This window comes from Grus americana, chromosome 2 (genome assembly GCF_028858705.1).
Source record: "Grus americana isolate bGruAme1 chromosome 2, bGruAme1.mat, whole genome shotgun sequence".
Lineage (NCBI taxonomy): Eukaryota > Metazoa > Chordata > Aves > Gruiformes > Gruidae > Grus > Grus americana.
The window spans coordinates 106,116,616-106,693,331 of record NC_072853.1 but is presented as its reverse complement, the minus strand read 5'-3'; the positions used below and the strand labels follow the sequence as shown (position 1 = coordinate 106,693,331).

The following is a 576,716-nucleotide window of genomic DNA, read 5'->3' as shown; positions in this document are numbered from 1 at the left end:
ATATTCACATATGGAAAATAGATTTCTTTGGGGAAAATAAAAGAGCTCTTAAGAAACCAATTTTCTCTCATTAAACCTCTAAATGATGAAGTAGACATTAAAAATGACTCACAGGAAGTAAAAAACTGTGACCCCAGTAAAGATACAGTTTAATTTTACCACAGAATTAGTGGATGGTTTAAAAAAGTGGTAATAGTCTACTTAATGGTCTAGGAAAAAAAAAATCATCAAAAGGAAAGCAGCAACTCATAAAAGGCAGACTGATTCAAGCTAACATCTATATTATTTGTTTATGTGATTTCAAGTTAAATATATTTAAGTTATTAAAAACAGATTTGGAAACAGAGAGAGTTCAAAGGACAGTCATAAAAATGATCCAGAGATGGGAAACATATACTACAATGAGAAGCTGCAGATTTCAACTCACTCAAAACAGAAAGCAGAAGGGAGATTCCATTATTGTGCATACATATTTAAAGGCAAATCATTTTAAAGGGGAGACGCTTTAACTTTGCTGAGCGTGACATAAAAAAAACCCTGCTTGGCAGAGTTAGCATAATGACAGTACAAGAAATTTCAACTTTGAATAAAGAAGTGATTATTGTCAAGGACACTGATGAAAAGTCAGAACAACTACATGGGTAATATGGTGAATCTATCATCTAACAGGGATAATTTCTGGTGAAAATTATTACTTTTCTAAACTATATCATGTGACTATGCTACTAGAAGGATCTCTATTCTGAAAGCACTGTCTATGGTGTTAATCCCAAGTGAACAAATCAATGGATTAAGATCACTTCATTTCTGCATATTAACAACTTGTGCCACATAATAAAAACTGCATGCTTTGTGGTTTTAATGTATCACCTTGGCAATATTCCATCTTCTTGAAGAATACTAGTCCTGCTGGCCACACTATTTCTGATACAAGCCAGGATGCTGTTGGCCTTCTTGGCCACCTGGGCACACCACTGGCTCATATTCAGCTGGCTGTCAACCAGCACATCCAGGTCCTTTTCTGCCAGGCAGCTTTCTAGCCTTTCTCTTCCCCAAGCCTGTAGTGTTGTTTGGGGCTGTTGTGACCCAAGTGCAGGACCCAGCACTGACCCTTGTTGAACCTCATACAGTTGGCCTTGGTCCATAGATCCAGCTTGTTCAGATCCCTCTGTAGAGCCTTCCTACCCTCAAGCAGATCGACACTCCCACCCTACTTGGTGCCATCTCCAAACTTACTGAGAGTGCACTTGATTCCCTCATCCAGATCACTGACAAAGATATTAAACAGAACTGGCCCCAGTACTGAGCCCTCGGGAACACCACTTGTGACTGGCCACCAACTGGATTTAACTCCACCCACTACAACTCTTCGGGCCCAGCCAGCCAACCAGTTTTTAACCCAGCAAAGAGCATGCCCATCCAAGCTGTGAGCAGCCAGTTTCTCCAGGAGAATGCTGTGGGAAATGGTATCAAAGGCTTTACTAAAGTCCAGGTAAATAACATTCACAGCCTTTCCTTCATCCATTAAGTGGGTCCTCATGTCATAGAAGGAGATGAGGTTAGTCAAGCAGGATCTGCCTTTCATAAACCCATGCTGACTGGGCCTGATCACTTGGTTGTCCTGTACCTGTCGTGTGATGGCACTAAAGATAATCTGCTGTATAACCTTCCCCAGCACTGAGGTCAGGCTGACAGGCCTGTAGTTCCCCGGATCCTCCTTCTGGCCCTTCTTGCGGATAGATGTCACATTGGCTAACCTCCAGTCAACTGGGAGCTCCCTGGTTAGCCAGGACTGCTGATAAATGATGGAAGCATTTGGTGAGCATTTCTGCCAGTTCCCTTAGTACTCTTGGGTGGATCCCATCCAGCCCCATAGACTTGTGTGTATCTAAGTGGTGTAGTAGGTCACTAATCATTTCCCCTTGGATTATGGGGACTTCATTCTCCCCCCACTCCTGTCTTCCAGCTCAGAGGGCTGGGTACCCAAAGAACAACTGGTCTTACTGCTAAAGACTGAGGCAAAGGCGGCATTAGGTACCTCAGCCTTTTCCTCATCCTTTGTCACTCTTTCCCCCTGGATCCAATAAAGGATGGACATGCTCCTTAGCCCTTCTTTTGTTGTAGAAATATTTTTTATTGTCTATTATGGCAGTAGCCAGATTAAGTTGTAATTGAATTTTGGCCCTACTCATTTTCTCCCAGCATAATCTCATGACATCCTTGTAGTCCTCCTGAGTTGCCTACTTTTTCTTCCAAAGGTTATAAACTCTCATTTTTTCCTGAGTTCCAGTCAAAGCTCTCTGTTCAGCCAGGCCAGTCTTCTTGCCCACCAGCTCATCTTTTGGCACATGGGGTTGGACTTAAAGATTTACTACTTGAAGAATATCCAGCCTTCCTGTACTCCTTTGCCCTTCAGGACTGCCTCCCAAGGGACTCTGTCAACCAGTCCCCTGAACAGGCCAAAGTCTGCCCTCCAGAAGTCCAAGGTAGCAGTTCCGCTGACCACCCCCCCCTCCCCGCCCCACCTCCCTCTTCTTACTTCTCTCAGTTCTATTCAGTTTTGTCATGACTCAGCAAAGTTGCGACAATGATTGTTGGCACTTATACAGGATCCTTTCTGGAATATCAAGAACTGCCATGACAAAATCTTTGCCCTTACCATGCTGAACGCAGAGGCATGCCTCAATATAGAAAAAAAAGGAAACTTTGCTCATATTACAGCATGAACATTAAAAACCAAAGTTGCCTGTTTTAATTCTTTTTTAAGGATGAATGTCACAAACACTAAATAATAGTTCTTTTCATGGTGTAAACCTAATCAAAAGCGGAAAAAAAAAAACCCAACCAACCCAACCCTGTCATTCTATGTAGGGCTTTTCTTTTTAAAATTAAATTCTTAGTCTCTATTTATTCACTCTCCTTACATCTACTCTATGGAAAAGCCTTTCTGTCTAACTGCTGTGAAGAGGAAATAGCTGAATGGCTTGCACTGAATGTCTGTGTTGATGTAACAAAACATTTTATTTTTTACAACTTTTTATTTGTTGGGTGGGTGTTGTGGTTTAACCCCAGACAGTAACTGAGCACCACACAGCCATTTGCTTACCCCTCCCCCCATAAGGGGATGGGGAGGAAAATGGACAAAAAACCTCGTGGATTGAGATAAAGACAGTTTAATAGGATAACAAAGGAAGAGAATAACAATAATAACAATAAAACCAGTGATGCACAAATGCAATTACTCACCTCATGCAGAAGGGAAAAAAAACCCCAAACAACTCAATGTCTAGTCTGTTTCCAAGCAGTGATCCCACCTCCCAGCCTCCCCAGTTATGCACAGAGCATGATGTTCTATGGCAGGGAATATCCCTTTCGCCAGTCTGGGCCAGCTGTCCTGGCTGCGGTCTCTCAGCTTCTGGTGCACCTGGCAGGGCGTGAGACGCTGAAAAGTCCTTGACTTGGTGTAGACACTACAATTGCCTAGCAACAACTAAAAACATCAGTGTGTTATCAACATTATTCTCATACTAAATCCAAAACACAGAATGTATCAGCTATTAGAAAGAAAATTATCCCGGCCAAAACCAGGACAGTGGGAAATCCTTAATCCACAACAAAATTTAAAGCTGCTTTAATAACTTTTAATAATCTTTCAGAATATACATAAATTACTATAAATAGTGAGCATCTTGAGCAACATAAACGATAGTCAGCCAGCCATAAAATTTAAAAAAGTTAAAAAACAAACCAAAACAAAAAAACTCCCCACAAACACAACTTATTCTTACCTTACTTCTACTTCCTATGTCCCTCTCCCTCAATCTGTTTTCACAGCAGCAGTTCTTTAACCAAAATAAAAAGTCAGAGACTCCTTAGAGAGCAATTATTATTCAAATTCAAGTGAGCTGCCACAGAGCAAAAGGACTCATTTATGTTCAGTTGCCACGTGCTGCTTCTTCGGTCTTCCTGCCTCTCTCATTGTCCTGTGAGTCACATCACAAGCCTGTATGAGACAATATCCTCTGAATGGTCCTCCTCTCATGCCAATAGGAAAGCCAGAAATTATGCACATGTCTCTTGGCTACACTGGTTTGGCTGTCAAATTGAATGTCAGTGAGATAACAGCTACGTACAAGTCCAGTTGCACACACCTACTGTTGGCCATTGCTTGCCAAGAGAATTACTGCAACAGGATTATTACTCACACAGTATTGAAAATAAAAGTACAAATAGCACCACTTATTTAACAAAGATCATGTTGACAGAATGTTTCCCTACTGCTGAAGTGAAGATTATATATAGCTATACGGCTGAACTAAAAATGTTGCAGTTATACAGTCTGGAATTGTGTCACAGTCGATGTATACAAATACTATAAAATTCCATTTATACCTTACATTACTGTTATTGAGCCACTGCATGAGCTAGAAAGAATATAGTTTTACTATTTTCACTCCCCATCTGCATTTTCAAGACTATCTGCTTTTCTGAAATAATATATAAATACAATAGTTTTGATGAAGAAAATTTCCATAAGATTTTTTTTAGCTATTGTTTTAATAGTAACTTTTCATAGCACACATGACTATAACGCATATGTTTATAATGAATAACAACAAAGGTTGTCCCTATATCACATTCACTTTTTTGGATGGACACATCTTCCGACAGTAAAACTAACATTTAAGATAATCTATTCCCACTCATAAATTACATGATAAAGATGATAACTATTCTAAGAAGAAAAATAAATTATAATATTAAAGAAATATTCTGTTCTCAGGTTTGCTATTCCCTTCTGTTAGTTTCAGTCTTGAAAAAAAGTCACCACTTGGTATGAACTAGTTTGTTTCAAGAGTGTGTAATATTAAACTTTAATTGTTAAAACGGTGCCGAATTTCATTTATTAATTTTTAATTCTTTTTCATAATCATCTCAAAATGTGATCTGGGAAATTAAAGTCCAATTTGAGGAATCTATTCATAGCCATAACAACTAAGAATTGTTTGTTTAATCCTTGGCTAGTTGGATAGAAATATTTCCTAAAATAATAAAGCATAAAACTCATGACTGTTACTCATTAGATTGCAATATTCTGAAAATCTAGAGAGCGAACATTATTCTGAGCTGTAACAAATAGAAAAAAGTCAATTTAAACATAGAAGCTGATTCATAGTTCCACATGCCAGCACAATCATTTTGATGCAGATTCATCTCAAGACATTATCACTATAACAACAAAAGTTGTTACCATAACTTTTATAACTTCTGATTGAGTTGGACTACATCTTTCTAGAAACAAATCAAGTTTGGGGGTTTTTACCTAGTAATAAAAAATCCACCACTTCCTCAGTCAAGTTATTTCAACTGCTCATTACTTCACTGAGGAAAGCAGTACACTGTTTCTGATCTCAGTCAATTTTCAACTTCCAATGAAGATATCATTATGTTTTCATTCACTGACAACAGAAGTTTTAATTTAATGTAGATGGTTTTAGTTTGTGACAAGGGCAACTCTTAAAATTTTTTTCCTCAGTCTTACATCATAGCTTATCTTTTTAGACCGTGAGTATTTGTTGTAAATCTTCAATCCTTTTCAACTTGTCATCAGTCTTCCAGATTTTTCATTGGTCAGTTAAAGCAAATACCAGTACAGCAAAACTTAATTAGGGTTATCTGTTTAGTTGAAACTACATCAAATACTAAGTCAGACATTAAATACAAAAATAATGTTTCCAGTTGCACAGATTAGGAAAACTGATTACAGAAATAGTCTTATCTAATCTTTCCATGGGTTGTCAGGATCCTTGCCATAATCCCAAAGTTTATTCCTTCTGCATTGCACCTAGTCCGACAGCTATGATAGCCATTCTTTTAAAGTAATATGCACTAAAACCAGTTGCATAGGTAGCCCTGAAAAAGATTAAGCAAAATTATGCTCAGTCAAGCAGAAGACATTATTCAGAGTAGGCATGCCATACTCAAGTTTATTTTTAGTCCTAATACAATGGTCTCAGAGAAACAATAAAGACAGATGTAGCATCTGTGTGTTTCAGATTTCTCATCATATGATGGATAGACAGCATCAGTAACCCCAAAGAACAGATGCACAAGAAATTTCATGTCAACATAGGGAAATTCCAGTTCAACCTAAGAGAAACAGAGAGGAAAATGTGACAAATAATATGCTAATATGGTAAAACAGTCAAGAATAATTTAATTTTGAAACTATAAATAATTTATTTCATTTTGTGGTTTGACAGGATATGCCTTCATCTTCCTTATTTGCTCAAACATATAGAGGTGCATTCATAAAATAAAGTGGTGAAAGACAAAATTTACTATTATGCTAGAGTTCAAAAAGTAGTATAAACATTCTTCTCCACTGAAACATCGTCCAGCGATGAAGTTAGCACACAAAGTACCTCTGCAGGCATGAAATTCAACAGTGTGATCTGTACTGGGACACCAGGAAATGCCCACCTCCCCAAAATAATTTTGAGTGGCTGACTTTAGTCTGTATGAGTAATAGCAGGTGGCACACTTCAAACTTCATATGTGAGAATCTCAGTGAAACCATTTTTGTCCAGCTCTAGGGTCCCCAACATAAGAAGGACATGGACCTGTCGAGCAAGTCCAGAGGAAGGCCACGAAGATGATCAGAGGGCTGGAGCACCTCTCCTATGAGGACAGGCTTGAGAGAGTTGTGTTTGTTCAGCCTGGAGAAGAGAAGGCTCCGGGGAGACCTTATAGCAACCTAAAGGGGGCCACAGGAAATCTGGAGAGGGACGGTTTACAAGGGCATGGAGTGATAGGATAAGGAGTAATGGCCTTACGCTGAAGGAGAGTAGATTTAGATTAGCTATTAGGAAAAAATTCTTCACTATGAGGGTGGTGAGGCACTGGAACAGGTTGCCCAGAGAAGTTGTGGACGCCCCTTCCCTGGAAGTGTTCAAGGCCAGGTTGGATGGGGCTTTGGGCAATCTGGTTTAGTGGAGGGTGTCCCTGCCCATGGCAGGGGGGTTGGAACTAGAAGATCTTTAAGGTCCCTTCCAACCCAAACTATTCTATGATTGTATTTCAATCTGGACTTCTGGTGTAAAGAAATTTTTTCTTTTTCTAGCTTGTTTTACAGTCTTCAATCTTTTGACACTGTAGTTAATGCCTGTTTGCTATGTACAGAGAAAACTGGCAGCGTGTTAAGTACCAGTCTGCTCTGTAGCTTTTATTTGTGTGGCCTGAAGTATGCCTTTCTGCACAATATTCAGAATCTATTTCAACTTACTTTTAATTTATTTTTTTAAATTCAGATAAATTATTTCAGATTAAAGTACTTAGAAAGTTGATTCAAATAGCAATAAAAGTACTTTTTTCAGTACTGCTTGCTTACTTGGGCTTTGGCATTTGATGATGTTTCTTTTGTAGCAAGCAATTTAGGGCTAATTCGTTATCCATAAAGAAACATCTTAAAGATCCGTTTTTTCTCTGATGGTCATGGCCCACAACATAAATTACAACCTGCAGGTTTCCTGGGTATTGCTGGTTTCCATTTTTATCCTCCAATATTTAGGTAAAGTGCCATATACAACCAAAAAAACTACACTAGCTTTGCTAATTTAATCTTTGTGTGTTTATGGAAGCAATTAAAAATAAAAATGAATTGCATATGGTCTGCCCTTGGATTTTATGTTAAGCTAAACTTCCTGCTGTCATTTTCTGATAGGGCAGAACTAATTTAATGCTGTTCTAAGTTATTATAATGAAAAACAGACCACAAAAAAAGATCAATTTGAGAATTACATGAGTTTTACATGAACATAAAGCTCACTTTACCTTTGTCTATGCAAATAAGGTCTACCTGAAATCCTGCAGATGGTGTGGAAAATTGAGTTTGTACTTTGGGCCATATAACTGAGACTTGAACATCTGAAGCCAAACCTCATCTGCCCACCTACATTCTTTGCAGTGAAAGCCATACCCTACCATCTAAATTCATATATATTAAAATGACTTAGATATTCTTTTGTGCATTGACTTGACATCTTCCAGCTTCTGTGGAAATACAATGCATCATAGGGCTGCAAAGTGCAGAAACCTATCCGTAAGAAGTAAAACAACTAAAGGAGGAAAGAATTGAATGAAGAAAACCTTTTACAGAAAGTATTTTTTACATACAAAACACTTCAGTATTTTAGACAGTCACAGTGAAGCAACAATTTATGCTTTGGCCAGCTTCTGTAAATGAGCAATAAAGATATTAAATCTTTTCTAAAAAAGGGGGGTGGGGGGAGTAAGGGGTGGTTTGTTTTATTTTGATTTGGTTTGGGCTGGGTTTGTTTGGTGGGATTTTTGTTAAGTCGAGGGGTTGTAGAGATTGATGAGTTTTGGAAAAGTTGACTGTAAAGCACTTAGTGGTTTGAAATACTATTGTTGTGCTTAGACTATTTTATTCTGGAGATGGCAATCTGAGGAACATATATGTTCAGACTTTCAGTTTTTCTCCAGTCAAGTAGATCCATTCACTTTGAAGATACATTTGTGTGAATAAAGGTCAGAGAATTAAGCTCTGACTTCTTCAAAATACAAATACGTTTTCATTGCAAAATCAAATCCTAGGAAATCTGGAAAACATGTTACTGGCACTGATGAAGTTCTTTCTGTACCACAAAACCCCTAATTTTTTTCTTAGATCCTGGAACATTCTCTAAGATATTCACCAATGGGAAAGCTGCTCCTATATTAATTTTCACATTATCTGAAGAAGTTCTCAGTGATTTTTCCTAATTCAGAGAATCCAAAACACTGACAGATTATTATTTTTAAAAGAGTTTTGAAGGTCAAGAGTGTGTAAACAAACTACATTAACTTGAAACATTTCTGTTTCTACTGTTCTTACCATCGTTAGTGCATTAGACAGTAAACACATTTTGCCTAAGTCACTACCCTCAAATGCATTAAAAAGCTTTTCTAAAATACTGTATATAGAAAAATGTATGCATGAGATACATGTTAGCTGTACTGTATCTGTATTTGAATTATTATCATACACCCACAATCTTAAAAAAAATGTCATGTAACTTTATTTCCCTTAAATCTTTCACAGAAAGAAATGCTTAGAATATCAAAGCCCAAGCTATTGTCACAGCAATTTGCTTACACTAATTCTCAAGCTCATCTGTGTTTCACATTCAAAAATCAGAGCTGCCAGTCAGTAAAGGTCAGATCTAAGAACTCAGATGTAATGATTCACATCAGCCTGTACAAGTATCTGTTCCATTTTTTTCAGATACATGTTTCGTTCTTCCTTTTACTTCGACTAGAGAGACATTCATATTTCCTGGATTTAAAAGCTGGAACTGTCCCATTTGTATAATCTTTTTTTCTCTCATGTTCTTAGAGGATAATTTCAAGGTATAAAGTGGATACCATGCCTAAAGTTTCAAATCTTTTTTTAATGCACATTGTTGTAGCATTACTTTTGTTTTTCTTAAAATAAATATCCACTAGTGAAATAGATCACATAATTAACCAGGTGAGTTCAAGGGCTGAGATTTCCAAAGCTTTTACTGCACATGTTGTGGGATAGCTGAGACAGTTACATAAAAAAAACCTACCCATGGGCTAACCTACACCTTCATGCTATTTGCATGCAGTGGGTATTACACTCCGTAAGTGATGTCATATTCTATGCAACTTAAGCTATCAGAATCCTGATCTCATCTAAGTTTGTCTTAAAACTGAGTAGCAGGATGGTTTATTCCTATTATCACCTTTTACTTAGCATGACTGTCAGTGCAGAACTTAAGTAATTCAACATGACAAATGTGTCTGTGGAAACCACAGAACATTCAAGTGCAGACCAAAAGAAGTAACCAGTTCCAACAGTTATCTCAAATCTAAAGAAGAAATATGAGCTCAGCTTTTGTAGACATCTTGCAGGTATGACAAAGACTTTTAGATGTTTAGAGGTTTTTATCATTCTCTTTGCACAATTATGAACTACCTGTGTTTTCCTTAAAATTAAAAAGATTTTGCTCAGACTGTCTGACAAGACCTTTCACAGAGAGAAGTCACAGACAAAATAATTGCAAAACTAACACTAGAGATTCCAAAGGCTGATTTATTAGATTACATATAGTACAGAATGTATTTATCTAATTGAAACAATAAGGCAATATATTTGCCTATTTGCAGATCTAAAACTTCCTTATTTTTCCTTTCAAATGCTTACATGATCAGCTGTAGCTGTACTAAAAACTGGGACCATTCGGCAGCAGTAGAAATGCCTATAAATTTATGCTTCATTCCTTCCTCTTTTCTGGCCTTCATTTTCTCTTTTATTTTCTTCCTCTCAATGAGGCTGGCAACAATATAGAGGGAAGATTAACACAAGTGGTCCTGAAAAATCTTTCCCAGCACTACTCCTGCAAGGTGAAATTGGGTAAAGTCATACCTTAAAAAACCTGTAGCAGGCACTAGTTTATAATTTGGGGACATATTTACAAGTTCATCTTATTTTTGGCACACTTAATGGAAAACACTTGTAAATGTCAATGTGTTCAATTTTTTAAAATACCAAAGCTATTTAAATTGCTGAAAATCACTCAAGTTTCATAGTGTCTTTTTGTTATTATTGGTTATTCAAATAACACTAAAAAAGAATTTAATGAAGTAAATTCCTATAAGAATTTAGAATGCATCCCCTAGCTAGCTTAGATCATTCATGTAGGAAACTTTGCCTAATAACCCGGTTTACTAGGAGGGTTGAATGAAGTCATTTCCAAATTTAATCAACTTTTCAAGCTTTGACATTCTTCCAGTACAAAATGACCTGCTTATTATAAACACATTTAAAAGACCCACAATGATGTTACAAGATTTTATATTACCTTTTTGCATTTGCCAGAGTCTGTTCTGATGCTCTCTGCAAACAACAAAAAGCGGATGTGGGATGTTTCTTAATACCTCTCGATCATGGAAAATGGGCCAATGCAAATTCTGCAATTCACCGAGTAGCCTTATTCTGACCTTTTTAATACTAAATAGAGCACAAAAGGAGGTGGATTTCCCAATAGTTTCTTAATGGAGCCAATCAATTCTCTCTAAGAAACAGGAGTACTTGTAAGGTAAATCATGGGTTTCTAGACTCTTAAAACTGAAATACATTTAGATTTTTCACTCGGGTATGTGGAACAAAAAAATTACACACATTCAAAAGCAGACATCCTTAAAAAAATCCTTAAAAATAAAGCAGATGTCTATTAAAAAATAAATAAATAAATCAATTGAACCTTTTCAACACAGATCTGTAAGTTTGGCAAACTGCCAGCAAATCTTAAAGCAGCTTACTCTTAGAAGTCCACTTGAGTGTCTGGAGTCCTTTATGTTTTCTGCATCGCCATCACAGAATATTACTGTGAAGGCACAGCTAGCCAAAGTTTGCTATTCAAGCTATGTGTAAATAAGACACTTTTAGCAATAACCAGGACTTCCAGATTTATTGCCCGTGAGTTGGTAGTCTGAAAAACCACAGAACTTGGCCATCAGCTCATCAGAAAAAAAGCTGCAGTCAAGCTGCTAAAAAGTATCATGGAAGTTCAAAGTCTTGTGAGTATGGAATTTGTCAGTCATAAAAGCACTGGGAATCCTTACTACAAGGCAGTAACATACGTTGACGGTCACGGCATGTTTCAGGCACCTGAAAAAAACACATTACTCAGTAAGGACAGAATTTCCATTCCTGTAGAGCCACATAGTAACTTTGCCAGTGTTTTCAGGACTAGTATTCTGGACAATGTCATCTGAATGGCACTTTTTGTTTTTAGCTACTAGTCTCTGAGAGTCTCAGTTTTACAGATCATGATAGCAGCACCAATCAAAACATTGGCAAAGTGGTGAAAAAACCCAACTTATTAAATGGTATGAAAATTGTAGATCTGAATAGGCTAATATTTCATGTGAAGAACCTCCTAGTGCATTGGTATTTTAAGTTTTTATTTTCTGAGAAAGAAAAGGTGCCATACAAATGGTCAAATTCCTGATTGTGCTAAAGTTCTAAACATCTACTTAGATCATCCTGCCTGTGTATGCATTTCAGTAAGATTATAAAACACTCACAGTACATTATTTATCAAACAGTATCATTCTTTATCAAACAGACAGGGTATCAAAGTTAGCCAGAAGCTTTAATGTAACATTGATTCCACAAATGGTTCCTGATAGTGGCAGTTTATTCAGTATTTACAGAGGCCTGAAAGAAACTTTTGAAGCCAGAATTGTATGTTCAGTCACACAACAGCAAACAGACCCAGGAGGATAAACATAAGAATGCCTGAAGACTGTAAATACTCATGTGCCCAGTTAGTTGTTCTCACATAAACAAGAAAATTTGAGCTTGAAACATCAGAACTGAATGCCTAAAGAAATGCAGAGAATAGAAGGATATTGCAGTGAGCATCCAGGGGAAAAAAAAAGCAGTCTGAAAAAAACTGAAAATGGGTAATGTGCAGCAGTTTGACTTGAAACAGTTATTTTAGTAAGTGTATACACTTTATAGCCAGGAGACAAATACCTTTCCTGTGACTTTTAAAATTAAGAAAGGTGAGATAGCAGGAGTGGTGGCCTTTGCAGATATTCAGCCAGCAATTTTCTAATAAATCATCAGACCTATACACTACCATGTAGAAATAGGTTCAATACCTGCAAATACAAGACTTTGAAAGCACAAAAGTCATGGTAGGACAAAAGCTTGAACCTCCCTAGAAGAGATTTCCATATGTAGAACAAACTTCATCACAAAAAGCTCAGGGAAATATGTTCACTGTTTTCATTACTGTACAGTATTAGTAATGTAAAATGAGTTTTACTGAGACTCCTTGTCATAGTTTTGCCCCAGCCGGTAGCTAAGTCCCACACAGCCGCTCACTCACTCCCCCCACATTGGGATGAGGGACAGAATCAGAAGGGTAAAAGTGAGACAATTCGTGGGTTGAGATAAAGACAGTTTAACAGGTAAAGCAAAAGCTGCGCATGCAAGCAAAGCAAAACAAGGAATTCATTCACCACTTCTCATCAGCAAGCAGATGTTCAGCCATCTCCAGGAAAGCAGGGCTCCATCACACGTAACAGTCACTTGGGAAAACAAACACCATCACTCCGAACATTCCCCCCTTCCCTCTTTTTCCCCCAGCTTTATATGCTGAGCATGACATCATATGGTAAGGAATATCCCTTTGGTCAGTTGGGGTCAGCTGTCCTGGCTGTGTGCCCTCCCAACTCCTTGTGCATGCCCAGCCATCCCACTTCTGGGGTGGTGTGAGAAGCAGAAAAGGCCTTGGCTCTGTGTAAGCACTGCTCAGCAGTAACGAAAACATCCCTGTCTTATCAACACTGTTTCCAGCACAAATCCAAAACATAGCCCCATACTAGCTACTATGAAGAAAATTAACTCTACCCCAGCCAAAACCAGCACACTCCTTTAATAATTGCTACAAATAATTTGTGGCCACATAGCAACTTTTACCTGGCACACTTTGATAGATTAGTTACTTGAGCCCTAAAGCACACCCAGTGCTACCTAAATCTAAACAGTAGGCACATTAACTTCAGGCAAATAGATTTTCAGAAATGACACAGTGGCAGAGACAGGCATAGAACCCCAGAAAGAAAATGAACAGGCAATTAGACATACTGATTATCAACTCGCTGAACCTGTTCCACACTGGTACAGCCCCTTTTACAGTGGTAGAATTAGTCCTAAATCACTGCCATTGTAAAATCAGAATTAGTAATACAAAAAGGAAGTTAAGAAAAAAAATCTAAATCTCACTAATTCTTCAACTATGAGATTAAGAAAGATTGATTTTTCAGAAAACGAATTTCTCATAAAGGCATCTGGTCTGTCTAGCTTTAAGTCCCTTAAAAGCCAAGTATGCTTCTCCCTGATTCCACAATAAGAGTAGACTTGCCAGCATCCTTCAAATCCTTCTTCTACAACTGGCACTGAAATCCTCTTTGATTTGTGAAGTCTTTGGGGACCTAGTAGCTCATCTCTTCTTCAGCAATATTATCTAAAAAAGGCTGTTGCATCTTTATATTCAGCAATGCAAAGAGATAAAGAAGAGTGGGAAGAGAGAAGACTCATCTTTGTCTCAACTCACTGTTATCATAATTCATCACAATACCACCTAATTCATCCAAGTAAGGCTTTCCTCTTAACTCCAAAGACTGAAAGATTTGGAACATGAGGAGAAAGGAGTAGGTCACGATGACCTGCTAAGTCTAACTGAAATTTTTGTCCCTAATTTCTCTTTATCTCACTCTTCCAACATAGGTTATTTGAATGAGTTCAAAGCTATTAAAAGTAAAGCCTTCCTGTTCTGTTCGGAATCCTGGAAAACAGGAAAGCAATCTGTAGCACAACCTCTGATTTGTTATGTCTGCTGTTACCTCTGCTCTTTTTTTCCCAAGGATTTGTGTGACTGATCTTCCAAAAATTACAAGTCATTTTCTTGAAAAGCATTTCAGACGAATTAGTGAGACTATAATAGCTTTCTCTCCTTTGCCTCTAGCCACAAGATGTGAGAGGCATCCATGGGCATATGTAGGAGAGGCAGTTGCAGAAATTGCCTCACTCAGCCATGTAAAGAGGCAGAGAATAATACCCCTACACTTCTGTCACGCCAGTTCACAGACAAGTACCATAGCACAGCCACCTCCTTAAGCAGTTTAAACTAAAGCCACGTTTTCATACATGCTTTAAGACAGTGCTGTGCAAAAAAAAGGTGCCTCCCCTAGCACTCGTCATGTCCTTAATCCCAGTCTGCACAATCTGAAGAGACTGCATGACTGCATGATGAAATGAATCGAAAATAAGACTTACCAGAAGAGCAAGACTGCTTCTTTTGCACTGGTATTCTGAACTGGTTTTGAATGCAGTTTCTCTGATTTCCAGTTAGTCAAATATGACTGCTCTGGGCAGTTTGATAATGTCTTGATTGACTTCTCAAACAATGGTTCCTGATTCCAGAGGTATGATGGGGTTGAACTGCATACACCTATATATAGTGGGCAAAAATACACAGTTAAGTGGTGGGGGAAAATGGAAGAAACTCAAAGTTAGATTTTAAAGTTAGAGTAACAACTATATACTCTGTGGCTTTTCATTATAGTATTTTTCAAAAATAGTACTGCATCATTTTATAACATTTTTTAAAGTCTGTAGATCCTGGTTCTTGAACTTCTTTTCATGTCCACACTGTGACATTAAAACATACCGTGAACATACTGTACACTGATATTGTCCTTAAAGGAGGCAAGATGACTTTCACAAATGGAAACAAATTGTTATCTGATTGCAAAGATGATCTCAACAGTGGATGTGTTTCCTGCTGTTAGCTTACTTGGAATGTTCTTGGCTGAGAGTCAAGGTCATTCTCATCCTGGCAAAGCTAATAAATTTTAAAATGCCCATTGTCTTGCCTGCTTTTATAAAGTGATAATTCAATCTCTTTTGAATGCTGTGAATTATGCTAACTCTAATTAAGTTTAACTGAGTGTAATACTACTTGTGTACATTATAATTAAAGGCAGACTTGCTAGGGCACTTCACTGGGACACATGAGACCTGAGGCTCTGCAAACACTTCCTGAGGGCTGGGTTTGACTCACAATAACGTGGTTTAAGAGTGCTTATGTACAGGACAATATTGATTTCATTGGAGGGCTTTAAATGCTTCTGAAACATAGTAAAGGATAAAAGAAATAATGTTTTCCATCATTTGGTGGCATTTGCATGCTGCTCTGAATGAGTATTAATAAAATTAACTACTCCATGTATGGTAACATACTAGCTCTGACATCACTGTCATTGAAAAGAAAGAGCAAGATAGAAAACACTTATGCTAGTTCATGGACCTTTCTCTTTTTTTTTTTTTTTCCCCCTATTTTTCCTGAACTCTATATAGAAACAAGCCAAAATCCTTAAATATTTTATCAAAAGAGATAACATACTGACCTTGCCTACTCAATCTCACGCAAGTTTGGTAATTATTCTGTCAATCATTCATCATCCCTGTTTTCACTCCTAAACACGTTACTCTCAGCTTGTCCAGGAAGCCTCCTGTTCCCCTCCATTCCCATTCTTTTGAAGATCTACTTTTGCTGGGAAAGTTGCTGACTAGCCACAGTACATTTGAAGGGAAAAGGGAAACAGTTTACAGGCCCTAGCAGGAGGGCTAAAGATGATCTTGAATAGCATATCACCTTCCCTTAGTGTGTCATAATTGTGTCAACCATAGCAGGTCTGGAGAAAATAAGTATTCCTTTATTCTCTGTGGAGAGCCAGCAGCCCATTTTCAGGTACTGAAAAGTATTACTTTGTGAATCTTCAAGCTGCACCACTAAAAGTTTAAAAAAGCCCTTGCTTTGTTATTACACCAGTTCCTGTTCTATTTTGATCACATGGCTGAGGAAATCTTGAAGGAAAATAAAGGTTACCCCTTCCCTATTTCTCTCTGAAAAGCACCATTTAATTTGGTGGACAGGAACTACATTTGTTTAATTTCTTTAGCATTCCTTCCATTGAAAACTAAAATTTAAGGTGTTCAGGTTACTGTTGTTATAACAAACAGATCTATAAGAGGTTTATGTGGTTTCTTTACATTTACATAGAAGTTGTAAATTTAGCCCAGAGCTAGCTCTTTAGTAACTCTTGTTCAGAAATTATGTCCTGCTAGCCAGATTCAGTTTCAGTCCCTCAGGGTTTTTTTTTTCTTCTAAAAGTAAGAAACTACAAGGAGATAAATTAAAAGCTCTATCAGATCAATGATATCAGTTCACAATTCACCAGTGGAGAACACAGGCTGTATAGTTTCAGAACCATCTACCAGTAAAGGACTTCAAGTTAAATAAAAGTTGAAATGCAAGAAAAAAGATGATGCTATTTTGATTACAGAAGATCTATGTAAATGTCTGTTCCGGTGGATTCAACTGAATATCTTGAAATTTACTTTGAAGAATTTAAACAGCAGGTGCCTCAAGTTCATGTTACTTGCTGTTGGGATAAAGACTTTCTTTCTATTTCAGCTTTAAGAACAGCAAAGGGAATTTTCTTTCTTTAATAGACAAAGGCCAGGTTAACTTCTTGACAAATGTCCAGGCCCTGGTGGTTGATTTAAACTGTATTTACATGATCACAGCCTTGAAGAAACATCAGATTGTCAAGTTTTAGGGCCTAGGCTGTGGTGACACCTTTTTTTTCAGTATTGGTATATCAGATCTATTCCAAAATTGGAACCATTGTGATGGCCATACACTGGAGCACTTGACAAGCCAAAGTCTACCTTCAATCCCCTTAAGCTTTATTAGATTAATTTTAACTTCACTGTACCTCAAAAAAAAAAAAAAAAATCATATAAGGGAATATGCTACTATTCTTCTCTCAATCAACTTGGTTTTCTTCAGAAAGGCACAGAAGGAATACAAATAAAAATGTGTTAGCATAGAAGCAAAGAACAAATTTCTAAAGTCCTACTGAATAAAACTTCAGCACAGTGTTTTGCAGTTATTTTTCATTATGCAAATTCAATTATTAGATCTTAATTCTCTTGACAATCAAGAAACAGGATTACTAATCCAACTTTTTTTTTCCCTCCACAAAACACATTCCAAATATTGTGTTGCTGATTTTCCCTCACAGAAATAAAAGATGAAGGCAGCATAGAAGGGAACTAGATTTGCCAAATGGAGAATGTAAACAGAGCACTTCAGGGCCTTTCAATAAAAGCTAGAAAACTAATGCCTCTCTCTACTGGTTCACAATACAATACAATTGCTGATGTTGTAAAGATTTCCAGGATTACTATAGGAATTTTCAAAACATGAAGTTTAAATAATTTTTGAAAAAAAATAGTAGTTAAGTATAATTTTTGCTATCAATGTCAATCTGAAAAAAAAGGGTAATTCAATAAAAAAAGTGGTTGAAAAAGAGGAGAAAAAAAGAGTAAAAATATTCAAGAATGGTCAATATACCTATTTTCTCCATGAAGAGAGCAAGTAAGAAAACTTCCATTTATCACACATATGGAAATTCCATAATTATGGTATGCACATGGGTACAACTGCAAGCTGAAATAGAAGACTGTTCAAATACAACCTTATGAAGCGCCGACTCTTCTCCCCAAAGTACCATATTCCTAAGTCTACAATACCCTCTTTAATGAAGTGTAAACTTCAAAACAACAACAACAAATGCACTAACCATACTAGATCAAACTATTTTTCCATTTTATTCCACCTAATCTGTATCAAAGTACTTCTAATGATTTTCTTTGTAACCAAGTAAGCAGTAAATTAATTCCATAGATCAAGCTATAGAAAAGTTGTATTTTTTTACTCTGAATACCATCCTTTTATACAAGAAGGCATGAAATGCTGCAAAATCCCCTGTTTCACCACTGTTAATGTTTCTGGGAATTGATTTTAGTAATAGATAGCTATTCATAGCATATATTTCATATTAATGTTAATAGCATAATAATATTGATAATTTGATATTGATAATATATATGAAAGAGTTTGATACTGAAATTACTGTATCTATATTAATTTTTTATATAAAAACCTTCCACTTACTCGATTCTTTTTAAGAAATTTTGAATGCAAGAATGCTGGAAACTAACATAAAGGATCTGAGAGGAAGTGTCAAGTGTATGCTGAACTACAGACATTTTTCTTTGAGGCGTGCAGTAGCCAGTGGGTATAAAGTGGTCTACAGGCAGCAGTTTGTGGAAAAAAGAAAAAAAAAAAAAAAGGCTGTGAGATGTGGAAAACAATTGTTCCTATTTCAAGTGATAGCAAGATTATAGTATTGAACTTAGGCAGTTAATGTTACTACTCATCAGAGCAAGAATCAAAATCAAGCACACTGAATCAAAAATACCTTACACATCTCTTTCTGTGATTTCTTTAACCATATCCAGTATTAGATCAGCAACTACTGTTAGTCAGACTTGTATGCAACCAAAGATTCAAACCCACTCCTAGAAGGTACAACCTGGCTTTCAGACCAGAAGCGGGGAGTTTGGTCACCTCGGCATTGTGCTGCTCCTGCCTGAACAGCAATACAGAAAAGAAAGCATCAAGTTCATTTGGAAAGCAGGCTTTGAGTTCTAACACAAATACATATTAATAACAGTGAAACAAAAGCTTTTGCCTCAGGTGCTCTGTAGTAATTATCCTGACCATGCTACTATTTTAGAACACAGGAAAGGTACTTAGAGATTGCTTCCTGGTCAGTGAATGGATTAGTAAAATGAAACATAATACACTACAAAACGTCATAAAAGAGCAAAGAATAGTGTATTTTATGAAGTTGTTTGCTGGCTTGGCAACTTAAAATAGTAGTTCTCACCACCACAATTTAACCCTGGAGCACTGAGCAAAGAAACAACTCAGATGTTGAAAAGAGGAAGCACTGACCTCCTCCTTCAGCCTAACACAATTCGATTTCTTGGCTGCATGTAGCCCAAAGGATGTAGTCCTGTTTTGGGGGTCTTCTCTTTCCTCTTTCTGGCTTTCCTTGTGTATTTTACTTCCTTTACACACTTCCCTTGTGTGTTTTTACTTTTTTTTCTCTGCCTTTTCCTCTCCATATTATTTCTATATCTCCCTTCTGTGGTGGTAAAATTATTAACAATTAAGATTTGAGCAGTCTGGCTAAGAAGTTTATCCTAACCAGAAGAACATTCATTTTGACTAAAAGCTAAGAGCCTGCGATTCTTTCCAACTCCCCACTTCTGAGATAACATTGGGTGTGACACATCTATAGGCTCCACCAAGAGCCATCTCTCCGTACTGTCACACTATTTATTACTGTTTGATTTCTTCTCAGAATTGTGGCAGTTAGCAAGCTATTTAAGGAGTCCATCCCTCCCAGAGATGGATACCTGGCCTTGTTAACATTGAAATGATTATTTTCCTCACCTCTTTTTTGTTTTTTTCTGAAACAGTATATAGGCTGGGTCTCGGCAATCACTTGGAATATAATGGGAGCAGAGGGAGAGATGCTGTCTGAATGTTATCTCACTATGATGGACAATGGGATCAAGTGCACCCTCAGCAAGTTTGCCGATGACACCAAGCTGTGTGGTGTGGTCGACATGCTGGAGGGAACGGATGCCATCCAGAGGGACCTCGACAGGCTGGAGAGGTGGGCCCGTGCAAACCGCATGAAGTTCAACAAGGCCAAGTGCAAGGTCCTGCACGTGGGTCGGCGCAGTCCCAAGCATGACTATAGGCTGGGCGAGGAATGGATTGAAAGCAGCCCCGAGGAGAAGGACTTGGGGGTATTGCTTGATGAGAAGCTCAACATTAGCCGGCAGTGTGCACTTGCAGCCCAGAAAGCCAACTGTGTCCTGGGCTACATCAAAAGAGGTGTGACCAGCAGGTCGAGGGAGGTGATCCTGCCCTTCTGCTCCGCTCTTGTGAGACCCCACCTGGAGTACTGCGTCCAGCTCGGGGGGCCCCAGTACAAGAGAGACATGGAGCTGTTGGAGTGAGTCCAGAGGAGGGCCACGAAGCTGATCAGAGGGATGGAGCACCTCTCCTATGAGGACAGGCTGAGAGAGTTGGGATTGTTCAGCCTGGAGAAGAGAAGGCTCCGGGGAGATCTAATTGCAGCTTACCAGTACCTGAAGGGGGCCTACAGGAAAGATGGGGAGGGACTGTTTATCAGGGAGTGTAGTGACAGGACAAGGGGTAATGGGTTTAAGCTGAAGGAGGGTCGATTTAGATTAGATGTTAGGAAGAAATTCTTTACTGTTAGAGTGGTGAGGCACTGGAACAGGTTGCCCAGAGAGGTTGTGGAGGCCCCATCCCTGGAAGTGTTTAAGACCAGGCTGGATGAGGCTTTGGACAACCTGGTCTAGCGGTGGGTGTCCCCACCCATGGCAGGGGCTTTGGAACTAGATGAGATCCCTTCCAACCCAATCCATTCTATGATTCTATGATCACAGTTATTAAAGTTTCTGTCTTGTTGCTTGAACCTATCTAACTGCTCAGGAACATGACACATAGGTCTGTAGTTAGCATCAAACAGAACTCCCCCCAGAAAGACCCTTTAAAAAATGGAAAATTAATTTTTAATGTAGTAAATGGCAGATATGACTAAAGCAACATAAGTATTGCAGAAATGCTAAAATTGGTGGGCTTGCTGCAAAGGTACTACCAAAAGTTCTGTTTCTCCTTTTTCCAGCTAATAAAGTGCAGATAGCTGGGCTAATTTTCTTACATAGTCCCTTTATAGCTCCTTTGTGTTCCCTGTACACTCAGCAGAGAGAAGTACGTCAAGCATGCAACTCCTTCTCTCGCAAACTAAGACATCTAAAATAGCCCAAATCCCTATTCTCTCCTATTTGCCTCCTTTAGCATTAGAAGAGTCTAATATGGCTAACATAAATGCAAAGGTCTACATCATCTAAATGAATTCAAATGAGATTAATCCCTCCTAAGTAGTATTATTGAAATATACTGGGTTCTAGAGTAAGATAATAGCTTATATCAATTATAGCATCAGCTGTTAAACCATTTCCTTGTTCTTTAGTATTTATGCTATCTGGGATCTAAAAATCAATCCATTTAGCAGTAGTTTTGTATTTGCTCCCACTAAAACACTGCTAATAACATACCAGACAAGAAGACATTATCCATAATGAAAAGACCATGTTCTCACCTATCCTCTGCGCTACCCAAGCATCTAATACAAAAAATAAATGTTATAAATCATAATTAGCACTGTGAGAACAATTCATTTTCCATTTCATTGACCAACAGAAACTTAGTAAAGTGTTCTCTCTCCTGAGACTAGTAGGGAAATAAGCTATTCCTTTGAAAGGGCTTCAGTGAATTGTTTTCTTCATCTCACTGACATCAAAGCACAAGAGATTACAGGAAGAACTACACCTCCTGGCTAGCATACTTTAAAGCTAGTCTTCACACAGCGTAACATGTAAAATACAAACCAATCCTTTGAGTACCAGAAATCTGCCTGTTTCTGGTGGGCAGCTACACAGTATACCTACGACTAGAAAAGACTCTTCTGAGTTAGTAGACATTTCTAAGTTAGATTTGCACCGGTGTGGTATGCCACATTTTTCCAATAAATTAAAGCCAGAGTTCTGAAAGTAGTGCTTAAGTGATACAATATCATACCTAGATATAGGCAAGCAAGAACTTGTTTTGATAAAAACAGCCAGTCACACAACTGAAAATGTACAGAGACATGTACGGCTCTTTCACTGAGATACAAAATGTAATAATAAAAAAAAAATCCATTATGCAAAATAAGCTCCTATTTTGAAATGATGGTTTGGCACATTGTGTTTAACCCATGCAAAGGTGCTTTTTCCTCTTAAAGACGAGTATGGAAAGATTTTGTTCAGCCTTACTTATGTTCATGGCGGCCTTCCTTTAAATAACGTAGCTAATTCATTGCTTTCAAGGTGCCTTGTTCTCTGTTCTGAGACAGCTGAACTCCAAAAAGGTTAAATCACTCTTAGCTGCTCTGTTAATAAAGCGCACAGTTGCTACTGCTGCACTGCCTGTTAGACGACTATTCTCATCTTCCAAGTGGAGACTATTGGCTTGCCTTAGGCTCTCATGCCCCCATATGTTGAACTCTAGAATATCAGTTCCTCACACTTTCTCAGTCTTGTAAAAGCTTGGAGACAGTTTTGCCACTGTTATTATGGTTGCCTTCTCATTTAGGAAAAAAAAGATACATTCAAGTCACAGCATGTTGTTATTTACATGGATAGAACAAATTTCAGCCCAGTTATTCACCCAATTCCAACCACATCCTTCAATGCTAAAAGTAACTTTTTAGTTCCTATTGTATGACTCCTAAAATAGCCAGTGTTGGTAGGAGCAGAAATGAGGTCCAGCTAGAAACCTGATCTATTATTCTTCTTTTTTTTTCCTAAGAGAAAAATATAAATTCCCCCTTCTATGGGTAAGTTGGGGATATAAAGTCTTTGGTACAATTTCCTATTTAATATGGCTTGACTCATAACTAAATCATAAAAATTACTTATGATGTGATGAAATTCTGTATTGGAATTTTTGCAATTTTTGGAACAACTTGTCCTTAGTCTCAATAATTTCTGGAAGTTATTTTTTGCTAATTCCTTGTTTTATTGTTTTATTACCAGCTTCGTTTATTATTAATTAGTACAGGAATTTTTAAGCTGTGGTTGCTTTCTTTTAAAGCTGTAGAGAATTTTCTTACATGCAAAGCATCAAGTCATGTCACATCGCTGTAAGTCCACCAGACTATTAATTTAAATTGCACTGTGTTAATTCTCAAATATTGTTTGATAATCAGGTATCAAAAAAATAAAATTAGAGAACTCCCAAGAATAATTATCAAGTCTATAATTAGTGGTGAGATTCAGCACGAAAATTTACTATGACTTGGACAAACAGCCTTGACAACAACATCCTGTCTGCAGTAATATGAAAAGTATGCAGGAGAAACCAAGTTTGTGATCCCCTCTGCAGTCACACTTGGAACACGTATTGCATGCTTTATCCATCTGGTTGATTCCAAAACCATTATTTTAACTCTCCTTTTCTTCTAGAGAGTGACATTTACTTCTATACAGTGGATCATTACAGGATCTACCGTACAGATCATCACAAAAACGTCCAATGAAAGCAAGAAAGTCACATTCTGTATAGTGCTCTGTTTAACAAGTTCATGTATGTGTTAAAGAATATGGGATTAAAAATGGGTATTAAGCAGTAAGCAGCACTCAAACATACAAGAAGCTAAAATGGAGAAACAAGATCTGTAAAGAAAGGATAGAGTATGATTATGTATAACCACAGGTCAGTTAGAATGGAATTATATATATTTTCTCTCATAATGAGTAAAACTACCTTTCTTCCAATTTTGTAAGTGAAAAAAAAAAAAAAAGAAATCATCCCACTTGTGATTCAGCACAGAAATGAAAGGGTCACAGAGACTCTGTCATGGAAGACAGGCCCAGACAAACTTCCTCTGCCAGCTTCTGCTCATTTAGTCCAATGTCAGTTCCACAGATCAGAAAAGATTTGCAAAACTAAACTGTACACTATACTATATTCTGAAAAAAAAAATGAAACTGAGGGTATCATCTGGCCCCAGTCTTTTAACTGAATATCTTACGTTATGAAGCTGTCTTCATAAATGCAGTACAGTAATATGTGTGTTAATAAAGACAGATGACAACCATTTCTCTACAAGCTTCCAAGAATCCAAGTATAAAACACTCTATCATATTTGCTCAGGAAGAAGTTTTAAAAAAATAAAACTACAAAACTTAAAAAGCTGAAGGTGTTAGAACTGCTCTTATAAGAATACAGGAGATTTCAAGATGGCTGCTAAGAAGTTTGAAATTTCAAAAGCCAGAATAAAATGCCATAGAAGATCAATAACGTGAGAAAGGCTTAGAAAGGAAGACTACACTCTTAGGGCTAGACTTGTGTCAACATTCCTTAACAGTGGACCACACAAAGTGGACAATGGTCCTAGAGCAGGCATCCACATCTGCACTAGCTAGAGGGAGTAATTTATTTAATGTATGCCATTTCAAATGTGCACCACATCAAATATTATAAGCTAACTGGTACTTTGAAGAAAAATGAAAAAGCCAGCACTCTACCTGTTCTTCTTCTCTTGGATGGCCAGCTACTTTTATTGAGAAGCCTTTGAGGCACAGTCCATGTCATGCCCAGAATTAATTCTTAAAGAAAACACGCAAGAGGGAAGGGAGGTCCATATTTTAAAACAGTTATTTAAGAGATGATATGTGTTCTACATCAAATATCTTTTTGGAAATAAGGTCATTGTTGAGTATGTTGGAAAAGTAGTAGGATCAAGACACATAATTTAAGGGGTTAATGCGTGACACTGGGTTGCTTTCTCCAAACACATAATATTGGAAATTGCTTTCCAAATGCCTGGTATGTTTTAACAGAAAAGCTACCTGTGAACCACTAAAACCTCATGTTACCAAAGCCCATGATAATATAAATAATCACTATAAAAACTACTTGGAAAAGCATGGTTGACACAAGTTTTGTTTATAGTTACCAGTTAATCTTATCTAGATTCAAGTAGTAAATAGATTTTTATAGAAAATATGAAATGCAACTTGTAGATGGAAAGTAACATCCATGTTTTCCAAAGCACAGCTCTGAGCTGTGCCTTTAATAGCACCTTGCCAAATGGCAATCTCACATCTGATGGTGAGATAAGGTAGGTGAAGAGAGATTTTGATCATACTGAAATAATTGTGAAATAACTAAAGTCAATGCAGTTATACTGATACATCTGGATGCACAATACATTTGCTTTCAAGGCTTATAAATACTTATTTTGATACAATATAAATTCAGATGTTGCAAACTTTTATTCTTGTACTTCATTGTAAATTCCACATATGTATAACATGTGAAGGCTGAAGAAACAGAATGCACTGCTGTGGGATGCTCCACACTTTATGCTCTACCTTTCATAAAGCTCTAAGTCTATAACCCAAATCAGCTGTTTTGTAAAACCCATCTGCATCCTAGTATATTGGAGTACTAAAAAATTAAGCTGCAGGCTGCTTTTGATGGAACAATTGCAGGCCTTTCAATATGCTTACAGCAGACACATGGTAGCTCACTGATGAATAGACCGTATATGCAGTGGAATCTTTGCGTCACTGTTTCAGACTTTGGGGCTATAGCGTTACCTAACTTCTGCACAGCAACGTAATGCTTTCCTTCCCAGGGGTGTTGCAAACCACATGGTACCATTTAGACACATGCTGATACTCCTGGCTAAGACCATCTGTTTACAAAGTGGGTCAGAAGGTCAAATCTGCTTCTAATATCCTGTTGATGAAATTGTGTTTAAAAATGGAGTTAAATATATTTAGTGCCAACTCTTTATAAGAAAATAATATAGCCACTTAAATAAAATGTATTCTTTCAATGTTAATACCTTTCACTAAATTTTTCTCAAGTCGTTTTCTCTTTAGGAATCAAATATGCTTTTTAAAATAACTCACTACACATTCTGTTACGAAATATTAGAAAGAACACCAAACCACAGCCCTTCAAAAAGTCATACATACATACATACACACAAGAACAGTCAGTGAATGAAAAGACAAATAAAACATAAGAAGTATTGGAATTAATATTACAATGGAGATTCCTTTCTATTCAGAAAGTGAGAAATCAGAATACGGTAAAAGCAACACTACTTATTTTTTAACATCCCTAATATTTAATTCCTAAGCAAAGTAGTGAACTGAGAATTAAGTTTACTACCTCACTATGCATACAGAGCTGCTGTGTTTTGGGATGCCTACTCAACAGATTGTGAGGTTTTAGAAAATTCTAAACATATATTCTAAAAGAGTTCCTGAACACCAGCTCAAATTAAAAATATATCACAGATATATCACAGATATAATCATTAAAATAATCTCTGAATTTTTTATAAGGAGAGGTGTTTGTATTGGATATTCCCCACTAAGTGATTTTTTTATACATATAATCTCTATAATGTCCGTGGCTTTTTTTAACCAATTAGGTTCAAAAATCTTCTTGTGTGCCTTCCTAAAATGTCTAAATTTCAAATGTATCCATTAGCTCTACTAATTTCAGTGGAAACTGCTCTAACATTTATCTTTTTTTGTTGCTGTTGTTAAATTGGACAAGTGTTTTTAAATAACTAAATGTGGATTCAGAGCCCAACATTGCATACTCATGATATAAAAAGCCTCATCCAATAGAAGGGAAATTTTAGTTTCCAGTTTCTTTCTGCAGCAATGAAGCTTGTAGTTATTCCCATATTTCATTAAGGGCCCACCAACTGCAAACATGGCTAGTTTGGGAACATTACCCAGAATCATTCATAGGCCTACATCTTAAATAAGGCAGAAAGAAAAATGAAAGGGGCAAAGGAAGGGGGAGGGGAAACAGGGGAAAAGAGGAAAAAGGGGGCAAAGGAGGGAAGGGAAATAAAAAAGGGGAGGGGGCCTGGGGGGGGGGGGGGGGAGAGAAGAAAGGGAGGGAAAAGAACAAAGGAAAAGCAAAAAGAAACCAAAAAAGGAAGGTGAGGAATGCAGCAGAAATCACACAGCATTCAGGACAGATTGTCCCTGAAATTTACTCACTCTGCCATAAAATGGAGATGGTATAACCTGTGTATTAGACAAGGCCTGCTGAGGTTCAGTGAGTTAAATGTCAAGTATCTCTGAGATGTTCAACAGAAGGTTCTATATGGATGAAAAAAGACAGTAACTCGCTCATTGTGTCCACACCATTCCACTTCCTGCTGTTACCTCAGGAGAGCCACTCGTCTCCCAATCTATACTTGCACCCGGTGTTACTCTGTCCCAGATGCAGAATCTGGCATTTGTTCTTGTTCAATTTCATGCCATTATTGATTACCCAATGCTCCAATCTATCCAGATCGCTCTGCAAGGCCTCTTGTCCCTCAAGACAGTCAAAAGCACCTCCCAGTTTAGTATCATCAGCAAACTTCCTAACCATGCATTCAACTCCTGTATCCAGATCATTGATAAAAATCTTGAACAGATCTGGCCCTAGAATTGAACCCTGAGGAACACTGCTGGTGACCGGTCATCAGCCAGTTGTTCACTACAAGCCTTTGAGCCCTGCTGTTCTACCAGTTCTTCACCCAGTGCAGTGTCTACCTGCTCATCTCGCAGCTGGACAGCTTGTCCAGAAGGATGCTGTGAGGGATAGTATCAAAAACCTTACTAAAATCCAGAAATAGTACATCCACCACCTTCCCTTCATCCACCAGGCAGGTGACCTTATAATAGAAAGATATCTTTGTGAACCCATGTTGACTGGGCCTGATGATTGTTCTTTAAATGTCCTTCAATATCATCCAGTATGATTTTCTCCACAATGTTTCCGGGTACTGAGGTTAGGCTAACAGGTCTGTAGTTTCCTGGGTCTTCTCTCACACCTCTCTTGTAAATTTGAATAACATTGGTTAGCTTCCAGTCAGCAGAGACCTCCAAAGACCTTTGGTAGATGATTGAGAGGGGTCCTGCCATAACATTCACTAGCTCCTTCAGCATTCTGGAATTAATCTCATCAGGCCCTATGGATTCACGAACATTCAAATCATACAACTGGTCCCTTACAGTTTCAGTGTCCACAAATGGAAAGTCACTGTTCCCACACTCATGGTCCTCCAACTCACGGGACTGGGCAGCCCAAAGTCTGTCAGTATTATTAAAGACTGAGGCAAAAAAAGCATTGAATGCCTCCACTTCTACTTTATCCTTATTTGTCAGGTGACCATCTTCAACAAGTATCAGTCCAATGTTTTCCCTAGACCTCCTCTTGCTGTTACCATATTTAAAAATACCTTTCTTGTTGTCTGACACAACACTGGCCAGTTTCAACTCTAATTGAGCTTTGGTCTTTCATGTCTTCTCTCTGCACATGCAAACCACAGCTCTGTAATCCTCCTGCAAAGCCTGACCTCACTTCCAGAGATCATACAATTTCTTTTTCTTCCCGAGTTCCACAAGGAGTTCCCTGTTCAGCCAAGCTGGTCATCTTGCCTGGTCTTGCTAGACTTCTGACACAATGGGATTACCTACTCCTGTGCTTTTAAAAGGTAGAAAGGTATGCTTTTAAAAAATTTCACACTGCATTTTGATTCATTGTATGTTATTACAGAGCCCAGGCCAGCAATGAGGTTCCTGGTTTTCAAGGTGTTCCTGTCATATACGGTATGGATATCAGAAGTATGTTCCATATCCTGTTTAGAAAGGCTGTCCTGCTTTTGAAAAGGTGCTTGGGAATTGTTAAGCCATGCACTAGAAGCATCACTCAAGATATTGCAAAAAATCATGTTTGGACATGTTTTCAAGTTGTCAACTCCCTCAAATCAGGAGGGTTCAGGACTTGCTTATATTCAAAGAAAAAGCCTTAAGAGAAAGAGAGCTGTGTCGTGCCCCTGGAAGAAATGTTCACCCTAGCCCTTTAAAAGAAAATGCAAGGTTGGGCGCCAGACAGCAGTCCAACCAGGACGAGAAAAAGAATAACAAGCCAGGCCACACAGTGCAAAACAGACAGAAAACCAGAGTAAGAGGTCCCTTTCTATCTCTAGAAAAAGGAAATATATTTTTAAAGGGATGTCTTTTGTTCATGGTGCTCCAAAGTATGTATCAAATATAAGCTGGATTTGTTTGAAGTGTCCACAACACAGACCAGCATTGAGAAAACCCTGTTTACTGAGGTGCTTCCCACTTTCCACTATTGTAGAGTCTGTACCTCTGGACTTTTCATAGCTGGGAATGTTGAAGATTACATAGATATGAACAATACTCTACAAGATTGTAAAAGCTGACAGGACTAACTTTAGAGCTGGTGAGGCCGTGGGCCTCAGGGATCACCCGCAGACTCCTGCTTTCAGCCAGATGGATATTGTGCCGGCGGATTGACTGAATAAGTCAGAGCAACAATTGCTACCCCTACTGCACCTTCATTGAGTTGGTTCTCAACTACAGCCATGATATGCTGTCCATGCACTTATCCATGGGGCTGTTCTACAAAGACCCTGTCAGGCAGCAGGAAGTAGTCTTGCTGGATGGTGTAGGTAATGAGGGGTTTAGCAAATGCTCAGCTCTGACAGCCCACAGTAGGAGCACTGAACAATTGGGACCTCTCCACAGTAATATGTTCTTTCAAGACAAGATTTTGTTAGACAACATGAATGTAAAAATTAAGCTGACAAACACCAAAGACAGCTTTTATTAAAGGAGTTCCTCAGCAGCAGGAGCCTGCAAGCTACCTATGCCTTGCTCTTTGTTAAGAATGTGTTGGTGATGCCTGGCATGCATTTGAGGCATACTGAGGCACTACTTGTGGCTAACACTAAATACCCAGTGGACATAATGGGTATGAAAGCACTCAGCATGAGAGCCAGCAGTCATGTCAGCAACCAGGAAATTTTGTTACTCCAGGTGTGAGGGTACTGTATTTCCACCAGCCGCACCTCCCAACTTCCCAAGTAGCTACAAGGACCTCACCAATTATACGATAAAGCTCAGGCTGATGTTTAGTGGACACATTCTGGCTCTGGTATTGCTGGCTACCGTGATTGTTGTGGTTTAGCCCCAGCCAGCAGTTGAGCACCACGCGGCCCCTCACTCATCCCCCTCCTCTGGCGGGATGGGGAGGAGAATGGGAAAAACAAAGGCAAAGCCTCGTGGATTGGGATAAGCACAGTTTACTGGGACGGCAAGGGAGAGGGAAATAACAACAACAGTACTGATAACAGAATATACACAACTGGTGACACACAATGCAGTTTCTCACCCAACGACCATAGCACTTGCATCCACCCCAGAGCCACACGCCCTGGAGCCACCCTACCTGCCCCTCCCCTCCTTTTAATACTGAGCATGATGTCACATGGTATGGAATACCCCCTGTGGCTAGTATGGGTCACCTGTCCTGGCTGTGTCCCACCCCAGCTTCTGGTGAAAATTAACTCTATCCTAGCCGAACCCAGGACAGTGATGTAGAAACCCCCATCTACCTTCTATCTTTTCCCCCCTTCTATCCAATTGCTGCTGTCCAACTCAAAATTTCTGGGCCCAGACATGCCAAATCACTATCAGTTGTTTCTTCCTTTCCTTTTTGCAGTGATGATCTCAATTTTGTAGATTATGTCCCTATGGGGATTAACTTTTTAAAGTTCTTTAGGGTAAAATGTCCCCTCTATTGCTTCGTGATCATAGTCTATTAAGCGGTACACAGGTATCTGTCCCCTTCTCACAATTTCAGCTACTATGAAAAATTTAATCTTTAAACATGTGCTTTCTCAAATCCGTCTTTTGTTCTAGACACCTTGCATGGTCTCCTTTTTTAAGCAGAGGTGCATATTCTTTAATTTTAAACATACTCCCATGTACGGTTTTCCAAACCCTTGCACAATTTGGAGTGTTCACATCCACAACCCGGCTCTGATAGTTCTGCAAAAGCTATGGTTATAGCTTTTTATAAACTATGACAACACATCAGTGTGTGCTGTAAAATATCTCCACATCTTGGTTTTGAGCGTCCTGTTAAAATGCTCCATGACAGAAGTTTTTACTTCGTTATTAGGAACAAAATGGTAAACATTACACTGGTTTAAAAGCTTGTTTAAAGGCTGGTTTAAAAATTCTGTTCCACAGTTGGTCTGTAATTTCTGAGGCTTGTGCCCCTTGCTAAACAGCCCTGGTTTGCCTTTTGCCATGGCTTAGGCATGATTGGATAAGATGTCTATTACTGTTAAGATGTACTTAACAGAATTGATGTGTTTGGAAAACTCTTGCGTATCCACCAAGTCTGCCTGCCATTGTGTATCTACCTCTGCCATGATCGCTTTGTTTCTTTTAAAGTGCTTTCTTCCAGCCTTGGATAAGCTGTAAGCACCCTGACTGGCAAGCCATGCTGCCACTTGTCTTCTTGGCAGGCTTTTCCCTACCCTACATCTTTCCTGTATACTTGTTCCTTGCCAAGAATCATGCCATGTTCATGTGTAAAGGGCAAATTAAATGAAATTATCAAATGCATGCTCAGGCTAAACTACTAATTTTGTGCACCTTGAAATTTTCACGAGAACTTCAGAGGTTTGTGAATATTCTGGAAATTTTGTTCTAAGTTTCCAGATTTGTATTTTGCATGGCTTAGTAAAGCCGCTAGTTACAATTCAGGCCAACTTCCCATCTGACAGCATGTGTGATCGGGCAAGAACTGTCAACTGTGTGGTTCTAATTCTGTTGTTGTTATTGTTGTCAAGAAAACTTTGGAACTTTATTCAGAACACATTTCTAGTGTTTTGGTTATTTATTTTTTTTTAATTTCTGAAGCACAGTTTATTAAATTATAAGATGATTTTTTTCTTAAAACTTCATGTCAGTGTCACTGAAATTTGGGAATAAAAGAAAACTCCTTAACACCAATTTAGCATTAAGCAGCAGGCATTTCCTTTATTGCAGCGCTGGGTGTCAGGAGGATAGTTCCTCAAATCAGGCACCCCTAATGCTGGTTCTCTTGTCATATTTATACACAAATGTTACAAAGATTACAAAGTAGTACACTCCCCATTACAATGATTGGTTCATATTTCTTCACCTAGCATGCAAACTAGAACACATGCTCAGTTCCTTTCTCCACCTCTATCTTTTGAGTAGGTGGTATAATTTGGGTAGGGGGCTTATGGGTCGGTGGTCGTGGGGACCCTGGCCCAAATTACCTCTCCCCTAGTTTCTCAATACTTCAGTGTTGGTAATTGTTCGCTATATGCCTCAGGAAGATAAGGATGCTACTGGAGGCAATTAGCGTCCTCCCTTTCTGAAAAGTACATACATAAGGACCTTGAAGTGTCTTGTAGCTCCTCCTTTTTATCATGATGTGTAGCAGGTGCTCATTCTAAGAATCGTTAGCCTTCTACCTAAAGTAATAATGAATAGTTTCTTAACACATATAAGTAAGCCTTCATTACAGGCCTATCTTTTTTGCTACAAGAGTGTAACATTCAGATATATGACTTCAATGTTGTTGTTGTTGTTGCCTGCTGATTTGCCATCTGACAACCAGAAAATACACAAATTTTCCTGAGGATGAAGGTCTGATGGAGGCATTCCCACAGTCTAGAACAGAAATAACCAGAATGGGAGATAACGTGTAAAATATGATACAATTTAGGGAGGACAAATTGTTTTGAGTTTATGCATCCTCAGCACCTCCTGGTTGCTTTCTCCAGGCACTCCAGCCACACGCTCACATTCCAGCCAGAGGACTCTAGGATAACATGGGGCAAAAGGACCAGAATATATGGCTTTCCCTTAACACAATTCATAAACACCTAGCCTCCAAGTGAGTATATCAAGTTTTTTGTAGGTGTGTTGCATAAATGCAGTATATAAGTACCAGCAGGAGTTGAGTATTGAACACAAGTCACCCCACCTCATTCATTATGCAAACTGTTGAGAGCCTTACTAATAAAAAATAGTAGTAATAATAATAAAAAATCATTACACAGACACACAAGAAAAACAAAACATGACTGAACGTTGTCTTGCTCCAAAAGTAACAATAACAACATAGTTCATATACACCAACATTCTTAAAGGATAGAATCACCCTGTAACATGCACATTATAACTCTGAGACTTTTACAATTGCCAAAGAAGAAACTTTCTACTGGAAAAATCTTCATTAAAACAAGCCATTTTTCCCTTTGTTGCATAAAGAGCAGGAGAAAATGAGAGCTATTAGCCTCAACCTTCCCTCAACAGTTAAAACATCATTTTAATTTCCACAATACTTTATCCTGTCAGTAAAGACTACCTACATCTATTTTCAACTCCTAGACAATGATAACACATAGATAATGACAAAAGAGCGACATCTGATGTCGGTTAGCCAATGTTAAAAAAAAAATAATATAGCTGAGATCCATCACAGAAAACTCTTTATATGAGGTCAAGTGCAGCAAATAACCACATTATCATAGTGTGAATGAAAGGTGAATAAAATTCTAAGTGATTTTGTCCATGGTATTCTAAATCAGTTACCTGACATTGCAATTACAATAGCAAAAACATCTACTTGGCTTAAAGATTTGACAGTTATTGAAGTATTTCAATGAGACAGCAGTGCTTCAGCTGTGTTTCTTCAGCAATAAGCCTTACATACAGATTGTCTGCCTGCCACTTTTTTAGTCCTGCTCATGCACCAAACAGGTCCCTTGCTCTACCATACTCATTATTTGTCAGGCCATATTATGAATTAATGTACAATAAGATTTGGAAACTGATCTCTCTTTAAAAACAAAACCAAACCCCTTCAGTTTATAAATACAGATACAGTCTGAGAAAGTGTTACACTGCTGGAAGGACTTGTGTGTGCAAAAAGAGGTTATTGTTGATGAAGCTCTGCTCCATAACTTATTTGTTTACCTCTATGGACATTGCTCCATAACCTAAGTAAAAACTACCTTAAAAAACAACAAACCAATATTGGGTTGGGAACTTTCCATAGACTTGGTTAAAACTAAAAATCCCATCTTCCAAATATTTGCAAATCTAGTTCTCTTAAGTTTAGCACCCAGATTTCTTTGGCAGTTTAAAGTCTAAGTAATTCATCTCCATCTTTTTCACAGTCGCAAAAAATGAAAGTCCTGGGAAGGGAAGAATCTTTACATACACTCTCCAACTGCAATTATTTTTTTCAAAATCCAACAGAAAAGTGATTATTTTTCACACTGGACATTATTAGGCATAGAAGTACCTTTTAAACTAATTGTTCATTTCTAAATGTAAAAAGTTTTTTGCAAGTTGAAAAAGTATTATATTTTACCCTGCCTTTAGCATGGCCCACTGACAATGGAAGAGAGCCTAGGATTTAAATTCAGGCACTTCATTTAGAGAATTCTAACATCAAGTAGTGTAAATATCTCCATGAAAAAATATTGTTGAGAAAGAATAAGGGTGGGTACTTTGGATATTTCCAGGCTACGCTGCAAGATTTTACTGGTGATCACTTACCCATCTAATCACCTACTGTGAGCAGTGCAATAGATTCCCTTCTCAATATCATGAAGGTGACTGAAATATGCAATCAGTTTAAAAATCACCACCAATGGTATTTTCAGAGTTTTTAAGGTGAAAAAATCTTCACTGGAAAATTTGCTAAAAGGTGTCTAATAATAACTGCAGAACTAACCAATGAGACAATGTAATGTTTCAAGGTGCTAAAGGGTGTATCACTAACACTGCTTATGTTTTTTGTCACAGATTCAGATGGATAGACTAAGATTATCTTCTAAAGCATAAACAACACAAACTATTTTTCTTTACTAATTGTCAATTTACAACAAGATCTAATTTTGTCAGTATCCTAATGACAATCCTCAAAAAAGGAAGACATGCCAGTGAAGGTCAGTGAGGCAACATGATGGAAAAGACAGCATATAGGAAAAGCAGATAAATATTTTCATAATTCAAGCTGTGTGAAGGTATTAGAAAGATAGTGCCCAATGATTTTGGCATCAGTGTGTAACTGGGCAATTTTCACCAAAATTAGGTAATAACAATTTTACAAACATTCAGAAAAAAGCATAGACAATAATTTTGTCTTCAAATGAAAAAATAAAATGCTGAAATCAGCAGCCATTTTGAATTTATCATCTTCTTTAACACAAAATATTTTAATGCATTCATCAGACAAGTTTATTAGATCCTTTGCTGGTATGTAGTATGGTCAAAGCAGTGAGTTTAAGGTGATAAAATTAAATAAGTATACATCTTCAGAATTAACTCTGTTGCCAAAGACAGACAACAGACTAGCATACACATTGTGATAAGGATCACAAGAGAAAATTATTCCAGAACAGATCATCCTCAATATAGAATATTTTTTAAAAATACATTTAATTTATTAAGTATTGCTGATAAGAGGACAGAGAGTAACTAAGTAAAACATAATGCTGTTTGAAGTTTACCCTCCAGCCTACAAAACTGCAAAGAAGGGAACATTGTTACAATGTTTACCGTAACTATGAATTTAGAAAAGAGAATTGCAGATTTGAAGGATGATGGCCTTTCTTAGGCCAGTCTGAAAAAGATTTCGGTATGTGCCTAAAGACAAGACAGGCTTCCTACTACCATAAATATGTATATGTTTTTGCAAGATATATAATTTTTCTTCTGTATGGGAGTAGATTTGCATTGTATGAAAGAGCAAAAAGGAAAGATTATATTTAATAAATAGAAAAACTGTTCTCAAAACCACAATAAATGGCTAGTAGATTTAGGATAAATTATTACTGCTGAAAACTAATTCTGACTTACTTCGGAAAAAATTCTGTATTTTATTTTGACCTCATCATGTAAATTTTCAGCAATAGATACTTAAATAAAACTTCATGTAAGTATTTTCCCCTTAATTTCAGCCAAAGCTGAAAAACTTCTACTAAAATTATTGTGGGGAGAATCTATTTATAAACACAGTATTTTAATTAAACAGATTTCTCTTGTGGTTTGGACAGTTTTCTTTAGGAAGGCTAATTAAATAGATCATAAACAGAAGAAATGAATTGTAGATAATAATTTGCTAAGTAAATCACGATCAAATACCTTCTTCCATAAGTAATGTTTGTGTTTTTCTCTGCAGAACATAAGCCGTACCTAGGCACCCCAAAAATTCAGCATCTAGACCTTCTGCTTTATAAAACTAGCTTTAAGAGAACAGAAGTCACTATTCACATCCATTGAATTCTACCTTCTTGGTCAGATGCAATGAACAAATGCTTCTCTTTTCAGGGTAAGGGAATGGCGCTGGAAATGTTCTCCAGGAAAAAAAAAAATTTAAAAAAATATTACTTCATGGAGTTATTGCCGTTCATGTGTTCCCTCAAAACTAAGACAAATTAGTTTATTCATGGCCATTACACAAGAAAATTTTGAATCAAACGGTATTTCAGATGCAGTAGCTCTGTCAATGAGACATTCATACACTGTTGTGAGAAAGGAGTTTATTGCACCAAAACTTTCCCTTAAATTGTTAGTAATTGGTAGTAATACCAATGGTTTACAACATTTATTGGTACATTGCAGAAAATAAAAGCAACTCAGAAAATGCAGTTGTGACTCCCATCAGTAAATTATTATTTTGTATTATAACAAAAGAGATATGGAGTAAATGTAACTATTTATAGCTCAGGTTTTTCTTACATATTCCAAAGAATTGAGTATCAGCTGATCTCACATTAAAGCCAAAGCATATTGTTACCTGCCAAGATAAGCATGGAACATTTTTAAGTCCACGTCCTATAACAAGCTGCTTAAGATATACTTGCACTACTACAATTCTTCCAACAAGTTGATGGAATCAGGAATTTCTCACGCTAAGTGGGTAAGCTGAATATATCTGATACAACACTTGAAAAAAGGAGAAGATACATCTTTCAATATGTGTTCCCTATTCATATTACAGTGTAGATATAGACACACACACATATATATTGTCACTTTTTTTTCCTATTCTTTCTTAAAGTATGAAGTATTCATTTAATTTTCAGAAACTGATTTCAAGTCAAATCACCCACAGTCTTAGTTTTAGAAACATTCAAAACTCAAAACAGAGAGATTATTTTTCTAACAATTCAATTCCTATTTTAATGTAATAAATAAAATGTTAATTTTTCCTCAAGTGCTTTTCAACAAAAGGCTCCTATTTTTCACATGGACAACTGATATATGATAAATACTTCAAAATGTCTAACCTTTTTTATGCTGGTGGGGTATTAAGTCATTTTTAAAATGCTTTCTACTTCAATTCATTCTCCATAGCTTCTATTGCACTTGAACATCCTTAAAAAATTACAAATATGAAACACATGAGAAGTTGGATCGTGAATTTCAACTAAAGTAAAAATATCTCATCTGAGAAAGCTCAAGGTTAAGTTCTTCTTCATAGCAGGGAGGACATCCCTAAATAATAAATGTTGCCTTGGTTTTTAAATCCTCTCTTTAAAGATGTCTTTGGAAAACACTAACAAAATGTGAAAGGTTTTATGGTGATTAAAAATAAACAAAATTGTGAGCATACACATCTGACCTCTGTGATGCTTGAGGCTCATACAAGACGAAATGTTCTGGAATCTCACCAATTTGGGGTTACAAAATTGGAAAAAAACATCTTCCCAGGTTTAGTTTTTGTGCATAAATAATTTTATAAATACATAGGTATCACTCTTGTATACTCTTGGTTATGACCTAATATGACCATGCTGAGTCCTCTTTGAAGACTGGGCCTGCAGTACAGTTCCAAAATAAGAAATAAATACTAGATGCCTTGCCTATTGCAGCTGGAAAACTTAAGTGTTGGTCTCAGTACTTTCCTCTTCAGGTCAATTTTTAACTGTGTTTAAAATATGGAGAACGCTGACAAGATTTTGTGACTTTGGAAACATGAACCTAGAACTACGGTCCATGCTATATGTTCATTACTGAGAGTAATGTCACAGTTTTAGTGGGTAATTTTAGTGCCTATTTCTGTATGGTAAAGGTGTTGACATTAAAAGGCAAGCTCCGGTGGAAAGCTGCATGTGTCTGTCCTTGGAGAGTTTTTTCCCCTACAATGTACATTGAATATGTGCACAAATTCCTTTATTTATGCTATTTATCCTGCCGGATTTTGGAAGCTAAAATGTTATATAATTAAAATCAACTTTGCACTGACATAAGCAGATTGCTTCAAGGCAGAATTTTAGTAGTCTCCAGAATTCAGAAGATGCAAAGATTTTTCTAAAGTATGTGAAAAATAGAAAAGTATGGCATAAATTTTTCTTACTAATATTTGATTCCAAATATTCCCAGAATTTAGTTAAAATAAATTCTGAAATGCCACAGTCCATGACTCACGCATGTGAGAAACTTAAGCCATGTGAACTTCCCAAACTGATTCTTTACCCTTCACAGTGAGGTTAATCACCTGGACAAATACAGAAATGGTAAGGAAATCCTGAATCTTTACATACACACCCCTAAGACTCAAATTACGTCATATCTTCACATGTAACACTGAACTGAGCCCCATTTTAAATATAGACCAGTTTAAGAGAGGGCTTAGACATTTGTGTGTGTACAGTGAGCATCAAAAACTTGCCTCTGTTGTCTGTATTTGTAGAAATGTTTGAAAAGCTCTGTTCTTAGCAGATAGAAATGTTTCTTCTAACTTTCAAGTTGAAAGAAATTACAGTATTTATAGAAAACCAACATCTTTTGGTATTCTCTTGTGAAGCAGGTTTTCTATTCTCCCCCTCTGCAATAGCTTCAGTGATACGCACTGTATAGTGAAGTCTTTCCATGTTAGATGCTATTTCCAATTAATGATCCCTCAGCTTACCATAAACATTCCACATATACTCTAAATATATGACTTATGTAAATACCTCCCAGCTTTGTGAAAAACTGCATTTCATCAGCATCATCCTATTTTTGTTCAAGATTATTAATGAAAACATGAGCCAGAACTGTTACAAATACCACACACTGAAGAATTCTTTCATCATAGATTTCATTAAGCTTTTTAAAAATCTCATTAAACCACAACAGAGTAAAGATAATGTAGAATATATGACCAACTTTGCAGTCTGGAAAAACAGAGCATGAAGCATTCATTCAACAATGTTTCAGTGTCTTTAGTGAATTTACAAAATTGATGGACCAGCACAAAATATATGTAAATATATTCACTAGTAACTACAGTAGTCACATGTGATGTCTGAAAATGCACTTTTTACAGCTGCAGGATCAATTTTTATTTTAAGTCATGAAAAAAGAAGCATTAAACAAACAATTCTTGAAAAGAAATCCTATCAATTGTGTTATGTTTTAGATCATGTTCTTAAATTTATGCCAGCCAAGGCAGATTCTTTCGAGGAGGTGATAGTAAATTCTTAACTCCTTCCAGGCACAAAGTGTTTGAGAGCTTTCCAAATCAAGTAAGAACAAGTACAAAGAAACAAAAGCTACTTTCGTAATATATTAAAATCAAATAGCCAATATTCAGCCCCTCTTAGCCTTGTAAGACTATCATGCAAGCTTTCATGTGACTATGAATGTCAGTAAGTTTTTTTTGTTTTTTTTTTTTAACAATGTCTGCCCATTATGTAAATGATGGGAAAGGTAAATGAATTTAACTGTCTCAATCCCAAGTGAGCTTTACTCAAATCTTACGGACAAAAAGCAAAAAAATAATTTAATTGGTGCAGCTTAGCACACCAGACTTGAAAGACTAATATTTTTATTAAATAAATGGAAATACTAACTGAACATCATGTACAGTCAAGAAAATCTCATACAAAGACTGTCTCCAGGCACTTAAGAGATCTACAGGAAGCCTCTGTGATATTCCCACAGCACTCCACTCCCATTATAGAATTCTGAGCCTAAAAGAACCTAGACCATCGTAAAGCATTTCTTTAAAAAAGTACTAGCACTTAATTACATTGAGACTGCTGGGAATACTTCATCTCTTGCTGTAATTTCTGACATTCTGCCTCTCTCCTCTTTCACAGACTGAACTTTTTTAAAAGGCATGGTAAGATAAATACATAATCTTAAAAAAAAAAAAGTCTTGTCAAACAGCAAGACATGCTGAATAGTGCAGGGAAAATAAACCCATCTCCTACATCCCTTCCCCAACACAGCAATCAGCTAGCAGCCAAGGATAAGCATGGTTAGCTTATAATACTTTCAAACTCAGCTCAGCCTGGCAAAGAGGCATTGATATCTGATGTCATTGAACGTGGAACCCTTTCCTCACTAATTCACTAAGATAGCGGCCTCAGCTGTCTAAGCTGTAATTGACAGTAGGAACACTTCTAGATGTTTCCAGTGTGAAAAGGCAGACATTGGTTTAAAGCATCCTTAGTGTTAGGACACGCCAAGCTGTTCTGCTCTGTGCTGAGGGCATTAGCCCTCTTGCCTGAACTGGCAGCTAGCATCAGCTTACTGACTCCCCTTTGCCTTGTACAGCCAACGTTAACAGTTTTATGATCATTTTACAAAACAGTTTCAAAGGTAATTTAAGTTCACACTTTGATTTTGCCCTGAACTGGACTGGGAGCATTGTCACAGAGGCAGACTACAAAAACACAGCCATCCTATGGGGCACTCGCACCCAACTCTGCTCCCTGGAGACTCGGCATCATCCCACCGTGCCTGTTGCTGTGGGGCTGAAGTGCTGCACCTTGATGCTCTGCTGCACTCAAGCTCTCCGCTTCAAGTTCAGTGCACGTGATTGTTTAATCTCTTGGCGAGAGGAGGGTTGGGCTCTAGATTGGTCGTGAATTATAGACATATTGACGTTACTAAAAACATAAGCAGTAAGCTTTTAGACTTAACCAGTTATAATAGTTGTAACTAGCATAGCCGGTTGCACGTACAGACAATATTACAAGCAACTGGAAAGAGTGTTTGAGCTTACCAACTCACTATAAAACAACACCACAACAATGAAAATAAAATATCAAAAAATAGAATTCTAAGTAAAACTACTGCTATATCTGAAAAATATTTCACAAGTGTCAGAGAGCTAATGCCTCTGACATAAAGGCCAAATGGTTTAAAATGGCCTACTGCTACTAAGAACAAATAACTACTGCAACAAAATGCTGCAGTATTCCTCTGTAACTCAGTTCTCAAAAGTATTTATCACAGATAAGTCTAGAAATTATGACAAAACATCCATTTAGTAGATGATGTGCATTATAGATAAGCTTACAGGCAATATCCTTTCCAGAGAAACTTGTTAAAAAAAAAAATTAAAAAATTATGTGGTTAATCAAATTCAAAAATAGTTGTCCTTTCTATCTACTACACAGAATGGTGCAATATATAATATGTACTAGTATTGATTAGAAAGATTGCTTAATTAAAAAACAATGTTCAAATGGGTCAAATATACCAGTACCAAAGCATTTTTGATAAATAGTAAAAAAATTCAAATGAGTAATTGAAAGCATTTCCTTAGGTCACAAACAAAAGGGAAATTCTAAATTCTGCCAACTCAGATTAAGTAAAATCAAAGTTCAGCCTTGCTAATCAAAAATCAAGCCCAGACTTGCACACGATAACAGTATTCAATGAATTTGAGTTATACACATACACGCACACACACAGATCCATTTACAGCCTTGTCCCTTCTCCAGATCTTAAAATATTGGATTTTGGGAAGATTCTGAGATTAGAAAATTTCTGCAAAGGAGATTTAAATTTTGGATCTGCTTTGAATTAATGCAAAAAACTGTACTGCCGTCTTCTGTCATAATTTAGTTTAGACATTAGTGTTGCTGTCGAGTGGTACGTCAAAAGCTGTAAAAACTTATGGCAACACATTCTTTTTACTGATTTGTATAAGCCAAAAGAAATATTCAACAACCTTCCAATGAATGACTGGTAGCTAAAACTTAGTGGGTTCATAAATTTGGATAAATCCTGAATTATTTTATTTTTTTTAAATTTTTTAAAAATCTCTACATCTGGAAACATGGCTGACAGCATTTCACAAGAGCTGGTTTTCTCCTAGGATTTCCAGTTCTTTGTGGTTTCCCTAAGCCAAAAATAGACTAAAGAAAAACATTTCTGCAAGTATTTCAGTATTTCCGTTTCCAGGCCCGGTTCAAACCAGGAAGGGCAGAGCCACAAGAAGAAATTAAATACAATAAACAAATAAAATACAAATGAACTTTTTCAACTATAAAAAAGGTTCAATTTCAGGTCTATATGAAGGTACAAGTTCATTCTGAACCTTCAATGCTAATTTTCTTATGTCTCCCCAAAATAACATGCACCATGCACAAGATCCGTGGTTAAGATCTGTGTGTAGGATCTGTGAAGGCATTTGGTGTTGACTGAAGATTAAATTACAAAGTGCTTTTAAAAAAATCCTCTAGGCATCTGTCTGCATTTTTTCACACTCGAAATCAATAAAATAATATTAAAATCAAAACTTAAATTGCTTACAAAATGTACATTGGAGATATTGACTGTGAATATATACTGAACAAAAATAATAAGGGCACTAGATAAAGTGTTCTAATGATCACATGCCTAAAACCTGTGAGAGGAAAAAATATTTAATATGTAAATTAAAAGAAATCAACATCAATAACTTTACTTACATCTTTGACACACTAAAAGTACTGCCCATTTACTTTACCACTGACCCGTTAATTGATGGTATGAAGCAATGAAGGTCTCCTTGTGTTCTGTGCTACAAAGTGAGGCTCCTTTTCTTCCTGAACTCTGAGACTGAGGGAAATATATTTCCTGTTTGGTCTTAGTGGAATGTAACAAAAAGTGCTGGTGAGAACTAAGTTATGCCAGGAATTACATCTGTTTAACAGGGTTTTAAGAAGTTGCAGATGCTAAAGTGTTTAGTTATTGTATAGCTGGATCTTGGCAGGGATGTTAAACTTAAGAGCTAAATAAAAACGTAAATTGCATTAAATCAGCATTTCCTTCAGTATCTGATGTATAAGAAAGCTTTCCATACTTTTCTCTAAAATGTTTTTCCCCAATACTTCAAAATGTGTTGCAAAGTGTTCCTTTTATTCTGATTTATTTCTAAAGGGAAGACCTGAACAAGAAAAGGTCACTGTAGACAAGGTGATATACCAGCAGTCCTTTTTAAAAATGCAGCAATTTTATATATAGAATTATGAAGGCCTGGGCTTTTTTTTTTTCCTCTCTCTAAACAGTCATCTAGATTCATCCCTGTTTTCAGTTACTTTTAGTACTTCATGACATCTGTGCACATGCAGGGGCTTCTTCTCCAGTTGTCTTTTTACAAAAGTAGTGTTTGAACACAAGAAGTCCAATTCGAGCCCTACTTCTGCAAACACCTGGACACATGCTTAACTTCAAACACCTAAGTTTCTAAATAGTCTCATTCAAATCACTTGGACTATTCTCAAGCTTGTGGGGAAGTACTTACATAAGTGCTTGCAGAAGCACGGCTTTATACTCTGAAGTATTCTGCACTCTCTTGTGATGTGCTGTAAATGCAGTCCTAAAAGGAGTTTTGCATATTGGTTACCTATATGCAAGGACATTTTTCAACACATTAGCAAAAGAATATTAGGAAAAAATACAGATTTATAACTTCATACAACACACCATATTAATCATAAATAGGTAGTAATAATATGTGCACAACTAAAATTCTCATATGTATCATAAGCAAGTATTTTGCAGCTAAAATCTGAAATTAGAAACAACACGGGTGGGGCTTTTTTTTTTTTTTAGTGTTCCTTTCAATTCTCTGACCAGAAACAATGTAAGGTAATAAAAATACACAATAGCCTTGATATGAAATCTATTAATCCTGCAGCTGGCACCCAGAGTAGTGGTATGTATTATATATTCTGTATTAAGTTGCATGTATTATAACATTACAATGTTACAGTATTCTGGGAAATACTGGCATAATATGCTAAAACACATTTGCCCATTTAAATTACTGTATACATATAATACTGCAATTCTGTACACACGCACAGAAAATACACAACAGAATAAAAAGGAGTGGGTTCTTAGCCTACACTAAAAACCATCACAGTCTGTTTGAGATTCCTCCTCATCCAAATATGATGTCATCAATATCTATTTAGCAATATAGAGGCAAGTGTCTCCCATTTTCAAAGTTATGTACCTCCTCACTTCTTCTGTTCCAGACTGGAATATTTACAGGATTTGGTTCTGTACAGTTAATTTTAATTTGTCCTTTGAAAGTCTAAAATACCTTTAAAAATCCAGAAATATTAAAGATGTATAAACTTATTACAAAAAAAAAGGACCACCAAGCTGAGGGGGAAGAGAGTGAAAGAAAAAAAATTCCAAGGAAAATATACATCAATTTCAAACCTTTTTTCTTCAGAACTTTCAACTCTAAAAATTGCTAGAAGCTACTTTTATAGACTTATGGGATTGTTTCTTCACCATTTGTGTTTAAGTAAAATTTTCCCCTCTAGAAGCCTTACAAACCAGCCCCAATTCCTACAAAACATTTTCAGCTGACCACACGACAGAATAAAAGAGTATGTCTTAAGACAGTGCAACACAAAAAGCAGGGGGGGGACACCAAACCAAACTAAACCAAACAATTAAAGATAAGATTATATAGCAGAGAGAGACCACTGTCCTCCACTGCAGACATCTTCACATAATGACAAAATAAAACAGTGTGAGGAATCTCTTGGGAAAACTAAAGGTCCCATTCCCAGCTGAAATGAAAGCAGGTAGTTCATTGTAGCTGATGGTCCTTTTAACCAACGGAGTATCTGAACCATATACTTGTTTACTATAGAGCACTTTGATATTGCGGGATCATCCATCAACTACAAACCTGCCAAGAAATACCATTAAGTACACTCTACCTCAACAAAGTGTGAGTTTTTCTAAAGACTGCTGGCTTCAATGCAGAACCTTTCTAAGGCTGTATTTTAACCATATGGAAAATGCCTCATTATAGCAGACAGAACATCTGCAACTCCCAGATGTCACCAAATAAATACCCAGCCCCAATCTGACCTTGTTCTGTAAGACCTGTCAAAGAACCATCCTGATGTGGCTGTGATTACAGTGATATATTAAGGTCCATCATTTGGATATGATGAGATCACAAGCTGAAGTTCAATGTCTTAGCTGGATGTATTCCCATACTTTTAAGAGTCAGAGTTTCTGCCTTCACCTTTCTCTAATCCTCAGCTGAAATAAGATCACACTTTCTACAGGATTTGTGGCTACTTTTGCACATCATTCACACGTCCTCTTCTATTGAGAATTCCAAATTGTAAGGTTCCAGTTTAGTTAATCTCACTTTGGTCCTGGGTAGTTTTCACATGACTGGTCATTCATCCCTAAAATTAGCTTCTGTATTAACTGTAGCAAAAGAAGTAAATAGTCCTTCCAGTGACTGATTTAAGCACATGGTGTTATAAAGATGGGCAGTTTGCATTGTGATCAGTTTCTCAGTAGACTATTTCCAAAGCTAACAAATTGTAGTTTTCAGTAAGCTCTACAATTCAATAATCATTTCTGCAAATGAAGCACTGTATTTTGAAATTTGTTTTGGGAACTGAGTGGTTTGCTTACTGCTTAGTTCTGTTATCTGTCATTATTACTGCAAACTACAACCTCACAGGAAAACATGTATGTACCAGGGAGTTCTATCCTATCCCTTTGTCACAGGAGCACTCCAATTTCAGTCTTATGCTTGTGAGCCCTGAAGCAATTGGTATTCATAAAAGCTTCCTACTTCTCTCAATTAACAAGAGCTTTTCCTAATACTGTCAATGTGAGGCCTATTTCTCTGGAGAACCCTGTAATACCCCAACACAATGGAGTATTTTTTTCCTTTTCAGAATGAACATTTCAGAGCACTCAAACAGAACTAGGTAAGCAAGGGGAATTAGGGGAAACAAAGGTTGGTGTTGCCCTGTTCCAACTGACTCCAAAGCCCACATTTAAGCACTTGGGATCTCTACACATAAGATGTAGGACACCTGATACAGAGTCAATTAACATTCATCAATAGAGAGAGAAATGTGCCTGAAATCATGCCTTTGCAAGCAGTATTAATGTCTGTTTACATTCAGAATTCATAATCCTGAATTAATTCCTTAAGGTAGACACCTAAATCAACTCCTCCATGGAAAACACATATAGAGTTATTCTCCTAACCCAATTATTCTAATCCAGTCTTTACAGGACCCACTCATGATGTGGAAGACAACATTCAATTACCTTATCTGCATGGCATGATTTATTAATGTAAAAAAAAAAAAAAAAAGAAAAGAGAGAGAGAAAGAAATTGGCAGGAGATTGTAATATTTAAAATGTCATATAAAACTAATCCTTAAATCTGAATTCTGAATTTTCACCAGGATTAAGGAACACTTCAATTTTATTTAGATTTTGAAATTAATTTCCTACAGCATGGCTTAGGTGACAGTTAAACACCTAGGTCTTTGTACTCAACACTTAGATTCTTCTCCAAGGGATATATAATTTTGGTTTTGGTTTATATTAGCTGTTCAATGATTTAGATATGGTGTTAATACACTCTTATACAAAATGCAAATACAGATGGATATTTTATGTAATGTGTGATGTTAGTACACCATGATGTACACATGTACACTTTCACACAGTATTTTCCTGTATTTTTTTTATTGTGCATAAAGTCTTCTATTTGCACAAGGCTATTAACATAAATCTTGAAATTTTTCTTCAAAAGCATTTTTAAACTAGGTTACATGTTTATTTTTACACATTTATTTTTTGTTACCAGAATTACAGAAGATTACCAAAGATTACAGTGATATTCTGTTTCACAGTTTCTGATTCTTGAATATGATACTTATGTCTCAAACACTCCACATATTCCAGGACACCAAGATAAATAAAATTTCAATATAATACAGCCAATGCAGCATCTGACCATTAGAGTGTAAAGATTGAAACAGCAGAAACAGAGTAAGACTTTGTCACACTTAGTTTTTTGAACAAGAGTCTTATGAACGCTTTACTAAAACTTAAGTCCAGAGTTGCAAAGGTAGTTAGATATCCCAGTTTCCAAAGATGTAGCAATATTAGCATATATTCAGATACCTGAAGTTATATGCCCTGCACAGCCTAAATGAATACTTTTAGTAAATTTCTCAGCTGATTTATCTCACAGAAAATACTGGTATGGAAAACACTAAAAATTTGTAGTGATCTGAAATAATGAGACAGTATGTACCAAACACCCACCACCTTTAAAAACATGGGTATTAATGTATTGTTTAATCTGCTTAAGTCATATGTCACATTTAGGGTCACAGTCATGGATTTTCAGATGATGAAGAGATGCTTCACTACAGTCTGCTTTATTTTGCTTTTGTATAAAGATGGTTCTAATTTTTCATAGGACATGAAATAGATTAATTTTTTTCACTGAGTCAAGAAATTATGAGTTTGAACATTCCTCAAAAGGAATTCTAGACAGCCTAATTCAATAAGTAGATGGGAAGTACATGCCTAAAGACATTTCCTTAAGATCTGAAACAAGCTTTTTCAAATTCCAGGGGGAGCAAGTGTGGCATTTAAGACCACTAAAAATTACCTCCTGCTTTTCTTTGCACATCAGAGCTAAGTTTTAGTATCTCATACCTAGCTATCCAACTTCTTTTGCCAGTAACTACAGGTAGTGATGGCCTCCTAAAAAAGTTAGAATCTGTGTTGTTGATGAAAACGAAACCAAAACAACAACAAAAAAACAAACAAACAAACAAAAAAAAACCCCCATCAGGACCATACACTTAGAACTTCAATCACTGACTCTGAAATGTGTTTAAGAAATTTACAGCCTAACTGCTAATAACGTCTAGCATGACATCACATGATATGGCTGAATGGCCAGGCCAAAGGACTCATGATCAGTGGCACAAAGTCTACTAGGATGTAAGTCACTAGTGGTGTACCTCAGTATTCAACACTGGGGCCAACAGTGTTTAACATCTTTATTAACGACCTGGATGATGGGATAGAGCACACCCTCAGCAAGTTTGCAGACAACACAAAACTGGGAAGAGTGGCTGATAGACCAGATGGCTGTGCTGCTATCCAAAGGGATCTGGACAGGCTGGAGAATTGGGCTGAGAGGAATCTCATGAAGTTCAACAGAGATATGCAAAGTCCTGTGCCTGGGCAGGAACCACCCCAGACACCAGTATGTGCTGGGCTGAAAGCTGGAAAGCAGCTCTGCAGAGAAAGACCTTGAGTTCCTGGTGAGCTCAAGCTGACCACGAGCCAGCAATGTATCCTCATGGCAAAGACAGCCAACAGCATCCCAGTCTGCATTAGGAAGAGCATTCTCTCCAGGAATGAGAGCTACATTCAGTTAATTAATAAAGATATATCACAGGTACTTTTTTGTGGTAGTACTGGCAAGTATTACAGTAGTGCAATTATCCTCAGTAAAAAGATCGGATATCCAATCTACATAAGGTTATTAAATGCTCCTGAAATCCAACTTTGCAAAGTCATGAGTGATCACTTGGAAAACCTTGCGTTTATGCATAACAGTAAATCAGAATCCAGAAGTACAAAAGCAATATTTTTAAACTAGTGTCCTTTAACAGATTTTGTAATTTCAAAGTATTGGTATTACAGTCTAGAATCTAATGCCAATCCTTACTCACACCAGGAAGATTATTTCCTCTGAATAATGCCAGGAGTCTCTGAAGAACCTTTTAGAAGACAGCTTCTGGAATACGGTGCTATAGTAGCAGCTTATTTCAAGACTGATAAAACTTCTGCAATCTCTCCTAATTTTAATTGAATTATTTTCACAATGCCTTTCTTAGGTGCTGTCAAATACTTTGAAATAGAACACACCTCAGTATAAATACGGTAATTTTTCCCTTGGGAGCCAACAAGCTAATCAACAGAGTAATTCATAAAAAGAGCTGGAAGTCTATATTGGACTTGAATGTTTAAAATAAATTTTGAAACACAGACAAGCTTGATCCAAAAATAATCTTTTAATAATAATCAATATTTTGTTTGCTACAGTCTACTGACTTTTACCAGAGCAGGTCTTGAGATTGTACATTATGGTACTCTTGGATGTTTTACATGGACTTCACCATAGACCTCAAAGAACAAGTTAGTCTGTAGTTATTCTAAGAAGAAATAGCCCCAGAGATTGTTTATTATTCTAAATTAAATTAGTGATACACAACATCATGTTTTCTACTATGCAAGCTAGTTTAGTTGGTTTGGACTCCCATGTGACTTCTAAAATTCTCAAGTGATGGAAAGCTCGAGAGCAAGTGTCACTGAGTTTCTTTCATACGTATACTCCTTGCGTATGCCAACATACATGTCCTACAAACACTCCAGCATAAAGACAGTGCACCAATGCCACTTGTGTTTCACCAATAATAGCAAATTATAGTTGAAGACTACAGCATTCAGAATGTTTTAACTTGAAAAGATATGTGTAAGTACATAGAATTCATTAGTGTTAACTACAAATAAAGATTTAGTACTTGCACAACCTCTGTACACCACAGAATATACATATATTACATATATTACATATACATAGCAGATGCTACCTGTATCAACAGTACATTATGGTGCATTGACAGAAAACATACCAGGTACTGGAAATTCAAGCAGACAGGAACCTAGTTTTTCCAAGCAAATCATGTAATTCTTTCTCGTCTTATGTGGAATTACCACAGGAGAATGAAGGTTCTGTTAATCTATCTGCCTTTCATACTCTCACAGAAAGGTAAGCTCTTTCCTAAAAGTTAACAAATTAGAGAAATGGTCTATACATATATGAAGATATCTCCGTCCATTTTCTCCCTGGGTAGGTTTAGAGTACAACCTAATGCCCTTTTTAGACCAAATAACAACCCTGCAGCTGGACAGCACAATGTCCAATGCCAAAATACATATCAGAAGAAGAGGTAGACAAACTAAGGTCCCAAAACCAAACTATTTTAGTTTCAGAAGACAAAAGGGAAGAAGACCACATCAGTGAAACAGCTTCATTAGGAAGCATGTTTCCTGAAACTGTATCTTGCACTGTATCAACTCATCTATATTTTTCACTTTATTAAAAACCCATCCTTTCTCTTCTTCTCCAGTCCTCAATATGCAAATAACTTAACCTCTCAACATATGTCTGCATATAATAGAATGAGGAAGTCTCTCTCTGATATTATGCAGACATGCAGATAATTAGAGAACATGGTCTCCTGAGTACCACGGACAGGATTATAAGTATCATGCAATGACTGTACAAAATACTATTCGGCACTGAGAAGGTATGCCATGCTTCCTTTGGCTAACTTGACAAAGTTTCTTTAAGCAGCCCAACAAGTTTCTGTGTTTGTGGCTATGGCTCTCACAGGGAACTGTATGAATACCAGGGATGCTTCTTCAGAACAGATATTCAGATTGATATTTACAATGTAAATCACACTTAAAAAAAATCTACTCCAGTCAATATCCATCACCTCTGTTCCACTGAGAAAGTGAACTTCCAGCCTATCAAGCTGCTTATATCACCATATGCTCTGACTACTCAGCCAAGGGATCATACTGATGGTGTGAGAACTGAAACATATCATACATACATAACAAATTTCAGGTAATTGAGGGAATATCCCCATATAAATTGCCTAGCTTACCTTTTCTTTCTCACAACCTCTTCATCTGTCCTTCCAAAACAATTAAGTGTCCAACTCAGCTGTAGAGAATTTATTTGTATTTTTCAAAACTTCTTATTTCCTTAGGGTTTTTTTTAAGAGAAAAGGGAAGTAAGTTTCCTGGAGAACTGCTGTGAACATAATATACTAGGCTCTAGGTGCCAATTACCTGTGTGTACCACATTACGAGTTACTAATAATTATCCTTTTAACAAAAATCTAAACAATATTTTCTCATCAGAAACCAACATTAGTATGGATGAGTAAATAAAGAATAACCATGCTGATAACCATACAGGAACCTGGAAAAACTCAAAAAACTTGTCTAAGAGGAAAACATGATTTAATATCTCCTACCCATTTTAAAACATCAGTTAATCTTCTAGATTCTGAGAAAAGTTGTTCTCATAATATTTCCACTAAGAGCAGATGCACAAAGCCTCATAAATCTTGAGAGTTTATGTTTGTGCCCTTTCCAGCACAAGTTTTGAGACCCAAGATAAGCTTTGGGTAAGCATCTAAAACTTGTGAGAGCTTATCCAGACTGAACTTCTGAAGCTTATCCATTGCTAATTGTCTCATTAAGCCCTTGCTTAAAGGTTCAATAAGAACACAGGATACGGCAACAGCTGCACCCTAAGTACCAGCTGTGTCAGCAGCTTGTTCCTATCATTGTGCAGTTTTGATGCAAAGGCTCTGGATATCAAAGGGCAAATTTCTTGCCTGTATTGAAATTATTCCCTTGCAGTTTTTTAGAGCTTCTGTAGCTGAGATGAACTGCAAAAACCCCACAGACTAATCTCTTACATTATATATAAAAGAAAATACATATAAAAATGAAATTAATCCTGGATGATGGTAATGTGGGGGCAAATGGAATACATATGGAAAACTTATGTTTTTCGACTTTTTTTATATTACCATCTTGTAATTTTCTTCACTAACCATAAAACCATCCAGGTAGATAACAAGAAGGTCTCTTACAAACAAAAGAAACCACACAAGAATAAGGCAGGGCAAGAGTCTACCTTTATCTTGTGCAGGCTAATTATGTTAAGTCTGTAGTCAGTTAAATAACAGAGGCTCCTCCAGAGGGCAAGTGAGAGCCCATGTTGGACTTGAGACAGCTGGAAAGCTCTGTTGTTTTGTCAAGGCAAGCTTCAGCCACCTCTCAGGCTGTTTAAGAAATAGAAAAATATCTCATTCTGTATTTCTTGTGTTCTGCTTTCATAATAATTCAAGAAGTGAAAATAAAAAATGTAAAGAAATGGGTATGTGTATCAGTCAGTCAAACTGAGTTTTAAAGTTGCAGAGTTCAGATCATGTTTGGGGTAAGAGAGCAAGGATGGGAGTTCTTGTGCAATGCAAGCAATCTGCCCATCACTAAGTCTTAGCCCTTAGTTAACTTGTTTTCTATTTTACTTAACTGTTTTCTTTAAAGCAGTTCTAACACAGACTTCCATGGGGAATGGCTGACACCTGTAGATCATTTCAGGTCCATTAGGAATCTTAAAGTACTATCAGGTAGGTGAAATTACACTGTCTGCAATTCCAGAATTTTCCTGCATACTATTTATTAACTGTTTGTTTCATGTTTAGTACTAAGCAATCATATCAGAATCAAATAGAGAAGGGAACTGTTGGAGAATTTTTATGGTACACCTTGAGGTGACTTAAACACACGCTTGTGTTTAAATATAAAAGAAAAATTTAATGAACAATGCATTGGGCAGAGTCCTACCACAATATGCAGTTCTACACAGAGTCTGCAAAGATGCATCACCACCAAATTCCTTATATACACTTGCACCAGCACCAATCCCCAGAGCAGTTGCACGGGGCAAGTCAGCCCGGCCCTTGGTCCATCCTCCAGCCCAGCTCTGCTGCCCAAAGGTGACCCCTGAGCTTGGGCCCCTGAGTGCTGGAATTCCAGGATGGTCTACAAGACAATGCTGAGGCTGTTTCTTATCTCATCACCAAGGGAAACTTCACTCTTGCAAGGAGTCTGTTCTGTCTCTGGCATTCCTGCTTGCAGCCAGTTTAACCCCTTCTTGCAGTTGGGCCTCCTTGCCCTCCATGCCAGATCATTCCTTGGTCACAAATTACCACTGCTGAGCAGTTACAAGTAGATTTCCTCTTGACAAGTAAATGCTAACTGAGATCTTTTCCTGAACTGAATATACTGTGCACTTCTAGGTTGGGTTCATCTCTCTCCCATTCTTTCCCCGTTTCCCCAGTTGCCACCAACCTCCAGTGCCTCTAACCTAACACGGATTTGCATTGATTTGCAATTGTTTTATCTCTCCCCATTTTCTACAAACAAGAGCAGGAAAACAAAGTGAGCAAGCCCTCACTGTAAGCTGCCTGCTCTCCACAAAAAGGGTTAAGATAATGTGCTTCATACGCTTTTTTCCCCAGGAGTGTGCTCAAGTACTGAGAACACACAGCTAAAGATTTCACACATCTATCAGTCAGACTGCAGTGGATCAACTGCTACAATGTTCAATTCATGCCCAGACAGGTGCTGAGTGGTGGCAGGTTTTAAGGCCAGGGAAATGTTTTCCTTGGCTCTTAGCCCTACATTCCTAATTCCATCCAGCATGTTCTCATTTGGGACAGAACAATAACACATTGCACCAAGAAGCCAGCCAGTTAGCCATGAAGGGCTGGCATTTACTAGAAAAGCAAAACAACTTTATCACATAACCCTACTCCTAAATCCAGAACGTGGGAGGAAGGGAGGGAAATCTAGCCACACTTTGTGTTGTCTAGCTTTTTCTGACTACAGAGCTGTTGCCTCATTTGTCCTTGCAAGAGTACCTAGGGGAGAAAAATCAGTGCTATTTCCTTCCATCAGCACATGAACTCTGCAACATCAACTCAAGTAGCAAGATGTCAAAAGCAACTTTCAAAATAGGTTATTAAAAGAGGGGAGAGAATTAACAGATTCACCAAAATTAAACTTATCTTCTGACCAAGTGCATGTGCATTAATCTTATCTGTGCTTAAAGTTGTGCTTTAAAAAAAAAACATATACTCCACAGCTGGAACAGACTGTTTAATCACTGTCAGAGCCACGATTAATCTCAAAATTTCCAGGTCCCTGTCTTGCGTTTGGTGGTACACTTCCTCTCCTGTTTGCATGGAGTTTTCCATTAAAGTTATATTGCCATGCAAATACTATCTCCCTTCTGCACACAATTAGGACTCGAGGAGACAAGGCTCCTGGGTACAGAACTGGAAACAAATAAAATCCTGAAGCCTCATTCTCAGTGTGAAGACTATGCAGCAGATTGACCACTAAAGGCTCCTGAATTTAACCTTCATGGCAAAGGCATTCACCCACTTGAAGGAAAAGACCTCTGCTCTGCTCTGCAAATATCAGACCAACTCCATTATTTGTTTCAGCTGCCAAAAGAGCAATCCTCACCTACCCCCCCCCCAAAAAAAAAAAACCCGACAGCATTCAGGAGACTCAGACAAGACCGACATCATGTCTGAAACAAAAAGACAGAATTTCTATTCAGTGCTGTTGCCACAGCTGACTAGTTGAAATTCATGAAGCCTGACTACTTTTATTGTATGCCAGGGTGCAGAAGAGAAAACAGCATTGAGTTCTAACAACAGCCTTGGACACTTTCTAAAAAGAAAGCTTCAAAATTTGAGAATAAACTCTAGTGACACAAAACCTATTAACTTTTGATGGGATTTCTCAATCATGCACAGCAGCATTTTCATTAACAAAAGAAATTAAAATCAAGTGGCCAAAGAACAAACTGTGGTGTAACCTGCTATTTGCAATCTACAGGAAGAAAAGAGAATAAAAGTGTGGGGAGGAAATGGAAAAAGTCTTTGTGTTCAGCAAAACAGTTAGAGAGGTGCTGAGTAATTAAATTAAGATCTTTTCTGTCTTAAAAATCTATAAAACTGAAGAATATGAACTTAAACTGGTACAATTCTGTCTCTTTGACGTCGAGAAGGAACAATAAGCTCAATGCTGACTCTCACTGGGAAAGCAACATCATTCAGTGAATTACAGCAGTGACCCAAGATCTTGCTCACTTCCTCTGTTGCCTTTCATCCCACCACAGCAGTGATATTTGCTAGAACCTTTCAGAGCCTGCATATTTCATTCTTTTTTCTCAAACTAGTGCCAGTACAGTTCCCATTTGTTACTACGGAGTGCTTCTCCTTGACGTGCCTTTCCTATGGAGTTAATCTGCTGAATTCTTTGCTTCATCTATGCCAAAAATATTCTACAACAGGACAAAACAGTACTTTCTAAATATTGCAAAAACAGTTGTCTGTCAAATGACCATAGCATCGCCTGGGAATTAATGTAATAGGCTGAAAATACTTCTCCACTCACAGGAATCTTTTCCAACCCTAGCATCAATCTAAATGCCAACTTCCCTCTCTTCCATGCTCCAGCTCTCCCAAAAAAAAAAGAATCTGATTAAATTTGGACTAGAAAATATAAATGTCCCATATGTTTACTGAGCCCATAACCAGTTTCTGCAGCTAACTATGAAGCCAACAAAATGTTTCTGAAAATTTGTTAAATGAACAACCTAATCTTGAATCAAGCACCATTTTACTTTTGTCTGATACACAGTTAGCATCCAGCTCAGACCTACTTGCAGCAAATGCTCGTCTTTGTGGTCATGCTAATACAGAATAGAAGTAATAAAAACTTGATGAACAGTCTTGCTGCATTATGTCTGCTTAGTCATGGAATACAATACAACTTGCTTGCTCTTAATTTAAAACACCTTTTAGAAGAGGAACAGCTAGCATACATAAAAGTAGGAACTAACAGTGTCTTTAGGTGGTTATATAGAATCGTAGAATCATTCGGGTTGGAAAAGACCTTTAAGATCAAATCCAACCTAACACTGCCATGTCCCTAAGTGCCACATCTACATGTTTTTTGAATACCCCCAAGGATGGTGACTCAACCACTTCCCTGGGCAGCCTGTTCCAATGCTTGATAACCCATTTGGTGAAGGAATTTTTCCCAATATCCAATCTAAACCTCCCCAGACACAACTTGAGGCTGTTTCCTCTCATCCTGTCACTTGTTACTTGGGAGAAGAGACCGACACCCACCTCACTACAACCTCTTTTCAGGTAGAGAGTGATAAGGTCTCCCCTCAGCCTCCTTTTCTCTAGAAAAAACAACCCCAGTTCCCTCAGCCGCTCCTCATAAGACTTGTGCTCTAGACCCTTCACCAGCTTCGTTGTCCTTCTTTGGACATGCTGCAGCACCTCAGTGTCTTTCTTGTACCCAAAACTGAACACAGTACTCAAGGTGTGGCCTCACCAGTGCTGAGTACAGGGAGACAATCACTTCCTTAGTCCTGCTGGCCACACTATTTCCAATACAAGCCAGGATGCTGTCGGCCGCCTTGGCCACCTGGTCACGCTGCTGGCACATATTCAACTGGCTGTCGACCAACACTGTCAGGTCCTTTTCCACCAGGCAGCTTTCCAGCCACTCTTCCCCAAGCCCGTAGCATTGCTTGGGGTTGTTGTGACCCAAGTGTAGGACCCAGATATTTTCCTATCCATAGCCCACACCTTTCTTCATACGCTATTATAAACTTAGATTTTAGCTGGATCAAGTATGCAACATGCATACTGTAAATATTTAGGTCCACATCATACAATTTACACCCACATTTCAATTTATGTAGTTGGCATCCAGGAATTTGAGACTATCTATAGTCAGAAAACTGTGCCTTAATATGAAGCCACTTTTCAGGTTAACAAAAAAAAAGGGAAAAAAAAAAATTTCCAGAGCAACTCCAGATGATTTTCAACCACTGAGACCCAAAAGAAGCTTTGGGTCAGAAAGTTCTTGCAAGTAGCCCTAAGGGCCAGAGAAAAATTCAAAAAGGGTGAAAGAAATGGGAAGGTTAGCTGACAGAGCTTTTAAGAGATTCAGCAAGACCAAATGTTTGTATTTAAGGCTCAAAATTCAATAAATTATTTTATATTTAAAAGACAAATCTTGGAAGAAAACTCTGTACAGAAGTTTGGGTTATACTATATCTTTTACGGTTCTAACATATAATTCTGAGATTCCACTACAGGCAGGATTCATACTACAGACTATATCACGATTTCCAACAGCATAACTAGCAAGACTTCCATATGACTTCTCTCAAACTTTTCTTCCAGAGACAAAAATGAATCCACTATGCCCTAGACATAGTTTTCATTAAACAGCTTTTTTAAATCCTGGAGGAATGTCAAGACTGTAAGACTAGTTCTTCCAGTCTCCTGCACTTAAGACATTTTATTTCTCCCTCTGATTTTTCTAAATCCATATTAAAAAGGGGAAAAAAAATCATTTCTCTTTCTCTGGAAGCAACACTTCTGCAATGAGCTCTTAATGCCACAGGATGAAGCACTTCCACAATCCAGAAGGGGCAAACAGTGAATGGGCTGGGAAAAATAACAAACAGAAAAGCACAACAGCAGAAGCTGCTGAGCAGGGCTGGCTTTTCTATTTTGCAACAAATTTTGAATTTTGAATTGTGTTCTCCACTGAAGCAGAAAAAAGAAACGTTTGAATGTTTTCACAAAAGACAATTGCATCAAATGGTTATGTTATGACAAAGTAGCGTTCTTTGATGGAAGCACATTTTGTTTCTATTGGCTCAATATGAATTGGTATTGGCAGTAATGTAGCAAAAAAGATAGGCCTGTAACGAAGGCCTACTTATATGTGTTAAGAAACTGTTCATTATTACTTTAGGTAGAAGGCTAACGATTCTTAGAATGAGCACCTGCTACACATCATGATAAAAAGGAGGAGCTACAAGACACTTCAAGGTCCTTATGTATGTACTTTTCAGAAAGGGAGGACACTAATTGCCTCCAGCAGCATCCTTATCTTCCTGAGGCATATAGCGAACAATTACCAACACCGAAGTATTGAGAAACTAGGGGAGAGGTAATTTGGGCCAGGGTCCCCACGACCACCGACCCATAAGCCCCCTACCCAAATTATACCACCTACTCAAAAGATAGAGGTGGAGAAAGGAACTGAGCATGTGTTCTAGTTTGCATGCTAGGTGAAGAAATATGAACCAATCATTGTAATGGGGAGTGTACTACTTTGTAATCTTTGTAACATTTGTGTATAAATATGACAAGAGAACCAGCATTAGGGGTGCCTGATTTGAGGAACTATCCTCCTGACACCCAGCGCTGCAATAAAGGAAATGCCTGCTGCTTAATGCTAAATTGGTGTTAAGGAGTTTTCTTTTATTCCCAAATTTCGGTGACAGTAAGAGAAAAGAAGGACATAAATTATTTCTCTTCAGGAACAAGCAAGAGGCAGGGCAGAAACTATCACTCTCTGAATCATAAAATTCACCCCTCAGGGCTCTTTCTGGGAAATGTAACTAATAGAGGAAGTAAAGAATCAATTTAATTTCACATATGCAAAATTTCAGAGTTATACGTTATCCAAATGAAAACATTATCACCGCATCATTTATGTCCCAAATGTTTGCCTTTGTAAGACATCTCACAGTCACCTACCAATATGACTTTCTCACAAAAGCGAATCATTAAGTGAATTTAGCTTATTGAATAGGTCAAAAACATCAGCTGAATTTGCAGTTACCTAAGTCTTAAAAATCTTTCTTCTGAGGTTGGAACATACTATGATTTAACCCCAACGTGTGAAAATATCCTATTTGTAAAACATACCTTCCCTTAAAAACAAAGAATAAGAACCGTTCAGTTGTAATGATCAGATTACATGTCTACACATCATGTTAAAAGACAAATGTGTTAAGTGATATGATAGTACTTTATAAAAAATTATTTGTCACTTCAATTTTAAATAAACAGAATCAAGCCTGGTACATTATTACATAACTAAGTTCTCTCAGTTTCTAGTGAAAAATTACAGCTACACTGGCAGCCTCCCTAATAATGAGCATTCTTTCTCTTTTTCCATTTACATTTAAGGAAAGACAGAGTGATCATCCCCCAGAAGGAAAAGATGTATGAGAACTATGAAATTATTTAGGAAAATACATTATTTCAGGCCTTAATAACTTTTACATTAGAAGAAGAAAAAATGAACTCAAATGTTCTATTTTTTATGGAGCTACTTTCTATTAATCTAATTGTAAAAATGAAATGAATCCTCCCTGCTGAAAAGTGACACGGCTATAAAATTTACTCACAACAGTTTCCTGACTAAATTTCTTTTTTTCCCCCCCCAAAGCTATCTAACAGCTCAAATAGTAACAGCACATATATCCTTATAAACTAAATTCCTATCCTTCCTATGTGGAAGAAATGTCAAGACATAATTTTATCATTCATAGCCAGATAGTGTGAGGCTTTGTAGGAGACAGTACTTTTCTGGTAGGACATGCTTTATTAGCAACCAGAAAATGCATCAAGAGTGTCTTTTCTGCTGATACTTGAAAATGAACTAAATACAGAAGAGTGATAAGTTTAATTCCCACAGAACTTTGTCAATTCTTCCCAACAGAGCACGATTCATGTATGAGTTCTGCCTCTCAGACTCTTCAATAGCTACTGCTGCATCTCAGTTGTGATGCCTTGACTCTTCCCATGCCCCATTCTGGCTGTAGCTTGTTGCCCATTTGGGTAGCCACTACCAACTACGCCTTGTATATGGAGCAGGGAAAAGGTACAAATGGTTTCCTGTTGCCCTCAAATTCTTTTTCTGGCACATGCAACTTCATACTTTAATCTGTGTGACAGAGAGGACTTTGCTAAGTCTCCACCTACTAGCAAACACACTCTGTTGAATTTACAAGATGCAGTTATTTCCAGTGGTATACACAAGAATGCAGTGATATAACTGAAGGCACAGAGTGGAAAGCTGGAGTTAAAAGGAAACTAAAGCAACGTAGAAACTAATTTGCTATTAATGGGTTTGTGCTTGTAACTTACCTTGGACAAGATATTTAAAGTGATTTAACAACATAAAAATGTGCATGTTTCTATAAGGGGATATTCAAATGTCCTTCAACATATTAGGCATATAATTTCCACTGACATTAAAGTGAATTAGATTCCTAACCTTGTTTGGTACTTCTGAATCCCATATATGACTAGCTGGTACTTACCACTTTTGAAAATATGAGCGTGGAGAATAGTTTGAATTCCCCTTTGGCTCCTTAAATCAACAGCTACTCCATTAATTAATCCTCTAATTAGTCTTTTCTTTGATAAAGTACAACAAATCCTAGTATCTTTGGTATTCTACATTTCCAGCTTGAAATTAGAAGAACGTAGTCATAAAAAGAAAAGCTTACTTAACAAAATTTCTGGCTCCCTTGCAATGATTATAGTACTTTTTTCACATGTCTGTCTTTAGGATGCATGGGGTTTTTTTCCCAGAAGAAAACTGTTCAGAGTCAATTATTTTCTTATGAATGATAGGAAGAGTGTTTTATATTGGCTTTCTCATCAGCAGTTAAGACCAAGCATTTCTTTACTATCTTTCCAGTGCCGTTAAGCTAATTATTATCACAGTACAGCAATAGAAATATTTCTGTATTAAGTGCTCAATTTTTTCTCCTCTTAGCTCAATCAGCAGATATGTTGGAGGAAAGAACCTCAATCACATTTACTTGTCATTTATGTTGGTTTCAGCTCAGTGTAACAACAACACAAGTGAGAGATAAGTTAGAGTTCAGCCATGACATTGATCCGAGGCAGTTTAAGATCAGTACAGACTGAAGGGAAGAAAAAAAAAAAAGAAAGAGAGTGTGAGTATGTGAGTGTGTGTTCCTGGAACTGTGGGAGTGTTGTAGCAATGCCTCAGGTTGTGTTAAATTTATTCAGAATTCTATTGTAATTAGTATCAGATTAATTATTCATAGACTGTTTATTGAACAGTGAGTACATATGAGAGTATTCTATAGGAAGTGGGTTCCCTTCAGGTCATGATCCTAATATTTTGTTTGAAAGTGCTGTCATGGTCCATTTGGATCTTTACAATTTACAGGAAATTAAGTTGGAAATATGTTCAATTAAATCTTTGAACATTGTGTGCGCAGTGTTTTCATTCACAGTATGACAGAAACAGGGCACAGTAAAGCTTTGACTAAACTGGAGCCACAGAAAACCACAACTAGCAGAGCAGTTCTGCTTTGAAAAGTGGTTACCAAACAATAGCACTTTCTTGGCAAGTAAATGGAGCTGATCACTTTATATATGAAAGCATATTTGTTAATTTCTGTAGCAAAAAAGAAATACATCCACACTTGTCAATTCTGCACATAGATAGAGTAAATGTATCTGACCTCTTTGCACACAGAGGGAAAATTAATGGGTGAATCAGGTAATATGCTTGGAATAATAAGTACTTAGGATAACATTGAAAACTGTGGTAAATTCCCTGTTCTGCCTCAGCTGCTCACTGTGACCTCCAAACAAGTCACCTAGATTATTTCTACTTGCGAGATTAAAAGCAGAACAAAGCATGCTATACATTGCATGAAGAGTTCACTTTCTGCCCATTCTGCTTGTTGTGCTTTGAAAAGCTGAGCTGAGGATATCTGTGTTGGCTGCAGCACTGTCAGCTTCCACGTAGCCCTCTATCGAGCCTTTATAGTTGGAAGTAGGCCTGCAAATATGGTCCTTAAATTTGCAAAAGTACTCCTGAATATATTGCATGCCTGTGTGGGAATAATCCAGGGGGCAGGCTAGCCTGTCAAAATCAAAATTCTTGACAACAGGCTCAGACCCATTGGCCTAAATAAATGTGTACAAATACCTTTTGGCTCTTAGCATTTCAGACCCAGCATAAGAGAAATGTTCCCATATAGGGACAAAAAATATTTTTTTTTTTCCTCCTCAGGATGTAAAAGGGTGGTTATTCTGCCTTACCAATGACTGACAGAATTCCTTACTAAGCTTCTGTTGTGGAATCTGCACTATATGTCATGAAGCACTAGCCAGAAAGGCTGCTGCTTAGATCCCAAGGCTTGATGTGCAGGAAAGGTCATTAAAAAAGAGTCTTTCTTTTTACAGAAAAATCACAGAATTCTGCAGTAGCATTCTTTATGGAGTCACCTGTCAGAATTCAGCTGCTGTGGGAGAGCCCCTGAAAAACATAATCTACCATAACACAAATATTGACATGAGATATATGAGGAAGAACTTTAGATGGGAAAATGCCTATGGGCCTGGCTGGAGTGAAAAAATAAACAAAATATTCTGAAGCAGAAGGGGAGTGTTTGAGCACTGATTTGTCCAAATTAAGGGCTGTACTGTGGTTAGTCCTGCATGGATGCACATGGAGGGAGGTGTACTAGAAGGACTAAACTTTCCCTGTTAAGGGCGTTTTGATTAATATTCTTTAATATTGTTTATCAATATTAATTAGCATATTTAATATGTTTAATATTGTTTAGCAATTTAAAATATCACAGAAATCAGGGTGATCTGGCTCCAATACACTAGGAAGATGGCTGCAGCCCCTGCCTGTCCTATTTCTGTATAGGTCAGCATGGCCTACTGGGCAAACTTGAGGCATGCCTCCTGCTACAAAAGGTAGTATTCTAAATCACCCAGAGGCATTCTGGATTAGCAAACTACAGCATACTGTCTGTACAACACATGCAATGTTAGAAACTTCATTTCCTTATTCAGCATGGTAAAGTAGAGAGAATGCTAGCATAATAGCCTAGTTATTTTTTTTTCTTGCTGATTAGTCATTTAAAGAAAAAATGTTGAATTTCTTTAAGGGAAATTAAGAAGAGATTTTTTTGGACTTTAAGTTTATTTAAACCTCAGAAAGCACAGGCTACATCTGCCTTCTTGTTGGCTTCTGAAGCTGGGAAGGAAAAAAAAAAACAAAACAACTTGCAACCTGAATCTACTAAGCACCCCACAAATCTTTGAAAATATCTGTGTGAAAATTTTCTATAAAATTTTGTATAGATCTAATTTCTACAAAATTTTACCAATTATTTGGTTGATTTGTAGTCCAAACACATTCAAAAATACAAAGCTATATTTTCAATCAAAACAGGTAAGTGTGACCTGACAAACCCAAACAGAAAAACCCAAACAACGGGTACGCTTTTTCCATTTGAACTGTTCAAAGTCTAGCCTAATTAGTTTGTAACTATGCTCAAAAACTTCAGTCAGACTAGCTGAATCTATCTGACGAGTCTGTAAATTGAAAGGCTGAAGAAGGCCACATACGTTTCTGATTTCACAGTGAATACTGGATAGGAAAATTCTCAGTGTCTAGAGAAATCACACACAAAACAGACAAAAATATAAAGGGAATAAAGATAAGTGTACAATAAATGAAATTTCCTTGAGGATAGGGAAGTATTAGTATTACTAAGACAGAAATTCAATAGTATTAGCACTGATGTACTCTAAAACCCAGCAATGTGGAAAACTATGTATTGCTGCATTTTCTTTTATTTTTGTTATTTTTTATATATTTTTATTTTTATATGAAGGGAAATGGGAAAAAATACCATGGTTGCTCCCATCACCTCTTGTGGATCATTAAAGAAAATGCTCTGAAATATCAGGCCATGACAACATTTTGATGCCTAAGTAAGGATGGCATGTTTTGGCTTTGATGGATAAAAGAATGCTTTCATGTCCAGAATAGAATAGACAACAGCTCTTATTAGTCATTAAAACTTCCTTAAGCTTGTCTAAGAAGTAAGGTCTTGAATGTGATATTCAGAATATTTCTAACACAAGGAAGGTACAGCATCAGTATTTAGGAGTTCAGCTTTATATTTCCTGGAATTCTTAAAGTCCAGCACAGAACAGTTATGCAATGACTCAGCGTACTAGGAACTAGAACAGAGATAATACAACCCATGTTTATACATCTGGGATTATATTTCACACAGGTGAAAGGCTAAGAAAATGTGCACTTCCAGATACTAACACGCTAAGCAAGCAAAGTAGACAGCATCCACACAGAAAGTAAACTGTGACATGGATAAAGATGACCCTGACAGAATGCTTGGCAAAATCCTGGATAAAATCCCTTCAGAATAATCCTGAGCATTAGAAGTATCTTTCTATCACAGGAAATATCTAAAACAGTGAAGCAAATATGTAAAATAAGTCTCCTCAAAATTTTAACACTGTAAAAAAGAAATCCATATTATTGCGATGCTGATGAGGCATTTTAGCTGAAGTTATTTGCCCATTTAATTTTTAGATGTACAGAATAGATCCCTTATGCTTCTAGGAGTCTTAGGATATTCAAATGATAATATGAACATTCTCATTTTACAATGCAAAACACGAGTACTAAAAACTGTAAGCTAGGGTGTAATAAAGTTACTTTCCTTTCCATACTACCTCAACCAGAGGCTTTGTAAGTATTCACAAATATTAAGCCCAGGGCTTAACTTTAATAAACCATGTAGCTCTTTGCTTTGCTAAATCAGGATTTCAGTGAAGTAAGGCAGATTTGTCAAAAATGCTTACGGACACACAAATCCCATTGATTTTGGCACTTTAAAGTTGCATACTGAAGTCCCTTAGATGCGTTTGAAATCAACACCTTCAAGCCAGCAGACTCTTGTTTCTTCTGTCCTCCCTTCCCTTAGTACATCTATCAAAGCTAAAATTAATTTATCCATCAAAGCTGAAATTAAGTTATTTCTAATGTACTACAGTTGGTGGGAGGCATTCTAATATTAATGTCTGAAAAAGCTTTTACTTTATTCCATCATTTTAATGAGGTTTCTTTAATATATAAGTAGATAAATTTATTCTAAAACATATTCCTTTTCCATCTTTATAGGTATCTGAATCACACCCCCCCCCCAAAAAAAAAAAAAAAAACCCTGCAAGAAACAGTACTATGTGATGATATGTCTACTACCTACAGGAGCTGACATAATTTTCAGGTCACTTGATGCAAGTTTTCAGCAAGTTAAAAATGAAGGATTTTTAAGGGTCATTCCTCTTCAGTAGCAATGTAAATGCAGAATAAATCAACCAGTCTTATTAAAACTTCCCATTCGCTTATTGCTAACAAATGTTATTTCTTCCTTTCTTATCAGTTTAATTTTATTGCAGTTACTCCAAATATACAATAATGTAGTTGAGTGTAGAAGTTGATGACCACAGAACTTGGCCAATTTTCTAACCAAGATATAGCCAACTGGTAATTTACACCACAGTCTTATGTCTATACTCCTCTCAGCCAAGTGAGAGCAGACATTGCACTAGGTTGAATTTGGCTCAGAATCACGTAGTTTTTTTAATTAAGGAGGCAGCAGAGGGGCATAAGATGTAAAGATTAGCCATTGACTTAGACCTCAGGAATCCCAGGCTTCTGTCACAGACTTCATATGAAGTATTGGGAAGTTCACATCTTAAGATCTCTCTTAAATCTTTCTTTGATATCAAATTAAACCGGTCTTAAAATCCATGAATCCTCCACTTTTTGCCATACCACTCAAGAAAACAAGAAAATCAACCAGAGCCTGGGGACAATTGAATTGGAACTATCTTAATGCTTTCCCTTATTCGGTAACAGTAGTATGAAACTTTTTTCTTTATTTTAAATAGTATATTTTAGATTTTCCATTTCAGCCAGAAAGGAATGTCTGAATACCACAAGAAAGGATATTTTTGTATAAGTTTCTAACTCAGTCAAATCTAGGGAATACTGAAAAGCTGTTGACAAATCTTGTTCTCTATAAACTTCCTACCCAATTTCCATATCAAATAAGTTCAAATGAGTTTGCTTTAATTTAGAATTAATAACCCTACATATCTAAAGGAATCTCCAAACCTCCAGGCAATTCAAAGCAAGCCAGAGCTTAAAGGGTAAACTTGTATTCTCATTATCAACTAATTCACAACTTTCCGTACATCCCTCCTGGATGTTGCCCTCACAAATAGATACTTACCTTCTTTTATAGAAAGATTTCAGAAGTTAGCATTCTGTCCTATTCCCTACTACCACTTTTTGGGGGTCTTAAAAGTAATGTGCTTTTTCCTCTTTGTTTAAAAGTTTAACAAGGAATTCCCCAACTGTTCCAGTATCCAGATTTTCTGAACATATTTTGCATTCCTTTAAGTACAGCATACAGGTGGGCAGGGTTAAAAATAAAAAGTTGAAATAGCCAGCTAAATCTGAAGTGGATTAACAGGACCTTAAAAAGCCCTGCAGAAAGAACTGATCAAATTACATTGCCTGGATGGAGCACTGAGGTAAAAATGTGCGTGTATACACATACGCACACTTAGGAATAATACAAATAATTTATTCCAAGTATAGAAGTATCCTATAGCAAATTCAAATTGATTTACTTAATAGGGCTGATAGTGTTGGCAATTTATAGCACATAGCACGTGTCATTCTGGGATCAATACTGCAAGCCATGTTAGCCCCGCTGTATTTCCTTATATTATATATCACTTCTTTGAGCTTTTCAGTCACTAATAAACTTGTCCCCCAATTGGCTAAGGAGGCAATATGACAACAGATTGGAAAAGTAACCAGATATTCTATGCCAGTCAAAAAAAAGGAAAGATCAGAAGCTTTTCAAAAGGTGTGTACTACTAGGCACATCTACTTTGTTCTGCTGACATTCTAGTCTAGGAAAAAAGCTTGTTTAAAAGCTTTATTGATTTTCTTCTCTGCTCAGAATGTAATTACTATAATTCCTATAGCATCTAATTATATGTGCAATGCATTTACTTTCCTTTGCATAAATGCAAATTTAGTGGTCAGATTTTATTTTGTTTAGTGACTTTCCCAATACCTCCAAGCATTTATTCTAAGACATCTGTCTCAACCCTCAGATTGCCATTTATTTTGTTCTTGGAATAAAGAAATACTTTTAAAGATCTAATAAAAGTGTAAGTACAGAATCAGAAGGAAAATCTATCAGAGGCCATGTATAAGTAGGGCAATGCAAACAAGTAGGAAATAGCCATTCACTATAAAGAAATAAATAAAATATGGTCAGCATACTGAGAACTTTTGTGGAAATCATATATGTACATCACCATGGATATTATATCTTTGGGTCCATCTGCTGGCCTTATATCTTATTACAGCTTTAGACTGGAGTGTATCATACAGGATGGCTAATGATTTTTAGTCAACTAGCATGTATGTTAGTGATTATATAACAAAGTGACTTAGTTTGACCATCATTTCTGGACTGACTTTGGCAATTTCCTGATGCAAACTCCAGTTCACAGAGGTAATACATATATAAGATTTCTGGAAACTATTAGCTGCGTGGAATGCACTGAATTAACTTTGCCGGAAATACTCTTGCAGTTATTGCTCAATGTTACTAGGATCTGCCAGTGGTACTGCGGCCCATTATTTCTATCTCACTTTAAAAAAAAAAACCAAAACCAAACAAACAAAACCCCCCAAAACCCCAACAAAAAACAGAATCACAGAATGGCAGGGCTTAGAAGGGACCTCTGGAGATCATCTAGTCCAACCCGCCTCCTAAAGCAGGATCACCTAGAGCAGGTTGCATAGGATCACATTCAGGCAGGTTTTGAATATCTCCAGAGAAGGAGACTCCACAACCTCTCTGGGCAGCCTGTGCCAGTGCTTTGTCACCTTCAGAGTGAAGAAGGTTTTCCTCATATTGAGATGGAACTTCCCATGTTCCAGTTCGTGCCCGTTGCCCCTTGTCCTGTCATTGGGCACCACTGAAAAGAGCCTGGCTGCATCCTCTTGATATCCACCCTTTAGGTATTTATAAGCATTAGTAAGATAAAACCTCACTAGGTTTTGTACCCATCAGTTCAAGTATATCCTAAACACATAGAGCATTATGATTTTCAACACATTCACAATTTATGAATGCTTCATAACTTTGTAATGGAAGTGCAGACCCTTTTATAATGAACATAAGCTGACTGACAAGCAACTTTGTTTCCCTATTGTCTGTCATACAGTCCTCACAAGCACTCAGAAGTTCTACAGGCATCCATCCATCACCATTTGAAAATAAGAACTTCTGTCCTACATGGAGACAAAGCAACACAGGCCAAGGAAACATCTATTACAGCCTACGTACCCTTGACTAAAATGAAAACATTAGCTGAGCCTATATTATCCCTTTTATTGTCTAAACTGCTCAGAACAGTCAGCTTTTTTGAAATGGAAGTGACTGCTTAAATACACATACATACATTTTAAACTAGCTAATATATGTAACAATTATAGTGGTGGTGTTTCACAGTGTATTGAGTTTACATGGCAAGGTTTTGGTAGAGGGTGGGCTGCAGTGGTGACGTTTGTGAGAAGATGCCAGCTGCTCCTGCGTTGGACAGAGCCACCCGTGGGTGACAGTTCCAGCCAGCTCCAAGATGGACCCAATGCTGGCCAAAGCTGAGTCAATCAGTGATGTTGGTAGTGCCTCTGTGATGACATATTTAAGAAAGAGTAAAAAAGCTGTGCAACAGCAGCTGGTGGAGACAGGAGTGAGAATATGCAAGAGAGAACACTCTGCAGACACTAAGGCCAGTGAAGAAGGAGGGGAGGAGGTGCTCCAGGCACCAGAGCAGAAATTCCCCTCCAGTCTGTGGAAGTCCACAGTGGAGCAGATATCCACACTGCAGCCTGTGCAGGACCCCACACCAGAGCAGGTGGATGTGCCCTGAAGGAAGCTGCAGTGCATGGAAAGTCCAGGCTGGAGCAGGCTACTGGCAGGAACTGCAGCCCATGGAGATGAGCCCATGAAGGGGCAGATTTTCTGGAAAAACCTGTGACCTTATGGGAGACCCACTTTGGAGCGATCCGTGCCTGCAGGACTGCACTGCATGGAAAGGACCATGCTGGAGCAGTTGTTGAAGAACTGCAGCCAATGGGAAGGACCCATGTTGGAGAAGTTCATTAAGGACCCCACATTGGAGCAGAGGAAGAACGTGAAGAGGAAGGAGCTGCAGAGACAACGTGTGATGAACTGACCACAACCTCCATTCCCCATCCCTCCCTTCAGGACTGAAGTTGAGCCCGGGAAAAAGGGAGGGGTGGGGGGAAGGCATTTTTAGATTCATTCTTATTTCTCATTATCTTACTCTGATTGGCAATACATTCAATTAATTTCCCCAAGTCAAGTCTGCTTTGCCTGTGATGGTAATTGTTAAGTGATCTCCCTGTCCTTATCTCCACCCCATTGTATTTTCTCACCCTGTCCTGTTGAGGAGGCAGAGTGATAGAGTGCCTTGGTGGGCACCTGGCAGCTAGCCAAGGTCAACCCACCACACACAGCTTCCAGTTTGGCCCAATAAACATTAAAAACCAAACAAGGACCACAATTACATGCTTCTTGCTGAACCTTTTAAAACTGAATCTCTCCGTTACCTAATTAGGTAAATTATGGCCATTAGGTAAATTATGTCTTCCACATCTCAACCACACCTTTGAGTTAGTAGGTGGACAAATAGGAGAAAACCAGCATGTACTGCAAACCTCGTGGCAGTGAAGTAGAAATACAAAACATTAATTGAGAATGTCCACCTGGTACGAAGGGAGGCCAAGAGCTCTTGCAATGGTGAATTTAGCAACAATATCTGTATAAGGATTGCTGAACTTTTGCATTGGATACGTGACATTAAATTGTAATTCCTAATTGATATACAGTACTTAATATATTGTGACACTAGTTTTGAAGTGTAAAATTTACCTCATAGAGAAATGTATCATCACTTTTGAATTCATGGGAGTCAAATAAGCATGAGTATTACTGTACTGATATTATCTTGTGCCAGGAGTAACTTGTGTCATAAAGTGACTGGCAAAAGCTGGATGCTGTCATTTTGAGTGCAGATGTGCAGTTGCAACTCACCCTTCAAGAGGAAATCAGAATACCTTCCCAATTACCAGTCAGCACTTTTAATGAAAAACATTTTAAATGAACTATTTATGCATAATTTGGGACATTCTTAGCAGTCAAAACCATGTTATATAAAACATAATGAAAGTTCTCACTACATATTTCAGGGCAAACAAACTGAAAGCAACATTTTTCTCTACCATTTTGGCCAATTAAAGTATATTATTCTAAGCAGCAAGCCAAGTTTTCTCAACCTTTTATTTTTTAAGCATAAAAACCTGAATATTTTTTTCCATTTTTTTTCTCCTCTAAGTTTTAGTCATCAAAAGAAAAAAAATCCAAATGACTAATAAGAAGACTTTCTCCACAGGAACACAATAAATAAAGAGATATTCTGTTAAAAAGCAATACTTAGTTTAGAAAATACAAGAGTATCATTTAGAAACACTTTTACAGCACCACTTGATGATGCAGGAAACTGCTCAGATATGAGGAAAAAAATCTAGACAACCATTTCAAATCTAAACCAGTGACTTTTGATCTTTTAACAAGTTCTTTCCAGTCTGTTTTCTATACATCTGAGTCTGTACCATGGCAACAACTTAGTAGCTATTCTCTGGTGTTTGAAATTCATATATAACAATGCAGTATAAAATGTCCCAGCACCTCCAGCTCGGAACATCTGCACAGGTCAATGAGGGGAACTCAAGCACCAAAGCTGGTGTACTGTTTTTGGTCGTGTTGGAGTTCATTTTCTTGATAGGAGCTCATATGGTGCTATATGCTGGATTTGTGACCAAAACACTCTTGATAACACACCCATATTTTAGTTATTGCTGAGCAGTGCTTACACAGCATCAAGGATTTCTCTGTTTCTTACATTGACCCCCCCACAGAAAGTAGGCTGGGGGTGCACAAGAGGTTTGCAGGGGACACAGCTAGGACAGCTGACCCTAACTGACTAAAAGGATATCCCATACCATATGACATCATGCTCAGCAATAAAAACTGAGGGAAAAGAAGAAGGAAAGAGGGGATATTTGGAGTTATGGAGTCTGCCTTCTGAAGTAACTGTTACGCGTGATGAAGCCTTGCTTTCCTGGCAATGGCTAAATATCTGTCAATGGGAAGTACTGAATTAACTCCTTACTTTGTTCTGCTTGTGCATGCAGCTTTTGCTTTACCTATTAAAATGTTTTCATCTCAAGCCATGAGTTTTCTCACTTTTATACTTCTGATTCTCTCCCCCATCCCACTGCAGGGGAGTGAATCAGCAGCTGTGTGGGGCTTAACTGCCTACTGGGGTTAACCCATTACAGCTGGACTAGCAATGCGGTGTTCCTAAGCTAATGCATGTTGCGTCTCAGGCATGTACTGTAGTAAGTATATTATATACAGTCCTGAAACAATTTACAGTGTCTCTAGTTTGGATGTTCTAGGACTATACTACCTTGTATAAGTGTAAATGTGCTTAAAGAGATGAAACAATAACACACAGATGCAGATTTGATAAGTCTCACATGCCTAACATTTTGATGCTTAATTTTCATGCTTAACTCTCAAGTGGGAGTTACAAAGCTTTTGTAGATCTGGGCCTAGAGGATCACGAGCTATCAGTAATGGCAAAGCAGGGTCAACTGAAGTATGCTGAAAAAAATTACAAAATTTACACTATTTCTTTTACTATATGGTAGTAGAGACAGATTTTCAGTCTTTAAGGCTATAAATCAGCTTTCATGGTGACTGACCTCCCTAAAAAAACCACACTAGTCTGTACCTGTCAATTGGCCGTATTTATTTGATTCTATTCTTCTCAAATATTCAAAGCAGAGAAGTCCATGTGGAACCAGTATATAAACATTAACAAGTAACTAGCAGAGAGAATAATTGTAAATTAAAAATCATGGATAAACTCTTTCTTCCCTTTCTGTTAGTTATTCTGCAGGAATACAAAGTCCTATTTCCTACCAGATACTGCAAATTCAGATATTCTCACAATAAATGATTCCCTTCCCAAATACACAGTACATGTGGTGAAAGGTCCCTTGGCAGTGATGACATTCTGTGAAATTCCAACATACAACGAGGCTTTCCATGTACGGCCTATGGCATCATTTTTGTGCATTACATTTTTGTGCATTTGGTGCTATACATGGATCCTAATTTAATATATGTTTGCCTATATTAGGTATTGTAGTCTGCAATTTGGACTGTAATAGTGGTTCAGGCTACAGCAGCATTCTTGGGTTTTGATCAAAAATTCCTGCTCTCTTTCTAAGAAATCTCATATAGTCTAAGGTTCTTCAAGTCACATGCCATTAACGTAACTTTACTACTCACCTAACCCTAGTATAAGTGAAATGTCCAAGGGCAGGCAAAGTAGAAATAAAGGCTAGTAAAGATACTGTATAAGTTTTCTTTTATTCTATGTCTATCTTCTATAATTGTTAAAGAAACCTATATACAATAACACATATCTAGTTTTGCATCCTTCCTGCTTGCTGACTGATAGCTACCATGCTTTTACTCTGTGGGTCAGAATAAACGAGTCAGTCAAGATTTATCCATTTACCCTACCAGTCACCCTACAGGCTTTCAAATATGCATAAGTGTATTTGGTGTAGGTGGCAAGATGTTGGCACCAAGAGGGTTGCGGGAGTGGCTTCTGTGGGAAGAGGCTAGGGGCTGTCCTGGGCCAGTCACAGCCAGTTCCAGACAGACACATCAAAGGCCAAAGCTGAGTCCACCAGCAAAGTCTGTGGCACATCTGTAAAAAATGTATGTAAGAAAAGACAGAAAACACCACAGAGAGACAGGAAGAGGGAACCAAAAAAAGAGGGAGTAACAACAGAGAGAACACCAAGGTCAGAGAAGGAGGAGAGGGAGAAGAACGTGCTCCAGGTACCAGAGTAGAGACAGCTCATTGTGGGCCTGCACCAGTGCAGATAGTCACTGCAGTCCATGGACAATCCCATGCTGGAGCAGATGGGTATTCCTGAAGGAATTGCAGTCTGTATAGAGCCCACACCAGAGCAGATTTTGTTGACAGGAACTGCAGTCTGTGGAGAAGACCACTGGAACAAGACAGAAGTGTGAGGAGGAAGGAGCAGCAGAGAGGAGCTGTTAAGGATTGACTGCAGTCCCCTGTTCCCCAACCCCCTGTGACACTTGAGGTGGGAGGGGTAGTGGGAGACTAGAGTGAAGGAGTAAAGTCAAGTCTGGGAAAGGGGGAAGGAAAGGTGTTATTTTAATGTCTGTCTTAATTTCCCACTACTCAAATTAGTGATTACATTTTTATTTTAATTGGCAATCAATTAAACTAATTTTCCCCAGGATCAGTCTGTTTTGCCTGTAACTGTGACTGGTAAGCAATCTCCCTATCTTTATCTCAACCCACAAGCTTTCTCTTTCCTGCTTTTCCTATTTTCTCCCCCCACCCTGGGAAAGCGGGGGGATGAGCAATCAGCTGGGTGGGAGGTTGGCTGTTAGTTGAGGCTAAACCATGACATGAAGTCATAAACATGTTTAGCTTCACTGCAATGTTTACAAACCGGTCTCTTCTGCTACTAGTAGAGGGAGGCATATTGGCCTAATCTGTACACCAAGACTTCCATCTTTAGTCATCATTATAGTCAAACCTCTGAAATATAAATAAATAACTAAATACCACAACAAGAATGGTCTACCCAGCCTGAACATGAGGCTCCCTTGCATGCACTGGCGATGCTATGCAGATACAACAGGTCACAATCTGAAACCTACAAATTGTTAGCTAAAACAATATGAAGATGCTTCCCCCCCCGCTCTGTTCATTAGCTTAAAATCCAGTACAGTACCTTCCCCAGTAAGATGCGCAAAAATTGTAAAATTCTTTTAGCCCAAATATTTTGCACTTCTACTCTATTTTTCCATTTTTTCATAGCATCACAGTCTTTGTCTGCATTAGCAAGTAATACAGCACTATAAGGGCAGGTTTGTGCAGCAGAGTAGTTAGTGCTGAGGAACCCATGTCCACAACACATGCATTTGTGGGGGTTTTACTTTGGAGTAGCTGTAGTCAGGCCACCTAGACTGAGCACCTATCAGTATTAGATGCACTTTCAGAGCATATTTTCTGGTATAGCTTTACTGGGGAGAGGGGGAAGGAGAGAGAGAGAAGTAGTTCATACACTCCAAGACTGTTTCAGGATATGAACCAAAATATTTTCAGTGGTAGAATTGGGAGATAAAGTGCATTCTTGATGTAGCCTTAAACACCAATATGGATGTTAGTTATTCAAAGAAAGTAAAAAGGAATTCTAAGAAGAAAAACACTTGCAGCAAAATAGGAATGCTGTTCTATTTCTATTGCTTTATATGCAATTCCACCACAGTTAACTTTATGAAATATGTAAGATAAGGTACATTAACAAATCCTTTCTCTTCCATTCTGTACCACATACGCTACATCATATTTGATGCTTAAAGTCACAAAGCCCGGTGTATTCTGTAGTTTGGGTCCCTTCTATTTCCTGGGATATCCAAGCTCTCCATTAAAATGGGTAAGCAGTTATTTGAGTGACATGATGTCTGAAAATTACTATTTTTCTACAATATGAAATTAAGGAAATTGTTAAAATATCATGTCTATTATTTAAATAATTATTATATATTCTAATAGATATATGATTTTTTTTATTTGGTTTCTTTCTGGATGGCTCATTCCTCCTATAACCTGGTATTACTGATTTCACCAAATATTTTCCAACCACAGTCATTCAGGCAAAAAAAAAATAAATACCTATATTATGCAGCAAGCTGAAATAATGGACATCCTGTACTCAAAGTAAAGGGGACACTTAGGAGCACATCTGTTCTTCTTTCATAAAAATTTACCACTTCATTGCTTACAGAAGTTTAGTATAGCCATTATACACCGAAATATACTATAGTATCCATAATTTGCATGTGTCAACAGATGTGTTACACAAAAGCCTGCAACGATAATTAGTCTGTTTCCGAAAACATCTTACCTTGGAGTCACTGGCAGGCCTGGGAACCATAGCTTTAAACAAATGTGAACTACATTGGTGGAGTTTAAATAACAAATTGATTTATTTTTGGCTTTTGCAACGTAGCCACTAAGTAAAATTTAGCATCTGTAAATGGCCTCTGTGTCCTACTGAATGGACTGAAGTTAAGGAGGGGAACTTTATGGTTGGCCCCTCTCCAGAGTCTGAGGCTTCAGGCTACATTCCTGGGATTTGCTGTCCATGGACTCTTTTTTGCTATGATTAGGTAGTTCTCTGTTATAACTCATGGCAGCAAATCAATGTCCTTTTCATATTACTTGCTCTGCTTTCTTAACCTCTTAGAGCTCAAGACCCAGAGAGGCCATATTTCATTCCAGCTATATATCATCCTGGTAATTTCCCGTTGATTAACAAATATGCTACTAATGTTTACTAGTGGTCCTACCCTAATCCTTATATGCATTCACCACTTCCTGCGTGGCAAAGATGGCAGTGTGATCTGTCCAGGGAGTAGACCAGACGTGCTCCTGGGTCAGCTAACTTGGCAACTGTAAGACATAAATACAAGAAGATAAAAATAGCATCAAGTTGGGAAAACTCTAAGAAAAATGTTCTAACACACCTTCTTTAGGAATTGGTGGGAGAAGAGAAAGGATGAGGGCAGAGGAACTATCCTTTTCTTTTTTTCCTCCTCTGGTCTTTGAGCAGAATATGAGGTGTCAACTACAAATTCAGTAAGAGGGTAGTGGTTCCACACGCACCTACATTTTGTCCTCTAAAATAACACAAAAGAATGTGTGACTGGACCACCTGAACAACAAGCTTTATTGCTGTTGGCAATGCTGCTTGATACCTGGTTAGGAAACTGCACTTTGAAAGTGTTAGGACCTGATCCTAATGAGTGCATTACAAACCCTCGATGCCCTAGTCGCGCAGGGAGTGAGTTAGACACAATCCCTGCTAAAGAGCCTCCACTCACCCTGCAGAAGCTAATGCTTTTGCTCCAGCAATCCCAGTTCCCAGCAGGTCAACCAGGGTGGCAGCCATGCACACACACACACACACATCTCTCTGAGCACCCATGCACTGTTACTTATCACAGAATATGAAAATCACTGAAGAATTCAGGGGGTTATATTGCCTAAGATGCTTGCGGAATTAGAAATATGAAGCCACAACACAACTTTTAAACCTTTAAAACTGACTAAAAGCATGAATTAATGGCACAGCAAAAAAACCAAAGCAGCATTTAGGCCATGATTCAGGACAGCTTCCTAAAATTATGAGGACATCTTGTCATTCTTTATTAGTTCACATTCTTCTAGTCATTCTAAATTAAGATTATGACTCAGATTACTTATGTGACAAATAATTGCATTTTGAAGCCAATTTGAAACACTAACACACCAGGGTCACTTATAAAAAGTCCAAGTTTATGTACCTGACAACATAAGATTCTCCTGGCTGATAGGGGGAAAAAGGGTCTAACTTCTCACTCACATGAAAATGATAGGGCTGGTTCTTGACAAATTACAGAGTTTTGATAAAATATGTGTATGTGTGAAAATATAAGGGCTAGAATAATCCAAGGAAGTTTAGACTACTTTTGAGTATTACTTTGCACCTAGAATCCAAGTTTAGAAGACCTCACAGTAACTCAGTCTTTACAGTCTCTTGAGGGGACTTGGCAATTAATTTTTCTCTTCCACAGCCAAATTTTCAAGAAGCAAGAAAAAAAATCCATATATGTATTATGGAGAATGTATCATGAACTTTTTCCAGTATTTAATGATGTGATTCAAAAAAAAAAAAAAATCACTGAAGTTTTCAAACGAACAGAATTGGAAGTGAATGAAAACATTAGTATGAATAGAGTGATCGGTTGAAGCGTTTAGTCAGAACCTACAAATTAACATTCAGCCAGAGCCTTCTTCCAGCATGTAAATGCTAAATAAGGAAACAAAATTAATGCAGACCTTTCAGTCTTTGTCTTCTATGAACCATCATGCACTGAAGAAAGCACTCTCCCTAGGTTAATTTAAATGAGATGGAAGAGCAAGACAAAAAGACTGCAAGTAGGAGGTTGCTGCCTCCCACACAGTCTCACTAGGCACCCCTTAATTGCAACTCATTCCTGTGCTTTTCTCCAGAAAATCAAAAAGCTACAGCACAGACTGAAGAGAATATGCAAGTTGCAGATGATGCCATTAGGAAAAAAAAAAATGGCAGAAAAATGAGGCTCATGCACTATATGTGGAACATAAGAGATTTTAGTTAGGATTCCCTAACAGAAAACCTTGCATATCAATATTTGTGCTGCTCTATCTAGCCTAGCACACAAGTATTATAAATAAGTTGATTGTTTTATACATGTTACAGCCTTTCTTCTGTATGAGTTGGCCAAGATAGAGGTTTAAAGGAAGGAACACAGATCTTTTAACATGCCACAGTAGTGTGAGAATGTGACATATACTATTTTTCCCACAAGATACAGCTACCTAGCTTCATAACCTACCAATTAAATTAGGGGTCAACTAGCCTCTAAGAGCTACAACTTCCAGAAGCTTGAATGAGATTACAATGCTCAATAGACAAACTCAGTACAACTAAAATATTGTCAGCTTCTTCTTCAATAAAAGGCTGATAGAAGACCAAGATTTGAAGCATGTAGTACCCAGCTGTGATCTGCCATTCAGAGTAGCACTGTGTCTAAAGACACTTACTTTTCAATGCTTTATAAGGAATTTCAGGTATTTGCTGTTATTCCAGTTATTTTGCCTTCCCCAAATCAATAAGCCATAGATTTGGGTTGCTGTACTGTGGAAATAGACAAAAGGAGAATAGATTGTTATCATAATGGTTTTGTGGGGCCTTTGCAATCAAGTGTCCAATAAAGCTACAAGAAACAGCACCTCTCAATGACAAAAAAATCTAGACAAAGGAAAGACCATTTTCCTTCAATTCACTGATTTTTGTTTTTTCTGTCATGCCCCATGCTCCTAGCTGCTGCAGTGTGGCTTGCCAATATATGCAATACAGTCACTTTTCCTGATTTCCTGGTTATTTCTGAATGGGGGAGGGAGGTGCACTTGGTGCAGCTTGCAGGTCAGAGCAAAATGGCCTCCTTTTTCACTTTCTGCATTAGAAGCACAGACTTGTGGCTCAGCCTGCAGAAGATTGCCACTATTTACTCTCTTTAGCCACATATTGTTACTTCCCCAATGCAGGGATCAGAGTAGGAAATAAGCGGCTCACTTGGGTACTTTTTAATACTATAATTCCCAAAAGGAGGCAGTGGGAAGGAAGGGGGAAAGCAAGAGACTCCATGACTATTACTTGCTCTGCTGACAATCATGTGATTAGCCAGGATAGGGCAAGCAAGGTCTGAAAAGTCCCTGTATAGTGAAAATTAATAAGGGAGTGGGGAACGTTTTAGCTAAACAGCACAAAATCTTGTATCTATTTAGGTAGATAATTACATGGTCCCATCACTGTAATATCTGAGTGTGACCAATACTTATAAGTATAAATAACATGCTTACTTTCTTTCCTTATGTTTTTGGGTTTTTTTAAAATTCTTTCTATTCTATATGTAAGAGAAGCAGCTTAATTTATAGGATTTTAGTTCTCAAAAAAAAATTGTGGGTATATGTATGAGCAACTGCAGGTGAGGATAACCTAAGTCAGAGCTAGCTGTATTTTAATTTTGAGAACAATTAATTCCCCACTTGTTACTTTCCCAATAATGAAGTTCTGGTGTTTTGTTTGTAACCAAAGCTGCATTCCTCTGTAACTTGCTCTACATTGGGTTAGCTGTCCACATCTGATAGTAAAAGTCTACCTCCATCATGAACACACCTATCAGCAGTACTGCCAGCTTTCTCTACAACTTGTCACAGCTTCCTTATTCTAATGTGAGGTACTCAAAGAAAAAAAGTGATTTTTCAGCTAAATGGTGCTAGCCTCTGAAGCAGAACCTCAAATAGATCTGTACATTACAACCAACATAAGAAAATGGAAGAGTAGATCTGCTCGAGATTCTAGGGATGGTTTCTCTTTTTGGTATGACCTGCAGCTTTTCAACATGCATTTTGTTTCCTGGCTCTATGCCACTGAAATTATTATATATTAAAATGCCTCAGCAGGACACAATTTCTCCAAAACATTCCCCTCCACAGCCAGCCAGCATCTCATCCACTTTGGATAATAGTTGCCTATGGACAAATCTAAGAAAAGCACTGAGAGCGCAAGCATGGTTTTGGTCTAGAGGAAACATAAAGCTCATTGCCCTCTACCTCTTCCAATGTTTCTACCAATTTCTGCCCCTCCTGTAGTTTCATGCAGGTGGTAGGGGGATTCTTATATCCATATGATTCTCTAACGATGAAAGCCTAAGCCATTTCAGATTCCAGATGTGTAAAGGAAATTTGCACTACAGTAATGTAAGTACTTTGTTACCATCAAAGGCACCAGTCTATACCAAGTTAGCAAATGCTGACGCATCATTGCAGTGTGCTGTCCATGTGGTTTATTGAAGACCTGTTGTTGATCAAAAGTTACTTGAATCAAGCAGATGTAGCTTAAGAATGTAAATACTCTTTAAGCACAATTAAAACATATCATCCAAATATCACTATTCTTCTAAAAGTATTCTTAGAAATCATAGTTTCCCACATATCATAGACCCTTCTCAGGTCATTATGGTGTTCGTGGTTCATTTACATTGTTACAGTAATTTTTCTTCTTCCTGCACTTACAGTAAAAATGTATAGCTTTTAACTTTTAAATTCAGAAAGGAAAAAAACCCATTGCAAATGCAACTGAGTGCACTTCAGCAAGCATGACTACTTTTTCCATCCTTTAATGTTTCTGCCATAAGCACTGCTGCCAATATGTAGCCAAAGACATACTGCCTGTTTCTTACACTGTCCAACCTTCACCTAATTTCTCCAGCACTACCTAAAAGTGTAAGGTTGGCTGAGATAAAGAATATTTTTTCTATAGGATGGTGAGCAGACAAGGTTTTTGTTTAAAAAACAAAAGAAGTATATACCAAAACATTTTTTAAAACTGTTATCAGGTGACCAAAGAAGCCATGCTCAAACCATGTCAGAATGACCTAATGGCTGTGAATCACCACCACACCAGTTCCAGAGTAAGAACTGTCTCTTCTTGCTACAATGCTTTCCATTGTTTTTGTTCAGACTGAACTAGAGTCAAAATGTGAGCTATGTCTTGTGAAGTTTCCTTAATTTCAAAATTCAGTAATATATGGTCTAGTAATTTGTACCTTCTTTTAAATAGGGGGATATAAGTGACAAGGCAGGTAATTGGTTCTGAAGGCTTTGTCTAAGCTTATCTAAGGAATGGGACTGGACAAATCCTTGTAAGATTCTTTATGAATGAGTGACACCTGCTGGACAAAATAGGCTTTTAAGAAAATATCTCCCTGGAGTTCCATAATCTTATTACTGCAGAAAACTGAACTTAAACCCAGCCACAGCTTCCTTATTAAAACAAACAACACCACCCCCCCCAAAAAAAAAAAAAACAACAAAACACCTCACAAAAAACCCCACACAAACCACCACACCACCACACAAAACGTTGTATCTGCCTCCAAAGTCCTCAGTCAAATTAAGTGAAGTTTGTGCTAAAAACAAATGAGCTATCATAACATTAATGTCCTCATTTTTCTGTCTGGAAGAGTATTCTACAGACAACTGAGCAAAGATAGGAATTACATTTCATGCAGGAGTTCAAAGTTTTGTTTCAATTTTAGACTTACTGTTTTCAAAGTTCTCTTGGAAAGAGAAAGGAGCCTCATCTCCAGTGCATGTTGCCAGGTGGTGTCCTGTGGAAGAGAGGCAGCAGTAGTTTACAGACAGGGTCTGCTTACTTGAATTTGTTTTAAGGGAGTGCACGTATCCAGTTAGGGGAAAAAAAGGAAACAACAACAAAACACAAAGGAAAAAGAGAGGAAGAAAGAAAAAGGTAGCAGTCCAGTTCTGCAGAGAAACTGCCAGAGAGCTAAGTGCCTGAGCCGGTGGGAAGGCAGGAGAGTCTTTCTGAACTGTGCCTGGTTCGATTGGAATGCCCTTCAAAGCAGTCTGAACTACTTTCTGGAGATAACTTACAGAATTAGGATGTTCTCACAGCAATAACACACATCAAAAGAGGGCTTTATTAACATGACATTGATACATATAGCTGAAAGCAGTAAATGTACCCTTTGCACAACTCTCATTAGTAGGCACTAGTAGTGACACTACAACTGGTAAATAACAAAGCTGTTCATTAGAAATTTTAGATAAAGGCTAAAACCAGCAACAACAAATTATCTTTATTTCCCTTTAGTTGCTAAAGTAAGCCAGAAGAAATAGTTAGAGCCAGATGACTAAGGTCAACAAATACAAATTAGAACTATAATATGGAGTCAACTTCAAGGAGCACCTAGATCACCAGCTGTAGAATATACGGATGAAGTCTTTAGCTGGTATATAGTGGTTATTATGTCTGTAAACAGTACTTCTACTCCTGTCTTCCTTCTTTACACATTTTTCCACTAGAACAACTTGAAGAATGCTGTGGTAATATTCAGTCCCCCAGAAATGTTCATACTATGCCTCAAGACGTTTCATGGAAACACAAAGGACATTACCTAGAATCTACCTGCTCAATAATTTTCTAGGCAAGGAATAACTTTTTTTTAAAATCTTTCTCTATATGGACCCTCCAAGACCTGTAGTAGGAGTAACCCCCCAAAAATCTAATGGCCACTTTACACACAGGTTCCTAACTTTTGAGTGCATCAGGACTTTTGTACTGCTCATGCAGTCCTTCCTAGTAATGTCACAAGTAAATCACATTTATTCCCAGCAAAACATAACAACCCTTGCAAGTAGAATTATATTGGACTGGGCATATCAGTAATAAAACAAATCAGTCCAGTCATACAGCATCTGTAGTTGATTGTCTGAAGCTCTTTGAATGTTGCTCAGAAAAAAAAACAGAAAACAATCCATGTATATAGTATACACTATGCTTACTATTCATGAGGCACTGTAAAAACTAGTGCTCTTGTGTACCAAAGCAAATCTAACAACCTATTATGACTGAATTCTGTTACACATATTAAATGTTTCTTTATCAGAATAGCTTTTTATTAGTATTAAGTTGCACTTTTTTGAGCTACTATTTGGCCCTGTATTCTTAAGGAAATGAAGCTCCTGCAATCCCACTGCTTGTGCAGTAGACTACTGACCAGACTCAAGAGATAGCCAAATCATATGGTATTTGGCCTCTTGTTTAAAACTGTCTTGGTATCTAAGGACAGGACAATGGCAAGAAAAGTTCACCAATTACTTGGAAAGGTTATAGTGAATACCAAGCGACATCATGCCTGTAAGTCTGGTAAGCCCTGGAAAAAGCAAAAGAAAGGAATATGATTAACAAACACATGTCAAAATATATGTGTATACACACACAGTGTACTTTTTGAAAAGGTAAGTCTTGCCTCATGAACCTATTGAATCCCTCTGAAGGGGTCAACAGGCTTATGAGTACGATTCATCTGCTTGATATATGGGTGTGGATTGCCAAAAGGCTTTTGGGAAAATTCCTTCCAGTCAGTGGATAAGGATAGTAAGGGAAGTCATTATATTTCCACATACACACACGCGAAAACAAAACAAAACTGCAGTATCATGGCCTCTTCAAAAATCCCTTTGTGTAACTGATCTCTTCCTCTATCACAGGAGCTATTTAGTAAATTAGTAAAGGAGAAGGAGTACTAGCCAGTTTCTTCACAAAGTTTCCATCTCAATATGAGGAAAAGCTTCTTCACTCTGAGGGTGACGGAGCACTGGCACAGGCTGCCCAGAGAGGTTGTGGAGTCTCCTTGTCTGGAGATATTCAAAACCCACCTGGACACAATCCTGTACAACCTGCTCTCGGTGATCCTGCTTTAGCAGGGGGGTTGGACTAGATGATCTCTAGAGATCCCTTCCAGCCCCTGCCATCCTGTGAAATATTCCAATATTCTGATGTTAAAGGCAATCAGAAAGAAGTAAAGTATACAGCAAGTCTTTCACTCATAAGATGGCTGCAAGATAAGAGAAGCTGAAGCCTCCAGTAAGTTGGAGGAAACTCAGGTTAACCCAAAAAAAGCAGCAAACAAAGCATTTCACACTGTCCCGCATGACATCCTTGTCTCTAAATTGGAGAGACATGGATTCGATGGATGGACCACTCGGTGGATAAGGAATTGGCTGGATGGTGGCACTCAAAGAATTGTGGTCAACGGCTCAATGTCCAAGTGGAGAACGGTGACGAGTGGCGTTCCTCAGGGGTCGGTACTGGGACCAGCACTGTTTAACATCTTTGTCAGTGACATGGACAGTGGGATCAAGTGCACCCTCAGCAAGTTTGCCGACAACACCAAGCTGTGTGGTGTGGTCGACATGCTGGAGGGAAGGGATGCCATCCAGAGGGACCTTGACAGGCTGGAGAGGTGGGCCCGTGCAAACCGCATGAAGTTCAACAAGGCCAAGTACATGGTCCTGCATGTGGGTCAGCGGAATCCCAAGCATGACTATAGGCTGGGCAAGGAATGGATTGAGAGCAGCCCTGAGGAGAAGGACTTGGGGGTATTGATTGATGAGAAGCTCAACATCAGCCGGCAGTGTGCACTTGCATCCCAGAAAGCCAACCATGTCCTGGGCTGCATCAAAAGAGTGTGACCAGCAGGTCAAGGGAGGTGATCCTGCCCCTCTACTCCGCTCTCGTGAGACCCCACCTGGAGTACTGCATCCAGCTCTAGGGGGGACCCCAGTACATGGAGCTGTTGGAGCGAGTCCAGAGGAGGGCCACGAAGCTGATCAGAGGGCTGGAGCACATCTCCTATGAGGACAGGCTGAGAGAGTTGGGATTGTTCAGCCTGGAGAAAAGGCAGCTCCAGGGAGATCTAATTGCAGCTTATCAGTACCTGAAGGGGGCCTACAGGAAAGCTGGTGAGGGACTGTGTATCAGGGAGTGTAGTGACAGGACAAGGGGTAATGGGTTTAAGCTGAAGGACGGTCGATTTAGATTAGAGGTTAGGAAGAAATTCTTTACTGTTAGAGTGGTGAGGTACTGGAACAGGTTGCCCAGAGAGGTTGTGGATGCCCCATCCCTGGAAGTGTTCAAGACCAGGTTGGATGAGGCTTTGGGCAACGTGGTCTAGTGGAGGGTGTCCCTGCCCATGGCAGGGGCATTGGAACTAGATGATCTTTAAGGTCCCTTCCATCCCAAACCATTCTATGATTCTGTGATTCTATTATAAATAGGATAAATGGCTCTGCTGTTAGATTTCATACCCATTTGTTGAAACATGTTTTGGGATAATGGCCACTCACAGTTGTAATTTTTTTTTATTTATTTTTGATTTTAATGTTAACTTTTGAGAAGTAAAGCTGCATCCTATTTAAATCATGGATAGTACCATGCTCAGCTCTTGGTAGCAAGTACTATTTCATTCATACTGATTTAGTTCTTCCTGGAAGGGAGAAAAGAAGAAAATGCCATGTCTGCTCACAGTAGACAGCCCTGACTAACTCTGGAGAAAAACAAACACTGCTTTTGAAAGAAAACAGCCAGGCTAGGATCCAGTTAAATACAGCAAAGGATAGGTATCTTTCCTAGCATAGATTAGAGGAGGCGGAAGAGTAATCCTAACTGCCTCTTATGGACTAAGCATGTGCAGAAGTAATAACCAACTGGGTTTTCAGAGAGGTTGTGGTGTTTTGGCTTGTTTCCTTTTAAAAGTAGGCTCCCTGTGAAATGCCAGGGAGTAGCAAGGTGGGCTGAGCACCGAGGTGACCCCTTTGCTGATGGGTACCCAAGGCCTGAGCCAGGCGGGCAGATCTGCAAGCAGGTAACAGGCTCTGTCAACAGCCATGTCATTGCAGGGAATGAAACAGGTCCAGGGGCCAGCCAGGAAAAGTAGGAGATGGGGCCATCTGTAGAGGTGGGCTGGGCAAAGCTGACCTACAGCCCTCCTCAGGGCACCCATCCCTGAGCTGAGGCAGGACCTCAGGCAGGCAGTGGGTGGAGGCCCCAGGCCCAGCTGGTCAGGGCTGTTAGGACCTATTAGAGCCCTCAGGGCCCTGATGTAAAGCAACTTCTTCAATAATTATATTTTCTCCAACAGCCCAGGATTTTTAAAAAAAATCTTTCCCTTTTGGATTTGAATTCTGACAACCATACTATGGCACCAGCAGACTGCCAAGGAGATCATTCAAGCATGGTACCTGAAACAAAAAGTTTCCAAGTCAGACAACATGTGCCAAAACATTTGAACCTGCATACCAGATTACAAATCACATATCACATATTTTTGTCATTCAGAATATAATCTTGACAGGTTATCCTCTCCTAGGATTTCCAAAGGAAAGGGATTAGGCAATGTGGCAAATTACCCCAAGTATACTGGCTGTTCCTTATTTCTTACCTAGGCATGTGTTGTCAGCAAACTAGGACATAAAGGACTGAAAATAAGTTATTTACTGTCCTACCTGTGGTTACTCAACATTTTCCTCTTAAATCCATTAATCTCTTGTATGTAACCAGGATAATTATATTTGTCTATTGCCTAATACTGCAATTCTTAGCATTTCTAAAACAGACAAGAAATCATTTGAAATACCTGCAATATACCCTGTCATCCTAGATTTTGACAACCTAGCTATATTTTTCACTAATAATTTGTCAAACTTAGTGTATTTTAGTTAACATTTTAGTTAACTAATTTTCTCTTCAGTATAGATTCCTGCAGTCTTAAAAGTAGTAGATTGAACATAGCCATGACTGGGTAAAAATTTGAATGAAAGAATTTTTATTTTTTTTTTATTAAACAGAAAAAAAGTTCTATAAAATATACATGAAATTTTTCACTCCTAGAAGAGTTTAGTTTTTCCGCAATACTATCAGGATCCTGAGGTGACTCATAGGCTTTTATGGCCCTTAACAGTCTCCCATGTTAGTCCCACTGTCTCCCTGCCCATAGGCCCAAGAGCCACACATCAGCTCAGGCCGGGGAACCCTCACCTGCTCTATGCCATAGGTAGGTCTGGGGACAGTTTCCTGGATGGACCCCTCAGACCCTCAAAGTAGCCTTGCCTCCAGCCCTGCCTTTGACCCTGCCTGCTTTTGCCCCCACTTGAAGCCCACATCCAGACCCTGGACCTGGTTCATCCCCTGACTGTGTAACTGGCTCCATTGACAAGCCCTGACAAGTCCCTGGCTCTGCCCACTTGGCTCAAGTCCAGGGGGACAGCAGAACATCATCGAGGGCACAGCCTGCACCAGTGTCATCCACAGCTCCTGACTTGGCTGACCTTGCACAGTCCCTGCTCCCTGATGAATAAAAATGCCCATGAAACACAAGAATTTTTCTCTACTTTCCCTTTCCTCAGTCCACGACTGGTAAGCATCTGTAAAAGACACATTAGTGAAATGCAAGTTCAAACTACAGGCTTATTAACCTTTTGATAAAATACCTACAGACATCCAGCACAAGCAGTAAAGTTTCAAAGTAAGAACTGGGAAAGAAAAAAAATTCCTAACTGAATGCCAGAGGCAACTGAGCCCAAATAGCCACCCATAAAGAGACTGAGCTGCCCCCGCCAACCATGCTCCAGAAGTCTTCAGTTGATGAAGGTTCAACACAGGAAAATCAAGTTCTACACTGTGTTTGTATGTATCATAAATAACATCCTTAATTTATCCTTCTTTCCTTTTTTCTGGAGGGAGGTGGGGAAGGAAGGAGGAGTGGTAGGAGATAATCCAACCCAAGAACAGTTTGAGCCCTAAGATTAGAGACCATCAGATTTACTGCTGTATTGCTTCTGTGTTCACTGAGATGCAGCTATACCTTAAGCACTTCTCCTCAGTGCACACTGGGAGGAGGAACAGAAAGAAGCTGAGTTAGAGAACTAAGAGGTCATTCCTCCATAGCACATTTCAAGATCAGTTGATTGCCTCTAGTTCAGCTGCTTTGCATGCAATGATTGAATTAAGCTAGACAAGTGAGACTAGCTACAGGCATCCCCCAGTGAAAGTAACAGAAATACAGCAAGTGGTTCTCCAACCCAAAGCTCAGAGCTCAAACCCAGATTTAATATATAACATTGCACAAAATATAAATTTAGTAGGTTATACACATTTTAGCTAACTAAAAAAAATTGAACATAAATTCTGTTTCGAAGTTTTCACTTTTATTCGTTAGTAATATAACCAGAGTTAAATAAACCAAAGATAATTTTGACATTAGTTTTGAGCATCAAGTTTAGAAAAATGGCAGTAATAACAACTGTAGTGATGAAGTTTTCTGATACATTTTCACTAGTTATTAATGTCAGCAACTATATTAGCAAGATACCAAGGATGTAATACTTCAGACATCTTCACCAATATCACCCAGGAAGGATCTAAGAGACAATATGTTTGAATACATTCACCCAAAATACTTCCTTCAGGTATTTTTCACAATCACAAAATTATCAAGGTTGGAAGGGATACCTGGAGGTCATCTAGTTAAAGTCATGTCCTGCTCAAAGCAGGTTGGTCAGGGCCCTGTTCTGTTGAGTTTTGATTACCTCCAAGGATGAAGATACTACAGCCTCACTGGGCGACCTGCTACAGTGTTTGACCACCATCATGGTGAATTTTTTTTTTCTAATTGGAATTTTCCACGTTGCAGCTGGTATCTGCTGCTTCTTATACTATCAACACACACCTTTGAGAATAATCTGGCTTTATGTTCTCTACATCCTTCAACAAGTAGGTATAGACACCAATAAAATCTACCTTTAGCCTTCTCTTCCAAAGGCTGAAGGCACTCTGATCTCTCAACCTCTGCTCTTAGGCTCCTTCACAGCACTCCAGATACAGTCTCACAAGTATCACAGAGAGGGGAAGAACCACTTCCCTCAATCAAGGGTGCATTGCTGGCTCATGTTCAACTTGTTTTCCCGCAATACATCCAATCCTGCAAAGCCTCTTTCCAGCTGTCTGGCTTGTACTAGTGCATAGGGTTATTCCATCACAGGCACAGGACTGCACTCTCCTTTACTGAACAAACTCAAATCTGCTGTCCTGAAGTCCAACACTGTAACTTCACTATTTGTCTTGCTCACCACCAGCACCAGGGAGAGGGACCAGGCACTTACATCGTCCCCAGACCTCACTGCTCCCTCTGGAGCCTGTCTGAATTGAGGGTTCTGATGTGCCTGGGGCACTGGCTTCAGGTGGCATCAGAAATCATGGCACATCACTACCATAGTTGCAAGTTGTCAAGCAGTCCTATGCAGTCTTGATTAGTGTTTCTGGGCCCCAGTGTCTGTCCTGGGATAACTGGTGCAGCAATTGTTGCATCTGTGTTAGCTGCCTCTGCTGCACAGAGCAAGTAGTAACGCTGTGTCATTCTGTATCTCCATATATCTTTCTATCACCTCTTCAGAAAGAGTCTTTAATCACTATCATTTGGTTAAGGATTCTGGAATAAACATGAAAAGATACACCTGTGATGAGAAGCCACATTTATTTTCTATTAAATCATAGCAATGCTACAGTTAAAAGCCGTAAGCCCAGCCATATAACCATTGTTCATATAAGGAGACAACAGCTCCTTTCCTAGGTCTACTGGTATACAACCCTGAGAATTTACCACTGAGGACTATTTGGCAAACAACTGGACTGAATCTCCACACTTGTGTTAAAAACAAACAAAACCCACACACATTACATGAAGAAGGCAAGAACTTGTGAAGCATAAGCCAAAGTGCCCTTTCAAGACCACCTACACTTTAAGTGAGAACATATTCACTGTACAGCACAGAGAGAAAAGGAAACGAACTTGCAGTACTTTTGTGTCCAGGTCCAAAGTAAATATGTAAGATCCAAAAGGATAACATCTGGAAAAATATAGCCTCTACGAGGCAGCATCTATTTTGCTTAATGCATCTCCCACATGTGGTACAGTCAAGAAGTCAGTGCCTGCACCTATATGCAACGTGGCAGTAATCTAACTACTCTGGACCTGGGAACATCTCTACCGAACTACTATACAGGAACACAATTCTCACTAAGAGGCAAACAGCAACTGATATTGAAGATGCTGATCATAACTGTACTTTAAAAAAAAAAAAAACATTCTTCTATAACTAATTGGAAATAAAGCTCTATAAAGTCTTCCCTCTGTACTTTTCATTCCTCAGTAGAAAGACGTGCTGGAACTAAGTTACAATCATAGAACAGTTGTTCATGAGAGCAAGCCACAAAGAACATTCTCTTTCTCAGAAAACAGCCTTCCCCTATGAGCCAGTACACTCTTTTCATCTCCTCCCTTCTTGTCTCCCCCACCGCACATGCAAAAGTCACGTTGATATCCAGCAGCTTGGTGCTCCATCTTGTGGCCACCTACAAACAATGGTATTTGTTGGATCAGTTCAGTCTTCTACATAGAGTCAACTGATACAAACACTTGGAAATGCTGTCATGTTACAGTGTTCATTTTTTTTTCTCATAGCAGAAAATAGTGTTCTAGAGTTTTAAATTATAATGTTATAGTAAGTAAAGTAAATATTTAATTAACAGTTAAATCCAAACCTTATTGAAGAAAAGAAGAGTTTTCTAGTCTTTCCAAGTGTACTCTAAAAAGTATTCAGAACAGAAAGCTGAATAGCCATGTTCTCACACATGTTCCCTAAGCTGTACTTATTTAAAAACAAAACCAAAAAAACCCACAAAAGCAAACAAACAAGGTTTCAACACCTACACCAGCTTTGCCTTTAAAACTACAAGGACATAGAACTACAACAGCCAGATCACCTCTGTTAAACACTGTAAGTAGGATGAAACTCAGTCACAGCTCAACATCCAGCTTTCAGGGACCAGAGAAAATGGGGCAAAGCAAAACTGCTCCTTCCTCAGGGTGTTCCCAGGCTTCATTGGCCAATCAGCACACCAGCCAGTAAAGTTTCCTTCCTTTGACAACCTAATATCAGAGCCCAGAAGTGCAAGGGAGGAAGGCAGCTCTGTAGCTGGGCCTTGCTCTGTTGGCTTACCGAACAAGGGTGTTGGGCAGAAGCTCAGAGATCACACAGACAACTGCTGGGACCCCAGCAATCCCAAATACCATTCCTTGACATGACAAGTTCTAGGGTTCTATAGTATGAACATGTAGCCAAAATCTGTAGCTATAGGCTGCTAGAGCAAGACAGCAGGAGAAACCAAGAAAACCAATGTTTTCATTACTGCTCTGAGCAATGAAATGCAAAGGCATCTCTTATCTCTTCACTTTTCCCTCCCATGAGCCATTTCAAGTATAAATATACATATGAAGAAATGGAGAAAACCTATTCTGCATCCCAAATCTAAATCAAACCTTTTGGTCTCAAATATTCTAGGGTTCTAAACCACATCACTAGAATGGATCCATCCCTCTAGTTATTAATTTTTGCTCATCTATATACTTCCTAACTCCAGCTGTAATGGAATTAAAGCAAGAATATAGTACAGGACATTTCAAGAAAAATCCTGGGTTTATACGATTTGCAGTATGTACAGTCATTTGCAGAGTTGAAGTTGTATAAAAGGTTTTTGAAGGCTCATACAAAGCATGTCAGACTTTTTTTTTGGGGGGAGGGGGGGATCAAGGATTGACCAGGCATTAGTAAAACAGTTGTTAATAATCAAGATTTTCTGAAATTCCCTCACTACAAATTGCTATTAACTTGGTTCAGAATATCTTAAGAAACCTATTTTTAAGACTAAGTCCTATTTGTTGCACCTATTTTTAAACTTGCAGACCTTTAATTAGTCTTGTTAAATTAGTACTTATTTTGTTTGGAGTTATTTACTAAAATTAAACTTTATGCATTTCTTTGAAACAAAGCCCTTCACAACATCGGTTCTAAGCCAAACAGATAAACAAAAAAGTTCTCTGGTGGAGTTCTTCAGAAAAAAATATTAAGTATTAAACTTTTAAGTCCACATTTAGGCATACAGCTGTTTTCAGTGGGAATTACTACCTGCTCAGTGCTGTCTGGAAGATGTCTACAAAAGTTATTCCCTCTGTCCGCAAATATTAAGTATATTTTTAATGCACAAATTATTCATACAAAACATTGCAAATCTTCACTGATTATACTATTAAAAAACCATCACGATGCCAGTTAATCAGAGTTCATGTCCAAAGCAGGTAAGTAGTATTCTAGTATCTTGCATAAATTAAATATACTAACAAAAAAATATTATGCAATAATTATTTTTTCACATAACTTGCCATACTCACCTCTCTTGTCTTTAGAAGGGTATAGTACAGCTAGAGAGGTGGCAAGTATGACCAAAAGCTTCCACATTACAGATTAAACTCTGATTTTAAAAAGAGGTGACAGAAGGAGCAAAAGAAAGCCGTAAAAGCATGAATAGCAGAGATGTTTAACAGTTGTTTGCTCCTACCTTCACCTCTAAGGGTTATTGAGTAAAACTATCAGATACTGTTTACACAGAATCAAAAGCCCATTTTCCATTTTTAAAATGAGTAACTAAACTACTGAATTTACTGCTTCTGGATATTGTGAGTCACAGGCATTTAGAGAGGGTTAAAAAAAATTTTTAAAAGATCACCATTAAACTCAAAGACCATTGAGCACAAAGGTACAGATGGAACCTCTGGCACTGGGATGTCTTCAACCGCAATGTGAAGAGCTGATGGGTCATAATAGGTTATGTCTTCTGAGTCAGTGGGATTTTTTGGTGGTAGAGGTTTTCCCCTAGACCAGATATTTTAGAAAAGCTGAAATAATTGGTTACCTTTTTTTTCCCTTCCTTTTCTACTTTCAGGAGAGTTCAATTTAAGTCATTTCATTGCAACAGAACTTTGTCTTTCAGGACAGATGTGCAATTCCTAATAAAAGTATGGTGTTCTTAGAGTCAACCAAGGAGTTCTGTCTGCTCAGCGAACAATTCCGATACTTCTTAGGAACAATCTCACCCTACTCATTGTGAATGTCAAAGCTGATACAGTAACACAGCTTTACATACAACACCGTTGAAGATCCTGGCTTTCGAGTCTTTCGAGATTTCAACATGATATTTCTGATGACACTTCAAAGGCTCTGTGATGCAGGAAGCACAGTAAATATATCAAACGGGCTGGACTCTTCTTGTCCTATCTGCTATTACTTCTCTTCTTGTTCATCTCAGAACTTAGAAAGCAAAATAGGTGATCAAATCTAGAGTTTTTCTGGGAAATCACCTAAAAGAAAGTGTGAACTCCTTTTTCCCCAAATATAGTGGAGATGAGCTCACAAATCTCTGTTCTGCATTGACTTTCTTCAAGAGCAGGAGCAGATGATACAGTCATAAAGGGAAAAAGTACATCTTGTATACAGGCACTTCCTGTAGTTCCATCCATTATTAAACCACATACCAGTAGGTTTTCCAAAGCCCAAAGCTAATCCCAGCTGGCTTCAAGGAGTTTCAGAGGTAAAGTAGCTTCAGCTTTTAGAAGTTAATAGAGGTGACACTGGTGACACACAATAAGCATACCAAATCATACCTAAAATATAGATCTCTCCTGTAAGGAAGTTACATCACATTTTGTATCCATTTTTCAGTGGAATTAATGACAAGAAGCCCAATGGTAAAGATTCTATTGCAATAAAGTGACCTATACAAGAAAATCTCATCACTGGAAAAAAATAAAAATAAAAAAAATCACTCTGAGATAATAAATTTTATTCCCAGCCTATCTTTAATGATGAACAATCATAAGAATCAGTTGTAACTAAAGATTAGCAAAAGACAGCACAATGTTACCCATTCTATTAGCTGCTAAGACACAATGCACACTTTTTGGAATCTACAAAATAGTAAAAAGGCAATAAGGGCTCTTTGTTCTACCCACTGGCTAGAAAGGAGAAGCTAAACAGCTAAGCAGCAAAAATATATTTCCTGGGTAGCTGACTGGCCACCAGTCAGACAAGTGTCTGGACCAAAACCCATGTACTGCTTTCCCTATCAATTGGGCAGAATTAAAATAAGTTATTTTGGAAAATACACAGATTTTTTTGGAGGGAGACATAGAAGAGACATGTCAGAGAACTGGGGGGATGGGGAGAGGTGAATCTTGATATCAGTAAATTGAAATCTTTACAAGCACAATCCACTGCTTCAGTAGTAGGCTCTAGCTCCCTGCCACTGGCAATAAAATGGAAATCAATGAAGGCCATGACATTTGCAAGCAGACAAAATCAGAGAGATATTTGTGACCAAAAAGGGTCAATAAGTGACCAAAATTAACCACTGAAGTGATAAATCACAAATGTGTTAACTTTAGAGTACTATCTTCATTGCTACGTTCTGATTACATCTACACCTCCAACATTAAACTAATTCATTATTTCTATTTCAAATGTTTCATGTCAGAGAATAAACTATTACTCATTTTATGTAAAAGAATTCCTAAAGAATGTGAAATGATAGTTCCTACGATTTTAAGAAAATAGCACTGAATACAGAGACAAATTTTACTGCTATGGGTTTTTTTTCAAGTATTTTTACTAAAGCCAGCCGCTCAAAAATCTGCTGGATGTCAGCTGTAGAACTATGCTTTATGGTCAAATCATCTAAGAAAGGCAATGGGTGGTACAGGAGAGGTACTATCCTAGTCCTATTCCATATAACCACAGAAAATGGAGGCTGCACCCAGCAGTCTCTTCCACCTTCACCCCAGTGACTCTGTTTAAGAGATCAACCAAATATTTATATCCATATGAATGGTACTATATGCATACAAACCTAGATGTTTGGAACAGCTACCTTGAAATTGAAGCTTTTCAATTAAATATGTCTTCTATTTATAGACAGTATTTGTGCAAGTTTATGCAATAGGTTTTAACAGTCTATTTTGCCAAAAAGACATCATATGACTATTCATTGCTGCTGCAATGATAGCCAAACTCTGAAAGAAGCAACAGGAGCAACACAGAGATTATAATCTATGTGCTAATTTGTGTATCTTCCCGAGTTCATCGCATCAGTTCTATCCTTGAGCTCCTCCTATTTCTTTTCTTCAATGAAAGTCAAATGAAATCTTGCCTTTGGATAAGATTTGAGAACTATACCTAGATTGCCCATCATCATCTAGTTCTAATAACTCACTTGCACTCACTTACCTGTGTGCTACATCTGATAGAAAGGATCTGGTATATTTGTCTGACTCTAGCTTATCTTCTGAGTTTGTTTAAAAGGATCATCATAAAAATGTGTGGGGTTTAGTAAAAATGGAGCATTTCAATAGTTTCAGTTGGACAAAGTGGAATGGAAAAAGATGATTTATTATAACTTTCACCTTTTAGCAAGTTGAGACTTTTTTTTTCACCTTTTAGGAAGTTTTGCATGGCAATGAGTTATCTGTTGGCAGTGGAACATCTATGTAAGTGAATTTATGCAGAAAATAAAAATATCTCAACCTGCCATAAGCACTCATTGTTAAACTCTTTATCATTTACGTTTGGATTGCTTAACCAATTTCTTCAAGGAAGAGAAAGGGCATCTTGGTTGTTCATTTTTCAGCTGTCTGACCTGAACAGATGTAGAATGGGTTTCTTAAGCTACATTTTGACCATTACTAACAGTCTTCGAGCCTTCTGGGAAAAAAAGGCAAGAGGGTTATTAAAACGAGCAGATGTATAAACATGTCTAATGGATTTAAGCCACCAAGCTGATGGATGCTGTAGATGCATGCCTGAGACTACTAATGTCCTGTAGTCAGTTTGAAGTTTGGACATTTTCCAAAGCTTCCTGCTTTGACTAAGGAACTACATTCTGAATAGTTCAAAGCAAAGTATTTATCAGCCAGTTAATTTTAGAATACCTATACCTAGAGGAGTTTCTTTCACACAGTAGTTTACAGCAATGCAAAACTAAAGTTGGATGGGAGGGGGAAGAGGGCAGGAGAACCAAGAAAAAAAAAATCTGCTGTAATACTGGAGCAGAGTTCAGCTTACATGAAAACCACTTTCCTACTGCAGTTTGCTTCTGCTTACATTTCCTTTCTGTTTTGCACATACACTGATCATGTGGCAGTATTCAGAGATGTGTGAACCCTAAAACTTACTCCTTATCTAATTCTTGCCAAAGGACTCAGTGTTCTTATTTGATTGGGTTAAATTACATTTGCCAGCCCTCTTCCTATCACAGAAATGCTATGTGGAAGGGATTTGGAGCTAAAACTGCAGCTCTAGCAAGAGAAACAAAGTCCTGGAGGAAGTTAAATTGAGCCAAAAGTGGATAACCAAGAGGAGAGGTCTTTGGAAACAGTTCTTTCAGTAAGGGTGAAGCTGGCATGATCCAGGTGGAGTCAAAGCAGATTATACACAAATATCGTTTTTTTTCAATTGTAGAAAGAGGAAAAAAAGACAATCCAAGATCATCAAAGTCTCCAGAGTATAGAAAGAACCAGAGTAAGCAACAGAGGTGGGAAAGGGGGTGAGGGAGAAGGGGTTTGCCTCACCACCACTGTGCTTCTCTCCTCCTCACTCTGATGGGAGGGTGGGGAGAATTCAATGTAATAGTAAGAGAAATTAATGATAGAAGTTTAATACAATTTTTAAAGTAAGCAAGATTTATTGACAAAAATATAAGGCACTGTCCATTTCACCTTTTGGGGAGAATCTTTAATTTTCTTTCTATATCTTAAGTAGCTTTGTAAAGCTCTGACCAAAAAAAGAGTACAGGAACCACAAGAATCAGAAAGGTTTGCTATCTCCTAGGCTCACCTCTCAAAGGAAAGCACATCTGGTACAAGCTAGGAGAGAAGTAAAACAGGGTCATAAATAGATCTCACACAGCCCACTGCCTCTTTACAGGGCAAAGACCTTCCAGATAGATACACTCTCCATATAGCAACTCAGAACTTTTGGAATCCCAGCAAACCCTGTGCTGCCTCCCCTTGGTCTCTAGGATGAAGGTCTTCCCTTCCTGCAAGGCCTGGTTACTTTGCCTGCTCCCAGTTCACCACAGCCCTCCCAAGCCCCTGGCTCCCTGACTACTATGGTCACCCTTACTGGCACCAGCCCAAACTCATGAAGGGACTTGGTTTCCACTTACTCAAACTGCTCTCAGGCAGAGCCTTCCCACGTCCTCCAGACAGCAACCAGAGCATGGTAAAGAGGCAGCTCTCTTCTTGCTTGCCCACCCCACCTCCCAAAGAGATATCACAAAACAGACCCATGAACAGAACAAACTCCCATTTGTCCCATCCACATATACAGCATTAACATCCAGCTAACCTTTGTGAATTAAAGGTAGTTTATTAGTGGAACATAGTGGCTCATTAAGCTGCCAACGAACGTGCTTATCCATAACCCCATACTTTCAGTGAAACTCTAAGCTGAGTTAGATAAGATTTCTTCTCTGAAAGACTGACTACCTTTCAGTGATCTTCAGTGTAAACCTTAAATTCTCATTTAAAACTTTATTTTCTTATTTTATTTTTTCCCTCAATTTTTATCCATGTAACTAGAGACTTCATATTGTTGCCATTTTATCTGTGCTGTGTAATAAATGAACATGAAACAATACCTGGTAAGCTGTTAAATAAATACTCGCAAGAGCTTTGTTTCTCTAGGGATGGTTCCTTGAACCCTCTTGCTTCTCATCTCATGCCAGAGGAGTCAATGTACAATGGAAACTGTTAACACTTGTAGCTAGTAATTATGTTCAGTTCTTACTTGTCAACCCTGGAGAAAGCCATCTCAGAGAAGGGAGGGGGACATAAAACTTGAAGTTTGAGAAGTAGTGTCATCTGAAGTGTGTCCGTAGCATGAGGAAGCATACTGAAGCCAGTAAATATGCTTAGTAATACTTAAGATGCCTTAACACAAGTTTCTGAACAACTCAGCTTTTGAAGGCTGCAGCTTCAGGACTTACAGGGAACAAATCTAACTCACTGCTATTAAATGGGGATGGGAAAGTCCTTTTCATGCTACCCACTCTCACCTATCTCAATCGTCAATGCACTCCCCATTCCCTCCAAAGTGCTACTCATTGGATCTCTCCCTGCATTGACAATGTAGCAAGCCTTACTTCTCCAATTACATGGGAAATTCCCTGTTTAGTTAGGAACATGGGAATGAAGACCTGCCAGCAGGAGAGAGCAATTAGATAGGCTTAGGATGTCTGTGAATCTGAATCTACTGCTACCTAGATTAACACAAGCTCAGATAGCTCCTGTCTATACTGTGCTCACACTTTTTTGATAACATGGCAGACATGCCCTTAGACTTCCCACGTTGGTATAGAGTGAGTGATTGTTGTGGTTTAGCCCCAGCCAGCAACTAAGTACCACGTGAACACTAGCAAGTGGGATGGGGAGGAGAATCAGAATAAAAAGGTAAAACTCATGGGTTGAGATAAGGACAGTTCAACAGAACACCAAAGGAAGAGGAAAATAACAACAATAATACTAATAAAGGAATATACAAAGCAGATGATAAACAATGCAATTTGCTCACCACCCAATGCCCAGCCTGTCCCCAAGCAGCAATCCCTCCTCCCTGGCCCTCTTCCCCCCTTATATACTGACCATGATGTCATATGGTATGGAATATCCCTTTGGCTGGTTTGGGTCAGCTGTCCTGGCTGTGTCCCCTCCCAGCTTCTTGTGAAAATTAACTCTATACCAGCTGAAAACCAGGACAGTGATTTTTCCTCACAAGAGTTCCCACATCTGGAAGCCACCCAGTCCTGGATCCAAGTGAACTTTAAAGTGTTAGTCTGTAGACAGCTCCTTGCTTTATGCCTTTCTTACCTTTTCTTCCAGGCTACTATACACACCAGTTTACCCCCCAAAAATGTACTGGAATTTAGCCAATAAGTGGCTTTAGCTTTACTTATGCCACAAGGAGGTCAAACAAAGGAAGCTTCTCTTAGGTCGGTCCATCACACATAAATGCTTGAATGACAGGAGAACAATGTACGAATTGTAGGGTAACTAAATCAAGATTTGCGTTTAGTTGTTTTGTAAGTCTTTTAAACACTTTCACTAAAAACTTATTTCAGCCAAGCATTAAAGTTTGACAAAGCTACCACATTAGGTTTCTTCATACATCTTTTAAACAGCATTAATGTGAATTATAGCTACATAATTGTTGAAGCTGCCTCAAATTCAGTTTGAATTTCAGTTTCAGAACTCCAGAAGAAGCTTGTTCTCCACAAAACTCTTAGCATTCTTGACATTCATATAGCACTTCCATAAGTATTGTAAGGAAAACAGTAACCATTTAGAAACTAAGCAAAGAAAAAAAGGTCTTTCCTCTATCTTGACTCTTTTTGAGATGTGTGGACAGTCTTATAGTCAATTAAAAAGGCAGAAAAATATGGACATATCCTACATGTACTGAGGAAAATTAAAAGTAAAAAAAATTATATCAACAGAAGAAAAGATATAGAGGGAGAAAAACTGTAGTTCTATACGCAGCAAACATGAGAAAACAACTAGCAACAATAGAATTATTATTGACTTGATGCTGTGGCATGTACAGGGGCTTTTCAACTAGATGAAGACTTTCAATAAAGTCAGTCAGCTGATGGAAACTGAAACGTTAAGAGGCAACCTGAATGTTATTTATAAAAGAAAAATGTTTACTTCAAAAGTCAGTAGCTGTTAGGAAAAAAGAAATGGTCAGAGTTTTAAATGATGTAACTGCTTAGTTCTAGCTCCAGCATTGGTTCTGGCCAAATCACTTGAAGAATCTCCCTGGGAGTGAAAAATAAGCTATTAAGACACACATTGTAAGACTTGAGGGCCTGAACTTTGAATCGTAGAATCATAGAATGGTTTGGGTTGGAAGGTACCTTAAAAATCATCTAGTTCCAACCCCCCTGCCATGGGCAGGGACACCCTCCACTAGACCAGGTTGCCCAAAGCCCCATCCAACCTGGTCTTGAACACTTCAGGGATGCGGCATCCACAACCTCTCTGGGCAACCTGTTCCAGTACCTCACCACTCTAACAGTAAAGAATTTCTTCCTAACATCTAATCTAAATCGACCCTCCTTCAGCTTAAACCCATTACCCCTTGTCCTGTCACTACACTCCCTGATAAACAGTCCCTCACCAGCTTTCCTGTAGGCCCCCTTCAGGTACTGGAAGGCCGCAATTAGATCTCCCCGGAGCCGCCTTTTCTCCAGGCTGAACAATCCCAACTCTCTCAGCCTGTCCTCGTAGGAGATGTGCTCCAGCCCTCTGATCAGCTTCGTGGCCCTCCTCTGGACTCGCTCCAACAGCTCCATGTCTCTCTTGTAATGGGGCCCCCCCAGAACTGGACGCAGTACTCCAGGTGGGGTCTCACGAGAGCGGAGTAGAGGGGCAGGATCACCTCCCTTGACCTGCTGGTCACACTCTTTTGATGCAGCCCAGGACATGGTTGGCTTTCTGGGCTGCAAGTGCACACTGCTGGCTCATGCTGAGCTTCTCATCAATCAATACCCCCAAGTCCTTCTCCTCAGGGCTGCTTTCAATCCATTCCTCGCCCAGCCTATAGTCATGCTTGGGATTGTGCAGGACCTTGCACTTGGCCTTGTTGAACTTCATGCGGTTTGCACGGGCCCACCTCTCCAGCCCATCAAGCTCCCTCTGGATGGCATCCCTTCCCTCCAGCATGTCGACCACACCACACAGCTTAGTGTTGTCGGCAAACTTGCTGAGGGTGCACTCGATCCCATTGTCCATGTCGCTGACAAAGATGTTAAACAGTGCTGGTCCCAGTACCAACCCCTGAGGAACACCACTCGTCCCCGTTCTCCACTTGGACATTGAGCCGTTGATCTCAACTCTTTGAGTGCGACCATCCAGCCAATTCCTTATCCACCGAGTGGTCCATCCATCGAATCCATGTCTCTCCAATTTAGAGACAAGGATGTCATGCGGGACAGCATCATATGCCTTGCACAAGTCCAGGTAGATGATGTCAGTTGCCCTTCCCTTATCCACCAATGCTGTAACCCCATCACAGAAGGCCACCAAGTTTGTCAGGCATGATTTGGCCCTAGTGAAGCCATGTTGGCTGTCACCAATCACCTTCTTGTTTTCCATGTGCCTGAGCATAGTCTCCAGGAGGGTCTGCTCCATAATCTTGCCAGGCACGGAGGTGAGACTGACCGGCCTGTAGTTCCCTGGGTCTTCCTTTTTTCCCTTCTTAAAAATGGGGGTTATGTTCCCCCTCTTCCAGTTGGTGGGAACTTCGCTGGACTGCCAGGAATTCTCAAATATGATGGAGAGTGGCCTGGCCACTTCATCTGCCAGTTCCCTCAAGACCCATGGATGCAACTCATCAGGTCCCATGGACTTGTGCACCTTCAGGTTCCTTAGATATTCTCGATCCTGATCTTCTCCTGCAGTGGGCAGTTCTGCATTCTCCCAGTCCCTGCCTTCTGCGACCTGGGCAGCGTGGCTCGAGCACTTGCCAGTGAAGACTGAGGCAAAGAAGTCATTGAGTACCTCAGCCTTCTCCATATCCTGGGTAACCAGGTCGCCCGTTTCATTCCGGACGGGACCCACATTTTCCCTCGTCCTCCTTTTCTCACTAACATACCTATAGAAGCCTTTCTTCTTGTCCTTGACATCCCTGGCCAGACTAATTTCTATCAGGGCTTTGGCTTTCCTAACCTGATCTCTGGCTGCTCGGACAGTTTCTCTGTATTCTTCCCAGGCTACCTGCCCTTGCTTCCACCCTCTGTAGGCTTCCTTTTTTTGTTTGACTTTGTCCAGGAGCTCCTTGTTCATCCATGCAGGCCTCCAGGCGTTTTTGCTTGACTTCCTCTTTGTTGGAATGCATTGCTCCTGAGCTTGGAGGAGGTGACCCTTGACTATTAGCCAGCCGTCTTGGGCCCCTCTGCCTTCCAAGGCTTTGTCCCACGGTATTCTACCAAGCAGATCTCTGAAGAGGCCAAAGGCTGCTCTCCTGAAGTCCAGGGTAGTGAGCTTGCTGCACGCCCTCCTCGCTGCCCTGAGGATCCTGAATTCCACCATTTCGTGGTCACTGCAGCCAAGGCTGCCCTTGAGCTTGACGTCCCCTACCAGGCCCTTCTTGTTGGTGAGAATAAGGTCCATTAACTCATGAATCAACATATCACCATGCAAGATACACTTGCATGATGGATTAATTCAAACTGAATCTGATCCCCGAAGTGAGGAATGCTGGAATCTCTTTTTTCTATTCTGTGATCCCTGTTCCTCCCAACTATACCTTATACTCTGGGAACATCTGTATGATATAGCTGTTTTCTGAAGTGCTAAATAATATGCTGTCAAGTTTATTTCCCTTAGGCTCATCCCTGAGGTTAGCCATTTCAAACCTATGAAGTCTGTCTACTGTATCTGATAACCAAAGTCCTTTGAATAATGCAGTGATCCTATTTTCATAATACTCTTTTAAAATAAATAAGATCTGATTATTTCTTACATACACATCAGAGAAAAGAAACCCAAAGAGAGCACTGTTTTACCTAGGAAGTTTATGGCAGAGCTTAAAGCTTAAACCCAGCTTTCTGCCAAGTCACTGTTATGGGCTTGAACCTCATAGGCATCCTTTCAGCTTCCCATTTATAGTCAAAACTATAGTCTATTTACATATTTAGCATTTATAATAGTTGAGCTTGATCCCAGCCACAGTTCTCCCCCCCTGTGCTGCCATGACCATGCAAACAGGCACAAAATGTTTCTGTTAGATTAAGCCAAATTAAGGAACACTCAAGCATAAGTGACTGCTTCTGACCTGCTCCAATGGACTCTATGTGGAAAGGTGAAACCACATCTACTCTACTTTGCTTTGGCATACAAACCCCGCACCTGTTCTGAAGGAACAAAAGGTGACACATGCCCATCAGATATACATTTGCTGTAATGCCTTATTGTTCAATTAGTGATTTCTAATAAAGTTGCCACTATTCTTTTCCTATCCTACTCATTTATTCACATGGGATCGTAGATAATTCCTGTGGTAAAGCATTCATTAAACACTAAAGTAGCAGCAGCCATTTCTGTTCAGCTACCTGAGGTTTGAGTAGGAAAAAAGTATGGAGCAGTATTTACTGAAGAAAATAAGGCAAAAAAGATAAATGATTCAGGACTGGCATTTACATAGCTAAAGCAAGGCACTTCAGCAATCACAGCATGCTGTGTAGCAATCTGCCACCAAGAACAGAGAACAATAAGATCACATGGAAGTTAAAACTATGTATTGCCATGTGGCAGATTGGGAGTACCTAACCCTGATAAATACCTGAAGATTTCTACTTTGTTGCACTTTCAGAATATCCCCATAAATGAAATCCAACGTAACCCATGTCTTGAGGAATAGAAACTATCACTTCCCTCTTTGAAACTGAGAGCTTTCCCCCACATTGTAGGAATGAATTTGAAAGGAAAATGTGAACTACGAGCTTTCTGATAACAGGGGAAAAATAATCCCTCATTTCCACATTGCTTTTCCCCTGTAATGAAATTCCACATAAAGACTGTCATAGGAATAACATGACAGCCAATTGTTCACATGAGAGAATTCTTTGTAGGAGTTTTGCCTGGGCACAAAAGCTCCCGAGTCTCTCATCTACTTTCTTTGCTTTGATTAGCTGTTTCTTTTAATCTCAAATTATGATGCTATCAAACTCATGGAAGCAGGTAGTAAGAAAGATGGGGGAGTGTGTGGGGAGGTGGTTGCCTGCTTGGGTTCATTTAAAATAGTCTTTGTTGTTTTCAAAATATTTTTATAAGGGTAACTTGCTAGGGAATTGTCTGTGGAAAAAAAAAAAAAAAACCCAACCAAACAAAAAAAACCCCACCACTGCTGCTCTTCTAAGTGCTTCAGACTGCTGATTGCCAGAAAGTGGGGGCGGAATGGGAGGAGTTCAGCTGGAAAAATATATGCCATGGAAAAAATATTTTCAGTAAAACATTAGACTTCTTTTTTTTCAGTTTAGTTCACTTTTTAATTTTTGGAAAAGTAGTCAATGCTATTTTTCATTTTCTGACCCATTTGTAATGTCCTGGAAAGATCTCTTCTATGTCCTGAACTAGACTTTTGGCAAAATGAAGAAGTTGGTCCTTCAAAAATCTATCCCCAGTTGAGATTATTCATATTATAATAAAAGACTTTGGATGTTTTCAACACACATTGGCCTTATACATAGGTAGCAGCCATATGCATGTAAGAGGAGGGGTAGTCTAGCGGATAGAGTCCTGGCACACACATTTAAGAGGCAAGAAGTTTGTTTACACTGAAGCACTACAAAGTAACATTGGGAATTTAGGGATCACTAGCTGCTTTACCATAGTGCCATATGTGGATATTCACAGGCCTTTGACAGACATTTGTCAGTGAATTAAAATAAGCTGGCTAGATCTCTTGCTGATGGCAGGTATCTGTTAGACCCCTACCTGTTGTCAAACCCTGAAAACAGGAAAAAAGCTCAGCATAGAGCATTAAGTTCAACCAGCAGCTAAGAGATTAATCTGATATGCTGGGATCCCCCAGTTCAGGAACTAGGCTATGAAGGGGTTGGATGCCTGTGAATTTGGGGCAGCAAAGTGTAGTGGAAGATGGGGTGTGTGGGAGGTCATAAGCAATAGCAACTTCAAGGGAATAGCTAACATGCTATTAATTCACACTCTGAGTTATTGAAGTAACTTTTCAGTGTAGACAACAAAGATATTCAGTTCCAGGTTCCACCTATGACAGAACTGAACCTGCTTCATGCCTCAGCTACCCATCTCAAATTGGTCCAGGGGAGGTTTAGGTTGGATATTAGGAAAAATTTCTTCACTGCAAGGGTGGTCAGACATTGGAACAGACTCCCCAGAGAGCTGGTGGAGTCACCGTTCCTGGAGGTGTTCAAAAAGCATGTAGACATGGCACTTCAGGACATAGTCTAGTAGACATGGTGGTGTTGGGTTGATGGTTGGACTTGATGATCCTAGAGGTCTTTTCCAACCTTAAAGATTCTATGATTCTATTAAAGAGGTAATGTTATTCTGACTTAGTGGGATACTCTAAGGATATGTCCTGGTTCTGGCAAGGACAGAGTTAATTTCACAAGGAGCCAGGACAGGTGAGCCAAGCTGGCTGGGGGCTATTCCATCCCATGTGATGTCATGCTCACCATAAAAGGGGGCTGGTCGGGCAGGGGCAGGGGCGGTTTCGGGCAGGGGCGGGGCGGTTTCGCAGGGTTCCAGGATTTCCAGGATGAGCTGAGCGTCGGGTTGGTCCTTGGATCGGTAAGTTGTTTTGTGTTATCACCCATTGTGAATATCTGTTATCAGTACTGTCGTTGATTGTTTCCTTCTCCCTTGCGGTCCCAGTAAACTGTTCTTATCCCAACCCTCGAGGCTTTGCCTTTGTTTTTCAGTTCTCCTCCCCATCCTGCCAGGGGAGGGGTGAGCGAGCAGCAGCATGGTGCTCAGCTGCCGGCTGGGGCTAAACCTCGTCAGGATAATTCCAGCAATGTTTGGGTAAAGCCATGATAAGTGATCAAGTGCATCCTAGGACACCTACTCCTAGATATTATATTCTAAATAGAAAACTGTATTCAAGAAATACAGTTTTTTAGACCTATGGGAATACCTTGGAATACTATAAATCTCTGAAAGACCAAACTCCTAACGAAAGACTCAGTGGAACTTGCTGGAACAATGTCAGGATAAGATACACACCTTCATACTGTAAGAACAGGATTTTAGTGACCTCAGTCAAGGTATTCTTCCTAAGGTTTTCCATTTAAGACCAGCTATATCACACAGTCAAAAGTTAAGCTGCAGTACTGCAAAATGCCAGACTTCATGCCATGTATGTGAAAACATAAGAGCTATATGGACTCATTTCTAACACACATAAGGGTATTTTATTTGTATACAAGAATTTTAATTACTAGGATCTACAGGGTCTTCTATGTGCACTAGTTCTCATGCTGCACCAAAAAGAAAGCTATGAGCTGAAAAACAATGAAAAAACACAGACAGAAGGAAAAAGAGAAGGTAGGTTCAACAGAGCACAGCACACAAGAAAAAGGAATTTATCTCACCTAACAGATCTTGGAAATGCAGCAAACTGACCCACTTTGTTAGTTTTCTCTTTTTTTCCCTCCAGACTTTTTACATTTGCAAGCAAATAGAAATATATCAAAGAGATCTATCTCCTTTATCATTCACTCCTCCTGTGTAGAAAAATCTGCAAGGCATCAGGTTTAAAGCTAGTAATTCAGGTCAAGTTTTTTAAGTAAAATGAACAATAAAATATAGTCAGTTCTTTCTATTCATTACTAGTTTGTGTCCATACTGATTTGCCTGTGCACTCAATTATTCACTTTTTTTCTCAAATGGGTTTTGACTCAGAATGTGTGTTGTCTCTCTTATTAATGTCGGGCTTGATCAATGGCTTGCTGAAGAGGATGAAATTATATGACTAGCTCAAGGGGCTTTGGAATAGATCCATGTTTCCAAATTATCGCAAACTACTTATGATTTTTCTTTGGTTTAATATTAGTTATGCCAAGTGACTTCTTTTTTGCCTTGCTGTTTGAAATAATACCTCTTTTGAAGTAATAGCATGCATTGGGTTCAAATTCATACTGACATTTTTAGTTATTTTCTGCTGACCTGTTAGAGGTGTATTTCCTTTCTTAATTTATAGATCTTGTGAACCATATTGTTTGCATTTTCTGTGTTATTTGACAGCTATCTTAGGACTAGCTAGGTCACAAACCATTTTCCTTTGGTTATGATTACTTTCTTTTGCATAAATTTTTGGGGAGAAAAAAGTGGAGCAGCTGTGGAGGAGAAGAAAGTGTGTAATATAGATGTGCTTTTGCACGTGTAATTAAGATGAGCAGATCCAGATTTTCAAAAGCACATAGGTTTCTATGCCATAGCCTGACATCTCATTGAAACCACCTAAAAAGTAAAAAATTTACTATGTAATTTTACATACATAGCTATGAAAATCTAATTTTTTTGTATGTAGGTTTCAGACATGTTGTTTCCTTTCTCTCCTCCCTCTCTGCACTCCCCAAACTTTGTCCCCCCTATCTGCATGTGCAATCATTTCTTGAGCTGGCTTCAGGCTATTGCTGACTCTTTGCATGGCATACTTTGTATCATGTTATACTCTTTAAAGACACAGCCAATGACAAAACATGAAATTAATTTCATTATCTTTTGATACAGTGACCTGAAGATTGACATTTCTGTTTTCACAAATACCCACTTACATGTTTTTCAGGACAAAATATTATTGCTTCACTGAACACTTATAAACATTTTTCAACTGGCTGTTGGCCAGAGATAGATCTGGAATAAATAAGTTTATCATATTTTATACTTATTAGCCAAACAGTTTATGAGCCTCATAAATAATCCTACATCTGTTTTACATTGTGAAATCAGTACTTCAATGACAAGATTTTGTTTGTTTGGAAGAGAAAGTATAAAACCTGCATTCAGCTTTGTCCGAGATATATTTTCAATTATGACAACATTTGAAATTTTATTAATCAGATTGAGGATCTTATTTTCCATACCTTACGTTTCATCAGAATTTCATAATTTGGGCAAATGGAACCCAAAATATTTGTTATAAATGCATCACCTGGTAGTGTGGTGGGTTGGCCCTGGCTGGAGGCCAGGTACCCACCAGAGCCACTCTCTCACTCCCCTCATTCACTAAACAGGGGAGAAAAGGCATAACGAAATGCTTGCAGGTCGAGATAAGGACAGGGAGAGATCACTCACTAATTATCGGCACGAGCAAAACAGACCAAACTTAGAGAGGGAATTCATCTAATTTATTACTAGGCAAAACAGAGTAGAGGAATGAGAAAATAAAATCAACTCTTAAAACACTTCCCCCCACCCCTCCCATCTTCCCGGGCTCAACTTCACTCCCAGCTTCAACATCTGCCCCCCCCTCAGCGGCCCAGGGGAATGGGGAGTGGGGGTTACGGTCAGTTCATCACATGGTGTTTCTGCCGCTTCTTCATCCTCAGGGGGAGGACTCCTCTCATCGTTCCCCTGCTCCAACATGGAGTCTCTCCCACGGGCTACAGTCCTTCACGAACTGCTCCAGTGTGGGTCTCTCCCATGGGGTGCAGACCTTCAGGAGCAAACTGCTCCAGCGTGGGGTCCCCCACGGGATCACAAGTCCTGCCAGCAAACCTGCCCTGGCGTGGGCTCCCCTCTGCACGGGTCCACCGGTCCGGCCTGGAACTTGCTCCAGCATGGGCTTCCCACGGGCCGCAGCCTCCTTCAGGTGCCTCTACCTGCTCCAGCGTGGGGTCCTCCACGGGCTGCAGGTGGAATCTCTACACCCCCTCATCCTTCCTCCATGGGCTGCAGGGGGACAGCCTGCTTCACCATGGCCTTCACCATGGGCTGCAGGGGGATCTCTGCTCCGGCGCCTGGAGCTCCTCCTCCCCCTCCATCTGCACTGACCTTGGTGTCTGCAGAGTTTCTTACATCTTCTCACTCCTCTCTCCGGCTGCAAAAGCTCTCTCTAAGTGTTTTTCTACTTCTTAAATATGTTATCACAGAGGTGTTGATTGGCTTGGCCTTGGCCAGCGGCGGGCCCGTCTTGGAGCCGGCTGGCATTGGCTCTATCAGACACAGGGGGAGCTTCTAGCAGCTTCTCACAGAAGCCACCCCTGTAGCCCCCCCTGCTACCAAAACCCTGCCACGCAAACCCAACGCAGGCCTATAATAATCTTGCCTCCCACGTAACCTTTAGCCACAGGACGATGTGAATGCAAGAATTTCCACAGCCTAACTTCATGTTGCCTGAAGAATTACTGCCTTCTGTTTGCCTTGAAGCTGCCACTCTCGAGCTTCCTGTTATGCCCTAATTCTTGATGACGGCCTCATGCAACACAATCAGTCCTTTTCCAAGCGACTAGTGATGTTTTTTGTTTTGGTCTGCTTGGGGTTTGGGGTTTTTTTTAAACACATCTATCACATCCTTCCTCACATCTTTTCCAAGATTAAGAATCCTTACTCAGTTGTCCCTTAAAAGGAAGGTACCCATAGTAACTTGCTGGCATAAGCAAATAATTGTAATCTTACTACTGATTTGCTTTTCTAGGTGGTTTTTAAGCACGCTGTATGACAAAGATTCCTGCAGAAGTACACTGTCACCCTGCTAATTAACTTCAGTAAAAATTATTAAACTTACAGAATCTCCAAGAAACTCATCAAGCTGGTGAAGGCTCTCATCTTGCACCACTATATTGTACCACTCTATTGTCTAGCCTTGACAAATACAAGCTTACACAGCTTAAACTCATTTGGACTTTGACTTTCCTAGCCCACAATTCTTCCCTGAACATCCCTTACTTTTTTCTCCTTCCTTGTTATATCAAAGAGAAGCTGTCCTTCACTACCCACACCGTCTCTCATTCCATTACAGTGGGTTAATTCCACGCTTGGAGAGGCCAATGAAGCCTTCAGACTGCTTACTCTGCACCATCATGTTTGTTCTGGAGAAAGAAGGTGCATATAAACACAGAAAGCTGATCTTAAATGTTTCCTTTTCCACTGTGCCTCAAAAAATAACCTACAGCCAACCTTCAACACAACTTGTGAACCAATAGTCTAGATCTCTGTCATGGAACCTCACAAACCAGGCCAGGCCAATTAACAAATTAAAACCAAGATTTATTCTTACAAGATGGAAGCAAAATCAAACTAAGTTTTACTCTAACTGAAACCACTCTGAGACTCCAACAGACATCAACAATCCACAGGTTCAGGACGTCAGTCAAGATGTTAATGCTACATCAATGACTTAAGAGCTTCTAAGATTTATGGTTGATGACTCGAAATGCACAAAAACATTCACCCATGTAAGATGAAGTCTCCCAATCTGTACAGAAGATGAGCTGTAGGTGGCATCCTGACCCACAGGGAGAGCCTCCAACCACAGACCCACTGCCCTGGGGGAGACCAACCCAAAATGGCCCTCTCACACGACTTCATTTATACCCAATTCGAATCTGATCTGTGGTCATATATGGTCATGTAGCCCTCCCATTAGCCAAAGACCTCAGCTTCATCACCTGTCAGCTGAAATGACCACTGCTATGTGGGCTTAATTCAAACTGTGGCCGGAAGGTTTTTCCACGAGCTTTGTCAGGGCAGGTGTGTCTGCCACAATCTCACAGCCTATTATGTTGCCTACAATTTTGCTCCATTGGTTTATTGCTTTGCCCTGCCAGCTCCTTTATATTTGCTGTTATATACTGTTGGACAACTGTTTTGCAGGATGCAAAGCCTGGATAACAGGTTCCTGACCCACAGCTAAAATTCATTGGCACTAGTGGCCATATCCACAAAGATATTTATAAACCTAACTTTCCAATCACGTCAGAGGGGAGAAAGGCAACTAAGTATTTTTATGGTCTGAACTCATTGAAATAAGCTTAAAAGACGTATTTTAAAATTGTTGTATCATTGAAGCAGTTTCAGCCCTATTTAATAAAGACAGATTGAGTTTACATATCAAAGCACTGCTTGTTTTTATTGTTTGTCAGTATGTGCAAGATACACAAATCTTTATCTATCATTTGCAATTTTGACTATGTTAACATCAACCAGCTGATGAACCTGAACTAGGAAGAACAACAATATCTAAAAATCTGTGTTCTGCCAAATACACATCTGAATTATACAAAGCATAAATACATAAAACAGTTGAAACATCTGAAGAGAGTTCAAAGTTCTCCAAAGAACCCCTATTGCCTTCCATGAGTCTCAGAACCCCGCTGTTTAGAAACATCAAATGCTTGCACTTATTCTAATTTTTTGTGGTAAAGGTTTTATCTGTTTGACTCACTGACAGTACCTAGTTGGTGCTGTCATCCCCAGCCACAAGGGATTTAGGCTGAAGAATTGTATATATCTATTAACAGCCATATTGGATTTTTCTACATTTTACAGATTTTTGTGTCTAGCCCTGAAGTTTCAACTCTGTTATTTGTACCACTTGAAAAGCTTCTCTGGTCAGCCCACTTCTGCCTCACTTCCTTACTGTTCTCCATCCTGCACATAACAGCAGCTAAGCAGTGAAATGTGTCATTTCACCTCTACTATATTTTGTTGAATGTCAGAGGTCATGAATTCAAATATTTGCAGTATTTGGAACTACTTTTGTGACAAAAAAATGTTTTCTTCCACCCACTCATACTAATATACTTACTGGTATTTGCTATCTTTCATGTCTATTTCTCCCTTTTTTAAAGGATACCGCACCATTTATTAGCTCTAGAGTGACAATTTCATCATGAACTCATGGACTTGGACAGCATGCCAGATAAACAGTACTGGTAGTATTTTTTCACAGCAATAGAAAGTTCTGGCTTCGGTGATTTGTAAGTTTTCTTAAGGGGCATCAGAAGTAACTGTGCTTAACAACAGCACTTTGCCCTTCATAATTAATCAATTGTATGCTGGTTTTGTTCTGTTAATAAGTATTATTGCTAATATATTGCCACAGTTCATACTTCAACAGTAAGTAACCACATCTGCAACAAGTTTTTCACAACAGGTTTTATCCTTCCTCTGAAGAACTTCACTTTTTAAAGACTGTATTTTCAATATGTCAGGTTTATCCAGAAACATGCATCAGATCTGGTTTCTGTCTTTGCCATGTTATGTTTATGTGGTTCTATTACTGTTCAGTTGATCCTCTTTATAAAATATAACTTTATTCTTTGGGTGCCTACCTTGAAATGTACAGATTGGGAAAAAACATCAAATTGATCCGAGCTTCTTCAGAAACCCAATGAAAAGATAAAGACTAACTGAACTCCAGGGATAAAGCAAATAATATTGTATTATATGCTATGTGCACTGACCAGGCAGATTAGGACAAGAGATAAGTAATATTTTTTATTACATGACATAAACAGCAAGAGAGAACAGAGACAGGTGAAGCCTTGGAAAACTCCACCTTGTACTTGGCATGGTTGGGTCTACCCTGGTACTGGCACAGCCTTTCCTTGGGGCTGTGCATGAGGCTCTTTCTTCCTGCTCTGGAACATCAGAAGAATGAGTATATTTTCTGTAATTTTTCACATCTTTTAAATTAATCACAGCTGGCTATGCCCTACAGTACACAAGCCTTCAAAGTATTTACATGTCACCTCAATAACTGTAAGCTAAAATGTACTTCACAGAATCCCTTCTATTGACATGTTTCATTGTGTCCAAAACACATGACCATTTAATATTTTTCACAATGTGCATGCACAATACTTGTTTCTCTCAAGCTAACTTAATATTAACAGTGTCTGGGAGTGATAATCCTGAATTTAAGACTTGTTTTTAAACAATCAGATGGAAAACAGGTAATTTCCCTTTCCCTCAGTACATCTGCTACTGCCACCATCATGTGCTAAATATTTTGGGGTATTTATTTACAACACAACCAGGAACTATTTTTATTCAAATGCTTAACAAGGAATATGGCAAAACTTATCCTAATGTCACCTCAGGAAAAAAAAAATTACTTTGTTGTTGTGGTATTGACTTTGAGAAGTATCAAGAAGTTTGTTAAGAACTGCTAAACTCCTGGGAGAGCTAGAACCTGCCTCAGCCCTCCTCTATGGGGTACTGCAAGCATCAGCCACACGGTTCCCCTCTGTACACACAGGCCAAGGATTATTGCAGTGAAGTAGACTGCAACCTATTTTTTCGAGTTCTTCCCAGAAGCAAGAGTATACAAGAAGGTTCAAGATAATCAGTTCCACTCTATGAAAAGGTACCATCAGTGAGCAGCAGCATTGATCTAATTATTTTAAAGTAGCTGTGGATAAGAGCCATATAGAAAAAGAACTGGATCTTCAAGATATAGTCTTAAAGAAGACATCAAAGACACCAAAAGATAAAGATACAGACTCAAGTAAGTGTCTAGATACCATTGAAAAAATTATTTTATACTTAAAGAACACTGCAAATTTGTCCCTGTTTCTCAATATGTTCTTATCCTTCCTCTTCTCACTTCCTTATCACACACTTCCATACCCACTTACCTTTGGTACACTGCACTTGGGACGCATACTTATGTGGCTGGCACATGAAGTCTATGTAGGTTTAGAGACATTTGAGTGACAAAAACAGAAGGAAGACACCTAAAGACTTTTCATGCTGTTGAGGCTGACCTCCCCCAGCTGTAGCCTGTGCATAAGTTTACATCTTTCTTCCTGCACAAAATCATTTCACCCAATTTCTGTTCTCACCTGACCCCCCCACTGCCTTCCTACTTCTTCTTCACCTTTCTCTATAGAAGCTTAACTCCCCTTTTTAAAAAAATCCAGTCATCATCCCCAACCCTTTACAGATTATCATGGTACTCCTGCTGCTTTACAGACTGGGTTGTGTCTGCCTGCGAGAGTGCACATGTGGTTGTCTTTTTCTGTACTACACAGAGAAAAGGGCAAAATGCCTCCTCTACTTTGTTGTAGTGAGTTTATAGGCTGAATACGAGCACAGCTTCACTAATGAGGGAAAGCACTTTGCACAATGCAGCCCTCTTTTGTTTGTCCCTGCACAGTCCTATAATAAACATAACATTGTTTTTCACACTCTTGTATGCATGGATTTTTTCTACACACAAACCTGGGACAAGACATATATCACTGCTTTTGATGCCACAGGAAACATGCTCCATGTACTTGCAGAAGCAATACATTTACCATGACAGGTTAGCAAAGACTGTCGAGTGATCATTGCAGCATCTCTCCGCTGCCTGAGATGAGGCGCAGGGGTAGGGTCTCCATGTGGTGGGGCATGGGACAGAGTGTTGTGAGGACAACTGGCTGGAAAGGGAAGCACCAGCAGTAACCACAACTGTGACATATCATTCCTTCCCAAAGTTTTCTACCACTGCACCTCCCCAAACCTAGACTTCTGGCAAAGAATGAACAGCCAGAAATAACCAATTTCTGGCCCTTCCCTGCTATAGCTGCCAGCCATGTAAGGCAGCAGCCTTCTTTGTCTGGGCCTGCAGGCACTTACACTACAGTGTAAGCTGTTTGAATCAACAGTTAGAAGGCAGAGACAAATATGGAGCAACGAAATAGGCTTTCATGTCCTGCAGAAACTTGCCTCTTGCGTTCACCATAAGGAAACTGAAGTTCAGTTGAATAGGCTAAGAGCCTACGTTCACCATAGAAAGGAGTTTCATTAGTAGATTGTAAAAGGCTAAAACTCAGATGGTAGAAAGAATTTTCATTCTTTTAATTACCTCCAAAGGATTTCACCCATCTATCACTGGAACATCAGGCTTTTGTCAGGCATGAGGCATGCATTTAGATAGATGGGAAACATAAAGGCACTTCTTTGATCCAATATCACGGGTCTTCATGTCCTTCTGGATTTTTCTTGGATTTACATAACTGGTAACAAAGTTTAAATAAAACATTGTAATATGGCAAGCATCCTCCGAGATTAAATTATGATTCGTACTACGTTAATAATGCAATGGGACGGTGAACGTGATGATGTAGCACGGACGGCGCCGTCCAGAAATCGTCGGTTTTCCTCTGCTTGTCCGCTAGGTGGCAGTGTCGGCCCAGCGGCAGCGGGCCCGGCCCAGGCCACGCGTGACCCGGTCAGGGGCACCGCGTCCCCGCGCTTGCTTTCCTTCTCTGAAGGGAAAACACTGCCGGCAGAAAGACAAAAGCTCCGTTTGATCACACTTGGGGGGGGGGGGGGTGGGTGTGGGGGTGGGTGTGTTTATTTTAGCCTTTTACAGGGTAGAAAGAGTGCCTGTGATGAATTTTTTTTTTATATTTTATTTTGATGGAGTTCTTTTGCCTAGCTGGTAGAAGCAAGCAGATGCACAAGATTTTGGTTATCAGTTTGGGAAAAAAACAGGTACCTGCTCTGCCACAGTAACCTGAGGCAAGGAAGGGGTAGGCAGGTGTGACTGTACTGAAGGCACGTTCATTAAGGATGGAGCCAGAATTCTCCATCACAAAACAGAAATAATGCTATTCTGCTTATGGGCTAACAAGACTGAAGAGGAAAGAGGCTCACATAATTTCAGCTTTCAGCACACATCAGGCATGCGGGTATGTAAACTTAGAGAAGCTGCAGAAGAAGGTTCATGCCATTTTGTTTGAGCTGGACTACATATCTTATGAAACATCAGTGGGTCTTGTTTCTTATTTGTGTGTAAAGCTAAAAGCACAAAAAAAGCCAATAAGGATGAGATTAAAAAAAGACCATGACTACATGGGTCTCTCAAACTGGAAAGCTGATATTTCTACTTAGTTGTAGTGCACTAGCAGTAAGATTTAATTCTCCTCCAGCAGTAACTGTGCAACTGAAAGTCTGCCCCACAATACATTAGCAGAGTGGTAAATACAATGGTGAAAGCTGGAGGGGTGGATAGAAGACAAAGGCAGATATTAAGAAACTGATGCATAAAAATTATATATAAATAGGCTCACTAATTTGATGTAAAAACTGAGAAATTGAGGCTCTTCTGAAAATCTAAAGTACAGCCTCAACCACATATCAGTTCAGCACCTGGAAAGCTCTTGTTTAGTGTTCGTAAAAGTAACCCCACTATTTTCACCATGACTGCAGCCATTGCTGAGGACTCTTTAAAATGGACCATTTTTCAATTGAAACCATTACATTTTGGAAGACACCCATGTCACAGACTTGTGCTTGCCACATATGGTATTAGCAGAAGAATGTGTATCTGAGATCAAGGTTATTTGGGTCCTGATATCTCTTACTGCTTCTAGGTCAACTGTCCGTGAGTTATTTCACCTCTTTTTTGATATGTACTTTGCAGCTTGAATGCTGCTTTCAGAAACTCTGTGTTGGCTTTATTGTTGTCTTGCTTTTGATAGATATCCCTAAAATGATGTTCATACAGACCCTGCCAACAAAGAATGTGTTTCAACATACAACTAAGACAAATTTTATCTTTCCCAGGCCATTGTGGAAAAAAACAATGGAAGTGAGACATTTTTCCTCCCATTTGAAGAATGCATTCAGCATTACTTTAGCTCCATCAAATGTTCCGGGCCAACTCTGCATGTTGGCAGATCTTCAGTGGACCTCAGCCAGTTTATATTCAGCTGAGTATTTGACCCAGTTAAAAATTTAATTAATACCATATTGTGTTCTTACCCCAATGCAAATCAAATTTGCACAGAACTATCACTTACCTAATAAAACGTTTTTTCTGGGGGAAAGAGATAATTGACTGAATTAATTTTAAGAAGTTAGGAGGCATTATACCTTCTGTTTACAAGTAACCAGCAAGACCAACTCTGTTACTTAAAATAAAAAACATTTTACAATAATAATAGCAGCCATAAACAACACTGACCCAGTTTATACTAAAAAATGAAAGCTGATACCCCTCACAATTGCATTCCACTCACTATCGTATAACTGAAAAATCTTCTCACAGAAACATTAAATATTTGTGTGAGTTCTGTAAATGCTTCACTTTATCACAGAGTTCTTTCCTCTTTATACAAGAAGGGGATATTCAAGCAAAAAATGAAAATATGACTTGTACAATATTTTATAAATTAAAACCACTCATACACATGTAGATGTGGTGCTTAGGGACATGGTTTAGTGGTGGACTTGGCAATGCTAGGTTAGTGGTTGGACTTGATGATCTTAAAGGTCTTTTCCAACCAAAACGATTCAATGATTATCAAAACATCATTTTGAATGATGACAATCTTCCTCCTTTAGTGCTTTTCTTCTCTTACATCTATTAGTCATCTCTTCAGGAAAAAAGTAAGGGCAAGATTTTAATGTCTGTTGTCATCTCACTGCCTTTTTATTGAAACTCTTTGGCTTCTGCTATATCCCTTTGAAAATTAAGTTTCCAACTCCGTATTCAAGATAGAATAGCCAACTCTAATTCCATAAGGGCTCTATAATTCCTTCATTGCACTGCTTTACAAGCTGCAATTTCTGATTGCTGTTGTACATTGAGCAGCTCCTTCCACTGACCTGCCTACAGTGACAATGACTGTGAGCACTCAGGCAACGCTTACAGCCTATCCAAAACTGATCAGCTGAAACTTTCCTCTGGCCGTTTTAACAACTTCATTTCTGCATTGAATTTAACATATCACTGGAGAAAACACTGTAGGCTAAGAGAGTGGCTGTAACACCATTCTTCCATTAGGCAACGTATGAGTGAAAACTCAATATGAAAAGTAAACATAATTTTCTGTGATTTTCTTTGCTGGTGCATTGTAAGTAATTTCACCAAGTGAACAGTATTTATCTAAACCCTCTTTTCCAAAAAAATTTGTACAAATAATTGATTTTAATGTGTCTCAAACTCCCAATATGTTTGCCTTCAATTCCATTTTATGAGAAAGGGTTTAATAAAAATGATACTCACATGTTGATACCACTTCTGAGCAGAAATGAACAGTTGGTTTTGAGATTATTAAATCTTATCTTTTAGGCAGAATGGGAAGAGAATAATACTTTATTACCTAGAAGAACCAGTTCAGGCTGCTTTACGCAGCTTGTAATTTATCTTTTACGTCAAGTCTTCACCAAGAAATGTCTATACTGCTGTAAAAACAACTATTAAATAACTTTGAAGACATATTTTAAAAAGTTAATAGTTCTTGAGACCTAAGGAAATAAGTCAGTCCAATTGGTTTTCTTCATCTTCAAAACAGTCTCTAAATATACACCTCAAAAAGTAGCACAGTAGATAGATATGTGTCACACCACTACCTTATAGATGAGCAATCTACACCAAAGAATTTACTTAATGCACCTGAATGGAGAGAAGAGTGAGGCTTAATAACGATGTTAGAAATCGGAAACCTTTTAGATCAAAACTTTCCTGCAAATGCATGTATCTGTTGCTGTAGCTTTTCTGTTTTTCATTAAGGTCTGATCCTTTGTCCCCTGAAGTGAATGGAAATACTTCCACCACAGTCCTAACTGGAAAGCACCGTTTGGGAAAAGTGCCTGCAGACACGCTGAATGGGAAAAGATGGAACAGTTTCAGCAGCAGAAACTGTGCAGCCTGGTTGTCAAAGGAACACCCACTGATTATATCACCACCGAGCAAGTTTTCTGGGGCAGAAACAGGGCTATTCAAGTAGCAATTAGATGCACTTCTGCAGATATATCTAGATGAGAAGGGACAAAATCTCTAAGGTTGCCAAATTGCCTTTTGGATCCTAAACACTTGTTCCTATGCTGCTTCTGGAAGGAAAAGCAAGGCATTTAGGGGTGAGCCTGTGCAGAATATAAAGATCTTTAACTATCTAGAGCAAGCATTAGAACTGTGCATTTGATCCACCCAGGAAATACAAAAAAGCCCAAACATGCCAATGTTTGCTAATGCAAAGTTGGCCATTGCTAGGTAAGTGTCCTTTTCTAGTCTGTAAGGCTGAACTGCACATAGCACAAGCAAGGATGGATGGAGAAAACTAACGCCTGGCAAAGGGTCTGAGTCTCCCAGAGGGACAAGGTACTTCAAGAAAAAGCAGCACACAGCATCAGCAGATCTTTATCAATCAGCAGAGCTGCTGTAGGCCAGAGGATTGCACTAAGTAGTCTTTAAACTCTACTAACGTCCATTCTAGAACAAATCCAAGTCAGCCAAAGTTTCCTGGTAGGGACATCAGCTGTAACATCTCATCTAAACACCTGGATCACTGGCTATGGCTTCCAGCTATGTGTGGTCTTTTTATATTGGCATAAAAACTCTAGTAATAGTGCTTTAGCCTGTCCAGTCTTTGCAAGTTATTTATTAAACTATTCTAAAAATTATACAAAATACTATTTCTAACTCCTTGTAGCTGATGACATGATGTCAAGACTCAGCTTCTATGCATAGAGAAAGCTATTTGGCTTCATGGAGCTTCCTGGCAGATGAGTAGCAAACAACAGCAGTTCTTCAACTGACAGCTCGGTACAGTACAAAGAAAACAAAGATCAAATCCAAGAAAGGATTAAGAAAACATCCTCTAAAGACATTTCCATGGATTTAATAGAAAAGGAGAACAAGATGAGGCAGCCTTGAAGTGGATCTGTAAGGGTCTATTACAAAGACTAATAGAAGCTAAGTTATTTTAACCTAAAACATGTGTATGTCAGTGTAAGTGTATAAAAATGAATCCAGCTTGAGGCACTGTTGGACAGCTGCAACCAAGGATAGCTTTTTGATATGCACTGTGCAGCTATAATTTCACTAAGTAAATGCTCTGCCAGTGCAACGCCCCTTCTGTACTCCTGCTGTTTGAACAGGAACTCACAACTATCTAACACACTCTGGTCTGCAATGTATGAGCACAGGCAGAAGTCAAAGACTTCCAAGTACTCACCTGCAACCAGAACATTTGATAGTTTTTCATAAGTTTTTCATATATCCAGATCACATCTTTTTCAGGTTTGACCTTTCAAGTTTCAGAGAGTTATGAAATGGCTTCCACAACCACTGTCAGCAATGATAGGAGCAAATGCTGCTAAGTAATAAGATTCTTTCCATTTCTGACAGAGTTCATATTTTTGAATGAATCTTGTGATAAGATTTGATCAGACTGAATTCTGGGACAATTCGAAGTGTGGGATTTAAGTGACATTCAAAGAATCATAACATGGTTTGGGTTGGAAGGGACCTCAGAGATCATCTAGTTCCAACCCCCCTGCCAGGGACACCCTCCACTAGACCAGGTTGCCCAAAGCCCCATCCAACCTGGCCTTCCAGGGAGGGGGCATCCACAGCCTCTCTGGGCAACCTGTTCCAGTGCCTCACCACCCTCACAGGGAAGAATTTCTTCCTAACATCTAATCTAAATCTATCCTCCTTCACCTTAAGGCCATTACTCCTTGTCCTATCACTACCTGCCCTTGTAAACAGTCCCCCTCCAGCTTTTCAGTAGGCCTCCTTCAGGTACTGGAAGGCTGCCATAAGGTCTCCCTGGAGCCTTCTCTTCTCCAGGCTGAAGAACCCCAACTCTCTAACAATGATCATTGTGATTATGAAAGCTGATTATCTTCTGTGCTCCATCATGGACTTGCAGTATCTGCATAAGCACTCTCTTTTGGAAAGTTCAGTAAGAAATATTATGTAGTAACTGTACTGTTTTTCTCCTTAAATTTATCATAGATTCTACAGATGTCTTCACTGAAATAGCCATAAAAATTGTAGGGATGTGGCTCAGGCTGCATTACTCTGCTAGAGTTTTTTAGATGTGACAAAGCTGGAAAAGGTCCACTCATGCATCTACATTTACACTCTGAATGCATCTTCACAGATGAGAGGAGTCAGTAACGGTAATTACAATGTTGAGAGCTCGCTGTTGAGTTACACTCTCCCTGTTTCTTCTGAGAAAAGCAACAAAGGTAAGGCAGATGTTGGGTTCTTCACGGACCATTTCTCTACTTTCCAGAAGGCTGCTACACAGTGCAGAAGTGGGGAAGAAAAGTGTCTATGCTGGCCACAAGCAATTTTTTTACATTTGTAAACTCCATACTTAATATGAAGTGGCTCATGATATCAAAATATTTACTCTGACCCATGTAGACAGCAACTACAAACATTAGCAGGGAGCAATACAACCTAAAAACCTTTGGGCAAATACCAGCTTTTCAAGTTTCCCACAGATTTCTACAATTGTCATATTTAGATGTCAGCATTGTAAACTTACTAGAAGTGGTAACTGGTAAAAGAAATAAACTGTAGGCAAGCATATTCAAAGTTTCCAGTTTGAAGTGTAAGAAGAGACAACGCTAATACATGAGAGTTCAAAAAAGGTGGTAATAAAGGCCTTTCTTCATTTCAGCATCAATGTACTAAGAAGGTCTTTATTTCTCTTCATAATCCAAATATCTTATTTCTGGATGTTGTCATGGCAAAGTAGTAAAGACAAAAACAACAACAAAAAACCAGAAGAAACCCCCAACAAACCATACCACAAAATTCTTAAGGGACACAGCAAAAATGCTTGTCTAGGGAACACCCATTAACAGCAGATTTGACTTCATTTCATCTAAGCCTTAGGACCCTTTAGTTTCAGTCCTCTGAACAGTGTTGAAAAAAACACATAATTTTTTTCAATTTTAACTACACATGGAACATGCAAGTTCATAATTGGCCTCTAACTGCACAACAGAATACAATTTTCCTCCACTATGAGGCATTTCAGAATGATATCATGCACAAATTCTGCTAGAAATTCACTTACAAAGTATTATTTATGAAATAACTGTAAAATCTATTTTTAAATGAGCTATACTAATGTCTTTAAGGAAACAAACATCTGTATGTCAGGGTGTGCTGGCAAGGAATCAGACACAGTCCAGGGTACAGGCTAGTGACACAGCAGGAAAGCGTTATCCTGCCTCACTCACAACTCATGTTCCCCTTTGGGAACTTCTAGGTTTGACTGTGAGCAGCTGGAAGGAGGTGCAGAGGGGCCACGGTGAGGGTGTGCGGGGTACAAGTCCCAGGAGAGGGGCACCAAGAGCTCAGGGTCCTCTCCGGTAGGGTTTTAGACCCCATTCAGACACTCTTCATTGCCCACATCGACCAAAATTACCTCGTCCATTTCTTGCATTTTAGAAACCAAGTGGCACCATTCAGTTTAAACACAATGGCTTCAGCTTTAGAATACAACAGAACTGAACAACTTAGGCTGTTCAAAAGGACCATCTCCTCCAAGGATACTGTCAGACACAATATACTCCCTGTTTTCTATGGGACAAGAAGTGTACATATCACTGTGCAATTACTCTGTAATCTTAACTAGCTGAACAGCACCTAGAAAAGTCCAGTTTAAGAGAATTACAGTTTTACATTCCCAAGTAGGTCTCAGGCACTGTACAATCATGCCATCTGCTGGGCAGAAGTTCTAAGCTATCAGCAAAAACTTGAGGAACCTAGCAATACTTTGGAAAGCATACTGCAGTCCTGGCAACTGACTTTTTACAGCTTTTTTTGTAATTATGTCAGGAGAAAAAGGATCACCAGGTGGCACTGCCACTGCTGGAAACAGAGATGAAAGGGTGACAGTGTTGGTATGTAAGGGACACCCAGTCAACCAACCTGACTGCACTGCTGAGATTTTCTTCATGGCTGGTTAATTCGAGGGCACTTACACAACGATCAGTGGCTTTAAAACACCTAAGTACAAGTCCAAGTGCAGCCAAGTGCAAACAGTAAATTAAATGCAAAAAGTTTCCTAAAAAAGAGTTCAGTTTCTACCCCAACCATCCTCTTCCGATTGTGTTCTCTCAGCAATAACAGGCAGATGCTCCTGAAGAAATGAGCTGAAATAAACTTGGGCACAGGAATAATTTGATGGCCATTGGGACTGACTCTGAAGTTAAAGTTTAGTTTTGGCTCTGTCATGACCTTGCATGACCAGACTCCTTAAATTTTCCTGGCTTTTGTTTCCCCTCTATTTCAGTATATACAAAAATACAGTGCACATATGTATATATAAAAAATACAACACAATTAGTCCATGCATGATAACTTTGATTCTGGAAGTCTTTGGTTAGCATTTTGGTTACATAAGGAAAACCAAACTCTATATACAAGTTAAGCAAAATTACTTCTGCTCTCCTCATCGATCTAATTAAATGCTGCCAACCTTTTCCCCACATTTAGAGATAGTCATATTGGTCAGCAATAAACAAGTGGGAGGTAACAGCAACCATTGTGCTCCAATGCTCTCCACTGAACAAACCAGCACTCAGCACTTAACACTTGAATCTCCATTTGCTTGCATTAAAACACACATTGACTGAAATTCAAGTTCCTGTGAGTTAATACACTATGATTTCTATAAGAGCAGAAGTTCTGCTCAGATAGGATAAATTCTAAAGAAAAGGAAGAAGCAATATGTAAAACTTGACAAACTGAGCTGGACTATCAGATACCTGATGTATTGTCTGTGAGAATGGAGGAAGACAAATTAATCACATCCTCTAAAAATCTCTTTATAAAAAAAAGTTTTATGTCTATGTCACATGTCCCTGAAACAATAGCCCCTCTGTTTTCTCACCCCTTTTCTACCACCAAGCTGTCCAAGTTGTAACAAAAAATCTCCATTCCTCCAGATAACTTACAGCTGTCACACAATAGCTGTGTTGTCAGTGTCACATTGTTATGCACTGGTGAGCATGCCACTGATGGAGTATCTAAAGTACAATCAGCTGCTGATTGCAGCAAGGAACACCGTCAATCTAAGTGTAGTTTTGAATGAGACATTGGAATGCGTGCCCGTAGCAGAAATAAGCATCATATGCACAATCTAGTAAGCTTAACAGGTAAACATACAAATATACACATATATAGATTTAATATTATGTGCATATAAGATTGCTGATGTGACAACAAAATAATGTTAAATAAGACATATGTACATGCAAATGTATTAAAGATGTTTAGATGCCTTTTCATAACATTCAAGCAAGTGATCAGTTAAGCCAACAAAATTTATCACTATACCTTACCACACAAATGCTCTCTATAGGGTTACATGCATACCTCATGGAGGGAACCCCTACTTTAAATTGGCAGTAAGAGATATCAAGAACAGCAACAGAAATGCCTGTAGTGTGGCTTCAAACAGCTGACAATTCAAGAAGCAGAGATAAGCAGATTTGATTATAGCAAATAAAAGCAATCTAAAATCTAAAATCTGCTTTATATACACGTATCAGCTTTCTTGCTTCACAGTAGGAGCATCACAGAGGAGATTATTGCAAAGTTACTACAGCATTTAAGCTCACACCTTTGCCTAGGCCAATTTAACCCTACAGTGGAAGAGATTCCAAGGAAGATGCAAATGGGCATTACAGTTTTAGAACATGGAATCATAGAACAGCCCAGGTTGGAAGGCACCTTGAAAGATCATCTGGTCCTACCTGTCATGGAAAAGGGAGCCTAGGTGAGATTATCTAGCACCCTGTCCAATCCATCTTGAAACTCTCTACCATGTCTCTGAGAAGATTATTCCAGTTTACTCCCTTCCTACATAGGAATAAGAAAAAAGGGGAAAAAATAGGCATGTGTCTATGCCAGCCTACCAATGCCTAAAGCATAGCCATCTGATCCGCTGCCACAGCAATGCTACAGCCCTAGCGTTCAGGGTTCACATTATGCTACAAGCAATCTCCAGATACAAACAGGAATCATGCAGTCTTGTGAGCCTCTTCTGATCATGGAAGACCCCTAAAGCACTAATAAAACTTTTCCATTTTTCCAAACTGCCTATCATTCAAAAAGCAATCTTCTCCCCAGTTCACACAGTATCCTAAGTGCCATAACAGGGTAATGCAGGTTGCTTAGGAGAGAGAAAAAAAATTATGTTAATTACTTCATTTGCTCCCTTCTCTTTTCTTGCAGAAGATCAGATACTTATTAGCAACCCCTTAGTCCTCTAGTTTCTATCCATATCTAGGCAATCCATCCCAACAGCCCCTCAGTTCCTGATTGTGATAGGCAAAATTTCTGCAGGAGTGAGACAGATCAGCTCCCTCTTTCCAAAACAGGCAAGGTGATAAACAGCAAACAAACTTTAAGGGTTTAGCTAGGTCCTCCTCTGCTGTATCTCTTGCCTCTTGCAGTTACCATTTTTTTTACTCTCCCTGCCTCACTCAGCTACCCAGGGCCTGCAGATTTACAGCTCCCTAGTTCCAAAATTCTTCCCTAGCTCTTGTGGTGGTAAGGAGCACATCCCACAGCTGCCTGTGCCACAGCAAGCAGGGTCAGCCACTACTGCCAGAGGCCTTGGGACTGCTGTGCTGTGTGCCCGCATTACCAAGGCCTCTTTGCTGAACACACAACTTGGCAATTCCTATTGCCTTCCACCTCCCAGGCAATGGCAGGACCCACTGTCTTCAGTGCCTTCCCATATGGGGCCGTATGCTGACTTAGTGAGTATGGGAAGATGAGAAGGCGTAAGTCCTTTCACGTTCTGCACAGTGGCTCCCAGTTGCACTCTCCTTCACAGTGGCTCAGCTTGCACTAATACATGACACACATAGACAAGGAAAGGATCTTGCTGATGGACAACAGCATAGTACAGAAATTATATTTCTCTCCTAAAGTGGACTGTCTCCCTGGACAAGCTTTGCCTTCAAACAAGCAGTGGAGTGCTTACAATGCAAGGTTATGCTTTGGGGACTGCTCCCCACTCAGCATCTGCCTGGAACACAACATGCCTCACCCTCACTTGGTCAAGTGCTTGCATGATTCCTGCTGTTGAGGGACACATGTCCAGCTCCCCTCTTCCCTTTGGTGCAAGTCCAAGTGCTTGTGGGATCCTTGCCTGTATGGCAAGGGTGACAGCATGAATGCTAGGATGCAAGCTAGTAAACCTCCAAGGACAGAGAAGACAGCCCCCAGACTCTCTCAGAAACAGCGTCACACATAGCTGTCAGGCTGACTCAGCATTTATCCAAACTATCCAAAACTGCATTGCAAAAGAACATGTGGACATATCTGATATATTTGCATACAGTCAGACAAGAATATAAGCGACACTATGTTACATTATCAGAGGTATAGTGTAGCACATTATACCAGATAGATCAATTATCTGCATATATCTAAATAAGTTCTGAGATGTGTATTTGCCACTGGCAATACTTACTGATTGTAAAAGCCAGATGATTCTTTCAGTGTTATCTAATGCAGGAACTGATTCAGCAATTAAATTCACTTATAATCTATGATTCTTTATCCATACAGCAAAGCACTGAATCAGAAGCTTCACAGCATTGCCAGTCCGTGTATCTATCTTAACATGAAATTGGCTGTATAATAGTTGGTATTTTAAATTAAAACCAGCTGCTGGAGTTATATATTTATGAAGAACTTATCTGGTTTTATTTTTACCTACATAAGTGTATTTCCAGACTTCATAATTAGTTATATGTAAACATTAAATGCTAATAGTCAGAATGTAATTGTATTTTTTTTAGTGTGAATGTTCGATCTTAAAAAAAATCTCACAATAATTGTTCTAAGACATTTTTTTGTTTTTAAACATTAAGATATACAGCTATGCATGACACATCTCCTCAATAGCAGATATCCAGACTTTGATATAGTCTCTAATCTTAATAGAAAAAGCCCTGACTTCTCAGTGCCTGTAAACAATTACATTTGTAAAGAATACATACGTACCAGCAGACATTGTTTTTGCTAAACAGTTTTTTGTAATATCCAGTTTTACTGTGTCCAGCATTTAAAAATTGTTAGATACTCAAATACTGATCAGTCTATAATAAAATTAATTGCAGAATACATTTAGGTATGTTTCATGTATATGCTGTTACTGGATCACGAAGTTCTCATATTGAGAGGCTTTTCACTGAAAGTTAGAAGGCTATAACCTTTCTTTTGAACAAGGAAAAGCAAGCTAACTTGATTCCAAGTCTTAAAGCCTTAAAAAACACAACCAATAAATGATGGCCAGGTCTTCAGAAAACTCCAAGAAGCTCAGCAGTACTGATGCTTCGCTGTGAAGAAACATGAGTTTTCAGTGGTATACAGCATCTGTATCATTTACTTGTGATAAACAGAATCCAGCCCATTCCGACAGTACATAGGTAGCAAAGTACTTTACAAGCTAGATTGGATATTCCACTAGCATTTAGTGTTTCAGAGAAGTGGCATGGAGGGGGAGGGTTAAGTTCTTTCTTTGTTGGTGAGTTATGCTATGAAAAAATAAAACAGCTTACTGGATAGTGAAATGATAGCTGTTGCATTCAAACTACAGTAACTCCTGAAGTGTACTACAACTCAATAACCAGATACAAGCCATATTATAGGTTCACCAGCAGATGGAAGTGAAGTTCACCTTTCAGACCAGTGCTTTCAGTGAAATTTAAAGACAATTGAAAGATCTTTAATGCTGTTCTGGCAAGTGGAGGGAGATTCTTACCATTATGTGAAATGCTCTGAAGGAGAAAATTTTACTTAACAAAATGTGCACAAATATGAACTGTGAGGTCATCGAAACACTTTGAGTTCTAGCCACAATTGCTATGAGGCAGAATAAGGCAATATTTAATCCTGATAAGGGAAAATCAGATCATGTTCCAGTTTCTTATTTGCCTATTTCATGCACATATGGGAATGCAATAGAATATTTCTGTTGGACAGGACCACAATGATCAACAAGTCCAACTGCCTGACCAAAAGCCAAAGCATGTTAAGGGCATTGCCCAAATGTCTCTATCATGGTTTAGCCCCAGCTGGCTGCTAAGCACCACACAGCCGCCTACTTAGTCCTCCTGCCCCAGTGGGATGGAGAGGAGAATCAGAAGACAAAGGTAAAACTTGTGGGATAAGGACAGTTTAATGGGACAGCAAAGGAAGAGGAAAATGATAACAATAGTAATAAAAGAATATACAAAGCAGGTGATACACAATGCAATTTGCTCACTGCCCAGAAACCCAATGTCCAGCCAGTCCCCAGCAGCAACCCATCCTCCCTGCCAGCTCCCTGCCTTATATATGAAGCATGACATCATATGGTATCAAATACCCCTTTGGCTTGCTTGGGTCAGCTGTCCTGGCTGTGTCCCCTCCCAGCTTCTTGTGAAAGTTAACTCTATCCCAGCCAAAACCCAGGACAAGACTGAGGCAGAAGCACTGAATGCCTCCACTCTTTTTTCTTCATCCCAATTAGGTGACCATCTTCAACAAGTATCAGTCCAATGTTTTCTTTAGACTGCCTCTTGCTATTAACATACTTTAAAATCCCTTCTTGTATCTGACAACACTGGCCAGTTTCAACTCTAATTGAGATTTGGCCTTTTGTGTCTTCTCCCTGCACATGCAAATCACAGCTCTGTAACCTTTCTGTGAAGCCTGACCTTGCTTCCAGAGATCATACAATTTCTTTTTCCTCCTAAGCTCCACAAGGAGTTCCCTGTTCAGCCAAGCTGGTCTTCTGCCTCACTTGCCTGACTTCCAACACAATGGGATTGTCTGCTCCTGTGCTTTTAAAAGGTGGTTCTTGAAGACTGGTCAGCACTCATGGACTCTTAAGCCCTCAAAAGCAGACTCTGACAGTACTCTGCTAAATAGCTCCCTGAATATCTTAAAGCTTGCTCTGCTGAAGTCCAGGGTAGCTACTCTGCTGCCTTTTTTTTTTCCTCATTACAATGAAAATTTTAATCTTAACCATTTCACGATCACTGTGGCCATGACAGCCACCTACCATCACATCCCCCCACGAGTCCTTCTCTATTCACAAACTGCACATCTAGGAGGGCTTTTTTCCTAATTGGTTCACTGAGTACTTGTGACAATAAGTTATTTCCTACAGACTTTAAGAATTTCCAAGACCTGCCTGTCACAGCAGTATGATATTCCCAGCTGATGTCTGGTAAGTTGAAATCTCCCATAAGAAGTGCTACTACTCCAGAAATTTATACTAATTGCCTATAGAATAACTCATCAATGCTTACATCATGGCTGGGCAATCAGTAGTAGACACCCACTACAGTATCTTCTTTGTTCTCCATCCCCCTAGTCCTCACCCAGAGGCTCTCAACCATACAACCACTACCTGTAAGGGCTGTACCATCAAACCTCTCCCTTACATATAGGGCCACACCTCTACCTCACCTGCCCTGCCTATCCCTCCTCAACAGCCTGGAGCCCTCCATCCCAGCACTCCAACTGTGGGACTTATTCCACCAAGTCTCACTAATACAAATGATATCATGGCTCTGAGAACTAACCAACACTTCCAGTTCATCCTGCTTCTTTCTCATACTGCATGTGTTGGTGTACCAGCATTTCAGATAGGTTCCTGAGCCCTCTGTGCTGCAGCAGTATAAGTGTTCCACCCCCTGACAATGCCATGCCAACCCTTGGCTTACCTACTGCAATCATGTTGGTAGCTCCTTCCCCCATTAATTCTAGTTTAAAGCTCTCTTAATCAGTCTTACCAACTTATGCCTGAAGATGAGTTTTCCCTATAGGTGGGTCTCATGAGGCCCCAGCATAGCTTGTGTCTTGAAGGCCCTTCCATGATTTAAAACCCCCAAGTTTTGGCAGAGGCACCAGTCCTAGAGCCAGGTTATGATATCCAGGGCTCACATTGTTTCTTCCAAAATCTCCCCCCATTACTGGGAGGACTGAGGAAAACACCACCTGTGCTCCCAAATTTTTTTAGTATTCTTACTAGAGTTCTGAAATCTCTTTTGATCAACCTCAGACTTTTTGTTGCAACATCATTAGTACCCACATGAAAGAACAGGAATGGATAGTAGTCTGAAGATTGTAATAGGCTCTTAAGTCCTGTGGTGAGATCCCTAATTCAGCCCCAGGGAGGCAGAAAACTCCCTTGAAACAAGGGTCTGGTCTGCAAATGAGCGCTTCCATTCTGCACAGGAAGGAATTGCCAGTGGCCACATTAATGCTATTTCTGCTCAGCACTGGTCAGAATGTGGGTTTTGTTGCAAGGGGTTGGTCTCTCTGACCTTGGCAAGACTATTTGTGCAGGTTCTTCCTCTTTCTCATTATAGACTTAATCCACAGTACCCAGAGCCTCATACCTGTTCTGTAAGAGTACCTTAGAGGGTAGGGAGGGGTTTCTCTTACCACTCCATGCTGTGACCTTCTTTCACCCCTCCTTATCCCTTGTAGCACTGCCTTCCTCCTGGCACAAAGCAGATCCAGGCCTTAACTCCATAGTGGCCACACTGAGTTGGCTTCCACACATCACAGATAGCAGATTACAGCTCCATTGATCAGTCTCCTTCTCACTCTCAAATACTCCTCAGTCTGCCCACCAAGCAGAGCAGGTCATCAATCCAGTCACACCTCCCACAGGCTTGCTTACAATTACTTTCCACCTCTACAAATGTCCCTTCACACAGCCCCCAGCTGGAAACCTGGGTGTTCACATGGTTGAACAGGAGCTCCATCTGTATGACTACATTGGTTCTACCAGATACTTTCCAGTGCTCAGGAGAAGCAGAGGACACTCCCGTTCACTAGATGGTCATCTTGCTGCCACACACCTGCCCACCAGGAAACATTCATACTCACACATTACAACCTACCGAGCTGTGTTTTCACCTCCTTAAATCTCCCGCGCTGCCGGGTGCAGGCTCCGCCCATTGCTGTCTAGTCCAATCAGCGCGTCCGGGGTCAGTTGCTCAGGGAACGCCCCCTGTTCAGGCAAGCCTGTGCCTGTCTGCGCGTGTCCCTCCTCGTGCGTGTGGCTGGCGCCGCCGCTCCTTCTCCTCCGGCGTCCGTGGCAAATAGTTATTAACTGAGAAAAACAGAACAACGGCTTCCTAGGAGCTGCTCAAGCATCGTCCTCCGTGGGACTGTGCTACCATCAGCTGCATCACTACAGCTCTTTGGCTACATCACCCCACCAGTAGGTCAGATTGTTACAGCAAAATGAAATGTAACCAAGACTATTGCTGCTAAGGGCAACCATTGTATAATCCTATCCCTGTGTTAGTTAATGTATATCTAAACAATGTACTAATGAAGACGTGATTGTCAAGAACTAGAAGCGTAACTGATAAATTGTTAGTTTGACCAACAAGCCTTGAAGAATCATTGAGGATTGCCAAAGAAGGAAATTAGGGGAAAGGTTAATTCCAACAGAGGGAGATCGCAACCATGGACCCATGGACCACCCACCCTAATTATACCACCTACTCAAAAGATAAAGGCGGAGAAAAGAACTGAGCATGAGTTCTAATTTGCATGCTAGACGAAGAAATCTAAACCAATAATTCAATAGAATAACAATGTATATGTACTAGAAAGATGAATATGTTAATGTTGGATGTATAAATAGCCACTGATTTGGAGCTTTGGTGTGCTGTCTTGGGACAGACACCTGTATCTGAGCAAATATGCAATAAAATACCTCTGCTCCGTGTGTATATTGGTATGTTGCACACCAGGTAAATGAACCCCCAGTTTTGGGACAAGAAGATCAGGAGGAAACAATAAGGAAAAAAAAATCAGCACTGCTTCTATTGGGTTTTTTTGATTGTAAATATTTGATACAAGAGCATGCAGAAAGGGAATGCCTTGTCCGCATGACCAGAAATCCCAGGGATAACTTGAAAGTCAGAGCCATCCCCCTGGACACTCTTTAGGCACACCCAGGTCCAGGGCAGAGTTTACAGAGATATGAAGCGAAAATACAAGCCAAGTTCCATTATATAGTGTAGGTATCCTGTAAACAGCCCTTTATACTGACCCTCACAATGTTATCAAAGGTCTCATGGCACTTTGCCTTGCATTCCCATAAAGGCCTTGGAGTTGGCTAATTACATGAGAACCTGAGCTGTCAGTTTTAAAAATAAGCATGTGTCTAACCCTGCAGACCTCCTGAAGATCTAAAGCCAAAAAAGCCCAAATAACACAAGGCAACTTTTGGGACATCCTCATGATTTCTTGAGGCTCTGTAATTTTGCAGTTCTCAAGGTCAGCATTTTTTTGTTGACAATGAAAGTCGTCTATATTTTCCTTAATGACCTGTTTATATCTAGATTTCCCACTATATTTTCAAAAGTATTTTCAATTTTTTCCTACATTACTGCTATTATCCTGACCTAAATATAAGGCAAATGCAAGCTTTAAGCCACTCATAGTTTTACTAGAGTAGAAATAAGAACTAGCAATGTTGATGGTGTTAGCTCTGTAGCCTCCTTCTTTCCAAGGCTCAAGTGTACGTGTTTTTCCACAGCAGGAAGTACTGCTAGCTCCCGCTCTAGGCGTGTTGCTCTTTCTCTCTCAGCACAGCCAAAAGGACCTTGTGGATAGTGGCCAAGTTTCTACACAGGTTTAAGGGCACAAAGCCCATACATTTCTTCACACTGTTGGTCGCAGGTTTAAAAGCACCATGCTCAGGACTCAGGCAAGCCTTGGGCAGACCAAGCCGTACTCCCTCCCCTGATGCCCTCTAGCCCAGGTGAAGCTTTGAGCCATTGGTGCTGCCCAGACTCTCCTGTTTCTGTACCCTTTGGCTGGGGTAGGCACTCAGCCAGGGCTTCCAATATTGATGCAGAGCCTGATCTTGGAAGAAGCTTGGACCTCAACTGAAAGAGCGGATGTATGTGTTGATCATGGACACAATGCAGCAGCATTAGTGATCTGAGCTACAACCTTTCTAATGCCCCACTTCCTCTAGTCTGTCATGAATGCAGCAGGAAGACGAAGTTCCTCGTCCCTCCTTTCTCTTTTTCCTTTTTGTCATGAAACAGCCATTATTTTACTGTCCTCCTGCACTGGGTCAGGGAGCCCAAGACCCATTGCAGCACAGCCCTTCTTAGCCACCAGAGATTCCTGTCAGTCCTCAGAAAGGGCAAAAAATGGTAAATCCATTTTTTCTGGGGTATATCCTAGAAATGTATCTGGAAATATTGGGCAAGCTGGGTTTTTCAGAAATAAAGTTTTGATAAACTATTTCTTTGATTCCTGAGCCAAGCAGCACACACACACACATTCACTCAGACTATAAGTGAAATTGAAGAGTGTTAAAACCATGACTGCTTAAAAACTGGTTAAATCCCATCATCCTTAAACAGCTCTGGAATCTACCCAACATGTATAAACAGAGATACAAACAGCTCCAAAGATACTAAGTCAACCTCAGCTACTGCCATTAAACATAGGCAGATTGGGTAAAGACAGGCCAAGGTCCTTATTTTTCAGATGCACACCCCTACAACTTTACTACCACTTCAGAAATCACAAGAACAATTCATAAATTTCACATAGTATTAAAGTTTATGTGTCTACTACTCAAGCATTTGCCAACAACATCTACCATGTCTAGTTTATAGACATGAACTTGAGACTGGATTTTTCCATGCAGGAATCTACAGTTTTATAAATGATTAATCATCTCCCCCCCCCCCAAAAAAAAAAATATATTGCTAAATGAAGTCTTGTGAGTCACTTTACATTGTTTCGCTTTTACAGTGATTCCACCCATTTCAAACTCACATGGGATTTTTATCTCTCCAGCGCTTTCTAAAAATCTTACCTGTTACATCTCAGCAACATATTGCTTTAGTATAAAAGTTCTTACACACTTAGATAATCTTACTGAGAATGCATCCTTACAAAGGGCCTTTGTGTGACTATGCACACAGGAAAATGTATACACAGACTGTACGTCACTTGATGAACTGGGCTGAGGTTTAGGCATGAACATAAAGATATCCCAACTCTAACAAATTTATCAAAGGTAACAGCAAGCAAAATTCTGAGCTCTTCAAAGGCTTATTCTAACAAAATGAGGCTTGTGAGTCCTAAGTTATCCTGAAATGTGACTAAAAATTACCATTGCAAAGACACGAACCATGTTTTTTCCACTTCTTCTGAGGAACAAATATGGGTGGTTCCAAGAAATAACCCATAAAAAATAAAATCAAATATCCAATGTGGATGTTCTCCAATTAACTAGACAATGAGAGATCAAATATATATTTGACAGGAACAAATTCATATTCACAAGTCTCAGTGCATGTGTATACCATATACTGTTGGTTTGTCACTACATGATCAATACTGCCTTCTGAGGAAACAGACTGACACATTAAGCCAAATTTCTTCATAAAAATCCTTCACAGACTTCTAAGTGCTATTTCAAATGCCTGGCACTTGCTATGGAAAGAGACTAAAGTGGTCAAAAGTTGTTTGAGTGCTCCCACATGGACAATGATTTCATCTAGCAGCTACTTTTTGGGGTTGCTGTCCTTCTTTGTCACTTGGAGCAAAACATGCTTATATATGAGAATATGGCTGAGAGTTTGCTATAGCACTCAGTTATATGAATGCATTTTAACTATTTTCATATGCAGAGAGAAGTTTGTGTGCTGGGAAGCTTCCTGCCGAGGTCTGAGTGCCTCCTCTCATCACCTGCATGTTCTAGGTATCAACAGCTATCATCCACTTCAATGAAAGTTTCACGTTAGCTTGCGAACGAAAAGGCTGGAAACTAGTATGTCAATATGCAAATCAACATAGTTCTGTTTATTTTTACAGCTGGATTATTCTACTGCAGTAAACATAAGCACGCAAATTTTGTGGACCAATTCCATCTCACATTTTGATTCCCCATCCATTGTACATTTCATCTAAGCTTGTTTTCCTGTATTTTCTTTCATAGCTGACATCTGCTTTACAAACAAATCATGACTTGTGTATAATACAGGTGGCAACAGGAAAAAGGCCAAAAGTCAGATTTAATTAAGCAGGATATAAATAGCTGTAGATTAAAAAAAATATTTGAGGACAGTATGTACACAATACCAGAAAAAAAAGTCATTGTTATGTAAAAAGCTAATTCTGCTTTTTCAAGAGCTCTTGAGACAACTCTTTACCGAAGATGTTAGAAGATTTTTACAATGATGAAAATGTACTTTTAAAGGCTTAGTTTTTTAAAAGGTCATGCAGGAATTTGAGGTGAATCCATTTTTTAGGACTGCTTGGATTACTGGGAGGGCAGAAGCAGTTGGTTGCAACCTGGAACAGTTTCCAAATAACACTGCCGAAATTGCGTACCTAAGAATAAATCTTCATGGCGTAAAGCACTAGCCGTTTGTGGATCATAGAATCATAGAATGGTTTGGGTTGGAAGGCACCTTAAAGATCATCTAGTTCCATCGCCCCTGCCATGGGCAGGGACACCCTCCACTAGAACAGTTGCTCAAAGCACCATCTAACCTGGTCTTGAACTCTTTGAGAGATGGGGCATCTACAACTTCTTTGGGCAACCTGTTCCAGTGTCTCACCACCTTCATAGTAAACAATACCTTCCTTACATCCAATCTAAATCTACCCTCTTTCAGTTTAAAACCATTACCCTGTGTCCTATCACTACACTCCCTCGTAAACACTCCCTCTCCATCTTTGCTGTAGGCCCCCTTCAAGAACTGGAAGGCTGCTATAAGGTGTCCCTGAGGCCTTCTCTTCTCCAGGCTGAACATCCCCAACTGTCTCAGCATGTCCTCATAGCAAAGGTGCTCCAGCCCCCTGATCATCTTTGTGGAGTCAGCACAGCTTCATCAAGGGGAAGTCATCCTTGGTTAACCTGATAACCTTCTGTGGTAAAATGACTGGCTTGGTAGATGAGGGGAAAGCAGTGGATATTGTCTTCCTGGACTTCAGTATGGTCTTTGACACTGTCTCCCATTACACCCTCATACAGCTGTTGATGTAGGGGCTAGATGAGCAGACAGTGAGTTGAACTGAAAACTGGCTGAATAGCTGGGCCCCAAGAGTGCTGATCAGCAGTGCGAGATCTAGTTGGAAGCTGGTAACTAGTGGTGTACCCCAGGGGTCCTATATTGGGTCCAGTCCTGTTTAACATCTTAACCAATGACCTGGATCATGGGGAAAAGTGTACCTTCAGAAAGTTGTCTGATGACACAAAACTGGGAGGGGCAGTTGATAGGCCAAAGGAGCATGCTGGCATCCATCATGACCTCAACAGGCTGGAGAAATGAAGTTCAGCAAGGAGAAGCGCAAAGTCCTGCACCTGGTAAGGAACAACCTCACGCATCAGTACATGCTGGGGACCACCCAACTGGAAAGTAGCTTGGCAGAAAAGGACCCGGATGTCCTGGTGGACACCAAGTTGAACATGAACCAGCAATGTGCTCCTGTGGCAAAGAAGGCTACTGGTATCCTGGGCTGCGTTAGGCCAAGTGTTGCTGGCAGGTCGAAGGAGGTGATCCTTCCCCTCTACGCAGCACTGGTGAGGCCACACCTGGAGTACTGTGTCCAGTTCTGGGCTCCCCCATATAAAAGAGACATGGACATACTGCATAGAGCCCAGTGAAGGGCCACAAAGATGAAGAAGGGACTGGAGCATCTCTTGTATGAGGAAAGGCTGAGAGAGCTGGAACTGTTCAGTTCTGGAAAAGGCTCAGGGGCATCTCATCAATGTGTATAAATACCTGCAGGGAGGATGCAAAGAGGATGGAGCCATGCTCTTTTCAGTGGTGCCTAGTGACAGGACCAGAGGCAATGGGCACAAACCGAAACACAGGAGGTTCCCTCTGAACATCAGGAAACATTTTACTGTGAGGGTAACCAAGCACTGGCACAGGTTGCCCAAGGAGATTGTGGAGTCTCCATCCCTGGAGATATTCAAAAGCCATCTGGACATCGTCCTGGGCAACTGGCTGTAGATGGCCCTGTTCAAACAGGGCTGTTGGACCAGATGACCTCCTGAGGTCCCTTCCAAACTCGACCAAACTCAACTGTGATTCTGCAAACATTAAAACTGGCACAAACATTTGTGCTTTATGCAAGACACTAAATGTCTTCAAAGGAAGGGAATAGTCCTGGTTTGATATACCTTGCAGTGACATGTAATGTGAACCCTTCTCAGTTATTCAGCAAGATCCTTAAATTCCCTAATAGCTCCCCTTTGCTCTTGTTAAGTCTCCTGCAAACTTCCTGTTTCTGACTTATGTCTTTGAGAACTTCTTTAGCTATTTGCCCTCATAATTTCCTTTGTGCCTGATGTAGTTTATGCTATTGTATCCCTTGCGCTAGGTGTCAACAGCAGAAGCAGAGGAGGGGTTTACTCTGCATATCTGGTGGGCCAAGTTTTCTTGTTCCAAGAGTTTTCTAATGTAAGTATTTTAAAAATCACAAGACAGCATCTTTTGCCCCTTCTAAAGAGTCTGGCAGTTCACTTCAGGGTCCAGCCAAATAAATTATTTAACTGATAAAGAGTAAAAAAGAACAGGCCTCTGCACCCTTTCAAAGACAAAAATGTAAGGTCTGAGTGCTGACTTGTTTAGCCTTGCCAAAGGAAGACTGAGGAACACAAAGGGGGTCAGATCTCTTGCTATAAATACCTCAGGGAGAAAACAGTTATTCATGCTAAGAGACAATGCTGGCATAACTGCATATAAACTAGCTGTAAATACATTTTGGATGAATACTGAAAGCATATTTTCATCCACTGGAGCAAAGAGACCCCACAGCAGCCTTCAAAGAAAAGCAACAGCAGCACACGTGCACAATGGCATCTGAGTTCAAGAACAAGAGTTTAACAGGAGACTGGATTCTGACACAGAAGATCCATTTTACTGCTGCATCCTTGTCATCCGTTCCACTTTATAATTCATTCCAATAAAAGATGAATACTTTTCACAAATAACTGTTATGTGTTACGCCCATGCATAAACCTCATGATGGCCTGTAGTGATGAACGACAGTGAAGCACACTGAAGGAAAAATTCCTGCCAGCCTAAGCCTCATAGAAAAGGTATTAGCATGACTGTCCTGGTTTCTGCTGGGATGGAGTTAATTTTCTTCCTAGTAGCTGGTATAGTGCTGTGTTTTGGATTTAGTATGAAAATAATGTTGATAACACACTAATGTTTAGTTGTTGCTAAGTAGTGCTTACAACTAAGTCAAGGACTTTCCAGCTTCCCAGGCCCTGCCAGTGAGGAGGCATGAGCCTCCCACAGGAGGTGCACAAGAAGCTGGGAGGGGACACAGCCAGGACAGCTGACCCAAACTGGCCAAAGGGATATTCCATACCATATGATGTCATGCTCAGTATATAAGCTGGACGGAGCTGGCCAGGGAGGGCTGTGGCTCGCAGACTAGCTGGGCATCGGTCAGCGGGTGGTGAGCAGTTGTGCTGTATATCACTTGTTTTGTATATTTCTTTTTAATTATAATTATTATCCTTTTCTGTCTTTTTTTTTTTTTAATCTCAACCCATGAGTTTTACTTTTTCCCTGATTCTCTCCCCCATCGCACGGCAGGGGGAGTGAACTAATGGCTGTGTGGTTGTTTTAGTTGCCTGCTGGGTTAAACCACAACAATGACATACCAGAGTTTATCAGTCTCAGAATAATCCAATAAAGCATGTAGAAAACTCAACCTTCAATGTGTGGCTGATGTACAGATTTTGTATTCAGAGAGCTATTTCAGCTAGGGGTTAGATTTCTCACCCCCCTCATGCTCCTCTGGAAGTTTTTCCAATGTAGTCACTGTGGGAGCACAATTAAATGGGTGCAGACATCTCAGAAGGTGACATTATATATTCTTCCTTCTTACACTGAAATATGCAATGCAGACAAAAGGCACTTTCATGCCATTAAAACCAGAAATGAACTAGGAAAATCATATGTTTTAAACTAGACTTGAACCACTAACACAGACTCACGTGAAGTCACGTCTGTGAAAGAAATCTTTAAGAAACAAAACTAAAACCCTGTTTCAGCCCGCAACCTATTCTTCACCAAGAAGGTTTTGCTTATTAGCTGGTTTTGAATGCCAGAAGGTAACTTTCTTTCAGAACAGACTGCCCTGTAACATTGCGTTGTGAAATTTCACATCAATAATTTTATTAGAATCTGAATAGAGGTGATATCTGAACAGCAGAGAAAATGACTATACAAAGAATTTATAGAACATTCATTTACATACTGGAGACCTTTTAATGCTTCTTTACAGTTTCAAGAAAAAGGCAAAAATTTTCACTACTAGGTAAATCCAAGAAGGAAACATTAAAACAAGTTTTAATGATACTGTTGGATACATGGAAACCATTTAATTAAAAACATGGCTTTTAGCATTTTTGTAGTTTAACACTGTACGATTATAGTACTACATTTACTAAGCAGGTTAATAACAGTCTGGCTAAATACATGTGTCAACTTGCTGTCATTAGTTATGAAACTGCATATACATATCTACCAAAAACCTTGAAACAAAGTGCTCTATTAACTATTTAGTCCTGTATTTGCCATGAACATAAAGTTTCATGATTATCTTTCTACATACACTACACAATGGTACATACTGAACTATCTTGCTTTGTGCATTTAATTCATTAAAAAGCAAAAGCACATGGCAATATACCATCCAAAGGAATGCATAATAGAAAACCTCCCTTAGAAACAGGGCAACTTTTTTATTCCCACTTACCAAGTAGAGCTAAACTCCCAGGAAACACCACCAGGAGTGTCAGTGATCAATTCCTTATGGTCTTGAATTCAGCAGGCCTTGAGAAAGCACAAGGAATAAAAAATAAGGCCCTGAATGGAAATGATAATACATAGGGAAAAAAAAAAAAAGGCACATTTTGAGCCCAAAGGCCAACACTTGGTGTCTAACAAGACACACTAAAATTTAAGTATCATCTACAGAAATGAAAAAATAGAGTAAAAAATTCCTCATTTCAATGCTCACAATGCATCAGCTTTAAATCCAATTAAGACTTAAATCTAATTGAGATGTCAGCTGAAGAAATTCACTGGGCTCCAACTGGCTGACTAAATTAGGTAACTGGGTTCTTGGTGCATCAAAAGAATATTAAAAGGAAACTTGTTCTCATATGTTTCAAAAGGATCAAAGCTCCTAAAGTAAGAACTGCATTCTTTTTTGGATGGTACATAAACACCATTTAAGTAGTATACCTGTGTCAGAAGAACACAATTATTTGGTACTAATAAGAGGCACTTGCCTTTGTTGCTTCAACGGTAGCTACTACACTTTGGATTGCTTCACCCTTCTACACACATCCAATGCTCACTACTACTAATACACCACTTCCTGGTCCAAATACATTAAACCTCCAATCTCTCTTCTCTCTCCCTCTCTTCTCCACCCCCTTCCTTTTAAAAAGTATAAAGTTATTTATACAAAATTCATAGTTACACAAATAATTTGGTAACACTTTGGCTATGGTCACTGAATAACATTTCCATGGTCTTAATTCTTTAGGAAATAGGAAGAGAGCTGTTAATACAAAAGAGATCATAACTTATACAGGACAAATGTAGTTCAAATTGGTGGAACCTTCTTACTATATAGCCCAACCAGAGTTTCCCATTCCATTTAATCATTATTTAGTAAACATGGATAAAAGGATTAAATCCTCCAAGTGGGTACAGTTACTAGATAATCCAGTGCCTCAGGCACTGGCATGCCAAATTCAGTATGTCATTTTATTCCTCAGGTTATTAATATAATGTTGACAGCCACAGAGCAAAGAAATAGAGGCAATGAAACTTTTCAGTACTGTCACACTGAAGCTGCTTTATTAGCATCCGTTCTCATACGGGGGTCTAGTACTGCTCTTTTTTGAATGAATGGGAATTACATAGTAGACCTCTCCTCACAAAGGCTTCCACTGTAACTGACTGCATCAATTTTCTGTACAGCTAACTAGCACTGTGTTATGCATTTAAAATACCTACGTGTTTAGAAAGATACAGAGATATGTACAAGTGTGGTGGTTGTAGAAATCATGACATAAATGCTCTCAAGTAATGAGACAGAGTAACAAACCAAATTCCATTCCTTTTTGGACTTCCTGACTCAAGAAATTATTAAAAAAACATTAAAAACCAAAAATAGTTCCTACAGATAAAAAAAGCCAAAAAATCGCCAAAATTCCAATAAAAAGGAGGCCAAAATAATCTATAAATATAATTATGTATTAGGTAGGGGAACAAATGTTACTACCAGAACAGTTTTGCAGAGACAGGAAATGGGAAGTATCTTGTCACTGTAAGACGAAGGACAAAATATAAGACTCTATTGTCTATAGCAAGGCAAAAGCTATACACACTTTTACTTATGCAAAACAGCACTAAAGAGGCAAAGCTCAACAATGGCCTATTTTAATAATATCCATGTGACATATCAAGATCTGAGATCTACTATAAATAATCTTCACAGGTAAAAATATATAAATTATAAAATTTTCTTCTTTGCTTTTCCCTCATTTTTATCCTGTAATTATTAAAATACAGAATCTTCCCTGCTTAGTTCTGCGGATAAAAAAATAATACAAAAAAAACCCCGATTACAGAATAGATTTCCAGGCAACCTTTTTTTTTTGTTCTGCCACCTCTCCCCTATTTAAAACTTTTCAAACTAAAACAGTCCAGCCTTCTTAACACTACATACAAAGCAATCTCCCTGAATATTCCACATTGCTGCTCCTTTCTTATCAGAAATCAACTTGCACAAACCTTCTCTTCACATACATCTTCCCCTTTCTCCATTCAGTTCTCATCACTGATCACACAAAGATGAAGGGAAGAGCAAACAGTCTTTCTCAGACCATTAATCTCCTAAGAGCATGTTTGCAAGGCCTATAGCTACCATTGATGCAACTATGGCAAGTGTCTTTGCGGAAGTTATACAAAACATTTTCTGCACAAAAAGGTAGCACAGTCTAGTGAGTATTTCTGCTTCAATAAATGGTGAGAAACAGCATGTGAAAATATATTAGAAACCATTCAGGAGAAAAGCTTTTCATTCGTGCTTCATTCAGGTACGGGCTGCATTGGTTTGGGTGGTGCCCAGCTTCTTTCATTTTGTTCTTTGATATAAAACCAAAGAAATAATGCTTTGTTAAGTCAGAGGCATCTTCAAAAAAAAGGCTGAACTCTTGCAAACACAATGCAGATACATCATCCTCTGCTTTCCTTCTTGGGAATTACAAGGTTCAGACATTGCTGCTGAATAGGCCTTCTCCCTGTCACAGTGCTTTCCTTCAGTGAAGTCAGCGAAGAGCTCCGAGTCAAGGATGGAAAGGCATCAGATCTTCTTCTGGGATCCAATCATGACCTTTGATACAAAGTTCACAATGGCGCTGGCAGGTTGCTCTGGATCATGCTCTGCAAATAGGTGGCATATGTTGTCTGTGGCACTGCCTTGCTTCCTGGCAACGAATCCAAATACTCTGCAAGAGCAACAATCACAGTATATCAGAGAAAAGACAGATAGGCATTGCCTTGTTTCAGAAAGCAAAAAAGATACCACAGAAACCCAAAGTGCAAATCAGACTTCATCTACTCTGATGGACAAGGTCCCATGTGACTGCTAAACACAGCGGTCCAGATGCACCAGCCAACTCAGGAGCTCCTGAGCGGTTCAGGATGGCCAGAATCAGGGAAGGAGACTGTCCCCTTCCTTCTACTGTCTACATTGCATCCTGTATTGTTTGCTGTTAGAGACATGTTGCTGACCCTGGGGATATATTTAATCTGATTCAATACTGCTGTTCTCTTACTTGCCTTGGGGGGTGTGTGGTGTGGTGTGTCAGGAATTGCCTAAAGAGAGGTTCTGAGGGCCAACATCTCAGTGGGCAGAGTACTGGAAATAGGACTTAAGCCATCTATTTCTGTTCCTTTCCAGAAATCGGTGCCTGAGCTTTGTTACAGTTTTTTCTTTTGGTAAAAGGGGGACAATTATGTTTGCCTTCAAGAGAAAATACTTCACAGTCCCCTACTAATTATATATTTATGCCACACACTAGTATTACTGGGACTGTTTTCATCTATGTTCTGTGTGTGGGGTTTTTTTTTTTTTAAAGCTATCAGTCTAAGTGAGACAAGTAAGCTGGTGTTAGTGTTGCTGGAGAAGTAGAACACAAAACTGAGTAGCAAATGGCTCTATATTAATTTCTGAAACTTCAGTTAAATCACAGACCTGCAACATAAATAAACCATGCTAGCTCTGGCTCCAGACATCCCACCATCACATATTTAGACCCTGACTTGTAGAGGTGCAGATGAAGTAACTGAAGTCTAATTACAGTTCGCTGACAGACTTTTGTCTCTGAACAGCTGCTTTCCCTTCTACATCTCTGACAAAGATAGTTTAGAACACTAAGAAACTGATCACTGTAATGCTATTCCTAAAACATTCAGTTAAAAGAGACTCAGACATGTGTCCACTTACTTTGCAGAAAGGCCATCTTTCATCCATCTTGTCCATTATGGAAGCAGTTTAAAAAAAAAAAAAAGGAAATGGAGAAATAAAAATGAAACCTATGTTAGTTTTTTTTCTGTTGATCAACAATACAAACAACATATTAGAAATACTGCTTGTCTTCCTTACTTTCTGTCCTGTGGATCCAAAGCACAGAAAATAACAGTGTTGACTGGATAATGTCGCCGAAAAAAAAGCCTGGATAGGAATAAATAAAATAAGTTTTAGCAATATTCAAGATGCTTAAAATTTTAAACAAAAAACAGATCTGAAAAATAAATTACATTTAATATAAATTTAATAATGATGATATATTCTTTTTGCTGTCTCTGAGTGACTTTGAAAGCCACCTGAATTGCTCCAATCAAATAAATCCGTATTTAGAATGGTATTGTCAAGTTTTTGAACCAAAAGAAAACTGATCATCAAGCTAAGAAAATGAACTAGATCTATGACATATTTTTTCTAAAAACTGGCCATTTAGATACTACATCAGTGGGAAATGCAACTTCTTGGAACTTGTGAATAATTTGGTTATATTAAGTTTCAAAATATACACACTCCTAGGCATTATAATTTAAGGTTTTGTCCTTGCTATAAACACCTGCAGACCCCATGGAATTAAGAACTGTGGCACTTTTTTTTTTTTAAACCTATAATAAATTCCTGTTGTCCCTCCTTTGTTATTGCCAGTTTTCAAATCTAAAGATTTGTGGTAGCCTTACTACCATTCACTACAAAGTAAATATAGATTAACTTTTTATCATAGTATTTTACAGGTTATTCAAAGCACTATTTCAAATACTGTGTCTGCTTAGGCCAAATATGTTCAGTGAGACTGGTGAAAAATACCATGAAGATAAATTATTTCACGGGACAGGCTGAATATCAAATGTGGGCAAAGCCATTACTTTCCCTTTTTATAAGAAATAACAACAATGAAAAAAATGCCATGGCAAACTGAACTTCTAGAGGTAAAAGCTACCATGTGGAAGTAAAGTCCATAGTTTAAAAGATTGATTCTCCAGTACTGCAGACAGCTGACGCTGTCACCGTCATTCGACAATCCTGTTATCCTCTGAGACAGAGACTGCAGAACATAACTAGGAAAATCAAATCAACAGCAGCCAACACTTGTTGGGGACAAGGCTGGATATTCTCTTCCCATCCGTCTTTTGCTTACTTTCTTTGATTATCTGTCAGCGTGATTCCTTGCGCAGACACCTTGAAATGGACAACGGTTGAGATAGGAGAAGGATCTTGCATCAGTGTCAGGCTCAAGGCTTTCTGTACTGCCTGGTAACCCGTGAGGGACTCCATCTCCACTGAATTCAGGTACCAAACGTTACACGCTGTAATGAAAAAGGGGACAGACTTTGAGAGGTCATTATCTAACAGTAAGCAAATGGGTACCTTCTGAACAAAACGTGAATTTTCCACCTTTGTAAATCAAACAGGGAAGACTGGCAGCAAATACGGAACCTTCTATGTGTGCCTCACCGTGTCCCACTGTTGCTTCATAGTTTAACAGTACAATTTTGGAGGTCATAGGACTTCTGCTGTCCCTCTGTTTTTAATACCTTTATATTTAAGCCAATGACTGTATTCATCTATTACCCACAGATCCTGAAATTTAAATAAATACAAGACCGCAGCAGAGAGAGAGAGGCCACTCATAGGTACTACTATAGCAAAGGCATTCCTGAGGGGAAAGAATGGGGGTATTTTGCTTTTAAGTTCAATTGCAGCAGTCAATAATATACATTTTTGCAGCATATGTTTACACTTACATTTTACACTTCCAAATGCTATTTAACCTATATTCAAAGGAAACCATTCACTTGTTTGTCAAGACAAGAATGTCTCCATGTCATAAAGAATTGAGGGCTGCTGCAAAGCTCACTTCTCATTAATTCCATAGTGTTTGGTATGTTTAGTGATTTTAGGGCAAACAAAACTTCCACATTGAGAAAAATTACTGACTTAGGTATTTTTAGGTCTATTCTTTACCTCAGCATGCACTTATTTTAAAAAGCCCTATTCCATTCCTAGAGATATTAGTAACTTCTGAAGTATCTCTATAAAATAGAAGCTCATTGGTTTTGAAGGCTACCGAATAGTTAATTTTTTTACCTGGTTTCATATCAAATCTGCAGCAAGCACTAGGAAAAGAAGTACTAATATCATATAGCATTATACAGTACTATTATAGTACTATTATAATACTACATAGTAATACATGATAACAGTGCCTATACCATTATACAGGATTAATATTAATATGTAGTATTAATAGAATTATTCACGTGCTTAAATACTTTGGGACTGTGGTATAAAGTCACGTTTACAAGCAGATTAAGAACATTTTTGAAACTGAAAAGCCCTCTTAGTCTTATTCTACAGCACAAGTAAGAAAGATTAAACACATCTGTAGCTAAACACTAGTACCAACAGGCTCTGTTTTGGTAAAAACCTTTGTGTAGTGTGTTGGGTTTGCGTGGCAAGGTTTTGGTAGCAGGGGGGCTACAGGGGTGGCTTCTGTGAGAAGCTGCTAGAAGCTGCCCCTGTGTCTGACAGAGCCAATGCCAGCCGGCTCTAAGACGGGCCCGCCGCTGGCCAAGGCCAAGCCAATCAGCGCCTCTGTGATAACATTTAAGAAGAAGAAAAACACTTAGAGGGAGAGAGCTTTTGCAGCTGGAGAGAGGAGTGAGAAGATGTAAGAAACTCTGCAGACACCAAGGTCAGTGCAGATGGAGGGGGAGGAGGTGCTCCAGGCGCCAGAGCAGAGATCCCCCTGCAGCCCGTGGTGAAGCCCATGGTGAAGCAGGCTGTCCCCCTGCAGCCCATGGAGGAAGGATGAGGGGGTGTAGAGATTCCACCTGCAGCCCGTGGAGGACCCCACGCTGGAGCAGGTGGAGGCACCTGAAGGAGGCTGCGGCCCGTGGGAAGCCCACACTGGAGCAAGTTCCAGGCCGGACCGGCGGACCCGTGAAGAGGGGAGCCCACGCCAGGGCAGGTTTGCTGGCAGGACTTGTGACCCCGTGGGGGACCCCACGCTGGAGCAGTTTGCTCCTGAAGGTCTGCACCCCGTGAGAGGGACTCCATGCTGGAGCAGGGGAACGATGAGAGGAGTCCTCGCCCTGAGGAGGAAGAAGCGGCAGAAACAACATGTGATGAACTGACCGTAACCCCCATTCCCTGTCCCCCTGTGCCGCTTAGGCGGGGGAAGGTTGAAGCCGGGAGTGAAGTTGAGCCTGGGAAGATGGGAGGGGTGGGGGGAGGTGTTTTAAGAGTTGATTTTATTTCTCATTCCTCTACTCTGTTTTGCTTAGTAATAAATTTGATGAATTCCCTCTCTAAGTTCGGTCTGTTTTGCTCGTGACGATAATTAGTGAGTGATCTCTCCCTGTCCTTATCTCGACCCACAAGCGTTTTGTTATGCCTTTTCTCCCCTGTTTATTGAATGAGGGGAGTGAGAGAGCGGCTCTGGTGGGCACCTGGCCTCCAGCCAGGGTCAACCCACCACATGTAGATATCCAGGACAGAATTTACAACTCCAGCAACTGACACATGCAAACTACCATGCTAATATTTCATTTGTTTAGGTATTTAGCTTGGCTTGCCAACCTTACTATGAAAGCAAAGAAATTAAATCTAATAGCTTCTCTTTTCATATGGCAATTCTGTAATCTGACTAAAGCTTTCTCCTATGACTATCTACATAAAGTATACAGCTAAACATTGGCACTTTCAGAACAACCAAGCAATTGTACAGTTAAAGACTGCATAAGTTTGATTCCAGTACGATGATCAGCCCAATAACTTCAAGCTCTAGAGTCTGTCCTTGAAAGAAGGGATACAGAGATTTGATTTGTAAGTGTAAAATATGCCAAGCATATCTGCACATTGGTATGATAGTTTCAGTTACCTCTGTTTGAATCAATTACTATATAATTCATGCAGAGAGGGATTTAAGACAATGAATGACAAGGTCAATGAGGCCTTCCTCACTGACTAGCTTTCTGTCTTGTCTATCCAAAATTGTAAATAACATTCTGAACCATAAGCTCTCCTCACATCATTGCTGTGTATGTTTGGTACAGATTTAACACTCTTCATTATCCTGTGAGCCTTTCCCATTACAGGAAGCTTGCCTTCTGAGACCCAGATGAAGGGTTTTCCTTCTTCTTCTGCCACACATTGCATTGGTGTCAACAGACTGTGTTCATGTTTTGTTTCTAAATGAACAGCCAAGCATTTTGTCTGGATTACCCTCAGTTGAGGTATTTCAAAAGCAGTCACCAAATACAGTAAATTTCTGTAGCACAAAAAATAATAAATGGAAGTTTTTTCAGAAGTGTTGGAAAGTGCAAAAATGTCATCTTAAAAAGGGGATTACAGAAAGGTAATGAGAAAGGCTGAAAGATTTCTCATTTAAGAACATCATGCATGTTCTGATGGGGTATCAAATGACAGCAATCCCACAGAAATCATACTCAAGGCTAGAAGGAAAGGAAGACATCTGTGTCTTTCTGCACTGCAGCTGCCCTGCAATGCTGCTGCTCTCATCTTCCACTGGTGGCATTTTGTAATCATGTCTGTGCTACCACCAACAGCTACACAATGTGGCCATTTTGAGTAACTCCTGCTCCTTTTAGACTGAGAATGTGCTTTGTACAGAATGCTTAGTCCCTTGACTGTATTCGTGGAAACAGATATAAAGAACTGGGATTTATTTGGGGCAGAAGATTTTCCTGCCAAACAGAAAGGTTAATAAAGAAAGTCTGTTCTAGGGAAAAGCCACTTAACTGCATAGTTTCTAGTCTTCAGCTGTTACAGTCTAGAAAGCAAAGGACTTCGGTCAGCTTCTGCATTTAGATAATGACTGGAAAGGCTCATTAGGTTTTTCAGACAGCTATAAAAAATGATCATTCTAGGAAAACACATCTTCATTATTTTGCTTGTGGAGTGGGAGAAGGGTGGTGTAAAGTAGGACAGGGAAAAAGTGCATCTGCTCTGACTAAACTGCAGGTGCTCACACAAGCTTAGACATTTGGAAAAGAAACAATTTACATGTTTGGGGTCTGCACTTCTTCAGTGTTGAACTCCACAATTTCAATGTCTTTATGTCTGCAGAGAGACCTCTTAAACACCGAAAATCAGTGGGAAATTATGTATCAAGGCAAAAAAAACCCAAGGACTGTTAGGTTCCAAACCTTTGTTTAAAAACAAAAACTACGACAACAAAAAAGCTCAGGGAAAAAACAGATATATCAAGTTCCCCAAATGATCCATTATGTGATGGCCCCCATAAGGAATTATCTTTCTACTGCCCCAGCTGAAGTAAGAATTATTTAATTTTCTTTGAAAAGCATTGTCTGAGCAAGGAGAAAACAACATTTCTCAACACACAACACGTGCTCCTTTTGCTGGGTTTTCAAGAGGGAAAGTTCTAAAAAAATTCATTCACCTTTTTTCCCTGTTGGCCACAAGAAGTATCACCAGCACTGGCAGACAGAAAGGCCGACACGTGCTCGCTCCTGGCACAGCCTCACAAAGGCTTGCCATTGCCTCAGGCGCACATTCCTGCTTGATTACAGCACTCAAAGTGGTACTTCAAATATTTACGTCAAAGCAGATTGCGGCACAAGCAAGGAGCAACACTCCCTCTTCTCCAGACTTGCTGAGCTTGACAACTGCCCCCTTCAGAAGTGCCCTAAAATGGGTGAGGGCAATGAGGCAACATTCTTATAAAGGCATGCTTGGCCACAACACTTTTGCCTGTGGCTCCAGTGGTAGGCTACACTCAACGAGACTGGCAAATGCAGCATATTCTCCTGCTCTAATGGGGCTAATCAGGTGGACAGATAGATTAGGGAGGAATAACCCCAAGCACCAGTACAGGTTAGGGGTTGAGCTGCTGGGAAACAGCTCTGCAGAGAAGGACCTGGGAGTCCTGGTGGACAAGCTCTCCATGAGCCAGCAGTGTGCCCTTGTGGCCGAGGTGGCCAATGGTATCCTGGGGTGCATTAAGAAGAGTGTGGCCAGCAGGTCGAGGGAGGTTACCCTCCCCCTCTACTCTGCCCTGGTGAGGCCACATCTGGAGTTCTGTGTCCAGTGCTGGGCTCCCCAGTTCAAGAAAGACAAGGAACTACTGGAGAGAGGCCAGTGGAGAGCTACAAGGATGATTAGGGGACTGGAGTATTTCTCTTACAAGGAAAGGCTGAGAGGGCTGGGTCTGTTTAGCCTGGAGAAGAGTAGACTGAGAGGGGATCTTATCGATGCTTATAAATATCTAAAGGGTGGGTGTCAAGAGGATGGGGCCAGAGTCTTTTCAGTGGTGACCAGTGGCAGGACAAGGGGCAACGGCCACAAACTGGAACAGAGGAAACTCCATCTCAATATGAGGAAAAACTCCTTCAGTCTGAGGTTGACAGAGCACTGGCACAGGCTGCCCAGAGAGGTTGTGGCATCTCCTTCTCTGGAGATATTCAGAACCTGCCTGGATGCGATCCTGTGCAACTTGCTCTAGGTGATCCTGCTTTAGGAGGGGGTTGGACTAGATGATCTCCAGAGGTCCCTTCCAACCCTTGCCATTCTGTGATTCTGGGGAGAATTCACAGCAGCCTGAAAATCAGGGACCCTGGGAGGGTGTGGACAGGATGCCCTGGGCATGCCCATCGTACAGGGGAATAACATTGTGGCTGCATTTTGACTAAGGACAGCCTAAAGATTACCAAGGGGTACTCAGAGCACCGTGTCCAATAATAGTGGGTTAGGATGCCACCACACTTTTTCAGATGGGCTATTTCACTAGCTGTCTCTGGGGTAGCTGCACACAAACAAAGCAGATGCAAATCTACGCGGCTGCTGCAAATACCTCTATTTGACAGTGATACAGATGGTACCAATGCATAGCATTACATCATTTGGAGTTAATATTGTCAGGGTTCTTATGTCACATTAATAAACTCACGGTAAGACAACTTAACTCGCCAGAATGGGTACTGCAGTACGCATGAGAATTCATAAAACAGCATCCAATGGAGAAGACACTGGACGTTTCCTAACAACATGCAGCATCAAGTGAAGCACAGGGCAATGATTTTTAATATTTTCTTCTTAATTGATGGGACAGTGAGCATTTTCCAGTGGTATTGCTGAATTGAACATTTTCCTTAGTTGCCTTTCTCAGACCTCAGACATAGTTCATGAACCACAGGTTGAAAATACCTTCTCTAAGTTCATCAGTTATGAAAGCAATGTCATCACTTAAAAATTGCTGTGCTTGAACCAACCTATGTGTACCTCATATTCTCATGGGAGACACAACTGGAAAGCAAACACAGGGTTGTAGGACTTAAGAGCTGGTTCCAGAAAACAAAAAGAACTTGGTACATATCCTCACAGTGCCCTTTACACTTCTACACAGCATTCTAAATTTAACTGCTCCCTTTAAACATCCTTCTGTCCAGTCTAAGCTTCAGCTTCTCCCAGCCTGTAAGATACAAAATTTGGTGACATTAAATGCAAGTAAAAAGTTTAACAGACCTGCACCCTGTTTGAGAAGCTCCGCTGCTGAGTTTGCGGCAGTTTGTGGAGAAGTTTCTGCTATCTCCTCCAAGGGATCTGCAAACAGAAAACACTGTCCATGTCTTGTATGGTCTTGAATAGACAAATCAATGCACATGGTCAAGTATGAGTTTAGCTTTTGTAACTGTGATCTCATCTACTGGACAACTCTTGGCTAGAAACACGAAACGATCTTGTATCTGCAACTATAATAATTTGTGTGGTTTTTGTGCTGCATCAGGTGGGTTTTTTTGCATCCAGCGCTGCAGTAGGGGTGCTCAACCTTTATTTTCTGACAGTAAAAGACCTAACTACATAGCATATCCTGCAGAGACACACATGATGTCACATTAAAACAATACTAATAGTTACAATCCTTCATTACAACCTCAACATTTTTTAAATTGTGCAATTTTAATTATCTCATTTAATTTGTATAATTTACACTAATTCAGGCATAAAGACTTTGTGTTTCTATGATGAAATCAATTAAGTGTATTTTGATTCAAAAGATGACTACATAATCCTTCTGTCTTCGTACTTATATAGAAAACAAACATTTGAACTATTAAGACAGCAGTGGAATGTTTGCCTGCCAATCTTCTGTTAAAATTAGCGAGAAAACTGTCCATCAATATGTATGTTACTTCAGTTATATAAATACATGTAAAAAGATCTCACTGTATTTAACATGATGCATGCTGTCTTTGAATACATTCAAGTGTGGAAGAGAGCAGTAATACAGTGTGTGACACTATTCACATGTTTAGTTATCCATATGCTTTAAATACTCCACATACTGTGTCTAGAATCATTAACCACAGAAGATCATCTTAAAATGCAAAATCATATTGGATTCAAAAATAAATCCAAAATAAAATTTCACTGTAGTATGTTTTTTCAGAATAAGGCAATTTTTTCAGTCCTGAAAGCTCAGAAGGAGCTTTCCATTTAAGGTGAGAAGGACAAGGAGAACAAGCCCACCTACCACACTGGTTTGCCATATAAAGAGATCTCTGGTTACATCTACCAGAGCATGTTTTTGTGCTAAAATGGTTTCATTAATGTATTTTCATAATTCAAATGCTATGTTTGAACACTGACATATGGCCTTTAACAAAAGTTTAAACAGTTGAGTAGAAAACCACAAGAATGTTTAACATTTCAATAATACATCTGGTGTTAACTTCATGTGGGAGAGTAACAGACAACTGAATTATGGGGCAAGCATAGCTACATTTTGCTGTTGTCTTAGAGTGGTTTATGAAATCACCATAACCAAAATTAGAACTAAAGTCTCATGATGCAACACGGGCTTTTTGATCATTCACTTAAACAATATTTGTACCTGTTTAAGTTGCTACTTCCTTCCTGTCAGTGTCACACTCAAAGCACCTTCTGTTCTTTACCTACATGCCCTCCCTAAAGCCCTTTTGCCACCCAGACCTGAATGACTGGTTACATCTAACCATACATGGGCATAATTTCATGTCTGAGAAGTACATTTGTCTTCCTACATGCTAAGATTACTGTGCAGATTTCCATCATGCATATATGTTTATGACTGGAATATCACAATACTAGTCTGCTCACAACTACAGCTTGGAAAAGAGCCACAGCACTACTGAAGAACCACTTTTAAAACACAGCTTCCTTCCCTGTGCATTCTTGCTTAGATCTCAGCTTGTGACATATTCACCTGCCTTCAGACACTTGCACTTTGAAGCAGAGCTTGGCTGGGTATATCTCTTCTGTACTTTAACAAGCATACCTCTGTCTGGGATGAGGAGCTTGCAGGGCAATGCCAGTGGAGTGATGGAATGCTGATACACCAGAGCTGTCAAACTCCCTGTGGTCAGAAGAGTAACAAGACATGCACAGTTAACTTGGTGGACAACAAGAATGCTTAACAGTTATGTTGAGTCTCAAATATTTTATAGACCAAGGGGCCTCCCCTCCTGCCCTTTAAAAAAAATTCTCTTGGCATCTAAGCCAAGACCTTCTTAGGTCATCTTTAGCGTATTCATGCTTCCCAGCACCCAGCACTGTCCCAGCTGGATGTACTTGAACTCATTAATCACAATCATACAGTCCCTTTCCCTGCTTAAACACACTGCTTAAATCCTAACCTAAATGACTTTGCTTCAAATGGAGAAAGCACAAAAATGACAAAACCAGTAACATATGGAAGTTAGTAAATTCCTTTCAATGCTCTTAACTTCTGCTACATTAAATGTGGTAAATTTTATGAAAATGGTAAGAGCATAAGGGGTCAATGCTGTGTGATAAGGCAGAGAAAGGGTGAGTTCTGTCTCTTAACCACCTAGTCTCCACTGTCAAGTGTTTTGTCTACAAGGACCTCTATTTTGTGCTTCTAAAAGTATAAAAGATGGTCTAGATAAAACCTCCTCCATTCAATGCAGCAGTGATCTATGCAGCATTCTCTATTAAATTACTTTTTTTTCCATTCAAAGTCACTTTTGTCATTTGGACTTGGCTTAATTAAAATAATTAAACATTAGTCATCCTTGACATTAGCATGTGAGACTATACTCTAAGGAGTGAGAGGAAGTCATAATATTTATCTGTTTGTACAAAAAGCCACCCTTCGATCCCGTTTACTAACAAACATTGAACATTATAATCATGTGCTTGAGAAACATCACAGTTCAACCAAAACCAGCCTCATTTTTACAGCCTAACAAAAATTTCTTTGAAATGAAAAGATGACCCAGTTCTGCAAGGGTCTTACAGAAACACAAAGACAAATTGATATTATTAGTCCTTCATTGTCTTATCCATACGAGTGTGTGATAGTGCCTGCCCACCTACTTTGTGAAGCAGTTTTGAGGCTGTACACATTGAAAGATTAGGAGATGCTCAAACTAAATGATTAGTAGGGCTACATATGTGTGCCACAAACAGATACGTCAAGATCAAGGTAGAACTGGGCTAAAAACTCTGATTTTAAATGTGTCTTGCCAAGCGCTGACAAAATTCAATCCACCTTTACTTCAAATAGGATTTGTCATTTTACACTTGTTCATTTTATGATGGTAGATGACCCTTTCCCGGGTGTACTGGGTGTATGGAACAAGGCTGGTAGCAGGGGGCAGGAGGGCTGCAGGGTGACCTCTGTGGGAAGAGGCCAGGGACCGCCCCATGCTGGACACAGCTGGCTCCAACAGACCCACTGCAGGGCACCACTGAGCCACAGGTGGAATGCCTCTGGGAAAGCATATCTAAGAAAGGGCAGAAAAGGCTGCACAGAGACAAGAAGGGAACAAAAAGGGTGACACAGCAGAGGGAACACCATGGTCAGAGAAGGACTAGGAGAAGGAGGTGCTCCAGGAACCCAAGCTGACGTCCCCCACCCTGCAGCCCGTGGAGGACCTCACATTGGAGCAGACGGATGTTTCCTGAAGGAACTGTGGCCCATGGAGAGTGCATGCTGGAGCAGATATTTTTCCTGAAGCATGGCAGCCCATAGCAAAAGCCCACACCTCAGCAGGAAAAAAGTGGAGAGGGATGGAGCATCAGAGAGGAAATGTTCTGTAGTAACTGTATGCCCCCCACGCCCACCTGCACTGCCTCTGGTGGGTGTGAGGAGTCTGGGGGGAAAGAGTGAAGTTGAGCTGGAGAAAAGGGGAAGGAAAAGTGTTATATTTTAATGTTTGTCTTTGTTTCTCACTACCTGAATATTGATTTTCATTGGCACAAAAAGAAAAAAAAAAATTTCCCCAAGTTGAGTCTCTTTTGCCCACAGTAGTAACTGGTTAGAAACCTCCCTGTCTTTATCTCAACCCATGAGCCTTCTCACCTTATTTTCCCCTTCTGCCCCACTGAGGAAGGCAAATGAGTAAGCAGCTAGGTAGATGTTTGGCTGTTTGCCACAACAGGTAATGTACTTTCATCATATTACATTAGGTAGGCTGACACAGCATAATGTACTTCGTGAATGTCCCACTCTGGTGTCATTTTAGCCAGCTAGTATACAGTATAAATATAGCACAGGATAAAATAAGGCAAAGGGCCTGAATCAATTAAGGCCCAGAACAATGATCTAGCTCAGCTGTCTGTAGCAGCATTTAGTAGTTGTAGACAAGCTTGGCCACTTGAAGCTTGGTCATGTGCAACTGTGCTAGAGTGCCCTGCACATATACTTAAAGTAAATGTGTACAAGGCTCCTATAACCTTAGCATGGGTTCCTACAGAAATCGTCAGGGCTTGAGCAAAGTATTCTCTCATTTGCACTCCATCCAAGTCTATAAAACAGCTCTGGCAAATGCAAACTGTTTCCATTTTCTGTATCCCTGTGATGTAAAGTACTTACCAAAATACGGTTCATTTGGGCATCCTTTCAAGCGTACCCCCTTGTGAGTGCATTCAATCAGAAAATGCCTTACAAGTTCATTTGACAAATCTCCAACTGTGTTAAAAAAGAAAAAGCAAGCTCATGATGAGAAGCAATGAACAGACAACAGTCTCACAAATTAGCAGGTCTTTATAAAGCAGTTTTCCATATTACCACCAAATGTTTTATATACAGCATGCAGACCGGCTCTGCTGCAAGGTTACAAGCGATAGCAAAAAGGCCATTTTGCAAAAAACAAGCAAATAGTTCACTTTAGACAGCCAGACATAAAAAAGTTTTATAATCGTGACTGAACATCCAAATGATGTGACTGGTGTCCAAAATGTCCAAGCATGGTCCCACTACAGACAGGAACAGAAATTTGGAAAACAAATGGTTAGAAATTCTGATGCACTTGCCCATTAGAAGAACTTGTATCCAATGCGACAAGGGAGTAAAAGTATGATGAAATAGAATCATAGAATCATTTAAGTGGGAAAAGACCTTTAAGATCATCAAGTCCAATTGTAAAGTTTAACTATGCTCTCAAAAAAATCCTAACAAGTACTTCAGTGATTTACAGTTAGTTTCTTTATGAAGTAGTTATTAATTTGGTTCAAAAACTGTAATATGTATTTTGTAAGATTAATGAATATAATGAACTTAACAAATACTGAGATTTCTAGTGACAGTTCTGCTTGCAGAACTTTTTTCAGATTAAAACAATAGAAGATTTAGCTATACAAAGGTAATGATGCCAAGTCTCTCAGTCAATTTTTAAGTTTTAAAATGTTTGCAGTTTTACGCTAAATCTTTGCTCCTGAAAACAATTACATGAAACACTCAGGTTTCACTAGATTTTTAAAGACAGTTTTTATCTCTCAGGAATCTAGGACAAATCAAAATTGTTAGGTTGAATGTAATGAAAAGATTCAAAATCCGAGAGGCATATAAAAATTCCCTTAAGATTTAGCATTCTTTTAAACATATACATACATATGCACACTTAGAATTAAGACAATTTCATTATTTCTTGAAAGACTGGTTCGCAGGTTTTCTCACCTGACTTCAAACTGAAACTCTCTCCAAGTAATTAAAGGGTTATTTCATAGCAAGAGACAAAACTACTCAACCATTCAAACCTTAACAGAAGAGCCACAAACACAAATGCTCCCTTTGATTCTGATCTATCAGCCACGGTCCAGGAAACCCATGACATGAAAGGCTGACTTTCACGCTAATACAGATGAACACATTAATTTGGACAGCAGAAACTTCTATGCAAGCACATATTGCAAATATCACCTTGTCAAATAGCTTACCGTTTGTCATTATGCTCTCACAATATTAAAAATAAAGGACTACAAGGGTATGTGGGAAGGGGAAACCTGGAACAAGAAACCCTGCAGGAGACTGAACAAATTTGTGCCTTCTGAGATGAAACGGTGGGAACCCAAAAAGCTAAATATCACAGAGAAGTGGAAGAATGCTACCATTTCAACTAAAATTTTCTCTTACTACCACTTGCCTGTGGTACAACTAACACAGGCTGGCTCTTAAAGGCTAACAGAGTTTGAACTTTCATGTCTTCCTGGACTTCATTGGTCTGATGATAAAAAGAGATTACTAAAACCACCTACAGTCACTCTCCATTTCCCTCCTTATTGTTGCTATCACCACCTCAGTGCACCCATTGTCTTCACTGAATGAGACATTGCAGTGGTTCTGCTGGTGTTTCTTGGCAATAAAAAGAAGGATGACATGGCAAATATTTATTAGAAATTGTCTCAAGATACCAGATTAAGTGTACGGCATTTTGAAAGTGTTATTCTAATAGAGGTGGACTGCTAACCTTGCCCCAGAGTAAGCATGAAATCTTAAAAAAACCCAGAAACCAACAGACAGCCAACCAACCAAAACCAGACAAAACCACAACACTAAGAGTCACTGCTTTCCTGTGATTTCAGTTGCTTAACTCACTAGGCAGCATAAACTAATGAAACACAATGACATGGTTTGGCCCCAGCCGGCAGCTGAGCACCACGCGCACGCTCGCTCACCCCTCCCCCAGCGGGATGGGGAGGAGAATGGGAAAGACAAAGGCAAAGCCTCGTGGGTTGGGATAAGGGCAGCTTACTGGGACGGCAAGGGAGAGGGAAATAAATAACAACAATGGTACTGATAAAGGGATGTTCACAATGGGTGATAACAGAGAACAATTTACCGATCCCACACACACAGCCCGTCCTGGAGATACGCCAAACCCACCCCTCCCCCCCCTCCCCGACAAGCCCCCCTTTTATGGTGAGCATGATGTCACATGGTATGGAATAGCCCCCGGCCAGCTTGGCTCACCTGTCCTGGCTCCTTGTGAAATTAACTCTATCCAAGCAGAACGAGGACACATAATAAGCTTTGTAAAAGGAAAACAGCAGCACTGAAAACCATCCCGCTACCCTTGCAGTAGCACAAATGAAGCCAAGAATACTATAGATACTGGCTGCTGAGTTTCCATACATTGACTAATGCTTTCTGTACATTCTTCTCATTTTACCTTTCACAACTATCAGGCACAAGTTATACATGGAGGCACTGGAGCTGGGAGAGTAGGTGTATTTCATCACTTCTTTTAAACAACTACCATCTTTCCTTAGGGAGCATCCTCAGATTTGTATCTAATGTAGCACTGTCTCAAAACAAAACCTGGGGGCCAAGAAAACACTTTACATGGTGGTATGTGGATCAAATGCAGACTTCTGATTGCTAGGAAGGACCCAATACTGAGATGACACTGGCTTTCTGTTAGGTTCATAAGGTACAACACATGCACAGCCACAATGAAAATACACTTACAAGCCATGGTGAAACTGTAAAGTACAACAGACATCCAGTCTCATTTACCAAGGTACCAAATGGAGCCTGTAATTCAAGTTGGACTTACTAGAAGACAGGAGATTCCTCCAGATTATTACCCAGTAATAAGGACTTCTTACTATGTATGGCTTGTTCAGTAATAGGTAGAAGGCATACAGTACCTTTCTTGTTTAACTGCAGCACAGAAGGAGGTGGTGTAGCAACTTTCATTGCTAGCCCATAGGCTCCCCGGAAAGAATGACTGTCTCGAACAATGAATGACCCAGGTTCCTTGTCCTTGAGAACCGCAATGGCTGCAAGGGATTCCAGGAAAGAGAGAGAAAAACAGTTCCAGAACAATGCACGCACCCAAAAAGTACAGAAGTGCAAATCTATAATTAATAGGAGACTAAAGGAAATAAGATCCTTTCTTCGATCTTCACTGCTGTAGAACAGAATACAATCAAGCATATTTGGGGGATCTGAGTGGAAACATCTTGGGAAACATCTTGTGTGAATCTCACAGATACTTATTTCAAGAGAAGCCTGAAGTGAGCACAGCTCTCTCTAATTCCTTGGCTGACTAGACAGCACTGTTTTTCTTTTCCTACGTAGCTTCAACAGGCGGAGCAGATCTGTCATCATCCACCACCAAGTTTCTGTCCCTGCAAAGCTGTCTCACTCCCGTACTAGTTTTAAAGCAAGGGAAGGGATGTAAGTGAATATTTGCTCTTTGACTGTCCAAGCATTGAAATATTTTACATCTATATTCTATGATCTCTGCTGGAAGTGTAATATGAAGTCCGTCCCAGGAGGAACCATTTGCAGGGAAACTGATCTTGCTTTGCATGAGTCTGCTGCAGACTTCCAAATCTAGTAGCGCAAAATCTTAAACTTACTTTGAAAAAAGACAAAACATTAATCTAATGATTGATCTTAATTTGATCTTAATAAAACCTTAGTACTTTGCTTTTTTTTTTTTCCCCTTAAACTTTTTGTAAATACTCATGTTTGTTTCCAGAATTTCTAACAATCAGCAAGCCTTCAAAGAAACCCTGGAAAAGCTCAAATTTTACCCTGGAGTCCTTAACTGTCTGTATAAACAGAACATGGAAATTATGCATATAGGGCATGAGGCCATATTTTGCAAGGCTTTACAATGAATACATCATAAACACACACACATACATCTTTTTTTTTCTCCATGAAAAAAAGAGTAGGAACAGAAAATCGGAAAAATGCAGACTTAATTGTCTCCCGTTTAAGTGAGTAAAGCAAATGCATATAAATTCCATTCTATTCATCTGTTGCATGATGAAGAAAACAACTATTTTCACCACAACCCTGCAATTCAGCAGTACTCACACAACACTTCTAAATCTGCAGGGGGACAGTAATCATTTGTGACAGGAGCCATCCATTAAGCCCCAGAAAAAAGAACAAGTGCTCCTCCTCCTCAGCAACAGTATCCTAAAACACTTTTTAAAAGGAATTTTACTTGGTAGGGTGAAAAGAGGCACACTAAAAGGTTGGGAAGATTTGTTTTCATTTGTTCAGGCAGCTAGGTTTAAACTTCCTTTATTATCTACTCCCCTCTCTGGACTTGAATCAAGTCAGAAAATTTTTTTTGCACATTTAAAGACTCAGTTCTCGTTATGAGTGGGGAGCAGACAAGGGGAAGGGGACTGGAGTGAAAGGGCCAGTAAAACATCATACAAAGATGAATTAATGATCTGTTTTCTATGACTGTTACTCTCCTGGGCTCATATTTAGCACTACAAGAGGCATCCTCACCATTTGAGAAACTATGAACTAGACAGACATTGCAACTCACGATCTGCCAATAGCTGAAGGCTATTTTGGTTTAGCGTGAACTTCCTTTCCAATGCAGAACTAATTTGTCATTTTTCCTTTTTTGACAACCACATTTTAAAAATCCCAGTTTAAAATCCTGCCATAACTCATTAAATACAGTTCAGCATAGCTGATTATTGCAATATGGACACAAGGACTGTCAGACCAATTGCATCTGCAAAGCACCCGGCATGCTTTATTTACGCATTGTTGCAGGGACAAGGTATAAATTCCTATGCACACATTTTCACATACATAATAAAAGCTTTCTCCATTTCATCAATACACATCTACATATAGATGTACTGTATCTGTATTGTACATCATAAAGATGTTGTTCCATGGGAGTGTTATTTCGTGACCTTTAAGAAATAATGTATGTGACTTGCAGCTGACAATGAAATTCAGGCTACAGAACAACTGGTAGATGACGATGCTTTTATGATAACTTCTAGCTAATGAATTATTCTCCGATACTTAGCATCTCTCAACCCATTATCTGTGCAGGGAAACACAGATGACTGAAATCCTGCCAGAGCAGCACACTTGTACTTGAAAGGTTTCTAGAGAGCAGACAGTTGTTTAGTATTGCATCATGCATATCTGCCATTCCAAAACCTGGAGCTTTTCAGTAAAGTACATTTGCAGCAGCTACCACAGGCAGATTTAAATTACTTTGTACTTAGTTCAGTTAGGCTAATAATTTGTCTGATGAACTGAATATTTTTAAGGACTACTTGACTGCCCTCCACACTCAAATTCAGCCTTTGGACAAAAGAAATTAAGTGAGGTTGTCTGTGGCCCTTCTAAGTTTTGTATTTCTTCTTGTATTTCTTTTAGACATCAGGTATGCATCAAAAGAATTTAAGGAGAATTCATCAACTAGCCTTTCTGTGAATGTATATACCACATTATATATCAGTTGACATACCTTGTTCTCTTGAAATATCTGGCTTATACCAGAACTTGGATGTGTCCTGGACAAATTTTACAGTCACATGTTTATCAGTTGTGTTTTCTGTGAAATAAAAGGGAAAAAAAGTCAAGAAATTTTTTAAATACAAAAGCATTTTTAACTTTCCTTTCCAACTTCTAATCACCTTCATTATTCAAAAAACTCATGATTATAAGGACAATTTAGAGAAACTCTGAACTATTTGAGAACCAGCAAATATAATACCGTACACTAAGATTCTGAAATCATTCTTGAAGTTGCATTTTGCAAAACACAGAAAATATGAAAAACTCTTACATTTATAAAGCTCTATGAAATATAAAGCTTCTCAATGGGGTCCAGTGAATACACATCTACATTTTTAACTATTCTTGACACAAGTCTAGGAAGGTGCAGAGAGAAGCCAGCCCTTATTAAAAGAAGTTAGACTCCACACTGCTTGCTTGTGGTTTGGCAGTTCAAAAGGTAGGCCGCCCTTGGCTGACATCTAGGGAAGCACAGAAGGAATCCTACAGCCTTGTTCTCTGAATAATACATCCAAAGCCAGTGAACTGGTGCCACTTAGTGCAAACATTCGAGTCCTCTGTGCCATTTTCATTCCATTGCACTTTTTTTTTTCTCTCCTCACTTTTAAAATCCCCTAAATGCTTTTTATAAACTCCTATAAAATCTAATGTATTTTGCATTTCTCTGATGCAAAACCTACCTGGCACTGGAGAAGTACTTAACATTTTTGAGAAATCTGGGAGGACATTTGGGAAGGGGATGCTGATTGTGCTTCCACTGTGGGGGCTAGAGAAGCCACTTGAAGAAGGTGACACAGAGGCAAAGGAACGGTCTCCTTCAGAGGACCTCTTTTTCTCTGGAAGAGGTGGTTGAGCATGTAGGTTTCCTCCATGGTGCTGCTGAACCGCACTGTTCTGGCTATTGTGTCCAGAGGCCACTGTAAGAAAGTTTTGTGTCAAAAAGCCATTGTCCTCAGCACTTGCCACTGATGAGCTCATGGTTTTAGGAGAGATGCTAGTATTGGCTATGAAAGTAGCTTGTTTCTCCTCTCGGGGGGAGCCACTGCCCCTGTTGCCCCCACAGTAGCTGAGGTAGGCCCGGGCACTGCTGCTGACAGCAGGTTCTTGCTGTGGCTCTGCTGGTGAATTCTCCAGGCTGCTCAGGGTGACAACTTGCAGTCCTGGAGTTTGGAAATGAGACAAGAGAGAGACATCTTGCATGGCGTTTGAAAATTCAGAGGGCACAAGGTAACCTCCTGGGGGCCTGCTGTTTCCCATTGAAAGCTGGAGCGACGAGGAAGCTTTAGGGCTGCTTTCAAGCCAAGGACGCTCTGTTGCAGAGGAACTGTCAAAAAAAAGCCAAAAATTGAACACAAAAATAAAACAACAGCCAAATCATTCCCTTAAAATGTCACTGTACAATCCATACTCCAGTGATCCTTGAAAGCAATGCATGACCTCACGCAGGACAATACCTGAGGGTGCTCTTTGACAACATGCTGGATCTGGTAATGCAGCTGGAAAAAGGGATTCCAGCCCCATCCTGATCACTCATTTCTTCAGTATAGGTCATTCCTTTCTGCCTCATCTCACCCTCCACCTAACCATGCTGATGGGACAATTTCTGAGTTTGCACTGTAAACCAGGCCATGAAATTAATCACAGTTAAAAATACTCCTGCTCCTCCCTGTTTGAGAGGGTTACTTTTAATATGAATCAGTTCAGTGAGGCTGTCCACAGCATTGCTTCACATACAGTGGTCCTGGAGATCTCTACATGGTGAGTTGAAGTGCTACCTGGAAAACAGCAATAGGAGGCAAGAATTTCTTAAGCCAAGGCTCCCTCATATCAAAGGCAGAGGTTTATGGAAGAAAACTGCCACTGCCACAGCAGAGTAAGAATGCTCATTTTAAAAGAAAAAAAGAAAAGAAAAGGGCTAAGGAGGTAGTTCTGCCCATCACACAATAAGTCAGTAACTATGATGAGAACATAGTTCAGAAGACCCGACTCTTAGACCAGGTCCCTTTTAATACAATTTGTATTAAAAAAGGAAGGGAGACAGGTCTAGTGGTTAATTTACTTGTTGATAGGATCATTTTTGACTGATACAATTAAATATTTCAACAGTAAACATTATATTTTTCTACTGGGTACCAATTCCACCTGCTCAAGTGAAGAATAACAAATATCCTTCTAAATGAGACAAACTAAGCTTCTGATGAAACCATCTGATAAAAGTTTAAATTGTCTCCTTGCTTCTAAAAGTGAAATGCCCTTAGACTGTAGCTGGTTTTCCAGCAATTACCAGCAATATCAAATGTAGAGAGAACAAACTCACTGCGAGATGCAAAGGGAAAAGAGCCAACATAAGATATATAAAAAAGAAAGGATTTTTTAATTAAAAGGGAGCTGTGGAAATGGATACCAGTAGATTTGAGCAGATCAAAGTAGAAGGGCCATAAAGGAATGGAAGGGAAGCAAATGGAAGAGGACATCATTGCAAGAAAAAAAACCCCACAGCTGTAGCTATCTGCTAGATGAAATGAAAAATGACAGAATAAATATTTAGAAAGAAGGGAACAAAATTTTCTAGGTAAAGTTTGAAGTAGGAACCTAAAGTTGATAATGACTGCATTGCCTGATAACATTTCATTGTAAGTGGATATGAATTAAAAGCTTATGTTCCCTCCTCCTCAGAAAATACTAACATACTTTGTTCAGTCTTATGATTCACATTCATAATCACATAACAAAAACATTCCTTCACAGTCTAAGTACTGATTGAAAATGAAATCAATTAGATAGGAAGATAAAACATGAATAGGTATCAACATACTTTTTACCACAATACAAATATGAAATAATAAAATTTCTCAGCCTGCCAAGCAGTTGAATGGGAATCAGCTATTCACTACCAAAAACAAATCCTCTGACATTTTACTGACTAGAAATGCATGTACTGCAGTGAGAAGAGTGTTCCCTCTCTCTCATATACAACTTATTCCAATATGAAATTTCATTAAATGCTTTTCAGTAAGGCCTTAGAGAAGCTGGTTAAGCGCACAGGAAAATATGTATCAGCTTGTACTAGCATATAATAAAGTAACTGAGCTATAAATTCCTATTTATTTTTGTATTCCTATTTATCTTCACAGTTAATTGTCTCCCTGACATAAATAACATCTATATATGTGATAAACTCCAGCTGGTGGACAACATCATTATTAAATGTCACAACCAAACTCAAAGTCCTTGGACAAATGTTCTACAATGAAGATGCAAGCATAATATATTGGCTAGAAACAGTAGTTATGATAACTAAACAGTAAGGTAGGAGAATCTTTTCCTACCTGTCTCCCCCTGGGATAGGACCGTTACATGAAACGGTACATGAAGATGCAAAACAGTGCTGAAAGGAGGGATCCATCTGCATGTTGGCCCTCAGCAAAGCAGGGTTAGTGCTCACAGTGCTGTCAGACATCACCATAGAGTGGTTAATGGCTTCTGCGTAACTTCGAGATTCTGCAGCAAAGGAAACAAAGTAAAAAGCAAATTAAAAAACAACTCACATTTTTATGGACCTTGTACTGAAAGAAGTGTTTATAAAACAATCTGGGTTTCTGTTAATAGGACCCTAAAGAAGAGGTTTTATTTGTTTGAGCAGTAACATTTTATTTCACAACATTACGTTGAGTGCTGAAAACATCCAGCAGGACAAATGGCAGAGGGAATGAACATTACAGAATTGCATCACTCAAACTGCTTGATCAGTTCTCCAGGGTACATTCTCTAGCCCAAAAGATGAGAACAGACCCGTCTGTTCCAAGTTGCTTTGCATTCCACAGTCCACAGTGTTAATCAGATATGTCTAGTTAAGTATCGTATGTGACTATACACACCATCAGTGTGCACAAAGTGATAGAAAACTGGAGTATTAATTCAGCCCACCCATTCAGTCCACTGCTGAACGGGACAGGGGACCTAGTGAAAAATGACACACAAAACGTTGAGGTACTCAAAACCTTCTTCACCTCAGTCTTTACCAGAAAGACAGGCCTTTAGGAATCTAAAGCCCCTGAGACCATAGGAAAAATCTGGATCAAGGAAGACTAATTTTCGGTGGAGGAGGACCAAGCAAGGAGCACTTAAACAAATGGGACATATATAAGTCCATTGGGGCCTGACAGGTTGCACCCACAAGAGCTGAGGGAGCTGGCTTATACCACTGCAAGGCCACTCTCAATAATCTTTACAAGGTCACAATGATTGGGAGATTCCTGAAGACTGGAAGGGAGCAAGTGTCACTGCTATCTTCAAGAAGGACATGAAGGATGATTGGAGGAACTGCAGGCTTGGCTAGCCTAACCTCAGTCTCTGGGAAGGTGATGGAGCAACTAACCCTGGAAACCACTTCCAAACACATGAAGGAAAAAAAGATGATTTAGAGTTGTCAGCATGGATTTACGACGAGGAAATCATGCTTATCCACCCTGATAGCCTTCTTCAGTGAACTGACTTGCTTAGTGTCTATGGGAAGAGCAGTGGATATTGCTTATCTTGACTTTAGTAAGGCTTTTATCAAGGTCTCCCATAACATCCTCATAAACAATCTAACAAAGCATGGGTTAGATAAGCGGATAATGAGCTGGATTGAAAACTGGCTGAATGGCTGGGCCACTAGGAAGCAAGTTACTAGTATTATGGGTTGATAGTGGTGCCAATACTGTTCAACACTTTCATTAACAACCTGGATGATGGGATAATGTTTCATGAGCAAGTTTGCAGACAGCAGAAAACTGTGAGGAGTGACTGACAAACCAAACAATTGTATTGCCATTTAGAAGTGGGAGAAATGGGCCAAGAGGAATCTCAAGAAGTCCAACAAGGGGAAATGCAAATTTCTGCTACATCTGGGAAGGAATAATCCCAGGAACCAGTACATGCTGGGGGCCAATTGGCTGGAAGACAGCTCTGCAGAGAAGGACCTGGGGGTCCTGGTGAACAGCAAGCTAACCATGAGCCAGCAATGCAACCTCATGGCAAAGGTGGTCAACAGTATCCTGGGCTGCATCAGAAAGTGTTGCCGGCAGGTCAAGGGAGACAATCCTTCCTCTCTGCTTAGCACTAGTGAGACCACATCTGGAGTTCTGTGCCCATTTCCGGGCTCCCCAATGCAAGAGAGACATGGACTTGCTTGAGCAAGTCCAGTGCAAGGCCACAAAGATGCCTGGAGCATCACTAGGACTTGAGCATCATACATAGGAGCAGGGGCTGAGAGAGCTGGGGCTGGCAGCCTGAAGCAGAGAAAGCTCAGACATATATTATCACTATGTGTAAAAACCTGACGGGAGGGAATGAAGATGAGGGAGCCAGTCTTCTCTCACTCGTCTGCTCACACGAGAAGAAAAGGACATAACTGGGGTTGAAAGGCAGTTGAGCAGCACAGAGCAGCATGGGGTTTAGTTACCAGTACAGCTACAGACTTCAGGTGTGACTTTGTTCACACCACACAGACAAAAAAATAAAGCAACTGTAAAATTTTCTTTTCTAATAGCTTGCAAATAGCATCAGAGTAATTGGTTTCTAAATTGATTCAAGTCTAAACTATGTTCAACTTAATTGTACTGGACATAAATACTATGGGATATCTTTAAAACGGATACATTTGGATGAGGAACAGTTTAATCCCCTTTTTCACAGGTACATTTTAATAACCAGTCAAGCTCTAATGAGGATTACATTTAATTATTCTGGTATAGTCTAAAGCAATCCAACACCTATTCACATAAGCCCAGGTTCAGCGGCATTATTTTCTACCACAGAAAAGGCCACGCACTAAGATACTGCAAATGCCTGTGCATCTGAATATCTTCATACACCTGAATAGTTCCATTGACCTGAACACTTGCAGGACTGGAACCCAATAAGATAATCACAGATGAAACAATCTCTCATTGCTGTCTCTTGAGTAGATACACTTCAAAAGACTGAGGGAGAAAAAAACATACAAGAAAGTTACAGATCAATTCCAGTCCCACAGGGAATTAAGATCACGTTAATGCATCTTTTCCATAAGAAATCTTTCTAATGTAAAAAAGGAGGAAGGTTCTCGCTATTTGTGTGACTGCCACTTAAACAAGTCGATTTAAAATAAATCATCTTCTCCCGTCAATTCCTGACAGCCTGGCTCTGCTATTATTTGAATGAGGAGGGTACAAGGTACTTACAAGAAATGCCTGAGATAAGAAAATCTGCAAATCAGTGCTCTGACTGAAAACCATTTGAATTCCTCACATAGCACACATACTGTACACAGCAAACATTTAATTGGACGAGGGAAACATTAGAAAATTGGAACACTGTCTTTTAACTATACCTATTATTTTAACTATATCCATGCCAGCCATTAAAGTGAACTTGAAGGAAATACTGCAGAAATCTGTGTGGTGTGGAAGAGCTAGAGAAATCTGAATCTGTATCTATCTAACATATCAGATATATTGCAGTCATTCTCATACTCGTGCAAACACAGTCAGAAAAAGCTGGCTGCATAAACCTCTAAGTTAGGTCATATTTCTGCTGAAATCAGTGGTGCTTGTTTATGCAACTGTTACAAATATTGACTGTTTACCCAAGTATTACAAAGATTGATGTTAAGCCTTGAGCAATGATTTCAATAAATAATAAAGTAATATTGCTTTGTCTTAACTATTATCTGAGAAAAAGCCAATTAGTTGAATGTGGGTTGGTCAAACTAATGTTGTACATCTGAAGGCTACTAGAGCCTCCCCAGAAACACAACTTTTAGTAGCAGATGAATCTACCAAGATCAGCATCTGTAAGACAAAATATTGTAAGTGCAACAGACATCTCATCTCTGCATATGAACCTGTAGATGCTTCCTGATTATACTGCCAGTTGAGATGACTCTGCTACTGTATAGGAGATGTTAATTCCCATGCCTGCAGGGAATGCATTATGATCACAAGCTTAACTTCATATGCTTGCTTATTTTTGTGCCTCTATGTCTATTCCCCTGATACCAGAATATATAGGGATGTCACCAGATTCCACTTACTAAGAACCTGGGGGCAGGAAGGGGAGTGGCACTCGTTCTAAAAGAGCTTAAAATCTTCTCCCGCTCTAATGCGATCTCAGCTATATGCCTAAGAGTAATCTAAAGCATTTACTCAGCAAACTCCTCTCCCTTCTCCCACCAATAACAGCAATTGCTTAAAGAAATGAACCAAGACTTGATTCTTCCCTGTTTCAGGCCTTGCACTGTTGCTATTATCTTTAGAGCACTGAACGCTGTGTGAGGGAAGAACCGCTGTCACGCTCACAGATGCAGCACTTCTTTCCATACCCAATTTTCACAGGTGTAAAATAGTAAACTAAGAGTGAAAACCCACTGGCAGCCAGGCATGTAATCTGTGGAAAGAACACAAACTCTATACAGCTCTTCCCAGGCTAGAAACAAGTATATCTGAAAGGCACTTCCCATGAAAGCAGCTTTGTTTATATTTCAATTAAAAACAAGCTTGCTGAATATTTCAGCTATGTCCTCTCTATTGTCTGATGCAGAGTCCACACTCACCGGTCAGCTGTTAACCCTTCATCTCATGCAATCATCAACTCAGTGCAATCTCACAGCTTGTGTATGCATGGTACGAACTCCCCTGGCATGTTTGCTACAAAGCATCTAGGATCACCTAGAGCAGGTTGCACAGGATCGCATCCAGGCAGGTTCTGAATATCTCCAGAGAAGGAGATGCCACAACCTCTCTGGGCAGCCTGTGCCAGTGCTCTGTCAACCTCAGACTGAAGGAGTTTTTCCTCATATTGAGATGGAGTTTCCTCTGTTCCAGTTTGTGGCCGTTGCCCCTTGTCCTGCCACTGGTCACCACTGAAAAGACTCTGGCCCCATCCTCTTGACACCCACCCTTTAGATATTTATAAGCATCGATAAGATCCCCTCTCAGTCTACTCTTCTCCAGGCTAAACAGACCCAGCCCTCTCAGCCTTTCCTTGTAAGAGAAATACTCCAGTCCCCTAATCATCCTTGTAGCTCTCCACTGGCCTCTCTCCAGTAGTTCCTTGTCTTTCTTGAACTGGGGAGCCCAGCACTGGACACAGAACTCCAGATGTGGCCTCACCAGGGCAGAGTAGAGGGGGAGGGTAACCTCCCTTGACCTGCTGGCCACACTCTTCTTAATGCACCCCAGGATACCATTGGCCACCTCGGCCACAAGGGCACACTGCTGGCTCATGGAGAGCTTGTCCACCAGGACTCCCAGGTCCTTCTCTGCAGAGCTGTTTCCCAGCAGCTCAACCCCTAACCTGTACTGGTGCTTGGGGTTATTCCTCCCTTTTCCTCTTTCTTGAGCAGCTGAAGAGCAAAGTCACCTCACAGCTTTGGAGTCAATGGTCCAACAATGGCAGGAAAGTGAAAGGAGCAGTCATTCCACTACCATACCTTGTATTTTAGCAGCTTCTGATACATTCTCATCTTTGTAGTCCTTTTTTGTGAGAAGATGATAGCAAACCTGCATTGCATGAGCTTGAAAACTCCAGTCAAGATCCTCAGTTACACTTTCGGGGAAAGGGACCTCTAAGTCACTGTTCCACTCCCAAAACCCTGAGCTACTCCCAAAACTCTTAGGCCAGCCTAAAAGCTGAATGGACACAGAAAAGTGTATTGCTCTGAAGTAAGCCAAAGCAACTCAGCCGCTGACCACCCTAAAGAGCTGCAGAAGGATAAGAAGCTTTGTGCAATACTTTTAAATTTCACAGTCTAATTCTTGATCCAGCCTTCAATGGCTTCAGTAATCATGAAAAAATCCAGCCTAACAAAAGACTTGCAAGAAGCCACATCAGATGTGGCTGTGAAAAATTCCTCATATCAACACTCTCATTCAGAGGCCCTCTGCTTCCACCTCTCACTGTTCATGCAAACAGCTCATGAGCCCATTCCTTTAGACAGATTTCCTGACAAACTCATCTACAAAGACAGAACTGAAGGTATCTAGGAATGTAATTGAAGAGCATTTGATATCTTCTCTACACACTAGAAATATTTTTTTTGGTTTTGGATGGTTGCATTCCATTAAGGACTTGATATTTCTCATTCTCCCAGGACTCACCTTGGACTTGTCCTACCAGACAAACATTCTGAAGATCATCTTCCCTTTGAAATGTCTCTGAAAAAAAACCACACAGTACTCCCCAGCACTGGCCAGAAACTCCATGGCACTTTGCAGCTTGGCATCCAGATGGCTCCAACTATCATTTGGAGTTTACATTACTGCCAATGTAAACTCCTCCATAGTGATGAATTGTTCCATCTCTCCTTCCCACATTTAGGGAACTGTAAGAGTTTCTATGACAACAGTCTCTGCTGATACAACTTTATTTTATCTAGGAGACCAAGGGTCAAAAGATGGCCACTTCTCTTTCCCAATATTAAACTTCACTGCTCATTAAGCAAGTTACTCCACCATTCACCTGAATGTCTTGCAGAAGATTTAGGCTCAACTCAGAGCTGAGATATTACACAAACAAGGAAAGGTAGAGCAAGAATCAAAGAAAACCCTAGCCTTCAGTATTAAGCATCAGAACAACCTATCTAGAGACAAAGTGGATGGCTCCATGGCTTGAAGTATATCAGTAAGACAAAAAGTACTGGATGAAGATCTTAAGCACATTTTATGAAAGAGGTTTGTTTAGATATGTTTCTTTCCGAACTTTAAAATCTACAAAAGGAAAAAAGCTAAGAAAGCTTTATCAGGGAAGCAGTCAATGAAAGCAAAAACATCAAGCAAAGTACAGAGCTAGTGATGCTGAAATATTGGCAAAATATCTTAGAAGAACTAAAATTGTGCCTACTTCAGTAAGGAAATTGTTGATGGAAAAATTAGCTGGAAAATCACAGTTTTAAAGAAAACTTGAAGCAAGGAAGAGAGCTTCAGTGGAAGAGAGGTACTGACGTGCAATGCCCAATGACAGCTAACTGGACTGGATGAAGTGAAAAGGAACGCACAATTCCAACTGTACAGTGTGAGTATAGAGTAGCAGAGGCTTATGCTACTATATGAAGCCCAAAACCCTGGAAACAGTGAATTCATGACAAAAGGATTTGGCTCTGTGGAAAAAGAGTCCCTCCAACAGCTGACGCAGTGCTAACAACAGAATTGGCACCAGTGAAGCTAAGGAGCTCCTTAGCAACCTCTACAGGGCTCACGGGGAAGGTCAGAATTAAAAACGCTGCATATGGAGAAAGGAGACAGCAAGATGGCCCAGTGGAACCAGTTTACAAACTAACAACTTTCCAAGTGCATTAGCACTGTGAAGTTCTTATGGGGTGGCCATCTTCCCTTTCACTCTCTCTCCTGCTTTTCCAAATGCTAAGGTGCCAAAATTAGAGACACTGAGATAATGCTGAAACTCTCTCTTGCTTTCAGTCTGCAAACTATTGACTTTACTGAAACTTTGACCTTTTATACTTGCTATATTCTGCTTTCAATTTCACAAAAACACAATGAACCAAATTATTCCCCTCCATGAAACCCATCAACTTTGGTTCCACTGTTCCTTTCCATAGAATATATGGAAATCAATGAAAGATGCTTAAGATCTTGTCTTTTATTAATTCAGCTACCAGGGAAGGGAGTAACTTTATTACCTCTTTTGCATAGTATATGCTATCCTTTCCAACACAAGATGTTCCACCTCTCATTCAGGACTAAATTCCCCCAAGCTGTTGCTGTTAGCCAGCTTCCATGATTATTTCTTAAATGTTTCATGCAAAGAGCTCTGAGAACAACAGCTAATCTACTGCATTACTGTTTCTTTTGGTTGAGAAGAGTTAAAACACAAGTACACAGATCTTAGCCATATACATTGAAAGCAAAACCCCTAACAAACCCAGGCAGCAACAGAACACCTTCCTGTTCGTTGTCCTCAAAAGAAGAAGTTAATTGCTATATGCTCTTCACATTTCTGATAGGATTGATTTTGGGGGTTTATATTGTAGAAAACAGGTATTTGTTAAGAAAGTTTCCAAATAAAAACCCGTAGACTGCGATAATGATTGTCATTGTCAGCTTACTTTTTGCTCCAGCAATCTCCCCCCAAAACTTGCACCAACCAAATGCTGAATCAGCACCTTGTCATTTGGCCCACTGTAGTCACCAAGCTATATAGTCTCCACTGCCACAGAGCTCTGTGGAAGCATGAAAATCTGCAACATTTTCTACAAGTATATTTTATAAATAAACTGGATTTTATACTATAGGATTAGTCAGCTATTTTACTGACTCTGACTATAGCAACAGAACCCCTGGTTTTCCCAGTATTTCTTCAAAACTCTAATTTATTTAGAAAAAAAAAATCCTAAAATATTAACATTAAAAAACATTAAATTTTTATCTTCTTTTTGTATTTTTTTTCTTTTTACTTCACCTTAGACAGCAAAAACAAAGGCATACCAACTAGAGTAAAAAGACCCTGGTTTGCTCAGATTAACTCCCCCTCCCACAATTGAATATTATCAATTCACAAGAAATTTGGAAATCCACCTTCCAATTTTTCTTAACAAAATCTGAGAACTTAAAATAAGGGTTAATGTCCATACCAATGATTCTGCTTGACTGAACTGCACTGATAACTAGAAAAAGGATAATATTAAGCCCATCTTTAAGAATGGCAATAACAAGTATTGGGGCCCTGGTGAACTTGAGGACTGGACCAACAGAAATCTTATTTAAGATCAACATGAAATAAAAAACCCTGGACCTGGAGCAGAACAAGACCTTGCAACAATACAGGCTGGGATCCAAATGGTAATCAGCAGCCCTACTGAAAAGGATCAGGAGTTGCAGTGGGTATATCAGGCTGAAAGAGTCTTTGCTTTGCTCTTATCCCAAATAAGGCATACTGAGCTACAGCAGGAGGAACACAGCAAGCAGATCAAAGGAAGTTGATTATTACCCTTCTGTATTTGATGCTGGGAAAGCTTCACCTGGAATACTAAATTCAGTTTTAGGCCATCAGTTCAGGAACATGAGAAAAGAGAAGGGATCCAGTAGAAGGCTACCAAGATGACATTGGGCCTTGCTCACACAACTCATAATGACAGGATGATAGAGCTGGGATTGTTCAGTTTGGAGAAAAAAAGCAACTAGGTGGGGAATCTAAAAGCAGCCTAAACCTACTGGAAGAGAGTCTCTTCTCTACCAGAAGAGACAACAGAGTCAAATTCTTCTCAGTAGTGACAGACAAAAAGGTCTTGGGAAATTCTCACTAAAAAAAAAAATCAAAAAGAGCTTTGTCACTACGTGCAGTCCAACACTGGAAGAGATTAACCAGGGTTGTGGTAAAACCTCCATCAGAAGGGGTCTTCCTGACTCAGACAAAACAGGATCCAGTAGTCATGACAGTCCTGTTCTGAGTCACAGGTTGGACTACACGCCCCCAAAGGTGCTTCCTAAACATAATTTCTAGCTTTCTATGGTAACACTAATTTCCTCATGTAGAAGAGTCTAACACAGTCATTTCCAAACTTTTTTAGTTGCATACCCCATCAATAAGTAATTTTTGAACATGCACCCCCATATATGTATATTTATTTAATTATGACTTGTATACTTGTACTACTAAGTTCTAATGCTTTCTTCCCACACCTCAGTGGGTCATGCTGTGCATCACCTGGGGTGCACACCCCCAGCCTTGGAAATCACTGGTCTAACACACTGACAGAAAAAAAGGGCATGCAGTTAAGTGATTAAAATAAAACTTGTTTAGGAGGTTCTTTTGAGGGGTTGTTGGGTTTTTTTAATGGATGGAACAGGAGCAGTTTCTCTGTTGGCCTGGAATCTACTGGGTTTCATGCACATCCATAAACTCTTCTTCACAATTGCCTATGTTCTTTCAGAAGGAGAACATGTCTTGAGCCAAAATCATGTACCATCAGGGAGGCACCTGCAGTTCTCCCACTATTCAAAAACACATCCATAGCAAACAGGGTTTTTTCATGCTTGTGAAGGAAAAGACAAAGTTTCTATTGCTTGGAGATTGTGCTAATGCCTGTTTGAGTGGATCAACTCTCTTTGCAAGTAACCAAATCAGTCGAGCTGAACCCGGAGAAGCTGTGAAGATGGTGGCTCTAGCGTCCACATACTAACCTCTCTGCACTAGAAAGGTCAGCTTCAGTTGCTTCATCAAACAGAACTGAGAAGGATCTCAGTGGAATATGTATCGCATGCTTGCCTCTTACAGAAAGCACAATAATGTGGTGGCTGACTACCTGGGAAATAAAACAGCAAATCTGGAGAGGCGATAAAGTATTTCTTAGAGACATTTATCTGGTGGAAGAAATAACACATTTAACAGTTAGAATCCAAACTGCTAGTAATTAAAGGCAAGCTACACTGCAGTACTGAAGACTTCTAACTTCAGGCAATTATTTATTATCTGCATTTAGAAAGTGTTTACTGTGTTTTGGGAACCTTTCAAATGTATTTAGCATAAAAAAAATCCATTCTTGCCTTATGTCTAAAGATGGCTGTAAATCATCCATGTTGCCCCTTCAGGAGTTATCCTTGGCAGAGCAGCCCTCCCCAGCAAGCACTGGGTGAGTAAGGCTGGTGCTTCGCCACCTCCACAGGAGATTCTGACCTGCTGGCAAGATGTATGATGAGAGTGGGTGCACACTGGGACATTCCTGTGTTCCACAACTTCTAGCTCCCGTAACGGCCCACAGAGGCTCCTGCCAGTAACAAACAAATGCAGCCTCTAAAGCTGTGCGAGGGGTCAGCTTATCTCCAGGCAACTCTAGGATCAGGGAATTAACTGCACTTACCTGCTGCCCCTGTCTGCACGGGGATAAGTATCAAAACGATGATTTACCAGACCCCACTTGCCCCACACACAGCTCCTGCCCTGAAGATCTTACTATCCAGCTTCTTTTCTACTGAGGAAATAGACATTCCATTTTTCAGACCCTTACACTGTTTTACAGACACTTGGTATCACACATTCATTCAAAAATTCCAAAATACAAGTAACTCATATTTGCTGAGTCAAATTTACAATACAGCATCTTCAAAGCAGTCAAATTCTTATCACGCCTTTCTGAAGGACTTTCTTATACTAACTTATTTTCCCAAATAGTATCAGGGAAAAAAAGAAAAAAAAAAAAACTTCCTCAGGGACTAAAGAAGTCAGTTGCGAGTCTTCTCATGTATTTTAAAAGACCTTGCAGATGCTCTGCTATTGACTTTAAGGATAGCTTTGCTGTCTTAGGAACGTAAATCAGCTAAGGAGGCATCTCCTCAAGCCATCCAGGTCACATGCAAACATAAAATGTGACATACATTAAAACACTCTTAAAGAGAGAGCCACTGTCAGTCCATAATGCATAAACAAGAGCACTACTATTCTACCTTTAACTACAGCAGATCATTCAGTGATGAACAAAACCAAATCCAACAAAACAAATTACAATATAATTATAAACATGCCCACACTAAGTTTTCATAGCAAATTAGTTAAGTGGCTTTAGAGACAGCCAATTCCATTCTTATCGTGGTTTATCTCATAATGGAATTTCAGACATTCACATTGCTGAATACAATTTTCATCAAATTGTAAAATTCAATTGTAATAGAGGGGAAGAAAAACACTAGGAATCATAAGTGTACAAACTGGTACCTTCAAAATGAATAGTAATACTGAACACCAAGCATCTTTCAAGAAAAGAGAGTAAAACGTTTGCCCTATGCTCCCAAGTTCATTAGCTATTAAAATTGATTGAGATGTGGGAGATGCAGGTCTGGGGTATCTGTGCTGAACTGAAAAATGCAACTCACGTCTACTGACAGATCCACTGCAAAGCCAATGCAAAGGGGCAAGTGTGGGGGAGGGGGGCAAACTGGAGCAAATACTGAGTGAACAAAGGAGGGACTGAGCTTGGGGCTGACTTTCTGTCAGTCCTGGAAAGCAAGCACAAAGACTCATCAGTGAAATGTTCAGTTTCATGGTTTGAACCTATCTATTCTTCCTAAGGTGAAAAAGAGGGAAAGGGAGTTTGAACTCCCCTTTTCCTGTCTCAGTCCAGTTCCCTGGTGCCTGCAGGCACCAGAGAGGTCCAAGTATGCAGCATTTCATGTCTGAGCAGCACTTACCTAGCAGGAGGAATGGAAGCAATCGAACTGATGTTTGGACCTTCTACCAAATCTCACTTTGGTCCTGATCTTCTACTGTGAAACATTCTGCCTGAACATCACCCCCTTCAACCTGTTCACTTTTCTGGTCGCTTACCTGTTTCAACTGGTTGAACCCTGCTCACTGCAGCCTGATTACCACAAGTGAGAGCTGCTTTTTTAGTTTTGAAGTAGTATACCTAAACCATTTTCATTTTAGAACCAGAAAAGGAACTGATTTTTCAGAGGCTGCTTTTAATAATCTGGAATTGAAATAGGTAAAACCAAACTCAGTTCATTTTGTGCAGTATCATGTAACAGGACTGAGAAGTGAAGCTATTAGGTGTTTTCTTGGTCTCTTAAGAATTGTGATTCAGTAACTCTCCTTTCAGGATTGCAGTCCTTACAAAAGCATCTGCTGCTACTGACTGAAAGGAAAAATTTTGCATTAAGGCTGTAGGAATCAGGTCCTTTAAAAGTATTCTGGTGCATACTGCACATCATACCATATAATAGCTGGCAACCCTAAGACTGTATTATATTTTGATGGAAAATTCAGATCTGGAATAAGAAAGCGAGACTATTTTACATGTACTGCCTGAAGAATTACTCTGCCAGTGCTAGTGGCACAATACACTTTTTCTCATTAAGCAAGAGAGCAGGAAAACTATGTGATACTCCTCGTTCAGGAAAGACTTATGTTTACAAAGTCGGTTCATTTTTCATGCTTTTGAAAGGAAATTTAATGCTGCGATAACATTACTAGCAACTCCTCGGGGGAGGAAAAAGAATCAGCCTGGACAAAGTTTTTGTACGTAGTCAGCAATTACACATGTTCCAGGCACTCCGCGTATCTTCTCTGAAAAAACCTCACCACCACCCACAAAAAATTAGAAGTCTTCCTCAGAAGAAAAGCAACTTCCCAAAGCTCACGAACCCTGCCTCATGCCCTCCGTCACTCCGTTAACGATCACAGAAAAAAGGCTCGTACTGACAAAACTTGTCTGCAAAGCTTTTCCGTTTCTCTGTGGACTCCAAATGTTGCTACATAACCACACAAGGCATAATTCTTCCCCCCTACTTCTTCACATTTTGTAACCAACACAGAAGCACACTCATGCTCTATGAACCGCCTCCCCGCCCCCCCCTCCCGCCTCACGATCTGCACGAGCGCCCCCGGCGAGCTCTGATAGCGCACTGCCGAAGCGGTTTGTTGTTTGATTTAACCCCCGCCTTCCCCCGCTGCTTGCACCCCAGCCAAACGTGCACACATAGACCGCGGGTCACGTTGCACTGGCGCTGCGCGGGGCTAGGAACGCGGCCAGTGAAACACAAGCCCCACAAAACGAGTTTTCAGACTGAGGAAAACGCAGAAAAAAAGAGGGAGAACAGGAAACCAAGAACCTACCTATGGAAGCCATCATGACAGAACCCCTCTCATGGAGCACGGGCTGTGCGAGATCTTTGTTCCCTCCTGCTGAGCCGGTCGCGCCGCGTACTGCCGGCAGCTCAGGGGAGCACAGCAGCCAGGCGAGCTGTTCTGCCACGCAGAGGCTTGGGAAAAGCTATTTCCAACATTTGCCAGCTCTAATACCAGCCCATCTCCCCCGCGCGTTAAAACTTTACAGCAAAGAGGATTCCAGCGTCTGCAGCAAAAGAAAACTAGGTTCCCGCTCTCAGTATAGCCACTCGGCTGAAGATAGCCAGAGGTCACTCCATCCAGGCGGAAATTAATTCCCCGATTGGTGTTGGGCTAGCTTTGCTGCTCGCTCTTCACTGCCCATTCAGTGAGTGCATCCCTGCTCTGCTGACTCCACCTCGTTTGAATTTCACTTTTTCTCTCCCCCGCCCGGCTCTCGCAGCGGCTTACACCGCCCCTCGCACGCACAGCGCCGCGCCCCGCGCATCCTCCGCTCGACGCAGCGCAGCGCCTCGGGAGCCGCAGGGGCACCTCGGGGATTAAAAGCTCACTGCCCTTCTCTGACTCCCAGGACGCAAGCCGTAGCGTGCGGTTGGTTTTGATGGGGTTTTGTTTTGTTTTTTAATCAGATGCCTACTTTCCCCACCCACATACACTTCATTTGACCTCACAGATTTGTTTCTTTCAGAGATGCAAGACACGAAACTGAGAACCGACAGATAAGTGCTTTTTAATGCGCACCAAAGCCCAGCTGCTCTATAATGCCAAACTGGCTCAAAACTCTCCGATAAATTTAGCACCCAGAGCTCTGAATAAAGTTTGACTCACTTCCCAAGATTTTCACAAAACACCACGTGCAACCCTACTGTATTGCATTCAACATCACCCTATCATTGTTCAGAGCAGGTTTTATTTACGGGTCAGGAAGATGACTGGAAACACTGCAGGGCCGCCATGGGCAGCACATTTCCTCTTCAGATTGTTCTTCAGTGTCCCAGGGCACCGGATTTTCTGAAAGGATGACTATAGGAAATTACTTGATATGGACAGAAACAAATATGACCATTTAAAGCTTTCCTGTAATTAATTACTCAATTGCTTTCAAATTTCTAATGGCAACATATTTTGAACGTGTGTACTAAACCCTTTTGATACCTTTAAAATATACAAATTGGCTTGATTATAGAGGTAAGTACTGGTAAACTAATGATAATCTTGCTTTCTTCAACAGACCAAAAGGTAAACTAAATCAAACTATTCCTTTATAACAACATTCATTCCTACTACTGATTTTCTTCATAACAACTGCTCCTATTAAACAATTTCATAATGGCTGCACCCAAGAGACCCAAATAGCAAGGATTATTTGTGATATACACCATACTATCAGGTAAAAAATAAGGGACAATCCTTGCCATAGGGGCAGAATGGGTTATTAATGCAACAGTCCAGTTACTTTGATTAATTTATTATACAACTACACTTTGTCTTGGATGCTTCCTGGCAGAGACAAATGCAGTGGAACACAGTCTTCAAACTCCTATAAACAATAATTATTAGAGAAAATTGCTCTCCATAGAAAGCAATCCTGGCTCCGCATAAAAAGCACTGTAAGCACAGGAAACCTTTGGATGTCGCATTTCCTTCCTGATTTTCAAGTCTTGGAAGCTTTGCTTGTTCAGCTATTTACACTTGCTGAATTAGAAGTGAACAAGGATAGTAACGTTTAAGAAGATAACAGCAGTCTGAGATACCACATGAAGGTTGCATTAAGTGAAAAAGTGTTAATTTCCAAAGTAATGTACAAATGTAATGTAAGTAGAAATTGAAATTAATATACTTGAGTTTTGCGAACATTTTATTAAACTCACCCTTTGTTAAGATTTATTTTGCGTGGAGCTTTCTAACAGAATCAGGCTTGGTTATACTTAGGGGGCTCTTCATCAATGAAACCTCTTTGACATGAACACTTTTAATGACAAACAAAAGGCACTTGACACAAAACTTCACCTTTTGTTTGTCCTTCTGTCACAAGTTCAAAGTTTAAACCAGCTGAGATGAGTTCCAAGGAAGAAAGAAAATAAAAATCTGAAACTCTAAAGCCAGGAGATATAAAGAGCCAGATGCAAATTTTATCATCTACAAAAGCACAGAAGAGTTAGGAAGAGGAGGGGGGGTGCTGGATGTCTCAGGTGAGGAACTGGTTGGGTTTAGATGAGCGCAGTTTGTGAGATAATGCCATCCCAAAAGGAGAAGGTCTGTTATTTGGCAAGGAGAATTGGTTTCATGACTGTGCCAGGCACAGCACAGAGACAAGGATCACGTCCTCCATCTTCTGCCAGGTGGTAGTACTTACTTGCATAGCAAGGCCTGTGTACAGTTCTCCTAGGTAAAGTGCACAAGATAGCCAGTTTCATCAGATCCATCACACTGCAAGATCTATCCAAAGTAGCTTAAAATGCAGGACTTGAATTGTAACATGCACCTTTCTCCAACAGGAAACCCTGCAGGAGGGTGGCTATCCTGTGGCTCTCATGACATAAATTCAGCAAACTCCACAATTTGTGAAGGAATGGCATACGTTTCCCTGTTACTCCTGAGATTGACAGAAATGTGGGAGTCAATCTCAAGTAATAGTGCATTTCAGATTTTGTCTACTAGGTGTCTGAATATGAATGGCTTCATGAAATACCATGCCTAACTCAGGCATAGAAAACCACAGACTAATTTATTTTTCTCCTCTTCTGCAAGAGGGAATAAACATGAAGAAAATTAAGACAGGAGAGGACAGCATCTTAAAAAACATAGAGCAATATGGCCTTTGGACTGTAAACACTTAAGTGGGACTGAATGTATATTTCCTCTATGTCCTCACTCAACACTCACAGGTCTGTAATTTTGATATTACAGAACGTCTTTGACTTGTGAATGCAGCAGACCAGACCTTCCCAAGCACCCTGAAGACTTTAATTGTTTTGAAAAGGTGTGCTCACAGTTGTACTTCAGTTTTTGGAGCTTTATTCTCCTTCAGCCTTCCCTCAAACTACATGGATTACTCCAGCACATCACAGTCATTGAGTGCCACATCATACAGTAGGACGCCTCACCCCTGAAAATTTGAAAAAGCTTGTTTCATGTAATCATAGCAAGGGAAGTAGTTGTTCCCACGGATTTTTGTTAATTTAAGCTTTTCCAGACAAAAGGACTAGTAACATCTCAAAAATGCAAGCTACCCACGTGCACTGCTAACTAGCATCAACAGGTATGTGTAAAAACAATCCGTATCTGCCAGACTGCCTGCTCATCCAATCCTGTATTTCTGTTAAACTGCTGATAAATTTCTGCCAATGGCATATCTCTTGCATCTTCAGAACAAGTGAAAATTAGTGGTGGACTTCTCAGCTTCAGATTCTTCTCTTTTTTATATATGCATAAGATATTACTCATATATACTTCAATGAATATATACATAGTTATTGGTCAAACGACAGATTTATGTGGGGAAATGCATGACTTTTTCCCACTGAAAGGGAAAAATAGAAACCAAACTCTCTAAAACTTAACGCTTCAGAAACCTCTCAACCCATTTTTCAATGGTTCTTATAGAGGGGAAAAAAAAACCCCAAACAAAAATCCAACTCCCCTCCCCACACGCCAGTGTGTATCAGGGTGTATTTGAAGTTTAACTGAAAAAGCACATCTGCTTTGAGACCATGATCAAAAGGTACAACACTGAAGGCTTGTATAAACACATTTTTTCCTGTGTAATACTTCGGTTATGTAAAAAAATGGGGTTTTTTTAGATTTACAACTTCAAAATTACACTGTTTATTTTGATGCCTGAATTTTAGAAATGATAAGCTCTCATAGATAGCAGTGAAGATAATGAAAAACTGTGTTCAGCACCTTTGGAAATGCCATCATCTTTTCAGCTAACAGGTGTATATTCCAAGTACAGTCAGTTATCTTGGATGGCAAATATAAAAATCGCTTAAATAAACAAATAAATAAATACGTACCAGATAATGCTACTGCTTTCTCTCAAGAGAAAATGCCTTTGGACTAGAGCTACAGGAAGGATGTAAGCTGCACACTGCACAATTAAACTGTCAGAGGTATTGCTGCTGGATGGAATTCAAAGCCCCAGGGAACAAGCCTGGATTTGCCATGTAATAGATGGGAAACGCAAGCTTTGGAAGAATCATGTTCATTTGGTCACCTAAGGCTAAGTAATAAACACCACAAAAGGGAGGTTTTAAGCTACTGTAGAAAGCTGGTAATTCCAGACTAAACAAGTATTTTTACACAAGTTTTACACTTACAAACTTTAAGTAGTCTAAGAGTTAGCCCTTTATCCTCTATCCTATTAAGAGGTGGCATGGTTTAGCCCCACCTGGCAACTAAGCACCACACGGCAGCTCCCTCACTCTTCCCTTATATCTGGAGCATGACGTCATGGTATCGAATATCCCTATGGCTAGTTTGGGTGAGCTATCCTGGCTGTGTCCCCTCCCAGCTTCTTGTGAAAAATAACTATCCTCGCCGGAAACGAGGACATCATCCACCCCTTACACTATATCATCTATGTCTTGCCCACATCCTATGGTTTCCAGTTAATCACCATTACTTTTCCTCTTTTATATATGTATACATATACATATATACACACACAGAGATACCATTCCCTTATTCTATGGGCGATCCCTCTACAATGTCTGTTGAGTTCATTTAATCCATGACTTTGGGCTCCATCTGTCATAACAGTCTTTCAGGGCAGGGGAAATGATGTGTGCTGTTGGACTGTTGCATGCTGCATCTGCAGCTTGTGGCTGGTGTACCTGGCACAGCCCGTGCCCGTGGTCTGTGGGTTGAAGATGTTGATTTCAAGGAAGTTGCTGGGCACTGGTTGCTGAAGCCAGTTCTAGCTTCATCATCACTGCACTTCGCTCGGTTTCATCAAAGCTCATCCTTCATTAATTCGGGTGATTCTTACTGTAATACCATTGACACAGCATATAGCAACTGCAGCAGCGATGACATGCAATGGCATGGTTATTTAGCAATTAACATCATACAATTTAATTTATTGGTTATTCTCACCCAAAATCAAATCCCCTTGAAGTACACATCAGACTTGCCCGTCCTTTCTCATCACCCACCAAGTGCACCCAGGTCCTTGAGCAAAAGCAATCCCATGGATGAGTTTGCCCAGACTGTCTTCCTTAACATAGTCTTCATGTGCATTACAGGGACTTTATCGCCTTCATTCAAAGGCTTGTCATTGCTCAGGGCCCCATTTGAAATTGTTCTTCTTCCAGGTCACCTAACAGAGGGCTTACAATCAGACTGTAATTTGGAATATGCATCCTTCAGAAACCCACAATGCCTAAGAAAGCTTGTGTTTCCTTTTTGTTGGTTGGTGGAGACATAGCTGTTATTTTGTTGGTCACATCCATTGGGATCTGACAATGCCCGTCTTGCCATTTTATTCCTAAAAACTGGATCTCCTGTGCAGGTCCCTTGACCTTACTTTCTTTTATGGCAAAACTGGCTTTCAGAAGAATTTGAACAATTTTCTTCCCTTTCTGTGGTGGGTTGACCCTGGCTGGACACCAGGTGCCCACCAAAGCCACTCTATCACTCCCCTCCTGGACAGGGGAGAGAAAATATAATGAAAGGCTCATGGGTCCAAGATAAGGACAGGGAGAGATCACTCACCAATTACCGTCACAGGCAAAACAGACTAAACTTAGGAAAATTAATCTAATTTATTACCAAGCAAAACAGAGTAGAGTAATGAGAAATAAAACCAAATGTTAAAACACCTCCCCCCACCCCTCTCTTCTTCCCGGGCTTAACTTTAGTCCCAATTTCTCTCCCTCCTCCCTGCAAGCGGCACAGGGGGACAAGGAATGGGGGTTGTGGACGGTTCATCAGACGTTGTCTCTGCCACTCCTTCCTCCTCAGGGGGAGGACTCCTCACACTCTTCCCCTGCTCCAGCATGGGATCCCTTTCATGAGAGAGAGTCCCCCATGACTTTCTCCAACGTGAGTCTTTCCCACAGGCTGCATTTCTTCATGAACTGCTCCAGTGTGGGTCTCTTCCACAGGGTCACAGCCTCCTTCAGGTGCATCCACCCCATGCTCCGGCATGGGGTCCTCCACAGGCTGCAGGTGGATATCTGCTCCACCATCATCTTCCACGGGCTGCAGGGGGACAGTGTGCCTCACCATGGTCTTCTCCATGGGCTGCAGGGGGATCTCTGCTCCGGCGCCTGGGGCACCTCCTCCCCCTCCTTCTGCACTGACCTTGGTGTCTGCAGAGTTTTTCCTCTCACGTATTCTCACTCCTCACTCTGGCTGCAAAAACACTGCTGGGTTCCCCCCCGCTTCTTAAATATGTTATCACAGAGGCACTACCACTGTTGCAGATGGGCTCGGCCTTTGTCAGCAGCAGGTCCATCTCAGAGCTGGCTGGCGTTGGCTGTATTGGACATAGAGGAAGCTTCCAGCAGCTTCTCACAGAAGCCACCCTTGTAGCTCTACCCCCCTGCCACCAAAACCTTGACACACAAATCCAATGCACCTTCTCAGAAACAACTTCTGCTGCGTTGCCCCATGTGATGATGTCATCAACGTATTGCAGGTGCTCTGGAGCTTCACCCTGTTCCAGTCTGGATCAGCCCATGGCAAATGGTGGGGCTGTGTTTCCACCCCTGGGGCAGTCAATTCCAGGTGTACTGGACACCCCTCAAAGTAAAAGCAAACTGTGGCCTGCACTCTGCTTCCAAAGGGATGGAGAAGAATGCATTAGCAATATCAATTGTGGCATACCACTTGGCTGCCTTTGACTCCAGTTCGTATTGAAGTTCTAGCATGTCTGGCACGGCAGCACTTAGAGGCAGCGTGACTTCATTCAGGCCATGATAGTCTCCTGTCAGTCTCCACTCTCCATTACACTTTTGCATTGTCCGTATGGGACTGTTAAAGGGTGATCAATTCTTGCTGGTCACTCCCTGACTCTCCAGTTGATGAATCAGCTTATGGATGGGAATCAGAGAGTCTCAGCTGGTGCAGTATTGCTGCCAGTGCACCATTGTGGTAGCAAGTGGCACCTGCTGTTCTTCAACCCTCAGCAACCCCACCACAGAAGGGTCCTCTGAGAGACCGAGCAAGGTAGACAGTTGTTTAATTTCTTCCAACTCCAAGACAGCTATACCAAAAGCCCATCTGTACCCTTTTGGGTCCTTGAAAGACCCTCTCTGGAGGTAATCTATGCCCAGGATGCATGGAGCCTCTGGGCCAGTCACAATGGAGTGCTTTTCCCAGTTGGACTCACTTTGGCCTCCAGTACAGTTAACTGTTGGGAACCCCCTGTCACTCCAGAAATAGAGATAGGTTCTGTCCCTTCGTAGCTTGATGGCATTAGGGTACACTGTGCACCGGTGTCCACTAGAGCCTTATACTCCTGTGGATCTGATGTGCCAGGCCACCAGATCCACCCAGTCCAATAAACCCCATTGTCCCTTTCCTCCACCTGGCTGGAGGTGGGGCCCCTCTAATACTAGTCATCATATTAATTACTTCCTGTAAAAATGACTTAGAAGTCCCTTCAAAAGGATCATAAGGACAATCAGGCCTTCCACTTGGTTGGGGGAACTGCCCACTGGAAACTGGAGCAGCATTTTTCCTGGAATAATCCCTTTTTGTGATTGTTTTGCCTTGCAACTCATGTAGTCATGCCTGTAGGATTGAGGTAGGCTTTCCATGCCACTTCCTCATGTTCTGTCAATGCTCATGCAGGTAAAACCACAGGGTGCCTCATTGTGCATACCCTCTATATCCTCTCTCTTGAGCAGAGGAACATGTGCTCCTACTAGCTCAGATACAGGTCTGTACAGGTGGAGAATAGGACATATTCTCTTTGATCTGCTGGACCTTCCAGGACAGTTTCTGCACAGCCAAGACAAGGGATGATGAGAGATCTTCTTTGTACCGGTGGAGTCAGCTAGCCAATTTACCCATTGTTGGCCCCTCTTTGCCCTTCCAGTCCATTACTGCCACTGAGTTGGCATACAATGATGGTGTGCTCCATACAAACTTCCACCACATGGGTCATGTGCATTGGACTTCATCTGGATCTGTGGGTAACTGCGTGCTGTCTGGGTCATAATAAACCATCTTCTGCACAGCTAATTCCCTTAGGTATTGGATACCTCTCTCCATGGTGGTCCACTTGCCTGAACAACATACATCATCTTCACTGAAGGAACAGCTTTCCTTCATGCCTGACAGGAGTTGCCTTCAGAGGCTGAGGGCTTGTGTCCTTTTCCCCATTGCTTTGTCAATGCCCCCTTCCCTAGACAGGGATCCAAGCTGCTTGGCTTCCCTCCCCTCTAATTCCAGGCTACTGGCCCTGTTATTGGAGCAGCCAGGTAATGATGTGCTCACCTGCATGGCAGCTGAAGTCTTTTTGCATATCTTGCAGCTCACTCAGGGACAGGTATCGGGTGATTACCTCTGGTTCTGCCTCTTCCTCCTGTTCTCGTGATGGTTCTGGTTTGTCGTCATCCATTACTAAGCAAACTGATTTTTTTGCGTATTTCTCCTTCTGTATAGGGGTGACTGATACTGGCACAGGTTGGTTTTTGGGTTCACCTGCAGTGCCTGTCATGGGGGTTTGAGTAGCTGCAGTGCTTGTGGCTCTGTTTTCCCTCTCCTCCCCCCGAGGGTGCTGCTTATCAAGCAGTGTTTGGTAGATCGTGGCCAGGGCCCAGCACAGTGCAGTAAGTTGTGCCTCTCTGAAATAGTCACAGCATTTTCCTTTCAAATATTCTATCACTTTCGCTGGGTCCTGTCGTTGTACCGGAGTGAAGTTGCAAACCATTGGAGGTGGGAAGTTCTTTAGAGACCTGCCCATATTCTCCCACATGCCATGCCACCCATGACTATCCAGCCTCGGGGCAGATCTCTGGGTGGTACTCTTAAAACAATTTTTTTGTAACCCTAAACAGGACTTGAAACACATTCAAGGGACATAGCAATAGGAACATGCTGGCTTGAACATCCCAAGGATATTCAAAATTCTCAAAAGCTGCTGTAACCAGCCTGAACGGAAAAGGTGAGGTGAAAGAGCAGGAGAAAGTATTCCCCCTGTATTGCCCATAGACTGGGCAAGATTGTTAATCAATTCTAAGAGATATCGTCCGAGGTACGGGCATGACATCAATGCCACATACAAATATCAGCTTAGCCTCATGACCAGTGATATTACTGTAAGTCAGTATTACACAATACAGCAAAATGAGAATCCTGACCCCTCTTCCCAGAGGTGATAAACAGCACCGCAGGGAGAACATACAGCAAGTAAGAGTTTAAATAACACAACCATGTGAACAAACAAAACACTGTTGTGACCAGCGACTATTTACCTAATATAATAAATGCGTATAACAAATCTGTTTGAATACTCTCTGGTCAGATCTGTCATTATCTCAACCCTTTGTGCCCCATGTTGGGTGCCAAAAAGGACTGTCGTGGTTTAGTCCCAGCCAGCAGCTAAGCCCTTCTATCCAGAGCATGACCTCATGGTATTGAATATCCCTTTGGCCAGTTTGGGTCACCTGTCCTGGCTGTGTCCCCTCCCAGCTTTCTTGTGAAAATTAGCTCTATCCTCACCAAAAAACAGGACAGAGGACCTCCTCTAAATCAGGCTACTGATTGGAATTCAAGTTTTCCTCCTGTGAGAAGCATGCTCTACTTTATTCTAACTTGTATTAAATAGTACTGTATATGAATTAAGCCAGGAAAAAAATTTGGCTCAAAAGTAGCATCATTTTCAGACTTGCATAGTAAAGCCTGGTTCAAGTCCTGCTGATAATCATGCAGGAGAGACAACCTTGGACGATTCCTGTGACATATGAATACTCTAACTGGCTATTAGATTTGCATGGAAAAAGCTCCTCCTCCTTCTAAATGTGATTTAGAAGATGTCCAAGATTTAGGTTCAGCTGGTGGAAAACACAGAAGACAATCACGCTTGTAAATGCCACTGGCTTTAATAGCACGACTGTACAGACCTGTCAAGACCTGAGTGATCACATACAATGTCACTGCATTGAAGTCTACAATATTTACTTTGCTGGTTGCAATGCTGATGCCCACTGAACTCAAAGCCCTCAGCACTGGGCAGTGGGAGTAGGAGGAGGATTCGTCAGACTGTAAAGCGAGTGCTAACACCCTTTTTGGTATTCTCTTCTGGTGATCCATGAAGCTTTTCTGACCTGCTTTTCCTCTCAAAGTAACTCAACCTGAAGTTTCCAAAATACATCCATTTCCTGAATGAGGTCTGAAAACAGTTCTTTGACATGCAGGTATTTATGAGTCTCTTAATGAATCTACTTTGTAAGCTAACTCTAGTGCTTAGCAATGATCCAAATAGATTGGTTGTATAGTATGTTCCCTGGCAGAGCAAATACAAATTGGAATGAAATTTCTAGAAGAAATATTGCATATAAAGGACATACTTTGAACATATTCAACATTCTCTATTTTGTTTTCTAATGTTTTCTTAAACTTTGTCATCTTTTTCAAACATTCTTTATAATAAATTCATGGCCAAAATATTTGTGGCAATTGAACACAGGCAGGCAGAGTTTTTTAATTGCTAGGCTGCCACTCAGACATAGAAATAAATGGTAAGATAAAAGCAATAAATTCTAAGCACAGCAGAAACATTTTCATTAATATACTTCGCTGTTTCATATAGTGTTTGAGCTTGATCTTAGAATTTCAAGGGATGTGAGTACAGTATGAGGTCCCTCTTACTTACACAGGTCTTGGCTTTCATTAAAATGCAGTTTATGCATACCTTAGTAACTAGGCAGTTTTATCGACTCTCCGAGCGTGTCATCTCCCAACTGAGTATCAAATGAGCTCACAGAGAATTATAACCAACAGGCACTCTTCAAAAGCACTGAATGAAAGGTATTAATAATACACTCTCTTTTGACCAGATATGAAAGCATCGAAACAGCAATGAAAAAAGAAAGCCACAACCGATGCGTAATCTTAAACTATTTTTAAAATACTCCCACTGTTTTCCAGAACAAAAAAGATTTTGCTAATCTTTGGTTAACATTTTGTTGTGACCAAGTGTAGAATGGATTTATAATCTAACGCATCCCATCTTAGAAAAGTAGGAGCTGCGTCTATTCTCTATCCTCAATACACAGGGGTTCTTGAGTGCTCAGGAAAAACAAACCTTTTCTTGACATTATTTATTACAATTTTTGCATTAAACAGTTTTAACAAAATAAACACCATAAAATAAACATAATATAAACTTTACTGTCATTTATATGATTCAACTTTCTGATATTGGTGGGTAAATGTATACAAATGAAAGCTCAGCTTGGCTTCAGTAATTAAAGACATCTGAATGAATGTTCCCTTAACTTTCTTATACATTTCATTAATTTGTTCTCCATTTATCTTCAAAGGAAAAAAGAGTGTAAACAAAAAATCTGAATAGAATAAGTGATAATAACAAGAAATCACAATTTTTTTCAGGCTTTTTGAAAGCGATAAAACTCACATGGTGCAATTTCATCTTCTTATAAAGAAGTCTATATAATCTTTCTATCATAATTTTTATTTCTGAGAGTTTATCTGGTACACAGATCAATTCAGGGATCCCAATGACCATCCCACAGATCCAGAACATCTCACCTGCAGTGCTATGTTATCTTCATAGCTGTTTTATAATCTCCCAGCAAAGAATTTCATTTTCATTTACTTTATTCTTGAAGCTGTCTGGACAAATTCTTAAAACATCATGAGAGCACTGACACAAACTAAGAATATTCAGGAAATCCAATGACAATAGTGGGCATAAACTAGCAGTGTCATCGAAATACTCAGACTGCCTTCACATTGTTTTTCTTGAAATGCTACAGATGCAGTACTATTCAGATTTAATTTTATTTACAACCCATTTGGAGTTTGTACTTCTAACACGGTGTTTGATGAAGGACTGAAAATAAACAGGAATCTATTCTCCTTTCTGTACTAGTTCTTCTAAACGTACCTTTTTTACATCCCTCAGCCCTCGCTATAGTGACTCTACTCTTCCCTAGATTCCTTCCTGCTGTTTCTCACATGCATGTAGTTTTGGAGGGTAAAAAATTCAATGCACCTGTGGCCCCTCAGGGATCCTAAAGTCACTTGGGAAAAAAGTCTGTGTGCACACATGTGTATATACATATATGTATGTGTATATATACACACACACACACATATATATATGAGAAATCTCACATATCAGGTTTTCAGAGCAGGGAGTGGTGGAAGAGGGCAGGAGGTGGAAATAAATGAAAGCAAACTGACAATTCCAAAGGCTGTTAAAGGAATTGTGTGATTTTTAAAGACTTTTTGAAAATAAGCAACTAATATGCAGACAAAAAGGATTAACCTTAAATCAAATACTTAAATCAGAAGTTTTAATTGTTTATTGTAAATGTCTGTTTGTTGGATAAAATACCTATGTAGTTAAATAAATATAACAAAATGAAGCACCACTTCATCTGTTTACAAAAAAAATATCAATGAGCATCTTCCACAACACACAATTGTTTTTGCAAAACGGTAAACAGAGAGAAAGAGAAAGGGAAAGAATACACAAGTGAGTGGTCACCATATAATCTTGGTGCAATTTACTAATCATGATAGCAAGTATCTTACGCAAAATTTCATTTTTACAGAGAACAGGAATATACTAAAGGTGATACTCCAAAAGCTCAGTACCTATCACTTGATAAACATAACCACCTCTTACAATGAATCAAGTTACTCTGAATTTCCTAGTATACTGGTTTTTATTTGCTTTCTGACATGTCAGAAAAATGGTGGGCTACTTATTTTTCCAAGTTGTTACTGTAACTCATAAGTATATTTAGTACATTTATTAGTAGCATATTTGCATGCTTCAATTGGTAATGCTGACAGTGCACAATGAACAGAGATTATAGAATCATAGAATCATTTTGGTTGGAAAAGACCTGTAAGATCATCAGGTCCAACCGTTAACCTAACACTGCCAAGTCCACCACTAAACCATGTCCCTAAGTGCCACATCTACACATTTTTTAAATACTTCCAGGGATGGTGACTCACCACTTCCCTGGGCAGCCTGTTCCAGTGCTTGATAACTCTTTCAGTGAAGAATTTTTTCCTAATATCCAATCTAAACCTCCCCTGATGCAACTTGAGACAGTTTCCTTTCATCCTGTCACTTGTTTTACTTGGGAGAAGAGACTGACCCCCACCTCGCTACAACCTCCTTTCAGGTAGTTGTAGGAAGTGATTAACATCTCCCCTCAGCCTCCTTTTCTCCAGAAAAAACAACCCCAGTTCCCTCAGCCACTCCTCATAAGACTTGTGCTCCAGTCCCTTCACCAGCTTTGTTGCTTGTCTTTGGACACACTCCAGCATCTCAACGTCTTTCTTGTATTGAGGGGCCCAAAACCGAACACGGTACTCAAGTTGCGTCCTCACCAGTGCTGAGTACAGGGGGACAATCACATCCCTACTCCTGCTGGCCACACTATTTCTGATACAAGCCAGGATGCTGTTGGCCTTCTTGGCCACCTGGGCACACTGCTGGCTCATATTAGCTGGCTGTCAACCAGCACATCCAGGTCCTTTTCTGCCAGGCAGCTTTCTAGCCTTTCTCTTCCCCAAGCCTGTAGTGTTGTTTGGGGCTGTTGTGACCCAAGTGCAGGACCCAGCACTGACCCTTGTTGAACCTCATACAGTTGGCCTCGGTCCATCGATCCAGCCTGTTCAGATCCCTCTGTAGAGCCTTCCTATCCTCAAGCAGATCGACACTCCCACCCTACTTGGTGTCATCTGCAAACTTACTGAGGGTGTACTCAATTCCCTCATCCAGATCATTGATAAAGAAATTAAACAGAACTGGCCCCAGTACTGAGCCCTTGGGAACACCACTTGTGACTGGCCACCAACTGGATTTAATTCCGTTCACCACAACTCTCTGGGCCCAGTCATCCAGCCAGTTTTTTAGTCAGCAAAGAGCATACCCGTCCAAGCTGTGAGCAGCCAGTTTCTCTAGGAGAATGCTGTGGGAAATGGTGTCAAAGGCTTTACTAAAGTCCAGGTAGACAACATCCACAGCCTCATCCACTAAGTGGGTCAGTTGGTCATAGAAGGAGATCAGGTTAGTCAAACAGGACCTGCCTTTCATAAACCTAGGCTGACTGGGCCTGATCACCTGGTTGTCCTGCACCTGTCCTGTGATGGCACTAAATATGATCTGCTCCATAACCTTCCCCAGCACCAATGTCAGACTGACAGGCCTGTAGTTCCCCAGGTCCTCCTTCTGGCCCTTCTTGTAGATGGGCATCACGTTTGTTAATCTCCAGTCAACTGGGACCTCCCCATTAATGCAACACAACCTTTTATACAAGTCACAAGCTTTTTTTGTGTGTCATTTTGAAATGGTAATAAGTCCTCAAATTGCCCACCTATTTCTAACAGCTAATTCAAATTATAAGAATTCATTGGTCTATCTCATGTTTATTTTGCAGTCACCAGTGAAGCATTTCATCATATAAAGGCATTAGACAAAACGCACAAAGCTCAGGTTCCATCCCTTCAATTTTCCGTATACTCTTGGGGTTTTTTCCCCCCTCAAATGTTTTGTTCTGCAGGAAAATCATGCAGAAGCAGCATGCTTTATAATTTGTTGAAAATGCCACAAGGTTTGTGGTCATTCTGTTATGCATGGTAAATTCTATGCTTGAGGGCCATCTGTTGAAAAGCATCTGTCCTAAATACTCACTAGTCTTATTTTGGTGGCAGGCACTTCCATTCTTGCAGTACAGCGCAGCCATGTGGGGCACTCAAGGCCACTAATAGCCAGACAGTCTTTGAAGAGCTTGGGATCATCTGCAACACAGGCTTTGAAGACAGAATCAAAATCTTAAGATTGTGTGGTTGTCAACTGCCAAGATACGCAGTGAAGAGAGTTTCCAGTGGAGTGTATTGCCAGGCATGCAGGTGCTCTTTTCTATGTTGCTGCTGGTTCCAGGTTTTTCTCAGTTAATAACTCCTTTTGAAAAAAAGGCAGTTGTTTCATCTTAAATTCAGTATTATAAAAAAGCGACTCGAGAACAAACAAATAGTAGATAGACTGGATTAAAGTGATGTGCCCCAAATCAGGGCTGAAGTCTAGAGGGTGGGTCTTCTTGAAGGAGAATCTATCAGCAGTTATTTGCTTTAATGGTATTGGCATGGGATCACAGAGCAGTCAGACCTGTTGAGGTCCCATTGATGGAAGACACATAATGTGTAAGGGACTTCAAAGATGTCCTGCGCTAAAAACTTTATTACATATGAATTCCTGCAGGACAGCATTTGTGTCAGAAGATCCACCATTCCTTTAACACAGTTCAACATTTGACTTGAGGACAAAATGAGCGGGTGAGAAACTGGAGAATGAGAAACTGGAGAGCCTGTTTCTACATTTAAGGTCCCTGCCACTTGGATACTCATTTCCCTGTGAGAAAAGTTAATTCACATTTGCTATTTTAGGCAGAAGACTCCATGTAACTTTTCAGCAGTATCTTGGTTCAAATGGATAATGCAGATGATGCCAACTGGCCTCTGAAAGAGCTGTTAACTTTCCTTTTTTAGAGGAACATTCTCAGTTCTTGTATTTGCTTATCAATCAACACTTTCCCCATATGGAATGAAAACTCATCCAGTAAAACCAAGAAAAAAAGAGCAAAGCAAATACTTTCACGGAAGGTGAAATACACAGTATAAACCAGAAAGTCTTTCCAAATCAGTATGTGATTCATTCAACACAATTTTAACAGGGCGGATATGGTTTAAAGCTCGTTCTGATCTGCGATCACAGTGTTTGGCCAGATGGAAATCCTGCTACAAAAGTGAGGGTGGGTGGAAGAGGAGACAGTGACTAGCTGCACTGATCATCTCTTCATTGTAATGGCTGAAGCACCTAACATCTTTTTTTCTTTTTTTTTTTTTTAAATTCTGAAGGATTATAGAGCAGCTACACATGTAATTACATGCATGTGCACTAGTTTATGCATTCTGCTAGCACCCAAAGTCAACTTATTTACCATGATCATCTGTTGCACATGAATTTGTCTCATGTTCAACATGATGTTCAACGTACAGGTCACACCAAATCCCATCCCTTGCAGAAGTTTAGCTCACAGAGCCGTAAGAACATTTTACCATGAAATATCTTTGTCTTGACGTAAGGATCAGATTTAAAGAATTTTTGATTCTGTGATCAGATACAACATTAGCTACAAGTAAAATATATTCATGTTCCAGAATATTTTATCAAACTACAGTATCCAAAACCAATGCAAGACAGAGTATACATTAGACAATGAGCTTTCTTATGAAAGTTCAGTAACAAGAATTTTGTCAGCTGTAACATACCAGGTAAACACATTTATATTGTCCCACTGCTTCTTCTATTGCATGCTATCCTCCATGAACTTGGCACTCCCTAGCTTTTTATATTCAGGTATGTGCAGTTATATTCCTTACTCCTCTGAATCAATGACGTTAGAATTTTTAATGAGTGGCTAAAATATGTACAGATTTTGTAAAGTTTTACGTAGAAACACATAACATGGCTATGAACAAAACCAGTCCCTATTTAGCTAAATGGATGAATCTCTAAATCATTTCATTCTTATCTCTAAGCCAGAGAATAAAGCTTTGGCAAGTTAATCAGTGTGCACTGGAAGAGTACCTCCCATGAAAATCTTAGCCTGGGGGGGTGTGTGTGTGTGTGAAGCTCAATTACAGCTGATTACCAAACAGCTCAGTTGTAGATGCTTAAACTATTTTGGTTACTATCACTCACTAAAAGCAGGCATAGACTACAAGTATTTCAAGTTATTTTCAGTTTCAGTTTGGTTCTTCTGTTACAACATGTTTTCCACCGTTCAGATTGATGTGAAACCATTAATCTATTCAGCACACAAGATGGAACATTATTACCTTTGCTGTGAATTTTGATTATCAGACTGAAATCACTGGTACAATGCTTCTTTTCCCATAGGCCAGACAGCATACAAGATGTCCATGTTTGTATTTGAAAGATATGTTAAGCACTGTATTATCAGTGGCACAAAGGGAAGGTCTATGACAATAAAGACTTGAAAATACATTGAGTCATCTCCAAACTTTGAGCAATAAAAAGTTTGTATAAAGGTTAGTTTTACCGAGCCAAATGTGTCAATGAAAGTAATCCAGGGAGGAAAAAGTGTGACACAGACCATAGCACATTATATTGACTTCAGTGTTTACAACAGCCAAGAAGTGGCCTCTGAATATTTATGACCATGCTTTACAGCATTCCATGTGCTCTTTCTGGGAGACCTGATTAAGTTGGTAGAATCTGAATAGGAAAACTGAGTCCTTTCCTACTTGCTCCTGAAGCCTAGGGAGGCTTCATATGCACTGGTAAGTTTTATCATAACTAAGAAACATTAGCTGTTTCATTATAAAAATATTGTGGAGATAAGCACTGTATTTAGCCACAAGATAAACATGTCAAGGTCAATTGCAGGACAATGAAAAACATAACACAGACCTTGTTTATCTGCCTTGTAGTAAACAAATTTCTTGTCTCTGCTTATATTTTTATTGCTCTTTAATAGCCTTAATGTTTTAAACAAACTCACAAAACCAACAAAAGAAAACAAAACAACCCAAAAAAACCCCCCAAAGCCAAAATCACAACAACAGCAAAAACCAAAATTCACCTTTGTTTCCAGGAGGACAGAGCTTATGATAACCATCCACTGAAGTGGATGCACTGATGTTCTAAGCAAATAAACCCAGATGTCTGGAAAAGTTCCATCCCTATCTCTTGCTTTGGATATGTATACCTTATATAAAAAGTTAAGAGGAGAAAAGCAGGTATAAATAAATACTATATGAAACCTTTTCATACTGTGCAGAAAGTTTTTGCACATCATAAACTGGGAATTTCTCCCTCTCACAAATTAGTATCACTTTTATTCCCTATGCTACTAACCCTCCTGACACACAGAAAACGTTTTCAGTTCAGAAACCTTCGCTTTTTTTATTGAACAATTAAGCAGTACATTTCATTTCCCTTGCAACTCAGTGACTGGAAGAAATTACAATCCTTGAATAACAGTATGAAATTACAACAGTATAAAATTATAATCAGTAATAGTTATGCAGTAATGAGGATATCTGTTAGGCTGAAGGCTTTTGCCTTCAAGAGATTTATGAAACACTCATCACTCTACTGAGTGATGTAACAGAGTAAGCCTATGGGCTTAGTCAATGGAGGGAATTTAGGATTACAATGTCACTGTCAGATAAAAACAGAGTCTGTATGAGAAAAAATGTGGAAGTATGCCCGTGTCTGGTCTTTGACATTTTTTAAAAAAGATGCAGCTTGTATGTGTTACAGTACCTAAGCTAAGCTCCATGGTGGGTATGAAAAGGCAAGACCTTACACATGGTTCTGTAACCAAATGAATAATCATGGTGATGGGAAGGGAACATTCTGAGCAGAACACTGTGGGGATGGTTGGGTGATTGTGTTTCGTTTGTGGTTGATAACCAATTTGTGGCTGTTAATTATGTCCATTGTATAGCCCCAACCTGATGTGAACCATAGAATAGATAAAGCATATAGTTGGCAGTGGGTGCAAGTAATATTTTATTTTCTGTCAAAATCATGTCCTTTGACTGAACTTTGTGCATTATAATCTAATTATAACACCAAAACACACCTCCACTCTAAAAGCTACCTCCCTTCGAGGTATGACCACCTCTCACTGGGCATGCTCTTGAATTTCTCTAAGTATATAGCTTCAAATCAAAGCAAGAAAACTTTTTACCAATCACAATAAGGTAACTATGTGATGTAAATGTAATTTTGTAGTGATGTAAGTGTGATTTTGTAACCTAGGGGTATAAATGTATAAGGGATTAAAGGCTAGGTGTGCATGTTAGGAGGAAAGATCCCCCATGCACCCAGCGCTGAATAAACCAATGTTGGCTTTCTAAACTGCATTTCTGTTTGGAAAGTTTTTATTGCCGTTTGAGCGGTAACACTTGAAGGCTCTGAGATTCCTCATACCAGCAGCAGTGCTAGCATTCCACCACATGCTCTGCTTGAACTATGCAAGTTTACTTAGGCTGTTCAGAAAAGATGGAAAAATAGGACATCGTGTCTTCTCTTTGTTACTACAGGGATAAAGTTTTATAGACAATCTTCCCTTGTTCCACAGATCCCTGCCTTCTGCTGCAAGACAGTGCCTGTTTGTGAATGCAGATTTTTGGCAAAGCTCTGTCTATCCTTTGGCCAGGGCTGAAGAAGGGGCAGCTCCTCACATTCAGCCTGAGGGGTGGAGTGGCAGGGGTGGTTAGCCAGAGTTCAGTCCTCTGGCAAAGAGCTTGCTACGATTTTATTTGTTCCTTCTATATACAAAGGAACTTAAATTAGCTGTATGCTGTCTGAGACAAGAGAGCCTTTATAAGCTTCAAAATGGCCTAACAAACAGTGCTTCTGTTCCTTCACTGATGTGTGGGACTCTCCTGTGGGATATAAAATGGCTATTGTGTTACTCAGAATGCAGATACAGCTCTCTATCTGGAGCCTGCTTTTTCATGGGGTATTTATAAAACTAGCCAATTTATAGACCGCTCAAGTTTGTCTTAAGAAACAAGGTGTCTTTCAAAAGATAATTTAGATTTAACTCCGTGGGTGCTGTATTACTTGCAAGCTATGAAAAGTGAATGAAACCATGGCAGCAAGCGATCACTGGAGTAGCACCGCTGACACAAAAGGACTGCATGCCTGAACACAGACTGAGGGAGGTTAAACTTGCTCCTGTCTAAGAAAGAACAAGGCTCTGGAAAGGAATCCTGCTCTTTCTAGCTGGCGCGAGCTGGGCATCTTAAAGGGGAGACAGATACCTAACACCACTGGCCTGACTTTCCCTAAGAAAGAGGTTCCACCTCGAAAGAAAATTAGTATTTCTAGGGCTAACAAAGCACCATCTTACAGGGGGTTCTGTCAGGTTTCAACGAAGACAGTGCCCTTCAATAGTTTAAGATCAGAATTAAATGCATTCAAGAGATAAGGTACATGGTTTACAACAAGAGAAACCTACAAAAGAACAGATAATTTTATCATTTTGTATACATAAAGACTGGATATCATTGTAATTCTGGAACATAGAATACACAAACCCATGTACTGTTCTTTTAAAATGTATACTTTTCTAAAACCACAGTAGTTCTCCCTTGGTAAGTGCTAACCACACTGAAAGCTATTCTCTACAAGGAAGTGAGGAGGAAATAAGTAATATATCTAGATAATTGGCAGCCAGATGTTACAGCATCCTCACTACTAACTTGGAATGCACTAAGCAGCAAAGCTGAGATTGCAGAACAAAACAATTCTGAATTCAAGAGTGATCTGAACTGAGACAAAAGGGGCAATATCTTAATGGCAGAAATTAATACTCCAGAGTCCATGATTCCAAAGGCCTCAATTTGCTGAAAATCTCTGGAGAAGTTAGTATGTTTCCCAGCTTCTACAAAAATAAAACCCATGAAAGCATTTAGAAGAGCAGGGCTGCAAAGGAAAGTACTAAAAATTTGGGCTGTTAAGAATTCTTGCAAAGTGCATACTGTTAGAGTCACCTTTGTTGCTTATGCACTAGAGCAGTCTCAACCACAGGAACAGCTACTTCTGTTCCCTTCAGATTCTTGGCTTCATTCAACACACAAAACAAAATGCTCTTGCTCAGGCCATGAATTAGGGATTGGTAGCAAAAGTAATGATAAGACATCACTTCTTGCCAAAATCAGAAGACACAGAAGCAAGTAAATACAGTAAATAGATACTTACTGTAGATGCAGGCAATAAATAAATAAAGTATAATAGTCAAAGGAAATGCAAGAAAAGAAAAAAATATTTATTGCCTATGGCAATAGACGTTTCTGTACACTGGTGCGAAAGTCACCCAACTAACACTTCTTAGAGGTGCTCGCTAATGGTGTATTGCATGTTTTCTAGCTAACCCACCTCATATACCTTTAACCTTAGTGTCAAAGTACATTATGTTTGCAGCTAAAAGCAAAGCCATAGGGAGGCTGAGCATTTAACCTGTAGCATTCAGTACACCTTGAGCATCATTTCTAAAGGAGCATTCAAAGGGAAAATTACCTGCTTTGGTCTAAGCTAGAGTAATTACTTTCAGTGTCCCATTAACTGAGTATCTAAACCCAGCATTTGAAATTAAGCAGGAGAATCACCAACAAAATAAAGAACTACACTAAAAGCCACAAAATTTTCCAGGGCAAGTCCTAACTCTTAGCAACAGCAATGGAAACCATTTAACAACAAAGCATTCAGTAGATTAACTCAACGATTTGCTGAAGCTGCCCTCAGAAGACTATCTACTGCTCAACGATTTGCTGAAGCTGCCCTCAGAAGACTATCTACCGCTAATTGTTTAAGAGTTGCAAGAGTAACGGGCAAAGCCCCAGCAACTGAAACATAGAGAGATGTCTTGAACTGGGTAGAAGATTACTTTATTACTAAAGATAATTTTATTCTGTGTTGATGTTATTTGCTTTTGATAATTATTAAAATGAGGCAAATTAAACAGGAAGGGGTTTTTTTCCAGTTAAAAACACAACACTGTAACTATTATTGCATCAAAATCCATGGTCAAATTTATTGGAAATTCTACTATCAAGATCCTGCCTAAGATGACAGTCATAGCCTAAGCAATAAAACTATACATAACATGAATTATCATCTGAACATCTTCTAATGCATACAATTTAAATGAATGTCTGTGATTTTTATTCAGGTTTTAAATAAATTATGTTGGCTTCCTTCTATGTCCAGCACCTTCTGATGCAGTCATGTGAAATACTTTTTTTAACTTACCGTTTTAAAAGAATTTTGCACAGAAAAAGTGACAGCTAACAATAGCTTTGCTGCTATTTTTAGCAGCAAAGAATTAAGACCTCAAAGAAGAATCCTTTATTAATAAAATTCATAGCTAGATCACTTTAAATCTTTAACCATGTAATCATCTACTACCAACAACTTTTCCATGCCTGCACATTTACAAACTGTATTGTGGCAAAAAGCCTCCAAAACATTCATTCCTTTGATAAAGGATCTCCTTGACACAAGCATAGCTACTGCCAAGCTCTCTTGTCAACTTCACTTGCCTGGCAAGATGGCATCATGGATATCACATCTCTTTCCTCAGATGGAGGAAAACCTATTAAAAATCACAAAGGTCACAAGTCTTCTGACAGTACTATTTTGATATTATCAAATATAAGCAGAGAGATCATGGAACACTGAAGCCATGAAAACACATACAGAGACCAAGAGTAGGATAGCCTCAAACACTGAATTGCATTTCCTCTTATTGCCATTACCCAACTGCCTAATGGCTTCACACTGATTTCGGACACTGAATATTAACATGACACTCCCTGTTGGCAATTAATGGCATTAAATCTTTCTTGGACAATTCTTCATTGTTCACTTTTTTTTAAAAATATTTAAATATAAAAAAAATTATGATTAAAATAGTACTGCTAAATTGTATTTCTCCAATTTGCATATGTTTAAATTCACCAGGTGTATGTCCTATTTATAAAGAAATAACCATTGTTGTGTTAGTTGCCTTCATATACAATTCAGTTTCAAATTATTTAAGAAGTAGGGGTATCTTACCAGGACTGGTTCTGTACAGTGCAGACGGGCTGCTGACCTTTTGACTGGAGGGAATCCGCTGATGGTATAGTGGAGGTGTTTTCACTAGGACAGAAGGAAAAGCATAATTCCTCTTCAGTAACAGGTAAAATGTTAACAATGCTATTAAAATAAATAAATGTGACAGATATTTCCTTACCATATGATGTCTCTGGTGACAAAAGAAAAGCTGGTGTGGATGGGAGACCCTCATTCCCATTTTTTGTTGGGGAGAAGATTCCCCCATCTATTTCATCTTGGTAACATGCAACAGCCGTCTAAAAAGGGCACAAAACCCAAAATTACAGTCTGAAAATTCCCACTTAACCCTACAAAATAGTGGGGCATTTTTCATCAGATTACAGAGAGTTTCCTATAATCTGATCCACTTTTCCAACAGACAGATCTTGGAACACTGAAAACATGCAAACACACAGAGAGAATGTCCTTAAACATTGAATTGCGTTTCTGAGATAACTATAGTCATTTGTGCTTCTTATTGCCACGATGCAACTGCTGAATTGCTTCACACTGATTTTGGACACTGAATGTGAACATGGGACTCCCTATTGGCCATTTGCTTCAATAAATGTTTCTTGAAAAATTCTTCATTGTTTACCTCCTTGGTCTCCCCAGCAGGAATCGGTGATCCTGGATTTATAGCCTGGTCAGTAGCAGGAGGCTTCATCCATCCATACCTGTTATACGATGGCTGCCCAGGGACATCATTGTCATACTGCCCAACACTTAACTTCCTGATCCTTCCCCCTGTTTCATCATCATCTTGCATACCTGTTGCTGAAAACAAATAGGTAAACTGATTCGTGAATTAATTTTTTTTTTTTTCAGTTAGAGCTGGTAAAACAAACGTCACTATTGTGTGAATCACTTCAGTAATTCCGTTCAAGAATGCTCATGAAATAACTGGTTTCATAACTGCTTTACAAAAACGGGGCGGGGGGGAAATCAGTTGTAGTTAGCCTTGCTGACGCAAGTTGGAATGTATTTGCAGTACACCTGGTTCCAGAGGAGTGAAGCGGCACGTTTCTGCTGACGCTCACTGCTGAAGTGAGCCGCCGTGCCAGCGGCAGGGCCTGCCGGCAGGGGCCGCCACGGGCAGCCAAATGGGAAACCGCTCTCGCCATCCCGAACACACGGCTGCAGCTCTCAGCGGCACAGCCATGGCTGCTGCCCAGGACTACAGCTCCACTTTAGCTAGCACAGACCTTGGCCCTTATAAACCCAGCTCACTGTGCACCTTTTGTGACACACACGGCAATCACACTTAATCACAAAAATTAGGTATTAGATACACACAGGAGCTGTAACTTTTTGGAGTCTGAGGAACAGAGCACAAACAAGAGTAAACTCAGCCGGCAGAACAATCCAGGATATTCAAGGGCATAAAGCAGTATTTGTTTCCAAAGTCGGTAATTAAGAGAGCGTCATTACTGTGTAGTCACAAGACAGCACAAAAATAACCGTATACATAGGAACTTTTCAGATATTCCTCTCAGAGTTTTAATTGTCTATATATACAAAAAGATCTTTGAGAATTAGCTATTTCTCTTAAAAGAGCTGAGGATTTCTAAAAGAACTTACTTTCATTCCTTGTTGTCATTTAAACTCTTCCAATAATTTCCAACTGTAAGTATGTGTTGATTAAGTGCATCTCCTACACACTCTGATCATGGAGCTGCAACAGTAGGAGTCCATAGCATGCCCTTCATCTAAACCAGCAGGAGGGCTGAACCAGCCACTTTGGTAGAGAAAAGACAATAGTGTACACCTTCCACACACGTCCATTCCCTAATCTGAAGTAGCTGACAGAAACCAAGGTGTAAAATCTGGCATGCAGTGTAAGTGCCTGTATTACAGACATTTCACCTTGATTACATAGCACAATTATACAACATCAATGCACAAAGAGGTTTCTGTATAGAAGTTTTTATTCAAGATTAAAATGTAGATAGGGATTTCAGACTAAAATCCATGGTACTTAAGTGATTCTGCCTTGACATACATATGTATCAACTTGCTGGCAAGGAGTGACTTATCCTAAAAATATTAATAAATCTCTTGTAAAACTACAGAATTAGACACTTTCAAAAATCCAACTCTGCTACCATCAAAGCCAGTGTGATAGTAACTACTACTAAAGCCAATAAACAAATAAAACCCCTGCTAGTCACTTTTGAAAATTCCACCAATAGGGTTAAATTTCAGGGTCCAAATTTAGCCAGTTATTTATTTTATCAAGTCAATATAAATATACCTAGCACATCTTGGAAAAGACACAGCTGAAATTCTGTTTTTAACAGTACAACTTTGAAAACTAAAACACTTTGTAAGCACTCATATTTCAAACACTTATTTAACCCTTTTCCCCCTGTCTAGAAACTTTATGTGTGGCCTTTCAGGTGGAAAGAATATCTTCTGAAGACACTGTGAGCAAACTACATGCATCAAACAAGATCTTTGAAGCCAGAAAGGACATGAAATCACAAATAACTTCTAAACCTCTTAAGTGATGCTAAAAAGTCATGAAGATTTCCATTGAAATTGAGGATACTTTGGAATGTAGACAGAGTTCATACTACTCCAGAATATACCAAATTTTTGCATTGGAATTCTTTTTTTATTTGCAATTTCTGTAAAGAAAAATAAGTGGAAATCACTGTGCAGAATCTCAGCCTTCTAAGAGACCATCTGTAACCAGGCACTCCCAGTCCCGCGGCTCCTCTGCAGGAGGCAACAGGAGCCAGGAACAGCACATGAGCGTTTCACTCCATTGTAACCAAGTTACTAAGGTACAGGCAGTTTCTTTCTGAATGTGCCTCTCCTACTTGATATAAACATGTAGACTACTTTACGAGAGAGAATGTCTACCTTTTGGATGGGTCAAAACAGACTTTAAGATTTAGCGCAGATTTTACTTGTTATGCTAACGAGAGAATTTCATCATCAATGATATTCATACATTCATGTCATTAGTATTCATACACTTGTGAAGCTTGTAATTTCTACTAAGTTAATATAGTCTTCAGAAATCTGCAACCAGGTATCTCAGGGAAACTGGACGTTTTCCTTAAATAGGCTGAAGTGCTTTATGTATCAAATTCCCAGCAGATGTTGGACAACATAGGGGAGAAGTTGAGCTAATGGATTGCAAGAGAGCTTAAAGCAAGTAATTTTAATCTAAGTGATGAAAATTAAGTGAAGAAGTCAGCAAAAAATTACTTTTAGTTAGTTTATTAGTTTTGCAAATGTACGTTAGAGCTGCCTCACCTAATGTAACAGGTGTTTAGAGCTATTAATTTAAAAGGTGTCTTTTTACAGTGTAAAGTGTCAGGATTCAAGTCTTCCTAGAAGTCACATCATTTGGTTTTGTTCTTGTACTTTAGCTTGAAGTTTTGGCAGAGCTTTGTAAGTATCTTCGGAGCACATATTTATTTCTTTGAAAGCTTTTTGTATACTCTCATTTCTCTCTTTTCTTTTGTGAACTACAAAAATAATTTTGTTTTCCCTGAAGAACAAATAACATTCCAACAGATTGGCATCAGAACAGCAACAGGCATTTATCTTGTCAGATGGTTATCACCATGCCAATGCTACAGCTAACAGAAGCATGGCTAGTGGTTAAAGGTTAATCTTTGGTTTCTTTAGCTGCTTAGCTTTCATGGAGTACTATTGAGAGGTATTTATAACTATTAGAAAACAACTCTAAGCTAAAAAACTTGTCTGCAGTGGCATGTCAACAACAGTGGTCTGTCTTGTATATTAGCAGTTATCCCAGCTAAACTTCAAAAACTATTATGTTCACCCTTCATGTGTTACATGTTTGTATATACTGACTGCATGAGGCACAGTATTAAAAAGGTCCACGTTTACTTTCAGTTACCACAACAACTAGTAAGATTATGCTTACATGTTTCCACTTGATTCACAGGGCTTGTGGGCTAGCCTCAAAACCAACTTTATGTGAGTGGGGCAAGCACAGCGTACGTGGTAGGACTCTCTGGGAAGAACCTTTCTGGTGGAGGTGGAAAACCAAGCTGGATTGATAGCCCTTCTGCCCATTATGGAAGTCCTTATAATTTGTAAAACAGAGCTATTCTTTTTTCCAAAACCCAGCATAGTCCATTGAAGACCTTCCCTTAACTTCTACCTAGTTTGTATTACAGCCAACTGTGCAAATTACAGTCAAACTTACAACAGGCAATTATAAAACAAATTTCCTAAGAAATATGGAAGTTTCAGCATCTTGATCTTTACCCCTCTATAAGGGGCTCTAAATCACATTATGACTTTGTGCATAAAGAGGTGCAGTCACCTTTAAAGATTTGAATAATACTTCAGGCCACTCAACTGCCCTTCTATTCCTCTGCATTGTTTTTCTTCGTATAAGGGGTTTTTTTTTGCTTTTTAAACAAAAGCAATGTACTATAGAAAAGACTTAAATAAACCCTATAAATAAACTTATTCAAACTGCTTGGGGGGGGAGGGGGGAAGATCGTGACATATTGAATCACAACAGGATAAAAATGCTTTAGACTCTCCAGATTCACATGTTATCCTGGTTGGGAATACACGTAAATAAAAACCATATTTAGCAGTTATTTATCCATTGAATAACCTGCAGGCTCCATAATGTACTTCAAATTATTGAAATAATAATAATTTGCTCTCATTTAGCATTAAGGAATCAGGATAGAATAGAACAGAACAGAATAGAATAATTGCAGTTGGAAGGGATCTACAACAATCATCAGGTCCAAACTGCCTGAGCACTTCAGGGCTGACCAAAAGTTCAAGCATGGCATTGAGGGCGTTGTGCAAATGCCTCTGCAACACTGACCAGCGTGGGGCATGGAGCACCCCGCTAGGAAGCCTGTTCCAGGGTTTGGCAACCCCCTTGGGAAAGAAATGTTTCCTCATGTCACATCCGAACCTCCCCTGATGGTCGCAGCTTGGAGTCATTCCCCTGCGCCCTGGCCCTGGGTCCCAGGGAGAAGAGAGCAGCACCTCCCTCTGCACCTCCCCTCCGCAGGAAGCTGGAGAGAGCAGTGAGGTTGCCCCTCAGCCCCCTTCTCTCCAAACTAGACAAGCCCAGAGTCCTCAGCCGCTCCTCAGAGGACATGCCTGCCAGCCCCTTCGCCACCTTTGCTGCCCTCCTTGGGATGCATTCAAGGACCTTCACATCCTTCTTACCTTGTGGGTACCCCAGAACTGGACACAGTACTCAAGGTGAGGCTGCACCAATGCTAAATACAGTGTGATAATGACCTTATAGAGCAGTTTTATTTGACAATACTGCCTTCAATCAACTACAGAGCAGTTTAGACAATACCAGATATTGATATCAAATCACCAACAATTAACTTCAAACTGGAGCCATTAATTGTAAATTTTTCACATTTAAATGTAAGACCAAACACGTTTTCATTTAGAGTATCTTTTGGAAATTAACAAAGATCTACATCAGCTTCAATGCTTAATGAAAATGTGTTAGATTGTAAGATTTGATTTGTAATTTTATAACTAAATGGGTGATCAAAGCTTGTATATATATGATGTTTTGTTTTTCTAAATCAAAAGGTGCTATCAAGCTGTGAACCCAATACTATTAACTGAAATTTCACATTGGGCTTAACAAGTTTGAAAAATTCTATTGTACTGACAATCTGGAAAGTAAGAATTGCTGCCATCAAAAGGGAAGAAATTGATTATTCAGTTTTTACAAAATACTAATCTTAAAAGTTCTGTGCTGAAATTGTCTGACAGGTTACAAAGATGGTGAATTGTTTTGGCATTGAAATATAAATGTAACTTGTAAACTAATTTTAACCACTTCAATCATCAACACTTGAGTAACAGTTAAGATAGTCTTCTCTGGATAGAGCTTAAGTAACACTAACTATTATTTCACAGATAGCTTCTCACTTAGTTAACTTCATTTACTCCCTAGCAGGATTTTCGGAATTTTGAATTCATTTCAACACTACCCTTTCACAAGAGACAAAAGGTAACATCCATACGTTTAAGAAAATCTAACAAGCATGTACACAAGCCACATGTACATGGTTTAAGAAAACCACATGCAGTTTGAAGAAACAAAAACTTACTAGGATGTATGTTTAATCAGTCAACCAACACAACAGATGCTGTAATTTAAAAAAAATACCCACAACAAATAACTGACTCTGAAGATAGACAACTGAGAAATCATTGTTGTCTATAAGCAAGCATGTCACACACAGACAAGCATAGGGAGGAACAGACAAAGTAGATGCACTTCAAGTGAGCTTCTCACCGTAGCTTCAATCTGTATGAAAAGTTAGCATGACATAAGAGAGGCTAACAGTTCAACCCACAGATCGATAAAACTAAGGGTTCTCTTGAGAAAAGTGTAGTGAAAACTCCCACAAGGCTGTTTTTCCAGTGCCCCTTTCACAGACCTCAGCATAGTCACGAAGGCTGAAATAACACCCTGGGGAGAATTACGTTAGCATTGCAGAAATTCCAGATACCGCTGCTTATACAGCAGTTTAAAAAGATCTGCATTACTCTGAGTACTCATTACTGTGAAACATGGGGGTTCAATCCAACAGGATGCTTAAACATTCATCAAGAAAAAAAAAAAGTCTGTAAGTTAACTTCTAACAGACAAGCCTTCAGGGACTGCCCCACATACCATAAAATGTTACCACAACACTACCCAAATCAAAAGTGATTTGCTTCTCTGGCACCATTTGTCATCTACAAAGTTTACGATTTTTGCAGAAGGCATTTAATGATCAAGCTTTCAAGACAGCCTTATGCTTAAACCAAAGCAATTCTATTTTAAGAATTTAGAATCAGCTTTACAATCACTGTTACAAATTTAAAGGAAAAATAGCATCTTCAAAGATAGCAAGACAAAACTCGAGCTAAACGTTGTGGTGGAAAAAGGACAATCCAGTTGAAACAAAATCATGGATTTTTGATGCAAGTGCTAACACACTATTTTGTTATGCTCAAATTTTCAGATTCACAGCTCTATAGGAACACTGTTTCAAAGGGATTAATCAGAACAAAAGCCAACTGAGCTGTGTCTGTGATATCTTCAGTGCCTTAATCTTTCCAAATGTAGTAGGAAGTGCTATTGCAGCCAGAAAAAAAATCTCTTTGTTCTTGAAAAAATACCCCATGTTTAGCAATGATTCACAAGCAAACTATTCTTTTTTCCTCTATCTATAATGGGTAGTAGACTAGGAGTCCAAACTCCTTATAAACCATTAGTGTAACAAGCAATGAAAAGGTCTAAACTCTACTCTAAATCCAAGTAGGCCATTAAACCTGTCAGGACACAGCAGCTTCACAGGTCTGGCCACTTTAGTTTCTTAGCCTTTTCACACTGTGCCAAGCATAGGCAGCAAGGCTGTTGCAAAATCCAAACTGGTACCTCCAAACCAGAGATGTCAAAATGATGCTACACTCAGGCCCATACCCTGAAAGTTACAGGATTGATAAAAATCTGTGGAATAAGTACATGACACAAATTAAATTAAAAATTACTGTGCTGCTAAATGTAACTAAAATTCCATTTTTAACTTTAAAAATTAACTAAAAATTAATTTAACTAAATTTAGTTTTGCTTAAAGGATTTAATTTAGTTAAACCTCCTGTTTTAACTTAAAAACTCCGGTTTTAACTTTAGTTTAGCTAAAAATTCCATTTAAATTTACTGTTAACCACTGCAAAATTAAGTACCAAAATTTTCCTGTGCGATGGAAACTACAACAGGTTTTGTAGTGTATTTTTAGCACATGCAAATAAGGCACATGAGGATTTGGACATGCTTTGTTCTCCTGTCACTTTACAACCTATTATAGATGGACTGGGTTTGCTCTCCAATAGAATATCACAGAGTGAATGGAAACATCTGGAACAGTTCAATGCTTTTTCAATGCTTTTAAAAATTATTATTTAATGAAGTATGCAAAAAGGATTTCTTCCCCTCTCCTTTGTCTGCAGATACACTGATTTATGATACCATAATTTGGACCAGCTTCAAAGATTTATTTTTGATAGAGGAAAGATCTCTGAAGATGTTCCAGACACTTGTAATCAGATGTTTAGCCACCTCATTTTTACTCATATTGCATGTTGGAATTTTTTTGAGGGAGGGAAGATGGCTTTGTCTAATGTTCAATTCTTTACTGAACTCATAAACTATATAAACTCCACACAAAATGTAAGACTGTGAACTGTGTATCTGTGTTCTCCCTACCACATTTAGATGACCTAAGGATGTTTTAAGATGATATTTTCAAACACAATAACTCACGCATGAAGAAGAATTAGAATCAGCTGAGAGCAACAATATAAGATCAACCTTACGGAAAATACAGTCCCTCTCTTCTTCATGCTGGCCGATTTAGATAGACATGCATCTCTTGGTCACAGCAATGGAAACGGGCTGCTTCCAAATGTTGAATGCATGTGTTCAAGTGCTTTGCCTTAGTTTTATCACATAATTCTTCAACTGCTTCTAACATTTTTCTAAAGATGCAAATTATAACATCTGAAGAGTGAAAAGGTGGGTGGGGATGAGACATGGGAGACAGTAATTGTAGTTTTTACTGAAAATGGGTAAAAACCTTTCTGTTCTCTACATTTATTAACAGATTCTTGCTTTTACAGTTTTCTAGGTAGATGCAAAACATTGGTTTAGCTTTCCTTCTCCAACCAATAAGCATAAGCTTTGTGATAAAAGATGGCTAGTTCAAGGAAATAAGTCTTACAAATGATCTTTAACAGTAAACCAAGTCATGTATTATCAGGCCTGAAAGAATATACATAAAGGGGGAACATAAGGCTGCAGAGAAAAGCTTACATATGCATCAAAATTTCTTCAGGCTACGAACTTTCCTATTATTTAAAATTAAGAACCACTGCAGAACTTTGTTACTAGTAAATCACAGCTTCATTTACTACCAGAAACTCATCTCCATGTAAGTCAGCTCACGTAAAAGCAAAAACTTCGAAAACCTTAATAAACAGCGCACTGATTCACCTCTGAGAAGCGATGCATATAGCACTGAAGGAGAAAAGAGGTCATCAGCCACTGTTCTACATGACTCATGAAGACACATCCTAGCAAAAAATAAATTAAAGGATCACTGTCTGCTTCTTCCTATTCTCAAACAGGAGCACTTAACCCAAGACATCATTCTGGACAGAACCCAGAACTCTACTACATGGGTAGTCAGTAGTTTGTGCCATGTTAACTGATGTTAAGGGTACACGTGTATAAAAACCTCTAGGAAGAAGTGTGAAAAGAGAGGTGAATCAGTGCAGAATCAGTGCCTATCGGTCAATCAGTGCAAAAACATACAAGCAATGAGAGGTAAGAATGCACCATAATGTACATCACAGCTGACACACACACGTTTCATTCTTAAGCTCATTCTTTCAGCTTTGCAGGGCACTGGAAACATGCACATGCCTTCTTAAGGCATACATTTTCTGCATGCTCATGCAGAAAACCAGATAATCCCAGTATCCTCTTGTAATTCAACCCTCAAGTTAGGCACACACACGACGCATCACATAATCCCATTCATCTCCAGCACTATTTGCTTCCACTTGCTCAGAATACCTCATTCATCTATTTAACCTCACTCAGAGCAATTCAGCCCTGACCCGCCAACTCCCTCCATCACAGGCCAATTCATTCTCTTGATATACTTGTAAAGTCAAGGACTGTTTAAGTCACAGGGTATAGAGCTCCCCCTAAAACCTGACTGTGTAAGACATTACACATCAATGAACAACTGCTGTTTTGGTTATCCTTTATTCATGGCTATTTCCTCATCCCCATGGCAGCCAGCATCTCTTTGTGCTATCAGTTACACCTCCTGTGCTGCAGTAGTTTCAACAGCTAATTAATTGCCTTGGAGAACCTCCTGCTTATCCTAATTCTATGAGCCTTCTCCAAGGTAAGGTAAACCACATCCAACAGGCCTGTGCTCTGTTACCACAAACTGGCAATGAACAACAACATATTATTGTTATTTTAAGGGATTATTTAGCTTATATTATAAGGTTTTCTTTTATTTCTAGTATAGCACGTTTACAGCCTTTCACTGCAAGGACGCTGAGTACTTCAGCTTTACTGCATGTATGTGCATGTGTAGGGGAATGGAATCACATTAAACTGGTGCTTCAGCTGTGCACTGTGGAGAGAAAGCAAAGTTAAAGTCTGAAGAGGAACTTTCCATGACATTATACAGTGGGATTGAGTGCACCCTCAGCAAGTTTGCTGACAACACCAAGCTGTGTGGTGTGGTCGACATGCTGGAGGGAAGGGATGCCATCCAGAGGGACCTTGACAGGCTGGAGAGGTGGGCCCGTGCGAACCGCATGAAGTTCAACAAGGCCAAGTGCAAGGTCCTGCATGTGGGTCAGCGCAATCCCAAGCATGACTATAGGCTGGGCGAGGAATGGATTGAAAGCAGCCCTGAGGAGAAGGACTTGGGGGTATTGATTGATGAGAAGCTCAACATGAGCCAGCAGTGTGTGCCAGCAGCCCAGAAAGCCAACCGTGTCCTGGGCTGCATCAAAAGAAGTGTGACCAGCAGGTCAAGGGAGGTGATCCTGCCCCTCTGCTCTGCTCTTGTGAGTACTCTGGAGTACTGTGTCCAGCTCGGGGGGCCCCAGTACAAGAGAGACATGGAGCTGTTGGAGCGAGTCCAGAGGAGGGCCATGAAGCTGATCAGAGGGATGGAGCACCTCTCCTATGAGGACAAGCTGAGAGAGTTGGGATTGTTCAGCCTGGAGAAAAGGCGGCTCCGGGGAGATCTAATTGCAGCTTACCAGTACCTGAAGGGGGCCTACAGGAAAGCTGGTGAGGGACTGTGTATCAGGGAGTGTAGTGACAGGACAAGGGGTAATGGGTTTAAGCTGAAGGACGGTCGATTTAGGTTAGATGTTAGGAAGAAATTCTTTACTGTTAGAGTGGTGAGGCACTGGAACAGGTTGCCCAGAGAGGTTGTGGATGCCCCATCCCCGGAATTGTTTAAGACCAGGTTGGATGAGGCTTCGGGCAACGTGGTTTAGTGGAGGGTGTCCCTGCCCATGGCAGGGGGGTTTGAACTAGATGATGTTTAAGGTCCCTTCCAACCCAAACCATTCTATGATTCTATAAGAAAACCTACAAACCATTAAATTAGCAAGCTAATCCAACAAACCCCACCACTGCAGAGTTACCAGATCTGATGCAGAGATGAATGGGGTAATGCATGTCCAGGGATCATGGAGGCAGCATAAGGCCATGTCTCTTGGGAACAGTCTGCTGCATTTCAATTGCATTAGACACAACATAAAACTGCACTGTTAATCACAATGAATATACTCAAAGGGTTCTGTGTTGGGTTTGCGTGGCAGGGTTTTGGTAGCGGGGGGGCTACAGGGGTGGCTTCTGTGAGAAGCTGCTAGAAGCTCCCCCTGTGTCTGATAGAGCCAATGCCAGCCGGCTCTAAGACGGGCCCGCTGCTGGCCAAGGCCAAGCCAATCAGCGCCTCTGTGATAACATATTTAAGAAGTAGAAAAACACTTAGAGAGAGAGAGCTTTTGCAGCCGGAGAGAGGAGTGAGAAGATGTAAGAAACTCTGCAGACACCAAGGTCAGTGCAGATGGAGGGGGAGGAGGAGCTCCAGGCGCCGGAGCAGAGATCCCCCTGCAGCCCGTGGTGAAGACCATGGTGAAGCAGGCTGTCCCCCTGCAGCCCATGGAGGAAGGATGAGGGGGTGTAGAGATTCCACCTGCAGCCTGTGGAGGACCCCACGCCGGAGCAGGTGGAGGCACCTGAAGGAGGCTGCGGCCCGTGGGAAGCCCACACTGGAGCAAGTTCCAGGCCGGACCGGTGGACCCGTGCAGAGGGGAGCCCACGCCAGGGCAGGTTTGCTGGCAGGACTTGTGACCCCGTGGGGGACCGCACGCTGGAGCAGTTTGCTCCTGAAGGTCTGCACCCCGTGAGAGGGACTCCATGCTGGAGCAGGGGAACGATGAGAGGAGTCCTCGCCCTGAGGATGAAGAGGCGGCAGAAACAACATGTGATGAACTGACCGTAACCCCCACTCCCCGTCCCCCTGTGCCGCTGAGGGGGGGAAGGTTGAAGCCGGGAGTGAAGTTGAGCCCGGGAAGATGGGAGGGGTGGGGGGAAGTGTTTTAAGAGTTGATTTTATTTTCTCATTCCTCTACTCTGTTTTGCCTAGTAATAAATTAGATGAATTCCCTCTCTAAGTTTGGTCTGTTTTGCTCGTGCCAATAATTAGTGAGTGATCTCTCCCTGTCCTTATCTCGACCTGCAAGCATTTCGTTATGCCTTTTCTCCCCTGTTTAGTGAATGAGGGGAGTGAGAGAGCGGCTCTGGTGGGCACCTGGCCCCCAGCCAGGCTCAACCCACCACAGGTTCAAAGTGCAAGCAAGGGATTCAACACACATCTAAAATTGCTGCTTATCACTCGAGAGCAAGGCACGTGATCGTTACACAAGGGAAACTCCTGAAGACACCACCTACATTAACCACAAGCAAAGGCCTTTAAACTTTAGGGCACTGAAATGCACTCAGCTGCCTAAAGGCCCTGACTAAATTAAAATATCTAAATCCTTGCTATTCCTACTGTCTCTTCTACCAGAGATGCCATCCTCTGAATTAGCAGTTGTTGAAAATGATTGTGCTTAAGCTTACACCCCCGGTGCTTAAGCTTACACCCCCAGCAATGTAAACTAATAACATCTCCCCACGCCCCACCAAATTAGGAGCTGGAAGAAAGGAAAAGCACCCATTCAGTTTTGCTGCCTTTGATGAAGTGAACTATAACCTCTCAACAAGGACCACCACAAACAGGTTTCAGCTGAGAATATCCAACACATTTTTATACTAGCACACTGTTTCAAAGAGTCTAGTAAGGCTAGAAGATGCTAACCAACCTAAACAACACTGGCAGCATAAGGCTCTGAAAAATAGAAGGTAAGATGAAGTACTTTAAGGGTTAAACTTTTAAGTGAAATTTTCCTAAACATAAATATCCTAAAGTCACTATAAATGCGACTAGAATGAGGCCCATAAATCCTGATGATGTAAGCCAGGACTAGAGGCCAACACAAGTCTTGCATCCTATATTCTGGATTCCACACATTTTAAGCTCTCTGCAGTACTTAAACTCTAGATACAGTTCATTCATTTATTTTGGGCCCTAAAATGCAAGGGTGAGCCTTTACTTGCCACCTTTCTCCTTCAGTCTCTAATGTCAATGAAAGGCTTTGTGAGAACTTCAACAGAATCTGACTTCAGGACAGTAAAAGTGTGGAGTAAGTACTTCCTCCAAGCAAAAATTTAAGAAAATACTTTGTCCTGGTTTCAGCTGAGAGGATTAATTTTCTCCATAGTAGCTAGTATGGGGATATGTTTTGGGTTTGTGCTGGAAACAGCGTTGATAATATAGAGATGTTTTTGTTCTATGGACCTGTTGTTGAGCAGTGCCTACACAGAGCCAAGGCCTTTTCTGCTTCTCACGTTGCCCTGCCAGTGGGATGGCTGGGGGTGCACAAGAAGTTGGGAGGGGACACAGACAGGACAGGTGACCCAAACTGACCAAAGGGATATTCCATACCATATGACATCATGCTCAGTTTATAAGGAGCTTGGGGGAAGAGGGAGGGGGGGGAGAGGCATTCGGAGTGATGGTGTTTGTCTTCCCAAGTAATCGTTACGCGTGACAGAGCCCTGCTTTCCTGGAGATGGCTGAACACCTGCCTGCCCATGGGAAGTGGTGAATGAATTCCTTGCTTTGCTTTGCTTGTGTGCGTGGCTTTTGCTTTATCTATTAAACTGTCTTTATCTCAACCCACGAGTTTTCTTGCTTTAACTTTTCCAATTCTCTCCCCCATCCCAATGGGGGGGGAGTGAGCAAGCAGCTGCGTGGTGCTCAGCTGCCGGCTGGGGTAAAACCACGACATACTTAAAGACTCAAATACCAATCGATTCACTCCCTGACTATCCCTTAAATAATTAGCCTTTCTGCCAGACAAAGTACACCTAGTGTGCTGAAATAAAACATCATGCTCATGATTTGGCAGAGTACAGAACTATCCACAAAACACTGGATAGCACTCCTCTAAGTTCTAGCTTTAATGAAAGTGTGTTGGGGATCTCATCAATGTCTATAAATACCTGAAGGGAGTCTGCAAAAAGAGGGAGCCAGGGTCTCTTCCATGGTGCCCAGTGACAGGACCAGAAGCAATGGGCACAAACTGAAACACAGGAGGTTCCCTCTGAACATCAGAAAACAACTTTTTTTGCTGCAAGGGTGACTGAGCACTGGCACAGGTTGCCCAGAGAGGTGGCTGTAGATAGGAGATAGTCAAAAGCTATCTGGACATGGTCCTGGGCAACTGGCGCTAGCTGGCCCTGCCTGAGCAGAGGGACTGGATCAGATGATCTTCAGAGGTCCTTTCCAACCTCAACCACTCTGATTCTGTGATTTCAGTAGGAATGTGGGTGTTGCTTTGGAGCAGAGATAGAGAGTATGCAGAAAAAATTCAATGTCAGAAACAGAGTTGCTGTTGATAGCCATTAGCACTTACGTACCACTTTCAGCATACAAACTGTGCTCACCACCTCACTTTCAGAGACATATACTCTATGTCTAATTAAATCCATCAAAGAGGTTTTCTATTGACTTGAATTAGAAGTGGATTAGGAATCAGTATGCATAAGGTTATGCTTGAAGCTCTGTATGATGTAAACAACAGGTTTAAAAAACAAATGGGAAAACCATTAACCCTCCTTTTCCCTTGATCAGACTGACGAAGGAGAGATGCCTTGCCAAAAGCAAGGGATGACAAAAAGTGAAGGAGCTTCCTGACTCCGAAACTCCTTCATCTTTAAAACTATGCTCTGTTGCCCCCCCAAAAAAATTACCCAGGATTCTAAATGCCGACTGTATATTAATATTTAATTCCAAATTCATCACTATCTTTAAAACAAATCCTCTTCCCGAACATGCCCAAAGGACTTGTATTCTCCTCAGTCTTTATTAGGGCAGAAAGTTTACCTGCTTTACCTTTACCTGACTTTACAAATGGAAGGGAATAGACAGTAACGCCTACTTCCTTTGGGAGACAATCAGAATCTATGAGAAAAATTCAAACATCTCTTTTCAGATTCTTATCTTTAAACACAGAATTGTAAAAGGTGGCTTATTCTAAATGAACCTTTTATCCCCTTCACTAGCTTTACTGTATACCAAAGAGAAGAGTTCTCTCCTGCTGGAAAAACCTCATTTTCAATTTGACCATCAGCTAATCATTTGGAAAGATTCAAGAGAATTACAAACTAATGAATTTAATCCTGTAAGAGCCACAAAACATATACTTTGTATTAAAACCAAACAAACAGTGAAGCAGCTCACATACATTCATCATGGATTTCTGGACTTCAGCTACAGCATTAACAAAAGGTTTCAGTGGACTCAAGCAGAGACAGACTACTCATCCTTTTGCAAAGCTGCTAATTCTAGTAGCGTTACATAGGCAATATGGTCAGCAAATGTTGCATATTTAATTCCACCAGTTGATTTCTGCAATCATATCAGAGCCAGAGATAACAAGGAAGCACTGAGGCTTCTGAATTTTTAAAAAGCAAAAAGTTTCAGAAAGAGTGTGTTTTAAAATACTTTACTGGCAAAGATTACATTATTTATGAAAATACTGCATAGAAATTTAATTCCAGCAGCATTACACTAAATTTGAAGATAAAATTGTTGGAGCTATTTCTCCTACTTTAAGCAGAAATCATAAATACATAATAATAAAAAGCATATAATCATAAATCATAAACCATTTCACTGGTTCACAGATGCCTTCTAAAAATGTCTCGATGTAGGAATTCTGCTCCTTATCTCTTAAACTTACAGCAGCAAAAAATCCCAACTGATGATCTATAACAGGTAAGAATTTGCTGAACAATACTTTTTTCAAGCAAAAAACAAGTACCTGCGAAACTCACTTATCTTACAGCAGTTTGATTCCATAATTTCTTGGATGGTTATGTAAAGAGGGTATGAAAAATAGTCCCTTGATAATCATCCTGAGGTCCATATCAAGAACACACAAGTGCTAGGAAAAGCATTATATTCAGAAAGCATTACAACAACTTACCACACTGGGAGAGATTCCTGTTTGTGACCTCTAATTTGTCATGGAAGCCAGGATTCCTGCCAAGTCCTTCCATGTCTACATCAAGGCTGGTGAAGCCATTTACTTGATTTCTGTCCCTGGTGACAGTGTTAATGCGGGTCGGGATAGGTTCAAATGTAGGGTCTAACTCCAAGATTAGTCTGTTCAGTTGCTCAATGGACTGATCAATATCCAAAGTTGGAGAAGCTGGCAAGTCCCCTGCATTCTGTCCTAGATCCAGGCCATTTGTGTCCCTCTGAGGCACTGGCCTTGACTTAAAACTCTCAGCACCAGCATGTTCTGCAGCTTCAGCAGCACCTGGCACACTTCCTAGCCCCCTCTGCACAGCATCTCTGCTGCTGGAACCACGTGTCGGGGTGTCTGGGACTCGAGACTGGCTCTGGACACTGCCTGAGTTCTCCAGAGTGTTATGAATGCCAAACCTAATTTCATTCTCTGAGGCAAAACCATATTGGTGAGCAGTGACCATCTGCTGCTGGCGTACCCAGGTCTGAGTAGAGTAGTTACTTGGGCCATAGGCTTGAGGCTGGGGTGAGACAGATGGATTCTGCTGCAACTGTTGAGTTGACTTTGGCTCAGTGCTTCCAAATGATCTCTCGTAGAGGGGATCCACACCAATTCCCAGGTCTGGGGCAAAAGCATTGTGATGCTCTTCCCCAGTGTTACTTCCAAAGCCATCTGAAAGAAGTGAGTTCTGACTGCTCTTGTGGCAACTAAAGTTCCCAAGGTGGGTGGAGTGCTGTCCTTCTGAGGAAGACAAAGTCCCAATGCTGTCCACACTGTGAAGGTCATGAGTAGGCATTTCGTCATCCAGAATATCAGTCTCCCTGTCCTTCAGTTTGGTGTCTCCATTTACGTGAACTTGAGCTGGCACTACGTGGCGAGTCCCGCTGTACTTGCTTCGAGCATCAGTCATATCCTTGGTGGTGTTGACAGAATCCTCCAGACCAAAGCCACTAAGTAGCTGGTCCAGTTCTGCCTTCTCTTCTGGGCTCAGACCCCGTTTGATTCCTGGCATAAGGTGCTCCTCAGTCTTATCTGTCCTGATGGAAGCTGTTGAGTGTCCTGAATCACTGCTGACAGACAGGGTATGATCACTGTGATCAGGACTGCCAGTCACGGGAACACTCTGAGCAACACCAGGGATGCTGCTGTCTGAAGAGCTCTTCTTTCTCACTTTCGCATACAGACTGCCATCAATGGGACCTTGGGTATGCAGCACTGTGGAGAGATAAGTAACAAGGAAGGGAGAGAAAAAGACAGTGCATTATATAAGGGCTTTGACTGGTGTCATGCCACATGACAGAAGTTCCGCTAACAGTAATGGTATTGTTTCTGCAAAACTAAATTGCCTCTACAAATACAGCACCAGCCAATGGCACTATCTTCATTCATTTTACATTTCAATTTATAACAGTTTTCTTGATGGAAATGTAAGGTGCCATTCATAGCTCAAGATCAAATACAGTTCTCTCTTTTTATGCTGTTTTGAATGCATGTTTATGGCTCCACAAACTCTTTGTACTGATTTGAAGAATTACACTATTACAGTGCTAGAAATTTGAGAGGCAGCTACCATGCATTCCATTCAAAGCAAGAATGGTAGGAACCTATCAGCAGTACTTGCCCTGAACATATATCATGCAATTACCAGGTCATCCATTTCTACTTGATGGTCTAATCGTTTACTCCTTTTCTTGGTGGTACAAGGTAAAAACAGGCTTTCAATCAGACCTGCAGTCCTTGGCATACATGTAAGGCCTCTTCACAAAGGCATGCATGAGGAAATGTTAGACTATGAAATCTCTACACATGTGTGGAGGATCTGGTATGCATTTCACATCTGAATTTTAAAGCAAGGCCATAGTCCCTTAAAAATCAGAATATAACTCCTCCCTCATCAATGATGGGAAGAACCTAACTTTATTTCTGATCTTTAAGGTACTCAACTAAAGTTTATGAACAACCATTCAGAATAAATACAGGCTAGAACTTTCCTTTCTGTTGAGAACATCTTTAGAAAATAAAACAATTTTGCAGGAAAATGCATCAACTAAGTTTACAAAGGCTGGGTGCTGAGAACAGACAAATTCCTGCTTCCAGTTGCATGACCACAACTTAGCACACTTCACTGACATCAGCTACACACAGAACAACTGGGTGAGCCAAATTTTACCTTCTTTCAGGGCTAATGAACTCAAGTGGAGGGCTTCACTGAAGTAACAATATCGCTTTTGATCCCAGAACTGTTACTGGCATCCATGAACCCTGCTGCTTCTTGCTATCTCAAGGCACACATCCTGTATTTTTTAATTTGATATATTGATTTTCTTTCATGCTGCAGCCACCAGCCCATCTCAATTACTTCTTTTCAATAATCAACAAAATTGAATGCAAAACATACAGCAGAAAGTAAAGAGAATCACAAGTTAGAGACTAAAATCTCAGCCTTAGAGTTGTCTTCTATGTACATACCTCTACGTGTTTTATCACATATGTAGTATTTCAGATATTATGCTTTACTGCTAATAGGAATCGCATAGAAGATATACTAAACAATAACAAATATAAAATACACACAAAATGGGTAAAGTTGTTGAAAAAATCAGGTTTTGCTTCCCAGAAAAAACCAACAACAAACTCAAGCAGATTTTTAAATACAATCAGGAAGTAAAAAATCCATTTGAGTTAAAAATACTACTGTGAGAATAATCTCTTCCATGTTATTTCAGCACTACCAACACTGGCAATGGATAAAACCACAGAACACTGAATACAGCAATTTCCCTCTGGAACATTTTAAAAGCTCAAGAGTTTATTTGAATCCAGCTTATTTTATCCAAACCACTTTTTCCTGTCTGCCTCTCAGAGCTTTTTAAAGCTCTCCTTGACATTATAGACAAAGGAGAAGAAACAGAGCCATGGGAGGCACATTCTTATGATCCTTTATTAGTCTTGTTTGTCCAACTCCTACACACATCACACAGGTTAGACCAACCTGAGGTAGAGTACGGGCTCTTACCCAATGCTGAAAATGAACACAATTAATTATGTTTCTTATGAAAAGCTTTAGGAGTAAATATTTCTACTGTCAGCCTAGCCAAGAAAGTAAAGTGAATGGTTCTACTTTCAAAGGATTTAATGCTTATTTACCAAAACTTTTATATTAAGCAGAAGTTTCCGAATAACTTTTTCTACCCATAGTTTGAGAATTGTTTGATAATAAGAAAATTAGACCATTACAATTTAGGAACAGGCAGATTTTAGTCAACGGTAACCAACAGCTTAGTCTACATATGTGGCCAGTTCCAGAATCAAGAGAGCCATGGAGAGCCAAATGCATTTCAACATCAACTCTACCAATATTTTCAAAATATACTTAAAATGGCATTGTGATTATGAAGCTTCTGAACTAGGAAGCTTTCCTAGGCAATACCATTTTAGAAAAAGCATTATTCAGAAATTGTACCCATGATGGCAATGAATTCATTGGTTTATAATGGCAAGAAAAGTGGGCTAGTTGGAAAAGGCCTTTGATATGGGACACACCACCCAGTTTCCATCAGTTAAAATACTTACACACTGGAGGCTATACAAGAGGTTTAATAGATTTTTAGCTAATAATTAAAGAACAACTTTTTAATTTTTAAGGACTAAGTACTATTTCTTGTCTTTTAAAAACATCACATGCAAAAGACCAAAATACTCCTTTTCAGAATAAGCCATCAGGCTAGAGACAAAAGAAAGCAATTCCCTTTGTCATAGAATTTCTTTATGGGCAAACTGTTAGAAGTTGCTGAAATTTACGATGTGTAAATCCCATGGTGAAAAGAGTTGCTATACATGAGGCTGAATGTCTGTGTACAGATATTTAAAAACAATATTTATTAAAAAAATAACATATCTAAGGAAAATACAGCCAAATGACAGTTTCCCAACCTCTTTCATGCTGTGATTTCTCATAAGCTCTCACTACTGCTAGGACAATGAAGCACACTTGGTGCTTCATGTGGAATTATTTAATAGTTACCACAATAAATTGCAAAAAAATCCCCCAACAACCAAAACTAAGAGTAACTATTAGGTGATTATTTTTTTTCTGTGTGCTTAGTTTTGAGTTTAAAAACTAGAAAAGAAAAAAATACAAAACTGCTTTGTTTTGAAAAGTTGAATATCCTATCTCAAAATAGACTTGAAGACGTTACAGGTCTGAACTGGAATGCAGTTATGTAAATACAGGACTAGTACACTTGAACCATTAAGAAGTCTTCCTGTCTGACTTTTCTGTTACCCAAAACTAGGCACAGTGCTATAAATCCTTCAAACATGCTAGTCAGCCATAAATACCTCATACCAGATGAAACATTCTAGCATGCAGATTTGGTTCACCGTACAGAAATGTTGAGTAAAAAATCTGTCAAATTCTCAAGTACGGCCATGGAAGCAACGGAAAACCTTTGTGCATTTCCCTCCATTAGCCATCCCTGTACCATCACACAGTGCCATCCAAGCATAGCAACAGGAATACAGACAAGACAACAGACAGACTGCCAGTGGACTGCTGACCAAAAGGTCTTGCACATGTGTACTCTGTAAGGTTCAGAGATAACCCTGCCCAGTACTTCTTCCACGAATAAAAACTTATCAAATTTATTCTGCATGTTGCCCAGAATGCTGAGCAACCACAAACCCTTTGGAGGTCTCCCGACTATGAACTGTACGGCTTCCATTCTGAAGAAGAGATGAGAGTTCAGCTTACTAGTAGCATCTCTACTTAAAATTATGCCGTTTCATTTGGAAAAAAAACCCAAAACACTAGAAAATGAAATACAAACAACAAACCTACAGTCACATAAGTGGATTATAAATCTCAAGAACTGTTCATGTCTCCTCTTTATGTTTCCATTTGAAACAAAAAAAGCTTCTTTAGAAAGTTGGGGGTTTCTTTTGTTTAAACATCTATACATTATCTCTACACACAAATTGGGAAGTATGCAAAAATAATTCCTCAATGTATTTTTAATGGTGTTAAGAATTAGCACTATTGGATATAAATATGAAAACAGCTTTCAGCAGAGGATGGAGTTTTGGTTGCTTATGATCTTTGTTTGCTGTTTACCTATTAAGTACGCAAACTAGAGCACTCAGGTGCTTCTTTCCATCAGATTTTGGATCAGATACAACAGCTTTACAATGTTCAGGAGTTTGCTGGGGTTCTGTTTTGTTGTTTCAAATTCTGAACAATTTACATTTCTTAGAGACTGTTCCTTTTCATAGTGCATTTACATATCAGTACAAAGCTTGGACTTAAACTACTTCAGGATTCTGAGATGTCTTTTAAGTAAATTTAAAAGCACCTTTTTCTGATAAATGTAAAAATTAAATGGCTGTCTTTGAACTCTCAAATAATCCCACTATTAGCTAAGACATTTAATTAATTACTACTCAAATCCCAGTTTTAACCTGAGCTACAGTTTGTAGTGAACACTAAGAAGATACCATAAAAAGTTTCATGTTTCTCTGAATAGTTAACTGGTAAGCATCAAGGAAGGGTGCAGAAATTTTTTAGACAAGTAAATCAGATGAAAGGAAGAAAAATTTTGCTAGAGGAATTTCTGCCTCCCCTAACCTGTCATGCATATGAATGAAAATGTCTTCTTTGCAAACACAGCTTCTCAAAAATACTTAAAACTATAGTTCTCTACTACACAAAAGAATGGCATCTGTATTCATGAGAAGCCTGATTGATAGAGAGGTACTACTGGGAACAAGAAGAGTCTTTCTGGGACCTCTCATAGGGTTTGGCTTAGGATGGACCAACACAAATTTTGGTTAGAACAGAGGCAGTAAACTTTAGAGACTGAAAGGTTTGTGGCCAGGAGAGGAAAGCTTACACACGAGTCTGTGTATGTTCATGAGTCTGTATATGGAAACACTTCATTTTTATGGGGAAACTCAGTAAATCTGATCTGAAGCTTCAGCCACACTAACCATGTTTTTGCTACAGTATGGTCCCTGTTGAAAATAAAATCTCTGAAATTTGAGATTTTCCTAAGAAGACTAGAACCATTTTGTATTAGAAATGACAACTGTGAGCTGTCTGGACTTCCCAATTACTATGTGTGCTAATGAATCCCACAGCCTTGTTAGAACTGAACACCATGGCAGGAGGGATGATGTCTGCAATACTAGCATCTCTGTGAAATATTTTGGCACCATAAAACTGGCAACTAGGTTTTGTGGCATTCAGTGTCTCACTCTGTTACCTCAAGATTGCTGCTATATGGAATGCCAGTGGATTAAAAAGCCTGGACAGCTGTGGACATCAGCACTATCCTATTCAGCATCAGTCTAACTGTGTTCATAACCAAGACAACAAGACTAGGTATACCACTTATTAAGAACTTCTTCACAATGAAAGAAAATAGCAGTTTGAAATATTTTATACACCCTGCATTATTATTGAATACATGTAGATTATCTAAATTGGAAGGAAATGCATATACATGAGAACTCAACTTGATTAAATGAGCAAAAATTTACCAGGATTCCCAGTCCCGCACAATTTCAAGTGAGCACCCAGCTATATAAAAAAGGTGTTTAAGCTGCACAAGGAAAATATTATCAGTAAAGCATGGGATCTAGATGTCCTACTCAAGTATCCATATCTGAAAGTCTAGTACACTGCCAAGCTTCAAAAATCCCTAAAGCAATTTGTCAAAGCAGTGGCTCCCCAAACAGAGGCTGCACTGGTCACAAGTAGGATGGTGAGCCTAACAGACACTACTTTGGATATTTATGCTAGAACTTGAGGACTCATATTATGTTATCTGTCTACAAGTGACTCAAGAAACAAATGTTTGGGACATGCTGACTTTTGGTTGTCAACTTAAAGATGAATACAATACTGTTAGACTTCACAAGGAAACACCTGTGATTGTGGATAAAACAGTTTACTTGCAACTAGACCATTTTGCTCTATTAGGTAACTGCCTTTTTAGACACCTCAAATAGTCACCAAAAAAAATTATCATTATGCATTATAAACAAATGAGAAAGAATAAGACTCACAGCTAAATAAAAATCCATATGCTCCTGAGGAGTCTGGATATTTAAACTTGCATGTCCTGATCAGGAAAACACAATGGATATTGCACATAACAAATTTAAATTATTTTCAAATTTACACAGTTGTAGGAAAGCATTCTTAGATTACTTTTGGGTGGTTTTAATATAATTTTGACATGTAATTACCCACTAAGGATTAAAAAAAAAAATCTAGTGTGTGATGCTAAACAGCATTACGAGTTTAGTTTTACCTCAGACTTGTGTAAGATTTGTCACTGCAGGTCCAGTGGAAAGAACACAACTTAGTTGAGGTAAAAAAACCAACTCTACCTAGAATTTTTCCCTCCTAACTTGATTTAAAAGGAACATGAAATGCTGTATGAGGCAAGAATCAGTTTTATTTTAAAATACAGCTTTTCTGCCAGGTGTGAATTACATATAAGGTATCACACTCTGTTGACAGAGTCAGCATTTATAAAGCACATGTATACATCAGTGGTTTTACCCAAATGTTATAAGGGCAGCCTGAGATATGTTTCTGAACTAGAGTAACACAGAGAATACTTAGATATGACTTATTTTAAATGGAAACAACCACCACAAATCTATCTCCAAAGGTTCAATGATATCATAGTAGATAATATGCAAATAGTGAAAAGAAATACAAGATTTAGATTTTTATTTGTGTGTACATACATACGAAATACATACATGTACACTATTTTTTATATATAGGCTCTCTGTATAAACTATATATTAAAAAAACTATATATAAAACCCCCTATATATAAAAAAATTATATTTTCTATATATATAAACCATATATATATGGTTTATTTGTTCATAAAACCAGGACAAACGAACTATTCAAATACTATACACCTTCAAAATACAAGGTTTTGAAGTTGTTGTTCTCATATTCCATAACACCTTCATTTCATATTCTATCTTCTTCTAAACCATAATTTTGGAATACCTCTGCACTAAGACTGTCAGACTTCACTTTACTCTGGTCTTCATCCATGTTTTCCCCCAAAAAAGGATAACCAACTTAATTGCCAAAGTGAAGCTATGCATATAGGCAGGGAACATTTTTGTCTGAAGAAAATGAGAAAATATACTAGCAATACAAAATTTTATTCTGTGCACCTTGCTAAACAATGGTACTGCAGAGGCCTTATGCATTTAATACCTCATCTCAGTGCACAATTCAATCCCCACTCTATTTTTTTCTGAGGAAGCAACACTCTCTAAAATGCAGGAGTAACACAGCTGTCAAAAAACAAGGGAAGTTCAGAAGGGTGGAGACCTAAGTAATGCTGGAATTTAGTTAACCAAACCAAAAGGGCCCACTTTCTTTCAGCCTGATCTCTCTTCCCAGGAGCTGTTGCAACTCCCTGAACCACCCAGGCTGAAGTCTGACAAAATTCTCACACTGAATCTGAATTACACATACACACCAGTATCAGGGACTCTCTTCTAAATGAAAGCCTCAGAGCAAAGGGTATGTGTGTATTTTCACTCCCATACCTAATACACAATGAGCAACTTATATAAAAATTAGGAGCTGAAATACCAACACATACCAAATTCAGTGGCTTCGTTCCAAGTCTGTGTTTCCTGGCACTTCTCTCCTTGAAATCCAAATACCCAAAGGCAGGCTTGTGAGTTAAAAAGAGGTTTCGGTCTTTCAGACTTTTGACTTGTCCCCACAGCTACCCCCTGTCCATTTGCCACTTCAGAAAACATATACAAATACAAGCCAGCTAGGTAAACACATATACCACAAATTCAGCAAGAGCCGTTCTGACCCAGTCCACCTGAACAAAAAGGAGGTTGCAAATACACAAACCTTTGCACACTGTACCCTTGTTCAAGTTGCAGCAGGAAACATTACAGGAGATCTGGATTATTTTTTTCAACCTCATAAATAAATATTTCTACCTTCAGACAAACCTGGACAAGTCCAGAGCTGCATTCCTTCAAAGTTAAAGTGTGCTTGTCTTTTCCTTTCTCCCTCCCTAACACACACAGGCCCTCATTCCTTGCAAACTCTTCCCATATAATTCCTATAAAATCCATGCAGAAATACACGTGTTTTGTATTTCCAGCTCTTGAACCACAATAAAGCTTCTTACCTCTTTACTAGGCACGATCAGGAACTTTCTGCAATAGTCACATCATTGGCTCATTTAAATCAACTAATATTCTCTAAGCGAAACCCCGCACAGAGGAAAGCAAGAGTTAGGGCAAGCACGCCAGCTTAAAGAGGCAAGAAATGTCTCTACTCCTGCTGTTTGATCCACAGCTGCTGTTCCTGCTCCTGGAGGTAAATGGTGTTGCTAAAGAAGCATGAGACTTATATCAGCCAGAAAAAGCAAATGAAAATGTAAACAGGAGAGAGGAGCCTGAGGGGACAATCGGGTTCAATGAAATCTGAACTCCTGGAGCCAAGGAGGAGTGGAAATGTGTTGGCTGAAAGGTAATTCAGTCTGCAAGCTATTTCCTTACAGTGGTTCTTTTTTCAGTCTGTTTCAATATCCAAATGAAGCTGAGTGAGTTTCAGCTCCCAGATCATTTAGCCATACACTTATGATTGATGCTTTTCATGTCTTTTCCTAAAACAAACAGCCTTTAGAAAATGTTGTTCTTCCACACTGAACAATCAGGTCACACACTCGCATCCACATCTTCAAGAATTTCTGTATTATTGGAGTTCTCATGTAAGAATAGCTTTCTGGAAGTCCTGCAATGATAACGCTTATTTTTATGTAGCAGCTGCTGCTCTCAAGCTCCCAAACCCCAGGAGGTTTTGACTCCTCCTCTGTCTCTGGAATGAATCAGCTCAAACTACGGGAAGTGAGCCTGTTAGTTCCTCCTTTAATAACAGCTGTATCTCACCACACAGCAGCCCACAGACTTCTGCTCTAAACATTATTACAAATGTATGCATGCATCACCCCAGACAGCCATGCCCCTAGACAACATTCATTTTCTATTTCAGGGACTGTCAACATTTTAATGACTTCTCAGATGAACAAAGGATAAAAGCGGCTCTTGCATCCACAAAACACATCTACCTGTTTATTGCTTATGAAAAAGTTAGAAGTTAAGTTACATCCTAAATCAGAAAGTACACACTTTTCTGTTCAAGTGTTGCTGGTTTTGCAAATCAGTAAGTGGCTGCACATTAAACCAGTCAGGACTCTGATAAAAGACACAAACCACAAAACACAAGCTACGCCAGCAGTACTTTCCCAGAACCAGCCAGAGAACTGGCTCTGTCTTCTGGGACGATGCAGAATTGCTTGTAAGCTGCCTCAAACACATGAGAAGAAACAAAAAGGTATATTCAAAATTCTTGATGCAAACTGATGAGTCTCACTTAAGATGCAAATTTAGTTTTGATCTCAATGTGTTTTGGTTCTCTGTGAGGAAAATAACCCAACTGTATTCCTTGTTTCAATTACAGGCCTCTTCTGCTCCTTCATAAGCCTGCACTGCACATGCATGCTGGTGATTGTAGACCATTAGCACTCAGCATGCTTGAACGCAGACTGAGACTCAACACCAACACATGCACTAGTTAGATTACCAGAAGAAACCTGGACAAGGTAATAGCAGCTCTGCATAAAGTAACTTATCCTACAGATAGTTTACCTGCAACAGATTCATTCAGACAGATCACCATGCTGCTGAAATTTTATTGTTTTGGATAGCCTTAGTGGTGCTCCACACAATCACCACAAGAATGCTTTGGGAACTCAAGCGAGCCTTGTATAACTACAGGTTAAACCTATCCATGGATGTGTTTAGAAAATGTTCTCAAACCATATCACTCAACTGGTTTCCAGGCTTTCTAGGACACATCACCTTTTGCAGCAGTGGGTACTTCTGGTTGTGTGCACATTCTCACATCTGAGGACTATCAGATTACTGGTTGTGCCAGTCTGGTCCAGTTCAGGTATGGAACATTTAAATTCTGTAAGCTAGGTTCCAATATATACCTCTTCAAAGCTTTTATGCTGACGGCTGTGACTACAGATGACAGCTGGTCTAGCGCACAGTGGCAGAGAAGGGTGATGCAAATGAACTGATCACAATGAACTCACCAAAAGTTTTGGGAAAAGGATATGGATCAACATTGTGAATCTGTATCATCTTAGACCTTTGCATTGCTCAATCGTGATGCTTTCTACAATTTGGAGACCTAAAACTGCATTTAGTGCAACTCTCAAACTGTGATATAAAATGTAGATCCTGAATTTGGTGAATCCAAGGCTGCAAGATAAATTCCTGGTTCATAAATATTCATCTGGCAATCCTTTAATACATTTTTGGGGTATTATAATTTCAGGATAACAGAATGGACTGGAAAGAAAGGAAAAAGGTATGAAGTAATCTTCTAACATTGTTTTTTCTTCCCTTGATTATCCAAGACATCCAAGCAAATGCTGATATTCATATATGCATTCAATTTTAAAGAACTAGTTTTCCAACGTGGAATAGCAGTAGCTAAGCCATCAGGAAGCTGTTTGGTTTGCTATGCTTCCCAAGTCTCTGACTCTAACATAAATAAAGGAGGATGAAGAAAACAAGCCATGTATCACAAAACCAAAAAGTGAACAAACAGTCTGAAAGGAAACCAACTGAGGGGGTTGCTGTTAGCAAAACGCTAACAAGCAGGACCCTCAGGCTTACATGAGGTCCTTAAACCTTGAATCTTTTGGAAAGCAAAGGAGAGGGCATCCAAGACCCTACAGAATCTTCATGCTGTGCAAACGCTAACATGTATTTCCCAGCCATTCGAAATGATCACATCTGTACTTTAATGATTTTACAAGTGTTCCAGAGTAAGAAAAAACTGCTTCACAAAGCACACAGCTTCTACACCAGAGGTTGGCTGCTGTTCAGCCAGCATGGAACACAGGCAGAGCCAGCCAGCACAGACTCACCCTTAGAATACTACTGTAATATATTGTCCCACTTTTGCTCACCTAGGATCAAAAGACAGTATCACTTGTGCCAAGAGCCAAAGTACAAAGAATAGACTGATACATTTATTACTGCAACCTGATATACAGAAGCTAGTATCTATCATGTCATTTTGATTCTATTTCTCCAAACTTTTCTCAGTCATTTAAGCAAAGACTTAACTTGAAGTAGCTTGTGCTTGGATAACCAGTAAAAGAATAACAGAATATCATGGTACAGAAACATCGCCACAAGTACAAAACACCAAGCAAAGTTTAAGGGCTTACAAAGTCACTGAACTACGTGAAACTATTTTCTTTCATTTATTCCAAAAAGAAAGCCCATCTTCAGGAACATTCCACTAATTTGCAAGTGTGTACTCCAAATGCTGAGGTTCAGAATTCATGATTATTCTTCCCTACAGCTGCAACAGCATACTCACCTCAAGTCATGGCTTTTCTCTTACAATACTATTAGGCTTCGTGCAAAAATTAGTTATGGCCTTCAAATGTGAAGCAGCAGAAAAACACTGATGACTCTACATGGTTGCTGAAAACTGTACAGGACCACAGTAAAAAAAAGAAAGGGCTTAAAAAGGTCTGCCTAAAAGGTCAACATAATCAATTTACTTTCTGTTGAGTATGGAACATATAATCTAACAGTATTACCATTATTAATAAAATTGCTCCACGACTCTGGCACTTTCAATAAACTGATCTTCAGGTGTTTCTAAACAAGTCCACATATTGGAAAGGGAAGCTAAGGTACAGATACATTTATCAGAGGTCTTTGATTTCCTAACTTACTAATCAAACTTAGAGGCTTTTGCACTGGGACTAAAAAGACTTGTGGCTTATTTTCAGGTATTAGAGCAATAGTAGAAGTAATATATAGTAACCTTATATGATAATATAATATTTATAGTATTTACCTTTCTCAAAAAGAGTATTTCAAGATGATCTATACATGCTAAAAACAAGCCTATACTAACATAATAAAGTATGTAGTTTTGGTGGAAATTTTCTATAGGTGCCTAAATGACTTAGAAACAAAAGTTCTTCCTACAAAGCATATTTTATGCATATTTACTAAAAGGAATACAAGGAAGAGCTTAACGCCAGAAACATAAGGTGAGCTTCAGAAGTTTAGCAAGTCTCTTAAATGGGTAACAGATTAGGTAACATTCATCAAGGTCCAGAATAAGATAGAGAAACAATATTGAACATGAAGACCCCAAAGACACAGTCTAGCCGCTCGGGAGACAATTCAGTGCCCAGGGCCATCTCAGAAACTGCACAGATGAAGGCTTGCGTGACAGTGCTTCCACCTGTGTCTAGTAAAAGACCTGTCCTTTCAGCAGGCAACACGTTTATATATTGATAGACTTCAGGAACAGAGAGAACAATATAAAAGGGCTCTAGTAACGCCACTTCTGCTTTCGCAGTTAGAGAGAACATGTCCACAATAAGAAATAGGCCTGGGTTCTGACAAAAACCCCCATCCCTCTGCTTACTGGAAGTTGCCTCCTTCTGTTCAGTCTGGAAGGAACTAGCTGCTATTCCTCAGCATTCAAATACTGTCCATGTCTGAAAGCAGAATCTAGAGGACGTATCATCAATATGCAGGCAGACCTGAAGTCTGCCGCATCTCTCAATTTCCCCTCATTGCTTAGGAGTCTGACCCAAAGCTCTCTGATGTTCATGGAAATTTTTGCAAAGAATTTAAGCCTTAAATAGAAGGGATCACGGATAAACATTTAACACTCAACAAGTGAAACTGCTGGAGCAGGGTTAGAGATTCCCAGGACAGCTTTCTGGGATCAATCCAACAAGCATACTATCTTTAGCAAAGTTTCACTCAAAACTAGCATGTACCACTGAAAAAGTAGCACAACACTACAGCTGACTGCACTAAAGGCTGCTACTGTTACTGGTACAGCTAAGATTCTGCTGTTGGTCGCTTAAAAAATTTGTTATCTCATGGCTTGGAGGAATTTATTCAACCACATTTTTACTATCAGAAGTGCCTGTGGTTTATAGTACTAAAAGGACACTTACAGAGTGGTATGCTTCATTCTGTATAGACTGTCAAATATAACAGGTAGCTCTTAAAAAAAAGACCTTGAAATCAAAAGTTGTGGGACTCAGGAGGACTAGTCTTTCATTCTGCTCTTTTCCAAATTAAAGGAAAAAAACCCCACTAGCACATATAGGAAGTGGTTGTGTGAGTATTAACACCTCTTTGGAAACACATGCAAGGGGGAAAAAAAAAACCTTAAAGAGAACCACTATTTGCAGAAGATGCTTGCTGCAGAAACCTTTCCAGGAAGAGTCCTCAGTTCTTCAGTACCTGCTGTGTGTATTCAGTGGCAGAAACTAACATGTATGTTTCATTAACCAGTTGAGAGCCAGACTCTCAACAAAAATGGACAGTTCCAGAATAATCCCAACAGTAACACATACGCAATTTGCTGGAAGAGCTCTCCTTCAAAAACCAGCACTAATTATAGAATCAAGCCTTCCTAACCAAAGCACGTCCATAACAAAACAAAACATTTTACATAAGCTGTTAGCAGAAACTGATCAGGCCTTTCTAATCAACAGAACATACTTGCCAATGGGGACAGAAGGGTGAACACCATACCACAAAATCATTAGCCTTCTTATGAAGGGAGTGGTGTAGTGGCTAGCTGAAACCCTGAAGCAGGACCAAGAGGAGAGAGTCATTGAAAAGTAACTTAGCCAAAAAAGGCAAGGTGCACGCTGTCAAATGACCAGCAAAATGGGCAGTAATTACACCCAAACCCAGGAATAGTCACTCAGAACAATCTGATTACTTCGGGATTGCCTTTACTTCATGGTGGCCTAAAAACCCCAAGAAACTCCAACCACTTTCATGCTAAAGTCTTTTGTAAGTCTTCCCAGAGATTTGCCATTTGGAGATTATCATGAATTCAGTATCACGAATCATGGGTTCATTCATGCACATGTATTAATTTAAGAGACAGCATGACCTCTTATGTCATGTGCAAATGGCACCATGGCTGATGATGCCCTCTATTCACATTTTCATTGGGTACTGGACTGAACACTTACATAGAAAGCATGATGCACAAGGTAGTTCAGTGTATGTGTGCTTGAGTGCAGGTAGAGAGGGGATTTAATTGCTTCTCTTTATGGTCTTAGGAAAGTCACAGCACAAGCACCAAATCCAAATTTGTACTAAGGCATTTTGGTTTGTTCCCACCAGTTGCACTTTCAATCTCTGATGCTGCCACACTAATTTTACTCTCAAGCAAGTAAGGTTTTACAGGGAAAAAAAAGATTAAAGTCATTTTTCCTTGTCTAATGAAGCTAAACAGGTGGGATGCCCTATCACCTTCATAGGAGACAGGAAGAGTTGTTCAGGAAGCAGGTGTAGGGAAACACACACCTGTGGCAGAGGTTTGCCTTTCAGGACTCTATTCAACCTGGGCCATTAAGCAGATTGTAAGACTGGGAGAAGAGGCTTCTCCTGTGGTACATGGAAGGAGATATTGATTTGGACGTTAGTGTTTAAAATTAACAATATTAACAACTATAGGCTGTAGTTGACATGACTAAGAAACAGGCACATGCTAAAAGGTAAATGCAAGCCTGCTCAGGAATCCAAATAAGCTGGGGAAAAAAAGACTTGCTTGAAACAGCAGTGTTACATGGCCTCGAGGTAACAGCCTTTGGGCAATACATACAGAGTACGGGAAGGAGAAGACAGAATGCTAGCCACAGTCATGTGTGCTACCTTCCTCCGAGTTTCTACTGAGTCCTCCTGTGCTGAAGAGAGAGGTATGCACAGTATTATAAAAATAGAACTGCAAAAGATATCTGAATGTACCATAAACTTCTATTAAACCACTTAAATTTCGCCCTGTGGTCTTTGGGTCTAAAAGTGTAATGAAAGCCTTTGACAAAGGGTTAGTGAATAACAACCTTGAGATAAAACCACTGCCTATTACTGAGACAGGACAGAAATCAATTGGAGGGCATTAAAAATGTATTTATTTGAAAGCAAATAATTGGCTCTGAAGTAGCTTTGAAAGTATTTGACATGTGCAACCCGTGCTTCAAATAAACCTGTGCACTGTTAAAGACATTGATACTGGGGGGTGTGGAGGCAAGTGTGCCCAAACAACCTTCACAGAATGAAAGGCAGAGAAGCTACAGGAGAATATCTAAGTAGAAGCTGACAAAGAACCAAGGACAAAGGAATTCATAGGAAAGAGAAAGGGAAGTACAGGCAGTCAGAGGCAGGAGGCTAATGGAAAAAACCAGGCGCTTAGGGTAAATGCCTAGGGAACTTTGCTTCTAATCTGTTGTTGTTTTTGGGCATGAGACTTTCAACACTTATCTCAGTTATAACCGTCCTTCTCTGGCACTTAGCATTTTGGGGGGTTTTCTGTTTTTATTTGAGATAAATTTAAACTCAGCAGAACTGGCAAATGGTAGCTAGCAAAATCAATATCCCAGTGCACCCAGTGCACATAATTCCTCACTTTAGAACCTGCCTTATCAATACACTCACGTGTTTGGGTAAAAGGAAAAAAATATTTTTCAATAGAACTTGACAGGCCAAGTTCTAGAGCTCAGCTTAGCATTAAGTAAGCAATCAAGACTTTCAAAAAGGTGTACAGTATATCTTAAGAGATCCTCCTTTAAAATGAGCCAAAAAAGATACTTTGAATCAGTAAATCCTTTGAAAGTCTGGCCCCGACTGCATTTAATTCTCAGCTCCTAACTGACCTATCCAAAATACTCTAATACTTTTTTTTGGTTTAAAAAAAAAGAAAAAAACCCCACACACCAAAAAAACCCAAACCACAACCAACCAAAAAAAATCAAAATAACAAACCACAAGAAAACCCTCAAAACCCCAAAACATGAAAATAAGAGATTACAGTCCAGAGCAATCTTAGTTAGTCAAGCACAATCTTGAAAACACCTGAATGAACTTATACTTAGTCCCTAACATATTGGGCTGAAGAAATATTTAAGCTACAGTACAGTTACAATCAATGCTGTATTAAAGGAGGTGAGAGAGAATTGGTGCACAAGGAGAAATTAAAGCTTGTAATCCTATGTTTGCATTCAATATTACTGACATACAAGAGAAACCATTTTATAGTAATTTATCTTAAAACTCATTGTCAGCCTCATGATTAAGAAGACTAACCAAATTTAAATTATATATTAAAAAAAAGAACATACAAAACTTCAAGAAATAGAATGTTACCGGAAAGCCGCAAAATAATTCACTCTCTAAGGCTTATAACGTGCACCCAGCGCTGCAATAAAGAATGCCTGCTTTCTAAAACTTCAAAATAAGCCTTAGAGTGAATTATTTTGCCGCTTTCCGGTAACAGATTTTGGCGACCCAGGTGGGACACTGCTCTTGAACATCGGTGGATCAGAGGGATCGCAGGACCTCCAACCGGCACCGAGGGATTCTCGGGGAGAACCTCCGATCCCCAGACCAAAGAGTTCTGAGCAAGGACCATCAATAAGGTAAAGGCATTCTTTCAGTATTATTTTCTGTTGCCTGCCCATCAGTCGTAGCGAAAGCGAAAGATGCGCAGGGTTGGGCTGTATCCCTGGGGCAAAGGGAAAGTACCCTTTGATTGAAACTGAAGGATAAGTCTGCTTCCTGAAACCGAAGCTCGAAGCTCGGAAGTTTGTCTGTTGAATGTTGAATACGGCTGTGATCGTAATTGTGTGTTTTTGTGTTTGTTGTTACAGTGTTTGTAAGTGTGTATTACTGTTTTAAAAAGCTGGGGTTAAATTGTTTTGTGCCCTGTTTTTAAAATGGAAACTGGAACTTCTAAAAGGGAATTGATCTTAAAGAAATCTCCTCTTGGGTGCATTTTATTAAATTGGAAGCAAATAGCAGGACCCCCAGGAGGAGTTGCAAAGAAAGATGATCTAATCAAATATTGTAATCAGTGGTGGCCATTGTATAGACTGAATGATAGAGAAAAGTGGCTGGTTAATGGCACTTTTATGATACTCTGTTACAGTTGTTGTTATTCTTAAGACGGGAAGGAAAATGGGATGAAGTTCCCTATGTTGATTTATTCTCTGCTTTACGAGATCATCCTGAATGGAGCAGGGAATGTAAATTAATACTGAGAGATCCTTTGGTTCTGACCTTGGAAAAAGATAATCAGAAACTCTCTAAGCGTTGTTGTTTGGCGTGTAGTATCAGTAAATGGTGTGTCAAATACAGAGGACTGGACGAGGAGGATGTTTCTGATGAAGGGGAATCTTTTGCTGGAAGTGAGAAATTCAGTACTATTGCAGGGAGAACGAGGGGAGGATTGGGAGGTCGAGTTGTGCAAGCTCTGCTGCGACAGGCAGTAGGGGCAGAGGGACCAGTGACCGTTAAAGTACCCTTCTGTGACTGATTTATGTTTGTGGAAAAAGCTGGCGGGTGTTTATAGGGAAGATCCTGAAAAGGAGGGAGATGCCTTGCAGTTAGCATTTATCTTTTTTGGAACAGGCATCTCTGGATATTTGAAGATTGGAGGAATTTGAGCAAGTTGTTGGAAAGGGCTGGGAAAATGTATAATAACTGAGAAGTGGTTAAAGAGAATGGGGAAAGGAAAAAGTTGCAGAAAAAGGTAGCGGGAGGCTGTGAAGGTGTTGCTCTGCTTGTAGTACAAGGCAACGGTGTTTGAAGTGCGGGCGTGATGAGGAGGATGATTTGGAATTAATGAAAGATGTTGGAGGTTGCATGGATGGTTTTTGATAACAGGGAGAAAGAGAAGAAAATGAGAGAAGAGCAAGGAGAAAACGAAAGAGAGCAGAGACAGGCAGGGAGAGACAGGGAAAGAGAGGGTAACCTGAGAGCTGCACTGCAGGGAGTGTCAGCAAACAGTAACTTCAGGGGAGGATGGCAATACTATGGGGAGAGGCGAGGCCCCTCCAGCACAAAAAAACAGGAATACCTTAGGAGATAATCAGTGTGCATATTGTAAAGAATTGGGACATTGGAAAGATTAAGGACCGTTTTACGCATCCTATTCCTATCAGTCCAGAGGTTCTGGAGGAGGCACGATACAATCAAGAAGCAGCTCCCTTTCCACATCAGTTCCCCATTAACTAAGTCCTGAAGGGGATGGGGGAAACCTCCCCAGCAGAACCCCACAGTAGAGCTGGGGAAACGGAAAATAGATTTTCTTGGATTTTCTTGTAGATACTGGAGTAACTTATTACTTGTCAAAGAAAATTGAGCGATGATACAGTAAACGTTGCAAGTGCCACAGGGAAAGCAGAACAGCGTGCCTTTTTCCATCCTTTAAATTTTAAGCTTGAAAAACAATGAGTAACTCACCAATTTTTATATATGCCTGAATGTCCTATACCACTCTTGAGACGGGACCTATTGAGTAAATTGGAAGTGCAAATCACCTTTAAAGATGGGGAGGTTGAGGTGTTAATTCCTGAATCTAAAACTTGTACAAGCATCTGTGCTCCTATTGCAGGAAGATAAAATTTTAGAAACTTGCATTCCACCGGAAGTGGAGAATGCAGTGACACCCCTTGTATGGGCTGGAGAAGTTCCTGGTAAAGCTAAGAATGCCGAACCGATAAAGATTGAACTCAAAGCAGGAATGAAGCCTGTAAGGCAAAAACAATATCCTTTGAAACTAGAGGCTGGAATCGGGCTAAAACCGAGTGGTTCACAGTTATAGACTTGAAAGATGCCTTTTTCTGCATACCTCTCGAGCATGAAAGTCAAAATATATTTGCCTTTGAGTGGGAAGACCCAGAAATGGGTTGCAAATCACAGTACACTTGGACAGTGTTGCCACAGGGATTTAAAAATAGTCCCACAATATTTGGAAATCAATTAGCCAAAGAATTGGAAACCTGGAAAAGAAAACATAAAACAGGGACTGTGTTGCAGTATGTTGATGATATTTTCATTGCAACTGCAACCTGGGAAGAATGCTTACAATTAACCATTGATCTTTTGAATTTTCTGGGATTAAATGGTTACTGAGTTTCAAAAGAAAAAGCTCAAATCACACAAGAATAAATACTTGGGATTTGAACTTTTAAAAGGACAAAGAAGATTGAGCACAGAGAGAAAAGAAGCTATTTGTCAACTCTCAGAGCCCCAGAATGCACAGGAACTGTGAACCTTCCTTGGAATAGTGGAGTGGTGCAGGCTGTGGATCACCAATGATGGACTCACTGTGAAACTTTTATATGAACTACAGGAAAATTCACCACCTGAACATTTGGAATGGGATCAGAAATGCTTTTAAACAACTAAAAAGAACTCTGATGAAAGCACCAGCTTTAGGACTCCCGGATCTAACCAAAACCTTTGAATTGTTTGTTCATGAGCGGCAAGCTGTAGCTCTGGGGGTGCTCTCTCAGATGTTGGGAGGCAACAGACACGCTGTGGCCTATTTCTCCAAGCAATTGGACAATATCAGCAAAGGATGGCCAGGATGTCTGAGAGCTGTGGCCACTACTGTGCTGCTAATTCAAGAAGCCCGGAAACTGACACTGGGACAGAAGATGACTGTTTTTGTACCACACATGGTACTCACTGTCCTGAACCAGAAAGGCGGGCACTGGCTGTCTCCAAGCCGAATGCTGAAGTATCAAGTGGCGCTTCTTGAACAAGATGATGCTGTTTTGAAATCCACTGCAGTAGTAAATCTGGCAGTTTTCCTGTCACCCCGACAACTGGAAGAAGAGGAACCCACACATGATTGTTTACAGATCATTGAGGAAGTGTATTCCAGTCGACCTGACCTGAAAGACACCTCTCTGGAAAACCCAGACTGGGAGCTATATACAGATGGGAGCAGCTTTGTGAAAAAAAGGGATCCGGATGTCAGGGTATGCTGCAACTACGTGGATACCGTTGTAGAAGCAAAAGCTCTGCAACCAAAAACATCAGCCCAGAAAGCAGAATTGACTGCACTAACAAGAGCCTTAGAACTAAGTGAAGGAAAGCGAGTGAATATATGGACCAATTCCAAGTATGCATTTGGAGTATTACACGCACACGGAGCAATTTGGAAAGAAAGGGGACTGTTGTCATCTCAAGGAACCGGAATTAAGCATGCGGAGGAGATTTTAAAATTACTTGAAAGTGTACAGAAACCAAGAGAAGTGGCTATCATGCATTGTAAAGCTCATCAAACCGGACAAACCCCACAAGAAAGAGGCAATCAACTGGCCGATGTGACCGCTTGTAAGGTTGCAGAAAACGGTAAAGGGATATTGGCAATAATACCTGAAAAGAAGACAGAATTAGGAGAATTCCCTAACTATGATAGTTGGGATAAGAATTTAATTGAAACTGAAAAGTGAAATACAGGAAAATGGATGGGCTGTTACTCCTACAGGGCAGGTAATTCTAACCCCAATTTTGATGCATGAAATAGTAAAGAAAGAACATAATAGTGTTCATTGGGGAACTGAAAATTTATTGAAACATCTACAAATATCAGTGGTGAGTGGTAATATGGTAGAAAATATAAAGTCTGTAGTTGAAAGGTGTGAAACATGCCTTAGGAATAATCCAAAGACACAGAATAAAATTCAGTTTGGATCAACAAAACCAGGAAATATTCCAGGAGAACACTGGCAGGTAGATTTCACTGAACTACCAAGAAAAGGAAGGTTGAGATATCTATTAGTATTGGTGGATGCTTTTACAGGATGGCCTGAAGATTTCCCATGTCACACCAACAAAGCCAGGGAAGTTGTTAAGATCTTGCTTAAAGAAGTAATACCATGATTTGGTGTTCCTTTGGGGATTTCTTTGGACAGGGGACCACATTTTGTTGCAAACATTATCCGACAAGTAAGTAGAATATTACAAATAACATGGGAATTGCATGCCCCCTATCATCCACAATCTAGTGGACGGGTAGAGCGCATGAATCAAACCTTAAAACTACAATTGACTAAAATTTGCAAAAAAAAAAAAACCCAACAAAAAAAGCCCCCAAAACAACAAAGAAAAACCACCAAACCTCAATGATCTGGATACAAGCACTTCCACTTGCTCTATTGATGAGAGTGGAAGGATAGCTGAAGATTTAAAAAAACATACATGACCAAACAACAATTTTACATGAAGTTACTAAAGAGAATACCTCTTTTGGGTTTGAAGAGATTTGGAATACTCTTACTTCTTGGCTACCTAACTGGTTGTGGTTGAAAAAGCTATTTTTATTAGTGATTTTTATTATAGTGGTTTGTATTCTTGCCTGCATAATGATTCAATGCTGTCACTGCTGTACTAACCTCTGTTCAAGATACACTAAGTTTGTATAGTGAGAAATTGTAGCATGTAAGCTACAAATCCTCAAAAAGAAAAGGGATTGATACCTGTGAATATTGAAATATTAAGATCAATTCAAGCAATTAGAGCCATTGCTCAATAGAGGTAACCAAACAAAAGGGAAACCATTGTAACTCACAAAATAATTAGTTGTAAGATAAGAAGCTCTGGAACAATCTCATTTTAAACAGCTCGGCCTTGGAAGAACAGATGCGCAAAGATAAGAAAGTTACAAGGTGATCACAAAACCAGCCTTGAGGGATAAGGTATAGTGATACCAGGACTGAGTCTGAAGACCCCCGACGACCACCCGGAGGTGCCAACAAACATGCGCGAAAGACATTAGCATATGCTAACGAGTTCCCGGAAAATCCATGAATGTGGTAAGCACTACTCGGAAATATACTGAATATGTATATTAACATAGTATAAATACTTGCTAGTTTTGTCTTTTGGTTGTGCATGTTAGGTGGAGTTATCCCCCGTGCACCCAGCGCTGCAATAAAGAATGCCTGCTTTCTAAAACTTCAAAATAAGCCTTAGAGAGTGAATTATATTGTTGCTTTCCGGTAACAAGAAGACAGGTTTCATCAGAGAAAATCAATTAAAGGCAGACACTCCAATGCATTTCAGACACCTTTTCAAACTGGCAGCATTTGACAGGGTAAATATTTCTGTTTTCTATAGATGTTTCTATTTTCAATGTCAAATAGAAAGAGGGGAAATTGTTGCAGGACACCTTTTCATCCCTACCTTCTAATAAATCTTTGTTTCAAAGAATACTGCATCCAGCTGGTGGCTAAAAGCTGGAATTAACATTTATTCACTACCAATTTATCTTTCAGCTTCACTCACCAGAAACGACATCAAATCTGCTGTTTTCTTTGGTAGGCATATGCATTCCTGTTAAGGTACCAAAGCCAAGAAATTTTGCCTCAGCCCTTGAGTTTTGCAATACTGAATGGCCCTCTGGGAAAACAAGTGTTTAACTACGAGAGAGGGCACCTCCCTATTGAATAGCTATTTACTTTGGGTTGAAGAGGAGAAAAAAATTCAATAAAAGTCAAACATCCCATCTAATCACATGACGTGGGTGAATACCAGAATGTTGGTTATTGCCTACCTGGAGACACTTCTCAGATACTTTCCCTTCTGAAAAGAAAAAGAGCAGGAGCAAACTAGTTCATAAATATTTGGCAATTTTTGACTAATCGCTGTTGATTACAGTTACAAAAGGCTAGAAAATTTGTAAAGCAATGCTCTTGTGATATAAGAATTTGGGTTCACTCAGCCCTACCCTATTTGGTTTGAATTAAAAACATCCTTTTGTTTCCAAAGTTGTTTTCTAATTATCAAAGCAAACCCACTTTGCTAGGAAACACACAGTGACGTTCTGTTGAGAAAGATACTTAGTTCCTGCCTTGTAAAGACTTGCTAAAAGTCCTTGTCATTTTAAACAATTTCTAACGTGCACGTTTTTTTCTTTCCACAGATTGTAGAGCTGGCAGACAAAACAGTGCAGAGAGATTTAGCTGTTGTTAAAATAAGTGAAATGTCTTAAAATGGAACACTGAACAAGAACCGGGTGCATTTCTGTTGCCAATCCACTGAATTCAGTCAAACTGAAATAAATACTGTTTTGGCAAACTACAACTTTTGATGCTTACCAGTTTTCTTTATTAAAAAAACAAAATGAAACAAAAAAATCTCGTATCTCAACTAACTGAATGCTGCACACACAAATGGCAGTATAGCATCCCAGTCACACATATCAAGTAATAATCTTGAAAATTATCACTGAGAACTAAAAAAACCACCTCAACAGAAGACAAATCAAACCTTTTCCATTTACCTCTTCCCTCTGGTCAGGGGCAGCTTTTTTCAAAACTAGTTGTCATTTGGTATTTGAGAGAGAGAAATATTAGTAAGTGTAAAGCATATGAAAAGTTTTTCAGGGAGGGGGAAGGGACTGCTTGTTTCTTTCAACTTTCTGTTCCCATAGAAAATACTTTACCCTCATTTATCACTAACTCCCCCTCTCCCTGCCCCAAATGCCATAATTACAAGCAGTAATTGCTTTTATTAATTTTTAATAACAATAGCTACTAACCCCACATTAGTCTATCACTTTACTTCAAGCTACTCCCAAAATATTATCATGAACAATCGCAATACCCAAATCTGTCTAAATATAAAGGAGATGCATGTGACCTAAGCAACCAAAAGACAGACAGTGAAGTGTGGCTGAAAGTATGTGAGCTACAATATCCAAGTTAAATTGAAAAACATGATTATCAAGAGGAATTGGGACACATTTAAATCTCTTGACATAACAGAAGATACTACTCATTTGTGGCAACAGATGATATACCTTTGTGGTCAACTTGCTATTTTACAGCAAATGAGCAACCCTTGATAAATCCATACACATTTATTGTATGTTAAGTGATGCCTTAAGGAAAAAAAGAAAAAAAAGGGAAAAAAAAAAGAGTACTAGGCAAGATCATTTCTGTTCCTTCCTGCCCACAAAACACACACAAGACCTGATGAGTACCATGACTTTAAAACCACAAGAAAACCAATAGCAACTATCTCAGACTTCTATATGGCAGCAGGAAGACCTTCTGATTTTTGTAGTTCCAAATTCTACATTTGACTGCATAATTTTAAATCAAGATAAGAGAAGCCTCTGTACTAATGCACTGCTCGAGGAGGAGGAACTCTGATACAAACTTAGAAACTTAATAAAATCTTCAGTCTATTATGGAGGACAATTAGTTCAATATACAAGAAACACTTCCCAAGGGATCTGAAGAGAAAGTTTGGGTTGGAAGGGACCTCAAAGATCATCTAGTTCCAACCCCCCTGCCATGGGCAGGGACACCCTCCACTAGATCACATTGCCCAAAGCCTCATCCCACCTGGTCTTAAACACTTCCAGGGATGGGGCATCCACAACCTCTCTGGGCAACCTGTTCCAGTGCCTCACCACCCTCACAGGGAAGAATTTCTTCCTAACATCTAACCTAAATCGACCCTCCTTCAGCTTAAACCCATTACCCCTTGTCCTGTCACTACACTCCCTTGTAAGCAGTCCCTCACCATCTTTCCTGTAGGCCCCCTTCAGGTACTGGAAGGCTCCTGTAAGGTCTCTCCAGATTCTTCTCTTCTCCAGGCTGAACAACCCCAACTCTCTCAGCCTTTCTTCACAGGAGAGGTGGTCCATCCCTCTGATTAGCTTCATGGCCCTCCTCTGGACTCACTCCAAACTTCTCAATATCTATGCTAACACATCATATTTGTTGTATCTCAGGTAATTAAAAATATATCATGCAAACAAATTACACATAAAACCCTATTAAGCGGCACATATGACTTCTGAAAATCAGGACAATAAGCTAATTGTACTTGTGAATGGTCTGTGATCAAGTCTTCTACGAGATACGAGCAGCATACAGTTCTGTATCTTCCAGTGTGCTGCCTACAGATTTATCACTGCTTTCAATTTCCTGTAGTGACGTAGTTATATACAATGCAGTGCATGAGGATGGGAAGGTCAAATCCATCTATCCAATCAATCTTAGCAATTAAAAAAATATTTTACATCAATGCATTGTTTGCTGAGGGCTATGTATATAGAAAGGAGGGGGAAAAGGATGAGGGGGCAAAAGAAAGGAAATGATATGGAAACATCTTGGGTAGAGATTGACACATCTTCTTCAGCCAAGATTCAGTCTCTTTGATGTTACTCCTTCTCAAAGATACTGCACAGTCTTACTGAACTATAAAACCTCTGATGATTCCCTACGGAGTGCTCTACCTCCCCCATGTAATGGTGCCAAATGACTGTTTGCTCCTCACCCTCTATTTTCCCTTAGTTTTCTGCAGATTTGAGTATGCTTTGGATTAAGAAATACTCCTGTACGAGAGATAAGCAGTGGAAAAAAGTCAAGCTCCCAGTATGCTCCTAAAATCCTCACTGATACAGTCATTAGATGGTCAATCCTGAATTAAGATTATAAAAATCAATGGAAACTGAGTCTAGAGAGCAGCTAATTAAGTATCCTAGCTCTACCTCTCATTTCATAACAGGAGAGTTGTAAAAACAAGAACTTTGGCATCCATTCAATAGCTTCTCTCATGTTTTTACTTGCTACCATGTCAGGCTTGCCATGTACACTGAGGTGCGCAGACATAGGTGTGACATTCTGAGTCCTTATAGGAAAACTATATCCATTAAAAGCACAACATTCATTCAAGCAAAGCATCAGGAAAGCATCCACACTGCATTCAGAAATCTGAAAGCAGCTACTGGCGGCTTTCATCTTCTGTATGTATCAGCAGATTACAGAAGAAAAATCTAAGAAATAAAAGGGTGTGTTGGGTTTGCGTGGCAAGGTTTTGGTAGCGGGGGGGCTACAGGGGTGGCTTCTGTGAGAAGCTGCTAGAAGCTCCCCCTGTGTCTGACAGAGCCAATGCCAGCCGGCTCTAAGACGGGCCCGCCGCTGGCCAAGGCCAAGCCAATCAGCGCCTCTGTGATAACATATTTAAGACAGAAAAAAACCACTTAGAGAGAGAGAGCTTTTGCAGCCGGAGAGAGGAGTGAGAAGATGTAAGAAACTCTGCAGACACCAAGGTCAGTGCAGATGGAGGGGGAGGAGGAGCTCCAGGCGCCGGAGCAGAGATCCCCCTGCAGCCCGTGGTGAAGACCATGGTGAAGCAGGCTGTCCCCCTGCAGCCCATGGAGGAAGGATGAGGGGGTGTAGAGATTCCACCTGCAGCCCGTGGAGGACCCCACGCCGGAGCAGGTGGAGGCACCTGAAGGAGACTGTGGCCCGTGGGAAGCCCACACTGGAGCAAGTTCCAGGCCGGACCGGTGGACCCGTGAAGAGGGGAGCCCACGCCAGGGCAGGTTTGCTGGCAGGACTTGTGACCCCGTGGGGGATCCCACGCTGGAGCAGTTTGCTCCTGAAGGTCTGCACCCCGTGAGAGGGACTCCATGCTGGAGCAGGGGAACGATGAGAGGAGTCCTCCCCCGAGGATGAAGAAGCGGCAGAAACACCGTGAGATGAACTGACCGTAACCCCCATTCCCTGTCCCCCTGTGCCGCTGAGGGGGGGAAGGTTGAAGCCAGGAGTGAAGTTGAGCCCGGGAAGATGGGAGGGGTGGGGGGAAGTGTTTTAAGAGTTGATTTTATTTTCTCATTCCTCTACTCTGTTTTGCCTAGTAATAAATCAGATGAATTCCCTCTCTAAGTTTGGTCTGTTTTGCTCGTGACAGCAATTAATGAGTGATCTCTCCCTGTCCTTATCTCAACCTACAAGCATTTCGTTATGCCTTTTCTCCCCTGTTTAGTGAATGAGGGGAGTGAGAGAGTGGCTCTGGTGGGCACCTGGCCTCCAGCCAGGGTCAACCCACCACAAAGGGCAATCCGGAAACAGGTAAATTTATGAGGGGAAATATGCAGGTATGCACATCCTTTGCTATTTGTTCACCCATAACTTTACAGCCTAGCGCACCTCCTGCAATATCCCAGATAACATAGTAAATACTGAAGGCTACAAACTCACCACAACAGAAGCTTTAGAACAAAACAAAAAAAATCAAGCAAGTTTACAAATAATATAGTGACTCGTATCAACCAGTTGTGTCTCAGTCCTATTCAGTACATTAACAAGAATCTACTACAGCTTTCTTTCCATTAGAGCCACTAAAGTTAAATAGGGAAGGGTAGACAGCTACTTAACACATCAGTGAAGTGGCATTAGGTTCAAGCAAATGAGCTCTCCTTCCTCTTCAAATGCTCTGGCACAGTTCTGAAAGGTTTTGCCTTGGTCTCATGTGACTGAATTACTCACCTTCCCCATCAGGGCTCATATTTTTGTAGGAGTCCCAGCGTATTAGTGGGTCTGAGGTATTGTAATCAACTATCACTCCGTGGTCATTCTGAAGGTGTTCACATCCTAAAAAATAAACATCTGTTTGAGACCAAAAATTATCACAGCTACATTTGTAATTATATCCACGCACATATGTATGAGGCCTTCTGACAGAAGTTTGCTCCCCAAACTGCAATACCATATTCTGAAATGTGAGAAGCAGCAAGAGGGGAAGAAAGGCTATATAAACCAGATAAAGCTTTATTTATGTTTCATTACAGAAGGTACAGGCAAAGAATTTTATCTTGAGCTTCCCGATTATGGTGTAGCTCTGATAACTTGGATCAGCCCCTAAACACAACTAACACACATGATCCATCCACCTCTACAGGCAGGCACAATAAAATAAATAGCTTTTCAGAATGAAACCACAAGTATCTATAAAGAGATGCTACTAAAGGAATGATAAAATAAGACTTTGTTACAGATTATCATTCTGATACCAGAGCAATTTATCACTAAAGATGAGTAAGGAGAGCTGAAAAGTGCCATGTCCCTCCCAGTTCCCCCAAGGTGCCAACTATGCTGCTTCATCCATTCTCCAGCCTCCTGGCAGAACCTGAGATTAGGAGGGTTGCCTTCAGTGTGTTTGACTGTGCTTAAGTACTTTCTGCCAAACATACCTGGAATTTTCAGCAGTTACCCACATTTTTGTGCCCTTAACAAGGCATAAGATAATATTCAGCTTTTGAATGTATACTATGAGGAATACCGGTGTAGTCCAGTGATTCAAAAGCAAAGCATAGGCATTAAGAGCTCATGACCTTGGACTTGGCTTTGACACTGATACCAATCAAATCAGTTTTCTGCCTTTGTTCCTCTATCTAGATTAGGGAACAAAGAAATCCTCAGTTATCACCTCTTCTGCTGTGCCTGGAGAAGTCAGTCCTATTGTAAATTGTTCTAAAGATGCAGAGTGTTATGTATATGCTGTGACTTTCAAAACAAGGCAAGTTAAAATTAGGACAAGAATGATGTGGTCCTGTACCTTTATATGCAGGCAGAAAAAAGCCATCTGTAGAGAGTTTCTGTGATGACGTTTGTCACAAGGCAGATTTATGAAGTTTGTTACCTAAATATTTAGGTGTCATCTTCTTGGCAAGTGCATTTTTTCTTAAAAACTGTATCACAGTCAGTTATTTTCTAGAATACTGTGTCCAGTTTTGAGCTACACAATACAAGAAAGATATGAATAAAATGAAGCGAGTTCAGGGGAGGGCAACAAGGGTGGTCAGGACTGAAGGACTTGCCCTGTGAGGAAAGGCTGAGGGACATGGGCTTCTTCAGTCTGGAGATAAGATGGTCTTGGGGTGGACCTGACAGCAGCCCCCCCAAAGGCCATGGAGGAGACAGAGACAGGTGGGAGCAAGGCAGAAGGACAACAAGGGCAAAGTATAAATTGAATCTAGATAAGTTTAGAGTAAATATAAGGAAAACTAAATCCACTGTGAGGACAGTCAGACATTGGAACAGTGCACCCACTGAGGTTGTGAAGTCTCCATCCTTGGAGATTTTCAAGATTTGACTGGACAAAGCTCTGGGCAACCTGGTCTGATCTCACAGATGACCCTGCTTTCATCAGGAGGATGTACTAGAGATACCCTGCAGTTATTCTATGATTCTATAATATTTCCAGATGTGGAAAAGTCATTTTGCAGAAATTGTAAATAAGTATTTCAAGGTGAACTCTTCTTCCTAGGCATTTAATCCCTTAGATAGCAATTGAATACAAATTTCCAATTACTTAGAACCTTACTTTCCAATAACTTGGAGCCTGCTAAAAAAAAACCACCTCTGATTTGCCATCTAAGGGAGACTTTAAAAAATTTTGATCGTTTTTCAGACATATCAGCTGGCCTTTCTTCAAGCATTTACTATCCAGAAACGTTCAGAACAAGCTAGACAAATTTATTTATACAACTGTTTTTCTTATATGGCATTCCAAGAGGCTAAGTGAGATCTTTGTGTTCAGCTGGACAGAATCCAACTTCTTACTGGCTGCTACTACAAGTTTCTAAGTGATCAAACTGGGCGGGGGAAGGGGAAAAAAAAAGGAAAATTCACAGAACACTGAATGGGAACATGTATGAGACAGTTAAGCATATTTTGTTTTCATTCAGTCTCAGGCAGAATCCATACTTTCCAGAACACCATAAAATGAGTAAGAATACAGCCATTAACAGAATTAAACTGCAATATAAAGCATGATCTTAAGTTCTTATTGCAGGTCAGAATTATCTATGCTGTTAGACATATTACAATAGAATTCTGGAGGCATACAGCATATACCCTACAAGCTCACTTCAGAACAGAAGCATTTCCAACAAAACTATAGCTGTATCTCTTTATGCTGAACTGAAGACAGTCCAAACTTCACCACTGCAAACATAATGAGTTATGACAACATCCAAAAAACTTTCTGGGATAGGCCACTGCTGTCACTTATGCAGTGAGTGGGCCAAGTAGTGGGCCAAGCTACCTATACTATCCATGTTTTACACAGACATGCAAATGTTTTCCACTGGTCATCAGCAACTGTTCTGGTATAGTTTTAAAACAAAATCTGATCATTCCTATGCTGATGTAAATGCAGTCTTCGTTAAATTTTTCAAATTGAAACCAGTAACTATATTACATATTTTAACAGTAAAGTTGAATTTCAGATCTTCTACAAGAGAAGTGGAATAAAAGAGGGAAAAGGTTTTTTTTTTAATATACATTTCAATGTGATTTATTTTCAAACTAGCCATATTTTTTCTTCTGTATACTCACCCTGAATTTTCTCAGGAGTTCCTGAAAACACTAATTCCACTTTGCCATTATCAGGGAAACGGTCATCTGAAAACAAGGGATAGTATCTCAGCAATCTCCCATGAAAGTAGTTCTAAGGCACTCAGAAATCAGGATTCTCTATAACTATTAATACACGTACTTGTGTCACTCTTCCCTCACTTGCAGTTTAGCAATTTGCTTCTAAGAGAGACACATTCTTTGCCCCACATATTCTCCAGAAAAGACCACATAAGTGTCAGTTAGAGTTCTGTTTACTTCCAAGAACAGTCAAAAGCAGAATAGAGGTACAGCTCCCAAACCTCTCTCCAGACAGACATGGCTGGCTTTGGCTCTTAAAGGGAAATACACCCAGGAGCAAACTAAAATTGTTCTCTATATTGGCTAAACTGCAATACTTAACCACAAAACTTTTGTGTAGCTGTATGTTGCAGGAAAATGTTTGATTTTAGTTTGCTAGTAATGTAGGGTTAGGGAGTTACAATCCTGCATATAAACATAAAAATAAAACCAAAGTAATAATTTGGAAAATACAAAGACTAGCACAACACATTTTCAAATGTATCTGAAAACTTTGCCTCCCTTTTGGGATATTCTGAAGCATATTAGATGATCTCCATATTCAAGCAGACTAGGTCACACATAAAATATCAGACTTTGTGATTGTATTTATCAGCCAAAAAAGGAATCAGCTTAGCTCATCTTACGTCCTGTTATGGTGACTAACAGAGTCGGCGTTTTACACAAATGTCTGTTGTTTTTACAAATGTGAGAGAAGACAATAAGGACTATGTAGGAGTATCTGAATTATTTTGACAAGTTAACTCACTTAAAGAGCTCTTCTTCTCATTAGGGGTTTACCTGTGTTACATGCTATTAGTTAACTAACACAAAGCAATCTCCTCACCTCTCCCAGAGATGGAAAAAAAAAATAGGGATGGAAAAAAACCCAACAATCCTTGTGAAAGCAGGTCCTGAAGATGATAATCACATCAACAGGCATACACATGCACCCTCACACACATCCGGATCCAATCAACCACAGAAGGCAAGTACCTGTGCTGGCATTGTCCAAGTCCTCTTTCCTGAACACCAGGCCATGTCCTTGAATAGCTCCCGTGTGAAACTGAAGGCGAAAAATCACATCACGAGTTGCTGACCGGTATTTTTTGTGGTAACACTTCAGCTAGAGAGAGAGAGAAAAATGTCAGGAAGTAATTTCTTACAAATCTGAACAAACAAAATGTGTGTATGCATTAGTTGCTAAGTAAAGCAGCCACAGCCCAATTTACTGCAGATACCTCTGATGTTGTAACAAGCAGGGTATGTGTTATTCAAGCCTTTAAAATTATACAGGCTCAAGGCAAGATAGTTCTGGATGTGTGAAAATAATACTTACTATTTTAATCACTATCTGTCATCAATCAGTAGATTATGATTCAGAATCACAACGTTTGTCAGTACAATGTTGGAATGCTGACTTGTATCTGTCTGTACTACTTCACAGTACCAAATTAATCTAGAACTGAATTATAGCATGCCCATTTCAAAATAACTGAAGAATATGTAGAGTTTTTAGAAGCAAGCCTGCAAGTGGATTACATCTATTTTAGGACTTTTAAAAAACCCACTGTAGTTGATAAGATCTTGTTTCACGTTACTGTGGGAAGTTGGTAGTAGTTTTGACACTTTGGCTAGAATAAGACAGAACTCTGTAAAAATATCATCCAGTATGAATTTCAGCAGCTAAAGGAGAACACTACACCTACCCTCTAACACCACCTTCCCTTAGACTGGACCTATGAACATTTTACCTACTAATTCTCCAAGTAACTGTAATACAAATCCACTCAGCATTCTTACAGGAATACATAAAAATTTTGATAACTTTAGCCCCAGGACTGAAAATTTTATATTATTCTGATATCAGGATTTTATGATAAAGCAGGTGTCACTGAAATGCATTAAAAAGACAACAACAAAAATAACTTTTTTTAAAGGTAGACTGAGGAAAGTCTTCTAGATAGAAAATACTGAATAACTAAGGAGCAAACAGTTATTCAAACTGAAGTAATACAAAAAAGATGTAGGTGTTTAAGAGGGATACTTCTCAAAGCTGGGATTGAAACACAGTTATGAAATTCTTCTCACTATAGGATTTTAAAAATCTAACATAAGCTGTTGCTCTCTACCCTTCATTATAGTAACTCTATGGTGCCTTAAATTCCAGAAGTTAATCAGTGCTGACCATATACATGGCACATAGGACAACTTCTGAAATATTTCAGCCTATATACCAGAGATATTTTTTTTCCCCCAGGTATTCTCTATGCAAAACCATATATTCCTAACCCTTTATAAAGGCTGGGAGATTCTCTACGTAAGTAAGCATTATTTTATCTGAAAGTGAGGATTTGGGGTTGTTTGTTTCTTTGTTTTTTTAAAAGAGATTCCCCTACAGCATAGTGGTAATACCAGGTAAAATACTATTTGCTTCTTACTTTAAACAGCACTTTACACCCACTAAAATTAACTTTGTGTACAACCCCCTGCATATTGAAGGGATCTATTTCCTTTCAGTCCAACACAACTACCAGCATCATTTCACAAGAACCACAGCAGTAAATCAGTCTCTTAAATTACCAAATTGTAAGGTAGGAGAAACATTAGACTCTTTGATTCAAGAATAAATAAACGCTCATTCTCCACTATGCCCAGCAACTCTATGTAAAGGCAAAACACCATCATAAAGGATGAAAATTGCAAGTCTGCCCAGAATTGAAAAAAAAAAAAAGCCCCTGATGAGAGATATTAGAACTAACCTGCTTCAAAATGTATAATTGGCCTGAAAGTAACTGTGAGATAATTCTAGGTAATTATATTATGTGAGCAAAAAGAACCTTGAAAAGACTTAAGAGCTTCTTTAAGGTTATAAACATTCCTCCACAATTTTGTGTTAAAACATTAACTTCTTTAGCTGTTTAAACAATCACATTACTTTTACATGTGGATCATACATGAGAGTTTCTGAAGATGCAGAAGACTAAATACCTGAACAATACATTTTATCCTCCAACTTGTCAAGAGTTTTGGTTTTGCACAGTTGCTGGATTTACTCAGAATTTACTGTCTTTTACATAATCATGTTTATAAAACTGCTGAATCTGGGTCAGTTCAGAACTACGTACTTCTTGCTTCTTTCTACTTTCTAATTCAAAGTATCAGCCCTGAATAATTTTAAATTAGCATATCCTCAAGAACTTACTTATACAGAACTGTAATTCTTTATGAAAATCTGACTGCTCTTACAATCAGTAACAGTGTACATCTATACCCAGGATATGAAAAAACATCTTTTAGTGCTTGGTATACATAATAAGCTTTCAATGAAGTCTAAGTTTAACTTTGAATTCTGACTCCACTACCTTCTGATGCCATACTCAAGAATTAATGCAAGCCACTGCAATATGCTGGGAAATACCTATATGCATTTACAGATGTCAGTGCAGTTTTTCAACAGCTGTGGCTGTATCACCACATACTGTTCAAATTGGGTTAACAAATTCTCTAAACCTAAGTCAAGCAAGTAATTTTTTTTTAAACCCATGCACTTCAAGCGGTTAAACCTTTTGCAGTTGGAGGCAGAGCATCCTATAGATTTTTTTTTTCCTGAAACCACTGATGGTTTTGATTATAAGTAGTAAAAAAATACTCAAAACTGAAGTGAAGTCTTTGTTTAGGAAACACTACCATGCTGAATAAGACACTGGCTTGCTCAGAAGAATTACCTCCAATAACAGGATGGGATTAATGAGGTTGATCTCTTTTAAAATGATGCAAGTATTACTGAAAAGCTATGTGCTCATTTTTCATCTTAAACACACATTTGAGAGATACTGAATTCATCTCAGACTGATTTCTTTAGTGATCTATTCCATTTCCTCAGGCACCAACAGTCCTCCAGTAAGTAACAAATCTTCCTGAATTTGAAACTGTCCCAAGCCTCCAGAGTATACCGTATATATATGGTATACGGGGAGAGAAAGAAAGAGAGAGAAAAAGAAATGAACAGTATACTAAACTGAATGGGGAGGGGAAGTAGGAAAGGGAGAAGGAGGAAGGATAACAAAAAAAGATTATTAAAAAAAAGGGGGGGGAAGAACCTGATACCAAGAACCCCTTACACTGACGTCCAACATTTCTCATAGTAGTACATAAAATTAAAAAAACCCCAAACATTCTGAAACCTACTAGCAATAGACCAGGAATACTTTCTGACAATACTTCCCCCCACCATTCATTCCACATGTTCTTCTGTCCTCTTAGTTTAACAAATTGAAAGGCAGGGCAACTATCTTTCTTTACTTTCTCTGTGTGTAACTGTGTATGACAAGCAAGAGAGAAAGCAGAGAGATTTGAAATGGTAGTGCAGCAATTCAACTATAGTTACACTTTGCACACAGGGAATTACATGCAGCATATTAGCATGTATAAATTGCTTTCTAAATACTGCAGGTGCCTGTAGAATCAGAAAGCTTTTATTTAGCATTACACCTTTTTGAGTTCCAAACAGTTTAGAATTAGTTAGGTATTTCCTTTACAGCATATAATTTTATGATTGTGAACACTGCCTGCCAAGTTAAAGGATAAGGGTATTTTAATGCCGAGTTACAAATACTCCCCAAAGCAATTTTTACAAAGAAAATAGCAATACGGGCCTTACTGCACTTGGTGATGCTATGAAATGGAAATGCTGATGGCAATTGTTTCAGCTCCTAAAAACCTCTAATTTGAGTTTTATAGGAATTTTGATTCCTATAATACTCAAAGATGATGACTAAATTAACTTAATAACCTATTTTGCAGTATGTCTGCAACCATTTGCTCAATTTATTTTTTTTACAAGAAGGTAAAACAGGTCAGAGACTGTAAACTAAACGTCAGTACTAGATTTTCATTCCATATGATTAACTTACCATAACATCTCCCTTCAAAAGCTGGGCAGGGTCTATAGCAATGCAGATTCGGCTTTGATTTTCTGGCCCTACACTACTTAACAGGAGAGAAAAGAAAATAAAATTTATAGTTTAAAGAAAAAAAAAAGGAAAAAGACTATGTAATTCTGCAATTATGAAAATTCAAACCTGGATTCAAACATAAAGAAAAATGCCTATGACTTACTATATTCCAGATGTGAAAACTGGTTGCATAGCCTGGTACAACTTCAGAAAAGGCCGGCAAGCTGAAAAAAAGTCAACAGAAAAGACTGTTTTGTAATTATTTTTCTTTATCTGAATATTACAACTAGGAAGCTTCGTGTGCATCCAGATTGAGTAAAGTGGGCCACAAGTAGCACAGCATTGACTGTTAAAATACCCTTCAAATCAAAATTTGCTTTGACAGATTAATTTTTCCCAAAAAAAAGTATTTGATTACATTTTATAAAAAAAGTAACTTTTTCCTGATTTTCAGACTAGTTCTGAATTGGGGAGGAGGGGATTTTAAAGGATTCTGGTAAGGAAAGAAAGAGGGAATACTTTGTTCTTTATTAAACGTCTCTCTGCCTGCCTTCCCGCTTATTCTGTGGGAAAACAAAACTATTAAGGAAAGAAAGAGAATGGTCAAAACAAAACAAAAAAACCAAAACTGAACCCCAAAACAAAATAAAAAGCACTTTCAAAATTAAACAAAATATTTGATCTAATTTTGTTTCAAAACTACTAAGTCCCTTACATTTCATACTACAACAAACAATACCTTGTCTTTACTGAAACAGTCGCTTTAGAAATAAAGCCAGACTACAATGACAATGGAGCATTGCAAATTCAAGCTGATGACATTTCAAAAGACAGGTGCTATTTAACTCTCGGATGATAAAAATACAGAGTTATACTCCTTTACTATGCTCTAGCATAGTATCTTGGGTTAGCATTTTAATTTTAAAGCCACTTATTATAGCAGGACACCTTAGAAACACATCATATCCACATGGCTTTTCCACAGAAAATCCAATCTCAAAACAGAAAAGAGATTATATTTATGATTATGTTTATTTCGCAAACAAGGAGGAAATGACGGTGAAACCTGACCAGGTTCTCAGCTCTTTTGCAGGCACTGGGATCACAACTGTTCAGAAACTAGGCAGACATGAATAGCATCAACATTTAACAAAGGACAAGAATTTTATTTCACCTACTGTAATTTTTACTCTTAGGATATTTCTCTTCTCCTGGTTCTTTTATTGGGAATATTTGGACTGATATCAAGGAGCATCAACTCTATATTGAGATTCATGCAGGCTTTCTAGAAAGCTCCAAAATGAAACAAGACTTTGAGCCTACACTTGGATAGGAAGAGTAAATTACCTCCCCCAGCATCAAAGCTTGGGATGCCATGAAGGATAACATAGTGCAGGAAAAGAGGGGTTGCATTCATTTTCACAGATCCAGACAGAAGGCCACTTAAGAATTGCACGTATCTAAAAAATACAAAATTTATCTGAATTAAATAAAAACAGTAATGCAATTGTATCAAGGAAATAGTCTTTACACATTAATATTTCTAGGCCGTGGGTAGTGAATAGCATTGTGACATTACACAAAACTCCAAAAGAATAATCTTCACAAAATAGCATGAAAAGACACTTTAATTTACCACTATTACATCCATGGCTGTTACATTGCTATTATCGATGTCTTCATTTTAGTTATTTACATCACTACTCTAAATAAGAAAGGAACTAGCAGACATAGTAAAGTCAATCATTTTGGTATACATTTCTAGTAGCAACTGAAGGTCTCAATTGGCTTTCACAGCAGCACAACATTAAGGCAACACAGGCAAATAATATCTTCATAATGAGAAGCGATCTTATTCAGCACTAGAGGAAAGCTACCATAGGAACGTGGAAATCATTGTATTTCTACTATTTAATACCTGGTTTGGTCCCAAGCTGATGAGCAAGTACATGCAAGTGAACACCACTGCAGTGTGTGTTAAATTCCTCCTATCTTCTTAATAACCAAGGGGAATCTGTCTCCTTTAATTTTTCTACCAGCTTTGAGTCCCTTTTTTTTCCCATGCCCATCACACTATCTTCATTTAACTTCACTCTCAGGAAAATGCGGAAAAAAGAGAATTGCCTCTTTTTCCTCCTTTACACACAGATCTCATTAACCTATCCCTTATTGCATGCTCCTGGTAACACCACAACTAAAGATATCCTGCTCAACGGTGGCTTTCCTGCCCCAGAATGGGGCTTGTGGTGGTTTAAAATAGGTTTCATTTTATAGACAGCTAGCAAAGCTCACTTTATTTTGAAATGTTAAGAAAAGATGACTTTCTGGTTTCCTCCTTCAGTCTTTCTGAAAATATTTGGTACATCAACAGCACAAATTTACAAATTGTCACACCTATGTGACAAAAAATTGTGTAGTGAAACATTTGGACAGTGACCTCTCACTCTGAACATTTTCTCTCTATCACTACCTGGTTTTAATTATTCAAAAAATTTGACTAAATTTTTAACACCTTTCTCAAGGTAGCGCATTTCGGGGGCTTATAGGCAGTTGGCTTACTTTTGAGAAGGGTGTTCAAAGATTTACCTTGGAGGTTTATGAAAAAGCTTTAAATATGAAGGGTGTGTATCTGCATTTCTTATTCAGGCAAACCTTCAACTGCTTATCTGAGAATAAGTATCAATTTTAGGTATTGTCAGAATCGATTCAGAATAGGAGATCTGGTCTATAGTTACTTTTCTTGCCACTGTTACAGCATCCAACAAGCAGTGGGGAAGAGCTAAGTGGTATTTTCAGGTCTGAGGCACTTAATGGCCACAATTATTTTTTTTTTGCAGACAAAACTATAGTGGAGAAAAAGTTTCAAAATGCAAATAATGGGTGTATTTTCAAATTCTGTCATTTTGGTATTCACCTAAATTGTACCTGTTTATACATCAACTGGATTTTAACAAGGACATCACTAATTAATTATCCAAGAATGGTTTCAGAGAAAAAAGTACATTAAAAAGGTGATTCAGGCCACTAATGGATCAAAATGGGATCAAAAAGGATTATAAAATTACCCACAAATATTGCACAGTTGGTTTTCCTTACTCTGCAATAGGATTAGCAGACATTGCCAGGCGAGGAAAAGGTAGGAAAGGCCAGGTTCAGGAGGAGAACGGTTCTGACAAATGGTTTGGACAACCTCCTCTGTTCTCATGGGGAGTGACACTCCAAAGTACCTGTGTGTGCATGCGTCTGGAAGACGGTAAGGACAGCTCAAGTTCAGTATTACTGAGCAAAGATGCTAATTCCATCAGTCAGGAGGTGAACCAAGTCCCTCTGAGACTTCTCTCCTCAGTCCCCCAGAAGAATTAAGCAAGTGTCCTTGAAGAGGGTAGAAAAGCTAGATACTACCATTTACACCTATTTCATCTGTAGCTTTAGGGCTCACATACAGATCACATAAGTTAGTAGCTACTGAAGCTTCCTGTGAACATGGATATAAAAACTGCCCTGATTCACAGAGACTGCTGCAAGGGTCCCTGGCTCTCACGGAAACATGCCTGCAGCATACGGCTTCTTGATGGGAAGACGAAGAACATCTATTTGCTTTTGCTCCTATGGTTCACACTTCTCTATGTGGTAAGCACCACTCTCAAATCCTTGTTATTAAAATGCAATACACATATGCAGGCATAAGGGCGGGGAGAAAAAAAAAATAGGTAAATAGCGAACCCTAGAACTATTCACTTTCCAAACTGCTTGCTTTGAATCCTAACTCAACCTTATTCATGCAGGCAGACTGAAAAAGTAAGATAAGACATCCAGATAGACAGAATGAACAATGCATGCTTTGACAAAGGTTTACTAGCATCGACATGGTGCAGATGCGTAATTTGCAGATCCTCCAAACAAGTGGTAATAACATCTTTATTGCACACTAATCAGCACACTTTCCAGACACATCATTTCTGACACAGAAAAATGAATTTACTATTATCTTGGAGCAATCAAGAAATAGATTGACATCTGTTTATGTTAACAAACAATGCAGTAAGAAAACATGTAGATTACAGTGTGGTACAAAAGGTCTTATCTATCTTTGGCTACATGCAGTAACTGAAGGGGAGAGATCTCATCAATCAAGGAATATTAATATAAGATAAAGTGCTGAGAGTTCAGGAATCACTGGAGGATCTTGTGGAAATAGCCTTCACATAGCAGGGGAGGGGGTATAGGATGGGGGCAGAAGATAACGATGACATTTCTTATTGGTATGAATTAGAAGCAAATTAAATACCTTCTTTGGGATGGCTGCATTAAAGCTGAAACTTTATCATCAAAGAACTTCTTCATAGCAAATCTGTCTAGAGCCTGATCGGCACTGTCAAAACAGAGACACAGATACCATGTTATTTCAGGTCAGAGTTATCTTGGAAATTCAGCAGGTTACTGCTTGAAATATGCCAAAATAGTTGGAAGGAAAAAGAAGGAAAGGAAGGAAAAAGAAAAGAAAGAAGCCCCTAACTAGCAACTCTGGCACTTACAGGTCAGACAAGAATGTTTTTTCCACTGACACCTTCTCATTCCACACCTTAAGACAGTTTCCCTCCTGAAGCAAAGCACCTATTCCCTTATTCAATTAACCGGATTACATATTTCCAACGCGAATGTGTTAAAGTCATAATGCAATAAACTTTAGCAAAGTCAAGCAGCTCAGGCTGTAAAAGAAGGATACTTGCCATAATTTCCTGAGAGTGCCACTGAGGAGTTCTCTCTGCAAAATACAAACTTACTCTCTTTTTTAAAAAGCAGCAGCAACATTATGGAGATGAAAACCACTACCTAGCTGACTGTAGTACAGTACATGAGGTGCAAAGGAGGGCTAGAGGATCATTAAAGCAGTCAAATAATTCAGTCTTTGTTTCCTGTGCCCTGAGCTAGGGCCCACATCTAGTTCAACCTAAATGAGTCCAGAGGGAGAAAAAAACCCCAAAACTGTACAAAGTATACATATGCGTATCAGGCTAAAAAAGGAATTTATACTTTTTTTCAAAAATTAATCAGAAGTTACTGATTGTCTTGACAGGGTGCTGGATCAAGCTGTAAAGTCATGCCTTCTCTTCATGGATGTTAAAGATTACATAGCATGTGCTTAGAATATCCTTGACCCAAAACTTCTCTTCTTCATCCAACCCATCATACATCATCATACATTTTCACCCACACTACCACCTAGAAGTTAGGCAACCCACTTGTAACTGGCCAAAGACTGCTAGTACTTTACTTGTAAAAACAGTTTACCAACTATTGCAGAGAGCTCTGTCCTCATTAAATTTGACGGCACCTTATTCCTTACTAAATGAGAAAATTAGATATTTATAACATACAGCTAAAATGGGCTTGCATCATGAGGCTTTTTCACTAAGCCTAGATTTTTTTGCATGTGCATGCAAACAGTTAGGAACTTTATTTAGTGTGAACATCCTCAAAGTCTTCCGAATACTGCTTCTGACACAGCAGCTGACACTGTCAACAGCAGCACCTGCAGTAATTTCTGCTTCTGTAAGGTTGCCGTGTACCATTTTGAAGAGTCTTGATAATGATGAGGATACACAAATCCTAGCTAGGAAATTTCCCCAACTTCATTCTTACACAGAAAAGTTAAGTTTTGGCTTGGAGCTGACAGATAATCAAAAAATTTAAAGGAGGGCTTCCAAATTCACTCCTCTCCTGCAACCTCAACTGGAGGAATCCAGAATTTGTTTGGGGTAAAAGATGACACCTTTCATCATTGGGATTTACAATCACATCCAGATGTTGTTCTGTTATGGCATTACTAAAATGTATTTATAGCCAGGTGCCACCTTTAAGGATGACACAATATTGCAACACTGAGATCACAACATAGTACTCACTTGACAGATTTTGTCATTCACAATACTTCTCAACAAAATATTATAGAATTGTGTCAATCACTGTCCCAATTACTTCTTGAAGATACATGTATTTATTTTTTCAGCACATATTGGTGTGTATAATGCACTTAATTTCTTAGTCTACAATTACCTGTTGATCAGGCTTACCAGAGTGAACACAGATTATTTTCTGAGATGCTGGTTTTACTGAAATCCATGAGTAATTTGCCATCAGCCTATAGTGATTCAGGACTTCATCCACTACAGTATTGGATCAAATCTATTATTGATAGACTGGTGTGAATTCAGAACAAAATTTGATTTAACTATGGCCTTCACAGTGCATTTTTATTTTAACACATTTATATAAAAGAGACCAAGGGAAAACAAATTGATTAAAAACAAAAAACCCCAAACACATTTCATCATTTTGAGATCATTTATCAAATTTTATCTTTGTTGACATAGCTTTGTTGTCAATTTTAATTTCATAATTTGAGCGCTCTAAATGAAACAATTAAAACAAGTAATCAGACACCTATTGTTTGAACTAATTGCAAGATAAAGTCTAGATTATTTCTTAAACTGCATTCTGCACTTTGATCAATGTCTAGGAATTCCCTACTGAAATACTGATTCCAGATTCTATTAACTGTTTTCCTTAAGTACATTAGGAATAGTTTCCCATTGATTCAAAAGAGACAGCTTCATGAATGTGGCAAACAGATGTGCTTAAAAGAATAAAGATGGTATATACTTTATAACCATTATATAAAAATGATTTCTTGCACAGTTCTTCATTCATCTTGAAAGACTCTTTAGAGAATCTTCCTGTAGAATCATTGAATATCTCAGATCAGAAGGGACCTTAGGGTGTCACCTAGTCCAACGTCCTGCTGAAAGCAGGACCACAAGAAAACTGCATCATGAAAGCAGGCTGTTTTAAGACATACTCCAAGACTCTTTGAGAAGAAAACCTGACAAACCTTAACTAACAATAAGCTGACAAACAGTACTACAATTAAAAGGCATCTTTTTCTGATGTTTCCTTAATTGTAAAAAACACACAATATGCATTATTCACAACTTACCTTGCAGAAACATTGGTGAAGTGCATATATGATGATATAACTACACCTATCCTTCCTTTTCCTCCCTGTAGTAGGAAAAAGGGAATGATAACTTATTTAATTTATTACATTATTGGGTGTTATTTTATTTAAGACCCATTCTAAACAAACCTTTAATACAGGAGATTCAGAGAGTCCTTCTGTTCATGCATTTCCTGTGTTGTTGGAAAGCTGGTAATGATGGGCAGCAGTATGTCTATCTATGCAAGCTGGCCAACAAGTGACATAAAAAACCACTAAGTAGTATTTCTATGTGCATGCCTGTCAAGTCTTACAGACTGAGAGGAAATTATTTAAAAAAAACAACCAACCAACAAAAACAACAACAACAACAAAAAAAACACCCAAAAGCTTGACCAGTAGTAGAAACATTGTATCGACTATTCTAATTTTATATTACTTTTCCCAGAGCTCATTCAAGACAAGCCTAGGCAATGTTGCAATTTGTGGCATGAAATACTATAAAATACCTTTTTTTGGAAAGCATATGAGTTTCCAGCAGGTTTGGGCATTTTTACCTCCCCAGCACCTGAGATTTGTAACAATTACTACTTATTTTTCTATGGGTAATTTAAAATATGTTCCAAAATCTTCTTAAATATGATATAAATTCAGTACAATTTTCCAAGCGGTAATTCTCACAGATTTCAAAACAGTATCAGTCTCTCAGCTGATACAAGTAGCTGTATCTATCTTCACAGATGAAAGCTTTAAAGTCATTACCAAAAGGCATTAATCAACAATATGCACTACCAATCTGTATACAAAATACCTAGGAATACTTTGCCCTCTTTTCTTTTGTCCCATGTATGGGTTATTCTCCTGGCTGCAGTCCTGCAACTAGTAAGAATTCAACAGTGTTTCATACAATCATGGCATTCTGCCTGCAAGCAATTCAGGTCTGGGGAACAACCTGACTTCAAGACAAGTTTTGGTCCCATTATCACCCTCACTCTGTTTAGAGTAATGTCTGCCAGCGATAAAGAGACAGATTTGCCTCAAGTGTCACTAGCACAGCTATCAACTCAGTTCTGAATTAAATTTATCTGTATTTAATTGTAATGGGTTTGCGTGGCAAGGTTTTGGTAGTGGGGGGGCTACAGGGGTGGCTTCTGTGAGAAGCTGCCAGAAGCCTCCCCTGTGTCTGACAGAGCCAATGCCAGCCAGCTCCAAGACAGACCTGCTGCTGGCCAAGGCCAAGCCAATCAGCGCCTCTGTGATAACATATTTAAGAAGGGAAAAAAACAAGTTAGGGGGAGCTTTTGCAGCCAGAGAGAGGATTGAGAAGATGTAAGAAAACTCTGCAGACACCAAGGTCAGTGCAGAAGGAGGGGCAGGAGGTCCTCCAGGTGCTGACCAGGTGAAGACCATGGTGAGGCAGTCTGTCCCCCTGCAGCCCACGGAGGAAGGATGAGGGGGTGTAGAGATTCCACCTGCAGTCCATGGAGGACCCCATGCTGGAGTAGGTGGAGACACCTGAAGGAAGCTGTGACCCCTTGGGAAGCCCACGCTGGAGCAAGTTCCTGGCAGGACCTGTGGACCCGTGGAGAGAGGAGCCCATGCCAGCGCAGGTTTGCTGGAAGGACTTGTGACCTTGTGGGGGACCCATGCTGGAGCAGTCTGTTCCTGAAGGTCTGCACCCCATGGGAGAGACCACGCTGCAGCAGTTCATGAAGAACCGCAGCCCGTGGGAAGGACTCATGTTGGAGAAGTTGGTGGAGGACTATCTCCCGTGAGAGGGACCCCACGCTGGAGCAGGGGAAGAATGAGAGGAGTCCTCCCTCTGAGGAGGACGGAGCGGCAGAAACAACATGTGATCAGCTGACTGTAACCCCCATTCCCCATCCCCCTGTGCCGCTGAGGGGGAAGTAGGTTGAAAACCAGGAGTGAAGTTAAGCCCAGTAAGATGGGAGAGGTGGGGGGAGGTGTTTTAAGATTTGATTTTATTTCTCATTGCTCTACTCTGTTTTGCTTGGTAATAAATTAGATGAATTCCCTCTCTGAGTTCAGTCTGTTTTGCCCTTGATGATAATTAGTGAGTGATCTCTCCCTGTCCTTATCACAACCCACAAGCTTTTTGTTATACCTTTTCTCCCCTGTCTAGTGAAGCAGGGGGAGTGATAGAGAGGCTTGGTGGACACCCGGCGTCCAGCCTAGGTTAAACCACCACATTAATTAAGGCTTCTCTTTATATCTCTTCATTGTGAGCAAGCAAGGAGAAGAATTAACACTGCACAATGGTGGCTTTGCTGTAAGGCACTGCAATGATGTTGGCAGTTAGAACCTGTCAGAAGTACCCAGGAGGTACTCAATGCCCTCATTTCCTACAACCATATGGCATTCTAAAGGGATGATTCGCGATATGTTGCCTATCCTTATCCTGCAACAAAATCGATGAATGCCACGGAACATGAAGAGCTTCTAAAGAGTTTGCTATTGAGCTGGAAAAACCTCAAGCTTCTAAATACGCTCACAGAAGTAGTACCAACCTTCGCAGGAAGCGAACTAACATGACTACATGCTATACCCAGAGCAGAGGCTAGAACCTTAGTTATCATGAAAAGCTATATATAACAAGCATGTAAGGTCAGTGGATTTAAGCTTACTTAAATCAACTGAAGATGTGGCATGTTGTTTCCAACACTGAGAACAGATCAAATTTCCTTTTTTATTTTTTTAAAATGAGTAAGAATAAAGGAAAAGATTTTTGAAAATGAATACAAACTGATAGGCAATGTGTATATACAAAGCTCACTTACTTTGCAATGGATCACCACCACATGTTGGGGATCATTGTTCAGCCATGACTCCATAGCCTTGCAGATGGTGCACACCTTATCAAGAGGCGGAGCATGGAGATCAGGCCACCCCACATCCATAATCTACAATTAAACAAGTAACATTCACAAGAGACACCTTGACCCTAATACTACATACTACAATCTTGTCACATATATTTTGACAAAGCAATCAAAAGTTGATTATATAAAAGTTAGGATAATTTGATTATATTTGTAACTTAAAGTTATAAGATAGCTATAGAATCAGATTGGGAAAATTAGTTTGTAACCAAGGTAATAGGTAATGAAGCTAACTGACCATGGCAAGATACAATGCTGCTATGTTCCTTGTACAGTCCCTACCCAACCGGACAATAGGCCCGGGAATATTAATCTTATGAAGTAAGTTGCTATGGGTAGATGCACCTACAACAAGGGTACTGCGCATGTCTGCATGAAGGAGGTCATCCAGCGGACACAGGTGCAAGACCACTGACGACCACCAGAGACCCTTGAGGACCACCGACTCAAATCACTGAGCATGTGTGACAGGGAGGAGAATATGGAAATGATTTCCCAGAAATGATTATCATAGGACTGCCTTTTCTTGGAAATATAATGCATATGTATATTTTGGTTCTATATAACCTGTGTGTTGGTGATCACCTGGCATGCACGCTGGGTGGAGCTATCCCCCATGCATCCAGCGCTGCAATAAAGAATGCCTGCCTTTTAACACTACATTGGTGTTACGAGGTTTATTCCCGGATTTCGGTGACAATCTGGCTTCAAATAGTTATCAAGGTGAAGAGTCTCCACATTTTCACCAATCCCAGACAATCATGTCATTTGAACGCCATGATGTAACTGAAGTATGCTTACAGGTCTCTTAAGGGTAAGAAGGGGATCTGTTCGGGGTTTTTTAAAATACTAATACTTTTATAAAAACAAACAAACTCCCCCCAACACCCACCAATCACTCCTAAGTGACAACATTTCTGAAGATCTTGATTTCTTAAAGAATTTTCAATTAGAAATTCAGGTTTTTTATAATGGTAAAATACTTAGAAGCTCAAAATTAGAACAAAGAATGTTAACTGATCTAGACCACTATTTTATGATTGTTTTTATTTAATTTGCAATTTATTTCCTTGATGTGCAATAGATGTGACATCTCAAAATTTTGTTCATATTATCTATTCAACTTTAGTCACTGTATAAAACTGTTTACTCAACCTATTATTATTATATGCATATTTAACCCTAACAAAACCCGTAACCATGAACAACTTAAATCCTTCATGATCAACAAAGTATTCAAAAGGTCAAAATTAAGAGTTCTTTTAATATTTCCCTCAGGTAGCGCATATTCCTGTAAATCTACTACTATAAATATACATCTGTGCTACTCTGGCCTTATAATAGCTGTTGAAGAGTACCCGCATATCATTTTCTATAACAAATACAATTGGTGAGCAGGAACAAAAGACAGATATTAATAGCTTCCTTCCTTTTTTTCTCTATTGTGCAGAGAAGCAACTGTGAAAGATAGTACAAATGGGAAATCTGTATCTGAACTGAGTTCACGCGCTTCAGCTAACAGACTGTACATTATATAACCCTGCTAGTTTGGGTCACCTGTCCTGTCTATGTCCCCTCCCAACTCCTTGTGCATCCCCAGCCATCCCACTGGCAGGGCAGTGTGAGAAGCAGAAAAGCCCTTGACTCTGTGTAAGCACTGTTCAACAACAGGTCCATGTAACAAAAACATCTCTATGTTATCAACACTGTTTCCAGCACGAATCCAAAACATAGCCCCATACTAGCTACTATGAAGAAATTAATCCTCTCAGCTGAAACCAGGACAAACCTTTAGTATCCTGTGACTGCACAGAGAAAGTATACTTGGAGTAAAATTTATATCACTCAATAGGAATTTTTCTGTAGTCACAAAGGGGTTCAGGTCCTGTGTGCAAAATCTAAGAAAACAACAGGAATGGCTATGTAAAGCACAGACCTAACACACACAGAACAGAACTTGAGAAAAAATTAAAAGGGATCCATTCGGGGTTTTTTATCATCTTCCAAAAGTTGTTCTCCTACTCTGAGTATCAACACTTGTATAGCTTCAGGGCTTACCAGGCCATTTAAGTTGCATTAAACTCTAGAAAGAGAGGTATGTTATGGAAGACAATCATACCTTTGGGTTAAGCTTGGCAAGGTCATATCTCTTTTCAGAGAGGTTTAACACCTGTTCAGAAAGAAAGAAAAAAATCAGCCACCAAGACTTCATAATCTATGTAGTAAATAGCTGTATTTGAAACACGTGATAATTACAAGAAACTGCAGTGGTAAGGGTTCAGGTTTACCTACTATTTTATGAATCTAAGTTAACATTTTATGTCAGGTAGCACTAGTAAACCTATTTTAGGTATTCAGTTGTTATACGATGAAACTAAAGATGAAACTAAATGCACATTTTTAAAAAGGACAATTAAAATTCTGTTACATTTTATTTATTTCACATGGCTTTGTTTTAGTCAGAGGTATACTGAGAGATCTGGGCACCATGCAAAATAACTGCACGGCATAAGAACTAACACAGAAAAGTGTGGGAAGATTGTACAGTCTTAAATACTTGAATTTGAGTGCCTGGCAAGAAAATACCAGTCTGTCAAAACTTCACAGGGAAGATATGGCATAGTTATTTAACTATAGCTAAGCCTGTGAGATCTTCCAATTCTTCTGTTAACCCATTAGACAGTAAGTTATCATACACTTACTGCTTAATAAGGAACAGTTAAAGAGATAGACTGCTAAACGAACAGAAAGAAAAATAAAGCAGTGTATACAAGTATATCTGACTCTTTCATTAGAAAGTACTTTAAATCAGTATCAAATCAGTAACAAAAAGCTGAAATATCAATATTCAACAACTGAAACAATGCTACTGAGGGCAGATTCTCTTTCATAGTGTGGCTATTTCACGTCACATTAAGTTAAGTATAGATGACATTCATAAAAGTCTCATTACATTGCCAGAATGGGATAAACAGATCATAAATATGAGAAATAGTAAATATGTGAGAAGTCCACTATACAGTTTACTACTACCCAAGGACAATTTAAGAACCATTTTCTAAAAATGTATCATCCCATTTGGCATTAACCAGCACTCTCCTCAGCAGTCTCAACAAAGACGACAAGAACTGAACAGGCTAAAGAAACTACATCAATTTCGCTTCTAGAAGCTGGTGCCTGCTGCTCACTGATGTGGTACTTGAAGTTGAACATGCAACTCCATCATTTACCCCACAGTGGAAAGAGGAAGACATTACACCATCTTTAGGAAAAAGTACACTTTTTGAACAAGAAATTCATCCAGAGAAGAAGAAACCCCCAAATTAACAAGGTACCCAAGAAAACAGCTTTTATTTCAAGCCGCATAAAGTTCTGGAATCACACTTGATATTGACCATAAAGGGTATACACCACTTTCATTGACCTCAAGCCCCCCCAAAAAGCATAAAACATCTTTATATGATGAGGAACATGGTCTTTATTCCATTTTTTCCATTTTAAACAGATTACTGCTGACAAGCTAAATGGCAGTCAAAAATTTGTACGTGCACTGTCCATTTTATTTTGGATCAGGAAGATGTATCAACATTTACAATTAAGATTATAGTTATCCTTCCAGAAATACCAACTGTAATTTAAGAGGAATGAAACCAGAAGTGTCTTATACAAATGACTCACAAAAATTTCTGTAATCTTCTATCAGTTTTCATATTTGCAAAACAACGTAATGGAGAGTTGTATTTCTCAGTACAGAATTCTTAAAATTAGTGTTAAAGATATGTTAAGACATGAATTATCTAAAATTTCCCACAGGAAAAAAAGTGCTATTTGGTAAAAACTTTTTTTTATTCATCTTTCTTATTGTATTTATATGTAAGATCAGTTTAAAATTCCTGTGTGAGGACATGGCCCTGTTCGTAATGGTATTTGTCACTGCTGGATCAGATGCCAAACTCAAAGATGCTGTTGTACCCAATCCCTGTCAAGCTATAGAGCAGAGATCAAACTGAGATACTCCAGGAGTTCTATCAGCACAAAATAGAGACGAGAAGGTACAGGAACCAATATTTCACATACAACAACAAAACAAGAGGTCACAGAAGTCTTTGAAGAGAACTGTATGCTAATAATAGATGTCAGTGCAAGATTAACTGCATAGTTTTTAGCCCCTTTTTGGCATATCCTAGGTCTACTTACTTATATTTTGGTATAACAAGACTTACAACTTTTGGTATACAAGAAAGAGGAGCATTAGCCTTTAGTTCTATGAAACTTAAAATGATTTGGCCCTAAATTTTAGGACCTCATCTAAACAGTAAGAATGAAGTAAGATAAAACAAGTGGGGAAAAAGAAACTATACGCAGCAGAGAGGAAACATCCCCTTCCCACTTCACATATGATTTAATCCTGAACTGGGAAGTAACTTGTACTATTAAGATAGTATTAATTCTCTTACTCTGCTGAATGCTCAGCAACACCATAGAACAAAAATAAGGAGACCTTTTAGCTGGAGAAGAGAATTTTATGACGGTACTAAAAGGGTCTTAGATTTGGTCTGCTCCTTAATGAGATGATCAGAAATACAAAAATCTCATGCCAAAGAACAGAAACAACTAGCATTTAGCTGGCAATTCTGGAAAGCAAAAAATGTACTGTGGTCATACAACACAAAGTACTGACTGGGGAACAATTCATCAGCCTACAGCTCATTCCAAGAAGAGACTGGAAGAGCAGGCAGGCAAAACTGTTCTACCAGGTGGGACTAAACTTGCTTGTTGAAAACAGTGGTAGCCTTGTGTTAAGTAAAGAGTAGGGCAAAGAGGAAAGTGGCCAAAACATGACATAAGCTAAATTAATAAATAGTTCCAACTAGTAAAGCAACAGCAAAACACAAGCATTACCATATCATTTACATATGCAAGACTAAGAAAATGCAATAATTATATTAGTCTAACCTACTAACAAATATATATATGCTAAGACCGTAGTGTAATCACTGAAATCTTTTTATAAATTGTAGCAGTGGGGTTTGGGTTTCACTTTTAAAAAAAAAAAATTGACCATGAAATCATTAATTTAGAAAACAGTATTTACTGTCAGATTCCTAATGCCTTTGACATAAATTAATTACTGTTCATCAGCTGCTCTATATGCCCCTATATAGATACCTCTCTAACTAGTGAGCTAATTTAGAATAGTTTATTCCTCAAAAAACTTGATTACCTTTCAGTGAGAAAAATGTAACTGGAGCACACTAATACAGCAGCAGAGAGAAGGTAACTTACTCATTTATCACTGCTCTAAATTAACATCAAGAGAATTGTTTTGACAACTGGAAGTAATAAACACTACAATAAAACCTGTTAGAGAGACTGAAAAAAACCATACATATTTATCTATTTAAACACCAAAAGATTCGGTTTTAGGAAACATGCATAAAATCAGACAAGTCCACAGAGAAGATATAATAGATTTTTTTTTTTTTTGTTAAAAGCTCAAAATATCTGAACAATCGAGCATTACTCCTCTCCTACAAGTGCAATGCATGCAATCATTTTAGTCAAAATAGCACAACAAATACATTACTAATGAAATTGATCAAAATGATAACGAATTTTTTTTTTTCTTCAGAGTTCTTCAGATGACACAGCAATGGTGTCATTTAAACTGTTTTTTGCTTTCTCACAGATGTTTGCACCGCGTGTATTTTGAAAGTACCGGTCTAAAACTGCATTCACTTGGAATCAAGCCTTTGAATCTTGCAATAGCATATACATTCCTTTGTAACCAAGAGACAACTGTATTAGGAAATAAAAGGATGCTTCATTCGATCCTTTAAATCTCCTTACTATGAAAGGTTTGGGTTTTCAAATAAACATTTGTTGCAGAAAGTATCTGTCAATGAAAATATGCTGCATGAAAGCAAACATACCAATGCACTACTGTTTCTTGACCACTTTAAAAACTATTTTTAACAACTGTATTATGGAATATTTTAATCTCTCTTTTCTTTCTTTTCTCTGTCTAATCCAGAGATTGTTAACTCATGATTAATGTAAAAGAGTACTAACTTAAGGACGAAAGGGAACAGCCTCAAGTTGCACCAGGGAAGGTTTAGATTGGATATTAGGAAAAATTTTGTTGTCAAGCATTGGAACAGGCTGCCCAAATAAGTGGTGAGTCACCATCCCTAGAGGTACTTAAGACGTGTAGATGTGGTGCTTAGGGACACGGTTTAGTGGTGGACTTGGCAGTGTTAGGTTAAGGGTTGGACTCGATAATCTTAACAGTCTTTTCCACCCTAAATGATTCTATTCTATTCTAGGATTGAAAAAGTCTTTTGCTATTTTTGACATAAAAGCTTCGTTGATATAACAGCCAATTTCTAAAGGCTACCAGCATTTAAAAATCAGGCTTTTCCAACTCTACATGAATTTTGACACATCACTGGATTATTTTGGAGTAACATCATCTTGAATTTTTCAACCTAATGTGACTTCCCTCTTGCTGACCAAGGCCACGCACATATAAACGGAAAAAAATTGATGAAAGTACTACACAGATACTACAAAAATTCAATTTTGAAGTTTTTCTCTGCTAGAGAAAAGTCATGTTTCTTCTAGGAACCAAAGTCTTCTGGGAAGCTTTTTTTTTTTTTAGGACAACAAAGCAGAGAAAAATTTACTGTAAGCTATGGACAGGCTTCCATTCCCCATAAAGGAGTCTGGTCTTAGACCATCAAAGTATAATCCTCTACTGCTAGAGGAAATTAAATACTTTTTGTTCATACTCTTCGTAACAAACAGACTCAAACAGGCAATAATGCACTCACCCAATTCTTTGAGTATATCATTCCTCTTCTCTGTCCTCACTATCAACTGTAGTTGCAACAGTTTAACATACATAAAAATACGGAGGGAGAACAGCTAGGTAAGAAATGACAAATGCTGATTTGTAGTATATACTCTGCTAGCTGAGACCCCGACCCAATGAAAGAGTAAAACTGTTCTCATCAACTTCAGTAAACTGCTCACTTGCATATCTTTTTTGGGGGGTTTTGGTTTTTTTAGGGTTTTTTTTTGCTGCTACACACATGCCTCTTGAGCAACTGAAGGTGTCTTTGAAACACGAGAAATGAAAGATAGTTTAAAAATTAGCTTTCTGGATCTACAACCTGGCTGTGGTTTACCAGGTTGTCTTGCAAATCTGCAGAAATGTATTTGGTGCGGATGGCATCAATTTGTCTTTTGACCAAGCCAGCCAATTTCCAAAGTACTCATTAGAATATAAATAAATAAATAGAACAAAACTAAAGCAAAACCAAAAAACCCCACAAATCCAAACCTTGCAAGAGAAACTGACTGCAATCACGCTTACAGAGAGGGTATCCTAAATCAGACTTGCCATATATCAGATTTTTATAATACAAACAGGTATTTAGTGAGACTACAAGCTTATTTCACAAATACCAAAACACTGTCATCACATGGGCAAGGCCACCAAGAACAGGTAAATTTGAAGCAGTAAAGCTTTACATACAGGTCACCTTCAAACAATTACTATCTTGTGCCTTACAAGCTACCAGCACCTGATGAAAGGGAAGCCAAGAGCAAGAAGATAGCATGCTGAGGTCATCAGACCACATTACAAGTATTAAAAGTGCATCTTGAGGACAATGGCTGGTTCATAACGTATCTATGACACCTCAATTTGTGAGCAAAAGATAATGTATTTAAATTGTTGGGTGTAATCTCTCCAGAAACTAATTTCCACCATGAGTCAAGTTCATGTTCCTGAAGTCGTGGATTTGATTCTAAATAGTTTATATACGGTAACTAAATAGACAGTAGAAGAAAAAAGGAAATAAAATATTGGCCCTGTTTTAAATTCACCTTCACAGGACAAGCTGAGACAATACAAGCCATAGGGTTTAGATGCACTAGCCAGAGAAGAGCACAGGGGATTAACAGTTTGGGTCATCATTTAAAAAACCAAATTCTGCACATGGAGCTCATTAGAGATTTGTTTACAATTTAATTTCCTACAGAAAACTAAACAGGAGGGGAAAAAATGCATCTAAATCAAGTTAATGAAAAAAAGCTGGACAGAACACACAAACAGGAACCTTACTTTCATATGTTGTTTCACAATATATAGTAGAGACAGCCAAGACATGATCATGATCAGATACCCAGCTGAGGACCCAGATTTAGCTGGCTGCTGGAAAAAAAGAATGCACTTCACATTGCAGGGTGTTTATCTTTTAAAAGTATGCTTTGAACAATGAAAATGGTCAGTGCAATTATTCTACAGCATTTGACTACTGTCTATCACAACACAGACTGCAGTACCACCAGCAGAAAAGTGCTTTTCATATCTGTCCTTGCCTAACAGCTTAAAACACTACTGAAAATCTTGCTCTTGCTTGCAAAGCTGTAAAGGTGGACCAAAGAGAAGCTTTAGATGAGCAACTTTCAGTTTAAAATCGTATACATGGACCTATACATGGTCTTCCTGCAGAAGATGATGTATCACAAAAGACTGATCGTACACATACCAAGTAATTATCCCCATGTTTGGATCTGAGCATTCGGGTTACATCTTGTAGATTGTGGAGGTAAGTTTCCTCAGAACAGCTAGCAGGGAAGGATACAGCGATGATCCGCTCTGTGATATAAGTGAGGTCAAGTTCATAGCCTTCCTCCATAATGTGATCAAAGTCTGCGCTTCTGTGAAGAAATTAGATGTGGCAGTTCAGAGCAAAGTAGCCAAGAACAAACATAGCATATTAATGAGGAGAAACTGCAAGTTGGACTCATACAGTCAAGCATCTGGTATTTCCAATAATCTCATTACAATTACAACTTATTAAATGCCTACAGAGCTCAACTTATTCCGTTCATTACACAAATGGAGTTAGCCAAACTTCAGAGTTCTTCACATCAAAACTATAGTGAAAAAAATCTCTGCAACTAATAACGTAGAAAAGCAGTAAAATGAATACAAGCAATTTTGAGAAACACTAGTACAATAAATTTGGGACTTAAATAGAAAACATATAGGTACTTATGTATGCACAAATCTCTCTTTCTGTAGAATTCTACAAATGCTTTACAAATTGGTAGATTCACCAGTGATCTGTACAACATTGCAGATACATACCATCTTGAAATCTGCTCTGAGTAACACTGAAGTGCATTCAAAATCAGTCCCCAAACTGCAATAGACACCAATGTAATGCAATTAATCTCACAGGTTAGTCTACAGATACTGCTTACTCTAACTTCTTCTTTTCCACATTGAGGGCACAACTAGATACCTTACCTTGTCCTTCTTAATAGAATAATCAGAAGATTACAGTCATTAAGTTAAAAGCAAGCTCAGCAAATAATACCAGTTGTTTTCTCTCAGACAGGGATTGTAAAAATGGTCCTTGCATAGCAGGACATGTTTTGCAGAAGACTGAACTCTCAGAAATCACAACCACAAATAATAAAACCTAAGCCCACCACAACTTTATGTGATACTGTTATACAAACCACAAAATACTTGCCGTGATCCTTTGTCACAACTGAGAGAGGAGTTCTTTGAAGCGCTGGTGGAATTCTGGAACAAAGAAAAGAGAGCAGTCAATTCGGTACCTTCCTTGCTGCCACTGATGTCAATGTTCCTGCCTTTTTTCCTCATTTATTATTTCCACAGTCCATACTGTGGAAAACATATCAAAACCAGGATAAGAGAGTATCATTGCCTTATGTTTTGACTGCAAACACTGTGGTTATGGCCAGGTTATGTCTAACTCTTCATATAGACTCACTACTACCTCTTCCAACTCACTACTGCCAGAGAAGGACTGGTTGTCTTTTGTGCTCTTCTTGGTAACTGCATTAAGGTTAGAGAAAACATTAAATGGACTTCTGAGAAGATGAAGCTTGCATTTCTGTATAAACCTGCAAAATTAAGTTCCTCTCAAGTGATTCTTTTATGACAATATTGAAAAACATACTCAATTTATTCCACTATCAGAGTCCTGGGAGTTTGAATAGAAGACTGAGCTGCAATGGGTTTTCTTTATGAGAATTTAGCATGTGACTTTTGTAGTTCTATTTGTTCAGTAATAGTAACTATGCATTAAAAAGCATCAAAATGTTCTCCCTTGTGAACCTTAGTAATAGAATTTTTCTCACTTAATTTTAGCTGTCTCAGAAATAAGCTCCAGTGTGACAGTCAGCATTTTGTACGTAGTGGAGAGAAACAGAGACTTCTAGAGGGGGCAGTATCCCTTCCTTCCAGGATAAGTATTTAGAAAAAGACAGCTATTACTATATGAACATTAAATAAAAATATTTACTTTACATTTAGATGTATCTTTTTATCCATAAAATCAGAACTGAAATTTACTATCATGCATCAGTTAACTCCATAAGAGGATTCACTCTTCCAGCCCTGAATTTATATTTACTATACAGATAAATGCACAGAAAAGCTTATCTAGATGAAGGGTAAGAGCTGGAAAGCTGATAAATCCTGTCTATTTTGGCTACACACATGGCAAATATTCCCAAGCCAAATAAATTGTGTTCAAACAGAAGAGGCCTCAGAACTTTCCATACAGTGACACTGTATATTAAAATCTGAAAACAGCTAGGACACATACAAGTGGCACATTTCCTTCCAAAATTTCTGGAAATAAGCTGTGCTGGCAAATTTTAAAAGCACATCTGATAGCATAAAGTGCACCTCACTTAAGTGCTTGGTTCCAATTCCACTAGTTGCTGTCCTTACTTAGACAACAGAAAATGAGGAAATTTCATGGCATTTTCAGCTTTTTTTTACTCAGTCCTTTCTTAGGGTTTTAAAGGTTGTATGTGCCAAAACAAGTAAATAACTAATAACTGAAATTAAAGACAAAGCTTTTAACATGTTTTGTTTTGTTGTTATAAACTAGAAAGCAACTAGCACAACATGCCTCTTCCTCCACTTCCTTGGTCTCTGTTGGTCACACAGAGGCATCCATTGCTTAAGGAATACTTCCACCATTTTTTCATAAATTTTATGACTAAACCTCTATGTAACCTGAATATCAGGTCACTTATTTTCTCACCAGAGGAAGCTGCTAAGTGATAAAATCATTCTCTATTGCACACTGTCATAGCATATAAACTAGCATATAACTTAGTAGCATGCAGTGTATAAGCATATGAATAATAACATAATGCAAATCACTAGCAGACAAAAACTCTGTTAGTGAGATATATATTTACTGTATGCATGCTGGGTCATCTACAGAAATGCACAGTACTATATACCCTTTCCTGCTCTGTGTGCAAAAGTGGACAATCCTGACAACTTCCATAATTCAACAGCTGGTACAACTTAAATTACCAGCGCTGTTCGAAAAGAATTTTTCTTCAAGTACCTATAACACAGTTTAAAGCTCTAGCTAAGTGGTTGCACATATAAAAATAAAAATATATCAGTTTAAAAAGACTCCTCTTCTGAAATCTCATCTGGGTATCGTGTTTCATCACATAGTGTCGAATAGCCGCAATACTCTTCAGTCTGTCATTATGGGTAAGCTTTTGTACAAATTCTGAACAACTCACAAAATCAACAGAACCCTACCATTTTTGAAAGATACTTTGATTCAGACCATGAAACTTCCCATTGCCTATCTATGGTGCACCAAATTACTAAATATTACTTAACCCTTCATAAGGTCAAGATCACCTTGTACATTATATGTTGACTACAGTCAATGACTTGTTGGCAAACGAACAGTCAAGGACACAGCTCTGTTTTTCTGCATGTCCTCTAGATTATAGCCACTTCCTCCTCTCTTGCATGGCTTAGTTATCTTGTAGCTAGCGATGCACTCTTTTTTCTTCAGTTTTTCTTTTTACTATTTGTTTTGTTTACTAATTATCAATGACTACACCACTAACTTTACCCGTCGCAGCTAAAATATTCAGCAAAATCCAACAAAGATATAATACATGATTTACTAGAGGCAAAATGGTTACTGAAAAAAGCTTTTTAAAGGTTTGATGAAACACATACGTATATGCACATACACCCACAACATGTTCTCAAACACGTGAAGAAGCTGTTACAGCATTTTTCGCAACAGGCAATCTATAAACATGACCCATATCTTACCATGCTCCTGACTGAATTCTGGTTTTAACTGACTATTAAAACCTGTCTTGAACTTCTCTAACTGCCTCTCTTCCCCCCCCCTTCCGCCCCCAACATTTCTGTGTGGTTTCAGGGTCATTTCACTGATAAGAAGGGATTCCTCTTAATTCTGGACCAAGTCATATGCACCTATCAGCAGAATATGTTTCACCAAGCACAAGATTCAATGTCACAGGGCAGGCTATCCATAAAAGGAAATCATCTCTATCCAAGTAAAATAACCCTACTATTTTCTGCCTTGCTGCACACTGGAGGGGTAACGGCAAAACATTTAGCTAATCTTCCAAGACAGCAAATGCCATCTAGCATCTCCCAGGATGAACAATTACACAGAAAATCTTGCAAAACTAGATACAATTTTCATTTCCTGTCCAAAAGCAGTAGAGAAGATGAAGGGGAATGAAAAATAATAGCTCAAAATAGGTTGTTGAACCACACCTGGCTAAAAATTTAGAATTGTAAGTAGGATAGATGGACTGGAACTAGCACTTGGTTTGTTGCCAGTAGGACAGACCACCCTGAGATTATTCTTCCTTGAGCTTCTCCCCATGATTCTTGTTCCCCTGCTTCCCTGGGCCTGCCTGGCAATGCAGACAGTATAACCAGTCAACTGAGAAGCAGACTTTTGAGAAAAAAAAAAAAAACCCAACACAAAAAACCGTGACAAAACCAAACCATCTCCCATTTACCTATTCGTTCAGTTTTAAGGAATTTTTATGTCCCAAACAAACAGATTACTCCCAAACAATAACACATAAAAGTTATCCCTATGTAAATAAGTGTAAAGAGCCTTTTTGTCAGACAAATTCAGCAGCAGTTGTTGTACAAAAGCCAGCAGGGGGAAGCAACTGCTTCTCAAAAGACAACTGTGTTCTCTCCAGTCACAGAATGACATTAACAAGTAAATTCATTGAATCCAAGGTACTGTATCATTGCCCTTTTCCAGTGAAAACTCAATCCATGCACCTCTTTCCTTTGACATCCTCCTTACCACTTCTTTTACCACCTTTGGCTCCTGCATCTAGTCCTAGGCACATTGCAGAGCTTGCTATCCCAACTTTCTCAAAAAGGCAGTCCTCAGATGAGATTATCCCAGAGTCCAGTATAGCCTAGGCTAAGAAACAAGCCCATATTTAATTCTGTATCATTTTCACCAGACCACAGCAGTCACTAGAAGGTAAGCTTCCCAGCACAGCCTGCTGTCAATGGAAGCGTAGGAAGTGGGCAAGACAGCAATTAAAGCACAGCTTAGACAAAACAGGCTTTTGGGATCAGTCCTATTTATTCACCTTCCTCCGACACCAAAGAGGGTGAACCTGCTTATGGATTACCTGGTCTGCCTCAAAGAGCAAGCTTGCGCTGTTCTTGGCAGCAGGCTGCATCTCATACCTTTACAATCTCTCTTCCAGTCTCTCCACAGCTTCAGAGCAAAAACATGACACAGGTATAGTACAGGCCACCTCACAACAGTGTGGCACTGAGACACCTATTGCTCTAGTCCAGAAACAGAAGGAATAAGAAATAACCTCTCTGCTAAGCCTGCATCCCCTCGCCTATGACAACAGGCTGCCTCACAAGGAAAGAAACAGGGAATATCAAGTAAAAAAAAAAAAAATTTAAAAATCACATCTGTTAAAAAAATCATGTGTCTCAGCAAGATGATCATCCTCAACCTTTCCAAGAACCAAATAAGGGAATTTGGGTTCCAGCTAGCAGGCTTATACACTTCACAGGCTAAAGTCCTTTGTAATAGAGCTTCAGAGACCAGAAAGATCACAGAAAGGACAAAGGGTGAAGGGAGATCAGGTTTGCATCAGATAAACTCATTTGCATTTTGTCAGTACGTTGATTTACTATCTTTTATGAGACAGCTCTAGAAAAAAAAAATCAAAACCCTAGTACGTAAGCTGCTAGCTTCCAACACCAAAGTAAAACTAGACATGTGGGCCACACATGGGCTTAGAAATACCAGGTGGGATAACAACTTATCCCATTTGACACTAGAATCAAAAGCAGGCTAAGGATGTCAAATGAAAAAATCATTCAGTAGCCTTTCCTAAGGGCCTGAATTCACAGTTCTTGACAGTGAACTATAATATAATAATACAATATCTGCTTACAAGCGATCTCAGCAGAATATAAGAATTACTGGTTTCAAGGATCAGGTTGTTTTAAACAGCTGAGACAGCTGTACATCAACTATATGTTCCTCTGAGAAACAGCACTACCGAAAACTCATGGCTCTAGGATCCATGGCTCCATCCATCCAGCTGCATGCATTCATGCAGCTCATCTATTTCTCTCCTGGGCTCTTTCTTGAATGGGAGCATTAACAAGTGTAAGGATTAATGAGTAGAAACTACGACTATCTGAAATGTAAATCAATGAGTAATCTGTGACTTAAAGGTATGAGGACATATTTTAAAAGAATAACATGGATCTATTTGGGATATATTTTATTTGTGCCTATTTTTAATGTTGATATAAGCATCAGAAAAATTGATTAGCTAATCCATCATAAAATTACATGCATTTTACACAGCTTTTAATTAACTTATGAAACTTTCTTCCCCACACAATTGTTCACCATTCAAAATAGCCACAAATAATATAAATAGTGAGACTGATCAGCAGGAGACCTGAATGCCTTTCAACCAAATTTGTGATGATGTTTTTATTCCCCAAACCACGGAGAGGAGTCAGAAGACATTATCTAACCTATTCTAAGGCATAGTGTAAGAATTCTATACACTCCAGGGTACTGCAGAAAAGAGGACAATGAACTACACTAATTGTTGGACTGTGCCACCATGATAACTCCTACTGACACAGTAGTTGCTTTTAGAAGCTACAGTGTAACACCTGTTTGGATGCCTTGGATAAGAACCAAAATTTGCATACTCTTTTGGCCTCTGGCTTCAGAATGTTTCCTAATGTGGAAAACAAAGATTCATGCCTTGTGAATACAAATGTGTCTATATTACTGTATATCTTTGCCTGTATTAAATAATAAAAAAAAAATCTTTTTTGGAGCTGACTCTCTGCAGAAGACATTTATCATTATTTCTTCTGCAAGCAGCTATTTGGCTGTACATTTTAGTTTTGCTCTGTATACCGCATTCCATAAAAATAATGATCTGTTCCCTGTGTAGACAGATATGCCCCTTGCAAGTAGCAGCATCTGCAGAAATTATAAATCCCAGCTTGCTGTCTCCCTGCCAAAAACTACCCTGACTCTTAGCTGCTGGCAAAGCTGCTCCCACAATTCTTCCCTGTTGCACTTCAGCCAAGACAGGCCAGGCTCCTCTAAACAAGTTGACTGTAGGGCTTTATACGGCTCATTTTTATCAGGTTTGTGGGGCACTTGGATACAGAGTTCCATCTACCAATCCGCCAGGGCATCAAGAAACTAACTGGGGCAGGAAGATCATCTTCCAACTCCCTTAGATTCAGAAAACCTTAACTGACTAAAATAATACATGTGTTCCAGCTCTGGTTGTAGCAGTTTCATAATTACTCCGAAGCTTTGAAACAGCTTCCTGAACGAACGCTATCCACAGGCAATGTAACTAAGCACAACAGACACAGCAGAGTGTAAAGGTTTCTGCATTAATTCACACCTGCCACATTATGAGGGTCCATAGAAGTCCTGTACAGCATGACTCAGTAGCACCTAATGCAAATTTCCTGTATGTATGTGGCTCTACTTCTTAACTCTGTAAAAAGGTACAGTGATGTTCACAGTGGAAAAAAAAGAATGCGGTGGCAGACGGAAAGACTTCAGAAGTAGATCTGTCGAGTTTCTCTCTGACCTAGTTATGATGCAAGAGATCAAAACTTAAGCAAACTTTCATCACTAATTTAGGACCCTATTAACCAACAGAAAATTACGTGCACACAATTCTTGGATAAAAAGTGACAGAACCACTTCTGCCAACCTTTAGTTGAAACAAGAAACCTCATTTATTTGTTTTTAATATGTTAATATTAAGAATAAAATAAGATTCCAGCCACCAGGGGCATGAGGAAGCCTTCTAAATGTAAGAAAATGCACTTCTGACTTCCCAAGTAAGAAAGTGTTATCCATGCCTCAGAGCTATCCCAAACATTAGAATTAAGCTAACAAAATTTTGGTTATCATACTACCTAGAATTCTAAAGCCAAACTCTCTTTGTTAACATTTACACAGCTTTCCTATAAGGCATTAATGGCTAACTCTAGAAATACTCTGTTAGCAGTCACATTGGTAGGAAAAAGCAAGAGAGCTTTTCTTTCCTGGACCAGACACCGTGGAACAAGATGCAAAGGAGAGAGAGGAAGGGAGAAGAAATCCCAGAGCCAAGAAAAGGGTCAGGCAGGTTAAAGCTGTCTCTTCCAATTTAGTCAGTAAACCAAAAGGAGAACAAGCGTGGCACAAATTTAGAAGAGAAGGCAGGAAGACAAGGAATGCACCTCCCATTACCACTACACGGACGGGATGTGTGCTGCAGTCAGGGGTCACAGAATGAGAGCTGCAAAGGCCTCATCCAGGCAATGGCTGCATCTAGCCCCACTGTCTGAAGACAGCACTTTTTTATGAATCCCCCAGCCTTGCAGCTTTACATCTCCTCTCTTTTCGAAACAGTAATACGTGTTCCTATCACTGTGTTTCAATTGGGAACTTTCTTCTATTTTCCAATGACCCCCTGCAACTCATCCATGTATTCCCTGAGTGCTCTTTATTGTCTCTGGGAGCTGGATGATGTTTTTCCTTTTGTTGCACTGTGTACTACTCACTTATGAGAAAACAACATTATTGGCCATGAGAATAGCCCTACCCGGAGTCTCTGACAGAAAGCACCAGGGGGAACTCAAGGCCAGTCCCTGGGGTTTTGGAGTCAGGGATACCAAGGATCTGAGGCCTGCTACACTCCAACTTGCTGAAAAAAAAGAGATATTGGCAGCCTATGAAGGGGTTCGAGCTGCTTCAGAAGTGATTGGCACTGAAGCACAGCTCTTCCTTGCACCCCGACTGCCGGTGCTGGGCTGGATGTTCAAAGAGAGGGCCCCCTCTACACATCATGCAACTGATGCTATGTGGAGTAAGTGGGTCACACTGATCACACAGTGGGCTCGAATATGAAATCCCTGTCGCCCAGGAATTCTGGAAGTGATCATGGACTGGTCAGAAGGCAAAGATTTTGGAATGTCACCAGAGGAGGAGGTGATGCATACTGAAGAGGCCTCACTGTATAATAAACTACCGGAATGTGAGAAGCAATATGCCCTGTTCACTGATGGGTCCTGTCACACTGCGGGAAAGCATCAGAGGTAGAAGGCTGCTCTATGGAGTCCTACACGACGAGTCGAAGAAGCTGCCGAAGGACAGGGTGAATTGAGCCAGTCTGCAGAGGTGAAAGCCATCCAGCTGGCTTCGGACATTGCTGAATGAGAAAAGCGCCCGATGCTCTTCCTCTATACTGACTCATGGATAGTGACAAATGCCCTGCAGGGGTGGTTACAGCAATGGAAGCAGAGCAACTGGCAGCACAGAGGCAAACCCATCTGGGCTGCCCCATTGTGGCAAAATATTGCTGCCCAACTAGAGAACCTGGTTGTAAAAGTACGTCACATAGATGCCCGCGTACTCAAGAGCTGGGCTTCTAAAGAACATCAGAACAACCAGCAGGTGGATCAGGCTGCTAAAACTGAAGTGGCTCAGGTAGATCTGGACTGGCAAGATAAGGGTGAATTATTTATAGCTCAATGGGTCCCTGACACCTCAGACCATCAAGGAAGAGACGCAACATATAGATGGGCTCGTGTCCAAGGGGTGGACTTGACCGTGGACACGATCACACAGGTCATCCATGAATGTGAAATATGTGCTATGATCAAGCAAGCCAAGCTGTTAAAGCCTCTGTGGTATGGAGGACGTTGGCTAAAATAAAAATATGGGGAGGCCTGGCAGATTGACTACACCACACTCCCACAAACCCACCAAGGCAAGTACCATGTGCTTACAATGGTGGAAGTAACCATCGGATGGCTGGAAACACATCCTGTGTCCTGTGCCACTGCCTGGAACACTATCCTGGGTCTTGAAAAGCAAGTCCTGTGGCGACACAGCACCCCAGAAAGAATTGAGTCAAACAAGGGGACTCATTTTTGGAACAACCTCATAGACACCTGGGCCAAAGAGCATGGCATTGAATGGGTGTATCACATCCCCTACCATGCACCAGCCTCTGGGAAAACTGAAAGATACAATGGACTGTTAAAGACTACACTGAGAGCAATAGGTGGTGGGACCCTCAAACATTGGGATACGCATTTAGCAAAGGCCACCTGGTTAGTTAACACTAACCAATGGGGGTCTGCCAATCGAGCTGGCCCTGCCCATTCAAAACTTCTATGTACTGTAGAAGGGGATAAAGTCCCCATAATGCTCACGAAGAATATGTTGGGGAAGACAGTCTGGGTTACTCCTGCTTCAGGCAAAGACAAACCCACCAGCGGGATTGCTTTTGCTCAAGGACCTGGGTGCACTTGGTGGATAATGCAGAAGGATGGGACAGTCCAATGTGTACCTCAAGGGGATTTGATTTTGGGTGAGAATAGCCAATGATTTAAATTGTATGATGTTAATTGCTACATAATAATGCATGTCTTCACTATGATGACTGCTATATGCCATAACAATGGTATTACAGTAAGAACTATTCAGATTAATGAAGAATGAACTTTGATGAAACTGAGCAAGGTGCAGAGGTGATGAAACCAGAACTGGCTTCAGCAATGAGTGCCCAGCCAATTCCTCAACTTTCACATCTTCCACCTGCAGACCATGAGCACGGACCACACCAGATACATCACCTATGTATGCATGCAACAATCCAACAACACACACCATCTCCCCTGCCCTGAGAGACTGTTATGACAGAAAGAGCCTAAAAGTCATGGACTAAAAGAACTCAATGGAACATTTCATGGACATTGATGAACATTTTACAGACATTTCACAGGGGTTGTCCATTGACTAAGGGAATGATATTTGTGTATATATATCAAAAGACAGGAAAAGTGGTGGTGATTAGTAACAATGTATTGGGAAGTGTGGCACCTGGGCATGATATATATGGTATAGAATAAGGGGTGGATACTGTCCTGCTTTCAGCAGGGATAAAGCTAATTTTCTTCCTAGCGGCTGGTATAGTGCTAGGCATAGCTTTGGACATAGGTATATAGCGGTATAGTTTTGGATTTAGGATGAGAATAATGTTGATAACACACTAATATTTTAGTTGTTGCCAAGCAGTCAAGGACTTCTCAACTTCTCAGTTGAGAAACAGAAAGAGCCCAAAGTCAGGGACATTGATGAACATTTTACAGACATTTCACAGGGGTGGACCATTGACTAAGGGAATTATATCTGTATGTATATATCAAAAGACAGGAAAAGTGGTGGTGATTAATTTCAAGGTATTGGAAAGCGTGGCACCTGGGCATGATGTGACATAGATGGTACAGAATAAGGGGTGGATACTGTTGTGGTTTTCAGCAAGGATAGAGTTAATTTCCTTCCTAGCAGCTGGTATAGTGCTGTGTTTTGGATTTACGATGACAATAATGTTGAGAACACACTAATATTTTAGTTGTTGCCAAGCAGTCAAGGACTTTTCAGCCTCCCATATGGGCCTGCCAAGGAGAAGGTGGGAAGTGCCCAAGAAGCTGGGAGAGCACACAGCCAGGACAGCTGACCCAAACTGGCCACAGGGATATTCCATACCATATGACATCATGCTCAATATATAACTGGGGGGTTGGCCAGGAGGTGGGGCAGCTCAGGAACTAGCTGAGCATTGGCTTTTGGTAGTGAGAAATTGTGCTGTTCATCACTTGTTTTGTATATTCTATTATTATCTTCCTTTCCTGTCCTATTAAACTGTCTTTATCTCAACTCACTAGTTTTGCCTTCTTTTTTTTTCCTCCCCCCCTTCCCCCCACCCCCCTCCCACTGGGGGCAGCAAAAGTGAGCAAACAGCTGTGTGGTTGTTCTAGCTGCCAGCCAGGTTAAACCACAACACCTGCCAGTATGGGTAGTCAAGGATCAGAACTCTTCACAGCCTGCACAGAGTGGCACCAGTAGAAGCTTGCAGCAATGAACCACGGATGACATTGCAAAACAAATGCAACGTGAACAAGACTAACACTGTGAAACAGATGCTCATTTATTGCAACAGAGCTGCTCTTGAACAATGAATTAGTGAAGACCATATGCATCTTGCAAGTCCTTCCTTCTGCCCCTTTTTAAATGTTAATTTCATCTCTATAGCAGTGAATCAAATTCCTGCATCGCAGTTGCCTACTAACAGATAGTTAACTACAGGCATCTTCCAAGGTTTATTCAGAAATCACAGAAACTTGCAGTTGCCTTTTATCAGAGATGCCAAAGGACTTCAAAAAGTCTTTTCTTCTTTGTCTTACTTATTTCACAGAAATTGTGCTAAAAGTATACTCGTAAGTGCTGTCAGTGTTGAAATCTGCAATGCTTCCCATTTGCAGAAGTTTCTGCATCACTTAGAAGACTGGGTTCTATTGCAATTCAATAAATGTATTTAATACTACTTTTACCAACACTACTACAGCAGAGGTTGGGAAGGGACATTCAATTTGTTTTGTAAATAACATGGCACAGTAACTTGAACAAATAAAAGCATACTGACCACAATAAAAGAACTAATATTCTTCCTGCTGAAAAAAAAGTCTCTTGAATTTTTGAACTCCTCAGAATACAGTCAGTCTATGAAGATTTTAATATTTCTCTTTACTTCTCCCTTGCTTGATTTAGAAATAAGGAACACAGTTCATTTAATTGTTCCTGGATAAACTCAAGGGCGGAAAAAACACCAATTATCCTAATCAAAGGCTAATTGCTCACAGTATAGAAACCAAAGTACATGCTTTGAAAAAGGCCAGCAACGAATGCTTTGTGAAAATGTAATAAAAATAAGCAGCCACAAACAGGAAAATAAGTCAGGCCAAGTAAAGGAAAAGTAAGTAAATAAAATGGAATTACTTACAGTTCTGGTTACATGATTTTTAATGGCCTCAGAGCTATTAGCCTGCAAAAGGAGAAAAGTTAACAAAATTGACTTTAATTTTCCAGATAGTTTAACTATATTCTGAGAAATCCCCTCCTAATGTATACACACAACAAATAAAATAAATCATTCAGAAGCATACATACGTTCTACAATATTTATAACCAAACTATCTTTCAAACCAATATGGAAAATAAATTGATTTTATATTATCATCCTGCGCATTCAGGTCTTGTAAGCCTGCACTTGGCTACTGAGGGTGTTTACTCCAAGTTACAATATACATGGAAATGTGTGCTGTAAACCACATATTTATTCCCCTTCAGATTTTTTTTCCAATCTCTCATTTTATGCTTTTTCATGAAAACAGGGTCTTTAACCACTGTGTAAAATCTCTGTTCAAGGCTTTAAAATATGCTAAGTTGTATCTGTGGAAGTTTAAAATAAACCTTTTAAAATAAATGAGCCAATCCATTACTATGAAAATCTAACAAAACACCAGAAGCACAACCTTCCATCACTACATGCTTTTTTTATTAATGACTACAATCAGCATGAAATCAAGGTAATGTAATGGGAAAGTATAGTGGTAAAACTGGGTAAAAAATACCCTCAAAAAGTGTGCTTAAGACTTCAAGAAAGTAAAGATTTGGCATTTCACAAGAAAAGATATCCTAGATTAAGAATTTTACAATCTGGAATTATAATACTGAAATGCCTCACATTCTCTCACTCTGCTAGAAGCAACAGTTCTCTCCACCTTACTACAGAGGGAGGGAAGGGGAAGACTGCTGAAATAAGTTGCAGTGGAAAAACCATCTGAGGTAAATATAAGTGTTTGTATATACACACACACATATACACACACACAGAGTAAGCAGATGTCCAGCGTTTAATCCCTTTCTTTCAAAACTGATCCACCTAAGGACGTACACTCAAGTTTCCATACGTTCCCTGCACAGCTTTAAAATGGTTGCCCCCAATCCAAATACTGCTATTCCTGCTGCCTATTCATCAACTCCAGGATTAAAATTACAAATAAAACTCTTCAGTGGCTACCTACGGTGGTACATCCATTTGAGATGTAGAAGATCCAGCTTCAAGTCTTTGATTGGACACAAATGAAGAGGGGCATTGAAAGTATATTCTAATATCCAAGCTAAAAGATCTTAACCAAGACTATCAGCAACATTAAGATGGGAGAGTGTTTTGGGTCCACATGTCAAGGTTTTGGTAGTGGGGGGCTACAGGGGTGGCTTCTGTGAGAAGCTGCTAGAAGCTTCCCCTAGGTACGACAGAGCTAATACTAGCTGGCTCAAAGATGGACTCACTGCTGGCCAAGGCCAAGCCCTTCAGTGACAGTGGTAGTGCCTCTGAGATAACAAATTTAAGAAGAGGAAAAAAACCCCAACCTAGCAGCAGCTTTTGCAGCCAGAGAGAGGAGTGAGATGTGAGACACCAAGGTCAGTGCAGAAGGAGGGGGAGGAGGTGCTTCAGGTGCTGGAGCAGAGATTCCCCTGCAGCCCGTGGTGAAGACCATGGTGAGGCAGGTTGTCCCCCTGCAGCCCAGGGAGGGAGGATGAGGGGGTGTAGAGATTCCACCTGCAGTCCATGGAGGACCCCACGCCAGAGCAGGTGGAGGCACCTGAAGGAGGCTGTGACCCCATGGGAAGCCCACACTGGAGCAGGCTCCTGGCAGGACCTGTGGACCCGTGGAGAGAGGAGCCCAGGCTGGAGTAGGTTTGCTGGCAGGACTTGTGACCTTGTGGGGGACCCATGCTGGAGCAGTCTGTTCCTGAAGGTCTGTATCCTGTGGGAGAGACTCACCCTGGAGCAGTTCATGAAGAACTGCAGCCCATGGGAAGGACTCACATTGGAGAAGTTGGTGGAGGACTATCTCCCTTGAGAGGGACCCCACACTGGAGCAGGGGAAGAGTGTGAGAAGTCTTCCCCCTGAGGAGGATGGAGCAGCAGAGACAAAGTGTGATGAACTGACCACACCCCCCATATTCCCTGTCCCCCTGCGCTGTTGGCCAGGAGGAGGGAGAGAATTCGGGAGTAAAGTTGAGCCTGGGAAGAAGGGAGGGGTAGGAGAAGGTGTTTTAAGATTTGGTTTTATTTCTCATTATCCTACTCTGATTTGCTTGGTAATAAATTAGATTATTTTTTCCCCAAGTCAAGTCTGTTTTGCCTGTGACAGTAATTGGTGAACAATTTCTCCCTGTCTTTATCTTGACCCACAAGCCTCTCATTATATTTTCTCTCTTCCGTCCCATTGCGGGGGGGGGGCAGTGGTAGAGCGGCTTTGTTGGGCATCTGGCCTCTAGCCACGGTCAACCCACCACAAAGAGCTATATCTCAAATTTCTGAAGGTTTTAGTGAAAGCTCCTTAAAACTTCATCATTACTTTCTACATTGGCATGGGGTAACCACTCTAAGACATAGCTGTACCAATTATAAATCTTCCTGTCTTTAAGTCCTAAAAGAGAAAAAGGAAAGGAGACAGCAAAGAAGCCATGCTGACATAAGTCAGGGACATCCAGGTGAAAAAAGTAAAGCAAATCAAAGAATTCTAACAGGAACAGCCAAACTTACTGATCTTACAAACTCCCTAACAAAACTGCGAAAGTCCACCCCTCCGTCCTTCCCTGCTTTTACAGTGATACCAGTCCTATTCACTTCATGCCCACTGCTTCCAGTTCCCAAGTTCTCTCTCACTCCTCTCTCCCAGCTGGAAGATGTAGGCTGTAGGCTATAGGCAAAAGACCTGTTACCTCACATGGAAAACATGTTACAGTATCTCCTCACATCTCATTTTTGAGTTGTTTTTCTTAATATTATCTGTAAAAGGAAGAGAAATGCTACTATTCTCCATGGGGAAGCTGTGATGTATATTAAGAGAACAACTTTCCTAGCGTAAAACTAGAAATCAGAGACAATTGGAGATTAGATGCCTCTCAGATCTCATTAGCCCCATGTACAGCCATTATACTTTGACCCAATATAACACACTGAACACTATAATGACAGTATGTTATAGCTAACGTGCATTATTGTGCACCTCACTAATCATAGCATTTCAAGAATATCAAACACAGCAAAACATTCTTGTCCGCACCCTCCCATAAAGCCATTTCAAAGGAAATTATATTCACATGGTTAGAAATAAAAAACACCTTGCTATGGAATGAGGAAAATAATTTAAAAAAAAGTCCCACTTCCCCCTCCTGCCATCACAGAGGAAAATCATCAGATTCCTGCCAACGGCTCCCTAAAAAAGCCTCTCTGAAGAAAAAATAAAGTCACTATAGCAAAAGATAAAATGACAGTTACTTTTTTTAAAAAAAAAAAAAAGGTTATATTCCTTCTAGTATTCACAAACAAAGAACATACATCAGCCCTAAAATGAATGCCACGGGAGATACTCTACCCCTTTTGTTCATTCAAGACACACAGTTTCTTCTCTTTTGTTAAGTTTCGCTAATCAGTAGGGCTATCTTGCCCTGACAGCTTCTCATTTGGATTCCACTTTAAAGACACCCAAAACCCAATGAACTCTGGCTTCCCTCCCTCCCCCAAATCTACCAGGTAGTGCTGTGATATTTCCCCAAGAAACGGACTTGAGCTTTGACCTCTCTCAATCCAGCATTTAATGACATTAAGTGAGAAGTATCAAAAGCAAGTTCATACATAACACTTCTGCCACACATACTTTATTACTTATATGCAAGTACTAAATTTTTGACCCAATGTGCAAAACATTAACTTAAAGCAAATGAAACCAGCATGATTTCTGAAATGACAGAGAACTAAAATTGAATGGGATGCTAGGAACTGAAGATTAGTTAAGCAATGAGCAAACTTGATCCACCATTATACGTCAGATGAAACATCAGAATTCAACCTGAGGAATCACATTTGCTTCCCAGTGCTGTCCGAAGAGGGGAGTCCACATGGCTACCTGTGCTTACTATAATGAATACTGACTATAAGAAAAGATTATTTTTAAATTAACGGTAAAGGATTTGTCTTTTCCTTTTGAAAGTCAGGTGGCAGTCCTCCACGACACTGTAATATCTAGTGCTACAGTATTTATTTTTTTTTTTAAAATGTTTGGCTGACATACACTTTATAAAGATGGGATTGGTACTGTTCTTTCCTTTTACACATTCCACGTCAAGAAAGCATTTTCAAAGACTAACTAAAAGCATGGTTGCAAGGGACGTAAGATCTGTCACTCCTGGGATAACCTATCAAAGAATAGAAAATTATGTGGAAAAGCAGAAAAAACCTACCCTGGAGTGTGTATTTCCCTTTTCCAGTGTGAGCTGTCAAGCAGAATCTAAACAGCAAGTGGACTTGCACAGTGAAGTCAAACATATGTGAAAAGTTTCTATGCCAACTGAAAACTAATGATACTGAGGAGTCTGAAACATGGGTAATTTCCATTTAGCTAAAAGACAGCTGGAAAGACAGAAAGAAGTATGGTATACCTTGCAAGAAGATCAGGCTGCTGGATTTAGCTGCTATAGTAAATAGCATCACATTTCTGAAAAGCAAACACCTCTGCGCCACAACAGTACCACACAATGGAAAGGTTAGGAGTCAACTTGGAGAATATAAACAAACAAGCAGGCAAACCTGGCTCTGGAAACTACCAAATCTTTCCTTCTCATTGATCCCCTATTTCTGCAGATTTTGTTCAAAGAAAGCCTGATTGTTATTTCATTTTGGACGAGCATCAGGGACATAGTACAATATAACAAAACTTCATATTTAAACTTTTATTAAATCTTGTAATTCTCTAATATTCCTAGAAACAACATGAGCTCTCCCTCCTGGCAAATATAATGACTGGCTTTTGAATTTAGTATACATTGCACAGCTCAATTCACATCACTACATTTAATTGGTTTGGGGAAGTATGGTGTCCATATTCATTCATTCTCTGTTCCCTTTTATGGTTAAGTCATAGACACTTATGAACAAGGCACTAACTGCACTTTAAAATAGCATTTTTAAATCTCTACTCTGCAGACCTGTGGGGTCCATGGCCTTACTCTGGTAAGCACTTGGAACATAAAAATAAAAAAACAAACCCTATAGAAATGTATTATATAGAGGTCGACATCAACCCCCTTCTGGCGATCCGGAAATCCAAAAAAGTTTGAAAAATAATCATGTCAAGTGTTTCAATTCAGGCAGCAGTTCACAGGTTTTGTCAAGAAGGTGTCTCATCAGTCCATGCTTGTGCTATCTATGGCACTGGGGGCATGTAGCACTAACAAAGTGAGAAATCAAGAAAACTGGAAATATTATTGGTTGATGAAGCTGGAAAAAAGTAAAGGAAGAAGAAAGCACAGCTCAAAATTTAATAAAGCAAACCTCAATAGCAAGAGTGAGCTAGCTTTAAAAATAAAATAATAAAAAAAATTTTTCAAGGCACCTTTGCTTCCTTATCAGTTCAGGAAAGCTGTATGAACCAGAAGTGAAGAAACATCATCCCCAGAAAGGTTTCTCCAAAGCCCACAGATTTCTTCACATTGAGACATGGGCATTATGGTTCTGGATGCAGGACCTGAACAGGCAAATATAAACCTCCAACTGTATATTCTCACCCTTTGCAAACAAACTAGAGAACAGCCCTGTTGCGTTTCCCTTCCCATGATGCACAGGGATGTTCACGAGACAGGCAGCACAGCCTGCAGCACTTCCTGGCAGAACTGCTCTGGTGAAACTTAGGAAAGGAGGCAGGAAAGATCATAGCAATGGGGAGGTCTGTTAGACTTGGTGTGCCCTTTATCTCCACCAAATCACGCTTGCTCCGTGCATATAATGCTTGCTTTGTATGCATCTCTCAGGTCCTGAGAGCTAAAGTTTGGATGTAGCAAATAGGGAAAAAAGTCCCTGTAAATAACAAATATGGGTATTTTCCTAGTTTTCCATAAGATTTCCACACTATTGCTTGAAACAAGGAAGAAAAAGGAAAACCCAGAAATGAATTAGCCATAAGTCACAGAAATTTATTACAAATCAAACCCACTTGATGCAATTTTCCAGCAAAGCTTTTACTGATTTAAGCCAGAAACCAAAACTGGAGCTAGCAGAGTGAAATCATTGCATATGTCAGTTCCTAATTCAGCTTAGTCACTGTCACCATACTCCTGATTAACCCCAGTTAACAATCTTACATCTTCTAGTACTGAGGCCCCACTTAAAATGAAACTGGAGAATGCAATCCTTCATCTACATGCTCAGGCCTTTCCAACAGCACAAACAGTAACTGACACTCGGATTTCTCAAAAAAATCTCTTGCAGGCTCACATTAAAAACAGATGGACTGTGCTCCATGGGAACAACAGACTGCCTCACTCGTCTTTTTTTTTTTTTTTCCTGGGAAGATGCATTTAAAAAAGTAAATGAATGCAGTAGATAAAAATACATGTTGTTGTATCTACTGATCTTTCTCAGCCAAAGCATCCGGGAAGGATTGCATTCACCAGGCACCGTGAAAAAAAAAAGAATGGGAGGGGTTTTTGCTAAAAAGGACTAATTTTCTTTCAAACACTGTTAGAGTACTGAGTCTTCTTAAAGTTTTCTGTTCTCTTCCTTTCTTTTATCATATATACTTGGGGTTTCATTTTTATTTTTCTTTGTATCATAATACATTTTCATTAAAATTCACTTTTTGTCTCTTTTGAGAAAATGCTGACACTAGGTTGGATATGTGAAGGTATGTGCTAACTATCATAGATTTCAAGTAAAAGAAAGATATACAATTAGGATGAGGCCTTTGTGACTCCACCACTTGCTTCTTCAGCAATTTTTTCAAGGTATTTTCCCACTCCTTTAAAAAAGCAAATGAAAAACACACCCAAAAAAACCCACCTACAAAAAAACTCCTTTTTCTCCTACAATTAATTCTATTTTGTTTGCCTCCTCTTTTGAGACAGGCCAGAGTACAGTCTGACTCGCTGTTCAAAATCAAGTTTTTTGGTTTGTTAGGAGGGGCCTGAATGTGAAAGTCTTTGATTTTTCTCTTCACGAGCAGAAAAGAGACTGGGTACTTCAGGAAAACAGAGTTAAGCAAAACAAAAAAAGCAGAACCACTGCCACCCCTCCCCAGTTTCTATCAAAGATATTAAACTTCCACCCTAGACTTAGCAAAATAGCTAAACGAGCTTCAGTTTGAAGTGATGTTACAACATAACATAAGTAGCTGGGTAATCACCCACTTAATCTTTCCGCACTATAACAGAATGTTATGAAATGTGATGTTTAAATGGCAGCACTACAGGTATGCAGAATTCCTTGGTAACCAGTTCGGAAAAAAAAATGAAAGAAAAATAAAAGAGGGGAAAAAAAGAAGAAAGGTTATAAAGGTTAAATCAGAAATTTCTCTGGTAAAGATCACTACTTAACCGTGCCTTAAAACTGACAAGTCATGCAATGATAAGGACCATTCAACGAATGGAGTAATTTTAAGATAAGAATCCATGTTGCCTTCATGCCACATTTCATTACTGCCAAGACATTTGGTGGGATATGTGAGGGGCCTCTGAGGAATTAAGATCTCATTTCCTTTATTCTTTTCAAAGATACACTATCATGAAGTATGGGGAAAAAATTTCAGTGAAGGAGACAAACTTGCTGCCCTCTTGAAACATCTTAAACTGTCCTAGAATACTTCCTATAATCTAAAAATGACCACAAAAATAATATCCTTCCATTGGCTTTCCTTTTATTTTTATCTTTTTAAAGTAATATATGAAATGCTTTGGAGCTTTAAGGTTAGGGCCTAAATCCTCTCTTCTTTTTGCAGCACTAAAGACTGTTTAAGAAAAATGTGTAGTTGTTAGCAAATATTTTTTTTAATTATTTAAAAAAATAAGATCAACTGAGTAATTGTTTTCTTTCAAAATAAGATCTGAAAATTCCAGAAAAGGCTGTTTAAACAGACTTGTCATCTTTGATTTTTATCAAATTTTAGGAGAACTGTTATATAGGCTAAGTCAGCTCTTAGATAAAAAAAACCACTGACCATAGCACATCTTTCCCCTTGTTTTTCTTTTTCCAAATCTTTGGTTCATGCTATACATTTCTGCAATGAAAGTCCATTGCCACAAATAACCCATTACCTCTTAATGAAATAAAATGAAGTGAACCAGAATAGGGCACCTTTGGTAAACATTTGACTTGAATTAACAGAGCTGGACTAACATTGTCCCCCTTTCTCTGGTCAGAGGAATGTGCATGACAACATAAAGTAGTATTAGAACACTTAAGAGCAGCTGGTTTATATTTTAGCACCTGAAACTCCTAACAGCTGCATTGGGTTGATATATGAGGGTCCTGATGTCATTACAAAGCTTCAAGATACACGGCTCATGAGAAATGGGAAGAAAGGGCCTCTTTGGAAACAGACATCCAAGCTGAAAATAATCAATAAAACCCACATTCTGAAGAAAGAGAGCATCTGTGAGTTTCATCAGGCTTCTACAGTCTTCCAACAAACACGCCACTGAGATTTAACTACAGTTCTCGCTATAAGCCACATTAAGGAGAGCATTACAAGCAAACATTACATTGGCTAAATATATGTAGCACTAATTTAGAGCAGGCCAATGCATTGTTTATTTATGTGAGGATGAAAAGGTTGGAATTCCCCGGCTGGAATGAACGGGAATAAATCCATGGTTCAGCAGCAAATTGCAATGCAACAAAGTTTTGATTAATTTGAATAGAGTACTGCCCTCCTTATCTAAAGATCTCAACTACTTATTCTTCGTCTTCTCAATATTTTACACTCAAAAATAGTTGTAAAAGAAATGGCTTACAGCCAATATGGTCACAGATTATCCTCCTTCAGAAAAACCAAACTCTTCACTAAATAGATAGAATTTGTGCACAAGGCAGACATCTAATCTAAAAATGTCACATTTCACATTAAAAAAAACCCCAACTTGCTCAATCTCACTCTCAGCTATAAGAACATATTGCACACTATGTAGTGAAAATGTTTCACCAACAGCTTTCCCTGCAAGATATTTAAACAGAATTCCACTCTTTCGTCTGCCTAAAACTAGTAGATGTTTTATTCAGGGCTGAATATACCTCTGGCTACGTCCCTGCTAGTAAACTAAAATAGGCTACACCACTTTTGCCATCCATACTGTTCAACTGTCAGCAGGTCGCAGAGTCACCTGGGCCCAGATCACCAGCATTGTCCCATGTTCACAGTTCACATAAACCAAGTTCAAGTAGAATTATTAATGATAGTGACTGGTAACATATCCCACTGTTTTCTGTATGTTTAAAATTGTTGCTGAATCACAATGATAAGTTTTCCATGTCAGAATCAACATTCAGCTAGTGTGCACAACACAAAAGGAATACCAGCCATGGTTGCCAGTATACATCTAATACTGTGACCTGCAGACATAAGAAAGTATTTCTTTTCTATTTATAATATTAGCAGCAATGTCATCCTCAGACTCTGACGTGGGTTAATTCATAAAATTACTGGGTCAAAATTAGGAGAGACCTCCCATGAGTTGATACTCACATTCCTCATAATAGCATGAATCACCAATTTAGGTTTCCAGCCTTTCTTTAAAAGGATAATAATTAAGAATAGTATGAACCAACACTTATACAACACCTTTTTACTTCTATGGTTCATATTAGATAAGCGTCACTACCTGTACTTTTCCAGCAGGGAAATCAAGACACAAAAACATAGAATCATAGAATGGTTTGGGTTGGAAGGGACCCTAAAGATCATCTAGTTCCAACCCCCCTGCCATGGGCAGGGACACCCTCCACTAGACCAGGTTGCCTAAAGCCTCATCCAACCTGGTCTTAAACACTTCCAGGGATGGGGCATCCACAACCTCTCTGGGCAACCTGTTCCAGTGCCTCACCACTCTAACAGTAAAGAATTTCTTCCTAACATCTAATCTAAATCGACCCTCCTTCAGCTTAAACCCATTACCCCTTGTCCTGTCACTACACTCCCTGATACACAGTCCCTCACCAGCTTTCCTGTAGGCCCCCTTCAGGTACTGGTAAGCTGCAATTAGATCTCCCCGGAGCCTTCTTTTCTCCAGGCTGAACGATCCCAACTCTCTCAGCCTGTCCTCATAGGAGAGGTGCTCCAGCCCTCCAGTCAGCTTCATGGCCCTCCTCTGGACTCGCTCCAACAGCTCCATGTCTCTCTTGTAATGGGGCCCCCCCAGAACTGGACGCAGTACTCCAGGTGGGGTCTTACAAGAATGGAGTAGAGGGGCAGGATCACCTCCCTCGACCTGCTGGTCACACCTCTTTTGATGCAGCCCAGGACACGGTTGGCTTTCTGGGCTGCAAGCGCACACTGCCAGCTCATGTTGAGCTTCTCATCAATCAATACCCCCAAGTCCTTCTCCTCAGGGCTGCTTTCAATCCATTCCTCGCCCAGCCTGTACTGATGTTGGGAATTGCCCTGACCCATGTGCAGGACCTTGCACTTGGCCTTGTTGAACTTCGTGCGGTTTGCACGGGCCCACCTCTCCAGCCCATCAAGCTCCCTCTGGATGGCATCCCTTCCCTCCAGCATGTCGACCACACCACACAGCTTGGTGTCATCGGCAAACTTGCTGAGGGTGCACTCGATCCCATTGTCCATGTCGCCAACAAAGATGTTGAACAGTGCCAGTCCCAGTACCAACCCCTGAGGAACGCCACTTGTCACTGTTCTCCACTTGGACATTGAGCTGTTGATCACAACTCTTTGAGTGCGACCAGCCAGCCAAGTCACATGCAAAGTGACTTGGCCGATTCATATAGCAAGGCAGAAGTGAGATGTAGGATTCCTAATTGCCAGTGACTGCACCACATACGTGCAATATGCAGAGTTCTTGGCTGACACTTGGGCATCAGCTGTTAGCTGATTAGTCCTAGTAATGACACTAGCAGGTGGCAGTGCTGGTTCACTAAATAACTGTTACAACCCATCCTCCAGGCATCATTCAAGTTACCCTTGGAGCTAAAGTAACGAAATTCAGCCACACAAACCAGAAAAGGGTTATCATTTTCCTATCCAGAGCAAATGTGGGTTAACTTCCTCTCTTCCACCATCAACAAAAAATAACTGGCCCCAACCAAATCATCCACTATTCGTACTTTCAAACTGACATGAGACATCAGTATGTTGGATCAATTAATTGTTTTGTTTGTTTGTTTTTTATTTAAAACACACAAATAAAAGTAGATAATTTAATATGGACAACTGCACATGGTTGCTGCATCACAGACAGGTTGTCCGGTCCAGTTTAAGAAGAATCCTTGCAGCAGAAAACACTTCACCCAGTTAATCCTTAGCCTTGCAAAATGCTCAATAAAATGACAAGATTCCTGCATAGAACAGGACACAGTAACAAGCTTCAGGAACAGACCCTTGATTTGCCAAGCCCTCACAGGGGCTAAATCCTGTGATGGCAGGTGATGGCACAGTACTGAAACAACAAGAGATTATAGGAGGCTAAAGGAATAATCTAACCTATAGCCTAATAAAACCTGATGGATATCAGAAGTGCCAAAAATACTTACCAGTTTGCAGTTGCTTGGGGAAAAGCAAGGTGTCACCACCTGGAATAAAAAACATACTAAAATAAGGCAACAAGATACTTCCTTTGGAGATGACCCAATCCCAGTGACTGAGCTCCCTCAAATACTGTGAAATCCAGGCAGAGTCAAAGGGGCACCAACCAGACCAGATGCAGAACCTGAGTGTCCACAGCTGCTTTCAGCTGCATTACTTTCTCCCAGCTCCCTGAAGAGTTAGCAGTAGCTCAGTGCTAACCCAGTGCCCTGCTCACATGCTGTAATCAATGAAATAGGTTGGAGAGTAATGTCCTCCCTCAGGTCACATATGCAGGGAAACATGGGGGGCTTTCTCCCCCTCTCTGTCCTTTGCAGCATATTTTTCTAATACCATCTCAGTTTTAGTTAACAAGTACTCTGCTTTTCAAGTAATCTAGAATTTCAGCAGTTCCCAATACCTTATCCTTGTTCTGGATTTTTTTGTGGGGCGTGGGCTGAACAGAGTAAGCAGAACAGATATTCTGTGAACTCACATAATTTCAGAGGCTTGGCTCCAAGTTAAAACACTTCCTATGGAGAACACGTTCTGTATACATCACACCAAAAAACAACTCCCAACAACCTTGTCTTAATATTCAAAAACCAAAACACAGAGAAAGCCAGGAAAAGCATTACTAACTCAGATTACATGATGATCTAGGGAAAAGCAAGTGTTAGCTTCTTTCTACAGTTGCATGCAACAGGCACCCTCAGACGTTACACATATAGTCGAAAGACTGTGATTCATCAATTTACACCACTCAGCTGAGCTTCAGTAACAGTCATCAGGCATGCTCACTTTAACAAGCATCAGTCCTGTAAGCATCACAGACAAAAAGAGACAGACTTGACTACACCACTCCCATCGTAACTCCCAGGAACAGCTTTTAACCATGAGCAAGGAAGGGATGGCATTTGCCTCCGTAGCTGCTTGTGAAAAAGATGTATCTCTGATTCTGAACACTTCTTAAATCACAAAGTACTTATAAAAAGAAAAAAACCAAACAAGCACATTGATTTTCAACTCTCAGCCTTCTCATGATCTCCACACTATCCCTAAAGAAAACAGGACAGATATGAACCCTTGAGGTTTGTCTGCTACACCCTCTGACTTCTCAGTGGGCTTGCAAGTCCAAGGTCTTAACAAGCTGCATATCTGCAGACTCCCTAGTCTATCCAACTGAACACCCATACTAAACATGTGGAAGATGTTTAGTGTAAGCATGGGTAAGCTGTCATGATAGCATTCCCATTGCTGAAAACAAAGACAACATCTGCCTCTGTGACCTCTTGCCTGACACAACATGTAAAACTTCATACGCCACCTTCCATTACAACCACCAATTCTCCTTTCAAGCCAAAGAGCAAACCACCAGACAGAGCAGTCCAAAACAGGAAGAACCAAAGCCATGTGCACCCTGCACCACCACCACAAGCAGCAAACACTGCATCTATGGAAGACAGACTGACCCCAGTTGTCCTGATCATCCAATTACCTAGTACTTATTATAAGCACTAAAATTCAGTATTTGCTAGTGTTCTCATTAGCAACACCTAATGTTAAAATAGATAAAAACTCAAATTTCAACAATTACTTTTCTCTCATTGCCTATACTAGGAAGAAAAGAGAGAATTAATGGAAACCCCAAAGGAGCTGGCTGGCTGGGTAGCACAGTGGAAAAGCAGAGATAAACTAATATTACATGCTCACATAATTAATAATTCGAATCACTGTGGAATAAAATTGTCATCACTGGAACACATAATTATCACCTGTGCTCTCTCCCTTCCCTCCACTGCTAAAAACCCTCGAGGAATCAAGCATCTCCTTTCCCCTTGGCTAACCAGAACACAATTCTGCTGTAACTTCCTCTATAATTAAGCTGACTCACTGCCTAAGAAAAATCGCCTTTATTCTGACACAAGAATACTGGAGACATACACTGGGAAAAGAACTTCAGAAGAGAATTACGGATCTTTTTTAGCAGATCTTACTCAGCCAATTCACAGAGGCTCAGGGCTCTAAGAAGCTAACATTACAGGTAATAATTTCTTGATTTTTTTTCTTTGAGCTTCACTATGCCTACAACAGCTATGTATAGCAACCTGACTTTACAGATTCCATCTTCTACTGGTTGTGTGTCTTTTGCACTTTCTTTTTACAAAGATCAACACCCACGTTAGATGGTACTGTTCAATGACTATCAAAGAGTCACATAATACCCTTTTTGGTGTATACAGCAATCCCTTCGCCCTTGCATGCTGCACTTATCACTATGTTGAACTGTCACTAAACTGCAGAGCACTCAAAATGCATCACACAGCCAGACTTGGATGCACTGCTACTACTCTTGAGCTTCAAAACTCAATGCAAGACACACTGAATCACCCAAGGTCCGCTGACTTTTCTCCTCCAACTCCATATAGCATATTTCTTCCCAGATGAAGCAAAATAGTCAAGATCTCCATGTATCCCAATTTCAGTTCTCATGAGCGATTGCAGTAAATTCTTCCACGGTTAATCCAGAGACAGGTTAAAAGCAAAAGAGCTGACGTGTTCACAGATAACAGAGAGGTTATCACGAGGTCTAGACAACCTAAGTTGAGGATATGTGAGTGGCTCCAACTCTTTTTCCTGGTTTGCAGAGGTCTGAGACATGCTAAAAAAAATCAGCATTTAGAGAAAAAGTATACAGCTGGAAAGCAAGATTGCAGGACTTCAGTATCAATGCAGAGAGACAAAATAGAGTATAAATGTCTCATTCATTGGTTTAAAAAGTTACACACACCGTGTACCAACTGCACAAAAAAACAAGCTTCAGAAAGACGTTTCTGATCCCCCAACTGAAGCTACAGCCAATCTTAAAAATGACATTTGCAATCATCTGGTTTGTCAGCTTTCAATAATAAATTTATTCTTGTAAGAAATATACTGGATATACATTAGTGTAATATCTCATAGTTCCACATAACCAAGGTGCATTTAGCTTCTGTATTTCTGCACATTCATGTATTAACAAGCAATACCAGAATATGGGAATGCCTTGCCTGATTTTCAAAAATAGTTACCTCTTCAGTGCCCGGCACATACACACACATGCACATAGACACATTAGTCTACCCACAAATAACCAAGCAAATATTTGAAAGACAAACTACCTGTTCTTGCATACACAGTTAATGTGGAAACACTTTCCTGGTGTGAAACTTCCTGAATTGAGCCTTAGTTTGAAAAAGTCCCATATTGACGGAAAAAGATTTAAAATAATTACTTTGATGACGAATTCTGACTCCAATGGATCTGTGGGTAATTTTCCTTCATACGACTGTAACACCAGTCACATCAGTTAATGAGTAACCAACCAACATGAGATAAATGTTAACTCAAACAAGAAAAAAATGTCAACAAATGGCAGGATATCTGGCACTAAGGAAATAAAATCTGTCTTGACTTGCTGTAACAGAGACACAACAGTGCCCTCCACTGCTGCACAACAGATCATTTGCTGGGGATCCAGTATTGACATTTTAATGCTTTTTTTCACTTCCAGATGCATCTTTCATTTTTATTTTCCTTACTTTCTATTTTCTTTTTGCAAGAAGTAGGTGACCTTTCAGAGAGAGAACCATCTTTAAAGAATGAGCCAGTTATTACCAGAGGTGCATTTCAAAGTCCAAATCTCAAACACTATCATGTTGCTTTTCCAAAAGCAATGTAACCATATGGCTATAATGCATCACTTTATTCCAAACTACAGTTTTATCAAGTAAGAAATGCTGGTATGCTTGCCACAGGTTATGTGTAACACAAAGGATGTGAAGGGGGTGGAATCTTCATCAAACATATGTCATCTGCTAAAAAATCTGTTCATTCTAGTTCACTACTAATCAGGTTACAAAATTGATGTGAAAGGGTGAAAAAAGCAGCAAAATGAAGCCAAAAAGACATCCTTCAAATAATGTAAAGTTACAGCAATGTTAGGAGACCTTGTGACTGTTGCATAAATGATTGTCAGGAGCCCAAATGGAGCTCACAGAAATATTTAATATGCATCTTTTTATATATATACACACACATATATACAAACACAGACACACACCTCTCCCTTTTTTTTTTTTTAAAAAAAAAACCCACACACTTATCTATTTATTTAAATCTACAGCTTTGGAGTTAAGTCTTGAAAAGATAAAAAAAAATGCTTAGTTTTCTTCTTTTGACATCCCTGTCAGTTATCTTCCAACCCATCCCCCAAAACATTCAAATCATAAATCTCCTAACTCACTAAGAAAACAAACTAAAGGACATCAAGTGCAGTATATCTTCAAATAACTCTATGCTTTCAGAGATACAACTTGTAACATAACAAAATTTAAAATGTAAATCCAAAATCTAGAATAAAAAGCAACATAATTGGGATGTTAACTTTGGATTAAAAAGCTACAGTAGTAATATACAATTTTTTTTTTTTTTTTTTTTTAAAATAGAACATCTCCAGTTGGGTGATATTAGTATGTAACTCAGACTTTTGTACTGGAGATATCAAGTATCCTCAGCACTTCATGCCAGACAGAACAGTTATAAAGTGCGCCCAGAACCCACTGAATTTTCCCTCTTCAAATTAAGCATTTTGGGGCACATTGAAAACAGCAGCCTTAAAGGAAGACTTATCAAACACAGCAGAAACGGAACAATCCCCCTTTCCTGAGATAAAGCAACAAAGCTGTTTCAAAGTTGCTGAAAAAAAAGAAACCTTTCATAAATAGCTAGGAATGCAGTTATCCCAAGATACAGAAATGTATTGTTCACCTATCTTTGCACCTCAAAGCCTGGCTTTCTTCCACATTGTGATATTTGATCTTGCAAAGTTACAGTCCTGACTTAGGTCGTGAAAGTTGTTCTCCAACTCCAAAGAACACATACAGGGCAAGACATTTGCTACATAGATTATTCGGAAAAAGGATAAAATAGAAGAACCTCTTCAAAACTCCAATGAAACAGAAGATTCCTAGAATAAAAAATGGATGAGTTTCTCCTGATAACTGTAAACCAGTAACTAGAGATGAAGTCCTTTCCTTTATCAGATCACTGGATTTGCTCCAAAAGACTTCAGAAGGATGAGAAACTCAGTCAGAACTTGGGTGTAGCTAACACGGGTTAACCCGAAAGCAAGATCCTAGAACTAGATTTTTACTGGACTTCGCATTAGCCCTCTGCACTGTGATTCAGTTTGCCAATCTGAACTGTAAATGGAGTGCTAGCTACTGTCCCTCCTGTTTAACCATAGGTTTATAAAGTAGGTGGAAAAGATTTGATGCTGAACGAGTGCAAAAACGTAGTATCTTTGTTCAAAACATCTCATTTCGCTGCTGCTTTAAAGAACAGTTAAAAAAAAAATCTTAATTATGGCAATTGCATACATCTTTGAGGGACCTGACTTTTGCTTTGTTTCTATCAGATCTGACCTCTCCAAGCTTAATTAGCTACACATTCCTCAGGGAACTATGTTATCCTTTTAGGATTCCAGGCCTATTTATTTTGTTATAATCCCCATGAGAAAACATGCTTCATTTGCAAAGTCAAACAAACCTTGCAACATTACCGGACAGGGAGGGCTCTAGCAAGCAACAGGGATACAGTTCCGTGGAAATTTTCATCTCCCAAAGGAATGAGCTACCAGCATGTATTGGATTTTTTTGAATGGAAACAAGCTGTGCACCAGACCTGTTGTACTTCAGAATTTTGGAATTTTAACATATATGTTGTTGTGATTTCTCAGGGTTTCAGTCTGCTTCCAACACCTGAGCAATGGTGATAAGAGCTACGGGCATTATGGTTTCTGTGGTCACAAAAGACACCACACAGTCAAGGGCTTCAGAAGTTTTGGGAGGAGGAGACAGGAGCTTTGTCACAACAAACTGCAGAGGTCACTGCTCAGCCACAGGTTTCACTGCTTCTAGTGTGCCTCTAACATCTGGGACAGACAGATGTCCATCAAATGAAAGTATTAAAGGTAACATGAAAGCAAGATTTCAACAACAAACTTTGGTTAAAATAGAGGGCGGTGATTTTTTTTTTCTTAATACATACTACAGAGAAGAGGGAAATGTGGTAGAGGAGGAGGGCTCCAGAAGGCAGCAATGCCAGTCTTTTCTACTCAACATCATAGAAAGATATAAAGGCAGAAGTCACATGTCAGACTTGTTGGCAAAGTAATCAGTTTTTTCGGGGGTTGTTTTTTGTTTTTTTTTTCTCTAGAGTTGAAAACCATCTACCTGCAGGATGACTCTCTACATCTCATTAAGGCCAGTTTAACACATAAATGCATTAAGTCACAAGAAGGAAAGATAGTATTTTGAATCAGGCAATCCAAAGATACGTACAGCAATTTAACACAGGCCTGGTTTCAGTCTGTGAAGAGTCTGCAAGAGTCACGTCAGAGATGTAGACTGATGTTTCCAGAAGGAAGTTTATAGAAATCCTTTGGAAAAACTGCTGGAGTACACTGCTCAGCAAGCCAAAGGAGGCAAAAGTAGCCCAAAGGCCTGAGAACCAAGGAGGAACATTCCACTTTCCCACCAAAATGTATTCTCGTGTTGTAAAGATGAGGTCCCTCTACGAGGCCCCAGTTCACTCATTTTTGAGATTGACAGCATTTTGTTGGAGGCTGACATGAAGGCATTAGAAGCCTAATGTATTTTATTACAGTATTTCTGACCTTCTAATATCACAATCCTGACTTCATAGCCCTCTAGTCATTTTAACAAATTTCCCTCTTCTCAAAATATATTAAAACAAAGTCTTAAACATGTATATTTCAAATATATCTTTGATTTTCCAGCTATTCAGAAAAGAGATAATGCAACAAAAGGGTACAGAATGCTCTCTCTATAACAGATTTAAATACATATTTTTTATCATCAAAACAAGGTCTCCCAAATGGATGGTTTTCACCAAGACTGAATTTGCTTTATTACGCTGTAACTGTGGGAGGTATTTTACATGTTTTCTTCAGCAAGACAGAACAAGGGAAGCAGTCTTTTAAAAATACTTACTAGTAAAATACTATGACATGCTACATTATCACACAGAAGTAGTAAAAGTGAATTTTAATGAAGCTTAGACATTTCGGCTTGCTGATACAAAGCATTCAGGACTTCTTCTGGGATGGAGCTCATAAGCTTCAAAATACATAGTACTTACTCTCATTCTATGCTTCTACAAAATTGTGATTATTCACGATGTCTATAACTCAGTTTCCATTCTTCCATCAAGCCAGTAAGGCAACTCCTTGCAATTTAAGGTTGAGGTGGCTCCAACTTTTTGATATGCAATATTGCAACAGGGAATCCAACCAGTTCCTAGGAGTACGCACTCTTCAAAATCCCCAGAAAAAGCAATATAGTATGACACAGCAATGGTGCAAAATGCTATACATTGTGGGGACATTTTGCCTGCTATCCAATTATAGCCACTGTTGATGATCAGAGTACCCTTCAAGATGTTGCTATTGCCTTTAGCTGTAACAGCGGACGCAAAAGCAATGCCTCTTGCGTAAAAGCTAAGAGCATCATGTACAGCAAGGATAAACAACTTTTTATAACAGTAATTCACCAAGAAAGGAGCAGTATTTTCTTGTAAGCTACTTGATTCCCATTTCCCAGAGATGAATGTGGCATGAGCTATATAATGTGACCTAAGAGAGCATTCCAAGCAGCAGCAATGTAAAATGCATCACTCCCAGTTCTTTGATCCCACTTTAAAAGACTGACAAATGCCTTTTTGCCTCTTTCTCACCCCCCCAAAAAAAAACCACAAAACCAAACCAAAACAAAAAAACCAACTTGCATGGCAAGTCTGTGTGAGATCTCCTATATCTATACAGAAAGGATCAGAGCTAGCCAGAAAAAAACTGGACCAGTAAAGAGGCCTTTCCCAAAATCAGACAGGGAACGTGTCCTGGTTCTGGCTGGGATAGAGCTAATTTCACAAGGAGCCAGGACAGGTGAGCCAAGCTGGCCGGGGGCTATTCCATACCATGTGATGTCATGCTCACCATAAAAGGGGGCTGGTCGGGGAGGGGCGGGTTCGGCGCGGCTCCAGGACAGGCTGAGCGTCTGGTCCGTTGGATCAGTAAATTGTTCTCTGTTATCACCCATTGTGAACATCCCGTTATCAGTACTGTTGTTGTTGTTTCCCCCTCCCTTGCCGTCCTAGTAAACTGCCCTTATCCCAACCCACGAGGCTTTGCCTTTGTCTTTCCCATTCTCCTTCCCATCCTGCCGGGGGAGGGGTGAGCGTGGTGCTCAGCTGCCGGCTGGGCCTAAACCACGTCAGAACTGAGGAAGGGGGAAAAAAAAAAATTAAAAAATCCCCCAATTCTCCTGACACATCCTAAGATTTTCCAGTGGAAAGTTCACATCTGTCATGAAAATGTAACCTGTCCCTATTTTGGTGGTGAACAAAGAAAAGCAGATATTGTTTTCCTTCCCTGACTAACATCATCTTATCCTCTTTTCCCCTTGCTAACAGCTAGATTCATTTTTAAAAGAAAACCAGCAAGGAAACAAACAAACCTTGAAGTTGTACATGTACCAGCTACCTGAAACAGTAAGTCTAAAAGAGTTCTTATCTAAAAACACTAGCATACTTTAAAATACTTTTTCATTTTCTTAAAAGCCCCAGCAAATTAACTGCCAAACACACAACACTTCAGCACAGCACTTCTGCTACTTAAACGATGCAGGGTTTATGGCCATAAAAAGCAATTCCAAGTCCTCATGTCCCTCAACAGCTTACAGTTCTGGTTGAATCTGAAGGTTTATTCATTACACAGTTCATTACAGGGATATTATATCTAACAGAGGGCAAAATATTTTGCAGACAGGAGGATCTGCAAAACACTGCTTCTGGGTACAATCAGGAAAAATCTGCAGACCTTTTTGGGCTCCAAATGTCAGTTCCAAAACTCATGCATTAATCCCTTGGACTTCAACTGCAAACATTTTTATTCTTCACCAATGCGCCAGGCAGCACTAAAAGGGCTGCATGCATGGTAATATAACATGCTAAACACTGCCTATGAAGAAAAAATCCTTGAATTCTTTACCCTTATTGAATATGTTTGTATTTATGGATTCCCACAAAAATGTGAAAACCACAGAGGTTCGTTCACATAGTTGTCTACAGGAAACAACATGACACGTTTTCATTTAAATCCTTGATTCCCTCTACCCAAAATCTGAGAGGGTTAAGGAGAACCCATACTGAAATAAAAAACCACCAACAAAAACAAACCCACATGAACCCATTTGAGAAGCAAAGTCACCACTATTTGGTCCACTGCTACTCATGATAGTTTTTATCTACACTTTCAACAGCATCATATTGGGCTGCATCCAAAGAAGCATGACCAATAGGTCAAGGGAGGTGATTCTCCCCCTCTACTCCACTCTTGTGAGACCACACCTGGAGTACTGTGTCCAGCTCCAGGGTCCTCAACATAAGAAGGACATGGAGCTGTTGGATTGAGTCCAGAGGAGGGCCATGAAGCTGATCAGAGGGATGGAGCACATCTCCTATGAAGACAGGCTGAAAGAATTGGGGTTGTTCAGCCTGGAGATTAGAAGGCTCCAGGGAGACCTTATAGCAGCCTTCCAGTACCTAAAGGGAGTCTACAACAAATCTGGAGAGGGACTGTTTACAAGGGCGTATAGTGACAGGACAAGGGCTAATGGCCTTAAACTGAAGGAGGGGAGATTTAGATTAGGTATTAGGAAGAAATTCTTCACTGTGAGGCTGGTGAGACACTGGAACAGGTTGCCCAGAGAAGTTGTGGATGCCCCATCCCTGGAAGGCCAGGTTGGATGGGGCTTTGGGCAACCTGGTCTAGTGGAGGGTGTCCCTGCCATGGCAGGGGGGTTGGAACTAGATGATCTTTGAGGTCCCTTCCAATCCAAACCATTCTATGATTCTAACTAAGGTGTAAAAGTTGGCAGTATTTTGTTGATCTCAAAGCAAATCTTTTCCAGGTTGCTCAATTATTTTTAAAACTAAAAGAGCTTTACTCCAAAATAACTTAAAAATAACAATGTAATAATTAACAAATTCTGGACATTCAGGTGAAACTTTTCAGGTATTCTGTTTGTATCTCTTCCCCAAAAACTGCCTTTATTTTTCTGAGAAATTTTGACACATTATCTGTGGTGCTTGAAATGCAACTGAGTGCAAGTATGAAACAAGGTTAGAAAGTTCAAGAGAAACACTATGTTTAAACTGTCACTGCAAAACTAGTGACCATCTCTTTAAAAAGTAATACACATTTTGACATCTTGCAAATCTGGCTTCTGCTCTAATTTTTTATTGGTTTAAACATTGAAACAGGAATTCTTTCCACCTTTTGGAATACACATGCTGAATTCCCTCAATAGCAAGCTGATGCAGCGTGCAAGTCAGATAGAAAAAAAATAATTATCACCCTCAGAAAGAGAGAACATTTGCAATAGTCTGAGAAATGGTAATATCCAAGATACAGTCACTTCCCTTTCCAAACCGACCAAGGATCCCTGTGAACATACTGGGACAACCTTCACACCAATTTCAGTGCGGTAATCAAAGAAGCAGCAGAGATCAGACATTAGGCAGGAACACAGTAACCTTGGAAATCTCAGCGGCTGCTTTTTTTTTTTTTTTTTTTTTCATTTGAAGAGAAAGTGCCTCACCACCACTCTGAAGAGTCCAGCTCACTGCTTACTCACTTCTGCTATCAGTCTCTTCCCTGGTTTCACCTTCCTAGTGGAAACAGTAATCTAACAAGATGGACCAGGGTACACTTGCATTAAATTCAGTTTATTTTTTGTCAGTCCCTTTCCCTAGGACTGTAAGTCAAAATTCTTTCTTACAGTGCTAATGGAAGTCTAGAGACATGCTCCTTTATGTACTTTGCTCTTTAGCAATGAACAGTAAGTAGTGTCCTGCAATCAGAACATTCTGTGCACTGTACACAGAGTGAGAAGTCACCACCATTCTGCTCACATAAATTCAGTGCAATACAGAGGAGTTAGAAGTGAAGAACTTTTAAACAGAAAGTCTTCTTTCAGATCTTTCTTTAAAAAAAAAAAAGTCAAAGAAAGCCAAGTGTGTGCATTTGAGGTTAGGATTTAAACTAAATTCCTGATACAGGAGGCATAAAAGTAAAAACAGAAGCAGAAAGGACAATGTGCGAAACAAAAATTAGAGTCAGTATTCTTAAGATAAAAGAGGACTAAAGGTAAAATATTTGGGTTGGGGTGGTGGTTTCTTTTTAATTTGGACATTATTTACACAAGTAGTAAAACATGAAACTAATCCACAATCACAAATGAAATATAGTTTTTGTTATTATGAAATATAGTTTTTGTTATTATATGACTAATGAGAATGCATTGTCCATAACTCAATCCTGAACAATTAATTGAGCTGTTTAAAAGATGGACCAGGGTGCACTAATATTAAATTCAGATAAAGGTGAATTTCTGATGAAGTTCAGGGGACATTCCAGTTACAATGAATTATAATGCATTACATCAAAGCAGTACCTCACATAATTGTCTTGTTTGCATGTGTGTGTATATTACAAAGACAAACGCATATGAGAGGAGGAACATGAGCATGTATATGGACCAGGGTACATATATTAAAAAAATATATAAAATATATATAACAATATATATTAAAATATATATATTAAAAATCATATCTATATAAAAAGAATATATATATATACACTCAGCCACTTGGTGGGAACTATTACATCAGACATTATTTCAGGATTTTAAACTAAATTTCAGGATGGTAAATAAAGCAATAGTGCACGACTCGCCTTGAAACTCTTGGCAAGGATGACAACCCACCATCTCTTTTCCTCAACCTTATACAAAATAGAAGGATCTCTCCTTCTTCCTCCAAAAACACAAGAGAAATTGTCATATGGCAATGCACAGTACATTTCTCCATACGTATCTGTCCCACTGGACTGCCAAGGGCCACCAATTCTCTTCACAGGGTAAAGGTACCTGCCTTCACGCCCATCCACTGCAAGAGCCTTACAACGTTAGTAAGGCAGCCCAAGTGTCCTGGTTCTGACTGGGATAGAGTTAATTTCACAAGGAGCCAGGACAGATGAGCCAAGCTGGCCGGGGGCTATTCCATCCCATGTGACGTCATGCTCACCATAAAAGGGGGCTAGTTGGGCAGGGGAGGGGGCGGCGTGGTTTTGGCATGGTTCCGGACTGGCTGAGCGTCTGGTCGGTTGGTGGGTTGGTAAATTGTTCTCTGTTATCACCCATTGTGAATATCTGTTATCAGTACTGTTGTTGATTGTTTCCCCCTCCCTTGCTGTCCCAGTAAACTGCCCTTACCCCAACCCACGAGGCTTTGCCGTTGTTTTTCCGTTCTCCTCCCCAGGCCACTGGGGGAGGGGTGAGCGAGCGGCCGCGTGGTGCTCAGATGCCGGCTGGGCCTAAACCACATCACCAAGTAGGCACAACGTTTATTCACAAACAAGTCCAAGAAAGTACCTAAGTGTGTTGGGTTTGCGTGGCAAGGTTTTGGTAGTGGGGGGGCTACAGGGGTGGCTTCTGTGAGAAGCTGCCAGAAGCTCCCCCTGTGTCTGACAGACCCAATGCCAGCCGGCTCCAAGACGGACCCGCCGCTGGCCAAGGCCAAGCCAATCAGCGCTTCTGTGATAACATATTTAAGAAGAAGAAAAACACTTAGAGGGAGACAGCTTTTGCAGCCGGAGAGAGGAGTGAGAAGATGTAAGAAACTCTGCAGACACCAAGGTCAGTGCAGATGGAGGGGGAGGAGGTGCTCCAGGTGCCAGAGCAGAGATCCCCCTGCAGCCCGGGGTGAAGGCCATGGTGAAGCAGGCTGTCCCCCTGCAGCCCATGGAGGAAGGATGAGGGGGTGTAGAGATTCCACCTGCAGCCCATGGAGGACCCCACGCCGGAGCAGGTGGAGGTACCTGAAGGAGGCTGTGGCCCGTGGGAAGCCCACACTGGAGCAAGTTCCAGGCCGGACCGGTGGACCCGTGAAGAGGGGAGCCCACGCCAGGGCAGGTTTGCTGGCAGGACTTGTGACCCCGTGGGGGACCGCACGCTGGAGCAGTTTGCTCCTGAAGGTCTGCACCCCGTGAGAGGGACTCCATGCTGGAGCAGGGGAACGATGAGAGGAGTCCTCCCCCTGAGGATGAAGAAGCGGCAGAAACAACATGTGATGAACTGACCGTAACCCCCACTCCCTGTCCCCCTGTGCCGCTGAGGGGGGGAAGGTTGAAGCCGGGAGTGAAGTTGAGCCTGGGAAGATGGGAGGGGTGGGGGGAAGTGTTTTAAGAGTTGATTTTGTTTTCTCATTCCTCTACTCTGTTTTGCCTAGTAATAAATTAGATGAATTCCCTCTCTAAGTTTGGTCTGTTGTGCTCGTGACGATAATTAGTGAGTGATCTCTCCCTGTCCTTATCTCGACCTACAAGCATTTCGTTATGTCTTTTCTCCCCTGTTTAGTGAATGAGGGGAGTGAGAGAGCGGCTCTGGTGGGCACCTGGCCTTCAGCCAGGGTCAACCCACCACACTAAGTTACAAAAGTCAACAGAGCTTTTTGAGAGCCAATACAACTTGTGCTTTAAATCTCCAAAATGAAAACACATGACCAATCTTAGTTTCTCTCTATACACAGATATATATAGATAGATTTCACAATACAAGTTGAACATCCAACCTAGGACCAAACCAACTGTCACTCCTTGCTAATCTTTATTGCTGTGATTACTGTCACTCTCCCTTGTATAGTGCTGCTAGTCATGTTTTTTACAGTAATTGAAGTTAAATTTTTGTTTATTTCTACACATTTTTCCATAATCATGTTCATATTCGCTAAACTGTTGAAGAGACTAAGAAAGAAAAAGATTAGGGTATCACAATGGACTATGGTTTTGGGGCCAGTGGGGAGCCTTCTTTCATTCCTCTTCAACCAGCAGCAGCTTAAACAGTTTAAAGAAAAAGTAAGAACAGGGTCAAGAAAAGAATTACATTTTCTTAGATACAAATGCCTAGGAAAAAGAATTAGAAAAGACATGGCCTTTGAGATAAGTAGCAGGACAAAGTGTTTATACCTTGTATTATTAAAACAATTTTGGTGGCTTTAGAAATGACAAAATGCTAAAAACATATTATAAATCTGTTCTTTCTGTAAAAAAAACCTATAGAATTTGAAAGTATATAACAGTATATATATTTTTTTATATATATAACATATATAAATAAATTAATCTTACTGGAACTGGAAAAAACCATAAAGCCATCTGTCTAGAATACTGGTTTCTTTGAAACATCATTTCAGACTGCCAAAGAATCGAACTGCATTGTGTAAAGAAAATGCCTTTTCGGCTTAAGCACAGCAAAAGTATCTTCCAGGTTGAATTAAGAATACATGGAATGTTCGCTAGGCAAATGCATAAAGTTGGATCACACTTGATTCAGCAAAAGACTTCAGCAAATACTTGAGCTTACTGATTGTAAGAGATTTTAAGCATTTGCTTACAAACTTAATAAAATCAGTCAGTTCTCAAAAGGGAGAATTAGCATACAAAAAACAGGTCAAAAAAATATGGTCAAGAGGTTCCTCCTCCCACTTTCAGTCTTCCCACAGGTCAAGAGATAGAAACTGGTTTTCAAAATCGCAGACTTTAAAGAATAAAGTTTGGCTAGCGTCATGGGACAATACCTTTCAATGCCCCAGATCTATAACACATAGCTAACCAACAGAGTAAAAGATGGTAAAAAATGGTGTCCTAGGACAGAGAGCTAAGTGAAAGCCTTGTAGTGGGACTAACAAGTATTCCTATATCATATGCAAATACACATGCCCTGAGACAAAGCTACAAAACAAAGGGGACTCAAAGTTCCCAAAACAAAATCTAGAGCAAAGCGCTAGCACATTAGACAGGCTGTAGCTTCAGAAACCTCAGGGAACACTAATTAGATATGTACATCTGAAGAGAGAGCCATACAGAAACATTTCCAAGTTAAACATGCACGGAGGCCATAAAAGATAGTAATTACCTAAATGAACTGGGATTTGTACAGCAAAACAAAATTCTTTCAGAATTCATTCTTACGATGTTTTTCAGAGTGAAAACAAAAATGTTGCCTTTTAGACAGAGTTTTAAAATACAGTACATACGGGAATAGCAAACACTTTCCTCTAGAGTGGTTTTCTGCCCCCATCACTTTAAAGAAAAAAGCATAGATGACTAAAGCACACAAAAAATATTTTACAGTAAATTGAGATGGTATTATATGCTGGTATTACATAATAACCGGAAAGGTTGGCTTTAGTTCTATATAAGCCTGCTGCAAAACCAAATTTATTACAATTGTTTCATCTATGCAAGGTCAATGACAAGTTTATGAGGGCTTCCCGTGATGACGAGGGCCACCACTATGGTCCAGCAAGTTAACAACACCCCAGTACTGTTCAAGCAGGGCAGCATTTTTAGGGTGTCTTTCCTATCAACACAGAAAAAAGTATGGTTTATCAGGCCTCCTTGATGAGCACGCATATATGTCAGCGGGATGACACCTCACTATGATTATGTACATCCAGAATACTAGAAAAGTCACATTACAGCTACAACCACGTGTCTTGCTATTAATATGTATCAAGTTTCTGAGGCTCAGATCAACAGGGCTGTCTTAGCTCAGCACTGCCAACGCACACCATGCTGATGGGTGCAGAAGAGGCCCATCGAGCAGTACACAGGCAAAAGAGCTGCCCTGAGAGGCTGTACTGAAATCAAATGTTTCTACACAAGCACACCAAGATCTGTGACATTGCACTGGCAGGCATGCAGCAGTTTCACAAATAGGTTAAGAGTTCACACAGGCTACAAGAGTTGAGGGACATCTTCAGAGCAGACTGATAGACCAGTCCCCCTACTCAGAGCTCCATCTCCAAGGACACGATTAGATTGCTTCAGTCCTCAATAACCTCACTGGAATAAACTTGCCTGGGACACTTGTTCATGTATTTGTTGCTATCTGCATGAAATACTAAAATCTGTTCTGAATTTGTGGATCCTCAAGTTCCATCAATTCATCCCTGTACCCACATATCTGCCCTCCCCTTCAGGGCTAAATTGCCAACAGTAACCTGACAGGTGGATATATCTCTTAAGGTTTTATATCCAGACATTCACTATGTTCACTTTTTTGTTTGTTTTTCTTTCCACAGACAATTCCAAGACAGCGGAGTTTGCGCTTTTGGCACTTTTTTTGTTGGGTTTTTGGGTAACTTTCTTTTACAACTCATCCAGTTTTCATGCTTGTATCCATCTGCACCATCTAGTGGATTTATGCTACGTAAGTTCAAACATTATAATCTTTCTGCAAATGATATAATGGCATCGAATGCAATAGCAGCCTAAATTGGTGCAAGCTAATGTTTGCTTCTTTTCTTCTGTAACTTGAGATTTTCTTCCAGTTGTGCCCTAGGTTTTGGAATATTACTACAATGCTTGCCCACATTTGTTATTTTGTACTCACTGTTATATCAGGGGACAACCGGAAAACCCTCAGAGAACGGATTCAGGGTTCATCCTACAAGGCAGCAGGCTGACACTCCTAACAATTCCAAAACACGATTCTTCCTTCATTTGTACATTCTGATCAAATTCAGAGTCTACTTTTTTTTCAGGTCAAGATAAAGTTTATTTTCATGGGTGATTTATATAACAAGAAAATTTTGGTTTTCATTTGCAAGCAAATAGTGGTATTATCTTGACAAACTCTTGAAAACCTGAATTGTAGTGTTGCCAGTGTAAGACCTGAGCTGCTGTTTTTACCTGAACACATTTATAACATTATCTGTTTTGTTCTGGGGCTTTATGACTAGACTTGCACATAATAATGCTTTTATGAACACTCATGACCCAAGCAGTCTTCTAAGTAATGCTTTACCATGCTGATGCATTATTCTTTTCCAAAATGACTACAGGATCTCGTTAAGTGCAACATTCTTTGTTCTCATTCACTCCCTTTCCACATGACTGTCAGATGACTAACTGCTTACACATTTTGTTCTGGGAGATGTTTAACTATTGCAAAAATAGTTGCTCCCCATAAGCTGTGGACAGGGTAGTTTTACAGAAAATGCAGGGAGTAATACTTGTCCTGGAGGAAATATATTCCAAGGAGAAGAGATACTTGCGAATCAGCTGGAGTCCGTGAAACTCTTTCCAACACATGGATCTGAACCAGTGCATATGATTATGGCTAGAGGTATTCTCAAGGTTGCCTGCAATGTCTTTAGATGGTCTTAGTATAGCCCTAAAAACCACCATTCTTGCCTTAAACTGATAACCAAATGAAAATACAGACACCATTTTAGGTAATAAAGGCAAAATTCAGATCTAAATTCGGATGAATGATGTAACAAGATTATATACAACATTGCTGTGAGCCTCGTAAGTAGTCAGAAAAGACTCGTAGAAAAATCCTGAATTCAAGCTACTTGATGGCTTACTACTACTCTGAAAAATCAGAAAAAAAATGCCTCTTGTAAGAAAAAATTGATTATTAAATTTGGTATTGTTCCTATACCTTATTTTTCTATCTTCTGTAATATGTGCTAGTAGTTTCTTTTTAATTATTTAAAAAACCATAAAATATACTGGTATTTTGATGAAAATTACACTACTATTAGTAGTATATATATACTAGTCTTTTCAACACTCAACACCCAAATGCCTGAGAGCATAAATACTAGTTGAAATAGTTTCCCTTTTTTAACATATGGCAAACACAAAATTATTTGTCTCCAAAACAAGTTTAGAGAATTTCTTACCACAGTCTCCATCATCATTTACATACCATGACTTCTGGAAACTCTACATCTATGTAGCACCTACCCAAGCAAATCTGCAAGCTACCAACATTATCAACAAATCAGGTTCTTCCCAATGGAAGCTGGTAGAATTCCATACTGTGAGTGCTAATTGGAGAACCAAGGCTACTGTGCAAAAAGGGATCAATTACACCATCTGGTCTAATAAAAAGTACTTCTTTCTACTAAACTGTTTCCATTCTACTTCTAGACCACCGTTACTATAGTATTATTACTAAGCACTATTGAATGTATAGTTGATTAAAACCTACAAAAGGTAATACCTTACTTGCAAACTTAATTACCACTGTGTGTACTTTATCATCTTATTTCATTAAAAAAACCAAAATTCTGCATTTATTCAGCATTCCACAGAGATTTTCAAATGCACAAGTGCCATTTTCACTCAAAATGGGAGATGCTCAGCGAACTGACACGTGTATTTACTAGAATTTCGCCAAATGACTTGACAAATCTCCAAGTCCTTCACTAAGTTGAGGCTCTTGTCTTGAATTTAGTTATATTTCTTAGAAGCACTGAAACAAACAAATCCTTGCACAAGGCCAAATATCAAGTCAACAACACACGTAGCAGGACTACATCTGTGGTCTCCAGAAGCCCAGTGCTCTAACTACAAAAAATCCTGTCTTCATAGATGGCAAGTAATAACCAAAAGTTTTTGCTAAAAGCAAGGAAAATTACCCCATGACGGTGGTTCTGGTAAAATAAAGCCCTCCAAGACTGCTAGATTTAGGCTGCAACACTCTGTAAATGTCTTTGATTTACACAAATCTAGGGGAAACTTTAAGTCACTTGGGACCATGGAAGTACTGATCTCACCTTGTGTAAAAGGGACTCAGATATTTTAAAAACTAACAAAATTCTAGTAATGAACCTGAACTGGGTAGAAACTATCTACAGTAGACACTGAAAATAAATTAATAATATGCTTATACTTTCCATAATCCAATGTCAAAAGTTTGCCTTTAAATCTCTGTTGCAGTAAAAAAATTTTATATATATAGTAGGTGTGTGTGTATATACATATATAGATCTTATTCACTCAGATACATTTTTTCTTTTCTGGTAGAACTGTGTGGTTTCTATTTCACCCACTTAACCAGCTGTTTTCAACTTGAAACATGTCCTTCTGTGGGAGGAATGAGAAACTCAACCACTGGTGCAGGTGTTTTGACTACATAGGGACCTGTTTTTTTATTAATGACAAGAACAATACCCCAGGAAAAAAAAATCTTTTTTGACAGCTAGACATCTGATTTAATAATATTATTCTTAATTAGTTGATACAGCTTTTGTAGTCTCGACTTCAAATGCATGTGGATCAACAGCAAGAAAGGAGGCAAATAAATATGCTTACCTTTTCTTCACATTTCCTATGGCAGGCATACTTGCAAACTAAAAAAAAACCAAATAAAATATGAGTAAAAGAGTGGGTGGATTCTCCCTTCCATTTCTTTAGATCAATTTTCTACTAGAGATCTGGCCAAACTCAAGTCTGTATATATAAAAGTATTTCAAAACAAAAAGCTAAAAAGAAATGCATTTTGTTTTTACCCATTCCTGAAAGATTAATTACAGCAATGTTATCAGATTTGTTGCATTTCACCATCTTATGATAACATACATCTGGTTCAACTTCAAGGGCTGATTATCTTGATACCTACCTTTACAGCTTCACATGCACTAGAAGTGTTACCATCTAAATAACACAAATAGCAAGATCAAATTGTTCCCAATGTAACCCGTGAATCTTAGTCATATCAGCAGTTCCAGAGACCTAAGAAAAGCAAGCAACCATGACTGTTCAGACTTTAATTTCTGATTGTGAAATACAGTTTACACAGTGTTGCAAACATTACTCCTAAGAGGTAAGCATTTGGTTTCTTTTAAATTCCTGCTGACCTAAGAACAGGAAAGGATGAATCCTACTAGCAAGTTTAGACTCAGAAAACAGCACTTAACATAAAAAGTAGCCAGATGAGCAGCAATGTAACTATGATGGAACAATGTAATAGCTAGAATCTGACACAGGCTGGCTTTAACAGATTTTCCATTTATATGCACTTCCTTCTTTACTCTGAAATTTGCTTTATTTCCATGCAATGTTTATCCTTTGGGTTACTGTGAGCTAAATTGTATTTTATATTCAGGAAAAATTTATTTATTCAATCCTCAAATCACTAAGTTGCAGAATATCACAGAGATTTAGCTGGAAGATTAACCGGGGCCTAACCTTAGAACACTGAAGCTGAAAGCCATGCTCATTTCTTGATGCTTCTACCAAGAGAAAAATATTCTACAGCCTGATCCAACATAAAAGATACAATGACCAAGATGTGAAGTCAGCACATACATGACCATGCCCATTTCAGATTCAAGTGCATTGACTGCTGAATGAAAAACCCTCATGCTCCAGTCACTTCTCAGGGAAAAAAGAAATAAAAAGTAAGGCTTACTGACCCATTTTCTTATGCAAACTTGTAGGTGCTATGTTCACTTATCTTCCTCAGGTATAAGTTAGGAATGAGTTCTTTGTTCATAGTACTTCACAGTATCAAGATTCTTTATTCTAAAAATGTATTAGTGTTCACACAAATACACTGCTCTAACTATTAGCATTGATAATGATCAATAACCACATACCACTTACGAACTCTATTGAACTTAAAGCAAACAGAAGATGGCTTTTAATCCGTGAGCAAAAACTTCATTTTCTTGCATAACAACATGGAGGATGCCTAAATTCATTAAGTGATTTCATACACCAAAACTGTATATAGTAAAATCCATATTTTAAATTAGTATGATTAGCTTTGACTGTGCAAAAGGCTAACAGATGCTATAAAAATATGCATGCATACTATCTGTTTCTTCTATAACCTACTTCGAGATCTCCTGTAAAATGGTGAAAATAACCAAAACAAAACAGAGATAATCACAAAAAGTAAAGAATAAAACAGTAAATCTGTCAGGAAACCCTGATGTTACAGACAAGGTTCTCATCTTTACTGATGCTTAACCCTAAATTCCTGGGGGGCAAGATGAAATACAAAACAAAAAGAGATTTCATTCCATGACAACTTCCATGATTTTGCTACTGGCTCATGCAAAACCAAATCACAAAGGTCACCAACAATGCACAAAATTTTTATTAAAGATGTAGACAACAGTAAATGCAGCCATAGAGTTTTTTCAGTTTCCATGTACACAAAAAGTCAGAGTTTGCTGCTCTTGCGTAACACAACAGTATTGTCTCTGCTGGAAAGAAACCACTTAAGTCAGATGTGAGTTTAGCCTGAACAGCAGCATCTTGCATTTGCATCCCATTCAAACTCATAAGCAACACAGAAATATGACGTACAAACTCCATACATAATTAAAGGCAGAACACAAAGCATTGCTACATTTATGAGATTCAAAGGAAATGAAGACTAAAGCCTCAAGAGGTAATTAGCCAAATACACATATATCAGGCAAAACTCTCTGACTGAAATAAACTGTGTATTTTTTCAGGTCTTTAAATCCATAACATTCTGAGGATAGAGATCCAATTCATTCATAAAGACAGCTTTGCTCCTCCTCAGCATCCAGAAATACCCTATTCATATCTAAATTTAGCACTTTCATGGATTAGACTGAGTTAAGTCATTACCTTCTCTCCCTCACTGTCTAATAAAACTCATTATGATAATAAAACTGGATAGAAATAAGCACACAAAATGAGATCACGAACTGTCCAGATACTGGGAACAAACAAAGAATTCTTTAATGCTCAGAAGCAGAAAGGAGATTCTCCCATTTCCCTCTTGGGTAAACATCAAACTTCTCATTGCATACGTTGCTCCTAAAAGGCACACCAGCTACATCCCAACAACAGAAATGGATCCCCAAACATAACAGATCCAAACACCAATTCCCTTTTCTTGACAAGTCTGAACTTCACCAGTAGACCAAATCTCTGCCCAGAACAACAAAACTTAAAATAACTGAGCCTATTTTGCCAGAATGTTGTTGGCATTTACCAGATGCTCAAGTGTTCAAACCATTTTGCATAATCTACCTATGTCCCACTGAGGTACAGCAAATGTCACAAGTTTTCATTTGCTGGTGAGGTAATCTTTTTATGTATATAAAGATCTATATAAGTATGTGTGTATATAAACATTTACAAATGTATATACATGTTTGAACATATGTACACAAATATATACATGCACAGGTACACATATACACACACTCCAAAACCCACAAAAGTCTCATTTGTAGTAAACATACAACCATTTGCTAAAACCAACTAAAAAAAAAAAGAGAGAAAAAGGCTGTTAGCATAGAACATTGCTTAGGAATTAACAACTGATTGGAAGAAAGTATACCTTGGGTCACTAATCTGCAGCCAATTATCAATCTTTAGATAGTAATTCCTACCAACAGTTTTATTGCTAGTGTGACAGAGTCATTAGAAAAAACTTCAAGGTTGTTTTCAAAGTACAGATAGAGTTAAACTGGAGTACTTTTAAACTAATTTGTCCTTCAGTTTTCTTCTCTCCTCTATTTCCCACACCCTCCATCCCTTCTCTAGAAGGGAGGGAAAAAGTAAAAAATATATATACACACATAGCGGGGGGGAGTATCAGCAGCATTTCAAAGAAAGAAAGGTATCAAGAAAATACCATGAATTGGGTACAAGGAAGCATGCAGACACATCGAGTAAGAGTGAATGGAATAAGGGCTGTGCTGCAGCAGCCACAACTCTCCAAGTATCTGAGCACAAAAGAGTTAGTGGAGAGAAGCACCACTACTTTTCCAGGCACATTCTTTTACAATGCAATTCATATGATTTTCTCCACTATAGTTGCTAACATCATGAACAGTGAGAGAACCCTTCATCAACATTAGCAAATTAACCACTTGCCTACAGAGAAAAATCCATTTGCTTGATACTTTGTTACTTAGAATTCATCTTGCCACAGCTAACACTACTACTTCGCAGAATTATCCTGCCTGGATGGTTGCACTCCCTCAGCCCTAGGCTAGTTTTGTCTCAGCCCAAGCATTTACACTGCTTGCAAAGAGATGGATTACCTCAATCATTAGATTACAAGAGAGACTAAATCACGTTTCAATATGCCAGCTGTTCTTATGGAAAGCCTTGAATAGTAGAGATGCACTTTCAGAAAGTTGCTAGAGCCAAAAAAACCAGTATTACACCGCAATCGTGCAACCCATGCCTTTCCAGTGCAACAAATGTGCAATGCAATAACATACAAACAACTGACTATACTCACAGCACATCAATTTTTAAGGAAAATACATGGAACTTACAGTTAAAAGATCTCAACAAGTAGCTTCTACCAAATGCTGGCATTTTTCAGGCAAAGCTTACTAGCGAAATAGCACTCAACTCTTTTCAGGACTACAGCCCAAGTGTATTTGAATTTAAAAATGTGCCTGAAACAGTCCAGAGGACTTAATGTCACACTCGGCAAGGCTACTTCAGTTCTTCAACTGAACAGCTGAATGTCTGCATCCCACACATCAGCTCTCGTCAAATACCAGACTTTCCAAATTTGTGTTTAAGGATTCTGGCATCAGTTCCAAGAACAACTGTCCCAAGCTGGCTGGCAATGAAATGGAGGCCAAGCCATATTTAGTCAATTTACTACACTTCAAAACAGTTCCTAGACAATAGCTCTGAGAAGCCATTTTTTAAAAAGCGGTAGAAAGAAAAAAAAAAAAAAAGACATCTCTTTGCATCAAAATGAAGATGTGTTAACTCCTGCAAGTCAACAATATTGCATAGTGAATCATATGTTTCAGACTTAAACTCCAAAATTTTTATGAAATGAGAGCTCTACTTCTTACATTCACGCATGTAGGATGCTCCCTGAAAACCAGTAGCAATGTATTTACAATGTAAGAGAGTACTTCTGTAAGCTAACCACAGAATGATGTATGGTTTACCAGGACAAAGAGCTTAAGTTTCCCTCTCTGTGCGGTAAGGGCTATTTACCTTGCAACATTTTAGCATTTAATTGACACATGGTATGGCAACATATTCCATACAGACATTCTGTCACACTGTACACTCAGTGAATATCAAAACATGACTAGTTTATAGGGACAAACTCGCACTTAATCACACCTTTTTTCAAATGATTCTCCATAGTGAGTTTTTGTGTGCTTTTTTTTTTTTTTTTTAAATAACTGTATGTACGGCAAGGGTACAAACAAGATAATTCAGAAATCCTCTTGGGGCAGAAACTTGCATATAAATAGAAAATCCAAGAGATGTAACTCAGTTTAATAACTTGCTAATCCCTAAGGAAGATCACTTGCCCTAAAAGCATATACTATACAGCTCTTGATATTTTTTAACTTCCTGGTGACAAATAATAAATTAGGATACCAAATCACAGGCCCAGCTCCTTGAAATATGCTTTTCCCCCAGCATCTCCACCTCAGCTTGCCCAAAATGGACACATGCTATTACAGCTATTTTTTTTTGACAGTAATAGAAGAGTCCTCAAGGATCCACCACAAAATGTAATCTAAACCAAGCATATAAGAAGATTTGTGTAATCAAGATTTAGTTTTTATAGGTCCCAGTTCCAGTCTTCTCTCTTAATACCACAGAAAGATGGGTGTCAAGAGTGTCGCAGGACATTTTAGTAGCTAGGTTAGTGATACCACTGCTGACCAACATCTCCCTCCTGCAGGAGATGTTTTGCACAAAATCCCAGGTCTGTCATTGGCTCTGAAGAAAAGATTGCTTCCTTTTTTCAGAAACCAAATCAGGATGTTTTAACAAATGCATAGCAAGGCCACTACGACAGGGTCTTCTCCAGGCCAAAATCCATGACCAAAACGTCCCCAATGGAGAGAACTGTGCAACTTGCTGGCCATTTGTATTTTGACAAGGGTTTAATAACACCATGACCAGATTATTAGGAAAAAACCTCTCACCAACACACAAACACCTTTCTGCTGACCTGTTCCTACCAGCTCTGCAACAATTCAACTCAAGATAAATGTCCAAAACAAAAGCAGTATGAAAAACGGACACACAAAAATTAACTGCAACATGCAGATGGCATGCAGTTTTGCATGGGTTAGAGATACCTCTAGGTGAGGGGTGGGGCAACAGTCCTCTAGCTGGAAATATTGGGCATTAGCTGCAAAAGTAAACACTTCTATTTTAAAGAAGTTATCAGTCACATGCCAAAGATGTTTCAAGTCTAACAGCCACACTACAGCAACAACATTTGCTGGTACATTTCCTGTGCCTCAAACTTCTCCTTGATTTTCTTTTGGTGTTTTTTTTCATATTCAGCCAACCATTGTCTCTTCATCTGAATATTGCTCCCAGCACTTCATGACAGGGACTGAAGACATTATTTTTGAAGATGAAAGTTATGGGAAATTTGTGCAAAGCTTCAGCATTTGTTACTTGGGGTGGCTATTACAGTAAAGTGTGTTGTGAAGGAGCTTTCCTGCAGATGAAATATTTCCCTTGCTGTTGCAACAGTGGTAAATCTTTATTAAGAGAAAAATATTTTGGCACTACTGCTGCAATAGTATGTCTGCTCTTTTCCTTTACTCCCATCTTCTTCCTGTCTTGTAGGAAGAATCTTGACTACCAAGAGCTTTTGAGCTGGGTTTTTTGGGGGTTTTGTGTTTGGTGGTTTGTTTTTTTTTTGTCTGTTTTTTGTTTTTCCCTGTGGAATTTATAGTCTAACTTTATTATTTCAACTGCATCTTGAAAAATCCCGGGTGCATATGGTTTTGCTTGTTTGTTTTTTTAATTTCCTATAGATGCTGTTACAAAGGCAGAACATTAGCATAGTAAAAGTTTTCACATTTTTTAAAATAAGTACTCATACAGCAACTTTTTCTCATCTTTTTAAGCTACACTTGCAAGTCAGGCAGGAAATGATTAAACCTTAATCCAGTTTGGAACCAGAGGTTATTTTTAGTCCTCCTCCCTCCAGACAACCCCATGTTGAAACATTCAATCCACAAAACCATTTCAACCAGACTATGGTTTACTGTAGTCAGCAACCCACATGAAACAAAAAAAAAAAATGGCTGGACTATCTCCAGGTTTTTCTCACAGCTGCAGACAGTGCGAGAACTGTAAGATCTAGAAAGCTTGCATGCCTGTGATGGATCTTGAAAACATATCCTGCATAAGTTATGCTAAGAGCAAGGATCAGAGAAAAATAAGAGATTGGCTTAAAATGGGTGATCTTCAAAATAAGAAAGCTGATGTTGTTAAAAACTTATTTATTGTGTGGGTAAGACCCAAGGGGCCTGGAAGTTTTGAGTCACAGCTGTTCTTAAGCTCCTACAGAAAATCTAAGCGATAAAGACCTTCACCGTAACAGAAAACAATATAGGCTATGCAAAGGAGGTCATCAACATGATCCTTCAAGTACTTATACTAGTTGTAGGCATGCTTTCCAAGGATATTTTTTAAATTTCATTAATGACAATAGATGGGGAGTCTGCATAAAATCAGCTAAGAACTCCCCCTCTTACCTATTTACAGGGTTCAGATCCTAAATGCAGTTATGTTTGTAGCCTGGCTTAGTTTCTTGAAGCTTTCTTCATGTATCATGTTTTTCAGCATTACTTACAACAGATTTCTTCACCCATCTCTTCTTTATTTAAACTTTATCTTCCTGTACATTATTTCTGTCTCTCATAGTAGTCATCCCCCCCCACTCCACCCTCTTGTTTTGAAGCCAGTTAGAAATATGATGTTTTAGCCAAATGCATCAAGATTTACTTTGAGGCTTCCTTTCTCCACATGGCATATCAAGTTCATCACACTCAAATTTTACACTGTAATGACAGTAGCATTTCATTTCAGATTTTTGGGTTAGAGCAGATAATTCTAACTTCAGTTTACCCTTAGGAATTTTGGGTTCTCTTCAAGTGAGCTAAGTCTGTAAAATTGCAGGTATACCAGATCACATAGCAGTCATTGGTTTTCCTGGAAAAAGGGCGGGGGGGTGGCACATGGTATCACATTTACTTCATTTTTATTTTTTTTTATTAGCTGTAATGAACAGAAGCTGCAGCTTTTTAGAAACCTTAGTCGTTTGAACTTTAACTTTAAAATAAGTTTTATAACCACAGATCAAATTCTGGCATAATTAAGTCAGTCCTTATGAGGTAAACAAATACATAACTCATTTTCACTACAGACACCTTTCTGAAACACCACCTAATATCTGTGATGCAGCTTGGCTCCTATAAACATTAAACATTCCACTAGATGGTTTTGCCTTGTGTATTTTTTATTTTTAAATTAGTAGGAACTTACCCTAGAGATTTCTGCCAAAATTCCTCCCTCCTCCCCCAGTTCCTACTGGGGTAACAACATGCCATCAAAAGATGTCAATTTTACAGCTTCTCTCTGCTCCAAAGGGAGCTGTGTTCAGCCAGGATGCTGGCTGTACCACTTGTGTAATGCCTACTAATTACAGTGGCTTCTTCTGTATCTCTGTATGCTCCACTAAGTCTTTATTCCTCCTTCCCTTTCATGTCTTTGCTGTTGTTATGCACATAGTTTCCATGTTTCACTATCTAAGCTCTGCACTGAAATATGAACGTACAGCTTGTACAGCTGTGTTAAGAGTACATTTTACTGATCTGGTGGAAACTGCTATTTACTGTGTGCACCTTTTGTCTGGAGAAGAGGGGCTGACCTTCTCAAGCTTCTGGTGTCACAGATGGGCTGCAGTCCACATTTTTCTTTTCAGCCTCCTCCTCCCCAGAACAATACACTCTGTGTCACTCATGTCCAGGTCAACATCTAACTATTTCTGAGGGGTTCCTAAAAAGACTTCTCAGCTGCCACTAGATCAATTCATGAAGTCTCCCTTGGACATCCTCCCAGATGCCTTTCACAAACAAGGCTGACAGTCAAATGAGGTATTATAGCAAGAGCTTGGGTCCCTACCTAACCCAACCTGGCTTGGGCATTCCATAATCCCTCTTCCTTGGGGTTCACAGCAGCTACAAGCTATTAATCTGCTCTAGGTACCACACTCCTTGGGTCCTACAGCCTGCATATCCCAATTTACATGCAGTTGTCTGTCTGTCGTTTCATCGAATATTGGTTGTAACTGAAAACGCACAGTGCTAGCAAAAAGAAAGTCTAGGTCTCATTTTCTCACAAGTCCATATATCTTTTAAATTTGGAGGTAATTAGCAGTTATTTGCTTAGGAAAATAGTAAGTTTTTCTGGTTTGTTTTCTGCTGTTTCTTGACAAGTTTAAGCCGTACATACAAGAGATCCACCATTACAAATCTTAAAAGTATTAACCGAAGCAGTTATTTTAAAACCACCTTAAAACAGTCCCATGGAAGGCAATACAATCACTGGATCAGTGCTCAAGAAAATATGGAAGTGTACATACATACATCACACAAAGCAAGAGTGATATGATGAAAAACCCTTTTAATTTGATGACAGTCTGTTCATTCTCTCAAAGATCTCCTGTATTATATTAACATAATTATATGGGTATGCCTATTGCCATAATTAACCAAAAGATGGTTATGTTACAGTTATGTTGAAATTACAGTTATACAATGTATTATGTATATGTATTATGAGATCTATCAATATAAGTGCCTAGTAATATAGGATTTTATTTCACAAGGATAACTCCACGGAAGCCAGGGTGACACAAATACCCCTACACCACAAATGAACACTATATGCTTCACCGGTCACTGAAGGATTCGGGAGCACAGGTAATATTCTCCTCCCTCCTTCCAGTTAAGGGCAGAAATACTGGGTGGAACAGGCAGACACAGTCCATAAATGCATGGCTCCGTGGCTGATGTCAACGCCACAACTTTGGGTTCTTTAACAATGGGGCAGCCTACACGGCACTGGGCCTGATGAACCCTGATGGGATTCATCCCTCTCAAAGGGGGAAGAGGATCTTTGCCCAGGAACTAGTGGGGCTCATCGACAGAGCTTTAAACTAGGCTTGAAGCGGGAGGGGAATAACATCAGGCTTGCCAGTAACATGTTGTGGGATGATGTGCCCAGGTTGGAGGGACAGGGTGCTGGCGAGGGCCCTCGGCCTACTGCTCAGAGATGTGCTGGATGCACTACAGCACGCTCGAAGCCTAGAGAAGACGAGCCAGGGGCTCCAGATGCAACAGGAACCAACAGGGTAACACTAGGAGAATAGATCAAAAGAATCCCAGCCACCCCAGCCAATAAGTCAGCCTCATCAGGGGCACAACTGAAATGCCTCTACGCGAACGCATGGAGCATGGGGAACAAACAAGAGGAGTTGGAGATGTTTGTGCGCCTGAAAGGCTATGACCTTATTGGCATTACAGAGACGTGGTGGGATAGCTCCTGTGACTGCAGTGTTGGGATGGAAGGGTACAGGCTCTTTAGGAAGGACAGGCAGGGCAGACGAGGAGGGAGCGTCACCCTCTATGTCAGTGACCAGCTGGAGTGCATGGAGCTCCACCTGGGGATGGACAAGGAGCTGACTGAGAGCCTGTGGGTCACGATTAAAGGGAGGGCTGGGGCAGGGGACATCATAGCAGGGGTCTGCTACAGGCCATCTGACCAGCGGGATTGAGCAGATGAAGCCCTCTATAGGCAGATAGGAGCAGCCTCACGTTCACAAGCCCTGGTCCTTATGGGGGACTTCAACTACCCCGACATCTGTTGGAGGGACAATGCAGCTGAGCGCAAGCAATCCAGAAAGTTCCTGGGATGTGTTGATGACAACTTTCTCCTCCAAGTGATAGAGAAGCCCACGAGGAGAGGTGCCATGCTGGACCTTATTCTCACCAACAAGGAGGGCCTGGTAGGGGACGTCAAACTCAAGGGCAGCCTTGGCTGCAGTGACCACGAAATGGTGGAATTCAGGATCCTCAGGGCAGTGAGGAGGGCGTGCAGCAAGCTCACTACCCTGGACTTCAGGAGAGCAGACTTTGGCCTCTTCAGAGATCTGCTTGGTAGAATACCGTGGGACAAAGCCTTGGAAGGCAGAGGGGCCCAAGACAGCTGGCTAATAGTCAAGGGTCACCTCCTCCAAGCTCAGGAGCAATGCATCCCAACAAAGAGGAAGTCAAGCAAAACCACCAAGAGGCCCCTGTGGATGAACAAGGAGCTCCTGGACAAAGTCAAGCAAAAAAAGGAAGCCTACAGAGGGTGGAAGCAAGGGCAGGTAGCCTGGGAAGAATACAGAGAAACTGTCCGAGCAGCCAGGGAGCAGGTTAGGAAAGCCAAAGCCCTGATAGAAATTAGTCTGGCCAGGGATGTCAAGGACAAGAAGAAAGGCTTCTATAGGTATATTAGTGATAAAAGGAGGACGCGGGAAAATGTGGGTCCCCTCCGGAATGAAACGGGTGACCTGGTTACCCAGGATATGGAGAAGGCTGAGGTACTCAATGACTTCTTTGCCTCAGTCTTCACTGGCAAATGCTTGAGCCACACTGCCCAGGTCACAGAACACAAAGGCAGGGACTGGGAGAATGCAGAACTGCCCACTGCAGGAGAAGATCAGGATCGAGAATATCTAAGGAACCTGAAGGTGCACAAGTCCATGGGACCTGATGAGTTGCATCCGCGGGTCTTGAGGGAACTGGTGGATGAAGTGGCCAGGCCACTCTCCATCATATTTGAGAAGTCCTGGCAGTCCAGTGAAGTTCCTGGACTGGAAAAGGGGAAACGTAACCCCCATTTTTAAGAAGGGAAAAAAGGAAGACCCAGGGAACTACAGGCCGGTCAGTCTCACCTCCGTGCCTGGCAAGATTATGGAGCAGACCCTCCTGGAGACTATGCTCAGGCACATGGAAAACAAGGAGGTGATTGGTGACAGCCAACATGGCTTCACTAGGGCCAAATCATGCCTGACAAATTTGGTGGCCTTCTGTGATGGGATTACAGCGTTGGTGGTGAAGGGAAGGGCAACTGACATCATCTGCCTGGACTTGTGCAAGGCATATGATGCTCTCCCACATGACATCCTTGTCTCTAAATTGGAGAGACATGGATTCGATGGATGGACCACTCGGTGGATAAGGAATTGGCTGGATGGTCACACTCAAAGAGTTGTGATCAACGGCTCAATGTCCAAGTGGAGAACGGGGACAAGTGGCACTCCTCAGGGGTCGGTACTGGGACCAGCACTGTTCAACATCTTTGTTGGCGACATGGACAATGGGATCGAGTGCACCCTCAGCAAGTTTGCCGACAACACCAAGCTGTGTGGTGTGGTCGACATGCTGGAGGCAAGGGATGCCATCCAGAGGGACCTTGACAGGCTGGAGAGGTGGGCCCGTGTGAACCGCATGAAGTTCAACAAGGCCAAGTGCAAGGTCCTGCACAATCCCAAGCATGACTATAGGCTGGGCGAGGAATGGATTGAAAGCAGCCCTGAGGAGAAGGACTTGGGGGTGTCGATTGATGAGAAGCTCAACATGAGCTGGCAGTGTGCGCTTGCAGCCCAGAAAGCCAACCGTGTCCTGGGCTGCATCAAAAGAAGTGTGACCAGCAGGTCAAGGGAGGTGATCCTGCCCCTCTGCTCTGCTCTCGTGAGACCCCACCTGGAGTACTGCATCCAGCTCAGGGGTCCCCAGTACAAGAAAGACACGGACCTGTTGGAGTGAGTCCAGAGGAGGGCCACGAAGCTGATCAGAGGGATGGAGCACCTCTCCTACGAGGACAGGCTGAGAGAGTTGGGATTGTTCAGCCTGGAGAAAAGGCGGCTCCGGGGAGATCTAATTGCGGCCTTCCAGTACCTGAAGGGGGCCTACAGGAAAGCTGGTGAGGGACTGTTTATCAGGGAGTGTAGTGACAGGACAAGGGGTAATGGGTTTAAGCTGAAGGAGGGTCGATTTAGGTTAGATGTTAGGAAGAAATTCTTTACTGTTAGAGTGGTGAGGCACTGGAACAGGTTGCCCAGAGAGGTTGTGGATGCCCCATCCCTGGAAGTGTTTAAGACCAGGTTGGATGAGGCTTTGGGCAACCTGGTCTAGTGGAGGGTGTCCCTGCCCATGGCAGGGGGGTTGGAACTAGATGATCTTTAGGGTCCCTTCCAACCCAAACCATTCTATGATTTAGAGTCAACTACTACTGCCCCAAGGAGGATACAAATTCCTTCGGCATTTCTGTCTTTCTAGTTTGTCTGCCAGAACTGTAACCACAGACATGATTTGCACATTAAGATACTAATATGTTATTACTGAACTTAGCACTTACTGAAAGATAGAGTATATAAAACCATCTGCTATCATGTAAGATTAAATATGCATATATTTACACACACAGTATGCCAAGCCTTAAGAACAGTTTGTCAGTTCTAAATGACTCTCAGTCTAAAAAATGTATTTTGTCTTGCCAGAAGCAATGAACATTTGATTGAATAGAGAGACTTCTTTATATCGGGTAACTCCAACTAAGCCAAAATGAGATTTTAAGTGGATCACTAGCCATGACCACAAGCATAATCAAAAACAAGCAGGTGAATTTCAAAGGAAAATATCAAACCTCTAAGAAGAAAACTAGCTGCAATTGTCTTAAAGTCCTGATCTATGATCTGTAAGCAGCTGGAAGCTCTTGATTAAACACAGATACTGTAATTTCATGAGAAAATGCACTTTCTACTATCACTTCACGCTATACGCTCAAGAAAACAGTCCAGGACTTACTGTAAGTCAATCAACATTTGTATGAGACCGTATGTTAACATGACTTAAAAGACAGAAGTTATTATGCATCTTAATTTTAAGAAGGTGAATTGTATTCTTTATTACACTCAGCTTACACACAATACCATAGTAAGCATTACAATACAGCTAACGGTACATATCAATGTAATTTAACACCTATTTGGCTAGAATTTATACATGGTTCAAAATATCAGGAGGAAAGCAAAATTCACATGTATTCAAACCATCAAGGAAAAAAAACTTTCAGGAAAAATTAAAAAAAAAACCAACAAAAAAAACAAGCAAGGAACTAAAATTCTACAAGCACTCCTACTGGGATCGCTCCAACACATATTCCCAAATCCAAGACATTCCTGGCTAGGTTAAATTAACAAAAAAGATATGCAATTTGTTCTAACTACCATTAATTGCTTTAAGCTCAAAATCTAGTTCATGGGATGCTTTGTATCGCACGTAAAGCATCACTAGCAGCACCTAAACTGTTAACTAATGGTCAACTGGAGGGGAATTTCATCAACAGAAATGTGTAATGTGTTTCAATCCTTCATACTTTTTTCATCCATCGATGCTCTAAGAGCTAGGAAATAATACTGCATTATTTAAAACTACTCGAATTTCCCAAATCTGGTCTCCAGTTTTTAAATTGCCAGAAAAGTACTTTCTAGAGATTGCAAAGATTCAGAGCATCTAAAAAGCTCTCTGTTGTACACTAACAGTCATTTAATTACAACACAAAATACAAATGATAATTTAAAAAATAGAAGTAAAAATAATTTTCTGTTTTACATATACAAAAGATATATAATAAAATAGAAATTCACATGGAAAATACATAGATATTCCATTATTATGACAGCTTCTTTACAAATAAAGTAAAATACTGAATATTCAATATCTAGGGTAAGTAGCTTAAAAAATAGAATCAAAAGGCTTTTGTAGCACTGCAGCCCTTTGGCTATGTAAACGTGCATGATTAGGATTTGTATCTGCTTAGTCCCGAATTAAATTGAACTGTACTGCAGGGAAGATCAAACCAGAGCTCAAAAGTATTTAAGTTTGAGGCAGTGCTGAAGAAACATGGAGAGTCATGTGGTCCTCAGTTTACTGCAGAATGTGCAAGTACTGTAGCAATCAATCAACAGCTGTTTGTCCTTTCTTCATGATGAGAAGCTGCATCAAAGACAGAGCCCAGCTACATAAATGCTTACCAGACAGGGGGACAGTCAGGAGCTTCTCCTTCTTCAAATCTACCTTTCCTTTTGGCCACTGTTTTTATACAGCTTGTTAAAAATAAATTCACTGTAAGTATGCTTTACTGAGGTGGACTGAAGTATACAAGGACAAAGGGACATCACCATTCAAGGTACCTTTCAGTCAATCATTTATTTTTTAATAGCAAGCTTTTAAGTACTACATTCAGACCTGGCAAAGGACACATTTTGCAAGACTGGTCTAAACAACACACCCCCAAAATGACTGCCACATACTAATGAAAACTTACCTAAGCAACACAACACCCAGTTACAGCTTTTTTTTTTTTTTCCCTTCTTCTTACAACAAGTAGATGATTCACTGCTAGATAAACAGCAAATACTACATAGTGACCAATCTGGAGCCTTTCCACTCCTCTCATTTCTCTTGACACGTAACTTTCCTTTAACTGATAAGATACTATAGTCTGGAAGGAACCTGCAGTCTGTACAAAGAGCTATTATCTTGTGAAGAGAAACTGTTAAAAAGCAAGATTTTCTCATTAATACATAAAGGAACTTTATTTCCTCTTTAACTGAAGGCTTTTCTTCTCCCTCCCCTCCCCCCAATGCCAACTTGCTCACTTTCATTCAGCAACATCAGGGAGAATTTACCAGAAGCAGCAGCACCAGGATTTGGCTTTGACACAGCTGGTTTAGTTTTCCTCAGAGTTTCACAGTACTAGGGTACATTTCAAGTACTGCGGCGCTGGCAAGGGAACAGACAACTTTCAGTTCTATCTTTTCCGAATCTCTGCTTTATAAAGCCTGTGCTGTAAGTTAAAATACAAATGGGTACTTAATAAATTGAAACTACTTGGAGTCACCACTTCACTTTGTGCAACTCTGTTGCTCCCATCCCACAGGTAAGTATCAAGCAACTAACAATCAAAATCTACCAGCAGCAAAGAATGATGGTGGGTCTGCCCGGTGCTCACATCAATAAAAGGGGCTACATGAAACTATCAAGGGGCTCCTTCTGAAAATTGCACCCAGAAACCTAGAGAAAGTTATCTCAGACAGACTTAGATATGGACACAGATGTATCATAGCCATGAATGTATTGGTTTGGGGAGTGTGTTGGAGAGATCCCAGTAGGAGTGCTTGTAGAATTTTAGTTTCTCAGGTTTTTTGTTTTTCCTGGAAGCTTTTTTCCTTGATGGTTTGAACACCTATGAATTTTGATTTCTTCCTGATATTTTGAACCATGTACAAATGCTAGTCAAAGAGGTGTAATTACATTGGCATGTACTGTTAGTTTCTGTATTTGAACCAAAGTTATTACACATTGAGGTAAAAGGAAATCTTGCTCAGATTCATCCTAACCTCTGACCTGTTTACAAGACATATGGCAAAGCTCTTGGCAGCTTTGGTAGGTAAGCACACTGACACAGCTTTTGTGAATTTGAGACTTCCAGCACTGGGCTGTGAGAACTCAAATCCAGAGCAAACTGACAGACTTCCCCCCCCCCCCCCCACACACACCCCCCCAAGGCCTTTCCCTTCAAAGTACTGATTCTCTCCTGGTTCAGTGCTTTTTACACCGAATCTGACTGATGAAGAGGGTCTTCAGGCAGTTCCTTCACCAGGCAAGCTTCCTTCCAACAATACTATTTCTGCTAAGTTGAAAACAACTAAATCCTAAGAACTTTGGAATCAACCTCCAGCAGGACAGACAGGAGAAATATGTTAAAGAAATACATAACTACCACTCCCGCTGAACAAATGAGGTATTTTACATTTAGCTGTTCATCTGCAAAATCTGCACCTTAGCGCAGGCAATGGCCACATTCCTTCCACATCCAAATCTCTCACCTCCCTCTCAAACCCTCACAGGGATTCTAAAGCGTCTAAAGAATATGGAAGGGAGGAGGTGGAAGAAAGCGATCCATCTAGAACTGAAAAGTAGTGCAAACACCTCTAAGTGAAAAAGGCTACTACACTTCAGATGAAAAGACAATACCATTCTCTTACTAGGAGGTAAATCACACATGCAACAAGTAAATAGACTATTTTATTAACATGGAATAACAGGAGTTGAACATTAACCAGGCTAAATCAGTACGGGGGATCAAAACCCTTATTCCTGGACAACTTGCAGAAAGGACCTATTAAGCTTTCCCAAGATTTAATTCTGCCACAGATATCCCATGGAGAAGAGACAAATATGCTCAATTCTACACAGCAAGGGAGAAGAGTGAGGGAAAACAGCAGTAAGGAGCAGGCAGCAATGCCAGAGGCAGCTGAGTCTCTGTAGTCTGTGCATCCAGGAGGACGATCTCTTTATTGTTTCTGCAAGTGATCAGACTGAAGGACTAAGGATTAGACAGAGCATAATGCAACTGGAAAAATTCAAATAAACAAACAGATGGCTGCTCTTGTGAATTTTAGCAAATTAATGCAGAGAAAACCTTCATGCCTCAGTGAGGAAGGGTCAGACACTTCCTCATTTGGAGATTGAATTCCAGAGGCATCTGTCACCCACTGTGCACACATCACTCACTGGCTCCTCAGAGAGCCTCCACAGGCGTTGCCTTATTCTGGAACATGCCTGAATAGCACGGTAATAAAAGCACATCATTATACAACTCCAATTACCTACTACAGCACCCCACTCCCCAACAAAAGCAGGGAACGCTATTGTACAAAGTAAGGAAATAAACCGAGGTAATATTTATACTTAGTCCAGGGGAAATTCCAGAAACATGGATTCCTAGGAACTTTAACATTAATATGAAATTAATTTCCTTTACACAGCAAAAAAAATAAACAACACATCATATGTTACTCACCCCTGCAGGAAATGCCTTGGCTATCAATTACTTGTTTGCAGATTCCACAAATTTTGGATTTCTTAAAAGACTTGTTTTTGAAGGTGTGAGGCCTTGAAGCTGTTTCTTGAGGCTGGAAGCAAGGGAAATAACATCAGACCTCCTGTCAGCTTTTGAGTCATACTTTTAAGTGAAATATAGATAATTTTAAATTAAACATAACAGTAGCGTGTCAGTAGTACAACAGTAGTATGTTGAAGTGCTCTCACCCTCTCTCTCATCCTCATTCCTATTGAATAACATGAGCTTTCCACTCTCAAGCGTGGGAAGCAACAGAACATGAGGAACCTCTTGCACATCAGGACACAGACACTGCAAGACATTTTATATCTTAACTTCAGAATTCATTCTATGACTTATCTTGTAAGTGGAAATACAGAATAATCTCTATGATATGAATCAACACCATTATGACCTAAGGTCTTACCTATATAAAAATTTTTCATTGGTTCAGCTTAAACTGGTTAAAAATAACATAAGCAATGCTCCATAACAGTAGCCAATTTAAGTCATCTGCTGCAGAAGACAGCTTGGGCTTTTCATTTAATAAATGGACAGAAGTGCAAAAGTCAATACTATATATGCAGTGGACATTATATGGCTTCTATAACTTAGGAAACATTTGGGTAACATAACAGAAGGGGCTACCAAAAGCCTATTACAGAGTCAGTATCTCCTCTGAAAGGGTACAACCACCTTCACTTTCATTGGCAGACTGTTTGGAAATACCAGTTTCCTATTCAAAAACAAAAATATATTTTGCCAGACAATGAAAATTCCCAAATGATTCTCACATTCCTCATTTTCATTTCACATTTGCACCTTTGTGTCCTTAAATTCAGTACTGCAAATGGGCTTGCATTCAATGCTTCAACACCTGCACTGAGTTTTAGCATCACAAGTGTCTAGAAGCAGAAAGCTGTCCCTCCACATGCTGCCAGGCCACCGCAGAACCAGGCTTCCACTCAATGCATCTTATGAGAAAGTTTCCCAGCATGGTGCAACGCACAAGTCTATGGCAATGCAGTAACATAGGATTTCTTCGTGCTTTGAGCAATTCAACATATGGCTCTAGACAAAATGTTTACCATCTCCAAAAACATCTACAAAACAGCTGCTTGGCAGGCACAAGAACAGCCGTAAAAATCAATATCACCTTCCAAGTACTGCCTCCATATGGGGCTACCCGAAATGGCAGAGGAGCCCTGAGGAACACCAATGATAGCAACTGACCACCCTCAGCAGGCCTGGGTGCTCAGAGGCCACACACAGTCAGCCTGATCTTGGGAACAGCTTCAGGAAACATTGTTGATCTTGCTCACAGTATAAAGCCAAGATAATTAACATACTTCCATAAACACCATGGCAGAAATTACTTAGCCTGAAGGAATAAAACTCAGGTTGGACTCTCAGGAAAAATCTTTCTACCAGTGAAGTGTATTAATCAACAGAAATTAGTGAGAGAAATAGTAGAATAGCCCACATCCTTGAAAGGCTGAAGCAGTGGATGAAACACTTGAGAAATAAATTTGAATTGTAATTACAATGCTTTATTAGACACTTTGATCAGAAGCCGAAGTCACAGATTCCCCTGTATCCCCTACTGCTGTCACTTCCACCACGTTACTTCAGGTTAAATCAAAAGATGTTGTCAGAATTATGATTCATATTAAAAGTAAACCATAAAGAAAAAGAACAGCTGAACTTCAACATTATGTAGGAACATACGGGATTACAAACAGATTAAATTTATTATTTTCAAAAAATATCTGTCATGATTGGTTGTTTCGCGTTTGAAAATATGGGAGATGTTTTTGAAGAAACGGAGGTCTAAGAGGAAGGAAAAGTGTCATTACATCCAGGTAACTTCACTAATCTGATGTGAGGAGGTTCTGCACCATAATGGGTCCAGGCATCGTGCCCAAAGAGCTGAGAATCCCTCATCTCCACAGCCTCTTCTATGTAAAAAATTCAGCAATGTCATCATCTACACCAGTTGCTACAGTTTCTCAGCTTTGTAGATATATAGATAAAACCCAGAATTCTTATTTTAGATTTTATCTACTCTTCTTCCCTGAAGAATTCTGCTTCTGGGTCAAGTTTACAGGACATGTCTGCAACTCTTTGAAAAGGGTAGTTTTGCAGAGCTTGCAGTTTTGAAGAAATTCATGGATAAACTTCACATAAAGTTTATTCTGTTTCTAGGCCTGCTTTTCTATTTCCTACCTCCCAAACACTTCTTCACAAGCTCTTCAATGTTTGTGGTGTTCCAAAGACAACTGTCACAAGAACTCACTGTTTAACTTAGTGGAAGTAAGTCTTGACTTCATTTGATGTTTACATTACAAATGAAATGGACAGACTGACTAGTTGACCAATTAAAGTAATTTTCCTCTGTGGCATTTTGGAAATATTCTGTAATGCAGCCTTTGCATCTGAATTTAAGAAAAAAATGTACATTTTTTTGTTCCCTATTGTTAATTTTAAGTACATTCCACTATAGGCTCTCCACACAATTCAGTTCAACAGTTCATTTAGGAGTACTCACAGCCATTTATACAAGAACTCTACATAATCTACCATGAAACCTAGAGGAGCCTGGATCAAGGTTTCTTTGTTGTCACCTGGTACAGCCTTTGTGATTCTCCACTAAGGAAGATGCCAAGGAGAGACAGAGAAAGAAAAAGAAGGAAAGCAACCATGGCAGGCAGCAAGCAATGCTACTTTCATAAGGCTCAAGAGTGGAATCTAAACTGTGTATAATCGTCAGGAGTGAAAACTGGAAGAGAACAGTGCAGAACCACAGGTTAAAGACTGAGTTTTTGCCTGAGGAAGAGGTTGTAATTATGTCTGGTCTCAATTGCTAGCATTATGAAATTCTTTTTTGTTTACCACACAAGGAAATATTTTTGGCCATGCTCCGCTCTCTATGGCACACAGAAATCTAATGAAGCTGAAAGTTTATCCCAGACTTGCAATGTAACACAGCAGACTGTGTAAAGATTTACATGGACATCCTCAGCTATGATGAATTTCAAATACTCCTCATCACTGAGCATTTTCATTATGTAGCAACATGCTGATCATAATCAGATAAAAAAATTCACAGCAACTCTGTCAAAGACTTTTGAGAAGAGAAAACCAATTTACACAAAAAACCCCCACCATTCTCCAGATTTCAATTAAGCCAATACAGACTAAAGCACTCAAGATACACAACTTGGGTTTTGGCAATACTGATACAGCAATTCCTCCTTGGTAGAGACTTAATACTGGTTCATTACACCTACAGAAAAGGCATTCACAATATTATTCCCAAATACCATACTACATCATAACAGTTAATCATTCAACAAAGACCAGAACCAAGCAATATTTTTTTTATTTCAACTCCATGTTTCCAATATGTAAACTGCAACTGTGATAATGGTTCATTCTTTAAAAAGATAGTCACAGGGCTTAGATCTTTTATCAAAAAATCAAGCAAACATTGTAAAATTAAACCTGTTTAAATAATCTTCAAGAAAAGTGTGTAGTCACATACATATGTGCTCAATAAAAAGAAAGAGTAATCAAACTTAGCTGATTATTTATTACTCCTACAGAATTGGTTCTCTCCAATGTCATCCAGGCAGTGACTAAATTATACTTATGAGGAAATACAAGTCTCAACAAAAATAATTAGACTTTTAAAATTAAATCATTAATTCCAGATGTTACTCTATGTGGTGAAAAAGAAAAAGAGCCAAAAAACTGTTTGTACGTTATTTCTCTATCTCCAAAACTTGTAATAATCCATGCCATATACTTCAGCTAAGAGAAAATTATAAACATACATGCAAAGCCCTATAAACTTTCCCTATGTCAGACTCTACTCAATTTTACTTGGCCCATAAAAGCCCTCTCACCAGAGAAGCAAGTCATATATTTGCTTTATGTGTTTTGTTCACTTCCTGTCCATGGTCATGCAAATATGATCCCTTTTCCCTATCTCTCTCTAAACCACTTAACAACCAATACTGCAATTTCCTGGGACACTCTTTGTGCATTCTTCTCCAAGGTAGCTTTAAAATCACTGGCTGATATAATGCTTATGACTCTTATTTTAAATACGGTGGGGGTGTAGCCGTGTATTAGCAGAATGGGTATTTCACCACCTTTTTATGGGCTAGGGAAATGCCAAAAAAGTTCAAGTAAGGGATGACTGAACGCAGTCTTCATGAAAAGACTGAGCCCCACTTAAAAAACTTTGCAAAACTAAACCATACTTCTATTTCTGTAAGATTGCTCCAAAAATAAATCACACTACTAAGGAAAAAAACACCACAGCCAGCTATGGGGAATGCCAGACAACTCAACCCTTTCAGCCCTTTCTGTTAAGGTTATTCGTCATTACTTCTGTCACATCTCTACTTCCTCTGCTCCCATCTCTTACAAGAGGTCTGCACAGCAAAAGTGCCATGATTTCTGCACAGTTACTTAAAGCTCCCATGGAGAAGTCAAAGAATAAAATTCCATCAGGTTACCCAGAGGTCCCCATAACTAGCATTCCTGAAGAGAATAGTGACGAGACAGGACTGCCCAAAATACAACAGCTGGTATTATTAATCACAGAAAATAGTTTAGAGCGTCTCTCTTCCCTCCCTAAAGTAAATAGCATTTTTAACTTTCCTATTCCTGAACCAGTGTTTCACATTTGCTGCAGGTTTCATTTCCAGAAAAATATTTAAGAGTGCCTACCATGCATACAGGCCAAGTAATAGGATACTAATCTATCCAGCCTCTAAAATGGCTTTTAGAATAACAGGGCTGACCACAACTTTTTGGTAACTATAAAAAGTGATTATGTCAAAAGTCTCACTCACACAAGGACAAGACGAATGTACAATGAAGAATCTTCCAGAAATAGCAAACACCATAACACATGAGATTCTCTGCAGCTCTTCCACATGAGAATAATTTCTTGGAAAACATACTATTGCTTCAAAAGTAGCACAGTATTTCAGCTGAATTACATTAACTGAACATATCACACACATTTAAGTACATGCACAACTACTAACAGTGAACATATACATTCTGAAGAGCCCATGCTACATGACAAGAATACGGGACAGTGGCCAAAAAAAAAAAAATATGAAAAACACCAAAGGAATTTTACACAGACTGAAATAAGGCATTTCTGGCTGTTTCACTCACATTCAGAGATTATTTCTACAGTGACAGACATAGCACACACACATATACTTACATACACACTAAAATGTACAGAAATAACTAGTTATACTACTATTGCTATCATTTACTATTACCAAATAACTTCAGAGGAATTGTCAAGACAAGAAAGTATTTGTTAAACCCCCCATATACTCCCCATTCATTCAAGACATTTCACAGAAAGACAGACAAGCAGCCCAAGCTAGAGAAAAGACATTTGACTCAGGATCGTGCAGCCTGAGCTGGCATATCCCTCCCAGTGGAGTCTGCTCCTGACTTGTGACTCAAGTGAGGGCACATGGAGATGGTGAGGAAAAAAAAGCCCCATTGAACCAGCTGAGTAAAGTTCATGTCAAGGGGGGAAAAAATCCTATGATTTGGTAGTACAAAATTGACGTACTGTGTGAGCATAAGGGGCCAGAGAATAATAGAAAATGACAGAAAAAGAATTTTAAAATATTTGGTGCTATAATTTTAAGCAGCTTTTGTAGTTTCCCAGACAAAAGAAATCAGGGGTCTTCATTGTTTTAATAAGAAACTCTGCCTAGGTACCAGGGTTTCAAAGCTATACACTTTTCCAAAACAAAACTAAAAAAGAAGTTTCTGTCCAAATCACCTTAAAGGACTTACATAGATTTAAAGAAATAGGTTAGGGATGTGCAAAGCACCTACATTCAAAGTTTACTCAGTACATCAACAGCCAATTGTAGAAAATACAGCTCAAAACATAAGGTATGCTTTACTGGGGTCAGCACATCTATCACCCTCCCAAGCACTTCAGTACTGCATCAAAAGGAAACACTATTCAAACAGAGCAAGCCGGCCCTGCCCCTTTAGTGTCCAGCTCCCTCCATGCTCCTGCTGTACCAGGGATTCTGGAAGGTCCATCCCTGACCCATCCTCTTAACATCTGTTAACAGACTTGCTTTCTACTAATTTTGTCAAACTCTGCTTTGAACATGCTGGTACTGACTGCCCCACAACCACCTGTGGCAGCGAGTTCCAGAAGGTCATAGTTCCCCTTGTTTAAAGTACCTTCATTTGTTCATTTTAAAGTAAACTCCCATCAGTTCTGACACTTGTTAGTTTCTGCACTATGAGACCGCATGACTAGTTCTGCCTAGTTCAACCTACTCACCACCTTTGGTTTTGTAAAAAACCTTGACCATATTCCCCCTAAACTTTCTGTTCTCCAAAATGAAGAGTCCCAGTCTTTTCGGTCTCCTCCCAAAAAGCAGATGTTCCATCCCCTTGACCATTTTGGTCATCCCTTTCTGGACATGCTCTCATTCCACTATATGCTTTTTTGCATGCTGGGACCTGATACATAATGTTTCAAAGTTTCAAGTTAACAATTGAAAAGAAAAGGATAGATTTGGTCCACAGCCTGTTCAACTTGCACAGCCTAGCACTTGGGTCTCTAGATCTACATTTCCAGGATACCTGCTTCCGATTCCAGTTGCCAGAAAAAACACATTGGTCATGAGCTGAAAGGAAAATTGTAGTGGCTCTCACACACAAAGCTTTTCACCTTAGCTCTGTCACTTACAGCTCTGAACTAAAAAGTTAAAAGCCAGACTACACAAGGCAGCACAAGATGCCATATAGAAGCAGCAGCACAAACCTAGTCTGCCATAGCGTCAGTCCCCTACCAAGTGACCCGCGCAGAGGGAGCCATGAGAATGTAACAGCAAATTCACTGCTCTCTGTCAAGAGAGAGGGCCTATGCCTCATGTATTACTCTGTCATGCCACATACATTTACATTTGTAGACAGTTCACCTTGGAGGAGGTCCTTCATCTAGATCATGAATTGCATATGCTCTTCTTGAAGTTTTAAATTCTGGAGATAAAGCGCTATCAGCTTTCTTTGAAAGATGGTTTCCACAGGATGCAGAGGCAATATAAGAGAGTAAAGTGTTTGGAAAAGACTGATCATCAAATAAATCTCTCTCACTACTTTAAAGTTTGAGGTTGCCACCTCAAACTTTAAACAATATACAGAAACTTTTTAATATTTGCTGTTTTCCCAGACAGTTTCAAGTCCTTCCCCTCATGATCTGGCTGAGATTTCAGTCCAGAAAGCAACAGGTCCAGGTCTATCTAGAGCAGCACCCAAGGGGGTCTGAATGAATGTTCATTAGCAGCCCGGCACTTCTTCCAGCAGGATGCAGGCAGAGCAGCAGCACACCTGCTGGAGAAAGGCAAGAAGGCTCCCTTTCCCCAGTCAAATCCTCACTGCTCTTCTTGATCCAAATATCCCTAGGAATCAGTTGCCTCTAGAGCGCAGTTGGTCATCTCCACTCCTCCCAGCAGGGATAAACAGAGGGGCCTGTGGTCGCTCCTCACTCATAATGTAAAATAGCAGCAACGCTCACATTTTTCCATTTCATCAGTTCTTTGCATTTTTGTTTCAACACCTTCATTTCTCCACTGCACATGAATCCGTATTAGTGGAAAATCAGTTAGGAGACAGATAGAAAGACCATTAAGACAATTGTTACTCCAAACACTGGAAAACATCTTTTTCATCCTCATCTCATTAGCAAACCAACACTTTGTTCTGTGTGGGAAAATACTGTACAAAGGAAATGCCTGAAAGCAGCAAAGGCCTACGTACATCATGAAAGCTCAGTGCTTGTCAATTTCTTTTATTTTCTTTTTTTTTGTTCAATGAACTGGCCTTGACATCTCTGAGGCTACAACACTGCTTTCATTACATGAAGATTGGAACTCCCACATATTCAGAGCTAGACATTTGAAGACTAGAATTCACGTCTTTAAATAACATTGGAAAAAAACACTATTTCTGAATATACCTGGGTTATCTTCAGTTCACAAAAAAACAAATGGTGAAGGGCATAACAAAAACAAAAATTCAAAGTCATCAGGTATCTACCCTTGAAATGCTGACTTTTTTTAAATCATCTTCACCTGGAATCACTAATCAAATCTCTTCCCACTGCAGATGAATTCTTGCAGGTACACAAAAACATCAAGCAAAGAACACACTTCTATGCATATTTTCTCCCTCTGTCTTGATAATCCCCAGCAAATGCACAAAGGACTGTGGCAATGCACAACCTAATCCTCCTATGACTTGATGCAGTTAGTTAGAAGGCCAAATACCAAAGAGCTACCAAGAACTATGTCTCACAGTAATTTCTGATGTGATAAGAACCAGATATTAAAAAACAAAACAACCCCTAGCCCCCAAACTCCTCCACTCCCCCCAAAAAACCACCCCACCAAAAAAACAACCAGGCAAGTTACCAAATCTGCAAAGCAAGTGGAGAAAGGGAGAGCAGAAGCAAAAGAAGAGGTCAGACCCAGGCTAGAACAAGGACAGATGGCAGCAGCTGTGTGCCAGAACACTGACCAGGAAAACAGCTGAGAGGGATGTAGATGCCTGTCAGTAAATCAGTCACCAAGAAATGGAAGAAATATTATTAATACTAATGCAGCAAATAATTTTAGCAATTTCATATAGGCTAATTTTGCTACACAGCTTTAGCTTTCCCTCCTACCCTCACAATCCTGCTTGGGGCAGGTGTGCTACACCAATACATACTGAATTTGGCACTTTAAGTTCATGCAGGTATTTTATTGTCAGCACTGCTACCTTTCAGAGAAATTTTCCCCCCGTCCCCATCCTCCAGAGAAAGTCAGCATTCCAGGCTAGAAATATGGAGGTAAGCAAGCTGATAGTTGCACACTTCATATACATGTGCATTTAGCAGCTGCTGTGCTAAGGAAGCATACACACTGAAAGTGCATATATCTGGAAGTGTATCAGTCTTCTGTAACATCACTATGTTACATCTTCAGGAAGTTGAAAATAACCTGCTTCCCAAGTCTGCAGGAAAATCTCATTAAAGGTGATTCAGTAGGATGGAAAAATGGCAACCTCAGTTTAGTTTCCTCCTCTCCCCACACACATCCTTATTTAACTACTTTATTTCAACCCAGGCTATCAGTGTGGCCCTTGGGACCTACAACACAGGTAGTATTAATGACTGCATGAAGTCTACATGGCCATTGTACTTTGAAAGGCTGGGGTTACACTAAGCAGGGAATGGAGTGCAGACCAGCATCTGTTGCCAGAACATCTTCACTCAACACCTATGCTCCCCACCCCAAAGTACATATTTCAATCTATTCCCCTAGGCCAGAAGCAATGGTATTCCTAACACTCCTGGTTCAGTATATAAACAGCTCTAATTAAACACACAATCCCATACAGCTTATCATCTGCACTAATGACAGTAAGTCACACAGAAAACAGCACTCTGTGTGTATGTGTATGACTGTATGACTGGAATTATGTCCTTAATTATTTCCTCATTTTATAAAGTTATCTTACTTCATATAGTTAAGACAGTTCCAATTGTAGCCAAAAAGATAGGCCTGTAACGAAGGCCTACTTGTACTATATGTGATAAGAAACTATTCATTATTACTTTAGGTAGAAGGCTAACGATTCTTAGAATGAGCACCTGCTACACATGATAAAAAGGAGGAGCTACAAGACACTTCAAGGTCCTTATGTACGTACTTTTCAGAAAGGGAGGACACTAATTGCCTCCAGCAGCATCCTTATCTTCCTGAGGCATATAGCGAACAATTACCAACACCGAAGTATTGAGAAACTAGGGGAGAGGTAATTTGGGCCAGGGTCCCCACGACCACCGACCCATAAGCCCCCTACCCAAATTATACCACCTACTCAAAAGATAGAGGTGGAGAAAGGAACTGAGCATGTGTTCTAGTTTGCATGCTAGGTGAAGAAATATGAACCAATCATTGTAATGGGGAGTGTACTACTTTGTAATCTTTGTAACATTTGTGTATAAATATGACAAGAGAACCAGCATTAGGGGTGCCTGACTTGAGGAACTATCCTCCTGACACCCAGAGCTGCAATAAAAGGAAATGCCTGCTACTTAATGCTAAATTGGTGTTAAGGAGTTTTCTTTTATTCCCAAATTTGGGTGACACGATCAGTAATCTAAACCAATGTTTTTTATAGAACAACTTAAAATAGGCACCTTTTCTGCACTTCACTAAACCTGAGGACCCCAAATTTTTGACTTAGAAAATTTTCTATTCAGCAATTTAAGAAGTTAGGGAGAAGCCAAAGTAGAACATAAAAATCTTCGTTGTGCACTTCTGGGTAAAACTTCTTTTCTTTCATAACATCTAGTTTCACCTTTGGTAGCTATTTTACTAAAGCTTTGCCATTTTTTTCTCCATCAAGTTAAATCAACCATTTTCAGGAAACAGAACCAAACTAATATTACAGAGACTTCTACAAAAATGGTTTTATAAGATAATGTAAGTGCCACTCCAAAAATCAGAAATGTTTACTCAACAATCCTGCACCAGGATGTAATTTCACTACTTTAATTGGACAGCAGACAACTTGTGGTTAGCCATTGATTTTGTATTTTTCCTGGTGTTCCTCTGTGGTCTTGTCAGATAAGTTTATGGGAACACAAGCTGATGAAAAACACTCTACTTGCAACTGTAGATTTTGCATACCTTCTATTTATTTTCCTCTGATATTACAAGATTAGTTGTACCAACCACTCTGAACACATCTCTCAACGTGTTTATCATGTGGTAACAGTATACTAAATCAGAAAATCTCAATCACATTACCTTCCTGCTACTAACCACAGACGGTATTGTACAGAGTCTGTGCTCACCTAAGCCCTAACAGGCAAATTAGAGGAAATTTTGAGAGCACAAAGGCTAGTACTAGGTTGGTTTGTATTTTTACTGAAGAACATGAGCCCCACACAGAAAAAGAAAAAAAAAAGAAAAAGCCCAAGGAACAGTGGCAAAACTTCCTGGTTAAAACTATGATTCATACTTGTCGTGGTTTAACCCCAGCCAGCAACTAAGAACACAGCCACTCGCTCAGTTTACCCCTTCAGTGGGATGGGGGAAGAGAATTGAAAAGAAAAAAAAGAAAAAAAAAGAGAAAACTCATGGGTTTAGATAAAGACAATTTAATAGGACAGAAAGGGAAGAGAATAAGAATGACAATAATAATAATAATAAAGATAAAAGAATATTCAAGACAAGTGATGCACAGCATAACTTCTCACCACCTGAAGCCAATGCTGCCCTGCCTCCTGGCCCATTCCCTCAGTTATATACTGAGCATGACATCATATGAGAAGTTGAAAAGTCCTTGACTGCTTAGCAACAACCAAAATATTAGCGTGTTATCAACATTATTCTCGGCCTAAATCCAAAACACAGCACTACACCAGCTGCTAGGGAGAAAACTAACTCTATCCCTGCTGAAACCAGGACAATAATACAACATCACTTTCATGATGCACAACTATTCAAAAAAGGCTAAGGAGGAATCAAGGTTAGCCTGATGACAACAAATACATCACTCACTGTGGCAAACAGCAAAATAAGGCTCCTCTTCTGATCCTCACCCTGCTTCCTCTTCCTACTCTGGTACCTGAATCAGTACTACAGAAAACAGGCTGTTCAGGCTCTGGCAGACATGCCTAGCACAATATGCACACTTGATATACAGAAAGAGAAAGCACTTACCATATCAGATTCAAGCTTTGCCTTTATTTGAGAGTGGAACTCACAGTAAATGTATTAAATTATATAAAGTTCAGTTCACATATACATTATGATGTTTGGCCTGCAGCTCTGAGAACAAGAAAAATTCAACAGCAAAGCATACCATGTTATGGTAAAATAATGTGTCTATAGCAAGCTAATAATCATAATTATACCTACTTCTGCTGAACCGCCTGTTCTTATACCTCAAAAACTTCAAATTAAGTTACCCTTACCTCCACCTTATTATTGTAACCATTTTCAAAGTCATTCAATTACAGCATGGAGATAGGATAACACCCTCGCCTGCCTGTCCTAATGGTCTCCACCTTTGCGATTAGGTATTCCCATTCAAACATCAACCTCTAGTAGAAATACAAGAAAATAGCCATCTTGACAAATTACATGAATTCCAGTCACTGACTAGCACAGGTTGCTACTAAATGGGAGCCCTGTGGGCTCCCACCCAGTCAGAAAAAGGTTTGTTGCTACTGGCCTGAAGCTTGGAACTTCAATTCCTGTCCTCTGCCATGTGAATGAAGCAGGATAATGTAAAATGGCTCAAGCACACGGATCACATTCAGCTACAAGATCTAAAGCTCTTCTGGAAATGGAAATCAAACACAATAGACATTTATAAAGTTATTACACAGTGCCTGCTCTGTAGCTGATTAACTTGCTCACTGACCCAAGGACAAATAGTTAAACTATTATGTTGAGAAAAACAGTTACATAAAACGCAACTGTTACTTAAGTCAACTGATCTGCTCCTTCCTAGTAGCTCAAAATAATATTACTTTAAATTCCCAAATAACTATCCTAGCTATTTCCCTGGTACTAAAATCAGTATGTCTTATCACAGTGAGTAAACAAAACAAAACAAAAATAAATCACTAAAACATATGTTGAACTTGACTTTCATTATCCTTTTTAAAGGCCCAAATAATCCACTTCAAACTAAGTTCTTCCTTCTAACAACCAGGAAGCTCTACAAACCCTTACTCTTCTTATCAAATACTCTCCAATCCCATCAGTATCACTTCATCAGTGTTCTTCAGTTTCCATTCTCTTGTCTGCTGCACCAAGGGTACTTTCATATTAGCACACTGGAAGAGTACTCTGTTCTCTCCCCTTCTCTCAGAACAGTGACAATTTCTTTTAAAGCATTTGTAATTTTTACTCTATGGTAAATTGGATTTCTTTTCTTGCACTTTTAGAGGATTTAATTCATTATCATGACAGTTACTGCTCCCTCTGCCCCACAGAATAAAAACAAAACATTCCTAGAACAGATACTTCAAATAAAGCAAAGTTCTAGATCACAGCAATTTACAAAAGTAACAGTCCCATGGTACACTTGCCAAAACCTGAAATAATTTCATGGGAATGTACAACAAAATACAAGTCAGACTACAGAATGCTCATTTCAAAGGCTCATCCTGGTTTTGATATCCAAATGTTCCAGTATGTTCTTCATTATTATAGAGCACATCATGTAGCATATCAATATAGCTACTGAAATCAAATAGAACTTCTGAAGTATCTTTACTGCCTGGACATGTTTATTTGCAGATCTGTTGACAAGGCAGATCTGCAGGCTGGAATTTTTGTAAATGTTGTGAAAAGAAAATACACCTCAGGTCTTGAAAAAACAGTAGTTCTATCTCTGAATGTCTATTAATGAAGAAGAGGTAATCGTTCAAAAGAAAGCTACCAAGTCTCAGTCTAGCCAAAAGTATTAGTCAGCAAGTATTCATCACTCAACAGATTTCACTCAAAATGCCAGGACAGTCAGAAGTTTTACTCTTTCAGGATCTTTGATCTGGCAAAATATGCTTCTTTACAAGCAGCAAGCCATTTGACAAAACCAAGCAACCTGCAAGCATACAGTTAGCTATTCAAGATTTGTATGTTGGCTTTTCAGCATTATGTGACTTTCTTCATATAATCTATTTCAGAGCAGGAAAACCTGTAAAATTTTCAGTCTGTTTTTGCTGTTCAACCTGACACTATATAACAATGTAGCCCTTTCCCTCTCCTTTCCAGCAAACGTACAATTTCCAGATGAGAACCCACTTTTCCACAAACACATAAAACCTTATTGACAAAACCATAGTCAGAACACGCACTGTTCTCCCAAGCAAAAGCATACGCAAAAGAAAGGGAACAAGAGGAAAGAGAGAAGAACTGCCTCTTGCTAACATTCTTTCAGCAAAAATTTATAATCCCTTAATTTTGCCATTCAAACAAACCTGATGCCTCCTGCCATAAAGAGCCTAGCGCCTGTATGCTTGTTTTATTTGTTAATTTTCATTGCACACAAGGCTTTAAGGCAATAAAATTGTTTATAGGCTGCAACCCTCAGCAGCAGAGAAACCACAAGGAATTCACAGATGTGATTACCTTCTTCCAAGTTAAAAGCATTACTTCAGAAACATCAGCATATAAAATGGGTTGAATTGCTGAAGAATGAACATACCTCGGTTTGTCCACCAGCCAACTCTCCAGAAGAACTGTTGTCAGCCTGGTTTAAACAAAGGGTTGCTTTAATTAGTGAAATATTACTAACTGACAGGGCAAATTCCAAAAATACTTCACTACAATTAGAAACCTTCCCCCCCCCCCCCATTAAAACAATTTTTAAATAGGATTTAACCCCTACATGGCCACATGGGTGTGCTCTAAGTATATCCATTTCTCCTCTGTACATCAAATAACAGTTAAGTGAGCAATAAAAATGTTTCCAAAAGCATCTGAAAAAGCTTGTCAATATTATTACCACAGGATCAAGGCACTATTTCATTGCAGTCCTGTTTCAGATCCCACTGGGACTGAAGCTCTTCCAGCCTAGCTCTGCATTGAGTTTAATGCAGGGGGGAGATAAAGGAAAGCAAACTGCCAAACAACTGTTCAAATCAGTTTTCAGTTCAGGTTAAGTTCAATGCACAGCTTATTACTATACTGACTGTAGTTGTCACCTTCCCCTAGCTGCAATTAATTTTCCATCTTTTCACTTTCTAGAAACTGTTCAGTTATTCTTTCACCACCTTGAGCAACCTAACAGGTCACAGTTCACCATGCACCCATGAGACTCCAACCTGTCCCCACACAGTCACCAGCACGTTTTGTTTATGCTTAGCAACTTGAACTACGGAAATCAAAATAAAAAATTACTGCTGACAGAATAGGTAGTAAGACACCAATACCAGTGCAGATCTTTTTAAACAAAGAGATATCATTTTGCATGCAAATAAAGAGTGGAGCTTAGTATTTTTTTCTTAGAACAAGTGATAAAATCCTTTAAAGTTAAGCCAAACCAAACACAAGGATTTAGTAACCTGAACTACTGTAGTCTATACGCTCAAGTACAACAAATGAATCTTTTCCATGCAAAATATGCACATATACACAAGATATTAATTGCATAATACCTGTACAACATACAGATGCCCTTTTTGTTCTTACTGCTTGCACGTGCTGCATGTACAGACAGATGCCTTCGGACTAAGTGAAATGTCTTGTCATAATGACATTTTGCAGAAAATTTAAGATCTATTACTCTGCCTCTTTAGAGGATGGTTGTGTTTAACTGTCTCTCTGTGACTCAATGCGGTCACGGGAACATCCTCCGTGAAAAGGACTGCTTATAGACATCTTGGTTTACGTGTGGTATTGCCCAAACATAAGGCTCCCTGAACTGAGATTTGGATTTGATTCAAACAACTCAGTGTTCCAGTGACACGAGCCCCAGGAAGGAAAGGAAATCCTGCAAGGTCATCTAAGTGAAAATTTCTCGCAGAATCAGATTACCTGGAATTTAAGCTTATACTCGTCCAATTCGTGCCATTCTTTATAACAGCCATAATTTCCAAGCATTACAGTCAACACAATCTTAGCTTATAATCTACAGCAGTGCTTACTTACATCATGACCTATGCTATGACTTCCTCTTCACTGTTAACTGATCTATCTAAATCTAGAAGCAAATATTTCCACAAAGACAGCAACATGCAATCATCCTCCAAGGACCTCCAAAGATCTTCATACAGTAAGTCCCAATATCTAACAGTTCTCAAAAACCTCATTTTTGCAGCTATCACACAATTAATTTTCTTTCAGTCACGCAACTTGCTTTAGTCATCAGCTTCTTTTGTTCAAGAGACATTTGTTAAGAAAGCAATTCAATTATTAGGAACCACTTAATGCTCCTGTAAAATGGTGGGATTTGTTGATTTTTCCCCCCTTTTTTTAAACACTACCATATCGCCTATGAAGGTTAAATGCAAAACCTGTCAGACATAAAAAACCCCACGCTTTACTTGGTTTACTCAAATACAACCTCAAATACACAAACTCCAGCTAGCAGAGGCCCAGCCACCAGCAAGTGACAAAAAGTCCCCTTGAGTTTAGGGGGATTAAATCATCCCCAGAGTTTCTTTTAAAAAGGCTTCTGTGAGGTGGGTGAGAAGAGTCCTTGTACTCTTTCCTTCAGACCCCAAAGCAGCCAGAGTGAGCGACCAACTACAAAAGCAGAAAGATAAGGGAATAGTGTTGCATCTAATCAAAACTGAAGACAGACTGCAATTATTCATCCTGGAATGTGGCCAGACCACTTGGTCAATCACATTTATGAACAAAATTCTGTGAGACCATCAAATAATCAGAGAGAACTGCAACAGTCTAAGCCAAAGCGAGCCCCTAGAATCTTCAAATTTAAACGTATAAGCAACACAGGGAAAAATTCCACTAAATAAATACTATAAGCTTATACCAGGACTCTGGCTATTGTGTGCTGCTATTTCCTATCTTGAACAAGTAATAAAATTTTCACTTGTGGCATGATATACCCTTAGAGAGACGAAAAGTTACAAACGACACGTGCACACACATAAACCTTTCCAAAGTGTCTTCTGGGGTGGGGGAAGATGTAGGAGATTGAATCTCTCTGTAACCTGACTATCTTACCTGCAAGATAAGCACCCAGGCAGAATTCTGAGAAAATCCAGTGTGAAGAAAATCCTGATACTTTTGGAAAATCTTGACTTAAAAGAGCAACTTGAGAGGAGGCAGGGCAATATGAATGCAACAGAACACAAGTTTAAAAACCTTTCAGAAGTTTGGTTGAGAAACAGAGCATATTTGTTATCACCAAACCCTTGTATTCCTACTCATATTTAAGATGTCTGAAGTTGAAAAAACCAAGAAAACCTGATGATGTTCATGAGAACATTTAACTATTATGGATTACCAATGAAGAAAACTTTCCTAAACTCACTAAGGTTTCTATGCAGTATCCATGTCCTAAAGGCAACCACTCCATTACATAGTGAGGCACAGGGGAGGCTGAGAACACTACTGAGCAATTTTACTTCCCTCATTCTGCAGAATAGATGGTGTTCTGGATGCAAACACAGATGGATTACTGGACATTTCTTCAAGAATCACAACTTAAGAGTTGTGTAGCCCTGCTTCCCCATCTATGTTTTTCTTTCATTCCTTCTATCTAGTCTGGAACTCCAGCTCAGCCAACAGAGAAATGTCTTCCTGCAGGCAAGAATGAACAATCTCTCCCCAATTACAGAGCCATGTGTGGGCTATGAGCAATTTTCCAAACATAAAAGGAAGGAGGGAATTTGCTATCCATATATTAACAAGCTAAAACAAGCCAACCTGCAGATGGAAAGGATCAAAGTGTCTGTTTGAGTCACCTCAAAATTAATCCCCTCCAGGAATGTTCCCCACCTACCCCCGCAACACACACACACAGACACACACTACACCCCCTCAGTCCCTCCCAGAGCAAAAAGTCAAGCTCAAAGAGTGCATCTAGCTCTTTTAGATTAATATGATACTCCCCAGAATACATACACCTTCCTTTCCTCTTTGAAAGATGATGTTCTTCCCCCTTCCCCTTCACATCCCCAGACATGCACATACAGATTGTTGAGAGACAATTTTATCCCCATTCTCTATCAAAAATGATACTACACTTCATCAAAATGATTCACCTCAGTTTTAAGTTTGAAATGGCACCTGCATCACACAGAGACATGACTGTCCTTTCCAACTGTTAAAACAGCAAAAGTAATATTTATCATCTGTAATACAGATTCTTTGAAGCAAATTTCCTTTATAAACAGGAAAAAGTGAATGTGAGAAGCTGAAAGTATTAGGAACAGCAAATGTATGCATTATGACAGGTAGTTCTTCTAGTATTTCCAGGATATTATTCACATTTGAGCTGCCACTGCTCAACTGTATTTTACACAATATCTTAGTTAGATGTCAAAAGGGCATCTGTGACGTTGAACTCTTCTACATTTTTCCCTTAGGCAAGATGAAAACTATCATGGTTTGGAGAGGGCCTGAAAAGAGATTTTGTTCTGCTAAACTATAGCCAAAAAAAGTTACATTCTTCCCAAAAAAAGCCTAAAGAAGCTCAGTGTTAGCATAAACGGCCCAGTTTCATTTCTACAGAAGTGTCAAAAGTCCCATTTTTCACAAAAAGCATTAGAAACAGAAAACCTAGTAGCTGATGGGGTTGGTAAGACCTGCAAGAGTAACATTAATACAGCCAATTCTCACCACATCAAAACACTGGCCAGATTAAGGAGCAATGCTACTGGGACTTTACAAGCATACCTATCCTGTTATCACCCACATTATATCCATCAGCTTCACTACACTGAAAAGTGTATAATTTGGGAAATTGCCATGTACAGAATAAAGTGGCTCACTGACAAGCAACATCACTTGCTCCAACAACTCATGAAACAATACAAGTTATGCCAGGCAGCGTTAATAGGAAGGAAGCAATGGACTAGGAACAGGGGCTTTACTTTCAAATTCCACCTGCTAAATCCATCCTTGGGCTTTGAAGTTCTCTCATTTCATTACTGCTCACAAGTTTGCCACAGCCTCCTTTACAGAGAGGTTATACACAAAATTAAATAAAAGAGAGCTAAGACACAAACCATTTCAGCTACCAGCCCGCCATTTCGATCTTGGAAATGTCAAAAGCTCCCTGCCTCACCACAGATCTCTGAGGAAAACATGGACAAATAACTTTTTCCATGTAGTTGTGCATCACCTCTAAAATGGAGATACTAGGGGTTTTTAAGATTGGGATGACATGCAACTAAGTAACTTTGAGAAGGAGTATAAGCTGTCCGGACACCACAGTAACATACAATGTAACAGATGGGAAGAAAGGTTAATATATTTGTGCATGAACATACTTGAAGTGTCAGCAGTAATTCAGTTTCACTACACTTACGAAAGCTAGTGATAAAGAAGGATGTACTCAGTGGACTGGATTCTAAAATTATATCACATTTTTGGAAGCACTTCAGTGTATGTAACATCAGAATTAATAGAAGAAAAGGTTTGTTTTCTTCTTCAGTGAGCTACTATACTTTTCTTTCCTCTTTAGAAAGTTTCAGTCATTTGGTTAGGAAACAAATTTGTATACAACTATTCATGATTAATCAATAATCTTGTTGCTACAACATGGGTAAGTAATAGAAAACTGCACAGCTTAAAAATACATTCAACTGCAAATAACAAAGAGAAATACAAAAGGCATCTTCAAGTACTTTACCACCTGGTATAGACCTTATAGCCAAATAATATATTACTCTTCAGAGTATCTTGCTGAAGTCTGAATGCGTAAAGTTCATCTGTCATTGCCCCCCTCTAATTTATTCATTACAAATACATCACCCTAAAAATTAAAACCTGATTCCTAGCAAAAGACAAATAATCAAAAGAGCCAAAACACAATTAAGAAACACTCTTTTTAGTCCTGAAGTACAGAACAGTCTGGGTTAAATGACACATAACTCAGGTCTCAATTGTTTCATTTTTCAGGAACTCTATATTCAAAGACCTACGCAAAATGAAAACGTCACCCCAGAAATGCTCTTTCCTTTCTTCTCTAGGCCTTTTCATACCACTTTTAAGCAGGAGTATTTTCATTTTTCCTCTGCTTTGCCACTGACCGCCTCTCCCTTGAATACCTTTTCTCTTGCTGAATGCTGCTCAGCAATAATTATGATACCTAGGAAATTGTCTGTGCCTCTAGGGAACATGCTTAAATTTGTGAAATCCTCAGTTTGTATTCTTGTAACCTCAGTCAGGTGAATTCACACTTTTCCCAATCATTAGATTTCTTCATTAACTAATGGCTCCAGCTACACCTGAAATACTTCATTATATCAGCCATATCCCGCTGAAGTTGCACTCAGTCTTCATATGAGCATAACACTTTTCTTTCAGAAAGTGCAGGACAACTTCAGTTCTGAATACAGTAAAACAGAGTTACATGAACTGAAACTCCCAAATCTATTAGCACATGCAGCAAATTTCATGACCATTGTAAAAAGATAAAATTGGTGCCCAATTTGGTGTCAGTAAGAAATGAGTGGAGCTAGCTCACCGCTCAGAGCTGTCAAATGGTAGTTAATGTCTCATAGGAAGACCTTGATTTGCTCTGCACGCATGCTTCATTTCCTTCACCGCTTCAAGTAGAACAAAGCGAAAAATTCTGCCTCCTTCAACACTCCTACTCTATTTTGAAATGTTTTTCCCTTCTCAGCTCTACAGGTCTTCAGAGCACTTATTCATTAGGGAACAACCACAAATAACTGTAACAGCACCCACATGGGTAAGCCAAAGCAAGTAAATTGAACAACCCAAAAATGTTAATACAGGTGATGCTCCTTCTACAAGCAAGCTGTAGAAGAAGCATTCATTTCCTTGAAAGACTTGAACAAGAAATAAATTGTTCCAGGATGCCCAGGAACGGAATAACATTGATGACACTCAGAATGGAAGCTGAAAGCAGAGGAACACGACTCAAAGCTCAGAAGTGCCATCAGGAAAGAGAACCTGCATTTTCTCACTGGCAAGGGTCTGATTCTCAAGAGTGACAAAACCCTCCAGCTCTCAGTTCTTCCTAAACTCCAAGCTTAAAAGGAAACATGAGGGCTTTCTGCCCATTAAGAGCTTGCCCACCCCTATTAGCAGAACTGCCCAGCCTCCCCAAGCAGCACACTTCACTGGGCCTCCCAGCAGCCAGAGTCCTTCCCTCCCACAGCAACAACATCCACAGCCCTGCTCTAAGCACAAGATGCACAATTCCACCTGGTTAAGCAACAACAAGCATCACCACACAGATGACACCTGAGAACCTAAAGTTGCTTTGCAAGAGGTAGGAACAATTATTGCCTCCAAAAAGAACACAAAATGTATCCCAATAAGGCTGTGTCAAACTCTTCTACTGTGTATCATTTACATTTCAAGCTACGTTACAGATGACAATATCAGCATGAGTCAATGACATGGAGAACATTTAACAATAAAGTCTGCTTTGCTTCAGTCCTGCACTCCAAGCATTAGTCACTACATTCTTTAAAACAAAACCCAATCAAAAAAATCTGTTAAGAGGAAGAAAAGCCATTATTCACATTTCGTACCAGCTCAGCCTAACCATGTCTTCCATTCAGCAGAATAATTATGTTTTTGTAAAATCTCACACCTGCAGGGAACACAGTTTCACTTAAAAGCACATGGATAAGGCACTAACCAGCTCAATTGGGTGCTTCTATGAAGTGTTAGTTCATTAAACTAGGGATGACAAGGTGCATTCCCATTCTCAAATGAGCGCAAGCCATTAAAAAAAACCCAATCCTTAAAGATGCTTCTGATTATTTATCAGTTCCTTCTGGCAAACAGTTTCTTTAACCACACAATCACTGACTACTATCTTAAACTAGACTATGAATCAACATTTCAGTCCTGGTTTTCCCCAGAAGTACTCCGTACTTGCAGATTCCAGATGTCACAGCTGAACACAGCCTCTTTCCCAACCAGCTCCCAAAATTTCTTTCTTGGGGAGTAGCACATTGTTTCCTGCAGGCCATAATCAAAGCTGGGGTGCCTCATGACCTAGCCTCTAGCTTTCAGGAAAGGTCAGCTTGTTGATACACTTTATGCCCACAACATACAAAAAGAACAGCTATTATCTCTTCAGGACAGAATGAGCATCTGAATTTCAAAATAACTGAGAGTAACAGCATGCATAAATACAGGAAAATGAAAGTGTTTCAGTTACATAGAAATAAAAAGTGAAAATTGCATTTTTAAAAATTACTGTTTTCTTCAAAATAACTTTGCACAGCAAAGAAAGCAGGTATTTGACAAAAGAATACTCACAGCAAAAGCCAGAAAATTTTGGCATGCTACTCTTGTGCTTCCTGGGGGATGGAGTTCTAGCTGGCTTCTGGCATAATTCCTCTAGAGATTAGTTTCTTTAAAAAGAACTACAAATCCCATGATGCACTTCATCAACTCTAACAATAAAACCATTGTGCTTTCAGGAAAGCCACTACTTGGAGAAAAGTCCCACACATTCCAAGGGAAGGAAAAAGAATTACTAAAAAAAAATTATATGCTTTGCAAATGAAGCATATCTCATGAAGCAGCACAGAAACAAAGTAATAGATCAAAAACGCAAAAATTTTAAGCCTCAAAAGACAAGAATTCTATGGAAGAAAAGCTTCCAGCCAGAATTAAATCTATTTCTTCCCCTGCTCCATCATTAAGCACCTTGAAACATATATGTAATTTAATATAGACAGATGAATCTTAACATAAGATTCAAGCCTACACACTTAAGTACACTTTTGTACAGCAGACAAAGGAGTTTCAGGATAGCTCCAAAATATTTTATGTAACCACAGTATAAAAGACAGAAAGAAATAAGCAAAGGAATATTGACATTGATAAAAATACTGCAGACCATGGAAAGCTCTCCAAATAATAAAGAACAGCTGGAGTCAAGCTGCAGCATGGCCACTGCTGAGAATCTGCTGAAAAGGAACACCTGCAAGGTCACAAAAAGCACAAAACATGGAACTCTCTTTTGACAACGACTACAGAATTATTGTCAGTCACTTATTTTCAGAGTCGTAACTTATAAAATATATAAGACTTGTCAATATTTACTCGTCATGTTTTACTTACAGATAAGATGCACTTCCAGAACAGGTGCATTTGAAAAATACAATTTTGCTTTCAATAAGCCATAATCAAAGAGCAAGATCAGCTAAAATAGAATAGCAGATTTTTAGCATTACAGCTCAAAAAAAATACAGTATTTGGACTGGACAGGAGAAAGCATAGAGGAATTTTAACGAATAGACTAATAACAATCTCAGTATTTTTACTGAAATCTACTAATCTAAAAATGTATTACTTAAAATCCAGTCTACTACTAAAAACATACACCATCCCCCAGAGTTTGATCTTAAACACCCTAATCTATTGAAACTGTCACTGAAAACACCAGGTTTCCTAGAAGCTGCAGTAATAGGTCATAAATCGTACTTGACTGTTAGCCTCCCAAATCAAATCTGTCTTAACTGAAAATAAAACTAATTCTGAAGGCTGAGAATTGCTGATAGCTGCAAGAATAAGTGAATGACTGAAAAAAAAAAAGCACACCTCAGGAAAGGCTTATTTTTAATTAGTGAGATACCTTGTGCTCTTAAGGAAGGGTTTTCAGAGGTTTTTCAAACACAAATTAAGTTGATTACATACTAAAATCAACAGTAATTAATTTAACCATAGACCTAGTCAGGTTCCAGGCTCTTGCTTCCTGACCATAGCAACAGGCTGTGTGTTTATGCACTAAAATCAGATAACTCCATCAAACTGAAAGGGAATAGTTTGTTATAGAAATCCAGGCTGCTGAAGTTTCTTCACATATGTGTAATTAAAGAAAAGGCAAATTACCTGTAACCTGGCAAAAGTACAATGTCAACAATTCGTAAAAAAATTACATTTGGATTGCAAACACTATTGAAAGGCTCAGATACACCAAGTAAACAAAACCTAACACATATGTTCAGGAAATCACATGTTCCCAGACGTACAAGCACACAATACCCACAAAGATATTCTTTGCTCTCATAGTTACTATTTTCAGGACACAGACTGCTAGGAAAATATCCTGTAACAAGCCACTATCACCTTTAATCATTAAAGATAGACAAAACAAAAGCTTGCATGCACACAAGTTGTGTTTCCATGACTAATTCCTTTACAATCTGGGGAAAACTCATACAAGGCTGTGGAACACAGATCACGTCTCCCTCTTCACTAGCCCCAGGAAGGGCATCTGCCCACAGTGTGGCACAGAGCCTAACACTGCTAGAGCTAGGTGTTACAAACCACCCCACCTCCAGAAGAAACATCTAATGGAGTAATCCATTACCTTGTGGTTGATATCAAACAGCCAGGAATGCTTGAGCTATGCCTGGTCAGAGCACCTCTCAGTCTCTCCTGGTACAGCAATTCCACTTCATACTAAAGCACTGAAGTGGGTGGAGACAGTCTGCATGCACAGCATGCAAAGAGGGAAGACCATAGGACCTCTAAGCCAGTACGCTCTCATCCGATACAGAAGGCTCAGGTTCAAGCTCCTGCTCTCCTCTGCTTCTACATTGCAGATGAGCACCCCAAACACAGTGCTACAGTATCTGTCTCTTCATGGCCCCATGAATAATGGATTATTTACTACAATGGCCTAGTCTCATATCCCAAAACCAGCTTTTCCCCCTCCCTCCTTCCCAGTGTGATGCCCTCAATTCTCCCCACCCTCCCAACTACAAACTTTTCTGCCCGATAGCGACATCATCTCCACAAACCCAGCTGCTGCCCTGAAACAGGAGGACTTATGCTGGCCAGCACAGAGAACTGAGCTACTGACACTGCAGCTGCCAGAGGACAGGAGGAAGAGGAGGCAGCCACTTCTGCAAGGACAAGAGGCAACAGCAGCAACCTGACACTGATGAGCAGGCTGGAAGGAGGTGCAGAACACAGCACACAGCTGTCTGGGCCCTCCTCATCCCCTCCACACAAAAGGTGGCAAGCCAGATGGAAGTGTCCCCTGGGCCACTTTCAACTGCAGCCACCTGCTGAATCACCAAAACAGAGATACAGAAACCTGAGGGTAGCAAAAAGCCTCAAAATTTATTAATTGGGATGAATATGGGTGATTAGGACACAAAAGTGTCCTAATTTGGCAATCAAGAAGTCTTGCAAAAACCTGAAGATTCTGTCTATTTTTGTGCTCAAAGACAGAAGGTGCAACATGCTTTTTTTTTTTTTTTGGTGCAAAGAAACACTGCTAGAGAAAGTATTTCTGCAGAGACCCTCATATCCAACAAGCCAATATTATGCAAATGTAAATAGCCCTCATCAAATTACGCACTAGTGGCTTCTGTTTTCACCTTACCTTTGCAAATGAATTTTAGTAGTACTAACAGCAGAAAAAGGGCAAGTACAGAAAGACCTACGGAAGAAGGAAACCAACCCATTTTACTTCAACTAAAAAGACAGCTGTAAATACAGTTCTACTGATCAGCAGGAATGTGCTTATAAAACATACAGTGTGAGAAACGGTAGGCAAGGGACAAGAGGGCGGGATGATACATTGAAAGTTTTATATATGGTCTAATGATTCTTTTCAACACAAGGGAAGAACTCCCAATTCACTTACATTGCAGGATTCCACACTTTACCCAACTAAAATTACCTCCTTCAAGAAAGAAAAAAATAAAAATACAGCATTTTAATTGAAAGTAAAAACATATGCCTGCAGGTTGAAGTCATGATCACTCACTCTCACGCTGTCCACGAGCATACAGCTTTCAACAAATGGGGAGGGAAAAAAGATTACCTCAACTCTACAGTCTTTTCTTCATTTCTGTTGTTAAGGCTTAAAAGATATCACCATCACCTTTCTCTTTCAGTAAATCAAAGCAAGACTGATAGATTAATAAAAAAGTTAAGCTCTAGAAGTGCCTCCTGAATATCTAAACCTAATAGACTGCTCTCCAAGCACCACCATTCTCCTTCTCATTCCCCAAAATCACAAATAAATACATTCCTAAATGGATTAACCTCCTCTTTCTGTCATCCCCAAAGCTAAGAGAGTGTCTATGTAGCTTAAGGAACTACAAAGACATAACAGCATCTTCCCTTGCTCTGTCTCCAAGGCTGCTTAATTTCCTCAGATCTTTTCCAGTGGAGATGCACTGGAAGCAGGCTGCATCAACACACCTGTCCATTAGATTACTGCAAATCAGTCTGTCGCCTTATGCCTCAAGCAATTCATTATCTCAATTCTGTTATCACACAGGTCTGTACCCGCAGGATAATGAGATAGCAGCATGGGCAGGGAAAAAAAAAGAAGAAAGAAAGAAAGGTGAACACCTAGTCCCTGTGAAGCAAGGCAATGTTAATTTCCTATTACTGGCAGATCACTACAACAGACCCTGCAGGCTATGGAAATTCTGCCTTAACACATGAAGTACAGAACAGCTATACCCTCTTTCTGAACTTAAGAAGTCCTGAGTGTGCAAGTCCAGTTATATTCTTAAACTATGCAAAAAAGCTAGCAACTTCAAAAGCACAGTTACATGGTGAAATATATCAATACAGGAGTCAAGTGGGGAAAAAAGGGAGAGGGTCACCTACATGCACAAAGTGCATTACCATTATCACTGCAGGCTATCCCATACTGCCATAAAGATAGTTTAAATGTAAGAAAACCTCCTCACTCATTTATCAGATGTGGCTGGCAGGATGAAGAGGCAGATGAAGCATTCTACAAGCGGCTAGCAGAAGTCTCACAATCACTAGCCCTTGTTCTCATGGGGGACTTCAACTTACCAGACGTCTGCTGGAAATACAACATAGCATAGAGGAAACAGTCTAGGAGGTTCCTGGAGTGTGTGGAAGATTACTTCCTGACACAGCTGGTAAGTGAGCCTACCAGGGAAGGCACCTCGCTCGACCTGCTGTTTACAAACAGAGAAGGACTGGTGGGAGATGTGGTGGTTGGAGGCTGTCTTGGTCTTAGCGACCATGAAATGATAAGAGTTTTCAATTCATGGCGAAGTAAGGTGGGGGGGTCAGCAAAACCACTACCATGGACTTCCAGAGGGCAGACTTTGGCCTGCTCAGGACACTGGTTGAGAAGGTCCCTCGGGAGACAGCCCTGAAGGGCAAAGGGGTCCAGGAAGGCTGGGCATTCTTCAAGAAGGAAGTCTTAAAGGCACAGGAGCAAGCCATTCCCGTGTGCCGTAAGACGAACTGGCAGGGAAGACGACCAGCCTGGCTGAACAGGGAGCTTTGGCTGGGACTCAGGAAAAAAAAGGAGACTCTATCACTCTTGGAAGAGGGGGCAGGCAACTCAAGAAAAATACAGGGATCTCGTTAGGTCATGCAGAGAGAAAATTAGAAAGGCAAAAGCCCAGCTAGAACTCAATCTGGCCACTGTTGTACGGGATAACAAAAAATGTTTTTACAAATACATTAACAACAAAAAGAGAGCTAAGGAGAATCTCCATCCTTTATTGGATGCGGAGGGGAACATGGCTAGCAAGGATGGGGAAAAGGCTGAGGTACTTAATGCCATCTTTGCCTCAGTCTTTAATAGTCAGACCAGTTTTCCCCAGGGCATCAGCCCCCTGAGCTGGAAGACAGGGACAGAGAGCAGAATAAACCCCCCATAATCCAGGAGGAAGCAGTTAATGACCTGCTACGTCACCTGGACACTCATAAGTCTAAGGAGCCAGATGGGATCCACCCGAGAGTACTGAGGGAGCTGGTGGAGGAGCTTGCCAAGCCACTGTCCATCATTTATCAACAGTCCTGGTTAACAGGGGAGGTCCCAGACGACTGGCAGCTTGCCAGCGTGACACCCATCTACAAGAAGGGCCAGAAGAAGGATCCAGGGAACTACAGGCCTGTCAGCGTGACCTTGGTACTGGGGAAGATATGGAGCAGTTCACCTTGTGTGCGCTCATCAGGCATGTGCAGCACAACCAGGGGATCAGGCTCAGTCTGCATGGGTTCATGAAAGGCAGATCCTGCTTGACCAACCTGATCTCCTTCTGTGACCAGGTGACCTGCCTAGTGGATGAGGGAAAGGCTGTGGGTGTTATCTGCCTGGACTTTAGTAAAGCCTTCGATACTGTCTCCCACAGCATTCTCCTAGAGAAGCCAGCAGCTCACGGCTTAGACAGGTGTATGCTTCGCTGAGTAAAACACCAGCTGGACAGCCGAGCCCAGAGAGTTATGGTGAATGGAGTTAAATCCAGTTGGCAGCCAGTCACAAGCAGTGTTCCCCAGGGCTCAGTCTTGGGGCGAGTCTTGTTTAATATCTTTATCAATGATCTGGATGAGGGGATCGAGTACACCCTCAGTAAGTTTGCAGATGATACCAAACTGGGCAGGAGTGTCGATCTGCTCAAGGGTAGGAAGGCTCTGCAGAGGGATCTGGACAGGCTGGATCAATGGGCTGAGGCCAACTGTGTGAGGTTCAACAAGGGTCAGTGCTAGGTCCTGCACTTGGGTCACAACAACCCCAAACAACACTACAGGCTTGGGGAAGAGAAAGGCTGCCTGGCAGAAAAGGACCTGGATGTGCTGGTTGACAGCCAGCTGAATATGAGCCAGCAGTGTGCCCAGGTGGCCAAAAAGGCCAACAGCATCCTGGCTTATATCAGAAATAGTGTGGCCAGCAGGAGTAAGGATGTGATTGTCCCCCTGTACTCGGCTCTGGTGAGGCTGCACCTTGAGTACTGTGTTCGGTTTTGGGCCCCTCAATACAAGAAGGACATTAAGCTGCTGGAGCACATCCAGAGAAGGGCAACAAAGCTGGTAAAGGGACTGGAGCACAAGTCTTATGAGGAGCAGCTGAGGGAACTGGGGTTATTTAGCCTGGAGAAGAGGAGGCTGAGGGGAGACCTTATTGCTCTCTACAACTACCTGAAAGGAGGTTGTAGTGAGGTGGGTGTTGGTCTCCTCTACCAAGTAACTAGTGAAAGGACAAGAGGAAACTGTCTCAAGTTGCATCAGGGGAGGTTTAGATTGGATATTAGGAAAAATTTCTTCACTGAAAGAGTGGTCAGGCATTGGAACAGGCTGCTCAGAGAGGTGGTGGAGTCATCATCCCTGTAGGTGTTCAAAAACATGTAGATGTGGCACTTAGGGACATGGTTTAGTGGGCATGATGGTGCTGGGTTGACGGTTGGACTCGATGATCTTAGAGGTTGTTTCCAACCTTACAGATTGTATGATTCTATGTTTATTCTGCCATTCCAAGCACTGCACTAAAAGATTAATTTTAAAAGCCAAAATGAATACAATCAAGTACACTCCCATCAAGAGTGTTAGGAGTGTTGCAAGGAGCAGGGTAGCAGACTGCACTAATCGCAGGTACAAAATACCATCTTCCAGGCTGTTTTTCTGAAACTCAGTTTTCATTCATCATCAAATGGCAGGCCTCACTTTGGGGACACTGGCTCATCAAAACTTCTAATAGCTCTGACATTTCCAGGATGCTTGCTTCCCTCCACCTTATCCTCTAGCCCTCACTAAAATAATTTGCTGCTAAACACTGACAAATACTTACGTGCAAATCCCTGTTGCAGGCCTGCTATGTAAGAAACTATTATGCACGGACCGAACTGATTTTCAGAGAGACTGTATAGTCACCTGGCTTCCTTCTCGTCTTCCAGCCACTAAGGTACTAAGGCGAGGAGAAACAAAAAAGCAAAAAAAGAAAGAAAAAAACCCAACAAACAAAACCACACAAACAAAAAACCCCACAAAACCAACAACAAAAAGAGCCTGAACTACTAACTCACTCCCTGTCCCCCACCTCTCCTATCACACACATCTTCCTTCATGGCTGGACAGTGTCCATCAAGAGGGATTTTCCAAGAGAAGGTTCTTCAGCAATAGCTCAGGTGTGTAGTTCATACATAAAGACTCTCGTTAGGATTTGCTAACTTCTGGTTACTTTCAGTCCTGTACTTGAGTCCTCTGCATGGAAGGCACAGGAGCTGAGGTTAACTTGATCTGCAAAGATTCTTCTTTTCCAGGCTTTATTTCTTTGTTGCTGGTCAGTCAGCCTGTCGATCCCCTGTAGTGCTAAAAAGGTCTGACACACCTGAATGGTAAACAACAGGAATTGCTCCACAGTACTATTTCATGCAAGCAATTCATTTTAATTCTTAAACCATCAACATGAGGTAAATGAGTACCTTACTTAACATCTGGATAAACACTTCCACTGTGATTTTCGCAACTTTACTCAACGACTCAGTGTCAGAATTAGGAATCGGACTACCCTTTAAGTGCAACCTAAAATAGTGCACAGGCAAAAGAGTGGCAAAGCTGTAGTTACAGCAATATATAGCATTTTTCATATCACAAGAACACAATGACAAACAGTAATGTGCAAGCTGTTTCAGAACTTTTTTTCTTCTCTACCCAAAAACATAAAGCTGTAAATTTCTGACAAATTTTGTGAAAGCTGATGGATATGGCACATTCAGCACTCATTACTATGGTAGGAATTGCACTTTGTCAGTAGGTACTCAGTAAGGACCAGGAGATTCGTCCAGCGTGCGAATGAATTAACAATTTGATTCTTCAACTGGCAGCCAGAAAAATACCACTAGAAATTCTCATTAGGAATAAAACAGAACTCTAAGCCCTAAAATTAAATGCCTAACCAACCATTACATTTCTTGCAGTTTGTTTAGTGACCTCTAGATTAATTTCCTTGTATGCAAATGTTTGACCACATTTGGTTTTCCTTCATTACATTTATTCTGCAATTTTAGCACTGCTTGCTATTTTGGTTACCATCTCTGTTTCTGTTAAATAACAAAATGTTTAGGAGACACACAAGTAATTATACTAATAACATTTTACTCAAACAAGCCTCACCAATCTCTCCAAAATACCACCTCATTATCTGTCATTTTAGTCATTTCCAGAAAAGGAAAGGAGATGCAGAAGAGATTAAGAAACTCTTCATCAGCTTTGTCAGACACAGAAGAAGTTTCTGTATTCTTCCAATCCCCTGTACTATTATATCACTATCTCAGTGATATCACATCTTCTGCCAGCCACAGAGCTTATAGTCAAAGAGAGAGATAAGCCTGAGGAAAGGACTCACGTGCCACTCTGCAAGCAGCACAGCTAGAGAAAGAACCCATAACGGGGATCTTTTTCTATGTTCCAGCTACAAATATTTTCTGCATGACCAGGAAAGAAAAGCAGGCCAAAGAAGGTAATGCCAACAGTAACAATATCGCAAAATATCACAGTTCAGTAAAACAAAGTATGAACTGCAGAAAGGTACTTTGGATTAAGACAGAGATTGCAAGGAACACTCATTAAACCACTTGCATCCACTGCCTTCTCTAAATAATCATTCCCTGTGGCACATACATATCTATGCTGAAATGGATTGTTTTCATTTAACTCATGGAAAACTCTTGGCAATGCACCAATTCATGAACACCTGTACATCCAACAAATTAAATGACTAATTAAGCCTTCCAATAAACATTAGCTATTAGAAGTAATCAATTTAATTACAACAAACAAAAGGGTGAAAAACTCACTACTTCCAATACTTCAGAGAGTCTATTTCACAGCTTCAAAGTCATCAAGAATCTCATTAGTTTCAGTAAAAGCCACACTTGGCCTTCTATACAATAAACTTGACTAACTGCAGCAGTTTCTTTTAAAAATTAGCCAGCTTTAGACATCTGTAATCAGTCACGGTGTTGAACAGTATCCAGAAGTTTCCTATCAAACATCACATAAAATAGACTCAGAGTTTCGTTCATACAGCTAAAGCCCTTGTGGCTCTCGCCACTGTTTCATTTCATACCTAGTAAAATATAAACACCGCTATTACAAATGTAATGACTACCACCAGGCACTTCTCAACACACAAAAAATAATACACTGTTTAGCATGTAAACAGCATTCCAACGAAAACCAACGAACAAAAATAAAGGCATTTCAAATTACACAAAATGCTGTAATTATCACCTAATCGTAGGCTCGGAAATGCGATACTTGGTTGAGGCTCAACTCCTTACCACTCAGCAGACGATCCCGACTTGGGAGGATCATGGCGCTGGAGCCTGAGCTGTCTGGCCTGCACTTTTGGTCAGCACCGATACCTAAAGCTGTTTACAACCTATGCAGTTGTCAGAAGACGCACAAAGATCACGAACCTCAATCCTCCACAAGGAACACTGATGTGAGAAAAGCACTGGTGAAGAACTAGAGATTTTGACCCTTCTGTAAGATGGCTAGCACTTGTAGACAGTGATGTCAAACCAATGCCAACAGTTAGAAGCTGGGCATCGGGAGAGATCTGAGTGGGTACCGAAGACAAGACCATTTATCACGGACACCAAACAGATGCGCTGCAGCGGTTTTGGGCAGTGTCAGCAGGGGCTAGCAGCAGACGGCGACCCGAGAAGCCGAGCGCGGGGCGGCTCCGCGCTGCCGGACGCACCTCAGCCCCGCGCTGGGGGTTCCCTCTGCCTGACAAGCCCACAGTTTAAGTTAACTTTCCAGAAGAGAAACGCGTCCTTTGCTGCTAAGCCGTCCGACATGGAGAGACCCAGCCGGGCTACAGAGATACGGGAGCGCCTTCCTCGCCCCTCGGCCAGATCCTGCCTGCGGACAGCGCGGCCCCCGACCCGCCATCGCCATCCTGCCCCCAATACAATGGCGCTCCGCCACCTTTGCACTCCTCATAACACGCACCCTTGAACGCTATCCCAGTAGACGGCGTTCCCGTTTCCTCTCGCCTGGCCCGGTCCCCGCCCGGCGCGGCCCGCACCGCCAGGGACGGACAGGCAGGCCCGGGGGGCGCTCCGGCCCGTCACCGGAAACAACGCGCCCCAGGAGCGAGAGCGCGGCCCCCCCGCCCAGTGGTGCTCGGCCCTACAGCCACCTCCCCGCCTCAGCCCCGCCGCACACATACCGTGGCCCGCCAAGGGGCCTCCCTCCCCGCCGCCGGACCCCCTCCGCCCCACCAGGAAGAAAGCTCCGCGCCGCCGCACCGGCCGGGCGCGCTCCCACTCCCGCGGTTCCCGAGAGCCGCCCAAGTTTACCACGCATCCCCGGCTCCGCGTCAAGGCAGGGCGGCCCAACTGGAGAGCGGAGCAACGATCCCCTTCCTCTCCCAGCGCCGCACACACTTGTTTTTATGTCCTACAATCCCTCCCGCCGGGGAGAAGCCTCCAGCGCCTCGATCAAGGCTGCTGAGGAGGCGGGGAACAGGCGCGTAGCACAGCTCCCAGCTCGGCGCGGGGGGGGGGGGGGGGGCGCGCGGGGCAGCCCCGCCGGTCCGGGCCCGCTGCGCTCACACCACCCAACACCTCCCGCCCCCCTCGGCCCCGCTACCTGGCGCGATCCCCCCATGGCCCCGGGACAGGCCTGACCCCCCCGCCCGGGAAGCTTGTTGCTTGGGGGCGGGGGACTCTCCGGGCCGAAGGGATCGCCACTACCCCGCAGGGCCCTGCAAGACTGAGCTTTACCCACCTGTGCCCCGGCGGCTTTGAACTTGAAGTGCAAGGCTGGGAGCCGCAGCTTTGGCATAGGAGCACTTACCTCTCTCCGGGACGACTAGCCATAGCTGCCGGCAGAAGGGTGATCTTAACAGCCCTGGGCAGCGACGTGCAAAGCAGCCACAGTAATGAGGCCAAAACCAGTTGGGTGCTAAGGGGCCCAAGTTTCTCAGCGCAGCATCTGAGGTGCCAGGATGATCCCCAAAATCATAGATCAGCCACTGCCTAAGGCCATAGATTCCCTGTGTACATGCGTTCATGCAAGTGCAGTTCCTTATTGTGCTGACATTATGGTATGTACACACCGAGAATTGCGTCTCCCTTGGGGTAGCTAAAGAAAGGGCAGCTCTGCACCTGGAGTTCTTGCAGGATCCACAAACCAGGCACAGTCCTCTGTGCCTGCTGGATCACAGCTGCTGCTGCTTGCAGAATGGGATAACTTGCATGACAAAAAAAAGCCAAAGAGCAAGGCAGGGAGGAAATAGAGGTACTACTGTCCTTTTGCTCAGCATTTCAGAAAGCAGAGTTCTCACCCCAGATGCAAGAAATTTCATGTTCACATCCTTCCTACGGTGAAGAATTTCATCCCGAAAGTTACCCTGAAATTTAGCTGAAACAGGCATTACCTGAGGCTCATTCCTTGCATTAAAAAAAAAAAAATCAAATATTTACTGAAGCAAAATAGAATTTGATTAGTAGTACTGCGATGCCAACCTGGATCACACTATCAGCTGATAGCTGGAGCCTCACCTGAGAGGTGGATGCATATCACTAGAGACAAGGAAAGGATTTGAACTCTTATGACGAGAGCCCCATGTACGGTGTCCATACTGATGTGACCTCTTTGTACCTTGATCAAGAAACAAGCTCATGGAAGTGAATCCCAAGCAGGAATAGATACCTTACTCTATTACTCTTAGAGGCAAGATTTATGACCAGTCCATTCTAGCGCTTGGCATTTCCCCCGGCTTATTTAGGCAGTACAATGGTTAATATTTGCAAATCCTTTGCATTGAGGAGGAAGGACCCCCAAGAAACAGAGATCTCTAGAGATCTCAGAGCTGGGATTCAAAGTTCAAATCGAAGTCTGTTCTTTGCAATGCTTCATATTATGGGAATAGGAAGGCAATGACATTCAAATACAGATATGTTACTTACTGACAGTAATATAATGAAGACTGAGCAAACAGAAGACAAACTAGGTCCCAGACATGCTTAGCATCTCACTTGGACAAGACTATATTGAATTGCTAGGAAAGCTCCAGCATATTTAGAAACCAGACATAATCAAAATCCTTTATTCATCATCACATCTTAAATCTCTTCTCTCCGTTTGTGCCAAGCAGAGAAAGAGAACATGTGTTACAAACCTTTTGGGCATGTGCATCTCACTGTTCTCTGACACAGTTTCTCTTAAACTTCCTGCTGGATCAATGAAATCTGCATGACCCCACTGTATGATGGCTCATGTGTCCCTAAATCAAGCCAAGAGACTCTGGGAAGGGGGTCAAGCTCTTAATCAGCAGTGCACAGGTGCAGACAATCAGCACCTTCAAAGCCTCACAACATTTGGTGTTTTTCTTAAAGCCCCATCATGTGATTACCTGAAAATGTCACCAACAAAAAAAAAGAATTACAATCAGCTTCTAGCCTTCGAGCAAAAGTTTCAAAACCTGAACCCCAAGGAAAGAAGGCAGAAATTATTATATTTTAAAAAAACTAAACTATCATGTGATTTAGTACTCTGACACAATTTTGAAATGCTTGCACTTTGGCAATACTTCATATATATATGCAGATATCAGCTCACATATTTTTACACATAAATGACACTAGCCAAAGAAAAAAAGTATTTCTTTTTGCATACCACCAGCAATACAACGTGAAGACTCAATGTCAGGAGCTTCAGTATGTAGGGTTACTGCCACAGTGTTAGTGTAACTGCATGTTCTTTAAATTTTATAACACATGGCTTTGACAAACAATATCTTCTTATATGTTTCCATCGCTAATTATCACCTCTATATTCTGAATTCCTGCCCTCCTCGCTTTTCCTAGGAATGGGGAACAATAGGAAGGGAGAGAGAAAATCTGTGTCTGTGTTTTAAAGAGCTTTAAATGTATTTGAACCTGCCTAGAGGTATAGCCAATGACCAAGTTAAACATTCATCTCAGATACACACTTGCTGAATCAAGTAATCTGCTGTGAAGTGATTTTCTAAGCTAACCTGCTAATCAAAACAGTCTTGCTTTCTACTTTATTGACACTAGAAACACTTTTAAAAATTCAAAGAATGGAGTAAGAGGAGTGATGGTAGTAACTCATACCTTTTATGCACTGGGGGTCACTTGCCCCTGATTTTCCATGGTGCTTTCTTCTTACTTTATTTCTACAGAAACACCCAAATTTAAGTGATGTATAAGGTAAACAAATAAAGCTTTTAAATCAAAATGAAGAGAGACTGCTTATTCAATCATCACTGAGCTGAAACTAACCATCCACACTTGTCAGCAACCAAGAACTTGGAGAGCAAGTTATGCAGAGGTCAGGGCACAGAAAAATTATTTTCAACCCTACCTACCTGTTGCTATTTTGCTTAAATAACACAAAATCCAAACCAAAACAGTATTCTTTCATGTGCATAAAATATATACAGTGATAACATATGCTATATTTATAACCACTCATAAGGCATAGAGATACACATCATGTTTGTGTCAAAAGTACTTGAGCAAGGCTCCTAAAACTTGGTACGCTCTTTCAAAGCAAGCCACTTAACAAAAATTCGTAATCTGACTTCTGTGTCAGAGTTCAAAAAATAATAGTTTCTTTGGAGCTACTTAAAGCTATGTAACATAAACAGTAGCATAAGAATTTACAGTGTTTCATAAATGTCTCTCCAGCAGCTCTATATTCTGGCATGAACAACAACCACTAAATCCCAGTTTGTACTACAGGCTCCCTATTCTTCATGCAACACTTATTTTGCTGGAATATGATTTTACCTTTCATTGGTAAGGCCTCTTCCTCAGATAACAAAGACAGGCAGTAAAGTTTACCTACAGTATTTTATAATGGAAGAGTTGTAAAATAAGTAAAATACTTTATAGAAAAAATATAAAAAAACCCTCCAGATGGTAATATAAGAGAATATTCAACTAATCAACCTCGATGTTCTTGAAAAGCAAAACAATCAGTTTTCTCAGAAGAAGAGAAAATGGTTGTGGTGGATTGACCCTGGCTGAAGGCCAGGTGCCCACCAGAGCCGCTTTCTCACTCCCCTCATTCAATAAACAGGGGAGAAAAGGCATAACAAAAAAGCTTGTGGGTTGAGATAAGGACAGGAAGACGTCACTCATTAATTGCTGTCACAAGCAAAACAGACCGAACTTAGAGAGGGAATTCATCTAATTTATTACTAGGCAAAACAGAGTAGAGGAATGAGAAATAAAATCAGATCTTAAAACACTTCCCCCCACCCCTCCCATCTTCCCGGGCTCTACTTCACTCTCGGCTTCAACCTTCCCGCCCTCAGCGGCACAGGGGGACAGGGAATGGGGGTTACGGTCAGTTCATCACATATTGTTTCTGCCGCTTCTTCATCCTCAGGGGGAGGACTCCTCTCATCGTTCCCCTGCTCCAGCATGGAGTCCCTCTCACGGGAGACAGTCCTTCACGAACTGCTCCAACATGGAGTCCCTCTCATGGGCTACAGTCCTTCATGAACTGCTCCAGCGTGGGTCTTTTCCATGGGGTCCAGACCTTCAGGAGCAAACTGCTCCAGCGTGGGTCCCCCATGGGGTCACAAGTCCTGCCAGCAAACCTGCCCTGGCATGGGCTCCCCTCTCCATGGGTCCACCGGTCCGGCCAGGAACTTGCTCCAGTGTGGGCTTCCCACGGGCCACAGCCTCCTTCAGGTGCCTCCACCTGCTCCGGCGTGGGGTCCTCCACGGGCTGCAGGTGGAATCTCTACACCCCCTCATCCTTCCTCCATGGGCTGCAGGGGGACAGCCTGCTTCACCATGGTCTTCACCATGGGCTGCAGGGGGATCTCTGCTCCGGCGCCTGGAGCACCTCCTGCCCCTCCTTCTGCACTGACCTTGGTGTCTGCAGAGTTTCTTACATCTTCTCACTCCTCTCTCTGGCTGTAAAAGCTCTCCCTAACTCGTTTTTTTTCTGTCTTAAATATGTTATCACAGAGGCGCTGATTGGCTTGGCCTTGGCCAGCGGCGGGCCCGTCTTAGAGCCGGCTGGCATTGGCTCTGTCAGACACAGGGGAAGCTTCTAGCAGCTTCTCACAGAAGCCACCCCTGTAGCCGCCCCCCGCTACCAAAACCTTGCCACGCAAACCCAACACAATGGTTCATGGATTGCTCTGCTAATACAAAAATAAATTATAATCAGTACCTCAGAGTACTGCCAAAATGTGCATTAGTTTCCCACATAAGCAGTTTACCAAGTTTTCTTTAAGGGACACTTTTCTATGCATCTGCAAGTTAGGCAATTCCCGTAACCTACTGCTCTGTATTGGAGAAGACTGCTAGGAAACTATCTTACTTAGATGATAGCTTAATCTTAACAAAAGAGACTGAGAAACAATTTCAAACTTAGCCTGAACTTCAGATCTTAAAATTATTTCCATAAGCAGTCAGTGGGAAAAAAAAAAGTGCAAATTAACAGTGTCTACATTTTTACTTGCAACAAGAAAAAAGCAGAGTTCTCTGGTAACTAGCTTTTATTGTTTTCTTTCATTTTCAATAAAACAAATCCTTATAGCTGCAGTGCTGTACAAGTAATAATAATCTCATTCATGTATTGTTTACAGAACTGCCCCTGCATATATCAACTATGGGCACTAAGCCACAATTTCATATATTTTCAAGCTACCACACGAACTGACCATATTTAACTCCATGTTCTAGGAATGACCTGTTTTCCATCATCGACTTACTGGTACAGAACATGGTATTTGTGGTGGTCAAAAACCTCACATTAAATCTGACTGATCAAACACACCAGTGGTTGTGTTACAGGTGTGGCAATGAAACATCAATCTACATTAACCTTCTGAAACATTCAGTTGGTGCAAAACTAAAAGAGAAACAAAAATCTTTCTAAACCATATGAGTAACTTCAGTCCATACCCACAGCGTGCTGCAGAGAAATCTACCTTTAATCTGATTCTTATTTGGTACTCTGTTTCTTCATGAAGAATGGACAAGAATCTTGCACAGTATTTACAACATTTTCTCCTTGTACTAATTTACCACATTTTCCTAATAAATTATTGCATTTTGCAGGTTATCAGCTTGCAAGGCAGAAGTAAGGGCATGTCTACATTGCCCAGTACAGGATAGTATAGGCGTGCTGAAAAGAACCATAAAAAGTAGAAGTAGGACTATGCAATTTTAAGGTAGGCTCATTTATATTATGATATAATGAGCACTGTATGTGTAATTATTCATGTAATTCAATACTTAATGCCCTGTGATATAACAAAAAATGGTTGGTATTTAATGTTACCTGGTAAGCATTTTTCTATTCTCCAGTTTCCTAGAGCTGTTCCTCCTTTCTATTTTTCTTGAAAGAACAAAAAAAAAACCATTAAGAAGAAACTAGTGAGAAACACTGCAATTGTCAAGTTTAAAAGTGAAATTGTGAAGGCTGCAGAAAAGCCTCTAATGCATTGTATAACTGATGCTTTGTATAACATATACTAGCACTACTATACTCTGGAAAAAAAATCCAACTCCAGAAGATGTTTTCAGCTTAAGTATAGTGGTACTGAGTGAGGGAAGTGTTACTTGATACAGAGAAAACTGGTAGGAAAGAGAACTAAATGAAAAGTAAAACAGTTGCTGCTTTTTACTGTTCTCAGAACTCAATCAGTTCCTCCCACAGGACTCAGACAGAAGTTCCACACACAAGGATCAGTTGCACAATTCTTCAACCCTTGTGATGGGAGGCAACGATGAATCAAATGTCATGCATCATATACTCAGTGCAACGTGACTGGAAATTTAGTGCAGAGCATACAAAAATTCCTGCAACTGGCTACACAAAGTTCAAGAAAACAGAGAACCAAGAGCATGATGTTGTAACATGCCTTATCAAACCTCAGTGCATTGCTCCTTGTGTACTCTAAGCACTGGTGACTGCCTTTTTTTTTTTTTTTTTTTGGTGGCACAGGAGCTTCAAAATTATATATTCCTCCACCTTCCCTTCTTCACACAGTGAAACAGGGCCCAACTCAGAACAACGTCTAGAGGACTTTTTATTTTTGAGATAACAGCTCTGAGACAGAATCTGCTGTACATGTGTGCCTAACAACATTAATATGTATATACACTAATTATTAGTGGAGCTGGGTGGATTTCTTTAAACCGAACCAGAAAGCAAGATTTCTCCAAGCCTGTGCATAGCATCGTACCTCCCAGTTATGGCCCAGTACTATCAGTTACCAAATATCAGTGAAGCTATACAATAACTTGTAGATGAGTAGCCACAAGTTTACATGTCCACTTAGACCCTTCATGGACAGCAGGCTAGCCACCATTTTCTAGAATATGAAGACAGAGAACTGGGTTTTCAGACATTAATTTGAAATTAAGATTTTTTTAGATAAGAGTAGATGGAGCCACACTCTTAAACTACTATAAACAGGAAATTTATTTAACCAAGGATCTCCTTATAATTATCTCTTCTCAAGCATAGTATGCTATGTCTTTGTAATATGTAAACCCAGTGGCTGTGCCCCTGTGAGCCTAAATCTTTGTCCAGTGACTCCACTATTGCCTGGCTACCTTTTACAGCCCCACATACCATCTCCAGTTTAAGGAAGTTTCCTCTGCTTTCATTGTAATGTCAGCTGTACAAAAGCATTAAGGGCTTGAATGCCTCATCTATCATTCACTTAGATTACAGGGCTGGTGGTTACTCTCCTCAGGGAATATGATGTCTTCTTTCTAATTCACAATGACACAATTTAAAGAAGAGGTTCCAAAGAGTGGAACCTAACCTGTAAATGTACGTTATGAAAGGGAGATGCAACAAGACCAATTTTTTTATAAAATATCTTCCTGTTAGTTGATGGATGTCTGCCTCAAATCCTGTTTCAAACTCCTGTATCCTTTTCCCTCCATACTTTATAAATCAAAAAGTCCTTTCCTCCCCACTTTCAATCATATGGAGAGAAGGGAAGACACCAATTTCAAGTCTGGCATGGGTTTATGTTGTCCAGTCACTTCAGGAGAGTTGCAGTAACGTAACTGTAATCAAAACGAATTAGGAAAATATCCCCAATTAGCTATAACGAAATAGAACAGAGGAACACCATTACTCTGTGTGAACAAGAGACACAAATAAGCCTATTGTATCTTCACAGGACTTTGTTTGCAGGACAAACCAAAACTATGAGAGTTGAATGAGAAGGAGGAAAAGTTTTAGCATAGCAGCAATTATAAAGCACAGGGGATCACATTAGCTACTTGTGCAATACCAAATCTCAGTGTAGTACCAGCCAAGAAAAATTTAGGATAGAAAACAAAAAAATCCTCTCATTGATATCTGTCATAGGGATGGCGAATGTTTTAACAATTGCACTACATCTTTGGGACTCATATTGTCTCATTGTACTCAATGAAGACAGTGAAGCACCTTCTTAAAATCCTGCATTTCCAGTACAAGTTTCTGAAAAGTTGCTCTGCCTACCTGTTAGATTATGCCACTTTCACACAAGTAGAGACAAAAACATTATTTATAGTAAGTGGCAGGAAGTACTGGAGTGAACTTCTTTCTATGTCCATTCAGGCACCTGGGAAAGCCCTTAATTTCTTGGGCAGAGCTGGGGAACCACTAGTTGGTGCAACCCCACACTTTTGGCGCACTTATGTGGACACGCTTCCTAGCACAGACTTAGTTTGCACTGGCCTGAAGGGTCTCTTCTGCCACTACAGCCATCTCACCTATTCAAACAACATGAGCCACACAGAGGGAATTACTCGTCTGCCAGGAGGCCTCCATCTCTACTGAGGCTTTGTCAGCAGTGCTCCATCTGTTTAGAAAAGGGGATTTTCCCTAAAAGGACTCCCAGCTGACATGGCTGTGCCAGTCCAACTTTACAACTTTACAATGTAGAGCAAGACAAAATTCTGAGACTAACTCCCCCTTCATCCATAATAACCTTCATTTTAATCCCTTTTCTTTACCATCTGTTTTGTAAGCCTGAAGAGTTCACATTTTCAAGGAACTTTCCTCATAATAAAGAAAACTGTGATTAAGATATTATTTACTTACCTTCAGAACATGGACTTTATAAAAACACCAAACTATTGCAAGATAAAATGATAAAATGAACAGTACAACTAAGCACAACTGCTTTCTCAAAGCTACAGGCAGAACAAGATGTTGCCTAGAATTACAGAAAGTTGCTATGGGCAAGGCATATCTACTTGTTTGCCTATGTTAGCAAAATTCATACAGAAAAGCTGATGTATGTCAAATTTACAGACTGCCTGATCTTCCCAATTATGCATTATTCCAAAAGCAGTACCACTGAAATGAGGTAGGTACAGTGCTTTTCTCTCTCTTCAGTATGGAGAACAGAACTAAGCCTAAAATAAGGGACATTATCTCACACTCAAATTTCTTGTGCAGTAAGGGAATTTCTCTTTCAAGCTCTGTCAAGCTTATGGCTATTTTGGATCATTCCTATGCCTACTGCAGACAGTATGTACAGTGGTAGTCTAACTGCATGACTCAGATTTTTGCGACTGTTCTTTCCAAGGCTTTTCCCCTTCGCTTCTAACAGTCACCACAGCAACGCTTAACGCATATAGTGGAGGAGAGAAGGTCTAGGAAAGGAAACTTGGTGCGCTTCTAAGGTTCTATTTTAAACAGCCCCCACAAAAAGGTACAAAACTCAAACAACTTCAAACACACCAAAGGCTGTGTTTTGAGATCAGTGTTGTGTTTATAACTTCAAAGAACATCTGAAGCCCAGTTATCAAGCCACCATGATGCATGCGAGGAGTCAGTTAAAATATGAGCAGCAAACATGTCTTAAGAGATCTTCGTTAGCACCTTAACAAACTTCAAGAGTACTTTTCAGTCACATTCGGATAACTTATCTGAGAGAACATAACTAAGAAAGCATAATTATTTGGCTCATCACAAGAGAGCCTCTTACTACTGGCTCAGCAACAAGACAACTGTTGACCTTTAACGATTTATTCATATTTCTGTCTGGGGATAAATTGTGTGTATATATTTATACACACACACACACTTACAATCCTTGTACCATTTAACCAGATTACACAAAAAATGTTCCCCAAGGGAACAAGATAAAAACACAACATTTATTGTTTGCAAATGTAGCCACAGAAACCTCAAGTGTGCACACCATGCAACCCTAACTCTTGTGCCCTGAGGAATTCTACTAACTACTGCTCTGTAATTTATAGGTATAGGAGTGCAGGGGAGATCTCATGTTCAACATTTGGTAATGATGTATCTGAAACTAAACTCAAAGAAAGGGAATGCCCTTGTCCAAAGAAAGCTTACTGTCTTTTCCTTGGTTTAGATCCCAGGGCCAGGTTTAATCAGCAGTGCAAATTCAAGTACCCTACTGTTCTGCCCAGGTACTTCTAACAGAAGAGGTTACTGAATAGAGAGGTTACTTCTACCATCAGAGACTCAGCCTATTCATCCTCATTTGACCCTTTTGATGAAATTTCAGCATTTTGATGAAATAGCTGAAATGCCAAAAATGCTAAATAAGCATCATTTCAGTTTGGGTTTTCAATAATCATTCAAACCAGACACCTGTTCAGTAAGAACTGTATTAAGGTCACAGCTTATTTTGCATAGATCACAAAACAGTACTGATCAGAAAACAGCACTTGCTTACAGCTAATCCCTAGCTGCATTAGAAGGAGGTGTGTGTGGAGGGAACAGTTTATCACAATACAAGTAACTTGAGGTAGAATTAAATCCATCAAATTAAATACATATTCATTTTAGGACTAAAATACTTCCCAAAATTTTGGAGACAGGAATTTGTGTCCCTGTTTCAGAACATCCTTAATATGGATAGAGAACTCAAGGAATCATGTAAATGTCTACTTTGGAAGGACTAATTGATCAATTTTGAAGAGTGCTATGGTTTACCCAACAGTGACTCTTTCATTTCCAGTGGAACTCCCTGTTATACTTTTTGTCCTTTCCACTATGAATACTCTTTGTGATCAATACTAGTCCTTATTTCTTCTGTATTTACTATGTTTCCCCTCTTTATGGCACCTTTTTATTATCTTCAGTTTTGATCACCACGTGTGTAGAGCTGATGTATATGGTGCCTGCTTTACTTTTGTTGGTGTCCACCTTTTTGTCAATTATGAATGTGCCCATCCTTTAGTTAACAGCACAGTTCATCCTAACCGGGATCCATTCCTAGTATCCTCCTGTCCTACAAGGCCAGTAGCCCTCAGAACCTGGGATGCCTTTCTGCCACCAGAGTATTTACACATAAACTCTGGGTAGCACATAAAGCAGAATTACATTAGCTTCTATCTATTTATTTTGTTTATAGATCTGCCCTGTTACTTAGCTCAAGCCTTTTTACTTCCATAAATGCCTGTATCTGCACAGTCATTTTAAATCACCCTCCCTTTGTTAAGTTTGTGTGTTGGGTTTGCGTGGCAAGGTTTTGGAAGCTGGGGGGGGGGGGTGCTACAGGGGTGGCTTCTGTGAGAAGCTGCTAGAAGCTTCCCCTGTGTCTGACAGACCCAATGCCAGCCGGCTCCAAGACGGACCCACTGCTGGCCAAGGCCAAGCCAATCAGCGCCTCTGTGATAACATATTTAAGAAGAAGAAAAACCAGTTAGGGAGAGCTTTTACAGCCAGAGAGAGGAGTGAGAAGATGTAAGAAACTCTGCAGACACCAAGGTCAGTGCAGAAGGAGGGGCAGGAGGTGCTCCAGGCGCTGGAGCAGAGATCCCCCTGCAGCCCATGGTGAAGACCATGGTGAAGCAGGCTGTCCCCCTGCAGCCCATGGAGGAAGGATGAGGGGGTGTAGAGATTCCACCTGCAGCCCGTGGAGGACCCCACGTGGGAGCAGGTGGAGGCACCTGAAGGAGGCTGTGGCCCGTGGGAAGCCCACACTGGAGCAAGTTCCTGGCCGGACCGGTGGACCCGTGGAGAGGGGAGCCCACGCCAGGGCAGGTTTGCTGGCAGGACTTGTGACCCCATGGGGGACCCACGCTGGAGCAGTTTGCTCCTGAAGGTCTGGACCCCATGGAAAAGACCCACGCTGGAGCAGTTCGTGAAGGACTGTAGCCCATGAGAGGGACTCCATGTTGGAGCAGGGGAATGATTAAGAGGAGTCCTCCCCCTGAGGATGAAGAAGCAGCAGAAACAACATATGATGAACTGACTGTAACCCCCATTCCCCATTCCCCTGTGCCGCTGAGGGGGGGGCAGATGTTGAAGCCGGGAGTGAAGTTGAGCCTGGGAAGATGGGAGGGGTGGGGGGAAGTGTTTTAAGATCTGATTTTATTTCTCATTCCTCTACTCTGTTTTGCTTAGTGATAAATTAGATGAAATTCCTCTTTAAGTTCAGTCTGTTTTGCTCGAGACGATAATTAGTGAGTGACCTCTCCCTGTCCTTATCTCAACCCATAAGCTTTTTGTTATACTTTTTCTCCCCTGTCTAGTGAATGAGGGGAGTGAGAGAGCGGCTCTGGTGGGCACCCGGCCCCCAGCCACCACAGTTTGTAATTTTCTTCTCTTCACTCCATTTTTAGCACTATCTCCAGATTATCAGACTTCATATTTAATTCAGATTTATTTAAATTTATATTTAATGTCAGTTAACTTTGATTTTAGCAATAAGACTAAACCCTATTTAGTCTGGGTTTTTTGTAGATAAATAGTACCTTACAAAAAATTTTGGCCAGTGTTTTGAGAAAAGAATCAAAGTAACAAACTAATCAACAGATTAGAAACTTCCCTGAACACTAACATCTTTCTTCTGTACAAGTCTTTACAATGGTTTAAGTAATTTGCAAACATTTTGATGACATTTTAGTCTTGAAGTATTTATGCCACCTCTCTTTGGACTTCAGCATCCAGAGTGCTGCAGGCAGAGAGCTGTAACACTGTCAGCAGGGTCTGGGTGTCCCACAGATGGTTTGTGACACCTTCTTCTGCAGCTCCACAGCTACTATTAAATGTATGCGACTTGTATATCTTAAGATATACCACTGTATATCTTAAATCACCTACTTCCATTCAGCTCATGCTATAGGCTCACATACACCCTGCTCCCTTTAATTTCAATCACCAGGGAAAGACATATTCAAGACAAAGATGCCTACTGGTTCAGTGTGCTACAGGACAACAAAATCGCTGTGAATAAAGACTGAGAGGGAGGAAAAGAATTTAAAATTACTCAGAAAGATAAAACATTGATCACTTTTCTTGCTCTAATCACACAAATATCTTCCTCACCAAGAAAACCTGGAGATATAAATAATAAAATAAAGAAAGGAGTTCCAACTAGTAATAAAAAACCCCATACTTGCAACATGGATTTAGCCACTGACATCTGGAATACACTGTGAGCCTGACTAGCTGTGTCTCAGTTGATTACATGGGAAACCACTGGCAATATACCAGTGACTGTAATATAAAGGACACAATCAACAGTGTATTGTGTCAAAGCGTTCACTTTCTTAGTACAGTGGAAAGGCAGATAATTATGGCTAACACTTGAGAAAAGAATCTCCTGAAAAGATTAATTGCAGTGACTCTGGCTCTTCTTTACCAGTAAGACCATTCAGATGTTTAACCAAATCATCCTAATTTCTGAGGCTGTATTGAGCATTTTGATGTGAGAGTTTTCAACTCCTGTCTCAAGCTTGCCAGTCGACAGCTTTCTTCTCCCTGAGGGACAGACGGGTCAAATGCCACCTGCCTCAGAAGGCAAATCTTTCACTGTCTCTAATAATCAGCTAGAACAGTTAAAATCAGACTAAAATTACTTAAAGTTTTGTAGTGAGATAAAGATTCTAGTAGCACTTTTGCCTGTAACCTAGATATCCTTTATAAAAAATGTTTAACAATAATAGAGGTTTATTTATCATGAAAGAGGATGCAAATGTGTTGAATTCATACATACTCCTCTTAAAAGTTACCTCTCAGCAGCATCAGAACTGCCTGAGGTTTTTGAACAAGCCTATTACAGAGCATCCTCATGCAAGTTTGTCAGATTTTTCTGACTGAGCTTTGGCTGGAACTGTTCATTTATTCTCAGAAGCCTTCCAGTTTACTATGAAACATGTGCTTGTTTAATGTTTGTGACAAGCTGAAAGTTCACAGTAAGCTGTAGTGTGAGAGGCAGCAGATCCTAAACATCTAACTGCAAGAAAGCAGGCCATGGTGGCCTTGCATAATGCATTTGTCTTTTCTCTTTTATTTTTAGCTTGGTTTCATGACTATTACTTGTGAGTACAAAAATTACCTTGCTTTAAAACTCTGCCTTTAGTGTCTCCTCTAGCAGTTTCTAGACTCAGCAACTTCAATTCTGGATAGTTCCTTCAGGTTTCCTGAAAACAGGAGTTAGCTGGAGGATGCAAACTATTCTAATACCTCCATCAAAAGAATACCATCATGAGGGCACATCCTTGCTCATCAAAAAGTCCACTCAGGAGACTGACCTCAAAACACTAAAGCACAGGAAAACAGATTTAAGTAACTTTGCTGCTTATAGAAATCTTTGATTTAAATGCACTTACTACTTCTTCCTCCTTTCCCAAACCAAAGGGCATTCACTTAATTGCCTCTCCACAGCCCAAACCACAGTAAAGAAACACAAGCTTCATCATCTAAAGCACAAAAGAGAAAAACAGTGTTTGCCAGACCTGAATTCAAACTTAACATTGTCCTTAAGTGATAAGAGGGATACACATCAACAGAACAGTTCTGCCTTTCACAAACCTGCCAAAAAGTTGGCCTCTGTCTCCCCGCTCCCTCCTCCCAGTTGCCCTGTACCATGACAAGGCTCCATTAATCACCCCATCCCTGCTCAACAAGGGCTCCCTCCCCCTCACTACCTCTCCCTCTGGAGGCATGATGGTAAACTGGGTGAAAACCTGGGATAGTATCTTTAAGACAACTGAAGTCCTCTGATTGAACTCTGTGCTAGTGAAAGTTCTCCTATACTCTTTTCCCCAGTGTTCTCAGCAGAATTTAGCATTAAACAGCAACCTTTGAAGGAAATCTTCACTGCCTATGTGTGAGTGTTGCATTGACCAAGACCCGCATCAAATTACAAGCACACCTGAAGCTTTTCTGTCTCTCATTCATTTCCTCTGGATTATGAAAATACTATGACATTTGAGACAAGATTCTCTCTGTCAGTGATAAAATGTCATCTCTAACGTTTTGCTGCTCCTTTTCTAGTGCCAGGGGAATCAAGGACCAGTCAAACTCAGAGCATGCTACAAAATTAAAGACAGCAGAGATGTACAGAAACCAGCAGATGCAAACTAACTTGTTTAGGGTCAAGCGATGGCCCTGGTAGCCCAAACGAGGGGATGGAAGGGGTCCTGGGATTAATGGCAGCGTGCAACAGCTCCTTCAGACTGCAGAACAGAGGCTTGGAAAATGTCACACTTACTGTACAACAGAGTCAGCTTGACAGCTGACACAACTTATTTTATGGAGATAGCTTGCTTACAAGTTAAAAATCAGCGGGAAAGCAAGCTGGAAGGAGTAATAAAGCAGGCATGTAATGCTGAACGTGTGCTTGCAAGCCGTTCCAAGTAACTTCCCCTGTCTGTCGGCAGTGCTGCAGTACAGCTTAAAATGGCTCCGAGTTTGACAGAAATGAAAGTCAGGCTCTTTGGCATGTGGCACCTGAACAAGGGAGACCTCTCTCCCCAGTGCAGCCAGTTCTCATCACATGTGAAGAAAAGAACACTTGGTATAACCAAAAGCAGGGTGTATTCCAAAAATTTCTGTTAAGGTTGTGATCTGATAGACCCCAGACTTTCTCTTTTAAGCACTTCCATTTTCAGCAGAGAAATCATCAAGTTAAATAAATATATGCTTTTCAGGTTACAAATTTCTTTAGGATAGCTACAGGTCACAAAGGAGCTAATTATAGGCCTAAGGAAAAGATATTTGCATTTGTTCTTGGAGGTGAGTTTGGGTTTTGGTTTTGCTTTCCTTTGGGTTCTTTGCATGGGCATCCTTAATATTGCCATTTCCTGATTTACATAACTATTATCTTAAATATATAGGGTTTGTATAGGATTGTTATGGTTTTATTCTTTTATTTTGGTTACAATAAATAAAACAGTACACAGTCACCCTGAAAAATAAGAATAAAAAGGAATGTAAAAGCATATACAGGGAAACAAGAGGCAGTGATGGTTAATTAGGGAGAGTGAAAAGGACGGAGTGAAAGGAGATCAACTCACAAGCCGTTCATGGTAACCACTATGAAACCATGTGAACACGTAAATAGTGGAATACAACTAAAAAGAGAGCTGGCTTAATTAGTCCTAGAATGAGGAGGAGCTAGCTTTTTGATGTTTTTTTAAAAAATACATGCTTCCTCCTGAAACTTGAAAATATTTCCCTGAAATGAGGCCGTGCACATTTTTTTTTTGCCTATGGGGCTGGAGAATTGCAGTGCCCTCCCGTGGCGGCAGCGCCCGCTCTCCGCAGGCTGGCCTGCCAGGGAGGGGGCTGCTGCCTGGGCTTTTCAGAGTCTCTCCTCTTTCCACCTCTACTACAACAGCAGATGACAGCCGATACGCTAACTCTGCGAAAAACATATGCTCTCTTCTAAACGTCCACATTGGTCAGAGTTGCTAATAACTACTAATTGATAATCACTAATAATTGATCATAACTAATAATTGATCGATTTTGACTCCCTCCAGGATCGAGTCAGAGCTTTGGCACCTGGCAGATGCTCATACAACAAGGTGACGCTGTTCCGAGCAACAAAGAACACTGCCACAGCTTCAGTCGGCACGAGGGTGCTGGCTGCACGGATGGGACGCACAGGAGGAGGGCTACGAGAGCATGCTGCAGGACTGTCCAGAGAAATGGTTGGTTACACAAACCTTCAATATGGAGGACGCAGCACACATGCACACATTTCACTTTTTACAGACTTCATAATAAAAATTGCCAAACACAGGCTTGGAATCATACAGGAAACATGGAAAAGGCTTTTGGCTAATCTGCGTCAGGATGTCTGCTAGGCTATACTGTGCTAATTTCATTTGTGCGGTTCAGGTCTTCAGAGATGTAGAGAGGAATATGAAACATTTAATTCCAAGGCCATATATTCCAGTAAGTATTCTTCTTTCCTATGTAAAATTTTGTTTGCCTACTTAATCCTTTCATTTCCCATGGAAGTGTTCTATATTCTTCTACTTTTTTTGGTGTTTTAATCTTTCACATACATACATTAACAACTTTTTTTGTCTTAGCACAGCCACGGCAAACATGACCGTGTACTTCTGACTTTCCAAGTAAGAAGGTACACAGAGTCAATTGAACCTAAACCCTGTGACAGTCCTAAGTGCCCAAGACTACTTACAGCATTTTAGCAAAAATATTTATACTCAGACATTTTCTAGTGGATCCCTACTCAGAGGATCAAGACTTTTTCAGAGAAGCAAAAAGAAAAGTTCCTAACATTTTACTTTGAAACAACAGGAACTGAGAAACACCTGCACTTATAGACACACATTTAAACGTGCAGAAGAAAGCATGTGTGTGAAAAAATTCTTCATTTCTCCCCTCAGAAACAATTTTTCCAGAAGCATCCCAGATTAATCTAACTGAATTCAAAGCAATGCTTTCCCCTTCTCAACTGGAAGACAAGCCCATAGCCTTCAGTGCTGCTACATATGTAATTGTAAGTCAGATGACAAAGAAACATATTAAGATCCCTTAATTCACATTGAATAATAGTAACACAGGCTTGTATTCTCAGTCATGGGAATTGAAGTTTTGGGAGATCATAATTGCAAGTGTTGGGAGATCACAATTGCAAGTGTGGAGACTGAGACAGCTTATTAACAGAACTAAGTTTCTAATGTAATCGCAACCTTTTTCTTTTTTTTTTTTTTGTAATCTCCATTCTAAGGTGCTGTGCTCAGAGACCTTTGCTATACTTATACCGACACCCTCACAATTTGGCAAGATCTCTAAAAAACTATTAGAGTTGATTATTTAGTGATATGCAAAGCACACACACAAACTGAACGCTGTTATATTCTTCACACACAAGTGAAAAGAAAGTATAAGCGTCAAGCGAAATTATTTTGACCTAAACAATTTTTCCTTCCCACTAGTAAGGGTGCTGACCTACAGTTCCATCCTGATCTTACAAGAACACCAAGATCTCTCTAAGAAAGCCACATCTTTTACAGTTTTTAAAACAAAGGTATCCAACTCTAATACAGTAAGTAGAAATCATTTTGCCAAACTTCAGCCAGTTAAAAGCTGGCCTTCAAGTTTAAACTGTATGAGCTCCCTCTGTAGTCAGCAAACAGCAGTAGTCAATCTTAACATGCGTTGAATGAACATCTTCTGGGATACTTAACTAAGAAGCTTAGATTCTTAATGGCCTAGATGAGTAACTTTTAGATAAATATTAATGTAAGCCAATACATACATATTACAGAAATTTGTGCAGCTTGTGGTAAGATATCTCTTCTTGGTTTTTCATCTTTGGCTCCCTCTCCCTGTCTCTTCCCCAGCCCATCTCTAATTTCCTCAGGTATTTTTGTTTCACTTCTCATCCACTTTTCTTTGCAGCTCTTGCTTTCATATCCAACTTCTGGTCCTTCCTGTTCAAGATCTCCTTTGCTCTCTCCCTTCCTTTTTTAATCTCCACATACAAATCATTCACTCCCTGCCTCCTACTTCAGAGTCCCCCCTACTATTTATTCCTCTCTCCCAGTCATCGAATGTTTAAGGTCAAGAGAGTTATCAAGCAGCAGCTTTTTTACACAGACAGGGTAGGAAGAAAGCAGAGAGAAGAGTAGTAGCTGTTAAAGATCAGTTTCTCCTCCTGAGCCAAAAAGAGACTGAGGACTGAGTCTGTTTGCACAGCTACCACTCAGTAATTTAATCAGTAAAACCTCTTGCTTGACAAAATGGTGATCCTTCACCAAATCTAATATAGGTGCAATTAAAGAAGGCATGTGGCTTTGGATGTGTTAAATTTGTTCTCTAATTCCTGATGCCAGAAGACCCTGAGTAAACATAAAACATCTGCTTCTCTGGCATCTTTAGATATATAAACCTTGTTTACATAAATCTGGCATGACTGGGTGGACCAGCAAACAAAATTGTGCATTTTAGGAGGGCACCAGATATCAGATTGCAGGCAGATCTGGCAGTCAGGAATAAGATGCTCTTCCTGCAGTAACTCACAGAATACAGTTACAACAGCTGAAAAGGAAGGAAATTATTAAATATTTTTTTCACTAAAAATTCAAGTCTGCTGGAGCGGGATGTAATTTTAAAGCACAAAAAAATAATTAAGTTACAATAAAAATTAGTTAGAAACAGAACAGAATTTGTTTATTCCCCCTGGTTTATGAATATATTGTAGTTCTTAAACTCTTAAAAAGAACAGCCAGCCTTTGGGTAAATGGTTGCAGTTTCAGTGAAACTTTTCTCAGGATTTCCAGAATCAGTTTCAGATGGGTATCTTCTAACTTCCCACAGCAACTCATTTGTACATCACCACAAGCAATCCCATAGCAAACATCATGTACATTGCAGGGAGGGAGAGAAAGGCTGAACAGGAGGAAGGAGGCGCCAATGGAACTCGTTTTCCTTTTTCTCTGACAAAACTGTCATGGTCAGGTATTAGACCTAATTAAAGCATGCAGAAGACTTTCATATTTGTTTCCATGGCTACTTCCCTTCACTACCACTGCCACAGGGTTTGGTTAGAGCAGACCACATCGCACACAAATGCCGGGGAACTAGTAAGTGTCTTCGGTGGCCCTATACCAGTGTAACTTTGATATTCCCTTTTCTTATTTTGGTAATTGGTCTTAATTATGATAGATTAATCACAAGCTGAAACGTTGGAAAACATATTGTGGAACTCTTTTAGCATTCATTTGCCTTCATCCACTTCTCCAGGAGCCAGTCTTTTTCAGACTTCATTTGCTCTGTTTTCACCTGGCGCTTTGTAGTACAACCAGACACATGGCCATTGAACTGGCTCTCAACCCACCAACCCCCCCTGCTACGTCTATCTGGAATTTGAGGGTGAGAAGGGGAGCAAACAAATAAAAAATATCATTTCTGTATCACATAGCAAGAGGCCACAGCATATATAAGAGTGTCCTAGGTGCAAGTATGCATGGTAATTCCAAACAGCCCCACGTGGCCATGTTTGGTTGTGGAGCTTCCCACTCTGTCGTAGTGCTAGACCCATGCTGGTCAGAATCACTGGCTGCTGCTACTACCACACCCCTCCAGTTTCATAAGGAAAGTACAACGTTCTCAACTCACACCACCTTCCCAGCACTGGAAAACTTTCACAACCAGCAAAGCATGTTGCAAATAGATACCACAGCTATTCAGGGATATCCAGATCAGTACAGTGGTAACAATCAGAAGGGCAAGGACCAATTATAGAGAGGCCTTTCCTAATGAAAGGTCTGGGGTTGATGTTCTGGCTCCAGCAACCCAAGCAGAGATTTGCTAATCTGGGGGAGTCAGGATTTCCCTCCCTTGATCTTTGTGCTTGTGTTCTAGACAGTTTTCACAGAGGCTAAAAATTAAAATAATTCTCATTTCCTTGAAAATTATTTTGCACCTTTATAAACACCTGTCCTTTCAGATGGTCATAACTCTAGTAGAACATGTGTAATGTGCACTGAGGCAGAAAACACCAGGGGGCAAAAGCCAGAGCACTTCTTTGCTGATATTCATTATTCAGCTCCCAAGGACAGTGTTTCAAGAACATATAATAAATGCAGTAAATAACACCAAACTGCTGCACCAATTTGTTTCTTAAGTTTGTCAGAAAGCAAGACATTATGTTGCCTTTTGCACTTTTTGCAATTGACAGTACCATATTGTCTCAAAAGCCTGAACTCTCTTCCTGGTTAGCACTGCAGCTAAATCCAGTTAGTCTCATGTTATCTGTACAGAATGAAAATATGTCCCTGCGAACTTACTTCTGGGTGCACTCTGCCAGTTATATTTGCAACCTATGATTTGCTATGTCCTGAGAGTTGTATGTATCTGATGCTGTAATTATCAACTCTTTCCTCCTCTTACACTTTAATCTGAGGTCTCAGATGAGACCATTTGGCTCAGAAGAAGCCTGTCTACAGCAAGGTTTCTGTTTTTCCCACACTCTGCATGGTATTCAACTGTGAGAACTCGGCTCACAAGTGTTCCACAGCTCATGATGTTATGTCCCAATTAGACATTTTCCTATGTGATTTAAAAGAAAAACAAAAGAGGTTATAATCCTGTATGTAGATTTGTACCTTGTGATAATGTAATTTGCTTCTCTTCGGTAGGTTTTTGAATGACATCTTTCCAGTCAATAAAAAGAGGTCAGTCAATGGAAGTCAGAATAAGCATGCCTCAAAATATACATTGTCCAGCAGCCCGTGAAACTATATTATAATCAATACATTGAGGTGCTCTTCAAGTCACCATATCATCATGGCCAGGATGCACAGTTACACTGGGTACAATATTTTTCCTTAATCCCCCAATCTCTGTGTGCCTCTGTGGAATGTACAGCATGAGTTCAGCCAAAGGAAGGACACTCCCTCTCAGGCAAAAGGTTCTTGTAAGAATTTCTAACCTGTATAAGCAAACACTGTACCCCAGAGTCATTCTACTAGTGATTTAGACCCTACCAGATCTATTTGATCTAGCCATTGCTAAAACTGGATGTACTGTAAAACTGTGAAGGAAGCACTCAGTGAGTCCAGCCCTCTCCAGCAGCAAGGCAGCCTTTTTAGCAGGACTTTTTGGGAACATGGTTGTGGATGTTGGCATCCCAGCTCCTTAAGTTAAATACCTGAGGTTTGAAAATTAGTTGAAAAGTCTCTCCAAAAGACTAGGCTATAAGCCAAGCAAGGTGGACAAATGAAGTATTAACTGATGCTGCAAGTATCATTTTAATCTGCAGGTCACACACATACAGAAAGTTTTTCTTACCTGGTGGGTCCAGAAGATGGATAGATAAGTTTCAAATTTATTGTTATTATCAACAACAACAGCAACAACAACTCACCATGTAAAAGGTACATGGATTTCTAATCCATTGCCCCTGAGACCAACACATACACTCTGAAAGAGTCAGAATAGGGTTCTCCTGTGGTTTCATTTAAGAATAAAATATAAAATCCAGCACCCTGATGCTGGATGTTGATGCTGAGGTTTCTGATTTGTAAGTCTGATATTTGGTATATACTGGGATATACTCTAGAAAGCAAATAGCTAAGCTAAATCTAGGACACATGTAAGGAAGCATATGACCTCAATGCAAGGAACTGAGACAGCACAGAAAAAGGACACAATATGAGGCTAAACCAGATCCCTGTAAGGACTCTATTATTCTTCAATTGTTCTTCTCTATACTGAATCTCTGAACCATCACAATGTTTTCATTTATTTAGTTTCCAGAAAAGTAAAAAACAAAACAAAACAAAAAAACCCCAAACTTCAGGAAAAAAAAAAAGCCAATAAACCATCTTATTAACAAAGCAGTAATACTGGTCCTCCTTTCCTAAGTAATTTGATTTTTATAGCCATTAAGAACTTATCTTCAGTGGTAGCTTGATGAAGTAAATAGTTACTATGTGTCTTGCTGAACATTTCTGCAGCTCCTACAGTCTATTAGATCAACATTCAGTCTACAAGAAAGAGCATATATGGAAAATAGCTTACACAGAGCAGGCAAAAGTCATGTGGAGGGCTAAAATGCACAGCGTTTAAAAAGTATTAGAATTATCTATATATTAAATATTTTTTCAGCATGATTTTTTGTGTTTTCTTTTTAAAATGTAGCCTACAGCAAAATTATCCCCCATCAAATAAGAAAGCAGTATTACTATTTGGATCAAGTGAGATTTAACTATAAATTCCTCTGCATTCCAGAATCCAATTATCCCCTCAGCTAAAAGGACAGTATAAGGGATGGAGTAGGGGTGGGAAACCACCTATGAAATGTGATTTCTAAATTTTACCTTATATACTGAGAGCAGTCAGATTTCTTAGCATCTAGGAAAATATGATTCACAGCTCAATGTCCAGCTTACAAGTTTTTTTAAAATCTGCAAGTATTTGCAGAAAAATGCTTTCAATGCACTCTGATTTTCATAGAGTTTAAGGCCACAATCTGAAAGTAATTAGAAGTGTAAGTCTTCCAGTGACACCAGTAATATTTTTCAGCTTTCTATTTTTAGGATTTCTTGGCAGGGTTTCCTCTCTAATCCTGGCTCCCAGTTGCTGTGCAATGGCCCAAACTGCCAACAGGATTTTGGAGGAGGAATGCGTCGTGGCAAGTTTTTTCTGACTTATTACAGGAAGGGCAAAATGTGATTCTCCCTCCTACTGTTAGCCAAAAATGGAGGTTCAAAGAATTTTCAAGAATCTAGCAGCCAGCAGTCCATTCATCTGTGTCAAATCCCTGTGAACTGATGCTTATTCAAGCCAGGATCCCAGCTTCCTACCACAAGCTCCCAACTCATATCTTTCTTCCCAGTAAACATAGACTGAAAATGCACTTTTCGTATTTGCCCTGTCAGTGTTTGACAGGTATAAGCCAGATTTTAGTTTGCAGTCACATCCGAGATGCAAAAGTGTTGAAGGCAATAATTCAATTAAGTAGATCTTTAGCTTTAAAAAGTTACGGTGGTAATTGATCAAAACACTGAAGATAGCACTGGAATGCTACTGCAATAGTATTAACAAGGATTCTTGCTATTTATTTATTTATTCCTTGTGACAAAGTATAATACATAAATTTCTTAATGAAAATTTCTACAGTATGTGGAAGCAGGAGAGAGAATATGAATATTTATAAGGAAATTATTAAATCTACCATGTATTTCATAGCAACTACCACTTTATTTTGTGTGCAGTACTGTTGCAACATTAATCATTCTCATCCTGTTTTCTCATTCTTATCATGTTTTAGCAAAAAGTTAAGATTATATTTTTAAATCTTGTGAGCCAGTCCTTTGCAGCTAACTTTATCTGAGTTGGAATTAAAAGGAGTTTAAAACAATTCAAACTGAAAATACTGTTCTCTGGTGAGATCCACATAATTAATTTTTCCATCTAATGACTTCCAACATTGCTGAAACCAGTTCAGGTTTGCTAAGTTTTTGAATGACTTTCCAATGCTGTTACACTGACAACTTCAATATTGCTGCAAAATCCAAGAAGAAGCAAGCATTGCTGGAATCTCAGTCAGAGCTGCCTAAGGCTCAGCTTCTGCCTTTCTAGAAGGGCCTCTGCCTTTCAAGATGGGGGCCATCCCCAGAGAAACCAAGCACTTGGTTCTGGTCAATTAATTCTACATGTTAATGAATATTTAGCATCAATGGCCTTTTAAGATGAATTGCATGGGAGAAATAAGATGAATAAGGAAAACATCTTCTTGCTTTCAAAACAGTATTCTTCCATTTCTCATTTTAATGGATGTGCAGTGCATTCATCGATCCCAGGTGATACATTAAAAACATGCTTCTTTTTCTGTAGGGAAATCAGCAAAGTGTCATGGTTTGGTGACGGAGGCTACTCCATCACTCTTTTTGAGGGTTTCGTCAATGTTCCTTTTGTCTAGACCCTCACATCTTGAGAGTCTTCATGCTACATGTGTAAATGCATTCCTAAATAGGAATTCTTTCAAATGAGGACAGAGGAAAGAAAAGCCACCCCTGTACTGTTCTGACATGGTTCCACAGTGAAGAACGCTACAGCTTTTGCCTTCAGATCACTGGTTTTAAAACACCACAGCCCACAAACCCTAAAATCGTGCAAGTTTTTTTCAGTTTGAGCCAACAGATTCTCTTCTTTTCCCAGGTGGGGACACAGTTGATGCAACTAAAGCAACCCAGAAGACAATGGGAAGTCCTTAAGTTAGGACTGACTCAGGGAAAAGTTATGGGTCAAATATAAGCAGTTAACAGAAGACACGCTTTTGTATCAGAGTAACTGCAAACCTCAGCTTCCTTCTACTTAGGCAAGTTACAACCACAGGACTTCAGGGCAACAGATCAGCCACCAGACTTCCCTCTGCATGACTTCAGCCCTCCTCAGAGTAGCACTGCCACTGGTGCCATGGCGCAGGAAGAGCTGAGTGAAGTGCTATATTCACAGTCTTTATTTTCACATGAATATAGTTCTGCTCACAGTGCCCATCAAAAACACTCAGGTAAAAAGTAGCACTTTCCCCTGCTTAAGCACAAAGGCAAGAAAAAAACATTCCAAACACCTTAAAGACAGGCTAAAAATATAACCCTTTGTTTAACCGCCCACCAAAATTACAGCTCTATGAAATCCAGGTCAAAACTCCCAGGTCGAACTCACTCATCCTCTGTATCACCTTTCTTTCTCTCTCTCGCACACATGCATACACACACACACCCCGCACCCCCCATGTCTAGGTCCTGGTGCCACTGTGCATATACCTAAATGAAGCCCATGGACCACTTCATTCAAGACCACAACATGATCAGCCCATTGCTGAAGCACCATACTGAATACATGCACTGAAAACCCATGAACTGACATTGCAATAAATCTACAGAGAGCCTTCATAAATCGTATGGGGAGCCTTCAAGGACAAAGACCCAAATGGTTTTAATTTCCCTCTAAGTGATAGCCATAGTTAATACCAGATTTGGCAGGAAGCAGGCATTCCATGCCTGTTGGGCTTATACGGACATGAAAAAGAGTTTGTGTTTGACATTTGCTTTAAAAACATAATGAAAACCTTTTGCTCTTTCAAGTCCCAAACTTGCATTAGTTTCTGAGAATCTATTACTTTAAAAAAGCATTTGTTGGCTCTAATTGCTTGGATAACTGACAAAAAAGCATTAGGATCTTTAGTGTTCTGTAGCTGGATGACAGAGAACAGGGAGCAACAGAAACAAGATGCTGAACAGCAGATTTGCTCTTTGTCTCCCTTACGACTCTCTTTGATAAATAAGAAGTGGCTTATGACATGGAGCTCTGATTCATCACTGGCAGCTCTCCGTCAATTAATAGAAAGGAAAGAATACATAGTATTTCCACATATCACCCCAATTTTCTCCACGTGTTTTTTCCCTGAATGCCACAAACAGTTATCTGCCTGGTGCCCTGGTGGCACAGACAAACAGTATGGCAAGTATTAACAGTGGTGATCAAAAAGCAACAGCCCATTTTCCACCAGCTGTGCTCCACATTCCTGCCAGACATGTAATGGAGGGCTAATGCCTCCACAGTGTTAGATGCATTTGGGGTAGGTCAGAGCTGGGAAGGTTTGTGGATGACAGTCTTCTCAGGGCAGAAGGTACGAAAGGGCCTGGGCCAGCTAGTTGTGAGAACAGGAAGCAGCAGTTTAACAGCACTCTTGCAAGTCCCACAGTCAAAACATAACCAACCTCGTCCCTCCATCCTGAAATCTATATGGGAACCAAAAAGATGCATCTTGCTTTATGTGTCACAGCTCCTGAAAAAATAGTTGACTTCACACCATATGTAAGGCGGCATATATAAAGGCTTAATTCAACTGTTAAAAATCATGACCTAAGGAAAGGAGCAGCTCTGTGGTGTGCCCTAGATCCATCATGATCATGACTTATTGCTTATGATTAATACACCACCAGTTTAGCTATGTGGTCAAATACATTTCGGGGTTCACAAATAACTTGAGATATGAATAACAACCAGCGTGGGCATGTGAATACATTCACACATGTACTCTCACATGTACGCATGTAGATTATGTGCCATGTTTTGTGAAAATTATGTAATATTTTTTTTAAAAAACCTAAACCCTTGCTACAGAAACTGTTCTTATTCATACCCAGTGAGTGAAGGTGCAATTAGGATTATCATTATAACTTAAGTGTCCAAGAACTGACAGAGAAGTCCTCGCTTTGGTGACTTGGAAGGGGATCTGGGACATAACTAACTTTCTTAAAGCCCACAGGGTCCAAAAGGGTTTAGAAAATGGTAAGTCACCTCAAGGTGACTCTTATATTATCAACAATCTTTATATTACCAGCAGGCTGAGATTGGAAGCCAGAAAAGACTGGGATGGAATAGGGGTTGGCCCTTCCCCAGAGATGCAGTAACTTCCATGACCAGCTGGACCAGGGCCAGTGGGAAGATCTACAAATCAAGTACAAATCTGTGGATTAACAGCAGCATTGTCAGGGAGCAAGGCATGCTCAAAGCTGGTCATCACCTGGGATTTGGGAATGAACTCTGTTTTCAAAAGCCATTTCAGAAATACCAGACTGAACCACCTCCTGATCATCATGATTTAAAGTGGTCATCCTTGCCTTGTCTTTGAGGTTTGAGTCCTTACAAGAAAATATACTGGATGGCTGATAATGAGTAGGAATCTCAAAGACTTTGAGATAAACTTCACTTTATCCTATCACCCTAAAGACTTCTTCCTTTAGTTTATGTATGTGTTATAAAATGAAACAGGCCAGGAATGAATGAGAGTACCTATTCACCTCAGTTAGCTCTGGCTTCATTCAGTTTTTTTCTCCTCAGATCTGGAACAGCTCTGATAAAAAATAGTGGCAGTTGACTCTCTATAACATTCCACATCTATGTTATTTGTGATAGCTGAAACAGCTATTTATGCCCTTAATTCAAAAGGGAAGATCCACAATGCAGTGGTATTTGGCATTAATTGCCATTTATAAGAATAAAACAAATAGCCAGGAACCCATTATCATGGAAAGCAGTATTGACCAATAGTTAAAGCACAAACTGAAGTAAGAAGATCTGTTAACAGGCTGTGCTACCAAGTTTTTTTGTTAAGTATCTTGTCACCATTCCATTTATTTCATTACAGCCAAGATGAAAAAGTGCTGTGTTGTGACAGAGACAATGGAAGATCTGCAAAATTGGAATCAAAATTATGACCTAAAAATTCCTGTACTTCTTACAAGTGACATCTGAGGTTGTATTTGCTTCATTTGGAAAAGAACCTCTAGGACTTTACATACAAGTTTCATTTTGGATATGCTACTAATTTTGAAGGTAGAAGTATTCTCAATGATCAACCTAACAGATTTCAAACAGAACTTTTAATTAAAGTAATTGTTTCAGACATAAAGCATAAAGGTGTACATATAAATTTCAGGTGATTCTCATACTTATTCTTGCCATCTTTCTATGATGATAAAATTTGCACTGTGCCTTCTAGGTCAAACTTCCTTTCCCATTTGATCTTACAACTGGCAGGTCATTGAACAGAAAACAAGGTTTCATAAATACACTCCACAGTAATTCTCCAAGAAAAATGAGCTACCAGTGAAGCAGAATAATAATTTCTGACTCAGAAATTGGTTAAATAGTAGGGTAGAGACTGCATAGAATGCTAGAAAACAAATACAAATAATCCTGGACTATTTTAATGCTTTTTCCTAAGGACAAAAACATTATTTAAGTCTTAAATGGGTGAGCTGCCAAACAGCATCTTGTAATGCCTTCAGTTGTCACAAAGCAGAGTTAAACTCCTGTCCCCACCATCTTGCAAGGAACTATGGAGGGCACAAACTAAACCAAAAATAATCTCAACCCGTCACACATAAACACCTAGCATACACTCAGCACTGGGCACATGTTTACTTTTTACATTCCTACTGTGTTTACTTGAGTTAACATGGCAAAATCATGTCTAGCTGGAAAATCTAATCCCGCTTATTTTAGCTCTTTTTGTATTAAAACCAGAGCAGGCTGGAAGGAGAAAAGAAACAAGTTAGTGCACTGCTGTCTTCATCTGTTTTTAAGAGAACGCCAGTTAACATTTGGGGTTTTTTTGGCCATGTGGAAGGGAAAGGTTTTTCCCAGAAGTGATCAGTTATAGAAAGTGGTAGGTCACATAAAATGAATTCACAACATGAAGGTAGGTGCAACATCCAGCCACTGGGACCAGTCTTGTCATGCACTATGTACCATAGCCTCTTTTCTAACGGTCAAACCTAGATAGTGGGACTTCACATAAATAAAGCAGGAGTACAGCATATGAAGTTACAGAGTTTATTGCAAGCTGTTAGCTGGCCTCTAGCTTAAATCTCCTTTTCCTCCCTTGGTCCCTCCCACGTATGCCTCCCCAACCCAGCCCATACTTAAAAAGGTTAGCACAAAGAAGATTGTTAACTACTACCCGTGCTGAAGATTAAAAAGCCACCTGAAGTCTAAGTTTAATTTTCTGCAGGGTATTTGTATTTTAAGTGCCAGGGCACTATATTCTGTATAAATTATATTCTGAGTTAGAGCAATCTTCACTTGCAGTCATTATCAGCTTTGTATGAGACTGAATCAGGATTCTTATTTATATGGCCTGTGTTGCACCAGCAGTCTCTTATAATGCTGGACAAGATTCACAAAGAGCTGGGTTCAGTTTTGTTGCTGTAAGAGCCAAAGAATCACACCCCAATTCAGCAACTGCAGATATTTAAACCAGGGCTTATATTATACATAAACAACTAAGCATGTTAAAGTACGAAATATCGGGGTGTCCTGGTTTCGGCAGGGACAGAGTTAATTTTCTTCCTAGCAGCTGGTACAGAGCTGCGGTTTGGATTTAGTATGAGAATAACGTTGATAACACACAGATGTTTTTAGTTGTTGCCAAGCAGTCAAGGACTTTTCAGCGTCTCACGCCTTGCCAGGTGCACCAGAAGCTGGGAGAGCACAGCCAGGACAGCTGGCCCAGACTGGCCAAAGGGATATTCCCTGCCATAGAATGTCATGCTCCCTATAGAACTGGGGACGGTAGCCGGGATCGCTGCTCAGACATCGGGTTGGTTTTCTTTTCCTTCCACATGTGGTGAGCAATTGCATTTGTGCATCACGTGTGTCATATATATATATTATTATTCTCTTCCTTTGTTACCCTATTAAGCTGGCTTTATCTCAACCCATGAATTTTTTTTCTTTTCCATTCTCCTCCCCATCCCCTCGTGGGGGGGGAAGGGGTGAGCAAGCAGCTGCATGGTACTCAGTTACCAGCTGGGGTTAAACTACCACATGGGGTTAAAACAAGTGAAAATCTTTACTAGGTTACATCACAGATACAGTTTCACTCCCAAGCACCATGTGATCTATGTACCCACATGAAAGGAAAAAGGAGGGCAGCGGGCAAAAAAGCTGGTTTTTTAAGGGTATCTGAGAGCATGTGGCCTGGTTTTGGCAGGGATAGAGTTAATTTCCTTCCTAGCAGCTGGTACAGTGCTGTGCTTTGGATTTAGGATGAGAATAATGTTGATAACACACTAATATTTTAGTTGCTGCCAAGCAGTCAAGGACTTCTCAGCTTTTCATACTGCCCTGCCAAGGAGAAGGTGGGGGGCACACAAGAAGCTGGGAGAGCACACAGCCAGGACAGCTGACCCAAACTGACCAAAGGGATATTCCATACCATATGACATCATGTCCTGTTTACAACTAGTGGGTGGGCTGGGAGGTAGGTTAGCTCTGGGTCTTGCAGAACAATGACTTCAGGTGGTGAAAAATTGTACTGTTCCTCACTTTTGTATATTCTTTGATTATTTTCTTTCTTTTTTGTCCTATTAATTTGTCTTTATCTCAATGCAGGAGTTGGGGGAGTGGGATGGTGGGGAAGGAAGCGGAGTGAGAGAGAAACTCTGTGATTGTTTTAGCTGCCTGCTGGGTTAAACCATAACAGCATGCAACAAAGCAAAAGGGAATATCAAGTAGTTATCTCTTCAGAGGAAATTATGAGAGGGTATAATGATAAGTGTTGTTATGTTTGGGAAGGATGGTGAAATTTATCATGACCAGCACCACAGAGGATTAAACATTCCTAACCTAAGAAATTTTAATAATTAAAGTCATCTTTAAAATTTATTTTCAGTTTCTAGAGATGTCAAGATCACATGAGCCTGTAAGTATTTTATTGTATAGGAACAGGCTTAAGAAATTGCTTAATGTTCAAGTGCTTTGTTGAATGAAGAACCCTGCTGCTGGAGCTAAGGGCAAATTCAACCATGGCAGACTCATGATGATTCCTCAACCTCCTACAGGAGTAGAGCAGAGTGAAAGAGGAAGGGGAATGCTACTAACATTTTAGTTTTTCATGAGAGGCCAGGACTGCTCAGGCACCAGGGCTACTCAAGCATTTATTAAAATCAGCAGGAGCTCTCTCTGCTGTTGGAGGGCCATGGGATCTGCATCAGCCCCAAGGTCAGGAGGGAAGGACCACTGGAATAAAGGAGAAATAGGAAAAGGAACATGACTGCCATTCCACGTATCATAAAAGAACTCACATGTTTTGAATAACAATTATCATTTAATCATTGGTTTGGATGATTAAACAATGTGTATCAGTGATGGAATGTGATCTGAACCACCTGTGCAAAGAAACAGCTTTATGAAATGGTGAGGTGACTGAAAATATTTAGCCTCCTTGCTTTTGACAAGCTGGATTTGATGCAGATTGTAGCTACTTACATTCAACACATTCGTTTCTCTCTCACTGTTCTCTGAGACTTTTATTCTATCAGTTTTCTGGATAACCAGAGACCATCCAAGATCCAGGAAACTTTCCTATTTAGATTTTTAAAACCCCAAACAAACAGAACCACCAAGTTTTCTTTTAGAATAATACAATTTAACATTCATAGTCTGTGGGAAGAAACAATTCTGAAATTATAAAGCATCAGCAATGCTCAAAGTAACCCTCAAACTCTAAAAAAATAAATAAGATCTATTGTAAGTTTCATGGGAAAGTTGTTCATCTTACAGGATGTCACTTGAGGGCAGTAACTGAGCCATTTGGGGAACTTTCCTACTACTCACTTAATATTCTTCTGGAAGGAAAAAGTGTTTTAAATCCTTCTTTGCTTATCAGTTCCTCCAAGAAATTATTTTTATTAAGTTTTGAGGCTCCGTTTATTTTTCTAGAAAACCTTTACTTCCCTTTTGCTGAAAACTGCTATAAAACTGGATTAAAATGACTGAATACTATCCAGCCCATTTTCCACAGAGCATATCACAGCTGTCAGACAGAAGGCAGGATACTGAAGTGAAGATGTAATTCTTTCCAGTAACAGCCATTATGTTTCAGTGTACTTTACCTGTCTGAGACTGCTTGGAAATGTAACTGATACAGAAGCTAAAATTGCTTCAGATTTTTGTAAAGCTTTTTCCTTTCCTTGATCATTAAAAATGTGACAGACAACTTGCACTTAAAGAACCAGACATTGTGCTGATGACCTTGAAAAGAACTCCAGTTGCATATGTAACCATACTCTGTATTAGGCTAGCTTCCACTTTGCCCAAGATTCTCATTGTACTAAATAACATTAGCAACAGAGGCATAATTACATGAATTAACCTGACTAGTTAAATAATAATAATGGAGTGGGAACAAGATACATAGTCTAAGCGATTTTCCAGCTACACACAATAATAAAAGTGATGCCACTTTCCTCCAGAATGCATTCATTAGATGAAAGAACACATTTATTAACAAAAGGGTGATTGGCACACAGGATTCATCAGCTTCCTGAAGAGGATTCAAATAAGAATGCCCCCACTGTCTGGGTCTTCTAGGGTGGTCATCATCTTGGCCTGCAATCTACACAGAGGACCTAGCAGTGGCAAAAATAATAATTATTAAGGTTTCTTGTTGTTTTATTCTGACTTTTCTGTTGCATAACACAATACAAGGAAATTATGCTAAAGACTTCTAAGCTTGTGGGCATTTTGGATCTATGCTGCTATTTGCTTAGTTTTCAATCCAAAAAGTTCTTCCTGGAAGAACTAGTTTTCTTCCTATTCTTTCCATCTGTACAAATAAGCCATCAGTAGCAGACGCGAGAATATTCCTGCAGGGAGGTTATGGACAGTGACTACTAACATTGGTGACTACTCTCTAATGTGCTCACATTTGCACACTTTCACCCAGAGTCAGATACTAAGATATAATATAGAAGCCTACTGTAAAGAGAAGACAGCATGGAGGTCCATTTGGACTGTCTTTTTTTCCCCTTGCTTTGCACAAGTGACAACTCATTACTTAAAAGCTAGTGTGCTTCAGTGGAAAAGCATTACACTGAGGATCAGGAAACCTGAAGTCTTATGTAGTTGCTGAGCAACTCTAAAAAATTTACTTTATTTTGTACTTCAGTTTTCAATATTGGTTTTTTGCCTGCTGATATAAGACAGCAGGTCTGATATACCTTTTTTCTTTTTCAAGAGGATATCAGCAATGCAAAACACAGGTGGTTTTTATCATAAATTGTTATGAACTGTAAAAGCACCAATCTTTGAACTGAGATTATCAGAAACTATAAGCAAACAAGTTCCTACCTCCCACACTCAACTTCCAGGTTAAAAAAAAAAACATCCCAAGAATTGCTCCTCTAAGAAGTCCGACCTCACTAAAGATTGTTCAGGGTGTCTGACCTTTCTAACAATATTATACAGAAAGAAAAAGAAACTTGAAGATGTGGTTAAAAAGTAAAGATTAAGACAATGAGCTTTCAGGTAACATTGGGATCTGCTCAGGAAGGATTGCCTACAGAAACTGAGCCAGGGGTGGTGCTTGCATTCAGTCCTGACTCCAATCCAGACAGAACGGGGAATTCAATAGTTGCTGTCACAGCACCCCTCACAGAAAGCTGATAAACCACCCAAGGGCAAGGCCTAACAAAAAAAAAAAAAAAAACCAACATAATTGCAAACATGTGGCATTAGCACCAATTTTAAGCTAGCTTAATTCCATTGATTCCAAGAGAAAAATACTTGTCTAGTGTAATCATACTAGAAAAACATCTACCTCTCCCCCTGAAAATACAAAACAAACCCTCTCACTCTTTAAAAACACCTTTGCAGAGTCAAATTTATGCTGTTTTCCCCTCAACTTTGTGTTAAGACCTTTTGGCATATTCTAAGGCAGAACGTTACAATTATTTCAACCACCCAGTGGTAGACATTCAAATGTCCTACTGCGCAATTATATATCTTCCTGCTGGAAGAGAAAGATCAATAGAAATTCAACAATATATAAAGATCGTATTTTAAGCTGTTGCTTGTTGCCTCCTTTTTCATGTTCCAGATATAAAATAAAGCCACTGATGTTAACACATCCTGCCCACATGTTTTCTGTTCCCTAACAGCAGCATAAATTGGAGCCTATGCCAGCTTTGTAGACTATTCCATCATTTGAACTCATAACCAATATTTTGAAAAGTACTGGCCCAGCTTCCCCTATCACTCATACTAATTCAAAACTGATGAAATGCAGTTGGTTTCAGAGAATAAACTCTTGATTTATACTAATATATAAGAAGAGAAAAATGCAAACCATCCATTTTGTGGAACTTAGTATGAGGGTGGTGAAGCTCTACTTAGCCCCAGCAGTCCCTGCTATATCCCTACAGACTGATGCTAAGGAAACTACGAGACTTCTTTATCTCATTGCTTGGTGTTACCCTCTTCTTGTCCTTTTAAGTGTCACAGCAAGAGGAGTTTAACATCATTTAGCTTGTTCTCTTGCTCCTAGGTTCAATGCTCAGGTTCACTCGACCCTTCAGGATATCTTAACAAGGAAAGGAAGAATCAAGAACAAACTTGGAAGTAAAATCTAGCTTAACAGCAGTTACTCCTAAGCAATATTAATTAGCTGGAGAGCTCTCTGAGTGGCAGACTTTCAATTAGCAGCCCTAGGCAGCCACAAAGAAAAGCAGGAACCAAAGCATGGTGGGGCAAAACTGTCATGGTGAACAGGTACCACAGCAGTGTGACACTGTTTCTGAGCAATAGGGTTACCCATCCCTAAGTAAGCCCTAATAATATAAGTGCTGGCATTAAAAAGAGAACAAGGCATGGCTCCCAAAGTGTGGGACATTTTCTTAATGTGTTTCAAGAACATCCAGCAAAATTTATCAATCCTTGAACAACAACAATGGTTGTTACAATATTTTTTCTTTCTATTGCAACATTATGAGGTTCAGGTTTAATAGCGTGCCTAAAGTCACAGGCTAACATTTCTTTGGCAAGAGATCACTGAAGGTCATTGTATATGGTTTCAAATGGAATAAAGCTCAGTCTTCTATTTCTGAGAGAAGGCAAAAATTTCAGCCCTTTAAAGGAGTCACTTGTCTACAACTGAATGCATCTTACACCTCGGAGAAAAGCAATTGTGGCAGGAAAATATACACTCAGATATTTTTTTCGAGCTTTTTATAATAAAATGGTTATTTGAAGCTGCTTGGTTTGAAATGTTAGACAAAAGTAATGGAGATGGTTTCACAGATCAAGTGCACATAAGATAGTCACAGGAAGCTTGAAATCAGTAAAGACTATTTAGTGCATATAGCCACAGTTTACCATTTGTGTGGTATATTATTCATGAATTTGTGGGAAACTAATCCTAAAAAATTTCAACAGAAATGGTATGTTTTCAGAAGGAATTTGAAATAAAAGAGGTTGCTCACTTAAGCATGCAAGAGGAAAGGGAGACTGCTGAACCCAAGTCAGCAAAAACATTTAAACACATGCTTAAAATTAATTTAAATCTGTTGTTGAATTAAGATTTCAGAGGTAACCCAGAAGGAACTGCATGAAACTTCAAAGGTCCAGAGGCTTGCTTAGCAAACCAGAAATAGAGATGCTTGAATAACTCTCTGGAATGAGTAGTGTGGGACTGAGTCTCGACTAATTCTCTAGGGAGGTTTCTGGTACTTCCTATTTGCAGTTGTGCCGAGAGGCTGCTATTTTGGCAGTTTCTCTGTTTTTGTCCACAAAAGGGAACCCATCACTGAAATCAAATAGGTTTAAAACCAGAATTATTTAAAGTCGCTCAAACTTTCATATCCATGAAAAGCTGGCATATGTACCTCAGGATTATCAACCCACCCTAATTTTTGGACATTTCTGTGACTGCCCCAAGAAGCGATTTAGGTACACATTCAAAGGTAACAGGGAATATTTACACAAGTAGGAAGGCGAACGCATACTCTGGCCTGTGGCAGCTGCGGCTTGCGTCACAGGTGAGCAGCACGCTGCTGACCAAGCTCCGCGGGCTCAGTACCCGTCACCGAGCCGGCGCAGCGGGAAAGCAAGCTGTCGCGTACGCGCACTAGAGCCGAGAGGAGAGCTGGGCTGCGCCGAGTTCAGCGCGGGCACCGCGAAGCCCCCGGCAGTAGTTACGGAGAGCGTTGAGACAACACCGCGCATACCCGCGCCTTTGCTTTCCCGACCGCCGCGGCGATGCTCCCACCGCCGGGCGCAGGCGCCTCCCCGCGGCCCGCCCTTCGGCGGTGGCGGCTGTGGCCCCGGCAGCACCGAAATCCGCCCCGCCGTCCCTTCCGCGCAGGGGAGCACATCCCGCGTACCTGAATCATGGTCTTGGCCTCTTCTTGCGCCGAGCGGCGACGGGGCAGGGGACGCAGCTCTCTCCCGCGGCACGCCAGGCTCGCCCGGCCGCCCATGGGGCACTCGCGGCCGCTGCTCGCCTTCAGCGCGCCTCTGCCTCACCCGCCGCCGGCAGCCATGAGCCCCTCACCCCTGCTGCGCTTCTCCAGCCAGTTTGAGCTCCCTTGGCTGTCGGCCGCTCTTCGAGCTCCTTCCCCCTCCACTTCCCCTTTTGTTACTGGGCTCCCGAGTTGACCACGCTGTGCCCCCTCCGGGGCCAAGACAACAAATCAGAGAGCCGGTGCCGAAAACCCTGTCTCCAGCTGGGGAAACTTAGCCTTCCCTATCCTGGTGGGAGGGTTTTTGGATCGCGGAGTGGTATGGATACAATAACAACGAAACTAATAACTCGCAAAACAGTCTGCTTCGGAGGGTGCGCTGCTTTTGTGCAGAAGAAAAGCGAGCTTTCCAGCAATCTGTCACTAAAGCAAGCTGATAGTACCCAAGTAATTTGAGAGAGAAAAATGGGTATTTAAAGTTGACATCAAGAATGACTTTCAAAACAGTTTCAGAAGGAGAAAAACCTACAGGAATTTCCTGTTTCTTTGCGTAATCTGCCTGCGTACATTCATTAATTCCCTTTAGTTTTTAACAGAACTTGTCTCCCTGCCTGCCAAAAGGATGCATGCTACGAAGGGGCCGGAAGCAGCACCATGTGATGGCAGCACGACACTGTAAGCTTAGAGACAGGGGCTCCGTTTCCCTCTTTGCCAAAGACGTTTGCTGTCCTGTGTAATTTAAGTTTGCAGAAATGTGCTGTAATTTTGCATATTTTGCATATTTGAGTAGCCTACATGGGGTCATTTCTGGGCTGTCAGCTTATTTTCACTGCATAAATCTTCCCATGGTTATCCCCCCACCTTCCATTGCCTGAACTCTGTATTCAAAGAGTCCAAATGCACAAATGGGTTATTTCTGCAGGATGAGGAATAGACTAAGGAAGAAAGGATCATTGTACAGGAAGAGCTAGTCTTAGATAACTTGAAGGTCTGATACTGTCATGTAAGCTTTTCCTTGAGAAGTCACAAATCGTGACTAATGAGCTGTATTTGAAATATCCCAAACTGACTGGAGTCATAATATGGGAATCTGTATGTGAAGGTGACTTTTATGAGATAGTCAAAAGCAACCCCTCCAGCTGGCAATTGTACTGGCTCATCTACTTCAAGGGGAGTTCATTTGATCCTTGTTGACTGATCCACAAATAAAAGGCAGGAAGAGGAGAGAACTTTGACAGTATAGGAATGGCTATTGACAGGTTTGAAATCTCTCTGCAGAAATGAAATGGTATAAATGTGGAAATGTCAGCCCCTTCTGAAAGACTTTTCACTGTTCTACCTTACTGGAATGATCACTTCCATTGCTTTAGTGCTTTGACCCTACTTTTAATTACTGTCATCTTCTAAATATGACTTGGTATGTGTGAAAGGGTTTGCAAAGCTTAACTAATCAAGCCAATGTTTAGTATGGCTCTGCTGCTTGTTACGGTATTAAAAAAAACCCCAACCAACCCACAAAAAAACCCCACCAAACAGTATTTGTTTTCTCAAAACCAAAGTAGAGTCAAGAATTAGAAGGGGACAGAGAGTCATGCTGCTGGTAGATAACTAAGGTTATAGCTTTCTTGACTAGTGCTACCACTTCCCTTTGTATATAGATTCTTCAAATGTAGCCAGGCAGCTTGTCAGCTAACCTTACAGAAGAGATCACAGAACTTTATTACAACTTTCTTTAACAGAGGTAACCAAAAGCATTTTGGGACTCAAATGCCAGTGGATTAGTCCTTGACTCTGGCACTTGTATGCAAAAATATTCAGTGGGTATTTGTTCATAATTAGAAGGGAATTTTATCTGTGGGTTCCACAAGGTGTTTAGCCTGTTCTTGACATGTCAAATGCTCTCAACTTCCATTAATTGGTAATTCAGGGAACTCATTACCACAAACCTGATCCAGTGCAGTATCTGCAATGAAAGGGGTCTTTTAAAAGAAAAAGTAGTAAATGTGGTTTTATTTATAGGAGGGGCAGGCAAGCATTAATGACCCATCATTATTTAAGTAAATAGGATTGGAAGAAAGAGTTTCCTTAACTATTCAGTCCTCCTCCTACTTCCTCCACCACTGTTAGCAGTTAGAAAAGATGGGTTTCAGCCTTGTCACTAGCAAAACCAGAGGGAGGTTGGCAAGGACCAAGGAGTGTGGGGGAAGAAGTAACAAATAATGCACAGATGTGTAGTGATTTCAAATTAACTAACCGTGGCTAATACATAGATTACTTCCTAGAGAATAATGACTGCAGCCCAAGGCAAAAGCTAGGCATATTAGCATCAAGTCTGCCATTAACTCTCCAGGAAATGCACCAGTCTGAAGTCATTAATGAAATTGTAGCCAGTTATTTGTTGGGAGAGGGATTAGTCAGGCAAGAGGAACATTTTCCTTGTAGTGCCATTATTTTTCTGAGCAACACAAAAATTATATTCATTTCATGACCCTGCTTCTGTCTTGAAACATCTACAGAGAAAAAATGGATTGCACAGAAATTATTCGATATTCTTTCAAAAGCTCAGCGAATTTTTAGCATTGTTGCAGTGGGAACAGGAGCAGCTCCTAAATTTTGCACATATTGTCAGGGTTGTGCAATTCTCAGCCTTCTGTTCTTCAAATACTTAGCTTCCCTCTGTACTGAACAGTTTTGTTATTCCAGTGTATGACTGCCAAAAGACTTCCATTAGCCTTACCAATATGTGTTAACAAGCTGTTTCTTATTATTCAGATTATCTGAACATAACAAAAAATATGTTTTTAGGAGAAAAATGGCAGCCAGCTCATTCTGCTTGGGCTGACAAAAATAAGTATTAAATAGGATAGATCAATCTATGCCAGTTTTCAACAAAGCTCAATCAATCAACAGTGTTTTGTGAGAGCAATAATACATTGCATTTAATGCATAGTGCTTTAAATGGCACAATCTAAGAGCTGAGCAAAAATAAGAAGGAACGTGCTCTTCTGTAAAACTTTACATTTTTCAAAGTCTGCACAAACAGTACTGCTTTTTGGTAAGGATTTTAGAGGTAGCATCCAGTTCTAAAGACTGAGGAAACTAAGTACTCTCTTCTGGAGGAGGTGAAATGGTACCTCAGCTATGCAGGGCAGTACCTAGACCCTCTGACACCAGTGGAATGAGAGAGTAATGCACTGGTGTCAGTCACAAGCCCTGAGTCTGATAACGGTGCAAGAGTAGTACTGCTGTGAAATTTTCCAAAACACTTTTTTTTTTCATGAAAAGGAATGTAAGCATGCAGAGTTGAGGGAAAATAAGGTTTATCAGGTTTAGTATTTCCAGAGTGAATTTCAGAATCAGTATAATATTAAATACTAACATCACAGAATCACAGAGTGGTTGAGATTGGAAAGAACCTCTGTAGGTCACCTGGTCCAACCTCCATGATCAACCAGCTCCTGTCACTGGGCACCACTGAAAAGAGCCTCGCTCCATCCTCTTTGCACCCTCCCTTCAGGTGCAAATATACCTTCAAGTATTTATAGATATTGATGAGATCCCCCTGAGCCTTCTCTTCTCCAGACTGAAGAGTCCCAGCTCTCTCAGCCTTTCCTCAATGGAGAGATGCTCCAGTCCCTTCATCATCTTCATGGCCCTTTACTGGCCACTTCTCTCCAGTATGTCTATCTCTTTTGTACTGGGGAGCCCAGAACTGGACACAGTACTCCAGGTGTGGCCTCACCAGTGCTGACTAGAGGGGAAGGATCACCTTCCTCAGCCCACTGAGACCAATACTTGGTCTAACACAGCCCACTGGTTAGCCTCCTCTGCTGCAAACGCACATTGCTGGCACATGTTCAGCTTGGTGTCCACCAGGACACCCAGGTCCTTTTCTGCCAAGCTGCTTTCCAGCAGAGTGGTCCCCAACATGTACTGGTGCACAGGACTGTTCCTCACCAGGTGCAGGACTTTTCCTTGATGAACTTCCTGAGGTTCCCGTCAGCTTATTTCTCCAGCCTGTTGAGGTTGTGCTGGATGGCAGCATGCCCCTCTGGCCTTTGTCAGCCACTCCTCCCAACTTTGTGTCATCGGTAAACTCACTGCCCCGTTGTGCAGATCACTAACAAAGATGTTAAACAGGACTGGACCCAGTATTGACGCCTAGGGTACACCACTACTTACCAGTCTCCAACTAGACTTTGTGGCACAAATCACCACCCTCAGAGCCTGACCATTCAGCCAGTTTTCAGTCCACATCACTTTGCTCATTCAGCCCCTCCAGCAACAGCTTAAGGGGCTATGATGTTCTTATGGGAGACAGCGTTAGAGGCCTTACTGAAGGCCCAGTGGACACTAGTCTTTGCTCTCCCTTCATCTACCAGGTGCATCAGTTCATTGTAGAAGGTTATCAGGTTGGTCAAGCATGACTTCCCCTTGGTGAAGCCATGCTGACTACTCCTGAGGAGTTTCTTGTCCTTCATGTGCCTGGAAATGGTTTCCATGATAAGCTGCTCCATCACCTTCCCAGGGATCAAGGTGAGGCTGACCAGCCTGTAGTTCCCTGGCTCTTCCTTCTTGCCTGTCCTGAAGATAGGAGTGACATTTTCTTTCCTCCAGTCCTGGGGCACTTCTCCCAAGCGGCATGATTGAGCAAAGATTATTGAGAGTGGCCTTGCAATTACATTTGCCAGCTCTCTCCGCACGGGTGGCTGCTTCCAGTCAGGGCCCATGGATTTATCTCAACAAAAGTTACTATACATTACACTGGTTGGCTCTGGTACCAGCAACATTTTATGCCAATAGCAGTAAAGAGCTTTGTCATAGTGGGGCTGATAGCTTGACTATCCTAATCAGGTTCCAGATCTGAATACAGCATGAGTATGAGGGAGGTGGAATAAAAGAAGCCCGAATCTCATCTTCACACACATATGGGTGAACTGTATATTAGAGCCAGAAATTGAAAGTTCCCCAAGACAAGCATAGCCTCTTTACATTGTCAAAATCCCTCTAATTTCTCTGTTCCTCTAATAAGCAAGATTATTATTGAGATACTTTTAAAAACAGTTCTGAGCTCTGTTTAGAAAGAAACTGTGTGAACATAATTCCCATCAAGAACTGAATCTCTATGACCCTCTTATCCAAGATTTGTAACTACCCTGGGTCACAACCTGAGACCAGCATATGCAAATAAACTAATTTCTGTGGACTGTTTTGGAGAAAGAACTGAACAAACTTCACCTGTCAAAAAGAAACACTCTGGCCATTGCCTTATCTCTGTCCACTTCCTCCATTAACTTCTCCTTTTGATACCCCAAAAATAAAACCTAGCCAAAAGAATTTTCCCCCAAAGGGGCCAGTGTTAAAAGGCTTAAGAAAAGATGTCATTTATTGTGCTCTGCTATCAGTTGCAGGAACATCCCCTTCCCTGCTCTGCCATCTGTTTATGGGGGAAACACTGCTCTTCACCCCAAGCCAAAAATGTGGGAGGTCGAGAAAGGACAGACAGATGTGGCAGACTTAACAACTTCATTATATCTGGGAAACATAAGGAAAAGACATGTGTTTTATAATCCCAGTATATGTGCCTGGAAAGTTTTGAAAGAAAAGGGGTTATGCTAAACCATTTAAACTGCTCCCCACATAGTTATGTCCTTAACTCTCACACCCCAAATAAAGCCTCACCCTGAAAGTAAATAAGCTAAGACTATAATCTTTTGTCAAAAGCTGGTTTACTGTGGGGCTCACACAGCAAAAAGAGAAAGGCAACCTCTGCATAAATGCAGATCTGAATGAGAATTTTTCAGGTTTTATCAGCTTAGCTATTCATGAAAAGTAAGAATACATACTTAGAACTTTGTTATAATGATGAAAACGTTAGCTAAAAGCTCTGGTGGTACCTTGAAAAGAAAGGAAAGTTAAAAAAGCCCATGCATGTTACATAACAGTGCTGGATTTCCAAGAAAAACACACAGCCATGCATCAGACAGTTAATGTCTGCAAAATTCCAGATTTTTTTTTTTTTTTAAATGACCTCTGGGGCCAATTTAATACTTTCCAGACCCTTCACCCTCCCACCCCCACTTGCTAAAAAACAGCAGTGAAATACCAGGAAATGGTCCTCAGCTGCAGTAATGTTTTCATTTGCCTGATGTCCAAGCTTTTGAACTGTTCCCCAGCCCCTGTGCCCCAGCCTTCTGGTGCTTTTGGCATTTCAGGAGCAGGCAGGTGACTTGGGCTTGCTCTCTGCCAGGCTTTTGTTACTCACAGCCAAACTCAGCTCTGCAGCCTACCTTCAGAAAAAAAACCCAAAAGAATGCATGCACAGAGCAGCTCGGCAGAACTTGGGACTGTTTATACAAGCTGCTTCCTTCCAAGTATCCAATAAACTTTCCCCTTGCAAAGCTGTCTCCCCACTCCTAAACATATCATCAAAACCACCCTTTCTCCTAAGCGTATGATCAAAACCAGTCTTTCCAAAGACATTTGCTTGCTTACACCAAAGGAAAAAAGAAAAGCTGTGTTTCATATGTATATCCTGTTATATTTAAAGAAAAATATTTGGCTCTACTCAAAGGTATTTAGCTTTTATGGTCTCCCATGGGTGATAAGATATGCAGGTCCAGAGCAGCACTGCTAATTAAGTCTTACAAATGTATGAGAATAAATACACAAGAGGAGGAAGGAGAGAAAAGTGAGATTTCAGAGTAAAACAAAAGTACCTTTTAATGGACAAAGTATATGCATGATACTGCAGGCCCCAAACAGCAAGCTCTTACACATGTGCATAATGCTGCTCTGAAATAGGTTCCAGTGTGATCTAATCCTGGTAATTTAATTTGTGTGTGTATTCATGTGTCTTTTTTGCAAAGCTGTCATGCGGGCTCCTTGACGTGGACAGCAGAAAAGCCACAAACAGTGGGGTCTGATTACCTGTGAAGGCTGCAACCTTAACCTTTGACAGTCAGTATTCCTCTGCTTTCAGTCACCCCAGAGTATAGCAGCAAGTTTGTCTGTTACTCTTTTTAGCCACCATTTCCCTCTCAAGAGTGACAACTAATGAGGCCGGGAGGGGCTTTCCCCTCTCCACACTTTGCCATCTCCAAGTGAATCCCAGCTTCATGCTAAGTCTTCACCTCTGTCTTTCACTTCCCTGGAAAGAGAGATGGAGGATAGAGAGCATGATCCATGCCAGACCAAAGGGTGCACACTCATCACCTCAGTCAGCTGGTTCTGGAGCCTCAAGCCATACAAAACTCTACCTGTGCAAACTAACTAGTTTTTATGCGAATACTTTGCTGGCATGCTGTGCTGGCTCAAGGGACAAAACTTCTGCCATCTCCAATCTTACCCTTGTCTTTTCCCATCTTTGTAATTTTGCATGTAAGTCCCTTCGACTCATGCAAACCAATGTGGTTATATTGTCTGTTCCTATAATCCATATGCTCCCGAACTCTCCCAGATCTCTTGCCTGCCAAATGCAAGGTCAAAAATCGTTCATTGCAGACAAAAAACTCAAAGTCAGTTGACATAAAGTCATGAAGAGAGACTATAGCAGGCTACGTTAAAGATGGATGTGCTGAGCTGAAAGCAGTCCATGTCTTTTAGCTGCTTAAACTTTAATAAATTCCTAGTGCAGCTAGTATGTTAGAAAACAAGTTTTGCAGAAAAATGAGGAAAACAAATGGGGATATGCTTCGAAGTCATACAAACAAGCCACCTGTCCCCCATCCCCCCATAATCCTTGTACTGCAAAAATCTCAGAACTGACCTGACTCTGTAACTGCAGCCTGGGGCATGTACTCACCACTACTAGAGCAGCAATGCCAATGTTTCTTTAGTTACTTTATTTCAAACTATTCCACTGCAATTTCTAGGACATATTCAAATTTCCATTTGATAAAAGTTAAGGCATTATTTCCTCTACTTGGATGCTGCAAATAGCAAAATGTTTAAGCTTTTTGCACACGCTAGAAGTATATGAATAACCAATCAGGCTATGAGAAGAATGAGTTTTCTCTCTCATGCAGGCTATCCATAATTGCTATATTTGCCTGAATTCCAAATAAAAAAACCCCACCCTACCATGCTCAGAAATCTCCATGAAAAAAAAGCCACATTTTTCTATATACATCTTGGGGATGGGTCTCAAAGTATGCTTTTTTCATCAGAAACAAACACTGTCTTTTGGTTTTGATTCTTTAATCCCCAATGATAAAGTCAATGAAAGTGAAAAGTCTCTCCAAAAATAAGAAGTTAAAATGCTGAACTAAAAAAAGTCCAAAGTTAGAACTGTAGTTCCCAAATCAAAATTCTAAAGAAAATTACCTAATTAAGCATTTAATTTAAAATGTAACCATGTGTCCTCACACAGCAGGACTTTGTCCAAGTTTTACCTTCTAACTTTATACAGAATATTTTACTGTCTTAAAATTTTAAGGGTAAAAATACTGATTAAAAATCATTGATTATAGGGAAACTAAATTTTTGCAGCCAGACTGTGTCTAGATCTAAAATAGAGAAATAATTAAGATTTTGAAAGGTTTAAGTTTTTTTTCCCAGGTGGTCTAAGACATGGAGACTAATTTTGTTGAATGCCACTGCGATTTGAGAAGAAACAGCATTAGTTATAAGTGTCCATACAAATTCCTTAATGCATCTAATTTTAGTGTGGCAAGCTTCACATTAGGGGGTCACATCCTGCATCCCTTGTTCCCCCAAAAGCTCACTGAAGTTTCCCTGCAATCCTGAATTACCAGATTCTCAGAATGTTTAGGTATCTGGTTGAGTGCAAATAGTAAGAAGCATATGGAAGTGAGTTTGTATTTCTTTGTTCAGTTGTCATCAAAGATAGATTGGGGTCAACCACCTAAGACTTATGTTCATTCCAATGGTTGATATAGATTGTTTTTCCTGCATGCCTCTATTTAAACAAAGTAAAAAGAATTAAATAAGGTAGTAAAGCCACTAAGTCTGCAGAAAATAGCCTTTCTGCATCTCTTCTATGGTATCTTCTGAAAATATGTTTGGAAAGTAATAAAACAATTATAGTCTTGGTTTTCAGCTGGGATAGAGTTAATTTTCACAACAAGCTGGGAGGGGATGCAGCCAGGACAGCTGACCCAAACTAGCCAAAGGGGTCTTCCATACCATGTTGTCATGCTTGGTATATAAGGGGGCAGCTGGCCAGGAAAGAGGTGTCACTACTCAGGACAGGCTGAGCATTGGGTTCTGGGTGGTGAGCAAATTGCATTGTGTATCACCTGCTTTGTATATTCTAAGAACTATTGTTATTTTCTTCTCCCTTTGCTGTCCCAGTAAACTATCCTTATCCCAGCCCATGAGTTTTACACTTTCTTCCAATTCTCATCCCCATCCCACCAGGGTAGGGGGGGAGCAGTGAGTGAGCAGCCGCGTGGTGCTCAGCTGCTGGCTGGGACTAAACCACGACAGTCCTTTTTGGCTCCCAACATGGGGCTCAAAGGGTTGAGATAACAACAGATCTGACCAGAGAGTGTTAAAACAGATTTGTTATACACATTTATAATATTAGTTAAACAGTTGCTGGTCTCAATGGTATTTTGTTTGTTCACATAGATGTGTTATGTAAACCCTTACTTGCTGTATGTATTCCCTGCGGTGCTGTTTATCACCTCTGGGAAGAGGGGTCAGGATTCTCATTTTGCTGCACTGTATAACATCGACTTACAATATCATCACTGGTCATGAGGTTAAGCTGGTATTTGTTTTGGCATTGGTGTCATGCCCGTACCTCAGATGACATCTCTCAGAATTAATAATCGCACCCAATCTATCGGGAAGACAGGGGATACTTTCTCCCGCTCTTTCACCTCCCCTTTTCCCTTCAGGCTGGTTACAGCAGCTTTTGAGAATTTTGAATATCCTTGGGATGTTCAAGCCAGCATGTTCATATTATTATGTTTCCTGAATGTGTTTCAGGTCTTGTTCAAGGTTACAAAAAAAGTATTTTAATAATACCACCCAGAGATCTGCCCCAAGGCTGTATAGTCATGGGTGGCATGGCATGTGGGAGAATATGGGCAAGTATCTAGAGAACTTCTCACCTCCAATGGTTTGGAACTTCACTCCTGAACAAGTAGAGGACTCTGATAAAGGGATAGAATATTTCAAAGGAAAATGCTGTGGCTATTCCAAAGAGGCACAACTTACTGCACTGTGCTGGGCCCTGGCCACAATCTACCAAACACTGCTCGATAGTAGGCAGCATCCTCAGGGGGAGGAGAGGGAAAACAGATCAACAGGCACTGTGGCTACTCAAACCCCCGTGACAGACACCACAGCTGAACTAAAAAACCAACCCGTGCTGGTATAAGTTGCCCCTATACAAAAGAAGAAATATAAAAAAATCAGCTTGTTTAGTAATGGATGATGATGAACCGGGACCATCACAAGAACAGGAGGAGGAAGAAGCAGAACCAGAGGTAATCAATCACCCAATCCCTGTCCCTGAGTGAGCTGCAAGATATGTGCAGCTGCCATCCAGGTGAGCACATTGTCACCTGGCTGCTCCAATGGTGGGATAACAGAGCCAGTAGCCTGGAATTAGAGGGTAGAGAAGCCAAGCAGCTGGGATTCCAAGTCTAGGGAAGGGGGCATTGACAAGGCGATTGGGAAAAAGACACAAGCCCTCAGCCTCTGGAGATGACTTCTGTCAGGCGTGAAGGAAAGGTATCCCTTCAAGGAAGATAATATATGTCATTCAGGCAAGTGGACCACCATGGAGAGAGGTATCCAGTACTCAAGGGAATTAGCCATGCGGGAGATGGTTTATTATGACCCAGACAACACGCAGTTACCCCCAGATCCAGATGAAGTCCAATGCACATGACCCATGTGGTGGAAGTTTGTATGGAGCACACCATCGTCATATGCCAACTCATTGGCAGTAATGGACTGGAAGGGCAAAGAGACACCAGCGGTGGATAAAGTGGCTGGCCGACTCTGGCAATACAAAGAAAGTCTCTCTGGTAATACAAAGAAACTTGTGATGGTAATTAATTGGACAGTGTAGGATCTGGGCATGATGTAGATGATATAGAATAAGAGGCGGATGATGTCCTGGTTTTTGGCAGGGATAGAGTTATTTTTCAGAAGCAGCTGGGAAGGGACACAGCCAGGACAGCTGACCCAAACTAGCCAAAGGGATATTTGACATTCATGCTCATTATATAGGGGGGGGGACGTGGGGGGAAGGCTGGCCAGGGAGGAGGGGTCAGTGCTCAGGTACTTGCTGTGCATCAGTTCTGGGTAGTGAGAAAATTGCTTTGTGTATCACCCGCTTTGTATATTCTAAGTACTGTTGTTGTTATTTTCCTCTTCCTTTGCTATTCTAGTAAACTATCCTACCTCAACCCACAAGTTTTACCTTTTTCTTCCGATTCTCCTCCCCATCCCACTGAGTGGGGAGTGAGCAGCCGCATGGTGCTCAGCTGCTGGCTGGGGCTAAACCACAACATAAACAAAAAGATTAATTGTGAAAGATGAGTATTTAAGTATTCTGTTTCCTTTTCATTAGTTGGCCAATTCAGTTTTACTAGTGGCCATACGTAGATACTTATAAAACTTGTACCACTAAGGAGAGCTTAGACCTTCTGAAAATTGGACCACTTGTTAAGATGTCTAATTGTCCCCAATTTTGCGTTGAACATGTCTAGTCTCGCTTCCTATTTTGTCAAGTTGGCATAACACTGCAGTATCTTTCACACAGTCAATACAGTTAAGTTGAATTAATCAGTGTTTCCACAACATTTTGAAAATTCCAAATAAAAAATACTCTGTAAAACTAATAATTAGTTATTCTTGCAAATCCATTAAGATGCATCCTTATGCATCTGAAAGTCATTTTTAAATCTGTGTGGCCCAAGTGAGGTGGAGAGGGGATGAGGGAAAAGAGGTTCAAAGGGTTTCTTTTTCACTAGTTTCTTATTCCTTAAGACCTCAGTCCTACCATTCGTGTGTGTAAACATTGGTGCATATACTTATGAACTAAAGCTTCTGTAAACACAAACACAAGAAGATGCTAGTTAGCAGTTCAGTAGTGTAAAGAGGAATCTAGTTCACGTGGTTGCACACCTTCAGTGGCTGAAAAAAAATGTAGCTTCTGCTATTTTCTCTGTGTGCAGTTTACAGTTGGGGGAGGGGGCACATGCATTTTCAAACTATCTCCTATTGGAGATTCCACAAGATGCTCTTTCAGGGAGTACTGGAAAGATCAGATATATGGACAGAATTGTCCTTGTCTTTGTAAGGATAGCATAATCCAGTTATCCCACTTCAGGTTTGGACGTAAAAGGACAGAGTGTTGTTCTCCATCAAATATAAGCATGAGACATGCAGTTAGGCTATGAACATTAGTTAAGTCATCATAAGATACACTGGGCATCATTCACTATGTAGAGATTGTTTATGGTGTAGTTTGGCTGAGCATTCCACTTAACACCCGTACCCCCGCCAAACCACTAAACCAAAAAGCAGAAGGTGAATGTCCTGTAGACAAAATACACTCCTATTAGAGCATGCCAACACCTGGATTTTTCCCCCACTCGAAAAGTAATATATTACTGATGATTTTTTCACCTCAATACCTGTCCAACACACTGCTCTAAATAGCCTTTAACATTCACTATGTTTTTCTCTCTTGGCGCTTTTAAATTCAGAAAAGAGATTTTTGGCACATCAGTACAGAAAGTATGTAAATATAGTAGGATTGAACAATACATTAGTCATTTGGGGGCAACTGTGTAAAGGATGATACAGCACCCTGGGGGAAGAATGGTAAATGCAACCAAAGGGTGCAGGAGGAGAACAACCCAAAGGAAGAGAATATAGCCTGTGTGATTTTCTCCTTCCTTCCATTCCACTTTGTTCTTAGATGTGTGTAGTGTGTGCTGGAGAAGCAAGGGGGAACATCTGGCCATGTGCAGAAAGCCACTACCATATCTGTGCAACAATAAGGGTTTTCTTGGAGCCCAGGTGATAGTCATTTTGGCTGTTGCCTGTACCGTAATACACATAATAATAAGACTTCTCCTGCTGTGTCTTTAGCCGAGGTTAAATTCATTCCAGTGCAAAAGATAAAAAGCAGACAGCAGAGGCTTAAAGAACCCATCTGCCAACACTCGAGATACACCCACACAAGACGTGAGACCTGGTTTATAAAAATGACCATGTCATCTGGTCTTGTGTTGGAATGCAGTTTCCAGCAGGTCACAGGAAGAATCTCATTTTGCAGATGCATGGCCATACCGGATCTATGTTGCAGTACTATCATCAACAAAATTTACTTGCAGACCTTTTGTTCTTCACAAAAAGCTAAGATGTACGGCTATGTGCTCCAGGCCACACACACGCAGTACCACCAGAGAGATTCCTCTCCTTGCTCTCAGAACCGGAATGAGCAAAAACAAGTTATAAAAGATTCATGTGGTGAACCGTGGCAATGATTTCAGAGAGGAAAAAATATATGAGATTATAACAATTCACAGAAGAATGATGCACTTTTGCAAGAGTACCTTGGAGCACAATGAAAGAACCAGTGTTATTTTTCTGGATTCCTCAGGCAAAACTAAAGCTGTCATTTTTGCCTTTTTAGTACACAAAAGCACAGATATCCCAAAGGCCTGAGTCTTAACCATAGAAAGTTTTAATAATAAATGACATACTTGTGTTCATCTGTATAAATGCTTTGCAAGGTCAAATTGCAAAGGAAGCAAGTTAAGAGTGTGTATAGAAACATAATGTATAAGAACAATGGTCATCAAACTACATGAAGATTCATTGTTGCCTTTTAAATAACTTGTAGGGGGGGTTAAGACCAGGACAGGCCCTTATGCTTATAAGCAGCTGTTCTTAATTTGCAAGAAACTGTAAAAAGTTTTTAATCTAAGCAAAACAAGAAGTAGTGAAGGTTTAAGCACTCAAAGCAATGTCTGTTCTTGCCTTTCTCCTCACATTTAGGTATTATTTTTTCTAAGTGAAACCATCAACCATTTCTATCCTAAGTGAAAACTCCATGGGATTCTCTGGCAGTGAGAACAAGATCACTAAGGACCTGAATGTCCTTCTGGGCATGCCCTGCCTTCCAAGCTGGGATTAGGTCTGGAAATTAGAAGAAAATAGGGAGGGGGGAAGACGACATAATTCCTCTATTTTACCCTATAGAAGTTAAAGATGGAAAAATATAGCATCCAATGGCTTGAATGGAAGTTAAGCTGTGGTCATAGGGAATGGCTATATTCTTCTCTATGGTAAGGAGAAAATACCCAAAGTTCGCACAGGTTACATATCTTATGAAAAGCAATATCCAGAACCCCTCCCTGAGCATTCATTTAGCATACCACCTATGCAGAGCTACATTTAGCATTAACCACAGACAGCTTACTTTGGTTTCTGTTATGCACCTCTTTCCCGTGAAGATGAAATTGGAATTTATTCTTTCATAATTTTTCCACAAGAAATACCAGAAACTGATAGCACCTGCCATGCTTTTGCTAGCACAGATCATGTTAACATGAATGGAAAATTAAGTTCTCTATGGCATAACTGCTTGCTTAAGAGACTCAGTTTGTACGATCTTACTTTCATGCCTGAAAAAGTCACGTTATCAGGTTAACATTATTAAAGAACACAAAGGTGGAATTCGTCCGTTTATTAGTGTCAAGTTATGGATAATGCAAGGCATATATAAATACCTAAACAGAATGACAATAAATCTAAATATAGCAAAATTTGTTCAGGAGGCACTTTTCTTATAACCACACATTGTTAATCCTGTGCATTAAAATGATGTCCAAGAAGCAAGTCAGAATGAAGGCTGATCATGCTAGCCACTGGACAAATTGAAAAGTAGCTAGCCCTCAAAAGCTTGCAATACAAATTGACAAAGAGAGGAGGCATGGAGTAAAGGATGGGATACAAAAAGCATGATTATGGCAGCAAAATTTATTTTAGTGGTTATTTAAGATGGATTTCGTTAGTAGATTAAAATTCAATCAAAATGACTGCATAAAAAAACCTGTTCATTTTCCCACTATCATACCTAACATAATTAACCACTACATTTCTCTATCCACATTTATTTTTTATACTTGAAGACATACATCCAAAATTGTTGCAAAACGTTATTTGAAGAGCATTTAAAATAAAAGACCGTATCAAAATTTGGCACAGCAATCCCAATCCAGTCACGTTGAAAAAAAAATATAGTTTTGAACATCTGGAAGTTTTGTTTAGGTATTGTTTTTTTGGTTTTGGTTGGGGTTTGGGTTTTTTTTTGGGGGGGGGGGCGAGTAAGACAAGCCTGCATTTAAAAAGAGATTCCCATTGAGTCCTCTTTGATGAGGAAACTACTAGACACATACAATTGGCCTCAATCCAACCTGTCCAGATCCCTCTGAAGAGCGATCAATCACGCAGATCAACACTCTCACCCTACTTGGTGTTGTCTGCAAACTTACTGAGAGTGCACTTGATCACCTCGTCCAGATCATTGATAAAGATGTTAAACAGAACTGGACCCAACACTGACCCCTGGGGAACACCACTTGTAACCGGCCACCAACTGGACTTAACTCCATTCACCACAACTCTTTGGGTCCAGCCATCCAGCCAGTTTTTTTAACAAGTGAAATCACATCTGAAAAATAAATGTTTTTGTTACCTTCATTACTTTTATGAATCAGCCCTTGTTTCTTGATTTCAGTAAATGCTTTGGGGTTTTAATCTTTATCAATATTATATCCCTGCTTAATACTGCCCTACTGGCAGAAGTCTGCACCTGTGTATGAGCTTTTAGCCTTCTAGACACTGAGACTTAAGTTAATGTATTTGTTTTTCACGTCATTGATCAAAAAGCATGCAAAGTCGGTTATCCCAGCTCAACTGAAAGGCAATGTTTTGGTTCAACCACCATATTGCAATTGTATGTCTCAGTCCTATGTAAATGTGTAGAAGGTGGCATGGGCTTGACCTGGACAAGGAAGGCTGCCAGGCAACGCATCTTAGAGTTTTTTATGCGAAGAACAAACAGATTGATCCTGAAATCTTCAGAACAAGCTCCAAGCCTGGGAGCCAGCCAACTAACCAAAGGACTGTAAGATAGAGTTTTATTTTCACCCATGGCTAACGTAACTGGGCAGGGGCTATTACAAGATGAACCAGATCAATCAAGATAGGTTTGTAGCAGGAAATATATACAATAACTTATATAAGAAGGATGTAAATAGGACCTTATGTTATGCCTTGGTGCCAGCGTTAAGAATTCTGGAGGGCACCTACAAAGACCCCTGGAAAACCAGCACAAAATATATCTGCACTGGAGTCTCCAATCAGCTACAAATTGTGTGGGTCCTGGAATTAGTGTGCTCCACTGAGGGAACTGAACTGCTCCTCCACACCTTGGAGGTGTGAGCTAACCCTTGTCTTTTTACCTGAAGGAGGGAAAGGGTAAGGGGCACATCCATCTCTCATTTTCAAATGAAAGGTCTGCTTTTGGTTTTGAGGGGTGTTTGGGGTGTGTGTGCATCTTAACCTGCACTAGACATCTGTGTTTAGACAGATTAATTGCTTCTCTAGAAGCTGTCACAGTCACATGTCAGTCCTTAAGAACTGCTACAGAGCTGGACTGTAGCCCTATTTTCCACATGCCATTTAACAAAGTGAGCAGTGCCTGCAGGTTATAGTACACTATTCTGAAGCTTTTTCACATTCTGATTTACTTAATAAATGCATCTGCTTAATTTAAGTACCAAATTAAAAACTAGTTTAAAAGATTTTAAATATTTGTGCATATATATATTTCGAATCTACTGTTTATGGGAAAGGACTATCATTTCCTTATGTATAAATAAATTGCATAGCACAGTGATCTTTCACTGGAACCTTTAAGTCTTTTTAAGATCTAAGAAAAAAAAAGTTAATCGATACTGTTACAAATTAGTCCAGTTTATGTATTTGCAGTGGGGTCTTGCATATAATATCGATTTTGTGCAAGTGTGAAACTGAACTATTTCCACTATTTTTAGTGCATTTGGGATTGCCATTGATGGCAGCAGAATCTCACCCTTATATTTTCATGTTAAATATTCTGAACATCAGAAGTTTATATTTATGTTAAATTGTTTATTTGTTGAATTTATCTAATTAGTTACTAATTATAGCCTTTTGAAACAGAGTATCTCCTTGGCTCTCTGAAGGCTTATGCAGTAAGCCATGATCTTTTTAGCAATTTGGTTTTCTGCCTGGGATTATTTGGTTTCTTTTACTTAAACAAATGGAAAAATGCTGACAAAATGCCTAAATAATTTCAGGGAGGATAAGGTAAGTCATATATAAAAGGGTCTATTTTATAACCCAAGCTAAAGTTTTTTAAACTATGTAGGATACACTAAATGACAATCTGACATTTAACAAGAAGTCACAAATAGCTAATTAATGTCAGGGCTTGATTTTTTTTTCACCACTTTTGTCTTTCAAGAAGAATAAGACCACCCATCCACACAGTACTTAAGCACTTGAAAGAATAGTTGTAGTTTCTTTAGTACAAATAATTATGAAGAACATTAAAGCTAATTCAGAAAAGGATAATTAAATGATTAAAAGCAGGTCTAAGCTTCTACACAACAAAACTGAAAAGGCTCAGGGCCAGGAATCTTATCCAAAGAAATGGGTGATAAACCCATCAATGACTGCACTGAAAAAGCATCATACTCCAAATCTTGCACAATTTTCCCATTTGATTACTTCTACTAATGCCAGTGATAAAGCAGAAATCTGACCAGAACTCTTAATCTCCTGCTTCTCCTTCTTGCGTGTTGACTCGGAAGTCCACTTCCAGTCACATATTTAATGGTATTTACCTTATTTTTATTTTTCTTGCAGTGTAAACTAGGAATTTTTTCAGAAACTTGTAAAAACATGTCACATAGAGGTTAAGATTTAGCCAACCTGTATGGAGTCACATGAATCTGTCACTGAAACCCGGGAATAAACCTTGTAACACCAATGTAGTGTTAAAAGGCAGGCATTCTTTATTGCAGCGCTGGATGCACGGGGGATAGCTCCACCCAACGTGCATGCCAGGTGATCACCAACACACAGGTTATGTAGGATCAAAACATACATACTCATCGTTTTTCTCAGAAAGGGCAGTCCTATGATAATAATTTCTTAGAATCCATTTCCATATTCTCCTCCCCTTCACGCATGCTCAGTGATTTGAGTTGGTGGTCTTCAAGGGGTCTCTGGTGGTCATCAGTGGTCGTGCACCCATGTCCGCTGGATAACCCTCTTCTTGCGGGCATGCACAGTATCCTCTCGCTGTGGATGCGCCTGTCCATAACGACTTACTTCATAAGATTAATATCTCCAAACCTATTGTTCAGTTTGGTAGGGACTGTACATGGAACATACCAGCATTGTACCTTGCCATGGTCAGTTAGCTTCATTACCTATTACCTTGGTTACAAACTAATTATCTCAACCTGATTCTATAGTTTCTGTCTCACGGCCCCTATCCCACAGTTACAAATCTAAGATTTCACATCCTGTTTCCTATGTTTACTTAAACAATGGCCTATGGAAAACCAGGATAAACCCAGGAGTGATGCCACCTGTCTCATACTGGAAGAAAATGTGCTTCAATGGCCATGTAGCCTTGCCTGCCTTGCAATTGTTACCTTATACCCGGCTGGTAAATAGGAGCTGGGGGGATGACTGACTTGCTCTAACACAACTGCTGGACAAGAGGTCTGATGCAAACAGAATTTCTTTAACTTCTTCGAAGCATAGGACTGAATTTTAAAACATTTCAAGGTGGTTACAAATTTATCCTGTGAGTTCTCAGTATCCCAACATATTAAGAACAGGTTTTATATAGGGTAGGAATACTGATAGAAGAGAGAGGAGAGGTCAGAAATTTTCTACCAGATTATTTCCTGATAGACAAAGTGTATTTTAGCTTTGATGATTTTAGCCAGTGCTATGTAGCTTGGAATAAAGTATTTTGCTTTAGACTGATTTGACCTAAAGTGAAATATTTCTGCTTAGCAACTGTTTTATTTCATGCTATTTCAATGTTAAACTGCATTACTTCACTGTGATGCATTGTGTTGTGGTTTAACCTGGCTGGCAGCTAAAACAACCACACAGCCCTTCACTCAGTCACCCTCACCCCCCGCAGTGGGATGGGGGAGAGAATCAAAAAGAAAAAAGGTAGAACTCATGGGTTGAGATAAAGACAGTTTAATAGGACAGGAAAGGAAGATGATGATGGTGACGACAACAGAATATACAAAACAAGTGATGAACACCACAATTTCTCACCACTCGAAGCCCATGCTCAGCTAGTTCCTGAGCTACACCACCTCCCAGTCCACTCCCCCAGTTATATACAGAGCATGACATCATATGGTATGGAATATCCCTTTGGTCAGTTTGGGTCAGCTGTCCTGGCTGTGTCCCCTCCCAGCTTCTTGGGCACCTCCCACCTTCTCCTTGGCAGGGCAGTATGAGAAGCTGCAAAGTCCTTGACTGCTTGGCAATAACTAAAATATTGGTGTGTTCTCAACATTATTCTTATCCTAAATCCAAAACACAACACTACCAGCTGCTAGGAAGATTAACTCTATCCCTGCCGAAACCAGGACACATTGGTACACAGGAATTGTGCTTTAGCTGCCCACTGCTTCAGTCCTCTCTTGGCCTGGGGACTAGTGTCCAGTAAGAATCTCCTATGAGCTGCAAAAATTCAGCAGTAGGTTCACTCCCATCCAGCAAGTTTTACTGCTTGGATTTTTCTAAGATCAAAGGTGATATCCAAGTTGTCAGTATTGTCCAAAATTCTGCACTGAGATTTTATGTTTGGAAATGCATACTACAAAGCCAGCTGAGAAGTCAAGATCAAAAATATGTTATCATCTCTTTAAATGAGTGAACTGTTTTTTTTTTTTCCTATTTTCTCTAGTTGATGGTGCAGCAAAGCTAATAAACTTCTTATACTAAAAATATGTACTCAAACTTTTCTGTCTTCATTAGCAATATTTTCAAGACAATTTTCCCACAAGCATTTATTACTGCTCTACCTCTGGTCCAGATGAAGTCAATAGTTTTTACTACTGATTTCCACAACAGCAGAATTATGCCAACAATTAATACATTTGACCACTCATATGTTACAAAAATAAGCTATTAATTTTTAAGAATCTGTGTCTAAAGATTAGAAAGAGTTCAAAGCATTGAATTTTACAAATGGGCCAGTTTGCTTCAAGCATTTCATCTGTTTTTATTTTCTTCTTGCAATGCCAGTTAAAACCAGTCTTCTGTCTTTCCAAGTTACTGCTCAGAAGGAAAATGAGTACACAGAGTCAGAAAAAAAATCCCTGGGCAGTTATCCTGGCTACAGTCAGCCACAACAGGAGCACAAGGGATGGGACTTCACAAGCTCCTCAAGATCTGGTTGAGACTATGACCCTCTGTATTAAGACACATTGTGATATAACATGTAGGATCTTGTCAAACCAGCAAGCAGCCCTGCTTCCTCAGCACTTCTCAGTGGTCCCATGAGGCAGCATAAATTTCACGTGTCTTAAATACTCCTGTAGTCTCAAAATATCTTTTCTGAATATCACTACTGAACAATTCACTTTACACTTCCCAATCAAAGGAGACAGTGCATGACTCACAACAAAAAAGATTGAACCATCCGTGGATGAAAGTGGAGAAGTGGTTTGGAATAATCCCCTCAGCACCATCAGTGCTCTATGTTCTAAGCTAGTTTACTTTGCATTTAGCAAACATACAGGCAGAGCAATCAAGAAAGGAGAGAATCTTCAGAAACACCAAAGGCAAGACAGTAAAGCAGAAAAGTGCTAAAATCTTTTAAAGGACTTTAACAGCTTTCACATGTATTTTAGCCATTCAGCAGGCTCAGGGTACAAGACCAGACTTCTAAGGAAAGCCTTTGGTATGCTATATAGATGCACAGATTTCAGCAAATTTGCTTAAAACCAAATTGCAATCTGCAACATTTTCCAAAGGTTCTTCAGCTTGCTCCAATTGTTGAACAGCCTGTTCTCACCACTTGCACAATTAATATATTTTCTATCTAGTTTCATTATACAAATTCCTGACGGATCATTCATTAAGATCATCCTTATGATGCATAATGCCCATTTCAGGCTATGAGATGCCATTTCTTATTAGTGTCACTGAAATCCAGGAATAAACCTCATAACACCAATGTAGTGTTAAAAGGCAGGCATTCTTTATTGCAGCGCTGGATGCATGGGGGATAGCTCCACCCAACGTGCATGCCAGGTGATCACCAACACACAGGTTATATAGAATCAAAACATACATACTCATCGTTTTTCTCAGAAAGGGCAGTCCTATGATAATAATTTCTTAAAATCCATTTCCATATTCTCCTCCCTGTCATGCATGCTCAGTGATTTGAGTCGGTGGTCCTCAAGGGTCTCTGGTGGTCGTCAGTGGTCTTGCACCTGTGTCCACTGGATAACCCTCTTCTTGCGGGCATGCACAGTATCCTCGCTGTAGATGCGCCTGTCCATAACGACTTACTTCATAAGATTAATATCTCCAAACCTATTGTTCAGTTTGGTAGGGAATGTACATGGAACATACCAGCATTGTACCTTGCCATGGTCAGTTAGCTTCATTACCTATTACCTTGGTTACAAACTAATTATCTCAACCTGATTCTATAGTTTCTGTCTCACGGCCCCTATCCCACGGTTACATTAGTCATCAGTGATAAAGATTCATTTGGAGAGAGGGTTGTATGCCATACAAGGTACCATTGCTAGAGTTCATGTCTGTACACTTAGAGAAATATGAACTGGGAGAATAAATCTTTTGACCGATGTTACAGCTGTTTATAAATTCCACTGGAGACAGTCAGACTTGTAGACTAAAGAGAGGGCTGAATGCTCAGCAGAACAACCTAAGATGTCAAAGAGCTAGGTTCAGATTAATCTCTTGGCCTTTTCTGTGTATCTCATGACTAAGAAGGACAAAAGAAACTCACCATTAAAAAATGTTTCATAAAGCAGGGCAAGGCACAGTACCTCATCCTATACTGTATGCAGTTTAAAGCATGATATTAAATATGGCAGGTCTCTTCAGAAAAGCCATTGCCTTCCATATGCATGTTAAAGGATCATAAGCTATTGTACCACTTGCACATTAAAACAAACCAATGTTTTCCCTGTTTTTTAAAGTTGTGAAAATTCCACTCTGTTTGGATCCAAATATTACTGATGTGTAAGGAGAGTTGTTATTATTATTCAATTATTCTAAAAAAGAATATGTAGCAAAATCTCCTTCAAGTTGAAACATTATAACAGAAAAATCAAAACAGACTGCTGTTGAAACCACTGAAAGGCACTATCCTGATTGAATCTGGGATTTTATTCAAGTGAAATTTTATCTTTTTATCAGCTTTTCTTTGGGTTAAAGGATGTTGAAAAGAGGCAGGCATTAGATTTTTTTCTTTTGTTTTTAAATACCTCCAATATATCCCCCTACCACAGCCCTCTCAAAAACATCTGCTCACTTTCTCTTTTCACAGATAAGCACTCTTTTGATAGACTAGACTTGTAATGATCTGTCCAAAAGCTGTCTGTAAATTAAAATACTTTAAGAAAACAGAATAGGAAATGTTTAAGAGCAACTTCAGAAGTCAAAATGTTACCGGAAAGTGGCAATATAATTCACTCTCTAAGACTTATTTTGAAGTTTTAGAAAGCAGGCATTCTTTATTGCAGCGCTGGGTGCACGGGGGATAACTCCACCTAACGTGCACAACCAAAAGACAAAACTAGCAAGTATTTATACTATGTTAATATACATATTCAGTATATTTCCGAGTAGTGCTTATCACGTTCATGGATTTTCTGGGAATTTGTTAGCATATGCTAATGTCTTTCACGCATGTTTGTTGGCACCTCCGGGTGGTCGTCGGGGGTCTTCAGACTCAGTCCTGGTATCACTATACCTTATCCCTCAAGGCTGGTTTTGTGATTACCTTGTAACTTTCTTATCTTTGCGCATCTGTTCTTCCAAGGCCGAGCTGTTTAAAATGAGATTGTTCCAGAGCTTCTTATCTTACAACTAATTATTTTCTAAGTTACAATGGTTTCCCTTTTGTTTGGTTACCTCTATTGAGCAATGGCTCTAATTGCTTGAATTGATCTTAATATTTCAATATTCACAGGTATCAAAAACATTTATACTCAAAATATAAATTTACTTCCCAGTCATCTTACATGTAGATGAAATAAAAAGTTGAAGTGTGTTATGGCTTCAAAGCAAAATATTAAAGCTATGCATTAAGCAAAGTATGTATGACTGGGGGCCGGACCTTTAATGCTCATTGTCATCAAACATGGTGCTTATCTGTTTTGAGGAGCTCTAATGACTGGGCTGGAAAGCTCACTTGATACCTGTGAATATCAATCTGAAGGACCCTTGAAGATAAAAATCGAGTCTGTGAACCAGTGTATTTGTTGTTTACCTTGATTGGGATTATAGGACCTATACTATCTGATGGACATGTGTTGTATAAATTATCTTTGTCTAACCAAGAGATATTTTAAAAATTACAATAGGTTCCTCTTGACCATAGGGATCTTAATTAATTTGGCAAACTCCCTTCAAGGGCACAATAACATGAAACAGAGATCAAAAAGAAGCTTAGAGTCAGAAGGGCATGCATATGAACTTCCCATCTGGGATCCAGAGGAAAATTTATGGGAACAATTAGCCACTAAAGTAGTTAATACTTCTAACTTTTGTTTCCACATCAGGCAAGCCCCCTTAGCAAATAAGGCAGCCACAGACTATTTATTACTCCGTCACAATCATGGATGTGAAGAATTCAAAGGCATGAGTTGTTTCAACCTAACAGACAACTCAGAGCTGATAGTAAAATACAGAACCTGAAACACTTAGCCCATGATGTAACCGTGGGGATAGGGGCCGTGAAACAGAAACTATAGAATCAGGTTGAGATAATTAGTTTGTAACCAAGGTAACAGGTAATGAAGCTAACTGACCATGGCAAGGTACAGTGCTGGTATGTTCCATGTACATTCCCTACCAAACTGAACAATAGGTTTGGAGATATTAATCTTATGAAGTAAGTCGTTATGGACAGGCGCATCTACAGCGAGGATACTGTGCATGCCTGCATGAAGGAGGTCATCCAGCAGACACAGGTGCAAGACCACTGACGACCACCAGAGACCCTTGAGGACCACCGACTCAAATCACTGAGCATGCATGACAGGGAGGAGAATATGGAAATGGATTCTAAGAAATTATTATCATAGGACTGCCCTTTCTGAGAAAAACGATGAGTATGTATGTTTTGATCCTACATAACCTGTGTGTTGGTGATCACCTGGCATGCATGTTGGGTGGAGCTATCCCCCGTGCATCCAGCACTGCAATAAAGAATGCCTGCCTTTTAACACTACATTGGTGTTACAAGGTTTATTCCCGGGTTTCGGTGACAATGATATTAAAGAAAGACAAGGGCTGGATTGGTCATGGCTGGCAAATTGGTTACCAAACTTAGCCTGGGTTAAACAAATCTTCATAGCTGTCATTATTATAATCATCTTGGTAACTTGTATATTAATACAATGTATTCCTATAATTAGAAGCCCGGGTGAGTCAAAATATATAAAGTATTGAGATCTCTCTAGTGAGACAGAGAGATCTCAAAAGAGGGGAATTGTTGCAAGAACATCTCTCCTGGAGGATTACTTACAAACGACCCAACAACAGAAGCCGGCTAAGATCACCAGATAAGAGTCAGGAAACACCTCTTGCAACACACCATGACAAGACTGCTGGATGAGCCAACTCATGACCATATATGGAAGAAAGACTCGGAAGTTCATGAAAAAGAACACCAAAAGCGCCTCTTCAACAAACCACTAGGGACCACCAGAGACTTAAAGCACATGCGTAATTAAGATGCAAATATTATAATGAGTTCCGGGAAACATAATCAATATGTATGATTTGGGGCAATATAACCCTCACTGGTTGTAGTTGGTGGCATGCATGATAGATGGAGCTATCCCCCGTGCATCTGGCGCCGTAATAGAGAATGCCTGCTCTTTAATGCTACATTGGTGTTAAGAAGTTTTATTCACGATTTTGGTGACAGAAGGGACCTCAAAGATCATCTAGTTCCAACCCCCCTGCCAGGGGCAAGGACACCCACCACTAGACCAGGTTGCCCAAAGCCTCATCCAGCCTGGCCTTAAACACTTCCAGGGATGGGGCCTCCACAGCCTCTCTGGGCAACCTGTTCCAGTGCCTCACCACCCTCACAGGGAAGAATTTCTTCCTAACATCTAATCTAAATCTACCCTCTTTTAGTTTAAAGCCATTACCCCTTGTCCTATCACTACACTCCCTGATAAACAGTCCCTCCCCATCTTTCCTGTAGGCCCCCTTTAGGTACTGGAAGGCTGCAATTAGGTCTGCCCCCGGAGCCTTCTCTTCTCCAGGCTGAACAATCCCAACTCTCTCAGCCTGTCCTCATAGGAGAGGTGCTCCATCCCTCTGATCAGCTTTGTGGCCCTCCTCTGGCCTCGCTCCAACAAATTGGTCAATTGCGGACAAGCAACAACTGAACAGAAATCTGGTTCTGGGATACACCGAAATGACTGTGCTGTCCCTGGGGTCTTTGTGAGCAGTGTCATACCATCTCCAACACTGACAAGAGGCTCTACTGCTCAGCCAGAGCTGGCCCTGGGTCCCTCTGTTTGCAAATACAGCTTGGCAGTCTTAGCAGCACCACAATTAACACTTCTGGTATTCCCCTGCCAGTGAAAGTACCAAACACCCAGACCCTTAATGATTTTACTTTTTGGATAGTCAAGTCATGATAATTCCTTGTTTATAGCAGTGCAGTGCAGTGAAGAGCTCTTTTGCTACAATTACAGAAGCTACTAATAAGATAATTGCATTCCAGGTATTCTAGGAAAGATAAGAAATTAATTTTTCTTTGATGGAACATGTTTTAATATCTGTATTTTCTTAAACTTGGTATTACTGAGCAAACAGAATCTGGAAAAAAAACTAGGGCGAATATGTACAAAAGCCTCCTCTCCACACCAAGTGTCATGCTCCAGGAAAAATGCTTCAGGGCCTTATCATGCTGAGCAGATTGCCCAGATTGGCCTTCTGCTGACAGATTGAGACTCCACGCATCAGTTTCCTTTTCTTCTGAGTAAGATCTAAAGCATTTTGCCAATTAATGATGATAAAATATTGCAAAGGATCATTTAGGGAAACACACTGGAGGAAGTAATTATGATGGGGATTCTCCTATTCTGTGTGATAAAATGGTAGTAAATAATAAGTGACAAGATTAAGCAAAACTGCTGGACTTGGAAAGGACAAGAATGCATAGTAAGGTACAAGTCCATTAGTAAGATTAGGATTTGGAAACAGCAGGAGACTGGGCACTCTTTGTGGTTCCACCTTTCCAAATACAGCTATTTATGTGCACATGAGGACTGACTGCGGAAGGCTTCACTGGCACTGTCGGTGAAAAGTGCAAGTCGAATGCCAACCTGATGCCTTATTTATCTTCCAGGATTGTGGAAGGACTTGAAACACTGACTAGCTACACTAATCCGAATGGTCAAGATTCATGAATCCCTTAATCATATTTTTTTTCTTAATTCTGCAATGATTGTTTAAAGGTAACCTGATTATTTTGTTTTGTAAAATACGTTTTTTTTTTTCATTTTGGTTTCCAAACCTTTGCCTGCTTTGTGAATACTCCTTAGTCAATTTTATATCTCTCTGTATCAAAATCAAACTAGAGAGAGAAATGATCCATTTGCTGATGGCTAGTGAGCTTTGCTAATAGCAGTACATGGACTTTCTTTCATTATCTCTGTTTTAAAGCTGTGGTGTTTTCTACAGTTACAAAGTCTCACAGTTATAAGGCTTAAAACATCAGACTTTAAAAATATTACTCTACATATATACCAGCATTCTAAATGCCAGGGAAATCTGCGTCTTCTTTTAGCCATGTATTCATGTAAGGCCCACGTAAGGCCCTGTAAGGTACCTGTTTCAGTGGATATTTACATCACACAGACAAAACTGAGAAAGCTGAAACCTCTGCAGCTATAAGCTGTAGGTCTTCTTTTTCCTGAGGTCATACCCAGTTCTGGACAAGGCAGTCCTTCCTTGAAGAGAACTTGTACAGATCCTTAAGACAACTGATTCTGTGCTTGCTCTATGAAGAGTTTATTAAACTGAGATGTCATTGAATTTCATGGAATTGCCTTAACACTGTTCTGTGCCTGGCTTGCACAATCATCTAAAAGACTTTTCAAACACACTCACAAAGAGGTCTCTGGAAAAAAACAACACAGATTTGTAGTTCTGACTATGTGGAGCTGTGATGAACTGTCCTGGTTCTGGCAAGGACAGAGTTAATTTCACAAGGAGCCAGGACAGGTGAGCCAAGCTGGCCGGGGGCTATTCCATCCCATGTGACGTCATGCTCACCATAAAAGGGGGCTGGTCGGGCAGGGGAGGGGTGTGGTGTGGTGTTGGTGCAGTTCTGGGAGGTTCCAGGACCGGCTGAGCATCAGGTCAGTTGGTGGGTGGTTGGATTGGTAAATTGTTCTCTGTTATCACCCATTGTGAATATCTGTTATCGGTACTGTTGTTGATTGTTTCCCTCTCCCTTGCTGTCCCAGTAAACTGCCCTTATCCCAACTCTCGAGGCTTTGCCGTTGTTTTGCCGTTCTCCTCCCCATCCCGCTGGGGGAGGGGCGAGCGAGCGGCGGCGTGGTGCTCAGCAGCCAGCTGGGCCTAAACCACGTCATGAACCTATTAAGAAAATAAAAGCAAGCAGATCTTTCAATTTCCTTACAGATATGCATATGAAATACTGTATTGTGGCTGATACGTCAAGGCAGAAGCAGTTTTGCCTTGGAAGGCAGCAGATCTACAAGCGCGTATGTGCATGCGTAGAGAAGTGTGTGGAGGTCCTCCTTCAAAATAGCTGAGAAAGATGACGCTACAACAGATCTTGGCACTGAAAGAATGTGTTCAGTCTGATGGAAAGATGCTGCTCACATATTATGCAACAAAGCAAAAATTACATTCACCTTATTCAGCTTAGAAATCAGATTTCTTAAAATGTGTTTTCCTTCCTCTAGTGCATTAGGATTTAATTTCTACTATTCTTTCCAGAATTATATTTTTTATAAAGTCTTCTAATACAAGCTGAATCATCCCTCCTTCACTGTATTTGCAGTGTCTATAATAAGTGTATGTATCTCTTCCCCATCTAATTAAATGTTTAAAAAAGCCTCAAGCTCATGAGCATAGGCCTGCAAGGCTTTAAACAAGATGCTTGATTACTTCAGTTACGATTTATCATAATTCTACTTCATGGTGCCATATTTATTCTGTTTTGGGTTTTTTGTTTGGGTTTGGTTTGGTTTGTTTTTTGAGGGGGGGAGTTGTTTCTGGGGTGGTTTGCTTTTTGTTGTGGCGTTTGTTGTTTAGGGTTTTTTTTTCTTAACTTTTGCCTGTGCTGACTGATCTCCATAAAAGGAGATGCATGAGAAGCATTTAAATAGCTTTGCAGTGCCTCATGGCTGGGTAACACACCAGAACTCCAGACTTCCTGAAATGTAATACTTTCCAGGTTGCATAACTGTTTGATTTGTTTAAGCTCAATATAAAAGAAGCCATGAAAAGGAAGTCATTGAGTACAAAGTTCTCTCTTCCCTCCTCCCAGATGTTGTACACAGTGATTGAGGAAGGAATTTTTTATATATAAGCATTCAATTTACCTTCTATATTTCTTTTATGTCATAATAGCCAGTAAAAGCATCCAATCAACAAATTACTAATATCAGAAATGTTATGTATAACATTGCACAGCTTTGGAGGGCAAGGAGCTGTTTTATTAGTAATTGCAGCCACAGAGACTTCTACAGCAAAATTTCATCTAGAGTGAGATACCCAGTTGGAGACTAACCTGACTGTACAACAGCAGGTCCTCACTTTTCTTCCAATAATCATGTTCCATGCAATATTCAGTAGTATTTTCCTGAACTTGATTTCTAAGCAAGGAAAATTAGATCAGTGCTCCTTAATTTAATAAAACCTATATCTTCCTGTTATATTGGAACAGGCAGAGGAAAAATATCAAGTTGTTCTTTTAATTCATTCTTTTATTACAATGTAAACATTTTTGCCTTCTCCTCCATGTACCATTATCTATCATCAACTGCCCTTCCCTGTCCTCTCCAAATTCCTTTTAAGATAAATGAAACCAGAAGCATTTTTTGATCCTGAAAACTGGACCTCTGCCTTAACTAAACAGTCTCTTTATTAGCTGAGGCTTCTAATTTATGTCTTTGGGCCATTACATGTGACCTTTGGGGAACTCCAATGCATAAACTATACCTCTTTATATTAGCAGCCAGCTGAAAAGCTGACATTCTCCCAATGTCTCTGCACACATTTATCGATCAAGTGTTGCCATACATTGAAGTGTTCTTATTCTATTGCCACCTATACTGACATTGTTTAGGGCCTTCTTAGCAAATAAACTATTCCGTGCAATGTTTGGTCATGCAAACAAGCATGTGTTTTTCTACAAGTCCCTGTGTATCTTTTGCCATGCAAACTAAAGCCTGTGGCAAGAATTTAAATACTTGTCTCTGCTGAGAAGGAAAGCACTGAAAAAAAGATAAATATGGTGGAATTTTTGGTGAGAGCATTCCTTTGAACTACATGTACTCAGAGGTACTATTTAAGTATTGGGAAATACATTTCTTCTATTGTTTTTTCCCTAGCTTTGGAAATTTTAACATAACTAAATTTGGAAGGAAAGAGCCCTGTAGTGGAGGAAGCACAGAGGAATTATTTTTGGAATGCTTTTTCTAATGATGAAAAATATTTCTGCTTTACTGACTTCTCTTTCCAGTCCAATTTCACTTTAATCATCCTGCAATGAAATCAAAACCCTGAATTACAGTACAGACACTGTTCTTTAATTCCTGGGCAAAGTGTTCACTTAGGCTGGCTCAAGGACACTTAAATTTGAGGGAGGAAAATTTAATCCTTTAGCATGACTAGATCAAATAGGAGACGTAGGTAAACAGAAAGGTAGTAACTATGGTCTAAACTCTAATTGCTAACTTAGGCAAAAATTGGAGCTGATTAATACTTGTTTGGCTTCATTCTGAGAAAGCAATCATGAATACAACATAATGACGCCATTATGTCCTCTATTCCATACCAGATAGCATCCCCGAACCTCAAGCACCTTCTCAGCAGAGGCCAAGGACAATAATGGCAAGGAGATGTGTGCACTATGGAGAGTGTACAGAGGGACATCCAAGAGTGTTGCCGTCTTGCTGTACTGTGAACCAGGGCGATAGAGGCAGGCACAGGACTGTTGGCCTACATGGCTGTCATGCTGACACTTGTCCTGGCATTTTGCTAGCTATCATTTTCAAAGACTAACACTGGAAGAAAGCACTACTTAAAAATGCTGCCCCTGAGTCTGTCACATTCTGGCACACCTGCAGCCTGAGCCACTCCAGCCTGGAAGCATGAAGAGAACACCTCTACTGCCTGCCATTCTTCATGGTCCCATCCTGGGCCAGATTATTGTATGAGACTAAACATAGGAAGTTTTGAAAATGTACATACATACCAAAAGTAAATATCAAACGTTGCATTCATGCTGTCTTTCTTGAGGCAAGTTGCTTCATTCACCTTATAGCATTTACAAATAGTTATAATTACTACAGGGCATAATAGGACTGAGTCACCATTTTCCTGGATCTCCAATGGTCATTTACACTAGGCAGTGCAAGACATAAGGAATAATGAGACATAGCTATCTTTGGAATTTTATTTTGTGCTTTTCATTTTAAAATTTATTTCAAGCTCATTATATTGAGCTAAGTATGGAAATCAAATTAGTGAGAATTACCACATATTTCTAGACAGGACTAGCATTTGAGCCAAATATCAACATACATAGCTTAGTTTTTCTTGATTTTCAGAGCAATCAATTCCTTACCACATTTTCTTTTCTATTCACTGAAGATCATGACTTTAACACGCCAAGTGCCTGACCAGAGAGTATCCTCCATACTACAGGTGTTCTCTAAGAGAAAAAGGACATGGAGGAAATCAAGTCTGGGCTGTGGAAAGGAGGTGAGCAGTGGGAATACTTTGACTTCTGCATCTAGAGCTACATTTGAAAAACTATGGAAAATGTGCTCCAGTGTCATGTTGCACCTCAGGCTCACCTTTAGGATGACTGCAGGAAATAGGAGGTTTTAATTTCAGTTCATTGTGAACACCACTTGTCTTTGGAGATTGATTTCTCAGGGGACATGGAAACACATTCTCAGTAATTATGACTTGATTGCTTATGAAAACAGCAGTTCTAGAAGTGTTTCCTAGCAGTTTACCAAGCAAATGCTTTCCTTTTGCCCTGACGTCACCTTGAACATGGTTAAACTTTACCATGGAAAGGCTTCAGATGAGACAACAGAATAAACAAATGTACATTCTTACACAAAAATCCCCCAGGAAGGCACAGATACTCAAATGCACACAGCTAAAGTCTCTAGTATAGAACTCCCCTCTCTGAGCTTCATCTAGTAAATGCAATATATGGCAGGGAGAGGTGGAAGCTCATTGAGAGCCTCCTTTTCATGCCATGAAGCAGTCAATAATTTCCATGCAAAGCATTTAATTTAATTCTCTGGCCTCTGCATTTAAAACCAAGGAGAAATCCATACTGAAGGGATGGCAAGGTGCCACATGTTCAGGTGCCTGGTGGGCTGGGTTGCAGACAGTCGCTTGGAGCTGATGCCTTGAGAGATCTCCACAGGGGTACTGAATTATCATCTCCCCTGCCCCTCCTCCTCCCACTGCATCTTTGCATCTTAGTCTGGACTTAGAGAGGTAGCTGACATCTGCATCTTGACCTAGCCCCAGCCTTACCGAACATAAGGTTGGAAACAGTATCGAACACTGGCTTCCACTTCCCACCTGTTCCCACATATTGTGGAAACCTTAATGAGATACCAAAGCAGATTTAAACAGAGTGAATAGAAATTAGCCAGACTGCTGCTAGCCAAAGTCAGAGAAGAAAACAAAATAAAATACATTTATAAAGCAAATAAAAGAGTAGTTAGATCTGCCAGTATTCCATCTCTTAAGAAAAAGGTTACACAGAGAGATCTCTATGCACACTTGTATCTCTTCATATGTGGCCCAACTCACTAATGCCTACCATATTGTATCTTTGCACACTGTGTGCAATATGAAACTTAGAAAGGATTAAAGATACTAGATAGATCTGTAAGAAGAAAAGATGTAAAATATTTAGGAAAAATTTTAATTTAAAAAGATTATTACTGTTGCTTTTTATTGCAATAGAAATTTGCCAGGGAACCATTGAGTTACTCACTGTATATCCACAAACTGAAAAACAGACCTCGCTCTTTGCAATGCACAGTCTAAGGAGATTAAAAAAAAAAAAAAGCCAACATAGTGAGCGACATAAGCAAACAGATTATTAAAAGGACAAGTATGGAATAAGGTGGATGACAGATATTGATTTCTGCTGTGTTGCAGACATTTTCCATCAGTCACAGTGAAAAGAAATTGTGTCAGCATTATGTTTAATCAAGCAGCCACCAATGAATCATTAATGGTTTTTCATTCCATAAGCAAAAAAAAGGGGGGGATACTTTGACATTAACTCAGCATAAAAATATTTTTCTGCCTTCTACAGAAATATTTCTCAAGACTTTTGCTTCATTTTTTTTCACTTTGCTTTTGTTACAAATCTTATGATAACTGGTTCCTCATTTTCCTTTCTGTAAAAACTTCAGAATGTAAGGCAAAGTGATATCTTTTTATAGATTTTTATTTAGCATGTGCAGAATTTAATAAAAAATTTGATCCCTGATCTCAAATTCAATAAGCTGGTTCAAAAAATCCCAACACAAAAGACACAGTCTTTATCCTTAGGTTTATAAAACTCTACTGGTTCTATCACTATTACATTCTGTAGGCTTTGTTCATATATTCTGGATTAAGGTCTTCCAAAACCTCTCAGAATCCATCTGGAAAAGGAATGTAATGAAAATTACCAGGCTTAATTTATATTTTGCTTTTGTTGTGCCGGATTCAATAAAATCCCAATCACAAAAAATGAAAAAGAAATAATATCACAGAAAAATGTATAACTGATGTGACTGAGAACCAAGTTTTTTTGCTGTACCATCATTGTACTATGGTTGGAAAACATGAATCAGTTAGATAAGAATTTATGGACGTTTTAATGGACATCAGCCACATAACCATGATTTGTTAGTGTTAAAGATATGGGAAAATATTAAAATCAATGATGTCTTAACTGGAGAGTACAAATTGTGCCCTAGCAGTACAGAACTGAGATTACAGACTGACAGTAATCCCTCTCATTTACAATTACACACAGAAGCATGGAATATAGTATAAAACCTCTGGGAAAGGGGAAGAAAAAAAAAAAGAGGATGATGCAGGTAATTTTGGAAAGAGACAGAGAGAGGAAGTTGTGGATAACATCAGCAGCATGGGGAACAGAGCTAGGCTGCCACGGTAGGTGAGGATGTGCAGGAGGTAGCTCCTTTTCTCGGTAATGCTGTGCACAGTCCAGGAATTTCATTTCTGCGATCTTTGCATCCTTAAACCAGAAGACTCAATAAATGTCAGCACTGGTAGGAGCCTTGAGTATCATGGTACAGACAAGGAAAGCCAGCTAATGGAGCTTGGAGGCTTGTGAGCATGCAGTCCCCTAGCACTTGTGCTACTAATATGAGCTCTACTGTATGGCCACACAGGCATCAACTCACCTGAGACAGATGACTGCCCGAGTGCCAGTCCCTCCTCAGGCCACAAAAGCAAATGGGTAGCAGTATAGGAAGAATAACTGTAAGAAATATCCATAGAAAATGGAGATCAAGCGCAACCATGCATTGAATGTGTTCATACTGAAAAAAGAGCTATGCACGATATAGCTAGTAGTTGTAGAGTATTTTCTGAAATGTAACCCTAGCTTTGGTGTGCAACGTAAAGGTCAGATGCAGCCACAATATAACCAATGGGTAGGCAAAAATTACAGAAGGAGTAGCCCTCCTACCTTCCCTGACAGAGTAAATTTGACCTTTGGTCAAACTCTGAGGTTAGCCTTTCAAACTCAATTGGAAGTTTGCTGTTAACTGCAGGAGCCAGACTTTCACCCTGGTCACAGTCCATGTGATTAAGTGAACACAGGTCTAGAGGCAGCCTTCAGAGTCCAGTCAAAACATGGGGTTATTTGAATGCAGGCAGATTTATTTCATTTTACTAGACAATAAGAAAACAAAAATAAACACCAACACCTACTCCAGTTCAGAATTTCTTGAGCTAATTTGTAACTCATCATCACTGCGATGCATCCCCCTTCCCTCTAAAACTGGGCTCTATAGCTGCAGCCAAAGCATAATCTGTATTGTAGAAAATGAAAAAGGGACCAATTCGTTCAGCCTGAATAGTGAATGCCCAACAAACTGCTCAAAGCAAATACTGCAGAGAAATCCACAAAATATAACACTGCTACAGCTGTGGCCAGTGGCAGAGTTTGGTCTGGATCCTTCCCTTACAAAGAGAAAGAGTGCTGGCAGCTGCATATTCTCAATCGAGGCCCCAGGAGTCTGGCATGTATTCCTTTCCCTTGGTTCAAAATAGACTCAATTTGATGTACGTCCAGGCACACTGCAAAAGCTATTTGTTTGATGAAGTGGGGGTGGGAGCACTGGACGTTTGGAGGCAAGAAGCTCTTCTGGAATGTTTCTCTTTCTGGTGCCAGCTGGCTGAGGGAAGCTCCTACGTCCATGTAGTCATTGCAAGTTTCTGCCTGGCAAATTAATTTGTCTGTAGGATACTTCAGAACAACTCTCAAGACACACAGGAGCCTGGCCATTTGCATCTTTTCAATGCAAAGATGAAGAAATAAATCCAGTTTGCAAAAAATATTCTTCAAGCAATTATAAATAGAAAACAAATTTTAAAAGATCATAGACAATTGCTGGCAAAGCAAAGAAATTAAGAATTAAATATTATAACTAAATCTTGCCAGTTAAGCTTCCAAGACTGTTTTATTGTGTCAAAAAAAAGGTAAAGATATGAACTGACACTGTGGAGGTTTGAAATGAGAACTGAGAAGGAAGAAGGATAACAGAGATCTCCTCCAGTTCATTGCATTGCTTAGCAGGCCTGTGGTTTGCTCTTCTGTGCCCTGGAATTTTATCTTTGAGGCCTGCAAGTTTTACTGCATCTCTCACGGCCTATTGTGCAGGGGAATATGGGCAGAGGTCCATGTCCTTGAGACTATACAAAGAAAGACTAGTCACTCAAGCCTTGGGATTAGAATAGACAATAGCTTGGACTAAGTTGAACAAACTAAGCTTCTCTGCTCCATTTTTAGTATTTCACTAGCAGTGTTTTTTTTGTTTTTATTTACCACCCGGGTCCTCTGTGTGGAAAAGCAGCTGATCAATTATTCCACATCTAGATGTGCCAGATAACGTTGTATAGTAAAACACATAAGCAAAAGCAGTGAGACTTGTAGCACTTTTTATCACTTCTGCTTGCCAAAAGCCCAAAGTGTGTGACCTTCATTTTGTTTCTGTTCAGAATGTAAACAGAGAAGATAGCATAGAGAGAGAGTAGAAAAGAAGCTGCTTTGTTAGTGCACTGCTAAGGAGATGCAGGGACCTTGCAAAGAACCAAAGCCTTCATGCAAGTCATTTGATCTTCTAAATATCCTCTGAGATCTTCCACATTTGAGGGAGGAATGATTTCCTGGACAATTGCAGGGAAATTGCAGGAGACGCTCTCTGAAGCGCTCTGCTCCAGTGCAGGCTCAGTATGCAGCCAAGTGGCTGACAGCGGCATGGAGGGGCCTTTCCTCAGCCCAGGAAATGCTCATCGGGCCGAGCCAGCCACCAGGAGCTGCCAGCTCTCACAAGTGAGGTCCTATGCCTGGATCACAACAACCCCAAACAATGCTACAGGCTTGGGGAAGAGTGGATAGAAAGCTACCAAGTGGAAAAGGACCTGGATGTGCTGGTTGACAACCAGCTGAATATGAGCCAGCAGTGTGCCCAGGTGGCCAAAAAGGCCAACAGCATCCTGGCTTGTATCAGAAATAGTGTGGCCAGCAGGAGTAGGGAAGTGATTGTCCCCCTGTACTCAGCTCTGGTGAGGCCACACCTCGAGTACTGTGTTCAGTTTTGGGCCCCTCAGTACAAGAAGGACATTGAGGTGCTGGAGCATGTCCAAAGAAGGGCAACCAGAGAAGCTGGTGAGGGGTCTAGAGCACAAGTCTTATGAGGAGCGGCTGAGGTAACTGGGGTTGTTTTTTTCTGGAGGAAAGGAGGCTGAAGGGAGACCTTATCGCTCTCTACAACTCCCTTAAAGGAGGTTGTAGTGAGGTGGGTGTCGCTCTCTTCTCCCAAATAACAAGTGATAAGACAAGATGAAACAGTCTCAAGTTGCACCAAGGGAGATTTAGATTGGCTATTAAGAAAAAATTCTTCACTGAAAGGGTTATCAAGCATTGGAACAGGCTGCCCAGGGAAGTGGTTGAGTCACCATCCCTGGAGGTATTTAAAGAATGTGTAGGTGTGATGCTTAGAGACATAGTTTAGTGTTGGACTTGGCAGTGTTAGGTTGGACTCGATCACACGACAGATTGACATCCAACAGTCTGTCAGATTTAAGCCTAGCCCAGGTTCAGTGACATAAATAACTTTATTTGACTATCTTGCTACTGCCTTGGATATGTAACTCATTAATGGCTAAATTTCTCCACCCAGGGAGCTCCAGCTTGCAAGACAGCAGTGCAAATCCCCTTGTACAAAAGGATGACCCCACAGTCTTTCTTTGCTTTTCCTCAAACTTGGTCATCTTTTCACTTAGATTCACTGTGTTGTATCAAAACTGATGTTCTCAAGGATTATTTCAGATGTTTGGTTTCATAGCCACCCAAATTTCTAGTTTTCCTGGTGATTCTTACTTAATCTTGCTGTATCTTCCATGCTGAGAAGTGCAGAACATCCTGTCACTGCGCTTTAACTGAGCAAAGGGGGACATTACGTTTATTACCAAGAGACAATAGATGAAGGAAAGTCTGAAACAGATATAGTATTAATTTGTTTTTGAAAAATAGGGGTAGTCAATATGGCGAAACAGTACTACCCATCTTAAATTTAAAAAAAAAAAACCCAAACCAAACCAAAACAAACCCAACACAAAACAAAACCCAGCAACCAAACACAATATATCAAAGCACTGGCTTACCATCACTTACTTTATTGCTACACAAAAAAAGTTTTTTTCTATCTGCTTTTTCCAACTTGCTCAAGATTTTTTCCTACAGCTCTACAGAACACAAACATACTTTTTTTCAAAGAGATAGCAAAAATTTCACATAAATCCCACCAAGAGTTTAAGAGAATCACTAGCAATCAAGGTATGAACATGATGGGAACACCACAGTCAAAAGGGCAGAGTCATGAAAAACTTGAGTTCTATGAATAACTTAAGTTTTGTGAATTAACGGAGATAGGAAAGATTTTAGATAACAGTGCGAGCAATGATAAGAAAGGATTACTATCTGTATTTACACCAAAATATTCAGAGAACAGGGCTTCCATCTGAAATGTTATGTGGCTGACAGTATCAGTTGTTTTAGTAGTAACAGAATTGTCCTTTTTGAACTTCTGGCAGTTCCCAATTATGGCTTTATTATTCATAATCATGTTATTTTTATTAATGGTCAAGCAAGCAGCTGTAATTAAACAGGGAAATTTAAGTTCTGTTGTGGAAGCCATGCAAAGCCAGTTTGTTACTCAAGTTGCATTTAAGACCTATAATAAAGACACTATTCCAAGGGTCTTTTGCAAAGAGGTAAATTTGCCCTGGAGAGGAACTCAGTATTAAAATCTCCTTAACTGCAGCTTGAAAACCTGCACTTTTAAAGACTTACCAATTTATGGCTTTATAAATGGCTCGTTTGAAATAAGTCATGCCTCCTGCTGACCTCTTCATGGCTTTAATAAGGCATCACAATGAGGTAAGAATTATCTCCATTAGACTAGGTCACAGCAAGCTTGTTAAATTTCAAATAATACATCAACCTTAGCAAAAAACCCAACAGGAAGCAGCTACATAGGTACCTGCAATCTGAGTGCCAGATCCAATATATGCATATATAATAGTATATTACATGTAAGTAAGTACATTATTGTATGTAAGTTTAAGAACACTTCCTTTGTCCCAAAATTAAGTGGTAGCTGAGACAGTGGATAAATAAACCACCCAGGTGATAACAGCTGCACGAATGCAAACTACTAGTTTCCTGAAATAAAAGGGCACAGAGGCCACGTGAGAGACAGTATGGTGCATGCTGCAATTTGAGACTCCTTCTTGAAAGTACAGTTGAACTTTGAAAAGTAAATAAAAATGCTGTGGGATTTCATGTTTGTGACTGGAATCGTGATTTTATCCTGTATGTGCACAGCTTGTAACTGAAGAACTGTCATTCCCAGTGCCAACCGTTGTAAATTCAGCCTGAAGCTAAGAGCCAAAGTTGTGTTCATTCATCCTCATGCATCACTGAGTAGAGTGTTCTTTCTCAGAGTATGTCCTATTAAAGCAAGATTGCAGTTCAGTTGCTGTCACTGGATTTACACATATGTAACTAGCCACAGCAATTGTATTGAAGATATCAAAGAACATAGTGGACTCCAGCTCCATAATTCCTTGCCAGTCTTCAAGTGGGGACAGCCAAGCATTTCGGGAAGGGTGCTGAAAAATGCCACAGCTTCTCTGAAGAGACACAACCCACATGCCTTTGAATCTGCACTTTTTGTCTCATGTGGCATTTGGCCCCCAAAAGCATCTTTCATTGTACCAGTTTCTCCTACCTATTTCAAGTTTCCTTTAATGAAGTAGCACTTGGAAAGACAGCAAGATAATTTAACTTTTATTAAATTAAATGATGAAGCATCTCAGAACATGTTTGCACACTAGCATGCTGAAGGATTAGTGTGGTTGTGTTTAAAAAAAATGTTGAAACACAAATCAGGAAACACAAGGTCACTTTGTAAAATAGTGACAACAAATGTGCACAGTCCTCTACAACAAAAAAATGCATGGGTTTTCTTCCTATCCTCTCTGTTAAAAATCATTGTTTGGTATTTTATGCGTCTTTTATTATTACAAATGATGTCATTCACATAATAATAATAACTAAAGAAAAAGCTTGCCTCAAACCTCACATGACAAACTAGCTTTGGTAGGACTTCATTTGATGAATGAGACAAGTAGTAGTGAATGACCATCTATGCTAGTTAAACACTGTCTCTTTGCTAGTGAAATCGTATTGTAACTAAGTAACTGCAAACACTACAGTTTTGCCCCAAGACAGGCTTCATCAATAGGTGGAAATGTACAGCTGATTTTTCTGAAGGATAAAGAAATGAAAGCTTATGTTACTCTGTTAAATTAACTTTTAACACCAAAATGGCAAATATCCTTGAAGACTCCTATGTATTTCAATACTAGAATAAGATTGGCTACAAACCATGTCTGGATTACTTTAAGGCAAAAAAAAAATAAATTTCACAGATCTCAAACCCCGATGTTAGCAGGGCTTATCAGAGTATGCTTGAGAATGAATAAATGTAACAGATCTAGGAGAATTCTTCATATAGTCCATAAATAATATCTCAATCTGGAAATTTCATTTTTTCATTCACTAATTTTACCCAAATATTAATATTTCTTTCTAATACCTTGTTTAAATTAATAGCAAATAAGAAGCCCTTAGAAGAAAAACCTTAATCTAGCTACATTGTGGACAGTGAAATTTAGACCTTCAAAATGTTTCACAAATATGATATTAGCAGCATAATTTCTCAGAGAACTCAAATGAATGTACAACTTTATTTTCCAAAATAGCATCAAGAATGAAAACCTGTTCAGGCCAAGGGCAAAACTCCACTGACCTTTAAAGGTATCAGCTAGAAAAGAGGAGAGAGAAAAAAGTTACTAACATTGGGGTTTTGAGTTGAGATACAAATATATTTGCTTTCCACTTGCTGTACTGGGAGCTTTGAATACACACTTTTAACTCACATGTTTTCCACCTGTTTGACAAAAAGGAGAGCTCTAGTGTCATTTAAGGTATATGCCACATTTTCTGAAACATAGGTATCTGATGCTTGTTTTTAGAGTAAGTCTAAGTTGATGTATCATGAGCCACCTCTAATTCCACAGCTTTCACTTCCTTTTTTCATTAGTGTGGGATCATTTTAATTAGTAGTACAGCAGAGGATTCACTATCTTTGATGAAGACCCTGTTGTATTAGGAACTAAAAAGCCATGGAGGAAAAAGATTGAAGAAATATTCAGAAATCATATTAGTCAAAACATGAAGCTAGGTAGCTCCAAAATTGTAGCTTTTTTTTTTTTTAATACACCATGATTTTGCTTAAGACCATACCTGTCCTAATTCACAGAACATATTGTTCAGATGGTACGTTATTTTGTAGAATGTTTCCAAAGAGCTCATTTCACAACTCTGGCCTATACCTTCACTTTATCCTTACAGCATGTGAGAGGCCTCTCACATTATTTTTTGCAATTTTAAGATCAGAAAAAGAAAAAAAGAAAGTTGGGAAATTTGTCAGTTACCCTGCCAGGTATGGTGTTCCAAAGCATTCCCTGGAGTTGCATAGTGAAATACTTGTTCAGCTCATAGTGTAGCAAAAAAGATAGGCCTGTAACGAAGGCCTACTTATATGTGATAAGAAACTATTCATTATTACTTTAGGTAGAAGGCTAACGATTCTTAGAATGAGCACCTGCTACACATCATGATAAAAAGGAGGAGCTACAAGACACTTCAAGGTCCTTATGTATGTACTTTTCAGAAAGGGAGGACACTAATTGCCTCCAGTAGCATCCTTATCTTCCTGAGGCATATAGCGAACAATTACCAACACCGAAGTATTGAGAAACTAGGGGAGAGGTAATTTGGGCCAGGGTCCCCACGACCACCGACCCATAAGCCCCCTACCCAAATTATACCACCTACTCAAAAGATAGAGGTGGAGAAAGGAACTGAGCATGTGTTCTAGTTTGCATGCTAGGTGAAGAAATATGAACCAATCATTGTAATGGGGAGTGTACTACTTTGTAATCTTTGTAACATTTGTGTATAAATATGACAAGAGAACCAGCATTAGGGGTGCCTGATTTGAGGAACTATCCTCCTGACACCCAGCGCTGCAATAACAGGAAATGCCTGCTGCTTAATGCTAAATTGGTGTTAAGGAGTTTTCTTTTACTCCTGAATTTCAGTGACAATAGGAACACATTGTCTCATCACCGCTCAAAGTGAGAACAGGCAGAGAGAAGTTTAGGGTATGTGTGATTCAGTGAAGGATAGGGTGCACATTTTGAGTGGACTATTCGATAGATTATAAATCCACTCATGCCAGGAACTTTGCTTTCAAGATCCCAACATGTGGTGCAGTTAACCAATAATCATAACAATAGCTGCACAAAACGGAAGCTTTATGTGCAGGCACGGCTGCTCATGGAGAATTTGTTATTTAACTTTTAGGTGAAGACCAAAGAAACGTACCCAAAATACACTCAGAAAACCTGCAGTGTAACAACTGATTTTTATTTTCTGTAAGAGGATAACTGACAGATGGAATAACAAGCAAGCACAGAAACTGCTGTAAGAGTTGAAGACAGCATACTGTGTGTGTGCCCATGTAAACATCGTCATAAAAGACATAATACTGTTAAAAATTCTGTAAAGACAAACACACATACTATCTATGTTAAACACACACTCATATACATACAGAAGGTATTCCAGTAATGTGACTCCAGTTGCAGGCATTTCCTTGGTATTAGTTTGCTAATATCCCGCACTACTAAAAGCTGAAGCAAGAATAAACTTCAGGAAAGGATGTATAGCCTGGTACTTTAAATTACAGAAGAAAGTGGATCCACCATTTCTTCCCACTCTTGAATATAAACCTTCAGCTAGAGATAAAATGAGCAGCACTAAGACTAGGTATGCTATAGGGCTTATTTGCTAGTGCAAACTCAAACGACCTGGACTGCAGATCTTATTGTGAGCATCTTAATTTAAAGGGCTGCTCCAACATTATTCTCAATAAAATCACACCAGCAAGTCACATTGCCTTCGGAGACAACAGTGACTAGCTGAAAGCAAACCAGAACCCCTTTCTTATTCTGCACAATATTTTCTCTCTCCAAATACCTCTGCAGGCATAAGAAAAAACAATGAGGTAAATCTTTCATTCAGCATCTATTCTGCTGTAACAGACAGCAGCAGCCCTACAACACTCCCTCAAAACATTTGAGAGTGGACTGTGCAAGATGTAAAAGAAGAGAGAGAAAAGGGGTTATTGAATGTCATTTAAAATGCTGAGATGCGAATGTGTGGGAAGTACAGTCCATCACAAACACACGGCTGGACTCTAGGAGAACCCTCATTATCATGCTGTCACTTTTGCTGCCAAAAGGAAGGAGATGGGCAGAGTCCTTTGCACAAAGCTGTGGAGGACACTCTCCTCTGTACCTGTTTCAGGCTGGGTTCCAGTAAAGGCAGAGAGCAGTCCAGCGGGAGCTGGCTGCTGCTCTTCCTGCAGCAAACTAACCCCTCGCATCTCCTCCAGGGGGACTCCCACATGGGGTCAGATGGTGGGATCTGAACGAAAGCCCACCCTTCGAGCGCAATGTCCTAGTCCATTTGGGGTGGTGCAGGGCAATGGCCTTGCTTTCTGCTGCCTAACCAAGGACTGTCAGCTCCCTCCCAGCCCACCCAACCTAATCCGTCCTGCCCAGGGACTGGCCAGCTTCCTGACCCCAGGGGCTCCCCGCAGCATTTCAGATGTCACCACGCATTTCCAAGAAGTTGCTGAGCATCCGCTTGGGAGAAAAACTCCACGCATGCCCTGGCCGCAGCTGCCCTGCCAACTGCATTCTGTTTGCCCCATCCATGGGTCCACCTGAATTCCTGAGCACCCCATGTTATGCTGTGGGTTTATTTAGATGAGGCAAGAGGTCTTAAAATTTAAGATTTATTTTCCCACTGGTGATATTATTTTTCAAGAAGCCTATAGGTACTCATTGTTTTCTGAAAAATGGTAGAAGAAATGAGAATGACTGCTTGCTTTCCAGACTGGGAATTTTAAAAATATACTTTGCTTTTCGTAAGGGTTTGCCAAATGTTTATGGTTTTCACAGTCAACATCTGCTAGATTCATGTGTGCTGGGTTTCAGGTACACATGATATGGCACACGGAAGTGCTTAATTTTTCAGGAAAGCACTAAAGAATGCACAGTGTGCATGCATAGACAAGAGCAGCATGAACACCACACAGAAGTCCCTTCTCACAAGAAGCATAAACATCACATTGAAGGCCCTTCTCAAAAGAGGCTAGTGTGGCAGCAGTGAAACTTTTACCTTTTCCTACTTTTCAGATTTCCTCAAGAAATGTAGGTTGCAGCATTCTGACTGGCAGTTCTTCATTGTCTCACAGAAAATCCTTGAACTTACTGTGAAGTTAACAGAGCTTACCTAGCTTCAGTTATGGCTAAGCCACTGCCAGGAGCTGTACAAATGCCATTATCATTTTCAGAATATAGGAGTCATAGCATATACTGTAAAAAGCCTCACAGACCATGAGAGACTGCACCATGAAGTCGACTACAAACAGTGACACAAACAGCTAATGTGATCTCCATTTACCACTACTTGGGGTTTGAACAGATGTCAGAACTTCATAGAGGAGCTCTTGCCTCAGGCTGTTATGTAGGATTGACCACTTTAACATCCAGTTCAAGATTAAGAGGAGATGGAGACCTCATTTGTAAAAAACAAACAATAGTTCATGTATTTTTCATAAATGAACTAGTAAGCTACATGTATTTCCCCTTTATTTTAAAGTGACACCAGTATATTAGTGCCTTGAAAGGAGTTCAGAGTTTTCCAATTCCATAGAGACGTTCACAGCTCAAGCAATTATGTACATGCCATAGCATGTGCTTCTCTGCCATTTATAAAAGGGCCACAGACATGTACACATACATTTACCAAGTTCCTCTTAGGATGTATTTGTTACCCCACTTCATAGGAGCTAGCTCCCAAGCAGCTTTAATGATAAAACTGAAGAGTCCTATTCTCTGCTTTTGTGGTGCCTGAGCATATATACATGTGATGGATTAGTGAAACATTGTGGAGTTATTCTCTAAATTAACACCAGGCAACCTGAAGGTGGTATGTGTTGGGCTGACATCAAATGACTCCATTCAGAGCAGTCACGGACAAGGGGGTCAATCTGATGCTACCCATGTAATCAGCAGCAGTCAGCATTATTCATGCTCTAGCTGATTACTGATTGTCATGGTTTAGCCCAGGCCGGCAGCTAAGCACAACGCAGCTGCTCACTCACTCCTCCCTAGCAGGATGGAGAAGAGAATTGGAAGAGTAAAAGTGAGAAAACTCATGGGTTGAGATAAAGACAATTTGATAGGTTAAGTAAAGGCTGCGCACACAAGCAAAGCAAGACAAGGAATTCATTCACCACTTCCCATTGGCAGGCAGGGCTTCAGCCATCTCCAGAAAAGTAACCATTGCGTAACGGTGACTTGGGAAGACAAATGCCATCACTCCGAACGCTGCTGCCACCCCCAACATTCTTCCTCTTCCCCAAGCCCCTTATAAGCTGAGCATGACATCATATGGTATGGAATATCCCTTTGGTCAGTTTGGGTCGGCTGTCCTGGCTGTGTCCCCTCCCAGCTTCTTGTGCATCCCCAGCCATCCCACTGGTGGGGGCACTGAGGAAGAAAAGGCTTTGACTCTGTGTAAGCACTGCTCAGCAATAACAAAAACCACCTCTATATAACAAAAACATCTCTATGTTATCAACACTGTTCCAGCACAAATCCAAAACATAGCCTCATACTAGCTACTGTGAAGAAAATTAACTCTGTCTCAGCTGGACACTGATATTAAATAGATTTGCTCTAACTAAAATGTCTGCCTAGAGAAAATGCTAAGAGCTCACTCCTATGGGTGTAAGTTGGAGGAATTCTCAGGTTTAGGAAGTGAGACACTGCATTTCAGACTGTCAGAATTTGAGCTCAGCATGTCTAAAGCACTCAGGTGAACTGATGTCACTGGAGTTTGTTGCCCAGTTTAGTTTAAATCCCAACAGGTACCTAAATACCTTTATGAATATGGTCACCTGTTGCAAAGGGTCCTTGTTTTCCTGTGATGTCTTTATACTGTACAGCCTGTTGCTTGCTCAGGAAGCATAGTAAAAGAAATCTGAATAACATATCATCTAAGAAAGAATAGTTTGCCTCCATGTGCACTCTGTTCCTGACCAGAGCATGCTTGGCATTATTTACAAGGCACAAATATCTAGATTAGCAGTTATATGCATCTGTACTTCCTGCATTTTTAATTTTGGACTCTAATTTGGATATCTGCTTAAGATAAAAGTACTTCTCTTACAAAGAAGAGATTGAGCAAACTATGTAAAAATAGAGTCAAGGAAAAATAACCTTGCATTTTTAATTGGTCGGAAAGTTATACAAGAAAGAAAAGCATGGCATAACTTTTACAAAACTATTCTTTTTAAACTTGATCCTTCTAAATTAAATATACTGTGTATTTTTATGACTCTGCTTATGATTTAAAATTCCTGTTGCAGCAAAATATAAAATTAAGTGCTCAGGATGAGAAACTTGCTATTTGAAGGAATGTTAAACATACTAGTGCTGCCAGACAGTTTAGGGCACTTTTAGAGAATTCATGCATTCCTGCTTCTTAGAAAAGAAAATGAAGATGTATTACAGTATGTGAAAAAAAAATCTATCATCCCAGGAAAACAACAGAAAAATTTAATATCAGTGGAGCTAAATTTAAGACCTTTTCCTGAAAGTATTTGGTGTGGCAAAGCTGCAGCACCCCTAAAGCCATGTATATTGCATAACAGACTAGAAAGAGATTATTTTTATATTACTTCTTGAGCTACAGGAGAGCTGAAACTATTACATTCTAAACACCTGTGAAGACTTTTTAAAGTGCTAAAGAGGAAATGGGAATCCAGATTGCTTCCCTGTATGAATGGCATTTAAAGAAGAAAGAAAATGCACAAAATAAATTGATACTACTTTCAGGGGTACTTCAGAAAGAAAGCATACCATCTCTTTTATTTTCTGGCAGACAGTGGAAGGATCAAAGACATTTTTGTTTCCTACTCTAATTTTAAGTAATTTGGATTTAGGATGGAAGAGAGAAACTTGGCCTCCCACCCGCCCCAGCAAGTTTTGAGGTAAGAGACCTTCAGTGCTTGAGTGTTGAAGACAGACTATCACTGTCTTGTTTTCTCCACTGAAGTACATGTAATGTTTGCTAAAGACCCACATGTGGTGTGACACATGAACTGTCAGCTGCTGCAATTATAATACATATAAAGTGCAAGGAAAGCTAATCATATGCATTTTGCCAAACCACAAGATATCCTGTTCTTTCCTGCAATGTAGGCAAAATATATAACAAAAACTGACTTAGTTTCCCTGCAACTAGAATCTCATGAGAATGCCAAGTTCAAAACCCTGGGAACAACAGAGAGAGAAACAGCTCAGGAAGATGATTTTGAAGTGGCCAGGCTATGTGCCCAAAATCAAAATACATACAGAGCAGTAATTTTACACGAGGAACTGTAAAAACTGCCTCTTTGAGAAATAGCAGCTACTACAGAAAAGAAGAATGTAAAGCAAACCCTTACAAAATGGCTGAAGCTGCTTTCCTAGGTCATTTTTAAGGGGCCAATCACAGAAAAGAGTATAGGAGCAAACCAAGTCCTTTAAGAAGATAAACGTGCATTAATAAGAATTAGTAGAGACCAAAGAATTACCAAAAAAAAAAAAAAAAGCCCTTCAGAGTCTGTGCTTTATAAATCTTACTGCTGTGAATCCATGATCAGCCTTTGCCATATGTGTTGAATAGCATAGCATAGAATATTTCAGTTGGAAGGGACCTACAACGATCATCTAGTCAAACTACCTGAACGCTCCAGGGCTGACCAAAATTTAAAGCATGTTATTAAGAGCATTGTCCAAAGACCTCTTAAACACTGACAGGCATGGGGCATTGACCACCTCTCCAGGAAGCTTGTTCCAGTATTCATTATATTTATGCTATGATCTACTATCTTTCCTGAGTGCAGTTTGGAAATTCACATGCACAAAATGTGAACATGCAGTACATTTAATCTACATTCTCTAGTAGATTAAACATCCCCTGCCATACATGCATAAGTTCATTAACAGCTATTTTTATTGATACAGTTGTTGTCTCCTATTGTTAACATTGCCAAGCAGTGGCACATTCCATTTTATTCTGCCTTAAAAATAAAATAAACAAAGCCAAAGCAGAAAAGTTACCATATTATTCCTCCTTCCAGATTCTTTATGATTTTGATACTTGATTAAAAAAAAAAAAATCTCTGCAATAGTCAGATATAGAGGTTTGCAGTAATAGTTGTTGGAAGAATCTCTGGATACTTATATTAAGTTGTAGGCAAATATATCTGGCAGTAAATAAATATTAAGCAACAATGTATCACTTTTACTGGACTACATCCAGATATAACTTTTTGATGGGTCTTTGGAAAGCTCACAGACTTTTTATTGAAATTGAGTTAAAACCCTGTTAGATTTCAGTGAAAGGTAACTGTAGATTGTTCTTTAAAACTCCACATTGCCTGAGATAGGATGGGCCTGGGATCCAGTCCCTGCTTCTTTATATATTGCAATTTTTTATGCTAATAAAGAACTGGATAAGATTGAAATGCAAGTCTTTCCCCTATAACTGTGTGCAATAACCAGTAGACTGTTCCAAGAAGCAGTTAATATTATCCTTTGGAAGTTAAAATGGCTTCTGGAAGAGGGACTGAGTAGTTAGAGCCAGCTTGCAGATGCATGATGCAAAATCACCTTCCCTCCAACAGCTCCAAGTGAGAAATAGATGGTAAAAGCATCTAACCCTAGAACTCTAAAGACTAGTTCAGACAGATCCACCTCCTTGAAGCTAACTCTTAATGCATGTGTACCAGGAAGGAGGACAATTTATGACATAATCCTTTATTCGACATTTTATTTTGGCTGAGCTTGGCAGCTTCCTGCACAGTATAATCTTAAATGTGTTTACCATTCTCGGGTTCATTCATCTTCATGTACCACACAGGAGGTCTTTTTGTATTCCCACTCAGCAGAATTTCAATTACTTGGTGTTACTGCAAAGAAGGGAGGTGTCTTGCTGGAGTGTGCTGGATCGGTGCATCTTCACAGTGTTACTGTGTTGTCAGTCTAAACTTTGGAACAAAATCAGATCCTTAAATACAATGGTATTAAATAAATGCCATGAATTAGAATTGGATACATGAATTCAGGTTTGTTCCCGGTCATCACAAATAAAGCTTGTTACATGTCCCTTGCTAATATTTACAACCAGCAGATAGCAGCAGCTTTGTAAAAACGGAGAAGAGGGCTTGCATGAGATGATGTTGATACATCATTTGAATCTTCCTCGAGGTCACTGCTAATGCACTTACTTCTGTTTCCACAAGGCAAAACAAAAGAGGGGGTTAAAAGGGACTTTTTTGCTACTCAAGTGAGAAAGGAAGCAGTTGTGTATTTGGAGGGGAGAAGAATAACCAACAGCAACACTTTGTCTGCTAGAAATCGCCATTTGCTGCTGGCTCAGGGAATGCTACCTTGGAAGGAACAGCTAGTGTCCTGGTTTTTGGCTGGAATAGGCTTAATTTTCACAAGAAGCTGGGAGGGAATACAACCAGGAGAGCCAATGTCCAACTAGCCAAAGGGGTATGCCATACTATATGACATCATGCTCTGTATATAAACAGGACTGGTCAGGGAGGAGGGGCTGATGCTCGGGGACTGGTTGGGCAACAGGCTCCAGAGGTGAGCAAATTGTATTGTGTCATCATCCATTTTGTATATTGTGTTATCAGTACTGTTGTTATTTCTCTCTCCCTTTGCTGTCCCAGTAAATTGTCCTTATCCCAACCCACAAGGTTTGCCTTTGTTTTAGCATCACAGAATCATCACAGAATCATAGAATGGTTTGGGTTGGAAGGGACCTTAAAGATCATCTAGTTCCAATGCCCCTGCCAGGGGCAGGGACACCCTCCACTAGACCAGGTTGCCCAAAGCCTCATCTAGCCTGGCCTTAAACACTTCCAGGGATGGGGCCGCCACAGCCTCTCTGGGCAACCTGTGCCAGTGCCTCACCACCCTCACAGGGAAGAATTTCTTCCTAACATCTAATCTAAATCTACCCTCTTTTAGTTTAAAGCCATTACCCCTTCTCCTATCACTACACTCCCTGATAAACAGTCCCTCCCCATCTTTCCTGTAGGCCCCCTTCAGGTACTGGAAGGCTGCAATTAGATTTCCCTTCTTTATTAGATTTTCTCTTCCCCAGGTTAAACAATCCCAACTCTCTCAGTCTGTCCTCATAGGAGAGGTGCTCCAGCCCTCTGATCAGCTTTGTGGCCTTCCTCTGGAATCGCTCCAACAGCTCCATGTCTTCCTTGTACTGGGGACCCCAGAGCTGGACGTAGTACTCGAGGTGGGGTCTCACAAGAGTGGAGTAGAGGGGCAGAATCACCTCCCTCGACCTGCTGGCCATGCTGTTTTTGATGCAGCCCAGGACACGGTTGGCTTTCTGGGCTGCAAGCACACACTGCCGGCTCATGTTGAGCTTCTCATCAATCAACACCCCCAAGTCCTTCTCCTCAGGGCTGCTCTCAATCCATTCCTCACCCAGCCTGTACTGATGTTGGGAATTGCCCTGACCCATGTGCAGGACCTTGCACTTGGCCTTGTTGAACTCATGCAGTTCACACAGGCCCACTTCTCCAGCCTGTCAAGGTCCCTCTGGATGGCATCCCTTCCCTCCAGGGTGTCGATCACACCACACAGCTTGGTGTCATTGGCAAACTTGCTGAGGGTGCACTCGATCCCATTGTCCATGTCGCCAACAAAGATGTTGAACAGTGCTGGTCCCAGTACAGACCCCTGAGGAACGCCACTTGTCACTGACCTTCACTTGGACATTGAGCCGTTGACCACAACTCTTTGAGTGCGGCCATCCAGCCAATTCCTTATCCACGGAGTGGTCCATCCATTGAGTCCATGTCTCTCCAATTTAGAGACAATGATGTTGTGTGAGACAGTGTCAAATGCTTTGCATTTACATAAATCTCTTATGATGAACCCTAAGTTTCTGGAATAGCTGCCTGTAGAGGTCCTCACTAGGGGCGAGGAGATGGTTTCAATGATTCTGGGGCCCCTGCCCGCACATGTCTGCCTGAGTTCACAAAAAAGAAAAAATGAGGCAGATACAGCTACCATTTAAATAGATGCAGGATGTTTTGGCTGACTGAAAACTTCCGTGTAATGCCCCATCATTTAAATAGATCTCTGTAAAGCTAACTGTTATGTAACTCTCGCTGGGTTATAATGATAATATTTTATATATAATTATTGTTCTATGATGAATGATTGTATTTAAACTATCTGCATTTCTGCCAGGAAAGAGTTTGGCAAGCTGAATTTTGCACTAATGTTTTAACTTACAAAATTATGGAATTAAAATAAGGAGCTATACACAATCATCCATTGTGGGTCGGTATGAATACTGTAAGTATGCTAAATCTATGAAAAAGCATATTGTAAAAATGTTGCTACTGAGCAAGATTTTTTTTTAAACACAGAAAATATAATTTAGCACTGTACCAATACTTGAGTAGGAACAAAAATAATTTTCTGTTATTTAAGAAAATATTTTAGTGGCTGCATTCCTGGAGCCAAATACTCAAAGATTGTTCTGTATCTGTGTGTAATAAGAGCTTTCATTGTCTTCACTGGAAAGGCAAAATGGGCCTGGGCTTGGCTCCGGTCTAGCACAAGGAACACCCCAGTGCTGTCTGAGAGGATTCCTTTGTGAACGGAACATGGTCCTTAACACATTTACATTTTTCTCCTTCTAAAGAAAAAAAGGAGTGGAAGCAAGGGAATTGCTATTATGCACACGAGTTCACCTACCTGCATGTATTATGCTCCTGTAAAAGGCAGAGTATAGTGTAAAGGTAGTTTTGTTGCTCTGCCTTAGCAATGTAACAGCTGTCTGGGATGCTGCTGTTTTGGTAGCAGATCCAGTTCTACCACATAGCCCTAATATTACTTTATTTCATTGCTAATATATTTTCATAAGATAAAATCCCTATTTTAGAATATTTTGCTCTTTGACTACATGTAAAGGCAGCACTTTCTAATAAAGGGGGAAGGGTTGGGATGCTGACATGAATTAAAAGCATATGCATCAGGAAATGCATGGTTGAAATTAACCGAGGTTCCCCTCCATTCCCTTTTCTGCTTCTCTCATCTTGGCTCCTGTAAGCCCAACTTGCTCTTTGAAATACTGATTGCATTTCCCTGGCATCACACTTCACATAGAGAGAGTACTTAATTGAGTGTGTGCTGGTTTTGGCTGGGATAGAATTAATTTTCTTCATAGTAGTTACTATGGGGCTATGTTTTGAATTTGTGCTGGCAACAGGGGCATGTTTTCATTACTGCTGAGCAGTGCTTACACAGAGTCAAGGTCTCTTCTGCTTCTCACACAACCCCACCAGTGGGATGACTGGGGGTGCACAAGAAGTTGGGAGGGGACACAGTCAGGACAGCTGACCCCAACAAAGGGGTCGTATCATATCATACCATATGAAGTCATGCTCAGCATATAAAGCCAGGGGAAGAAGAAAGAACAGGCAATGTTCAGAGTGAAGGCATTTGTCTTCCCAAGTCACTGTTATGCATGATGGAGGGAGCCCCGCTTTCCTGGAGATGGCTGACAACCTGCCTGCCAATGGGAAGTGGTGAATTAATTCCTTGTTTTGCTTGGCTTGCATGTGTGGCTTTTGCTTTACCTACTAAACTGTCTTTATCTCAACCCACAAGTTTTCTCACTTTCACTCTTCCAATTTTCTCCCCCATGCCACTGGGGTGGGAGTGAGCAAGCAGCTGTGTGGGACTTAGTTGCCAGGTAGATGCATTTCCCATCACGTGCGGAATGCAGGTCTGCTATGCAGCCTGTCATAAGGAGACTATGTCTTGGGGACAGCTTCGCATGTCCTGCCTTAGAGACTTGCCCCACAGTCAGCCTGTTGCAGACCTCTTGTTTTGGCAACTGCTGCTTTCTAACTCTTGTTCTGCTTCCCTGTTTCTCTGGTAGGCCCATAACTTGGCTATCAGATCACTGGTGTCTTCCCATGGCCACCCAAATATCCAGGAGTATCTCTACGGGCAGATCAGGCAGGGGCAGAATATTAAGCAATTCTCTCTCAATGAGAAACCAAAACTTTCTGTTTGCAAACTCAGGTTAGAAAGTAAAGAGATTTTAAAGGGCGGGGGGGAGGAGGAAGACAGGCATGTTATCACATTAAGTTTCCAAACTGTTTCAAGAATGGTCAGTGTTGTGAGATCGGGCACAGGATTGCTAAGAGAGGTGTGCTGCAGCAGGCACAGACAACTGAATATCTATTAGTATTGCACACATCAGGAGCAAGCATGTCTTGGGCAGTAAGGTGGTGTTATTTCAATACCCTTTTGACTAGTTCACATTGCCATGTATGTCATTGTAATATAGACCAGGCTTGGGGAGGATGGGAGGAATACAGTAACACAAAAAAAAAAAAAAAACAAACCACCATAGGTTTCATTACCAGATAATCTCAGTGTATAGCTTTAAAACTCCCCTTTCACTTCAGTCCTCATAATATAGAAGTAAAGGTCATTTTGACATGGTGTCAAAAGGAAGTGTAACATGAAATGCAATGCAATATGCAGAGCACATAACAGACATTTCTGCGTTAAATTACCACGACAGTATGACCTGGGAGTAACCAAACAGCCTGAGAAACCAAAGAAAAGTGTGGAGAGAAAGTGGTAGAAGAAAATAGAAAAATATTCACCTCTAAAAATAAATACATGTATGCAGTATGATTCTTTAGCAGTGAGTGTATTGGGTCTGGCTGAGACGGAGTTAATTCTCCCCACAGCAGCCCTCATGGTGCTGTGCTGTGTATTGGTAGCTAGCAAACTGTTGATAACACACCAGTGTTTTGGCTACTACTGAGTAGTGCCAGCACACATCAAGGCTGTCTTTCCAACATTTCTTTTTCCCCAGAAGCAGGCTGGGGGTAGGCAAGATCTTAGGAGGGGACACAGCTAGGACCGCTGATCCAAACTGACCAAAGGGATATTCCATACCATATGATGTCTGCTCAGCAATAAGAAACTGAGAACAGGGGGAGGAACAGGGCGGGGGCACTCTTTTTTTTTTTTTTTTTCAATGTTTGTCTTCCAGAGTAAGGGGTACACATACTGAAGCCCTACTGCCCAGGAAGTGGCCAGACATCGCCTGCTGATGGGAAGTAGAGAATAATCTTTTGCTTTTTGCTTTGCTTCCACATGCAGCTTTTTGCTTTAGCTACATTAAACTGCCTTTATCTTGACCCACGAGTTTAGGGTTGTTTTTTCCATCCTCCTTTCTCCCCTCCCTGCCTTACTGAAGAGGGGAGGGATAGAGCGGCTCTGGTGGGCACCTGGCCCCCAGCCAGGGTCAACCCACCACAGTGAGATATTTAGAAAACAGCCAGAGTTACACAGATGTGTCTGTGGTATGCTGATACCAGCACTGTTTTGCTCCATGCAGCACCGAAAAGCAACTTGGTTCTACAACTTGCATTCCTCCACCTTTTATCCTAACACACTACTCTCCTCCAGTAATTCAGCTGTGGGGTGGTATTCCACTCAGTTAAACCTCCACACCATTTGAAATATTTCTTATCTTTAGAGTGGAAAATACCATGGTGCAGTCTAATACCACACCATGGTAACTTACTACTGGTTGTATTAAAGTGGCTCTTTGGGGCCTTCACCAGACAGAGGAGCTCCTTTGTTTTAAGGCACTGTATATACACATCAGAGACGGTCCTTGCTTCAGGGAGCCACTAATCCATGCTGACTCTTGGAGAAGTAATGACTACTGGTATTTTTCTCTTTCCTTTGCCTGCTGATGTCAAACATATTTCAAATAAAAGCTGCTGCAAATAAAACAGGTTATTTCAAGTGTCCTGTCATATTGCAAAAGAAAAAAATTATCTCATGCACTCAGCCTGTGAAATATTTACACATGTACTTGATTTCAAGCTTGTGAGTCCTACTGATACACTATGCATCTTCCAAGCGCAAAGTTTGTATTAATTGCTAGCTATTTATTGTTGTGGTTTAGCCCCAGCCAGCAGCTGAGCACCACACGGCCCCTCACTCACCCCCCCTCCTCCGGTGGGATGGGGAGGAGAATGGGAAAAACAAAGGCAAAGCCTCGTGGGTTGGGATAAGGACAGTTTACTGGAACGGCAAGGGAGAGGGAAATAACAACAGTACTGATAACAGAATATACACAACTGATGACACACAATGCAGTTTCTCACCCAACAACCATAGCGCTCACATCCACCCCAGAGCCACACGCCCTGGAGCCACCCTACCTGCCCCTCCCCTCCTTTTAATACTGAGCATGATGTCACATGGTATGGAATACCCCCTTTGGCTAGTATGGGTCACCTGTCCTGGCTGTGTCCCACCCCAGCTTCTGATGAAAATTAACTCTATCCTAGCCGAACCCAAGACAGTTATAAATTTGGAAGAGGGTAATTACAGCATGAAAATATTAAATACTCCTTAAAGAGAACAGGCAAAGGGTTTACAGGTAGAAAAATCATTACTCTTGACAGTGTTCAGACAGACTGGTTTGCAGGAATAAGTCACTCTCAGAATGAGATGCAGATTGTTGTAAACAATGTTATTTTTTGAACAGGTTGATTCAATTAAGGTGAAAAAAATATTTTTAATTAACAGAAAAACAAAGTAGCTGTTGTAGCTGAATCATTACAAGACTGGTTTTACCTCCTTTTTCTTGGGGTAATCTGCAGTTCAGTGGCCACACCTGGAAGTGTCACCGAAATCCAGGAATAAACCTCATAACACCAATGTAGCATTAAAAGGCAGGCATTCTTTATTGCAGTGCTGGATGCACAGGGGATAGCTCCACCCAACATGCATGCCAGGTGATCACCAACACACAGGTTATGTAGGATCAAAACATACATACTCATCGTTTTTCTCAGAAAGGGCAGTCCTATGATAATAATTTCTTAAAATCCATTTCCATATTCTCCTCCCCTTCACGCATGCTCAGTGATTTGAGTCGGTGGTCTTCAAGGGGTCTCTGGTGGTCATCAGTGGTCGTGCACCCATGTCCGCTGGATAACCCTCTTCTTGCGGGCATGCATAGTATCCTCGCTGTGGATGCGCCTGTCCATAACGACTTACTTCATAAGATTAATATCTCCAAACCTATTGTCCAGTTGGGTAGGGACTGTACATGGAACATACCAGCATTGTACCTTGCCATGGTCAGTTAGCTTCATTACCTATTACCTTGGTTACAAACTAATTATCTCAACCTGATTCTATAGTTTCTGTCTCACAGCCCCTATCCCACGGTTACAGAAGCAAATAGTACCAGTACATGAAATGTCATCTTCATTACACTTCAGAAACAACTCTCACAGCAGGTCTTTCCTGGAACAAAATATTATTCTCAGCTGCATGATTAACTGGGGGGGAACTGCAGCAGCTACGCATGTATCTCAAGGGGTCCAAGTCCACTGGACTCTTATATCACTTCCATAATACAAATAAAGTTTTACATGCTAATACACATTCCCATTGTATTTGTACTAGTTTTATTTTAACGACAATAATAGCTGGTTAAATGTATAGCTCATAAAAAGCAGAAAAGTAAAATTTCAGAATATGGACTTTAAAATCCTAATTTCTTTGCCTTTGGACCATCTGCCTTTTTCCCCTCCTTCTTACAACTTCTGAAAACACTAAACTAAGACACACCCTGTGTTGAAACAGATGAAACCGCCAGGGTCTCTGAGTGCCTTCGGTTCAACAGATGGGACAAGTTCAGCAAAACATAGGGACCTTGACATTAAAAGTGTGTCACTCCTTAGTTTCTGTGAATTGTGACAGAAGCCGGGCCAATTAACTATTACTCTGCACTTAGATGGTCATTTTGTATGCAAGCTTACTGAATTTCTACATACTTCCAGCACAGAGTAACCTACACAGCTTGTGCAAGCGACTCACAGCAACAGTCAGTGAAGGAGCTGAGCCTGTTAGCAAGCACTTTAATTAACAGACTCCAGAAGCCTTTTTTCTCCTCCTGCTGCTGTCTGCTGTGAGTGGCCCTGATAACTTCCCAAGTTACTTTGGCTCTAGTGAGTTCTCTGCCCTGTGCTGGAGCTGGAGCAAGGGGAAGATAGATTTTTGTCTGCTGTGCCCCGAGGCCATCTCCATGGGAAAAAAAAATATTGAGAAAAGGAGGAAAAGAAAAAAAAAAAGAAGCAAACACTTGTGGAGACACATGAACTACTGAGGTATTTTTAAAGGTTCAGAATGTGGAGGCTGTAAGAGGTTAATCACAGTCCTTGTTATTTTTTCCAGTGCCAATGCAAGAAGATGCACATTTAAGGATAACTTTATAACTGTCATCCTCCTTTTCCTTAAGAGAGGGTTGACATTTATATTTTAAAAACTGATTACTTAAACTATATTCATATGACGTGGTTTAGCCCCAGCCGGTAGCTGGGTGCCACGCACCGCTCACTCACCCCTCCCCCGGCGGGCTGGGGAGGAGAATGGAAAAACAACGGCAAAGCCTCGAGGGTTGGGATAAGGGCAGTTTACTGGGACAGCAAGGGAGAGGGAAACAATCAACAACAGTACCGATAACAGATATTCACAATGGGTCATAACAGAGAACAATTTGTTCAACTCAATCCGACGACCGACCGGACGCTCAGCCTGTCCCGGAGCCACACCGAACCCGCCCCTACCCGACCAGCCCCCTTTTATGGTGAGCGTGATGTCACATGGTATGGAATAGCCCCCGGCCAGCTTGGCTCACCTGTCCTGGCTCCTTGTGAAATTAACTCTATCCTTGCCAGAACCAGGACATCATATTTCTCAATAATATAAGTTTTCTGGCATGCTAGTCCCATGATACTTCTTAGATTAATGCTGGAGACATGACTAATTTTTCTATTCTATAGCAGTTAGTATGTGACCTGGAATTCAAATTTGAGCCTTTGTTTTGCATATTTTTGTCTTTAGTCTTCTCAACAGGGAGATACATAGCTATGTTTCTGTCTCTTTTCCCCAGAGTGATCCATCAAACTACTAAGTCTATCAATACACGTCTACTGAGATCATCTGATCCTAAATTCTAGATACTGTAAATTATGTGGATAACGCTAATCCAATGTAATCCAAGCCACCATTTTCTATTAATGTTCATTTCCATATGTTAATGGCAAGGATCAAACAAAACAAGAATACCTATTAACTTAAGGCCTAGCACTTCCAAATATTATGCCTCACGGGTCCTATGAAATAATCAAGGATGTGGAAAGCAAAGGATGGATGTTAAATGATTTACCATTTGCACAACCCAGGCATGAATTCCACTGTCTACTGTGGCACTTAGAATAGATAAATGCACACAGTGATACTGAAGGAAAAAAGGACTAGTGAATTTACATTCTGAATCTGTCTCATAAAAATCAACTCTTATGTTATACTTTGTTGTGATGCTGTGACATTTCAAAGGAGTAGGTGGAAAGAACTTTGTGTTGTGTATACTTCATTGTTTCAAGGCAATTTAGGAGCCCAGCTTTGCTCCAATAGCAGGTTGGCATTCCACACTCTTTTTTCTCATGATTCCTCAGCACACATACTCAAACCTCAAAAAACCAACCTGTTTTAACTGTCAGCCCTGTTGTCCCCCTTAAGTAAGGCTGTGCAATGCTTTTGAAATAAAAGTTCCGCAGGATCGGCATTTCTCTTATATATATTTGAGTTTCTGAATAGAATTTCTCACATCTAAATAAGGTAAGGCTTTGGCCTTGTGAATGAAATGCAATAGCTGCATCATTGGTGAGTGCCATGGAAAGCAAAACTCCAGCAAACTGCAACAACCACTGTGGTTCTGTGCTACTGAGATGTAAAAATGCATGTAACGTGTCTTTGCTGCTAGCTGCAAATATGCCATGTAGCTGGCAGTGTAAGAAAATGGGATTACTCTGTAGAGCTGTTTCAAAGCAGAGCCTGCTTTTTTAAACCTGGGGGGCCAGAATCACACCTGATTTTGCTTATTGACCTGGACTTAATTCAGCAATGTCAGTAATATTGACTGGAATGAAGTTGCAAAGCAGAAAAGTGCAAGATACGATAAAATAAAACAAAGTTACTGTATGTTACAAAATATTTTATTTTAATGGGAGGGAAAGTTTCTGAATAGGAATTGGCTTGCTGTTTGCACTTGCCTTTAGAACTCCTTGGAGTTCTAGAGAACCCTGCCACCTCACTGCCACATTGGTCACCGAAGGTATCTGCCCAGGATCTTATCTGTCTGGCTCTTCTCCTGCCGTTGCTGAGCCAGGGGAGATGATGATGATGACAACATCCAGATCTTTCCCTGGCACTCTCCCACCATGTCAACCCTGTTTTGAAAGTTGAATAGTGATGATGGGCAGTGTACTCAGGGTACCTTCTCACAAAGAAGACATCCTGCTTTGTCACTTCCACTCAGCACTGCAATTTGCAAAGCCTGTCTGGAGGCAAACAGCAAGGTTTGGGTTTTTAGAGCAAACACTCAGTGAAAAGGGAAGGATGTTATTCCAGGGACAATCCACTGCCAACCCAGCAGTGCTTGTATTAACCCCTGAAGTTTTTCAGGTAAAACTGTTCCGTTACATACTCAGTATGCCTATTACTTTTACCTCCATGGGTATTCATGTAAAAATACCTGCTGTGTTTCAGTTTAGCTGCCTCAGTCCTTGATGCTGCCCTGTAGGCTTGCCACAACCCATAGCTCTGCCACCGAGCAGTGGTGGTGTCAGGTAATGTCAAACGGGGGCTTTGCACCACAGTAGTAGGGATGCTTGTACCTGAGTGAACATCCCTGAAGACCTCCTGCTTTGATTTTCTAACCAAACCATTCTGCTGATGTCAGACCTGTTTGCCCCTAGGTAGGAAAGGCAGCATGGGAAAGTAAAGAATGCAAACAGCTCTATTGAGGCGAATGGCTTATCAAGGAGGAATGAAAACAATATTTACATATAAATTAGAGTTCAAAGGGAAAACAACTATGAGCAATGTCAGCTGCCAGGCTTTGAAGCATAGAGTGATCATCAGGTAATGGCAAAAGCCTTCTTTCTCCAGCAGCCTGTCATTCTGAACAGATGCATGGTGAGAGGAAAGGGATTTACTGAAAGACTGCAAAATATGTCACCTCTGAGCCAGGTGGGGAGGATCCTCAGGTTTGCTCTGTCCATGTTTTATAAGACTGATGGAGTCAGTCCAGGTGCAGTGCTTCTTAAAGACTTGAAAACACTTCACCGATAGTTTGAGATTTCCACCTTAGTTCCCTGCATTGACAACCAACATATTAAATAGGTATTTATGATGATGATTGGTTCACTACACTTTTTTTCTCCTCAGTCTCCCTTTCCCATTGTTCCTCCATGTCTCTCTCATTCTTTGACCTCAACTTTTCTTTCCCTCCTGTGGCAAAGCAAGAATGATGTAGTGAATATTACATTTAATTTTGGGAGTGTGAGATTCACAGTTACATCTACCTCACAAGTTAATGAGCACTTATGCTTCCTGAGAATCAGAGTAGCAGAAAGAGGCAGCCATTCCCAGGACATTCATGCTAGGAACATTCAGGCTGAGTTGCCTGGATGTTTTCCTTCTGCCTGGGAAATTCTGGTATTGAGTGAAATCTAGCTTTTGTGGCAGAGCCAATCTTATCAGCTAAAGACTGAGGTGCCAGCTGCTTTTGGGAAAATGATGTGAGTGACTAACTATAGTACTTTATTTTTAAATATAAACATTTGTATGAAGATGAACTGTTGTACTCTAGCCTGGAGATCCACAAAGGCCTGAGTATTATTCGTATTTGTCAGCTTCAGGCAACTCCAACCCTGGAAACAGAGGTTGTGTTTTTAAGCAGCATCATTTGAGCTTACAGGAAAAGCCACAAATTCAAACATTCCCTGCCACTTTAGAGCAAGATGAAGAGCTGAGGACAGATACACCTAAGAAAGCATCAGTGTGCACTGAACTCGGTGATGAATCCACCAGAGCAGTTTAACCTCCATCCAGGCATGGGAAGGAAGCCCAGGATCAAATGGTTTGGAAGCTGGGGAGAGGTATTGTTATACTGTTATCTCTGAATAAAGACAAGAATGTAAAATTCACTATTTCCTGCCAGCATATGGATCTTGTGCTAGCTTTTCCTTGCTCCCTCTCTCTGTTATGATTTTCCATCATTGCTTGTCTTGGAAAACTATTTGCTTCACCCTAGAGTATAAAGAATACTGAAACTAATGCATCTCTAAAAGCAGTATTATCAAACCTCCTTTCATGATAGTTTACCAGCTTTATTGTCTCTCTTCTGTACTCCAGGGAACTTGAAAATGCTTTTTTACACAGCCTTTCACCTTTTGATTGTTGGCTTATATTCTGACCAGGATGTAAGTTGCAAAATACGACTATTTTAGTTGTGTCATTTCAGATAAGATCATGTAAAAGGCACAGACAGAAGCTGTTGCCAACCAGAACTGTTGTTGCCAAACAGAATTGCTGAATTACTATGTGGTGGGTCTTCCTACCTGCCCCAGCGTTACAGAGATAACAGAGACAGGAGACATTCCACCTGACTTCCCACCTGCCAGCTGGATCATTGTTTGCAGTAGATACTGGCCCAAATCTATTCCTGACTAATCCAGTCTTAGGCTCTGAAGCATGGGTTGCTTTGTGGTTTTTTTCTCACCAAGCTCGACTGTTTCTTATCTTTTCCATGCTTATGGAACTGGGGGGGGATGAAATAAGAAGGTGTCCCAGTAGGGGACTTACTCTTACTGCCAGTTCATCTCATGGTTGTTGTCTACACAACAACTTGAGGGAAAAACTTGCTTTTAGTTCCCTGACAAGAGCTCCAAGAGACCATGACTGCACATGCTAGGGTTATCATGGATCTGTCACAGTATGTGCCATTAGGCACTTGCTCAAGGGCAAGCATGTGCAGATGCTATTTGGGGCATTATAACAAAATAAAAAAGTATAAGACATATAGTTTGGAAACATTACTCAGGAATCATTAGTCTTGCAATAGTCAGTTTTCACCTACTCTCCTCAGTTCCCTGCTCTTTCCATCAGGGACATGGGGCGAAAAACAATAATACCTGAGCACAAATGAAACAATGTAATAATTTTACATTTTATTACATTTAAATTTATTGCATTAAAATTAATTTTATTACTTTTTTTTTTTAAATCACCCATACTCTTTGCCAAACTCAACACCATCACTGACTTCAGCATAGTGTAGCCTTTCTTCTTCCTGTTTTTATTTTACCTTAATGTCCTTTTGTTTCCCAGGGAGTCCTGTTCACCAGCTTGAAAAATCACATGAAATAGGGCTGGAAGGGACTTCAGTAGTTTGCCTAGTCTATCTCCAAACCTCATGACACATCACTACACCGATGTTATTGAAATCCTTAATTGATTAAAGTTTAACTTCTGCGCTAGGTAATATATTTCAATGCTTTGTCACCCATACAGCTACCAAACATATTTCCTAATGTCACGACTGGGACTCCCAAGTGTTATATCAAGAAATAAACAAATGGGAAATTTCTAACTAGAAATTTTTTTTTCTCTTTCCTGTATGCATATGGTTACCAAACAAGCACTGAAGAGAAAGAAATACTTTTACCACTGTCTCTTGTAAATATATCTTACTGTAAGGCACCATCTGTAGAGAAAATAACAGATTTAGTCCAGCCATAATTTCAAACTGTGCTTGAAGTAGTCAAAGCTGTCAGTTACTCAGTTCTTTCACAGGTGAATACTTCATGAGAAAACAAGGTTTTGGTGCATTGTGATCTAACACATTTCTCAATCACCTCTGTAAATACATATGCTTTGCGACAAATGCTTTCCAGTTTAGCCCTCCAGTCACTCCAGGTGGTGCATCAGCATCTCAGAACGTCTCGGTTATATACACATGCCCCTGTACACATGGGGCATTTCCAAATACAAGGCAAATCTAACTTTTTGGCCACAAGCATCACAATTTAAATTACAGTTTTCCTTGCAACCCTAAAAAGGTGGATTTAATTATTAGGGCAGGAACACAGGCATCAACCTTCAGGATTATAACAGGCAAGTAATAGCTTAAATAATTATGACATCATGGTATGAAAGGTCATGTAAAATTATAGCACTGCCAAGACTACAGTGCCCTTGGGATTTGTTCACCAGATGTGGAAACCAGACAGCAGCGGAAGAAGATTGTTGCCTCCTGAGAAGCTGAGATATTGCTATTAGCTGCAGTCTTGCATGCTGCTGAAAGAACAAAAGAGCAAGGAGAACAGCCTAGAATATTAAATTAAGCAATAAGGGGTGGCAGATTGGGTTTTGCAGTCACCATTCTTTTCATGTGTTGCAGGAAAACAGTCAAGATTAACAGTTGCAGCTACTCAGGGTGTAAAATGTCTCTGCACAGGCCCCACCTGTGAATGCATTAATGCAAATATTTTGAAAAGGGGAAAAGGCCTGTCTGATATAACTTATCATTTAATTCATGTGTTGTGTTACAGGGAGCTTCCTATGTCAGCTTAAGCAATAAATAATTAAATTAATGATTTAAAGAAGAATCCAGTCTGTAACTTCATTTAAAAAAAATCCATTATTTTTGCTTGTTCTCATTTTATTACCTGATTATTCTTTATTCCAAAAAGACAAAGAATGATGTGCTGAGTTACCCAATGGGGAACTCATTTCTCATTTTATTTTTCAGGAAAGAGGCACTTGCAACTGTAGGTAACTAGAGCATGAAAAGCAGGAACTGGGACAGGCTAAGTAAAAAAGAAAGTTAAAGGCTTCTCTGATTTGTCTCATGGTTGTTTACAACCTGGATCACGATTACGAAAGCATTTGCAGTAACTGAGTTTTAAATTTAATATTACTACAGTAATTTCAAGCACAGACATGATATTGGGGTGTGTTGTCATTTAATTTAAAAAAAAGTCTTTGTCACTGGCACAGAAATATCCTTTGTCCACATACAGACAGATTACTGTTATAAGATAGTCCCTGGCAGATCTGGATTTTATTTCTAGTTTTTGTCTATTTCCAAAAATAATTACAAAAAGCTACCTCCCTTACTTTAAATCCATAATTGGTTGTGCTAATTTGCACAAAAACACCCTATGTAATATTTACTTTTGCTGTGACTGTATTTCCTTAACTTTGCAGATTAAGTTCTCTTCACACTTACACAGTTCTAAACAGTAAATCATAGAATCATAGAATGTCCTGAGTTGGAAGGGACCCATAAGGATCATCGAGTCCAACTCCTGGCTCCACACAGGACCAGCCGAATCAGAGCATACGACTGAGAGCATTGTCCACATGCTTCTTGAACTCAGTCAAGCTCGGTGCTGTGACCACTTCCCTGGGGAGCCTGTTCCAGTGCCTGACCACCCTCTCAGTGAAGAACCTTTTCCTGACATCCAACCTAAACCTCCCCCATTGCAGCTTCATTCTGTTCCCTCAGGTTCTATCACTGGTCACCAGAGGGAGGAGATCAGTGCCTGCCCCTTCACTCCCCTTCACGAGGAAGCTGTAGGCCGCAATGAGGTCTCGCCTCAGTCTCCTCTTCTCTAGGCTGAATAAACCAAGGGACTTCAGCCTCTCATCATACGTCTTCCCCTCTAGACCCTTCACCATCTTTGTTGCCCTCCTTTGGACACTCCAATAGTTTTATGTCCTTTTTGTACTGTGGCGCCCAAAACTGCATGCAGTACTAGAGGTGAGGCCACACCAGTGCAGTGTAAAGCGGGACAATAACTTCCCTAGACCAGCTAGCAATGCCGTGCTTGATGCACCCCAGGATACGGTTGGTCTTCCTGGCAGCCTGGGCACACTGTTGACTCATGTTCAACTTGCTGTCGACCAAGACCCCCAAGTCCCTTTCAGAATGGCTGGTCTCCAGCGCCTCATCGCCCAGTCTGTATGTATAACCAGGGTTGCTCCTTCTCAGGTGCAGAATCCAGCACTTGCCCTTGTTAAATCTCATGCGGTTGGTGATTGATCGCCTAGTTCTCTAATCTATCCAGATCTCTCTGCAAGGCCTCTCCACCCTTGATGGAATCAACAGCTCCTCCCAGTTTGGTGTCATCTGCAGACTTGCTCACAACACCTTCTAGTCCTACATCCAAGTTGTTTATGAAAACATTAAAATGGAGCCCTGGGGAACCCCACTAGTGACTGGCTGCCAGCCTGATGTAACCCTGTTTACCATAACTCTTTGGGCCCGACCCATCAGCTAGTTGCTCACCCATCGCACAATGTTTTTGTCAAGCTGTATGCTGGACATTTTGTCCAGAAGGATACTGTGAGAGACAGTATCAAAAGCTTTACTGAAATCTAAAAAATTTACATCAACTGGCTTCCTTTGGTCAACTAGATGGGTGACCTTGTCATAAAAAGAAACTAAGTTTGTTAAACAGGCTCTTCTTCTCACGAACCCATGTTGGCTGTGACCAATGACTGCATTGTCCTTCAGGTGTTTTTTTGATAACTCCCAGCATAATTTTCTCTATTATTTTACCAGGCACTGAAGTGAGACTGACAGGCCTATAATTACCGGGTTCTTCTTTTTTGCCCTTCTTGAAGATTGGAACAACATTTGTCAGCTTCCAAACTGGCATGGGTGGCTAATTTTTTTGTCCTCTGTCAGGTACCAGATGTTGTTGCTGGTTGGAAAGACCTATGAGAATAAATTATTGTTTCAGCTAATATTCAACTTTGTCACATACTCAATGTATTTTCACATGGATAACTTGCAGCCCTTTAAAATATCATTTCTTGAAGATAAGTAGTCACATGTATATAAAATCTGTTGCAACTGTAAGGCTGTCTTGGAGGAGGCATCTGTGGATGGAGATGCCTCCCTAGCAGTCCCAAAAGATTAGTGAAGTGCAGGCATAAGAGTTGAAGGCAGGGCGAATGATGGATTTACAGAGGACCGAAGACCAGGAGATATGAGAGCTCCTGTGCAAGAGAGGGTCTTGAGTAATATGCATATTTATAACCTTTCCTACCATTGATGAAAAAACCTGTTATTAACATATAGGTTATATCCATGAAAACACAACAATTTGACAACATAACTGAAATATATGTATTCAGAAACTTTATTTTCTGTTTCAGGCTTTGTCAACTTCTTTCAAGTCCTTTCTCTGTTGTACAATTGCTAAGCCTGCTTCTCAGACTTTTCCAGTTTATCTACCTTGAACACAATTATTTTTTTTAATAAAACAAAACAAGCACTTATTAATACACTTAGATAATTATCTCTTAATATGAAAGATTTGTTTCATCCCATGTTAGTCAGGATACAGCTATCACCATCTCCCTTGTAAATGGTATATTTATTATGCTAATGTGGTTTAACACATTAATAATGTGGCTTAAGTGTCAAGAGTGCTGATACTTCAAATTGCAATTTACAAGTTGCCTTTAATTTTCACCAAGGTTTACATTTTTTGGGATGATAATTTTTGTATTTTATATCTCCTCAGACTAAACTTTCCTGAAATTTTTCTGCAAGTTTGTAGAATTAGAAGGGGAAAAAAACATTCTTCCCATGTTAAAAATCACCTTCTCTATAGAGCTGTGAGTGGCTCTGTTAGAGGCAAGGAAACAGTAAACGTCTTGTATGTGCCTTTTATAATCCTTATGGGAAAAACAAAAAGAAGTTTGCATACTGACAGTTTGTCATATTATCAAGAATTTCCCTGTCTATTGATAATAAGCCAGGCTTAGGATAAGCAGGGATTTTTGTCCATTGAGGACTGGAACAATGCTGGACACAAGTCAGTTATACAATGAAGGAGACTTGACTGTAGGAATCTTGAAGTTATGAAAATAATCATGTAAAGGAGTGCATGAAGAGAAAAACATTATATAATCTTATAGATTCTTTGAAAAACAATATTCTGCTTTGGCCTCTACCAAAGGAGCTGCAAGGAGTCAAAGATATGTAAATCAAACTTACCTCATGTGGTCACTCATTGTGATCCTCATTGGCAAAGTATCTAACAGAAGACATTTCTGAATTTAAGATGGGGAAAACCTCCCAGATTATATTGAATCCTCTAGAAGCTATGCTTTGAATATATGAATTGCTATTACATATTCCCTTGAAAAATCAGGTTTTCAGTGTTCCTAACTGGGTGCCCAAATCAAAAAGTTGTAACACGAATCTCTCCATTTGCTTTTATATCTGCAAAAAAAAGATGATGATGATGATGATGATGATGATGATGATGATGATGATGAAGTTTTACAAATTGTACTGATGGCTGCTTTAAAAAAAAAAAAGGTGAGATGATAGTGAAATAATTCAAACCCTGCTTGGAAGAACTGATGTGCAGTAAATACGGCAGGGATTTTGGCCCTGCATAAAGAAGGTGGCCAGAAAAGTACTTTACTGCTCCATGAGTGAGCAACTTCTGTCCATGTACTGGCAAGTACCCAAGGTAAATAGTGGAACTCAATGATATATTTATTGGCTGTATCACAGTACACAAGCACAAACACACAAATCAATTTTGTATAGTACCTCCAAGTCTGACAATTTAGGAGGGCTAGATTTTGTAATCTTGGTAATGCTGTTGTAACTTGATTTTGTGCATGCATTTTTGCATGTGCAAAGAAAAAAAAGAATGAAAAGAGGGAATTAAAAAAAAAAGGAAAAGAAAAGAAAAAATAAAAAGCAAAATAAAAAATAAAATTAAAAAGTTAGAAAAAAAATTATAAAAAGTTTTTGTAGTCAATAGCACCAGGTAATACAAACACAGAATGTTTTCTGTACTAATAGGTTTAAAGCATTGGGGGAGACTGAGTTGCTTTTCCTCTACATTACTGTGCTGAAAAGTCCTCTTTCAGAACATTAATAATCCCATTTATTTCACTGGTAAAGGTAGGGATTCAGTGGATATGATGTTCTTGTGTGGGTGAGGAAGAGAACCGGTTATTCAAAAAGGCATCCCTGGTTTCTATGGTTTCCTCAGCTATGTGGTGGACAATTTCTAGCCATCTGGTTTTTAATTTAACCTTTGTGGATCATGAGACAAGTTTATCTTTAGACAATCTGTTTGCAAAGCAGAAGGGAATTTCTATACTCTTTCCTTTCAGAAATTTGTAAGAGTAAATTGCCTTCAGAAAAATAAATTTGAAACATTCCTTTGGATGGAAGTTGCGTTGATAGTGATGTTTCGTTCTGCATCAGTTGTTGCAACAGTTTGACAAATACCTCATGTCAAAGCCACGGTACAAGGCAAATAGCTCATCTGGGTTTTTTTTTCAAAGTTCCAACCTTTGTTTTACAAAAGAAAAGGTAACTACAGGCACAATTTCTTCTAAAAACATACAAATCCCTCACGCTTTCCAACTTCCTTTGCCTTGCCGAGGGACAGGGGAAAGTAAGCTGTCGGGGTATGCAAAAATTGATACCATGTTAAACCATGGTGATACAATGGAAATACCCCCCTGCCGTTAGTAACAGCATATGTTATTCTGAGCAAAGAAGATGGTATTACCTGCCAGAAATATTGTATGGAATTGACTTACATTTGCTTTAGCTAAGTTGTGGCTGACTGAAAACAAAAAAAAATTTCAAAGCACTTCTCAAATGTGTTATATTTTTTGTTCAGAAATATGCTGGAAATAAAGTAGAAGCAGCTTATTTCTCTACTGACAAGCACGAATGATTTGACAACTTACTCAAAATGTAGTGAAATTTTTTTCTGCAGTTGTAGTATTTTAATGAAGAAAGCACTGAACTTTCAAAATCTGTAAATAAAATTGACCGTCACAATTAGTCTAGACTTTGAAAGCTTTTAGGATCTCCACAAAACTCTTTACCAAGTAAAATTGAAGTTGCAGATTCAATGCAGATACACTCTCCTTTTTTATACATGAACACCCTCAAAGGAGACAGTTGACAAGCCGATGTTCAATCTCACAAGTGCTTTTGATAGTATCAGAATATGTAATAAAAATAGTAATTTAATAACATATGTTTTATAGTGATTAAAACTAGCATTGATGTTAGCCTTCCCAGACATTGGAGAGCTTCAAATCAAGAAGCAGGTCTGAGGAATCACAGAAGGGTAGAGTCCTGAATATTTCTCAGACTGGTCCCAAGGGTGGAGTCAAACTGTAAAGATCTTTATAAGAGTTAGTAAAGTTCATTGAGACCAGCAGTAACATATAGGATCAACAGCCAATAATGCCCAAATAACTACAATGTTCTCACCTCATCTTGTCTTCTGAATGAATAAATAAATGTGAATTGTCTATAATGACATTTTGAGAGGTGGCTTTAAACACTATAATCAGGATCATGCTGAAGTATGGTGCAGCTGGTATTTTGACAAACATCACAGAAGAAATTGTCTGTTAACCTCAACATTTCAGAAACCATTTCCCTCTCAGATGGAAAGCATGCCTGCAGAATTGAGTGTGGAAGCAATTTGCTTCAAAGGTGCTTCCCTGTTATAGGGCTCACAGCACACAGAGAGACGAAAGCAAGCCCATGCTGTCAACTACAAAATGGTGCCCTAGCCTACATCTACCTTAGCGGACAGAGGACAGCAGCAGGAGCAGATCTGCAGATCTGAACAATATAACAGTTGGTGTTGAGAACCTGGCATCCTTACTGTGCAGTTTTTAATATGTTGCATTTGGGGACAGAGCATTCCCCATTCTTGGACTAGCTTCAGAAGGGTCCCAAAGACCAAATGTCCACTTGCAATTGAAGCACAAGTCTTCTTACTTAGCTTCATCCAGAAGGAATCCAGTTGGTGTGCTCCAAGGCCACTCCACAATGTGAACTGAAGCAGGTAACCAGGAGATTGACATCAAAAGCACCTTCCTGAAACAAACAAGCAGACTAATTTTTCTGTGTAATTACAGATGTTCAGAGCATCACAGTACTCCCTTGGCATTTTGGAAGGTCAGATGTGATAACTATTATATTAATACTTCTGGAAAGGGCTTTATTTTAAGACAAAAATTATTTCCCAGGCACTACTAGCCAAATATTTAATAATGTTCCTTCCTAAATATCACTATATTTTTATAGGAATTTATTTTATAAATGCCATGAAAGTAATTTTCTGTAACACCAAAAGAAAAATGATTCAGATTTAGAATCATAGAATCATAGAAGGTTTGGGTTGGAAGGGACCTTAAAGATCATCTAGTTCCAACCCCCCTGCCATGGGCAGGGACACCCTCCACTAGACCACGTTGCCCAAAGCCCCATCCAACCTGGTCTTGAACACTTCCAGGGATGGGGCATCCACAACCTCTCTGGGCAACCTGTTCCAGTGCCTCACCACTCTAACAGTAAAGAATTTCTTTCTAACATCTAATCTAAATCGACCCTCCTTCAGCTTAAACCTTTGTCCTGTCCCTACACTCCCTGATAAACAGTCCCTCCCCATCTTTCCTGTAGGCCCCCTTCAGGTACTGGAAGGCTGCAATTAGGTCTCCCCGGAGCTGCCTTTTCTCCAGGCTGAACAATCCCAACTCTCTCAGCCTGTCCTCATAGGAGAGGTGCTCCATCCCTCTGATCAGCTTTGTGGCCCTCCTCTGGAATCGCTCCATGTCTTTCTTGTACTGGGGAGCCCTGAACTGGACGCAGTATTCTCTCACAAGAGTGGAGTAGAGGGGCAGAATCACCTCCCTTGACCTGCTGGCCATGCTGTTTTTGATGCAGCCCAGGACACGGTTGGCTTTCTGGGCTGCAAGCACACACTGCCAGCTCATGTTGAACTTCTCATCAATCAACACCCCCACGTCCTTCTCCTCAGGGCTGCTCTCAATCCATTCCTCACCCAGCCTGTATAGTTGTGCTTGGGACTGCGATGACCCATGTGCAGGACCATGTACTTGGCCTTGTTGAACTTCATGCGATTTGCACGGGCCCACCTCTCCAGCCTGTCAAGGTCCCTCTGGATGGCATCCCTTCCCTCCAGCGTGTTGACCACACCACACAGCTTGGTGTCGTGGGCAAATTTGCTGAGGGTGCACTTGATCCCGCTGTCCATGTCGCTGACAAAGATGTTAAACAGTGTCGGTCCCAGTACCAACCCCTGACGAACGCCACTCGTCACTGTTTTCCACTTGGACATTGAGCTGTTGACCACAACTCTTTGAGTGCGACCATCCAGCCAATTCCTTATCCACCGAGTGGTCCATCCATTGAATCCATGTCTCTCCAATTTAGAGACAAGGATGTCATGTGGGACAGTGTCAAATGCCTTGCACAACTCCAGGTAGATGATGTCAGTTGCCCTTCCCTTATCCACCAACGCTGTAACCCCATCATGGAAGGCCACCAAGTTTGTCAGGCACGATTTGCCCTTAGTGAAGCCATGTTGGCTGTCACCAATCACCTTCTTGTTTTCCATGTGCCTGAGCATAGTCTCCAGGAAGGTCTGCTCCATAATCTTGCCAGGCACGGAGGTGAGGCTGACCGGCCTGTAGTTCCCTGGGTCTTCCTTTTTTCCTTTCTTAAAAATGGGGGTTATGTTCCCCCTCTTCCAGTTGGTGGGAACTTCACTGGACTGCCAGGACTTCTCGAATATGATGGAGAGTGGCCTGGCCACTTCATCTGCCAGTTCCCTCAGGACCTCTGGATGCATCTCATCAGGTCCCATGGACTTGTGCACCTTTCATTTGTCTATTTAGTAAAACAAATCATCTGTTGTGCAGTCCCATTTGGTTACAACGGAGTAATACATTGCTGACTGATGCTTCACAGCACAAAGACTGAGTTTTATAAAACTGATTTGCATGCATACGTGCTAAAATATAAAGCCTCTAGTACTGCAAGCTGCGGGTAAAATGCTGTAGACTGGGTGCAAAGCCCCTGATGGGGGGCTGGAAAACACGGAGGCCAAAAAGTCAAGTCAAAAGTAGGTAATGGGCTCTCTCATTACCTCTTAAAATAAAAATCTGAGTTTTACTTCTGATTTAGAAGAGGCTATCGTTAACTCCAGACTGGGTTATTAGTAAAATTAAAGATCAGCTAAAGGTCACATATTGAAAGCATCAGAATCAGCTCCTGTGGTGCCTTAATTTTTTATTAGAATTCATCCAACCAGTCCCAGAGCAGGTTTAACATTGCTTGGGATATGAGATCATTATAGCTCAAGCTGCTGTGACAGCAGACCATAATAGTGATGTTTCTGAAAAGACAGATTGAGAAGAGGAGACTTTAAACCCAAATAAGACAGTGATAAAGGAGCTTGTTATTCTTCTTAATAAGAAGCACAGAATTTCCTGTACCAAACCAAATTAATAGATTTCCACCTGGGAGACGGTGCTTTGCTTTGTCCACATTATTCCAACAACTGTTAAATATTTAAAGTAAGAAACTTGTCTGAAGACTATCTGCAAAGAAAATTATGCTTTCTGCCTGCACCAGGACATAGTGTTCTTCAGGGTGCAATGTGTTGCAAAAGTACTTCTGCCTTTTTGAGTGCTTTAGCTACTGTCATGTGTGGACAGTTGCTATTTTTCCTGTGAGACAGAATAGAAAAAGGCATTGCTGCCAAAAAATCTAAAATACTTTTCCTAATGTGTCTTAAACCTGTTCTACTTGTCTCCACTGAACTGATACTGAAAGCCACAAAAACATTTCTGCATCTCTGGATAGCATTCCTCCTGCATACCCTCATATTTTTAGTTCCTAGCTCTTCTTCGCCTGTAAATAGCTAACCTACTTTGAAGAAGGGCTTCTAACATTTGAATATATTATTCCTCACTTTAGGAATAAGTGCAGCAAAACTTATCATCCCTGACAGTAGCAAACATCCTGTGGATAGTCTCTAAGGAAAGGGCTGAAGCACATGTCATTTACTAATTAGTCCATCTGGATGGAAGCGAAGCTACAGACTGAGACAGCTGGGAAAGTTTGCCTCTGCCATCACTTGTTCTGCAGGAGGAAATACCAGCTGCCTTATTATTTCTAGGAAGAAGCAGACTTTCAGCCTCCAAAACCAGCAATGTCAACCTCCTATCACAAGGACTAAATGAAATACCAATGAGCAGGCTGTATAAAGGATTTAAGTGTTGTTGACACTACAGCTGTAGGTGGGTGTAGATGGTCACTGGCATATGGCTTCAAGGATGCACCAAACAAGCTCCGTCATACAAACGGCAAAGCTGTTGGTAATTGCAGTGTGTTTCAAAGTGTGGAGGGGTATCGTATAGGTCATGACTTTTGTCCTAATGTTTACTAAATCTGTAAGGGGAAGTATTATTACACTGTTAAAAAAGAAATCAGGTATTCCTGAAAGACTCCTTAATAAAGGGAAAAAAAATCTTTTTAATTAACTGGCAAAAGTAAAGCTGGTACTTACTCTATTTCAGACCCTGAAAACTGTCTGAAAGAGGTATGAGATTTCTGTTTCATAAATTAATAGAATAATTATAATGTTTTAGCATATCCATTTGACTGTCCATGGACTGGATGTGGCTTTCCCTCAATTTGGGTCCAAATCTAACTGAATCCATGCATTCATGGATTTTATTAACCAGCATGGAGATTTTGTTCTCTGTCTTTAGGGGTTGTTAGATTGTTTGACAGTCCCTTGCAGGAAAAGCCAATAATCTTTTAATCCCTTTGTGTACTTCAGTCCCAAACATGAGGTCCAGTGCACACCCAACTTTGGAAAATGCAGTCAACATTGGCATCTGGAGGTCTCATTCTGCCAGCAAGTGCTGGCATGTGGCAACACCTTTGTCCTCTGGGTCACTGCTGCAGGTCAACAAAGCCTTGGGGTACCTTCATCAACATCATTTGGACCTCAGACAAAAAACAGTTGGTAAAGATCATCAAGGTGACAAGTAACAAAAGGTGGTCCCCTTGTTTCTTTCTTATTTAGGATAGTTTAAAAGAGTTCTGTAGTCTTCCTTAACTCTGGGCATCCATTGAGAAAATATTTTAACACAGCTAGGATGTTGCAAGTGAAAAGGCAGAGAAATTATTAATATTTTCACAGAATCTGGGTCTATTAGCAAATCTCAAAAAGGACTTAGGATCCGATACATGCTAGTGAAGTCAGGGAGACACACATCAGTTACAGCAGGCTTTATATCAGCTCCTTAATGCACACCAAATATTTAGAATGAGACATTCAGTTTCTCAAGAGTGGATTGCTCATATGTCAAGTATACAAATAAGTGCTACACAGAACAATTTTAACAACGGCATACCCACACTTATCTGGAAGTAATGATGTGCCTTGTGTTACTTCAAGCCTGAGATGCTGAAAGCAAAAAGCAGTCTATCTTAAAAGAAAAAAACAACCTTTTTCTCTGCAGATGGTCTGAGCAAATGGTGTCTGTCAGCTTTTCAGAGAGAGAAACCAGATGTAGAACAGCCATCCAGTCCTATAAGTTTGCCCTCAATTTATGTTGCAGAAATTACATTAAAAGAAGTTTCTGGAATTGTTTAGAAATTATGTAATTGCCATCCAAACACAGATTATAACTCTTCATTACTGTTATTCCTGCTAATGCAATCATTCTTGGGTGGCTGCATAGACGCATCAGACATAATAAAACACAGTAGAAATAGCTATTTTCCTCAAATACTTCAGCAGCTGTTACAGTGTCTTCTGAATGAAAGGATTAGATCATGAAAAGAAACTGACTTTCTAGGCCTTTCTAAGGCTTTAGATCTTAGAAGAAGCTGAACCACTTTGGCAATAGCACGTAGCAGATACAAAGGGCATTTGCTTTAGGTAGGAATGGTAAACAAAGATGGTTACTAATACTTTTAAGTCCATTGGACAAAGTCAAGATTTTCCCTTAAAATATATATATAATAATGTCCTGGTTTTGGCAGGGAGAGAGTTAATTTTCCTCCTAGAAGCTGGTACAGTGCTGAGTTTTGGATTTAGGATGAGAATAATGTTGATAACACACTGATGTTTTTAGTTGTTGCTAAGTAGTCGTGGACTTTTCAGCTTCTCATACTGCCTTGCCAAAGACGAGGTGAGGGGGTGCCCAAGAAGCTGGGAGGGGACACAACCAGGACAGCTGACCCAAACCAGCCAAAGGGATATTCCATACCATATGACATCATGCTCCATATATAACTGGGGGATTGGCTGGGAGGTGGGGCAGCTCAGGAACTAGCTGAGCATCAATTTCAGGTGGTGAGAAATTGTGCTGTGCATCACTCATTCCTTATATTATTATTATTGTTGTTGTCGTTGTTGATATTGTTATCTTCATTTTCTGTCCTATTAAACTGTCTTTAGAAGTGAGTGAATGGCTATGTGGTTGTTTTAGCTGCCAGTCAGGTTAAACCACGACAGTCCTTTGGCGCCCAACATGGGACATGAAGGGTTGAGAGAACAACAGATCTGATGAGAGCGTTTTAAAACAAATTTGTTGTAAGCATTCATTATATTAAATACTTGCTGGTCACAATGTTGTATTATTTGTTTGTACGGTTGTGTCATGTAAGTTCTCACTTGCATTATGTATTCCACACGGTCCTGTTTATCACCTCGGGGAGCTGGATGAGGATGTTCCTTTTGCTGCACTGTGTACTACCCACATGTGATAACATTATTGGCCATGAGAATGATTTGGTCTGTGTATTCAGCATTGTTGCCATTTCTGTACCTCAGGCATGGTCTCCTGGTAGTTATTAATAATCACACACTCTAACTTTTTTCCGTGGAAAACCAATCTATGGGGGACGCAAGGGGGATACCTCCACCTTCTCTTTCTTCTTCAGGCTAGTTAGAACAGCTCTTGAGAATTTTGAATATCCTTGGGATGTTCAGACCAGCATGTTCCTATTGCTATGTCTCCTGAATGTGTTTCAGATCTTGTTTAGGGTTAAACAACTATTTAAAAATGTTACCCAGAGATCTGCCTTGAGGCTGGATAGTTATGAGCGGCAGGGTGTGTGGGATAGCATGGGCAAACGCCTAGGATGGTGGGTACATGCAGTGTTTTGGAACTTTGCCCCTGAACAAGTGCAGAATCCTGAAAAGCTAGTAGAATATTTGGAAAAAGTATGCTGTCGCCCTGGCAATTCCAGAGAGACAGAAATTGTTGCAATGTGCTGGGGCCTAGGCCATGGCTACCAAGCTCTGCTCAACACTATTCAGTACCATCAAGGGAAAGAGAAGGTGTCTAGATCTGACAACAAAACAGGCACTGTGGCTACTCCAACCCCTGCAAGAAGCACCACAGCCACTCCAACCCCAGCGACAGGCACAGCTGCTGAAGTGAAAAAACAACCCATGCTGGTATCAATCACCCCTGTATACAAGAAGAAATACACAAAAAAATCATTTTGCTTAGTAAGGGATGACAATGAACCAGGGTCATCACGAGAACAGGAGGAAGAGCCAGAACCAGAGGTAATCACCCAATCCCTGTCCCTGAGAGAGCTGCGGGAGATGCAAAAAGATTTCAGCCATTATCCAGGTGAGCACATTATCACCTGGCTGCTCCAATGCTGGGACAATGGGGCTGGTAGCCTGGAATCAGAGGGTAGGGAGGCCAATCAGCTGGGATCCCTGTCTAGGGAAGGGGGCATTGACAAAGTGATGGGGAAAAGGACACAAGCCCTCAGCCTCTGGAGGTGACTTCTGTCAGGTGTGAAGGAAAGGTATCCCTTCAAGTAAGATGATGCATGTCGTTCAGGCAAGTGGACCACCATGGAGAGAGGTATCCAATACCTGAGGGAATTAGCTGTGCAGGAGATGGTTTATTATGACTTGGACAATGTGCAGTTACACACACATCCAGATGAAGTCCAATGCACATGACCCATGTAGTGGAAGCTTGTATGGAGTGCACCATCATTGTATGCCAACTCAGTGGCAGTAATGGACTGCGAAGACGAAGAAGGGCCAACAGTGGATAAATTGGCTAGTTGGCTCCAGCAATATGAAGAAAATCTCTCATTCTCCCTCGTCTTGGTTGTGCAAACTGGTCCAGCAACTCAAAGAGGACAGGTCCTACTCCCACCCATATGGACCAGTATCTCAGCTATTAGCAGTAAGCTCCTATATCTCAAGAGAAAGGATATAGAGGGTACACACCATGCTCAACAGAGAGGATATAGAAGGTACACACCATGAGGCACCCTGTGGTTTTATCTGCATGACCATGGAAAGGACATGAGGAAGTGGCATGGAAAGCCTACCTCAATCCTACAGGCATGACTACATGAGTTGCAAGGCAAAACAATCACAAAAAGGGATTATTCCAGGAAAAATGCTGCTCCAGTTTCCAGCGGGAAGTTCCCCCAACCAAGTGGAAGGCCTGATTGTCCTTATGATCCTTTTGAAGGGACTTCTAAGTCATTTTTACAGGAAGTAATTAATATGATGACTAGTATTAGAGGGGCCCCACCTCCAGCCAGGTGGAGGAAAGGGACAATGGGGTTTATTGGACTGGGTGGATCTGGTGGCCTGGCACATCAGATCCACAGGAGTATAAGGCTCTAGTGGACACCGGTGCACAGTGTACCCTAATGCCATCAAGCTACGAAGGGACAGAACCTATCTCTATTTCTGGAGTGACAGGGGGTTCCCAACAGTTAACTGTACTGGAGGCCAAAGTGAGTCCAACTGGGAAAAGCACTCCATTGTGACTGGCCCAGAGGCTCCATGCATCCTGGGCATAGATTACCTCCAGAGAGGGTCTTTCAAGGACCCAAAAGGGTACAGATGGGCTTTTGGTATAGCTGTCTTGGAGTTGGAAGAAATTAAACAACTGTCTACCTTGCTCGGTCTCTCAGAGGACCCTTCTGTGGTGGGGTTGCTGAGGGTTGAAGAACAGCAGGTGTCACTTGCTATCACAATGGTGCACTGGCAGCAATACTGCACCAGCTGAGACTCTCTGATTCCCATCCATAAGCTGATTCATCAACTGGAGAGTCAGGGAGTGACCAGCAAGAATTGATCACCTTTTAACAGTCCCATACGGACAATGCAAAAGTGTAATGGAGAGTGGAGACTGACAGGAGACTATCATGGCCTGAATGAAGTCACGCTGCCTCTAAGTGCTGCCGTGCCAGACATGCTAGAACTTCAATACGAACTGGAGTCAAAGGCAGCCAAGTGGTATGCCACAATTGATATTGCTAATGCATTCTTCTCCATCCCTTTGGAAGCAGAGTGCAGGCCACAGTTTGCTTTTACTTTGAGGGGTGTCCAGTACACCTGGAATTGACTGCCCCAGGGGTGGAAACACAGCCCCACCATTTGCCATGGGCTGATCCAGACTGCACTGGAACAGGGTGAAGCTCCAGAACACCTGCAATACATTGATGACATCATCATATAGGGCAACACAGCAGCAGAAGTTTCTGAGAAAGGAAAGAAAATAGACCAAATCGTTCTGAAAGCCAGTTTTGCCATAAAATGAAGTAAGGTTAAGAGCGCTGTACAGGAGATCCAGTTTTTAGGAATAAAATGGCAAGATGGACTCTGTCAGATCCCAATGGATGTGTTCAACAAAATAGCAGCCATGTCTCCACCAACTAGCAAAAAGGAAACACAAGCATTCTTAGGTGTTGTGGGTTTCTGGAGGATGCATATTACAAACTACAGTCTGATTGTAAGCCCTCTCTATCAGGTGACCTGGAAGAACGATTTCAAATGGGGCCCTGAGCAACAACAAGCCTTTGAATGAATTAAACAGGAAATAGTCCATGCAGTTGTCCTTGGGCCAGTCCAGGCAGGACCAGATGTAAAAATTGGCAGTGTATGAAGGAGTTCGAGCTGCTTCAGAAGTGATTGGCACTGAAGCACAGCTCTTCCTTGCACCCCAACTGCCGGTGCTGGGCTGGATGTTCAAAGAGAGGGCCCCCTCTACACATCATGCAACTGATGCTATGTGGAGTAAGTGGGTCACACTGATCACACAGTGGGCTCGAATACGAAATCCCTGTCGCCCAGGAATTCTGGAAGTGATCATGGACTGGTCAGAAGGCAAAGATTTTGGAATGTCACCAGAGGAGGAGGTGATGCATACTGAAGAGGCCTCACTGTATAATAAACTACCGGAATGTGAGAAGCAATATGCCCTGTTCACTGATGGGTCCTGTCACACTGCAGGAAAGCATCAGAGGTAGAAGGCTGCTCTATGGAGTCCTACACGACGAGTCGAAGAAGCTGCCGAAGGACAGGGTGAATTGAGCCAGTCTGCAGAGGTGAAAGCCATCCAGCTGGCTTCGGACATTGCTGAATGAGAAAAGCGCCCGATGCTCTTCCTCTATACTGACTCATGGATAGTGACAAATGCCCTGCAGGGGTGGTTACAGCAATGGAAGCAGAGCAACTGGCAGCACAGAGGCAAACCCATCTGGGCTGCCCCATTGTGGCAAAATATTGCTGCCCAACTAGAGAACCTGGTTGTAAAAGTACGTCACATAGATGCCCGCGTACTCAAGAGCTGGGCTTCTAAAGAACATCAGAACAACCAGCAGGTGGATCAGGCTGCTAAAACTGAAGTGGCTCAGGTAGATCTGGACTGGCAAGATAAGGGTGAATTATTTATAGCTCAATGGGTCCCTGACACCTCAGACCATCAAGGAAGAGACGCAACATATAGATGGGCTCGTGTCCAAGGGGTGGACTTGACCGTGGACGCTATCACACAGGTCATCCATGAATGTGAAATATGTGCTATGATCAAGCAAGCCAAGCTGTTAAAGCCTCTGTGGTATGGAGGACGTTGGCTAAAATAAAAATATGGGGAGGCCTGGCAGATTGACTACACCACACTCCCACAAACCCACCAAGGCAAGTACCATGTGCTTACAATGGTGGAAGTAACCATCGGATGGCTGGAAACACATCCTGTGTCCTGTGCCACTGCCTGGAACACTATCCTGGGTCTTGAAAAGCAAGTCCTGTGGCGACACAGCACCCCAGAAAGAATTGAGTCAAACAAGGGGACTCATTTTTGGAACAACCTCATAGACACCTGGGCCAAAGAGCATGGCATTGAATGGGTGTATCACATCCCCTACCATGCACCAGCCTCTGGGAAAACTGAAAGATACAATGGACTGTTAAAGACTACACTGAGAGCAATAGGTGGTGGGACCCTCAAACATTGGGATACGCATTTAGCAAAGGCCACCTGGTTAGTTAACACTAACCAATGGGGGTCTGCCAATCGAGCTGGCCCTGCCCATTCAAAACTTCTATGTACTGTAGAAGGGGATAAAGTCCCCATAATGCTCACGAAGAATATGTTGGGGAAGACAGTCTGGGTTACTCCTGCTTCAGGCAAAGACAAACCCACCAGCGGGATTGCTTTTGCTCAAGGACCTGGGTGCACTTGGTGGATAATGCAGAAGGATGGGACAGTCCAATGTGTACCTCAAGGGGATTTGATTTTGGGTGAGAATAGCCAATGATTTAAATTGTATGATGTTAATTGCTACATAATAATGCATGTCTTCACTATGATGACTGCTATATGCCATAACAATGGTATTACAGTAAGAATTATTCAGATTAATGAAGAATGAACTTTGATGAAACTGAGCAAGGTGCAGAGGTGATGAAACCAGAACTGGCTTCAGCAATGAGTGCCCAGCCAATTCCTCAACTTTCACATCTTCCACCTGCAGACCATGAGCACGGACCACACCAGATACATCACCTATGTATGCATGCAACAATCCAACAACACACACCATCTCCCCTGCCCTGAGAGACTGTTATGACAGAAAGAGCCTAAAAGTCATGGACTAAAAGAACTCAATGGAACATTTCGTGGACATTGATGAACATTTTACAGACATTTCACAGGGGTTGTCCATTGACTAAGGGAATGATATTTGTGTATATATATCAAAAGACAGGAAAAGTGGTGGTGATTAGTAACAATGTATTGGGAAGTGTGGCACCTGGGCATGATATATATGGTATAGAATAAGGGGTGGATACTGTCCTGCTTTCAGCAGGGATAAAGCTAATTTTCTTCCTAGCGGCTGGTATAGTGCTAGGCATAGCTTTGGACATAGGTATATAGCGGTATAGTTTTGGATTTAGGATGAGAATAATGTTGATAACACACTAATATTTTAGTTGTTGCCAAGCAGTCAAGGACTTCTCAACTTCTCATACTGCCCTGCCAACAGGAATGCAGGTGGGCACCCAAGAAGCTGGCAGCGGGCAGAGCCACGACAGCTGATCCACACTGACCAAAGGCATATTCCATACCATATGACATCATGCTCAATATATAACTGGGAGGTTGGCCAGGAGGTGGGTCAGCTCAGGAACTAGCTGAGCATTGGCTTTTGGTAGTGAGAAATTGTGCTGTTCATCACTTGTTTTGTATATTCTGTTATGGTTATTATTGTTGTTGTTGTTATTATCTTTGTTTTCTGTCCTATTAAACTGTCTTTATCTCAACCCATGAGTTTTAATTTTCTTTTTCCTTTTCAATTCTCTCCCCCATCTCACTGGGAGGGGGAGTGAGCGAATGGCTGTGTGGTTGTTCTACCTGCTAGCTGGGTTAGACTACGACAAATAAACTTCTATCAAAAACAAGGTATAAAAAGAAAAGTTTTGACAGACTGGACTTTCTGGGGAACAGCTCTTTGAAAAAAGTTTGATTGCTTCTACCAGCTCCATCAGAATCAAATCTCTCTGCTGCCTTGTGAACAAGAAGCTACACTTAGTCTTCAGTAAACATGTGAGACCTGCAGCACTTTACACAGAGCATCAGAAGCCAGTGAAGACAGGAAAATACTGTTATCCCAGTGAAAGTTATAGTAGAGCAGAGCTCTTTCATTAACAGTTTGTAATTCCCCATGACCCAGAACCTGCGGCCTTAGGAAGATATAAATTTGTCTAAGAGACAAATGTCTTTGATGAAGACAGAGAGGACTAAGAAAGGAAAAAAAAAAAGTTGCAGTAAAACATTAATCACTACAGTTATACAGCTCACGAGCTGCTATCTTTTGGAGCCTTTCTGAGACACCCCTTTGATGTCTTGAAAGTAGAGGACATGCATGACACAAAGACCTTTGGCTACATTTCTGCACAAGGTAAGTGCTGACTGTGATTTTAAGGCTCTTACTGCTGTATCTGCCTGGGAAGACTTTAGTGTAACGAAGAACCAGTAGCTGTTGATTCTGCAACAAAAATAGCCTAAAACCTGAGATGAAATAAGTTCACCTCTAAATCTTTTGAATGCTAGTCCTGTTTTTTCAGGGCTATGTAATAATGCTAATCTGATCTTTCTTTCATTGAAGAGGATGTAGGGGAACAGTGTGGAATGCTTTATTGCTTACGGACAACATTTCACACTTCTAATAAATTTTTGTGTAATTATGTTTTATATATAAATTGAGGTTTACGACATCCTAAAATATTCAGTATTAATCAAATGAAATGCTGTTAAATGCCTGAGAGAAAATACTACTTGTAACTGTCAAATTCCCAATAAAGAGCATTAAAAAAAAAGCATTGGAGATTGAATCACCCTTTAAATTCACTCTGAATCTTAGCACAGATAGTCTAAGAGGCTCTGAAGCTAGGCTTCTGCTTTGACCCATCGTTTGCTGAAGAGGTAGTGGACTAATGGATGTGGCACTCACCTGAAAACCTCCACATCTGAATTTCACATTTCAGCTCCCGAGTTCTCTTGAGATCTGATCTTCTTCCTGTTTACACCTTTCAAATAGATTCACATGGCTTAATGAAAATGTAAGAGTATTTACATCTGTGGAAATGAAATGTGATTTTTTTTTTTAATACATAAATGTATTTAAATAAATTGTGAAAATATTTTCACAAGAAAAAAAGCAAGCAGGGAAAAGAAGCAAGGGCAACGAAGGCCAGACAATGAAGACAAAAGTAAGATCAACTATTTTACATGACAGCATAAAATCAAAGGTCCCCTTTTATACTTTTTTCTGAAATAATTCTTCTTTTCAGTTTGGAATTCTGAATTTATTTTTCAGTTTGGAAAAGAAAAAACTGCTGTGAATACTACTTCCCAAAATACCCACCAAGATAACCTGATTCTGCTTTTCCCCTGGAATTTCTGAGTGCTGCCCTTATTCAGTAATAAGGCTGAGCCTGTTTTCCTACTTCTCTTAAGTACTGCAGAGACCAATGTTTGTCTACGTATTACAAGCCTGGGAGAAGCTTGCAGTTTTGAACTGTTTGTTGCAGGAGTAATAATTGTTAATTATGGTGAAAGGTCACTGTAAACGTTCTATTAAGTGAGGCAGCTCTTTGAGGAGGACCAAAGTGTACCTCTCATGCCAGGGTGGGAGGAATAATGGAAGAGGCATTTGGCTATGTTAATCTGGTTACAAGCTTTATCAAGTCCTGCTTTTGTCTCCTTAATTTTGAAAAACATTCATTATATGACAGGCAAACATGTCAGGCAAATGTAACCTGGCATCCAGTCTTCTGTCAATGCAGGCAGGAGTGTAGGTGTTAGGTTTTAACAGGTTGACTAGACATGAAAAAAAGGAGAAACTCTCTTGTTACTCTAATTGAGTAAGTTTGCCCATTCCTCACTTCAATTTATCAACGCGCAGAGAAGAGAGAAGCAGAGAGACAGTTCTCTTGTAGCTAACCTATTTTTCATTCCCCTCAGAAGATGAGGAAATCTTCCATGCTTCATCCTTTATCTGCAGAAATGCAGTAATTGCCACATACCTCAAAAGACCTTTGACCTATTCCTCTAGCAACTGAGTAAGCTTCTTCCCCAGCAATGTCATTGACTCTTGACCTAGGAGATGGAAACTTACACTCCACCACCACCAGGTTATTTAGAACCACCTTTGTCAACACAATAATAAATGCCTCTGTGGTGGGTTAACCCTGGCTGAAGGCCAGGTGCCCACCAGAGCCGCTTTCTCACTCCCCTCATTCACCAGACAGGGGAGAAAAGGCATAACGAAATGCTTGTAGGTCGAGATAAGGACAGGGAGAGATCACTCACTAATTATCATCACGAGCAAAACAGACCAAACTTAGAGAGGGAATTCATCTAATTTATTACTAGGCAAAACAGAGTAGAGGAATGAGAAAATAAAATCAACTCTTAAAACACTTCCCCCCACCCCTCCCATCTTCCCGGGCTCAACTTCACTCCCGGCTTCAACCTTTCCCCCCTCAGCAGCACAGGGGGACGGGGAATGGGGGTTACGGTCAGTTCATCACATGTTGTTTCTGCCGCTTCTTCAGCCTCAGGGGGGACTCCTCTCATCGTTCCCCTGCTCCAGCATGGAGTCCCTCTCACGGGGTGCAGACCTTCAGGAGCAAACTGCTACAGCGTGGGATCCCCCATGGGGTCACAAGTCCTGCCAGCAAACCTGCCCTGGCGTGGGCTCCCCTCTTCACGGGTCCACCGGTCCGGCCTGGAACTTGCTCCAGTGTGGGCTTCCCACGGGCCACAGCCTCCTTCAGGTGCCTCCACCTGCTCCAGCGTGGGGTCCTCCACGGGCTGCAGGTGGAATCTCTACACCCCCTCATCCTTCCTCCATGGGCTGCAGGGGGACAGCCTGCTTCACCATGGTCTTCACCATGGGCTGCAGGGGGATCTCTGCTCCGGCGCCTGGAGCACCTCCTGCCCCTCCATCCGCACTGACCTTGGTGTCTGCAGAGTTTTCTTACATCTTCTCAGTCCTCTCTCCGGCTGTAAAAGCTCTCCCTAACTGGTTTTTTTTCTGTCTTAAATATGTTATCACAGAGGCGCTGATTGGCTTGGCCTTGGCCAGCGGCGGGTCCGTCTTGGAGCCGGCTGGCATTGGGTCTGTCAGACACAGGGGAAGCTTCTAGCAGCTTCTCACAGAAGCCACCCCTGTAGCCCCCCCGCTACCAAAACCTTGCCACGCAAACCCAACACAGCCTCAGTACTGCCCACTTTGAAGACATCCCTGGGTTGCCATGAGCTAGTGTCGGGGGCTGTGAGATAAGGCAGAGTTCTTCAGCACTTCAAGATAAGCTCAGAAGATCTGGCAAGACTAAGAACCAAACAAAGTCAAGGTCTAAAACCCAAGTTCTCCATGTTCTCTCCAAGTAGTTTAACCCAAGAGAAAGATTCAGTTGAGTTGTCCTGACACCATGTCCTGTGCTTCGTCTTCTAGTTAGCACTAGCTCATTTTCATTATATTTCTTTCATTATTTTTTTCCATTAAGTCACCGACTGTATCTAAATGAAGTGCTTTTACATTATATAAAGAAATTCTGGTGCCTTTACCTCTCTCACACAAACCTCAACGTAACAATCCTGTAGGTCTAATCCTGTAAACCTTAATAGGAGAAACATACCACTACACAAGATAATTCCTGCTAATAAAACATGTCTCTGTCCATAGGATTATCTTTCAAAACTCCAGTTTCTAAGAGTATCTGATTGCATTTAATAACTTTCTGCTACAGCAGCATACAGTTAATTTCTCAGTTTCATTACTTTAAAACTTAAAATATCAGTATTTCAATTCTACATACACCAGTATTTTTGAACTAATAGTTTGGTCCAGAAAAGGTTGAAAATCCAGATTTAGGCAGGATAAAATTAAGGTTCTGTAATAAAAACAAGCACAGGTTGGTCACCAACCAAAACAAAATCTGTAAGGAGCAGACAATGCTACTTTATTTAAGAACACAAATAAAAATAAAGTGCAGGCCTTTTGACGTCAGTATTTCTGTATTTGTTGATTTCTGTCAAGCCATTCAGACTGATGCCTTTTTGAAAGTATACTTAATTTAATTTAACAAGTTCATATTGTTTCTCCTGACAAGAAGTGCAAAATAATTAGAACAGGGGGAGCAAGGAGTAAATAATAAACTTGAAAATTAACAAAATTCCAGGACGTTCAGCCCTCTGTAGGATGCTAAGCTTTTGTTCCCTGTGCAAATAGCTCTAATCCATAACACTTTACAAGTGAATGTCAGTTGAAATCATTCAGTTAATTTGGGATATGATTTCATCACCATTCACGATACGTTCAGGAATCAAACTGCAGCCAAAAGGTAGGTGTACTTGTGATAGCCCATCCAGTTGAACTGATGTCTTTACCACAGAGTTAGTTAAGTAGTTATACAAGATAAAATGATACCTACATCATATTATAGGGAGGAGCTCTGACAAAACTGCTCATTTGCATGTCATCATCTGATCTTTACTCAGTGAATTATATGAAAACTCCTGGTCTGGCTTTGATGGCAAGGCATTCGAACATTTCACTAGAAATATCCTGACACAGATATAATCTTAATCTGCATCATGATGGAACTAAATAACACTGGGAGAAGACCAGCTTTCTGATGATTTTCATTAGGGTGATATACCTCACTCTTTAAGCAGCACGTGTATTTTCAGACTATTGCCACAAGTTACCCCTAGCTTCTTGTCTTGTGCAATCTAATGCAGAGTTTCATCTTGCCCCTGAAGTCCAAACATTATCTGATTAGATTTAAGAAAAAAATAGAAGCTTTAGTATAATTTGCTAATCAGCTGTGCATCATAAAGTTATCATGGACTTTCTTCTGCAACTGGGAGGGGAAATACAGTTATCATTCTGGTGTCTAACCCTCACATCTGCACCAGTCCTTTGCTAGTGTGAATTGAGGATAAAGGATGATATACGTTTTAAGCCAGCCTGTGAATACGGTTAAGGAATTACTGTTTAGAGAGAGAGTATGGTGTTCTACAGCATTAGTGGGGTTTTTCTGTTACATTATTTTTACAATAGGACATATCCTTTTCATGCTGAAGACATTTTCCTTTCTGATATATCAAAATCAAACATTATTTGGAAGAATACTTTCTTATTAGAAAAGGCATCGAAGCTTGGAGAAATTATGCCTCAAAAGATCTATTTTCCTGGATACACACTGGGGTAAGAATGACAGAAACTTATTATTATTTAATATATTTGAAGACATTCTAATGCCTTTGAATATATAAACCATTTAAGAACACATATAATTGGTTCCTATTTCTCTATTTCTGTCAGGAAAATGTGACATCTAAGTTTTTACAATCAAAGCTAAAAGACGAATTTTTCTCCTGACCAGGAATTAGAAATGGTTTGATCATTAAATTATTCATTTAAATTGTGACAGATCTCCAACCTGGCATCTAGGTATCTCCAGGCCTGTGAAGATTTTTGCTGCCAAGTGTATATGCCAGACCATTTCAAAATAGCTTTTCAGGGCTTCATCTTTAGTCAGACTCCAGTTCTTTTACCAACCTAATGATCCAGTCACAACTACTTGCAAAGCCCCCCTCATCCTGGAAAGAGGACATGTTCTAGAAACAAGTAAAAGACAAAAATAGAGTTTGATGATTTCACTGTTTTTACCTCAGAAAAATGCTAGAATCACTGCAGTCTGAAGAAGCAGCTGAGTTGTGGGAAAACACAGGCAGGTTATCAAGACCCAGGCATAAGAGGATCCAACAAAATGTGGGACTAACATACACTTTATGAATTCAGGAAGAATTTTTTGCCTACACTGAAAGGGTCTCTTTCTTTGTTAGAAAGTTGGATTATCTCTAAATAAGTGCAAGTGCACACATTTATGCAGGAAATTTGATTCCTGAATTCTGTTCAACTATTAATAAAGAGTTGCCACAAGCCAGGCATCAACAGCTGTGGCCAAAGCCGGAGTGGACAGAGCTTGGCTGTGAGTTGTGAGGCAGTGGTACAGTTGCAACTTCATGGCACATCCTGGGAAGCACATGATGCACAGCCAGCAGCACTGACAACAAATAGGTACCAAACCTCCTTATAACACTACCTTCATTTATGATATTCGGATGTCCATGGGCAAGAAAATGCACATAGTTACCCAAGATACAAGTGAGATAAGTGCATAATACAGCCTCTGCACTGAGCAGGAATTGATCTTGCACATCAACAACATCAATTTTCTTTTCTCTCAGAGTTGTAAAGATCAGCAGGACATCGGTGATAACTAACATAGTTTATGGCACAGGGATAATGGGATCTTTATGCCAGACTAGTTGTTTGTCACATGTTTCTTAGAGGTGTCTCCTGAAATCAGCAGAAGTAATTTGGTGGAAAATCACCAACAGTCTACACAGGATCAGATTCCCATATGTTCTCTTATCCTGCTAATGATTTTCACCCTTATAAAAATGTCTCATGAATAACAGTGAAAATAACATTTTTTTTCTCTGAAGTAGGAGACTTTGTTCACAATACGATTATAAATATTTTTGGTTTCATGATAACAACAGTTGATAACTCTTGATAGCAGAGATTAAGATAGTTATACTGGAGCAAAAAGCTTGTTCATATTTACGAATCAGGAAAAAATATTTAAAACAATGACAGTAGTCTTCAAGTATAGTATGATATAGTCTGTAGGACAGCCAACCAGCCAACACAGTTCTCACAGATGCCAGGCGGGGTTCTGTAACTGATTTAAATGGGAACAGGATCAAATTCAAGTTCAGACAGAAGCAATATATTAAGTCCTCACTATTTCCATTACAACAGTATTCTGGCTGTCTAGCCAAAAAAGCAGTTTTATTGGGAATAAAAGCAATATATGGGAATGATAAAAATTGGAAGTTTTAACCATAAAAAAAATCATAAACAGCAGCATTGTCAAAGGTAAATCATTATTGTCAAGCAGCTTGGAAATATGATGTAAACAAGAAAGATACAACATGTGGCTTTTACCACTAGGGAACTGCGAGCCCAATTATGTGGGTACAAATGTCATCTTACGGTGCAAAACAACTGAGGAAACTGTTCACATCACAAGCAGACGCATTCTATTTCTAAAGAAAAATCAGCCTGTAGCTTTAAATCTTGTGTGGAAAACAAGTGTTTAAACCAGCAACTTAAGCAGTCTCTTTTTTTTTTTAATGAGTATATAACACAAAAATAGAACTCTAAAGTCAGTGGGATGTTGCTAAAGATGCCTGTTATGTGACTTCATGTTAGAGATTATCAGTCGCCGCATCTCACACTTAACCTTCTCCAAGACGGGAAGCAGAAGTATGACTTTAATCCGTTCCTGCAGATCATTCTCAGCAAAGAGAGCAGACCACATGATGGAGCATGCTTTCAAGGTAGTAACTGTGATACTGTTCTTTTTCCAGCTCTAGACTGAAAGGGCATACCTGGGAAAGAGGAGACATGGTCAGAGGGTTATTGCATTTTGTTCATCTGCAGCTGCTGAAATGTTTCTAAAAGCAGAACTAATCAGGTACAAACCTGAGAAACTCAAAAATCTAAATCTCTTCAAGGGATCAGACCATTCCTTCCATCCAGAGACTAGCAAAACACAACAGGTTTTTCAATTACCTTCTCTCTCTGAGGTCTGTAAGTCCATGCAGCTCAGTCCCCTTCACCTCATTGGCATGGATTTAGCACTCCCAGCCACGACAGCTGTACTTTCTCCCATCCTCCCTCAGAGGATCGGATCCTCGATGGATGTAAATCAATGCCATCCTACTCATGTCTGAGGGACTGTGCCACCTTGCAACAGCTGGAGGTCCAGCCCATCTTGCTTCCTGAAAATATGCTGCTTCCAAAATAAAATTTCAAACCCTGGTGTGATTACATTTTCAACAACTCTCTTAACTATTATTAACAGCAGCTTTTTGCAAACCTAAGCATGTTCACATGGCAGCTAGACTGCGAAGGTTAGGGGTTTCTTGATGCAGAGTACATTCCTTGAGGAAAATTCACCAGTATGTTAAATAGTTAATCTCAATCTGTTCAACAGAGCAATCCAAACTTAGATGTCTTTGGCCAATCCTAGGTATTGATATACAGGGCAAATCAAGAGAGATCTTCAAAGACCTTCTTCCTCATTTTCCTTCCAAAAATGGGGGTGTGGGGAGGTGTAGAAAGGGAAGAAGATAGCTAGCTACCAATCACTATCCCAGCTCAGCAGCCCATCTACCAGATTGTCTGATAGGAAATGTGCAGAAAAAGAATAAAATTAAAGTAGTTGTTTTATGAACAACATCCATACTTAGCAGCCTGTGGTGAAAATGGTAGCCAAGAACATTAATTATCTCAGTCACATTTCCACATTCTCTACTGCGCTTCTTTTTACTGTGTGGCACAAGCAAGAAAGGTGAAACAATCACAGTGTTTTGCCTACTAGGTCCAGAATGATCTCATTACGGTGAATTTCTTCACTTCTGTGATGCCCATAATAGAGCATTCCTACTTGAAATGCCACCTGCATTGCTGCATTACTTCAAGAGAAAGAAGAGTGGGTAAATAGGAATAGGTTAGATACTAAGGAATAAGTAGTTTAAGACAGCCTCTCTACTGCTTTAATACCTATAGTTTATGCTTAGCAGATAATATGGTGGCTTCTTTTACAAATAACAATGAGTTTTGGAATGAGGAATTTCTGCCATCAAGAATTATTTATACTAATGAGCACTAAGTTTCTATCAGCTGACTTTTTCCTCATAATAATTAGTGAGAAAACATCTTAAACCAAGTACAGATCCTGACTTCCCTAATTATTGTAAACATTCTGGGTGATACATTTAAGCAGTTAACAGATACACTTAAGAGTGTGGTTGCCCTTGGCTTACACTTTGGTAGTCAACAACCAATGAATAGAAACCGTTAATTCCAGCTCTTAGCAGACTTGCAATTTTAAATTCCACCTATAACAGGTACGGGTGTTTTTTAAATAATGGTTAAGTGGCATTGTAAATAATTACATATATAGCAAGTAAAACCAGATTGAACATCACAGAATGACTTAAGCCTATGTTTTGACCTAGTGTTTTTCACAAAATTTAGCTTTAGAATGTTATAGCACATTCCACACCAAACCCTACCAGTTATACACTAACAAACTGCAAAGAAATCTGTTGGAAGGATACGTTACTTCCTGGGAAAAACCACAGAACTGTCTGAAGGCACTGTGCTATGCAGTCACAAAATCGTATGGGACCATCAACCTTCAAATAAACAAGCAAGGGCCCCAGTAAACAGAGAGAAGATTTTCTCATTAACAAAACCAAAATGGACGGAATGCTATTTTTCAGAATGAAAATTAAAGACAGATGTGAAGTGCCAGTGAGAAGGATTGAAAAATCATCTACTGATTTGAACAAGTTTGGCTGGAGTGAAAAAAGGACTTTGTAAAACACAAAGTAATTTCAGAGATGTTCAATATTACAAGTGCTGAATAATCAGTGATATTTTTTTTAAACAATTCAACTATTTCACATATCTCCAAGATGAATGCTTCCATCTTCTGGGAAGATATGGCAGATGACTTAAGAAGCCTGCAGACTGTTAGAGAATATTGCAGGGAAACCACTGGTGGTTTAGATACAGTACGTTTCCAGTCAGTCTTTCAAGAAGGCATTACATAAGCTTGTATGTTCATTAAAATTGAATAGGTCAAAATTCCAGGCTCAGGAGTAGAAATCTCTCCCAGTGTTCCCTACTCCCATAAAAGCTTCAGAGCCCCTCTTCAGATTGGGAAAGCCAGTACTGCTTTAGCAGCAGTTTGCAGGAGGATTTGTGATGCCACAAGACCTGCTACAGACAAGATACCATCGGGTTCTGCCATATGTGTAACAGCTCCTTGGGTGATCCAAGTGCAATCCAGACACTTTCTGGGTTTGCTATGAAGTAGACTAACAGTAGAAATACAATCACCCTGTGCAGGCCTTTGAGACTAGAGAAGGCAGATTTCTGTTTTAGTTTGTTGCACTTTGCATGAATGGGACCAAACAGTTTCTGGATGTTCATAATGAGTAGATTAAGAGTTTGGAAAAACAGTTTTGAGCAGAACAGGTCAGACAATGTATTTCTTTCCCTGCCAAAAAGTTTAAGCTTCACATAAAGAATTTAAAGCAGAGATATTAAAAATCTGATATACTAAAGAGATCTGCAACAGCTGCAGCACCTGCAGGAGGGTGGTGCAGACTCCGTGCTTGCCCTGTCCCCCTCCCACTCACTTTAGGCTCATTGATTAATTAAAACTTCCATCGTATAAATATACACACACATATGTTGTAGCTTCCCTTTCTGGTAAGAAGTTTTGCAGAAACTTCCTTGGGAAAGAAAGTCTGCACAAGGAACCTGACCCAGAAGGGAGAAAAAGGTCAGAGGCAGCAAAAGTACACGTATTTTACAATTTTCAGAAACAAAATAGCTGGCATTTCAGATACTCATCTTTATAATTTCAAAAATCCTACCTTAAAATCTGATTTTTCATCCAAAAGTTTTTTGATGGAAATTTTTGGGTGGCTATTTTTAACTGCTAAGCACTATTTTAGACAATAATTTAAATGTTTAGGTTTCTATACTTCTGGAATAAATACTTCAGTCGGTAACATATCTACTGCTGACACAGAAAACTAGGGAAAAGATTTGCTCCCCACAAGAAATTGCAACTCAGCCCACACCTCTTCCACTCTCTTTTTTTCTCCATAATTTTTAAAAGAGAGATTCTTTGTGGTACAACTAAAATTTGGGCTTTTCTTATGATTAAAAGCCTTGGTAGCATAGCTTTTAATTTTAGGTTGTCCAGCAATTCTCTCTTACAGTTTAGAGACCTTTTTCTCCAGTATACTCCTGGAGAACAGAGTTCTATCACAAAACCATGCACACAGATATTACTTGAGTGTTTTTCTAAACAATCAAGAACAATCTGATTAATTTAGAAGCTTAAATTAATGAGAAGAAATAAGCCAGGCATAAGAAAAGTACGGTGGGATAAGCTACATAATTACTAAAGTATTAATCACCATGTGTTTTACCTGCTGTATGTTTTTTAACTTGATGAATTGACAATATGCCAATTAATAATAGTTATAGCATATCAACATTATAAATGTAAAATACACAACAGGAAAAAGTAGCTCAAATCCAGGAGAACTGTAAAAAAAAAATCCCCAATTCTGAATCCAAAATTTAACTTGTTACAATCACTATATTTCAAGATAAAACAAACCCCAGTGTCTATTATTAGGTGCTTGATTCTGTGAATTGCCAGTTGCTTCCTGGGAGATGCTAAACACTAGGAGAATCCATAAACTGCAAAATCCAAGTATAAACTGAAGTTCACAATTTTGAGGAATTTGAGATGGGTACAATGAATTTCCCCAGGATTTGCCCAGTGTACTTAAGATAACCCATTTCTTAACCACTGTTTAGTGTCAGAGTATGCTGTACAAACAATGCCTGCAGATATTACAGTGTTTAGTACAAAGGACACTTTTCCAAGCTAGTTAGCTTAGGTAAGCCTCCCCTTGGCCCAACACCAAGATAGCTGAACATTTACTTACTATATGAAGGGCATCACTTTGACCAGATTAAGACATCAGAAGCAGACTAGCCTTTATAAATGAAGCAGCTATGTTTGCATACAATGCAAAACAAAATGGAAATCTGATAAAGAAACTCTCAGAGTTCCTCACAGGGTAAGGACAGTTCATCAGAAACCAAACCCATCTGTGGGTGTAAGTCAACTGAACTGCAATGAATGCAATAGAGCAGCAACAAATTACACCACCAGAGTATACATTATCTGTTTTTTATAGCTTACATGGTATAAAAGAATAAGTTTTAAACAGCTCCTCTGCTCGCTTGGTCTTGCTAACATAAATCAGTTATTATATCAGAAAATTAGTTTTCGCCCAGGTTCTGACAGCTACTTCCTTCCATTGTCTAAGAAAAGACTTACTGAATTCAAAAATTCAGTGACACTGTCAAAGTCTAGTCCCTACAAAACTTTCATGAAAGGACTTTTGTCATTTTTGTACAACACATGTAACAACTACCAGCAGTAGGAAGATGAAATTCGCCTCCCTCATTCTAACTCATTGCATGATAGAGTTCTCTGATTTAACAATGAGAAAATTATGAATAATCATCCCCACCATTTTGCTGACGAGATTGCTATAGTGTAGCACAAACCAAGTACACAAAACTTTCCAGATGTCCAGAAGATGCAAGTTTTTTTGGCAAGGTGGTAGTGGATCTCAAAGTATGGACACGTTGGCATAAAGCTGGAGAAGGACACCAGCAGAACAGATTTCTTTCCACTTCTATGAGATTTGCTACTTTGGCATTTGTCCTGATTTAGGTAGGAATAGAGTTAATTTTCCTTTCTGACAGCTGGTGTAGTGCTGTGGTTTGGATTTAGGATGAGAATAACTGTGATAACACATGGATGTTTTTAGTTGTTGCCAAGCAGTCAAGGACTTTTCAGCTTCTCCTACTGCCCTGCTAACAAGAAGGCGGGGGGCACCCAAGAAGCTGGGAGGGGACACAGCCAGGACAGCTGCCCCAAACTGGCCAAAGAGCTATTCCATACCATGTGACATCATGTCCCGTTTATAACTGGGGAGTGGACTGAGAGGCGTGTCAGCTGAGGCCCTTGTGCAGCATCAACTTCTGTGTGATGGCATTTGTCTTCCCAAGTAACTGTTACATGTGATGGAGCCCTGTTTTCCTGGAGATGGCTGAACATCTGCCTGCCAATGGGAAGTGATGAATGAATTCCTTGTCTTGCTTTGCTTGTGCATGTGGGCTGGGAGGCTCGGGGTCATGCATAGTATCAACTTTGGGTGATAAGAAATTGTGCTGTTCATCACTTGTTTTGTATATTATTATTATAATTTTCCTGTTCATGTTTGTCTTATTAAACCATGAGTTTTCCTCACTTTCACTCTTCTGATTCTCTCCCCTATCCTGCTGGGGGGAAGTGAGTAACCGGCTGCATGGTGCTTAGTTGCCAGACGGGGCTAAACCACGACAGCATTATAGCAACAATTCTCCTATACCTTAGTAAATGAAATAAAATTATTTCCAATACTTTCTTATTCTTGTGAAAGCTCTTTACAAAAGTGACATCACCATCTGGTAATATTCCTTCAGTCAAGTCTGAACGCATGGTTTACACTTAAAAAATGAGGGAAATTATGTCAAAGATGATGTTGAACTTCCATGCTGAAGTATTTTAGGACTTTATTTGTCAAAACATTCAGCCTGGCAATACATTCATCCTTAACTTGAAGTGTTCCTTAACTCTCATTAAAATCAGTGGACTTCCAAAGCACATGTTTGAACTGGCCTAGAAAATAGAATGTGTTGAAGTCCTTTGAAAAAGCAATACCCTACAGACCCAAATCGCCCACTTATACATTGTACAGGTGTTGTGAGTTTGATTACATAGCAAATCCACAGGGAGGGATTACCTCTCTCCAACCCTACAGCAGTGGTGATCAGACAGAGCACCCTGTCTGCATGTGATGAGATTTCCATGCCACCAGGGCAAAGTAGCCTAATAGAAGTTCATTTGTCAACTAGTCAAGTTGTGAGAAAGTGATTTTGTGTAAAAGAAACATCCAAATGAATAGGGTCTCTGCAGCCTCCTCTCTGTAAATATGTTTGTCCCCTGCAACTCACAGGCTATCACAGAATGAAGGAAATAAGTTTTTGTGGTCATCCCTTATTAAAATATTGGCAACTGTAGCAACATATACCATACTTTATGGAGTTAATCACTCATTGCCCCTCTCAGGGACCTATCTTCTATCTGACTTCACTATCTTCTGCGCTGTTGTAGTATTTAAGGGCCCATCTGCCCATCTGATGCAAACTGTAATTTCTCTCATGGAAACTCACAGATTTTCACCCATCGAGACTTTAGCCAAAGTTCATCAGATCACAAACTTGCAAACAAGGGGAAATGTTCAAAGACTCAGAGGGGAAGCTCACTCACAGAAACTGTCCTGAAGGCACTCTGATACAATACACATAGAGTAAGTTCAGAAGCCCTTGCCCATCTCCCAGAGACAGAGAGACTATACGGCAGATAGTAAAGGGTCAGTGTAAAGACTCTTATTCTCTAAGAATCCCAAAACAATACAGAAATTGCCTTTAACTGCATCAGTTAGAGATGCAGGACACTTTGCTTTCCTATCCTCTGGCGGATTCAAGCACTGAAGCTGTAGACAAATTTTTGGACAATGCTACCACCCCTGCCTGGAGGGCTGGAGCTCAGATATCTACATCATATGAAGCAGGTCAAAAAGACACAATTCTGAGAATTACTTCTGGACAGACTTGGAGCCACTATGGCTCCATGGTGGAGATTTAATCAACCATAACGGTCATCCTTACAGCTACTTCTTTAAAGGTAAACATTTGAACTTCCCAAATATGAGTTGCCTCACAAAAAAAAGAAGCATCTTCACCAAACTGACAGTGGTAAGTAACATTTTTCTAGCAATTACTAACACTGCCAGTTATTTTGAGTAAAACAAAGGCTTAAGTTGTTCGCAGGTTTTGCTGAAAATTATACAAGTGCCAGCACTTGACTGGACATCACTTAAAATGCTTTAGAGATCTGAGTGTGATTTAACTTTTGCTTGTATAACATAAGACATTTTTTTCCTGTTTTCATTTTTGGAAAAGACTCCTAGCATTTGACTTATTACATTTAGTATCCCACAATTTCCATTACTGAAGGTCTATCTGATTCTTGAATACCAGAATAAATTACTTGGAGCTCCAGCTTGGCATCTTCTATAGCTGTATGACATGACAGTAAACCATACAAGCTCATAGAATACAATCTTTAAATCTGTTAAGTGTGAGATAAATCAACTAATTAGCCAATGACTTGGTACAAACAGTGGGGAAGCCCAACATTCCTTTAGCGAACTGCAATAAACTGTGTTTCAGATTGTCATCAATAGTACAATAATCACAAAGTGAGAGATTAATTAATTATTAATTAACTATGAGTTGAACACGTGTCCTACCACCTAAGGAAAGGAGAGTCAAACATTTACGGCACCAGTCCACATACATTCACAGTTTGTTTCCCTGATTATTCACTGAAACATGTGAACGAATAAAGATGTCCCTGAGTAAATACTCTAGTGAAGGCTAAAATTTAGATTTAGGCCTCTATCAGAGAAGCCAAACACACTGGAAATCCTTCATGCATTTATTCGCCACATATTGCACCCAGCTGTACAGTACAAAGATTCTTGTTTTACAGATGAAGCACTGAAGCACAGGCTTAAGTCCATATCCTGTAAGCTATTTAGCTACTCAATCTCAGTTGAGTTCAGCATCTCTCAGGGTCTGTGCCTAAATGATATGACCCAGGTCATTCATGATGCTTGCTCTAGAAACATTATTTCTTCCATAGCTTACAAAGTTTAAACAATTCCGGTCTTACATTTAGTCACTGGCAACCTGCCCATTTGAGAAATGTCATTTATGAAAGACCATAAAAAAATTTGCACCTTCTCAGAAGTGTTAACTGAGGTCCACTGCTTGTTCCTAGCTTTGTTTTTCTTCGGAGAGCAAGAGTAATACATTTTTCCACAGCTCTTTAGCACCCTCTGTTGTTTTCTTTTTCTAATCAAAATTTCACTCTTTTTAAATTGCTGTGGCACTAAAACAAAAGAATATATGAAAAGTCTTTTTCTAAAGCAGCATAAAAATAAGGATCATTGATATAGTAGTGTGTAACCAGAAAGCAAGGAAAACAACATAAAGTTATAGGTAAGTTTCTATACGAATTCACTCACACAAAAATGCTTTCTTGAAGGCAGAGAGATTCTTCCTACCCACTTCAGCAAAGAGTTGAGCTTACAACTGCATACCATTTTTTTTAATAAGACCTGAGCAGCGGCTGCAGAATTTAACCTTATAAATGTAAACTGGAAACCAAAATACATAACATTACACTACAATAACTATAAACAATGTGAACTAGGTCTACAGATTTGTTAAGTGTTTTCAAATGCCAAACTTATAAGACCTAAGTCTGTTTTGGGTGGTTACAAAAAGTGCCAAACAGATTCAGTTTGTTCGACAGTTATCCAGCCATTGCATGGCTACACATTATTACTACTTGCTGTAAACTTGGCGGGGGAAGGGGGGGGTGGGGGGTGGGGAATAAAACCCAACACACACAAGCCACACACTCAAAGCAAGATGTAAGTTTGAATTGGACGAAGTCTGTTTGCATGTGAAGAAATACAATTGATCTGAGGATCTTCTGGAAATTCCTTAAATCTCTGGGGCTGCTCAAGAGCAATTTTCAAGGCTGCCACTTAAAATGCTTGTTTCAATTTAACTCTGTCCTAGTTTTGGCAGGGATAGAGTTAATTTTCTTCCTAGCAGCTGCTAAATTTTCACTGCACCTAGAACAACTTGTTTTGATTAGTATTTCTGGACAATACTGTGATTTAAATATAGATTAATGGCAATCACACTACTCTGAAATGAATCCAAAGAATTACAGTCAACCCAGCCAGTCTACTGCAAAAAAGAAGGAAAACTAACATTTCAGCAATATAAGCTGAATATAACTTTAGCATTTCTCCTATTTGCCTCCTCTGTTTTGAATGTTAACTACATCTGCGCTAGGTTTTCAAGCTCTGCTTGCAATGAATGAGTAGAGACTCTTTAGAAGAAAAAAAAAAATCATTACTATTTAACAACAGTTTATTGTTGTGCTGGGACAGATCCTCCACTATCTTGTAACTTTCATTTGTGAGAAGCACAGCTGCCATCACACTCATTTCATCCAAATAAAAGGAAATGGGGAAAGAAGCAATAGCTTTTTTTAATTCATCCTTTGAAAACAAACATTGTGTAACCTGGGAAGAACCTCACCAGAAAACACAAGACTATTGCTTCCATTGGGTGGGAAGCAGGTATGGTGGATGATGGGATGCCCTGACATGGCTGAGTGCTGGCAGCCTGCCTGCCTTCAGTTTGCAGCAAGCTATCCCTACCATCACATTATGCGCCACCCTCCCAGTTTGGGGGGCTGAGTAAGATATGCCCCGTCTTCCCTTCTCTATGCCAGAAGACACGCTCCCTTCTGTAGGCCAGGCATGGAAGTGTGGTTATCAAGTCTCCCTTGCACCCAAGCACTCTTCCAACACATTTTCCTCATACCAGGTCCAGCACATCCCAAGATTCATGGGCCAAGGTCTAACACATCCCACTCTCCATGCACAGAGAGGCATGGGTCCCACACTGAAAGTAGGCAAAAATATTACAACGTAGTAAGAATCCCAAAATGGGATGACCCTTCCACAGGTGGAATCTGCACGGCATGCTGCACACTAGTCAGAGACCTGTTTGAACCTGCAAAACCCAGTGTTCCCAGCATCTGAAGGGATGTAGGATTATCTATACTAGCCTCTCTTTCTTTAGAGTGAATACTGTTTCTTTAATAAATGGTATTTTAAGTGATACTTTACAGTGTTTGAGTGCCTTTTTTACTGGGGATCATAACAAACCAGCACCTCCTGGTGTAAAATGGATGAAAAGGACAGGAGAGCTAGAATGCTATAAAAGAACAAAGGACTATGTGTTGGGTTTGCGTGGCAAGGTTTTGGTAGCTGGGGGGGGGGGGCTACAGGGGTGGCTTCTGTGAGAAGCTGCTAGAAGCTGCCCCTGTGTCTGACAGACCCAATGCCAGCCGGCTCCAAGACGGACCCGCCGCTGGCCAAGGCCAAGCCAATCAGCGCCTCTGTGATAACATATTTAAGACAGAAAAAAAACCAGTTAGGGAGAGCTTTTACAGCCGGAGAGAGGACTGAGAAGATGTAAGAAAACTCTGCAGACACCAAGGTCAGTGCAGATGGAGGGGCAGGAGGTGCTCCAGGCGCCGGAGCAGAGATCCCCCTGCAGCCCATGGTGAAGACCATGGTGAAGCAGGCTGTCCCCCTGCAGCCCATGGAGGAAGGATGAGGGGGTGTAGAGATTCCACCTGCAGCCCGTGGAGGACCCCACGCTGGAGCAGGTGGAGGCACCTGAAGGAGGCTGTGGCCCGTGGGAAGCCCACACTGGAGCAAGTCCGGGCCGGACCGGTGGACCCGTGGAGAGGGGAGCCCATGCCAGGGCAGGTTTGCTGGCAGGACTTGTGACCCCATGGGGGATCCCACGCTGGAGCAGTTTGCTCCTGAAGGTCTGCACCCCGTGAGAGGGACTCCATGCTGGAGCAGGGGAACGATGAGAGGAGTCCCCCCTGAGGCTGAAGAAGCAGCAGAAACAACATGTGATGAACTGACCGTAACCCCCATTCCCTGTCCCCCTGTGCCGCTGAGGGGGGAAAGGTTGAAGCCGGGAGTGAAGTTGAGCCCGGGAAGATGGGAGGGGTGGGGGGAGGTGTTTTATTTCTCATTCCTCTACTCTGTTTTGCCTAGTAATAAATTAGATGAATTCCCTCTCTAAGTTTGGTCTGTTTTGCTTGTGACAACAATTAATGAGTGATGTCTCCCTGTCCTTATCTCGACCCACAAGCTTTTCGTTACACCTTTTCTCCCCTGTCTGGTGAATGAGGGGAGTGAGAAAGTGGCTCTGGTGGGCACCTGGCCTTCAGCCAGGGTTAACCCACCACAGACTAGAATTACATACAAGAATGAAATTTGAACAGAACAACAGCAAAATGCAGCACCATTCCCTTAGGAAGCAGAACCAAAATATACTAATTCAATGTAGGAACCCATCAGTTTAAAATGACATAAAAAGCAAAAGCTCTGTCTCAGCTGCAGAAGTGTTAATGTAACAGGTGTTGGATTAAAATTAAGGCACAAACTTCCAGTTAACATAGAAAAAGTATACACATAACCTTCTGTACTACATACTCATGTTCAGGAGTAACTATTCCAAGTATGTACCAGCACAGAAAGAGATCAACATCACCTGCAGCAAAAGTAAAAAAGTCTTCTATTGTATCCTGCTTAGCAAAGTTAAGGTAGCACAGGCATACAAGGGGTTTCAATAAACATCTTATGGTATAGATGAGGGCTTTTCTCACTAAGAAGAGGGAAAAAATGAAGCCTATCTCAGTCAAAGGGAAATTGTCAGCATTAGAATATACACATATAAGGCCTTGGTACGCACATTTAAGCCACAAATCAGAGGAAGGCCCTAAAAAGAGGATGGAAAAGCCCCTCACAGGTGAACAAAGTTCAGAGGGAATCCAAGGAGCTTGTGACACAGTTTTTCAGAGTAACAGAAGTTAGCACAGAGTACAGCAGCTTTGCTCCTATCCCTCAGCGCCTATCTCCATCCTCTCACCAGGGCATTAACTAAGAATGTATGGATTGGCTCCTCAGTAGGAATTAAGGAATCTGCTAGGTTTTACAAGGCAGGGACAGGAACATCCAGAATCAGTTCCCCAGCTCCAAAGAAAGAAAAGTTAATCAGCGTGTAAACTCGGGGGAGGAACTGGGAAAGCAGAGAGCAGCAAGCGTTGGTCAGGGGTGGGTGAGCAGCCTCTTTAGGCCAGCTTTTAAGAATGTAAATCACTTGTACTATTTGACAAACTATTACAATCGCACAGCTCTCCTAAACTAGAGACGTGAACTCAGTGATGTAGAAGAGCAGATGTTAATCCTTTTTCTCCACATTCTTATCTTAAACCTTGGGTCTTTTTGCAGATAAAAATACATAGGAACATTATGCCTGTTCTTCAGATTTTTCTAGTATGTAACAAGAAAACAATGCTTTAAAGCTACTTCTCATGGCAGGACTGTTCCTAAACTTCTCTTTACAGTTGCATGGCAAATAGGTATTACTTCCCCCCTCCAAGAACAATTCCACATTAGGATCCCAAATCCCTCACCCGTCCAAAAAGCTTCAATTCCAGATTACTCATCTGCTAAATACCTGTCTTCTACTGCACTATTACTATTTTAACTGAAATACAAGGTCAGGAAGCCAGAAACCTCTCTGGAAGCATAACTCAGCAATAGCTCATCTCAAATACAAATATCGGATAACTAGAAAATTTATGTCAAGTTTTCTACTTTCAAGATTTTCTGCCATTAGAGGCAGAAATATTGCCCGATTGCTTGCCATCAACATAATGAGGCCTCCAAGCCTGTGGCTTAAATGTTGTCTGATGCTCAGTGCTGCATGACCTCAAGTCAATACAAGCAGCAAATGCCTTCCCGACTGTAACACATGGTCATGTCACACCTCAACTAGTTTTCTTTTCTGACAAAGCAAAAAACAGTCAACTTGAAACCCTGGAGGCTGAACATCCCACACATTCAAATAAATATTCCTAACAAAGAAGAAAAGAAAAACCCCTCTTGCCCTCTCTGGAGGCAGAGGTATGTACAAGCAGCACCATTAAGGAGATGAACACTTACACCTGAAATTTCTGCAGACCTAGTGACTTAACAGCCCAAGTGTCAATTGGTTCAATACAACAGTGTAAAGCATGCATTTGCCTGAATTGTTTGATTATATCTTAAAATTTATGAAGAACAGTGATCCTGTACAGTAAGACTTACAGAGCCAAGTAGTCTATAATGAAAAATCATAAACTTATATATGAGCCAAACAAGCAACACCTGCAGAATTTTCTCCCTCCCAATACTGTTGATGTCTCAATCAAAAAATTAAATTACTTCTAACCTTTGCCTATAGGTTATGGAATGTCAGAGGACATGCAGCTCACTTGTTTGAAAGAATGGTGTTAGATACAGATGTTAACATCAATAGAGAATTTGAGGTTGTTATTTGCCTGATATGTTTAGGTGTGATGCTCAGTCCCTGTGCTTGGCCTTCCAACCCAGACAGCAATGTCCTTCCACATATTCCATCAGTAAGTCTAAAGCAAACTTCTCTGCTAGACATCATTATCTCACTTCCATATTGGCAATAACTGTTTATTCATTAAAGTAAACAGATGTGGTTCAGGAACCCTAGCATTTTTTTTTTTTTTGCTTTGTCTCATTTAATAACAAGGCAGAAATGAGACTACAGCTTGAAAAGTATATGGTCCACATCAATGTAAATGTATTTGCACTGAACTGTTTACACTGCCTGCCAACAGCAAGTTGTCAAATTTTCAATCCATAATACAGATGCTGAATTTGTAGAGAGATGTTTCTAAGAAATATTCTCCAAAATTAGCAGATATTTTGAGGAAGGCACCAAGTAATCAACTGGGATGGATCACTCATACAAAATATAGAATTGCTTGGGATACATAGTAACAGATATACTTAGATCCAACAAATGTGATCCCAAAATGAAATTCAGCAATACCTACCACTCACCACACTCACTATCCATTACCACAGTGGCTATGCAGCACAGTCTTACACAAAAGAAGGAGTTCCCTTAAAAACACAAAGAAAAAAATCCCCTCTTCCCCTTGGTTTTGATTTTTGGGTCTAGCAAGTAACCAGAGGAAGTCAGTGACTTCATATACTCTTCAGCAGCCTTTAGTAGGGGTTTCAATATGTTTATTATTTATGCAAAATAATGTGTTCACAAAATAACACTTACCTAAAATGTAGATCTGTGCCTACACAGTTTTGGGAGCTGGTATCCCATTGACTCATCAAGGAAGAAGTTGGTTGCTCTGGACAAAATTTTAAGCAGAATTAGGCCAAATGCATTACCAAATTTGGTCTTATCCCCTTGTTTAAGCAAATAAATCCTTCATCCAGTGTACTCTGTAGACAGCAGATGATAATTAAGCACAAATTATCTACTGTTGGTGTGAAATAAATTTGTTGAAGAGCATGTATATACCTCTGTTGAAGAGCATGTATATATCCTGTGTGCATACAGCAGGAGTAAACATAATGAGACAACAGAACAGAGTTGGCACCAGAAAGCTCATTGAAGAGCCACAACTAGCCCGCTGCTCCTACTTACCTGCAGCCTCAACAAACCTTCACAGGGAGTTTCAAAGACAGCTACAAGAAAGCAATTCTGTAGTCACTTGCAAGCATTATTATCCACTTTCAGAATACCACAATTAAAAATGAGAATAATTTAAGTATATATTGTATGATAAACCATCACCAAATTCTGTTTTGATAAAATAATTTGCTAGTCTTCAGAATGAAAAGGATGAAAGGATAGAAAACTGCAAACATATGTGGAACAAGAGTGTCTACTCCATTAAGGGCATCTGGTCAAGGACCTTTTCAATGCAAAAAAGGGATAATAAGAAGAAGAAACCATAAACAAGAACATAAAGGGACACAAAAATTTGCCAGAGCAACGGCGGGAGATTTAAACGCGCTGTAACCAGAACCCAGCAGTCAGTCGCCGAAGGGTGCAGCTCCGGTGCCGGCCCGACCCGCAGCGGACTTGCAGATGTAGGCGTACAGGTGTTTTCCCTGACTTTCCAGAGGCAAGGAAAAGCCAGGGAGGCGGAAGAGACCCGCCAAAAGCCGGCTGATCTCACGGGAACTGCCGACGAGACCTGGGCGTTGCCAGAGCAACGACGCGCACGCGCACACCCCACCCCGCCCCGCCCCACACCCCTATCCCTCCAGCCTATAAAAGGCAGCCTAGGGAGCACTAGTGACTCGGGGTGTGGTGTGGAAGGGCTTATTCAGTTTAAGTGGTGAAGAAGGGAGTCTACTTGTTATGGAATGACAGAATAGTTTGGGTTGGAAGGGACCTCAAAGATCATCTGGTTCCAGCCCCCCGGGCAGGGACACCCTCCACTAGACCAGGTTGCCCAAAGCCTCATCCAGCCTGGCCTTAAACACTTCCAGGAATGGGGCCTCCACAGCCTCTCTGGGCAACCTGTTCCAGTGCCTCACCACCCTCACAGGGAAGAATTTCTTCCTAACATCTAATCTAAATCTCTTTTAGTTTAAAGCCATTACCCCTTCTCCTATCACTACACTCCCTGATAAACAGTCCCTCCCCATCTTTCCTGTAGGCCCCCTTCAGGTACTGGTAAGCTGCAATTAAGTCTGCCCCGGAGCCTTCTCTTCTCCAGGCTGAACAATCCCAACTCTCTCAGTCTGTCCTCATAGGAGAGGTGCTCCAGCCCTCTGATCAGCTTTGTGGCCCTCCTCTGGACCTGCTCCAACAGGTCCGTGTCTTTCTTGTACTGGGGACCCCAGAGCTGGATGCAGTACTCCAGGTGGGGTCTCACAAGAGTGGAGTAGAGGGGCAGAATCACCTCCCTTGACCTGCTGGCCATGCTGTTTTTGAAGCAGCCCAGGACACGGTTGGCTTTCTGGGCTGCAAGCACACACTGCTGGCTCATGTTGAGCTTCTCATCAATCAACACCCCCAAGTCCTTCTCCTCAGGGCTGCTTTCAATCCATTCCCCGCCCAACCTATAGTTGTGCTTGGGATTGCACCAACCCATAAAAGTAAAACTCCTGAAACTTATTCCAGTTTAGAGAGGAGATATTGCTTTATTCAGTGCCAGGTGCTAGGTGGTACCCACAAATCTAGTACACTTAACGCTGGTTCTTTTGTCATATTTATAGACAAATATTACAAAGATTACAAAGTGGTGCACTTCCCATTACAATGATTGGTTCATATTTCTTTGCCTAGTATGCAAACTAGAATGCATGCTCAGTTCCTTTCTCCACCACTATCTTTTGAGTAGGTGGTATAATTTGGGTAGAGGGCTTGTGGGTGGGTGGGTGGGGGGACCATGGCCCAAGTTACCTTTCCCCTACTTTAATTGTTTACTAAATGCCTCAGGAAGATAAGGATGCTCCTAGTATCCTCCCTTTCTAAAAGTGCATACATGAGGACCTTGAAGTGTCTTGTAGCTCTTTCTCTTTATCACGATGCGTAACGTGCTCATTCTAAGAATCATTAGCTTTCTACTTAAAGTAACAATGAATAGTTTTTATCACGTATAATACAAGTAGGCCTCCGTTACAGGCCTATCCTTTCAGCTACTGTTTCTTACCATGTATAATACAAGTAGGCCTCCATTACAGGTCTATTCTTTTGGCTACACATTGGTGGTCATCACCCCCTCAGAAGGAGTTTAGCCATGGCACCCACCCAGCAGAAAGCTCTAACCTCTGTGCTCGCCAGAAGGCATGTGGCAACCCAGACAGAGCTCCCATGAAAACAAGCAGCCACCCAGCTCTCAGGCTGCAGGGAGTGTCAGAGCCTATCACTAGTAGCAGACGGCAGTAGTGAGATTGGCTGTGTGAGGTGTGACCAGGTGGATGATCTGCTCAGCCTGGTGGCAGAACTATACGAAGAAGTGGAAAGGTTAAGGAGCATCAGAGAGGCTGGGAAAGAGACTGGTGGAGCCAAGCTCTGCCCTCCCTGAGACAGAAACAGGGACAACCAACAGACAAAAACCAAAGTGAAGGGGACTCTGTATCCTCCCCTTGCCAGGCAGAAGGCAGTAGCCTCAAAGGTTCACACTCAGCATGGCACGCAAACCTTCTCCTCCTTGCTCACCTCGACTTCCCATGTACCCCTGCACAACAGGTACAAGGTTCTGGCTGTGGAAGGCCGCTCAAAGGAGGATATGGACGATAGTCAAGCTACACCAGAGGTAGCACCTAGGCCACAAAGGTCCGCACCTCATATCGTGACCACTCCCACAAAGAAGAAAAGGCGGGTTGTAGTTGTAGGGGACTCCTTTCTGAGGGGTACAGAGGGCCCGATATGCAGGGCAGACCCTCCTCTCAGAGAAGTCTGCTGCCTCCCTGGGACCCAGGTTAAGGACATTATGAGGAAACTCCCCAGCCTGGTACGGCCCTCTGACTACTACCCACTACTGCTCCTCCATGTGGGTGCAGACAAAGCTGAGACACGTAATGCAAAAGCAATCCAAAGGGACTTCAGGGTCTTGGGACAGTCACTGAAGGGATCTAGAGGACAGGTACTATTTCCCTCCCTCCTTCCAGTTGAGGGCAGCAATGTTGGGAGGAACAGGCGGACACAGTCTGTAAACACATGGCTCCATGGCTGGTATGACTGCCACAACTTTGGGCTTTTTGACAATGGGATGGCCTACATGGCACCAGGCTTGATGAACTCTGATGGGATTCACCTCTCTCAAAGGGGAAAGAGGATCTTTGCCCAGGAACTAGTGGGGCTCATCGACAGAGCTTTAAACTAGGCTCAAAGAGGGAGGGGGATAACATCAGGCTTGCCTGCGACAAGTTGTGGGATGATGTGCCCAGGTTGGAGGGATGAGGCGCTGGCAAGGGCCCTCAGCCTATTGCTCAGAGACACACTGGACACACTGTAGCACACTCAAAGCCTAGAGGAGACGAGTCAGAGGCTCCAGAGGCAATGGGAACCAACAGGGAAACACTGGGAGAATACATCAAAAGAATTCCAGCCACTCCAGCCAGGAAGCCAGCCTCCACGGGGGCACAACTTAAATACCTCTACACAAACACATGTAGCATGGGGAATAAACAAGAGGAGCTGGAGATGTGTGCACACCTGAAAGGCTATGACCTTGTTGGCATCACAGAGACGTGGTGGGATAGCTCCTGTGACTGCAGTGTTGGGATGGAAGGACACAGGCTTTTTAGGAAGGACAGGCAGGGCAGATGAGGAGGGGGTCTCACCCTCTATGTCAACGACCACCTGGAGTGCATGGAGCTCCACCTGGGGATGGACAAGGAGATGGACGAGGAGATGACCGAGAGCTTATGGGTCAGGATTAAAGGGAGCCCTGGGGCAGGGGACATAATAGCAGAGGTCTGCTACAGGCCACCCAACCAGGGAGACTGAGCAGATGAGGCTCTCTATAGGCAGATAGGAGCAGCCTCACATTCACAAGCCCTGGTCCTTATGGAGGAATTCAACCAGCCCGACATCTGTTGGAGGGGCAACACAGCAGGGCACAAGCAATCCAGGAACTTTCTGGAATGCACTGATGATAACTTCCTCCTCCAAGTGATAGAGGACCCAATGAGGAGAGGTGCCATCTTGGACCTTGTTCTCACCAAGGAGAGCCTGATAGGAGATGTGAAGCTCAAGGGCAGCTTTGGCTGCAGTGACCACAAAATGGTGGAGTTCAAGATCCTCAGGGCAGCAAGGAGGGCACACACCAAGCTCACTATCCTGGATTTCAGGAGAGCACACTTTAGCCTCTTCAGGGAATCCCATGGTATTCTACCATGGGACAAAGTCCTGGAGGGAAGAGGGGCCCAAGATAGCTGGCTAGTATTCAAGGGTCCCCTCCTCCAAGCTCAGGAGCAATGCATCCCAACAAAGAGGAAGTCAGGCAAAAACACCTGGAGGCCTGCATGGATGAACAAGGAGCTTCTGGGCAAAGTCAAACAAAAAAAGGAAGCTTACAGAGGGTGGAAGCAAGGGCAGGTAGCCTGGGAGGAATACAGAGAAACTGTCCGAGCAGCCAGAGATCAGGTTAGGAAAGCCAAAGCCCAGATGGAATTAAATCTGTCCAGGGATGTTAAGCACAAGAAGAAAAGTTTCTATAGGTATGCCAGTGATAAAAGGTGGATGAGGGAAAATGTGGGTCCCCTCCGGAATGAAACAGGCAACCTGGTTACTCAGGATATGGAGAAGGCTGAGGTACTCAATGACTTCTTTGCCTCAGTCTTCACTGGCAAGTGCTCGAGCCACACTGCCCAGGTCACAGAACGCAAAGGCAGGGACTGGGAGAATGCAGAACCACCCCCTGTAGGAGAAGATCAGGATCGAGAATATCTAAGGAACCTGAAGGTGCACAAGTCCATGGGACCTGATGAGTTGCATCCGCGGGTCTTGAGGGAACTGGCAGATGAAGTGGCCAGGCCACTCTCCATCATATTTGAGAAGTCCTGGCAGTCCAGTGAAGTTCCTGGACTGGAAGAGGGGAAACATAACCCCCATTTTTAAGAAGGGAAAAAAGGAAGACTCAGGGAACTACAGGCCGGTCAGTCTCACCTCCGTGCCTGGCAAGATCATGGAGCAGACCCTCCTGGACACTCTGCTAAGGCACGTGGAAAACAAGGAGGTGATTGGTGACAGCCAACATAGCTTCACTAAGGGCAAATTGTGCCTGACAGATTTGGTGGCCTTCTATGAAGGGGTGACAGCATTGGTGGACAAGGGAAGAGTAACAGACATCAATCTGCCTGGACATGTGCAAGGCATTTGACACTGTCCCGCATGACATCCTTGTCTCTAAATTGGAGAAACATGGATTCGATGGATGGACCACTCGGTGGATAAGGAATTGGCTGGATGGTCGCGCTCAAAGAGTTGTGGTCAACGGCTCAATGTCCAAGTGGAAAACAGTGACGAGTGGCGTTCGTCAGGGGTTGGTACTGGGACCGACACTGTTTAACATCTTTGTTGGTTACATGCACAGCAGGATCGAGTGCACCCTCAGCAAGTTCGCTGATGACACCAAGCTGTGTGGTGTGGTCGACATGCTGGAGGGAAGGGATGCCATCCAGAGGGACCTTGACAGGCTGGAGAGGTGGGCCCGTGCGAACCGCATGAAGTTCAACGAGGCCAAGTGCAAGGTCCTGCACATGGGTCATCGCAGTCCCAAGCACAACTATACAGGCTGGGTGAGGAATGGATTGAGAGCAGCCCTGAGGAGAAGGACTTGGGGGTGTTGATTGATGAGAAGCTCAACATGAGCCAGCAGTGTGTGCTTGCAGCCCAGAAAGCCAACCGTGTCCTGGGCTGCTTCAAAAACAGCATGGCCAGCAGGTCAAGGGAGGTGATTCTGCCCCTCTACTCCACTCTTGTGAGACCCCACCTGGAGTACTGCATCCAGCTCTGGGGTCCCCAGTACAAGAAAGACACGGACCTGTTGGAGCAGGTCCAGAGGAGGGCCACAAAGCTGATCAGAGGGCTGGAGCACCTCTCCTATGAGGACAGACTGAGAGAGTTGGGATTGTTCAGCCTGGAGAAGAGAAGGCTCTGGGGCAGACTTAATTGCAGCTTACCAGTACCTGAAGGGGGCCTACAGGAAAGATGGGGAGGGACTGTTTATCAGGGAGTGTAGTGACAGGACAAGGGGTAATGGCTTTAAACTAAAAGAGGGTAGATTTAGATTAGATGTTAGGAAGAAATTCTTCCCTGTGAGGGTGGTGAGGCACTGGAACAGGTTGCCCAGAGAGGCTGTGGAGGCCCCATTCCTGGAAGTGTTTAAGGCCAGGCTGGATGACGCTTTGGGCAACCTGGTCTAGTGGAGGGTATCCCTGCCCACAGCAGGGGGTTTGGAACCAGATGATCTTTGAGGTCCCTTTCAACCCAAACCATTCTGATTCTATGAAAAATGATGGAGAAATGATAAGACAGGCAGTGTATGATGGAGTGTGAAAATGTTTATTACAGCAAAGTCATCTGATTGAGCGCATCCTATATCGGGATGAAAAGAAAAAGGAGAGACAAACGCACAGATATAAAACCTGGCCAAAACTTGGTCATTCACAGTAATTGTTACACTATCAAGAAACTGCGGGCTTTAATGCTTTTGGTTGGAATAGAGTTCATTTTCTTCATAGTAGCTCATATGGTGCTATGTTCTGGATTTGCGACCAGAACAGCGTTGATAACACACCCATGTTTTAGTTACTGGTGAGCAGTGCTTACACAGTGTCAAGGCCTTCTCACTCACCTGCAAATAGGCTAGGGGTGCACAAGAAGTTTGGAGGGGACACAGCCAGGACAGCTGGCCCCAACTGACCAAAGGGATATTCCATATCATATGGCATCGTGCTCAGCTGGGGAAAAAAGAAGGAAGGGGAGCGCATTTTTTGGAATTAGGGAGTCTGTCCTCCCAAGTAACCATTATGCATGGAGCCCTGCTTTCCTGAAAATGGCTGAACACCTGCCTGCCACTGGGAAGTAGTGAATTCCTTGTTTTGCTTTGCTCATGCATAGCTTTTCCCTTACTGTCTTTATCTCAACCCATGAATTTTCTCACTCTTACCCTTCTGATTCTCTCCCCCATCTCACCAGAGAGGAGTGAGCAAGCACCTGCGTGGACCTGAGCTGCCTACCGGGGTCAACCCACAACACCGGCAAAATAAGACTTGACAACTGATTAGATGCAAACCTCAGGGACCAGCATGTTGGATGGGGTGGGTGAAAATCTGCAAACTGATAAGGCAATGTGCAGGGCAAGGGGGAGCAGCGAGGAACAAAGAGGGAGTAGGCAGAAAGGCATGTAAAAGAGGTCAATCAATACGCTCATCACCACAGTGTGTCCAATCTTATTAAGTCCTTTCTTCACTATCTGTGCGTAACCTCCCTCTCTGTCCTGTGTGTCTATGTGCTGCAAAGACTAGGTGCCAGCTACAGGGGGAATGGCATGAGCGGGATTGGTGTCAGCTACTGGAGTCAGACCAGGGGTGTAGGTGCCCCAGGGCTGTGGTGTCAGCTACTGGAGAGCAGGGGTCCCAGCCGTCAGCCACTGGGGTGGGACTATGTCCCAAAAATCAATTACTGGAGGGGACTAGCATGAATAAGGCAAGGGCAGGGCTTAGTGCTGGCAGCTGGAGCAAGACCATGGATCACACCGCATGTACGTGGTGCTGGCTAATGGGGAGGCCAAGTGTCTGCCTGTTTCCCAAACCAGGTGTGAGTGAATGTGCATTTGCTGTCAAACTTGAAGCTGGATGAGCCAGTAAGTACAAGGGCCTGAGTCAGTGCTACGGTATTAAGCAGAAAAAGGGTCTGTGCTTATATCCAGAGGGATCTGTGAGTATGAGATACCTGTAGGACAAGAGTGCAAGCACTATGGTTGCTAGCAAGCACTGACCTGGACGAGCCAGCAAATGGGGCAGGTAAGAGGGCCAGGATCTGGACGGGGGTACTAGATGGACAGTGCCAGTACTCAAGGGATCTACAAATGTGTATGTGCTTGTGAACCTAGAGGGCATTGTGTGTGTGCCTACACTAGTGACCTTCTGACTCTGCCACATGAAGAGGAGGAAGGGGATGTGGCTGCCTGTGCTTGTTTTATGTGGGCCCTGTGTGTAGATGCAGTTGAAGGCACCACTTGTCTGTGGCAGTCTGTGACCAGCCATGTCAGTGTCCTGTATGTGTCTCTGGGACACAAGCTCAGCTTCACTGCTGGTTGAACCTGCAAGTGGGAAAGCAGCAGCTACATCCCTCAGCCCAGGATGCACATATCCCTGGTACCCAGGTACCTGAGGCTCAGCTCCAGTAGTTGTACAGGAGGAGTCCTAGGCTGGAGGTGCTGGAGCTGGTGGCCACTCCTAACATCCTGTAACAGAAATGTGCATTAGGAGAACAAAGTGTTGGAGAGAAGCTGAATGGTCTTATTTTGTAGTCCCACCAGTGGCTCGTAATGCTGTCTTGATGGCTTAAGCCACAACAAAAATTTTCTGGCATAAAACAATTGGTTTGTTATGTGGAACCAGCTGGGGCTGTTAATGACAAGTATTTCTTCCTATTACTGGTGTTACCTCCAGGAGTGAGGAGCCAGGAGCAGAGGGTGGCCACAATGCAGGCTAGGCAGCACCCCGTACAGCTGGGGCACAGGCCTGCAGAACCTAAACCAGGCAAGCAGAAACAGGTGGCGAGAGCAACAGTTCCCATCCAAAGCCAATCCAGAAAATCCAAACATCAGTTCAGGAATAGGGCTGGATCCATGCCCACCTACAACATAGCTTACGGGAGTACAGGATGCCACAGCCTGAGCTGAAATAGGATCTGTGGGCCCATGGACGGGATGGATAGGGGTCCCTGGTGAAGCTGCTTAGGGCCATTAAGGCCTAATACTGCCCTCAGAGCTCTGACAACTGGATTCACAGATGACAGCATATTTAAACCTGAATGAGTATTATTTTCCCTCTGATCAGTATGTACGTGTCAACTGGATGGCAGTGCTGAGCACTTGCACTGTATTTAGGTGGAAGGGTAAAAAAGCACTGGGGCTGGAGAGACTTCACCTCTGTTGGTTCATCTAGCCTTCTCTCCTCCAGAATAGGAAATGGACATCTCACTGCATACTCCTGACCTGTACTAGCATTACTCCCACTTTTATTTATTTTTTATTAAAAAGACAAACAAAAAACCCACACCTCAACACATTTTCTTGCAATTATAACTTCTGGTCTCTTTTTAATAATAACAATCATAGAGCCCACATAGCTGAGAGGCCATTAATACTAGTTCTTATGTTATACCAGAAAAAGTCATTTCCATCAGGTTATAGAGAATGCATTTTTTAAAGGAGAAAATCCAAGGATTTCAAAGCCTACTTTCACAGTGTATCATACTCTGACAGTTTTTCCTCTCTCCTCGGGGAAAACCCAGGAATACTTACCACATACCTCTTACCATTCAATTGCTGTAACCTGGTGTACAACTATTTTCATCTTACGCAGATTTTTTTTAATTGCAGTTGCCCACGAAAACTAACAGGATTTGGAAGATGCTTTCTGGTTGGTCTGATAGAAATGGTGGAAAAAGGCAAAGCAGCATAACATTCCCAGGCCACTGCCTCTCCTTCAGCCTTCTCTTGACCATTTGCATCTGCAAGAACAGAAAGATTAATTGCTCCCTTAACCTCAATGCCCCTTGGGGGAAAAAAAAAATCACAAAACAAACAAAAACCAAACACACCACTTCGGACGATGGCAAGAGTTACTGTCTAGCAGAAACTCCCAGTCCCATTTGGCAGCAAAGACTCACTCACTATTTCTAAAACAAGAAATTTCACAAGACACTCAAAACCCTGTGGAACACCAAAGGCTGTATGGAACATGGCTGGATAACAATCACATGTGGAATGAGGAGGAAAGGATCTCAGAAGATAACCTGGAAGTAGAAGCAGGGGCAGTACTCAGAGCCTAGATGCAATCTCACCATGTCTGACACCAGGACAGCACAGCTTGTACAACGCTTTCCATCTGGAAAGGGGAAAAAACATGATCCACAGATAACTTGCCCTTTATTTCACACCAACTGCTGTGTTCACACATCCTCATATGATATTCATTCTGTACATAGAGACCTTCACTGCCCACATTAATGAAGTAATTCAGACTGTTTCTCTCATCCTCTCAGGCCAAGAGCTAAAAACATCAGTTGAAGCACTAACATAACTACTGAGGTATGTCAGAACAAGTCAGATCAAAAGATACAACCCGGTACAAACACAAGCTGCTCAGCTGTTGGTGGTGCTCCTTAGCAACTGTTACATCCTGGCAGCCACAGGAAGGTCCTCTGCCTCAGACACGTTTCTGCTGCACAACATGCAGCAGCATCAAGTCCATCTGAAATAATGTCCATCTGATGGCGGCATCTAACAGCATATCACATGAGAGTACTCCAGCAGCTCACAAAAGTTTTCGGACTTCGTGGAAAGGGCCTCAGGTTGGAAAATGACTGAGATTCCAAAACATTCAGGCAAGCGCTGGAATAAAATACTGAAGCGAAACATCCTCATGGAGCAAGATGAAGTGGACAATTCTTTTACTTACAATATCTGTAAAGAGGGAAAAAACCCCAAAAAATCCAATTTTAGGCAGGAAAAATACTTTAAAATTACATCTTCTACAGAATGCCACCATAAGAATACAATGTTTCTACCACTTCTGACAGAAGGATGACTAGACAGATCATCCTGTAATATTTAAGTCCTTGAGGGTCTATGAAGCATTACTAAAGACTCTATGAAAGCTGATACCAAATAGGAAATATATAATGTATAGGCCTATAATGCTATACTCATTATTTTAATTTTCCTTGGGAAATTCTTAGCATCTGCACTAAACCGTAACACACAGATGTTCTCAGGAAAAGCGTACAGAGTTACCAAAATAGGATATAAAACCCTGCATAGGCTTCTGCTAGAAAGAAGATATAATTTCTATGGTTAAAAATGCTAGCTGCATAAAAAGCATTCTGGTATTAGAATCAATCTGGTGCTGAATGTAAGAAAGCATCTGAGAAAAAAAACCTAAACCAAACATGTCAGTAAATCCCAGTTTCTCTGCTAGAAACAGGGGGCTTTAAAAAATAATAACTGCAAAACAAAAACAAAAAGACACCCATAATTAGTCAGTCTGAGTATTCAACTTGATACCTATAAAAGGGCTTGGTTTAATTTTTTTAATGTTGTTTTTTTCTTCCCCAAATGCCTAAGGCCTGAAGCTTACTGCCTAAAAATAGAAATATTAAAAGTCCTCAGGTACAGTAAAAATAGTTATGTTTCAAACAGACAAAACAGAAGATATGCTGTTCTGCTGAGACTACAAGTATGGCAAACATCCCTCCTTAACCGGAGTTCTCAAGCAGAGCTGTTGAACTTACTGCACAATGCTTTTGTGGGATTGACCTGCTGTCCAGCAAGCAGCTGCTGCAGCTTCTTGATGTCTATGCGTGCCTCAGCCACCCTTTCCAGATCTCTGCCTTGAGCAGAACTTTGACATCCATCCTCTGATGCTAAAAGCATAAGAACACAACACTTAGTCAAAACATCAGAAGTTCCAACACCTATAAGGACACACCTGATAATTTCTGAACTGCTGGTACTCAAATGGGTTGTTTTTCAGAAACAGCAGTACAAGGAAGAGAAAACCCAGTTTTTCTACAAAGTTGTCAAGGATACTGGAAGAGATTCCCTCCACAAACATGAAACAGCCAATGGCCACTTTTCTTTTTAAGGTTTCATTTGAAGATTTCAAACTATTTGATGCTATTTCATAAGGACTAACAGAAGGTAAGTACTATTATTAGCAACACAAGTAATGAGATCAGACAGACACAAGAGGCAACAAACTGGGAAACTTACCCCAGGGAGGATTTCCCAAATCTTTAAAATGTGTTGTTACAGATACTAAGTCAGTTTCTATTTTTAAGTTCATTTCTCCTCTCAAGTTTGCTTCAATCACCTGCAATACAATCAATTTCAATTTTAGGCAAGTCACTTTCACACTGCAGAATTACAGAAGAATAAAGTGCAGCTTTGTTCAAATACAAGCTTCCAGAAGCACTTCAGTGCCTTAACAGCTCAACTGTACTTTTTGAACATGGTTTGAACATTTGAATGTTCAACTACAAAATACATTTCTCATCATCATTCCTGTGTGAATTATCCTAGAACAACCTCCCTAGAGTTATGAAAAGAAAGAAATTCAATTGCTCTCCAGTACTTTTAGAACAAGTACTGGTTTTGAGAAGTTCATGTGCTGAGGAAAAGGCTTTAGAAATAAGAGACTGAAGCTGGAGAATTCCTGCATTTCCATCCAGCTTTTCGAAAAACAGAAAGGCACCTACACAGTCCATATGACACACACAAAAAATGGGATGCACCAGGAGCTAACCTGCAGTTGCAGTGTTGCTTTCCAAGACTTAGTAACAGGCAACAGCGGCACCAAAGCACTAACTCCAAGCAGGACTTTGAACTGCTAGAAATCCTGGAAAAGTGCTGAAAGCTTTCAAATTCCACCCTGACAAAGTGTACAACCAGAAGGAGACTATACATGATCTTACACAAATCCCAAGCAGATCAGAGGATTCCTAAAGCACATGTAAGCATTTCATTTCTGTGATTAGAAGAACTCTCAATAATTTTAAAAGAGGCTCACAGCACAACCAGAATCTCCTATAGAACTGGAGATACCCACAGATGAACGCTCCAAAACAATGGCCAAGTACTATTTGAAAGAGCTTCTAAGCCCTTTTTGCAGCACTGGTCTTGACCAGTTTTACTACCAGGATGCATCTAGCACAAACATTTAATTGTGACACTTGATGTTTTTGTTCTTTAGTAACAGGAAAGCATGTAGAAGATGCATGTAGCCTGCTGCCTCCTCCCTTAGAGCTACCAAAGCTATTTCACAGAGATTTATTTATTTTCCTGCTTTGGAGCAGGAGGTAAGGAACTTAGGAAGGTGGGTATGCCCAGTATTGATATGCTACCACTTCTGAGCGTTGCTGAACACCAAAGTTCAATCCCATCATACAGCTATCTTGTGAGAGAAAAGATCCTCAACTCTGGAAACAAAGCAGGAACACACTGTGCTTAGTTGTGTGTAAGCACTTTCACTGAGGACGGGAGGGGCCAAGGAAGGACAGAGGAAAAAAATAAAAACCCCAAAAGACTGACAAAGGAGAAGTGTTTCAAGTGCTTACAAGCACAATACAAGAGTGTAAATACTCTTGTATTTGCTGGATGTTTGCACTTACAAAATTGCCAGAAACCCAGGGTAATCTCTCAACTATTCCAAGCCTTGGAAGACTGAGACTGCCCCAGTTTCAGGGTTCTCAGTTTACAGAAAATTTCCCATTTATCAAACTGGTACCAACAGCCGCAAGATCAAACTATTCCAAAGCTCTATGCTTACTTAGTAACTTTCATATCGGTCAATTCTGGTGACTGTGAGCAACATCAACTAAAAAACAAACCCCATTTCTGACCAACTGCAGAAGGTTTCCTTCAATGGAAGGCCCATCAGCACTCCAAAAACCCAGGCTGGACTGGAAACCCACGATGTCAGAGTCTAAAGCACAGGCTGATGTCCAGGAGCTATTAGTAGGATTTCCTTTAGATCCTACCTCAAGTTTACCTAAAGTTCATTCACACAGACCTATAACACAAGACTCACTTAATACGCATTTCTTTAATGAAATCCCCTGGAAAGTCTCCAGCTAGATTCCTGAAGGACCGCAATTTCTTACCAGCTAATAAAGAGTGGCTTGTAGCAACACAGTGCCATGTTCTTTCAAGGATTCAGTACAAAAAGCACCACTTTATGGGAAGCCCAGGAAAAGCTCTTCAGAGTAAATCCTAAAATAAATCCCATCATTCTCTTCAGTTCTTACACAGTCTTCAGGTGCCTTTAGTCCAATGTCTGAATCATTTCAAAATAAGATATAACAGAGGGGCACCAGTTTGGGCAACAGGGAAACATGCTATGTCCAAGATAAAACAAGGTCTGTAGGACACACGCCTGAAGTGCCTTAACTTACAATGGAATTGCTGAGATTCTTCATTCTCTCCACAACACTCTTCATTGTTTTCAGCACGGGTAAGTAAATACTGACCTAAAAAACCAAAAGAACTGCATTTGCACAAATATTTCATGTGTGACTGGACTGTGATACATTTATTTCTCCCTTCAATTCTATCTTATTCTGGACTCAGTTATGTATTGAGTGCAGGGAAAAGAATATTTAACTGAAATCAGCAAATGACACAGGAACAGGGGAACTCTTCCCCATTATACCAACAGGTCATCACTCTAGCAATTGCTTTATAGAATCATAGAATTATAGAATCATTTAGGTTGGAAAAGACCTTTAAGATCATCAAGTCCAACCATTAACCTGGCACTGCCAAGCCCACCACTAATCCATGCCCCTAAGCGCCACACCTACACATCTCTTAAATACCTCGAGGGATGGTGACTCAACCACTTCCCTGGGCAGCCTGTTCCACTACTTGATAACCCTTTCGGTGAAGAATTTTTTCCTAATACCCAATCTAAACCTCCCCTGGAGCAACTTGAGGCCATTTGCTCGTCCTAGATAAGAGGACATACTTCAGACATACTATCCCAAATCCATGTTCAAAATAAAGTAGATATAGGTTTTTTACAGATCAGATTCACATGTGAACCCACACCTGTGTTACTGAGCAGTTAATAGTTACTATAGCCAAAAAGGAAAGAACATGATTCCCATAGTATTGTAATCATTTTTGGAATTGCATCAGTGTAAATCTGAAATAACAACAAAATACATCAAGTTTCTACTGAGCCATATGCCTTCAGAATTTAAATACTCTTAGCTACAGTGGTAACAGACATCCATAACCTCAAATAAGAGCACATTTGCACAAAGACCTTTCCTTGCAACTCTGTTAGAAGTCAAAAAAGATATAGAGAGGATACCTAAAAATCAGGAGGAAACACATATATATCTAACTCTGCCAGGTAGGCCATGAATTTCAGAAAAAAACAGATTATTTGGGCCACTTGGTGCCTAAACAGCTGAAACAGTCTAAACCTGTGTGATCTGGGCTCCTGCCTAAAGCCATGCAAATCCTTTGCTCCTCCCTTCCTCTACCCTGAATATCAGCAATACCTGGTAACCACCTGCTCCACTTTTACAGGTTCTGGACTCTCTTGTCAAGATGGAAGCCATGTCCCATCCCTCTCCAAACCTCTACCCTCCAGCCTTCTCTCTTTCCTTTCACCCCCTCTCCAAAACCCACTAGTAGTATACTCCGCAGCAATAGCATTCCACTTGCAACCTCCCCTTTCCATAGGGAATAGAAAAACAGAGGCTTACATCAAAGTCTGGCACACTGGGCTCTCTGAAGTCATTCCATAATCTTCTGGGAATAACCCCCACCGGAATGTCATGTGTCACAATCCTACTGCTGCTTGATAAGGATGGCTTGAGGGAAAGAGAGGATGCTCTTGCAGTTAAAAACAGGACTTGAATTCTGAATTCAAATTTTTCAGACCCACTCTAGCAAATACTATAACTGAGTGCACCAGACACTCAGTTCCACTTTTCCATAGGTTCCTATGGGTCTGCTATTAAGTGGACTTTCCTTTTGAATAAGAAAAGTTTGTGAGGTATCAGTCATTAGTATCTATAAGCTATCCTTAGAGCTGAAGAGGTGAATCAGTGAAGATGTGTTAACAAAAAAAATTCGGAAGCCAGGAGTTTGAATGGAAAACGAAAAGCCAAACGCTACACTGAAACCTCCTTCACTGAATGTCTTCAACGAGAAGGCAATAATCCACAGATGATTTAGAGAATGAAGGAATGGAAAAAGGTAAACGTTAGAAAAAGGTGCTTCAATCACATAGCTTTCATTCTTCCTTGCCTTTTGGAAAATACAAAGCTGGTTCTGTGTGCTACCAACCATGATGGTAGGAAAGGCTAATGAAATGGCAAATGGCATGATTTTTCTTTATTTAGTATTCTAGAATTACTCTAGAATTACACCAAAGACTCCCAAAGCTTCTATTTGATCTTAGGAAAAGCACTTAATTTTTAAGAGCTTTTTCTTGATAATGAAGATAAAAACATGGTTGCACTTACTAGCTCCACAGCAACTCTGAGACAGGGACAGTGTTTGTTAGTCAACTTGATCTTCACTGCCTTAGCACTCTGGGCAGTTTTTAATGCTCTCGACAGGTTCTCAGGCACCAACTCTAAATAGATTTCATTGTGCTCTGCAGCTACTCCTTCCATGTGAAATTCATCGAAGAAATTCCCCTACAATTTTTGAAAGTTGCAAAATAAAATAAAGTAAAAAAAAAAAAAAAAGAGCAATTCTTTTTAACTTATCAGACCTTAAGCTTAGAACTGCATGTGTGCAACAGGAAGCTTTCCTCTGCCTTGCATTATCTGCAGGAATCAAGACAGACTACATAAGTGTGAAGGCCTGTTGCTTCAGGATAAACCTATTAATTTCAGATCCTCCTCTAACACCTATCAGTCCTCAAAACAAAGGATATGACAGGTGGGTTACACTTTCCCATTTCCAGTTTTGGGCAGTCCCCTGTAGGCCAGCACACACTGAAGCTTTACACTGAAGTGACAACCAATATAAAGGGGATGTCTAGCCAGAAACAGCAGGCCTGGACAACCAAAATGCAGCCCTGCAAAACAAAGTGTCTTCAGTGACCAGACAGGGCTTGAGAGACCGGGAACATGTCAGGTGAGGGCTATGTGTACAAGAAACACCTCATACACTACCCCAACTGCATGCTCTGGTTTTCAACATGTGGTTATTGAACCTCCTCGGGCTTACCTGGCACAGCTCACACCACATACTGACGCCGCCATTTGCTACTTTATCAGAGAGGATGAAATACAGCTTGCAGACAGTAAGGCGCAGGGTGCAGGTCTTGGCTAACTTGGCGATTGTGTTAATTACACCTGGCAGAGGGAGGGGGACGTTACTGTGGTAACGGCTTCACACACCTTGGTCCAGGGGGACAGGGGAGAAATAGTCTGCCAAAACGCAGCTCATGCTGCTGCGGAAACTCCCAAACACCTCGGGGCGAAGGAAAACGCCTCACGCTGTCTCCCCGCCGCCGCGGCTTCGGCCTTACGGTGTCTGCCACTGGTCGGAGGCCGCCGGCACACACAGACCTTCCTCTTCCCTTTCCTCGGGAAAGGCGGCCCCGGCCGCTCGCCGAGGTACAGCCGTCCTCCGGCTTAGCCCGCTCCCCCGCCCTAGCATACTCACGGCTGAAGTGGTTGAGGCAGGCGAGATCCACGATCTTAGCCCGAAATCGCATGGCGGCTCCCGGCCCGCCGCCGGCCCCGCCCACTGCCGCAAGACCGCCCGCCTCTAGCGGTACGGCCTCGGGCGGCCTCGGGTAGGAGTCAGTCAGAGCGGCCTCTGCCCAAACGGTTGTACACGGGAAGCTGCTATTGCAGCTACTCTCCTGCTGCGCGGAGGCGGGAACTACGGCGGAGGCTGGCCTTGCGGCGGGGGAGAACCTTGCGGGCTCGCACCAGTGGGTCCGGCTCGCCTTCTTCCGCAGCGCTAGGTCCCTGGAGGCAGGGCAGTAGACTTCACCTCAGAGCAAAACCTCGCGGCAGCCCTAGGACATACGTATAAATCCAAACATCAGTATATGTCCCTGTCTCGACGTCTCGAGGAATTTTCTTCAAATCCAATCAGTCCTTAACAGCAGAAACCATCAGCCTCTGGCAGGGGCCAGGCCCAGACTCTGCCCAACATGAAACAGCAGCGTGGGAGCAAGGCAACAGTCATGTAAGAAAGTAGACAGAGCAGAGCTTTCCAACGGGCCTTTCCTCTTTCCTCTTCCATCACTAGCCAGGCCCCCCAGAAAGGGCTGGGCAATCTAAAGTGTTTTGAGAAAGGAGCTCTCTGTCAGACCAGGCACCTCATGCAGACAGGCTCCCTTTGCCCAGGGCTATTTCAGCTTAGTGCATGGTGTGCAGGGGGTTTTGCAGAGACTAGAATGGTTCAAGGAAGTACAAAGAGAGGGAAAACCTTGCTTTACCTGTCCTTGTGTGGCATGCCTGTTTCCTACAGGAGACTTGGTCGTTTGCCTCTATGGTGTTCGTAGTTCTTTGCAGTCCTTGAAAACTGCAGCATTTGCAGGGACAGTTTCTAGTCCCTGAAACTCCTTTAGAATTTCTTAGAGCTTCTAAGAAATTAATCTGCTGAATCATATTATCTATATTTGTAATCCATTTAGAAACAGCTATCTGATGCTTAAGCACTGTGGTAGAGCATCTCTTAGGTTCCTCAGGATTGACTGGTGTGCTTTTGTCACACTACAACTTCCCCGTGTCAGCTAAATTGCCTTTCTTTCATTTGATTTTGAAATACTTTTGGGATGCTGCTCACTGTGTCTTGATGCTGTCTTTCAATACAGTCATTATGAAGAAAATTAAAGAACAAAAGAAACAACTTTGGGTCTACATACTGACAGAAAGAGCAATAGTTTCTGGCGAGGTTATTCTCTGATTGTGTTGCTCCCAGGCCCTGTGCACTTCGCAGAAATCAGCTGAAGATTTTCCTAGAGAAACCACTCCAGTGCAGCAGGGTTTGGCAGAATCAATCTCGATTCAAATCTTCAACTAATAAACTCAGCACTGTGGTTTGATATAGGCTGTATTTTTCAGAGTAGTATTTCCCTGATAAAAGTCATCCTAACAAGATGGTACTTCACTGTCAAATCTCTTACACAATGCCTGTGAAAATATTACACCCTCATCTTTTGTGAGTTCCCGTTTCTGTTGGCTGCTGTGTGTTGGGTTTTGTGTGGCAAGGTTTTGGTAGCGGGAGGGGCTACAGGGGTGGCTTCTGTGAGAAGTTGCTAGAAGCTTCCCCTGTGTCTGATAGAGCCAATGCCAGCCGGCTCCAAGATGGATCCGCCCCTGGCCAAGGCCAAGCCAATCAGCGCCTCTGTGATAACATATTTAAGAAGGAAAACAAAAGAATTAAAGAAGTTTTTGCAACCAGAGAGAGGAGAGAGAAGATGTAAGAAACTCTGCAGACACCCAGGTCAGTGAGGAAGGAGGGGGAGGAGGTGCTCCAGACACCAGAGCAAAGATCCCCCTGCAGCCCGTGGTGAAAACCATGGTGAAGCAGGCTGTCCCCTGCAGCCCATGGAGGAAGGATGAGGGGGTGTAGAGATTCTACCTGCAGCCCGTGGAGGACCCCACGCTGGAGCAGGTGGAGGCACCTGAAGGAGGCTGTGGCCCGTGGGAAGCCCACGCTGGAGCAAGTCCGGGCCGGACCGGTAGACCCGTGAAGAGGGGAGCCCACGCCAGGGCAGGTTTGCTGGCAGGACGTGTGACCCTGTGGGAGGGACCCAACGCTGGAGCAGTCTGCTCCTGAAGGTCTGCACCCTGTGGGAGAGACCCCACGCTGGAGCAGTCTGCTCCTGAAGGTCTGCACCCTGTGGGAGAGACTACGCTGGAGCGGTTCGTGAAGGACTGTAGCCCGTGGGAGAGACTCCATGTTGGAGCAGGGGAATGTTGAGAGGAGTCCTCCCCCTGAGGACAAAGAAGTGGCAGAGACAATGTGTGCTGAACTGACCGCAACCCCCATTCCCTGCCCCCTTGTGCCGCTGAGGGGGGAGGAGGTTGAAGCCGGGAGTGAAGTTGAGCCCGAGAAGATGGGAGGGGTGGGGGGAGGTGTTTTAAGACTTGATTGTATTTTCTCATTGCTCTACTCTGTTTTGCCTAGTAATAAATTAGATGAATCTCCTCTCTACATTCAGTCTGTTTTGCTCCTGACGGTAATTAGCGAGTGATCTCCCCCTGTCCTTATCTCGACCCAAGCCTTTTGTTAGACTTCTCCTCTTCCATCCCGCTGGGGGAGGGGTGAGTGAGCGGCCGCGTGGCACCCAGCTACCGGCTGGGCCTAAACCACGACATGCTGTTGTCAAATTGGTCTGAGAGGCATCGCAAAGCCCATTGGTCCCCAGGACCACAGAAATGGTTCTTTATCACTCCAGGCTCTACTTTAATTGCTAGAACCCTGGGTGAGGGTATGGCTACACTGGAGAATGGTGGATCACTGATAGGTATAGCAGGAAAAGAGGAGGTAAAGTGGGAAAGTAGCAACAAGGTGGAAAAAAATTATTCCCAAAGGGGTGATTTGGAAATTCTTGATCAGTCAGGGGTGAATAAGGTGGTCCTAGACGGCCCACTGGAGTTCTACTTGCCCAGAATGCAAGAATACCTACAAAGAACTATAACAGCAACAATTTTATAGTCTTCATCTCGAGACATAACTGGTAGGTCACCTACTAGGTTAACCCTTACCTGCATTAACCTTCATTCACTTTTAACATCTTGATTTCTTTCAGGGTCTCAAGTTCCAATTTAAGCCAGGCTGAGGTCTTCAAAGCTAACTTCCTTTCTCTCCTTTTCTTGCCTGTGAATTATTTCTACTCTATTCTCCACTATAATTTCTGCTAGTGGTGTATCCCAACATTTCACACAGCAGTTCCCACCATCTGACAGCCAGTGAAAGCAACTCCATGACTTTTGCTGATGTTTCTTTGTTATGTTAGCTCTTAGAAGAGCACACATAACTTTGGGAACTAAATAGTTTCCAAGTTCTCCACAGATGCTACTTCTCCCTTTTTTTATAAAACTCCACACAACCTATTTTTTATTTTCAGAACCCAACCATGGCATTCCAGTACTCAAAGCTGTTGCTTGAGACCAGGGTGACTTCTCAACGGGGCACATTGAGATGGAATTAAATGGCCTAGACTTTTCTACACTACTACAAGGACATGTGTTTTTCCCCACCTTTTTAGAATAATTCATTTTTAACAGAAATGTGTCACAAATACCTGTAAAACAGTCATTGTTTAGGCTTGCCTGCTGTGCTGGTTTTGGCTGGGATAGAGTTAATTTTCTTCATAGTAGCTAGTATGGCGCTATATTTTGGATTTGTGCTGGAAACAGTGTTGATAACCCAGGGATGTTTTCATTACTGCTGAACAGTGCTTACACAGAGTCAAGGCCTTTTCTGCTTCTTAGAGTGCCCCACCAGTGAGTAGGCTGGGAGTGCATAAAAAGTTGGGAGGAAAGACAGCTGGGACAGCTGACCCCAGCTGACCAAAGGGGTATTCCATACCATATAACATCATGCTCAGCAATAAAACTATGGGGAAGTTTGGCTGCTGCTCAGAGACTGGCTGGGCATTGGCGGTGAGCAATTCTTTTCATTTGCATCTCTTGTCTTTCCTGGGTTTTATTTCTCTTTATTATTTTCCTTTTCATTAAAATTAATATTATTTTAATTATTATTGTTATTTTATTTTAATTATTAGACTGTTCTTATCTCAACCCACAAGTTTTCTCACTTTTACCCTTCCAATTCTCTTCCTCACCCATTCTGCTGAGGAAGGGAGTGAGCAAGTGACTCTGTGGTGCTTAGTTGCTGGCTGTGGTTAAACCACGACTGCTGCTTGTCAATCCTGTCTACCTCCTCTGTGTTCTACCTGATAGATGTCAACAGAGCACTTCTTTTGGGATGGTGAGCATTTCCTTTCTGGAGTACTTAGGGTGGGAAGAAGACGTAGGCTGTTTCCCTAACTGTACCATTACATTCCTTAGCCATCAAGCTTAGAAATATTTTTAAAGCAGCCAAGCTTGAAGTACTGATGGCTTCACAAAAAGGATAATAGAATGAGATGTGTTTCCAACTCTGTTCCCAGTCAGAGGGATAGAAGTTAACACTGCAAAACTTTGTTTTAGATTTGCCTAGTTAGTTATACTGTAGATCCTCATTGTATTTGATAATGGAACTTCTTTAGAATTTCTTAGAGCTTCTAAGAAATTAATCTGCTGAATCATATTATCTATATTTGTAATCCATTTAGAAACAGCTATTTGATGCTTAAGCACTGTGGTATAGCATACATAATATACATACCTAATTAAAAAGGACTGGGTAATTAGGGAAGAGACACAGTACAAGAATTTGTATCAATGTACTTTTAAAAATTTACTTAGGCAATATACTGGAAGCAGGCAGAAGAACACGTATATTCAGGTAATATCTACACTCAGTTCATGCTTCATATTCCAGTGAGTCATTTATATGCAGACAATTACAAAATAAGAAGTAAGTCAAGCTACACATTATGAACTTGCTATAACATTAAAACCAGGTAAGAAAATAAATGGTAAGTACTTCAGGGATCTGGCATTTCTAGTGATTTTTCAAATGTGTCATTTCTATTTGAATATTCTAGGTTAGCCTTTCTTCTCAGACCTCTCATTACTGAGGGTTTTGTATATTTGCTGTTACTTATATAGCTCCTTTCTAGGAGGGGTAAGCTTTTTTTTCTTTTTTCTTTTTTTTCCCCTGGGAATAGGGCAATTCCCAATGAAGTCAAACACATCCTGTGTTTCAAAAGCAATGATTTTATATGTTTTCCCCTAACCTTAACACTAAAACTAACCCTAACCCCTATTCCTCAGCCGAACCCTAACCCTTCCAACCCTAACCCTTCTAACCCTAACCCCTAACCCAAACTCAAATCATATAATAGAATCATAGAATGATTTGGGCTGGAAGGCACCTTTAAAGATTATCTAGTCCACCCCCCCTGCCATGGGCAGGCACATCTTTCACTAGACCAGGTTACTCAAAGCCTCATCCAACCTGGTCTTGAACACTTCCAGGGAGGGGGCATCCACAACTTCTCTGGGCAACCTGTTGCAGTGTCTCACCATCCTTATCGTAAATTATTTTTTCCTTACATCCAGTCTAAATCTACCCTCTTTCATTTTAAAACCATTGCCCCTTGACCCGTCACTACAGGTCCTACCAAAAAGTCTCTCTTCATCTTTCTTATAAGCCCCCTAAAAAAACCCCACCCTAAGGTCTGTCCAGAGCCTTCTCTTCTCCAGGCTGAACAACCTCAACTCTCTCAGCCTGTCCTCATAGGAGAGGTGGTCCAGCCCTCTGATCATCTTTGTGGCCATCTGGACCTGCTCCAACAGGTCCATGTCTTTCTTGTACTGGGGCCCCCCGAGCTGGATGCAGTACTCCAGGTGGGGTCTCATGAGAGCAGAGTAGAGGGGCAGAATCACCTCCTTTGACCTGCTGGCCATGCTTCTTTTTATGCAGCCCAGGACACGGTTGGCTTTCTGGGCTGCAAGCACACATTGCCAGCTCATCTCCAATTTGTAACCCACCAGTATCCCTGAGTCCTTCTCCGCAGAGCTGCTCTCAATCCATTCATCCCCCAGCCTGTATTGATGTTGGGAATTGCCCCAACCCATGTGCAGGACCTTGCATTTGGCCTTGTTGAACTTCATGAGGTTCACACAGGCCCACTCTGCAAGCCTGTCAAGGTCCCTCTGGATGGCATCCCTTCCCTCCAGTGAATCAATTGCACCACACAGCTTGGTGTCATCTGTAAACTTGCTGAGTATGCACTCAATCCCACTGTCTATGTCATTGATGAAGATGTTAAATAGTAATGGTTCCGGTACAGACCCTTGTGGGACACCACTCATTACTGGTTGTCACTTGGACATTGAGCCTTTGACTATAATTCTTTGGACATGATCATCCAGGCAGTTCCTTATTCATCTAACAGTCCATCTGTCAAACCCATAACTCTCCAATTTAGCAGCGAGAATGTTGTGGTGGGGCCATATGAAAAGCCTCTCAGAAGTCAAGGTAGATGACATCTGTAGTTCTTCCCTTCTCCACTGATGTATGATTTGCCCTTGGTGAAGCCATAGTGGCTGTCTCTAACCGCCTCCCTGTCTTCAATATGTTTCAACATGTCTTTAAGGAGGATCTGCTCCATGATTTTACCAGGCACAGAGATGTCTGGTCAGTAGTTCCCAGGGTCCTCCTTTTGACCCTTTTTAATAATAGGTGTGATGTTTCCCTGTTTCCAGTCACTGTGGACTTCACCTGACTGCCATAATGTTTCAAATATGATGGAGAGTGGCTTGGCAACTACATCAGGTGATTCCCTCAGGACCATGATGTATCTCCCATGGACTTAGGTTCAGCTTCCTCAGCTAGTCTTGAACCTTATCTATGAAAGACTTCATTCCCACAGTGCCTGCCTTGAAGTTCAGGGGTTCGAGAGATGTAGGAAGAAGGATTACCACTGAAAACTCAGGCAAAAAAAAAAGTTGAATACTTCAGCCTTCTCCATGTTGGTTGTCACCAGTTCTCCTGTCTTATTTACCAGGGTGGGTACATTTTCTTTAATCTTCGTTTTCTGGTCAACATAACTGTAAAAGCCCTTCTTCTTCGCATCCCTTGCCAAATTCAGCTCCAACTGTGCCTTAGCTTTCCTGATCCCATCCCTACACATCCAGGCAGCATCTCTGTATTCTTCCTAGGATCCATGTCCCTGGGTCCACTGCCTGTGCATTTCCTTCTTACACTTTTGTTTCATGAGGAGGTCCTTACTCAGCCATGCTGGTCTCCTGCCTTCCTTGCCTGATTTATTACACATTGGAATCAAGAGCTCTTTTCTTTAAGAAAAATGTCTTTAAAAAGTGCCAGCTCTATTCAGCATCTTTGTCCCTGAAGGCAGTTTCCATGGAGGACTCATCCACTAATTCCTTAAATAACTGAAAGTTTGCTCTCCTAAAATTCAGGGTTGTGACTCTACTCTTCACCTGGCCCATTTTCCTCAAGATTGTGAATTTCACCAGGGGATGATGACTGCAGCACATGCTGCCACCAATTTTGACATCTCTAACTAGTTCTGTGTTGGTGAGCAACAGGTCTAGTAATGTTTCTCCTCTGGTCGGGCTGTCTATCACCTGGATTAAGAAATTATCCTCATCACACTCAATTTAACGTACTACTTTCATTCTTGTCTGGCTCTTGTGCTTAAAAGCTGAGAAAACCCCCTCACGTATTTCTAGGCCACCTGAAATAGGCTATATTTGTACATTTTCTCACCTCAACTTGCTCCGTTCTCATTCATTTCCAGCTAAAGTTTGAAAGTTGCAATTTGATCTCTCCCAACCTATTTAATACAAAGGGCTGTTTGTGACCCACTGACTATCTAGCTGTGTCAGACTTTTACCATACGGGGTATTCCCAGAGCTAAAGCTAAAACAGATTAGATGGTAATCACTTCACAAGTTGACAAGCTAAAACCAGCACAAGCCAGGACAGTCCTGAGACCATGCACTCTCAGGTCGGTACAAAATCTGTGGCCTTTAATTCATCATGGCAAAAATCATATTTACGAGGCTACACAGACTGGGACTAGAGCGTCTCTAGTAAACTTACTGTCCCTGAGGCATAATGAAGTAGATCCTTGCGCAAAAAATATCCTATTGCTTTTCTGTGGTATGCAAAAAATAATTAAAATTGTGGATGCTGACAGTTGGCAGATAACTGGTTGTATGTGTGTTTGTGTGTGAATTTCTGAAATTGAACTTCTGAACTAGGCACAAGCCCGTTATTTCCTAGCTACAGCCAGTACAAGCTGGTTGTAAATTTTGATGAGACCTGAACTAAACAGAAGTGGCAAGTTCTGAATCATCTGATTACTAAAGAAACAAGAGGCAGATCTGCCTATGAGGAAACTCATCACAGATTGTGTTTCTGAGCATAGATTTAGATTGGGAAACCAAATTGTACTGTTGTTTTCTGTGACTGTTTTTGGCACTCACGATCTGCTTGTTCCAAACACTTCTGGACATGTTCACACGTCTTGATGACTAACTGGTTGTTTGCATAGTTAGGCTATCTATTTTCTTGTTTGGGACAAGAGATTGGTTACATTTTACCTACTTCTAAAACAAAAAGTCATTAAAGTTCATAGGCTTACACTAACAGCTATGCTAACTAGGTTAAAACTCATGCTAGCTGCTATGTAATATGATAGAGAAAACATCTGTCATAAGACCTAAAGAAATTGAACTGTTTACAAATGTTCAAAGATTTTTTTCTTTAAAATCACAGGCTATTTAATTTTTATTACTTTGATTACCCTTCAGAATATAAAAAAATGTAGACATAGATTGCTTGATTTTTGTTAGATGTTCAGATCCTATCATCCCAAGATGATATTCATGACACCCACCTGCCACTCAGTTTGCTGAGCCCACCACAGACAAGTCAACGGCCTTGTTGTGATTTACTTTATAATGAAAGAAATGGGCATAAAGGCCCAGGGTAGGTAGCATGAACATTAGAGGACTTGTCTGGAAAATGTACTGTTATAACTTGGTCGGTGTGATTACAAATATTTGATAATACTCTTAGAAATTTACGTTTTTTCCTGCAGCTCTAGTGGTACAACTCTGACTTATGCAGAGATGGCACCTAGTCTGTCAATGCCATGTTTGTATCTATATCACAAAACAGCTTGAGATTTCTTTTCCAAATATATTACATTTGGCAAAAATATTGAGTGTGAATAGAATAAAGCCTGTACGTGTGGGTCTTTGAAAGACAGACCTCTATTTTTTTCATTAAATACTGCTCCATTAGCCTTTTGTTTTGTAAAACAAATGTGGCTAGCAGAAGATACAGACTGAAATCCCACACATCCAGGTAGACTTACTGCATCTTTCATACTTCCATCACACTTTACAGTTCAGTACACTTTCCATCTTTCACACACATAGTTGGAGACTGCTTTTAGTGAAATGCTTGCTATATGAAAGTCAAGTGGGATTTGTGGAAGGAAGGTTGGTCTAATCCCTTTAAAGTTGTGACATCCTGATATGTGTGAATCGCAAAGGGCTTAACAGATCCACGCTGCTTGCCTTTTCTGCCTTTAACTATTTATCATGTGGTCTCCTGAGAAAACTGAACACAAATTTGTTCTCTAGCTTGTTTTCTAGACATGATCTGTTTGTTAACAATACTTTACTACCTCTGAAGGTTAAGCCACAATGAGAGGACAAACTTTACATACACAGACAATTTCCATCAATTGCTCTAAATAATAACAGAGAATTAATAACTGACTTTTAGGTATCAGAAATAAATTATTATCTGCTATATATACATTTAAAAGTCTGCAAAAATGGCTTTCTATTGCTCTGTGCTCTCATCAGAACTGACTAACAGGTGTTGCAGAATAAACACATGCTCTCCTTCAGGGGTTCAGGCCAGGCAGGAGTAGTTTATTGCTATAGCAGTAGGAGAGAAGGCATATTGATGGAGGTTCAGCTCTCCATCCATGCTGTCTGAAAACAAAAGTACTAGGGCATATACACATTTACAGCACATATAAACAACTTTGTGAAGGAGCCTTATATAGCAGAGCAGTGTCTGTGCAGCAGGAAGCTTTGTCACAGCAGATGTACCACTCTGCTCCGTATAACTCGGAACCTGCAGCGCTGCCCATGCATCTCCTTGGCCCATCCCCCCCTTGCTTGTGACACTGCTGTGTCCTTGGCCAGCTTTTACGCCTAGTGAATCCTGCTGCCACACAGCTACCTGTTGTGATCAAAAACATTTTCTCCCACAGTATTTGCTTGGTTAATGTATTTTTTCCAATTTTTCTATTATATATTTACATAATAAATGAAATATGCGTGCACATGAAATCACAAGTTCTATGTTTTTCTGCCCATCTAAATAACTTAAAATATACTCATTCAGGGAAGAAGACATTCACACTGCTTAACTGTGGGGATCTGACTCTAGATTGCTTGATGGAGAGACAAAACAAGTGAAAAGAAAATCTGAGAATGTCAACACTGAGAACCAGGGAGACAATGGAAGGCTGAGCATAACACCACAGAAGAGAGATAGATATTAGGAAGGGCTCTTTGTGTAACATTTTTAACTTTACTATTGAGGCCTTTCCACATGAATTTGAACAACAAGTGGGTAATATTGTAACTGGTCTAATACACTAATTAGACTAAACTAACAGCACGTTCTTAGTTCCATGTACATGCAATTGCACAGGTTGTTGCATATACATCTCCTTTGATGAAGAAGAATTTGAGTGTAACAGAAAGGATAACAGAGAGCTTTAATTTACCAGGCATTCCCCCTGCAGCTCCCATAACCAGGCAATCGTTTGGCTTGAAAAGTCTGTAAGATCTGATCCCAGTCTGCTGAAGCTCATCTCTGAACATCTCTATATCACTGGATTGAGGAGGTGGTAAGATAGCTTTAAGATTTTTTTTTGGCTGTTATGGAAAACTTCAGTATTTTTTACACAAATGAGTTGATACTGACCACTGTTTTTATCTAGATGTTAAGGTTAATCAGTGTTTCCAATTTGAAATTGGACACTGAATGAAACACACCTTTCTCATACACTTTGTTTCAAAGTTACTGGTGAAAACACCTAAGCGGTGCTTTGAGCAAGAAATTAAGTACAACATGAGCCTACACAGGCCACAAACCAATGCTCAGATTCCAAATACAGTCTTTAAATATTTTTTTATTATATGGTTAATGGATCCATTGTGATGTATCACAAATAATAATAAAAAAAATAGTAATTTAAATATGGAAAAACATAATAAGTGAAGAAGAAATTAAGAATAAAACACAACCTGCAGTTTCTTATTGATGAAGTAAGAGAACTTCAAGCCTTATTTTCTATCATCTTCTACACAAAACTGAAATTGAAGTAGTTTTGAATATATGGACAATCACAAGAAACTGTTTTGGGTTAAATAAAATAATTTTACCTAAAACAAGTTGTGTGCATCTTATTAAAATAACATTAATCTTCAGAATCCTCAGGGAGGCAGTGTGTGCTCCTCTTTGTACCTTCCTGGCTAAGTCATTCCCATTCATTTTTCAATTCATAGACCTTGTCTATATGCTGCCTACATGCTGCTTTACTTTTGGATTTTAATATCCAGTGAATCACATAAAACCTCTCACGGGAAATCCTACCATCTTGCAGAGAAAACCTACCAAATCAGAAAATAATATGCCAGATCTACAGCTGGGCTGATAGCCTAAGAGGCATGTATCTCCATATTTGAGCTCATGTTTGTTATAAAGAAGGGGTATATGGACATCCAAAGAGACTCAGAATTTTATGAACATATGTAGGGATCTTGTCTTCAAGCAGAGATTTGCTGTTGGGCCAATATTCCAGCAGTGTTGTGAAGCTGCTTACTAATATCGCACTACCAGTGAAGCAGCAAGCAATTACAAAATCTCAGAAGAGCTCTAAATGAACACTATACATTTGTCCCTAGCATGCTGAGATTTTAAAAAAGAGAAAACCAAAACAAACAGGTTATTGCCTGTGCAATCAATAGGGAATCCACCATCATCAACAGGTCTCTGGAGCCGGGCTCATGGTACCGAGCTGTCTCCTACTTGATGCTTAAACCATGTCAGAATTCATTCGATCCAAGCCAAAGTATGCCAACAAAATGCAGGGTTTATTTAGAAAGCCCAGGCCATTTCCAGCAGCAAAAATTTAGACATCTCCAGAGTGATGTGGCAGCTCAAGGAATTTGAGCAATCTAAGAACTAAAATTCAAAATAATAAAAAACCAGTCCATTTGTGTATCATGTCCCTTATTTTCTAACTCCCATTAAGTACTTATTTGCTTCATTAAGCTCCAGAATGGCTTTTTAAAATTAAATTTAAAAAAAAAATGCAAAAATAATTTCATAAAGTGAGTTGCATTGAGAACAATAGATGGGCTCAGAACACCCAAAAGCATTAACATTTCATAGTTCTATAAAACCTTAAACAGTTAAACAAGGTTCTCTGACTTTTCATGAAGAGAAAAGTTAGGTAGAATGGGAAGAATGTGAAGCTGTAGGGAGCCATTCCAAATTGATTTAACCACCTAATTTCAGGTCCTTGAAAACAAATCTTCAGGTTCTCTAATTGGTTTCCATTCAGATGTAAAATTTCATCAGTTAAAACTGAGGGTAGAGCATGTAATTTCATTAGTAATTTCAATCTGGAAAATTTGTAACTGCTTTGGCTTTTTTAAAGTGCCTGTTTCAACAATCCTTGTTGTTCAAAACAGGCAGATGAAAGCAGAAGCTAGGAAAGACAATACAGTTTTAGAGGGTTTGATAAAATAATTAGAGCTTAATTTTAAACAATCTAGAGTCCAAACCTTTCTCTTTTATGAAGACAAATCAAGAACTAATTCGCACCTGAAAAGATTTGCTACTATACCTAGACAGGTAGAATCATCCCAGAAAATACCCTTATGATATAACAGGCCAACAAAAAGAGGTAGCATAGCTCAAAGATGCTGGGTTTTTTTTGGAGAAATATAGTTTAAAAAAAGGTATATATGTCCAAAATTAGTGTTCCAGCAAGGGATGACTGTAAGACTGAGTGTACAGTGGAATACTCCTGCCAATAGAGCATGCTAGGATACAGACACTCAGACAAGAATTTTTAATATAAAGGCAGTTATACAAGTAAAAGAAATAAAAATAATTTTTCCTAGAATAACTTATTTCAGCATCCTGTTCATCTATACATAAACAGACATAAAGTTAAACTGCTCCCCAATTATTTATGACAGGTTTCTTTTCCTGGAGTAAATACGTGTCTGTCAGGGATTTTTCAAATACCTGATAATACAGCTATGAAGTCAGAAGCCTATAGTACAGAATTGTTAAATAAACAATTGCATGTTTACTGTCTCCTATATTTGGGCGGAGAAAAGCACTAGAGCTGTATATTTTAACCTGAGATCAATTTTGATGGCTAGCTCAAAGGACCCTAAATTGCTGACATTAATTTCTTAGCAGTTGAGGTGGCTTTTCATGTCTTAGTTTAGGAATATGAGAAGGCATGGATGAAGTGAAAACTTGAACATTCTCTGATACACATAGTTTGGGACAGGCCACATGGTCAATGTTTGTGTGAGAACACAAGAAAGCAAAAATCTGCAAATGATGATAGAAATCTGAAAATCCTTGTTTTAATGGACTAAATATTTTACACAAAATAGGATTTTAGTATTTGGGTATATTTCACCACATACCTGGGTGAGAAATTTACTTATGCAATTTCTGATTAATGAGAATTATACAGATAAAGTTTTTCATATGGTGGAAATCACTATACTTTCTTCACCTATTTTGGACATCAACAATTTACAGCTCTTTAAATACTGTAAATTTGACACTGTGTGTGGGAGGTACAACCATTATTTTTATATGAGTGATTAGTATTTAACAGAAGCAAATACCTTCAGGTATTAATGATTCTGATTTTGGTTATTCAGATGCAGTTTGATTGGACAGTAGAGAGTAACAGAAGAATTAAAATCAGGCTCACATTCATTCTGGCACATGAAAAAAATATTCATACAGTCATATTAGCAGAACAGAAGATTTTTCATGTAAATAGCTTTGTGGGGTGGGTGTTGTTTTTTTTTTTTTAATTTTATTTTGTTTCCAAATTAGTATAGATGTAGATTTTTTCATCTTTGAACGCTCTGATATTTACCCTGCAAATTTCATATACTTCAAATGTCAGTGTTTTATAAAAATTCTAAAGGCAATAGGATTTTCTGTTTGCTGTGAAGATTTTTGGGATGGAATGTTTTTGCATTGAAACATCTGGGTTCCTTTTCTCACATTGCTCCTTTCTTCTTTTCTTTTATTTGATCTATTTCCCATTCATTTTCTTCACCAGATTTATTATCAATACTTCTATTGTCAACCTTTCATTACTTTTGTCCTTCTTCCACTCCAGATAGTCTGTCCTCATTTTAATGCAAGGATAAGTAAAGGCTATACATAAAATTCCCATAGCCCTCACAATCACCAAAATGCCCAGTGTCCCAGCCATCATAGAGCTTCAACATGACACAAGTTCCTTTCTACAGATCCTTATTGGAAGCTGTGCTGTTTTGGCTGGGATAGGGTTAATTTTTTTCATAGTAGCTAGTATAGGGCTATGTTTTGGATTTGTGCTGAAAACAGTGTTGATAACACAGGGATGTTTTCGTTACTGCGGAGCAGTGCTTACATAGAGTCAAGGACTTTTCTGCTTCTCACACCACTCCACCAGCGGGATGGCTGGGGGTGCACAAGAACTTGGGAGGGGACACAGTCAGGACAGCTGACTCCAACTGACCAAAGGGATATTCCATACCATATGATGTCATGGTCAGCACTAAAAGCTAGGGGAAGAAGGAGGACAGGGGGATGTTCAGAGTGATTGCATTTGCCTTCCCAACTAACCATTAGCACGATGGAGCCCTGCTTTCCTGGAGATGGCTGAACACCTGCCTGCCGATGGGAAGTGAATGAATTCCTTGTCTTGCTTTGCTTGTGCACATGGCTTTTGCTTTACCTGTTAAACTGTCTTTATTTCAACCCACAAGTTTTCTCACTTTTACCCTTCCAATTCTCTCCCCTATCCCACCAGGGTGGAGTAAGCGAGCGGCTGTGTGGGGTTAACTGCTGGCTGGCATTAAACTAAACCAAAAGCCTCCATGAGACATCTGTAGCAGTGCCTGTTGTGCACAGGTATTACCAATACTACTAGGCATTTTTCATTGACCTAGTTGGCTGTGTTAAACTCACTTAGGTCAATTTGATGTCCAGAATGCTAGCAGCTATATCTGCAACTGAAATCAATGGACACTTTGCTCTGCATGGTTTCACTTTAAAGAACCTCTCAGAGGGCTCTCGGTATCTTAGAGACTGCATTGGTAGTCAGGCTCTGAAGAGGCACAAAAATGAGAATGCATATCAACACCAGCTCTTTGCACCAGAGCTGATTGTGCCAGCAGCACTGGCAGCAGAAATGAAGACAGAGTTGAATGCCTCAGACTACAGTACTAGCACAAAGCTGGAAAACGGCTAAGGACCAAGGCAGCAACAAAGAAAAAAATCAACACTAACGCAATCAAAGCCATCACATCACCAGTGCTAGCAGAAATCAGTCTCTTGAGGTTTTGCATCAGGTGTGGCTGGAAGGAACAGTTGTCAGCAGTTATTTTCTTGGTGCTGAAGGATAGCCTGAATAGCTAGGCATTAGTCTGTAGCAATGACCAAGGCCTCCAGAAGTGCAGCGTGTTGGAATCCAGAAAAAGCAGGTAAGAAGGCTAGATGGCTTGCAAGGCACTCCTCATTCAGCCTTTCTTAAGCTATTAGCTTTCAAAGATATCAAGGACAAGGCAAGATGATCTGGCACAGATAAAAAGACCCAGCCTGCTGGATCTGAAGACTTAATCCTTCTGGCAGGAAGCCCCACAACGTGGAAGGTACTATGCTTCATCTGTGATATAGAAGAGCAGTGGAATTTCTCAAGCACGTTGTTCTAAGCTGTGACAATACAAATATGTCTGGAATGAGTGTCATATGATGGAACCTGACTATCACACATGGTACAGACAGATGCTTTTGAAATTAAAATATAATCAGAAGGAGTCAGACAAAGTATTGCAATTCACTGAGGAAATGAGAAGAACTGAAGGTTCAGCATGTCTTACCCCTTATGTCACACACAGAGCATAAAGAACATGCCAGGTGCAGTTACTGCAAAGACAAACTCTGGTGGCAGAACTGAAGAATGGATGTGTGAACTAAGAACTTGCTTCTATAGAGAAGCAATAGAGTGTAAAGCAATTTGATCAGAAACAAAATATGTATACAATATTTTGTATAAATTGTGTAAATACACAAAATATACAATCTACATTTTATTAAATACATGATTTTGCTATATATTTTGAACTGTCAGTACCAGCTATTCCAACCCAGAATTTTACATTTCCAGTGAATATTTAGAAACATTAGTAAACTGATTTTACTTAAGTGTCTTTATCAGGGAGTCTAGAATAGGAGGCATAAGATACAAGGGAGGTTCTTCTAAAATTTCATTCACACCAAAACCAGCCAGTAGGTTTAGGTTTTAAGAAATTAATCTGAAGTAGATGTAAAAACAAACTGGCAAGGCAGAATAAGCTAAAGCTTGTGTCTAAATTAAACTTAAGTACGATGCTACAGGCATGAATACAACAGGCAATGCCAAAAGCAGCATGCATTTTGTCTATTGAAGACAGCAGCACCTAATCAAGCAGAACTGCTGAAGGGGATGACTTCTTTAATGAGCAACTCAACATGCTGCAAAGCAGAACCTCCAGGAAAGACAGTATGTCAACAAGAGCTGAGAGCCTGCAGCTCATGCAGCAACTCACAAGCTGTGTTTCTTGGTCCCCTCAACAGCTTGGTCCTCAGGTGCCAAAAACATTTACAAGAACCAGAAGAAATTGTAAAGTGCTTGCTGCAACTGAAAGATACTGAACTAACTGAAGACAAGCCTGAAAGCATAGATGTGCCTGCAAGGACATAAACTGTGTGCTGTCTGATTCACTCTGAGTTAAAGATTATCCAAGCTCACAGCTGACTTCAGAAGACTTTATGATCAAAAGGAAAAAAGACTGACATTGCATCAAAGCTCTGGCAGAGTGTGGGTCCCACTACAATGAGAATCTGCATTAGCAAAACTCAGTCCTTCATATGGTTATAATCAGAGGGTGAAAACAGAAGTTTTTAATGGATTTTTAAAACTACCTCCCCAGCCCCCAAGGCACACCAGAAAATTCTGGAGAGATGCAATATACCTTTTTTCCAGTGGCAGAACTGCAGTGTCATGGACAGTTCATTCATTGAAATGACCTCATAGGTAATTTTCTCCTGCCTCCCAAAGTAGTATTTATATAAGCTAGAAACTACAGTTCATTCTGTGTTATTTAAAGAGACCAACAAGAACACAATGGTGTTTGCTTCTTTTATTATGAAAGATACAAAAACACACGGTGTAGCGAAGCTATCATTAGAAACATGAACTTTTTTTGAACAAACTTTCTATTTACATAAACAAAATTCCCCAAGTGGAACAATATCAAATGTGAGACACATTGTCAGAATATACCATATATACAAGTTCAGAGATTTAATATCTCTGTTACTCTATACATGATTGTTACACAAAAAGTCAATTGCTACCTGTTTTACACAAGTATTTTAAATTAAGCTTATGAGACAACTCAAGCAAAATAAAGCAGAATCTGGCCAAAGTTCTGCTCTCTGAATGATTACTTTATAAATATAGTACAAAATAATAGAGCCAGGTTTTCAGCCAGGCTCAATCTTCTGTTGTGCCAAAAGGCCCATGTTCCAAATTGATGGAAGTAAAATAATGGAAACTATTACTGATTTTTATTGACATCAAATCAGAAATATCTCAGGAGTCAAAGATGCATTGGGTTTAGATCACTGATCAGTTATTAGGAAAAGCAAGTCTTTAAATTTATGTTTTTAAAACTCTTCCCTGAAACAGCAAAGTTAAATAAAATACTTGAGTTTGCTTTGTGAGATCAGACATTCTGTTAAAAATAAATAAATAAAAGAGGACACACCACTTTGTATTGTTTTTAGCTGGAATCAACTACTGCTTAGTAAAATAAGGCACTTCTTCCTTTAGATCAGTTCACTTCCCCAGATTTTAGTTTAGCTCCATTTTACACAAAGAAGTGATTTCAGCTATGCCACTTGTGACAGCAAAAGGGATGTTGTTAAAAACTGTTGCTCTCCAAGCACGGATGGCCTCAACAATACCTTCTGGATTGCTTGAACCCAAGTCACACAGCGCATATATGGCTGCCAGCTGCACACCCCAGGGAACACCTGCAAAAAGTTAACACAGATCAGCTTATAGAAACTTTGATATGCAATAATGTTTTGGGGAAACATGAATCTAAAGAAACTATTAGTTCAAGAATTGGAATCTAAAGAAACTATTAGTTCAACAATTGGGATGCCTAAAACCAGAAAGTAGCAAGATGACAACCTGCACAGAAATTCCATAACATCTCATTTTATACTAGCACTTTCCAGTTTCCTGAATTCACCAGGTTTTCAGTATTCAAAGGGCATAAAAGATTTGAGCATCTCATGATTTTACTCTAGTTAAGGGCTATCAGACTTTTATGAAAACAGTCAAGTTTACACAGAGTCTGAAACAGAGACATACACCACTTACTTGGAAGAACTTGAGATTGCAAGGAAGAGAAGCTATACAAATGGTTCAAAACAGCTCCCTAACATCAACCAATGCTTTACTGCAAAATGTACTTAACATCCAGAATAACTTAGCAATATAGACCTCTTCTGCCCTAATTGCCTTGCATTTTCTCAGTCAGGAATTTGGACTGTCTTGCAACCCTCTCCCAATACAACAATCTTGCTAGTATCAAGCTTCGTCATGAGCTGCTCAGGTAACAAATTAGCTATTACTGCTCAAGTTAAGATCACCCTTTAAGTTCCCTGAGGCAGCTGATATGCTGTTACATGAAGCAATGTAATTCCAAGGTGGCTGAAACTATCTCAGAGTTGTACTCTGTCTCAAAACAGAAGGCAATACCCATGCTTCATTGTTAGCTTCGGAAGAGAAAGGGACTCAAACTGAAAACTAGTGTTACATGCTAACATAAAACTGCACAAGCAGGCTGTTTTGGCATGTTTGTCTCAATTTGTGTGTGTTCTGTTTACAGTGGCAAAACACATTGCAGATGTTACACTAAAGTTCATCTAAATAAACATTACCTTCCTCTTTTGCATGCTGTACAAACAGTCCAATTACAGAACTAATATTCTTCACTGCAGCAAGATATCCTTCCTTCAAACCTATTTGGCCCAATCGACCTGAAAGAAAAAAATGTTACTATGTATCTGATATTTAGACAGTCACCTTCCTAATTTTTAGACTGCTGATAGTCTGTTGGAGTATCAACAGAAAATGCAAATTTCAAGTACAAAAATTAGTCATTCTTGTTACCATGTTGTCTTGGGAACAACAGTTGTCCTATTTTATTTCTTTTGTGACTAATGACCACAAGGCATTTTTCATCACATTGATCCAACCTCCCACGGGTTTATAATTTGTAAGTGTAAAGCTCTCAAATAATGCAATTTCTGTTTAACAAAAATATTATAGAGCCTACATACTGAAAATATCTATTGAAACCCAAAGTTTATGTATTTACCTTGAATGCCATCTAGATCCCAAATAAATGAATCTAACTTAAAATTGCAGGAAGCAGTACTATGTTGCATATAAAACCTTGTTTACACTTTGTATACACTTTGCTATAAAGCTATATGTAGTTACAGATGATTCATTTTAAATACATAAAACATATTAGTATTTGTTATTGTGAAATCAGAGTAACATCTCTCAAAATTTAAGTACATGCTTTACAGAGGCTGACAAACAGAAAATATCTGCATAGGATTGTAAAAGTTTGGCTTTTAAGGTGAAAATTTTTTGCAGAAAGTGAGAAAAAAAAAATCAAGATCCAAAAAAATGCAAAAATACTTCAATTCACTTTCCAGGCAGGCTGACACTCTCAAAGGACATACTTCACAAAGCAGAAGTTCAACCAAGAATTTAGCTTACTTACCAATTAGCCTCAGTGTCAATGCTATAACACTATCAGGAATGGATTGAGCAGTTTCATGTCCCTTTCTCTTCTTTACCCATTTATCCATAGAAGGCCAAAGTACTTTGCTGTGAAAGACAAATGAATTTGAAAATCTGATACTGCATGAAGGGGTGGTACAATATTTATACAACAATGAATGCAAATGGTTCTTCTGTTTACCATATATTTCCACAGCTCCACTTGCATCTTTAATTCACCTTCTACGGTGGCTCATAATATTCCAAGAATCCACTAATGAGTAATGTAAAGAAGGTTTTAAACCCAAACAATCAAAGCTAACTTTCTGGAGGAATCATTCCTGTTCAGAGTAGTATTCCTGTCCATCTTCCATTCATTTCCCTGCAACTTTCTGCATCTCTATCTAAAGTCAAGAACTTACTCCACTGACTTCACAGATGTATATGTAATCACATTGCTTTCAAATGTCATGCTGAGATGTTATGCAAGCTTCTTACATGACTGAAAATTCAGTTTGCATGTTACAAGTAGGATCTGATGCTTGTTTTGAAACCTGAAATGACCCGAGAGAAGACTTTTTTCCTCCTTAAAATGATGCTAATAGACCTAGTTATCTATTATCACCACAACTCCACACAGACAATCAACTCTGTATGGCGTTAGTTAAAATGACATACCTTTCACTGAAGCTAATCACTAAAAATAACTTCTTTACTATCTGAAAGCATGGAACTTGTATGAAAGACTTGATGACGACTAAGTTATTTGCATTTACTTTATACTCAATTATTACATTATGTCATAGTTAAAGAAATGACATATTTTTTGAGATTCTACTAGGTTATATAACCTCTACATAGAAAATATGGGCTGTCAGATCAGTATAGGTATCAAAATGAAGTCTTTCAAACCAAGTTAAGTATGGGAGCAGTCCATGCACTGGATTATGGGGTTCAAAAAATGTAAGACATTGAATCTAAGTACTATAATTATTTCAGAATTAAAATTAGACTGAAATCAGGATAGTACACTAATGAGCATGGTTACGTTTCACTTTTAGCACCGAAGGAGTGCTATTTACACATCAAATGTTCCACCCTCATTTTCTAGTCATAGGGGAGAGGGAAATTCAACAATTAAGTTTAGACAATCATTCTGCTTTGTTGACAAACAATGCATCTCAAAATCTTTCACAAATGTCCACATAGAGCTCCTTTAAAAGCAATTCTTTATTAGAACGGTTCAAAGAGGGTAATTTCTTAGACCAGTACCATAAACCCCTGTATTTCCTCATTGATATCTCATTCTATCTTAAAATAAGGCACACAAATACAGTAGTCTAGGTCTCATCAGGTTAAAGTGCCCTCATTTCTAAGTATCTATGCAATGTTTTATCATGTTAAAAGCTAAGTCATAATGTCTCAAATTTGGAAAAAACCTCACAACACCAAAACAAACCACAAAAAAAACCCAAACAGGAAAACATTTGAAAGAACTGCTTGCCACAATACCTTATAACATTGTCATGTGTCCAATCCCACTTTAGGTGAGAGCAGAGTAGATCAACAGCAAATACGTACTGCCAAGCATCTTCACTCAGATCTTCTCCGTATTGCTCACTCAGTTGAAATTCTACTTTTGAACACGACTGCATTTCTAAAAGCAGGTTTGAGACCATAATACCAGCATCTAAAGAGGAACTCTGGAATTTTAGAAGGTGATTATCTTAATGCATGAAAAGTTACCAACCCAGAACCAAACTCTTTACATATATTTGATTCTGTCCACAGCATCTTACACCATAAATTCAACTATGGGTTTGACTTAACACAAACAAAAAGAGTATATAAACTAAAATCTTCAAGTACTCAGTATTTTTCTTGATGAGTTTACTAAAAGGAGAGTTTGGGGGAAAAAAGCCAACAAAACTCATAAACCCTACACATACCCTTTTCTCTCCTCCTACAATTTCAGGATTTTTGTTTCTCTCAATGAAGCTTTAAGGTCGGAAGAGTGTTTTCCACTGCAAGATTAGACTAATCCTGCTCACTTTCTAAGTTGTTGGGCTTTTTAAAAATGATTTTCTGATGCTGAAATTTGTTATTGTTTATTGTTCATTAGGGGCTCATTTCCAAGCAAGTACTTTCAATAGTCGAGGTGGTAATAACTGTGTAAAAACATGTCATGTGAAACAATTCTGCTAATTAAATAGCTAGGGCAAGCAAGGAAATTTAAAAACAAACACCTTTTGAATATCTGAAGTATTAAGAAAAAATTCTAGGCTTATCACAAACACAGTGGGTGCTCAGCGTATCTTCTCGGTACAAATCTTACATAATCGGCAAGTTCTGCAGTGGTGCCAGTCACTAAAATGGAATACTTTGACGAAGAACTAAGCACCCACTCTACATGAGCTTTACTTTCTTAAGTAGAATAACCTCCTCATGAAATTATACTTAGATTGTTGACCACAATCCACTTGAAATATGTCCCTGTATTTCCACCTAAGTAAAAAAAAATTGTACACATAGGATGACATCATCTGCTATCATCAATATAGAAATTCCTAAGGTCCTTGTCCCCAGCTGCAGCTGCTCTCCTATTTCATAGAGATCCATAAAGAAAGTAGGTAGTGTGAGTGCATAGAATTACTATTTCCAGGAATATTGACTAAGACATACTTATGTACATCTCTATTGGCACGAGATTGAAAGCTGTACCCTAATGGAATGGAGAACACAAATTTTTTGCTAAACATGGATTGCAGTACAGCATAACTCTGAATACCAGAGCTTAATGCTACATCACAACTGTGATTTAATAAAAAAAGAAACATATACAAATCCATGCCGTCTTAACACACTCTGCTTTAAATGTGCAGTAAATCTGGAGGTTTATAGGGGCTGTAATTCCAGTGGTACCATATTAAATTCTGGGATGGTTTCAGATCTAAAAAAAAAAATAATCACACTTTTTCCAGTGGGTACAACACCTAAAAGCTATGCTGACAGCAGTAAGCCTAGCTGCAGTCCCCAAGGCAGTTGTGGAGGAGCATGTTAGGATAGGGAATAGGTGAGGTACAAATCACGATGATTTTGTTCACTTGATATTTACAGAACTATAGCATGTCCACTAAGCAAGCCTGGCATTAATACGGGGTTTTCAAAACTACCAGGGCCCTAGCCTTCAAGCAAACACACAAGTCTGTTACACAAACTCCTCCAGAAGTGAAGTACCTCTGACTTTCCATCTGCATGATGTAAATTTGCTCCTACTGATATCAAGTGTGTCCCAATTTTTCCTTCTTTGCAACATCCCTTTCAGGATGGCAATACGTGCCTGCTGAAAACTGACAGAAAATAAGTAACTCACTGAAGTGCCTAAAGACTTGAATTAAAATCTCAAAAGTCCTTAGGTCCTTAACACTGGTCATCCTTCTTCCATCATCACTGCAGCTTTGTACTGATCATGCCAACTGCTTATGAAATTAATTGGCTGATTTTTTTTGGTGATAAATGGGTATTTACAGTCTACCTCACAGAAAGATCACGAATAAAAAGAGACAGGCTCATCTTGAAATTAACTGTGATAAATAATAACCTATTACACAGAGAAGTATGAAAGACAGACAAGCTCAAAACATATTAAAAAACCCCAACAAAACAAAATATAAAAAACCACCTCAAAGTCACAGTTCCATAGAGGGACAGAATTCCCTAGTCCAAGAACACTCTAGTCAAAGTTTAAAAACAATGTTTACTTTTAATGTTTAATAAAGGGATTAGTATTTAATAGGGAAAACAAGAAAGGAGTTGTGTTCTATTAGGGTCTAGACAACCACAGGAAAAAGACCTGAAGCAGCATTAGTTGTGCAATTGTACAGATTCCATGGGCAATTCACAGGGTATCTTCACAATCTTCATCAGAAGCAAGCTGCTTGATTTGATTCAGCCAGCAAAGCAACCAATGCAGACAAAAGCTGATACTGACAATGAAAGCAGATGTTACCTGGTCCCAGTTGAGATAGGTGCTCAAACAGGCCAGTATCTCATTGCTTGCACTCTGCCTGACTACTAATTGCATAGCTTTGTTAATTGCACCTTGGAAGACAAATATGTCAGACCATACATTTGTGACAAATAAAATCAATTTTTCTGAGTCTGGGAAGTCTAAAGAAAAAAAGAGAACAAAAGTAAGTTTTTAACATTTAAAAACAACAAAAAAATATACTCAGGCATTAAAAGCTAGTACACTTCAGCAAGATAACTAGGAAAGAAGGCACAGAAGTCACATAACAACTGCAGCCCAGGGAAGGGGAGTCATACTAGCACATCTCAGTCCTGAGATTAAGAAAGAAAAAAAAACCTCAAGGAAAAAATAAATCCCTCCCTAAGCCACCCTCCCTATTTTAAGTTCAGTCTTTTTTTTAAGGGGAAAAAAGGCTTCACTGGATTTCGCTGTGTAATGACAGTGCAAGAGGACCTTTTCTTTTGCATTTCAAGGTTAATCTCCCTTCATCCTTCTTACTGCGCTTTAGTTCACTAAGAGTGGTCCTGGAGCATTGAAACTGGATATTTTTACGATGAAATTGAACTGGAAGATGCACTCCAGAAGCCTACCTAATACAGTCCAGTCAAATGAGCGCTCTGATCACTGGATCAAACTAGAGCTAGTCCAAAAGAAAAAAATAATCCTGAGATGTGTAATAATGTGAAAATCAGGTTTCAGTACAAATCCACAGTACTTGGTAACACCTTGCACCCATACACCTATGAAATCCACATGAAAAAACCCCACCAAATCCCAAAAACCTTTGCAAAGAACTTTCATACAATTCAAATATGAAATCTGATACCACTCAGCAATTTTCCCAAACTCCATCAGGGAAATTATACATTATACAAATTGTAAGCGAGCGTATACGAATGATGCATGTCAAAATTTGTATTACTGTAGACACAAAAAAGTGTGCTACTGATATAACTGAAGAAACATCATTCATTAAATTAATTCAGAGCAAGTATCTGACAACTATGTATCCAGAACTATACGAGTAAGAGAGGACAGAGTTCCAGGCCATCAAAGGGAAGCTAATAGACCTTTCTGAACACCAAAACAGAGATCTTCTAGGCAAAATATTAAGATAAAACATTAGTGTGTAGACTGCAAGTAATAAAAAGTACATTGGAATAAGCAAGAAGTACACATTACTTTCATGCATGAAATGATGCCTGAAACACTACTGTCACTATAAAAAGCTACAAAAAACAATGAAAACTGAAAAGCTAAATGTGTCTTCCATCTTCACTTCAGCATAACTTCTACATTTTTAGAAAGATCTTGAGAACTACAGAGCATATGAAAATACATCAAATCGAGAAGCTTTAATGGATTCACTGAGCATAAAGAATTTACAGAGTTACATCCAGTGTCTTGGATAGACCTTCCCTACTGTGAAGCCCTTCATCACATAAGGATGAACTTTGTTCTGTCAGAACAAGGACTGTTGCTGAACTAGAATTATCTACATGCTGCCACTTGAATTGCCTGCCCATGAACTTGGAACACTTAAAAGACTCACTCAGTGATGAGTAACAGTTAAAGGGGCGTCAAAAGAAGAAAGGAAAAAAAGAAAAAAGGAGGGGAACAGAAGAAGGGTAAAAGGAAAAATAACCAAAGAAAAGTAACATTTAATTTATAGTCTTTTAAGGCAGAATACCTGAAAAGAGAACAGAACAAAAAAGGATGGACAAGAAGTCAAGAGAACAGATGATGCAGGTCTAATGAGGTAGTACTGACTGTTTATAGTCAATTTGGCAATTGTGTAGCTGGCACATAGCTCACACTTGTTGTTGCCATAATTCTTATAGGAATTAATATGTGAAACTACATGAAAGAGAAAACCCTAAAATGCATGCACTGTAATCAAATCAAAATAAACAAATTAAAACCCCTCCAACCTTAAGATGTGTTTACAGCTGTTCATACTCAAAACTTAACAATAAAACCACAGAACAACCACAACAGAAATTTATCCAATTCAAAGTACAAAAGAGAAAATCATTCAATAAAAATCTGCACTTAGCTACTGAAGTTTGGATCTTACCCAGAAAAAGAAAAAAAGGGAATGTTTAATATTTGCAAGAGCCCACAAAAAGACAAAGTAGCAACATACTATGAAACAAAAGTCTTAATTGTTAATTTAGACTAAGAGAAGATATGTGACAAGTAATAGTTTCTGACATGGTGCAGTATTAAAACTATTAACATGAAAAAAGTGAAAGGAGAGTTATGATAGGCTGCACGAAGGACAGAAAAATAGAATAGAAAACAGGAATTCCAAAAAGAATCCAAGCAAAAACCCCAAACAAAAATATCCCACAACCCAACAGAAAAAGATAGTTAAGAACAAAATAAAATCAGAATCCATAAAAAGATTTAAAAAAAAGGACCAGAATATTATAGGGAAGATAATCACTAACTGAAGAAATCAAAAGTTGTAGCGTTTTGCTCCTCAGTGCTCTCAAATTTTATTTTGTTTTAATTTGAAACACAGATACCAGTATACTGTTTTGAGCCCTGGATGGCTCAATATTTTCAAAGTAAGTGAAGTCCTTCCAGAACTAAGACAGACTCTTAATTTAGTACAGTGATAGTATGTATGTATTACCTTTGTTACCAGGAACTAAAGGAAGGCAGGAAGAGGAAAGGAACCAAAATGAGAAAACTTCTCAACCAAGTGAGACTTTGGATAATGGGAAGTAATAAAACTTTAAGGAGGATGTGTTGTAGAAAGGCACTGGTTTTGATCAAGGTATTATCCAACTCCTGACGCTATTTTAAGCCAATACATGTTTTTAACTCACTGGCTTTATGAATCAGTGTTTTTTTAGTTAAAATAAGAAAATACTAATAAGTAAAAGGTACAAAATTCCCTGTAATCACATTATCACTTTGGAGATGGTGGGGCAAAAATGAAAGCACAGAGGATCCTAAATAAAGTATTTCTTTGGAAAAATAAGTAGACCACTAAGACTCTAGGTCATCACCGAACTGGTGATGTGGGGGAACTGTGAGAAGGGAAATTCCTTCTAGAACAGTCTATACTTCTGCACTATAGAAAAAAGTTCTAAGGAAAATGTCCCTTTCACAGGATTTTTGTTTGTTTGTTTTTACTAACATAATCATTCTGGAACACTACAGCAAAGTCACACAGCATATTTAAGATACAAGACCACTAAGCCATACTATACCTTCTTTAAGTAGGCTATAGCAGAAAAGGCGGGCTCTTTCCAAATCTCCCAACTGTCGACAAATTCCTGTATAGACTCGACATAAAGCCTGATTGAAATTGTAATTTCTAGCATTCTTCTGAGCCTTGAGTTTATTGAGAATAACATGCAGCAAGGAGTCTGCTAAATGCTATAAGGCACAGAAAAATTGTTAGGCTATTATATACTTGAGAATATTTGATAACATTATAGTAGTATTACAAGTAAAAAGAACTATTATCTTATTTGCAAGAATACTGTTTACATACGTATAAAAATGCAAAAAGGTAAATCAGAGGCAACCAGTGAAAGAAAAAAGAGTAAGGAGCAACTTCCCAGAATAAACATGCCTTAAACAGATGCAGAACGGGACTACTATTCTTTAAGTATAAATTGTTTAGCCATGTGATTAAAAACTATATTCCTTAAACAAAAAGCAGAGAAAGCAATAATGACAGGTAGAGGAACCCCAATAACCTAATCATAGCAAATGGAGCACCCTGACTTGGCTACTCCCAGAGCTGTTACAGGAGGACAAACAGCCAATTGTCCAGCGCACAACTTACTAGTCAACAGCAGACTCTCTCCCCAGATCACTTTTACGCACTGCAGGAGGTGGGGAGCAGGTGTTACTGTCTACAGTAACAAGGGACTCAATATGAGATGCAAGGAAGGAGAATATTGGGATTGTGCGAGACTTGCTACAGGATGTTTAGTGGGAGGGCTAAAAGTGGGAAGTAGAATGAGAGGTTTTGGAGTGAGGTGCTGGAGAGGCCACACATTTAGACTGGGTACCTGCGGACACCAGGGAATCTAAGTATTGGCTTTGTGAGGAATCAGAAGGTCCAAGACAGCTACCTGAAAGACCAGGGGTCTGGGGGTCAGATGCAGGTAAGGCCATAGGTCTGGACCAGTTACCGCAGGGATGTGTGTGCGCTTCTGTGTCTGTAGATCTGTCAGTGCATGAGACAAGTGGGAAGAACAGGAACCACCTACTGGATATACTGAGTGTCTAATGTTAGCTACTGGAGGGATCCACACTATCTGTATATATATGTATGTATTTTACACTACCAGGTTTCACCCTGATCAGCCAGACAAGGGAAGAAGATTAGGCATATATTGCGTGCATGTGTGCCTATTAGGCGTACATACTTGGCGTTGCATTGGCTGGACCTAGAAACATAAAGCTGCCACAGCCTTGCTTCTATGAAGTTACCAGATTTGGCAACTCCTAACAAAGATGACTCGAGAACTTGGTAGCAACTTCTGTGGAGACCTTAACTATGTTCAAGAAGTGAAACAGGGCAAAATGGTGCCATGTATCAGTTGGTGAATTGCTCTGCTGCAGACTACAAATTATCTATGAGAAAGACGGCAATTAAAGTGATTTTTTTTCAACACTGATGCTGAACAAGTTCTGAGAAACAAACTAATGAAAGATTTTTCCAATAAAATTCATTTGAACAACCTGATGTAGCATAATAAAGGTAAACATGGAATGAAAGGGTATGTCACTATTGTATATACAATGCAGTTTATTTTATTTAATTGAAAAAATAAAAAAGGTAATTAAACCTCACACTTTTAGAGGAACTCCTTCTACAATTGTTAATGCTATCCACTACAAAAAATGCGGCAAAAATAAAGCGTTTTATGCATACATCAGGAAAGCAAATGTATTTAGAAATGCAATTTTGCATCTTGGACACCACTGAGCAGTAATTTCTTGTGAAGTTCTGTATTTCCTTAAGTTATACAAGTTTAGACGTCTGATAACCTTTCAGGACTACACTTTGGCTCTGCAGATTGCCTGAACAATTCAGAATTCAAACACTACATACTTATACTCTTTTCATCTGCACAGCAGTCATTATTAAAACACAAAACTAAAAATTATGCTACTTACCTTGTTTTTTATACCAAATTCATAGACGACTTCTTTCTCTTCATCTCTCATTATTGGAATCTTTGAGATATTGCCAACATACACGTGACCTTTAATAACCGGTAATAAGTCAAAACAGGATTCAGCAATTTTCTTCAATGCCGAAGAAATTTTCTGGCAGCGAGGACCAATAACCCTTACTGCTACTGATGCCTCTAAACTGGAACTGTGTGCTGAATCACTGATTTCACAGCTTTTGTCATGGAAAGCCTCCTGCATTTCTGAGATTGTATTTTTAGTATTTCCGATACCAGCAGTACCATTGGGCTCCAGCTTTGGTGGTTCACTGTCCAACCTCAGTCTCTTTGCACTTCTTGGTATAGATATTGGCAATAGTATCCGTTTTTCAAGATGATTTGATGAGCTTGAAAACAATTGCTGATTTTGCACATTTTTGTCTTGATCTTTGCTACTATCAGATTTCAAATTGCTCCCAGTTTTAACAAAAGCAGTTGATGTCGATGCAATTGCTTTGAGCCCACCTATTTGAGCCACAGGTCCTGGCAAACTTTGGCTGTCTGAAAAAGCACATCGGTGAAGCTGAATATTGCCTTTCAGAATGTTTAGTGTCCTTGCCCTTGCAGACAGCTCTGGATACATAGTGTCCAGTATTTTCACAGAGTTCTCCTGAGGAGCACCTGGAGCAGCGCTATCAGCTACAAACAATGGAAATCTTCCTGGGACAGGAAGTGCATGCTTTGGAATGGAAGTACAAAATTTCAAAGGTGAGGAGTGAATCCTTCTACCTACTGACATTTCTGAGGGTGAGGGAGGAGAAAATAAAAGAGCAGATTTTACTGTTGGAGTATGTGTTACTGGAGACACGAAAGGAAGAACAGGAGTTTCATGTAGTGGGGATATGAGGTCGTCAAGAGGGGAAAGCAAAGAGGATTGACCAGTAGAAGACATTACTGGGGACATGGTACATGCAGCTTTTGGAGGAGTAGCAATCAAAGGCAGTAGCAGGGGCGGAAGAGGAGGACCCATCTCTTGCCTAATTTTATTTATAGTCTCAGATGAGCATTTTGTTGACATAGAAGTATCAGCTTTTGCAAGAACTGGATGAGTTAGTTGAACTTTGAGAGTCTTTGTTTTTCTTTTACCTCGAAATAGCCTCTTTGATAGCTTGGCACGCATTACTTGGGCGGCTGTCTTGGTTGAAAAAGTCAAGATTTCAGATGGTTCTTGCTCTTTGCACTTCAATTTATTGCTCTTTTCGAGAGCAACATCCACACAAGACTCTGATTCCAACATACACAGCTTCTCAAATACTGGTTTTTGTGGCTCAGAAGCCTGCCTAACTGTCTGACAATTGCACTCTACGTCAGATAGGGCTGGATTTGGAAGATACTTGACAAACATATTTTTTTTACTGCTACCATCTAGGATAACATCAGTGTTTTCTCCTATGTTGCAAGCAGTGCAAGTTTGAGTATGATTATATTCTTCAAACACTGAGACCCCCATACCAACACCATGTAGTAGACTTTGCTCTGCATTTGACTCAAGTTTTTCAGAATCATTTTCTTCTAAGCAATTGCCAAGTGCTAACATTCTTGTATTTAATTTACTGTTTTTTACAGCCAGTCTGCAAGTTTCTGAGAATCTGGTTAACATCTGGCACAGTGGTATTCTATTTTTTGAAGCATCTGGCATCACAGGGCTTTCTTTTGATGTCCCAGTTTTTAACAGACTTTCCTCTCTGTCATTGATGCATCCAGCTCTGTTAGAATCTACCATGCATACATTAGCACCCTCAGTATTTTCAGAGGTTACTAATACACAGTCTCTTTTCCAACAGGCTAAGTCTTCAGGATAGCCATCCCCAACCACACTTGACAGCTCATTTGCAGTATCTGGAGAGGTGTTTGTTTCCTTGTGTGTATCCACATCCACCATAGTGTCTGCTTTTAGATGACTAACTGTCAAAGTGTTTCCTGGGTGCATTGTTGAATGAAGTTCACAAACTTGGTAATCAACATCAACAATCGCATCAGTTTCCAGAGCACCCGTTGCAACTCTCCTGGAAGCTCTCAGGTTTTTTCTGAACATGGGAACACATTCAGAACATTTCACATATCTAACTTTTTGTATAGAACAGTCTTTCTCTTCAGATTCATTGCTTTGCTCTGGCATATTAAAATCAATTTTAGACCTTTTTATGGCATTTTCCTCAGATGCCTCAAAACTATTCAATTCTTTATTTTCTCCCCTGGCTGTTAGTGAACCAGGTCTAGAAGGATCTTTCCTAACCTCCCACTTAGAAGTCTTGCATCCTGATTCTTGACAATCAAACTTTTGGAGAAGAAAAGTATTCTTATAAGAGTTTGCAACCAGGACCTGTGATTTAACAGATGCCTGAGGTTCTTTATCTACTGGCTGCTCCTTCCCATCTGGAATTTTCGCTTCATTTTTGTGTATGTATTCTCTCTCAGGGCAGTCCAGTTCTTTGCACATGTTGCATTTTTCAGCAGATAGAATCTCAGCACCCTCTTCCAAGCTTTCTGAAGAACAGTTAAATGCACTACCGGTAACACAATTTTTATCTTTGTTTTCCCATGTACAGGAAAAAGCAGCCTTTTCTGTGAAATTAGTTTCAACAAAACTGACAACCTTCTGAAGACTGAAATTTAGATCAAGAGGCATTGTGGATTTCAAGCCAATTCCCACTCGCACAGGAGAATCTGTTTCTTCAGTATTTATACAACCCATCCCTAAGTCCCCTTGCGTAGAAAAAGCCAAGCCACTATTAAAATCTATTTCTGAAGTAGGCTGGCAAACAACCTCTGAAATTTTGTTTTTCTTCACAGCATTCTCTTCCCAGTTAAATAAACTGGAAGAAGTCTCAGTCACCAATTCCTCGCTTTGTTTATTTAATTCCTCTTTTATTTCATCACGTTTAATATTTTCAGTTACGAAGAACTGATTCAGAGGATTTGCAAACTGTGCCTCAGAAGTAAGATTACTTTCTACCAAGACAGAGTCAATGGTGTCCACTCTTTCTAACAGCTCACTGCTTTCCTCTCTGAAATCTTCTGGATTAACTTTGAACTCAGTCTCTTGAGATTCAAACACTCTAACGTTTTGAATTTTGGACAACCGACGTTCTAATGTACTACACAGGTCTTCAGGTTGTTCTATTTCACCTTTTATTTCTGTAAAATCTAACATAGAGGATTCACACTTAGCTACACTGCTTTCTGTGTCAATAATGAATGCCATCTTTGGTAGTACAAGTATACTTTCAAAGTCTGACTTCCCTTGCAATGAATTACTACTATTTTCTTCCCAGTGTGGTTTGCCTTTTAAATATCTCCCCTCCTTTATATCTACTAATTTTCCATTTTCTGCACTATGGAATAGTTCTGAAGATTCACCTATTTCTAGAACATTTTCTCCCTTAAATTTCATGGCTAGTTCAATAGTCTCAGGTCTGGTTATATTCATGTCTTCAAATTTGAGCTGTTCATCATCTTTTGTAAAGGCTGGCAAAGCAGTCCCCTCCATACCTACATTTTTGTCTATGTCATCCATAGACAAAGAATTTCTGTTTCCTTCAACAGCAGACACAGGTAAGTAATGTCTAGAGACTTTAGCAGTCTCTGGCTCGCGTTCTCTGTCCACTTCATCTTTTATTGTTTGCACACATTGTTTCTCCAGTATCTCTTCACTTTCATGTTTTATTTCAGAGCACTGAGAGTATGCAGAGACCTCAGTGTCTGCCTCAGTCTCCATAATTATTCCCTCCCCATCATGCCGTATCATTAGGTCTTTAGGATACTCCACTTCACAGACAGATTTTGGACCACTGAAATCAGAAAATACATTTTCGGAGAGCTCGCTCTCATTATTTGCCTCTGCACAGAGTCCTTTCATCTGTATTACAGCTGTTATTTCCTCTTCAATTATCAGTGGTTTTATGTTTTCCCCTACATCACTTGCCATATTAGTTAGTTTGATTACATTTTTTGATTCATTTTCAACCACTTCATTCTGTATCAACACATCAGATTTCTCCTCAGAATCTTCACTTTGAAGCACAATGCATTGCTCAGGTGGCAAATGAGTAACATTTTGGGGAACAGATACTGCCCTGGGAGCTCCTCTCTCTCCTGATAATCCATCTCTTTCTACTTTCGTTAATTCACCATGCTTTTCCTGTGTACCCTCATAATCAACAGTTCTGATTAAGGTTACATTCTCCTCTGTTTGCTCTATCTCACTACATTTTTCCATCTGATTCTGAAGCTTGAAACTGTGTAACATAAAATCAGCTAAAGAACCTCCCTCTTCACTGTGCATAACCTCACTATTTCCTTTCTGTTCTTCGAAGGCTTCCAATTCATGTGCTGTTGCTTCAGTTAATTCTCTCTTCTCAGTTTCTATATTCTCAGAATTCTCCTCCAACCAATCTTCGTTAGTTTCCACGTTAGTAATTAAAGTAGCAGCTTCAGCTTTCTTTGTTTCAGTATCTCTCTCCTCCTTGCTTGACATCTTTGGACCTATATGAACATTTTTTTCATTCCAACTCACGTTACATGAGGTTTCTGAATCAAGACCATCCTCACATGATTTGCTCTGTCTGTTACACTCCTCATTGAGGCTGAATACATTACAACTCTGAGGCCGAACTTGGTCTTCTTGTAAAATATCCTCCACTGCAGAAGCACTGCAATCAACTTCTTCATCACTTGAACCTGTGACTTCTCCAAACAATATATCCTTTAATGAAAAATACAAAGTTAATATTCCAAAGCCTGGTATCAGTTTTAAGATAGATTTCTCTAAACAAATACACCAGTGGCCATGACATGCAGTGGTTTTGAGAGATTTAAGGCTGATCAACGGAATTACACTCTTCTCTATCACTGGTCACAATAAATAAAAAGTACCTCTGTGAAAAGTCAGAGATTCTTTACCTACCTACTTGCATTCTAAGATTACCACAAAACATTTGAGTAGGTTCCCCTTGACTTTCAAGCTGTGGAATTTTGCTACAAAAACCATGCTTATACCAAACAAGAGTTGGGACTGTAAGTCTGCAACATTGGGAAAAAAAATTATGACAGCAGTTGAGACGCGAGTGACTTTGTTTTAAAAATACTTCCGAAAAATATGTTTTGCCCCCTTCCACAGGCAGTATGCTAGAAGGTAAAAAAGTATCCATATGGATCTAAACACTCACACAGAGACCCTTTCAGTGCCTGAGTAACTAATACTGATACTAAAAAAGAAAAAAAAAGCCCAGGAAAATAAAATAATTATTTTTGTAGTAATTATCCGACCAAATTAATGCCAAGTCAGACACATCCTGAAACTCACCTGTGTAGTAAGTGGTGAAAGCTGTACAGGAGAAAGTAGAGCAGGGAGAGGCCTGGCCCAATTCAATATATCCATCACATTTCCACCTGGGCCCTTTTGCTCCTGATCAGAGAAGTCTGAATCTGTCTGTATTATCATATCTACAGTTTTATCCTCACCACCGTGAAGACATTCTTCAGTAGTCCTGTTGTCAACACAGTCACCTGCAAAAGGCTCAGTACTCACTTCAAGTTGCGTGGCTGTTACAGAATTTTGCTTTCCAGCACTTTCTAGTGAAGAATACCAAGGTAGCATTTTGCCATCACACTTCCTGACCTTGTGGTGGATTTGGACAGTTTCTAAGACACAAAAATATTGTTAAGAATTTTTTCCCCTCCCATTTTTCTATATGGAGATAATACATCATGTTAATAAGAATGCATTACCATCTTTTCAAGTGATGTTCCCACAGACTAGTAATAAGCAGCACTTAATGTCACTTTCAGAAATATCTTCCTTACAGAACTCAGATGTTGTTATTCACAATTCTTTTTTTTATGAAAAAGGTATATGCATGTGCTCCCCCCACACCACTTTCTGACAAAAGTGCAAGCAAAGCAAAACAAGGAATTCATTCCCCACTTCCCATTGGCAGGCAGGCATTCAGCCATCTCCAGGAAAGCAGGTATCTATCATGCGTAACAGTTACTTGGGAAGACAAATGCCATCACACAGAAGTCAGTGCTGTGCAAGGCCCCCAGCTGTCCAGAAAGATTTGTGAGCCCTGAGATGAGATTATCATTTTCCACCCAGGCACACATCATTATGCCATTAAGAAGAGACAGAGAGTCTCTGGGCAGATGGGGGTCACGCGTAGCATCGACTTCGGGTGATAAGAAGTTGTGCTGTTCATCACTTGTTTTGCATATATTATTTTCTTGTTTATGTTTGTCCTATTAAACTGTTTTTATCTCAAGTTTTTTTACTTTCACTCTTCCGATTCTCTCCTCTGTCCCACTGCAGGGGCGGGGACAGAGAGACACAATGCAGAGGGGCAGGGAGCAAGGGGCTGCATGGTGCTTAGCTGTCAGCTGGGGCTAAACCACGACGGGCTGTAATTCTCAGCTTAAAGAAACCTGCAGCTTTGAGCCAGCAGCTGCACTTGCAGGCCAATTACAATTATACCCTGCCATAAACACAGTAAGGGAGTTCTTAGTTATATTCCTAGTTTTATGATTTAATATGCATACATTTAAGTGTTTGTTCTTTAAATTTAATACTGAGTCTAATCATACAAAATTTTGTCTTTAATGATGTGACTTAAAGCTGAACCCTTAAAAAGAAACCTTAGAAGTGAGGTTCCCCCTGCAACATACCTATGCCCAAAGGAGTCTGAACCACTAAGACAATGAAAGACACTGAGCAGCTGACAACCATTTCAAGATAATGTCAACTATACCAGTTTTACACAGTTATTCTAGCAGCAAGAAAGCACGTCCAAATGCTCTGTGTGATTCTTTACATTGTACTTTTGTTTTGTTCTTTTTCAAATCACACTTTTTATTATTACACAGTAACCCCTTTCTTATGAATGCAGACAGAACATAGTGCCCCAGGAAAGTCTAAACAATAGAGACAAAGAATCTAATTATTGCTTATAATTGTGCTAGATACTTTTAACAGTGAAAAGATGGCCTAGTTTTCTGAAATTTAAATTCAACGATTTTACAAAAAGAAAAGATGACCTCCAATAAAACAGTAGAAATCAACAATCCCAAAACCCCAGTGTGCCACATGAAACTAGAACCTAGTCTGTAGTATTTTCTATTCTTAGATGACATTTTCATGTGGGATCTTGTTTATAGTGCTCACAAACACTATTGGACACAGAATCAGCAGTAGTCAAGCAAGAGATCAAGCCTATTCTGTGTACATCCAAAGCACCATCTCACAGCATAAAGAACAGCATATGTACAAAATGGTTTAAAACAGAGGATGTATTGATTTAATTGGCACAACCTGTATTCTGTTGGAAAAATAAAAAAAGAATAGTGTACTTCATTACTGCTGTCAGTGTTTATCCACAACTAGAACTTGCAGAGATACTCCTGAAGCAGCATCAATGGTAGTATCAAATTCAAAAATACTAATTTAATTCAATACGTGAAAATGACGTCCCAGAAGATCTGTCTCCCAATAACTTTAAGCACATTCTGATATGTTGGGTCCACTAAAGGAGCTGTTAGGAAAACTCTCCAAAACCCCTATTTCCAAGATCCATCTCAGTCAATTCATATAGCAGCTCCATGTCAAAATCTCAATTGCTGCAACAAACAGTAAGAGGGAGAAACTGTTCAAACTAAAGGGCCTTACCACTTCACTTTCCCCAAAGATAAGGAAGCTCCGGTATCTCATTTGGTCAAAGAAGCATCTTACAACCTTTAAGATCACACACTGTTTCATAATGCTATTTCAAGCTAAAAATCACATAGAGCTTTCAAGATGTTCTGCATTTTGTCATGAAAAACGTAGATTCCTTTTACAATTCGAGTCCCATTAGACCATCCAAGGGAAAAAGAAATCTTTCACAAGCAGGAACAAAGAAAAGAAGGAAAATTCAGACAGTGGTTCTCTGTAAGATATAACTTCAGATTATATCTTAGATTTCTTTCATGCTCCTTTGTGCCAACCAGTTCTAAGCTCAGAACTTTCTCCACACTGAAGTGGACAGGAAAACACAGTTCCATATTTTGCCCCTAGAAGAATTTCAGTTAGACAACTGGGAAGTCCACTTTGCACAGTGAAATACACAATAGTTTTAAGTTATCAGGAACTTTGCATCCTATCTATACACTCAAGATGAGTCATGCACCTATATGCAGCCCAAGAATACTGATACACACCATTCACTGAAAAGTTCCCTCTGAGAAATGGATCAAAGATATAATTTCTGAATAACTAAGAGATTCTCCATCCTTCTTTCCTCATCCCTTTCCAACCCAGTCCCTGACAACTTACTTTGAATTTCTTTAGGAATGAGATGCTTTTCTCGTGGTTACCCCTTTATCTGTAGGAAGAGCTGTCATAGCAATTTTCAAAGGTTCAAGATATAGTAAACTTCTCTATAGGAAACAGCCAACTCTTTGGCACCTTGGCCTGAACTTCAGGTCCAGGAAAAGCCCTTCTCATTGGAAGGATCCTCTCAAAAATCATATTTCACAGATTTTACTTTATCCAGGAAATCGTACTCTTTTTCATTACGTCCCTTACCAAAATGATTAAGTTTTGTCCTCAAATCTACAACCTGGAATCTAGTTCATGTAGCTTCAAACCCTTAAATTGCTGCCTTCTCCCACTTCTGAGAGAAGATTAAGATTACTCTGATCTGAAAACACCATCAAAATCTACCATACACTACTGTGAAATACTTCTCTGATGAAGAATGGAGAAAGGAGAGCAGAGCTGAAATAAGCAATCCAATGCTAACATCGGTTGCCTTGGTATTAAACAAATGGAATTTTACATCTCAAATCTTCGCTTCTGATTGTCCACATTGCAGGGCAATTCACCATTGTGAAACAATGTCCTCCTCTCTCCCCACTCTAAACAACAAAGCAACTTTCTGAAACAAGTCTTGGTTTTTTATCTCAAAAAGAGGGACCACATTAGGACGCTGGATATTGTATCGAAATAATTCATCTAGCAATAGAATCTCTTCTAGTTTACAGCAAAACCTCATCACTACCAGCACAGTGACTGCAAATGCCTGGCAGTAGCAACTGCACACTTCTCAATGACAAACAGCAATATTTCTCTGAGGAAAAATCCCTCCACAGAAAGTTTCTAATGCCCTGCCAACAACCCTTGATTTTATTAACCTGTTTCCAATTATGTGAATTTCAGGATGTTTTGTACACTAGCTATTCTTCAGAACTACAGACAGTATTCTGTTTTTTGAGACAGCAAACCCACACATCCCATCATATGAAACAAATAAGGGTGAACACTGCATACCTGAAACTAAATGTGCAATGCTACACTATCTAAATAGACAGTATTATGAGAGATTTTCATAGAGAGAAAAGAGGTCTGCTTCTTAAATCAGTCATATCCTGTGGACTTTAACCTCAGGACATTAAAACGTACACAGGCCTTTAGGGATGCGGTCTTATCTTTGTATTTTACATGTAATGCCACTGCCTCATATCTCCTTTTATCTGGTATTAAAGCAGACACCAAGGTAACTCCAGTGTGCTCCTTTCCATTCCTGCTTTTAACATCTATATGCAGCTTCTCCTCTATCCTGCACACCCAAAAAGGAAGATCAGAAAAGAAGGGTATAGCTCTGTAGTAGGCCAGATTTAGCTCAGAGCCCTGTAATACATACTAATTGAAGAGGCTCAACTCCTCCCAGAAATGCTCTTCCCATCTTCCCTCATCTCCTCTCACCATAAGCGTCCATACGAACAGTGCATGTTGGAGAATCCAAATTACCGAAATCTTCAACATTGAGCTGCAAGATTCTTCAAATGCTTCTTCACATGCCCATTTACAATATAGGTGATTTTATGCTCAAATTACATGGGAAACAGTTTTCTGAAATCTAAAAAACCAGCAATGTCTTATTAACCTTAGATTGTGGTCGAAGCGTATTGGTCTGATGGTCAACTGCAAGTACAGTCAACTTTATTACTGGTAGATTTGTAACAATATTACCAAGACCAAGCAAAAATTATTTGACATTAAGTTTGGCAAAACCTCATTGTCCTATGTTGCTTTTACAATGGCACATTTATTGGAAAAAGCATAAATGGAAAGCCTGATGAGTCTTCCAGTTTTCATATATGAACATGTTCTTCAAGAAAGCCATTCAAACTAGTATCAACCTTGGTGGAACAGAGAAGGCACTGATTGTAATGGAAAGCTCTCGATATTTTACAGCACACTTGAGTGTACTAAGAAATCAGTCAAAGAGGTATCTTTCTGAAAGGCTAGATCCAGGCGGACAGATAAACTGACACTTCTCCGGAAAAGATACTTCAGCAATACTACCATCAAGCTGGTTTGCTCTCTAAGATGAAACCATTATAGTATGGGACAAGAAATTAGGGCAAACTCATTAAGATCCTTTGTTTTGCTAGAAGATTGCATCTGTAAACATAAGCATTTTGCTATTATGAATCCAAGGTAATGGCCACTTTCATGAGAGGCAAACAAGATGGATGTCCTAGGCTTAAAGAAGGGAAAAAAAAAATGAAACCCAAAGCAACAAACAAAAAGATGTATTTCTATGATATCTAGCCACTTCAACGAAAGCAAAAGAGGGACTGACTAGAAGGGACTGTTATGGACAATTGCTTCCTTTGTGAAAGTACTATAATTCCTTTGAGAAGATGTGAACAGATTCCAGGAGTCCTGTGCCATCTTTCCTAAAGTTCCCCTTGTGGCAGATGGGAAAAGGATGACCCTAGAACCCAATATCCCTAAAATAATCTATATTTCAAACTCTTCAGTTTCTTGTGCTTGTTCAAAAGAACAATCATTTTATTGACCCTTGATCAATAAATGAAATTCAGAATGTCAAGGGACTGTCTAGCTCAGTTTTGGAGCTGAAGCCACAGATCTGCTGCATTAAACTGGTGGCAGTGAGGTTCATAAATTGGTTTATGAGACTGTCCTTATATTTTGGAATTTTTAAAGTGGATTCCACTGGAACACAGTCTGAAACTAGATCCATTGGGATCTACACTGTTAGCAAGTTTTCAGACTTAACAGGGTGGGGAGACAGGACAACAGTTCACCTTCAAAGCTCCTAATAAGGCAGGGTGCTTATCCCACACAGTATCTCTACAGACTGAGTTACAGAAAACCAGAACAGTAAAGAAAAATGAAAGATTAATAAGCAAGCCATGGAGAGACAACTACAGAAATACTAACACAGTTTCAAGGCACCTATTACTCTTGAGGGCAGAAGGAAAATTACATCTGTTATGTGAAGTTAAAGCAGTTCAAATTTGCTTTGAATGTGCATGTAGATAACTACTCAGATTATTTTTTATTATTATATTGAATATTACGTTACCAAATTAAAACTACCACCAAATTATACATTTAGTTTCTCTATCACGAATATGAAAATTAATGTACCTTTATCTATGTATGGCAGGTACAAATAAAGAAAATGGTGGTAACAGCTTCTTAAATTTTACAATCCAACTATGTTACTATGTGTTTGTTTCAGACTAAAAAGAGTGCTTGCATCCTGTAATTCACATTATATGCTGCAGAGTTTATAATGATATAATAATAAATGTATAAACATGAGGTGAGTTTTGATCACTTAGAAACAGTCAAAGCAGCTGATAGTAAAAGAATTAGATTTCTAAATTGCAACAGCAGATTACAACAGCTTTTATTTAGAAGAGCATTCCAGTTTACTTAGCTGTTCAAATTAATATTTGCAATTATTTTCAAATATTCTAATCGTACATGTACTTGACCAAGCAATCACCAAGGAAAGTATTTAAATGTGTAAAAAAGTGTTATGCAAACAGTACCCAACCTGATGATATCCCAGTAAGACTAAATTAATGCACTTGCATATTACATTTACTGGAACCTACCTTCTGTAACAGTCAGTCTTCTTTTTTCAAGCCATGCCTTATCCTGAACAGAAGCTGAAAAAATGTACCAATATTTATTTTTGATCAGAAAAAGCTTCAAGGAAATTTCAAGACTTTGCATGCCATCTCACCCAAGAAAGGATCATTTTCCCGATTCTCCCTTTTTCCTGTTGCACTGTCAATGCACATCCAGAGTTCTTCTAACAAGAGCTTTATTTTTTCTGTTAAAATAAATTTTTTTGTATAAATTGAGCAAATGATGTTTTCCTCAGTGTGCTAAGAATACGTTTCTTTATTTTTACTCACAACACAGATATGCCTTCAACAAAATACCAAATACCCACAACAAAAATTAAGACAAGGGACAAAGGGGCATTTTAGCTTCAGAGAAAAAGAAATGTTAGATGCCATTGAGGGAATGGATCTTGTATTGGCCATAGCCACACAACAGACTGAAGGAACAGCTGCAGAATGCTTTAGCTTTTCCTTTCTATAGTGAGGGTGGCAAAAAGTTGTAGCAGCCCCCAGTGTAAAATGTAAACGTAGATTTGAATGTAGCATTAGTGAAATTAAACAGCTTGCTAAAACAACTCAGATTACATGAGCATAAATGGGCGAGGAAATCTTTTAGGAAGAAAGTATTTATATCACATTCACTCTTTATGCCCACTTAGTAGTAACCCATCTTAGTCTTACCATGGAGTAACAACACGTTATCTGAATTAATTATCAGGCCACAACATCAGTAGACATTGTCTCAAGTCCTAACAGCACCATTGCTAGGTGATGCCAAATAATGTAGTTCCAGAACCAGAAGAGCAGGCGGAAAGGGAGAAACAGACCAAAACCTCAACAAAATACACAAGCACCTCACCCATTTATGCCAAAACTATCATCGGATCCAACAATCTGGAACTGAAACTGGTTTTCTGCCAATTCCATAAGTCAAAGACCACAGCAAACTGCTACTATTTTATCAAGAGACATATTAAATAAACCCCAACATGTAAGAGGAAAACCTGCCAAATTTTGCATGACAGCTGTTAATAACACTAATGACTTCTCATTAGTAATAAAGCCTTGCTGCTATTTGAAGCTCAAATTAGAATTCAGATCTTAATTTTCCCATTTTGCCATTAATTAAGAGTTAAAGGATGAAATTGGGTACCAATTTAGTACAGTCCAAAAGACAGTAAAAAATGCCAAGACGCAAAAACTGACAAGGTCTACCTTTTCCAGAAAAGTTTAATTTTGACAACAAACTTTATATATAAATATCACAAAGCAAGAAATAGAACAGAGAAGTTGTTCTTTTGCTTAAAAAATTGCCTTCAGAATTTCTAAACTATTCAAAAGTAATACCAGTATTTTAAAAGATTTCAAAAATGCAGAAAAATAAATTTGCTTAAAGTTGGACTCAGTACTTTAGAGGAAGTTTAGAAGGGGTTTGATCCTTTACAGAGATTCAGATAATTTGTAGCAGGTATTTTAGATCATTAGGGGAAAAAAAAGTCAATAGCATAAGAACTATACACCCTGGACTTCCACTTGATTTACAGAGCCTCACATAGAAATTGTAGCAGATTACACGCCTATCTTATGTCTTTGGCTTTGCATGCTTCCTTTATGATTTCAATGAGCTTCAAAGACAATGAGATTGCTTGTATTTTTCTCAGTGTTTGCATTCTGTTTTATAATTGCACATCAATTGACTTCACACATGCATGGAGCAGACTAGTCATTTTAATGAATCAAGCATTTTCCTTACTGCAAAACCAAAAACAATCATCTATTACATTAGTCCTTCATCAGTGTAACATATTTGTATCATCCGCATCTGCTCTTACAGCATTTCTGTCAGTATTCTCTGTTTCCAAAAATGCAACTCCAGAAGAGTCACAGTAAATTCATAATGGTTGGTTCTGCACAGAGAACGGTCCTGCAAAAAATCTTACCTTTGTCTATGTCTGTTGTAAGATCTTCACTTGAACTCTGGGTCTCTGCATGCTTAACTATTAAAAAGAGGAGAGAGGGGAAAGGAAATGTTCAAACTGAACAATACCACACATAATAATCTGAAGGCAAAGGTGAACACTTACCTTTTCTGCACTTCTCTTTAAGTACACCATCAAGTTTTCCCTGTTAAAATTAAATAATATTTTTTCACGCTGTACATAGTTTGTAGAACATCTACTCTTAGTTAGCATGAAATCTAAATCAACATTTCAAAGGTCATGCTTCAAATAGAAAATTTCTCTTAAGGTGAATTGCTATGTTTAGTTACTCAATATCGCCAACAAATGTAATTGTACTATTTCAGTATCTCTGTTACTACTAGCTTCCTTTCCGCCCCCCCCCGCAGAAATACTAAAAGAAGGTTCATCCAAAAGACCAGGAAAGTCTTACTTGTGCCTTCTTTAGCTCCTTTTCAAGCCTCCTCTTTTCAGTTTTCAGTTGTCTGAAGTCCTGTGTATGCTTTGTTGCAGCCTCTTCAAGAGAGAGAGCCAAAATTGAAGTTAGAAACTACAATATAAGAGACAACTAATTTAAGCAGTATTGGTCACCAGTTTGCAAATCAAATTACCAGAAAAAAATAGGCAGCGTGAAATACAAATCTTTTGAAGTTATATTTTGGCTTATTAAGACGACAACATGTGCATACAAGTATGTTGTCTTCCAGCTGCATAATTACTGTTCTGAACTACTGAAATACGTCTATTACTTTTCTCACTTACACGCAAGAATGAAGAGTGGGTCATATGGTCTATGGGTCTAGTGGGTCAACCTGGTCTAGTGAAGGGTGTCCCTGCCCATGGCACAGGGGTTGGAACTAGGTGATCTTTAAGGTCGCTTCCAACCCAAACCATTCTATGATTCTATATTATAATGATACTGTACTGCAGAACAATATACACCAAGTGAAAAGAGGGAATAAAATTAAGAATGAGGTGTAATGTTTTTTCATGTGTTTTATTCTCTTATTTAAAAGAGGGCTATGGTTCAAAGATGAAAACACCATAGTCAACTGCATTAGAAAGATCTAGATAGCACTCAAGACTAACGAACAGAGAAGAATACCTTATCTCTTAATGTCTAACAGACACCTAGGAAGAGTGCAGATGGGTGGGAATAAAGACTACAGAGCAGGTAAGTGAGGACTGAATGTGAGGTTCCTAAGTATCTCTCTCACTTGAGAATTTCCTTGAGAGAACTCCTGAGAGATCAGCTTGGTGACTTATACACGGATAGCAGAGAAAAGACAGATGGAACCTGCCTACTGATCAGATCAGGTCACAGAAGAGAGCATATCAAAAGAAAGAGCATTAAAAAGATAGTTCAAGTGGTAAGTTGACAAAAAACAATCATGGGAAAATTTCAGATTGACAAAAGACACCAGGCTAAAATACCAGGTCTGGGAACATAGGAAAGAACAAAACAGATAAAACTAGTTACTCAAATTGGACCTTTGCAAATTGCAAACTATCTCACAGTATTTTGTTCTAGCTCTGCCAGAATTTGAGTTTTTCAGGGTCAAGAGGGTATAAAAACCTTGCTGCCATGTAATGGAACTCCAAAATGCTCATCAAAATAAACACCCTGTACCTGTACTTTACAGTAGGACACTAAGATACAAGTCACTCAGTTCACTGTGCTTTAAACTGTGGTAAGCACAGCTGTAAGTGTGCCATGAATGAAAATATTTGCCTTGCCAACAGTACAGCAAGTTAAGTATCAGAATGCTTTATGCATATCCACCCTCTACTAGCAAAACAAGAAAAACAGTGCCAAGAGGCAAGTGCTTTATCTCTGCCTGAAAACAAAGCAAACAAACCGAAAGGCAATTGCCAGAATATTTAAAAATCAGGAAACGTGTCAGGATAACTAAATATTTAAATATTATTATAAACATGACTAGAATCCTGCCAAGATTATTGGAATGGTGGAGCACATGCCCTATGAAAACAGGCTCATTGAACTAGACTTAATTAGCTTGAGAGGAAAAAAAACGCCACCAAAACTTAGAAGGGATCTGAGAGCAGCTTCCTTGTACCTACAAGGAGGTATCAAGAAGATGGAATGAGACTGTTCAGTGGCACATGGTGGAAGGATGAGAGACATCAGGTGTAAGTTGAAACAAGTTAAAACAAGAGAGTTTCCAACTGACTATAAAGGAAAAGCTTTTTCACCATGAAGACAGTCATGCAGTGAATCTGATTCCCTGGGCAGACTCCATCCTTTGAGGTTTTCATGACCAGAAGTTCCCCTTCCAACTTCACCTACTCTATGTGCCAAAGATACTCACAGAAAACATTCTGCAGGAAGGCTGATGTAATTTAAAGACTAAGCATCACACATAGTATTGCCCTGCCTTGCTCCTTGGGGCCTCAACAGTTAGAAAGTTGCAGTTACTTCTTTAGATAAAAAAGGAATCAAGAGATGGAGCAGAACAACAACACAGTAACGCAATGTAGAAAGTTACCTTCAAGTTTCTTCACTTTTGTTTCCAGTTTCTTCCTCCTGTTAAAAAGAAGGCATTAATACATCATTTTGTATAGAATTATATTGCACATAATGAAAAGACAGGAAAAACATAAATCTAGCCATTTCAGAGAAAACACACTTCCTAGACCCAGGACCTGTGAGATCCATGTGTCCCTGAAGTTGAAAACTTAATCAATGTCATGCTTCTGACATTCTCAAACAAACAGATAAAGCTGTTACAGAGGTAGAGTTTGCTATTAAGAGAGTCAGTCCACTAATCTAGGTACATAAATATACCTTCAGCGACAACTTGGAGTTACAAACACAACCCGAGAAAACTGGCTTCTGTTTTTTTGCAGTTCTATGATGTAATGCAGACAGATTTTACTCCTTAAAAACAATTAAGCCTTGCTTACAATCAATAAGATCCAGGTAATGAGATAGTCAGGAACAGCCTTCAAGATCACTTATGTCCCACAGTTTTTTGTTCAGAATATCCAGGTGTTTACTAAAGCCAAACCGAAACAACTATGCACCCTGAACAATTTTGACTTCAGCATTTTCAACCCTGAGGCATACACAGAACTGGAAAATAAATAAATAAACAAACACTTCTATTATTTTTCTTCTGTTAAATTCCAGTATCCCAGAAACAGTTTTTAAACTGTTGTGATAAGCAGAGGACTCTGTCCTGACAAACACAAGCTACCAATGCTCACTGAGCACTTTCACAAAGAAGAGCACAGCTCATGCACTCCCTATATTAAAACCTGTATAATGGATTGAGATTTACAGCCTAACCCTTTCTGGATGTGCCACCTTTAATCATCACTTCAGACATTAAGTAGAATACATTTGAAAATCCACTCAGAAACAGGAAGATTGACCACCTTTGCCATGTTCAGTAATCAAAGCATTTATACTATAAACAGACTGATACTCTTGGGCCTTCTCAGTCTGAACAGGCTCATACTTAACTCTCTCCATACTCAGATGATGGCTTTGACGGTCAAGCCATAAGTGAAAATTTCAGAAAAAAAATCGTTGTAAAACATCTCTGCAGAAGAAAAAAAAAAAGGGGGGGGAGGAGGGGTGTCATCCTTTAAAAATAGCAGGTAATGAACTTCTGTTTCCCTGTAGATTATCTTCTGACCATTTCCAATAAGGTCAGCCATCTAGTTGACTAAGGGAAGCCAGTAGATGTGGGGGTTTTTGTATTTTAGCAAAGCTTTTCATACTGTCTCTTACAGTATCCTTCCGGACAAAGCATCCAGCGCACAGCTACACAAGTCCATAATACGTTGGGTGAGCAATTGGCTGAGGGGTCAGGCTCAAAGAGTTACACTAAATGGGGTTACATCAGGCTGGCAGCCAGTCACCAGACAGTCCCAGGGCTCAGTTTCAGGGCCAGTGCTCTTTAATGTTTTTATAAATGATCTGGACACAGGAGTTGAATGTGTGCATTAAGTAAGTTTGCTGATGATACGAAATTAGGAGGAGCTGTAGACTCACTCAAGACTAGAGACACCTTACAGAGAGATCTGGATAATCTAGAGAACCAGGCAATCACCAACCATACAAAATTTAAGAAGAGAAAGTGCTGATTCTCCACCTGGAACAGGGTAATCCTGGTTATACATACAAATTGGGGATGAGAGGCTGGAGAGCAGCCCTGTGGAAAGAGATCTGGAGAGTTGATGGCAAGTTGAATATGAGTCGTCAATGTTACCCGGCAGCCAAAAGAGCCAGCTGTGTCATGTCATCAAGCACAGCATAGCTAGGCGATCAATGAAGGTGACTGTCCCACTGTACACTGCACTGGTACGGCCCCACCTCAAGTACAGTGTGAGGTTTTGAGGGCCCCTCTATAAGAAAGATGTTGAACTATTCGAGTGTGTCCAGAGGAGGACGACCAAGATTGTGAAAGGTCTCGAGGGCAAGACTTATCAGGAACAGCTGAGGTCGCTTGCTTTATTCAGCTTAGAGAAGGCTGAGCAGTGACCTCATTGCAGTCTACAACTTCCTCAAGATGGGCAGCAGACAGGGAGATGCTGCTCTCTCTGGTGACCAGCAACAGGACATGAGGAAATGAAATAAAGCTGTATCAGTGGAACTTCAGATTGGACATTAGGAAAAGGTTCTTCACTGAAAGGGTGGTTGGTCCCTGGAACAGGCTCCCCAAGGAAATGGGGCACCAAGGAGCATCTGAAGAACACTCTTAGTCATATGGTTTAGTTTTAGGTAGTCCTGTGAGGAGCAAGGAGTTGGACTCAATGAACCTTATAGGTCCCTTTCAACTCCAGATAGAATTTCTATGATAGAACTAAGAATCTGAATAACCAGACAGCCACTAAATGCCAACATTTATCATTGCAATATTTACAGACGAAATAGTTACTACTACAAGTGCAGCAGTACACTAATTTCATCAACACATGTGATTACATTAAGAAAGAAAATAGATGTTAAATCTAGTAATTCACAAAAAGTAAGGTTTGTAGTGATGCATTTGGACAGAACCTCTTATGCTACACAACTCGAGTTCCTATCTGATCTTTAAGATGCATGCATAACTTCAGCTGATAGCTAGCAGAAGTTGCATTCAGAAGCAGAATACATACAGTATTATAATCTACCCAAACTACAAAACCCATAATGTGGATACATTTGTAGTACTCAAAAGCTGAAAAACAAATACAAACAACCTTACTTATGGAACAGTCTAACATTTTGAGAACTTCTTTCAAAGCTTGTCTTTTCATACCTAAAACCTTCTTCATAGTGGACATACATATTTCTCTCAAGTTACCATGCTTGTTATAATCTCAGAATTGGGAAACTGTTATCCTTATAAATATTCGAAACTCAATTAGACAAGGTCCTGAGCAACCTAACTTTGTCCAGCCAGGTGATTTAGAGGCTAGAAGTATAACAGGGTTAAAAAGCAATTAGACAAATTCATTAGAGAGTCCATCAAGAGCTGTATGGCATGATGATAACACACACATGTGCTCCAGGCAAAGAAGCCTTTGAGTGACTAGTTACTGGAAGAACAAAGTTTGGGAATTAACAAGGCACAGCTTCACAATATTCTCTACTATGGCAACTAAAATGGTTTCTGCACTTTTAGTGCCAAATCTCTCCTGCCTATTTCCAAACGTGGTGGACAGTTCAGCGCCTGCTGAGCTTTTTCTTTAAAAAACAATTATTTTAAGGACTGATTTAAAGTGCAGATCACTTTGGCAATATCATTTATATATCGGCCTCAGAGACTTATCAGCACAATGGAAACAGATGGCGGCAACAACAAAAAGCCAAGATTAAGAACCACTTAAAACTGGAGAAACTACAGCTGCTTCTCCAATCTCATCCCATTCTTAAAAACCTTTGCTAAACCACCACCAAAAGCCAGGATAACAATTAATCTAATACTATCTTCCAGAGCGTTTGCTACAAAAATTAAGACCATTCTTCCATCAAATCCCTATTCTAAGAACCCATAAGCATAAAAATTTTAGCAAAATGGAAAGCATAACTAGGTAAGGTACAAGACCAAGTTCTGGAAGAGTTAAGAGGGGGAAAGAAAGGTTGGGGATTAAAAAAAGTATCACTCACACAGCATCACTGTTTACTATTTCTTCTTTAATTTTAACATATTGCAGTTGACTGTCCCGATAAATCTTGAGAGAACTCTGTCGAGAAGGAAAGCACAGTTAAAATACATCCTTACTGAGGGCAAAAAAAAATAGATAGCAGACAACTTACCTATTCTAATGAAAACGGTGCATAAAACAGTATATTCAACGAGAAAACAAACAAGTTGAGAAGTCAGGTTTTTCTTCTTTGTTAAAGGCAAAAAGTTACAACAAACAACTCTGTTTCTATCTTTGTTTTGATTATGTGCCTCAAACACCTATCTGGATAGGAACTCAAAGCTGAAGTCAAGAGCACAACTTTTACACAACATACATATAATCCTGCTTTTTCTGAAAAAGTGCCATCAGGACATCAGCTAGTAATGCTTTTTGAGGGAAGAGGACTTAAAAAACAGTTCTAACATAGAAGAAAAACTAGGTACAGTGACAATACAAATGTTAACATCCTACCTTGTACTGGCATGAAAGAACTACAAGAAAGAGGGTGGGGTATTTTTCACAGAAATAATAGCTAATGTCTAGAAAATATATACTTTTTTATATATATATATTTATATTTGAACAGTCAAAAGCTTTTCTTCTGTAGAAGAAAAGGATGGGAGAGAAATTAGTAATCAACTCAAGTAGCTAATAATGTAAAAGCATATGTTCAAAAAAGGTAACAGAAGCAAAATCCTCCTCTGCACAGATCCTCTTCGCAACTTTTTAGTAGGACAAGTTATAGAGAATTCAGTAATAAGATTAGAACAGAAAAATCAAAGGAATTTGAATGAATCTCTTTTCTTCCTAAATAAGAAAATAAAACCCAAATAATCTGATCAAAAAATCATAGGCAAGAAGTTCAAGCTTTTGTAGTTCTTACCTGAAACCTGCTGCCATTTAATTAATTTCACCTAAAACCAGAGGTGCCTGTCCCAGTGAGCTGGAAAGAACAACTAAGCTCATTAAAGCCTGCTTCATGAAGATGAGCATTAAATATATACATTTCCTTCAACAGAAAAAGTCCAAGTTATTTAAACTTTACAAGCACACCTTTTTCTCTTCCAACTCGGCTTTCAAGGAACCCAATTCTTCCTGGCACTTTTCCAGAGGAAGGATTTTCTGTAGCATCTGCTCCACTTGGCAACGAAGAGCAGAGATCTCTCTGAAACGGGAAGTGTAATTGAAGAAAAAAAGAAAGAAAAAGTTGCCAAGAAACATGGGTGCTTTCAAACTCAATGTTCTGATTCTTCAGGCAAGTGTCCGAGTCTTTTGCTTTTCCCTATGGAAAAACGCTGCAAGAGATACCCAAAGGCTTTTAAAAGCCTAAGTGTTCTCATTTTTACATCTAACATTTTACATTCAAAGCAAATTCAAGATACGATTTAAAAACATTAAACTGAGCCTAAAGCTAGATGCAAACAGATGGCACGTGCCACACAGAAGTACTGCCCAGCTGCCTACACTGAAGTGCCAGGAATAAGCGTCGCTACATACATAGCACTATGAAATAAGAGCAGAGTCCAACTGTGGGATTTTTCAGCAGGCAGGATGGAGTCCTTAAAGATTACATGCTGCTTCTTCCTCTATAATCGAGTAAGCAAGGGCACACAGCACAACTATAAAGGGCCAGGAAAGAATTTCACACAGATATTGTAGAAGGACAGATTTCTCTCCTCATCAAGAGTATCTTTGCTAGCTATGGCCTAGGAAGAATGGTAAAAGAAAGGGCCACATTAAAAGCTCAGTCTAGACCCAGGGCTGTTGCTGTTACAACATCAGACTCATAAAACTGTCAAAGACACAAAGAACGTAGCACCTTTATTAAACAGTTTAAAATCAAACTTACCGTTCAGCAAATTGAAGCTGTAATCTCTTGTTAAGGTAGAAGTTAAAAACAGTTTATCAAACGTCCTTAAGTATATTTCAATCCAATCACAACTTGCAAAGAAACATCCAATAAAGACTTCCACCCAAAAAACAGGACTTGCAGAACTGTTTAACTGAAACATTTCAATACTTTTGAAGTGAATAAGCAGAGCTGCTTCTGTTAGTTGAAGAAACTGAGTCACTCTTAGCAACGCAGGTTTCAAGTAGTCCATCTTAACCCATATATTAGATGGAGTTGGACCTTAAGTGGATAGTTTTAATTCCAAAGCCTTATTTTATTTATTTACTTTTACAAAGCCTATCCAGTCTGTTCTTTATTAGAGGCATCATCTCTTAACTTAAACCTTAAATAGCCCTCAAGCCCTCTTATAAGAAACATTGATACATTAATTCTGTAAGAACACTAACAGAAAAGTAAAGGATATCAGTGCATTTCTGTTGATACTCTGTCAGCAAACGACTGCAAGAAAAAAGAAAAGAATCAGGTGAGAAAATGAGTAATGTCTTGACAATCATGTCTTAGGATACCTTTCCTTTTGCTTTATAGATAAAAAGTGTAAGATTGGTTAGCATTTTCTGATAGTAGTCAATATAACCCTTTTGTTTCATTAAGTCATTCAAACCTCAAATCAGGCTGCTTTAAAATAGAAAAAAGCAACAACTGGCAATTACATGAATTTGTAGCTATTAACTATTTGCAGCTTTAAAAAAACCAAACACGCAAAAAACATTTAGGTAAAGAACATAATATGCATATAATCAAAAACCACATATAATCACAAAGTCATAGCCTAGTTCCCAAACTTAAAAGGATGTTTTCCTAGAAAGGAATACATAAATATAAGAAAAATAGTTCAAAAGACCTTAAAAGGCTTTAATCTTTATACTATTCTCCTAGTGGCCATAAAAGTGTAACACTTACTCTGATCCAAAGTGTACAGTGCACCACAGGACAGCACCAAGGAAAGCTATTCTCTCCTTTCCTCAAATCTTATGTTTTTTAAGAATAGAGAGAAGAAAGGACAAAAAAAAAAAAAAATACTGTGGCAGTTACTCCGATACGAGAGGGTTGTATTACTTTCTCTTGTAACAGTTAAGAGTAATCAGGTAAGGCAAAAAAGAAAGGGGCTGAGCTGCAAGTAGTTAAAGGAGAGGTAATTCCCACAAGAAATGTATGCACTGGCAAAGAGGGACACAAAGTTTGAAGGTAGGAAAAGGAATCTATAGAAACAGAGTAAAGGAGCTTTGAAGAAAAGGGTCCCAGTTAAGACAGTGAGGGCTCTCTGAAATACTTTTTGGAAACCAGAATGCAGGACTGGAATTTAAATTCACTAAAGCCAGACTGACGCATATCTGGAAAGGGGTACATGAGAAATAAACCCTTACAATTAGGAGACATAGCAAGGGTATTACACCATAGTATGGAGGTATACGTAACATATTTTGATACGTTATTCCACACAATCACACATTGATGGTTATGGAGAAGTGGAAGCAATCACAGAAGAGAAAGCAAACTATGAGAAGCGTTTTAGAACCTTACTGTTCTGACCAATGTTCGGCCTCACTTTTCGTATTCTGCTATTTAATCCCAACAGTATTTCACACCTTAAAGCTCAGACTAAATTCTGTTCAAAAGGTTCACATACACCTATGCTTGACTTTTAGTTCTCATACTATATTTTTACAACAGATACAATGAAATAAATCTATTCAAAGAGCCACTTCTGCTAGTATTTGTAATAACATATACACAAAATAGCCCTGTTTTACTACCATTACACATAGATATTTTAGGGTATAAATTAAATAAGTCTTACAGTCTATATTTAGGACCTATTCATGAAGAAGTTACTTTCTTTTTGAGGAGGATTACATTTTGTGCATTAACAACTACCTACATTCCACAAAACATATTTGCTGCATTGCTTTAAGAACTTAAGAGCTATAAAACCCAAATCAAACCAACAAAACACTTGTGCATTGTACTTACTCTCCATCAATCATTTTTTGCTTCAGTGCAATTAATGCGGCTACATATTCATTTACATTCTGTAAGGAAGAGTCTCAAGTTGGTAAAGAAGTTTCACTCCAAAAAAAGTACTATACACAGTAAATAACCCTTCAATTGATTGCTTTCTACACAATACAATAATCTTTTTTTTTCAGTTCTCTTAGTGAACAAGATACTAATTCACCAAAAATATATTCATATAAATACATATAGAGAATACAGGCTCCACAAGAAAGTATGTATACTTAAATAAGGCTTTACTACAAAAGCTCTTCAAACTTTGCCTTTACAGTAGATAATATACTAATATCCCCATAACCTTTTTTTCTCAAACTCAAATTACACTTTGGCATAATATTACCAATAAATGGCATCTAGCTCATTTGAGACTACAGATTTCCCAGATTCTCAATCCATACTCATTCTAAGTGCATTCAAAGATCTCCTCCGCTGTCTGAACTCTCAGCAGGGCCTTCCCCTCATTTAAAGGGGAAACAAACATTGCCCGAAGCGTTATACTATAAAACTACACGCTCGCTTAAGAGTGCTGAAGAAAGGAGGTGAATCACGGCACTCCTTCCACTGCACCGAAGCAAAGTCAAAAGGATACGCCTTGAAATTCACTAGCAGATCCCGCTAGGCAGGCCGCAGAGACACGAGCTACTTTTCCGCATTTCGCCCAGCTAAAGCTTGCCATTGCTGCTCCTTTTATAGAATTCCTTTGCCACATTCGCTATCCAAGCTACGTTTACACTGGGAGCGGTGACTGCGGCACCCAGCGCTTCCCACCTGCCAGCGGCCCGTCATAGCCCCACGGTCACGTCCTTAAGCAAACACACCCCACACCTTCCACCCCCCACCCCAGACGTTCCAGCGCCGCAGGAATGGCGGCCCGTTGCTACCTGCTGGAGAACACCGCAGTTCGCGCAGGCCGCGGTGGGGGCGGCTGCGGTCCCGACCGGCGGCGGCGGTGTCTCTCCAGGCATCATACTGGCCGCCGCGCCCCACACCAGTCCCGCTGCCCGGCAGCGCCCCGCACAGCCACAAGCGTCCCACCGCCCAGCCCCGACATCAGCGCGGAGGCGCAGCCAAAGCTGCGTCACACGCCGCACCACTACCTCAGCAAGGACCCGGCTCGTCTCAGCCTGCCCGAGGATGAACCCATGGCTGCCTGACTAGCGGCAGCGGAAAAGACAGCAGAAGGTGGCCTCTGCAGAGGCTAACGTTGAAAGCGCCCAGTGAACACCGTTTTGGCCCACTTAAAGGAACGACTGCACCTACATCTCCCACACCCTTCTACGAATGCTTTTTTTTTTTTTTTTGCACGGGCACTTCTGAAGAGCGCCGCTGCGGTCCTAGCGCGGGCGCGGGCTGGGGTAGCTTTTCTCGCTTGGCGCGAGAAGGCTGGGCGGGGCCGCTGCTGGGGCGGGGCGCTCGGAGGGCGGGGCCTGCGCGCTCGGCTGCCTCGCCTTCGCCCCTTGCGGCCGGGGCGGGGGCGGGCGTAGCTGCTCAGCGGCAGCGTGGGGGCGGGGCGGGGCCGAACGCTGCTGGGGTCGTCGGGACTCTGCCTCGCTGACCAGCGCCGAGTCGAGCCGCCCCCGCCGCCCTTCCTCTGCTCTGCCGCTGGGTTCTGGCGAGCTAGAGCTACCGTCTGGATATGGTCATACTTAGCTGTTTCTATTCCCTGACGTACACAGAAACAGCTCTTAAAATGGGAGCATACCAGTTCAACTCACTCGGACAGCATCTTGTGGGAGCCTGCTATTCATGGCAAGTGATCAAGCTTTTCATTTCATCCAAGCATTCGTAAGGAGATTTTTAAAGGCAATATTTAGCATTACTTGTCATCATCGTGGCTGCCTGCATCTACCACTTAACACAGCATCTTCATACACAGAGCAAGTTAGGAGAAGGCTTCATGCATTGCAGGCCATGCTTTTGATTGCTTAGAGAAACAGAAGTTGAGGTAGTGACTGCTGTGTTGTACCACACTTTGTTACTGTTGAGGTATGATCCCATCACATTATTTCCATAGCAATCATTCAGTATCTAGTACACAGGATAGATGGTTGCATTCAGTGTGAATTAGTTTGTGGGGTTTTTCTATTCAGCTCGTGCTGTTGGAATTTATTTACTGAACGCTGTTTGCAATGTTGCTGCTGCTTACACAACTTACAGTCTACCTGAAACTTTCTCTGGCTCACAGTTTATCCAGGCACTTCAAATTGCTTTTTCACTCTTGTCTTCCTAGTAGTTTGTACATATTCCTCAGGGGAGTCACTATTCATCCCTAGATCTGCAGAGCTACATTAAATCTTACTTCTCACTAGCAATACAGTACAGCTGCATGGTTAACTGGACCTTGATTAAGACATTGAAACTTGTACCTCCTGTATAAGTGCTCTGATCAAACAGGATATTTCAGGCTTTCTCAATCTTTCTAGTTTGAGAGCTTTACAACAATTTAATAAAATACTCATTAGAGCAGGAGTACAGTTTAAGTGACAGTGTCACTGGACTGAATCACTCCCTCTGGGGTGAGTAAATTTCCTGCGTGAATGGAGCTGAGTGCTAGTCATTTTAGATTTGAGAGGTTGGGGCTGTGGTTAGGTCAGGCAACAAAGCACTTTATTAGGTGACATAGCTAAGGGCAGTGCTCTGCAGAAAGAAACATGCTCTATCACAAAGTGAATTGATGTTTTCAGAAAAGTTCAGTGTTTCTTGTGATTATTTGTGCTTAACTGAAAATGTTATCCTCAAAATTCTGTTTTAACATTGAAGATGCCCAAATTTTCTAGTTGTTCATACTTCTTCTATAAAAGTTCATAAGTTTCAATGCTTCAAACTCTAAATACATGCAGAACTAGGCAAGTAAACTTATGAAAATTCAGTATTGCCAATTTATTTTTTATATTAAGTTCCCATTCCTTGACAGGAAGAAAATATTTTAAAACTCCATTTTAACACACCCTACAAAAATAATTATTAAAAGCATTTCCTTCAAAAAATTAAGATATTTTAAAATTTAAATCAAAGAATATGAAATGATAATGTAAACTATATGCTTTTTCTTTTAATTACACTTAACTTGATTAGGCCAAGAAGACAAGAGATGGTAGGGCTTGGAGTTCTGAAGTTTTGCTTCATGTGCTGGTTTTTCACTGGGATAGAGTTAATTTTCTTCACAGTAGGTAGTATGAGGCTATGCTTTGGATTTGTGCTGAAAACAATGTTGGTAATATAGAGATGTGTCTTGGTTTAACCCCAATGGGCAACTAAGCTCACTTTCCTCCAGCAAATTGGGGGAGAGAAACAGAAGAGTGAAAGTGAGAAACCTCGTGGGTTGAGATAAAGAC

At 40.1% G+C, this 576,716-nt stretch overlaps 3 protein-coding genes and 1 long non-coding RNA gene across 25 annotated transcripts; all 4 read right to left on the bottom strand.

Moving 5' to 3' along the window:
• Positions 1 to 137,122: 137,122 nt before the first annotated feature.
• TNS3 (tensin 3) lies at positions 137,123 to 399,770 on the bottom strand. Of its 10 annotated transcripts, none has more exons than XM_054817660.1 (33): positions 399,424 to 399,770; positions 344,805 to 344,849; positions 330,474 to 330,585; positions 313,068 to 313,105; positions 293,740 to 293,778; positions 282,133 to 282,174; positions 270,426 to 270,478; positions 269,430 to 269,601; positions 262,991 to 263,041; positions 260,770 to 260,892; positions 257,972 to 258,036; positions 255,263 to 255,346; positions 252,322 to 252,434; positions 251,138 to 251,198; positions 250,933 to 251,008; positions 247,013 to 247,142; positions 245,939 to 246,004; positions 243,086 to 243,190; positions 214,800 to 216,059; positions 199,210 to 199,388; positions 198,751 to 198,868; positions 198,573 to 198,656; positions 162,475 to 162,646; positions 159,826 to 160,469; positions 159,096 to 159,182; positions 156,493 to 156,624; positions 153,437 to 153,532; positions 150,875 to 150,952; positions 149,083 to 149,160; positions 142,715 to 142,883; positions 141,661 to 141,729; positions 141,502 to 141,528; positions 137,123 to 140,500 (listed from the first exon to the last, which is right to left on the bottom strand). In XM_054817660.1, exons 1-33 carry the CDS (start codon positions 399,517 to 399,519, stop codon positions 140,356 to 140,358), a joined length of 4,809 nt encoding a protein of 1,602 aa, XP_054673635.1. In that variant the 5' UTR covers positions 399,520 to 399,770; the 3' UTR covers positions 137,123 to 140,355. The 10 variants fall into 10 exon arrangements, with proteins under 10 accessions (XP_054673635.1, XP_054673636.1, XP_054673639.1 ...); XM_054817661.1 differs by having other exon boundaries at positions 250,933 to 251,005; XM_054817664.1 differs by lacking the exon at positions 399,424 to 399,770 and adding an exon at positions 363,337 to 363,489.
• An 88,177-nt stretch (positions 399,771 to 487,947) lies between these two features.
• Positions 487,948 to 503,313, bottom strand: LOC129203695 (uncharacterized). Its single transcript, XR_008576119.1, has 2 exons — positions 502,418 to 503,313; positions 487,948 to 488,657 (listed from the first exon to the last, which is right to left on the bottom strand). It is a non-coding gene; the product is annotated as an uncharacterized LOC129203695 (long non-coding RNA).
• Positions 503,314 to 512,757: 9,444 nt separating this feature from the next.
• Positions 512,758 to 520,245, bottom strand: HUS1 (HUS1 checkpoint clamp component). The gene is made up of 8 exons (XM_054818538.1): positions 520,044 to 520,245; positions 519,603 to 519,730; positions 518,888 to 519,064; positions 518,123 to 518,230; positions 516,800 to 516,874; positions 514,620 to 514,719; positions 514,139 to 514,270; positions 512,758 to 513,311 (listed from the first exon to the last, which is right to left on the bottom strand). Exons 1-8 carry the CDS (start codon positions 520,093 to 520,095, stop codon positions 513,229 to 513,231), a joined length of 855 nt encoding a protein of 284 aa, XP_054674513.1. The 5' UTR covers positions 520,096 to 520,245; the 3' UTR covers positions 512,758 to 513,228.
• Positions 520,246 to 537,508: 17,263 nt separating this feature from the next.
• ICE1 (interactor of little elongation complex ELL subunit 1) lies at positions 537,509 to 574,678 on the bottom strand. 13 transcript variants are annotated; one of them, XM_054818523.1, is made up of 20 exons: positions 574,479 to 574,678; positions 573,340 to 573,398; positions 571,755 to 571,806; positions 571,306 to 571,331; positions 570,510 to 570,621; positions 569,437 to 569,513; positions 565,820 to 565,857; positions 563,746 to 563,828; positions 563,439 to 563,478; positions 563,295 to 563,351; positions 561,471 to 561,560; positions 561,340 to 561,393; positions 554,738 to 555,075; positions 549,377 to 554,137; positions 547,450 to 547,618; positions 544,205 to 544,365; positions 541,708 to 541,898; positions 540,197 to 540,303; positions 539,340 to 539,438; positions 537,509 to 538,421 (listed from the first exon to the last, which is right to left on the bottom strand). In XM_054818523.1, exons 2-20 carry the CDS (start codon positions 573,351 to 573,353, stop codon positions 538,240 to 538,242), a joined length of 6,651 nt encoding a protein of 2,216 aa, XP_054674498.1. In that variant the 5' UTR covers positions 573,354 to 573,398; positions 574,479 to 574,678; the 3' UTR covers positions 537,509 to 538,239. The 13 variants fall into 13 exon arrangements, 11 of the variants coding, with proteins under 11 accessions (XP_054674498.1, XP_054674494.1, XP_054674495.1 ...); XM_054818519.1 differs by lacking the exon at positions 574,479 to 574,678 and adding an exon at positions 574,263 to 574,467; XM_054818520.1 differs by lacking the exon at positions 574,479 to 574,678 and adding an exon at positions 574,263 to 574,467 and having other exon boundaries at positions 571,306 to 571,324; positions 571,772 to 571,806.
• Positions 574,679 to 576,716: the final 2,038 nt, after the last annotated feature.

What these genes read in the sequence shown, in the direction of transcription:
- TNS3 (XM_054817660.1), bottom strand. Translation starts at nt 399,519, where the DNA reads ATGGGCGGCCGGGCGAGCCTGGCGTGCCGCGGGAGAGAGCTGCGTCCC. An exon ending in ATGCAGCCATCCCAAAGAAG is followed by an intron (nt 252,435 to 255,262) that starts GTATTTAATTTG and finishes TGTATTTTTTAG; the next exon opens with ATACGTGCAATTCTTAAGTG. An exon ending in ACTGTACAGAACCAGTCCTG is followed by an intron (nt 162,647 to 198,572) that starts GTAAGATACCCC and finishes CCTTTGCTGCAG; the next exon opens with AATCTCGAAGTTACGCAGAA.
- ICE1 (XM_054818519.1), bottom strand. Translation starts at nt 574,349, where the DNA reads ATGATGCCTGGAGAGACACCGCCGCCGCCGGTCGGGACCGCAGCCGCC. An exon ending in ATTGACACTGAGGCTAATTG is followed by an intron (nt 539,439 to 540,196) that starts GTAAGTAAGCTA and finishes TTTTTCTTTCAG; the next exon opens with GTCGATTGGGCCAAATAGGT. An exon ending in ACAGCATGCAAAAGAGGAAG is followed by an intron (nt 538,422 to 539,339) that starts GTAATGTTTATT and finishes AACTTTTTGCAG; the next exon opens with GTGTTCCCTGGGGTGTGCAG.
- HUS1 (XM_054818538.1), bottom strand. Translation starts at nt 520,095, where the DNA reads ATGCGATTTCGGGCTAAGATCGTGGATCTCGCCTGCCTCAACCACTTC. An exon ending in CCAGTGTGCCAGACTTTGAT is followed by an intron (nt 516,875 to 518,122) that starts GTAAGCCTCTGT and finishes TTGGTTTTTTAG; the next exon opens with GTCAGTATTTACTTACCCGT. An exon ending in TTTGGGAAATCCTCCCTGGG is followed by an intron (nt 514,271 to 514,619) that starts GTAAGTTTCCCA and finishes TTATGCTTTTAG; the next exon opens with CATCAGAGGATGGATGTCAA.